Genomic DNA, 576,716 nt, shown 5'->3' with positions numbered 1-576,716 from the left:
GCCCTTCCTGCCGCCACCTTGGACGCCCCAGGACGGAATCAGTGTATCCCAACTGTCTGCGTCTAATGTAAATCGTGAAATAGTGCGAACGTGTTTTCAAATGTCTGCGACGCGTGTAACTAAGGCGGAACGTGGGGACCAGCCCGGTATTCACCTAGTGGGATGTGGAAAACCGCCTAAAAACCAGATCCAAGCTGGTCGGCACATCGGCCCTCGTCGTTAATCCGCCAGGCGGATTCGATCCGGGGTCGATGCGCGCCTACCCGAGTCCAGGAAGCAGCGCATTTGCGCTCTCGCTTGCCCATAATGCTCCAAACGCTCTTAACTGGAGAGAGATCCGGTGCCCTTGCTGGCCAAGGTTGGGTCTGGCAAGCACAAAGACAAGCAGTAAAAGCCTCGCAGTACGCAGGCGGGCATTCTGTTGCTGAAATGTAAGCCCAGGATGGCTTGCCACGAAGGGTGACAACATGGGGCGTAGAACATTGTCGAAGTATCGCTGTGCTGTAAGGGCCCCCTTAGGTGACAATAAAAGGAGTCCTGCTATGAAATGATATGGCACAGCAGACCCAGCACTCCTGACTGTCGGGCCATATGGCGGGCGACAGTCAGTGTCGTATTCCATCACTGTCCACAGCGTCTCCAAATACGTCTTCGCTAGTCATCGGGGCTCAGTTGGAAGCGGAACTCATCGCTGAAAACAATTCTACTCCAGTCAATGAGATCCCAAGCCGAATGTGTCCGACACCACTGCAAACCGACTTGCTCCTGTACAATGGTGGTCGGTGCAAGGGGAGGTGTGAGTCCAGCCTCCTGTCTGTGAGGCGCCTATTAATGTTCCTTGTAGTGACTGAAGCACCATCTGCACGTCGGATCGATGATGACGATGACTCTGGAGTTCTGAGTGCCTCTCTGACGATTGCATGGTCCTCAAGTTCTGTCGCTTCTGACCGATTCCTTCCTGACACTATGTTTGGCCATGGTCCACCCATTCCTGCACGCATCATCCAATACTGGCGTCGCTCTTTCTCAAATGTCGGGAGATGCGCCGATTACTTCAACCACCTTCTTTGAGCCGAACTTCACGTTCTCTCCCAAATGCTGGTAACTGCGTATATTGTTCAAAAATGGTTAAAAGGGTTCAAATGGCTCTGAGCGCTATTGGACTTAACTTCTGAGGTCATCAGTCCCCTAGAACTTAGAACTACTCAAACCTAACTAACCTAAGAACAGCACACACATCCATGCCCGAGGCAGGATTTGAACCTGCGACCGTAGCGGTCGCGCGGTTCCAGACTCTAGCGCCTAGAACCGCTCGGCCACACCGGCCGGCCGTAAATTGTTCTCGCGCCTGCCTGCGAGACATGGTTACTAGTCAACTGAGTACATAGAATGAAACCGATCGAGGTGGCGCAGTGGCTAGCACACTGGACTCGCATTCGGGAGGGCGACGGTTCAATCCCGCATCCGGCCATCCTGATTTAGGTTTTCCGTGATTTCCCTAAATCGCTTTAGGCAAATGCCGGGATGGTTCCTTTGAAAGGGCACGGCCAACTTCCTTCCCCGTCCTTCCCTAACCCGATGAGACCAGTGACCTCGCTGTCTCGTCTCCTTCCCAAAACAACCCAACCCATAGAATGAAATTCGTAAAGACTTTATGTTCTGTATCGACAAGTCCCCTGTTAACTACCTTCCCAGATGCGCGATGAAACTGCGCTGCCGCGTCACAAGTTCAGCCATCGGCCACCAGAGTTAACAATTTTGCATTTTCTGTCGATATCTGTATGAACAACAATTTGTGACCGTTTTGCATAACTCCTTCGTGGAGTGTCTTTTTTTAAGTGTACTTTCACCAACATATCGAGGGTAGACTGAAGTTTCCACCAACTATAATTGTATGAATGGGATGCCTATTTGAAAGGAGACTCAAGTTATCTTTGAACTGTTCAACAACCATATCATCTCTCCGGGAGTCGGTAAAAGGATCCAATCACTAATTTACTCCGGTTGTCAAGTATAACTTCTACCCATATTAACTCACAGGAACTATCTATTTCACTTTCACTACAAGCTAAATTACTTCCAACAGCAATAAACACTCCCACCACCAAACGTATTTAATCTATCCTTTCTCAACACCATTATATCCTTCGCATAAACTTCGGCTGAACTTAACTCCAGCTTTAGCCAGCTTTCAGTACCTATAACGATTTGAGCTTCAGTGCTTTGTATTACCGCTTGGAATTGTGGTTCTTTCCCAACATAGCTACAATAATTTACAACTACAGTACCGATTGTTACTTTGTCTACCATCTGCACTCTTTCAGAGTGACGCCCTTTCTACAATTTCCTGAGACCCTCTGACCTAAACAGCGGCCCAGTCCACTCCACGCAGAACCCGCTGCCATGAAGTCGCTTTCTGTGCGTAGTGGACCCTGACCTATTACGTCGAACCCGAAAAAGCAACACTCCACGCGGTCGCAGAACCGTCTGAGCCTTTGATTCTGTCACTTGGCTCTGAGCACTATGGGACTTAACTTATGAGGTCATCAGTCCCCTAGAACTTAGAACCACTTAAACCTAACTAACCTAAGGACATCACACACATCCATGCCCGAGGCAGAATTCGAACCTGCGACCGTAGCGGTAGCGCGGTTCCAGACGCTCGGCCACCCCGATTCTGTCACTTCCTCGGCTCTGTACCAAAGGTCCTCAGTCGGTCCTGCCGATGACGCTACGGATGGTGAGTTCTGTTTTCATTTCACAAAGCAAGTTGCCAGACTTTACCACTTCAGATAGCCACCCAAAACCAGCGATAATCTCTTCCAATCCCGAACGACACACATCGTGAATACCGACATGAGCACTACCAGCAGCTGTCTGCACCTGTGCTCTTCGTGTCATCCAGATGCACCCGTTCTACATCTGTGATGACATTCTCCTCTATACACACTGGACTTCTTCCCCTCCTTGTCAGCCCTATCCCTACGTGGCCCCATTACACATTTGACACTGGAGTTCCCAACTACCAGTAAACCCACCCTCTCTGTAACTGCCCAGATTCTGCAGGTGAAGAGACTTCCTCTGGAACAGGTCAAACGACCGCTTCTGGCTCAGGATCTTTATCAGATGTAGATGCCGCCAGAAACCTGTTCGTCAGACGAACGAAAGGGACCATTATATCGGCTCTCTGGAAAGTTATTCGCTCTCTGCCACTCACTGGAACGACCTCTTACTCGACCCCAGGAGTCAACACCAGTGCAGGCACTCACAGGGGCAGCCACAGCAGTCGATCTGTTTGGGGCATGTGGAACTAGCTGGACGTCCGTCATGTCTGGCCCCTCACAGTGATGCCCATTGGTAACAGCCTCAAGTTGCGTGGCTGAAGCCAGCAATGCCTAGAGCTGTGAGTGAAGCGTAACTAAGCTCGCAACTGACCACAGCAGTCACAGTCCCTATCCATACTAGAGATCATGTTTAATGGCGGATGAATGAATACTCATAATGGAGAACGATCAGGCCGACCTTCAGTTGTGACCGACGAGCTCACAAAAAGAACCGAGTAAAAAATTTATGAGGACAGACTTTTTACCACTAATGCACTCGGATTGCGCTTTCTTGAAATTTCAGGATCTTCGTTTTCCACCACTTTCGTGTCACCTCCTACTCATGTTCAACAAACTCCTGGGGTTTAACACCACAGATACTGCCATCAATCTAACAGCGTAGCTAAATCGAAAACTGCATATTAGACACTTGTTTCGGTGGTTTTCGACAACTTTAACATGTCACCTCCACCTCACCCCAACCACCACTCCAAGCGGTGCCTTATTTCAACCCTCCTCCCACTCGGTATTTTTTCCAGAAAGTTTATTCAGATTCATACTTAGTTTCGATGACACTGGTGCTGGCGTTCTGTAGTTACGCAGCATACACGTCATAACATTCTGTGACAAAGATGCGTGCCAAACGTGTCTTAAGCCGTCGTCAACTTGGCTTAAAGTACATAGAAAGCAACTACGTTACGTTCCTGCACCATGGTAAAGTCGCAGTCGGCTCGCCTGAATCTGCCTCGTGTTTGAAGAAGAAATACACTTTAAAAATAAGGTCCCTTGCCCTTTTGTGGAGCACTGGGAGCCTTCTAGGTATTTCAGTCATTATGAGAAAAGTCACAGAACAGACGGAGTACCACAGAAATTAGTCCATCGCAGTTTCGTGCACGTAAAACACTGTAGAACGCTCAACTATGACGGAAGTTTATACAGCACGCGGAAACACAATGATCACTAATTGGCTAGTTGTGCAGTTGTCTAACGTGCGTCTCCGGCCCAGAGGCCATTAACACCATCGCAGTCTTTTAACATGCACTCATGAGTGATACGCAAGGTGGCAACCACAAAATCAGCTAAATCTGCAAGAGGGTTTGTTATCTTGGACCCTATACCCACTCGTTTCCGTGCAACAGCTACCATGGTAAGCCTAACACACAGTACAGTTTACAAAGGCACTGCTCTATTGCATTCGTGTTATCTTTTATGGACAGAGCTTCGTGTGTCATTAACTCGGTGTTTTCGTATACAAAAACAGATGACGTGCTGCATTCAGTTCTTTGTACCAGCGAAGTTGGGCCAGATTAGCAGTGGGGAGGATGTGACTTTTTATTCCGTCTTTGTAATTTCATTTTTGTTTTCCGTATTTTAGTTTCTCAAATTTAGTAATAGGTAAAAACCTTTTAATTACACTTGATAGAAAATAAAATAAAATTACGATCACTTTCAATGGTAAAAATTCTGGCATTACAGTTCTTATAAAATCGTTAAGGCTTTCGTGGCCACTTGTTGACAAACTGCCTATTGGCTTCTGTCTCGGGTTCTTCGGCCGACGTTCATCTAATGATTTTTCTGATGTTTCGCCAGCACGAGTGGCTGGCATTGTCAAAGCTTCACCCTCCATTGCCGGTGGTGAACTGGAGCCGAGCTCGCCATTTGTAGACGTGCTGGTCACAAGGGACGGCGAATACCTGGGACGCAGTGTGTATCGAAAACCGACACACACGGACCGATACCTGCACAAACTGTCAAATCACCACCCGAGCCAGAAAAGAGGCATGATTAATACGCTCGTAGCGAGAGCAGGACGAATATGTGAGCCGCAACACCTCAAACGAGAAATGCAACACCTGGAAACTGTTCTGAGGAGCAATGGGTACTCCACAAATTATATTAGAAGTGTAACACAGCCAGACACTCGGCGAAGTAAGGAACCAGAAAAAGAAATGTCGGGTACGGCCTTTCTGCCATACATTCCCAGAGTGACGGACAGAATCGGCCGTATATTGCGCAAACATGGCGTAAAGACGATTTTCAAACCGACAAGGAAGTTCGAAGAGTGTCTTAGATCGGCGAAGGAGAAAAGAGACCCACTTGCAATATCGGGAATATACCGTATACCATGCACATGCGGAGAAGTTTATGTCGGAATGACTGGACGATCAATTAACACCAGGATCAAAGAGCATAAGCGACATTGCAGGTTGAGGCAGGTGGAGAAATCGGCCGTGGCAGAGCACGCACTGAATGAGACCGACCACGTAATAAAATTCTCCGACACGGAAGTTCTGGCTGTAGAGAAGCACTATCACCCGCGCTTGTTCAGAGAAGCTGTAGAAATACAAAAACACGCGAACAGTTTCAACAAGAAAGAGGAAAGCCTTAAGGTAAACGGATTCTGGCTTCCCGTACTGCAGCGAACGACCGTCGCAGGTAGCAAGAGGAGAACCGCACCGGAAATGACCGCGGAGAAGCCCTCGGACGTTGGCGCGCCGGGTACATACAGTCTGCGGCCGCAAGCTCAGCTCCAGTTCACCACCGGCAATGAAGGGTGAAGCTCTGACAATGCCAGCGACTCGTACTGGCGAAACGTCAGAAAAATCATTAGATGAATGTCGACCGAAGAACCCGAGACAGAAGCCAATAGGCAGTTTATTACAGTTCTTGTTCGATCACTTCCAGTAGGTACTCCAGGTAATAGCCCTCAGCTCTTTTCCCTTCCTGGTAAGTTGCGCGGTTCGGACAGCAGGATTAACGGACGTTTCCTCGACCTTTTCCGGGTGCAAATTCCACTGGGTTCAGTTTACAACACACTGTGAAAGACTGATTCCAGATGCCTCCACAGTATCATCGCTTCGTCGTAATCTACAACCTCACTTCTCACAATCTTGTTTCATATTTATGAGAGTAGAGTTCAATAAAGTCTGAACCCCGTGCTACGGTACTCTTCCTTAAGTACGCTGAGGTGACTAAAGTCATAGGATAGCGATATGCACATTTACAGACGGCAGTAGTATCACCTACACAAGGTACAAAAGGGCAGTGGATTGGCGCAGCTCTCATTTGTACTCAGGTGATTTATGTAAACAGGTTTCCGATGTGATTATAGCCGCACAACAGGAATTAACAGACTGTGAACGCGGAATGATAGTTGGAGCTAGACGCATGGGACATCCCATTTCGGAAATCGTTAGAGAATTCAATTTTCCGATATCCACAGTGTGAAGAGTATGCCGAGAATACCAAAATCTCAGGCATTACCCCTCACGACGGACAATGCAGTTGCCGACGGCCTACACTTAACGACCGAGAGCAGCGCAGTTTGCGTAGAGTTGTCAGTGCTAACAGACAAGCAACACTGCGTGAGATAACCGCAGAAATAAATGTGGGACGTACGACGAACGTATCCATTAAGACACTGCGGGAAAATATGGCGTTCATGGGCTATGGCGGCAGATGGCCGGAGCGAGTGGCTGTGCTAACAGCACGGCATCGACGGCAGCGCCCCACCTCAGCCCGTGACTATTCTGGGCTCATGACCATATCGGTTTGAACCTAGAAACCCGCGTCCGGTCAGATGAGTCTCGATTTCAGCTGGTAAGAGCTGATAGTAGGTGTCAAGTGTGGCGGGGACCCCACGAAGCCAAGGACCCAAGCTGTCAACAACGCACTTTGCAAGTTCCACAATGGTGTGCGTTTGTTGGCTGGTTGGTTGAGTTGGGGGAGGGGATCAAACGGTAAGGTCGTCGATCCCATCGGCTTAGAGAAGAATAGGGAGGGAAGTTGGTCGTGTTCTTTCAAAGGGACCATCCCGGCATTTGCTTGAAGTGTTGTACGGAAATCAGGGAAAACCGAAATCAGCATGGGCGCACGCAGGTTTGAATTACCGTCCTCCCGAATGCGAGTCTAGTGTTGTAACCAATGCGCCAGCTTCCCCCGGTAGTGGCGTGGGCAGTATTTACACAGAATGGACTGTGACCTCTGGTTCAGCTGAACCAATCATTGATTAGAAATGGTTACTTGGAAATCATTTGCAGCCTTTCATGGACTTCATTTCCCCAAACAACGGTCGAATTTTTATTTATGACAATGCGCCATGTCGCCGGGCCACAATTGTTCGGGATTCGTTTGAAAAACATTCTGGACAATTCGAACGAATGATTTTCGCCCCATCGAACATTTATGGGACATAATCGAGAGGTCAGTTCGTGCACAACATCCTGCACCGCAACACCTTCTCAGTATTATGGACGGCTGTACAGGCAGCAGGCCTGAATATTTCTCAGGGGACTTCCAACGACTTGTTGATTAGATTAATTATTCATTCCATAGACCCACAAAAGAGGGAATCCTCCTTGGCGTAGAACATGTCAGATAAACACATTACAAAAATGTTATCAGAAAACCTTGAGTTTCATTAATTTTAATGATCCTCCGTCAATAAACAGTAAAATTATGTACATGAATTAAAATTAAACCTCTAATATTCACAGGTTTAATATTTACATCTGCCTTCATTAAATCCATAATTCACACAGTAGCTAGTTACTTGGCTATTACAACCAAGTATTGTCAAAAATAAAAGTATAATAAATGTTCATTAAATTGGTCTGCTGCACTTGTTGAGAAATTCATGGACGGAATAGAAGGAGTTGTCCACCAAAAATTCTTTTAAATTATGTTTAAATTGTGTCATGTCTGAAATTAAACTCTTAATGGTTGCTGGTAACTTGTTGAAAATATGCGTTGCTGAAACTGGACTCCTTTCTAGGCAAGAGAAAGTGATTTTAAATTTTTATGTACCGTATATTGTTTTTATTCCTTGTGTTGATACTGTGTACTAAGCAGTTAGTTGGAAAAAGATGTATTATTTACAATAAACTGCATTAAGGAATAAATACACTGAGAAGCTGTGGTTAGTATGCCCAATTCTTTGAATAGGTTTCGACATGATGTTCTTGAGTTTACACTACACATTACTCTTATTATACGCTTCTGTACTCCAAATTTTTCTCAGTTTGTGGAGTTACCCCAAAATATGATACTATATGACATAATGGAGTGAAAATAAGCAATATATGCCAGTTTTTTATATTTATATTTCCTATGTCTCACATCATACGCATTGCAAACACAGACTTCTTTAGGCGCTTTACCAGTTCGTTAGTATGTCACTCCCAACTGAATTTATTATCAAGTTGTAATCCCAAAAATTTTACACTCTCAACTTCTCCTATTTCCATGTCATCATATTTTATACACACACTAGAAGGAAATCTCTTGGAGGTTCTGAACTGCATATAGTCGGTCTTTTCAAAGTTTAATGACAGTGAACCGGCTATGAACCACTTATTAATGTCAGTAAAATTTGATTAGCTTCCCTTTCTTAATTTAAATTTGCAATGTTTGTATCATCTGCAAATAAGACAAACTTGGCATCTGGTAATGTAACAGATGACAGGTCATTAATATATACAAGAAAAAGTAGTGGACCTAGTATGGAACTTTGGGGAACAGCACATGTAATTTCTTCCCAGTCAGATGATGTCTGATTGCCTACTGCTGAAGTGTTACGTAATGACACCTTTTGTTTTCTATTAGTAAGATATGACTGATACCACTTTGCAACACTATCAATGACACCATAATATTCTAATTTACTTAAAAGAATGCTATGATTCATACAGTCAAAAGCCTTTGACAGGTCGCAGAATATGCCAGTTGCCTCTTTTTGTTGTCTAATGAATTAAGGACATTTTCACTGTCAGTGTAAATAGCCTTCTCAATATCAGAATCCTTAAGAAACCCAAACTGTGACTTTGACAGTATGTTATTTTCACTAAGGTGCTTAAGTAGACGCTTGAACATAACCTTTTCAAAGATTTTTGAAAATGTTCGCAAAAGTGAGATTGGTCGATAATTTGACGGCATTTCTTTGTCCCCTTGCTTGTGGAGAGGTGTAACATCAACATATTTAAGCCAGTCCGGGAATGTTCCTGTGATAAGTGATTGATTACACAATTAACTTAACATATGACCAAGCTCACGTGAACACTCTTACATTAACTTCGTTGATATGTTATCATAACCACTAGAATGCTTTGATTTCAATGACTTTATGATGGATTCTATTTCGTTGGGTGAATTTAGTGTCAATTCCATTTTACTGAGATTGCTTGTGTGCACTGGTCTCAGATATTCCATTGCATTATTTACTGAACCTGACAACTCCATGCTATCAGTAAGAGAGACGAAATACTTGTTTAAATGGTTTGCAACACAACATGCGTTTGTTACCAGGGTTTCATTTATTTTCAGAGCTATTTGTTCCTCCTCATTTCTGGTCCTACCTGTCTCTGACTTAACTATATCCCATATTGTTTTTATTTTATTGCTAGATGTATTCTTCTTCTCAAAATGCAGGTGTTTAGATTTCTGGATAACCTTCTTCAGTATTTTGCAGTAATTTTTGTAATGAGCTATAATGCTAGTATCAAAGGTGTCCCTACATATCAGGTAAGTTTCCTTTTTGTCTCACATGATATCTTTATCCCTTGTGTGATCCATGGTTTCTTATTAGACTTCTGCTTAATTTGAGTTACCTTCAGGGGAAAACACTTTTCAAATAAAGTGCTGACTTTATTAATGAATGTTTTGTATTTTCCCTTTCTGTCTTGGATGCTGTAAACATCCATCCAATTAATTTATTTTAGTAATCTCCTAAATTTATCAGTTTTTGACTGTTTTATTGGCCTTCTGTACTCAGTTCTGATAGATGTTTTACCCGGACAATTTTCAAAATTTAATTCTAGGTGTTGCATGCCATGGTCAGATAGCCCATTTACTACTGGTTTTGTAATGTGCCTAGAATTGTCTACAAAGATATTAATGGCAGTCCATAGCACGGCGAGTTGCTGCACTACGCCAAGCAAAAGGAGATCCGATGCGATATTAGGACGTATCCCACGACATTTTTCAACTCAGTTCAAATGGCTCTGAGTACTATGGGACTCAACTGCTGAGGTCTTTAGTACCCTAGAACTTAGAACTAGTTAAACCTAACTAACCTAAGGACAGCACACACATCCATGCCCGAGGCAGGATTCGAACCTGCGACCGTAGCGGTCTCGCGGTTCCAGACTGCAGGGCCAGAACCACGCGGCCACTTCGGCCGGCTTTTCACCTCAGTGCTTGCTTGCACCCCTGCCCGCGCTGAAAGTTACGCAGACAGTAGTGTGTGCGTAGAGGTGGACTTGGCCGCATGGCCTCGCCGCAGCTGACGGACGGACGGCGGTGCAGTGCGGCAGAGCCACGAGTACACAGGCTGCTGCTGCTGTGCTGGATCGATCGCGCCAGTGGCCGACGCGACGGCAGCGCGGCGTGCAGCCGCCTCGACTCGCCTCACGGCCACGGCCGCCGGCTCCGGCCCTCGCTGGCTGGGAAATTAAATGAGCGCCGCTGCCGCTCAGGCCGGAGCTCCCGCTGCAGCTGTCAAGTGGGGGCGCGACTGGCACCTCCGATTAAGCGCGGCTGCGGGTGCGGCGCGCACAGCAGGAAATGACTCGGGAATTTTTCACCCACGTATAAGTGCCCGACTCCATCTAGGTAAACTTACTCGGTTTTGACCGTTCAATAAATATAGTAACACTTTTTTTAACAGCAGGTTGGTTTTTTTATGTGTGTGAAATCTTATGGGATTTAACTCCTAAGGTCATCAGTCGCTAAGCTTACAAACAACCTAAATTATTCTAAGAACAAACACACACACCCATGCCAGAGGGAGGACTCGAACCTTGTAATGGTACTTGAATTGCGTAACCATTACGGCACCTCATCTGAACCTCTCGATACCAGCGATATTCTACTGTGTTTCTGTTAACTACTTAACATATTTCTGAGACAACATTCAGAGTTGATTTCATTTGTGATACATCGATATGTTTATATTGCAATGATATTATTCTTATGTGTATTCTTTCTTTTCTCACTATGATCTTTGACTTACTTGTAACTCTGATTTTTGGGCGCGTGAGCGATTATTACTTAGTTGTTAGAGAGTCGGACCTTGAGAAAGTCAATTCTTGGACGTCATGTTGGAAAGACCCATATTGTAGCCAGTTTATAAAATGTGAACTTTAACAGTGAGGAAGATGTTTTCAAGTATGTTTTGTATTGTGAAGTGATGTTTTGTGTGTTACGTGCTATGGCAACAAAAGCGATAAGAAAGAAGTGTAACTTAAATTCGGAGTGCTGATTATTTTTTTACATCACCATTGCGCTATCTTTGAAAGGTTTAATCTTCAAGAATGGTTTGTGAAGCACATCTACAAAACTTTTGAATATAGCATAATAAAACGTAGGCCTCTTTGCACCCGAGCTTGGAATCATCACCACCTAGACTTTCGACGATTGAGCCATGATTTTACAACGAGACGAGCGTGGGAAACACGAAAAGATGAGTGCCTCGTTTATTCTTTATTACATGAAATGTATTAACTGTGCTCTAATGACACCTGCCACATAATAACTTTGTTGTTGCCCGAAAATGCAGTATTTAGCAGCGTGAGCAACACCACAATCATTAAATTTTGACCTTTGTTGTGGTAGGGTTGTTAGAACCTCCGCCGGGACCAGCCGCGCAGTACATGACTGCAGCGCCTTATACCGCTCGGCTAGGTTGGTTTTATTCAGGATTCCAGTACACCATATTATTATCCACCGTTCTGACTAAAAAACCCTGTATTTCAACATACTATCCCTTCAATATAAGGGCCTTACGCCACATTACTGAGAGGGCCTGTATGCCCGCATGATACCATTCGATTCGCCGCAGTCGGAGCCAACAGCTTCCTGCATAAAGATCTCCCCATCCTCCACGTACTGTTTGCCGTGGAGGGCACCGGGCTAAACAGACGCAATTCAGAACCCGCGCGATCCAGGCTGTAGGGAGGATCAGGAAGAACAGTCCAATGAAGTTTCTTGAGCTCCGTTCAGATGGGAAGACTTGTGTGAGACCTTGTGATGCAAAGAGCAGAAATTTTTTTACATTTTTGACGCTGAAGTCGTTTCTCCAATTTCCTGAAGGAAGCACAGTGCACTTTGGAGTTGATCTTTACATCACGAAGGAGGATATTAAACAGAATAACCCCTGCAGAGATCCAGAAGACAGTTGCCATGACTTGACCACCTGAGGGTGAGAGGTGGCATGAGCCCCCTCTCATATTTCTATCTTACTCTGAGTAATTCGATTTTCCTCTCTAATTGCATGCAGTGAAAAGTTGCTATTCCTTCACACGCGGACTTACCACGCAGCGTCTCTCGTCACCCGGGTGGTCTGGTGACAGGCGAGTACTGCTGAGCTTGAAAGGGTTAAGCCGACAGGTGTGAGGGAGTCGAGTGGATGCTTTCCAGACGCCGACATTGTCATAAGAGCGGGAGCGACATGCCCAGAGGGGCCAGAAGGGGCGGCTGGGCTACTTCGCAGAAAATTAGTGAAAACACTTTCTGACGGGCTACCAGCGAGGCGTGGGCATGACTTGTGTTCCCAGGCAGTCTTGGCGGGCAAATTCCCGCATTTTCTGCAAAATCGTAACTGTGATTGGCTTGCTCAGGGCATAGCTCCGTGATGTAGCAAAATCTGCGCAGAAATTGGCGCCAAGAATCTCCATTGGTGGACTAGTAGTGTGTCGGCAGTAGAGTGGAATTTTCCGCCTGTTTTCGAGTTGCTGATTGGAACGTTTAACCACGGCCAATGTCGTGGGGGCAGGAATGTTCTGTGTTCTGCTTGTACGGGTGCTCTTGAGAGAGTCGGCTCTCGCCTTTCGGTCGTGGTAGGTTACAAGACAAACTCTCGCTGCTCTGGAGAGTCTGCCTTCCGTTGGCTGTCTAATATACTTTCAATCAATTGTAACTGTTTGACGAAGCTGCTGAAGTTTCGACTTCAACGTAACTTTCCGAGTACAGTTGGCAATTGAGCGTTCTGCGTACAAGCGGCCTATGTTGTCCGTCTTGAGCAGTTTTGGCTAAAGTTGACTGTATCGGAGTTACTGTGTGACTTCGCTTGATAATATCAATCACTGTACCGCAGTGATTGTGTGGCGAACCTTCTTCGTCTCCCTCAGAGGCGCATTTGTATTGATAGGAACTTAGTGAAAACACTTTCTGGCGGGCTACCAGCGAGGCATTTGTATTTGTGGAACAACCAGACCAGGATAATTTGTTTCGGGCTATACTCGCGACATTATCATCACCACGACGGGACGTCGAAATAACCAGCCATCGCTTCCGCTACGCCAGATCGTGTCCTTGCAGTTAAAGAAGACAGCTTGGTAATGTATGTCCTCCGCAGCACCGGCAGGTTAGGGAATCTGCTCGGTGATAATCAGAGCTCAGCAGAGCGCGCCTGTTCCCGTCTCTTCTTACGTGGTTCTGTCCTGGATGTTCATTGCCAGAGTTCTCACTACTGTAGCAGCCATTAATGTTGGGTTGTCTGGGTGTTTCTCGTAAGATTTGAGTTGCAAGGAATTGGCTCCACATACCACGTGGTCATAAATGTCACAGTCTAGTTTATGGACAACCTCACCTTCAAAGAATTTATTTGAGTATCCAATTTGATGTATTGTAAATTTTTTCATGTGTTTTGTTTATTATTTTGAGTTTAGTCATAATAAATCAAATTGTTATTTTGGACAAAACTTTCATTCTGTTAATCGGTAGAGCAACCCTTTCATTTCTCACTACGTTAATGAAACTTTCCTTTACCTAATTGATTTCTATCCAATTAAATTATCGCAGGTGCCAATCTCTTTTCTACTCCACTTGCAGGGTCGATTACAGTCAGTTCGCGTTTCTTCTTACTCCATGTGCAACAGCAAAAGTCGGAGTTAGAAAAGGGGGGCTTAGAGCATCATTTCCATATGAAGATGCTACAAGAATTTAGTGTTAAAATACACTGCTAGCCCCGGCACCTCGCAAGGGTGCAGTTTCAAACTTAGTCTTCGAAGGGAGTCTTTCCGAACGTGCAGAGCAATATCTAGCATGACAGATATTCTGAGCGTGAATCTGAGCGTTGACCAATCAGATAGCACAACGCCACCTACGTCACATGCACGCCATCTCCCTTCAGCACAAAGTTGTAAGGCGCCATATTGGCATTCTTTTCAAGCCTATACGTATACATGCCGTTTCTGAGTACCAGCAAATTGAGAATCACTGGAAAACCCGTTGTTAACTGTGTGATCCGTTGTAATAAAATAAAGAGAAACATCATATTCGTGGCAAGAGAATTATTGTAACTTGCGTATTATGAGAGTATGGATTTGAAGGCAGCAATACACTGAGGATGCACCCAAAACGCATTGTTCTTGGTACAATTTGTTATAATTAAATTTCAGTTAGTAACATAGCTACGATTAAAGCTTTCAGCAAGTGCTAAGATTGGTAAGCTCCTAGACTGGCCCTTAATTTTATGATGTTGGTTTAGCGTGGTGAGTAGCGTGAAACTTTTATGTTTGGGCGGTGGTTCGCGACTCGCCAGTACATAAATTTTTTTCCTAAAATTTGCGTTGTTATCAGGTTCTGTTACTTTATTATCAATTTAATATAAGTATATACTATAATTTTTGATGTTATGCAAATATAAGTTCACCCCTCTTTCGGTGTTCGATTGGATTGATCTACAGGACACCTTGCACTGCTTGTATAAAGCTATTTTGCTCCATTTTCTTTTACGCTTCGTAATTCACGTGTTGCAAAGATTCTGCTACTGGATAGGAACAGTGATTAAGTAAGACTGACCTTGGGGTTTTACTAAAATGTGGGAATGATGAAATAATGTTTATCTTATGTGAACAAGTCAAAAAATGGCTCTTAGCACTATGGCACTTAACATTGGAGGTCACCAGTCCCCTAGAACTCAGGACTACTTAAACCTAACTAACCTAAGGACATCACACACATCCATGCCCGAGGCAGGATCGAACCTGCGACTGTAGAGGTCGCGCGGATCCGGAATGAAGCGCATAGCACCGCTCGGCCACTCCGGCCGGCTGTGAACAAGTATTGCAAATTTGTATTGCACTGTTTGTAATGGAACTTTTATAAGCCTGTGTCCTTATTGACTGGACATGGTGAAAGGTCTCTGTGGGATTCCTTTCACGTTAATTTCTTAAATCTGTTGTCACTTGCGGCATAAATTCCTCTTCTAAATTTACTGTGGCGTTTCTGACTATCTGGGAGGAGACTGAGTAGTGTAACGTGTTACTTTTACACATAAACAAGAACGATCTGTCACACTACTACACTTTAAAACACAGTTTATATGTAATTCATGTCACACAGTCTCATACGGAACCTACATCCGCTTTCTTTTATATACTGTATATGATAAGATACTGTCATCCCCCTTCCCTTCTGTGTGAGACGATGAATGAGCAAATGTATTTCAAGTTGCATGCTTGAGGGTAGCAGACAAGCCTGTCTGCTAGCGAACAGTAGGACCAACGTCAGAACAGGTAGCTACGCGTTCTAAAAGCAGAGAGGTTTCTATTGGCTCTGAGCACTATGGGACTCAACTGCTGAGGTCATTAGTCCCCTAGAACTTAGAACTAGTTAAACCTAACTAACCTAAGGACATCACAAACATCCATGAACGAGGCAGGATTCGAACCTGCGACTGCAGCGGTCTTGCGGTTCCAGACTGCAGCGCCTTTAACCGCACGGCCACTTCGGCCGGCCCGAGGTTTCTATTCTTAGTATGGTCCTGTCCATCCCTTGTCATGTTGGTATAGGAAGCTGCCTATCTGGTCACTTCCGTTTGTATTTGTGAGGCACCCTCAGGAAGGGACCAGGTCAGTCTGTCCGCGGCGAGCGTCTGAAGTGGTAAGATCTCCGGCTAAGCGCGTGTCTGCTAAGTCCTACGGAGGACAAAGGATTTCTTAAGTTCAGCCTAACTGAAAATTTAATCACCTTTATTTCAGGTTTAGCTCTAAAATATCTAATGTTATCTTAAATTGCAACGCAGTGTAATTCGAGGGTGAAGTTCAGAATATCTTCCAGTAGTTGCTTTGTCACTACTTTGTGAGTATAGTGGAACCACGTGTTGATCAGTAACTCTAACTAAGATCATCAATCTTAAATGCGAATGTGCGTGAGATTATAACGTCTCGTCTTGACAATATTTTTCAATATAGCAACTTTTCTTTATGTTCAACCCACGTGGGGTGTACTTTGTGAGACCAGTACCACGTGCTTATACAGTTGTTTGACCCATCAGGTTAATAGTAAGACGATAGTAACCAGTTCAAGGTTTTTCTTTTGTAAATTGTTTTTCGAACTAATTTATTTTAATAATCAAAATTATTGTGGAGTTACACTCTTCGTGTAAACCAAGTTGACCACGTGAAGCATGTGGTGCAAGCATCAAAGTAGCCCTCAGCTATTCTTTTCGGGAAGTTTTCACACACAGTTAGTATGAATTTAGTATACCAGTGTGTGGTAATTTCATGACGGACAGGATTGCGCTACGAACGTAACTTCTTTGGGTGAAAATTGAATCGGTTGGTTGTGGTTAATTTCCTCTTGCATATGTTTCAACGTTCTTCGTGTGTTATTTTATGAATGCAGTGTTGTATGCAGTCTCCCAATCTTGACTCCATATTTAATGTGTTCCGTAAGATTACAAACTCACATTTTCACAGTCCTAAATAAGGCACCAGCTTAGTTATGATTCAAGTTTAATATGCTGAAATTTCAATGATAAATGTTAAAATAAATTTCCAAATGTAAACTGATTTATTTCTTTTTATTTAAATTCTTTTATATATATACATATCACCGGTTGTCGTATGACTATTAAAAGATTATAATTAATGTTAGTCTGGTTGGGAATTTGATAAGCTAGACTGGATACTTGGTGAAACAGTTGCTCAGTAATGCAAGGTTTATTTCCTCGGATCGCTCACAGCTTTTAACCCGCTTTTATTGTCTATCAGCACCGCTTACACCAGAAATTAAAGCAACAACGTTACAATGGTACTTTCCTTTTCGTGGACCATGGAGGAAATGTGCGTTTTAATAGAGCTAACGTGGGAATTTTAAGCGCGCCCGTTTAGTAAACAGTGTGATTTTACGAACTAGAAACATCCCTGAACTGCCGCTGGAGTGCGTTGCGATCGCGTATACCACGTTGGGGCCCACGTACCGTATGCACAAGTCGCATCGTTCCTGAGCGTTCAGCAGCACGTTGAACTTAGCACGCTCAACTTTTACGTTCGACAGCACGGTCCGTGTGCCGACGGCTTTAAGAGTACCACAACTGGTGCACGAGTGAGTCAGCACCATCAACACAGACGTCCAGTTGATTAGCGAGGTGTTTTACTGTGATCCGTCAATCAACTCGAATGAGTGTGTCCGCACTTTCCAACATTGCAGAAGTCACAATTGTGTGCTGCCGGCTAGCACGCGGGCGGTCGGTCAAATTTGCGCGACCTTGTTGCGAAGATGACAGATACCTCACCCCTAAGGCTCAACGTGCTTTTGTTCACTGCCAAGTCTCCGTAGACATTCTGGAAGCGCCTACGAGTATCTGCGACGTCCTGGTTTTCCGCCAAAAGAAACTCAATGACAGCTCTATGCTTGGAACGTGCCTCCGTTACAGAAGCCATTTTGGAGACTACAATATTACCGTCACCTACCCGAACTTCATGAAACTATAGGGGCGGAAGCAGAAATATTCCGCTTTTTTTCAACCGAAACTGGCCGAGAGGAAAAACAGGTTGTGTAATATTTCTGGCTTTGCAGCCATCATATTCAGATACAAGCAGCTCTTCTTAGAGCTGTTGAGAAGACAGCAGTTGCAACAGGAAATGTGGTGTGAGGTACCGAAGACAGATGGTTTGTTAGGTACGGGTATCGTGAGAAAGACCGCTTAAATTGTGGTCCTTCTCCGGGATTGGCTGCTGCGTTTGAAAGTTGAGCGCCAAAATGGTAATATTCTAAAATAGACCAACTACACAGCGTATTTACTTGCATTTCATATTCAAAGCACCTCTCAATAGCGTGCTATCATAGCATCACTTCACAAGTATTAATAACCAGCAGAATAATAAACAGCTGTTAAACGACAAGGCAGACGAAGCACTTCGGTGGTCTTCGGATCGCGCCTAGCTTGGACGGTGGGCGAAGTGGTTCGGCTGTAAGATCAGAGCTGGTTCGGCAGTCGGAGGACAGAAATGTTGTCTGCCGCGGTCGGTGTTAGTTAAGACTTTATTAGCAATGTATTATTTGGACAGATAGTTGAGAACAGTGTGATACTAATTATAGAAATATGCAGTTCACTAATTTGTTGCAAAATAGAAATCATTTGTGACTCTAAAGTGCAATGCAGTTGTGCAGTTTCTCGTGATCTGCTAATAAAAAGTGAGTGGCATCTCGTATAAACAAACCGATCGGAAATTTAACTATTTCTAAAATAGCAGTTCCTCGCTAAGAGTTTCTTACAGCCTCAAGATTACGGATTCATGACCTACGTGCTATTTTCTGCACAAGGGCCAACAACGACTGCATTTGGTGAACTTTTGTTAGAACTTATGCATTTCACACTGGGCAGCAGAAGCATATAAGCACCTCGCATGTACTGGAATCTTAGTACGAGTGAGATCAGTGACACGTCATCTGTGGTAACACAGAGGAGGTATGAAAGAGAGAAATGTTTTAGAAGGAAGAGGTTCAAAATGGTTCAAATGGCTCTGAGCACTATGGGACTTAACATCTATGGTCATCAGTCCCCTAGAACTTAGAACTACTTAAACCTAACTAACCTAAGGACATCACACAACACCCAGCCATCACGAGGCAGAGAAAATCCCTGACCCCGCCGGGAATCGAACCCGGGAACCCGGGCGTGGGAAGCGAGAACGCTACCGCACGACCACGAGATGCGGGCGAGGTTCATAATGCACACATATATATCACTTCTCCCTCACTCTCTGCTTTTAAGTTTGGCGTAGTTGCATTTATAGGGCTCTATGTGGTAAATCTCTGCTTGCAGTTACTGTAATGAAAATAATTACATCGACGTGTCACTAAAATAAAAAGTTTACAGCGCTACACAGGCTCTATGTTTCAACTGCTGTCACAGACAGCGTGCCTGATTGCAACAGATTTTGTATGAAGAGTTAAAATAAGAATGTTATGGACAATGCAACAGTGTTATACACTGCTAGCTGCAAATAATACTGCATGTGATCTGATGATGGCCGTTAAGCTACCGGAACTGGTCATCACTTTGTAAAAAATTTTAATGTTAAATGCGATTGAGACAATATACAAAAAAATTTTGAAAAAAATAATGCACAATGTTGACATCTCTCGTCTCACATTGTTCATACTGCTTCTGTCCTTGTTCATTTTATTGTTATGCTGTTGCGGTTCCTGTAATGAGAGTTTGATCGTAATTCCTCCGTTTGTCTTACTTTTGTTGCAGTCAGACCACGGCCGCGCCATTAGAAGTCTGCTCCAAAGAGGAACGACGAGCGGTGATCCGATTATTGTGATCGGAAGGTGTATCGGGAGCCGCAATCGATGAAAGACTTCCGCTACAACACGGCAACAGCGTCTTGCCGCAACGAAGTATCTACGAATGAACTGCGAAATTACGAAGGAGCGAGGCGACAAATGATGACGACATTGAGCGTGTACGTGACATGGTTCTGGTAGACAGGCAATTGATTACTGATCAAGAGACACATCATCTGCAAATTAGTCATGGTTCTGCTTACAGAATCATCCGCAACAGACTTGGGGTCCATACAGTTTGTGCACGATGGGTCTAGAAACAACTCACGGTGTTGCATAAACAAACGCAGTTGGACATATGCCAAAAACATCTGGATCGTTATGACAACGAAAGTTCTTAGATGGAACCATCACTGGTGGTGCATGCACCATTTCGAGCCGTAGAGTAAAACGGCAGAGTACGGAACGGAAACATCCACAATCGCCGAGGAGGAAAAAGTTCAAAACTAAACATCCGTACACTAACACAGTGCATATTTTAGTCAATTTGCAGTAAAAAGAATGTAGTCGCTGTACATTTTACGTTTTTTTTTCTTTTTTTCATACAGTAAAGCTGCATGCCCTCGGGAAAAATTACGGCTGTAGTTTCCCCTTGCTTTTAGCCGTTCGCCGTACCAGCATAGCAAGGCCGTTTTGGTTAATGTTCGAAGGCCAGATCAGTCAATCATCCAGACTGTTGCCCCTACAACTACTGAAAAGGCTGTTGCCCCTCTTCAGGAGCCACACGTTTGTCTGGCCTCTCAACAGATACCTCTCCGTTGTGGTTGCACCTACGGTAAGTCTATCTGTACCGATGAGGCACGCAAACCTCCCCACCAACGGCAAGGTCCATGGTTCATTGGGGGGGGGGGGGGGGGGGGGGGCATTTTACGTATGGTGCAATTTTGGTCCTACAATGCTGCATACCAAATGTAGCTAATATATGAATTTCTAACACTGGAAGCAGATCCATACCTCTTTCCAGCCTCGAGTAAATACGTAACATATTTGGAAGTTGTCCGCAAAGCGACTGGCAACGAACAGCCAAATGCGAGGCTGTTGCTGCCTGCTGTGTCTTGTTGTTTGTCGTATCACTCCTCTGGGAACACGAGTGTCACACGGATAGCTGTCTTGCCGTGCGACCTATACTGCAACGCGTCGTATAACAAAACATATCGTCCACGTGAGAATTGCGCCTTACAGTGCATTTGCCTCGAGACAGAGTAGCTCACGGCGCACAAATTAAACGAATCACATGCATCCACTATTTGAGAACGAGACCACTTCGCGAGCTGCAACAAATTTCACACGTTATTTCAAACCTTTTCTACGCCTTTTCTCGCTTACAGCCCAACAAAATAATGAAAGGAAAACAGTTTACTCTTTCGTTGTTCATGTGGTGAAACTTCAAGATCAATCATCACTTCTGGGTTCAACATGTTTGGTTTTAATTGTTTTATTAGTCTATGGGTGCCAACGGCCATGCCGCAATGGTAACATCGCTTGCCGTCAGATAACCGAAGTTAAGCGCTGTCAGGATTGGCTTGCACTTGGATGGGTCACCGTCCAGGTCTGCACAGTACTGTTGGCTAGCAGGCTGCACTCAGCCCTTGTGAGGCAAACTGAGGAGCTACTTGGCTGAGAAGTAGTGGCTGCGGTCACGAAAACTGACAACGGCCGGGGAAAGCAGTGTGCTGACCAAATGCCCCTCCGTATCAGCATCTGGTGACGCCTAAGGACTGAGGATGACACGGCGGCCGGTCCGTACCGTTCGGCGTTCAAGGCCTGTTCGGACGGCGTTCGTTTCTTTTGTTAGTCTATGGTCGAATAATCCAAAAAAATCGGACTACCAAGAAATTTTAGCAATACATTTGTCTAGGTAACATGTATAACTGATTAACGCTCCAAGATCACAGGGTACTGCAAGCGTGAGATAAGCCATTGCGAATGTGAAATGTTAGTGCATTAATGACCGCCCTAGCAGCCAGAAGTTTGAATACAAGCATGCAAACGTTATTGCATTCTGTCGTACAGGCGCCAGATGTCAGATTGGGGGACGGAGTTGCATGCCTTTTGCAGTTGGCTGGTCAATAGAGGAACGGTTAATGGTGGTTGTGGATGACACTGGAGTTGTCGTTCGATGACGTCCCATACGTGTGAGGGTGAGGAGGAAGGGTATTTGGAGTTCATTTTATTAAGACCAATAAAATGAACTCCTAATGCCCTTCCTTCTCACCCTCACGTCCAATGACAGCACTCCTCCATAGTATACAGGGTGTTACAAAAAGGTACGGCCAAACTTTCAGGAAACATTCCTCACACACAAATAAAGAAAAGATGTTATGTGGACATCTGTCCGGAAACGCTTAATTTCCATGTTAGAGCTCATTTTAGTTTCGTTAGTATGTACTGTACTTCCACGATTCACCGCCATGATTTCATACGGGATACTCTACCTGTGCTGCTAGAACATGTGCCCTTACAAGTACGACACAACACGTGGTTCATGCACGATGGAGCTCCTGCACATTTCAGTCGAAGTGTTCGTACGCTTGTCAACAACAGATTCGGTGACCGATGGATTGGTAGAGGCGGACCAATTCCATGGCCTCCACGCTCTCCTGACCTCAACCCTCTTGACTTTCATTTATGGGCGCATTTGAAAGCTCTTGTCTACGCAACACCGGTACAAAATGTAGAGACTCTTCGTGCTCGTATTGTGGACGGTTGTGATACAATACGCCATTCTCCAGGGCTGCATCAGCGCAGCAGGGATTCCATGCGACGGAGGGTGGATGCATGTATCCTCGCTAACGGAGGACATTTTGAACATTTCCTGTAACAAAGTGTTTGAAGTCACGCTGGTACGTTCTGTTGCTGTGTGTTTCCATTCCATGATTAATGTGATTTGAAGAGAAGTAATAAAATGAGCTCTAACATGGAAAGTAAGCGTTTCCGGACACATGTCCACATAACATATTTTCTTTCTTTGTGTGTGAGGAATGTTTCCTGAAAGTTTGGCCGTACCTTTTTGTAACACCCTGTGTAAGTATCCAAACTAGTGCTCATTCAGCAGTTAGCAATACACCCTTAGGAAGCCGACTTGCAACAGTCGCCGAAACGTCGGAATTTTACAGATGACAATGCGGCCTTAAACGCAGAAGAATTTTATTGACTGTTCGTGCGAATTTTTTCTGTATTCGCAAAATTAAAATCCCATATTCACTAGAATAGGCATCCTCTGACTTCCACCAATCCTACATTACAATAAATTTATGGCTGGGAAACGTGCCACGTGCAATGAAAAAAATTACGGCAGCAGTAGACGGACATTCCATAGGCTTTCCAGAATAGCAATTTAAAGATGAAATCTAGGAAAAAAGTTCACTCACTTAAAACAGGACTATGAAGAAAAACAGGTCCAAAATAATCGAACTGTCCATGGGTTTACTGCCGGTTCATAGTGTCTTACAGTCACTATGGCACTATGAACCATTAGTACACCCGTTGACAGTTCGATCAACAAATACATTGGGAGAAAGTAAGAATCACAAGTCCATATATCGCCTATGAATGTGACAAGCAACTGTATCAGTTGTACATTGATTTTAAGCAAGCATACGACAGCCTAGACAGGAATACGGTTCACCAAAGTATGATGGATTTTAGAATCCCGCTAAAATTAATGGCCGACTGAAGTGAACATGAAAGGAAGAGTTTGCAAGGTCAGAATATAGCAATAGTTGTCAGCAGAGTTCCATGTGGAGAGAGTCCTGCGGTAGGGAGACGTTATCTATACGCTACTCTTCAGCTTCGCACTAACGAAGGCAATTTGGCAAATGTCAACCAATGCAAGAAGAAAAATATTTATCCGGCAAGTCCAGGTGGCGGTATACGCTGAAGACGTAGCACCAATTAAGAGGAATGTTAGAGCCTTGAAGGATAATTACGCTGCTTTGTAAGGAACGGCGCGGAAGTCAGGATTGGAAAGTAATAAAGGTAATACACATGACGATGGAGTTCATGATGGGGATAGAGGAGAAACTTCGATAAAAATAAATGGGAAAGAGTACCAAAGAATGGAAAAGTTTAAATGCCTAGGCTCGATAATAATAGATGATGAACATCAGCAGAAATTCAAGAAAGTATTGCAAGTGGAGACCCAAGTTATTAGTCCTTGCAGAATGTATTCAAATCCAGAAATGCTAGTAGGAATACCAGAATCCAAATATTTTTGACTATAGTGATGTATGGATCGGAAGGCTGGGTGATGACAAAAGAGGAAGGCAGATTATTGAGATGGGAAAGGAAGATTTTGAGAAAGATATCTGGGGCGGTGAGGGAAGAACGAAGCTAGAGAATAAGGACAAATGCAGAACTACAGAGATTTTATGGACAGATGAATACTGTAGTGAAAATCAAGCTAGGAAGAGTAAGATGGGCTGAGCATGTACAAGAATGCCGGAACCTCGAAGTTTACAGACAAGCCTGAAGGGAAAAGGTGACGAAGATGTGGGGGAGGATTTAGGACTTGGATAACGAAAGCAATCGACAGAGACAAATGGCGGCAGGTGACAAAGGATGCCGATCAGAAAGTGAGCAGTTAGTATATGGACCTAAGAAACATGAGGCTTGTAGAATACAGGTAGCATAACGCTGAAAGTCCTAACTTTGTGTTAGCAAACGATGCCTCAGAAAACATACGGCACCACTGACTGCTAAATTTACAAATAGGTGTCTAACGGTTATAAGAGGAAACAATTTTTTTTTCTTTTAAATTCGGTGGTTGAGTGAGTACGTGACGATCTACGAACGTAAAGATAAGGAGTTAAATCTCCAGGTGGTCCTACGGTTTTTTCCTAAGTCGCCATTTCATTCACTTCTGACAATAATTTGTATATGTGAGAAAATGCCAAGCTGCACTGTGATTCGGATACCACGTTAAACTGCAGGTCTCCATATGTCGCATGTATAAGTTATTTTAAGAATATCATCTCCAATAAGAATACCAACCACCGCAGAGGGCAAACTTTCGTGTTGACAACGGCTTCACTGGTATTGCTAAAGTAACTGTTGTGTGTGTGTGTGTGTTCAAAAAATGGTTCAAATGGCTCTGAGCACTATGGGACTCAACTGCTGAGGTCATTAGTCCCCTAGAACTTAGAACTAGTTAAACCTAACTAACCTAAGAACATCACAAACATCCATGCCCGAGGCAGGATTCGAACCTGCGACCGTACCGGTCTTGCGGTTCCAGACTGTTGCGCCTTTAACCGCACGGCCACTTCGGCCGGCTGTGTGTGTGTGTGTGTGTGTGTGTGTGTGTGTGTGTGTGTGTGCGCGCGCGCGCGCGCGCGCGCGCGCTTTCCCGCAAGCTTTGGCCCCCGCTTATCGCCGTGGAATGACAACTACGCGCTTACAACCTTGTACAGTGGTTTAGTATTGCCTTCGTCTCTTAGTTCTCAATGTGAAGTGTCTGCTATACATCACAACCCACTTGAATCTTCAGAGAGCATTAACCCTTTTGATACAGAAGGACCTATACTTTAAACCGGTTTGAGAGCCTCTCACCACTAGTGGAAACGCTGATGACGTCATACCAATCAGCCACCACAAGGCAAAACGTAAAAAAAATGACAGATAATAATGGCTTGTACACGTTTGTAAATAAACCGAGCCTTATTATCGCCGACATAATTTGCTACAAGGCAGTAGATATTCAGATAGCCATGAACATGGATCATCTGACAAACTGTTGACTCTAACATCTAAAAGAAAATATGGTTCCTAACACCGAAAAGAATTTAACACACTTTTTGCGACCATGGTCAAGATCCAAAATTCATTGATTTATGTAACTCTGATCTACGGGCTTAATAGCTGGACAGTTAGGAAACAGTCCTAGACGAGCTGCACATTCTTTTTACTCTCGCAAAAGCCAGGAAAAATGCAGTAAGAGGAAAAAAGAAGAACCAAACTTGTGATAGAGAGGAAATCAGATGCATAATTTATTTACAGAAATAAGTCGAGCCTCTCAATTGTACGCTTGTGAACAACAACCAAAATCAGTCTCAAGGTTCGAATGGTTCAAATGGCTCTGAGCACTATGGGACTTAACATCTGTGGTCATCAGTCCCCTAGAACTTAGAACTACTTAAAGCTAACTAACCTAAGGACATCACACAACACCCAGTCATCACGAGGCAGAGAAAATCCCTGACCCCGACGGGAATCGAGCCCGGGAACCCGGGCGCGGGAAGCGAGAACGCTACCGCACGACCACGAGCTGCGGACGAAATGGTAGTTCTTCAATAGTATTGTAGTCCTGTTACGCTATGGATAAAATAATTTTGTTCACGTGCCACAATGAAGAACTTCATTAAAGTTAAACGGATGGGAGACTGAACCTGCACGTCAAATGTGTTCAAGAAAGCAAGAAATGATTCCCCACTTCTACGCAGCAGGTCATTTGAACTACGCTAAATGCGCACATCTGTGTTATCAAAGATATAATCAGCTTTAAAGACGAAATAGGTACTCAGAATTCCACAAGCCTGCTTATCATCATCATCATCATCATCATCGCTAATGCCCCTTCACCAAGAGCGATATTACACAATCAATTTTCACGTTTTTTTCTATCTTTTTCTTCCTAAAAGCCTCTCATATATTCACTGTGTTTCTTTATCGTCTCTTCTGTCTACTTCTTTCCTGTTTCCTTCTCTTTGGACGTTTGCTGAAATTTTTTCTCCCTGTTTCCTTGTCTGTCATGTCTTCTGTGGAGATGTTCAGTTCTTTGAGGTCTTCGATCGTTTCTTTTACCTAGTTCGCTTTCACTTTATTAGTTGGTACTATGTCGAAAATTATCTTGGTCAACATATTTTTGTTCACCTTATATGTGTGTCCGTAGAACTTTGCCCTTCTTTTCCCGATGTTGTTTATAATCGTCTCTGTTTGTTCGTCTAGCTCTTTTGTCAGTCTCTTTATCCAAATCCCCTCTTTCTGAACCAGCACGTAGATCTTTCTCAGTATTTTCCTCTCTTGTTTTTCCATCTCCCTGATTTTCGTTCTTCCATTGATTACTGTTGTTTCTGAGGCATTGTACTGTACTGTACTAAAGTGTCTTAATTTGCCACTGATAGAAATACTTCTTTTATTTTAGTGGTTCCATGTAAGTCTATATGCTTATTTTAGTGTTGTGATGTTTCCTTCATTGGGCCGGCCGGTGTGACCGTGCAGTTCTAGGCGCTTCAGTCTGGAACCGCGTGACCGCTACGGTCGCAGGTTCGAATCCTACATCGGGCATGGATGTGTGTTATGTCCTTAGGTTAGTTAGGTTTAATTAGTTCTAAGTTCTAGGGGACTGATGACCACAGATGTTAAGTCCCATAGCGCTCAGAGCCATTTGAACCATTTTTTTTTTTCCTTCATTGGATGTCAAGTTCAGTCCTCTTTTCTGTATAATATTTGCCAGATATTTGAAACGTTCTGCTTGTGTTATCTTTCCATACTTCGTTACCAACCGGTGTCTCTCTGTGAGTTTTGTGTCTATGAACTGCGATTTTTCGTATAGGATTTGTAGTCCTGTTATGGCTGAGTTTTCGTGTAGTTTCTCCAGAGCTTCTTTGACTTCTTTTCTGTTACTTGTTTTAATGACTATATCATCGACAACGGCCGGACATTTTATATCGACGATTCTCTCCTTGTGTCTCCCCATCTTTACCCCATTGACTGTTTTGTCCCAGCCGGCCGGAGTGACCGAGCGGTTCTAGGCGCTACAGTCTGGAACAGCGCGACCGGTACGGTCGCAGTTTCTAATCCTGCCTCTGGCATGGATGTGTGTGGTGTGCTTAGGTTCGTTAGGTTTAAGTTCTAGGGGACTGATGACCTCAGAAGTTAAGTACCATAGTGCTCAGAGCCATCTGAACATTTGTTTTGTTTTGTCCCATGTCCTGTTTACTTCCTCCAAAACCTAGTTAAATAGGATGGATGACTGCCAATCTCCCTGCCTCATTCCTGTCCTGATTTCGAATGGTTCCGAGATCTGTCCCATAAACATCACTCTGGATGTTGTATTTGTTAATGTTTCTTGGATTTGCTTTCTGGTCGTGCTTTCCACCTTCATTTCTTCCAGTGTGTTGAAGAGTGTTTCTATATCTGTGGAGTGGTAGGCCTTCTTAAAGTCGACGAATGTTATTGTGGTGCTCCTGGACTTCCTTATTGTTGATATTGTTCTCAGGGACCAGATCTGTTCACTGCATGATCTTTCCTTTCTGAACCCTCCATGGTATTCTCCTATTTGTGGGTCTATTTGAGGCTCTAGTCGATTTAACGGGACTTTGAACATAGTTTTTACAAAGGGAGTGGTGAAATTCCTCTGTAGTTGTCAGAGTACGTTTTCTTCTTTGTTGTGGGGGGTGGGGGGGTGGGGTGTATTAGCGCATTCACTCATCACTCATCTGGTACCTTTTCTGTTTCCCAGATGTTTATTGTGATTCTGTGTATCCTGGATGTGACGTTTTCGTGATCTAATTTTCAGTTTTCCATAATCTGTCCATCTTCTCCAGCCTGTTTTATCATTCGTCGTACCGAGAAGTTTGGGTCAGGCAGCTGATCAGACATGACCATAGAGCTTGTTATAGTGCTGGCGATGAACAGTTATGGAGGACTGAGCACGGCCGCAGCATAACGGATAGTGCGCTGTCTCGATGAGCATTGGATATGCTATGCCTCCAACCAGATGATCACTGCGTTATTTTTAGGAACATCCGAACAACATATAGATAAGAGATCTTCCCGTGTAACCAATGGATAATCCTGGTATTTAGAAGTGGAGCATATAGTTCTCTGGACATCCACCGTTCCTTAAGACAAAGGATAGGGTATCACTTAACCGGTGTGAAACTAATTCCAACCTCCTTTGAACAAGCGAAGGAGCATGTCAATGCTGTTTACGAGACAAATCTTCACCGCATTAGTTGGTATTTTCTGACAGTCGTCACACATCTTCAAGCCAAATTTCTGAAGCAGGGGAATTGTTTTTTGTCACACTGTACGGTGGAGACATTGTCACAGATACATTGGGCGATTATCCATCAACAGTTGTGTAGATCTGCAGAAAAACATAAATCCATCCTGTGAGACTGCTGCCAACATACTACTCAGTACCGTTCTTTTGGTACCTTCCTAAAAGTATAGACGTGGTTTCGTAACGAAAAGATTTCATCAGTTTGGGTGCTTGAAAAAATCGTTGTTGCCATGGGTGGATTAAATCGCCAGACCCAAAATTCAAACAGGATGATGCTGAGGGGGGAATACGACAATTGAAAAACGATATCATCACTGAGAAGGAAAAAGCAGATACCAATTTGACTTGCAATCTAAACCAAAGAGGGCATTGTTTACTTCTTTTGTGTGATTCTGTACTCTATTAATTGGTTTTCAGTAGAAGTAACTTGTATTTCGGCACTATACATTTACTTTAATTTGATCAATTTCTGTCAGTGTTTCTTGCGTGACTGTATTACATTCGTAAAATAAAAGAAGAACCACCTTCAGTCACAATCGTGATTTTATTTCAATGCACGGTGCATTTAGAGCCCTGGGGCTCATCTTCAGATGCTTTGAGAGTCTACATCGATTATTCTTCCGGATTTAGGTTAAATCTGGTGCAGGTAAGACTAAGATGGTATCTTAAAAAGCGGGCACATCTTGAATATAAATTTACAAAACTAATAAAAATCGGAAAACAACTTACTGTTTTGAGTGTTAAGTACATGGTTTATGAAGCACAGTATAAGTAAACATGTTTATGTACATATATACACTTATGGTGTCACAGTACATTTTGTGAACACAAGTCAAAACACGTCAAAGAATTTCAATGTCAAGATGCTGTATTTCTATAAATGCACAGGTGTTATTATTTCATAGGAGATACAAAGCCATTATATTGTTAGTGACACATGATATCCTTCAGAAAACAAATATTTGTGAATATGTCAAATGTGGACTGTGTTATCGGCCGGCCGCTGGTGGCCGAGCGGTTCTAGGCGCTTCAGTCTGGAACCGCGCGACCGCTACGGTCGCAGGTTCGAATCCTGCCTCGGGCATGGATGTGTGTGACGTCCTTAGGTTAGTTAGGTTTAAGTAGTTCTAAGTTCTAGGGGACTGATGACCTGATTTGTTAAGTCCCATAGTGCTCAAAGCCATTTGAACCATTTTTTTGGACTGTGTTATCAAATGGTTGCTTTAATAAATATTTGTTTCCTTCGGAAAAAACAAACTTTCAAAATTACTGAAAAACTATACATATTGCTGATAATAAATTATTCAGTATTAGATGGAATGGATATTTTTGTAGAATATACATTGATGAAAAAATATCGCAACACCAAAAAGTAATAAATGTAGAGTAATGAAATTTCGGAATACATTTGTCTAGCTAACATATTTACTTGACTAAAACTGCAAGATCACGGGGTAATGTAAGCGCGAAATAAGCCACTGTAAATGTGACATGCAGGAACATTAATAACCGGTGTAAGTGCCAGAATGTTGAATGCAAGCATGCAAACGTGCTTGCATTGCGTTGTCAGATGTGTTTGTTGGATGGAGTCCATTGCCTGTTGCACTTGGTCGGCCTATACTGGAACGGTTAATACTGGTTGTGGATGAAGCTGAAGCTGTCGTTCGATGATGTCCCATATGGGCTAGACTGGAGACAGGGCTGCTGAGCGAGCAGGCCAAGGCAACATTTCACACTCTGTAGAGCACGTTGGGTTAAAACACCGGTTGGAAATTACTCCCTGGAATGCTGTTCACGAATGGCAGCAAAATAGGTCGAATCACCAGACTGATGTACAAATTTTCTGTCGAGATTCGTGGAAAAAGCACGAAAGTGCTCCTGCTGTCATACGAAATCGCATCCCAGACCATAATCCACACATGGATCCAGTTTGTCTAGGCCGCAGACACGTTGGTTGTAGGTCCTCAGCTGTCCTCCTAGTAGCCAACACGCAGCTATCACTGTCACCGAGGCAAAACCAGCGTTCATCACCAGAAAAGGCAACTGACCTCCACCCTGCCCTCCGATGAGTTCTCGGTTGATACCACTGAAGTCGCAAATGGCGGTAGGGCGTCCGGCTTGGAGCTGTCCTTGAAGTAACCAGTTTGTAACAGATCTTTGTTTCACTGTGATGGCCAAATGCTGCTCAAACTGCTGCTGCAGATGCAGTACGATGTACCCGAGCCATGAGCCAAAAATGATGGTCTTCCTTCTCGGTAGTGCCGCGTGGCCGACCGGAGTACAGACTTCTTGCGACTGTCCCTTCCCGTGAACACCGCTGCCTGCAGTCATGTACAATGGTCACATCCCTGCCAAATCTTTCTTCAGCACTGCAGAAGGGACAGTCAGTTTCTCGTAGCCCTATTACACGACCCCATACAAACTCAGCGAGTTGTTGATAATGGCGTTTTTGTCGCCTTTAATGCATTCTCGACTAACATCAGCTCACCCTGTCCAGTCCCAAAGATAACTCACGCTCACAACCGTTAGAGAGTGTACTTAAAGCGAACTTCATTTACATCCTCATAGTGGCGCTGCTGGAGCTACTCTTATGCGACTGGTGTAAAACCTGAATGGGCATTTCCTTTCTGATGTGGAAACACCTCTACCAACTTTCATTTATGTCGCACAATTCCTTGGTTTTCTGAGATTTTTTCCGTCAGTGTACTGTGTTACATAAAAAAAAGTAATTTCTACATAGTTGTATGTCTGTATTGAAAAAGATCTTATTGAAGGCAGGGAGGAGGAATATTCTTGAGACTGCAAAAAAAAAAAAAAAAAAAAAAAGTACAATTAAAATCATAACGCTAAAAGTTGTCCTTTTGTAGTTTTTATGAAACTTTAAGGATTTTGCTGTGCCTTTGAAATTCTGTATCTTTGTAAGTACATGGCGAACAAATACGTTGAACCAGTGAACAATGTAGGAAACTTAACGCTCTCCAAGAAAAGTATAAATATTTTCGTCGCATAACGGAAAAAAATGGCGTAATTTATCATGTTTTCCGCTCTTCCCAAGTTATCACAGGGTCTAGAGGTCGAAAAATTGGACTGCACACTACAGTCCATTAACAGACAACATATTACATGTTCATAAAATGTGGACATTTCCGAAGCTATAAAGTACCTTCCGACAGGACTATAAGCAGTACAGTTAAACCAATAATTATGAGGAATATGTCACGAGAGATACACTACTTCGACTGACAAAGTAACAGCTTCACGTTACCAATGCAGTGATGTAGTAGTTGCGATAGTTATGTGTCTAACAAGACAAAGTTCAATGAACAGACCTCCACCCAGTTCCGATCATGGACCATACGAATTGCTGCCCTCTTGTTTCTTGAGTCATATCATCATCATAATCATCATCAGCAGCAGCAGCATCATCACCACCACCATCATCCTCTCGTCTTTTCCAAGCAATTATCGCCTTAAGCGAAAAACCTAAATCAAGCTAGGAGAATCAGGTGTGAACACTCACCTAAGATAGAACCAGTGTCTTTAACGACTATGCCATCCTGTTCGATAGATTCGTTTACGGCTACTTAATTTCAACATGTTGTTCTTTTCTCTCAGAATCGCCACCTGTTACTTGTTTAAAGACAATGCCATGGCACTAAAATCAAGAATATTGAATTCCTTCGTGATCTGCACGGTCCTTTCCGACCTATAACACGTGTATTGCTTATTTCCAGTTGGCGCTTCCTCCATTTTTAAGTACAGGTGTGATTTTTCCGTGGACTGTGAAATTCTTCTCTGTGGTTTTGTGTGTTCGAACAGCGTCTGTGTTTAAGGTGCAGACAGGTTTACAGCACAGAAATCTTGTGCAGGAATCTTGTAAAAAACCGCCTGGATTAGCACCTAGATCACGGGCCCTTAACATGTACACAAAAATTAAATACGTGATCTATCAACAGAACAACTAAAGAACTTTATTATTGCAGCTGTTGCCTCTTATTTCTTTCCAACAATGCAACATTTATGTGTATGTCGTAATTTTACGCACTTACCCGCTTTACTGTTATTAGCTTCAGGTCTCTATCGCAGTCCCGGCGGAGGTTCGAGTCCTTCCTCGGGCATGGGTGTGTGTGTTTGTCCTTAGGATAATTTAGGTTAAGTAGTGTGTAAGCTTAGGGACTGATGAACTTAGCAGTTAAGTCCCATAAGTTTTCACACACATTTGAACTTTTTTTTCTCTATCGCATTCATGCAGTTATCACATATAGATCCTTTCCTTGCTATTGCAGATCAACAGTTCATTAGAATAAAGGTAGTTTACATTGACGAGAAACTGTAGCTTTAGGATATGGAATAACTGTAAGACTGAGATGACGTAAAGAGATATTGAACTCCAATGGGAATGTTCTTTATACACGAGGACAACACGGAATCTCTGACAGTTCAGTGGCCTAATGGCGCGCACTACATCTCGGTATTCGTGAGGGCAATGGCTTTATCTTGGGCTAATGCCTCAAGCATCCACTGTTGGTATCTCGATTCGGGTGAAACAGCATCTGGGTCAACTATCATAATATACAACGTGTTATGACAGAGGTCATCATTGGCTAGGTTGCCTTGTAACCACATCTGAACAACACTGAAGGAAACAAAGGAAACAAATGTCATGAATTTCAGTGAAGAGGGAGAAATGACACTGTTAGTTTAAACGTAGAAGTACCTCTACAGACACTGTAACAATCAAAAAAGTTGTAGGATTGAATATTGACTCATCAACTGTGGTGTGAACAGACAATGTTACTTGTGAGCAGAATGTCAGCAGTAACTTATGCCCAGAGAGACCTGTCATCAGTCTGCAACAGCGAGTGTCTTCTAGTTACAAACTATTCAATTGTTAGTTATGGAATTCTCTTTTGGGAACCGACGCACAAAATATGAACCCAATTCTCATACTATAAACAAGTGTCATAAGAATAACTACCAAAATTAGTCATCGCCCTCGTTGTAAAGATGCGTCCAAAATGTTACGGATTTTAACTACTTCAAGTGAGTACATTCACTACTCAATTATACAAAAAAACCTTCATTATTACTGCAGAAAAAGTTTGTTGATGACCATGGAGAAAGATATACAATGAACTTAAATTAACTAAGAAAGAAGAAAACTCAAAACTGTATTTGTACAATAAACTGCCTAAAGAGATTAATGAGATTACTAAAAACAAACTTATTTAACAAGGTAGTTAAAAAGCACTCGTTAATCAATAAATTTTATACAGTAAGGATTACTTAAATAACACAGAGTACTAGTTGGGTGAAACGCTTAACACAAGCAAAAAATGATAATAATAACAATAATAATAATAATATCGACAATAGAAATGAAATGTCTCTGTCATTTTACAACACACTTCCGGACTATAATGGTTTTCTTCTCTGCAAATTCTTACACAAAGTTCTGCAAATGACAACAATAACATACACTGAAGAGCTAAAGAAACTGGTACACCTGCCTAATATCGTGTCGCGCCCCCGCGAGCAAGCAGAAGTGCCGCAACACGAGTGGCATGGACTCGACTAATGTCTTAAGTAGTGCTCGAGGGAACTGACATCATTAACCCTGCAGGGCTGTCAATAAAGACGCACGAGTACGAGAGGGTGGAGAGATCTCTTCTGAAATGCACGTTGCAAGGCATCCCAGATATTCTCAATAATGCTCATGTCTGGGGAGTTTGGTGGCCAGCGAGGTGTTTAAACTGACAAGAGTGTCCCTGGAGCCACTCTGTAGCAATTCTGGACGCGTGGGGTGTCGCATTGTCCTGTTGGCAGTGCCCAAGTCCATCTAAATGCACGATTGAGATGAGTGGATACAGGTGATCAGAGAGGATGCTTATGTACGCGTCACCTGCCAGAGTCGTTTCTAGACTTATCAGGGGTCCCATATCACTCCAACTGTACACGCCCCACACCATTACGGAGCCTCCACCAACTTGAACACTCCTCTGCTGACATGTAGGATCCGTTGATTCATGAGGTAGTCTCCGTACCCGTACACGTCCATCCGCTCGAAACAATTTGAAACGAGACTCGTCCGACCAGGCAACATGTTTCCAGTCATCAACAGTACAATGTCGGTGTTGACGGCTCCAGGCGAGGCGTAAAGCTTTGTGTCGTGCAGTCATCAAAGGTACACCAGTGGCCTTCGGCCCGAAAGGTCATACCGATGATGTTTAGTTGAATGGCTCGCACGCTGACACTTGTTTATGGCCCAGTATTGAAATCTGCAGCAATTTGCGGAAGGGTTGCACTTCTGTCACGTTGAACGATTCTCTTCAGTCGTCGTTGGTCTGTTTTGTAGGACCTTTTCCCGGCCACAACGATGTCGGAGATTTGATTTTTTACCGGATTTCTGATGTTCAGGGCACACTTATGAAATGGTCGTACGGGAAAACGCCCACTTCATCGCTACCTCGGCGATGCTGTGTCTCATCGCCCGTGCGCCGACTATAACAGATGTTCAGCTCACTTCAGTCTTGATAACCTGCCATTGTAGCAGCAGTAACCGATCTACCAACTGCGCCAGACACTTGTCTTATACAGGCGTTGCCGACCGCTCTGCCCTATTCTGCCTGTTTATATATCACTCTCTGTATTTGAATACACATGCCTATACTAGTTTCTTTGACGCTTCAGTGTATTGCCATCTTTCGGAAGTCAAAGCCTCACTCATTATTCGGGAATACTGACTTAGTTTTTTAGGGAAGCAAATGGGAAGTTACTATGCACAAAATGGAAACCACACAACGTTGCCATGATCCTAGTATCAGCGGACAGTGTATGTAGTGTTACGTTACGAATTACAGGGCATTTCAGAATGAATGTAGGGGTTATAAGGCATTTTACCAATTAATCATTCAACTTACAATTATAAGAAATACATCAAATGAAAGAGCAAGTTAAACAGTTTTGTTTATACACCTGTGCGCAAGTAAGGAACGACCAAGAGTAACTGAAGAACGTGGTGAACAAGTGAGGGTCTTTCACAGGTAGCACCAAGAAATCAACTTCGCAAGCGAATATTGCTGCAACGGTGAAGATCTTCCGTAATGTGCGCATCTGGCGTCACAAATCTCCTCGAGATGGTATAGTTGCAACGCGACTCCCCTAAACTGAATGTCTTTTGTGCCACATCCCGACGGATAGTTTACGGACATTTCTTTTTCGGTGAAGTAACTTTAGCTGATGTTATCTCGATGCGCTAGAGCTATTGCCCTTCCCTCAATTGGAAGATGAACCACAGAACATTATTTGGCAGCAAGACGGTGTGCCGCCTCACTGGCGTAACTCAGTATGCGACCGGTTAACCAACGTTGTACCCCTGCCCGACCGCTGGATTGGCCGCAAAGGGCCGGGTGACAGAGCTTGTTTTGCATGACCTCCACGTTCACACACGATCTGCCGCCACGTGATTTTGACTTTTCAGGGTTTATAAAGGATCATGTATATGTGCCTCCGCTACCAGTTGATTTTGGAAACAGCATTGTTGCAAAGATTACTCCAGACACAATGATCATGGTTTGGGAAGAGTTCGCCTATTAATTCGATGTGTGATCAACGGTGCTCGCATTGAAAACTTGTAAAATGAAAAAAAAGTTCGAGTTGCTCTTTCATTTGATGTATTTTTTACAATTGTAAGTTGAATGTAATAATTCTACAAAGCCTTAAAACCCAAATATTCGTTTTGAAACACCCTGCAACGTGTGTATAGCTTGTGTGTGTATGTATGTATGTATGTATGTGTGTGTGTGTGTGTGTGTGTGAGTGTGTGTGTGAAACATGGTGAAAGCCCCTCACATTTACAGAGTTTCTACATCAGTCCTACTTACGAAAAAGGAAAATACGTCTACATCTTCAAGAGTCCTTTGCCTGAGTTTAGCATTTAGGTGTCTACCATGGCCACCTGCTGCGCACACCATTACGTCATATTTCTTTTTGTTTACGACCAGATTATAGCCAGCAGCTGGCACAAATTACATTTCATTAGGCACCCGACTCATTTCCCGTTCACTGTCTGCGACCACAGCCGTGTCATCAGCAACCGCATCGTGGAGATTTTCTTTCCGTTACTAACAACTTTCACACTGAAGAAGTCCTTCACTCCCTCACTGTATCTTCTATACACAGAATTAAACATGAGTGTTGAGAATGAGCAATCTTGCTTTACACCTTTCGCATAAAGAGAGTCAGTTACCTTTCGCTGCTCTGATATCCCACATACATTTTGATACATGCCATCTTATCAAACAACTGCTCAAAATCTTCGAATGTAGCGTACGTTTCTTTGTTTCTCCTAACAATGCCATCTATTATTAACTGCAATCTTAATTTTTTTCGGATGCCTCTGTTCCTCCTACAGCTAAAGCAGTCGTCTCCAAATTTACTTTGAATTTTCTCTCCCATTCCTGACTAAGAAATTTTCTGAGTATTTGTGATGCACGTGATACATAGCCGATTGTGCGCTAATTTTGTACGTTTATGCACTCTTGCTTTCTTCGGAAGTGGATACTAATTATATTATTCAAAATCTGATGGAACTTCGCCAATTATTTAAATTTCATTGATGAGCTTATATAGTTCTTGTTCCACAGTTCGGCTTCATGTCTGCATAAGGTGATCACGTAACTTGTAATCTAGACTGAATATTTGTTATAAACTGTGCAATATCATCCGCAAAACGGAGGTGGTTCTGATATGTTCCATTAACACGTATTATTGCTTTATGTTTGCAGTGTAAATATAGAAAATGCCTGACAGAACTGTTGAAAATAGCTGTGATAGGGAATCTGATTATTTGATGTCTCTTTCAATTCTCAATTTTCCACTGCCCTGAAAAATCTAGTGGAACCTGTTGCTTATACAAAGCTGAATAGTAAGTAAGGAAAAAAAAAAAACTTCAGGAGGCGATTCCTGACATGAAAAAGAACAAACACTTTCGATCGGAAATAGACGGTGGAGTTTACAATTAAAAACGGTCCTGTCGTTAGCACTCTACAACGATGAAGTGATTTGGTATTAATGGCATCATTAAAAGTACGTAACGTCATCTGTGGGCTACAGGAAATCCTCGGGGAACGGTTAAATCGTCGCACCAGCAACGGTTCAGCATCAGTGGACAAGGATTATTGGCGACACGTACTTGGACCATTCGTTTCGTCACGACGTCGTAATGGACACACGCCTGCGGAATTCCTGCATAACATACAGCCTCTTTGGCTGAAGGTGCGTGCTTACTAATAAGATAGGTAACGTACGTGACGAATGATGGACCATTAGTTAATTTTTGTTTCCCTGTTCGTCGACACCTCAACATCTTCCACATGAGTTGGACAGGACGAGGGTGCCTTTCGCGCAGCCACCTCTACCACCAGACTTAAACGATTTGATTTTCACCCGTGAGCGGATCTTAAAAGTGTTGTGTATGTTGAACCAGTTGCTCATGTGGACACCTTGACCAGTGCGTCGTGTGTTCTGTGCTACAGCTACAGCCTGAAACATTACAAGGGCAATACATGACAGGACGTGTGGACACTTTATTTTTCTTCCCTAGGCACCTACTTTGAAAATCTTATGGAAGAAATTAATACAATTAAACATGTAATGTAATGTACCTGTACTAACTGCTTAGCTGCAGATTCACAGTCCATTTAATATAAAGCTACGAACCTTTTTTTCTTTTCCTGTCTAGATCACCAACTGACGTTTAACGACTAGCTTAAAATCCCCGGTACATACAGGGATCGACAAAAACATTGAAACTCCGAAAACTCAACACATTACCGTGCCTAATACGATGTAGGAAACACTTTAGCATTCAAAAATGCGTCTACTCGTCTCGGGATGAATAAATACAGGTTCTGTACGGTTTTTAACGGAATCTTTCACCATCCTCCGTGTAAAACATACAGGTAACGATAAAGGTGGTGGATAGCGATTACGCACCATTCTCTCCAAAGTAGACCACGCCTGGTCAACAATATTGAGATCTGGTGACTGTGGTGGCCATGGAAGATGTTACAATTCATCCTCGTGGTCACAAATCCAGTCCTGGACGATTCGAGCCATGTAAACAGGGGCTCTGTCGTCTTGGAACACATCTTCATCATTGGGAAAAACCATTCTACCATGGGACTGACCTGACCAGCCAAATTGGTTACATAATCCTTTACAGTGATGCGACCTTGCAGAGTGACAGTGGGATCCATGGAGTACCAAGAAATACCTGTCCAAATCATCACCGAATCCTCGCCCTGTTTTATTTATGGGTCGTAAACTCGGCCAGAAGTTGGAAACTGTGGAACAAGACTCATCATTCCAAATGACATTCTTCGATTGCTCCATAGCTCACTCTGCAATTTTCTCCTTATGGAGCTCCCTTCCTGTTGTTTTCTTGCTGACAGGGCTCCCGAGAGCGTCATTCAGTTCTGTAGAGACTTGTGCAGCAGTCGTCCTCTTATTTCTCGTCGCAATTCATTTCAATGAAGGTCTGTCACGATCGCTCGCGGTACGACTTAGCGGATCATGATCTTCCACTCTCCCTGTATGCAGTATAACTGAAATACCAAACACTTCCTCTCCCTTTGTTACGAAAGCACCCATCATACGAGCCCCAACAACTTACCCACGTTCGAATTCATTTAGCTACGACTTAACTACGCACAACTACACAGAACACTGTTCTGGCCACGACTGACACTTTCAACGTACTGACGACATTTCACATGTGCTCTTCGTATCAAATGCAAGAGCGCAACCTCCAGTCTGGGCTAGCTTTTGCATTGATGTTCAGGCATCAATTTCTCGCGGTGTATCCACATTTTTGACGAACCCTGCGCTTGAGCATACTAACATTGACATCTTTCTCGAGTGTTGTTAGTACATACTTTATTGAAACTTTCTCAGAAAGTAAGAATCCGCCAGCCGTCGTGGCCGAGCGGTTCTAGGCGCTTCAGTCTGGAACCGCGCGACCGCTACGGTCGCAGGTTCGAATCCTGCCTCGGTCATGTATCTGTGTGATGTCCTTAGGTTAGTTAGGTTTAAGTACTTCTAAGTTCTAGGGGACTGATGACCTCAGATGTCCCATAGTGCTCAGAGCCATTTGAACCATTTTTGTAACAATCGCAGAAAAAGCCGTAATCCCTACTCACTGACTCGTTCTATATGTCAATTCACGACCTGCTAATGGTTCATTGTTTTGTACGTATTTCTGAAGACAATTTGCGCATTTGCTTGATCAAGACCGTATTTTTCACCGGTGAGACTCGATCTAGTATGAAAAAAGACAGTGGATGAGCCTCTAACGAGGGCATCATACGATTGCGATCGGCCTCGGGATGCTGACTCATGATTCCCTGCCCCACTCAGGCCTTCGGTGAAGGTGATTCTCACGTGAGACAGCTTGTGTCTGCTCTCACACTGTCATAAAAGCTATACCTGCACTTAACCACTTTCTCTGCCTCCTCGTACAGTAGCTGCAGTCACCACCTGTGATCACGAAAGTAATTGCCTGTCGCTACAAACACGACACGGAATCTGTGCCGTGAACGCCTTGGACAAGTATGAGAGTGTAAACTTGGCCAGCCAGACAGCTGCATACTTCAGCGTCCATGTAGTGCTTCACCCTAACAAGCACTCCATTTTTAGGTCACGGCAAGTATTTGACATACATTCTACGCAAAGAAATATTGCTGTCACGCTGTTTGCTAGAGTGAATTGTGGATGAAATAGTGCGTGCGCAGAAGCGAAATAAACTGTAATTAAGCCATCGTGACTCACATACGGAAACCAATTCCTATAATGAATGAGATTATTTGCTTTTCAAAGACCTATCACTTAAACCACGGTAGTATCGACAACACCGTTAAATAGAAATATGGATGTAATTTGTAATGCGGGAACAGCTCATTCTGCAAATATTAAGACTGTTTTAAATAATCAGAACAAGGGCTACCAGAGGGGGAGGAGACCAGACAGCGAGGTCATCGGTCTCATCGGATTAGGGAAGGACGGGGAAATAAGTCGGCCGTGTCCTTTCGAAGGAACCATTCCGGCATTTGCCTACAGCGGTTTTGGGAAATCACGGAAAACCTAAATCACGATGGCCTGACGCGGGATTGAACCGTTGTCCTCCCGAATGCGAGTCCAGTTGTAACATTATGTGATTGCCTTATCATTCAAATCATTCCCTAATCGAGCAGTCGTTCGGCAACGGCTACAGTTAGCAAATAATGTTGCGAGAATGTAAAAGGCGAACGTCCTGTGACGTAACGTGTTTATTGTCGTAGCGCCGTCAGAGATGCACTGAGTTACTGACTTTGAAAACCGCGGCGCGAAAAACGGACAGAAGAAGAACACTTTTACACATTCTTTTGATGTACGAGATATTCTCGATGAACAGTTACTCAGTTACTCATTTTCTCTTGTCTCTTGTAACTTGTGTCGGACGCGAATGTCTTGCCGCCGTATTATTATTGTTAAAAATAATATTATTTTAGTGTAAAGTAAAAGTGCAATACTAAAAAGTGCAATACTGCATAGCAGTAGATTTATTGTGCGACGTGTAAGCGAAAACGTCAAAGGAATTATTTTCATTACGAGAAGAGAAGTACCAGTCAAAACGGCATCCATGTTAAATCCTTAATTGCAGTGTAAGTTCATCTATTAATTGCCATAAATTCAGAGTTAAATGGAACTGGTGTATGGACTATTTATTTAGTATAGAATCTATGTCTCACTCCTTCATGAAGTTATTTAATTTTCTTTATGTTTCTGCCAAATAGTGTGTTCACAGTCACGAATTCTCTCGTCGAAATCGGACGGAAGTTGCATGCGGCGAAATATTTACTCCGCGCCATATTCTACTGGTACATGAATGATAAACTATGGTCCCCTAGGAAATTCATGTTGAGCTATCCAAAAATAATTATATTTTGAACAGGCATTTACTCTTCTCTGCAATGCAACTTCCGACTGATCAGACGATCCAACAAGAAACAGCCGCACACGGTCGGCGTTCGCAAATATATTTCCACCGCTGATTATATCTATATGTTACAGCACAAAAGTAAACATATTGTTATAATTAGCGACTACGAACGGGGACATTTATAACTGTATGTTTATGTATACACATTACGTAAACATATCGTTAGACAGTGAGCTAACCACTGCGACACCTCGCTCGGTACCACCAGAGGAGCAGTTGTCGCAAAGCTGATGGAGGTTATAACTAGCATATGGCAAACTGTGGAAATCAATGCAGTAAAAATGGAGTTTATTTTACGTTGATGTTTTTTAGAACAGTGGTATCAGTTTCTGTAATTTACTTAAATATTGCATGAGCAGTCAAAACGACGTGACGTCATGATGCATTACGAATCCATTTACAGGCTGCATATTATATTTACTATTAAAAATGAACCACACTGAAATTTTAAATTGAGTTGAAGTCAAAATAATTTTACGTTACCTGATTAACAAACTTCTACTCAAGAATTTTTGTTTAACGCAGAAACTTGTTGCTCAAAAGCAGCTTTATTTACCTGGTCTTCAAATTTAGTTTAGTTGTCGTTTTACCACACCAAGTTAAGTGATTAAATATTATGGTAGCACCATTATTCACTTCTTCCTGAGGTACAGCAAATTTAAATAAAATATAACACCAGATTTACTTTCTTAGTGTAGTGATTATTGATACACTTAAACATTAATGGATTACATATAACAATTTCCATGAGAGACTATACCACCACCCGCGCGGAGTAGCTGCGCCGTCTGAGGCGCCTTTTAACGGTCCGCCGGCCGCTGTGATCTAGCGGTTCTAGGCGCGCAGTCCGGTAACGCGCGACTGCTACGGTCGCAGGTTCGAATCCTGCCTCGGGCATGGATGTGTGTGACGTCCTTAGGTTAGTTAGGTTTAAGTAGTTCTAAGTTCTAGGGGACTGATGACCTCAGATGTTAAGTCCCATAGTGCTCAGAGCCATTTTTTTTAACGGTCCGCGCTGCTCCCTCCGTCGGAGGTTCGAGTCCATCCTCGGGCATGGGTGTATGTGTTGTCCTTAGCGTAAGTTGGTTAAGTTAGATGAAGTAGTGCGTAAGCTTAGGGACCGATGACCTCAGCAGTGTGGTCCCAAAAGACCTTACCACAAATTTCAGTTACTATAATGTCGTCATGCAGTATTTACAGCAAGAAACGCATTACTTACCAAGAGACTCATTTATGGATTCTTCCGCTACTTTTATGTAAAACAATTCCATATTGAAGGCTGAATAACAAGTACACTATTTCGTTCTATTGATTTTTGTTTATTTCGAACTAGTTTTCGACTTATTAGGCCATCTTCAGGAAACAAGTGACTAGCGTCAGCAAGGGACACTGGTTCGTAGGTAACCAGCTTCTTCGCCTATAATGTTTGGCTACCTGGGAACCAGTGTCTCTTCCAGACGCTAGTCAGTTGTTTCCTGAAGATGGCCTAATAAGCCAAAAACTAGTTCGAAAGAAACAAAAATCAGCAGAACAAAAACAGTGTACTTGTTATTCAACCTTAAATTACCAAGAGACATCTACGAGGTAACTGTGGGTACTTTTGTGTAACTGGAAATTTTATTTCTTAAAGATTAATTCCATAGGACTTACTGAACGAAAATAAGCGACGCACATTAACTTACTGAATTAATCTTTGTCTATGCAATGGACAGTGGGTAAGAAACCATCTGGAACAGTAAAACTCCAACATTAAAACTCACCCAGAAAATATGCTCCACTTTCTTTTCCTCAGCCGACAACACGAAACGTTAGGTGTGAATTCCTTCAAGCTTGCAAAGGGCAGGAGCAAAATTTTCTTTTCCTCTGACAGTAGCGTAGCTGTAGCAATGTTTTAAATTGGCGTCTGTATGTGATGTACGTTACAAGCAATGTGTAGTTACTGAATTTCTCTCTGCGGAGTAAGGAGATGTGGGGTCAATGCAGCACATGCAGCCGACAGCAAGGAGGTTTTAGAATAAAGGGAAGACGGCGTTATCTATATCGAGCAGAACTGTCAACTGAGGTCCGTTCATAATCTTGGTGAGCCATAGAAGTCTGTTTCTCTGTCAAGCCCTGCGTATAGCGACCCTCTCTGCATAAATACCTTGAATTGACGGTCAGTTCTGAGTATGTACTTGGAAACGATGTACCTTCATGGATGAATACTCATCATCAGTTGAAAACTTAATTATTTAACGCCAATTCTCACTCCTCGAGCATGGCGTACATTGCGGCAAAACCCCTTATGTTTTATTTCTGTTATAAGTGAAATCGCAGAGCAGAGCTGCTATACGAACATTTCACTAAGACTCGCCAATATGGCGGAGACATGCTTCAGTTTTTCGGCATTAGGGGTCTTCCTATATTCAAACCTCCTTTGTCGACACTCCAGTTGGTCATTGGGCATAGAGGGTAAAGCCGTCATAAGGCGCTTCGGCGGGGGTTCATGATCAGCAGCTAGAGGGGATACAACCCACGGCTGTCACACCTGACATGTTACAGCGTGCTGATGTTCTCATATACAAGCAGCGACGCATTACGATTCGGCTTTTCGCGCTTTCTGTGCTCCCGGCGACTTCGACGCCATAACAATATAGGAGATAACGCTCGGCCTCACACAAGTCTGAGTACTTCTAAACATATCACACAACAATGTTGGACAGTGTTATTCCACTTATCCCGCAGCAATGACCTACTCGTAGCTCTTTCGGACTTCCACTTGCTTGGACCATTTAAGGGTAGTATTCGTGGAAGACATTTTGAGGGCGACGAGATGATGATTCACGCAGTGCTGAAATGGCTTCATGGCCAGAACAAGTACTGGTACAGACAGCGCATACACGTCCAAGGATCTCGCTGGAGAAAGGCCATAGCGCTGGAAGGAGATTACGTGGAAAAAACAGAGCGTATAAATAAAACATCATTCTTTCATGCGCGTAATTTTCATTCTGTGGAATAATTGCTTAAGGAAAAAATGAAGGAATTAAATTCTGGCCGATCCTAGCATATGGCGGAACGAAGAGTGAACGTAGCAGGTACGTTGTGGGTTTCAGCCCTGGGTGGGCATAAAGCTTTTATCTGCCAGGAAATTTCGGGTAAACTCGATAATTTGGTTGTCTACGAAACCTGTAATGACACAAACAGCAAAACTGTGACATCAGTTATACTTTGCCGAAAAAAATTCAGCGTCCTCAAGGTCTATGTTCAGTGACACCAGGACATAATATCCCCTCATAAGAAGTATGATAGTGTATTTTTATAGGAGCTGGTGGTGTTCTGTGCACGTACCGTTATGATAGGCTAGGTTTTTTGCTGAGTGGCTGGCTAGTATAACGTCATACGGGGAAAGTTAGATGGGCAGATAGGTTGGCATATACGGATTTGTTCACCACCGTACCCTTTGGGTGGTCCTTGGTGACACAATGGTTTATTTTATTGATTTTAGACTTTAAAGTTTTAACACTTTAATGTTTTGTTTTTGTTTTTTTAAAAATCTAGAGCTCTCCGGTATCCGGATAGAATAGTTAGGACTCGGGCAATTCTCGTGCCACTAGTTTATATAAGGAATGTATGACGTATAACCCACGTGTGTTTTGGGATTTTATGAAAATGCTCTTCCTCTCACCATTAAACTTTTCCCATATGGTAGAGGGGTGTAAGTTGTTGTTTGAAGGCTTCTATTTGGGCAATCATGGCCCATGAGTATCACTTGGCTGTAATTCGATAGGCGGATGGCTGCCGCCGATGTGGTTTCCGTTGGCTTTAGCGCCCAAGACGTTTGTGTACGCGAGCTGACGCATGACGCATAATGTTGGTTATATTTACTTTGGTGGTATTCTTTTAGGGATTTGAGAAGTTGAAAGGTTTATTCATGAAGGAACTCCCCCCCCCCCCCCCCCTATTATTTATTTTATATTGACATATGTTTAGCCGCGTTGGATTAGCCGAGCGGTCTAAGGCGCTGCAGTCACGGACCGTGCGGCTGGTCCCAGCGGAGGTTCGAGTCCTCCCTCGGGCATGGATGTGTGTGTGTTTGTCCTTAAGATAATTTAGGTTAAGTAGTGTGTAAGCTTAGGGACTGATGGATGACCTTCGCACTTAAGTCGCATAAGATTTCACACACATTTGAACATTTTGGAACATACGGTTTGAGTTGTGCTTAGTGCCTATAGGTATAATATAGCAATGTAAAAAATTTTTGGAGTTTTTAAAAAAAAATTTAAAAAACTCTTTTATTGTTAACGTGTACGGATGTACTATTCCGATTGCTAGTCGTAATTACACCCTGTTAGACGTTATATGCTGAGTACATTATTATTAAATTACAAGTGAACCATGGAGCACATGACCATACAGCGCCCCCTACCGAGGGCGCTTCGCTGCCAGTTGACTTGTTCAGCGTCAGTATACGCTTTGCTTCAAGACTGCTTGTGCCGCAGTCGTATGTTATTCGACACTTTCTTTGTCAAGGTTCAAAAATGGTTCAAATGGCTCTGAGTACTATGGGACTTAACTTCTCAGGTCATCAGTCCCCTAGAACTTAGAACTACTTAAACCTAACTAACCTAAAGACATCACACACATTCATGCCCGAGGCAGGATTCGAACCTGCGACCGTAGCGGTCGCGCGGTTCCAGACTGTAGCGCCTTTAACAGCTTGGCCACACCGGCCGGCCATTGTCAAGGCTGTACGCCTGGTTGGTTAGGAAGGAGTTGAAGTTTGTGATATGTAACTCATATGACCAGATCTCATGTTTTGTAACGTTGAGACGCGTTGAGTGTGCTGTTCACTTATGTTTTGTACATTTTTGTAACAGATGACTGACGATGGGTGTAATCCCGAAACGCGTAACATGTTCTAATAAAAGAGTCAATTGAACATCTCATGACTTTATTGCGATTGTACAGCATTGGTTGCCAATTATTAATAATATGTGCATACTAATGGGCTATGTTAGTAATTCATTTGTCGCGGTCATCGCCTATCAGATGGCGCTCGGGAGGCTTGTCTGTGCATACTTTGTTTTGACTCTGCAGGCAGTATCTGATCATCACCTATTTGACCGGTGTCGCATTGTGGGCCTGCGGGAAGCTGGGAAGACGTGCTGACGGACTGCTGCAGATGTTGGGCACGATTTATCGGTGGTTTGTCACTGGTTTTAACAGTTGTCTGCGACATATACTCTCACCTGAAGACAGGTTCTGGACGTCCGCGTAGTACAGAATCGACGCAATGTGTCAGAAATAGTGGCCGACAAAACCTCATACAGGGACGAAATTCGGGCACATGCTGCATTTGCTGTGTCATCGGGGACCATTGGGAATCGTCTGCTTGCGATAGGGTTAACATCTCGCGTGTCTCGAGGCAGGCTAACACTGACACAAACATGGCTACTATGGTATCGTGGAAGAGTTGACTGTCGCTCTGTTATCTTCAGTGATAAGAGTAAGTTCTGTCTGTATGACAGTACAATGCGCGTTCACATATGGCCGCTGCGACGCCAAATGCTCTTAGTGGTTTACAACAACTATACTGGCCAGCAAGGTCACCAGAACTCTCGCAAATTGTACACGTGTGGGATAGAATGAAGCAGAAAGATTCTCGTCCTCCAAGGCTAGCAAGAACCATTGTCGAATTTCAACGAAAGAGGCAAGACGCTTGGGACTATCTATCGTAGGATGCCATTCGGCACCTGGGTGTATTGATGAGAATGTCTGGGCACTCTTTTCTTTGACATACGTGTTTAATTCTAGTCTAAATTTTTTATCACATACTTCTATAATGATGAACTACCTGCCAGCTCACTTCTCAATGAAATGACGTTGTCCTCCAGGGTTTGGCACTTTTTTCGGCAGTGTAAATGCAGCTCCATAAATTGTAAACTCCCATCAACAGGTACAATCTTTTATTTAAAAATAATCATTAGTTATTACATCTTGTGTATTTGCTAAATTTACCCATTAGGACTGTAAATTTAAATATGATGCCCATGTGCCTGAATCTATAAACTCATTACTATGGTCCGGATTTTAATGAAAAGTCATACTTTTTTCCTGAATTTAAGAGTGAATGTGACAACAATTTACGCACGAAAGCAGGTAGTGTAGAGTATAAAAATGTATTTTAATGTGCATAATTAAGATGTTATATTTTTAGTTATAGGTCATATTTCGGCCAACTTTCGCCATAACAGATGATACTTCGGCCAGGTTTTTCTAAAATGCACATACATTTGTCTAATCTTTTCGGCCAACTTTTGCCAAAAATGCAAATGTTATTGTGGAAGTATACCATCACCGCTAATGACGCATCTTCACTGATTCTTTTAATGAAAATGGGTTATTGATTCCAGTTCCAAAACTGTGTTTCCATACATGAACCCACCGATGAGGGTGGGTGTTACGTAGCAAATGATATTGTTGGTGTTCTAAAAGTTCATGGGTCTCGAGGAACGTTCACCCTAACGTGTGAAGCTGTCGAGACTGTAAACAACTCGACAACTGACTTTTTGTTTGACAAGTCTATAAAGCTACTGTGGCCGGATAGTGTGAACAGAGACAACGTTCTGCTGCTGATAACAGATAGTGCTTCATACTTGCTTAAAGCGGCCAACCGGCTTCAGAGTCTCCATCGCAGTATGGTGTGCGTCACTTGCCTCGAACATGTGTTACACAAAGTTGCAAAAGAGGTGCGATCAGATTACCCTGATTTGGACACATTAACTTCCTGTGGCAAGAAAACATATGTGAAAATCCACTACGGGCGCAGAAATTCAAGGAACAGGCACCTTCACTGCCCCTCCCCCTCTGAACCTGCTGTTATACAATGCGATTCTTAGTTCAATACTGTTGATTATTATTCCACCAATTACACCAAAATAGTGATGAATCAAGTGCTACAAAATGTGAAAGAGGTCTTACAGATATCTTGTCTGGAGGCTTGGCATACATCAGCTGGCACACAACTGTGTGACGCTCTAAATACTGTGCAACATGTGCGGGATGAGTTCGGTTGAGCTCATGCTAACGTGGCTGACAAACTAAACAACAATTTTCAAAGTGTTCTCTAGCGGAATCCTGGATAGTTTACAATGTGCAAAATTTGTGACAGTTGTTCTGGGACTGCCTCGAAATTTGAAGACGAACCAAAGCAGGCCTGCAATGACGTCCTGTGATGTGGAGAGGAGCTTTTCCAAGAATAAAGCTATCCTCACCGACAACCAGAGGTCTTCGAAAACAGAAAACCTGAAAATGCAACTTTTGAGCCTTTGCAACTCTGCAGCGACGGATGATTGATAGGGCGTATTAAATAATTCGAAATACTTTAAACAAGTCGTTTTATTGTTCGAATGGGTGTTACGGTTTTCACTGCTCTTCGTGTTTTTCTTCAGACACGTGCAGACATTTCAAAAATAAGTGCTGGATAGTTGCGAACACTGCACAAATTAAGTACTATACTCACAATCTATTCAGAAGTGGGTTTTGGTTTAGAAAGTACATAAAAAAATCAACAAGAGTTTTTTCAAATAAACTTATAGAAAATTTATTTATTACAGAAATGGAGTGGGAATGAGGTCCCACGCTTCTTGACAGAGCGCAGGGGAACGATGCGGGAGACCCGCACCGTAGTACTGGGCAAGGTCCTAATGGAGGTGGTTTTCCGTTGCCTTCCTCTGACCGTAATGGGGATGAATGATGATGATGATGATGATGATGATGATGATACAACAACTCCCAGTCATCTCGGGGCAGGTGAAAATCCATGACCCCGCCGGGAATCGAACCCAAGACGCCGTGCTCGGGAAGCGAGAACGCTATCGCGAGACCACGAGCTGCGGACTTACTTATTGTAAAACGTTTTACTTTTAAAGTAATTTTTATATAATTTTTAGGTCGTAAATCCTTGCATATTTCGCTGTTTATTAGGTCATTAAAATCCGGGCGCAATCCATTAGTCCTTACACGTGAGTTAGACGCTTCCATGTATTCTATGATTCTGATGCAGATGATCTTTAGCATTGATCTAGAAAGCTGTTATGCTCTGACATGTCCTGTAATTGATGTCGTTTCATACCTGAACATGCACAGTAGTCTGACTAAACTAGTTGTCTGTAAATAAAGTGACACACAGCCATCGTCCACATCACAATTTTTCATAAATATTTTGAAGCTGCAAATCATCGCCTCCTTAAAATAATGAAGAATTATCTTTGAAACAAGAGAGATGAATCAACAATGTTTCTACACACATGACTTGAAATTTCTTCTGTCGTTGTAGATCTGCCGGAATTGGTCAATATATTTGTGTTACGGTTTAAAGGAACTAATTCTATCTCTTGTACAACTTGTCATTGACTTCAGGGAGGAACAATAGTAGGCGTAGGAATAAATCTCGGAAAACATCACTTATGATTCTCTCAGCAGCGAAAATCGACCGTTTACTGAGCGGCGTTAATATTTACCATGTATTTGTATGGCACATACTTCAGATGGAAGCTCCATCGCATCTATCCACGATTCACAGACAGGACATGTCACAAAAAATAAACGTCAATGAAAGCGGATGGTTACAGAGATGTTACTTTACAACTTCCGATATAAGACAAACAGCCCGCCCATCAGTAACTAGACAAGTGTGGATATGTTATCAGCTGTAAGCTATTAGGAGTTATTAACATTCCTTGTTAAATGACACGTTACTTAAAGACGGCATTCATGGACCAAAGTGATAACGCCGACAGTTCAGAACAAATTGAAGGCAGCAGCTTATTAGCGACGTTAAAAATGAAAAAAGAATGACTTCCTCAATAGATTACAGATAAGGTGGTTAAACAAACAAAAAATATATAAGATTAATGGAAACACAATTGCCTCCCTTTCCTCACATCCGTTTTCAAACAAAATAAGTTACACCGTATGTTTTCATCTTATAGCTAATTAGTAAGAAGAAGCTGTCCGCTGTGGCCGAGCGGTTCTAGGCGCTTCAGTCCGGAACCGCGCTGGTGCTACGGTCGCAGGTTCGAATCTTGCCTCGGGCATGGATGTGTGTGATGTCCTTAGGTTAGTTAGGTTTAGGTAGTTCTAAGTCTAGGGGACTGATGACCTCAGATGTCAAGTCCCATAGTGCTTAGAGCCATTGCAACCATTTTTAGTAATAAGAACAGATTTCGTAGCCTGGCTTGGGCAACGTAGTACTTGTTACGGTAATCATTGGTAGCACGTTTGTGATGACAACATACGCTTACTTTACTTTTTCGTGTCCGGAAACCAGGTAACAATCTTTCAGCCCAGCATAGGGCCACGTCCAAGGCTTCTTTCTTGTCCAGCCATAAATCGTTGGGGTTGCACCTAAAGGGCAGGCAAGCAGATGCTCCATATTCTGCACAGTGCCACAGTCACACTTATCATCCGTGGTTCCAAGACCCCACCTAATCATACACTGCTTCGCAAGGCATATCTAACAGTTCGGACTCACTTTTTATACACTGACTTTCAAATATTACTCGCCTAATAATTACACGAAAAGCACGTAATGAGCTCATTCGGTATACAGAAACAGAATATAAGAGAGTAATGACATTGCAGTTACCGCGGTTGGATTGGGTGTACAGAAACAGAATATAAGAGAGTAATGACATTGCAGTTACCGCAGTTGGAAATGAACTTAGAAACTGGGATCTCATATCATCCGAACAAGAACTGTCGCGACAGTGTAAAAGCAAGACGGCAGAAATTATTAGAGAAACTGCCTCTTTCAAATTTAAATACACGGATCCTGATAGCGTTCCAAATGTGTTCAATATAGTTAATGGAAGGGGCCTTGGAGGGCTATACCAACTTCGTCATCGGTGGTCTTGTTGAAGGTATAGGTCGCTTGCAGTGTTCCAAAAACGAAACAAACTACGCACATGATCTGACAATAAGTTCCTCTTTAGTTCACTGGTAATAACGTAAGATAGTCATTCCGAAACTAATGTCTGCTATTTTTTTCATCGGCTTTGAGTGACCAAACTAAATTATGTACAACTTTTTTAACCTTCCCGCTATTGTCCTGTTGGTTTCGTTCTCCTGCGACAGACAGAAGCAGCAATAGGAGAGCATTTCAGAATAGCGTCTGACATCGAGGCTCGTATAAAACGTTAATGTATCATAGAATTCGTCACATCGTAACTAATTACGCCAACTGAAATTCATCGACGCTTGCGAAAGGTGTATAGAGACATAAGGTAGACGTGAGTAACACATTCGCGAGCATCGGTAGATTTATGTGCGAAACTGAATGTCGGCTGTGGCGCCTTTGACAGGAAGTTACACAATATTGATTATCGCCAAGTGTGTGCGAGAAGCATTCAACGGATGCTCACTCAAAGTAAAAAAATATCGAAAGGAAATTTGTTGAGATCTGTTGCATCAATACGAGACTGAAGGCGACTATCTGAAGACCGTCAGCACCAGAGATGAGACACGGTGTCACCAACACGAGTGCGAATCCCAAAGACAGCCCACGGTGTGGCGACAATCAACTTTTCGAACAAAGAAGACGGTCGAGGAACACCCATCTGAAAATGGTTCAAAGGGCTCTGAGCACTATGGTACTTAACATCTGAGGTCATCAGTCCCCTAGAACTTACAACTACTTAAACCTAACCAACCTAAGGACATCACACACATCCATGCCCGAGGCAGGATTCGAACCTGCGACCGGAGCAGTCGCGCGGTTCCGGACTGAAGCGCCTAGACCCGCTCGGCCACCGCGGCCGGCGTACACCCAACTGAAGGCGAAGTGTTGTGATATGGGACAGGCGGCGTGTAGCTCTTTTTGATATCTTGGAGCACAAACCAACTGTTAATTCCGACGGCTGCAAGACGATACTGACTAGGATGAAAGCGCAGATGCCCAGAGTCGACCCACAGACGAAGAAAAACTTTCGCTTCCAACTCGATAAGGCCAGGCCCCACAATAGTTTTTCGACTGTGCGAGTCATTGCGTAATTCGGGTGCACTTTTCTACAAAATCTGCAATACAGTCCTGATGTAGTACTTTCATAGTTGCACCTCTTTGTATCTATAACAGATCAATCACGGGGTCGAAACTTTCCAGACGAAGATGCTGCCGGGAAAGCTGCAAGATAACGACCAGCCTCGGCTCTTTCAGGCTTTTACGAGCGCGGCAAGCAGTTTTTCCATCACTGACAAAAGTGCATAACGAATGGTAGTGACTGGATAGAAAAATGATAATATGTAGCTGAAATTTAGCTCAATTTAACTGTGTTATTTTGCGTTCTATATATTTAGTTTCCATGAAAATGAATGTGCGGCCATTTGTTAAAGAATGACCGTGGTAGCACCTGCCACGTGTAATCTAATTTAAACATCCCCCACAGGTAACATACGAACACATCCAGTAGCTGCCTGAAAATAGTGCTCTGTTAACAGAAGAGACGCACTACATCACGTTAGTTCCACGTCTTTGTATCCTGCCAGTAGCGTGAACCGATGTATGTCGACTTTCAACAGTCTACATGTGATCTTTCCGCGTGCTCTGGGCGTCCAATGGCGATGTTCCTTAGCCCATTCTAATCTATTTTGACGATGGTCTTTTGAATGGTGGCTTCTGTAACCCCTGTCGAGGAGACGCTCGTCGATGATACGATTGCTCACCGATTATTGTTGTCTACCAATGTACACTAGATGTCACGAGAGGCGAACCAGCCACTATAAAATTACGTAGGGAGTATTGTATTGTTAGCAGAGAAGCAGTAAAAGCAGAATGGGTCCGTCGGAAGTGCTCTCAGACATTGTGAACAGACTAGTCATTGGATTTCAACCAATTGACATGTCCGCCAGGGCCATTTAAATCCTTCCAAAACTGCTCAACTTGACTGTCAGTGAAGTTTGTGAAGTTGAAACGCGAAGGACAGTGGAGGAAATCACCCTTGTGCTACAAAGTGCTCCCAGCTAGAGCAATGTGTGCAGGGAGATACAATGGTTGAGCAACACCACCTCAAACACACATGTCTGTACTCAGTGGTAAGTGGCGCTGGAGGTGGTGCAAAGAGCGACACCGTTGGACAGTGAATGACTGGGAACGAGTGATTTGCTGTCATGAGGCACGCTATCCCCTGCGTTGGGATCTGACCACATTTCACATTTTACAGCGTTGCGTACTGGGTACAGTAGAAGAAGAGTTCCGAGATTAAGATTGTTTATATCAACATGACAGGGGACGCTGCCGTAAAACAACACTTGCGTGGCAATGTTTTTTGGACAATAACATTCCTGAAATTGCCTGCCCGGAGTCCTGACCTGAACTCAATGGAATACCTTTGGGATGAATTAGAACGTCGATTTCTCTCCAGCGTCCACCAGTACCTTCTCTGGTTTCGATTCTTGAGGAAGAATGGACTACTAATCCTCCACAGACGTTCAGACACGTCGTTTACAGCGTCACCAGCAAAGCTGAAGCCAACATAAAGGCGAAGCGTGAACAGATCCCACATTAATGTCCAAAGAGAGGTCTGCTAATAAATAACATTTGGCGAATATCAGTGGATTCTGGTGGCCACAACAGTGGGTTTTCCTAATCGAAGATGCGCGAGTTGCTGGCACGACTCAGTGGAACGTCTATAGCCTACTGTGTGCAAGATCTCTACATCTACATGAATACTCTGCAAATCACATTTAGGTGCCTGACAGAGGGTTCATCGAACCATCTTCACAACTCTCTATTATTCCAACCTCGTATAGCGCGCGGAAAGAACGAACACCTATATCTTTCGATACGAGCTCTGATTTTCCTTTTTTATCGTGCTGATCGTGTCTTCCTATGTAGGTCGGTCTCAACAAATTATTTTCGCATTTGAAGGAGAAAGTTGGTGGTTGGAATTTCGTGAGAAGATTCCGTCGCAACGAAAAACGCCTTTCTTTTAATGATGTCCAGCCCAAATCCTGTATCATTTCAGTGACCCTCTCTCCCATATTTCGCGATAATACAAAACGTGCTCTCCTTCTTTGAACTTTTTCGATGTACTCCGTCAGTCCTATCTGGTAAGGATCCCACACCGCGCTGCAGTATTCTGAAAGAGGACGGACAAACGAGTGTAGGCAGTCTCCTTAGTAGATATGTTACATCTTCCATTGTCCTGCCAATAAAACGCAGTCTTTGGTTAGCCTTCCCCACAACATTTTCTATGGGTTCCTTTCAATTTAAGTTGTTCGTAATTGTAATACCTAGGTATTTAGTTTAATTTACGGCTTTTAGATTAGACTGATTTATCGTGTAACCTAAGTTAAACGAATTCCGTTTAGCACTCATGTGGATGACCTCACACTTTTCGTTATTTAGAGTGAACTGCCAATTTTCGCACCATTCAGATATCTTTTCTAAATCGTTTTGCAATTTGTTTTGATCTTCTGATGACTTTATTATTCGATAAACGACAGCGTCATCTGCAAACAACCTAAGACGGCTGCTCAGGTTGTCTCCCAAATCGTTTATAAAGATAAGGAACAGCAAAGGGCCTATAACACTACCTTGGGGAACGCCTGAAATCACTTGTGTTTTACTCGATGACTTGCCGTCAATTACTACGAACTGTGACCTCTCTGACAGGAAATCGCAAATCCAGTCATGTTACTCAGACGATATTTCATAAGCACGCAATTTCACTACAAGCTGCTTGTGTGGTACAGTGTCAAAAGCCTTCCGGAAGTCCAGAAATAAGGAATCGATCTGAAATCCCTTACAAATAGCACTCAACACTTCATGTGAATAAAGAGGTAGTCGTGTTTGACAGGAACGATGTTTTCTAAATCCATGTTGACTGTGTGTCAATAGACCGTTTTCTTCGAGGTAATTCATAACGTTCGAACACAATATATGTTCTAAAATCATGCTGCATATCGACGTTAACGATATGGGCCTGAGCCGGCCGGTGTGGCCGTGCGGTTCTAAGCGCGTCAGTTTGGAACCGCGTGACCGCTACGGTGGCAGGTTAGAATCCTGCCTCGGGCATGGATGTGTGTGATGTCCTTAGGTTAGTTAGGTTTAAGTAGTTCTAAGTTCTAGAGGACTGATGACCTCAGTAGTTAAGTCCCTTAGTGCTCAGAGCCATTTGATATGGGCCTGTAATTTAGTGGATTACTCCCACTACCTTTCTTGAATATTGGTGTGACCTGTGCAACTTTCCAGTCTTTGGGTACGGATCTTTCGTCGAGCGAACGGTTGTATATGATTGTTACGTATGGAGCTAATGCATCAGCATACTCCGAAAGGAACCTAACTGGTATACAGTCTGGACCAGAAGACTTGAAGAAGTGATTTAAGTTGCTTCAGCACTCCTAGTATATTTACTTCTGTGTTACTCATGTTGGCAGCTGTTCTTGATTCGAATTCTGGAATATTTACTTCGTCTTCTTTTGTGAAGGCATTTCGGAAAGCTGTGTTTAGTAACTCTGCTTTGGCAGCACTGTCTTCGATAGTATCTCCATTGCTATCGCGCAGAGAATGCATTGATTGTTTCTTGCCGCTAACATACTTCACATACGGCCAGAATCTCTTTGAATTTTCTGCCAGGTTTCGAGACAAAGTTTCGTTGCGGAAACTGTTATAAGCATCTCACATTGAAGTCCGCGCTAAATTTCGAGCTCATAGTTTGCCCAACGCGTGGGTCACACACAGTCTGCCACCGCAATAAAACCCGCTGATATTACTCACACTGTGCTCAACCCCAAAGCCAACAGATGACATCCCAGACGCGTAACACGCCCAACTATTCCATCTGGCGCAACACGAGCGCTCTTCTTCCAACACAGTCTCTGTAACTCAGTTGCTCCGGAGTGTAAATACGGGGTGTGTTCAGTAAGTAACTAAACCCTTTTCTTTCTCGGCCAGTTTCGGTTTAAAACAAGCGCAATTTGCAGTCGGACATCGTGGAATATTCCCACTTCATCCCCTACAATTTCATGAAGTTCTGATAGGTGGCGGCGCTAGACGTAACCTTCAAAGTGGCGTCTGTGATGAAGATGTGTTCCACGCACAGGGCTGCCATTGAGTTTCTTTTGGACGAAAACCAGATCATCGCAGATGTTGACAGACACTTGCAGAATGTCTACGGAGACCTGGGAGTGTACAAAGACGTGGTGAGTCGTCAGGCAAGGCGTCTGTCGTCATCACAAAAAGGTCGCGCAAACCCGTTCTTCCTCATCCACCCTACAGCCCGGATCCCGCACCTTCCGACTTCCATCTGTTTGGCCCAATGAAGGATGCACTGAGCACGAAGCAGTACGTGGATGATGGGGAGGTTATTGATACAGCAAGACGTTCGCTCCGACGTCGACCAGTAGAATGGTACGATGCGGGCATACAGGACCTCTCAGTAAGATAAGGCTGTCGTATTGAAAGCAGATCAGGTTGAAGAATAGGGTTTTGTAGCCAAAAGAGCGGGTAACATTATGGTGTATTCTAACCCTGAATAAAACAACCTGCTTTCAGAAAAAGTGTTGCATTGCTTACTGAACACCCTTCGTACATACCGCAAATTAAAGTCTGAAAACAAATGTATCACTAATTTCACGAATAAGTCGTTTTAACAGTCTCTAGATTTAATATTTCTCTCTGTGGCGGTGTGTGCGCCGTTTTGAAACTTTCTGACGGATTAAAAGTGCGCTGCGCCGGGACTCGAAACTGAAACTTTGTTTTTTGTCGTAGGTCATGTCTGGACAGTTCAGACGGTAAGAAAACTGACCGCTAAAGGCAAGGTCCCAGCTTCGTATCCCAGTCTGGCATACAGTTTAAATCTGCCTGGAAGTAGCTAAAAATATTCGAGCATTTTGCAAAAATACGAGGGTCACTCCAAAAGGAATGCACACTATTTTTGTAAGAATACAGTTTTCATTCTACATGTGTGAAAGTTTTACCGTGTGTAGGTACATCCTTCCCGCTTGTTTTCAAACTTAGTTCAACCTGTTCCCGTGAGTGGCGCCGTCACAGCATGTCTTCAAGATGGCTGCTACACTTGACGTTCGTCAGAAGCAACGTGCTGTCATAGAATTCCTATGCTGTGTAAACGAGACAGTGGGAAACATCCAAAAGAGGTTGCAAAAGGTGTTTGGAGATGCTACTGTCGATCGCAGTACAGTTAGTCGGTGGGCAAGCAGGTTACGTGATGAAAGCGGGCACGGCAATATTGAGGATTGTCCTCGCAGCGGCAGCACTCATACTGTACACTCTCCAGACAATGTGCAGAGAGTAAACGAATTGGTGACTGCTGACAGACGCATCACAGTGAACGAATTGTCACGCTACATTGGGATAGGGGAAGGAAGTGTTTGCAGAATACTGAAAGTGTTGGCGTTAAAAAAGGTTTGTGCCAGGTGGGTTCACAGGTTGTTGACAGTAGCTCACAAAGAAACAAGAAAAACGGTATGCAGCGAACTTTTGGAACACTACAAGATTGGTGGAGATGAATTTCTTGGAAGAATTGTGACAAATGATGAAACATGGCTCCATCATTTTTCACCAGAGACGAAGAGGCAATCAATGGAGTGGCACCATGCAAATTCACCCAAGAAAAAAAATATTCAAGACCACAGTTTCTGCTGGAAAAGTTATGGCTACCGTTTTTTTCGATTCCGAAGGACTCTTGCTTGTGGACATCATGCCAAGTGGAACCACCATAAATTCTGATGCACATGTGACGACACTGAAGAAACTTCAAGCTCGACTGAGTCGTTTTCGACCACATCGGTAAAAGCAGGACGTTTTGCGGTTGCACGACAATGCACGGCCACATGTCAGTCAAAAAACCATGGAAGCGGTCACAAAACTCGGATGGACCACACTGAAACACCCGCCTTACAGTCCTGACCTGGCTCCATGTGACTATCATCTCTTTAGGACACTGAAAGACTCTCTTCGTGGAACAAGGTTTGAAGATGATGACTCCCTTGTGCACGCTGCCAAACAGTGGCTCCAACAGGTTGGTCCAGAATTTTACCGTGCGGGTATACGGGCGCTGGTTCCAAGATGGCGTAAGGCAGCTGAGAGGGATGGAAATTATGTGGAGAAATGTAAATATTGTTCCTAAAGGATGTATCTACACACAGCAAAACTTTCAAACATGTAGGATAAAAGAATAGTGTGCATTTCTTACGGAGTGACCCTCGTATTTTAAAGGAGCAAACTGCCAGCATAAATCAGAATTTTCTGCGAACGGCGTAAGGCATCCGACGACGTTATCTGCTTCCGGTTCAGCATCTCAGACTTTACGTTAGATGCCCGATGCCTGGGAAAGCAAAACTTACCCTCACTGTGTTCGTCGAGGTGATTTTGGGGTGTCGCAATATTTATGCGCGAATCCAGGCGTATTCATGCGTGGAATAACCAGGCAACTGCGCATTTTACTCAGGAAAATGAATGAACGAGTTGTTTGCAAACGCGAACGAATGCCTGTGTCGTCTGTGCGACATTCGACACGCTGCACTCATATCCATTTACCATGCTGTTTACATTGCAATATGCGACACGCGTCGCTTGATAGGCAGAGCTTCGTTACAGAACTGCTCTTAACGCGTAGTTAAACCAGAGAGAGAGAGAGACAGAGAGAGAGAGAGAGAGAGAGAGATATTTTTCTGCTACACGCAGAGCAGTACTGCAGATACCAGCCCTTTGAGTCCTCATGCCCTTAAAGTACTAGCAATGTGCTCATTCCAATCTTCTTTTTATTTTTGAGCTTTTAATATTGTAAAATGAAACGTAATGTACTTACTGGCTGTATCTTTAAACTGTGTATTGTCAACTTGCAACTTACGGGAAAAGTTTTCAACTACTTCACATTTACTTTTTGTTTCCTTGAATATTAAGAAGGAAGAAGAAGAACAAGAACAAGGATCGTGCCATCTATTTCGACATCACCAGCGATGACGAACTATAAAAAGCCTCATTACCAACATCAACTTGTATTACTGGGAGCCACACACTGCACCAATGCTTTCTGTAGTAATGTGTTTCCTTTGTATTCGGCAAAATGTTTTTAAAACTTTTGTACAGCGCCGAAGTATAATACCTTGCTTTGACATAAAGTAGCAGTGGGTGCATTCGACAGTGGTTCTTTTCTAAAGAGTGTTTTGAAACTGGTCCACAATAACTTATGAATCTGATAATCTAATAATGACAGCAGAAATTAAATCAGGATTCAGGTAAATGTGTTACGTTAGGCGATAGTCTGCCGTTCCCTGTAATATGAGGCTTTATTTCTTAACTTTGGTTCAAATGTTCAAATGTGTGTGAAATCCTATGGCACTTAACTGCTAAGGTCATCAGTCCCTAAGCTTACACACTACTTAACCTAAATTACCTTAAGCACAAACACACACACCCATGCCCGAGGGAGGACTCGAACCTCCGCCGGGACCAGCCGCACAGTCCATGACTGCAGCCCTAGACCGCTCGGCTAATCGCGCGCGGATTAACTTTGGTACCACACTCAGTGAAATGCACATTTTATTCTATTTTATATATATTCAGTACTCTCTGTCTATAATTAATAAGTTACCACGCATTTAGATCATAATACCGCGTCTACGTTATATATGTTGCATTGCTGTGGAAACATTAGCTGGTTGGTTGATTCTGGGCAGGGGACCAAAGAACGAGCTCATAGCTCCTATCGGATTAGGGAAAGATGGGGAAGGAAATCAGCCGTGCCCTTTCAAAGGAACCATCCCAACATTTTCCTGGAGCGATTTAGGAAAATCACGGAAAACCTAAATCAGGATGGCCGGACGCTAGTTTGAACCGTCGTCCTCCCTAATGCGAGTCCAGTGTGCTAAGCCCTGCACCAGCACGCTCGGTAAACACCAGTTACAACTCTCAACAGCATTGTGTACGTAGAAAAAGAGGAGCATCAGTTTACTAGTGCATCAAGTTTGGTATTTTGTTAACTAATACACATTCAGTCTGTACACATCATGCAACAACGAATTTTCTTTTCAAATACACCTTTTTTACTCATCAGCTGCTTCTGCTGAATACCAGTATGTGGAAGTGCAATATTCACGTCACTAATAGCCACCAGGAAACCTCCTCTGGTGCCTTAAACCTTTAGGGTCGGGCTTACACAAAAGGTAGAGCAGCTGGTTCGACCTAAACTGTATATTATAAGTTACCAATGGTCGGAAAAGAGCATTTGTAAAATGTTTGTGTTTCATGTCTGCCTGCAGTATCACATTGATGATGTTACTTCGAAAAACAATGCACAGTCGTACTGAAGCGTCCACGGTGGAGTTTACCATATTTTACATTTCATGACCTGTGGCATAGATGGTACATCACAAGAATGTTCAGACTTGTACTTACTACATGTTACGCCAGAATGTAGTACCCGGAAAGCTCAACGAATGTACAGAGTAAAGTTTCGAATTAGTGACATCCTGAATGAAAGAAACTTACTGAAGCGGGAAGAGAGAGAGATACACCGAGTCGTTCTGGCCACAGAGAGCCGACCTAGGTTGCAGGCAAAGAATTGTTTGTGCAGCAGAATTTTAGGAGATGGTGTAGGATCGTGTGGGACAAGATTCATCAATAAGCACAAGCCAGCTTGTCCATGTAAAGCACATTTCGAATAATACAGTGTTGAGGACAATACTACACTACTGGCCATTAAAATTGCTACACCAAAAAGTAATGCAGATGATAAACGGATATTCATTGGACAACCATATATTATACTAGAACTGACATGTGATTACATTTTCATGCAGTATGGGTGCATAGATCCTGAGAAATCAGTACCCAGAACAACCACCTCTAGCCGCAATAACGGCCTTGATACGACTGGGCATTGAGTCAAACAGAGCTTGGATGGCGTGTACAGGTACAGCTGCCCATGCAGCTCAACACGATACCACAGTTCATCAAGAATAGCGACTGGCGTATTGTGACGAGCCAGTTGCTCGGCCACCATTGACCACACGTTTTCAATTGGTGAGAGATCTGGAGAATGTACTGGCCAAGGCAGCAGTCGAACATTTTCCGTATCCAGAAAGACCATTACAGGGCCTGCAACATGCGGTCGTGCATTATCCTGCTGAAATGTAGGGTTCCGCAGGGATTGAATGAAGGGTAGAGCCACGGGCCGTAACACATCTGAAATGTAACGTCCACTGTTCAAAGTGCCGTCAATGCGAACAAGAGGTGACCGAGACGTATAACCAATGGCACACCATACCATCACGCCCGGTGATACGTCAGTATGGCGATGACGAATACACGCTTCCGATGTGTGTTCACCGCGATGTCGCCAAACACGGATGCGACCATCATGATGTTGTAAACAAAACCTGGATTCGTCCGAAAAAATGACGTTTTGCCATTCGTGCACCCAGGTTCGTCGTTGAGTACACCATCAAATGGTTCAAATGGCTCTGAGCACTATGGGACTTAACATCTGTGGTCATCAGTCCTTAACCTAAGGACATCACACACATCCATGCCCGAGACAGGATTCGAACCTGCGACCGTAGCGGTCACGCGGTTCCAAACTGAAGCGCTTAGAACCGCACGACCACACCGGCCGGCCAGTACACCATCGCAGGCGCTCCTGTCTCTGATGCAGCGTCAAGGGTAACCGCAGCCATGGTCTCCGAGCTGATAGTCCATGCTGCTGCAAAGTCGTCTAACTGTTCGTGCAGATGGTGGTTGTCTTGCAAACGTCCCCATCTGTTGGCTCAGGGATCGAGACGTGGCTGCATGATCCGTTACAGCCATGCGGATAAGATGCCTGTCATCTCGACTGCTAGTGATACGAGGCCGTTGGGATCCAGCACGGCGTTCCGTATTACCCTCCTGAACCCACCGAATCCATATTCTGCTAACAGTCATTGGATCTCGACCAACGCGAGCAGCAATGTCGCGATACGATAAACCGCAATCGCGACAGGCTACAATCCGACCTTTATCAAAGTCGGAAACGTGATGGTACGCATTTCTCCTCCTTACACGAGCCATCACAACAACGTTTCACCAGGCAACCCCGGTCAACTGCTGTTTGTGTATGAGAAATCGGTTGGAAACTTTCCTCACGTCAGCACGTTGTAGGTATCGCCACTGGCGCCAACCTTGTGTGAATGCTCTGAAAAGCTAATCATTTGTATATCACAGCATCTTCTTGCTGTCTGTTAAATTTCTCTTTTGTAGCACGTCATCTTCGTGGTGTAGCAATTTTAATGGCCAGTGTGTATGACGGAGTAGTACCAGTGATTACACCGTACCATGTACGGCGTGCGTGAGAAATAGATTTAAATTATTTTGATTCCACAGTTCAGTTTTGCCTTATTCAGCACAGTACTACAGTGTTGAACTTCTTGAAGTTTGTATTATTCTCGTATGAGGCCTCTTTTGATGGTGAGGGTGTTTTGAACTGCCGCTATAGTCGTGTCTGGAGTGATAAAAATCCGTACACCACTTTCTTCTCATACCACCAGCGACGTTCCTCTACGAAATTAAAGAAGACGAACTAATAAGATCTTCTTGTTTGAATGGTTCACTGGAGATGTCCTGCCACATATGCTGAGGACTCTCGTAGTCGGAGAAACGATGTGGTTTCAAATCGACGGTGCGGCATCATACTTCGACATTACCAATAAGCCCTACCTTCGATTCTTTAAAGAATCGAGCCCCCTTTTGTAAAACTGATTCAAACGTCTGGGTAGTTTGTACTCCGTTTTAAGAAAAGCCAATTTTTCATGTATCTCAATGTTTATGCCCTTACATCTGGAACTATGTGTCGTACAAAGATCTAATTTTACAGGTACATTCAGAGTTAAATGTGCATACGGTTTGCAAAATATGTTGGCAATATAATTAGTAGTAGAGAAATAATAAATTAAAACCTCATGTCTGAAGCAAAAGTTTTACTGCATCAATAGTGGAGATGTTGCAAGCCATTCACTTTATTCCTTTCATCATTGTGTGTGTGTGCGTGTGTGTGTGTGTGTGTGTGTGTGTGTGTGTGTGTTTGTTTTTATCGGAAACCATACTCTTGTTACTAGAGGAAATCGCTACGTACAACCTCCTGAATAACTGAGATAAAACACGCACTCTCAATGCAGTTACGCGGAACACGCCGTGTGTCCAGTAGTGGACGGGATGATTGGAGCACGCTGTTAAGTTTCTCCACATGCGTCGAAGCGCCATTCCAAGCTTACAAGGGGACCTTACGGTATGTCCCTCACTGACTTACTTCTTAGTTACAACATTCCAAAGTCAGCGCCCAGACATCAGATTCCTGAAGCAGTACGACGCACTTCTCAAGGAATCTCCTTTGAAGATTAGACGATTTCCGAGCACTGTTAAGTACAAATGTACTGTAAACTACTTCCAAGTTCGTCGGTACCTTAGGGCTTAGCTTAATCGTATTGTAATCATAAAGTCGCTGGTTGTCATCTCACCAGTAGTCTACATTTCTTACTTTTTGAAATTCCATATTTTTTAGCAAATGTAAGTGTTAATTAATAAATATTCAATGATAATTTTTAATAAAAATATGTTTATGAGTACCTACTGGTAGTATGAAAATAAATTGAGACTCGATACAGATATGCGAAACAGCTTTTAGTTACATTAAAACAATAATACTATCCAATCTCTAGAAATAAAAAAATATTTGCTTTTCTGTTTGATGTTTCACGTTTTTGTAATAAATTTTAATTTTCTGCGAATATTCGTGTCTTTATGCGAATAGTACACTGGTGTGCAAACCCTAAAAACGATAGTAAGTTTCTACGATGTGTCATTGCGAAGCAGCATACCTCGATGAAACTTGCGCCGTGCACAGAAAGAACTGCTACAGCGTAGTACCCAAGGTAACTCAAAGAAATCCGCAGCATACCTCGATGAAACTTGCGCCGTGCACAGAAAGAACTGCTACAGCGTAGTGCCCAAGGTAACTCAAAGAAATCCGCAGTGAGTCGAACGGAAATGATACTTTTCTTCAAAGACAATAATTACGCTGTAGTCTCCGCGATTCATTATGACTGCCCGGGACGTTGCTGTTAACAGCATGTGTGATCATTACGGGCTCTCTCTGCAACGTGCTCGACTGGTGGCCACGAGCTTAGCATGGAGTTCTTGTCGCAATGTGTTCTCTTTCTCCAACAGCGCGGTTGATAACTGCTGGATGGTCCATAGTTCATGTGGATGTGCTGCAATACTCTTCCCCAACGCATCCCACACGGGCTCGATGAGATTGAAGCCGGGTCAGGGTGAGGGGGGAGGGGGGGGGGGAGAGGGAGGGACCAGCAGGCCAGTCAGTTCGCTGAATATCCTCTTGCCAAGTATGGGAGTACGTTGCAGAGCACACATTGCCAACCGTGGTGATCACAAGCCCTATTAAGAATCATGCCCCGCTGTTTGTAATGTCCAGGTGACCATCATGAATCGTGGAGACTTCGCTGTAATTATTGTCTTCGAACAAAAGTGTCATTTCTATTAGTCTCATTACGTATTTCTTTCCATTACCTTCAGTATTATGGTATAGCAGTTCTTTCTATGACTGGTCCAAGTATCACTGATCCAAGTGACTTGTCATTGACAAATCATACGAAAGTTATTTTCGTCTTAAGTTTTGCACAACAGACTAATTACAAATAAAAATATATTACTTTTATTTACAAAACTATGATCCCAATTTTGTTAAAACTTCCATTTGTTAGTAAAATATGGAATTTATAAAAGAACAGTACACGACAAGCAAGATTCAAACCAGCGACTTCGTGATTGCAATGCTATTAAGATATGCGCTGAGGTACCCACGAATTCGGAAATATATTACAACAGATTTATACTTCACAGCGCTCGGAAATCTTCTATTCTTCAAAGGCTACTTTTTTTTAGCCCTTTTTCAGAATTGCGTCGCTCTGCGTTAGGAAATCGTCTCCGGTCACTGACTTTGAAATCATGTAAATAAGAACAAAATCGGTCAGCGTCACTCTCTCAAGTCCCGCTCTTAGACCAGGCGCGCATTGTACCTTTATGGTAGCACGGAGGTTACCCTCCGAATGGACATACGCCATGACAGCGCCATTCGAGCGTTCAATCTTTGTTGTGTTTACTGTAAAGTACGGACTGGTTATAATTAAAGTGCAGCACTCACATAGTTTCAGCGTGGGCTGTATTTATTGTCTGCCAGCGAAGCTTTGTAGATATCCTAATGTGGAAACGATTTACGCTAGAAAACAAATAGTTCCAAATTTGACAACCAGGTGTTAATCTAGCGCTGTACAGCATCTCGTCGACGTCTCTGGTGCTCATAATGAACAAACTGTGTACGCAGCGATTAATAATGTCAACGCTATGTCTTTCTAACTTGTTTAACCTTTTCTGCCCATGTCCCATTCAAAACCCATTATACACATATCAAAAAAAGTTTTGCATCACCTCGATTCCGAGAGTTCCGGAACCTGTACAGAAAACCGGAATAGATATCAACATAAACATCATTTCCGTCCTTTTTATTGCTCATGAAAACCACATATTGCATGTTGTACCACCATACAGCGAGACCTTCAGAGCTGGTGGACCAGATTGCTGTACACACCGGTGCCTCTAATACCCAGTAGCACGTCCTCTTGCATTGATGCATTCCTGTATTCGTCGTGGCATACTATCCACAAGTTCATCAAGCCACCGTTGGTCCAGATTGTCCCACTCCTCAACGGCGACTTGGCGTAGATCCCTCAGAGTGGTTGGTGGGTCACGTCGTCCATAAACAGCCCTTTTCAATCTATCTCAGGCATGTTCGATAGGATTCATGTCTGGAGAAGATGCTGGCCACTCTAGTCGAGCGATCTCGTTATCCTGAAGGAAGTCATTCACAATATGTGCACGATGAGAGCGCGAATTGTCGTCCATGATGACGAATGCTTCGCCAATATGCTGCCGATATGGTTGCACTATCGGTCAGAGGATGGCATTCACGTATTGTACCAGCGGCCCCACATAATGCTACCCTAAAACAGCCAGGGAACCTACACCTTGCTGCACTCGCTGGACAGTGTGTCTAGGGCGTTCAGCCTGACCGGGTTGGCTCCAACACGTCTCCGACGATTGTCTGGTCGAAGGAACATGCGGCAGTCATCGGTGAAGAGAACGTGATGCCAATCCTCAGCGGTCCATTAGGCATGTTGTTGGGCCCATCTGAACCGCGCTGCATGGTGCCGTGGTTGCAAAGATGGTCCTCGTCATGGACGACGGGAGTGACGTTGGGCATCATGCAGCCTATTGTGCACAGTTTGAGTCCTAACACGACGTCTGTGGCTGCACGAAAAGTATTTGCAACATGGTGGCGTTGCTGTCAGGGTTCCTCCGAGCCATAATCCGTAGGTAGCGGTCATCCACTGCAGTAGTAGCTCTTAGGCGGCCTGAGCGAGGCATGTCATCAACAGTTCCTGTCTCTCAGTATCTCTTTCATGTCCGTACAACATCACTTTGGTTCACTCCTAGACGCCTCAACACTTCTCTTGCTGAGAGCCTTTCCTGGCACAAAGTAACAATGCGGACGCGAGCGAACCGCGGTAATGACCGTCTAGGCAAGGTTGAACTACAGACAACACGAGCTGTGTTCCTCCTCCTTAGTGGAATGACTGGAACTGATGGGCTGTCGGACCCCTCCATCTAATAGGCGTTGCTCATGCATGGTTGTTTACATTTTTGGGTAGGTTTAGTGATATCTCTGAACAGTCAAAGGGACTGTGTCTGTGATACAATATCAACAGTCAATGTCTATCTTCAGGAGTTCTGGGAACCGGGGTGAGGCAAAACTTTATTTGATGGATGTATATGAAAACATTTCTACGCGTCTTTCTTGCATTCACAGCGCCAAATTTGCACCTGTCGGCCAAAACCTGGAACTATTTTTTTGGCGTAAATCGGTTCCGCATTAACACAATACATCAACTACTAAGCTTCGCTTCCATAGAGTACAGAGGGGCTGTTCTACTGATTTCAACAGTGAGTCCTGTGTAATATGACACGAAACTTTGTAAAATCATTGTTATTGTGATACAATTATAGTACTTTATTCTGAATACATGCCAGTATATAAAAGGTCGAAATTTCCTTACTTGAATAAAATATTAAACGAATATCTCAATAAGGCAAAAATCGCACTATATAAAAAAGGTGGAGCTATTCTATCCAGCTAAGAGACTATTCTCGCCAGTGTATTTGAGTGTCAAAATCACATCCATTTACAGAAGTGAACATTTTTCGTCTTTTTGCCCCACATACTCTTCGTAAGAGCATGTATCACATTGCTGGCACTTTATCCACGGGAGTTCCCTTTAACATTTGTTACTCCTTGTCTCATATCTTCATACGACCATGAAGCATTTGGGTTTTTCCTTTTGCATGTACAGACGATCTAAAAAGATACCAAGAAAACGTATTCTGTAGAATTTCACAGTAAAAATTAATTAAAGCAATAATTTGATTGAGCGGAAATAGCGTCATGTGTATGGGCGGAATAACCTCATGTGCACACATTTCGAAAGACACAGCAAATCAGAACATTTTGGAGAAAGCCAGCATTATTTGTTGATACACACACTACATAACGCTGTGTTTTTAAACAGGTAACAATAAGGGTTTACAATTTTGCGTTATTGTACATGGCACACGTTGTATTCTTCAACTATGGCAATAATCCACAACAATTCGCTTACCTTTAGGGATTGTTGTTCTGTGCAATCAAAAAGGATACAGGAAACACCCTTTCTACAAACCACATGCGGCGACACAGGTATACTGGCAGCCACTGAAAGCGAAACGACCTTCAGTCTGTGAGGCACTAGCGCGCTGTTGCAACATTTCTTATTTCAGGTGAATCAGCCTCGTGAGCGGAATAGCCCCGCTTGTTCAAAAATGTGTGTGAAATCTTATGGGACTTAACTGCTAAGCTTACACACTACCACACTACTTAACCTAAATTATCCTAAGGACAAACACAAACACCCACGCCCGAGGGAGGACTCAAACCTCCGCCGGGACCAGCCGCACAGTCCATGACTGCAGCGCCTTTGGCCCCGCTTGGACCCTACGCTAATATCAGACCACAATGGATCTGTGTGCGTAGCTGCTCGTTAATCATTACCACTCGTTTGTTTTGCTGTTGTTCCAGAAAGTTTGTTATTTCAATCTCTGCGGCAACTTGAATTTAAGCCCACATACGTTCGCAGAGAAGCAGGTGGTACACGACTTCTTTCGAGTAGTTTGTGCCGGCCAAATCACAGTGCTTCCTACCGCCCGCGAAGCATTTCGCAACGTTCTTAGACTATGTAGAGCGCGAAACAATTCTCATAGTACCGTACTGTTTTCGGCTTCCACCGACGCATATGGCCGCACAACCGACACTATCCCCTGCAAATGAGCCAGTCGACCTGCTCCGACGGCGATCAGCCCGCTGGCCCCTTTAACGGGGTGTAAATCACTGGAGTGCGGCGGCGACGGCGGTTGCTCAATTGCGCACGTTGAGAAACGGCGCGCTTGTCACGGGCCGGCAGGCGAGAGAATGGTAGGCGTAACTCATAGGCGCACCGGCGTGGGAGTGTATGTGTGTGTGCGTTCGCGCGGTGAGTAAGGCCGAGTAAGCGGAGAGGGCTGCAGGCGGGGCCTTGGCCGTAGTATTTAGGCTGGGCACCGGCTGCGCTGACCCGCGTGGCAGGCTGGTGCAGGACAGGCCGCGTGCGGGGTCCCGCTGACTCAGCCGGCGGGACCGTCCCGGCCTTATTAGCATGCGTGCCCTTCAGCCAGCATCCTCCCTGCGCAAATGTAAATATACGAGCGCCTCTTCAGGGCACGGCCTCAACAGGACGGCCCGTGTCCCGCCAGTGAAAGGCCGCACTCATCTTTTGAGCAGCCTCTTTGGGCAGACCTCGGCACCGCAGCCACACACTCGAGTGCTGCGACGACCTGCGGACGCACTGCTAACATCCCTTTGCATTACAGCCACCTCCTACTGAAACATACTGGATGAAAATCACACCACTGGCTATTAAAATTGCTACACCAAGAAGAAATGCAGATGATAAGCGGGTATTCATTGGACAAAAATATTACACTAGAACTGACATGTGATTACCTTTTCACGCAATTTGGGTGCACAGATCCTGAAAAATCAGTACCTAGAACAACCACCTCTGGCCGTAGTAACGGCCTTGATACGTCTGGGCATTGAGTCAAACAGAGCTTGGATGGCGTGTACAGGTACAGCTGCCATGCCGCTTCAACGCGATACCACAGTTCATCGAGAGTAGTGACTGGCGTATTGTGACGAGCCAGTTGCTCGGCCACCATTGATCAGACGTTTTCAATTGGTGCGAAATCTGGAGTGTGTGCTGGCCAGGGCAGCAGTCGAACATTTTCTGTATCCAGAAAGGCCCGTACAGGACCTGCAACATGCGCTCGTGCATTATCCTGCTGAAATGTAGGGTTTCACAGGGGTCGAATTAAGGGTAGAGACACGGGTCGTAACACGTCTGAAATATAACGTCCACTGTTCAAAGTGCCGTCAATGCGAACAAGAGGTGACCGAGACGTGTAACCAATGGCACCCCATACCATCACGCCGGGTGATACGCCAGTATGGCGATGACGAATACATGCTTCCAATGTGCGTTCACGCGATGTCGCCAAACACGGATGCGACCATCATGTTGGTGTATACAGAACGCGGATTCATCCGAAGAAATGATGTTTTGCCATTCGTGCACCCAGGTTCGTCGTTAAGTACACCATCGCAGGTGATCCTGTCTGTGATGCAGCGTCAGGGGTAACCGCAGCCATGGTCTCCGAGCTGATAGTCCATGCTCCTACAAACGTCGTCGAACTTTTCGTGCAGATGATTGTTGTATTGCAAACGTCCCTATCTGTTGACTCAGGGATCGAGACGTGGCTGCACGATCCGTTACAGCCATGCGGATAAGATGCCAGTCATCTCGACTCTAGTGATACGAGGCCGTTGGGATCCAGCACCGCGTTCCGTATTACCCTCCTGAACCCACCGATTCCACATTCTCCTAACAGTCATTGGATCTCGACCTACGCGAGTAGCAATGTCGCGATACGATAAACCGTAATCCCGATAGGCTACAATCCGACCTTTATCAAAGTCGGAAACGTGATGGTACGCATTTCTCCTCCTTAGATGAGGCATCACAACAACGTTTCACTAGGCAACGCCGGTCAACTGCTGTTTGTGTATGAGAAATCGGTTGGAAACTTCCCTCATGTCAGCACGTCGTAGGTGTCGCCACAGGCGCCAACCTTGTGTGAATGCTCTGTAAAGCTAATCATTTGCATATCACAGCATCTTCTTCCTGTCGGTTAAATTTCGCGTCTGTAGCACGTTATCTTCGTGGTGTAGCAATTTTAATGGCCAGTAGTGTATTTAAACCGACAACCTCTGGGAGGTTGCACGGGACACTGAAACAAACATTTTCTCTAATGTGATAAATACCTGTGAGCACTATTTAATCCGCCAGAGGGCGCGCAATAGCTTATAACATGGGCACAAATCAGACAAATGGAAGTAACATATTTCACGAGCAGTTGTTAATCTGTTTTCACTTGCAGCGTCTGCACAATCTGGAACCAGATGATTATCCAATCAGAGCACAGTTTTCGTAGTGGCATCTGGAACAGTGCCAAGTGCATGCTACACTTCTGTCCTCCGTGCTGTTTACAGATGAAGCAACGTTCGGGCATGATGGGGGTCTTCAACATTTATAGGTCGCATAGTTTGAGTGAAGTCGCATGGCATGAACGGCTGGGAGACCCCGAACGGTAGGTTCATCCACCTGATTGGAAAGGTTTGTCGTTCGCACCCTTAGGCACCCATGCTTCGCGAAGGACGAGAGCTGTTTAACACAGCATATCTGGTAAGTGTAGCTGATTGCTGTGATGAGTGAGTCTGTAGTGTGTCACGACTCTTCTCGAAAAGTACTAAGGTGGCCGCCGAGCTTAAGAGTCCCCCTCCGAAGGATGGATCACCATTAAAGGTGCTGCATGCCCTCACTTCATGACACAGCTCGGAGAGGTTTGGAATTGAATCCCGGACATCTGGCGCAAAGGCGGGTGACCGGGGACTCCACGACACCACCCCTCTTGTCCCCTCTGCCGTACAAGTAAAGGGGAAAATGTGACACTGTGCGGTCTAGCTGGGCGGCCACCCATCCAAGTACTGGCCGCACCGACTGTGCTTAACTTCGGTGACGTGACGGGAACCGGTGTATCAACCTCGTCACTGCCGTCGACAGGCTTTGCTGAGTAAGGTTAACCCACACACCACATTTACTCGCGCTGATCAGTTGCGGTTCTACGTCAATCTGTGGGCAGATATTGTTGGTGATTGTTTAATTGGGCCGTCCTACTACCTAGGCCATTCAATTAAATTACAATTACCTCGCTAGAGTATTGCAAGCCTTGCTGGATGATATCCCACTCGCTACAAGATAGCACATGTGATTTCAGCAAGACGGGGCGCCAGCTTTTCAGTCGCCCTGTGCGTCCATTATTGAATCAACTGTTTTTTGATGAGTGGGTAGGCAGTTGTGGTCCTGTATCACGGCCTATTCAATCCCATTATTTGATCCCTCTGGACTTTGTTTTGTGAGGAGAGACGTGCAAAACCCTTGTTGAAACAGAAGAGTATCTGCTTGCCCAGTAGTGGTGGTGGTGGTGGTGGTAGTAGTAGTAGTAGTAGTAGTAGCAGCATGGACATGCTGTAGTGTTTGACCGTCTTAGACAGAACATGAGCCACCGGTGCAACCTCTGTTTACGAGTCAGTGGTGGCATTTTTGAACCTCTGCTGTAACTGAAGAAACTGAGTTGTGTTAACATAGTTGTCTCTTGGCTATAAGAATTAACACTTATCTGCGTTAATTTTTTGTCCTCACAGGAAAGCACATTAGACAGAGGGTTTTCACTGCCCCATGAAATCTCACAGAGTTTGTTACTTTAATTAATTTTCGTCCAGAGAAAAGTCCCTCTACCAGTCGAAAAATTCCCATAAGAAAATATGACATTACAGAAAAGTATTTGTTTCGGTGTCCTGTGCAACCGTCTGGAGTTTGTCGGTTTAGTTAATTTTTATTTTGTATAGGCAAACTGATGTCGTATACAGGTAAACACCGATACATTAATGTGTCTGATACTGAATATTAAATATTAATGCATTTGAATCTGGACTAACTTGTAACGGGGAAGTCCGACTAGGGAATAGTTCAAATGGCTCTAAGCACTAAGGGACTTAACATCTGAGGTCATCAGCCCCCTAGAACTTAGAACTACTTAAACCTAACCAACCTAAGGACATCACACACATCCAGGCCCGAGGAAGGATTCGAACCTGCGACCGTAGTGGTCGCGCGGGTCCACACTGTACCGCCTAGAACCGCTCGGCCACTCTGGCCGGCTAATGATGCCAGATACATGTTTTAAACTTATTTGTTAAAACAGTATTGAAAGAAATTAACTGGTAAAATAATTTTTAGTAAAGCTAAAGTAAACTGCACGCGGTCCGAATATTGTGCGAACAAAGCAGCTTTGCTCGACATCCGCATCACTTCCCAAGGATTATGCTTTGTGTGAGTGGGTTGGGAAGCGTCTTTGCGACAGATCTGGAACGTTTCGTCGTGTCTACAAGGGGCCAAGTCCATTTAATCTAGTCAAATAAATCTTGCGCAATGGAGTCCTTGGAGAAAATGTTCTGCACTACTTTTCCACCCAAAACCAGGTAAAATCCCACGCTTTAGATGATAGCTTCCATCGTCATCGAAAATTTTGGACTATAGCTGAATTTTTGGTAGCAAGTAAATAGAGAACTCCATTTAGTCTCAAGGCACACGTCTCGGTCACTAGTCAAGAAGCATTTTTAAAAAAAATTAATGTAGAGGTCGTGGAAGAGAGAATGGTGGTGAAAAAGTTCATGAAATTTGACGATATCGCCTGTACAGAGTGGATAATTATTTTCGAGTCCAGGACATCAGATTACAAAATTATAAAAACGTATAGGCAAATCAATTGATCCAGGTAAGTCAATACAAAGACCGAAAGAAGGTCTTTAATAGGGTCATGCCAACTAAAGCACTGTGGTGTTGAAATCAACCTCCAGATCAAGCACAGCTTCTGTTAATGTATAGGAACAACGATATAGCTACACAAAAAAGAGAGGAACTGTACCAACAGACTTAATCATATATACCAACAAAAGGTATCAGCAAATAAACCAACAAACGAGATCAAATAACAAAACATTGGAAATAGAGGAGACCGCAATATGCAAGTAATGCTAACGAAGGATAATGTTGTTATTGTTGTTGTGGTGGTCTTCAGTCCTGAGACTGGTTTGATGCAGCTCTCCATGCTACTCTATCCTGGGCAAGCTGCTTCATCTCCCAGTACGTACTGCAGCCTACATCCTTCTGAATCTGCTTAGTGTATTCATCTCTTGGTCTCCCTCTACGATTTTTACCCTCCAATACTAAATTGGTGATCCCTTGATGCCTCAGAACATGTCCTACCAACCAATCCCTTCTTCTAGTCAAGTTGTGGCACAAACTTCTCTTCTCCCCAATCCTATTCAATACCACCTCATTAGTTATATGATCTATCCATCTAATCTTCAGCATTCTTCTGTAACACCACATTTCGAAAGCTTCTATTCTCTACTTGTCTAAACTATTTATCGTCCACGTTCACTTCCATACATGGCTACACTCCATACAAATACTTTCAGAAACGACTTCCTGACACTTAAATCTATACTCGATGTTAACAATGTTCTCTTCTTCAGAAACGCTTTCCTTACCATTGCCAGTCTACATTTTATATCCTCTCTACTTCGACCATCATCAGTTATTTTGCTCCCCAAATAGCAAAACTCCTTTACTGCTTTAAGTGTCTCATTTCCTAATCTAATTCCCTCAGCATCACCCGAGTTAACTCGACTACATTCCATTATTCTCGTTTTGCTTTTGTTGATGTTCATCTTATATCCTCATTTCAAGACACTGTCTATTCCGTTCAATTCCTCTTCCAGGTCCCTTGCTGTCTCTGAGAGAATTACAATGTCATCGGCGAACCTCAAAGTTTTTATCTCTTCTTTATGGATTTTAATTCCTATTCCAAATTTTTCTTTTGTTTCCTTTACTGCTTGCTCAATATACAGATTGAATAACATCGGGGATAGGCTACAACCCTGTCTCACTCCCTTCCCAACTACTGCTTCCCTTTCATGCCCTCGACTCTTATAACAGCTGCCTAGTTTCTGTCAAATTGTATACACTTATTTGCTCCCTGTATTTACCCCTGCCACCTTCAGAATTTGAAAGAGAGTATTCCAGTCAACATTGTCAAAAGCTTTCTCTAAGTCTACAAATGCTAGAAACGTAGGTTTGCCTTTTCTTAATCTAGCTTCTAAGATAAGCCGTAGGGTCAGAATTACCTCACGTGTTCCAATATTTCTACGGAATCCGAACTGATCTTCCCCGAGGTCGGCTTCTACCAGTTGCTCCATTCGTCTGTAAAGAATTCGCGTTAGTATTTTGCAGCCGTGACTTATTAAACTGATAGTTCGGTAATTTTCACATCTGCCAACACCTGCTTTGTTTGGTATTGGAATTATTATATTCTTCTTGAAGTATGAGGGTATTTCGCCTGTCTCATACATTTTGCTCACCAGATGGTAGAGTTTTGTCAGGACTGGCTCTCCCGAGGCTGTCAGTAGTTCTGATGGAATATTGTCTACTCCCAGGGTCTTGTTTCGACTTAGGTCTTTCAGTGCTCTGTCAAACTCTTCACGCAGTATCGTATCTCCCATTTCATCTTCATCTACATCCTGTTCCGTTTCCATAATATTGCCCTGTAGTACATCGCCCTTGTATAGACCCTCTAAATACAGAAATTCATAGAGCGAGACCAAATGGAGCAAAAAGCCCAACTTTCTGCCCCCTGTGTAGCTTCATCGCTGTACAGGATTCATACGGCTCCCTGCTGAAACGGGGGCGTGTGCCTCTCCCAGTGCCCCACAATCACAGAATGGCTATCCTGCAGGGTATCCCGTCTGCTTCAGGACGGAAACGAGGAAAGATAACGGATGGGTGTAGGACATCGGCATATTATTAAAAAACAGGAAATCTACACCTGAATCACCGTATGGCGGTTTGGACCGCCGTCTTAGTGGATGCGAGTCCAGAGTCTTAACTACAGCACCACTTTTCAGATTCCCCTTGCTTCGCGTCAGTCCAGGCCTCGACTTGCCTATACCGTGCCGTATAAAGCCAGTTGTGGTTCAAAAATGTTTCAAATGGCTCTGAGCACTATGCGACTTAACTTCTGAGGTCATCAGTCGCCTAGAACTAATTAAACCTAACTAACCTAAGGACATCACACACATCCATGCCCGAGGCAGGATTCGAACCTGCGACCGTAGCGGTCGCTCGGTTCCAGACTGTAGCGCCTAGAACCACACGGCCACTGCGGCCGGCGCCAGTTGTGGCCAGCAGCTAATTTCTCCAGGTAGTGGTCTGTGTGGTAGGACCTAGTAGCGGTGGCATTTCGAAATGCCGCATTATGAATTACAGTAATAAAGCTACCCGACTCTAATGAAAGCAGCTGTAAAATCTGCCGAACAGTTATTCCTTTCGCGTATACAGACATTCACGAATAGACAAAGAGAGGATTTCACTTCGCCTATAAAACCTCAACCTCTACCCACTCTTTCGCTTAATACTGCCGACACCTTAAAGGGAACGTTGCATCACCCCTTGCAGCAAGTACTTACTTGGCAGATTTTATATACAGGGTGAGTCACTAACTATTCCCACCTACAATAACTCCGAAAGTATGATAGTAGCTGAAAAGTTTGTGGGACAAATGTTGCATGTGACAACGGGGGCCATAATATGACGTTGGCTTTTTGTTGCTAGGTGGGGTCGCTTCAGAGATATGACGCTCAACTTTATTTTTTTAAACGGGATGCTATAGTCTGGTAATTATTTTCTGACAGCGGCTATCAAGACGAATCCAGTGATGTGTAACAGTAAGGTCTTTGAAGATCAACGAAGATCACAAAGGTGGCATGAACGTCCATTTACAGAAGGTGTTCGAAGTGATGCCCATTGGTATCAGCGCAGTGCTGGAATCTTGTTGTCATGGACCGAGTGGTATTCCTTATCACTTCGGCACTTATCGAAGCACATGCTCTGACATTTCTCTCTCGTATATCGTGCAAATAGTAAATATTCGCCGAATGCGGCGTATCCATCTGACGTGTCATTGACATGTAAACACCATTCGACGGTTTCGGAATACACTTATAGGAACGGTAAAACTAGTATCTTCGAATCAAGTGAATTCCTTCGAAGAACAAGTCGATATGCTTCTCATTTACGGAGAATGCCAACGAAATTCAGTGGGAGCTAAAGACTTATACGCTGAAAGATATCCTCAACGTACTCACCCTACACGTCGTACATTTAAATATGTGTATGATAAATTGAGAACAACTGGACCATTAACGCATCGGCAACATATCAGGCAAAGAAAAGTTACTAACGAGAAAACGAAAATTGGTTCTCTTGCCACTGTGGTACATTGTGTTAGTTCGCGTCAAATTGCAAAGGAATCTGGCATGAGACGGAGTATTTTTGTTCGTGTTCTGCATCGCCATGAATATCATCCTTGCCATATCAGTCTCCTCCAAGAATTAGCTGATACAGATTGTATGCGTCGCACTGAATTCTGCCGATGGGCTCAACTTCAGATTCAGAGGGATGACACATTTATCAATTTGATTTTATTTGCTGACGAGGCTACATTCACGAACCACTGAAATGTTAATTAGCTTAACATGCATTATTGGGCAACTGAAAATTCAAGTTGGCTGCGGAAAGTTGCACATCAAAAAACGTGGTCGGTGAATGTACGGTGTGGAATTCTGGAGGACAGAAACATAGGCCCCTATTCCATCGAAGGAAATCTTAATGGTAGGAAGTACACTACAATCCTGCAAGAAACATTAGGTCCATTATTGGAAGAAATACCTTTTGGAACAAGGAACAGAATGTGGTATCAACCCGATGGGTGTCTGGCACATTTTTCGCTGATGGCTAGAAATGAGTTGCAGAGACAATTCCCAAATCGTTGGACTGGACGCGGAGGAGATGAGTCGTGCCCGGCTCGTTCGCCAAACTTGACGCCTCTGGATTTTTTTCTTGAGGAGATTCGTAAAACACATTATTTATAAAGACGTTCAAACTACACCTGAAGATATGCGAGAGAGAACTGTCACAGCATGTGCTTCGATAAATGCCCATGTGATAAGGAATACTACTCAGCCCTTGATAAGAAGATTGCAGCACTGTATTGATACCAGTGGTCATCACTTCGAACGCGTTCTAAAAATGGGCGTTCATGCCACATTTGTGGCCTTCATTGACCTTCACAGACCTTACTGTTACACATCATTGGATTCGTCTCCATAGCCGTTATCAGAAAAGAAGTACCACACTATAGCTTCCCATTTTTTAAAAAAAGTCGACCTTTACATATCTGAAGCGACCCACCTAGCAACAAAAACCCAACGTCATATATTTGTCCCCGTTGTCCCATGCAACTTTTGCCCCGCAAATTTTTCAAAAATGGCTCTAAGCACTATGGGACTTGACATCAGAGGTCATCAGTCCCCTAGACTTAGAACTACTTAAACCTAACTAACCCAGGGACATCACACACATCCATGCCCGAGGCAGGATTCGAAACTGCGACCGTAGCGGTCGCGCGGTTCCAGACTGCAGCGCCTAGAACCGCTCGGCCACAGCGGCCGGAAGAAACTTTTCAGCTCCTATCATACTTACGGAGTTATTCTTGGTGGCAATAGTTAGTAATTCATCCTCTATACTGCGAGGGTAGTTTAATAAGTAACGCAATGCATTTTTCCCCACAAGGTAGTTTGTTTTATTTATGAGTCCAGTACACCGTATTATTCCCCACTATTCCGCCTGCAAATCCCTATCTTTTAACAATCTCTGTTCAGTGCGGCGGCCTTACGGCATCTTACTGGGAAGGCCTGTATGTCGGGACGGTATCACACTACTGGTCAACGTCGGATCGATCCAAAGTCTTGCTGCATCAATAACTTCCCCATCAACCACGTACTGCATCCTGTGGAGTGCATCCTTAATTGGGCCAAACAGATGGAAGTCGGAAGGCGCGAGATCTGTGTTGTAGCGTGGATGAAGAAGAACGTTCCAATGGAGTTTTGTGAGCTGCTCTTGCGTGTACAGACTTGTGTGAGGCCTTACGTTGTCATGAACAAGGAGAACTTCGTTTGTATTTTTGTGGCGACGAACATGCTAAAGTCGTTTCTTAAATTTCCTGAGGTTAGCACTATGAACTTCAGAGATCAAGACCGTTGGTATGACTTTATCGGTTCAAGGTCCGGCTTTGAACTTATTCTTCGGAGGAGACGTCGTGTAGTGCCACTCCTTGCAGTGCCGTTTTATTTCTGGTTCGACGTGACGAACCCATGTTACATCGCCTGTGACGACGTTCCACGAAAAATTGTCACGATCACCATCGTAACGCGCAAGCAATTCCACGCGGCTGGTCCTTCGTTGCTCTTTATGGTCTCCTGTTAGACGGCGAGAAACCCAGCGGGCATACACCTTTGAATACCACAACTGATGGACAAGTCTGTCAGCACTACCAAGAGACACGTCCAGTTGTTCAGCGACATGTTTGGTTATGATACTTCGATCACCTCGAATGAGTGTGTCCGCACGTTCTAACAGCTGCGTGTGGCCGACCGGCACGCGGAAGATCGCACAGGTTTGCGCAACCTTGTTGCGACGATGATGACAGACGCATCGACCACCGACTCACCGTGTGTTTGTTCACTACCAGGCCTTCGTAGACATTCATCAAGTGCCTACGAATATTTGCGATGCTCTGGTTTTCCGCTAAAATAAACTCAATGACAGGTCTCTGCTTGGAACGCACCTCCGTTACAGACGCCATTTAAAGGCTGTGCATAGTGTCGCCACCTACAGGAACTTCTTGGAACTATAGGGGTTGAAGCAGGAATATTCCACTACGTGTCAGGATAAATCCCGCATTTTTTGAATCGAAACTGACCGACAAAAACAATGTGTTGTATTACTTATTGAACGCCCTCGTATAGTGATTCTCTGTCTTCTCCTTCTATCTACTGACAGTCTGATGACCAATGGCCGTTCGAAACCGGTTACAGCATTGTGCAATGCTTGTGCAACTGTGTCGTATGCAATGCAGAAAAAAAACAACATAATTAATCACTTGATCTCTATGAATAATTTGTCATTTTTTCCAAATAGGCTCCATTGTCAGGTACAAAGTCTTTAGTGATGTGATCCAGGGCGGACGAGCATTCTACCAGCAAGGAGAACCACATACGTACTGCCTCATTTCCATTAATATATCGTATTGTGCCCATCATCGCTATACACTATCTGATCAAAAGTATCTGTGCACCCCTATGTAATCTAGAATTAACCACTAGGTGTCACGAGAGGCGGACCTGCCAGTATAAAAAGAGTAATGTGTTGGCAGTAAAGAAACAATAATACCAGAATGGGTCGGCGAAGGGATCTCAGCGACCTCGAACGTGGACTAGTCACTTGGCGTCACCTGACTGTTCAGTCCATTTGGAACAGACCAACCCTTCAAATGATGCACAAGTCGGCCGTTGGTAACTTTGCAGCGAAAATGTGAATCAACAGCTGCAGCTAAACAAAGACTTGGCAGTCCTCAGGTACTTATGGACAGGGACCTTCGACCACTGCGGAAGACGGTTCTAGAAAAAATTTATGAAGGCCGGCGGATATACATAGTGATACTAGCAGTCCAACTAGTACAATGATTGTGCGTCGGAACTTAAAATGAGTGGGATAAACGGTCGAGCATTTGTTCATAAGCTAAACATTTCTGTAGTCAATGCTAAGCAACGATTGAAGTGGTGCAGGAGAGCGGCACCATTGGACATTGGATGACTGGAAACGAGTGATTTGGAGCGATGAATCACGCGATATCCTGCCGCAATCCGATGGAAGGGTTTGGGTTTGGCCAATGCCTGGAGAACGTTACCTGCCTTCATTTATAATGCCAACAGTGAAGTACGAAGGAGATGGTGTTACGCTTGAGTGTTTTTTATGGTTTGAGTATCGTCTCCTTACTGTACTCAGGGAAACGTTACAATTGGAAGGATATGAACACAGTTCACAGCTTTGCATACGGTGTACAATAGAAGAACAGTCCGGAATCGATAACTGTTTGTATTAGCAGCATATGTGATCCATTGTTTTGTGGACAACAACATCCCTGAAATGTAAATAAGTTATACACAACTGCAACCAGTCACTGACTGATTGCAGTTGTGTATAACTTATTTACATTCAATATACAGTCACGGTTCTATAATATCCGTAATGGATAAGCATAATCCCTGAAATGGTCTGGCCACCTCAAAATCACGACTAAATGGAACACCCGAATCCAGATGTACACTCAAAATCATATTCCTTTTAAGCTGCTCACCTCAACGAAGTAGTGTTTATCTTGCACGACCCTGAGACCTTATATCTCTCACTGTCCGCGTTTCTGTTACGTACGGAGCACTGAATCAGCGCGCTGATGCATATCTCATCTCTCGCTGCCCCAATACTGTCGGTGCGACCTAGAAAATATAGCTCGCGCAAATGACTCGCGCAAATGACTCGCGCAACCGGCATAACAGCTTCAGTGTAAGGTAGTCCTTGCCGCCAGTCTCTCAGGTACATTTTTATCCGATTTCTATCTCATTACTCCCGCCATACCGAAATAGTTACCTCGCGCCTTACACTCGGCTAATTTTCTCATAAGCCGCGTGAAGTGTGCTCGATGGAGATGGAAGTCACTCAGCAGTGGCTCGCGTAGAGAGCAATGATATAAGGGCATGGCTGTACGCTAAGGCTGCTTCGTGTAACAAATCATACGTTTATCAGTTTTAAAGGGAAGACGTTGCTTTAGATCCGACGTAGTGTACAATTTTTTTTTAAATTTTCGACATGTCACTCAAGGGAAAAACTCAACCTATTTAATAGCATGAGCTACTCTTGGTACCACTAACCCCATACGGAAGTTGATCTGATAATTACCTAGCATATCTTCCGTCATAGACAGCTAATGACTTGGAAGCCCAGTTGAACGGAATGGACAATGTCTTGAAAGGAGGAATAAAAATAACATCAACGAACGCAAAACAAGGATAATAGAATGTAGTCGAATTAAATCAGGTGAGGCTGAGGGAATTAGATTAGGAAACGAGACATTTAAAACAGAAGATCAGGTTTGCAATTTGGGAAACAAAATAACTGATGATGGCCAATGTAGAGAGTATATGTAATGTAGACTGGCAATGGCAGGAAAAGCGTTTCTAGAAGGAAAATTTGTTGATATAAAATATAGATTTAAGTGTTGGGAAGTCTTTTCTGAAAGGATTTGTATGGGAGTGAAACATGAACGATAAACAGTTTAGACATGAAGAGAACAGAAGCTTTGGAAATGTGATACTGAAGATTAGATGAGTAGACCTTGTAACTAATGAGGAAGTACTGAATAGAACTGAGGAGAAAAGAACTTTTTGGCACAACCACTGGCTAGAAGAAGTCATCAATGGATCACCAATTTGGTGCTTCGGGAGGGGGGGGGGGGGGGGGAAGGGGGGACAGGCCGGGGGTAAAAGTATAGAGGGAGACCAAGAGATAAATACAGCAAGCAGATTCAGAAGGATGTAAGTTGCAGTGGTTATTCGGACATGAAGAGGCTTGCACACGATATAGTAGCATGTAGACCTGTAACAAACAAGTCTTTGGACTGAAGACCACAACAGTAGCAGCCTTGAACGCATTTACCAACTCAAACAATTACAGTGCCGTACACTTGACGGAAGGTTCGAATCTGACAAATGCTTATTCTGCATATTAAGAGGCCTGTTGTTGTTGTTGTTGTTGGCCGCGCGGGATTAGCCAAGCGGTCTAAGGCGCTGCAGTCTTGGACTGTGCGGCTGGTCCCGGCGGAGGTTCGAGTCCTCCCTCGGGCATCGGTGTGTGTGTTTGTCCTTAGGATAATTTAGGTTAAGTAGTGTGCAAGCTTAGGGACTGATGACCTTAGCAGTTAAGGCCCATAAGACTTCACACACATTTCAACATTTGTTGTTGTTGTTGTTGTTCTGGTCTTCAGTCTGAAGACTTGTCTGATGCAGATCTCCGAGCTAATTCATTTTGAGTAAGCCTTTCAATCTCTATACAACTGTCGCAACCTAAATCCACTTCAGCTTGGTTACTAATTCATCCCTTGGTCTCCCTCTACGATTTTTACCATCCCCACTTCCCTCCATTACTAAATTGATGCTTCCTTGATGTTTCAGGAAGTGTCCCACCAATTGACCCCTTCTTTTAATCAAGTTGTGCCACAAATTTCTTATTTCTCCAGCTTGGCTTAGTACGCCATCATTAATTATTCCATCTATCCATCCAATTTTCAAAGTTCTTCTGAACCACTACATTTCAAAAACTACCGTTCTCCACTGAATCGCTTACTGTCCACGTTTCATTTCTGTACAAGTCTACTCTCCACACAAATACCTTCACAAAGGCTTCACAGCACTTAAATTGAGGCGCGTGGGGTAGCCGTGTGGTCTAAGGCGTCTTGTAACGGTTCGCGCGGCTCTCTCCCTCGGAGGTTCGAGTCCTCCCTCGGGTGTGTGTGTGTGTGTGTGTGTGTGTGTGTGTGTGTGTGTGTGTTGTCCTTAGCGTAAGTTAGTTTAAGTTCGATTAAGTAGTGCGTAAGCCTAGGGACCGATGACCTCAGCAGTTTGGTCCCATAGTCCTTACCACAAATTTCCAAATTTTTTACTTAAATTGATATTCGATGTTAACAAATTTCTTTTTTTTTCAGAAATACTTTTCTTACTTTCTTCACTGTGCATTTTATATTCTCTTCACTCTGGCCATTATCAATTATTTTGCAGCCCTATTGTAAAATTCGTCGAATACTTTTAGTGTCTCATGTCCTGAGCTAATTCTATCCGAAATTGTTCCTTCGGAATTACCATGGATGTTTCCTACTCAGATCCTTCTTCAGTTCCAGCTAATGCTCCGACTCTCACGATGGTGGTGTCGTCGTTGCCCTAAACAATAATCTACATTCATTTTTCACTGCAATAAAGATGCGACAATAACGCTTGAAGCATACAGAGGAAACTGATACAACCCGTACTAACAGGAGACAACCTCAACTTATATTTTTCAACGATACATTAGACCCTCAACGAATAATTACTGATTTGAATTTTCGTGAGCCACTAATGGTGTGAATTTGGCTCTTTGACCTCACGCTCTCACAACAGGAAGATAATGGGGCCTTGGGGATACAGATCACATCGTCACATCCTGCCAGCGTGGGACTGCCTGGAATAGATAATAGGAATTTGCTGAAGAATGCTGATGACGAGTAAGAGTTTAAGGAGAACAAACAGAAAAGTTTATCAGTCTCTTAGTCAGCCCCATCCCCCAGGACAGAAGCAGTGCACCTAATCTGTAGGCGTATAAAGTAAATTCTGTGTGCAAGAGTGAGAAAGCGTTCTAAATGTTGGTGTAGCATGCATCTGAGGCGGACGTGGGTACCAGCTCGGTATTCACCAAGTGGGGTGTGGCAAATCGCCTAAAAACCACATCCAGGTTGGCCGGAAAACCTGTCCCTCGTCGTTAATCCGAACGACGGATTCGATCAGGTGTCAGCACCTGCCCATGCCGGAAGCGGTCACGTTACACGCGCGGCAGCTCGGGTGGCTGATGAAGGAGCTATTACAACTATTCTCTTGAACTGATTTAGGAAGACCACGCAAAATCCAAATCAGAAGCCTGCGCTAGGACTTGCATCGTTCTCTTCTCAATTACAAGCACTAAATCGCCACCCTGTCTCGTTAGGAATGATAGTTTTAGAACATTAGGAACATTTTGGGGTTAGTTACAACGCAATGTAACGCTCTGTTATGGAATCATATATCTGCGTTCACTTCTTGTGGAGCAAGAACATGAAATGTAATCTTTGTAGAGTGTCTAGATCATAGTAAATGCTTTACATACATTCATTAACTGATGTGGCACAACATGTCGTTGAATTACTCCCCTGTTAGGTGAATATCATTGTTACACAAAAGGAAATAATCAGGAAACTAAGTAGTCGTAATGCACGTACACATCAAGTTTAGAGCAGGTGAGTTTGGTGGCCAACACATCAACCTCAGATCACTATCAGGCTCCTCGATGCACTACAGCACGATTCTCGCCTTACAGTACGGATAGTTATCGTACTGGAATATGCCATTACCGTCTGCGAAGACATCAAGCATGAAAGGATGTAGGTGACCCGCAATTATGTTCACGTAGTCTACAGCTGCCATTGTGCCTTCAACGACTACACATTCCATGGGAGCCCCGGTGAATGTCCAAACAGCATAATACTGCCCTCATTGGTCTACGTCTGTCGCGTGGTGCATATTTCGAGCAGCCTTTACGCAGTATGATGGCGTATCCGGGAACGACCATCGACCTAGCGTAAAAAGAAAAGTGATTTATATGACCAAGCTACACATTTCCACTGGTTCACAGTCCAATGTAAATGATCCCGTGTCCACTGAAATTGTTACTGACGATGTCTTTGGGCCATCTTGGGAAAATGTAGGGGTCTCTACTGTATAGACCCATTTTCTACAACGTGCGATCAACGGTGTGATCCAAAACAGTTGTGACAGGATCAGGTCTGTCATCAGATCTGCCACAGATTGCCCCCTGTCATACTTCACAGAGCGAGCAAGCCTCCCATCTCCACGTTCTATGATGAAACGTCTTGTTGCCTACTCTTGGTTTATGTAGATTCGTACAAAAGTAGCACGGTTACAGCCGACTATTTTCGCCGTTTGCGACGCGTCAGGCCTTAAATGTCTGTTCGTTGTCAAAGTCGCTTATGTGAGTGGGTTTCCCAATTTACGGCCCTTATCCTAGCTAGAATGATTCTCCATTCTTTCATGCTCTGATCATATATACTCTAAGACAACAACAAAATCGACACGGAAGAGTTACGCAAAGGGCTCACTGTGGTGTCACCGCCAGACACCACACTTGCTAGGTGGTAGCCTTTAAATCGGCCGCGGTCCGTTAGTATACGTCGGACCCGCGTGTCGCCACTATCAGTGATTGCAGACCGAGCGCCGCCACACGGCAGGTCCAGCGAGACTTCCTAGCACTCGCCCCAGTTGTACAGCCAACTTGGCTAGCGATGGTTCACTGACAAAATACGCTCTCATTTGCCGAGACGATAGTTTAGCATAGCCTTCAGCTACGTCATTTGCAAGGCGCCATTATCAGTTACTATTGATGTTGAATCATGTACCGTCAAGACCGACGTTCACCATTAATGGATTAAAGTTAAGTATTCCACCAGATACGTCCGTTTTTCTAAATTCTAATTTCCTTGTCCTGTTCCAGACCTCACGCCAGCCTACGTGAGCTAAAACGCGTGCCTTTCGGCCTCCTCTAGTAACACGGTGTTGGCTCTCCTGCCAACCAAAACACTCACAAATAGATTTTCATACAGATATGTAAGGAAAATGCGAAACTGTAAAACTTTGGAGGGCGATGGATGAATGTTTGACGCTGCTGTGGAATTTTACCGCGCAACTAGCATGGATTGTAAATAGGGAACATGTCGATACCATGGCATAGAGTCTTTCGAATTTCATTCCATGTACTCAGCTGGGCAGTAAGTATGCATCGCGGACAGGCGTGTGAGCAGTATACACAGATGTGAGCATTTGAGAGAGGATATGTAGTTGGGCTCAACTTTGGAGTGAACGGCAAATCGCTCGACATTTGAATAGGAGAGATGACACTATTCGACGATGTTGGCAGGAACGGGTGAACCAGGGCGAAACACAATGGAGACAAGAAAACGGTCGATCTAGAGAGACGACAGAGCGTCAGAGATCTAGAGAGAAGAGCAATCGTCAGAGAGGCAATCAGGGCGCCAGGCTCATCGTTACCATTGATCCGACGTGTAACTGGTCCTTCAGTGATCACAAGTAACATTAATCTCAAGCTCAAGCGAAGGGGACTGAAAGCTCACGGCGCCCCTTATGCCGACTACCATTGACCTCTGTACACCAACAAGCCCGTTTGCAATGGTGCCGCGCACATTCGACCTGGAATCTCATTCACAAGACTAGAATTGTCTTCACTAATGAGTTCTGCTTCGAATTCAGCCGCGGTGGCCGAGTGGTTCTAGGCGCTTCAGTCCGGAACCGCGCTGCTCCTACGGTCGCAGGTTCGAGTCCAGCCTCGGGCATCGATGTGTGTGATGTCCTTAGGTTAGTTAGGTTTAAGTAGTTCTAAGTCTAGGGGACTGATGACCTCAGATGTTGGGTCCCATAGTGCTCAGAGCCATTTGAACCATTTTGAACCTGATGACCGGCGAACACATGTCTAGACTCCCCAGCGGTGGGATACCAACCTGACTGTCGTCCACGATACGGCCCGACACCACGAGTATTTGTCTGGAGTGTCATTTCATTTCATAGCAGGACAGCTTTCGTTGTCATCCGCGGCACCATTACAGCACAGCGGTACGTCGCCGATATTCTACGTCCCTTATTGTTGCCCTTCACTGTAAACCATCCTGGGTTTCCATTTTAACAACATAATGCCCATCCGCACGCGGCGAGAGTTTCTACTGCTTGTCTACGTGCTTGCCGAATCATATGTTGACCAGCACAATCGCCGGACCTCTTCCCTATCGAGAACGTCATGGACAAGTGCCTTTAACCAGGACACGATGTCCCCGAGGAGGATATCCAACAACTCTCTCAATCAATGCCAATGCGAATAACTGCTTGCATAAGAGACAGATGTGGACCATTGAGTTATTGACTTGCTTAGCTCGTGAAGCTCTTTCTCGAATAAATCATTCAATTTCTCTCAAATTTTAATAACGCGTTTGTCTGTATATGTACATAGCATCTGTCGATCTCCGTCCTATTCGTATAATTTGCTCATGGTGCGTCTTTTTTATTGACTTAGAGCGTACCTTCCTTAGTGCGTCACATTCCCGTAGCGCCCCAGGTGCCAATCAATCTCATGGTGGGCAGTGGTCATAACGACATGGCTCATCGGTATGTCTCTTACATGCATGTGTTTAAACTATTAATATCGTGAGTAGACTCCTGTCACATGTATATTTCTCTTGGTAATTTCTTGTGAATGAAGCCCAGACTGAAAGCGGCAATGAGAACAAGCAATAGAACATAGGACCGAAAATGAATGTTGCAAGATATTACTACCTAACGGTTTATGACGCTACCTACTTATAGATAGATGTCTATACGTCAAACCCGATCCTCACAGGTAACCACACATTAACATCTGCGTTACAAAGATTGTTGTAGCAAAATAGTTCCACAGGTTAGCAGGTTTAACAAACGCCTAGAAGGCGTCACATTGCTTCGTCAGAACCAGAAGGGATGGTACGACTTGAGGACCATTTATATCTCAGGCATGCTTGCTTCACTTCACTCGATCAGGCCCAGAGGAGCGCGCGCAGCTACAAGGCCCCTCCTCCACTGGATCCTGTTCCGCACCGTCTGTCGCACAACACCCTCTGTGCCGATCTGAAGCAAGTCCTCGTGGAATCCATCTCTCTCCCTTTGCTTTTGTATTCCTAGCGGTCTTCTCGCGCAAGGAGTAAAATCCATGGACTTCAAAGACCATTGGTGTCTACCCATCCGAGCGACATGTCCTGCCCATATTACACGCTTACTTCTCATCACGTCTATAATGTTTGGTCTGTTGTAGATTTCATTCAGCCAGAGCCTTCATTCTCCAGTGGTATCGTCTTGTGCCGGGGCAGATCACTCGAGAAAGGAGGATACAGCGTAATTGTGAGCTGGACGAAATTTACAGTAGACCAAACATTGTAGGCATGATGAGACGCAAGCGTCTAGTATGGGGAGGGCATGTCGCTCGAATGGATAAACACCGATGACCCTTGAAGTCCATGGATTTTACTCCCTGCGGAAAAAGAGCACTAGGAAGACCAAAGCAAAGCTGCGGAAGATGGAATCTATGAGGATTTACTGCAGATAGGCATACAACATGATTGGCAACAGATGGCACGAAACAGAATCCACTGGAGGAGGGGCCTTGAAACTCAGCGCGCTCCTCTGGGCCTGATAGCGTAAAGTGAAGTGAGATTAGTGATCGTAAAAATGCAGCTCGAATCAAGTGTTTTACATAACAACATACACCCACCAGCTAACAGGCGAATCCAAATACACACATCAAAAGAAGTTTTGCATCACCTCGGTTCCGAGAGAACCGGAACCTGTACACAAAATTGGTATAGAGATCAACATAAACATCATTTCCGCCCTTTGCATGTTGTACCACCATATACCGAGAACTTCAGAGGTGGTGGTCCAGATTGCTGTACACCTCTAATAATGTTCAAATGTCTGTGAAATCTTAAGAGACTTAACTGCTAAGGTCATATGTCCATAAGCTTACACACTATTTAACCTAAATTATCCTAGGACAAACACATACACCCATGCCCGAGGGAGGACTCGAAACTCCGCCGGGACCAGCCGCACAGTCCCCGACTGCAGCGCCCCAGACCGCTCGGCTAATCTCGCGCGGCGACACCTCTAATACCCAGCAGCACATCCTCTTGCATTGATGCATGCCTGTATTTGTCGTGGCATACTATCCACAAAATCAAGGCACTGCTGCGATTCTGCGTGGATCCGGCAGAATGGTTGGTAGATCACGTGGTCCGTAAACAGCCCTTTTCAATCTATCCCAGGCATGTTCGATAGGGTTCACGTATGGAGAATATGGTGGCCATTCTAGTCCATGTCGTTATCCTGAAGGAAGTCATCCACAATATGTGCACGATGGGGACGCGAATTGTTGTCCATGAAGACGAATGCCTCGCCAATATGCTGCCGATATGGTTGCACTATCCATCGGATGATGGCATTCACGTATTGTACAGCCATTACGGCGCCTTCCATGACCGCCGGCGGCGTACGTCGGCCCCACATAACGCCACTCCAAAACAGCGGGGAACCTCCACCTTGCTGCACTCGCTTGACAATGTGTCTAAGGTGTTCGGCCTAAACGGGTTGCTTCCAAACAAGTCTCCGACGATTGTCTGGTTGAAGGGATATGCGACACTCTTCGTTGAAGAGAACGTGATGCCAATCCTGAGCGGTCCATTCGGCATGTCGTAAGGCCCATCTGTATCGCGCTACATGGTGTCGTGGTTGCAAAGATGGACGTCGCCATGGACATCGGGAGTGAAGTTGCGCATCATGCTACCTGTTGCGCACAGTTTGAGTCGTAATACGACGTCCTGTGGCTGTACGAAAAGCAATATTCAACATTGTGACGTTGCTGTCAGGGATCCTCCGAGCCGTAATCCGTAGTTACCGATCATCCACTACATTAGTAGCCTTTGGGCGGCCTCAGCGAAGCATGTCATCGACAGTTCCTGTCTCTCTGTATCTCCTCCATGTCCGAACAACACCGCTTTGTTTCACTCCGAGACGCCTGGTCACTTCCCTTGTTGAAGAGCCCTTCCTGGCACAAAGTAACAATGTGGAAGCGATCGAACCGCGGTATTGACCGTCTAGGCATGGTTAAACTACGGACAACACGAGCCGTGTACCTCGACCCTGGTGGAATGACTGGAACTGATCGGCTGCCGGACCCCCTCCGTCTAATAGGCGCTTCTTATGCATGGTTGTTTACATCTTTGTGCAGGCTTAGTGACATCTCTGAACAGTCAAAGGGACTGTGCATGTGATACAATATCCACGGTCAACGTCTATCTTCTTGAGTTCTGCGAACCGAGGTGATGCAAAACTTTGATGTGTGTACATGAGCTAACGTTAAGAGCTTCTTAAGAAGAGCAGTCTCCCCGCTTAGAAAAAAAAGCTTACAAGGAAAGAAATATTTTAAAATGTGATATTGGTAATTCGGCTACGAGATAACTAAAATGGGCTCTTACCTCGGGGGTGTAGGGGTAAGTAGCACGGCCACTATGAGGTTAGAGGATGTGAGGGGAGTAACGTTTACTTCTATATTTGTTGCAAGGAATATAAAATTAATTTAAGTATTTTGTAATACAACGCAATGAGTAAAAAAAAATTACATTGTTAAATGTTTTGAAACAATTCTGATCGTTGACATAAAAGTTTTGTGAGTATCGTACCGCGTCATAGTGTAAAAAACTATAATGGAGAAACCAACGTTTCAACCATGTGGCCTTCTACAGGGTCAGTAGACACCGTACGATATTCAGGAAACTTTTTCGTCAACTGACTCTGGCCGCGGAAGCCTACGAAATTATATATGTCATCGTGCCTCATATTGCATCGTGCATTTAAGTATAAGTACAATTACTGTTATTAACATTTTGACTGCCGATTGCGACATGTGACAGGGTACAATTTATCCCGCTTTTAAATACCAGATGACTTATATTGACAGACCCAGTCGGCTGTATTGTGCTGCGAGGGACATGTCGTTTCCATAAATAAGCCGTTTGTTGTATGAAGTCAAGCTGCTGGAGGGCGGCAACTGTACGAAAGAGGTGGTCTCACGCTGTCTTGCGGTCGACGAAAAGTTGCCTGAACTGGAGCAAGATTTTGTTGACAATGACAGTGAGGATGGCGACATCGACGATGATGCCGACTTTGTGAAGAAGAATAGTGTCTGACTTGAAGTGAATTATTTCTCGTTTTGATTTCGCAGAAGTTTGTTGAAACGTTGCGATTTTTTCTGATGTTTCTTCATTTCTTGAACGATGAAACATTGCAAGAGAAAACAGTATATATCATTGCAGCGAGTGCAACGTAGTCATGTCCAAGAACCGTTATTTCAAAGTGTTATCATACAAAAAATTATGCTATACGAAATAAATATGTAACAATTTATACGTGCAATCCAGAAGAAGCAACTTCAGGTCAAATGTTTCCTAAATAAAAAATACTGAAAAACCAGGAAAATGGTCGGCATTCTGAGTAACTGCAATGTTTACGTGACCGGCAACCGACGTGGCAATCAGTGAATCATCCATTCACGCATACAAAACAACTTTTTGTCAGGCAATTACAGTGCCACAACTTAGTTGTCGCTAAGGGTGGCAGCAACGTGTAACAGGGAACTGTTGAGACGCACCTTGCCGAATGGTGCCGACTTTTAACGATCAGTACTTGGGAGCCAGGTCATACTTACTGCGCCCTTACTATGAGAAGTGTATTGGGAAGGGGTAATAACATACTAATTTACTTGGCTTACCAACTAATGACAAGACCACACTAATTTATGTAGATTACCAGTCAACAATCAGATGGCTGTACATGCGGCCCGAGGTACCGCTCCAGTATTGGCTCATGAGCGAAAATGTTTGAGAAGAACGCTGTTATACTAAATGGCCCCCAAGTCGTACCATTCCTTCTGGTTCTGAGGAAGAAATGTGGCGCCTTGGAGACGTCTTAAGCGTTCACTATTTTCGACAAAAAATATCACATTGCAAATACAGATGACTACAAAGAGCTGAGATCAGGACTTGAAGGCCCCTAAGACTATGTTATACACTGAAGCGGCAAAGAAACTGGTATAGGCATCCGTATTCGAATGCGGAGATATGTAAAGAGGCAGAATACGGCGCAACGGTCGGCAACGCCAATGGAAGACAACAAGCGTCTATTAGCGCAGTTCTTAGATCGGTTATAGTGGGAGGTTTTCAAGATTTGAATGAGATTGACCGTGGTGTTATAGTCGGCGCACGAGCGAAAGGACACAGTATCTTCGAGGTAGCGATGAGGTGGGATTTTCCCGTACGACCATTTCACGAGTGTACCGTGAATATCAGGAATCCGGTAAAACATCAAATCTCGGAAACAGATTCTGCAAGAATGGGACCAACGACGACTCAAGAAGAATCGTTCAACGTAAAACTTCCGCAAATTCCTGCAGGTTTCACTGCTGGGCCATCAACAAGTGTTAGCAAGCGAACTATTCGACGAAACATCGTCGAGATGAGCTTTCGGAGCCGAAGGCCCACACGAGTATCGTTGATAACAGCACGAACAAAGCTTTACTCTTCGCCTGGCTCCGTCAACACCGATATTGGACTGTTGATGACTGGAAACATGCTGCCTTGTCGGACGAGTCTCGTTTCAAATTGTATCGAGGGGATAGGCGTGTACGGGTATGGAGACAAACTCATACATCCATGGACCTGCATTTCAGCAGGGTACTATTCAAGCTGGTGGAGGCTCTGTAATGGTGTGAGGCGTATGTGGTTGGAGTCATATGGAGGCCCTGATACGTCTAGATACGACTCTGACAGGTGACACGTACGTAAGCATCCTGTCTGATCACCTGCATCCATTCTTTGTTTATTGTGCATTCCGACGGACTTGGGCAATTCCAGCAGGACAATGCAACACCCCACATGTGCAGAATTGCTAAAGAGTGACTCCAAAACACTCTTCTGAGTTTAAACACCTCCGCTGACCACCAAACTCTCCAGACAAGGACATTATTATCTGGGATGCCTTGCAACGTGCTGTTCAGAAGAGACCTCTACCCCCTCGTTCTCTTACGGATTTATGGACAGCCCTGCAGGATTCGTGGAGTCTGTTTCCTCGAGCACTACTTCAGATATTAGTCGAGCCCATGCCACGTCGTGTTGCGGCACTGCTGCGAGCTCGCTGGTGGCCTACACTATATTAAGCAGGTGTACCAGTTTCTTTGGCTCTTCAGTGTATAAATACTACGAAGACTGTAAACACAAACTTTCGAAAAACATTCGTTTAGCAAAACGATCCAGAGTCGTATGAGTAGTAGTTCCAAATGCGACCAATAATTAGCGTAGGAATCAAAAGAAAGCCATTTGATGAATGGGAGAAAAGCTATATATAGATTGGTTCTACTAGCTTTCTCGAACACTGTTTCAGCTGTGCTTATACTCGCACGTGAGACGTTTTTCAGCTCGTTTTCATAACGACACGCGAACGCATTGTTTCAGTGGCGCCGCAGTAGCCAGGTAACAACAGAGGGTGTCCAGAACCGCGGCGTCTCTCCACTCGAGCTCAAGGAGAGAGCTTTTAATAGGCGCACCGAGCGTAAGCGAAAGAGGGCCATTAAAAAGCCTCTCCAATAATCGCTCCCCCTCCGGGTCAAACAAAGCGTGCGGCGCCGTGAGGGCCGACAAAAGGTTTTGTTCTCCGGCCGAACACAGGCAGAGATCGAGAGACCTCAACAGACGAAAGCGCGGCCTGAGCTAAGCACGTTTATGTAGTGTGCGTATAAACTCGCGCCATTGACGCACGCGCCGCTGGCGCTGGTGTTCTGCAGGAGGGCAGATGCCGGCAACGCCCACGACCGCCTGCGGGAAGATCGATGACTTGCGAAGGACACAAGGGCCACTAATTAGCAGCCCTAAATTTAAAACAACGCAGCGACCCGCAGATCTGCTCAGAGATAGGCCTCTGCGGCAGCGCCTTCACTACGTGGAGAGTAACTACGGCATCGTCGTGGTAGCCCCGTCATTATGACGTGAGGTTGGAAGGCAGATATCAGTAGAAACATACTCTTTTCGAGATGCAGTTGCGTTTCAAGATCGGGATTATCACACATTGAATGCGAAAATTAATAAATAATATGAAAATACTGTGACCACAGTGTGGCAATACAATTTTACAAATGGTCAAATGGCTCTGAGCACTATGGGACTTAACATCTGAGGTCATCAGTCCCCTAGACTTAGAACTACTTAAACTTAACTAACCTAAGGACATCACACACATCCATGCCCGAGGCAGGATTCGAACCTGCGACCGTAGCGGTCGCGCGGTTCCAGACCGAAGCGCCTAGAGCCGCTCGGTCACAGCGGCCGGCGTGAATTTTGTGGTATACTGATATTTCATACACTCATTTCTCTGTGGTCCTAGACATGAGCTACTGTATTAAATTTGTGAACTGGGAACTAGAAGACTGCTAACAAATCACTTGTGTGATCCATCCCTGGGTATTCCTAAAGTATATGGGACCCGTACCAGATAGGACTAACAGGGGATATTCATCGTATACAGAGAGGGGCAGCACGAATGGCCACAGATTTGTCTGACCTGCGGAGAGTGCCACAGAGATGTTGAAACGACTGAACTGGCAGAGAATGTCGAGAACAGGCTTTAATTCATAAATCCAAGAATATGCTATAACCTCCTACGTATGGCTCCCGTACGATCGTGCAGACAAGATTACATTACTTACAGCAAGTGCAGAAGTATTTAAACAATCATTCTTCCCGCGCTCTATAACTGGATAGAGCGGGAGAAAGACCTAATAACTGGTACAGTGGGATGTACCCTCTGCCGTGCACTTCACAGTGGTTCACGGAAAACAGACATAGATGTAGAATTACTACAGAATGACTACATTGTAAAACGGCTCTTTACTCTTCTTTCTTCTCACCTGACATCTCTTGATACTAAAGACGAGTATCTCGACCTTATTGCCTACAGTGAACTATTGGAAATTATATATATATAGGTAGATAATCTTGCATATATATGGGTGTAAATGCAAGATTATCCATCTACAGACTCAGTTTGGAGTGTCACATTTATAGCTTAGTTAGCAGTAACAAACTTGTCCGCTGTAGACAGACACATTTATATTTCCTCTTACCAAAAACAACTAGCGAAAAGACAGACTCGAAATATTAATTAAAACAATGATGGTTAATTCGAACAAAGAACATTACTTTACTGAGTGGTTTCACTTTCAGACAACGTTCGCAGGTTCGAATCCTGCTTCGGGCATGGATGTGTGTGATGTCCTTAGGTTAGTTAGGTTTAAGTAGTTCTAAGTGCTGGGGGACTGATGACCTCAGATGTTAAGTCCCATTGTGCTCAGAGCCATTTTATTCTCAGATTCCAATATTCGGTGCAATTACTGTAAGTAAGGTTAAGTACCCGTTTCTTCACACATGCAGTACATCCAGCTTTAAACGTTTACTAAAAACTAATTCCCGTTGCGAATTTCCATCGCCTGAACAAAATATTCCAAGAGTTTATCCAACTTGGAAAATCAGTTGAAATGTATATGTAGTACTAATTTAATAGGAGGTGGTAAGGGGTATTGTAGGTAAGGGATAATTCTTATCCAAGGCATTGTCTTTACAAGTCTTCAACATTTATTTAAAGTACTGCTTTGAAAATTCATCCCTTAAATGTTCTGTTAGAAAAGAGGAAAATTACAGTATTAGGTTACAGACAATGATGCTTACAAGCTAAGGTGCACAACTCGTTTTTGGCAGTTCTGTAATTCATGCACAGTTTGTGTGTTTCCTTCAAGGACAAATGTGAAAGTGTTCTACCACGCAGCGATGGAAGAAACAATTCACATGTAAAACTTGGTAGCAGCTTACCTGACACACTGGGAGTCGTTATGGCGACGCCGGGGCGTCACCCGCGACCTCCTTATGTTTAAGCTTTATTATATAAGTTTTAGTAAGAAATTACGTTAAGCTCACGATTCCTCTTCTCCAAGTGTGTAGTGAATAGAGCAGACGACGCCTAGTTATCGAAAACTTTGTGAGGAGAACATCCAGTTGCATTGGACTTCAATTCCAGCTGAGTCACTAGCCGTCATCCAATGATTCCATAAAAGCTCTTAGTGAATTGAGTGATCAGTGTAAATTGTTAAGATGTATTTCTTGTTGGCTTAATTCATTATAAATAGATTCTCTGCTATTTCTGGAAACGGTACTTCTAGTTGGTGGAGGTCAAAATAACTATTTTAGTAAAGTATCTGAAAATCATCGTCATCATAGATGGACACCTACCGATAGTGATCGAATGAACAGTTTCATTAAAAACAAACGGGGAGGGAGGGAGAGAGAGAGAGAGAGAGAGAGAGAGAGAGAGAGAGAGAGAGAGAGAACTACAACAGTTCACGGCAATTACAAAGGAAGAGACGATCATGAGAAACAGACAGAAAAACCGACAAAATGGTAGCATTCTACGAGTCGAAGCGTGGAATGTAGAAGTCTGAGTGTGGTAAGAAAGCTAGAAAATTTCTAAAGAGAAATGCGAGTGCTAACCCGACATATAGTGAGAGTACATGAGGGGTTACTCAGAATGTAATGGGAGATGAACATCCAATAATCATCGGCGATTAGAACACTATAGTATGTGAAGCAACAGATGACAGATTTAGGGAGAAAACGGTAGTAGCAATGAGAGGAGAAAACTGCGAGCGTTCTGCAACAAAAATTCAGCTAGTAACAGCAAAAACACTCTTTAATGATCGCAAGATAAGGCGGTTTACTTGGAAAAAGCCTGCAGACACTGGAAGATACTAGCTGGTTTACATCATGGTGAGGCAGAGATTCCGAAATTAGATACTGGATTGTATGACGTACCCAAGATCAGACCCAGATCACAGTTTTATAAAGATGAAAAGATGGCGTAAGTTCAAGAAAATAGTCAAGACGAAACAGTTCATACTGAAGTGGTGTGCTGAAGTCGGTGATTTGCGTTTTAAGTTCACTGACGACGTACATATGATAAGGAATACCGCAGTAGACAGTTCAATTGAAAAGGAATCGACGTCTCTGAAAACGGCAATCACAGACCTTGGGTAGGTAAAAATACAAATTGAAGGAAAATAACTGAGAAGAAACCTTGTGTGACAGAAGAAAGACTTCATAATGAAATGAAATAAAACATTCTGATATCTACCACGATCGGGAACTGAAATGAACTCAATGGTGACAAGTGAATATTTCTGTCGGACCAGGACTGGAGCCCAGAGTGATCACCTTAACTGCTCCGGCTCTTCGAGTGCACTTCCCGTCCAGCGCTAATTCCCAATTTGTTACAAACTACTTAACGTAGCGCACTGTGTCCACCATCCTCATTGCACGCAGCCTCACACTGATTCCTACACGATTACGGGAGAGGGTGCATCCGCACGGAAATTATCTTTAATGTTCGTCAAAGCACATACATAATATGTGTCCGTTCTTTGGGTAGGAAGCGTCCTCAGATAGCCGAAGTGGCTAAGGCGAGCGCTCATGTATAGAGGAAATTCCGGTTCGAGTCCCAATCCAGCACAAATAATCACTTGTCGCAACTGAATTCATTTCAGTGCCCGATTTTGGCCGATGTTAGAATTTCTATTACATTTCATCGCGTATATATACGGCTGTCGGATCAAGAGGGGTGTGTTTCGGACATTTCCGAAAGAACACACACACACACACACACACACACACACACACACACACACGTGTGTGTGTGTGTGTGTGTGTGTGTGTGTGTGTGTTAATTGACGAAAGGAGGAGATACAAAAATGTTCATGAAAGGAAAGGAATACAGGAAAGTACGTCAATAAGGAATGATATCAACAGGAAGTGCAAGAAAGCTACAGCAAAATAGCGGTAGGAGAAATCTGAAGTAAATCGGGAACTCAAATTAACTTCACGTGAAATTAAAAGCAACGGCGTCAACATATTAGTGCAAAAGATAATTCGGTTGTTCAATGCGGAGGAGAGGGTGGATAAGTGGAAAGAGCACATTGAGGGCCTCTACGAGGCTGAGCGTCTGCTGACGTGACAGAAGAAGAAATGGCTGTCGATCTGGAAAACTTGAGGACTCCTGTATTGGAGCCAGACTTTGACATAACTTTGAAGGATTTGTCCACAAAGGAATTAGAAGGGATAGATAACATACCTTCGGAGTTTCTGAAATTATATGGGGGAAATGGCCATTAAACGACTATTTAAGTTAGTTTGTAGAACCTATCAGACTTGAAACATCCCATCAGACTTTCGGAAGAATTCTATCCTCCAATCCTAAATATACCATGACCAGAGAAGTGCGAGAATTATCGCACAATCAGCTTCCAGCTAATGTATGTAAGCTGTTGATAAGAAAAGAAAACTCAGGATCTCTTAAATGACGATAAGTTCGGCTTCAGGGAATGTAAAGGCACTAGAGAAGTAGCTCTTGTCGTTGCGCTTCATAATGGAGGTAAGATGGAAAAATAATCAAGACACTCTCATAGGGTTTGCCGATCTAGACAACGTAAAATCGTGCAAAACTTTAGAAATCCTCAGAAAGTAGGTATACCCTATAGGATAAGAATGGAAGACGAAGAGAGTAGAGCTCAGATTAAAAAAGGGATTTCTGTCCTACTATTCAATCAGTACATCGAAAAATGAACGATGGAAATAAAAGAAAGGTTTAAGGGTGGAAGTTAATTTTAGAGTTTTAAAGGATAACAATGACATGATTCCGCTGAAGACATTGTGTCCTTTGTGACAGTGAGGAAGAACTGCAGGACCTGTTGAATGGAATGAACGGTCTAATGAGAGCACACTATGGATTGAGAATGAACCACAGAAAGACGCAAGTAATGCTTGAGGAGGTTACGAGATTAGAGATAATGTCAGCATCAAAATTGAGATGACGTAGAAGACGAAGTGTTTGAGAGATGTAGAGTTACAGAAGGTGAAAAATAAGGTTGTGTCATACGATAAGAAATGAGTTCTCCCCAGAATCGTAAAGGAAAGGTATACATGGAGAACAGGAGGTAGAAAAAGGGACAAGAATATAGGACACGTGTTAAGACATCAGGGACAAATTTCCATGATATTAGAAAGAAAAACTCTAAGGGAACACAGAGACTTGAATATATCCAGTAAATAATCGAGGACGCTGGGTGAAAGTGCTACTCCAAGATGAGAAGATTGGCGCAGGATCGGAAGTCTGATGGAAAGAAAACCATTGATATACCTTTGAAAGAGCAATTGCTGTATCTGCGATACTTTGATTCTAAGGCACGGCATCCGTACTAGTTCGAGATGTACATAAAGAAGATGGCCGAAGAAGCAGAAATAGGTGGCACATAGCAGATAAGAATTTACAATAGCAGCAACGGGTGAAAACCGTATCCTCTGTCCCAACCCACGGGCAAGTACCCCCCTGTGGGTTACAGTAAACATTTTTGGAGAGGAAAAAGCAAGAAAAGAGTTCAATTATAGTTTAGCTATGATTGTAAATTAATGGTTGAAAACAATCCTTATCATTTTTACTTATTAGACACGAAAACCTATTAGCTAAAGATCACCGTCATAACCACTAGCCATTTGACATGCACTGATGGCTAACGGCCCCTTATAGCGTGTTCTACGCCTTTACGGTCTTTAGTGACATGCACGCACGTTGCTACTCCATATTCTCTTATGTTATCTACGTAATTTTCATTAAAAGAGTCGTAAAATTCGTATCTTATCCCTTTTAATGAATGCAGGAAAGAACTTCCTGGGGCACATGCTATCTATTCACCTGGCTACACGTCCCGCCCACCTCCATTTCACTCTCATTACAACTGTATTTGCGTCTTCCATTTCCGTCTGTTCCCTGATGTGTTTGACTGATAGTCTTTCTGTCTTTCCGAATAATTCTCGACGTACACGTCTCCGTTGTTCACTAACCAAATCTCGGTTTGAGCGTTGGTTGTCTCATGTCAACCGCACGTCTGACTGCCAAACACTGTCTGACAAAAAAGTAAAGCTCCCAGAAGGGGACGAGCAAACAAAATGAAGCTTGAAACTTCCTGGCAGATTAAAACTGTGTGTCGGATCGAGACTCGAACTCGGGACCTTTGCCTTTCGCGGGTAAGTGCTCTACCATCTGAGCTACCCAAGCACGACACACGCCCAGTCCTCACAGCTTCACTTCTGCCAGTGAAGCTTCTCGGTCTGAGAGGGAGTGTGTGATGTTGTTTCACTGATTACAAAATAAAGTCAAATTAGAAAAAGCTTGGCAGTATGAGGCTGATTATCAATATAACACTGCATCCCCTCAGGCCTAGGCACATACACTAATTCTGTTGAGAAGAGTGTCATAAAGTCGTTGTATCCTTTCCTGAGACAGACTGCGTCGAACTGTTGGAACTGGTGCTTGACGTCCCAGATACTGGCAGAGGGGACGGAGTTGTCGTTTGTATTGGTCTCGTACATGTTTTACCACTGCAAGATTTGTGGATCCTGCTGGCCGCTGGAATAACTCAAGGTCAAGCGGACAGTTCATAGCAACACGTGCCATGTGTGGACGAGAAGAGTCATGTTGAAAGATGGCACCACAACACCGTCGTGAAAGATAACACACGAGGACGGAAGATGTCCGCGACATATGAGTGTTTACCACAATTTTATCATGTTTTCGTACCATGTGACCCACATCAACCCGGCTATACGAGGTTTGTCCGGAAAATACGTATAAAAGTTGAATAATAACTTTGTTTTACAATTATCCGGTATTACAATATGGTCTCCTTCAAAGCACTCGCCCTGAGACACGATAACTTCTGCCAACGCCGTTTCCACTGTTGATAACATTGCTGAAAGTCTTCAGTTGTGATGATGTTCAGCTGCCGTGTCGTTTCCGCCTTGATGGCTTCCACATCTCCCAAGTGCCGCCCCCGAAGCACCATTTTGCATGTCGGGAACATGAAGTAGTCACACGGGGCTAAATCGGGTGAATAAGACGGGTGGTCTGTCACGGTGATTGAGCTTCGGGCCAAAAACTCGCGCACAACAAGCGACGTGTGAGCGGGCGCATTGTCGTGATGAAGAATCCACCTGCCCCCTTTTGCCAACTCCGGTCGAACTCGGGCCACACGAACTCTGAGACGTGTCAGAACTTCAACGTAAAAATTTCCGTACACTCTCTGGCCGGGAGGGACAAATTCCTTGTGAACAATGCCCCTAGAATCAAAGAAAGCAATCAACATTGTCTTCACATTGGACCTTGATTTTCGCGACTTTTTTGTTCTCGGTTCTCCTGCTAGTTTCCATTCCTTGCTTTGAGATTTGAGCTCCACATTGAATTCGTAAAACCAGGACTCGTCTCCAGTGATGATTCGGTTGAGGAAGTCCCCTCATTCCTCTGCTTCCAACCAATCCTCACAGCACTCAACCCTCTCTGCTTTCTGTACTGGCGTCAAGAGCTTCGGTACGATTTTCGTACACAATTTCTTCATTTCAAATTTTTGTGTCAAGATTTCGTGAAATATTGTTTTGGGGTTTGACAGCTCGTCAGCAATCATTCTGATTGTCAATCTACGGTCTTTAAGAACACAAGCACGAATTCGTTCAACATTTGCATCGGAACTCGATGTCGACGGGCGTCGTGGGCGAGGGTCATCGTTCACTTCTTCTTGGCCATCCCGGAACCTTTTTAACCACTTGTTCACGGTTGGTTCCTTCAGAGAATTGTCTCCGTAAGCCTGTTTCAAACATTCAAAAATCTCACGGCCATTCTTGCCTAGCTTTGCAAGAAACTTGATGTTGACGCGCTGTTCCTCAATCAGAGAGAGCTCCATGCCGACGGCAGGTGAAAAAGGGTAACTGTCAACAAGCTGCCGCACACTCCCACCTTCACGCAGAATGCTCTGACTCGAACTGAGCGTTGATGGGATTTATTACAGCAGTAGTCCCACATGGCGGTGACTGCAACTTGTAACATAAAGACATTATTCAACTTTTATACGTATTTTCCGGACAAACCTCGTATATGTTATTTCCCTCACAGACAATGTGAGTCACGTTGTTACTTGTAATATTGATAACTTTTTTAGATCAATCTGAAAGTGAACATTACGATTGCAACCGGTCATTAAATAAAACACACAATTGCGATTATAGACTGTTGTGCTTTTTACATATTGTACACCGAAGAGTGCCTCCCTGCAGTTCGCACAGGATGTGGTGACGCAGGTTACCTCAGCAATTACCACTTGACGTCTGGGCGAGTCTTCCCTGATTTGAGGTATAAAGTAATGTTCAATGCGGCTAAATTGATCTTACCTTTATTCGCAGCAGCTGGTCAAAACGATGTCCATCTGCGACAACAGCAAGCTGACACCTTCTGTACGTGCGGCCCAACACTCGTCGCACTCTTGAAATCATAAGTCGAATACTGTCTTGTCACTTCGATTGTGGAAGGATTCTTTGCGTACACTTTATCTTTCGACTTCTCCCAGAGTTAAAAATCAAGTGAGAACGAGGAGTGCAGCCAACAATACCATCATTGCAAACACCTCGAAATATTGTCATAGGAGCTTTGGTAATGAGTGAACTTGTATACTTATCCTACATAAAGTAACCGTCGATCTTTTCGACAGTTGCTAGAGCTCTACGAAATAGTTTAAGTACATATTGTGGTATCGTACAGAGATTGTGCTGCCACACCAAAGTTGATAACGCGAAACGATACCGCAGACAACAGCGAGGACTCGCTGCAATCCGCAAGAACGATGGCAGGCGCTCCAGAGCACCACGCTGAGCTCAATATAGTGCCGAGCTAGCAAGAACTCTGCTCTAGCTCGAGACCTCATTACAGCTGTCAACATCATCGAGTAGAAGAGTGACAGTTAAAGTTTCTGATGAAATGTGCTCCGTAGTGTTGAATATTGTACCTCAGCAGAAATCGTTAATTGGTGCATCAAGTGATGCTTAGCTAGTCCTTGAAAGCTGTAAATTACCCAGTACTCCTGTGGCAAAGAAGTGTGTCAAAGTTAAGCAGATCTTTTATTCATTTATTAATAAAGTGGACTCATATTTCCATGATTGACGATCCTCCTCCTATAGCAAAAAAAGAACCCACAGTTGTAGCCGGGCGAAAGTAGTTCGCCTGGACACAACACATCTCTCTCTCACACACATTAGAAGTTTTGGGTAGTCGGAAAATGATCGATCCGATAATTACATACCGCACTCCTGTTTTCACGTAATACAAAAGCTCTCTTGATGTAATACATGAAGATTGTCAGAACTCCAGTGTCCTTATCTGTGCAAGTTCACGCCACTGATGAATCCAGCCCATTTCACCAGAAAAAAAAAAAAAACATCATTTCATTTCAGGTACAACCGCTCCATAATGAACAAACTCGAAAAGCTACTTGCACCACTGACATCGTGTAATTCGTCAATCGAGGCACTAGCGTAACTTTTTAATGATTCACAAGTTGAGTGACCAGATACGACTGACACAACAGATTTCTTGTTTATCCTTGGTTAAGAAATTTGATTTTCTAGACCTTCCTTTGTTTAACAGGGATACTGTTCCTTGAAATTTTTTTACTAATCGATGTATCGTGGAATCATTGCGAAGCGTGCATCTGCAGTTTTTTCACATGAAGGCAGGACGACATCATACGTATCTCTCTCTTCTTGCATAGTTTCGGATTAAAAAAAAAAACCTGCTGATCCTTCGCGTGTATCACAGTGAGTAGAAACTACATACACCAACTCTCGCTTGTACTCGTACAGTAAAAGAGGCACGAGACGCCCTGTTAACAGATACGCCACCTGCTCCACTGTCTCAGATTCAGGCCAGGGAGTCATGCGGTGATGGAAGCCCGGTTATGGCGGTACTGATTCCCCAGCAACGCCGACAGCGTTCGCATCGTAGGTGAAATACTCCGGTATTTTCGGAATTTGAAAAATCGATTATTGACTGAGTCCTAAGATCGTTTTATGTTAATGATGTCCTACTTTTTGGTACTGACATTTCAGCGTGTAATATACTGACGCCGAGCATTTCATTATGCTAGCCCATGTCGATAGTTTCATTTACATAGTATCCTGCCATAATATACTAGAATATCCTTAGTAGGATATACAAATGCGGAAAACTAATGTATTCTTTGGCTGCGGAGAATAATAATTATAGTGTTGCGAGCCGGCGAATAGGAATGAACATTGAATTATTGTAACATTTGGGGCATAATTATTATAAACAACTGGCATTACAATACAACAACTGCAACTGGACAAGAATATAGTAAATCATTTGGCCTTCAATACCAATAAGTTACGTAGTAATGTCGCACTAAGATGACTGTCCTGTCATGTAAGATGATTCAAACTGCCATCCATTTTCAACCTGGTACAGTATCTAACGAAACGTATGCGGACAACCCTATGTAATGTGGAATTGATTATTAAATGTCATGAGAGGCAGAACCGGAAGGATGGGTGTATTGTGTCGTCAGTATAGAGGCAGTAACTGCAGAACGAGTCAGTCATGATAACTCAGTGACTTCCAAAGTGGACTACTCACTGGGTGTCACCAGAGTAACAAATCAATCAGGGACATCTAGCCTTTCTTATGCCGCCAGAATAGGCTGTTGGTGATCTGATGTGGTTCTGAAGTGGAATGCGAACGAGAAACCACAGCTAAAGCAAGAACAGGCTGACCTCGTGAACTGGCGGACAGATACCTTCGAGCACTGCGGTAGCTGGTTGCAAAATATCCCGTGAAACCTTTGGAGGGATACACTCGTGATCTCCAAAGTGCTACCAGCAGTCCAGGTAGCACACTGATTGTGCTTAGGGAGTTAGAAAGAATGGGGTACCATGGTCCAGTCGCTCCTCATAAGCCACACTTTCTGTAGTCAATGCTAAGCAACCCCTAAGGCGGTGTAAAGAACGGCCCCAATGGATACGAGATTACTTGAAACGGCTGACTTGTAGTGATGAATCACGCTATACCGTGGCGAAATCCGATGGAAGGATTTTGGTTTGGCGAATGCCTGGAAGACGTTTCCTGCCATCATGTGTAGTAGTACCAACAGTGAAGTAAGTAGCAAGTTGGGTTACGGTACAGGGTTTTTTATTTTTCGTGGCTGTGGTATGGTCCTCTTACTCCACTTAAGAAAACGCTAAATGAGAAAGGATACGAACACATTTTATACCATTGTGTACTTCATACAGTACAGGAAGAGTTCGGAGAAGATGATTCATTGAATCAGCAGGACAATTCACCCTTTCATAAAACAGCATCAATGAGGCAATTGCATGTGGATAATAACAGTCCTGAAATGGATTGGCCTGCCCAGATTTCTGACCTGAACGCAATGATACTCTCTGGAATGAGATAGAATGTCAACTTCGAGCCCAGCATCCATCATCCTTACCTTCTCTGGCTTCAACTCTTGACGAAGAATGGGCTACACTTCTTCTGCAGACTCTCAGACAGCTCGTTCAAAGTGTCCCCAGAAACATTCAAACCGTCATAAAGCCTAAGGGTGGACACTCAATATATTAATGTCCAGTAATAAGTTTCTGGATACTTTATATCTGTTAGTCTGCTTACGATGTAGATATACACTCATTAGCTTGTTTTGCGTTTAATCAAGCTACTGTACAGACAGCGAGAACTCTGCTCACAAACAAGATGCAACAATATAAATGGCAATACATAACTTCAACAACCATTTATTGCAAGCCAACAAAACTTACAGCAGTCTATGTGATTATTACTATGTTACTTTGTACCTCAAACATCCGACGCGACTAGGGTCAGAGATAGTAACATTTCTGATGCAGGTGGGAGTCGAATTTTGCCTTTGCGTCTGCTCAGAAACACGTTCGCAGGCAGACAGGTCGCTAGACTTGCAGCCCATAGCAGGACATTAAAATGCTGGTGGGTTAAGACCACGACCTTCACCGAGGATATTGAGACACATAAGGTAATCATAATAACCTACGTATATATTTATGGACGCTGTTAAGTTAGAATATGGGGCTCTGGGTCAACGAGGGTAATCCCAAAATTAAGGTCTTCCATTTTTTTTAAAGTACAGAACTCTGTGTGGCAGTTGATCATACTGTTATGAAGAGTGCTTCACGCGCTGTGTGTAAACATACGCACGCCGCGCTGAGAGTCCCAGTCTTGGCTTGGCAGCCGTTGAGAATGGAGCTCCTGTTGGATGTTACCGCCAAATGCGAATTGCGCGCAGTTATTTGGTTTTTGAACGCAAAGGGCACAGCGCCGATTGAAATCCAAGTGTGCGCAAGATGGGTGCCACGCATGCTGACTGAGGACCATATGCGGCAACGAGTTGATGTTTCCCGCGCATTTCTTCACAGCCTTGCAGCCGAACAGGAGAACTTTCTGGACTCAATTGTCACGGTTGACGAAACCTGGGTGGTGACGAGGTGAAAGAAGAGGTTCATAACCTTCTGAACAGCATGGCAGTGAGCTGGTATGACATGGGCAAACAAAAACTACCACAGCGTCTACAAAAATGCGTCGACAGAAATGGTGATTATTTCGAAAAATAGCTAAATGTTCAAGCTGTAAACTGATGTAAACCATTGTTGAAATAAACAGGTCTATGTACTTAAAACAAATGGGAAACCTTACTTTTGGGATTACCCTCATAGAAAACATAATAATTTCCGATACATACAGTTCTAAATCACAACCAGAGGCGATTGAAAATATAAAAAAGTAGCAAGCTATGTGAAACAACGCAATGCACATCCATCTCCGTAAGTAGTCAATGTAGCCGCAGTACAAAGTGCCACCGAATCTGTCGCCGTAGAAGTATTAATGGTTATGAGGCGACATAACGGATCCCAGGAAGATAGTTACTATTCTACATTCGTGTTAGTCGAAATAAGATTATTCACCAATATCATGACGTGTTGTTTTGGTTGCGCCCAGCGTAGTCTGCTGATGAGATTCACTTGAAAATCTCACTTGAAAGCTGACCATAGTCATCACTCATCACACTTTTGTGCACAGTGTTGACAGTACATATTAAGTTATCGCCCTTTCTTCAAGATGACTGGATAACCGCTAAACCATTTTAAGTCTTCAAAACGCTAAAGTGTGTCTATTCAACGTGTGTTACGTATTCACTTCTTGAACTAACAATGTCGGCACATACAAGGATCACGCCAAGTAGGTTATTTGAATAACCAATTCTGCTGGAAACAGTTGACTCTAGTGTTTATCTATGCAAGCAGTTCAAATGTGATCAGCGACATAACTGTCTATACAGCGGTATTGTCAGCCTAATATTTTGTATTCTACTTCTGTTCTACACACCGTTTGCTTCCTTCTCCTTTCCCACGCTTGTTAATGACAGCTACTTTTGTATGGAAAAGTGTCATATTAATATATGTCAAAAGTCGGTATCCGCACCTTCAATAAATATTGCATTTGTTTACGTCGTCACAGTGGAGTATTATTTACAAACCGTTTCTTGATTTAATGTGAAGCCTATGTTCACACCAGAATCTTAACACGTCGCTAGTTACTCTAATTGCAAATTTCATATGTATGTATACACAATAACTAGACAGTGCTACAATTTTTGCAACGACTGTGGTGTAATGGTGGGTTTCGCCCAAAACCAGTAGCCATTGCGTAAGAGGTGACTGTGATGGCAAAAATAAATTTAATATACCGGTACACTTAAATATGATCTTTTTTAAGTACGTACAATCGGTGAACTATTCTGACAAGATGTGGTGGTGGTCATAACAAGAAAGTTACTAGCAGGTGTACCAATCTCAGCTGTAACATCATTCATTCATGGTTTGTTATTGGGGCGTGGATGTAGTTCAGTGGTCTAAGTTCTTTGAAAATTCCGCATATTTAAAACCAGCAGCTTGTTACTGTTCTTCTCTTTCCATCACTTCGAAAAATTATGTGACATTTCGTCGTAATCATGAGCTGCTTCTTGTTATCAATATATAAACTTATGCTCCACACAGATACTTCAGTGCGACATTTGTTAACATCCCGCGACAATCCCTACCAAAAGTATGGCATTCTAAAACAGTTAAAACGTTAATGAATTTCTATGATGCAGAAAGAAAATCAACTGTATGAAATCTTATTCATGCCTACTTATTGTCTTCCAGTTCCTCCTCTAATACTTTTCTATTTCTGTTAATCACCGCAGTTGTATGATATTGGCAGTTCTTAACCACTGGCTGTGATGAATGTACACAAAATGTATCTTCAGTTACTCCCGCTGACGTGTCTGATATTAATACGAAAACCTATCACTTATAGCAAACAGCTACAAATAAACTACAAGGCGATGGAGAAGGAAGCTACCCCGCCCACGCGTCCTATACTCACCAAAGTATAAACAAATTATTTTCAAGTTTCCCATCGTTTTCTTTTTCGTTTGTATTCCGTAGGTTTTTGAATGACTCGTAGCTTCTGGTACATAGTCTTATTTCGTGACATTCCCATTAACGCACCCTTTAAAACAACTCGCTCCCCAGGGTCTCCGTTAAACAGAACAGCATGCCGGCGAGAGGCGACGATTTCCACTTACCTGTAACAAAAGAAAAACATCAACAACTATGAAAATAAACGTCAATGCACTAAATATAACATCAGCAATAATACAAAGTACATGAAATATATGAGGAATATTTGGAAAATAAGTCCCGGTACATTGCGAAGTGGAAACCACTGCGAAAATCAAAAATGTTTTATTTGCAACAATTAGCTACATCTTCCATCCACTTCTCTACATAGTCACCGCTCCGACTTAGACATTTGTCGTAGTGTTGTACCAACTTTCCAATACCTTCGTCATTGAAGGCAGCAGCCTGCGCTTTTCGCCAATTCCCTACGCTTATCTACAGCTCGTTTTCTGTGTCAAAGCGTTGTTTTCATAGCCAGCAGCTCATCTGAGCAGAGATGAGACCCAGCGAAAACGCTGCAGGAGCATCTTCATTGCCCCTGCGGGGTGCGGCCGAGAATTTTTACCAATAAGAAGGAGCCATATGACAGTTATGTTGTGTGGGCTGCATGACATCAGGCGAAATCTCTCACTAGGCCCTCACACTTGGTGAGAGACAGTATTTTCTAGGCATCTTTACTTGTTCAACGTTCGCTCAGAACTGAAAAGAGCGACAGGACGCGACCGACTGGTGTACCATAGACACTGCCCAACACATATGCAATGCTTCATCGGATTGTCACAGTGGTTTCCATTTCGTGACCGATCGGAACTTACTTTCCAAACAGCCCTCGTATTTTCTTTACTCATGTGCAAATGAAAAACCGTAAATAAGACAACATGAGTGTGTTCTTCAAGCCGGAAATATTGTCAAACGCCTGTGAACCACTCTGTTTTAGTGCATTTCAGCTCAAAATCAAAGGCAACTTTAACGACAGGTGACAGAATGATGATAGGGCTCAGTGTTCATTTAATTCCCTGAATTAATACTTCATTACAAAGATGAGTAAGCAAGTAGACGGAGAAAAAGTACTGTACATGCTTTCTTTCCATAGCTTAAGAAAATCGTCTACAAAGTAATGAGACTGACAGTGTAATGTTACATCTTCTACCATGGTGGGTGTGTTTTGGTTGCAACAAAAGGTCAACAATACACATATTTTAACACGAATTTCAGGTCGCTAGGTAAAGTGGTGATCCGTACTGAAGTTTTTCAAGGAGACATCGCTTCAAGCGTACTCTGAAAATGGGCGATACAAATTTTGTTATGAAACAACATTTTCGCCAGACGACTGCATGGATCTAATGTCCAATTTTTATACGAAATAGGTTTTGGAATGCAAGCCATTTTCAACTGATTGTGAAGTGGATTTGCATATGTCATAACCCAAAGTCATACAAAAATGTGCAATGATGTGTCTCACTCGTACAGTATTGCGAGCAAGGACACATCACGTGCGTCACTGATTTTGTGTGTAGCCACTGCCTAAGACAGTGTGAAATATTATTGACTCTTCTGGACTTCAGATTTTGTTGTGTGCTAATACGTTTTAGGTTCACTTGAAAATGGCCTGTTTACCGTAATCGAGTGTGGAATTTCATTGGTCACCACATCCTCTCATGCGTCTGTCGAAAATGCGGTAATTCATAAACAGAAATGACTGGGCGCCAATCAAACTGGAGAGCAATTAGTTTTTGCTTATCAACAAGACATGTATGAAATATTTGTGTTGTCAAAGGCATTGTCTTTCAAGTGATTTAAGACAGAAGTACGAGGGCCTGCGTGGGTGTTTTGGAGGGTGATGAATGTACTGTGACAGTAGTATAATCTATGTTGGTTCTATGGCCAAATAGTTAATGAACGAGAGGGGGAAGAAGATGAAGGCAAATATCAAACTGGAAAACCATCAACATCGAGACCAGACCGAAATATAGACAGAACCAGAAATATAATACGATCCTGTTGAAGTAAGTTAACACCAAAAATACACTTCCGGTAAAATATGCAACACCCTCAAGGGAAAGATCATTTTATTGACAAGTGAGTTGACAGGTAGTCCATCATTGTAGGGCTGTATGGTGATAAATTCAGAGCAAATGAAACACACATGTTACAGTAAAAGTGTCCAAAAAGTCGCATTAGTTCATAGTGTACCCAACTTTGGCGTCAACGTAGGCGTGTATTCTCGCTTGCAAACGATCGTAAGGGTGCCGAATGGCATCCTGCGATAGATTGTTCCAAGCATCTTGCGCCTTTTCCTTCAATTCGGCAATACTTCTTGCAGGTGGGGGAGAACAAGTAAGCTCCCGCTTCGTCATGTCCCATACTTGTTCAATTGGAGAGAAAACTAGCGATCTTGCGGGCCACAGCAGTGGATGTAGACCACGAAGAGCACATTACGCCGCAGCAGCTATATGTGGACATGCACACTCCTGGCGAAAAAGCGCATCGCCTTCCTGTCGAAGAAATGGCAGCAGCTCGGGGATAACAATGTGTCGGAGACTGGTTACCTTACCTTGCAGCAACACCAAAGGTGACTCGAACTGTAACATATCGCTCAACCGCCATAAAGCCTGGGATGGGATCTGATGTCGGGGGAGGATGCACTCTGGAATAGGCAGTTCACCAGGTCTACGCCTTACACGTGTACGTCCATCACTCGCATACAGACAGAATAACTTTCATTACTGAACTCAACTCATCGTCATTCCACTCTCCAGTCGACTCTTTCACGACACCGAAGTATTCGTGATTGGTAGTTTTGTGATGTCAGTGGTAGCCGGGAAAACGTGTTCTTAGTCCTGCTGCAAACAGAATGTTCCCAATGATCCCTCATGGCGCAGCATGTGAAATATATGCCACGATTTCGTCCCTGCACCATGTTCTATCGGACACCGCTGCTCGCACTGTGTGTCGATCTTGGCGAGTGTCTGTACCACGTGGACGTCCAGAACCTGGTCTACAGGTGTAGGAATATTCCACAGGCCACTACTGAAAGCAGCGGCACACCATCAGTACTACGTGCTCAATACGTGCAATAATCCGTCGACTCGACCATCTAGCTTCACGCACGCCCACAATGCGACCGTATCCAAATGGCTAAGTTCGACAAGAGTACGTGCTCGTGAGTGGGGTATGGCAGTGCCCTAGAATGAATGTTGTGAACACTGTTCATCTCTAAACTCAGCACAATCACTGCCTGTAGACTCAGAACAGAGGGAGCACAGACGAGGCTCCTGAATGCCATCTGATCGCCAATGACAGTGACAAATGATTCATTAACACTACAATCCTCTCAGTATGCACGTATTACACCCTGGTACCACTGAACATGGTCCGTGAGGTTTTTGCTTTTTTTCCGGCAATTTACATTGAAAAGACATGAATTTGTCTCACCCCGTGTTTCATAATATTTTGGTAAACAAACTGGGGATGGAGGGCGTCTGCGCAGAAATGGTTCTGAAACACACAAATGACTGCTGCCCCGTCACACTGTGTCCCGTGCTAATGAAGTAAATACATCCCCGTTTCTCCTCAGGCTCCTTATTTCCCGCATCTTAGCGCTTGCATGTAGTAAAGGATATTCATTATTCATCAGTAATGATCTCAGTGGCTGAGAAAAACGTGCAGTGGGCACTTAAGAGTCAATGGACACACACACAGAAGATAGCAGTGATAAAAGCAAACGCTCAAATCATACACTTTGCTTCAAACTACTGCAAATAATGTGTTAACGAACAAAATTGCAATTAAACAACATATATTTACACTACACAACTAGAACTCAATACTTATTAGAAGAAAGTAATTATTATGAAGGTTATACAGAAAATAAGTTACGTTAATTTATAAAAATTCCGACATTATGTTGAGAGGTTTTTTAGTATATAGAACGTAACGCTACAGCTGTCTGTTTTTCTACACAACTGCCTCCTAGATTAAGGCAGGAGGAACGCGTTATCAATGCCCTCGTTACAGGATTCTGCTGCCTGTGACCTAAACCATGCTCTGACACTATTCTTTAACTCAGGTCATCTTCAAACCCGTGATGCTTGCTATTTTTTCATCTATGGAAAAAGGTGAAAATCACTTGGCGATAAATCAAGGCGGTACGGAGGATGATCAAATAACTCGCTGTTGAACCGCTAAGCTACGTTTGTGTGCGTGCGGCAGTAGGTGGCCCAAAGTCATCGTCCCCCAAAAAGGACCCTAATCTCAGCACTCCACGCCTTTTATTCCGTATAGCTCATCTGAGCTGCTTTAGGATTTTGCAATAATTTCGGATTTCATTGTATTGCCTGTTAGCATTAAATCAACAAGGAGCATTCCCTTTCTGTCCCAAAAAGCGGTTATCAGTTTTTTTGCAGGAAATGTTTGGCGCCACCTGAAAGGCTTACATGGCGACCTAGTATGGCCCCAGGTTTTTGTCTCCAAGCTGACTTATCCAACCTATGCGTTATCCCTTGCCACAATGTGAGCGAGGAATTCATCTCCTCCCGTATCGTATCGCATCATAAGCGTTATGCGGTTCCCAATCTCATCGTTCTGTGGACAGTAGTCAAAAGCTTTGGGACTCATCACGCCCAGAGTTTGTGATAACCAAGCTTATAAGTCACTATCCAAGAGACCTGAGGGGAAACGGACTGATAATTCTGTAATCGTAAACTCACGATTTTCTCTGATTCTCTCATTAACATTTGCAAAAAGTTCAGTTGTCACAACAGATGGTCGTCAACTTATTTCTTTGCCAGGTACGCTCGTCTAATTGTCCCGAAACAAACAGAAACATTTTCTGAAGCACTACCACTTCTAATGTTCTCTCCGTGTACTGCACAAAGTTTTCTATGAAAATCTATGCTTCCGTGTTTTTCGCACACAGGAAACGTATTAAGCTCGTAAAACACAAGCGGCGGGATTTTCGATGACAGCAGCCGTTTTGATTTATGTTCATGGCACAAACAGGTCAATTACTTTCCGCGGCACGAGCAGACTCGTACTGGGCCGGGTGACACTTATGCTGAAATCACTCCGCTACCCCCGATCCTCTGTGCATCATGCAGCGTCGGAATTTACTTTCCGAACAGTCCACATAGAGTATTAATTATTTAACTTATAGACCGCTTAAAAGCGTAAAACAAACGTTAAGGAACAAAATAAAATCCATTTATAAAAGATCAGCAATAGTTATCCAACACATTTCAAATATAAACAATGGGGAGGCAGTAATTTTTTGCAGCAGTATTAAGACAACCTATCTGTTACGACAAATTTATGAGTCGATATGATGATTATGTTGCAAAGTAGTATCTGAAACAAATGTAAATATCAGATACCGTTTCTGTACACTTTTCCAACCCGTATTGAAGACACATATAGCATTCCATAAGGACTTATACACTACATATCAGTCTTCCACCTCGGGAATAAAGGTGTGTTTTTCCAACAAGAGTTTTTGCTACTGAAATTTAAATAGGAAAAAGGGAACAGAAATTTGTAAAAAAAATGGCTTTGAGCACAATGGGACTCAACTGCTGTGGTCATCAGTCCCCTAGAACTTAGAACTACTTAAACCTAACTAACCTAAGGACATCACACACATCCATGCCCGAGGCAGGATTCGAACCTGCGACCGTAGCAGTCGCACGGTTCCGGACTGCGCGCCTAGAACCGCGAGACCACCGCGGCCGGCAGAAATTTGTAGATACTATCTCACTGCGAATACAGTTCATTATATTACTGGCAACGAATTGTTTAAAATAAACGACTTCATATCGTGAAAAAAAATATTCGGTATATGTCGCTTTTATAGATTTCGCTATGAACTTTATGTTTCAAAGGATTTTTACAAATACCGCTGCCAGTCACATAATTTGTTGACCACTCTTTCGAGGTTAGAACTCATCAACAGGCTACAGTGGCAGTACAAAAACATCTAACCCAAGCGCACATGTATATTGAAGTTTCTTTGTATAGACTTGGTACGTGCTGTGGTCATCCTGTCAAGAAAGAAGGATAACCTAAGAAAAATGGATGCCACTATGTAATTTGGTTTGCTGTTTACATCAAAAATTTCGAATTTTGTGACGTGGTAGTTTTCTTATGATGTGGCTCTATTTCTATGGCTCTTTTGATCTTGTTAGCCATTGTTCATAAACTTCTACAAGTATCTTAGAAAACGGTATCACAGACAGTGCATAAAATAAGATGGCGGTCAAAACAAAATTTTTCGATTTGTTTATCGATATGTCGATCCTGGTGTTGTCAAGCACTTGTAATGCCTTCTACATTTCTTGTTGTCACATCGTTGATGATGGTTGGCGCGATGTATTACAAAATGAGCGACTGTGGCATTTTCATAATAAATATGACACTACAAAAGTTTTAATTTAAGAATAACAAAGATATTGCAGGGACCTACACTCACTCATATGTAAACATGCTACATATTTTCGATTTTAAGAGTACCGAATTGAAACTCATGAAGAAATTTGAATTCTAAAACTCTGTCATTTCATCTCTTCCAAGATGTTCATTTTCCAGCTCTTTTCTAAGGTATGCAGTACTTTTAAGATCGTTTTCTACCGCAATACTGTGTCCTGTTTTGTTTATATGTTTCGCTATAGCTGACGACAGCTTTATCAATTCAGACTGCCAACATGTTCTTCCCGTTTGGCCGACGTAGTATTTGTTGCAATGCCTATATGTGAATTTATAAATTCTTGATTTGCTCAGTTTCTATGTTGGTTCTGAGGTGTCACTGACCGGTTTCTTTCTTAAGTAGTAGTTGGTGGCAAAAATAATCCTGATATCTGTGTTTTTAAACAGCTTGGTTATTTTGCCTGATATGACTCATAAATATGGTAAAGTTACATACTTTGCTTTTTGTATGTTGTGGGAGATAGCTGTTTCAGTTTGTTTCCTTTTGTTTCTTATTATGTGTTATGAAAGTGTATCTATTTCAAGTTCATGATGGCCATTGCTACATACAATGTACTTGATGCTGTTTATTTCTCCCTCGCAGTCGGCAGCATTAAATACGAATTTCTGTGCTCTGTTTAAGAAGGATCTGAATGCGGCATCTTTACTTGAGTTGGGGTGTGTGGAGGTTCTGTTAATGAGTGTGTCTGTATTTGTCGGTTTTCCGTGCACACCGATGTGCAGGGGCCGGTTTGCATCAGTTATTGTCATGTTTTAAAAATTATTTTGTTATCTTTCTCATGTTCTATGGCAAAGCAGATGTTTTGTGTAAGTTGCTGAATCTATTTAACAAAGTTTCTATTTCTTCTTCAGTTCTATTAAATACTATGATGTATCAACTACATATCTGCAGCAGTGCACAGTTTTCTGGGTGATGTTGTCATTGTTGTTCAGATGTTTATTTTCAAGGTGACTAATGAAAAGTAGTCAAAAAAATTTTGTGAGCGGCAGCGGTCTCTGTAATACCTTTTCATATTTTTGAAACAATCACGGTCGATTAACAGTGAATATGGTTTTAAATTGTTTAACGTTAGATTTGTGATGGTTAGCATTTTTAATTTATTAGCTATTAAAGCCTGCAGTGGATAGAATAAATGTGTGTTTGGGGCAGCATAATATTTTATTTGGACATTCTTAACACTTCAGAACTCGTACAGCAGGATAAAATACCTACTTTCTCTGTATCTTGAACTATGCGTTTGCATTTTTGCGTTATCATCAATGGGCTTATTGTACTTAATGGCTAAGAAGTTTGAAATTTACACATGAAAAAGAACATTTCTGCCATGATCTATGAAAAAGAATATTTCTGCCATGATCTATGAAAAAGAATATTTCTGCCCTGATCTAATATTAGGCCTATGGTCTTAAAGATACTATTTCTATCAGGGCTTTGGATGTTATCTTAATTAGTATACATTTTTACTAGTCATAGAACACTCATTCTTTGCGCACACATTATGCATATAATTGTAATTGTACAGAAGTTCCGGAAAAGAGTATTAGAAATCCTGTTGTACTCCTTGCCAGTGGCAATGCTTATGTTACATTTGTCTTTTGTATCGTGCGGCCTAAAACATTTTGCTCCTCGTCAGCTTGTCTCTGTTGTGAAGAAAATTAAATCTGCTAGTGGAGACAGTCAGGTATTACGATCAGCTGTCTCCGAGACCGAGCGTTTTAAGCCGTCATAGCGTGATGCTTCTCCACTAGTTAGCAGCCAGTTTTATCACCAGCGGTGGTAAGAATTCCCACCAGTGAAATTAGACCAAGAAGGGGAGGGTACGTGGCGGTATCCACCTCCAGATCAAAAATCTCTGCACCAATATGTGGACGTCTCAGCGTCGTATGAAATCACGATATCTCACTGGAGGTAGCGATCGTTCCGTCGGGTGGCGACGTTAAATTCTGCAGCCCTTTCTTTCCACGACTCCTTGCCATCTTATTTCCTCATTTGTACATCACAATCTTCCATTACAATCGGTCCAAGTAGTCACTTATTTGTCCCACATGTTTTATTTCTTGTCTGCCTCCACTCTATTTGGATAAACACCTATGGGATGTATACGAATCAAGTCTGAGGGGCCCTGGATTGTCAACACAAGTTGACAAGTAGTGAAGCAATTCGTTTTAGCTATCACCGTAAACTTTACATCAGTGATAAAATTAATTGTGTAGAAAGGCTGAGCCGGCCGGAGTGGCCGTGCGGTTCTAGGCGCTACAGTCTGGAGCCGGGCGACCGCTACGGTCGCAGGTTCGAATCCTGCCTCGGGCATGGATGTGTGTGATGTCCTTAGGTTAGTTAGGTTTAATTAGTTCTGAGTTCTAGGCGACTGATGACCTCAGAAGTTAAGTCGCATAGTGCTCAGAGCCATTTGAACCATTTAGAAACGCTGAAATACGTCTTCTGAAAATATCGAACTTGTGATTGTCTTTTTTAAGTACTTGGTAACCTTGTTAACTGTTCCGGCGTAAGAAAAGCGCCGGCACGAACATGAAGAACGCAAGAGTAGAGAAGGCTGTGAGACGACGTCAGCCAATAGCTAGGACCGCACCACAACGGGAGCGGCCTCTATACGAAGAGAATATAAGCGCCGCTCCTGACAGCCTTAGGACAGTAGAAGACAGACACTAGTGGAGCAGTTATTAGAGATCCATGTCCATTGCTTACATGGACATTGTATATAGTGAAGGACACTGACTTAGCTGCATGTCGCCCCTCGCTTGCGACAACTCGTCGCAAATACAAAGTTAAATATTGTTAATCTACTTTATCAAACGGTTCAAATGGCTCTAAGCACTATGGGACTTAACACCTGAGGTCATCAGTCCCCTAGACTTAGAACTACTTAAACCTAACTAACGTAAGCACATCACACACATCCATGCCCGAGGCAGGATTCGAACCTGCGACTGTAGCAGCAGCGCGGTTCCGGTCTGAAGCGCCTAGAACCGCTGGGCCACAGTGGCCGGCTCTACTTTATCGTAATAAAAACCATTAATGTGATTTGCTTGAATTGTTGTTTAGCTATCAGAGAAGGCAGCATCCTTTAGACACCCTATTGAGAGACAAGTGGACAGGACCCCACACTAACAAACTCAACTGCTGTAAATAAAATCTCGTGACGACAGTGGTTCCCAGTCTTTCTGAGGTCATTATCCGCGAGGGCAATCAGATATTACCTAGTAACCCTCCCCACCCCCACCCCCGACCCTCTCCTCCACCATATTTGACATCAGTTCCCGACTAAACAATCAAAAAGAATTTTCTTTGAACACATTCATTTTCAGAATGATGTTAAGCTTTTGCTGGAGTTTCATTAAACCATGAATCAATTGCTATGGTTTATTTGTGACAACTTTTTTTTATGGAATGATCAAATAATTCTCAGTGCATTGCGACTGTTACCTAAGCCACCTTCTGCGAAAAGAAAGCTAACTATCCATACAGGGTAGACAGCTGTTACAAAACATTCTTCCTCTCCACCACTCCTCTTCCTTGTGACACCTGCTTCATCCACATCCTACACACTAACTCAAAATCAGCCGTATTAACACATATGAACCGTATTTAGGCGCACTGTTTGTAAATGACTCCTTACTTCTGAGCTCGCAGAAATTGGAAGAGTTCAGGTAGCCAATGCTTTGTCTGTGACCACTGTTCTTACTACTACTACTACTACTACTACTACTACTACTACTACTACTACTAATAATAATAATAATAATACAGAAATTTCTACAGAATGTTCAGAGAAAATATAATGGTTTATCAACCTCCAAATATCTGCTTCAGAAAAACAAATGGATCTCTACAAACAAATACTAAACAAAATTGCAATATTCTTAAAGGATACTTTGATAAACTCCTCGACTTTGAGAAGCCCAAGGCAAAAATTATATTCCACGAAAACACCACAAAATCCAGATTCGAAGCCGCCTACAATCACAGAGGTAGAGGAGGTTATAAAACAACTAAAGAACAACAGAGCCCCAGAGGAAGATGGCATTATCGCCGCGATCTGGAAACTCGCAGACCAAAATATTACAAAGAAAATTCAAAAAATTCTCTTGGAAATGTGGAGTACAGAGACAATTCCACGGGAATGGAAATGCGCACTGATTCGCCTATTCCACAAAAAGGGAGATAGGACAGACCCTAATCATTACAGAGGGATCTCATTATTACCGGCCAGTTACAAAATTCTGTCCAAGGTGTTAATGAACAGACTGGAACCGTAAGTCGATACAAATATAGGTGAATACCAGGCAGGGTTCAGAAAGGGAAGGTTCTGTATTGAACAAATTTGGAACCTGAGAACACTCTTGAAGGTCAGACAGGCGAACAACACTGGAGTTACATTTGTGAAGAAGGCCTATGACTCCACTGAAAAGTACTCTCTCTTTGACACACTAGAAGAATATGTAATAGACAGAAAAACTAGAGCACTGATAGAACAGACGCTCAGAGACACCACATCCAAAATAAAAGTTATGGGAGAAATCTCAGAGCCATTTGAGATACATACACCACTTCTATTCAACATAGTCCTGGACAAAATTATCAAGCAGTGGGAAGAAAAACTAAAAGGAATTCAGTTAGGAAGAACACGTGCAAACAAGACAATCATAAAATGCCTAGCATTTGCATATGACTTGGCAATACTCAGCAACAACATAGAAGAAGCGCAAAAAGCCCTGGAATATCTACATGAAGTCTCTGCTAAAACGGGTTTACAGATATCATACGAGAAAACATAATACATGGAAAGAAAGAACAACAAAACACGAGTGATGCAGACAAAATACGGATTGGTTAACAGAGTATCTTGGAGAATACATACAAATAGGAGGATCAAACAAGGCATACAATACAGAACGAACAGAAAAACTTCAGAAAGCGTACAAACTCACATGGGTGCATTGCAATAAAAGAAGCACATCAAGACAGGCGAAACTCAGGCACTACAATACAGTTGTACTACCAGATGCCATCTATCAGAAACGACCATAATCGGGGAACCAGGCATCATAGAGACAGAAAATACGGAACGTAAAACCCTTCGAAAATTTTTTGGAGCGGTACGTAAAGATGGTATAATAATGAAGAGGTCAACCAAAGAACTATACGAACATATAGACAGACTCACAGACATAATCAGAAAACGTCGATTAACATTCTTCGAGCAAATACACAGAATGAACAACATCAGACACACATAGAGTATTTTTGATGTACTCAGCAGCTCAATCAAAAAAACCAACTAGTTTCTTGAAGTAGAAGAAGACCTAACACAAGCAGGAATCAACAAAGGAATGATAGATGAAAGAGACAAATTCAGAAACAAAATTATGAACACGAAATCTGAAGTAAAAGAAAGGAAGATATCAGGGAAAACATCGATAGAACAAAGGAAACACGAACACAATCAAAGAATGAAGAGGTTTTAGGAAGAGAAAAAGAAGAAGAAAACATGAAAAAAGGGGAATATTGAATAATCATGTAACATTCAAGCTCAATCACTGTCTTAAAGGCAAAAATGTATAGTAAAAATACTAATAATACAGTGTAGGCCACAAAGCAGTGTAGTAGCCGCTACTGCAGTGTTGTCAGTTAGTTCGTTTACTGTTACGAAGTGAATAATGGACCAATTTATGGTCTCTTGCAGTAACTACGTACTACTCGAGGACTACTGTCTTAAGGGCAAAAATGTATAGTAAAAATACTAATAATACAGTGTAGACCACAAAGCAGTGTAGTAGCCGCTACTGCAGTGTTGTCAGTTAGTTCGTTTACTGTTACGAAGTGAATAATGGACCAATTTATGGTCTCTTGCAGTAACTACGTACTACTCGAGGAGGCACTTTCATGAGATATTTAACCATACATGATGAATGTGTCTTATTTTTACTGTCACAAATGCGTGGAACAAAGTACATAGTACGTGTGTAATGGGCGGACTAGATAAAAAATGGTTAAAATGACTCTGAGCACTATGGGACTTAACTTCTGAGGTCATTAGTCCCCTAGAACTTAGAACTAGTTAAACCTAACTAACCTAAGGACATCACACACATCCATGCCCGAGGCAGGATTCGAACCTGCAACCGTAGCGGTCTCGCGGTTCCAGACTGCAGCGCCGAGAACCGCACGGCCACTTCGGCCGGCTGAAGAACAGGTTCGTACATTTGTTTCACAGGCTGTAACCACCATATTACGTCATACATTAATGCTAGTGTTTGGGGAAAAAGATGTACTTATTGGTAACTTATGTAAGCAGTATTACAGTCTTACGAAATAATGATAATAGTAACAATTTTTCAAAAATAATTTTGTAACCGAAACACAACTGTACCCTTTTGGTTTTACGCCTCAGAAAATTACGTTTTAGCCCTCAGGAGCTAACTACCACCCGGTTGGGAACCACTGGTCTACAGAGTGCCCATCCACCTGAACTGCATCCTCGATATTCTCAACATGGCCAATATCAGGTGACTGTGAAGAGAAGTAAGTACCTTCACCCCCGTGGACTGTTCATTCCATCACTATGAAACGTGTCAAGCAGACGGGGTGGTGCTTTATCGCTTAGAATGAGCAACGAGTGCTGTCAATGAGCGCAGAACAGAATTAGCCAGCACCCTCCTTTTTCCACAACGGCTATTTCACCGCGTACCTCACGGAAAGAAAGAAGCTCTGTCTGAAGACGGAATTTTAATACGAATCTGAGCAGCTCACACGGCAAGAGCACTGCCAGAAAAGTACAAGGGTTTACTTTCAATTCCTGGATAGTCACACAGTTGCAATACGCCAAGAAGATCCTGGAAGTATAATCGATTGTTGGCCGTACAGCAAGAGTAAGGCGTAACAACGGTCTACGTCTACATTCACACTCTGCAAACAACTGCCAAGTGTATAGCAGAGGGTACTTCCCACGGTACCAGTTACTAGGACTTCTTCCAGTTCCATTCATGTGTGAAGCACGGGAAGAATGAATGCTTAAACGCCTCTGTACACCCAGTAATCAGCACCATCTTGTTCTCACGATCCCAAAGGGAGCGATATGTATGTGGTTGTAATATAGTCTTGGAGTCATCATTTATAGCCGGTTTGTAAAACATTGTAAGTAGCTTTCTAGTGGCAGATCGCGCCTATCTTCAAGTGTCTGCCGGTCCAGTTTTTTCGGCATCTCCGTGACATTCTCCCACGGGTCAGGTGCAGCGCGTAGCTGTTCCATTCCCTTGATCATCAGTGTCTACCGTAATCGGAATGTGACGTGTTTATAGAAGAGATCATTTACTGCCGACTGAAAAATTGCTGTTAAAATTTAATGTTTAATTTTTATAGCACATAATACGTAGCTTTGCCATGTTGCAACAGTCCATCTGCCAGAGATTATAATGACAGATATTACTTAATAGCTGCAGGGCGTATTCACCATTTGATTTCCAAGAACTTGCTCAGTTCTTCTTGACTATTTTCGAAGACTACAAATCGTCATACAGTGTTGTGAAAAAACAAAAAGAAACGAAAGTAGAGCGCTAGACTGCTAGGAGGGGAAATCAGCCAGTCTCAGATCGAATCGCGTAACCGGATTACAATCGCTGCTTTATTACACCGGCCAAACCGCATGTATATTTTTTAGGTGCATTCTTACTCTCCACTGAGACAAATGTCGGGATTGTTTAAACATCTGCGCCGGACATCAGTGTAAAACATGAGGACGCTCAAAATCAAATTTACACAATTCTTGGGTAATTTAGTAGAACTGATGAATGGACTTTATCAAACGAAACACACGATATAAATATATTTTTAAAAACTTCAGTATGAGACTTAAATAGAGTAACAGAACTCATTACAGATGAAAGAAGTTAATAGCAGAGAGAGACAGGAAGATCTTAAAGCTATTGAGTTATGCTGTGTGTCCCAAAAGCTTAAAGGTCAAAACAGAAGAAAGATGAGCCTACAGTATTTTAATACAGGAAATCAACTGTTGGGAATGATTGTTTTCGGCCCTACGAGGTCTTGGATCAGAAACACTCGGGTCCACGGCTTTGTAAATTGTTTCTGTTTCCTTTGTGGCGCTACCTTGCAAAACAATAGATAGTCGTCTGTGGTGTGTACATGGCACAGTTGAACACTTTGTACAGTCCACGAATTGTTACAAGCTGGCAGACATTTCTTTACTGTGTGACGCAACTGAATGGGTGCCAGGAAAGTTGAATGACTGTTCAGAAAAAAGTCGCGAAACAGTTGACGTCCTAAGCGGAAAAAACTTATCGTCGAGGACAGATATGTACCACAAATAGGGTCGACCAAACTTGAGGGAAATAGACAAGGAACTCGACAAACAATTGTTCGGACGGTAGCATGTAAGGAGATGATGTTAGATTGTGAGGAGAAGATTCTTCAAAAAGCATCTGCCAAATCGCCCTTGAAATCGACAGTTCGAAGAATATTGTCTGGCGGATACTGATGAAGAAGACATTACCTCCTTATCGTAAAAAACGTCTAAAAGCAATGAGCCCAAATGATGGTGAAATCGGAGTTCAGTCCCTTCGACGGATTATCGAGTGAAGTAGTACTATCCTAACTTCCTACAAATCATGTTATTTACGAATGAGTCGTCTTTCAAACGTGATTGTTTCCACCTGTCGCATTGTCACATACGGCGCGATGAAAACCGTATACCACATTTACTATGGATGATTGTGTACGCTGAGTGCCAGCTGTAGTTTTAGTTTTTATCACAAAGCATTTAATTAGGCTTTAGCAGCTTCTGAACAGTTTTGTACCCTAAATGCCTCGGACACTCTCGTGCAAGCCGAGCCCTGAAGCGTGACTCGTCGCAGAAGTCCCTAGTTCTGTCGCCGTCCAATGTTGAATGGCTCTTCTGCGGCCAAGCTTGGGAGGGCATCGAACCGCGACGCCAGGCTGTATAATTCCTCCAAAAGGGGTCTCTAGCCTGCGCGCTGCGCCGCCGTGTTTCCTTATCTGGCCAGACAATCCATTGTCCGCCGTGCTAAACATGCTTCATCCCGTCCCTTCATGATGCAGGTAGCCAGCGAACGGCACTTTTAAGCTGCAAATAAATCAGTGTAACACGGAGTCGCTTATATATTATAACTGAACGTCGTCTTCGTGAATGCAGTCGAAAAAAAATGTATTCCCGCAATGAGCTCTTTCCAAACGAGTACAGTTTCAAGTTCAACGCCGGTCACTGTAACGGGACCATTGTTAAGCGAAACAACTAACAAGCACAGATTAGTATCAAGCATACTTTTGTCTCCTGCGCCAATCTCTTCAGCGCTAACACACCCAACGTCCTCTTTTCTTTGTTGAATACATTTCAATCTCTGCCTTCCTCAAGAATTTTTGCCATCTATGGCTCCCTCTAGTACCACGGAAGTTATTCCATGGAGTCTTAACGCACATTCTATCATACCGTCCCTTCTTTTTTATGTTTGTTTTCCACATACTCCTTTCCTTACCGATGCAGCAGAGAACCTCATTTCTTATCTCTTCACCACACTTAATTTTCAGTATTTTCTTCTTATCCGGTTTTCCCACAGTACATGACTCACTTCCATACAATGCTGTATGTTAATTCTCACATTCCTTCACAAATTTAAAGGATAGTTTCACAGATCCATATTTCTATTGGCGAGGAATGCTATCTTTGATTGTCATTGCTTTTCATGTCTTTGCTTCGTCCGTGGTGCGCTATTTTGCTTCCAAGGAAGCAGGATTCCTTCATTTTATCTATTTCATAGTCCCCAATATTGATGCTAATTTTGTCACAAATATCATTTCTGCTAATCCTCATTATTCATCTTTCTTTGGTTCACCCTCAATCCGTATTCCCTACCCGTTACACCAGTCATCCTCTTCTGCTGGTTCTGCAATTCTTCCTCTCTTTTAAAGAGGTCAGGAATGTACTATGCAAGTCTCATCATTAATATTTTTCACATTGAATTTTTATCACACTTCGGAAGCTTTCATTTATTTCCTTCACTCCTGTTTCGATATACAGCTCGAAGAGCAGAAGAGTATGGCTTCATCCCTGTCTTAAGTAATTTTTATTTTTAATCCTGGCACATCCTCTCTCAGATTTCCATTCTTAGTGTTCCCTATCGGTATTCGTATTATTGTAAATTATACATATATTCATTGTCGACAACTCTTATGAAAGTATCTTGCTTCTTGTTAAATCTTGCTTCCATTCGCAAGTGCTACGTCGGAACTACCTCTATAGTGCCTTTACTTATCCTGAAGCGAAAATGGTCACCATCTAACTGATCGCCGATTTGCAGAGAATGATATGAAATAACTACATCATTTTTCAGCGTTTCTCCCACAATGTCAAGGTAGTCGCACATCTGTCGATCGACTTTTTTTCCTTGTTATGTAGCCAAATGTCCTCCCTTTCACCACTTTCGTCACTTAAACCAACGGAAGGAAGGAAGGAAGATTAAGAGTTTAACATCTCCTTGACAGCCCCATTATTAGAGATGGGGCCCAAGCATGGATTACGACAGTGTGGGAAAGAAATCGACAGAGCCCTTTTCAAAGGAACCATCCGGCATTTGTCTGGAGTGATTACGGAAAATCACGGAAAACCAAAATCTGAATGGCCGGAGGAGAATTTTAAACTGTCGCCTTCCCGAATGAGAGTCCAGTATGATAACCACGGCGCCACCTATCTCGGTACACCACAACAGGGGAAAGTAGTGTGCATCATTTGACTACGAATAATTTGACATTCTTACATGTGCCCATAGCTCAATGGTCCGCGCATCAACTTACACGTTCAGAGATAGGGAATCAGCGTGAAATTTACCTTAGCAAGTGTGGCAACCCTCTAAAAGCAACACTGACGATGGTCACTGTTTAATCTGGCGCCAGACTTCAGTTTGTGCCTGGCAGTCCTTGTTTGGTAACCCACCGCAAAGCACCCCAAACTAGATGTGCAGGTTCGATATGAACCACCAGAGACAAATGTAATTCAATTAATTGTTACTAACTACTTCCCCAAGTGCTCCGTCACTAATAAATTTTAGGGTATCAGATCTAGTAGGAATGAGGGACACTAGGTTAGAGTTTAGGGTCTCCTTAAAACCGAGGACGAATGTCTAATCTAGATTAGTAGCCCACGCTTATCGAATTGTACTTCAGAGTTTTTAGCAGTGTGGCACTTCGCTCGGTAGCTGTAGAACGCTAACACGCAAGAGTTACTGAGCTGTTGTGCATGGGTGGTTATTTACTGTAGGTCGTGAGTGCACCTGCATTTGATGAGGTCCATTATATACGATGGTAGGGAAAACTGCCTTTTTTGTTAAAAGGAAAATGAGCGATGACTACGAATAATAAACAAAAAGGACAATATTGCTTATGCTCTACAGGACAAATTTATTCAAATTAAGCGGTTTTCGGCTTCCAAGGCCAACACCAGACATTTGAAAAGATCTTACTGATCTAAACTGAGCCACAAACATTAAGTAAGAGTCACCTTCGACAATGCGGTAGTAATGCAATTTAAAATAAATATAAAGGAGCATTGATAGTAAACCTGAAAAAACAGTGATTGTATAACAGTTTACATTAAATAAACAAACCTTATAAAAAATAAAATAAAATTAGTACTTAATAAGTACTTTCTCGTATTTATTATTTTCTTTTTGTTTTATTGTGATTTCCCATGTACTCCAAATATTCTGTTGCAGTAATTGTTAATTCTTCCTTTTATTTGGTTTGGCATCACTTGCCATGTCTAAAAATCCCCGAAGAAGTTTTGTCAAATACTCATTTTATTTTATTGGATTTGTGTACTTAATGCCAACTGTTATACACTACTGGCCATTAAAATTGCTATACCACGAAGATGACGTGCTACAGATGCGAAATTTAACCGACAGGAAGAAGATGCTGTGATATGCAAATGATTAGCTTTTCAGAGCATTCACACAAGATTGGCCGCGATGGTGACACCTAGAACATACTGACATGAGGAAAGTTTCCAACCGATTTCTCACACACAAACAGCAGTTGACCGGCGTTGCCTGGTGAAACGTTGTTGTGATGCCACGTGTAAGGAGGAGAAATGCGTACCATCACGTTTCCGACTTTGATAAAGGTCGGATTGTAGCCTATCGCGATTGCGGTTTATCGTATCGCGACAATGCTGCTCGAGTTGGTCGAGATCCAATGACTGTTAGCAGAATATGGAATCGGTGGGTTCAGGAGGGTAATACGGAATGCCGTGCTGGATCCCGACGGCCTCGTATCACTAGCAGTCGAGATGACAGGCATCTTATCCGCACGGCTGTAACGGATCGTGCAGCCACGTCTCTATCCCTGAGTCTACAGATGGGGACGTTTGCAATACAACAACCATCTGCATGAATAGTTCGATGACGTTTGCAGCGGCATGGACTGTCAGCTCGGAGACCATGGCTGCGGTTACCCTTGACACTGCATCACAGACAGGTGCGCCAGAGATGGTGTACTCAACGACGAACCTAGGTGCACGAATGGCAAAACGTCATTTTTTCGGATGAATCCAAGTTCTGTTTACAGCATCCGTGTTTGGCGACATTGCGGTGAATGCACATTGCAAGCGTGTATTCGTCATCACCTGGCGTGATGGTATGGGGTGTCATTTGTTACACATCTCGGTCACCTCTTGTTCGATTGACGCGCACTTTGAACAGTGGACGCTACATTTCAGATGTGTTACGACCCGTGGCTCTACCCTTCATTCGATCCTTCGGAAACCTTACATTTCAGCTGGATAATGCACGACCGCATGTTGCAGGTCCAGTACGGGCCTTTCTGGATACAGAAAATGTTCGACTGCTGCCCTGGCCAGCACATTCTCCAGACCTCTCGCCAACTGAAAACGTCTGGTCAATGGTGGCCGAGCAACTGGCTCGTCACAATACGCCAGTCACTACTCTTGATGAACTGTGGTATCGTGTTGAAGCTGCATGGGCAGCTGTACCAGTACACGCTATCCAAGCTCTGTTTGACTGAATGCCCAGGCGTATCAAGGCCGTTATTACGGCCGGAGGTGGTTGTTCTGGGTACTGATTTCTCTCAGGATCTATGCACCCAAATTGAGTGAAAATGTAATCACATGTTAGTTCTAGTGTAATATATTTGTCCAATGAATACCTTTTTATCATCTGCATTTCTTCTCGGTGTAGCAATTTTACTGGCCAGTAGTGTATATGCATTGTTTTTTCGAGTTTACTGCTAATGTTTTTCCTATTTGCTCCTTAATATTTGCTACTGGTTTTGTTTTTTTTTTTTTACTTTTTAAGTTGTATTACCGACGCACTGTCAAAGATGACATTTTCTGATGCTTGTGCCTCAGTCTAGATCAGTAATACCTTTTCCAGTGTTGTATACACACGTTGTGCCTTCTTTGGTGATGATATTTAAGGTCTGATGACGGCCTTGTAACCCGAAAACTGGGTAACTTGACTAAATTAATCTTGTAGAACATAAGCAGCATAGTGTTTTTCCATTTATCATTATGTTGTTCTAGCAAGAAGCGACGGAACTCTCAGTTAACTTTTAAACTATGAAATTTACTAGACGTAACACCAGTGTGCAAGACATATACAGAAGAAATGAGAATTGTGCACATTTGATGGGGAATGTCATCAGAGGCAGATAAAGCTGTACGAGTTGTTCATCTCCAATGTCGCCCAGTCACAAGGCCTTTCGCGGGGTACCATGTCAGTAGTCTGCCAGTCCGCTTCTCTAACTGGGTTAGTTAGCGGACAATTGTGGATTGGCGCCGGACTCGTGGGTGGCCTGTTCGAATTACGGTGGTGAAAACATCGCCAGTATTTTGCCAGGGAGAGGAGAAGAGGTGGTGGCATACATACCCTGATCACCAGATCCACACGAAAGGCCAGGATTATATTCCAAACCTCTCTGTCTAATTGAGTGAGGTCGTGTCACACAGCTGAGGGTGAGCTGTCCGCGCTTACACAGACGCCTGCATCGACCAGCACGTAGGGTCAACGGCCGTGTTCAATAACACGTCAATGGCAGTGGTCGCCGCGGGATAGCTCTAGTTGTAATAGAGACGGGACGAGCCAAGTGCAGCACTTATCTCACCAAATGCAGATGAATGGGAGTGTCGCTGTCTCGTAATGCTTAGCTCACCGGTTCGAGTCCCTGCTCGGGAAAGGAGAAGGCTTATTGCTCCGTTATCGTGCGTGCTTTACGCAGACTGAGAATTGATGACACCTGTGCACTGGAAGCACAACACGGAAAAAAATATACAGTCTGTCTAATTTACAACATAGACTGAAGAACTGCTTCAAGTTGACACTGGATGAAAGGATGGAAGCCCTAAGACAATCCAAAGAGAGAAACCACACACTTTTCACAATTACTTCTCGCTATGAGGTACAAACATCATGAAGTCACATGTAATACGATATCCATATGAGATTTAAGCTTTTCCTGAATACTGAATGTTCGAATTATTTCCGGGAATGCGGCCGGGTAACGTCCTCCACAACCCCTGATATTTTAACAGATAAATGGAAATGTCGTGTAGCTAGGGCCTCCCGTCGGGTAGACCGTTCGCCTGAAAACCCCGTTCTTTTCAAGGCACAATGAAGCGAGAGACTTCTGTGCATAACACCTGGAAGCCTTGATGGGCGCAGCTACGCCAGCCAGGAAATCAAAAGACGACGAACAGATAGACGACACACATCGTAAATAATTACCAAAATCACAAAACTAAGAATGACTAACGTCAGTCGCTATCGATAGAGAAATATTAATCAACAACGGGTGAACACGTATGTCCCTCTGTTATTTCGCCCAGGAGACAGGGCGTTTGCAAGCACAATTTAAGCACGAACTTCGGTCTCTGCAAAGTCACTTGTTACTTTATTGTCAACAGCTTCGTTATGAAAATTATCCCAGTAACTAGGAGTGCACTCCAGAATCTCTTTGTCCTTATTCCAATCGGATTTCTGGTACCAAGCTAATGATTTGCAGTAGATTTGCCCGATTGTTGTAAGCGGGTGTGACGCTTATTAACTTTACGCAGGTCATCGACGTTCCTGATGGTCTGACGATATATATGACATGCTACAACTACACGTGATACGATAGACACCTTCCTTAAGCAAATCGTACACTAAAACGGTCCTAATGTTAGGCGGCAGTCGACAAAAAATTTCACACCAAGTTTCCTCAGAATTCGACCAAAGTTTTTGGAAATACAGCGTAATAGCTTAAAGCTATAGGCTTTACCGTCACCTCGTCATTCTCGTCACTCACTAATTCACGATAGCGTAACACACAGATGAAATGACGTGCGTCCCTACGAACCCAAGCCTGAAGTGCCCTTTCACTCTCATCCAGATTATGACAACTATCAATCTGACGATAGGAACTAATGAGACTTGGCTTCCTACATAATGCATGTCCCTGGGTATCATCATCATTCCTGCAGGCCAACACACCAAGCAAGGGAAAGTAGCCACCCTTTTCCACCTGCATAGTGAAGCTAATATTCGGGAGTATTGAACTAAGCTGTTGAACATGCTGTGGAAATTATCAATGCCATGTTACTGGTGCTATTTGGCCGATTACGCAATGCGAATTGCGTTAATATTAGTAATTAATGATGCAATTTCGAAAGTAAAATTTAAACAGACAAACCATACCATTCACGATCACTTCCTCTCTACACGGTACAAAGATGAAGTTTCGGCAGTGCCGTTTGTAACAGAACCCTGGTTTTAGCAAGTCACTCAGCATTCCATGGACACTCTAAGTACAACGCTCTTGATGGAAGAGTTGCCGCAAAAGTTTGTGCGAGAGCGTCGCAAAGAAAATGAAGCTATGGAGCTCTTTCGGGTAAAAGGCTCTGCGTAGGCTAGGGTCATATCCTTGTTGGATAAAGCACGAATCCTGGCAAGTTTATTGACGTCCTCCACAATTAAGCAGATAGCTGCTATTAGTTTCTTCATTCGTAAAGGTATAGTAGTTTTATTTACGCAAGGATCACCTTATGAGGATATTTGACGCATCGTTACAGAACAAAAAAAAGTAATTCATGTTATCGTTTTTTGTCTGATGCAGCTTTACACGCTGGTCTGTCTTTTGTAAAACTCTTCATCTTTGAATAATTCCTGCGGTCTACAACCATTTAAATCTGCTTCCTGTATTCACACCTTGGCATCCCTCTACAATTCACATCCCCCCCCCCCCCCCCCCTCCAATCCTCACTTCCCTACATTACCAAACTGACGACTGCTTGAAGTTTCAAGTTGCATCCTGTCTACCAATCTCTTCTTTTAGATAAATTGTATCTCAAATTTCTTTTTTCCCCTATTCAGTTCAATAACTCCACATTTGTTATTCGATCCACCCATTTAATTTTCAGCATTCTCACGTAGCGCCATATTTCAAAAGCTTCTATTCTTATTTTGTCTGAACTGCTTATCGTTCACGTTTTACTTGCATAAAAGACCTTTACAAAAGACATCCTAATACTTAGGTCTATATTAGGTAACAAATTTATAAGGTTTTTCTTGCTATACCCAGTCTGCATTTTATATCTTCTCTACTTTGGCATCATCAGTTATTTCGCTGCTAAATAGCTGAACTGATCTACTAGGTTCAACGGAGAAGTAACGTAGCCCACCGGTTGCAAATAACTGTTTAATACAAAGACCTAGGTTTTGACACCTCGAAGTATGTCTTCTTCAGAATGAAATTTTAAAAGTCGTAAAGTTACACTCCGACAAGACAATATTCAAAGTTTAGAGTAGACATGTAAAATTAAGCCTTTGGTACGTGTACCATGCAAGGAAAAAAAAAATTCATTGTGACGAAGACAAGCTGAAAGACGGCCATGTTCAAAACTGTGCGATCTACTTGTACTATTGCCCGCTTTCCTGTGTCTAATTCCCTCAGCATCGTCTGTTTTAAATGGACTACATTCTATTATCCTTCTTTTACTTTTATTGACGTTCGTCTTACAATCTCTTTTCAAAACACTACTCATTCTGTTCAACTACTCTTCCAAGTCCTTCACGGTCTCTGGCAGATTTACAATGTCATCGGCAAAGCTCGAAGTTTTCATTTCTTATACTGAAATTTATTCCCTTTCCAAGTTGCTCTTTGGTTTCGTTAACTGCTTGCTCAATGTACAGATTGAATAACACCGGTGACAGACTACAACCCTATCCCACTCTCTTCTCAGTAATTGCTTCCTTTCATGCCCTTCGTTTCTTGTAACTGTAGTCTGGTTTCCGTACAAGTTGTAAATAACCTTCCGCTCCCTGTATTTAATTCGAGTTACACATAGTTGATATAAATCGGCATTTACATACATATCTGTCTAGTATGACATAGAGCATACCGGTAGTCGATAGTTGTCTTATAACAGAACTATTTCTACATCTAAATCCACACTCCGTAAGCCACCTGACGGTGTGTGGCGGAGGGTAACTGAGTACCTCTATCGGTTCTCCCTTCTATTCCAGTCTCGTATTGTTCCTGGAAAGAAAGATTGTCGGTATGCCTCTGTGTGGGCTCTAATCTCTCTGATTTTATCCTCATGGTCTCTTCGCGAGATATACGTAGGAGGAAGTAAAGTACTGCTTGACTCCTCGGTGAAGGTATGTTCACGGAACTTCAACAAAAGCCCGTACCGAGCTATTTCGGGATTTCTCTTAAGTAATTTATTGGAAACCACGGAAAACCTCAAACAGGATGGCCGGGTGGAGATCAGAGTCGCCATCCTCCAGAATAAAAGGCCACTTTGTTTAATGGGAGTAGGTGTGCCCTATACCTACAGTGTTAAAACTGCAATTTTGATGACCAATTATCCGAGAGGCTTTGATCGATAGGAACCGAAATTTGTAGGAAGTATTATATAACACCTATACTGGTTACTGAACCAGATTCTGAACAACCAGACAGACAATTAGTTTCAATTTTTTTTTAAAATTAAGTTCAATTTTCTCTTTGGAAACTCCAATTTCTCCCTTTGTAGGTAAAAGGCTGTTACGGGTAGATGTATTGTAGTGGTTCAGTAGCTACAGTGTACCGAGACGCAACGACGTGTAAACTAAGGTATAAATATCTGTAATAGTTCCTGAGATAATGGGTTAAATATTTTTCAAAATATCATTTTCAGGAAATCAAGTACGAAGTTTTATATGGTATCAGCTCACATATGGAGGCACGGCAGCGCCTAGAAAGAGCCAGTCCCATGATCAGCATTGTTTGTATTCTGTTCTTGATCATCCTGCAAGTCCAGACGCTTCATTTTTTCCTGCTTCTTCAGTGATTTCTTCTGCTGCGCGCTGGGCTTTCACATTCTAAATTCATTCGTTCGTTGAAAGGCTTGAAGGCTATTGCTTCTGGTCTGCTATCAAGTTTCTGTAGTGCCCTAATTCTTCCCTTGTTACTGTCACTAAACGTTATCACAGCATCGGAAACACCCAGATACAGAGTTTACCTTCCCAAAAACACATGTTTTGGTATGTGGGTCGAAATGACATTATTAAGAGACTCATTCGAGATTTGTGTTAGACCATGGAGACGTTTGGAAAGGTTCAAAATGGTTCAAATGGCTCTAAGCACTATGGGACTTAACATCTGAGGTCATCAGTCCCCTAGACAGAACTACTTAAATCTAACTAACCTAAGGACATCACACACATCCATGCCGGAGGCAGGATTCGAACCTGCGACCGTAGCAGCAGCTCAGTTCCGGACTGAAACGCCCAGAACCGCTCTGCCACAGCGGCCGGCGTTTGGAAAGGTATGCACTGTTTTAAGAGTTTCCATCACTGCAGATGCTATGTTGTTCTTGTGTCCAACCTGTTCCTCTATATCCACTGCCTAAGCTTTGCGGTACTTGCAACTTTAATCAGAAACCAGTGGACAAAGATCACTTATAAGATATGATCAGTGGATGATCTGTCGAATAATGGAGCCCACACCGCTCTTTTCATTTTTCGTAGGAGATACGGGATGCATCTTATTGTCGTTCTATAATATTGCTAGATTTCATCAATGTATTTATCTGTAAGACTCCCTTTTCCATTATTGTCTTCCAATTCAATTGTCTAAGACAATTCTTGATCAACACTTACAGAGCGCTAGATGAATATCGAATACTGCCACTTCTTTTACATAGTACGTCGAACCTTAATTGTTGTTGTTGTGTCATCAATCCATCACACAACTGACGGTTGCCCACACTCTCAATTGCGAATGCACCTCATGAACTTTATTCTGTTTGCGCTATTAACTTTGAAATGATGAAAAGTACACTTCGAATTGGAATAATACATCAAATTGTTCTGTAGAGTTCAAATATCATTAAGAGATAATAACTGGAATATGGCACTTTTAGACCAGTCTCGGCGCAGTTACTCGCTTAAAACAGCGCAGCCTGAATCTACATCTACATCTACATCCATACTCCGCAAGCCACCTGACGGTGTGTGGCGGAGGGTAGCCTGAGTACCTCTATCGGTTCTCCCTTCTATTCCAGTCTCGTATTGTTCGTGGAAAGACGGATTGTCGGTATGCTTCTGTGTCGGCTCTAATCTCTCTGATTTTATCCTCATGGTCTCTTCGCGAGATATACGTAGGAGGGAGCAATATACTGCTTGACTCGTCGGTGAAGGTATGTTCTCGAAACTTCAACAAAAGCCAGTACCGAGCTACTGAGCGTCTCTCCTGCAGAGTCTTCCACTGGAGGTTATCTATCATCTCCGTAACGCTTTCGCGATTACTAAATGATCCTGTAACGAAGCGCTCTCCTTTGGCTCTTCTCTATATCTTCTATCGTCCGCAGTTCGTGGTCGAGCGGTAGCGTTCTCGCTTCCCACGCCCGGGTTCCCGGGTTCGATTCCCGGCGGGGTCAGGGATTTTATCTGCCTCGTGATGACTGGGTGTTGTGTGATGTCCTTAGGTTAGGTAGGTTTAAGTAGTTCTAAGTTCTAGGGGACTGGTGACCAAAGATGTTAAGTCCAATAGTGCTCAGAGCCATTTGAGGCTATATCTTCTATCAACCCCATCCAGTACGGATCCCATACTGCTGAGCAGTACCGTAACTTATTTCCTTTGTTTTCGGGTTGCATTTCCTTAGGATTCTTCCAATGAATCTCGATCTGGCATCTGCTTTACCGACGATCAACTTTATATGATGATTCCATTTTAAATCACTCCTAATGCCTACTCCCAGATAATTTGTGGAATTAACTGCTTCCAGTTGCTGACCTGCTATATTGTAGCTAAATGATAAGGGATCTTTCTATTTATGTATTCGCAGCACATTACACTTGTCTACATTGAGATTCAATTGCCATTCCCTGCACCATGCGTCAATTCGCTGCAGATCCTCCTGCATTTCAGTACAATTTTCCATTGTTACAACCTCTCGATATACCACAGCATCATCCGCAAAAAGCCTCAGTGAACTTCCGATGTCATCCACAAGGTCATTTATGTATATTGTGAATAGCAACGGTCCTACGACAGACCCCTGCGGCACACCTGAAATCACTCTTACTTCGGAGGACTTCTCTCCATTGAGAATGACATGCTGCGTTCTGTTATCTAGGAACTTTTCAATCCAATCACACAATTGGTCTGATAGTCCATATGCTCTTAATTTATCGGTTTATTCCTAATGTACAACAGTGTTTCGATTACCCACTCTAGCAAAAACGTTAGTGAATAACAGAAAAAGCTGGAGCTCTAAGGGATGCATGACACTCTTGTTGCGTGAGGTACAGCGGTGGTGTGCGGCGTGCAGAGCGTTGCGCAACTCCGGCCGCCGCGCCGCACAGTGGCTTGTCCTAGGGCAGGCACGGACGGCCTCATTACGGCTGTGCTGGCGGCCAGCCACACGACAGGCTTCTGTCTGACGTGCCGGCCTCACGCCCTATCGATTCACACTGCCTCACTACCTTCTGCCTGACCTGCTACTGCCACCGACAAACACGGACTCAGTGGTCGAGAGTTATTCGGAAAGCACCTGCAAATAGCGAACTGCTGCCTGGTGATTGGATTAAGGCAGTACGTTCACGAATTGACCGAAAATGGCAATTTTTAGTTTATTTCTATATATTAGTAGAACTCATGAACACTAAGTTCCTCAAGTTTCAATGATGAACTCGCATCCGGAGTAACTGAAAAATAAATGGGTTACGCGACATTCCTGCCATGCCCACTTCTTGAAGCAAGACTTCATTATTAACAAACTGAGCCGGCCGCGATGGCCGCGCGGTTCTAGGCGCTTCAGTCCGGAACCGCGCGACTGCTACGGTTGCAGGTTCGAATTCTGCCTCGGGCGTGGATGTGTGTGATGTCCTTAGGTTAGTTAGGTTTAAGTAGTTCTAAGTTCTAGGGGACTGATGACCTCAGATGTTAAGTCCCATAGTGCTCAGAGCCATTTGAACCATTTACACACTCAGAGGGATAACAACCCCTACATACGCAAGGAAAGGCTTCTAAATTGTATCATGGGTGTTGTAAAGACCACCTACAAATTTCTGTACGATTCTGATTTTCTAAAAACGTGCGTTCACGGAAAAACTGAGAATCCATATGACTCTCTAAATTCATATGGAAACGATGACCCAAAGGACATTTTCAAATGGTTCAAATGGCTCTGAGCACTATGGGACTTAACATCTCAGGTCATCAGTCCCCTAGAACTTAGAACTACTTAAATCTAACTAACCTAAGGACATCACACACATCCATGCCCGGGGCAGAATTCGAACCTGCGACCGTAGCGGTCACGCGGTTCCAGACTGAAGCGCCTAGAACCGCTCGGCCACCCCGGCCGGCGCACATTTTCATCTACTACAGTTGAAAGAATTGCAACTAATTATGCAGTTATTGTATTTCATGTTGGGGACGTAGGGAAGATGAAGCTCTTGGAGGCAAATGACTTTAAGATCAGAAATTTCACTCAAGACATTTTGTGAAAAATAGATTTACAGAGCCTCTCTGCAGCTAAACTGTCAGCTGAAGGCCTGGTAAAGGAAAGGAAGTAGAAAACAAGAAACCAGGAGGCCTTGAAGGAAAAGAGAACCCTGAGTACTAATCTTTTGAAGAGGTGATATAATACGTTAAGTCGAACTCTAAATTCCATTTCCTGAAAATTGTATTTATTTGAAGTTTATGTACTTTTTTCTGATTCTATGAAGGCTAGAATTATGGAATTTTGTACACCTATTTCTAGAAACCCAATAAATGTTGTCTCAAGAGTAAACTTTGAAATCCTGAGTCTAAGCTAGATACGGGGCAAAGTGTTCCGTATTTTGCATGTATTTTACACCATAGATATAGAATTATAATACAAAAATACTGAAATCATCTTATAAGATATATTCAAAAAACGTCATTAGAGAAGCTTACTATATGAGGAGAGGTTAAACAGAGAAAATTTTGTACAAATCTAACAGTTTCTAAGGAAAATGTACATCTATTACTTTTGAAAATAAAATTTTTACATTTCATAAAAAAGTGAAATATATATAATCCAAGAAACAGTACATTTGTTAATTTAATGCACAGCATGGTACAAAATTTCATTGCCGTATCTTGAAAACTTTGGATTTAGTGCATCTTTTAAATAGCGTGTGGTTTTCATGAAAGTCCCTCTTTACGGACTTCCTACCACACGAAAAACACGTCCTTTGCTGGCAAAATCGTCACATTAGAAAGTAACTTTGGTTGTACCTAATGAACCGTTATAGGTTCTTTACTCTTCATTGAACAGGCGGTAGTATTGGTTGAAACTAGAAGAGAAGTTCCCGTAAAGAATGTCTGCAACCAGTACCTATTGAGATATGGGCCAATCAGTCCTCTGATTCCCACCTGTGTTACATAGAAGCAGATACCGTCGACTACAAACGATAACGCGGTGGAGGTGGGTACAGAATTGCACGGCCCGTCTGATCAAGACGTCCTTTACTTTTAGAATAAGCCTATTATATCCAGGGGCAGTGTGCGCTGAGTTCAGGCAATGTGGCGGATTCTCTGATGTACGCAAGCAATTTTTAATGTTTATATCTGCCGAGTTATAAATACTTTTTCCATGTCACTGGAGCGAGTCTTAGGAGAGGACTTCAGCGACATAACATGCATGTAACATTATCAAATAGTAATAAGATAAAACAGCGCTTAAGAGAATAGGTTCCACAAACGTCTGCCAGAATGTACCAAATATAAAGAGCGACATAATTCAGGCACGGTTCTTGTGTTTATTATTATGCCTTTCATAATTATCAGATGTTGAAAATGTTGACCTTGAGCAATGATGCACGCTATAAAGAGATTCCTGTCAGAAAACGCTGCATGATGAATTTCATCTGAACTTACGGTAGACAGGCCTGTGTCACACAGTACTCCACGTCTTTAGGAGTCGTCTGTGTTTCTTTGTGCAGTCTTCGATTTAATTTTCCACTGTGATAAAACCCAAGTTTGGTGAGCGTGCAAGGCAGTTTGCGTTTCCGAAACACCCGACTGAAATAGATCGAAATATTCTTTTAAGAATGCCTGGAATTTATTTTTGCGGAATAGGCGAGACATCCGTCATGTTGGTACCACACGAATTACCTTATGTCCAGAGCGATTTGTTCCTATAACTACAGGAGCACAACTGTTCGTAACAGTAGATACTTGTGGCTATTTAGAAGCTCATTGATAAAACAGTAACTAATATAGCGATTCTTGAGAAGTTCGCAAACCAAGGTCTTGGTTGATTCATTTCTCTGAGCAAGAGTGGATTTTCAACAGATGAATAGGGCATATTCCGAAGAATGTAGCCGGCCGGAGTGGCCGAGCGGTTAAAGGCGCTACAGTCTGAAACCGCACGACCGCTACGGTCGCAGGTTCGAATCCTGCCTCGGGCATGGATGTGTGTGATGTCCTTAGGTTAGTTAGGTTTAAGTAGTTCTAAGTTCTAGGGGACTAATGACCACAGCAGTTGAGTCCCATAGTGCTCAGAGCCATTTGAGCCATTTGAAGAATGATTTGCCCATGGTTTGTAAAAGACGCTTCATCATTAAACAAAACGTTGCATAGGTAAAGTCACATCACTTTACAGATTTATTAGATACCATTCGGAGAAATGTAAACGATTTTGAAAATCATTTTCATAAAGCTGTCAACGGAGCGCAATTTGGGAAGGGTTAAATGCGCAAGAATCCAGTATTTACACAACACTAATTTGGCTCATAACACTTGTCCATTCGAGATACCGTTGTTAAAATGTAAGCTGCATTTCACTCATCGTTGCTATTCTTTTTCGTCGACGTATTTTATTCCTCGCACCACCAGTTTCTTGAAATTTTTCAAAATGATGTTTGCAAAGCCTCACAGTCAGGGCTTGTAACGATCAGGATACCTTCAACATTCAAACACAATGCTGCTCTAATAGTTTGACGACATATACGAGAAACAAAAACCATATCCACGTTTGCAACTGTCGTATACATTGTAAGAATCTGCGTATCTTCAGAAGAAAGCTGTCTGGTGGCTTCAACGGAACAGAATTTAAGTCAAATTGTCCGCTGAAAGGCTACGTACGACTTGTTGTGCACTAGAAAATAATGAAAAGATGGTGCTTTTACATATCAGTCATGCAACTGACAAAACTCTCTCACTAATGAAATTAAAACAGCAGACTGTGAAAACAACTACGTCCCTAGCGACTATATTAATGACACCGCATTAGGCATTTACTGCAAAACGTTTCTGCGAAAACAAAGGTACATTTTCATCTCCCACTAATGGATTCGTCACATTAAACAAAATATACGCCAAAGCACTACAAAAGAATTTTTTACTTTAATCAAGTAGAAAACTTCGTATGTAACTTCTAACATCACCGTTATGAGTGAAATAGAGAACGCTGCAACCAACCTAGACCTCAATAGGATTTGAATCACAGCACAGGCGCAACGAAGGCATAACAAAATTTATACAATGAAGGCTTTCACGACCGGGTGTTTCAGCTGCCGAGAATTCTTCCGGGTTGTATGGCCGTGGTCCATGGAACTCTTCAATCCCTGACGTTTCGTCCAAAGATACATTGGACATCTTCGGAGGTGCTCCTGGTTGTGCTGAGTCTTGCCGAGTGACGTCGAAAAACGGCCTAAATACCGTGGAAAGTGGGCGTGGTCTGGATTTCGCGTGATAGCAGATATAAACATTGTCAATGATAAAATATAACTATCGATCATAGTACGTCAAAGATAAAAACGTCTCATCGATTCTGTAGCGCCACTGTCCATATATCGCTGAGTTTCATAGCATTTTGTTTTCTGTTAAAACTATCCCCATGTTTATATATTTCGATGGCTTCTCTATATAGCCGTGGATAATAGTTCGTCATAGTACATAAAAAGCCAGTATCCGAAAATTTCACTACGTGATCACCCGACTGAAGAGCATGTTCCGCCACGGCTGACTTGTTTGTTTTCCCTAGTCGGCAAAGGCTTTTATGTTCCTTCAACCGTGTATTCACACTTTCTAGTTCCAATGTAGACCCTACCACATGTACACGGAATCTTGTATACTCCACTTGCAGACAGAGGGGGACGTTTATCCTTAACGGAACGAAGTGCTTGGCTTATTTTCTTAGATGGTCTGAAAATCGGTCGAACATTATGTTTCCTTAAAATCTTGCCGATTTGATCCGTTACGTTTTTGATAAAGGGTAGAGGAGCCGTGTTCTTCCATCGCTGTGTCCTATCGTTGTCCTTAGGCCTCCTAGATGCCTTTACTGACACCATAGTCACCAATGTAACCAAAGGGAGGGAAGCCTTGTGCACCGTCTGTCCGTGGATATCGTGTCAACTTTGTTCTGAATGTTGTCGACTTTGACCTGTTTAGGTATAGAGGTCTCTGATGCGAAATTTGGGGACTAACTCATTCGCGTAAACGAGCATGGGGAACAGCCTAAAATCAAGATGGCCGGTCATTGAAGTGCCGCGCGGATTCGATCCGGGTCTGGAACAACTACCTATCTCGGAAACCAGCGTACTTCACGTTACGCTATCTACATCTACATCTACATGAATACTCTGCAAATCACATTTAGGTGCCTGACAGAGGGTTCATCGAACCACCTTCACAATTCTCTATTTTTCCAATCTCGTATAGCGCGCGGAAAGAACGAACACCTATATCTTTCCGTACCAGCTCTGATTTCCATTATTTTATCGTGGTGTTCGTTTCTCCCTAGGTAGGTCGGTGACAGAAAAATATTTCCTCATTCGGAGGAGAAAGTTGGTGATTGGAATTTCGTGAGAAGATTCCGTCGCAACGAAAAACGCCTTTCTTTAAAGATGTCCAACACAAATCCTGTATCATTTCTGTGACACTATCTCCCATATTTCACGATAATACAAAACGTGTCGCCCTTCTTTGAACTTTTTCGATGTACTCCGTCAGTCCTACCTATTAGGGCTCCCACACCGAGCAGCAGAATTCTAAAAGAGGACGAACAAGCGTAGTGTAGGCAGTCTCCTTAGAAGGTCTGTTACATTTTTTAAGTGTCCTGCAAGTAAAACGCAGTTTTTAGGTAGTCTTCCCCACAACATTTTCTATGTGTTCCTTCCAATTTAAGTTGTTCGTAATTGTAATTCCTACGTATTTAGTTGAATTTATTAGAGTTGACTGATTTACAATGTAACCGAAGTTTAAAGAATTCCTTTTAGCACTCATGTGGCTGACCTCACACTTTTCGTTATTTAGGGTTACCTGCCACTTTTCGCACCATTCAGATATCTTTTCTAAATTGTTTTGATCTTCTGAGGACTTTATTTGTCGATAAACGACAGCGTCATCAGCAAACAATCAAAGACGGCTGCTCAGATTGTCTCCCAAATCGTTTATATTGATAAGGAACAGCAAAGGGCCTATAACACTACCTTGGGGAACGCCAGAAGTCACTTCTGTTTTACTCGATGACTTTCCGTCAATTACTATGAACTGTGACCCCTCTGACAGGAAATTACAAATGCAGTTACATAACTGAGATGATATTTCGTAAGCACGCAATTTCACTACAAGCTGCTTGTGTGGTACAGTGTCTATAGCCTTCCGGAAATCCAGCAATATGGAATCGATCTGAAATCCCTTGTCAATAGCACTCAACATTTCATGCGAATAAAGAGCCAGTTGTGTTTCACAAGAGCGTTGTTTTCTAAACCCATGTTATATATAGTCGTGTCACTAGGGCCTCCCGTCGGGTAGACCTTTCGTCGGGTGCAAGTCTTTCGATTTGACGCCACTTCAGCGACTTAAGCGTCGATGGGGATGAAATGATGATGATTAGGACAACACAACACCCAGTCCCTGAGCGGAGAAAATCTCCGACCCAGCCGGGAATCTAACCCGGGCTCTTAGGATTGACATTCTATCGCGCTGACCACTCAGCTACCGGGGGCGGACTAAACCCATGTTGACTGTGTGTCAATAGACCGTTTTCTTAGAGGTAATTCATAATGTTCCAAAATCCTGTTGCATATCGACGTTAATGATACGGGCCTTTAATAAAGTGGATTACTCCTACTACTGTTCTTGAATATTGGTGTGACCTGTGCAGCATACTCAGAAAGAAACCTAATTGGTATACAGTCTGGACCAGAAGACTTGTTTTTATTAAGTGATTTAAGTTGCTTCACTACTCCGAGGATATTTACTTTTACGTTACTCATGTGGGCAGCTGTTCTTGATTCGAATTCTAGAATATTTACTTGGTCTTCTTTTATGAAGTCATTTTGGAAGGCTGTGTTCAGTAACTCTGCTTTGGCAGAGCTCTCCTGTTGAGTAAAAGGAGTGAAGGAATTTACATGCACGTAAATATGACATAGCGAGCTGGGGCAGAAATGGACATGACAGCAGAAGTGGGAGAACACGAGAAAGAGGAACACGGGAAAATAATGAAAAGAGGACAGATAAAAACAGCGTGACTAAAATGTAGAAAAGAAGTGAGAAAGAAACAACTAGAATGAATACATGACGATATGAATATATATTATTCTGTATTTACATGAACGCATTAAGTTCCTGCAGGATTTTACACTCGATAACATTTATTGACCTCTTTCGTGTTCCACAATTGTGATGCATGTAAATCCCAGGCGAAAAATCAGTAACCGGATAAGGGTTAGCAATGCAATTTGTTTCACGAAAATATATCCTAAGAACCGCCAGTTACAGTTCTCTCTTTGAACTCCGCTAACATAAGTATCTTAGAGGCTGCTTCGTTTTATGTTTGTTTGCGCTACTATCTTCCGCAGCAGCTGTTATTTATTATTATCGTGTCTAGTATTATAAGCTAATAGCAGTGTAGAGTGTTGTCCAACAAAAGCATTTCGTTTTTATTTACAAGACATCTTCAGTAGTCCTTAAGAAAATATTGTATACATAATGTGTTTCTACATTTTGCTATTTATATATTATAAATAGTGTTATAAATTTGACATATAATTTTAAAATGGTGTTTTTCCTCTTTTCTACATGTTCGTAAATCCTTTGTTACTGTACTTCCCCCGTTGTTAGCGGGGATTGAAATCACAGAAAAGTTGTTTTCACTTTCACCTTTCGCAATTTATATGCTGTTACGAATTCACTCTTCCTGTTTTCGCGGTTTTTTTTCTATAACTTTCGTGCTATTTCTAGATTAAAAACATATTTCTCTATAAATTTTATGAAGAGCCTCTAAAATAAAACAAATAACGTTCTTCTAATCGATTCCCATTAGCCGGCCGGAGTGGCCGAGCGGTTCTAGGTGCTAGTCTGGAGCCGCGCGACCGCTACGGTCGCAGGTTCGAATCCTGCCTCGGGCATGGATGTGTGTGTTGTTTTTAGATTAGTTAGGTTTAAGTAGTTCTAAGTTCTCGGGGACTGCTGACCTCAGAAGTTAAGTCCCATAGCGCTCAGAGCCATTTTTGATTCCCATTATTTCCAAAATGTGAATAAAGCCGCAATAAATGGCCAATATTTCACTATTCTTGGCGATCGTCCGATGTATGTACTGCTTCACACCTCTCCGTTCAGTTTACTCCACGTTATATGTATAATCATACATCAATCGTATTTATTTAGTCGTTGCATATCAAATAAAGAAGAAGTGGCGTCTTAGTGTCACTTGCTAAATTCATGTCTTGTCAAAGACGATAGGCACTGCATTTAACTTCGCGATTCTACCTAACTGTACACTCCACGTGCAGCCTGACGTCTGTGGACGACAGATCACATGAGGAACAAGTGTCGTTAGACAAACTGTTCACTGACGCTTTCCGCAGCGCTAGGCGTGTTTTATTAGTTGTTGTGCACACGAGAGGTATGAGGGCGAAGGCACTGTACAGCATGCGTATGCAACATGCGATGCATAGGATCCCGTCATCTGATCCATGTGAAACGAGGTATGCCGAGTTTCTAAAATATCTTCCTCCGCTTAGAGACATTCATTGTTATAGTATTTTTTGTTGAAAATAACTGGGTCAGTTTACTGGGGTAGATAGTATGCAGATGCAGCACAACTGGTTAGTAGAGACAGGAAGTTTGTTCGGTGAAATCTCATCATCCCGGGGACAGCGAATTCCAAAAAACGACGCCCAGTGAAGACGGGAATCGTCAGCGGAAGTTCTGTCTCTAGCAAAAGTTGTTCCCCGTTACACTGGGTAATTCTTCTTAACGTTTAAAGCCCCCGAAGAGACGTAGATGACACGGAGTCAGGTAATTTTGATATAAGACACATGGGGTCGCAAATGTCGGGTAATAACCGTAAAATGGATGAGAAATGTTGTGTCTGTGATGTCAACAGATGACGTACCTCGCCGCACGTGCAGCGGTTGGGCTTGGGTGTGAAAGAGTGATGAGGGCTGTAATACTTGTATTCGAGGAAACGTTGAAAATTTTTAACACCTTTTGTAAATGTAATCTGTCGTAAACATAGAAATTACAGTTATTGTCCTCGTTCTAAACATATAAGAGGTGTTCTTATTTTGCCTTTCTTTCCTTTTTTTAACAGACAATATTTATTACAGAAAATGGAGTAAACAAATGTAAATGTCGTGTGACTAGGGCCTCCCGTCCGGTAGACTGTTCGCCGGGTGCAAGTCTTTCGATTTGACGCCACTTCGGCGACTTGCGCGTCGATGGGGATGAATTGATGATAATTAGGACAACACAACACCCACTCCCTGAGGGGAATCGAACCCGAGCCCTTAGGATTGACATTCTGTCACGCTGACCACTCAGCTACCGGGGGCGGACAGAAAATGGAGTCATTTGCTGATAACGACGAAATTCAGAAGCTTACACTCATTTACTTGTGACGCAATACCGTAGGTTTTGTTATACTGTACTTTGCAATAAATCGGCGAAAACGGCGAGTCCGTTACCAAAAATAATAAATCTGACCTGAATGTAAACACATATGGCAAAAAAAATGCTGCCTCCAGACGTAAGACTGAAACGCTGAGCTCTACGCGTGAAAGTCGCACAGGTGGGCCCAGACCCACACCGAACTGAATGCTTGACATGGGTTGGGATGATCAAGTGCGACAGACCGATAGGTTCAAGTGCTGCACGTGCGGCCAGGTACGTCATTTGGTGATGTCACATGTTCGACATCTGTCATCCACTTTTAGGGTATTTTCCATTTCCTACTCCATGTGTCTTATATTACATACCTTGCCTCAGCGTCGTCTACGTCAATTCGGACTATATGTCAAAAATGTAATAAGCAGATTTCGCATACGAGTGTGTGTGCAGTGATGACTCATTACAGCACTAGCTTGTACAACAATATAAATTACAGGAAACTGAGAAGGCATGTAACGACAAATGACATCAGAAACTAATTTATCGTTTACAAGAGGTGCCCGAAGCAGCGGCCACCGACAGCGCTACGCGAGTCACAGCGACGGTGCGTAGAACAGCGTACATTAGAAAAGACGTCAGGCATGTCGATTATATGTCCAGCAACAACGGACACGCGGGAAACTAGGCCTCCTTCAGATGTGACGGGACCTTCGTATACCAGGCTTTTCATTCGATCTCACAAGAAAAAATGCACGCAGCATAAATTGGGAGAATGGGCCGGCCGGGAAACTGTACCACCCCATCCTATCCACTGCTGACCGCAGATAACATCCAGGTGATTCCTGACGTTCCTTACTGAAGTAAGCTCTGGCTCCATCAGGCTGGAGCCACATCAGTCTGCAGGTAGTTAGAGGAACCTCGCACAGAAGTTCAGGTAAGACCTCCTGTAGGACGATGATATATGTGTGGCATCTTAAACGACTAGGTACGATGTACACTGCTACAAAGTTATTGTGCACAATGCCTGCCTAAACATTAACGGAAAACTTTTCTTGGTACGCGTGCGTTATTGTCCGATGTGGGTTACCATAAGCCCAAAGGTGAAAAGTATCACGTTCAACATACCCGACCGCGTAAAGGTAGTTTCATCAGTAACTGAAACATCTGTAGGGAGGGTTTCCATCGGCTGCAGTCTGCTGTAGGTAGATAATCGTCAGGAATCATTGCCTGCACTCTCCTCCGTAAATGATACGGATGTATTCGGTCTTCATATAAAACCTGCCGGCCGGGGTGGCCGAGCGGTTCTAGGCGCTACAGTCTGGAACCGAGCGACCGCTATGGTCGCAGGTTCGAATCCTGCCTCGGGCATGGATGTGTGTGATGTCCTTAGGTTAGTTAGGTTTAAGTAGTTCTAAGTTCTAGGGGACTGATGACCTCAGAAGTTAAGTCCCATAGCGCTCAGAGCCATTTTAACCGTTTTGTAAAACCCTCCAAACTCTTTGATGGCTCACACCCAACGCATGTCCTTCAGCTCTCTAGCTTGTCGAAGGATTATCATCTACTTTATTTAGTATTCTTTCTTCCACCGCATAAGTTCTGCGATGTCTTTCAGTACTAGTTCCACTCCTAGGAGCATAAAACGATCCACTCGTGCGTAACTCCCGTTGAAGACGCTCGAATGTTCGACGATCCGGCTGATTCCTATCCGGGAATTGCTCCCTGCACATCCTTAGAGCAGCTAACCCATTTCGTTGTGCAGCCTCATAAATGAAATGCATGTAGGCAAGCTCCGCATTTGTGAAATGATGCATGCTGCTCGAGATCCATGTGGGAAATGATGAATCCAGCTAGAAATGAGTTTTTATACGCCACGGTCAGAAGCGCTCTCTACCGGCTGAAGGCGGCATTACTGCGCACACATTCCTATACGACATCTGGTTATTTCGGTCCCCTCTACCCGCCGTTACAATTTTTACGATAGTTTAGGACCAATCTGTATACTGGGTCCAGAATGAGATTTTCACTCTGCAGCTGAGTGTGCGCTGATATGAAACTTCCAGGCAGATTAAAACTGTGTGGCGGACCGAGACTCGAACTCGGGACCTTCACGGACAAGTGCTCTACCAACTGAGCTACCCAAGCACGACTCACGCCCCGTCCTCACAGCTTTACTTCTGCCAGTACCTCGTCTCCTACCAAGTACGACTCACGCCCCGTCCACACAGCTTTACTTCTGCCAGTACCTCGTCTTCTACCTGGAGACGAGGTAGTGGCAGAAGTAAAGTTGTGAGGACGGGGCGTGAGTCGTGCTTGGGTAGCTCAGTTGGAGCCGGCACAGTAGCTCAGTTTGTAGTATTTTCAGGATACTATTTACGATTTTACAGTATATTTATGATGTGTGCTTTTTCTACTTCAGAGAGTAGTGTTTGAAATTTATAAGCTAATGTACAGAACTTATGTGACATAATACAAAACATTAAAGGTGCATTACTGGCTTATACTAGAAATTTGGAAATAGACAGTTTTTATAGAAATGTCCTTATCGATTGGTTAAAACCATAAGATTCTATCTGATAAATGTAATATTCAATGGCTGGCATATTGCCCTGTTCATTTTTGCACTGTGATGTGTAAGTCAGTTTCGCAGTGAAAGTCTGATTATATAGATCTGATCACTTCAGATACTTAAGATTCAATTAATGTCGAGAAAGTGTAGTTGGAAGGCTAGTCAACTTTATTAAATATCTCCTTTCCGCCATTCTCAAGTATTTCAGAAATTGCCTAATATGATTATTAAATTGTTTTATATTTAAAATTATCCCACGAACTTGCTGATATCCATCATAAAGAAATTATGCTTCTGAAAAGATTGCAGCTCATGTAATTCAAAGTGCAGATTTTACTTCTTCAGGTTGAAGTTTGAAAGCCTTTACAATTTTTTTTCTTGATATTTAACGTAATTCTTTCTGGTAATTTACTCAGTTGTCTTTCCTTAACGTCAGCGTAATTGAAATGATCAAACCGTTTTGTTTAAATAACTTCATGTATGTTTAACTTAGTATGTATTTGGAATGTGTAACATTGTTTTTTTTTTAATAAATGTTTTTATGAGGGGGAAAAAAAGCGTGATCGGTCAGAGAGCTGGTTGGCCTCTGTAATAAAAAACTGAGTGGAAGGATCAACAAGTGAACTTTGACGGATGCCATGTGACGTCCGCAACGACCAAACACAACGATCAACAATGAACAAAATGCATAAAGTTGGTAGAGCACTTGCCCGCGAAAGGCAAAGGTCCCGAGTTCGAGTCTCGGTCCGGCACACAGTTTTAATCTGCCAGGAAGTTTCTTTTTGTACACAGGATGATTCAGCTGCCCCTAAGGTTTTAAGCAAACAGCAAACACCTTAAAAAAAAACACATGTGATACTTTCATATCCTCTCGCTCGCTACACAAATTATTGGTGATACTGAAAAAACCGAACAGGACCCACCACTTAACATTTCCGAGCTGAGATGCTGTGGTCCATACATAAGACTCTACCCTGACGTTTCGCCTTCGGTTGCGGAAGGCATCCTCCGAGGACAATCGGCGAACTGCAACGAGAGCACTAGTGAGCGCCGTATATACACTCCTGGAAATGGAAAAAAGAACACATTGACACCGGCGTGTCAGACCCACCATACTTGCTCCGGACACTGCGAGAGGGCTGTACAAGCAATGATCACACGCACAGCACAGCGGACACACCAGGAACCGCGGTGTTGGCCGTCGAATGGCGCTAGCTGCGCAGCATTTGTGCACCGCCGCCGTCAGTGTCAGCCAGTTTGCCCTGGCATACGGAGCTCCATCGCAGTCTTTAACACTGGTAGCATGCCGCGACAGCGTGGACGTGAACCGTATGTGCAGTTGACGGACTTTGAGAGAGGGCGTATAGTGGGCATGCGGGAGGCCGGGTGGACGTACCGCCGAATTGCTCAACACGTGGGGCGTGAGGTCTCCACAGTACATCGATGTTGTCGCCAGTGGTCGGCGGAAGGTGCGCGTGCCCGTCGACCTCGGACCGGACCGCAGCGACGCACGGATGCACGCCAAGACCGTAGGATCCTACGCAGTGCCGTAGGGGACCGCACCGCCACTTCCCAGCAAATTAGGGACACTGTTGCTCCTGGGGTATCGGCGAGGACCATTCGCAACCGTCTCCATGAAGCTGGGCTACGGTCCCGCACACCGTTAGGCCGTCTTCCGCTCACGCCCCAACATCGTGCAGCCCGCCTCCAGTGGTGTCGCGACAGGCGTGAATGGAGGGACGAATGAAGACGTGTCGTCTTCAGCGATGAGAGTCGCTTCTGCCTTGGTGCCAATGATGGTCGTATGCGTGTTTGGCGCCGTGCAGGTGAGCGCCACCATCAGGACTGCATACGACCGAGGCACACAGGGCCAACACCCGGCATCATGGTGTGGAGAGCGATCTCCTACACTGGCCGAACACCACTGGTGATCGTCGAGGGGACACTGAATAGTGCACGGTACATCCAAACCGTCATCGAACCCATCGTTCTACCATTCCTAGACCGGCAAGGGAACCTGCTGTTCCAACAGGACAATGCACGTCCGCATGTATCCCGTGCCACCCAACGTGCTCTAGAAGGTGTAAGTAAACTACCCTGGCCAGCAAGATCTCCGGATCTGTCCCCCATTGAGCATGTGTGGGACTGGATGAAGCGTCGTCTCACGCGGTCTGCACGTCCATCACGAACGCTGGTCCAACTGAGGCGCCAGGTGGAAATGGCATGGCAAGCCGTTCCACAGGACTACATCCAGCATCTCTACGATCGTCTCCATGGGAGAATAGCAGCCTGCATTGCTGCGAAAGGTGGATATACACTGTACTAGTGCCGACATTGTGCATGCTCTGTTGCCTGTGTCTATGTGCCTGTGGTTCTGTCAGTGTGATCATGTGATGTATCTGACCCCAGGAATGTGTCAATAAAGTTTCCCCTTCCTGGGACAATGAATTCACGGTGTTCTTATTTCAATTTACAGGAGTGTATAAGCCATCGAGAGGGCGCCGCGGTCAGGGGAGAGTCTTATGTATGGATGACGGTATCTCAGCCCGGAAATGTTAAGTGATGACAACACCTGCCGTGAAAGCCATCATTCTATGAACAGGACCATTTTGCAGTAGATTTAGTGCACTCGGATACGTTTTCGCTGGAGGCCACAGTTTTCGAGTATTCAAAAGAAACGCATTTGGACATTTTTGCATGATTTTCTTGAATAATTCGAAAATGGACTCTAACAAAAGCGGAACCCAGAACTAAAATTTAATAATATTACATTACCTACTAAAAGGACCTGTTTATTTTTTCCGTAGGAGTAATAACTCACGCGTGGCGAGCGAGAGAATGTGAAAATCTTGCGCCTGGTATTTGAACACGTTGCAGGTTGCATAAAACCGATCAATAGGGGCAGCTGAATCACCGTGTGTGTGTGTGTGTGTGTGTGTGTGTGTGTGTGTGTGTGTGTGCGCGTGTGCGTGTGCGTGTGCGTTGTACCAGTTCGTGAAAATAGTGCAAACGCTGGGCGAGAGACAATTACGCCCGCTTCGGTTGCTCCTGGAGGAGTGACTGTGGAGAGCCGCATTTGCTTGGCCCACCGCAGTGGGTTGGAAACGGCGTAGCTGCCGGCCAGTCCGCCCACGACTGCGTTGCGGGTTCTACGCCGTCGCACCGACGCCACAGGCACGCGGTGACGTCACGCGGCGCTGGCGCCGGCCGCGGCGAAGGTATGCCGGGCAGGGCGATAGCTGGCCCGGCAAGTCACTGGGTTAAGTGGTCGGCCGCAACTATGCAAACGCTCAATGCGGCCCTCCCACTGCCTGCCCGCACGTGGGAGACTAATTAAAAACCTCGAGCACTTCCAGCGTCATCGCAATCATCGTGTAGATAAAGAACGGACTTTGTCGGACAGTCACTTCCTTGTACCTCCTGCTGGTAATGGTTCTTTATTTACGTGACCATTACGGCACTCCAACCGCAGTTCTCGATGCCAGTAATATCGTACTACTTTTCTGCGAAGTAACAGACACATTTTTGTGACAATATTCACATTTGGTTTTATTAATGTATAGGTACTCCGATGTATCGATATATTACAGTGATATGGTTCTTGGGTGTATTCATTTCTGTGAGACTGTCGTAATCTTTAACTTACTTGTAACCGTTTTGGCGCGAATGCACACAGGGCAGTATATGTTTCACTTTGCAGAAGCTGTTATTTCGCTTTGTAAAAGAACAGTCAAGTCTTGTGTTTGGTTAAAGTGGAAATTAAACATATGAAGATTGATACAAAACTGTTTTCTTGATGATGTGACAATTAAGAAGAAGTATATGTGAATTTACAAGAAGTTTAATAAAAATGTGGATCGTGAACACCAAGTCAAAAATTATTTCTACCATACTATTGTTCTGATCTGGGATTGTTTGATCATTAAGAATTTCCTGAAACTTCAAATATTACTAAAATACAGATCTGGACCTTCTAGCAGTCACAGTGGAATCAGCCTAGAACCAACAAGATGAGCCAAAATTAATGACTTTTTTACAGTGACTTCATTACTTCCATTCTGACGATACCATCCACAGTCAATAACTTTGTTGTTGCCCGATAAAGCGAACATATGCTGCGTGAGCAACATTATTAATCTGAAACTTCCTGGCAGATTAAAACTGTGTGCCCGACCGAGACTCGAACTCGGGACCTTTGCCTATCGGGGGCAAGTGCTCTACCAACTGAGCTACCGAAGCACGACTCACACCCGGTCCTCACAGCTTTACTTCTGCCAGTATCTCGTCTCCTACCTTACAAACTTTACAGAAGCTCTCCTACGAACCTTGCAGAACTAGAACTCCTGAAAGAAAGGATACTGCGGAGACATGGCTTAGCCACAGCCTGGGGGATGTTTCCAGAATGAGATTTTCATTCTGCAGCGGAGTGTGCGCTGGCATGAAACTTCCTGGCAGATTAAAACTGATTTCTAACCTACTTTGCAAGTGGTGGTATTGTTAGATGCTCCAATCTGTCATTTGATAACTATTGTACCTCCATATTCATGTTGTATAAGAATTGATTCCTGGGTCTATCTCGGTCCTTTACAACAACAATTTTCCCTCCAAATTTGTTGTACGGATGGGCGAGAAGGCGCACCTTGATGTATCCACATTACTCTTATTTCTACGAGGACCGTTCAGTACATAATGCAACACATTTTTTTCTAGGTTAGTTTCGATTAAAAAATTCAAGATTTGTTGTGGGACATCGTGGAATATTCCCGCCTCAGTCCCTATAGGTCCATGAAGATCCGATAGGTGGCGGCGCCCTACGTTGCCTTCAAAATGGCATCTGTAAATGAGGAGCTTTCCTAGCAGAGAGCTGTCACTGAGTTTCTTTTGGCAGAAAACAGAGCATTACAGATATTCATAGGCGCTTACACAGTGGCTACAGAGACCTGGCGGTGAACAAAAGCATGGCGAGTCGTTGACGAGGCGTCTGTCATCAAAGCAACAAGGTCGCGCAAACCTGTCGCAACTCCTGCGTTCCGGCCGGCCGCACACAGCTGCGACTCGTACAGTATTGGAACGTGCGGACACACTCATTCGATGTGGACGACGGATCATAATCAAACACCTCGCTGTAACCATTTAACGTCCTCCCTCGAGGTGCAACGATCAACTCTGAAATGATTCTCGGCCAGAATGGCTATGTTTGTGAACCGTGAGTGTGTGGGATAATTATTTCTTTCTAATTTCTGCTACCAGTAACTTTTTTATTTTATGTTTAACAGAATACAACACGTTTCGAACATTTTCTGTTCATCTTCAGGCGCTTATACTTACATACGTACATTACGTACATTACATACATACATACATACATACAGACAGAGAAATGTTACTTAAAAATAAACAGTCTTAAACTAGATTAATCTAGAGCTCTTTGTCCATTGTTTGTTACTGTAGCGGCTGGTGTGGCATTTGGGGGGGGGGGGGCAGTGGATGGCTTGAAGTCGAAATCAGTGATGTCTTCTGCTGGTTCTCTTCCTTGTGGTTTATTATGTATGATATCACAGCCTTTATAGGATGCAGATAGATTTGCATCAGTTATGTGTTACGAAAATAGTGTGAAAGCATTTTATATGACAGTTTATCACTTACTATTTCATCTTGCTGCTTTACTTGCATCGCTGGTGTAATGGCGGAGCTACTGATTAACATTACACTATTGCACATTGTATTTTGTCACTGATTGCCAACGTAATTCACTGCACAAATGCAGTTTGTGCAATGAAGAGATCGTTAAGGACGCAACGACTACTGAGCCGTACAATATAACGCGGCACGTCGGAACTCTACAGAGACACCGAGCTGTCGCGTCGCACGTGGAAACCGCAGCTGTCTCCCCGCTACCACCGCGGCGACATCTCCCCCCTGCACCCGCGGGCGCACCCATGTAAATTAACGCGACAGCAAGCCGTGTCGAAACGGCTAGCGGACCATAAAAACACGAGCGGCGGCAAAGCCAGGGGCTCGTGGCGTGCGTGTTCCTGGAAGAGCTGGAGACCGCGCTCTCCAATTACCGTTCCAGCACCATGCGGCGAGAGCATAGTCACAAAGCGGACAACCTGTTTGTAATCCGACAATTCCCTTCCGTCCGGACGTCCTCTCTCACTTTGGTCAGTTTCATAATACCCGTACAGTGGTTGTAACGAAAATAATGTGTTTCACTTAACAAGACTTCCAAATCATTATCGTTAGAGCCCAATGTGGAGTATAAACTTTTCCAATATAAATCCAGTTGATACTTGGATTTGTCCAAAGCGTATGATTTTAAATAATAATAACAATAAAATTTAATTTCAGTTCCCGATAATGCCCTTCAGTCATACACATGCACGTTGCTCTTGGACGTTTACTAAAACATGTAACTAACTTCGATCAAACTGTCGTCTCGGTTTAGGTATCTAGTAAACAACTTCCTACATCCATAAACCGCCCATTAGCGAGGAAACTTATCCGCCTATCTGCAGTTTATTTGCCGGCCGAAGTGGCCGTGCGGTTAAAGGCGCTGCAGTCTGGAACCGCAAGACCGCTCCGGTCGCAGGTTCGAATCCTGCCTCGGGCATGGATATTTGTGATGTCCTTAGGTTGGTTAGGTTTAACTAGTTCTAAGTTCTAGGGGACTAATGACCTCAGCAGTTGAGTCCCATAGTGCTCAGAGCCATTTGAACCATTTTTTTGCAGTTTATTTTCCATGGTCATAATTACCCTACCTGATCAAAAGTACCCGGACGTCCATTTGTAGACATTAATACGGGTTGTGTCCATTCTTCGCCTTTCTGACGACTTGAACTCTGCTGCGGATATTTTCAACAATATGTCTGAAATCCGTCGAGGAGTGGCAGCTCATTCTTTCGCAAAGGGCGAATCAGAAAAACGTAGTGATGTTGGACGCTGGGTTCTACAACGTACTGAACGTTCTAACTCATCTCAAAGGTGTGCCATTGGGTTCGCGTCAGAACTCTGGTAGGCCAGTCCATTTTAGGATTATTACTGTCCATAAACCATTGCCTAACAGATGCTGCTTTATCACAAAATTTATTGTCATGCTGATACAAAGAATCAGAGTCTCGGAACTGATCCTCTACTGTATGCAGTTAAAACCTGTAAAATGAATGCATATCCTCCAGCATTTAACGTTTTCTGGAGCGCAGTAAGGGGATCGCAACATAACCACGAAAAACACCCCTACAATAATTGCGTACTTCACTGTTGGCCCTACTCATGATGCCAGGTAACGTTCGTTCTCGAGGCAGTCGACAAACAAAAACCTGTCACGGCACTTGCTAAATGTCTCCAAAGAGGTATACGTAAGATAAAACAGAAAGCCATGCGCTGCAGCAGAGATGCTATCAATTAGCAATTTCTACTTCCGTGTTCGAGACGGTCGTAGCAGCAGAAAGAAGAGGTAAATTTTTCCTCTGAGAAGAAAATACAACTGAGAATATTTACTATTGAATTTCACTGAAGGTTTATTTCAGATTTGTTTGATGGTGTCTATTCGGCAGCCGGCTGTAAAAGCATTTCATTAACTACCATTTATGACTTCACAGTTAAATGTCGTAAAACACTGCCAGTTCAAAACTTCTAATTCATTATCCAGCCAGCAAGCAGCAAAAAATAGAATGGAATACACTGGCGAGCGAACAGAGACCATATTCCGCAATCTTCGAATCGTACGTAAAAAGGAAAGTAATTGTAATTATGCGTGTTGAAATACTACTTGTATTCTGTCTTGGTTCCATATATCCGACAATGGGGATAAAAGAAGAACAGGAGAATGATAGCAGTAAAAACTGAATAAAATAATGGAAACTAAAGAAAGTTTTCTCCAGAGACAAGCAACGGAACTTTACGGAACGTGATCATAAGTACGTCAACTACAGGTACGATACAGAATATTCCATTGATCATAGCACGCAAAAGCAATTTCGCCACAATATCCTGATCTTTAACCCGCTTAAAATCTTTTTTGCAAAACAACAATAGTTATGGTAGACTTGATTTTTCACTGCAATGGTAAACGATTTTCATATACGCAACAGTGATAGTAATGGAAAGCCATCTTGTCGCGAACGTATATCACGAGTGAAATTTTCCACAACTATTGAGCTTCTGTTACATTTAAGTACTTGACTAACGGTGTGTACCTTTTATTGTGAGCAAAAAACACAAACCCTACCATCGAACTGCCACAGGTCATAGCGTGAGTCATTACTCCAAATCACTCGTTTCCATTCATCCGCAGTCCGATGTCGTCGCTTTTTACGCCACCTGAAGCGTTACTTAGCATTGATAACAGTTAGGTGTGGCTTACGAGGAACTGCTCGACATTCTGCCTCAATCTTTTTAATTTCTTATGAACTGTTACTGTGCTAGTTAGACTGTTGGTAGCACTTTGGAACTCACGAGTGACTGCTTCCGCTGATCGAACACCAGTCCCTTCACTCAGCAATGCGCCACGCTGACCGAGCAGCCACCGATGCGGACGTGCCTTGCCTCTATTTACGTGTGGTCGCTCCTCCATGTTTCCTCTTCACAATCACGTCGCCAACAGTCGACTTGGGGAGCTTCACAAGGGTTGAAATGTTCCTGGTCCACTTGTTATTCAGGTGACTTCCAACGATCAGTTTATGTTCAAAGTCGCCGACCTCTCCTGACCGACCCATTCTATAGTCATTTCTTCAATACTGACAACCAAACACTTCCCGCCTCCTTTTATACCGGCGTGTCCGCTTCTCGTTACTTCCAGTAGTCAACCACGCTTCACATAGGGGTGTCCGGATATTTTTGATCAGATCGTGCATTTGCTTCCGATAGTATGTTAATTATTTAAAAAATACTCTATGGTCCGTACAAATTTGATCGTAAAGGTTAGATATTCGGTACACAGGGTCCCCTCTTATTATGCGAATGCTTCAAGATACCGAAACGAGGTTTTCGGCAAACGATAACAGGCAGAGGGACACGTAATTCTGTTCTATCAATCGAGGTACAGAAGGAAGTGTGGTTCTGTACACCGAAAGAGGTACTTTTCCGACAACATCCATACGCTCTTGGAAAGGCGATAAAAGCGATATAAGGCTTGTTAACTTTGGCACTATGGCTATATGCAAAAATATACGAAAAATGTGGTGCAATTGGAAGACTAGGCATCTAGAATCGGGTATTGCGGTGTTAAAAGCGCCAAGTGAGGTTCTCACTCCAGACTCCGTCATAGCTTTGTTTTTTTTCTTCAAAAATGTTCAAATGTGTGTGAAATCTTATGGGACTTAACTGCTACGGTCATCAGTCCCTAAGCTTACACACTACTTAACCTAAATTATCCTAAAAACAAACACACACACCCATGCCCGGGGGAGGACTCGAACCCCCGCCGGGACCAGCCCTTTTTTTTTCAACCAAAGTTGTATGCGCACATATCTGAAATTGTTTTTCTGATTGTCTTCTGATACGCTTGAAGATAGCACACACGTCACTTAAAAAGAATCTTAGCTCACGCTGTAACCACGTAGTATAAAGTAGAGCTAACAGGAAATAGATCTTATCTTAGCAGCGTAGGCCTATCTCCTTGCCTCACACTATGGCTGAGTCTGGTATAAAATCCCTACTTGGGGTACTTTGTAAACTTGACGTTTTCCCTCGATGGTTCCAACACAAGTGAACATGCCTTAGAGACCGTTTCGTCCAGCCATTACAAGGAAGAATACCAAATTATTCAAGTAGCACAAAATCCTATCGCAGATTCATACAACAGAGGAAATTATAAATCCGATGACAGCAGTCACGGGTCGATAGCGTCCATCTTTAATGAGTACGAAAATTTAACACGCAAATTTCCACCATGAAAAAATTTTTGCTCGGTATTCCAGGCCAGTCGAAGTGCTACCGAAGTACAGGGTTATTGGATGGTACGATCAAAATGTTTTACTACCCACCGAGAATAGTGTTTAAAAAAGCTCACTATGGTTTGGATTGGCGAAGAAAATAGCAATTTAGTTCAAATTGCTCATGGGGTCGCCCCCATTACACCGCCTAAAGAGCAGCAGGAGAGGTGAGCGCAGACTCCCCAGTAAGGTTGACTGCATGAACTGCTTCCTTACCGGTAGAGAGACACCACGAGGCAGAAAAACTAACGGAGACCCGCTTTTCAGACCCACTCTGACGCAGGTTCTCGTCGATGCCGTGTGGTTCTGAGGTAGCGCTTAAGAATCAGTGCGGAACTTTGCTACCTTCTCTGCTTGCCACGAACTGACCTCCATTACTCTGCAGTCAATTGCGTTTAGATTCATATCTGTAAGAACCTGGTCGCGTCGCGAGAGGATACAAGCGACTACCGCAACTGCCGAACTTACGTGCACACGCTGTCTGCTTTGCAAACCGACAGCACAAAAAAATGGTTCAAATGGCTCTGAGCACTATGGGACTTAACATCTATGGTCATCAGTCCCCTAGAACTTAGAACTACTTAAACCTAACTAACATAAGGACAGCACACAACACCCAGTCATCACGAGGAAACCGACAGCACACTATATGCCGATGCTGCTGGAATAAGAGTTGCCAAACATACTAACCTCACCACTCAAATCTCGTTTCTCTCATGCTCAACAATACTTCACATCTTCCTCTCAGGATTGTTTCCTACGCTTTTACTACACTGCGCAAAATAAATACAGGACTACTTTTTTCAAACCCGATAAGTCTCTCTACTTGTCATCTGTCACTTCGAAATTTGGCTCAAAGGTGCCTACAACCTTCCTCTGTAAATATGCAAAAGCATGGCGCCCTGCGACGTCACCCTCGGGAACGGTGACGCTTCTAACAGCACGATAACGACACACGCGAAAGAAAAGGCCACAATTCAAAAGTTCATGTGAGGCTTAAGGTGGGTTAATGATGTCACATTGGCATCAAATTTCACCATAATTCTGCCCAACGCCACTGTGAACGTGTCACACGACGGGAAGGTCTCCCCCCCCCCCCCTTACCCACGTTTACACCCGCTTCTTTCAACGCCTCTGCGATGGACGTCACAACCGCGACGCCCAGCATTGAAATCAAGCTGCTTTCTTATGGGTGGCCGTATCAACATTGTAAACACACGCCGCTCAGAATCCACAGGAAAAGGCATAGAGGGCGTTAGTGAAACCACCCCCTTCCTTGGGGCGTTGATTCCCACACATTTTGCAGTCGAAAATGACATACAATTCGCAGTGCAGAGAGCAATATGTCGTCGTTCTTGTCAATTTTCGACTTTGCTGACATCCTTCAGGCGATTCAACCCTTCTCTAAGGACACTGTGGGCCAGTAACCCAGCTGAACGCGATTCCACGCCTTTGGGCTGCATTGCGACTGTAGTTTCTGCTCTGGTGTACAGTATGGAACCAATAGGGGCTGTTTAAAACCATTCGACGAAATTTAAACGGGATCCACAGCAACAATGAGTGCTTATGCTTTTTCAGTCCTCCAGTTTCGCGCCCTTGTGTAATCACAGACACATGCTTGAATAAAACGGCAGAGGGTCCTTCAAAAGCACCCCACTACGGCAACACCGCCGGTGACACCAATCCGTCTTTGTCGAGCACTTTAAAAATGTACCTCTAGAGACAGAGCCCGTGGCGACAGACCCAGGTGCCTGCACGCAGGCTACGCAGCTGCTCTTGCGCCACTACGCTGCTGCTCTTGCCCCTGCCAGTAGGCCATCATAAATCATATGGTGTCCAAGGGATTGCCTGTCTGCAGGCGCCTAGGACTTCGTAAAAGATTCTGTCTATATACACTGAAGTGCCAAAGAAACTGGTATAGGCATCCGCATTCAGATACAGCGATATGTAAACAGGCAGAACAAAGCGTCGCACTGGGCAACGCCTATATAAGACAACAAGTGTCTGGTGCTGTTGTTACGTAGATTACTACTGCTACAATGGCGGGGTATCAAGATGTGAGTGAGTTTGAAAGTGGTTTTATAGTAGGTGCACGAGCGATGTGACACAGCATCTCCGAGGCAGCGATGAAGTGGGGATTTTCCCGTACGACCATTTCACGAGTGTACCGTGAATATCCGGAATCCGGTAAAATATCAAATCTCCGACATCAATGCGGCCGGAAAAAGATTCTGCAAGAACGGGACCAACGACGACTGAAGAGAATCGTTCAACGCGACAGAAGTGCAGCCCTTCATCAAATTGCTGCAGTTTTCAATGCTGGGCAATCGGCAAGTGTCAGCGTGTGAACCATTCAACGAAGCATCATCGATATGGGCTTTCGGAGCCGAAGGCCCACTCGTTTACCCTTGACGACTGCACTACACAAAGCTTTACGCCTCGCCTGGTCCCGTCAACACCGACACTGAACTGTTGATGACTGGAAACAGGTTGCCTGGTCGGACGAGTCGCGCTTCAAATTGTATCGAGCGGATGGACGTGTACGGTATGGAGACAACCGCATGAATCCATGGACCCTACATCTCAGCAGGGGACTGTTCAAGCTGGTGTAGGCTCCGTAATGATGTGGAGCGTGTACAGTTGTAGTGATATGGGATCCTTGATACGTCTAGATACGACTCTGACAGGTGACATGTACTTAAGCATCATATCTGATCATCTGCATCCATTCAAGTGCGTTGTGCATTCCGACGGACTTGGAAAATTGCAGCAGGATAATGCGACACACCAACGTCCAGAGTGGCTACGGAGTGGCTCCAGGAACACTCTTCTGTGTTTAAACAATTCCGCTGCCCACCAAGCTCCCCAGACATGAACATTACTGAGAATATCTGGGATGCCTTGCAACGTGGTTTTCAGAAGAAATCTTCATCTCCTCGTACTCTTGCAGATTTATGGACAGCCCTGCAGGATTCATGGTGTCAGTTCTCTCCAGCAATACTTCAGACATTAGTCGAGTCCATGCCACGTCGTGGTGCGGCAGTTCTGCGTGCTCGTGGCGATATTAGGCAGGTGTACCAGTTACTTTCGCTCTTCTGTGTAGGTAAATTTTTAATGTGCTCAATAAAGGCAGGTGGGTGACACCGAAGATGTTGCCGAAGTGGGATGTCTTAGAAGGGCCCTTTGCCATTTTACTTATGCATGTGTCAACGTCACATCCTTCTGTGATCACTCCACAGAAGGCAGCTAAACAGGAGGGATAAGCACCGTTCACTGCTTTGGATTGTGTTCATATTTCGTCGAATGGTTTTGAACGGACGCCAGAGCAAAAACTGCAGTCGCATTGATTTTTCAGAAAAAGCACAGCACATCTCATTTCCCACGTTATGTGCAAATAACCAAACCCGTGATTTATCGAAATTCGTAATTTTATGCAATGACACTAAAGCACCTGAAATAAGCACTGTACATCCCGAGAATGGACCGTGGATCAGTGGATAAGTCTCACCTGACTTGACGAATCAGGTTTCGTTTTACACCAGCTCGATGATCGTGTCCGGATGCGCCATAGTTCAAGCGAACGGCCACAAGAAACATTTTTCGCGCCACGGACGAAGGCCGGTGGGTACAGCATTATGCTACGGGTAACATTCAGGTGGACTTCCGTGGGACCTGTGATAGTAACACACTATCATCATAACAGCTGTGGACAACGGGAACGTTATTGCACACCACACGTATCGTTTCACGCTTGACGTCTGCCACGACAGCAATGGTATCCTCCAGTAGCATAACTGTCCTTAACACAAGACCAAAATCGTGCTGCAGTGGCTTGAGGAGCTTTTTAGTGAACTTGCGTTTATGTTTTCGTAACCAAACTCGCACGATCTATTGGGCAACATCTTCGCGCCCATAAACCACCGGAAACCTCATAAGAACGTACCGAATCCGTGCCACGCAGAATCGCCGCTATATTGCGTTCCAGAGGAGAACCAACAAGCTTTCACGCAGGTTGTCGTAACGTTTGGCATTAAAATTCCGGGTAATGTGGCTTGCATTTCCCCGAGTTCTTTCCTTCTTTCAGAGGAGAAGGGTTAGGTGGTCTGACTTAAAGAGATTGTAGGAAGTGAAATGACGGGATTTCGCGGTTAGTCTCAGAAGATTTTCTCACTTCCCGAGTTCTCTCCAACCAAGTTTCTAATATACTCCTATTGCCTGTTATATAACACCATTACACGACGAGGGTCGACAAAGCGAGAAAATTCGTGGAACAACGGTTTTAGAACAGTTGTGACACCTGGTTATTAACGACTTTACCGAATTGGAGGCTCTGAAAGTGATGCGACTGTATGACGTCTTCATACTTTCGACACGAGGGCACAGAACTGGTTCAAGTGCTTGCAACACCGTGTTCACAGTGTTAAATGACGTGACGTCTACGAAAAGCCGTTGGTATACTTTAGGACAACGGTCGTGAAAATTCGTAGTTCACATCATTCACGAGAAGAAAAATACTGTCATTTGGAACTATTCAGCAATTTCCGACCGCTGTTTGTAGTTATATTCATGAGAGCGCTCACAAATGACACAGTTACTTCACGTTCCCGAGAAACAGGGTCTGTCATCGAAACTGCGAAAGTAAGCTGTGTTTCGTAATTTTGGTCCATAAAAAACACGGGACGCTTAGGTCAGCACGTGGCCCACGGCCGGGCAGTCGGCGTTAATGACTGGGACCTGATGAGGTCTGCGCTATATATAGGGACATTACCGCCGCTGGCATCAACACGTCCTGGCGCGCGGTCGGTCATGCACAGGTTCCACTTTCTCTGCGACCGTCAAGGACGGATGCGCCGTGCGCATACGTGGAGATGCATGTCGCTGAGCTCGCGGGAAGTCCTGTTTAGGATGCCGGAACGTGCATCCTCTCTCGCCATAAATCACGGGCCGGACGTCTTGCGGAGAAGATCTGGGCCGCTGGGAGCGATGTTGTAGACGTCTTACTGCTACTGCCTTCGTGCTTTTGGTAATTTTTCACGTTTGCTTTGACATGCTTTTCGCGGTGCGTGAAGTTGGTACGCGTTATATGTGCACGGTGTAACTCTTAAAACTTGCACTCCTTTTATTTTGTGAATGATTCAACATGTCGAAAGTAGTTGTTCGTCGAGGCGAAAAGAGTTTAAGGGTAACATAAAGGGCGTCATCGAATTCACCTCTTCCTTGAGGCGTTGATTCCCACACATTTCGCGGTCGAAAACGACGTTCCGCAGTGGGATGTGCAACAGGCCAATTTTCTTGACAACCTTTACATAGCTGACACCCGTCAGACTATTTATCCCTTCTCGATGGACATCATGTGCCAGAAACCCCACTGAAAGTGATAGCACCCCTTCGGAGTGCAATGCGACTGCAGTGTTTGCCCTGGTGTACAGGGTGCAACCACAAGAGTCCGTTCAAAACCATTCGACGAAATATGAACGCAATACAAAGCAGTGAACGCTGCTTATCCCTCCTGTTTCGCTGCCTTCTGTGGAGTGATCACAGAAGAATGTGACATTGACACATGCATGAAAAAATGACAAACGGCCCTTCTAAGTCGTACTGTTATTGTTTCTATTGATGAGGCTAATGCTTCAGACAACAAGTAACAAATATCGCGTGCTCGCACAGTCCACACATCTCTCTTTTTCTTTTCTTTTTTTTTAATTTCGTCAGATGCTGTCAAGTTTTTACAAATATTTGAACCTGAAAAACACTTTCAGACTACCAAATAGAAAAAACTAAGGAAGCTGAAACGCTTCCTTAAGAAAGTGTACTATTGCACACAATACTTTTAAATAAAAATTGCAGACCCTTTAAAAAGTACGTACTGCAATTAGTTACTTTCAGTTTTCTTATTCTTCTTATCTTCCCCAAATTATTTCATCCTCATTTGGCATGTTCCTAGTGTCATTGCGTTTTTGAGTTTCAGAATCCTGTCTTTCGTTTTTCTGGCCGTGAACTTAATGGAGGTTTATACTGTTCGTACGTCGTCCGTATAGTTAACGATGAATCAACAGCAGTATCAATGAGACCCTTTTAAGGGTGTCCGTTAGCTCCAGTGCCTTGATTTGTTGGTTTTCGCAAATAACGATTAAATTTTTAATCGATCGTGGTTCATCCATTCATCCTACAAGGTAGTAATATTACAGGAGTTTTTTCCGTGCAATGTAACTAAATCGATCGGTCAGGGAACACAGTTCTTCCGAGATTCTGGGCATCCGGATACCGTCGCGGACCATGTATATTTTTACTTAATTACAACTTTCTAAATGTCATGAGTATTCCCTATTCTGTACCTGCTCTTTTCTCAAACCTCCCAAGAGAGATAATCTGGTAGGCCTATGTTAAGGAAAACCTCCATGTGAGAGGATCGACTTCTGTACCCGTGTACTTCTAAAAGTGAGAAATATGCCTCGTCTCTTGGAGTTACGCTTATACAGGTTCGAGTGCAGCACGTTCAGTGGCAAAGCTTGATGCCATTGCCTGTCAAATCTTCATGGCAAGAGCTAATACGAAAGAACCAAGATGAAAAGAGGCGAACGGAGAATACAGTCATGATACATTCGTAACTGAGTGCTGTTACTGCGGACGTCTCATCCCACTATTACGTTGCTGTGGCGTAGATTTAAGCCATAAGGTTAATTCCCACGCTCATACCCAGTGAAGAGCATTGGAAGGTATAAGCCAGTTGGTTGTCATTCTCAGTGACCCTAACCATGATACAGTAAGTCACGCCAATACCACTGAAGATACCGCACGAGAGTCCATCACTGCGTAAGAATTCGTTAAGTAAAAATAAGGATACTAAATTATTCATAACTCATTATCGTAGGTGGGACTGTCGACGTATTTCACTGCCGTTCACTGCACTCATTTACGGTTTGAATAAAGATGTATTCTGGAACAAAGAAGCGTGTACGGCTAGCGTCTGGCGACATCAACTAGTAAAAGACATAAGCATGTTAAAATGAAATGAGCTAGCCCTTCCAGAGAAGGAAACGAAGTATAGACAACGGGAAAAATATCTTTAATGCAGGTTATACCCACATTTTGCTTCTCATATCAGAGTTCGAAAGATATGCGTTTCCTAATAAACTAGGCTAAGGTTTAATTGATCTGAAAAATCTGATCAGTAAAGCCTCTGTAGTCTTATCTCTAATGCTACATTACGCAATATTTCATTTATATGCATCAATACATTTCGGCAAATAGTAGAAAAACAGGTGAATTAATAAGTATTTTACAATAGTTAGTTTATTGGGAATTCTTATTATAAATTAAAATAGTAGGGCTCGTCCGGGATTTGAACCCGGGACCTCTCGCACCCTAAGCGAGAATCATACCCCTAGACCAACGAGCCACCATACAACTCAGCTTTCATACGTAAGTACTAGACGACAAACAACAGATCATCTTCAGTGCTTCCAAACATTTCGTCGAGATTTTTCTTAAAATATATAGTGATTTATTCGTTATTTAGCCCTGTTAGCAAAGTTATCGCCGAAAATGTTTCGCCAAGTAGTTGGACCCGAACTTTGTTAAAAAAACATTATACGCGATGGGAAAAGCAAAACTTAAGACGATAATAATATATAGGAATACGTGACTAGGATGGCAACAGCTGGCGCCGCTCGGCTGAGGACACCGCTACGTGGCGCACACATCGCAGCGAGGCTTCCGCTGTCTCGCTCGCAGCTTCGTATTACCATCTCTCCCTCGCCATTTTCACGATTCCGCGAAGAGCTGATAAGGCGACAAAAATATATCTCTCGCCGGCTGCAGTTGTATAAAACTGTCTCCGTCATATCAGTCTACAGATACTCTTGTCAAGCATACACAACAATGCTTGACATTCACTTTCAAACCAAATGATAACTGACGAGTTCCACTGTGCCAAAATACAACCGTCTTATTTGTCGAGGCTGCTCTAGGTAATCACACAGTAAACAACATCTGAATAGGGCAGATGCAGTCGGACAAGGCTGGTAGTTGGATTTCAAATTAAATTACAATGAGCTGACAAAAATCATGGGACAGCGATATACACAACAGCAGATGGCGGTAGTCTCGCGTACACACGGTATAAAAAAGGCAGTGATTTGGCGAAGCTGTGATTTGTACTCAGGTGATGCATGTGAAAAGGTTTCCGACGTAATTACGGCCGAACGACGGGAATTAACAGGCTTTGAACGCGGAATGGCACTTAAAGCTAGAAGCATGGGACATTCCATTTCGGAAAATGTTAGGGAATTCAATATTCCGAGATCCCAGGTGCTAAGAGTGTGCTGAGAGTACCAAATTTTGGACATTACCTCTCACAACAGACAACGCAACCGACAGACGTCTCTTAACGACCGAGAGCAGCAGCATTTGCGTAGAGTTGTCAGTGATAACAGACAAGCAACACTACTTGAAATAACCACTGAAATGAATGTGGGACGTACGACGAACGTATCCGTTAGAACAGTGCGGCAAAATATGGTGATAATGGGCTTTGGCAGCAGAAGACCGACGCGAGTGCCTCTGCGACAACGACTGCAGTCTCTCTCCTGGGCTCCTGACTATATCGGATGGACGCTAGTTAACTGGAAAACCGTGGCCTGGTCAGATAATTCCCTGTGTCAGCTGGTAAGAGCTGATAGTGGGGTTCCAGTATGGCGCAGACCCCACGAAGCCATGGCCGCAAGTTGCCAACAAGGCACTGCGCAAGCTGGTGGTGGCTCTACAGTGGCTTAGGCTGCGTTTGAGTGAAATGAACTGTGTCCTCTAGTCAAACTAAACTGATCAATGACTAGAAATGATTGTGTTCGGCTACTTGGAAACCATTTGCAGCCATTCACTGACTTCATGTTCCCAAACAACGAAGCAATTTTTATGGGTGACAATACGCCATGTCACCGGGTCCCAGTTGTTCGTGACTTGTTTGAAGAACATTTGGACAATTAGAGCGAAAGATTTGGCCACCCAGATCGCCCGATATAAACCCCATCGAACATTTATGGAACATAATCGAGAGTCAGTTCGTACACAAAATCTTGCACCGCAACACTTTCGCAATTGACGGATATAGAGACAGCATGGCTCAATATTTCTGCAGGGGACTTCCGACGAATTGTTGAGTCCATTCCTACCCGTGCTACACTACGCTGGACAAAAGGAGTTATCTCATGATTTTTGTCAGCTCAGTGAAAGTGCAGTGCAGGTGCTCCTAGTGGTTTCTTGGTAACTGCTGTCTCTCTGAGTAGGTGGGGAAGAAGGGACTGGCGTATATGATTTAAGTGTCCTAACCACCGCAGGCGATGTTCCTTGAGAGCGTCTTATTTCCCATATGGTCCCTCCATATTATGTCCAAAATATTTCGTAAGCAGCGCAGTTTAAAGAGTTAAGTTCGTGTTTAGCAAATAATGTCAAAGTATCTGCTCCAAACAAGTGGGTATTCAGCACACATGATTGATAAATGAGTATATTTTTGGTCATCGCAAAGTGTTTCTTGCCCCGTACTCTTGTGTGGAGTTTCGCGAAAGTGCTGGCTGCTTTTTGTTCTCTCGTGTCTATCGCGTCATCCAGCGTGAGATCTTCCCGCACTAGCCAGCCGAGGTGGCAGTATTTGTTGACCACATTCAACAAGCACAATACATTCTTTTGGCAGACAGGTTCGTGCCTCATTGTGCCACATTCACAGCCTTCTTTACATTCACGTACACAGAGAAGAGATTGCAGGCAGTAGCAAATTAATCTACAAGCCATTACACAGCCATCAGGCAGTCCTCTTTGCAGAACAAACAGATCATAATTGTGTGAAAGAATTAGTGTCTTTTATGCCTGCGTGGCAAGAGACAGGTCCGATGCTTCGATACCAGCAACTTTAGTAGTGCATGCGAAACCATAATACATAAAATGAATTTATTTAATAACTTTGCTTTCTACGGGGGGGAGGGGGAGGGGGGAGGGGAGGCGAGGGATTTACGGCTGTACTATCCAGTTAAATTCTCGCGACGCAGTTTTTTTTCATTCACCGGAAACTCAATTGGCTGTCTCTGTGTACCTCAAGTGTCAGATTTCGGCCAAGGGTGAGATAAAACCACCATGAAATGTTGTTGTGGACTTCAGTATGAAGACTGATCTGATGCAATTCTCCTCACTAGTTTATCCTGTACAAAGCTGATCATCTCTACATAACTTCCGCAACTTTCATCTCTTTGAACCTGCTGACTACAGTCAAGCCTTGGTCTCCATCTACCATTCCCCCTCCCCCGTACCCACCGATAGGCACACCGCCATAAGTCGTGTGTTAAATAAAGTTTTTGATAGTCCAAGTTGTGATGCAGGAAATGGGTCACTAGGAATGCTTTAAAAGGACACGCTTCATTCCCAAAAAGAACATACGGTACTTCCTAATATTTCATCTACGCAATGTGACTGTGTGCTCTCCTTATCGAACGCGCTCTTGTCAATAGTGACCAATTTGCAACCAAGGCCATACAATACTATGAAGAAGTAATGTTTATAATTCCTGAACATGTTGCGAGCATTGTTCGGGTTTTCTACGAGACGCATCCAGTAATAAATAAAGTACTTCTGGTCTCCAAAGCCTCGTGCAGGTGATAGGATTCTCCCAATGATGTGGTTTAAGTAGTGTTAAGTTCATCCAAAACCTAACGCTTTCTTTTACCAGTTTGCATCAGACAGCTCGTTAGGTATGCAGTGTCCAAACAAAAAGTAACATCCACACCATCCACTGACAAGTGGAGTGTGTGACCTGGAACGCTGACGACCGTACGAAAATATGCTTAGAATATAAATCGCTCATCGCAAAAGCAGTGGTATGAGCCATTCGTATGCAAAACTGCGCGTCCTATCGCGAGGAACATTTGAATGAACACAGAAAGAGGAACTCTGTGACGTTAACAAACGAAATATCGATATGACAAATCTAAAAGCACACATATGTCATGACTTACTGCCCTCCCCTTATAAGAAATACGCTGTATGAATAACAAACTTTTTCCACTGACTTGTGAAAGGGTCTTCGACTATCTTGCGTCTTCGGTGGAGCCAACGTCGACTAACTCTCAACAACATCCTTTTTTGTTTTGCCTTGCATTCCGCTATTCTACTAAAGGAAGAGCACCATTCCTCAGACACAGAATAACATCATGTTATTCCCTAACAAACATAGACAAATAGAAACAAGCAGGACTGACTAGTCTTGTTCTCCCACGGGAAACAATTGAGTTTCCCGTTGACGTTCTTGTCAGCACTACGTTCCGGTCTTCGGTATTCCATGGGAGCTGCGCACGGCGCGGGGCCTCTCTGCTGCTACTTGTGATGACATCACAGCCGGGCAGGCTGACTGCTCTCGGCGCCGTATGTAGCTCGAAAGGAATATCTCAGGGAAGAATACAACAACTGCAGACTACGGAAACAATTCAAAAAACGAAATAAATATAATTATCTCCTTAACAAGAAACACTAATTCTCAACTCGTTCTACTTGTTCAATTATTTGAAGCTACACAACATGGACATCAAATCAACATTTGAAAGGGAGACTTTTTACCCTTGTACCTGATAATGTCGCACATCTATTCAGTCTTCAAAGTGCAGGTGCGAGATTTCAATCAGGTGGTCAAAGCGCAGTGGAAAAGAACAGTATACATATCTGATTGAAATTTTCTTTTCACACTCAACATCGCTTCTGCATTTAAGCCGTCCAATGTCAAAAGCAACGCTAATTACAATTTCAGACAGTGATTTTGGTGTGTCAGTGTCATTACCTGCCTTTTGCCAAGCATAATTTAAAGTAGGCTTCTAATTTTGTGCAGAAAGATTATTCTTTAACGGAGAGGTGGTCTGATTAAGAAATGATAGTCATGTAACTTTCCTTCTGGTTTTTTACTTTGCCGCCTTACAAAATTATGGTTACTTCTCTTGCAGATATCATATTGCCTAAAGATGTACTCATTACGACGATGGCAATATTTTGTTGTCTTTGATGTTTTTTTGGTCCTACTATACCGGTAATTTACTACTTCGCGTTATCAAAGTACCCCTCTTAGACTGTGAATAGATGATGATTCACGTGTCGGTTGTGGTAAGACGTACAGTTCTGGCTGCAAATGGCTCATGCAACCTTTTTTTTTTTTTTTTTTTTTAATGAGCGATTTATAATCTTGTTTTGATTACTTGCCTAAAGACCCCAGACGAAAACTGACAATCTCGTGAAGTTGCTTGTAGTGGATGGTACCTATCACCTACAGTCGTACGACTTAGGCCACTCGTAATCACGTATTTTCTTAGCCGCTTGATCTAGAGTCCAGTGGATGGCCCGGGGTGGCCGTGCGGTTCTAGGCGCTTCAGTCCGGAACCGCGGGACTGCTACGGTCACAGGTTCGAATCCTGCCTCGGGCATGGGTGTGTGTGATGTCCTTAGGTTAGTTAAGTTTAAGTAGTTCTAAGTTCTAGGGGACTGATGACCTCAGATGTTAAGTCCCATAGTGCTCGGAGCCATTTGAACCAGTGGATGGCCAGCCTTAGCTGCCTCATGTACCCATTTAATCTGCACCACCCTCCTGTACCACTTTTCCGAAGCTTCTATTCTCTTATTGTCTGAACCGTTTGTCGTCTTTTTACAAATTTCTCCTTGGTTTTTCTCACTGCCTGTTGAAAGTACATTATCTGATCAAAAGTATCCGGACGCCTCTTAGAGGACATTAATATGGGGTGCGACCACGCTTCACCTTTACGACGGTTTCAACTCGGTTGGATACATTTTTCAGGAGGTGTCTGAAAGATCGAGCTGCCAGCGGTCATGTGGTTAGCGTTCAAGCTCAGCAATCGGTAGATCGGTGTGTCAAGTCCCGTTCATTTTTTTAATTTACCTTTTTGTTCAGCACTACTTGTATTATTTCATATATATTACATCTGAAAGGTAATATGATGAAAAGACACATGTATTTGCATGAACTTTTATTGAATTTCCTATGTCATTTAGTCGTTTGTTAGTTTTTATCATCACAATAAATATTATATTTATAACAATCAACAAGTAAACAACCCAATGCATAAGGATTGCGTGAAAATGTATACCTGTCAGAATTTCCCAAATCACATATAGTTGCAATCAGGTAAGATACCGAGAACTGCTTTGTACCTGGACTCTTCGATCTGCAAACACAGGTTTCAAGGTACAGGCTTGGAAAGCCCAACTCAAACATCCATCACCAAAAGAGTAAAGAAATTCAGCAACCAACACAATGAGTTACGATATGCCAGAGTTTGAGGGTCATTTGCGATTATTCGTCGCATGTGCTTTCGACATTACAAGCTGCAATTTTGATACAGACACGGAAAACATAAATTAAAACGGTATCGGTATCTACTACCTCCAACTAATGCAGCTTTTCCGCACGCGCAAGGAATCTTCAAATTTGTTGACCTTTTGAAAAATTTCTCTTTCTCCCATCAATCTGGATGCAAATTATGCGTAACGCAACATTTTCGTAAATGTCGGTGCCGAAAATTAGCGATTTACAAGAAAATGTACACTGAAGAAACAAGAAAACTGGTACACCTGCCCAATATCGTGTAGGACCTCCGCGAGCACGCAGAAGTGCCGCAAAACGACGAGGCATAGACTCGACTAATGTCTGAAGTAGTGCTGGAGGGAACTGACACCATGAATCCCGCAGGGCTGTCCATAAAGCCATAAGAGTACGAGAGGTGGACATCTCTTCTGAAAAGCACGTTGCAAGGCAGATAAGCTCAATAATGATCATGTCTCGGGAGCTTGGTGGGCAGAGGAAGTGTTTAAACTCAGAAGAGTATTCCTGCAGCCACTCTGTAGCAATTCTGGACGTGTAGGGTGTCGTATTGTCTTGCTGGAATTGGCCGATCTCCGTCGGAATTCACAATGCGCATGAATGGATGCACATGATCAGATAGGATGCTTACGTACGTGTCAGCTGTCAAAGTCGTATGTAGACGTATCAGGGGTCCCATACCACTCCAACTGCACACGCTCCACATCGTTACAGACCCTATACCAGCTTCAGTAGTCCTCTACCGAGATACAGGGTCCATTGATTCATGTAGTTGTCTCCATACCCTTACACGTTCATCCGCTCGATATTATTTGAAACGAGACTCGTCCGACCAAGCAACATGTTTCCAGTCATCAACAGGTCAATGTCGGTTTTCACGGGTCCAGGCGAGGCGTAAGGCTTTCTGTCGTGCAGTCATCAAGGGTACACGAGTGGGCTTTCGGCTCCGAAAGCCCATATCAATGATGTTCCGTTGAATGGTTCGCACGCTGACACTTGTTGATGGCCCAGTATTGAAATCTGCAGCAATCGGCGAATGGGTTGCACTTCTGTCACTTTGAACGATTCTCTTGAGTCGTCATTGGTCTCTTTCTTGCAAAATCTTTTTCCGGCCGCAGCGGTGTCGGAGATTTGATGCTTCACCGGATTCCTGATATTCACGATACTCTCGTGAAATGATCGTAAGGGAAAATCCCCACTTCATCGCTACTTCGGAGGCGCTGCGTCCCATCGCTCCTGTGCCGACTATAACACCACATTCAAACTCACTTAAATATCGGTAACCTGCCAGTGTAGCAGCAGTAACCGATCTAACAACTGCGCCACGCACTTACTGTCTTATGTAAGGGTTGCCGACCGCAGCGCCGTATTCTGCCTGTTTACATCTCTCTCTATTGGAATACGCATGCCTATACCAGTTTCTTTTGCGCTTCAGTGTATTTTAATAGCACCATCACGAGAAGCATTTTCTCGCTCGTTGTCAAACAAATAAGAATAAGTTTGAAAGCGCTTGATAGAGTTTTTGAGTTGCCTATATAGAAAGTCGGATAATATTTGTTATAATAATAAAAATTAGTAAACAGCGAAATAACAAAGGAAAATCAATAAACGTTCATGTACATGTATGTATCTTTTCATCAAATTACCTTTCAAGTGTAATATGTTTGAAATAATATGAGTAATATAGAAAAAAAAGGTGAGCTAGAAAAAAAACATCAAAGAATCACAAATAGCAGAAAGAAACAGTTTTAAAAATAAAAAAACTAAATTTGGAAGGCTTTCAGAGCAGGAGAAATACAAAATCGGGAACAACATGGAGAGAAGAAAGGAAGAGGCTTCATGGGGGGAAAATGAGGGAAATACTGGAAAAATAGGAAACAACAACAAAGGAAGAAGAGGAACCGAAGTTTTCAACGTGATCCTAGTTGGTCAATACGACTGGAATATATACAGGGTGGTCCATTGATCGTGACCAGGCCAAATATCTCACGAAATAAGCGTCAAACAAAAAAACTACAAAGAACGAAACTTGTCTAGCTTGAAGGGGGGAAACCAATGGCGCTATGGTTGGCCTGCTAGATGACGCTGCCATAGGTCAAACGGATAACAACTGAGTTTTTTAAAATGGGAACCCCCATTTTTTATTACATATTCGTGTAGGACGTAAAGAAATATGAATGTTTTAGTTGGACCACTTTTTTCGATTTATGACAGATGGCGCTGTAATAGTCACAAACGTATAAGTACGTGGTATCACGTAACATTCCGCCAGTGTGGACGGTATTTGCTTCGTGATAAACATTACTTGTGTTAAAATGGACCGTTTACCAATTGGGGAAAAGGTCGATATCGCGTTGATGTATGGATATTATGTTCAAAATGCCCAACGGGCTTGTGCTATGTATGCTGCTCGATATCCTGGACGACATCATCCAAGTGTCCAGACTGTTCGCCGGATAGTTACGTTATTTAAGGGAACAGGAAGTGTTCAGCCACATGTGAAACATCAACCACGACCTGCAACAAATGATGATGCCCAAGTACGTGTTTTAGCTGCTGTCGCGGCTAATCCGCACATCAGTAGCAGACAAACTGCGCGAGAATCGGGAATTTAAAAAACGTCGGTGTTGAGAATGCTACATCAACATCGATTGCACCCGTACCATATTTCTATGCACCAGGAATTGCATGGCGACGACTTTGAACGTCGTGTACAGTTCTGCCACTGGGCACAAGAGGAATTACGGGGCAATGACAAATTTTTTGCACGCGTTCTATTTAGCGACGAAGCGTCATTCACCAACAGCGGTTACGTAAACCGGCATAATATGCACTATTGAGCAACGGAAAATCCACGATGGCTGCAACAAGTGGGACATCAGCGACCTTGGTATGGCGTTATGGGAGGAAGGATAATTGGCCCCCGTTTTATCGATGGCAATCTAAATGGTGCAATGTATGCTGCACCAGTCCTACGTAATGTTCTACCAATGTTACTACAAGGTGTTTCACTGCACGACAGAATGGCGATGTACTTCCAACATGATGGATGTCCGACACATAGCTCGCGTGCGGTTGAAGCGGTATTGAATAGCGTATTTCATGACAGGTGGATTGGTCGTCGAAGCACCATACCATGGCCCGCACGTTCACCGGATCTGACGTCCCCGGATTTCTTTCTGTGGGGAAAGTTGAAGGATATATGCTATCGTGATCCACCGACAACGCCTGACAACATGCGTCAGCGCATTGTCAATGCACGTGGGAACGTTACGGAAGGCGAACTACTCGCTGTTGAGAGGAATGTCGTTACACGTATTGCCAAATGCATTGAGGTTGACGGACATCATTTTGAGCGTTTATTGCATTAATGTGGTATTTACAGATAATCACGCTGTAACAGCATGCGTTCTCAGAGGAGGAGGAGATTAGTGTTTAACGTCCCATCGACAACGAGGTCATTAGAGACGGAGCGCAAGCTCGGGTAAAGGAAGGATGGGGAAGGAAATCGGCCGTGCCCTTTCAAAGGAACCATCCCGGCATTTGCCTGAAGCGATTTAGGGAAATCACGGAAAACCTAAATCAGGATGGCCGGAGACGGGATTGAACCGTCGTCCTCCCGAATGCGAGTCCAGTGTGCTAACCACTGCGCCACCTCGCTCAGTGTTCTCAGAAATGATAAGTTCACAAAGGTACATGTATCACATTGGAACAACCGAAACAAAATGTTCAAACGTACCTACGTTCTGTATTTTAATTTAAAAAACCTACCTGTTACCAACGGTTCGTCTAAAATTGTGAGCCATATGTTTGTGACTATTACAGCGCCATCAATCACAAAGCGAAAAAAGTGGTCCAACTAAAACATTCATATTTCTTTACGTACTAAACGAACATGTTATAAAAAAATCGGGGCTCCTATTTTAAAAAAACGCTGTTGATATCCGTTAGACCTATGGCAGCGCTGTCTAGCGGGCCAACGATAGCGCCATCTGGTTTCCCCCTTCAAGCTAGACAAGATTCGTTCTTTGTAGTTTTTTCGTTTGACGCTTATGTCGAGAGATATTTGGCCCGGTCACGATTAATGGACCACCCTGTACATGCGAGCAGGATTGAATCCAGCGATCACCGATTACGGTGCTTGTACGCTAACCACATGATCGCTGCAAGCTCGTGCTCAGGGTTGCAACGCTCCAGTACATCATAGACGTGTACAATTTCTGTTGTGATTTTCATGTTAGAGCTTCCAAGTTACGTTGTCCTTATGCGCTATTAAAAGTTAACGAAAGTTTGAAGTAAATTCTTGATCCGAACGTCGTCGCTCCCTTTGTGAGCTACAGATTTCTCATTTCCTTCTCAACTCCTGCTTCCGTTCCATGGCCTTCGGCTCTTCTAACAACTGATACTAGTTGGTAGCATAAAATGGGTGCCGTAAGAAGCGTCAGTGGGCTGGGAGGAAAACCAGCGGTGATCTTCGGGTGGAGGGGAGGCGTGGGGCATCCGACCAGCGTCGCGCTGCGGCGCGTGGCTTGGCGCAGAGGCCAGCAGAGGTCGCTGCGATCATTAGGCGTCGCTTAAGCCGCCCCGGTCACGTCACGCGCCGAGCTGGACAGCCGCCAGGGCGCCACAGTCTGCAGGCTAGAACACTGCCCGACCGAGGAGCCTGGCTGCTGGAAACATCTGGAACAGACCCAATTCCTGGATAATCTTGCAGCACGCGTAAATGTGTTTAGCAACAGCAATGAGCACGTTGGCGAGTTGCTCGGAGACTCTATGAGTCAGCATTGGCGCGATTGACGGCGTGTCGTAACAGGCGCATCTTTTTCCTTGTAGTTGGCCTTGCCCACACCGTGGAGGAAAACACTGTGACCTTCACAGCACTGCAACGAGAATGAAATAGCTTTCATGGGACTTGTCGTTGACATGCGATGGGACGTTCCAAATGACGCTGAAAGCAATCGTAAAATGTGCATTTATAGCGCGCGAGTGTTCCAAAATGGGTAAGCTCACAGTTTCACACAGTTACAGCGTAGAGGCGCTGTGACAACTATGCATGAAAAGGCCGCGCGCAAAATCGCAGTGTTGGGGGTCTTGGTGGTCGGCTGAAATGTGATCTAGGAATACGAAGTAAAAAGTTTTTGGTTTATCTAGGACTAGCGGCCATTTGTACAGCCATTCGAACATCTGTCTTACTGTATTTATGTTACAGTATATTAAGCAAATGGAGCTGGCGCCCAGGCAAACTGTGCGAATCGGTATCCATGCTCAGGTAATGGCACCATTTGTACGCGCACCGTTAAGATTTTACGTGCAAAAGCAGTCATCCTCGTACGGCACTTACGTGCCAAAATAGTCATCCTTAAATAACTCCGGACTGGAGCGAGACTGGTGGTTCAAATTTGGTCCACTGGTACATCGGACTTTGGTGTAACGTAAGTTTTAACCTTTGAAAATATTTTGCTTCGTTTGGATTTTACGAGCAAAAAAAAAAAATTGAAGCGCGCCGATTCTGTACTTTAAACTTGTACGAATCAGTTCACACTTGCACGAAGGTAGATAAAAGTACAAATTCAAAACGAATCTTTTTATCCAATAATCTTTATGTGTTGTCGAGGTCTAAAGGAAAATGTAAAATTCGTTCTTACGTGAATTAATTGCGCGGAAGCGGTTGAAGTGAAACAAATAAATAAAAATTCATTTTTAAGATAATATTGAAAACTTGTTTTCAAAAACCTAGTTCCATTCTGATATTACGTGCAATAAACGCGTATTTGTGAGGTTTTTTTTTTTTACGCACGCCACCTCTATATTTCAGACTTGTCCAAATCGATTCAAATTTTGTAAGAAATCAGAAAAATACATGTAGTTAATGATAGTTCTATTGTCTTGTGAAAGCTTTATCCGTTGCCTCGATTAACCAACAGAGTTCGAAAGACAATAAAATTACCTATATCCGATCAGTCGTCGCCCGAGTCAACAAAAATCTACATCGGTTCTGAAGCATTGGCGGTCTAACGTCAAAATTATGGCAGGTTAAAAGCTAGAGACCAGAAAAACGCTCCTATCGTAGCACAAAAAGGTTGGATGTTCTGCGCAGAGTTAGAATGTAAAAATAAGGGAACTAACTTTTTGACTTATCTGGCACCTCCAAGGGCATCTGAACCAAAATATCTTGAGATAGCCGCGATTTTTTAAAGAGTTAGTTAACCCAACTTCCCCAGCGCAGTGAGCTCTCTTAGCTGCAAGGTGTTGGCACACTTGCAATTTATAGGCTGAAGTCTTTGATCATGTGCCCAAAATCCAGAAGATTCGCTAGTAAACAATATATTATAATACCATATGGCTGAAGAGCTTACATGTAACAACTTTTCTTGGGGGGGATAAGATTCATGGGGTTGGAGGCTTTGTATTACATAGCGTAGGTACTAATAGTAACAAGTAAAAAAGCGAGATTGTATCAAGCTGTTTTGATTTAAATGTTTCTGAAGCTGCCAGATAAGTCGAAAATCTATATCCCTTCTCTTACATCCGTAATTCTGCCCAGGACACATTTGCCTTCATGTCCTACGATAAGAGTATTTTTCGAAGTATATTGATTAATTTTCCTAGTATTTAAATTCAAAAATCTTATGAATATTAACTAAGGAGCTTCCTGAAATGGGTCACTGGCAAAATTGCTTGGGAACGAAAAATATATCCCGTGGCAGTAAAACGTTGTAATTTCGTAGAATCAATAAACCATTATGTGAAGCTAAACTGGTGCAAAGGCGTTCAGTACAGCGAGATGAGGTAGATGGTCTTCCAAAAGACAGCATTAAAGAAGTGAAACCATTATTTACACAGATGCCGTATTCCGACTTCCTACATTAAAAAAAAAAAAAAAAAAAAAAGTCCACCGCACCATACAAACAGAACGTGGTACGATCCGAAAATCTTCCGAGGAGACATGCTATATCAACTACGTGATTGCAGTTCGGGTTCGTGTGTTCTTATGCGCAGCTCGTAGGCAGGGAGTTACAGACTTCCCACAGGCAGCGAACGTCAGTAAGTAAGGGATCAGAACATATCGTATTGAGGTGCTCGAAGTACACTTTGTACCAAAATGAATTGAGGGAAATCTCTTGTAAATGGGGATTCACCTGCTAACAAACAGATAAACACTAATGAGTCAGAATAATCTCGAAATTAACAGTGTAATGACACGTTATCTGCAAGAATATATCATAAATCTCTGACGAATCGGTACTTATATTTTCTAATTTACGCAGGTATAAAATAAATTTAAGTAATGTGGGAGTTGCGTCGTCTTTTGCTACTATGTAAAGGCTTATTTGGACCAAACTTGTTTCGCTGTCTTCAACACATCTTCAGTGGTCAGTTTTTTAGCTCCTACATTATTTACATGTGATCTTCAGTACACAGGCGTTCTATATTTCACGGCACTGCAATGACTCACAATATTTCCTTGCCTTCGTGTTTTTTGTAAAACCACTTCCACCTCGTGTACCTTGTATACGGCCCATTCCGTTCTTATCCACACAACACGCCCGACGTTAAACTGTACAAGCACACACAGCAGTTATTGACAAGATGATGTTCCAGATTTGCCATATAACTCCATACTAAGTGACTCGCTCCCCGCCCCTTCCCTCCCTCCACCCCATTCCTTTTCTAGCACGGGTTGAGCTTGGAAGAGTATGTAGAAAAGTAAAAGCTTGAAGACAGGATAAAATGGATGTTGCCAGACAATGACGACCTAGACGCTGTCAGCGCTACTGTATTTTCTGGACGAGTTCTCTGACCAGGAAACTAAAAATTTACCACTTAATGGATCACCAAGTAAGCACATTTTCTGTAAGATGTCGGCAAACCAAGCTTTATAATGGTATTCTTTCAGACATTTAAAGTGGCAATTTTTTGGCACGTATGTGCTTTTGTGTGATCGATAAGAGCCTACCGGTCTACTAGTTGACATCTACATCTTGAAAGCAAATTTTTTTAAGGAAAAAAAAAAACAGAAAATGATAAAATTATTTATTATAAACATTATGTTGATGGTTCCTTGATACTATACAATGGGACAACCACTGAAATGGAGAGCTTAGCTGAGAATCTTAATAATACGTACCACAAAATACATTTTACAGTTGGGCACCAAGCACAACATGGAATTAACTTTCTTGTTTAAACGTAACTTGTCATAACAACAAATAAATCCCAAAATTATAAATAACACAAATTAGAATTTTTTAGATCAGCATTCAACTGTGTGAACAAAATTCATGCTGAACCTGATGTAAAAACAAAAGCGCCAAACATTTTCAAAAGAATAGCCCACAACATTGCTTATGACCCATCAATAGATGACAAATTAGATGAAAAAATAAAAATCAAACAGCATCAACAACCCAGTCCTCAATCGCAGAAGAAGCTAAAGATATCTCTACACCTTTACTCGGTAATATCTCGTATCAACTTGCAAAACTGTTTACATCACACGAAGTCAAAATGAGTTTCCACACAAACAATAGTGTACAAAACAAAATAGTTCATAAGACCAAAACACCGGACCCACCTTTTCGAAAAGCTGGCATATATAAATTAATCTGTGACATTTGCTCCTGCTGCTACATGACAAACAGGAAGAAACTTTGGAATTTGATACAAATACCACAACGAAGCATTCTGTTTAAGAAATTTATATAAATCAAGTTTTACAGCCCACCTAGCACAAAACACACATTCAGTTACAGACATCAAAACCAAAGTCCACATTCTAAATCTACATCTACATCTACATTGATACTCCGCAAGCCACCCAACGGTGTGTGGCGGAGGCCACTTTACGTGCCACTGTCATTACCTCCCTTTCCTGTTCCAGTCGCGTATGGTTCGCGGGAAGAACGACTGTCTGAAAGCCTCCGTGCGCGCTCTAATCTCTCTAATTTTACATTCGTGATCTCCTCGGGAGGTATAAGTAGGGGGAAGCAATATATTCGATACCTCATCCAGAAACGCACCCTCTCGAAACCTGGCGAGCAAGCTACACCGCGATGCAGAGCGCCTCTCTTGCAGAGTCTGCCACTTGAGTTTGCTAAACATCTCCGTTACGCTATCACGGTTACCAAATAACCCTGTGACGAAACGCGCCGCTCTTCTTTGGATCTTCTCTATCTCCTCCGTCAGACCGATCTGGTACGGATCCCACACTGATGAGCAATACTCAAGTATAGGTCGAACGAGTGTTTTGTAAGCCACCTCCTTTGTTGATGGACTACATTTTCTAAGCACTCTCCCAATGAATCTCAACCTGGTACCCGCTTTACCAACAATTAATTTTATATGATCATTCCACTTCAAATCGTTCCGCACGCATACTCCCAGATATTTTACAGAAGTAACTGCTACCAGTGTTTGTTCCGCTATCATATAATCATACAATAAAGGATCCTTCTTTCTATGTATTCGCAATACATTACATTTGTCTATGTTAAGGGTCACTTGCCACTCCCTGCACCAAGTGCCTATCCGCTGCAGATCTTCCTGCATTTCGCTACAATTTTCTAATGCTGCAACTTCTCTGTATACTACAGCATCATCCGCGAAAAGCCGCATGGAACTTCCGACACTATCTACTAAGTCATTTATATATATTGTGAAAAGCAATGGTCCCATAACACTACCCTGTGGCACGCCAGAGGTTACTTTAACGTCTGTAGACGTCTCTCCATTGATAACAACATGCTGTGTTCTGTTTGCTAAAAACTCTTCAATCCAGCCACACAGCTGGTCTGATATTCCGTAGGCTCTTACTTTGTTTATCAGGCGACAGTGCGGAACTGTATCGAACGCCTTCCGGAAGTCAAGAAAAATAGCATCTACCTGGGAGCCTGTATCTAATATTTTCTGGGTCTCATGAACAAATAAGGCGAGTTGGGTCTCACACGATCGCTGTTTCCGGAATCCATGTTGATTCCTACATAGTAGATTCTGGGTTTCCAGAAATGACATGATACGCGAGCAAAAAACATGTTCTAAAATTCTACAAGAGATCGACGTAAGAGATATAGGTCTATAGTTTTGCGCATCTGCTCGACGACCCTTCTGGAAGACTGGGACTATCTGTGCTCTTTTCCAATCATTTGGTGGAACCCTCCGTTCCTCTAGAGACTTGCGGTACACGGCTGTTAGAAGGGGGGGCAAGTTCTTTCGCGTACTCTGTGTAGAATCGAATTGGTATCCTGTCAGGTCCAGTGGACTTTCCTCTATTGAGTGATTCCAGTTGCTTTTCTATTCCTTGGACACTTATTTCGATGTCAGCCATTTTTCGTTTGTGCGAGGATTTAGAGAAGGAACTGCAGTGCGGTCTTCCTCTGTGAAACAGCTTTGGAAAAAGGTGTTTAGTATTTCAGCTTTACGCGTGTCATCCTCTGTTTCAATGCCATCATCATCCCGTAGTGTCTGGATATGCTGTTTCGAGCCACTTATTGATTTAACGTAAGACCAGAACTTCCTAGGATTTTCTGTCAAGTCGGTACATAGAATTTCACTTTCGAATTCAATGAACGCTTCACGCATAGCCCTCCTTACGCTAACTTTGACATCGTTTAGCTTCTGTTTGTCTGAGAGGTTTTGGCTGCATTTAAACTTGGAGTGGAGCTCTCTTTGCTTTCGCAGTAGTTTCCTAACTTTGTTGTTGTACCACGGTGGGTTTTTCCTGTCCCTCACAGTTTTACTCGGCACGTACCTGTCTAAAACGCATTTTACGATTGCCTTGAACTTTTTCCATAAACACTAAACATTGTTAGTGTCGGAGCAGAAATTTTTGTTTTGATATGTTAGGTATTTTAAAATATGCATTCTATTAAATTCCTATTAACTTCCATATTCAGGGATGCTGCAACGGCCTTATGATCACTGATTCCCTGTTCTGTACATACAGAGTCGAAAAGTTCGGGTCTGTTTGTTATCAGTAGGTCCAAGATGTTATCTCCACGAGTCGGTTCTCTGTTTAATTGCTCGAGGTAATTTTCGGATAGTGCACTCAGTATAATGTCACTCGATGCTCTGTCCCTACCACCCGTCCTAAACATCTGAGTGTCCCAGTCTATATCTGGTAAATTGAAATCTCCACCTAAGACTATAACATGCTGAGAAAATTTATGTGAAATGTATTCCAAATTTTCTCTCAGTTGTTCTGCCACTAATGCTGCTGAGTCGGGAGGTCGGTAAAAGGAGCCAATTATTAACCTAGTTCGGTTGTTTAGTGTAACCTCCACCCATAATAATTCACAGGAACTATCCACTTCTACTTCACTACAGGATAAACTACTACTAACAGCGACGAACACTCCACCACCGGTTGCATGCAATCTATCCTTTCTAAACACCGTCTGTACCTTTGTAAAAATTTCGGCAGAATTTATCTCTGGCTTAAGCCAGCTTTCTGTACCTATAACGATTTCAGCTTCGGTGCTTTCTATACTGAAGACAAAGGAATGATGATGGATCTGCAGGATCAATTAGGTGTTTTCATCCGTAATAGTAAATCACTCCACTACACTAAACTACCCAGAAAAAAAACACGCAAACAAACAAACACACACACAATATAACATTTCATTAGAAGAAGCCTCATGCAGAGCTCTAATGTTTAATTGATAATTAATAATCATTGTTTCTTAAGCAAAAAGGTAAATGTCAAACGTAATTTCAGCAACAAACTGTATATTAAACATCATTCTAAAGCTTTTGTTCGACAGATTTTGTAGATAGCACATGATAGCTTTGTAATTATATACATGCTATTTTCTAATAATGAATATAATATACAGAGATATATACTTACTGTTGCCAATGTGCTGTGGAACTGCTGATCAAAGAAAGTTTTGCCTCAAAGCAAATTCTTTGAACATAACTTTAGTCGTGCTCTTTGGTTTATTTACGTTTTGCAAAGCACTTGGAACTTGTTAACTGCGGCGAAGTTTGTTAAGTGCTGCGAAATTAACGGTACTGGCAATATACGTTACGTTTTCCAGAATAATGTGCGCACCACCAAAAACAAACCGACAGTTATTAAAAACTATAAGTAATGCATTTAAGTCGTATCCTTAATGTAAATAATTCTCGCCACACTCAGTGCTTACATGTTTCGTTTTTACATCTTGTCACAGCTACACAACCCCCACAATACAGCAAACGTGCAATAAATAGGTTCCAACTGACAGTGAATCGCTAGGTGATTCGAAACCGGTCGTGGCAAATAAAAATTAAAGAATAAAGCAAATGGAAGCTGGTTGTAGTTACTTCTGGAAACCTTTAAAGAAATCCATTCTTTCACGTGTTTCATGGTAAGGTCATAAGGGACTACAGCGGAAATGTGGAGAAAAAGTAGCAAGCTGTGTGGTCTGTTTATTTTTATAACGTATCTACTGAGGAGAAACCTGTACATAATGTGTGTGTGGTGCAAATTCAAAAAATGTGAGCATGATGGCGCCAACTATTCACATAAGTACAGTTTATTTGGTGCTGTATTAAACATAATAAAACCAATATTTAGGTGTTTACCACAGCCGTAACTTGTACAGAAGTGTGTTCATGGAAAGACTCAAAATCACAATGAAAGGTACAATTCTCTGATATGGAAACGATGTCACAAGAAAATCTGTTTCCACAACTTCTGTTGAAACTGCAGCACATGATGCTTGTTTAGTTTTTACCTGTGGTAAACTTGGCAGATCACGAACTCTACATAGGATTTGATCCAGGAGCTTTCACTCGTCGATATTGAAGGAAACCGTTAATAGGAGTATTGCGGAGCTAATATTATTCCTACTCAATCTGAAAATCAGAGTAACCAAAGAAGTCAATCAAAGAAAAAATTTCTTCAGAGTGAAGAGGAGTATGCATATTGTTTGCATTAGTTCACCCAGATAAAGTCAGGTCTAACCTTATTGGCACAAATCACTGACGTCACATTACTTAAATTTGGCACTAGTTATCACTACAGTGAATCATTCTGTGAAAGAATTTTCATTTACCACAATAACAGAAAGTGCCTTAAAATTGGTGCATTTTTTCGCGGATATTTGTAGACTTGAAAAAATTCATCCAAAGAAAATATCAAAATTCTCTTCCACAGATATGTGTAATAATGGAATATCAAACTTTGTGCATTAATTTTACTCTGACAGATTTTTAGAAAAAGGAAGATTTAAAAAAAGGAAGATTTGTACTCACCTTGTTGAAAAATCTCCAACTATATAATTAAAAACTTATTACGTAAATCGGCATGAAAACCTACGAGTATATGCATACAACATTTCCTAACAACTGTGCCAAATTTTTAGTTACATTGTCTTGAAAACTTTGGACTTTATGAACTTCTTCAAAATATTGCAATTTCGTGTATGCTCCATCCTTAAACTATATATAATCTTCCTCACTTTTCGTTCCGTTTCTACTCGGTGAACTTAGAACTGCAGACGTGTAGTGTATCAATGCAACCAGTCGAGATGTATAGAATATCTCTGAGCACACAATAAACACAGAAGAAACTACATATCTCCTCGAAATGACGGTCTGTTATTACTGATTACAAGGACGTTACCTGTGTTCAGTCACAGTCTGAACTAACGCGATGATCAGCAATGTGTCTCCCACACCATTCGTTACTTGTTTATACGCTTGCTGAAGGGCACTGGGTGCTACAAGTGCACAATCACCCATCTTACGAAACCGAACATCTCTCCCTAACTTAATCTACGTTCAAAAAGGGGAATATTTACCCTACTGAACTGATTTCCTCGACTAGACACTATTGTCATCGCCTAAAGGCAGTTACTGCAACGCACATCTGATTATCGTCTGTTGTAAGTGAACAGCACAATGGAAACTTGTTTTCAAAGCCTATTTCAAATTTCTCTGCTTGAAAATGAACTTCAGAAAACTTTCTATTAACGCATGTGCATATTTATTATTAAAAATTAAGACTAATTCTGGCTACAACAGACAATCATGTATTTTACTAGTATCATGTTAAAGTTTTCTCTCATTGCCCGGAAAAGACGAATTTCTCAGCCTCTTAATACCATAATAAAACATGTGTACCATCCAAAATAAACATCTGATCCCGTAAACGCTCTCGAATGCATTCTAGTTTGAGCTTTGCAGCATGTTTCAAGATCAGACAGTCACCGATACGTAAGGTGAAGCTGCCATCAATCCCAAGGTTGGCTTGAATACCGTAGAGTTGTACTAGTTTCGTCCTATTGCCTTCCTCTAACTTTTTTTAAATTTAAACTGTCTTAAGCAGTTATGGCGGGACGTATGGTAGGACTTGGACTCCGAACCACGGGAGTTTTGAGATTAACAAACATTCTCAGTTGTGAAACACGTGGTAAGTGCCAGAGAAAAATCCTAGATCTAACTGAGGATCGAATGAGAGAAATTTGCATTCGTAGGCTAGCGCTTTTATCTTTGAGCCACTAAGCCACGATACAAATAAAAGAAATTGGGTGACACAGTAGCGGAGTATGACAACACTTCAGTTCCAGCAAGTGAGGAGTCGACTGACCATTATTGGCTTTACAAGGAAAACAGTATCACTTTGAGTACAATATCTGCAAAATGACAAACATGATTTTCATATTCCAGGAAAGGCACGAGTTTGCTTCCACTTCACGTCATTGCAAATGAATCACTGTCCCGTAGCGAGCAACAGTTAGGTGGTGGGGGGCGGGGGGGGGGGGGGGGGGGGGCATGCGAAGGACAGGCAGTGACCAGGCTGTAGGCACCATCCCAGCATTTACCTCAGTAAAACATGCCTTCTCGAGTTTGGTCGAGTGTCAGAAATTTGCAAGCATTTCAAGATTACCCTTACAGCACTGAGGGAAGTCAGAACCGTTTCACCTTTATCCTGGTGGCTGAAAATAATGCTGGTATCGTTAGCGGCAGTCCATATGTGTAACTTAAATCTACTACGTGGAGAAGCGTTGAGACTTGTGAGCAGAGCGAATTCCTTACGTGTACACGCACATCAACGTACCTACTTGAAACAATGTGGAATAGCTAGTTCATGACTAAAGACTGACAGTTGACAGGGGTGGAAGGGGGAGGGTGGTATGATTTCAGGCGGCCACCTATGTTGTCGACTCCATTTCTGAGAACAAAATGTCGACGATTCTGTTAGCGGTCGACGCCAGGTGCTGAGCGTTATGGTCCCACCTACACTCATTGTCTCGGACTACTGCCACAACAGGATCTGAGTGCAGGCTCCAAGTTTCGGGGATACCGTAATTAAAAAGCCTAATGAAGCAAGGATGTAGGAAACCCTAATAAACAGGGACGGAGATTTCAATTAAATGCAAAGCTTGGTATCCCGTTCTCAATTTATTAACTTCACGCCAGCCGTATAATCAGCAGAGGGGATGTAAGTTTCAGAGCTCCGGCGTGGGTACCGAAATACAAAGTTAATCAAGGGAGAGCAGAGGCAGATGCAAAGAGGAGGAGGGGGAGGGCAACTCTGGAGTAAATAGTGACTGGTGTGACACAAACATAATTTCATCGTCTGGGTAGACTGCAAGCAACGAGCGCCTGTCAACGACAACCAGGCCAGCCGTCGAAAAATTGTGGATAAAATTGCGAAAGTCATTTCAAATAAGCGCCCTAAAAAATGCGTTACTGCAATCGATCAATAGGAAGGATTTCCTGCTGCCTCCTCACCGTACAAATGTATTCATCTGTTGGGAAGCCTGCTGTGGCCTCTGTCAAGAAAGAGCAAACGCAGGATATGCGTCTGTTACTCGTCGGCAGTTCTACGTACTGCAAATGACATTAGCCGTTCGAGAAATGTCATCAACGGAATAGAAAATCACCTAGAGCACTCAAAGTGTATGCCTGACTGCCTCATCCAAAACGTTGAAGAGACTACTCCAGCAGCCATTGAGGGAACAGGGCGCAACCAGCTGCAGACTGTGCCGTATGTTGGAACGTAAGATGCCTGGCGTCTTGGCTCCGAGTTCCAGAGAATAGCAGAGAAGGTTGACAAGACCAACCAAGCACACGGAATTTCAAGGAAGCTCACACACTGCAGTATTGCTCCCCCCCTCCCCCCCCCCTGGCCCTGGCCACGAACTAATAGTGGCCCTCTGGTTCAGAGTTGAATAGAATGCGTGATCGAGAGACTTCGATGGTTTTGTGACAAAGTAAGTTGCGATTTTCTAGATTTGGGCCATCTTGCTGAGAACTGTAGGGTTCCTCTAAATGGACGAGTGTTATACCTATACATCGGAGACAAGTACTGAGGTAGCTGAGAGCGTAGGTGTGCCCACAAGGGCTTTTTAGATTAGGCGACTCTATTTAGAGTCCAGAAATGTTAAAGTAAGATCCAAAGGAATGTGCGCAATAAATAAGACAGTTAAATGTAACTAATTAACTCCAGAAACATTCGCAACAACGTGAAAAGGATCGATACATTCCTAAAAAGCAATGCAATTCACATGCTGCTAGGTAATGCATGGTAGTTAATCCTCAAAATTGACTACTGTAAAATTTTTGGAATAAATCTAAGTGCATCGCAAAAAGATAGGCCAGAAGGAAATAGAAGAAGAGAAACGTGTATGGCAATAAACGAACTGCCTTCATTTAGTTGCCTAGACGGTACATACCTCCACGAAAATCCTCTCTGTAACACTAAACAACACTGCCATGTTCTGTATCAGAAATGATGTCATGTTCTGTATCAGAAACCCGACTCTGCAACAATCTTCCTGAAATTACACTACTAGCCATTAAAATTGGTACACCAAGAAGAAATGCAGATGATAAACGGGTATTCATTGGAGAAATAAATTATACTAGAAGTGACATGTGATTACATTTTCACGAAATTTGGGTGCATAGATCCTGATAAATCAGTACCCAGAAGAACCACCTCTAGCCGTAATAACGGCCTTGATGAAGGGTAGAGCCACGGGTCGTAACACATCTGAAGTGTAACGTCCACTGTTCAAAGTTCCGTCAATGCGAACAAGAGGTAACCGAGACGTGTAACTAATGACACCCCATACCATCACGGCGGGTGATACGCAAGTACGGCGATGACGAATACACGCTTCCAACGTGCGTTCACCGCGATGTCGCCAAACACAGATGCGACCATCATGATGCTGTAAACAGAACCTGGATTCATCCGAAAAAATGACGTTTTGCCATTCGTGCACCCAGGTTCGTTGTTGAGTACACCATCGCAGGCGCTCCTGCCTGTGATGCAGTGTCAAGGGTAACCGCAGCCATGGTCTCCGATAGTCCATGCTGCTGTAAACGTTGTCGAACTGTTGGTGCAGATGGTTGTTGTCTTGCAAACGTCCCCATCTGTTGACTCATGGATCGAGACGTGGCTGCACGATCCGTTACAGCCATGCGGATAAGATGTCTGCCATCTCGGTTGCTAGCGATACGAGCCCGTTGGGATCCAGCACGGCGTTCCGTATCACCCTCCTGAACCCACCGATTCCATATTCCGCTAACAGTCATTGGATCTCGATCAACGCGAGCAGCAATGTCGCGATACAATAAACCGCAATCGCGATAGACTACAATCCGACCTTTATCAAAGTTGGAATCGTGATGGTACGCATTTCTCCTCCTTACACGAGGCATCACAACAACGTTTCACCGGGCAACGCAGGTCAACTGCTATTTGTTTATGAGAAATCGGTTGGAAACTTTCCTCATGTCAGCACGTTGTAGGTGTCGCCACCAGCGCCAACCTTGTGTGAATGCTAATCATTTGCATATCACAGCATCTTCTTCCTGTCGGTTAAATTTCGCGTCTGTAGCACGTCATCTTCGTGGTGTAGCAATTTTAATGGCCAGTAGTGTATTAGAGAAATGACAATCCTTTCAAACTTCAGAAGACAGCTAATGGCACACCTTCTATCACAATAGCTATCTGTTCCATATACTTGCGTGAAACTCACTCTAGTCAGCCCTCCCTTCCCCACCACTTTCCCCTTCCCTTGTGTACAGAGTTCTCTATTGGAATTCTCTTCTTGCCTAACAGCCATCGTCGCTCTCATTTCAATTATCTCCTCTTTTATTATCCCATCCCCTTCTGCTAATACCAAACAAGGCTTCAAAAGCGCTAAACTAATCAATATCATTCCTAATTCTTCGATTATTTTATTATTATTATTATTACTGTTATCATTACTATCGTTGTTATGATTATTGCAAATTATTACTTTTTATAAATAATGCAAATAATTATTATTGATTGTGTTAGCTAATAACTAATTAATATCATTCTTAATTCCTCATTTATTTCATCATCATTATTTATGTTATTATTATTATTACTGTCAACTATTATTTTTATTAATAATACAAATTGTTACTATTGTGATTGTTATGTAACTTTTTTTTGTATGTATTGTTCCTGGTCAGATGTAAGAGATCTGTTAAGGCTAAACAAGCAATAAATAAGTCGAAAACTTGAGGGATATGTTTCCCTCGTATCACAATGACATCATTCAGAAAATCTTAATTACCTAACAATCTATTGTGGTAATTATAGTTCTGTAAGCATGTCAATAAACAATACTAAATGCCTTCTCTGAAAGCTTTTGAGGAAAGATAGTTCGTAAGTCCACTCATGGCGAAGTACACTGATGAGCCCGAACACTGACCACTAGCTTGAGAGCGTGTTGGTCCACCTGTGGAAAGCAATACAGCAGCGATTGACGAGGTACGCATTCCACAAGTCTTTGGTAGGTTTCCTGAGGTACATGGCACAAGATGTCTATTCACAGGTCATCCGATTCCCGTAAATTACGGGGGCCGGTAGTTTGGGAGAGCGTGACCGGCGCCCGACACCGTCCCAGAAGCGTTCCATTGGGTTCAGACAGGCCAATTTGGTCGCCAAGAAATCAACGTAATTACAGCATCATGCTCCCCAAACCACTGTAACCTGATTATGGGCTTATGGCACGGACAGTTTTCCTGCTGGAACATGCCATCACCATCGGGGAGGCTACAGCGCTGGGTCAACATGGAACACGTATGGGTCGTCTGCTGCGGAGTTCCATGGTCAGCACTGTGTACTGAACGGAACGATCCGAAATCATTCTGCCTACACCATCTGTAGTGAGATTTTCCCAGATCGCTCCCTGTCCTTTACAGTGCGTGAAAGCGTCCAGCCTCCACGTTCTGTAATAAGGCATAAATGTCCAATGTCGCTTATTCATGATTTCATCGTCCTTATCCAATTTCCACAGATACTCACACAGCAGTACGGAACAGCCGACCAGGTTCGCAGTTTCCGACGAGCTCGTTCCGAGCTGCCTGCATCGTCTCATCGTCTCTGCCTTGTTTACAAAGAGCCTAACTCCGTCACGAACTCGCAGCGCACCAGGCGGCGTACAGTCTTGTGGTCGGCAGTCGTCGTAATGCCCTGGCTCTTCAGTGTACATTCACAGCGAAATCAGAAAACGCAGATCAGAACTTTACAGACGCGTCATGAGAAAGAAACGAAATGCATTTATATTAAAAATGAAGAAATTCCTCCAGCTATATTTAAGGTGTCGATTTTATTTTGGAAACTAGTTGCAACGTTGTAACAACGTCATCTTCAGGCTATACACTTGTTGACGTCAACTGCGTGCGGCTAATACTAGAAGTCAGTGGCGAGATGTGGACGTGTGGCCACACGGAGCACGTCTATATCTCACCAACTGACTTCAAGTGTCAGCAGCACGCAGTTGACGTCACCAAGTGTATGCGCCTGAAGATGAAGTTGTTACAACGTTGAAACTACTTGCCAAAATAAAATCGACATCTTAAATACAGCTGGAAGAATTTATTCATTTTTAATATAAATTTATACCAGCTGACGTCCCACTGTCCTCCATTTCAACTATGGATGTACGAAGACGAAACGAAATACAGTTTAATTTTATGGAAACATGAGTAAAGCAAAAGCAAAGATAGTGAAATGTATTTTGGAAACAAAAGGTGACAAAAATCATCAGCGATCACAGAAGAAGCTATACATAACAATGAAATTTTTTCGATCTTAAGTGCAACAATGGCCAGTTGATTAGGAGGAAAAGAAGAAAGAAGAAGAAGACTAGAGCAACTGAACTGAAGCAAGAAAACAAGCTCACTGCAAAAGAATGAAAGAAACTTGGCTTCAGAGGAACACTAACCATGGAAATATGTATTTTGCATAGTCCAAAAAGAGATTTTTTAAAAGAAAATTCCGTCATTCGACTGTAGATTACAATCAAATGGAGGAAATTTCTTTGAAGTAGTTCTACATGACTGTGGAGCCCCACGAATAAAAAATCGTTAAAAGCGATGAGTCGCATCCAAAAACATAACATCAGAAATAATAATAGTAATAAAAATAATAACTGCTGAGGGGAATATGCATAAAGCTACGTGAAGAGCACCTCCTTGATACAGTAAAAAGCATTCTCATTGCTAAGTAACAAATTTAGAAGTGCCTGGACGCACATGATTTTGAAACAGTGCCAGCACTTGACATAGTCGAAACAAGGAAAATGGGTAGGATGCGTAGGAGGCGGATTGATTTACTATGAGGCACCTGAACAGGCCTAGGCTGATGTAGCCCATTCGACTCTGACAGTATTTTATCTATTCTAAAGCCTTTAAAGAACTAATTGGCAGTGCGCGGGAATATACCATTCTGTAACCAATAAAAATCTGCTCAACATCATGCACAGAAGGCAGTTCAAGACCCTGCCATAGTAAATAAAGCAAACTATTAGGAAACATTACATTTGGGACCGGTATCAGTTCACAGTAAGGGTAAGAGGTAAGTACACTAGCAAAATACGAGGGCGGTTCAGAAAGTAACCTCCGATTGGTCACAGTGCGGGTTGTGGGGGGAGTAGCGACGCCATCTGTGCGTTCACGCACTCAACAGGTCAGTCGGCATCAAGACGTGGTCGAATGAACGTCGTACCTGCGCTAGTTTAGTTTTTGTGGCACTTTGAAATGTGTGCTGCAATAGAAAACCCCGCCAAATGTGAAGTGCGTGCTGTCAAAGATTTTTTACAGCCAAAGGATATTCTGCAGCAGTCATTCATCGTGAGCTTTGTGCCGTGTACGGACCAAGAGTTATGAGTGAAGGAGTTGTCCGTGAATGGGTACGTTTATTTAAAAGTGGACGAGAAAACGTTCATGATGAAGAGAGGAGTGGTAGACCATCATTGGTGACTGACGAACTCGTTCAGACAGTTGATGCAAAAGTTCGTGAAAATCGACGTTTCTCAATGTCGGAGTTGTCTACTGGTTTTCCACAGATTTCTAAGACTCTCTTGTACGAGATAGTGACAGCAAGATTGGGTTACCGTAAGTTCTGTGCACGATGGGTGCCCAAAATTCTTACCGACCACCACAAAACTCAAAGAATGGCCTCTGCATTAGACTTTCTGTCACGTTATGAGGACGAAGGAGAACCATTGTTAAACAGAATCGTGACCGGTGACGAAACCTGGATTAAGTACGTGAACCCTGAGACAAAAGAACAATCAAAGATGTGGGCACATTCAAATTCGCCTACCAAACCAAGAAAAGCCTCGCAAGATTTTTCTGCCAGAAAACTGATGGCAACGGTGTTTTGGGATGCCAAAGGGGTGTTGTTGGTTGAATTCATGGAACGTGGTACGACCATTAATCAAGATGTGTACTGTGAAACAATAAAAAAGTTACGACGGGCTATACAGAACAAACGCCGTGGTATGCTGACTTCCGGTATCGTTTTTTTGCACGATAACGCCCGTCCTCACTCTGCTCGCAGAACAACGGCCCTTCTTGAGTCCTTCAAGTGGGACGTTATCAACCATCCACCTTACAGCCCAGACCTGGCGCCAAGTGATTATCACCTCTTCATGCATTTGAAGAAATGGCTCGGGTCACAGCGGTTTGATGACGACGAAGAGCTCAAAGATGCGGTCACAGGCTGGCTCCAGGCACAAGCGGGTGATTTTTATGCAGAAGGAATTTCAAAGCTTGTGAAGAGATACGATAAGTGCCTCAATCGCTATGGAGACTATGTAGAAAAATAGTGCAAAGATGTAGTTGTAAGATATATATATTAAAATATTTTTATTTAGCTTGGTGTATTTTTTTAAATCAACCGGAGGTTACTTTCTGAACGGCCCTCGTATTTCGAAGACGCGTTCGCAGTTTTTTCCGATGACAAGAATCTGAAAGAGGGCGACAGCTGAAGTCATTTCGGCAGACAGGCAATCGCCACACAGTGCGGCAGCGCAGCCACGCAGCCAACATTGAGAACGTGAAGGAACGCACAGCGTCGGTTGGCCAGGATAGATAAACTAGGGAGAACGGCCGTCTCCTCCTCGCACGCACGCACGCACCGAGCCAAGAGATACGTCGAGTCACCAGAGAGCAATTCTATGTTGGCCAGTAATATGGTATCGAGACAACTTTCAGAGCAGAGACTAGTATATTACGTTATCCACCTCTCCGAACCCGCTACTCCATCAATACCCATGTCACAGCCCCCATGAACACGTTTGCTGCTGTTTGGCTTTGAGGTTGGCGGCAGTAGTGGTCAATTTGAAATCGAAGTTTCTTACTCAACAAAAATAACTAGCGAAACCGAGTATGGATACCTCTGTACCGATACGACACATTGTGCTTCCGCAGGTGATCAAGTGTCATCTATGTTTGGCTGACTTGTCTAGCAGTCCAGAACGGATCTTTTACTCTGTTGCGATATGTGCGCTTTTTCAAAACTTCCTTGTAGATTAAAATGAATGGCGGACTCTGAATCGAACCCGTAACCTTGACATTCGCGGGCAACGCTTTTACTGACTGAGCTATCCACAAACGATCATTACCCTGGGTGCATTACGTACCCTCACAGGGCGAAAGATGCGAACACGTAATGCAGACGTACCCTCAAATGGCGACAGGTGGTAACATCTAATGCAGCCGGGAACACTGTTGAGCATAGAATGAAATTTTCACTCTACGGCGAAGTGTGCGCTGAAATGAAACTTCCTGGCAGATTAAAACTGTGTGCCGGACCGAGACTCGAACTCGGGACCTTTGCCTTTCACGGGCAAGTGCTCTACCAACTGAGCTACCCAAGCACGACTCACTCCCCGTCCTCACAGCTTTACTTCCGCCAGTACCTCGTCTCCTACCTTCCAGACTTCACAGAAGCTCTCCTGCGAACCATGCAGAACTAGCACTCCTGGAAGAAAGGATATTGCGGAGACGTGGCTTAGCCACAGCCTGGGGGTTGTTTCTAGAATGAAATTTTCACTCTACAGCGGAAAGGCAAAGTTCCCGAGTTCGAGTCTCGGTCCGGCACACAGTTTTAATCTGCCAGGAAGTTTCATATCAGCGCACACTCCGCTGTAGAATGAAAATTTCATTCTAGAAACAACCCCCAGGCTGTGGCTAAGCCATGTCTCCACAATATCCTTTCTTCCAGGAGTGCTAGTTCTGCAGGGTTCGCAGGAGAGCTTCTGTGAAGTCTGGAAGGTAGGAGACGAGGTACTGGCGGAATTAAAGCTGTGAGGACGGGGCGTGAGTCGTGCTTGGGCAGCTCAGTTGGTACAGCACTTGCCCGCGAAAGGCAAAGGTCCCGAGTTCGAGTCTCGGTCCGGCACACAGTTTTAATCTGCCGGGAAGTTTCATTGTTGAGCATGATCGTCTTGGTGCTCCAGGGAGGCATAATGTTGCATCGGCGTCCTAATCCCCAAATCTTTGAACACTACACTCAGCGGCCAACGTTATTGTAACACCGTACTCCTTCCGCATGTGCGTTTTTCAGGGTTGCATTCGGCCCTGACTTCATTTTCATGGATGGATGACAATGGGCGACCGCATCGAACCAGTGTACATGGAGGAGCTCTTAGAACGTGAGGACATTCGCCGAATGGACTGGCCTACCTGTGTCCCCGACTTAAATCCCCGCCAACAAGTGGGGATGCGTTGGGCAGACGTATGGCAGCACGTCCACGAGCATCAACGAGCAGTTGTCAAGCACACTGGTGGAAGAATGAAACGTGCCATACCTGTTCGCCTCATTGTGTATTTCTTTCGGATACCTTCTGTGTTATAGTCTAACGCTCCGTTCTACGTATGGTCAAAATTTCATCGACCTATTGTAATATCCACGCCTACATTTTGTTCAAAATAATATTCACGACAGTATTGTATGTGGAATGTGACTGAACCTTGCTCGCATTCTCGTGATACTGATAAATGGGACGTCATCGTTAATAAAATAATAAATAATAACTGTCAACGACATAATTTAATATTTTGTAAAAAATTATATCTCACACAATACCGATGTATAAAGATAATGAAAATCTCAAACTTTTCTTACCTATGATTTTTGTTGAAAAATCTTCTTCTTGTTCGAACTGTTGTACTGATAGGATGTGACTGATATCTCGTAACACAGAGGTCAGTAAAAAACTGTACTAAAGTATTGTTATGTTGCTAACTGATACTTGAAAATAAATATTGTGTGTTATTGAAATGAATCTTTTTTGTTTGGAGCTATATTTCATTGTAATTCTCGTCCTATATAAATTTTAAGTTTTCGGCTCAGCTAACAAAGAGCACAGCCATTAGCGCTACTGATCTACAGCGCAGTTTATTGGTAAATAGTGAACATTAATTTGTCACGAAACACTGACAAATATTTTTGAATGTTAATGCATACAGTAAACGTAAGAAAAGATTTAATCTATATTATTTATTACGAGTAAAATACAGCCTGAAGCAGAATCGATAAGTGATTGTCTTATGTCAGCCGCCACCTTAGTGAAATGTTGCAGCAGCAGTTATAAATTGATTTTCTATACAGACTTAAATGTTGTTGTTTATAATTGCAATAATAATTGTGTACTAGTGGCCGAGAACCTAGTCTGTGCTAGTAAATTCCAGTTATACTGTGAACATATCGAACTTTTATAAACGCAAACAGCACCTTACGTGATACAAATTCTTCTCTGCTGATGTATGAAGCCTGATAATTTCGTAACAACTTTTATGAAATATTTCGACAGGAAAATACATTAGTGTTGTGTACGTGTGGTATTGTGTGACAAAACTGTTCATTTTGCTTAAAGAAAAGGGTTGCCACCCCGAGATAACAGCAGCAGTAATTCTGATAAACGATCTGCAACTTCTTCTTGGGTTGAGATTATTTATCATACATTTAGCTTGCTTGTTGGTTATAAACGATTGCTTTTGTAAATGATCTAAATGGCATTTACACTGGTTGGCAGACAACATTCCTACATGTTCCCAGGTAGAGATTTCTTTAACAAAATAACATTCATTAGCCGGGAAAAGCAATGATTAAATAAAACCTCATGTTACATTAATAATAAGTAACTAGTTTTATTGCAATCTTGCTGAAATTGTACAATGCAACACACGCAATTACACCACACTATGTTACATGACAGTGAGACATTATGCGAAAGCTGCTTAGTCCTCGAGTTTTGCACACCAGTGTGTGTTTCATGAAAGACATATTTTTGTGTAGCTAGTGTTAAAACTTTAATAATTTGATGCTAGTTTCGGTATACCGCGACCATCCTTTGAAACCGGACAAAGGTTCCTTGTAGGAACTTGCTTTTTGTTGCATATAACGCTGTTGCCTTAATATTGACTTAAATAAGCGAAGATCATTATTTTTATTACGTATCACTGTCACACGGTTAGTAACTGGACGCATTTGTACTCTCGCTGTAAGGGTGTCAATACACTTAATATACCTGTGAAGTTAATACTGTACCATAAACGTCGTCTGAGGTGGTGTGTTAGTCGTACGTGTCCATCGCAACCTTCTACATGTATCACTAACCTGTCCATGTTACTGTTGTTATGCTCACATCGCAATCATTGCGAAAATTTCGTAACTGCATTCACAAAAAACATAATCTGTGGACTATTGTTTTGCAGATTTTCTGTATAACTTTAGTTTTAGCGAGCTCAATCACCAGTAACAACATTAGAACAGCGTAATAAAGAGTAACTCTGACAGGTTAGTGACGCGTTTAAGCCGGCCGGTGTGGCCGAGCGGTTCTAGGCACTACAGTCTGGAACCGCGCGACCGCTACGGTCGCAGGTTCGAATCCTGCCTCGGTCATGGATGTGTGTGATGTCCTTAGGTTAGTTAGGTTTAAGCAGTTCTAAGTTCTAGGGGACTGATGACCTCAGAAGTTAAGTCCCATAGTGCTCAGAGCCATTTGAACCATTTGAAGAATGATTTGCCCATGGTTTAACATGTTGTGCTCGTATGATCGACATCAACGTGTCACCACAAGATGCTTATCGTACAGTGTTAACTTCAGAGGTCTTCCAAGAGTTATAAGCGCCGTCTTTACAGCGAGAGTACGGTTGGGTTCAGTTGCCAAAAGCCTGCATCTTTTGGGACACTGTTCTTGGGAAGCAGCGATCGAAAAATTAAAACACAAGTTTTTAAATGGAAAGAGTCTAGGATCGCATGCAAGTTTTTAAAATTTATTAATCAAGTGACCGGTTTCGATAGTGGTACGATCGTAGTCAGGCCATTAAAATTCGATGATGATGATGATGATGATGATGATGACTGGAGGGATACGTGAGGAGCAGCCAGCTATGTAGCGATGATAAACAGCGCTCCGTCGCTACGTAGCGGCTGCTCCTCGCCTCTCTCTCCAGCCATCATCATCATCATCATCATCATCATCATCATCATCATCATCATCATCGAGTTTTAATGGCCTGACTACGATCGTACCACTATCGAAAGCGGTCACCTGATTAATAAATTTTAAAAACTTGCATGCGATCCTAGACTGTTTCCATTTAAAGACTATTATGACGTGTAGTCCCTGACTAACAGATTTTTAATTTAAAAATTTGCATGTCATCCTAGATTGTTTTCATTTGAAAACTTTTATGGAGTGTAATACCTATTTAAGTCAATATTACGGCAGATATCGTTAATAAAACACAGAGCAAAATGTTTTAACTAGTTTTTGTCCAGTGCCGAAAGATGGTCCATACTGACCGAAACTAGTTGGGACTTAATAAAGTTTTGCAGCAGCTGATGGTATAACTACATAAATATGTCTTTCATTAAAATAAAATTTTAATCACGTCTTATACACGTTGCAGATTGCATATAATCATAATTACATGGTCACGCGCCAATGAACAGATGGTTTTACACAGTAATTTATATGCACCTTTATGAATCTTGTACTGTTTCCTCTTGCTACAACACAACCGTAAACATGCACACACACGATGACAGAGGTGTTGGCTGCCACCGTGGCGCACACAGTGCCCCCTATTGTTTCCACATGTAATCACTTTTGGCCAAGGCATGATGCTAGTAATGAACACTGGAGCAGCCACCCTACTACCACGTCCCAAACATTCCAGTGGTGGGCAGCTCTGGCGCCATGCACGCCAGGAGCCATGACTCAAGTCTTGGGGAACGTGTTGGGTACATGAGAGTATGTGGACGGTGGTGTTCCACTGCTGGAGTACACTTGCAGGTCTGTTGCCGATATTCCCAGAATTATTGTTTAGAGTCCCAAGTGGGGCCGTCGTGCATCCCCCTACAAAACGCAGAATCATGTTTCGTTGCACACGCTAACGTGCTAGTGTTGGTTTGGACAGCACAGCTTGTGAACACAGAGACTTGCTCCACAGCCTGGAACAGCTGTGAGAATAGCCTCGAGTTATATTCTGATATTACGTAAAGGGGTCAGTGCAAGCTCCGGCTAGCTAAACCATAATGTACGCGTGTACGGAGGTTCCTCTGAGTCGGTGGCAGTTAGATTACTCTGTAGCAGCCGCCTTAGACAAGACGCACACGAGCGATTTACTATCGCGAGTTCGCAGTGTCAGTTTCACGCGCGTTTCATGAGCGTATGTGAAACAGTGGTGTCGCGCACACTAAAACGAGACGCTGCGAACTCACTGCAAGAACGCGACGGGAGAACTATGCTCGTCAACCACTGTTAAACTATTTCATCTCTGTGTTCTAGAGTTTGCGATTTTGGTCGAATGTGGCTATTTTAAACTTGAAATAGCGTTAAGTAGCAAATACTTTGCTCGATGGCGAGAGATATTTCATCTGCACGAAAAAAATATTTAGATAACAATAACATTTTAAAATAAATTCTGTCACCTCTATCAGTTCATAAAAGTTAACACTTTACTCTACAGCAGCCACAAAACACATAATTGCACATACTTCAATAGTGACATATATTGAATAGCCTTTCCCGTTTGGAAATGAATTGAATCGGTGTTCACTACCATTATTACCTACCAGATATACGAGGTGCGACAATAAAGTAATGAGACTGATTTTCTTTGCAAGATGTGGCAACCGTGCAGGCTTACATAGGCACAATATCTTTGACCTTGGTCTATAAGCTGCTTCTAGTCCAAGCGGCACATCGATGCAACTGCTCAGTCGTGAGTTGTGCTGTAATAAGAGTTGTGCTGTAATAAGTTAACACGTGTTTGTGTCTCTCGTCACGGAAATGGAACCGCATAATATTACGCAACAGTATGCCATTTCTCTCTGCGTTAAATTCGGTGAAAACGCGATGACAACTTATGGTAAGCTTCAGAAGGCTTTGGGAGAGGAGATTATGCCAAGAGCTCCAGTTTTTCGTTGGCATAAAATGTTTAGTAAACGCAGAACGAATGTTGAAGATGAAGACTGCAGTGGACGACCATCAACCTCACAGACGGATGTCAACTTAGCCAGGGTGCATGAACTCGTACGATCTGATAGAAGATTATCCGTGGAATGATTGCAGAAGAACTGAACATCAATCGAGAAACGGTTCGTCTAATAATAACTGAAGATCTTGGTATGAGAAAGGTTTGTGCAAAAAAATTCCCCCAAAAATCTCACACCACAACAGCGATAAACACAGAAAAATGTGGCAGCCGATTTGTTGGAGCAAACAGAAATCAATCCAGAATTGTTGAGCCGTGTTATCACTGGTGATGAAAGTTGGTTTTTTTTTTTTTTTTTTTCAGTACCATCCAAAGACAAAACTCCAAAGTTCGCAATGGTGCTCAAAGGGATCACCCAGACCAAAAAAAGCTCGCAAGTCAAAGTCAAAAGTGAAATGCATGGTTGTGTGCTTTTTGATTTCAAGGGAATTTTTCATAAAGAGTGGGTGCCTCCTGGACAAACAGTTAACCAATATTACTACAAAGAAATTTTAGAAATACTTCGTAAAAGAGTTCTTCATGTCCATGCCAACATTGCTGATAATTGGATTCTGCATCACGATAATGCGCCATCCCATACTGCTCTGTCAGTGCAGCAATTTTTAACCTTAAAACAAATTTCAGTACTTCCACAGGCACCTTATTCACCAGATATAGCTCCGTGCGACTTTTTCCTATTTACAAGAGTCAAAACGGCGGTCAGGGGACATCATTTTCAAACAACACAAGATGTCCAAAACGATGTGACGATGGTCTTTGAGGATATTACAGAAGATGAGTTCCAGAAATGTTACCGTCAATGGCAGAAGAGCTGGCAAAAGAGTGTACAATCAGAAGGGAACTACTTTGAGGTAGACAACACTAAACGTGACTGAAACGGTAAGCAACTTTTTTTTTTTTTTTTGCACATCTGTCTCATTACTTTATTGTCGCACCTCGCATATACACTTTTATTGCCAAAGGACTTTGCGAGTAGTGTCTATAAAGTACTCAGTGAAAACATTTGTGCTAGTGTTAACACTTCCTTGGGTTCGCGGGATTTTATTGTCAAGATCACATAGAATGCTTTTCAGATTCCCAAGCATTTTTCGGCTATCTTTCTTCTGTAAATTTCGGTAAGCACTGTTTGTGCAAGATTGTCCACACAGATTTACAAACTTTCATTAGAAATTTACACGACGTTATGTGGCCGATTCTGTGTTGATAATGCAAGTCAATTAGAGTTCACCAACTACGAAAATATCTGGAAAAGTTGAGTACTTGACGATATAGCTGTTGCTTTACAGCTAATTCATCAATCGACTCTACAGTCATTCGAAAATGAAGGATTTAAATCCATAAAGGAGTCACGAACGCTCCATTCGGCGGCCGTGAACTAATCATTGTTTGAGTCCAAAACCTGATGCTGCGTTTCTTAATGTATTCATAAACTAAGTAAGGAAACACTGCCTGCTTTCTTCTGACTACGTACACACTGGTTGGCTTCCTGTCTAGTACTGCTGCGCGATTATCGCTGCGAGACCGCCGCGTGTGCACTGAAACGATTTCTAACGCCGCGATCTCGCTGCGGGCAGGCGCGGCTGTTACTCGATGGTGTGAGCCGAGTCACCAGTCGATAGCGCGCTCGCAAACGATGATCACTACCCTGTTCATCAAACACAGCTTCCGCTAGACAATCAGAGGCGCGGGGATCAGTAGAAGCGCGAAGTGGCCTGCGGAGCGGCACCCTTGCTCGAGCCCAGCGACATCGGTTCTAACGCGTGCTATGGTCGCCGTGTGACGAACACTAGGCATGCATCTGATACGTCGTTACAGGCATGGATCAGTATGTCCCTGCACTTCGGCAGGTAAGTACGAGAGAATGCACTTTCCAACAGCGACTGGGCGACAAGTTACCCTATACACTATGTGATCAAAAGTATCCGGACACCTGGCTGAAAATGACTTACATGTTCGTGGCACCCTCCAACAGTAATGCTAGATTTCAATATGGTGTCGGCCCACCCTTAGCCTTGATAACAGCTTTCAGTCTCAGTCAGGTACTAGAAGGTTTCTTGCGGAATAGCAGTCCATTCTTCACAGAGTGCTGCACTCAGGAGAGGTATCGATGTCGGTCGGTGAGGCCTGGCACGAAGTCGGCGTTCTAAACGTCCCAAAGCTGTTCTGTAGGATTCAGGTCAGGACTGTGCAGGCCAGTCTATTATAGGGATGTTATTGTCGTGCAACCGTTCCGACACAGGCCGTGCGTTATGAACAGGTGCTCGATCGTGTTGAAAGATGCAATTGCTCTTCAACAGTGGGAAGCAAGAAGGTGCTTAAAAGATCAATATAGGCTTGTGCTGTGACAGTACCACGCAAAACAACAAGGGGTTCAAGCTCCCTCCATGAAAAACACGACCACACCATAACACCACCGTCTCCGAATTTTGTTGTTGGCACTACACACGCTGGCAGATGTTTACCGGGCATCTGCCATACCCACACCCTGCCATCGGATCGCCACATTGTGTACCGTCACACAACATTTTTCCGCTGTTCAGTCGTCCAATGTTTACGCTCCTTGCACCAAGCGAGGCGTCTTTTGGCATTTTCCAACGTGATGTGTCGCTTATGACCAGCCACTCGACCATGAAATCCAAATTTCCTCACCTTCCGTGTAACTGTTATACTACTTACAGTGGATCCTTATGCAATTTGGAATTCTAGTGTGAGGTCTTGATAGATGTTTGCCTACTACACATTACGACCCTCTTCAACTGTCGGCGGTTTCTGTCGGTCAACAGACGAGGTCGGCCTATACGCTTTTGTGCTGTACGTGTCCCTTCACGTTTCCACTTCACTATCACATCGGAAACAATGACATAGGGATGTTCATGAGTGTGGAAATCTCGCGTATAGACGTATGACTCAATTGACACCCAATCACCTGACCACGTTCGAAGTCCGTGAGTTCCGCGGAGCTTCAGCTCTCTCACGATGCATCATGACTACTGAGGTCGCTGATATGGAGCACCTGGCAGTAGGTGGCAGCACAATGCACCTAATATGAAAAATGTATGTTTTTGGGGGTGTCCGGGTACTTTTGATCGCATAGTGTATATACACATCAAATGCAAGAACTAAGTTTTTTCTTTTCTTTTCTTTGTCAAAATTCCTGTTTTAATTATTGATGTCTGAAAACAACACCACGAAGCAGACTTGTTCTCTGATTCGCTTTGGAGTGACGAGAAAGGCATGCACGCGCGCACACACACCTGCCTGGCCACTGTGATCTGACCCACAGTTCCAGTATGCGTGACTATTCTGTGAGCTGGTCTGTACCCATGTTTAATTAGCTCATCTGACACCATGCGGGTTGCATACCCGCAAACTGGACCTGCTTCTCGTTTGCGACTGCTGTTTGTCGAGGGCGTTTGGTTCAACCATTGAGGGCCGACCCTTCTAGGTTGTCAGTAACACAATTTCACACTTGCTTCGACTGTCGACCGGTACACAAACTTAATTTACCACGACATTCTTTTCTAGGCTCTAATTAGTTTCCAAAATGTGTATTGTTGCTAGTTAAAACCAGTTAAGTTTTCAAACAGAAGTTGAAGTATACGGGTTCATTTTGGTACACGGTGACAAATTGCTGGAAACGAACCATAATACTATAAGCAGCAAAAAATATCATATGAACATATGGCTGGAAATGAGTTCCAAGGAGGTACACACACTTGAAGGCGAAGATAAAAGACCTTTGACACTGTCGGTTTCAATGACTGAAAGCACATATAAGAACATCCCTCGCACGTGGGAACGTTCTCTTTGTACTGGCATTGTAGTTCCACACTGAAGAGGGCAATAAGCTAGAGCACCGTTATCCAGTAACCACATTACGTTTGAGACCCCCAAACCTGCGCCACCCAACAGCGAAGCCAGGGTCACCTTGAAGAAGTGCAGATATGCCTCACCCGTGAGACGTTGTGGAAGTATGACTGTCTCATGGGGGGGGGGGGGGGGGTCGCCAATAATCCCTGCCCACACATTGAGATTGAACTGGTGTTGATGTTTCGCCCACCACTTCCCTTCTTTTCTGCCACGATATCACTGAGACTCCACAACAGACACAGCATTCCCTCTTACCTGGTGCGTTCTCGTGTGTGTTTTCAATCATTGGATCCTGTACTCTAACAGATCATTTGTCTCCATCTTCAAGTGTGGGTGCCTTCCCCGTAACGCATTTCCGGCCGTATGTCCATACGACATTTTTTGCTCCTCATCCTATCAGGGACTGTTTCCTGCAGTCTGTAACGATTTAGCGAAATCACACTATGTATAAACCATCTTTCATCACATAACCAAGGAATAGAAATATTTCTTTTTGATGATGATGTAAGTACTATAATCGAATATAATTCCGTAAATTCCACACATAAAAAAGTAAATAATATTTTCTTGGCAATTGATAACTGGTTCTCTGAAAATGGACAGTCACTGATTCTCGATAAAACACAATACATGCAGTACAGTGCTGCCCAACGTCAGACCACCACGAGCGCCTGGAACACTGGACCAGATTTATAATCTGAGGCTTTCCGTCCGTGATGCTGTTATATACAGAGATGTTGCTACGCTAGAAAATTTCAGCAAAAAGCAAGAAAGACCTTCAGAGGATCGAGGCCTTGTGCAGCGATTGGCAGTTGGCCATCAACATAAACAGGTGTAACGTACTGCGCATAAATAGAAAGATCCATTGCTGAATGATTACATTATTGCAGAACAATCATTGGAAACTGTTGCATCCATTAAATATCTGTTAGTATGCCTTCCGAGCAGTTTCAAGTGGGATTTCCACGTAAAACACAACGTAGATACAACAGATGCCTGATTGAGATTCATTGGACGAATCATCAGAAAATGTAATCCCTACTTACAAGGGGTGTAGCTTAAAAAACCCGCCTTCGACAAATACTTCATTTCATCAGTTTGGGATTCGTACTAGACAGGACTGATAGAGGGAACAGAGAAGATCCGCGTTTCGTCGCATGTCCATTTAACGAGCGCCAAAGCTTCACGAAGATGCTCAGCCAACTAGAGCGGCAGATGCTACAAGAGTGGGGTGATGCATCACGGTGTAATTTACTGCTAAAAAATGTAGAACACGAAGAGTAACTACACTCATGGTCAGAAATTAAGGATAATGCTGATACATGGTGAAACAACGCTCTGGTGGGCTGTTTGCGAGCTTAAATCACCTCGGGGTATGACCATGCGGTGCATTTGACCTGTGGTCGTCACACGGTGGCGCTGGCAGCAGTCCACATACGCAGAGGTGTGTTGGTGCATGTCAGAGTACGGTGCAGCGATTAAGTATGCAGACGTTTTCAGACGTGCTAATGGTGACTGTGTGTTGAAAATGGTTCAAAGAACACATACAGACGACGTTATGAGGGATAGAATACTAGGGCGACAGGAGGCTGGTCAAACACAGTAGGTACGTAGCACCAGGCCCTCCGTGTGCCACAAAGTGTGATCTCAAGATTATGGCAAAGATTCCAGCAGACAGGAAACGTGTCCAGACGCTACAGTACGGGACGTCCATAGTGTACAACACCACAAGAAGACCGATATCTCACCATCAGTGCTCGCCGACGGCCACAGAGTACTGCAGGTAGCCTTGCACGGGATCTTACCGCAGCCACTGGAACAGTTGTCTCCACACACACAGTCTACAAACGACTGAACAGACATGGTTTATTCGCCCGGAGACCTGCAAGATGCATTCCACTGACCCCTGGTCATAGGAGAGGCCGTAAAGCCCGATGTCAAGTACACAGTACATGGTCATTGGAACAGTGGTCCCAGCTTAAGTTCACGGACGAGTACAGGTATAGTCTGAACAGTGATCCTCGCCGGGTTTTCATCTGGCGTGAACCAGGAGCCAGATACCAACCCCTTAATGTCCTTGAAAGGGACCTGTATATGGAGACCGTGGTTTGATGGTGTGGGGTGGGACTATGATTGGTGCACGTACACTCATGCATGTCTTTCACAGAGGAACTGTAACAGGTCAGGTGAATCGAGACGTCATTTTGCACCAGTATGTCCGCCTTTTCAGGGGTGCACTGGGTCCCACCTTCCTCCTGATGGATGATAATGCATGGCCCCACTGAGCTGCCATCGTGGATGAGTACCTTGAAACAGAAGATATCAGACGAATGGAATGGCCTGCCTGTTCTCCAGACCTAAACCCCATCGAGCACGTCTGGGATGCTCTAGGTGGATGTATCGCTGCACGTCTTCAAACCCCTACGACACTTCAGAAGCTCCGACAAGCACCGGTGCAAGAATGGGAGGCTATACCCCAGCAGCTGCTCGACCACCTGATCCAGAGTATGCCAACCCGTTGTGCGGCCTGTGTACGTGTGCATGGTGATCATATCCCATATTGATGTCGGGGTATATGTGCAGGAAACAGTGGCGTTTTGTAGCATGTGTGTTTCGGGACGGTTTTCTCAACTCATCACCAATACCGTGGACTTACAGACCTCTGTCGTGTGTATACCCTATGCGCCTATCCTATTAGCGCCAGTTTTGTGTAGTGCAACGTTGTGTTGCACCACATTCTGCAATTATCCTTAATGTATGAGCATAGGTGTAGCTGCTGGTAATGATCAGTGCTGGCCTGGGCGGTGCTGTCGCTGCTGAGGTACTGGTTATTCTTAGAGTTTTACTGCCCCTGCTGATACATATCGATCAACAAATAACGCAGTAGACTAGTTCGGGAACGATCTATCGTATGAGCAGAAAAACTTCGCTTTCAAAATTATTTTTCCGTGCTGAATATTACAGAAGATAAAGAACAATGTACATTAAATATGCTATATCTCAGGAACCTTTCGGAACAGGATTTATGTGCATACGAAGATTTTTTTGCTTCAAATGATCGTTCTTGCCACATTCCTAAATACCGACCATTTATTCTGGGACACCCTGTATGACTCGAGGCAACGTAACTCATGAGACGCACATTATACCTAGTATACTAATCCAGTATTTGAGAATGAGAGAACTTAGAGGATGACAAACTTTACACACGATTTCAAACCTTCTTCTCGCTGACACTTTCAAAAAAATAATGAAAGGATAAAAAGTTTATCACTTACTACATTTTCGTTGTTCACGCTGTAGAAATTTCAGCGTCAGCACGACGTTCTAATTTATTACTCTCTATATTCTATTCGCAGCACATTTTGCAGATAGTGTCTACACTTACCACTGAATGTAGCTATCAAATTATATCATTGTACAACACATAGTTCAGGTCGGTTGGCTGATTTGGGGGAGGGGAGTGAACAGATAGGTCATCGGTCCCACCGGATTAGGGAAGGATAGGGAAGGAAGTCGGCTGTGCCTTTCAAAGGACCCATCCCGGCATTTGCCTGAGGCGATTTAGGGAAATCACGGAAAGCCTAAATCAGGTGGCCCGACGAGGGTTTGAGCCGTCGTCCTCCCGAATGCGAGTCCATTGTGATAACCACTGCGCCACCTCGCTCTGTCATAGTTCAGGAGACATAACCCCGCGGGGTAGCTCGCGCGGTCTTCGGCGCCTTGCCATGGTTCGCGCAGCTCCCCCCGTCGGAGGTTCGAGTCCTCCCTTGGGCGTGTGTGTGTGTGTGTGTGTGTGTGTGTGTGTGTTGTCCTTAGCGTAAGTTAGTTTAAGTTAGATTAAGTAGCGTGAAAGCCTAGGAACCAATGACCTCAGCAGTTTTGTCCAACACGAACTTACCACCACCACCAGGAGACATAACGTGATAAATATTGAAACGCGTGAAAAAATATCTTTTCATTAAAGTGGAGCATAAATTAACCACCCTATATCCACCTAGTGTTTCATGATGAGAGTAGTTTGCGACTTCCATTAATATTTAAACATTATTTCAAACATTTTCTAAATTTTTTCTCGCTTAGATGAGTGAAGCCAAATATTTAACATATTACCTCCTCATCGGTAGAATATTCAGATGGCTGAAGCCCTTTTATACGCAAGAGTTCGATTATTTAAAGAATTGAGAGGGGGTATGTTACCAATAACTTACGAAATCATGTAAATGTCGTATTTTTCTCTGAAGAAATGTATTATAATTGTAAAACCGACTCGTTCCTCACAAAAGTGAGAGGTCGCAATTATGATCAATTGAACATACAAGAAAGTAACGACTGATGAGAAACTACTACTACTACTACTACTACTACAACTGAGTCGACAAGGGTGTCAAAACTTCTGCTAGAGGAAATAGCCCAAGTACTCAAAGAACATTGTGGCGTCTCAGCTTAGAGAGAGAGAGAGGGGGGGGGGGGAGCGAAGATTCCGAACGGGCGTCTCCCAGCCTAACGAAGTGCGGCTTCCCAGAAAGGCAGCATCCAGCCGACCCGCTCAGCGTGATGGATGGTCTCGCCGCAGCAACACGAGCGACCGCCAACGGACGGCCACATTTCGCGGAGGCTCTTCCACCAGGTAACAAACGCACAGCTACGTAAGCGATTTATTTCCCCAGCCCGTGTGAGGAATTACAAACGGCCGCCGCCCTCCGGTGAATGGAGTGTGCTTGGGGAGCGGGAATCTCACTGTGGCGCCGGCTGACGGGGCGTCCAGCCCATCAGTCTCTGACACCTCCTCTCGTCTATCCAATTCTGTTAGTGAAGAGACTATGGGAGCAAGGGGGGCGGAATATATCCAATACAACCTCGACGGTGTTCACCTAACAAATGATTTTGTTCACGATCCATTTTCTTCTTCTATTTATAGGGAGCTGTCAACGGAATACGAGACAGATGGAAGAAAAGTAAGTAAACCGTTCACTGTTTCAGAAGTAACAGCCACAACTGCTAATACATACCTCACTGTGAGACAAGACGGTCAATGTCTTCACAGGAAAATGTTTACAGTTGCCTATGGAACCTTGGCGAAACGTCTGCAGTGTAGTCAAAACCACCTTGTCAACATGTGGGCGGGCAGCCCTTAAATATCCTCCATACAGTCCCGACCTCTCCCCGCGCGATTCCCATATTTTTTTGGAGCCCTGGAGAAAGACATTCGTGGCCGTCGATTTGCTTCGGACGAAGAGGTGCACGCCTGGGTACAATCATGATTCCGTACGCAATCGCAAACATTTTTCCATGAAGGCACTGACCGCCTTGTCTAACAGTAGCATAAAAGTATGAACAATTATGGCGACTACTTTTGAAATATTTTACTTACTATTTTCCATCTATCTCGTTTTCATTCGACTGTCCGTTATACATTGAAGCGCCAAAGAAACTGGTATGGGCATGCGGATACAAATACAGAGATATATAAACAGGCAGAATACGGCACTGCGGTCGGCAACGCCTATATAAAATAACAAATGTCTCGTGCAGATGTTAGATCGGTTACTGCTGCTACAAAGCCAGGGAATCAAGATTTGAGTGAGTTTGAACGTGGTGTTATAGTCCGCGCACGAGCGATGGGACAGAGCATCTCCGACGTAGCGATGAAGTAGAGACTTTCGCGTATGACCATTTCACGAGTGTGCCGTGAATATCAGGAATCCGGTAAAACATTAAATCTCCGACGTCGCTGCGGCCGGGAAAGGATCCTGCGATAACGCGACCAACGACGAGTCGACAGAATAGTTCAACGTGACAGAAGTGCATCCTTTCCGCAAATTGCTGCAGATTTCAATGCTGGGCCGCCAACAAGTGTCAGCGTGCGAACCATTCATATGCGCTTTTGGAGCCGAAGGCCCACTCGTGAAACCTTGCTGACTGCACGACATAAAGCTTCACGCCTTGCCTGGGCTCGTCAACACCGACATTGCCTGGTAGGACGAGTCTCGTTTCAAATTGTACCGAGCGGATTGACGCGTACGGGTATGCAGATAACCTCATGAATCCATGGAACCTACAGGTCAGCAGAGGACTGTTCAAACTGGTGGACGCTATGTAATGATGTGGGGCGTGTGCAGTTGGGAGTGATATGGGACCCCTGATATGTCTAGATACGACTCTAACAGGTGACACGTACGTAAGCATCCTGTCTAATTACCTGCATCCATTCATGTGCATTGTGCAATCCGACGCACTTGACGAATTTCAGCAGGACAATGCGACACCCCACACGTCCAGAATGGCTACAGAGTGGCTCCAGGAACATTCCTCTGATTTTAAACATTCCCGCTGGCCACCAAACTCTCCAGACATTAACATTATTGAGCATATATGGAATGCTTTTCAATGTGCCGTTCAGAAGAGATCTACACCCCTCGTACTCTTACGGATTTATGGAGAGCCCTCCAGGATTCATGGTGCCAGTTCCCTCCAGCACTACTTCAGACATTAGTCAAGTCCATGCAACGTCGTGTGGCGGCACATCTGCGTGCTCGAGGGGCCTTATACGATATTAGGCAGGTGTACCAGTTTCTTTGTCTCTTCAGTGTATATTCAGAGTGGCTCAATGGCTCAGTGCGTGAAAAACAGTCCAACAGGAGAGCCGGTAGCCGGTCCCAGAAGTTTTCCTTCACTTGTCGCTTCTTTCACTTCCGGCACTGGCTTGTATTTGAGGAAAATGCCAAGTCCACGATAACCTGAAGATCCCCCTACAATTCGGCTCACTACATATCGACTGAAGTAATTCAGCGAGTCGAGCTGTAAGGGGTCAGCCGCCAGCCAATCTTAGTTCTCTCTGTAGCGCCATGTGCTCCCCGTGTTGACCGTTTTGCAGGTCTAGCGTGGCTCCATTGCCCCCGCCAATGCAATATGTCAAACACAAAATTACTTCAATGGGAGTACAATGGCCTGAGGAAGGCAAGGTCACAGCACTGTGGTGTTCGAACCAACCTATTAGACCAGGACAGAATTACTTTTATTTCAATTCAAAATGAATTACATTTCAACTGAACCTGAATTTAGCTTAGCAACAGGAGGACAGCGGCACGCCATCTGCACAGCGTGTTTCATTCCACATTTCTTGTTTCGTATTATGTCAGTAACACATCAAAACTGAAGTCTAAAACTAAATAAGCAAACCAAAGAATTCAGCAATCACTCAAGCGAGCTCGCGTAGCAATTTTGATCATTCCGTAAGTGGTGGGATCACAGTAGATGTTCTTTAAATGATTCATTTTAGTAAACATTGTGCATCGTTTCTGAGGAAAAGACAATGAACTTGCCAGTGAGCAACGTAATGTAAGACAATATGTAATGTAATGTAATCACTGACCGAAAGTTTGGTTTAACAGAAAATTCTCTCAAACTGTAGAACGTACAAGTAACATTCCAGTGCTATAATCATCTACGCTGAAGTGAATCTGTGTCAAGACCCTGAACATACACGATCCAATCAACATTAATTTGACCACCGCCTACGTTCGAAGTCAACGTGTAATAACGACTCACGGACAACAGCTGGCAGCACTTGCAGTGGAGGGTATATAAAGCGTGTTGGAGGGAAGCAGAACACAATGCAGTCATTACCATAATACGGAAACTGGATTACTGGCTTTCTGGCTAACTGTGCAAGCATTTGTGAATGGCTAAGTTTGTAAACTACTCGCGTGCTGTCGAGGTTGAAGTATACTGTGCATGGCGAAATGGCACTATCCAAAACCGGCACCAGGCAACTGTGGTGCACCATGGGCCATACGTGATAGGTGTGAACGAAGGCTGCGGAGACGTGTACGGGTGAATAGATGTGCAGCTGTGGACCAACTGGCCGCTTAGGAGAATGAAGGGGCTACGAACAGTGTCCCCTCAAGGATCGTTCAGCAAACGCTGCAACGTGTGGGAATCTGCAGCAGGCGCCTGGTTCATGCACTTATGCTGACTGCTGTTCGTCGCGACGAAGGTTGGAATATGTACGCCGATACCGCAGCGCCGGCCGCTGTGACCGAGCGGTTCTAGGCGCTTCAGTCCGGAACCGCGCCGCTGCTACAGTCGCAGGTTCGAATCCTGCCTCGGGCATAAATGTGTGTGATGTCATTAGGTTAGTTAGGTTTAAGTAGTTCTAAGTCTGGGGAACTGATGAACCCGCCAGGTTAGCCGAGCGCGCTAACGCGCTGCTTCCTGGACTCGGGTAGGCGCGCCGACCCCGTATCGAATCCGCCCGGCGGATTAACGACGAGGGCCGGTGTGCTGGCCAGCCTGGATGTGGTTTTTAGGCGGTTTTCCACATCCCCCTAGATGAATACCGGGCTGGTCCCCACGTCCCGCCTCAGTTCCACGGCTCGCAGACATATGAACACTTCCGCACTATTCCATGGATTACACTAGTCGCGGACAGTTGGGGTACACTAATTCCTTCCGGGGGGGGGGGGGGGGGGGTTTATGGGGAGGCGGCAGGAAGTGCATCTGGCCACGCCCTTCAACTAACATTGCCACATCCGATTAACCATGCCGACCCTGCGTATCCGCGGGAAAAACGGCACAAGCAAAAGAAAGAAAGAAAGTGTAGGGAACCGATGACCTCAGATGTTAAGTCCCATAGTGCTTAGAGTCATTTGAACCATTTTTTGAAACCGCAACTGTATGTCCACTGAATCATGGCAAGTGGCGTTTTCAGATGAATCACGTTTTATGCTCCGTCAGACAGGTGGCCGTTGGTGTCTACGGCGTGGAACTTCTGAAAGCAAACAAATGGCTCTGAGCACTATGGGACTTAACATCTGAGGTCATCAGTCCCCTAGAACCTAGAACTATTTAAACCTAACTAACCTAAGGACATCACACACATCCATGCCCGAGGCAGGATTCGAACCTGCGACCGTAGCGGTCACGTGGTTCCAGACCCAAGCGCCTAGAACCGCTCGGCCACACCGGCCGGCGAAAGCAAACATCCTGCTGCAATGTTTGAAAGGGCCGAGGCCGGAGGAGGGAGCGTTATAGTCTGGGGAATGTGTTCGTGGCATTCCTTACGTGATCTCGTCATTCTGGATAGCACAATGGATCAACTTAAGTACGCACCTATAATTGAGGACCACGTGCACCTCTACACGCAGTTTGCTTTTCTTGGTACGATGGCATCTACCACCAGGACAATGCAACATGTCACACAGCTCGCAGTGTATGTGCGTGGTTGGAAGAGCAACAGAATGAGTTTACCATATTCGCCTGGCCACCAAACTACACTCGATTTAAACTCAGTCGAGAATCTGTGGGACCACATCGATCGGGCTGCACGCGCCATGGGTTAACACAATCGAGAAACCTAGAGCAGCTGGCCACGGCATTGGAATCGGCATGCTTCCACATCCCTGTCGGTATCTTACAGGCCCTCCTGCACAACTTGCAGCGCTCCGTGGTGCGAAAGGTGGATCTTCAGGCGATCACATAAATGTGACTGGAGCGTGTATAAAGAGATTACCTAACCAAGCACGATAGAGAAGGGTTCAATTGATCGTATTGTAAATTGCTTATGGTATGTTCTGTGTACAACAGATCTGAGGTAAAAACAAAATGCTAGTCAAGCTGAAGCCTGTTTTGATCATCAGAGTGTTCCACTAAGCATGATCTTGTGGAAGGTCGTACGACCTTGACTGTCTCCAACTAGTTAAACGGAGATGTACTGTTCAGCTTGGTACATTGTGGCACGTTTCAAACATGAAAAGCGTCCTTAGACTTGCAACTTACGCTAAGTACTATGAAATGTCGACAGCACGACAAGAGAGAGTGTCCTGAACCATATAATACGTAGTCTGACACAAACCCAAGACGAATCAGAGATGATGATAATCATTCGTAGTTCAGAAAGAAATGGATCCAGTTTGATTGTATTAAAAATTAAAACTGTAATTTCAACGGGACGGGGAAGTACTCGTGAAAAAGGAACAAAACGATCACCATTCCGAATGTTAGAGTCTATATCTATCACTGATTCTATGGTTCCAAACTAGACATTTGGTTATATAGACGGCAAGGGTTAACTGATTGTACAGCACGTCTGGTTAGACAGTAAATGGATACGGTGAAATAGAGTGCGTCATGCCCAGTACTAGGAACAGTTCAAATTATTACGTAACAAATTACGGACTTTCTGAAGTGCAACAATTTGAACGTATATTACATTTATCCTGTACACAGTTAAAGTTAATTGTTAATATGCACGTGTGTTGTTCCAGCTTTCCACAAAATTCTTGTTTCATTCTGGAATAAGCCACAACACTGGCTAACTATTTACAAAATGGTAACGTAGGATCGACATCCGTTCTCACAAAACCGGCAATGTTTAACATGCCACAGTCTGTACTTTACCCCCTAAGGAAAAAGAACTACTACTACTACTTGCGCGTGTTCCTTTAGAAACGTGTTACCTTAACTCATAATGCCATGAATATCCCTTGGCTCGTACGCACAAATATTCACAAAATCAGCGGGCTACGTGTTTCTCGGCCCGACTACATGGGACTCCCGACACAGCCAACGAAACATAGACACTCAGCAAACTAACTTGCCAAGCAAAGTGTCATTATCGCACATAAAATAACTCTGTATGTACGTGACAAATTTACTCGTGTTTTTTAGGACACAGCCTTCTGAAATACAATTTTTTGTCATTTGGATACGTTTCGTGATTTTGGTGCGATTTTTAGTGAAGTTTTGAAAATTTTTGATGTGGACATTATTATTGTTGTATCTCCAATACTGCACATGTTTTTGTTTTTTCTATTGTTTCACCAAAAAATCGTGTCATGTAAATCATAACATTACTAGGTGGAAATTTTTTGGTATACTGTAAGAAGTGATAAAATGTAAACCACAAAATTATCAGAAAAAATATTTTAGACGAAAATAAACCACTGTTTCATGTCTTGCGGATTTATTCAAACCAAAAACAAATAAGATAATGGAAAGGTTTTAATAACTGCGGTATAGTGAAATTTTTCAGCAAAGCGTTTTATGATAGTGACACTCGAACGTAATTTTTGCCTTTGAGCATAAAGCTCAACTACCTGAAGCACCGTAGAATGCAAAATAGGCCAGCTTCATAGATTCAAGTCCTTCAACTTTTTCTAAACTCCGCACAAAACATTCGACGTGCTCCACAGAATTAAACCTTCCTTCTAGAAACAACCTCTAGCTCATGGCTATGCCATTCTCCGCAGTATCCTTTCTCCAGGGAATTCTAGTTCAACTAGGTTTTGCTGTTAGTCACACGTTGTTGACCATGAAAACAGCATATTTCTTTATCAGAATGTAGGTAACACAGTGTACGTCATAAAAAAAGGCAACAATGTTTGCACGACTGCAGAGCAGTAATGTGGCGTGAATTAGATCCCTCAGCTGTGTCAGCGAGAAAATGCGCTGAAAGATCGTTTCTTTTCATTGTGTGCGCGCTCTTTTTGATTACAAGGCCTGACTAGACCACGACCTGTCTTGTGCCACACATTACAATCCCATACACTGAGGCTATGGCAGCGCAGCTCTCATACATGGTGTAGCCATCACGGAATTGTTCATGCGTGTGTATCTAAACACTTGAAAAAATCTTCAAGCATTGTGTTACACACGCTACCAAAACATGAGCAAGTTGGGGTATTAGTTGAAACAGTAGGTTTGCAGTCGCAAGAAGGCCGGATTTGAATCTCCGTCAGGACATCTGCACTTAACGTTTCCTGAGGTTTTTTTTACATTGATTAAGGTGAATGTCGGATGTTTTCTTTGAAAAAGGTAAGATCCATTTCCTTCCTTGTCCTATCAAGGCCTGCATTCTGTCTCTAGTCACCTCGTCACCAACGAGACGCTATACCCTTTATCCTTTTTTACAAGAAGAATGGTAAGTAAATATAAAAACGACATATTTCGTTTTTCAGTTGTAAGTGAAAGTACGAAGCTGTATTCTAACGTCCTCGAAATTAGAATTTTGTGCGTAAACGATTACGGTTGGACTGAAATACCGCTGTCTCCCCGTACCTCCTTCTAGAATCCGTGTGGCTAGTGGCTGTGAGATGAGTTTGGTCAGCTACTGGTGGTCACGTTTCTGTTATCATGTTTCCTTGAGGCTGGGATTTTGCAATGGCTGACCTGAAAGAGCAGAGAGTCTGAATAAAGCTTTGTTTAAAACTCGGGGAAAACCGCTTGAGAAACGCACCAAAAGTTCGAGCGCTTAGGCCGTCAACTGGCTTCACACCAGGAAATATTCAGGAAGTGAGTGAGGTGGTTCTGCAAGATCGCTGAGAGGCCATACAGAACATCTGCAACACGTTGGGAATACGTTATGGTACAAGTGAAGCTATGTCAGAGGAACTGAACGTGAGAATCATTAAGGCGACGACTGTGACACTACTGCATCAACACGATCAGAGGTACCACTGTGTGGAAGTACGCAGAGAACTAAGACTACGGCTTCAACACGGTCTAAACATTCTGTCATATGTTGTCACCGGTGACCGAAGTTGGTTTAATGCTACGACCGTGAAACTAGACAGCAATCGTCTCAACAAAAGAGTACTTCTTTACCTTGGCCAGAAAAAGCTCAACAAGTCAAGAGTAACAGTAAGTCCGTGTTGGTCCTTTTTTAGACACCAAAAGGATTGTTCATAAAGAGTTCGTCCGTACTGGTGAGGCGGTCAAAAACAGTACAGTCCTATCGCGACGCTCCAAGACGTTAGAGTGAGGACAGGAGAAAACTTTACAAAAGGGCGTGCAAATGACTAGGTACTCGACCATGGTAACACACGACCGCATTCGGCTTACGTTATTTACGAATTTTTGACTTAACGTAAATACAAAATGACGGTCGTTACATACACGCCGTACGCACCAGACCTAGCTCCATTTGACTTCTTCCTCTTCTCCGAGGTGAAAATCAAGAAGAAGGGGCGAAGAATTCAGACAGCGGAGCAGATTCAAGCGGAACTGCAGAACGAACTAAACACACTAACGGATAAATATTTTCAGCATGTACAGGGGTCGGACAAAAATATGGAAACACCGCGAGAAATGCATGCTTCAACATAAACGCAGATACTAGCCAAGTTCGCAGTTTTCGATGCTGCGTTAGACCACGAACACCCCTGTGCAAGTGTCGGTCGCGGTGTGTACAGTGTTCTGTGCAGTTGTGGGTGCATTATGTCGGGGCTATGCGAATTCGAACATGGACAAATCGTTGGTGCTCGTGCGGTTGGACGCTACCGTAACAACGGTAGCCGAAGTGTTTGGACCGCCAAGACGCATCGAATCGATGATTTACCCTGTATATTGGGAAAGCTGAGAAACATCATCCACTGAGTCATAACGTGAACGAAAGTGTGTCGAGCGATCGTGGCAGAAATGGCTCTGAGCACTATGGGACTTAACTGCAGAGGTCATCAGTCCCCTAGAACTTAGAACTACTTAAACCTAACTAACCTAAGGACATCACACACATCCATGCCCGAGGCAGGATTCGAACCTGCGACCGTAGCGGTCGCGCGGGTCCAGACTGTAGCGCCTAGAGCCGCTCGGCCACATCGGCCGGCAGATCGTGGCAGACACGTCAATGAAGAGGACTACGACGAAAAATAGGACGACAGCTGCAGAGGTCCCTGCAGTAGTGAGTGACGGACTCACGAACCCTGTCAGCATCAAGCATCACAAAGGGAGCTCCATAAGCAGGGAAATGCTGGGCGATATGGAATTCCAAAACAGCTCATCAGTGATGAAAGCGCCCGTAACAGGTAAACGTGGTGCCTAAGCCATAAAAGCTGGACTATGGAGCAGTGGAAGGAAGTCCGGTCGGATGAGTCTTCCTTCACACTGTTTCCAACTTCTGGCTGAATTCACGTTCTAAGAGTGAAACACGACGGGGATTCCATGACGATTTGGGCAGCCATATCGTGGCGTCCCATGGGCCTCATGGTTACTCTGCAAGGTCGCATGAGAATTACGTGATGATTTTGGCTTATCAGATCCATCCCACGGTAGCAGGATAGGGATATTTTGAACGTTTTCCGAGCTACAGCACGATAACACTTTGAACAACTCCGGCGTGCTGTGTAAAAACGGATGTGTACAGAGATTTTTTAATAACGTATCAACAAGAAACATTTACGAGAAAAAATATTTTAAGGGACTTATTCTTTATTTTGGAGTGAGTAACTCGTCCCCAAACTTTGTCCAAGTACTATCGATATAAACATTGCAATGACACTATTTGCAAGGATGGGCACTTCTAGGGTAAGCGTAGCTAATTCTGTAATAATCTAAATAGGCCTATGCGAAAGATCTGAATCAATGACTAGCCAATGACAGGTAGTGCAGTAACAATAGTACCAAACAGTAGGCAGTAAATATCCAACAACGCTTGATACTAACGTTTACTATAGTTGGTCACATATTCTGAAATCAGTTTTAAACAATTACACCTGATTTTATGGGTTTTTCCACCTTCCCCCCCCCCCCCCCCCCACCCCCCTCTGTAAATATTACTCCTTGTAAAGCAGTGAATATGAGGCGAACAGATTCCAGGGTTTTGAAACGTGCGCAATGGGTTTAGCTCACATCTTTGCACTTGAAGACGTCCTCACATATGCTTCGCCAAAGGGAAACGGGGAATAATAAAAATGACCGAGTCAACAGAATTTAAAATTACTCTGACATTACAAGTCCAGCATGTTACAGCAGCGCCGCACAACTTAGTATTAGAAAATAGTGCACCAGAAGAATAATGTACGGTTGTACAAACAAGAATGCCTACGATGCGTTGTAAGAGAATGTTTGCACGTGGCAAACTGAAACTCTCCGAAGACAGTTTGTGAGAGACTAGTTGGTTAAGAAGCGAATGGAAGACTGTGTTAATGAAGTGCCGAAGTATCAGTCTCCTGATTAAGAGACAATCCAAATATTCCGAGAACTGATTTAAGGAAACTGAAGCCACCAAATGGGTCACGATCATTACAAAGTAGAACACAAGAATACACTACTGGCCATTAAAACTGTTGCACCACGAAGATGACGTGCTACAGATGCTAAATTTAGCCGACAGGAAGAAGATGCTGTGATATGCAAATGATTAGCTTTTCACAGCATTCACACAAGGTTGGCGCGGCGGCAACACCTACAACGTGCTGACATGAGGAACGTTTCCAACCGATTTGTCATACACAAACAGCAGTTGACCGGCGTTGCCTGGTGAAACGTTGTTGCATGCCTCGTGTAAGGAGGAGAAATGTGTACCATCATGTTTCCGACTTTGATAAAGGTCGGATTGTAGCCTATCACGATTGCGGTTTATCGTATCGCGACATTGCTGCTCGCGTTGGTCGAGTTCCAATGACTGCTAACAGAATATGGAATCGGTGGGTTCAGGAGGGTAATACGGAACGCCGTGCTGGATCCCAACAGCTTCGTATCACTAGCAGTCGAGATGACAGGCATCTTATACGCATGGCTATAACGGATCGTGCAGCCACGTCTCGATCCCTGAGTCAACAGATGGGGACGTTTGCAAGACAGCAAACCATCTGCACCAACAGTTCGACGACGTTTGCAGGTGCATGGACTATCAGCTCGGAGACCATTGCTGCGGTTACCCTTGACACTGCATCACAGACAGGAGCGCCCGCGATGGTGTACTCAACGACGAACCTGGGTGCACGAATGGCAAAACGTCATTTTTTCGGATGAATCCAGGTTCTGTTTACAGCATCATGGTGGTCGCATCCGTGTTTGGCGACATCGCGGTGAACGCACACTGGAAGCGTGTATTCGTCATCGCCATACTGGCGTATCACCCGGCGTGATGGTATGGGGTGCCATTGGTTACACGTCTCGGTTCGCATTGACGGCACTTTGAACAGTGGACGTTACATTTCAGATGTGTGACGACCCGTGGCTCTACCCTTCATTCGATCCCTGCGAAACCCTACATTGTAGCAGGATAATGCACCACCGCATGTTGCAGGTCCTGTACGGGCCTTTCTGGATACAGAAAATGTTCGACTGCTGCCCTGACCAACACATTTTCCAGATCTCTCACCAATTGAAAACGTCTCGTTAATGGTGGCCGAGCAACTGGCTCGTCACAATACGCCAGACACTACTCTTGATGAACTGTGGTATCGTGTTGAAGCTGCATGGGCAGCTGTACCTGTACACGCCATCCAAGCTCGGTTTCACTCAATGCCCAGGCGTACCGAGGCCGTTATTACGGCCAGAGGTGGTGGTTCTGGGTACTGATTTCTCAGGATCTATGCACCCAAATTGCGTGAAAATGTAATCAGAGGTCAGTTCTAGAATAATATATTTGTCCAGTGAATACCCGTTTATCATCTGCATTTCTTCTTGGTGTAGTAATTTTAATGGCCAGTAGTGTACTTATACGTACAGGCGATGATTCTCCGCGACACAACATATGGCCTCACATGTTGAAGTTAACATTAGCAAAACCGACAAACTGCAGAGACGGATTCCTGACTGGGAACGGAAGACAAAAGGTCCTATGAACATGTGTCCGGAAATGCATAGTTGCCACGGTAGATGGTAATGAAAAATGACAGTTCCCTTGACCACGTGTTGTGTGTTTCTTGTGTGTTGCAGGCTGTGTGATTCACGCAACGTACTGTAAGCAGCAGAATGATACGGTATTCATGTCGGGAACAAGCCGAGATGTTGTTTGTGTACGGCCAAGCAGATGGAAACGGTCGAGAGGCCGCAAGGCTGTACCAAAACTAATACCCCCACAGACACCAACCACATCACACAATATTTCAACACCTTTTTGGGCGTTCGTGTGATCATCGATCCTTTCAGAGAGACAAACGTGCAGGGAGGCGGCGGACTATGCGCACACCAGATTTGGACGAGGATCTACAGGATATTGAGACGAATTCTAGCACAACCTCCAAAGCAAGTGGCACGCCAACATGGTGTGAGCCAAAGTACGATTATGTGTATCCTACACGATCACCACTGCTATCCCTACCACCTGCAATCCCATGGGGGCCACTTTGAACATCTGTTGTGACGTTGATGCGATGCAGCTCTGTACTGTGTTCCACGACAATTTATTGTCGTTGCACGCACACCGTCCATTTCCGGACACATGTTCGTGCGACTTTTATTGCTCTATTTCCAGTTAGGAATTAGTCCCTGCAGTTTGTCGGTTTTATTACTGTTGACCCTGTAGATTGCAGCGCGGAGAGGAGCATCCAATTCCTCTCACAGTGCTGACAAAAAGAGCTCCATAAATTCTTTTATGTTTTTTTGAAAGCCGAAGCTACAGGCCTCTATGCCCGTTTTGGAGCGAAAGAGACAACCACCGTAATGGACCGGGTACGGCCTCTTTATTCTTTTTTAACCATGGCAGATATTAAATGATTAAAATACGACTCAGCGCAGTTCACAGTAAAAACGTAATGGTAACTTCAGTTCTATTGCACTTGGGTATTTTGTGGGTAACATTCGGAGAATAGCATACAAGTGAATAAAAAAAGAGCCGAGGCCATCTGAATTGCACCGATTTCCTCCACTGCTGGTAGCAACAACGCGAGGAACGTTCTCAACGTGGACGAACTGTACAGGTTACTGCAAAAAATGAGATTCTGTCAGAGATCATTACGAAGAAAATTAAATCTGTCATTGTGACTATTAATGACACAATAGGCTATTCAAGTTACGCCGTCACTTGCCCTTCGCTGGTAACTCCAGTCGAAAAGAATATGCAGATTCTCCCTTGCATGGAGCTCAAACTCGGACTGGACATAAGGGGACAGGAAATCATTTGCGCGTTTCGTGAACGGCCCTTCCAAGCTCTTGGTTCAAGCGAAAAACTAAATCAGATAACCGGTACAGAGATTCAATCCGCGCTCCTCCTGTAGTACAACTTGAGATTTTCTAGAGTAACATGTTCCACTATAATCCTCTCAGACCGACGAAAGATGTTCGTGGCAGCTGAAAATGTTAAATAGCGGACTGCATACTGTGCTCGCATTTTTTGGACTCGTGCGCAGCTAAGAAGGGAGAAACTTGAGCACAGTGTATTAACAAGAGAGAGTGGTTTTATTTGCAGTGGATAAGTTGTTTACACTTTGCCGTCTCGACTTGGGGAAGCTGTGGACCCCAGAGGAGAAGGGGTCCGGACGACAATGGTGTCGCTCCGGAACAAAAGAAGTTTGTTAAACAATCTCGGTCTGACTTACTGACTCATCACCTACATGTCATGCGAAGAAGTATCACGTAGCGACTAGCTACGAGCAGGTTGTAGTAAGTGATCTGTTCACTTTATGTCGTAATGTGTTATGAGAATACTTTCATACAGAACAGTTCTTTAGATCGCGGTTACGTGATTTCGCAGCGAGTTGCTAGAAAATACGAGCTCTGGAGACGGAGATAAAATTCAGCTGTCAAATTAGTGGCACTGCTTAGCATCAAGAAAATACATGAACGCGACCGTCAAGATTGAATAAGATAACTGTCATTACGAACACCATTAGGGTTACAGATCCGTATATGAAGTTGTTTGGAGCAGTTCTACCACGAGAATCCTCAATTAAATTTCACTCGCAAATACGAATCCAACGCCTTCGGCACATTATCATACTGCTGATTTCTATAAATCTTACTGGAAAATAACATTTAGCCGAGATGGAAGTACATATTGCAGTTTCTTTGTAATGATAAAAATGTATAAAATGTATAGTATCCCCGGGGTCAGAGACGTGTAGGTAGCCTGGAACGAGAAGTTACATATAAGTAATACTCAGGAGAGGTTAAAGTATAGAAACGACATTTACCTAATGATGAGAGGAGCAACGCATTTAAGTAAAAAAAAGTTAACGCATTATGTTCAGTTTTTTGTGTCGGTAATCACACGTGTGCAAAGCAGGTTAAGAAAAATTGTGAAAAAGAGAAAAGGGTCAGAGGTACGCATAGTTACATCCAAAGTGCGCTGCCTCTTTAACAGCAGAACCCAGAGGTTGAAACTCTAAATTGTATTCGCACATCTGGACATTAAAAGACCTAACGGCGAAGGAAGTCAGTGAAATGTGAAGAAAATATAAGACTGAACGCGCCGTTGACCACCAGCTCATTAAAAACAAGGACAAGCTCGGATACTAAAACGGCGTGGCAAACCCAAATGTGGATGGCCCTACGGGGATTTGAATCCCGCTCTTTCCAAAAGCGAGATCAATCTTCTAGATAAAAAAAATGAGATCCTGTCAGAGACCATTACGAAGAAAATTAAATCTGTCATTGTGACTATTAATCACACAATAGGCTATTCAAGTTACACAGTCACTTGTCCTTCGCTGGTAACTCCAGTCGAAAAGAATATGCAGATTCTCCCTTGGTAACCCATTGTTTAGATTGTTGTTTGGTCTCAGGAGTATACTAATGTATCCATGTTTCCTCCATAGCGACGAAACGACGCTTAAAATCCTGCGGATTCTTCCTGAACAGCTGCAAAGCATCCTTGCAACACTTCACACGATTCCGGTTTTGGTCAAGCGTGAGCAATCGCGGAACCCATCTTGCGGATAGCCTTCTCATGTCCAAATGTTTATGCAAAATATTATGTACCCATTCATTCGTGATGCCCATAGCACTAGCAATCAAGTGCACCTTAACTTTTCTGTCACCCATCACCATATCATGGATTTTATCAATGATTTCTGGAGTCGTAACCTCCACAGGGCGTCCAGAACTTCAGCATCACTTGTGCCTATATGCCCACTCCGAAAATTTTGAAACCACTTATAAACTGTTCTAATCGAAAGTGCAGAGTCACAGTAATGTTTCTCAACCTTCTCTTTAGTCTCCTGAGGCGTTTTGCCTTTCATAAAGGAATATTTAATCACCACACGAAATTCTTTTTCGTCCATTTTTTGACAGTCGCTCGACTTCCTTGATTTACACGAATGCCAAACACAAAGAAATAGACCAATATGGCTGAAACTTGGTGGGAGTTCTTTCCAAAGATACTACTAACTAAGCATGACCTCGATACGCGCCGGTGGTGCTATCTCTCGGACTTTGCACAGACTTTTCAAACGCCCCTCGTAAATATATTTTTTGATAGGAGACAATGATTATACAGCGTGTAACACAACTAATGACGTATGTTGAAAGTCGACGATACTAGAAGCAAAAAGTCTCAGTAAACATGGGCTCTAAAACGCATACCTTAACCGCTAAGAGCACTTGTTAATCTTCGATAGTGTAAAAGAAATGTCCTCTACTGCAAGTTTCTTGCTTTACTTATTTTGGGAGGAGGTAGTATGGACCAAAACAAAAACAAGTTCCTTAAACATGGGCTCTAAACCGCATACCTTAAGGGCTATGAGTTCTGCTTCATCTTCTAAACTGTGAAACACCTATTCTACTGAACAAATCCTCAGAGCTCTAAAGGTACGCGGTTTAGAGCTCATGTTTAAGGGACCTTTTTTTGTTTTGGTACATACTACCTCTTCCGAAAATAAGTAAAGCAAGAAGCTTTTAGTAGAGGACATTTCTTTTAGACTATTGAAGATTAAGAAGTGCTCTTAGCTTTTAAGGTATGCGTTTTAGAGCCCATGTTTACTGAGGCTTTTTTTTCTAGTATCGTGTACTTTCAACTTATGCGTTTAAGCCATTAATTACAACACACCCTGTATAAGTACAATACACGTACACAAAGACATATAACCCACTTTCTACGGTATAACGTAAGTTATACCGTATAAGTTAAGTTGTACTTATGCTGCACATATATAAGCAACTCTCCTCACCTATTATATAAAATATTTGTATGTCCTTATAATGTATTCTCAGTTTCAGAAACAGCTGATAATGGTCTGTGTACTTAACAAACTTCTAATTAAGCAACTGTGGCGGCTTTCTATTAATTTCCATGTACGAGGATCGCCCACAAAGTAAGGCACGAATTTTAGCTTCAATAATTGTTTATTAAACACAATGAAATCCACAGACAAGAAAAAAAAATTGTTCAAATGGCTCTGAGCACTATGGAACTTAACATCTTAGGTCATCAGTCCCCTAGAACTTAGAACTACTTAAACCTAACTAACCTAAGGACATCACACACATCCATGCCCGAGGCAGGATTCGAACCTGCGACCGTAGCAGTCCCGCGGTTCCGGCCACAGACCACCGCGGCCGGCCACAGACAAGAAAGAATGGCGTTACTTCTACACTGTTACGGGCAGACGAAACTACAATTGCCCAGCCACTACAATGGGTTTTTTGATTGCTCTGACAGATGGCTCATTGGAATCATAACATATGAAATATTAGTTCACTGTGTTACATGAATGATAAAAGGAATTACTCAAATTGATACAATCCTTTGCCACAGGTGTGCTCGATAATTTACAACTGCCAGGGACATAACTTGCTGTACTAATTAGTAAACTGTTCCCTTGAAGTACAATGTTCAACATTTACAGAAGCATATTTGCATCTGAGACTTAAATAACCCTTTATTCCTACTCGTTGATGCTGACTGCTTCAGCTGAAATCACGAATTGGGCAGAGCTATTGCATCCTCGACACTATATTGATCTTACTGCGAAGGCGTCGCTATGCCGAGAAAGAGGGCATGTTTTCTTCAGCCTCTCCCATAAGTCGTTGCAGAATGCAGTGAGGCATCGTAATGTCTGTTGTATCCATGTGCGTTGCCGACTTCGGTGTGGCACCGCGACCTTTGGACGACGCCATATATATTCCTTATTATCCACGTAATCTCTTTCCCCTTTCTACGGCCTTCCTCCAGGGGACACAAGGGCGTGTACGCCCTGTCAGTACCATTCCCCGTTTAGGTCATGAATCCATTTTTTCTTTGTATGAATCACCTCTCCGTCATCCCCAAAATGTCTTGATGAATGGCCTCCTTTCATGGCAAAAAGAAATGGAAGCGAGAGGGAGCTAGGTGAGGGCTGCAGGATGGATGGGTTAACATTGCCCAACCTTGTTTATTGATGTGTTTCGAAGTCCTCAAACTTGTGAGAGGCCGAGCGTTTTCATGTTGAATCAAACAATCAGTTGAATTGTTTTAGCGCTGAAGTCGCTGGAAGCGCTTCTAGAGTCTGATTATTGTGTTCACACACGAGGGTTACCCAGAAAGTACTGTACTGGATTTTTTTCTTCAACAATTCTTTATTGAACATAATGAGAATTACACACACGAAAGAATGGAGTTTTATCTACACACCATATTTTTTCACGTAATCTCCATCCCATTCTATGACCTTCCCCCAGCGCGAAACAAGGGCGTGTATGCCCTGTCGGTACCAATCCTTGTCCTGGTGGCGGTGGCCGTGCGGTTCTAGGCGCTGCAGTCCGGAACCGCGTGACCGCTACGGTCGCGGGTTCTAATCCTGCCTCGGGCATGGATGTGTGTGATGTCCTTAGGTTAGTTAGCTTTAAGTAGTTCTAAGTTCTAGGGGACTGATGACCTAAGATGTTAAGTCCCATAGTGCTCAGAGCCATTTGAACCATTTGATTCACTGCGTGAATCACCTTCTCATCGTCCTCAAAATGTCTTTCACGAATTGCATCCTTTAATGGTCCAACCAAGTGGAAGTCCGAGGGGGCTAGGTCAGGTGTGTCAGTGTGACAGCCGTGGATGGTCTCCCCGACCGCTGCAAAACGTGGAGCTGCGCCGAACCGCATTCTGATGATCTCACCTCTGTGCCCAGTAACTAACTGTACGTCGGCAGCAGATGCTTTGCACAAGCGTTTTTGAATGTTTCGCATAGTTTCTTTCTCTGCAGTGAGAAATTCAATGACGGCACGTTGCTTGTAACGTAAATCACCGACAGGTCCCATTTTGAAACTGTCCTGCAGCTACGCTATCTATCGTAGTAAACGAAAAAATTGCGAGCTCACTCCGGAAACTTCAAAACATACCTAAAATTTCGCATTCGAACCATTCTTGATGGGTGACTCTTGATGTATGTATGACATTCATTTTCTGTAACTTTTTTCCATGGAAATCACTACTACTTATTCATTGTTTCTTTTTCTCACAGTTCTATCTAGCATAAAAGAATGTAATACTCAGCCGAAGAATGGTGAAGATTGCATCGCCAAGTAGACTGCTATACCTTGGTCACTGGCTTATATTCCAAGAATGGTGGCTCCACTTTAATGAAAGAGATTACTGTAGCAGTATAATACGAAAACTGACACCTTCAAATGATGACAAGCCGGCACAAAGGCTTAGGGTGACTGAGGAATTCTGTTAACTCTCGCAGTATCTCGGTGACAGGGCTTCACACTCCTAAAACGTACAGCACACTTACTGTTCGGCCACCTTTTCACCTTTCCATTTCGGGGAACAGCTGCTGATTGCATGTAAAGCAGATTTGTTGCTAAAATGTCAATCGAACATATAACTAAAAGCACTCTCAGCTATCAACAGCAAGCTGCTAGTTATATTGTTTTAATAATTGCATTCCCCTGTAATACCTCTAAAGCATCATAAAAAAGCTGAGTGGAACAAATGTCAAGGTTAACAACAGCCGGGTGAAATTACGCGGCACAATGCCATAGCGAGGAAAATTGCAGGCTTGCGCATCAGTACTCAAGTGCTGGCACTCCTTCACTGCTGTCGTCTAGAAATATCCACAGGACGAGTTATGTCAGCTATACTGCAAATACACTGTAAACCCGTCTTCATGAATCACTGTGACGAGGGCTTTCTCCCGCTGTTGCTAGAGTTTCATTTCGTTGCGTGTAGTTTGTAAATTACGTCGACAGTGAATTTCTCACATAAGCGTAACTCGGGTCTTTCAAGGTTAAGTTTGCCTTGACTTCCCATCATCAAGTTCACCGTGAAACAGTGTCCCTCTCAAATATGTGAATCACATGGCGAGAGAAGGGAATCTGCAGGAATATTTAAATTTTTAGAACATAGAGAGCCAATTCATTACGATAGCAGACATTCAGTTACTATCGTAGGACGTGCATGACACAGTGCTGTAATGTAATTAAGTCATTATTCCGACGAGGTTCCGTCTATAACCTACATCCAGGGAGAAAGAAACATAATAAAGCTTCCGCATGTCATAAATCATACACAACATGCGATCATCAGTCTTATTATATTCGCAACCAACTGAGAAACTCGGCAATGCCCGGATATTTATTTGTAGCTGTGAGTGGGATAGCAGTCCCAGTTCTAAAATATTCCATTTTTATCAATGATAAGATGAAGGGGAGGGAATCGTGTTACACCTCCACTGTCAGGTGACCCACTTAGGCTCCTTGTTTCCCTCCCTCACTCTCACCCAAGGAACCACCGGAAATTGATCGAAGTAATCCAGGGGAATCCTCCCGGCAATTATAGTACTTATATTCGAGATCATGATGTAATTGATCACGTGGCATTAAAATAGTGGCAACCCCTCTCAGCCAACAGAACAACCTTCCTCCTCTCCCTTGTCTTTTGTAACTGTGGACTTGAATGGGAGGTGCTTTCAGGAGCTGGATAGCTTTGGGAGAGGATGTGTGTAATTGTTAATTACAGTATTACGTGACACCTGCAGACACCACAACCATACAGATATGTAAGTACTCTCGTTAGTCTACATTTTTCACCGTTTTCCTATTTTATAACAGGCAGCACTCTGGAGCTGGGTACCACAGGGAAAGGTTGTGTCTAAATTGCATAAATTGCAGCTGTTTCAAAGAAAATGCCTTTTCGCATGCTGCACATCGAAATTTTTATTTTTATTTATGCACCCAGACGCGTTTCGCCTTTTTTTACAAAGCATCTTCAGTGGATATCAGGTAACTTGTAATTCATTGCATCTAAGCAAACTGCTTTTTCTCATCTGGCAACCAGGTGGACATCTTACAGCTCACTTTCAGTTCACTGATTACGTTACACATCACTGTATTAAAAAGATGGCAGTTACAGTGATCTGTAACGTCATCACTGAACTGAAAGTGAGCTGTAAGATGTCCACCTGGTTGCCAGATGAGAAAAAGCAGTTTGCTTAGATGCAATGAATTACAAGTTACCTGATATCCACTGAAGATGCCTGGGAAAGGGGCGAAACGCGTCTGGGTGCATAAAAAAAAATTTCGATGTGCAGCATGGAAAAAATTCATTTTCTTTGAAACAACTGCAATTTATATCCAGCTGCTGCGAAAATGGCCACTACCAGAAACGTGTTAAGGTTGTGTCTACTTGTTTATAACAAATTACATCACTCTAGCTCCGTTCGGTAATAATCTGCCGGTAATCTACAGAGCCCGGCGCTTGATAAAGCTACCAGCGTGTCGCCTGTCGAACGCGAAGCAGAGAGCAGACATTGTCGGAATAGAAAACGTTCTAGTATTATTTTTATTAGGCGCATGCGAGCTGCAGCATTGTGATCGACATCATCATGAAGCCGACGCGACGCAACGTGACGTGACAATGTGATGCGACATCGTGACGTGATGTCGTGACACAATGCTACGCGATGTTGACACATAATTCATATAACCGAGTACAGTGCGCAAAATTGCGGAAAACACAGAGAAAATACGAGAAACAAAGTAATTACGTATCTGCCTGTGTGGTGTTTGCTGGTGCCTCGAAATATTTCAAGTGACGTAATTTGTTATCAACAAAGAGACACTGCCTATCCCTATGGTGCACAGTTCCAGAGTGTCCCAGTCACGAAAGATGAGTTGGGGAGCCTGTGTCTCAGTATCAGTGATATCTAAATCTGCATTGTGATTGCTTGGAAGCATCATGACGTCGACGTTACGTCAGGAACAGTCTTGCGTAATTGGACAAATAACGCAAAATTGTGGAAAAGCCAGTAAAAATACAAAAATGGGGGTTAAATACGCAAAATTGTGGAAAATACGTAAAAATAGGTAAAAATGAGTGTACTTACAGATCTGTCTACGTGAGCTCTCTGATGGAGCCATGCAATACCAGATTGTTATTGCGTAATTTGTTATAAACAAGTAGGCACAACCTCTTTCCATGCTACCCCGCTCCAGAGTGCTGCCTATCATAAAATCATATAGAATTACGAAAGTACTTACATATCTGTCTGAGTGTGGTGTCTGCAGGCGTCACGTAATACAGTTACTAACAATTACACACATCCTCCCCCTATGCTATCCAGCTCCTGGAAACACCTCCCATTCAAGTACCCCAGTTATAAAAGACAAGGGGGGAGGAGGAAGGGCTGCTGGATCCCTATTGGCTGAGAGGGCCTGCTCAGCAGGATGACATGTACCAGCAGGACAAAGCAACGTATCACACAGATCGTAGTTCACGCGCGTGGCTCGTAGAGCAGCAGGATGAATTTACCGTACTTTCCTGGCCACCAAACTTCCCGGGGGGTGTAAGGTATGTGATGCGTCTCAAACAGCCTCTCCATACAAATGCCAACCTCACCTTCACGAGTTGCAGCCAAGGATTGCTGCACGGTACACCCTGTTAGCACTAACGAGGATATGGCGACCGAGTATCTCCCGGAATAAGGAGACACCCTCTACCAAGCGAAACGGCCTCCTAGGAGTGCGGATGAGCAGGTAGAGGCAGGGCACTCTCTTGTCCTTGGGATGGGAAACTGTCCCTAAAGGCGGAAGAGCCACATGATGGCCAACGGCATAGAACGAAGAAGGCAAGGAGAAACCACTTCATTAAAGATCTAATTAGATTTCTCAAGTATCAGCAGCCATAATATGAATATGAAACAAGCTCTAGTAAAAATGCAATACGGGGTAATAGCCCCTCATTCGGATCTCCGGGAGGGGACTACCAGAGATCTCGTTTCAACAGTTCATAGGAAGAAAGGAAATAAAAAGAGCTATAGTAGAATTGGAACGTGGAACGTCCGCACCTTACTGCAGATGGGGAAGCTCGAAAACCTTAAGCAAGAAATGAAGAAAATGAAGTTGGATATACTAGGAGTGTCTGAAATGAGATGGCCTAACTGCGGAGATTTCTGGAGTGATGAGTACAGGATAATTCACACAGGAACGATAGAAGATAGACCTTGAGCAGGTGGGATTGGAGTAGTTATGAGTCGAAAATTAGGGCAGAGAGTGAAGGGATATATACAATATGGAGGAAGGATAATACTTGTCAGTCTGGATACCAAACCTACAGAGACGGTTGTGATACAGGTCTATATGCCTACCACAAACCAGGAGGATGAGGAAGTTGAAGCTGTATATGAGGAGTTAAATGGAGCCTTGAGAGGAATCAAAGGAGAAACAAATTTAATAATCATGGGAGACTGGAACGCAATAGTAGGAGATAAAGAGGTACAGCCAGCTGTTGGACGCTACGGCCTTGGTAAAAGGAATGATAGAGGAGACCGACTTATAGAATTTTGTAACAGGAATCAACTGATAATATCGAATACGTGGTTTCAACATCACCCCCGTAGAAGATACACCTGGAAGTCACCAGGGGATGTCCGCACCGGTAGCTGAGTGGTCAGCGTGACAGACTGTCAATCCTAAGGGCCCGGGTTCGATTCCCGGCTGGGTCGGAGATTTTCTCCGCTCAGGGACTGGGTGTTGTGTTGCCCTAATCATCATCATTTCATCCCCACCGAAGCGCAGGTCGCCGAAGTGGCGTCAAATCGAAAGACCTGCACCAGGCGAACGGTCTACCCGACGGGAGGCCCTAGCCACACGACATTTCCATTTACCAGGGGATAGAGAACGATACCAAATTGATTACATTCTAGTCAAAAATAGATTTAGAAATCAACTAAAAGACTCTAGAGCATACGCAAGCCCAGATATTGTGAGTGATAACAACATGGTTGTTGCGGAATGCCGACTCAAGTTCAAATGCATAAGGAAGAAAATAGGAAATGGAAAACTGGATATAGGGAAGCTTGGAAACCGTGAGACGCAGAAGGAGTTCCAAGAAAGGGCTAAGGATCTAATTCAACAGCATCCTATAGAGACTGTAGAACAACATTGGGAAAATATGAGAGATGGCCTAATAAAAGCAGCTGAAGAGATAATTGGAAAACAAAAACCTGAAAAGAGGAAGGAGTGGATAACTGATGAAATAATACTTATGTTTGAGGAAAGAAGGAAGCTCAAAAATAATGAAACGGAAGAAGGGAAAACGGCATACCGAGTGCTTAGGAACAAAATCAACAGGAAGTTGAAGCAAGTAAAAGAAAGATTCCTTGAAGACAGATGCAAAGAAGTTGAAGACCTTCTGAAGAAAGGGAACCTTGAATTAGCATACAAAACAGTGAAACGCTTCTTCTCAGGAGGACAAAGGATTAGATGTAATGCCCTAATAAGAGAGGACAATAAGATGGTGTATAATCATGAAGATATAGCACTTACGTGGAAGGAATACCTAGAGAAATTATATGGAGGCAACGTACAAGATGACATGATTGAAAGTGAGGACGAAGTAGATAAAGATAAACTAGGAGACAGCATACTAAGGTCTGAATTTGATCAGGCACTACAGGCACTTAAGCACGGAAAAGCACCAGGAATTGACTCATTGCCTGCAGAAATCATCAAAGCAGCTGGAACAGAAATAAAAGATAAATTGTATAAATTAATCTGCCAAATATATGATACTGGAGAGCTGCCTGAGGACTTCAAAAAGTGTATTATTGTTCCATTACCAAAGAAAATGCCAGCAAAATCGTGTGCACAATACAGAACCCTCAGCCTAACATCACATGCATCAAAAATTTTGACGACCATCCTCCTCAGAAGAATTGAAGGGAACGTGGAATGCATGCTCACAGAAGACCAGTTTGGCTTTAGAAGAGGGAGAGGTACGCGAGAAGCCATTATGGCCCTAAGGCTCATAATAGAAAAAAGAATGGAAAAAGGAAAGGACACCTACATAGCATTTATTGACCTCGAAAAAGCCTTTGATAAGGTTGAATGGAAAAAACTATTCCAGATATTGAGGGAAACTGGAGCTAAGTACAAGGACAGGAGAACGATATGGAACATATACAAAGAAGAGGTGGCAATAGTGAGATGTGGGGAACATCAACAACAAGCAAAAATTAAACAGGGTGTGAGACAGGGATGTGCACTCTCCCCTGTCCTCTTTAATATGTACATACAGAAAGCAATGGACGAGGTCAGAGAAAAGTTAGGACAAGCTAATGGAATCAGGATCCAGGGAAAAATAGTTGATATGCTGCGTTTTGCGGATGACATTGCTGTCCTAGCGGAAAATGAGGAAGAATTACAAGTAGTGTTGGAGGAAATGGAAAACACTCTTGCCACACGGTACAACATGAAAATTAATAAGTCAAAAACAAAAATCTTAGTTGCAAGCAAACAAAATAATCAAGCAATTACGAATATAAGGCTGAATGGAGAGAAGCTGAAAGAAATACAAGACTTTGTCTACTTGGGAAGCAGAATAACATCAGATGGTCGTAGTAGGAAAGATGTAATAAGTAAAATAAATCAGGGAAAGATTGCATTCTATAAAAGGAAAGGACTCCTCACATCAAATATGATAAGTCTGTCGTTAAGGAAGCGGTTAATAAAGACCTTTGTTGGGAGTGTGCTTCTCTACGGCAGCGAAACCTGGACACTTGGAGAGGACGAAAGGAGGAGGATTGAAGGATTCGAAATGTGGTGTTTGCGAAGGATGTTAAAAATTCCATGGACGGCCAGGATGACAAATGAAGAAGTCCTGCAGAGAGCGGAGGAAGTTCCAGTTCTTTGGAAGACGGTCAAGAAGAGGAGAGATATATGGATGGGACACATTCTGAGACATGAAAGTCTTCTCCACACTATAACGGAAGGCCTTGTGGAGGGCAAAAGGGCAAGAGGCAGACCTAGAAGAAAGTACATAAGCCAGATAATGCAGGACCTAGGATGCGGAAGTTTCACGGAATTGAAGAGGCTGGCCGACAATCGCACTGAATGGAGAGCTGCTGCAAATCAATCTTAGGATTGGCAACTTCAGAAGAAAACTTCCCGGATTTAACCCCAATCGACCTTGATCGACCTGTTCGCGCCACGTATGCTCAGCCGAGAGCCAAACGCAGCTGACCACGGCACTAAAGTCGACATGGCTCCACATTCTTGTCGGTACCTTTCAGAACCTCCCTAATTCAACTTTTTCGTATTCGATGGCGTCCCAGAAACGAAGACAGTGTCGAACAACGTGGTCCGGTGCTCCAGGTCTTCCATGGTCACAGTTGTTGTTCTCCGTCTTTTTCCGTTGAGATTGGTGGGGTAAGGCGCCTATCAGATCGGCGGAGTGACGTAGGGAGCCTGTATAGGGAGAGAGTGGCCATAGGTGAAGTTGCACGTGATTGGTTGATTAGCTTTGGCGCTTTCTATGTTCGCCGTGCTTTTGAGTTGAATTGAAGTTCATAGGACTTTTGGAAACAATTAAAAGATATTTGAATTATTGAGAGACCTGTTATGCGTTGTGCATGCATGTTCGATTTAGTTGTATATCGTTTTTTGTACGTAATTAGCGTTTGCGTGCATAGTGGTAGCATCACAAGCTTTTCTGAAGCCAATATCTGACAGTCCTTGCTGGAAACTGAAAGTTCCTGTAATTGTTGTGCCATGCTCATTCGGCTTTATAGCGTCAAACTGTTTTTCGTTGCGAATCATAACACTAAGCATTATTTTGGTTTCAGTATTATTGCCTGACTGTTGACGCAGGCAAGTTGTAGGCTCGTTTTCCGCAGTTGTCCAAAATGTTCAAATGTGTGTGAAATCTTATGGGACTTAACTGCTAAGGTCATCAGTCCCTAAGCTTACATACTACTTAACCTAAATTATCCTAAGGACAACCACACACACCCATGCCCGAGGGAGGAATCGAACCTCCGCCGGGACTAGCCGCACTCCGCAGTTGTCGGGGTTGCTGAAACATTATTCGTAGTAGATAATTGTAAGTACTCTTGAAGACAGTTTTTAATAGGCCTACTTACTGTGGGGTAGAAGGGATACGATAGTTTTCATGTTATAATTGGTCGTTATTACAGTAGCCTACATTTAACATTACCCAATTTTTTAATCTTTTTCGTTTGTTATCTACGAGAGGTGTTCCAGTTGTTTACTTGGGACATGCCAAAAGTTTGAAGACGTGACATGAAGTACTAATACGTCTCACACAACTGCTTACGACTTTCATTCATCTGACGTAATACATGTACGTTACATCTTTAATGCACTTCCGATGCAAAACAAATGCTATACACTATATTTTTTATTTACGTTACTTTCGTTGCAATATGTCTGGTAAACGAACTTTAAAGGAGATAAATGCAAGTAACGAATAATTTTTACAGCCACTGTATCAAATTTTCCTGTGCTGTTCGTAGTAGGCTACTATGAGTACATTATAGCTGTAAAGAAAGGCATTTAACGAATGATTTCGCGATATTGTCTTGTGCTTTTGATTCGGTGAGTGTGTGCTCCACTACTGGCCATTCAAAAGTCCCGCCCGCAGTTTGGCAGAAAAATGGCCGCCGTATCGTCCGGTTGGCCACTCTCTCCCTGTACAGGCCCTCTAGAGTGACGTGGCCTGGAGCGAGCTCTGCCGTTCGGCACGCGTGGCCACGGCATGCCACGCCAAGCCAGCTGCATCCACGGCGCAGCTGCCGCCGCTTCACAACAGCACGTCCCTTCCGTGAACACTGCGCGACAACAACACCGCGTCACCTTCTGCCTTCGCAACTGTCACGCAGACGCAGCACAGCTACCGTCACCTCACACTGCTCTCTACGAAATTTTATAATTCCTTCGTCACTGATTACAAGGGTCAACAGTGATTTTGCTATTTCCGATTTTAAAGGCTTTTTATAGTTAATTACGTGTCCTGATCCTAAAAGTGAGGCCCATATTGTTCAATCACATACCATTCCTTTCAAAACTAATACGCTCAATTTTTATTTGACTATTTTTTATAAGCATGAAACATTACACCATAACAACAACGTCATCTACTGGAATAAATGGTTCATGGAAAGTGTGTTGCCGCGGTGGCCGAGCGGTTCTAGGCGCTTCCGTCCGGAACCGCGCGACTTCTACTGTCGCAGGTTCGAATCCTGCCTCGGGCATGGATGTGTGTGATGTCCTTAGGTGAGTTAGGTTTAAGTAGTTCTAAGTCCACGGGACTGATGACCTCAGATGTTAAGACCCGTAGTGCTCAGAGCCATTTGAACTAAGACTTAAATTTTAGGTTAAATTTAACTGATAATTTGAAAACTTCATTGATTCGGGTAAAAGGCTTAGTTAAAAAATGATATTTTTTGAAATTTTAAAATCTAAAATATCTGACTAGATTTCAATATTCTCCCCCCGGTATCGCGAGGGTTAAGAGATGTGATTCACAGTAGCGAAGATGATTAAGTGGTCAGAGCTCCGTATGCACTTTGGAGCGTATGTTTCGTGGATTTTTTTTTTTTTTTTGGGTCCATAATACCAACACTCAAAATATGGAAAGCATAGAACTTGCAGTAGAAGAAATTTCTTTTGTCACTCTTCTGAAATACGTATCCTGTTGAAGTCTCGTTCTGAGCCGGCCATTGTGGCCGAGCAGTTCTAGGTGCTTCAGTCCGGAACCGCGCTGCTGCTACGGTCGCAGGTTCGAATCCTGCCTTGGGCGTGGATGTGTGTGATGTCCTAAGGTTAGTTAGGTTTAAGTATTTCTAAGTCTAGGGGACTGATGACCTCAGATGTTAAGTCCCACAGTGCTGAGAGCCATTTGAAAGTGTGTCCCGTGTGTGCGTCGGTTTCAGAGCAGTTTTTGTTCATGAGTTTGATTTCTGTTCCTGTCTCTGCCATTTCTTTTGCATTATTGACTAAAGAGTAACAGCACACATTCAACTTTCGCAGAAAGTCTAATGATCAAAAACCATAACCCCAATAATATCGAAAACGTTCTGAGAAACAGCAACAGTCTATACCAACAAATAACAACAGAAGAAAATTACTACATACAAAATACTATAGTGTAAGCGAAAAATGTAATAAACGAAAACACAACACTTTGCAACAACACACTCTTTATTGCTGTGAGAGAACTGACCAAGGACACAGAACAGAAGGCACACACACGCAAAAGAACCACTTCCCCATCACACACTTAGACGTAAATAAGGAACAGAAATCGTCGTAATTGCCACTACAGTTTTCACATCCTTCTCGCAACATGCGATACACCTCTCGCGACACACGCGAACAGCAATTATGGCGTATGTTCTTGATCATAAACAAAGTGCGAAAGTTTTGTTTTTCTGTGTACGGAACCGGCTACATACCGTATACGAATAACTAATTAACAGCCCAGTACATACCAAAACTGGATTCCACAGCACCACCGCAACCCCAAGTGTATATTGTTGACATAGTAAGTTCACCTTTTAGTATTTGTTTACTAACAGCCGCTCACACAGTAGCAGATGACATGATGTACGCTGAGAAAAAAACAGCAATAGAAAAAAAGCACAGAAAATATGCCACAAACACCGAGAATAATTCTTAAAAACATGCCATAACATACAATAAATAAGGTACTATGAAATTATCCATAGAAAACTATATTTCAAAAAACGAACGGAAAAAATGTAATAATGCGTTACTGTGTTTGTGTAACTATGCTATTTTCTGCATGTTTTAGATTTAAAAAAAAAAAAAAAAAAAAAACACTGATGATGCTAATATTTGTCGCCGAAACTAGTTTGGGAAAACAACAAATAAGTAAACAAATAACAAGGTGTTTTGCATCAAGGCGGACTCAGTTTCTGATACTGTTGTTTTGAAAGTAACCTGTATGATATTAAAGGCCAACAACAGAGATTTACAAAATGTCCATGTTATTTGTACGAGTGGGATAGTGGGGCAAGAGACAAACAACGGGAAGAAAAGTTCAGCAACAGGTAGTAACAACATAATAAGGGGTAACCTGGTGGATCCCAAGAAAATTCTTTTCCCACCTGTTCATACAAACCTTGGTGTAATGAAACAGTTTGTGAAAGATGGCGATTGTTTTAGATATCTCGGCGATAAAATTTGCTATGTCTGTTGGAAAAACTGAAGCGACTATGGCTTCTACAGAGAAAAATGTTTGGAATCCATTTAAGGAAGTTATGTACAATATTGTAGGAAATAATAAACATCCTGATTACGTCAAAATTGTGAACAACGTGCGACAGAAATTGAGAACACTCCGGTGAAACATGAGTCTCAAATTACACTTTCCGTTTTCAGATTTGGACGTATTCCATGAGAACCTGGGGACAGTCAGCGAAGGACAAGGAGAGAAGTTCCACCAGGGTATCCGAGAAATGGAGGGGGGATACTTCTACGATTGCAGATTACTCCTGGATGCCGCGTAGGGGACCTACGGAAAAACACAAGATAAAATCCAAGAGACTAACATTCGATACCAAACTAACAAGATTTTTCTGATGTGTTATTTATAAAGTGGACTGAAATATAAAAATTTTGTAATAAAAGAACTCAGAAGTTCCTTTGGAACTCGTATACAAATCATGACTACATAATTTATTCTTGATTTGTCAACTAAACATGTTGTGATGCAGAAAAACTAAAGCATTTTTTTTAAATCAGGAATACTGACATGTTAAGAATCACCTTTCAAATGTAAAACAGTTCCCAACAATTTTTAATTTGTAGACTACTGTTATGATCAAGCATCTGTAATAGATGAGATTCAAAAGTAGTTTCCTTTGCCCATTCTATAAAGAGATTTGCAGGTGAAGAAGAGCTTTAGGATATGTTCATAGTTCAGACATATGTTAAAGCTTAGAAGGGGCCAAACAGATAACTATGAATAACAGATTGCTATGTTGCAGTTACAGCCACAGAATAGGTTCCAGAAACGCCTTAAACATACCACAAAGACCATACGCTGAAACTGACGAAACAGTTCCCATCACTGTAGAAACATTTACTAAATTTTTACATTGCTAAGAAAATCATTTCAAATTTTACCCTACCCATGATATGAAATACGAAACTAAGCCACATAAATATCTAAACAATACCTTCCTGCTTCCTTCAACAAATTAGATTTCAAATTCCATAAGTGATTCTTTTGTGTTTTGTGCTTTTCTGTATTTAACTTTGCCATAGTAAGTCAGTGCGCATAATATTAAAAACAGCTAAGCCTACCATGAATCCGAGGACTGATTTCAACACGACAGTGCTTTTCCAGGCATGGTCCTATTGGAGATGGTAGGCCGTTGTCTTCATCCGATCTTTGTATTAACTTATCGAGCCAGTCATGGAGGGCCTTACAGCTTAACACTGAGTCCGAGCCACCGTACAACGCGGCAGTTATTACGTCAACAATCATTGCCCAAAGTGAAAGAAGTAACAAGTGACGGATCAAAATCCTAGGAATGGCCAAGGACCGAATCTTTTGATACACAGTCTTTTGGTGCATAGCCTGGGACAACAAACTTCATCCAATTCCACAAGACTACACTTTTTACACTGATGAAAATTAAAACTTAAAGTTGGCGCCAGTCGTAAGTTGTCAGTCCATGTGGTTGCGGTAGGGGACTCCCTGGTGCAGCTATCACGCTCGCTTGTTCATTACCCAATGTGTTTCCAGTCCAGATGGCGATAGCACAGCAACAAAAGGCGTTTCCCGTCCTACGTTTCAACGGGTGCAATTCAGTTCGAACTGTTTGGCGAGATTTTCATCGAGAATGTGGCGCTGCACCTCCTACGGCTGAAGGCATTCGACGATGTCACCAGCAGTTGTTCACGTAAGGATGAATTCACATGTTGCTTCATTTGTGCTCGTTGAAGACGCAGGGCGCATTCGACAGAATTTTTCATGTAGTCCAGAGAAGTCTACTCTCGAGCCACTGGAGAGTTAGCCTGTAACTGGTGTGTTATGCGGCTACATACGTCTTTCAAACCATTCAGGACTCGAGCGGTACATGACTTCCATTAAACTTTTTAGAAATGTAAATGAAAATTTTGATCCTAGAAATAATTGTAAAATGCACCCCAACATTTTATGTAAATTATGTACACCGAAAACCCGATGGTTCTTTTGGGAAAAAAAAAGAAAAAAAGCTTTGTAGTCTTACTTGTAACTCAAAATTTACCAAAAGTTCCCATTTTCATTCATAAAGATATACTGTTGTGAAATCGGACGAATCTTTTGAAACGTAAAGCAGTTAAGAATAGGACTGCACACAAGAACCCACGACACATCGCACTAACAGCTATGGATAAATCCTACGCCTTGAGCGAGCCAACTCCCAAATTATTTGGCCGCGAAACGACTGTAGGGTACCGAGCCGATACAACTTCATCGATCAAGGAATAAAGTTAATAATACGTATCTTTCGAAACATTTCATTCCATGCCTTGAAGAATTCGCTGTGCGGCCCCCCTGTAAAGTACATGTTTTCCATTTTTGGGTGGAGGTAGTGTTCCCAATAGAGAATGCTTGAGAGGGTATTTCTAGTCCTAGCACTGCAGTACAACCAAGTGAAACCTCTCGAAAAGCTTGAACTGGGGGACTGAAGAAATTTTTTGTTTGTTTCTGGGACAACATGTTCCAGCGGAAATTATGAAGACCTACTCTTTTTACGAGAGTTTAACGTTTGTATATGTAGCAGAGTAAAATCGGTCCATTTTTCGCCTGTGTCGTGGCTCGTTTCCATGAAAGTTCATCGGCTTGGTACCCACCAATTTTGTTACTCTCATATAAATGTATGAAAACGAAGTAAAACCCTCCCTTTTTGAAAAAGAAACTTACATCGCTCCTCCTCCGTAAGTTGACTCGCCAAAAGCTCTTAGCTTCAAGAACAAGCAAAATGGATTTACTGTTGCATTCGGCCTCAATGGCAGAGTGATTTTTCTCGGATATCAATTTTTGACAGGTAAATGAAATGTCATTACTCAACGTGATTCGATCCGGCAAACAACCATTCTGTTCAGTAACATCACTGCCTTTACGGGGTAATTAGCCGGCAGTTTGTACAGAGACCACTGCAGTTGATGCCGTACAATTTTCCGTACTAGCGGTTCTGGGTACTGCATATAATGGATGGCTCTCTGAACATGGTCACGTGATCTCCTTAGAAAACTGTTGACTGTCTCTCCACTTGGAAAAAACGGAAATGAAGTCCCATGCTTCTTTACAGATCGTAGGGGAACGATGCGGGAGACCCGCACTGCTTTACTAGGCAAGGTCCTAATGGAGGTGGTTTGCCATTGCCTTCCTCCGGGGATGAATGATGATGATGAAGACGACACAGCAACACCCAGTCATCTCGAGGCAGTAAAAATCCCTGACCCCGCCGGGAATCGAGACCACGAGCAGCGAACGTCTCTCCACTTACTCTCCCACAATAAGCGTGGAGGGTAACACTCTAGGCTCATATTCGGAGGATTATAATCCACGTGCGTCCGATCATTCTCATTTAGGTTTTCCGACTATGGTGAATGCGAAGATGGTTTGAGCAAGTGCTAAACCTATCACATCCTCGACGTAGGCAGAAAGCTGTCGCTTTGCACATATTCAAACGCACAACAGGTATGACCAGACAGCAATCTCTCTGTGTTTTGAACATCAGTATAAAATTTTTACCGCGGGAAGAAGTCAGAAGCCAATGTAGAAATTTAACAGCTTCGTCTGTAAATTCACGTTAATCATTGAAGATGGCCCCTTTTGGTAAAAATACAGCATTACGAGACCGTCCAATAATTGGACGCATCTCGACTTACCTTACAAAAATGGTTCAAATGGCTCTGAGCACTATGCGACTTAACTTCTGAGATCATCAGTCGCCTAGAACTTAGAAGTAATTAAACCAAACTAACCTAAGGAAAGCACACACATTCATGCCCGAGGCAGGATTCGAACCTGCGACCGTAGCTGTCGCTCGGCTCCAGACTGTAGCGCCTAGAACCGCACGGCCACTCTGGCCGGCGCTTACCTTACACTATCTCTAAATACGTTGGACTTGGAAGACAAGTTCGCTCTATGACAAAAGTACTTTCTTTTCCTTCATCACTAGCAATAACTTGAAGCGAAAAGAAAAATTACAAAGCTAATTCTGACTGACATCACCACTACTGTCTCTCTATATTTGCAGAAATGATTGCTTGAATTTTTTGCATTATAAAACGAGTGCCTCTAATTCCTTCCAACTGGATCGCACTGTTCCGTTATCAGCAATGGAACACAATAGTTGGTATTTAGTTTGAAAGTTACAGACTGTTGCTGGCGTGATGACTAATTCCATCTACAATGGTGTCTAAGATTATGGCAACAAACTGCTATTTCTCCATCCTGTGTCTAATTCACAATATAATCATACCAACTGTCAACCAAATGTCCTTAAGATCTTGTTCTGCGCGCATTCTGGTCAACAGACAACCAGGCCAACGATAACGTCAGGGCACCTATGAAACGTGGTAGTGTTTGCTGGGTAGTCCGACATCGACAATCACTGTGTACACAGTCACAGATGGTGCAGTAGAGCACAGAGATGACTCTCTACGGTGGAGGACCATAGAAAGAAAGGAAGGAAGCAGGGCAGTCGCAAACTGATTTGGCCTGATGGCTTAATGCAAATCGTTCATATGTTTCTCGGATGTGGCGACAGTTTATGGAGACCGAAACTGCATCCCGAAGACCACGGCAAGACCGACTATTTGCAGCTTCGGAGAATACCGTTATTTGGCTGTAAGAGCACGACAGCACCGCCTTAGTACTGCACGGCAACTGACATGTGAGCTCGCAGCATCCACAGGACGTGTTGTATCGAGACAAACGAGGTACAGAAAGGTTTAGCAGAGTGGCCGTTACTCTCGGAGACATGCTGTATGTCTACCTCTGACGCGTCTTCACAGAAGGGAACGTCTACAGTGGAGTCATAAACATGCCACATGAACAGTCGAAGACTGGGCCAATGTTGTTTTCACAGATTAGTCTGATTTAGTCTGGAGAGTGATTCTCGATAAATTCGTATTTGGAGAGAACGTGGAGCACAATGTCAGGACCCAAACATTGTGAAAAGAGACCGTTCTCGGAGAGGAACCCCAAAGGTGTGGGCAGGGATTATGTTTACCACTCGAACATCTCTTCATGAAATTGTACGGGTGAATTGGCAAGGTTTAACTGCTGTCAGATATCATGACGAGATCTTGGGACCCCTTTTGCGGTTGTTGCGAGGTGCTGTGGGACCAGGTTTCGTACTGATGGACCATAATGCTCGACTTCATAGAGCACGGGTGGTTGATGTTTTCTTGAAAACGGAAGATATTGCACGTATGGCGTGGCCTGCTCGCTCTCCCAATATGAATGCCATAGAGCCTGTCTGTGGTGCACTAGTGAGACTGATGATATCATTCACAGCATGCCCCGTCGTTGTCGAGTCTGTATTACTGCCAGAGGTGGTCACAGCCCACACTGAGCACATTAACCAGTTGTCAGAATGTGTGTGCAAATACGCTAAGCAAGAAAAAACGAAGAACATTTTCGTTTACCGTTATGCATGTTGCAGTTGTTTACGTTCTGTATTCTTTACATTGTTTCTACTTTACTATCACCTGTTAATACTGTTTTGTAGCAAAATACACGCAACCTTGCAAGATTTCCGTTTGTTGCTTTAATTTTGGAGACCAGTGTATGTACAACGGTATATGAAAGTTTCGTTACCAAGAATTGGTTAGTAAGGGGAGCAGAACATCCAGCAAACAAGTTCTGATCTCGCTACCGTACGCCGAGGTTAGGACATCAACCCACATGTCTGGTCATTCTGAGTTACAATGGAACACTTCGGCGAGGACTGAGATGTATTTGGATTGCCTAGTCCCAATTATGTGCGTAACAGGAATAAAATGGGCAGCAGAGACGTGCGGTACAAGAAACACAAAAGTGACTTTGGTGGTGATCCCTTAAATACGGCGAGAGTAATCTCACCTCCACTAGTACTCGAGTGAGACTACCCTAAATTTCATGCAATATGGATAAGAACCTGAGGCCTATCGTCGCTGGTACCGTTCAGGCAAGCGGGACATGTATTCTCGTGTGGAGGAGTGGGGAAGGGATCCATGCACATGGCATTAAATAGGACCCACGATACGTGTGCCATCGCCTCTCACCGGTGAATGGTGAAGGAAGCTTCGGTCAGAGCATGTGCGCCCCTCTGTCCGCCTACGGGACCCCAGAAACAACTCGCGCCTTCATCAAGACAATTCACTACCCCCATCGATCCTCAATTGTGTCAGTATGGCTTGAGGAACACTTACACGACCAGGAAGGTGCTCGTGTTGCTACACAGGTCACCTTACTTGAACTGTATCGAGCATATCTGCGATGCCATCAAGCAAGATGTACACATCTCATACAGAGCTCCCACCGGTTTCACTGAATTTTGCGTCGCGGTTGAGGGGCCATGAATCAGGATGGCTTCCGAATGCTTCCCGTATCGTTTGAAATCCGTGCCAATACGCATCGTCAGCGAAAGGGGGTGTCACGTGCTACTAAATAGGCTTTAATTAAGTTGCCTATAGATTATGATTGGCTCTTAGCAAGATACTCGTAGCTAAGTCCTCTATAAAGTAAATGTAAACAGTAAATGTAAACTTTCTAGTGTCTTCGCTTTTCCTCGTATACTCGCACAGCCTCCTATCAAGTTGTAAATCTAGTGTTTAAATTCATATTCCTGGCCCAACAGTATACGAGGGCGTGCTGAAAAGTAACACAGGGTGTATAGGCTAATTGTCATCTTTAACAACTGTAATGAAAGTCTTATTCAGAGCAGACGCTTTTCGCTTTATTTTAAAGCATCTGTCACATGACAGTCGTAGGCTCCCAATCGTCACGGGCAGCGTTATCGCAGTACGATAAACCGCGACCTCGATAGACCAGGACAGGATCTTATTATGTGCGGCAGCGCTTAAATGCTAACATTTGCATATCCACATACAATAACAATTTGTCCATTTTATTTGGACTATTGAGCTCCGTGGCCATGGATAATGATATTTTACTATAAAAATACAGCGACCTGCCACTCTTTTTAACGCGTTTTATTTATGCCAATATGCACTTCGGGTTTGCACCCATCTTCAGCTGGCAGATTACATGTATCTTCAGTATCTACAGTGGTACAATATCGACAGCTGTTTGGACGCTGCAGCTGGCCTGTGCAAAAGCAAAGATTCCAATCATTTACTTCAATTTCGCGAGTTTAAAGTTACGCACTATCAGTTGTTCATTTTAACTCAGAGATAAATCCGCACATAACCAAATACAATAACAAAACAGCATTAAAGAATACCACAACAAAGCCAAAAGAAAATATGTAAGCTTGCCATTTGTAGGAAAACTGTCATATAAAATAGCAAACCTGTTCCGAGGAACAGATATCAGAATCAGCTACTATACAAATAACAAAATAAAGGACAAAGCCATCCATAACATTAAAAATAATACCAAACCGTACAATCAATCAGGAATATGCAAACTTAACTGCAACTCGTGTCCAAAAACATACATAGGCCAAACAGGGAGAAACTTCAACATACGTTTTCGAGAACACATGGATGCTCTTCGTTTAAAAAACTTAAATCTTAATTCTATCTTTGTTATATTGTAAACGTATGAATTACTGCTTTGTATAAATGTGTTATGTTAGTTTATTATCTTCAATACTGCCTAAGTAACCAAACCAAAAAAAACTTAGTATACATCGTACTTAGAATACTTCTATCACCCAAGTCAATGTTAAGTAAACAGTAGCTTAGCTAGAACCTCAAAACTTTCGTTCAAAAAATGGTTCAAATGGCTCTGAGCACTATGCGATTTAACTTCTGAGGTCATCAGTCGCCTAGAAGTTATAACTAATTAAACCTAACTAACCTAAGGACATCACACACATCCATGCCCGAGGCAGGATTCCAACCTGCGACCGTAGCGGTCGTCCGGTTCCAGACTGTAGCGCCCAGAACCGCACGGCCACTCCGGCCGGCAAAACTTTTGTAAAATATAACTCTGTCCATAGATAAACTGCTTGTGTGTAAACAAAACTGTCAGTCGACAACATGGCGGATAACGCAGTGCGCCTGTGTAAAATACGTGACAAAAAGTGTTTGTGCTGTTACAAAAAAGAAGAAAAGCCAAGAAAAAACAAGGAAAGGAGAATGTAAGTAAAATGAACAACTGATAGCGCGTAACTTTAAACTCGCGAAATTGAAGTAAATGATTGGAATCGTTGCTTTTGCACGGGCCAGCTGCAGCATCCAAACTGCTGTCTATATTGTACCATTGTAGAAACTGAAGATACATGTAATCTGCCAGCTGAAGATGGGTCAAACCCGAAATGCATATTAGCATAAATAAAACGCACTAAAAAAGTGGCTGGTCGCTGTATTTTATAGTAAAATATCATATCCACATACGTCAAATCGACGTCTCTTGCACGATGCCTTGATGATGTTGCAGTTTTAATGGCCAGTATAATACGAGGAAGAGCGACGGGGCGTAGCAAACGAGTACGTCGTGCTATCGGCTGGAGGCGCTGGAATGCAGCGGAGGCGGCGAGGCGCCACCCTGGAGCCGGGCAGTCCGTTGCCATGCGACGCGCCGTCCCGTTCCGCTGCGTGCTGCCGCCGCCGCCGCCGCCGCCGCCGCCACACGCTTGGCCGCCAGACCACGGCTGGGCGCGAAACGCGGCCACCAGAACCGCTGCGAGCGTGCGCGCCCGCAGCCACCTACACATAGTCAGACAAAGGCAGGGCGCACCAGGGGCTCCACTTTGGTGTCTACTGATGTTTGTTTCCAGCATGGGGGTAAATACTCCCTAGCGAGTACAAAGCAGTTTCTGAATGGTATAAACAGATACCATTCGAGTAGCGTGTTTGGCTTTACAGTGTGATTCGCAATTCCTGTTACAGGCTTCTAGTGGCAGAAGAGGGGTCTTAGCGGATAAAGTATTGGTAAGAAACCCATGTCCGGAAATGTACTGTTTAGATCTGTGGTCGTCAAATTTATTGGTTTAAGAGCCAATGTTCATGGTGAAATATCGGTATTGCACTTTCAGGCACTGTAGCACAACAACTCGAGAAGGACGTCTCTTGGATAGATCTTAAATGCGCTATAGCACTGAAACTGCATATTTAGGAATAAGCAAATATAAATACGAAATCCACCAAATACAGCACGGTAGCTTTGGAAATTGTGAAATGGAGATTGTGATGTACGCAGGGTTGCCATCTTTGACTCGAGTGAAAACCGGACAATTCAAAAATTTTGTATTACTATTATTATTATTCACAACACATTACACAATACATACATTATAGCTGCTACAACAGGAAGCGCGCATTTACAGAGTGATTATAATCAAAGTTAAACTTTCAAACCGCTATAGAAATAACACCATTGGTCAGAATGACGTCAAATTGCAACGGAATATTATCGGAGAAGGGGGAAACGTATGACAGGAGAAAAATTTATAATTACAAAATGTAGCAATAGATGACGCTGTAATCATCATAATTTAATAGTGGTCGACTACAAATGACAAATGAATCACACAACAATGCCTAAGGTGTACGTTTGACGTTAAAGAAACTGTACTACTCAGTGTGCATGGGCGTACAGGTGTGATACTGTTAGTTACGTAAGCCCATCCACCACGGTAATGTCATATCACATTGGATGGGAAAAATCGGTTTTTAACTGTCGTGAGGGCAAAAAAAAACGCATAAAAAGCATCACTCATATCGGTTTTTAATTGCACTGAGGTCAAAAACCGCATAAAAAGCATCAATCAAAATCAAATCAGATTATTAATTTCCGTGCGACTGGCGCAACGTGCTCAATATGCTGCCCACCGTTTTCTGCAACAAGTTGAAATCGAGAAACAGCATGTCCCACATCTGATCGAAGTGTTTCCGGGGTCACGCTCAGAATGTGTTGTGTAATGCGTGCCTTCAATGCAGCTAAGCTTGCAATCGGAACACTGAACACAACATCTTTCAGATCGCCCCACAGCCAGAAGTCACACGGATTACGACCAGGTGATCGGGATGGCCAGATTGTAGGGAAATAGCGGCTGATAATTTATCATTTCCGAAATGGCGCTTCGCAGCTGCTTAACTGGATTTGCAATGTGCGGAGGTGCGACATTTTCCATAAAAATGATCCCATCCACACGTCCACGCTGTTGGAGAGCTGCAATATTGGTTGCGCAAAAGACAGTCATAGCGCTTGCCAGTGACGGTGCAGGTAACAGGACCGGAAACACCTGTCTCTTCGAAAAAATATGGCCCTGTGATAAATGATGCCGCAAACCCGCACCACACAGTGACCTTTTCAGGATGAAGTGGTACTGGTTGATTTGCGGGTGGATTTTCCGGTGCCCTTATTCGACAGTTCTGTGTATTGACATATCCTGTCAGATGGAAGTGGGCTTCGTCTGTCCACAAAATCTTCCACGGCCAATCATTGTCCACTTCCATGCGAGCAAGAAATTCTAAAGCAAAGGTCTCTCTTGCTGGCAGGTCAACAGGAAGCAACTCGTGCACATGGGTAATTTTGTATGGATAGCAAAGAAGGATGTTTCGTAGGATTTTAAGCACCGTGCTCACGGGTATGTCCAACGTTCGGACAACTCTCCGTGCACTGCACGTTTGCACACTACCATTTGTCTCCTCCTGCGTTGCTGTGGCCATTGCTTCCACTGACGTCAAATTCCCGGCCGCTGTGGCCGAGCGGTTCTAGGTGCTTCAGTCTGGAACCGCGCGACCGCTACGGTCGCAGGTTCGAATCCTGCCTCAGACATGGATGTGTGTGATGTCCTTAGGTTAGTTACGCGTAAGTAGTTCTGAGTTCTAGGGGACTGATTAACTCAGATGTTCAATCCCATAGTGCTCAGAGCCATTTGGACCATTTGACCGAGCGAGGTGGCGCAGTGGTTAGAACACTGGACTCGCATTCGGGAGGACGACGGTTCAATCCCGCGTCCGGCCATCCTGATTTAGGTTTTCCGTGATTTCCCTAAATCGCTCCAGGCAAATGCCGGGATGGTTCCTTTGAAAGGGCACGGCCGACTTCCTTCCCCGTCCTTCCCTAAACCGATGAGACAGATGACCTCGCTGTTTGGTCTCTTCCCCCAAACAATCCAAATCCAACCATTTGACGTCAAATCAATTCGTTACCTCCCTCTACCAGGTTGCACACCAAAAGAACCCGTCTATTCGAATTTCCGAATCATTTTCTCCAGACCAATGGCAGTCATCGGACCAACGCCTTTTTTCAAACCCTTCAGTGTCCGGAACTTCTGCAGAGCGACGTGTGCACAGTCACCATTCTTGTAATACAGCTGTACAAGCAGAGCGTGATGCTGCATTGAGACAGTCATGGCGAACGTCACAGACGCGAAAGGAGAAAAATCCGTGCACCCGGGGTGTTTATACCAACTTCAAAGGGTCCTGCGCATGATAGGTGTTTTCATTTACGTATTCTGACACATACAGCGTCATCTACTGATCAATTTTCATACTATTTTTCCTTCTGCCGTACGTTTTCCCCCTTCTCCCATAATTTTACGTTGCTATTTAACGTCATTCTGACTAGTGGTGATACTTCTACAGCATTTTGAAAGTTTAACTTTTATTATAATCACCCTGTATTTAACACGATATTCATTGTTAATACTGCGAATCCAGCCATTTCTACGAGCCCCTAGTTTCTCTGCAAGTTTTATTTTGAAGTTATACTACTTCTCCGATTTCACAGCTTTAACACGTTGTACCGTCGTCGGATTTGACAAATTTAGAAAATTCAGCACATTCGTACAGTAGTTAAAATTCACAAATAGTTCGGTTTTCACAATTTCCACTTTCAGTCTGTTTCTTTCATTGGTCCAAATGTTTAGCACATACTGAAAATCCGCTCTACAAACGCACTGGACGGTGGCATTGCTAGCACATGTTGAACAACTTTCAGAAAAATATATGCTTTGAATCTCTTAAAAATGTCACTCATTTGTTTGAAATGTTTGAGTCTGGTAAATCCTTAATTAATGACATCATTCAGTGTACACATATAGAAAATAGATAGTCACCGTTCATATTTATGTTGGTTTCTTTATGTTCTCAATTTCACAGGGCTCTTCAAGATTTAACTGAGAACTAAGCCTGAAAACTGAATCTTCAGTGAAGTCAAACCATTTTTCTAGATATTCCAGAATCCTAGTATAGCCGTTCTGAGCTTCTCTGACAAATTTTGTTTGTTCACACTGCGGACGTTTTTTCAGCTCTTGTATTACCTTGAATCCGAAGAAATCATTTCTTTGTCTATTAATAATTTCTGTAGGCAACTTCAAAAATACAGAATATATTTACGTTGTATATAAACCCTTTCCACGGGTTTTATGGTTGTATTACATAAATGTTTAACATTGTGACAAAATAAAAGTAAATATCTGGGAGTGTTAGTTCATCGTCCACTTCACTGTCGTCTTCATAGGCTACGATAGTCCAAATAAATTTGGCAGTATTGTCTTCATCCTGGCTTTCAAAATAGGACTTCAACAATCGTCAGTTTTGAGCAATCTATCTACAGCAGCTGAGTGGTCAGCGTGACGGATTGCCGTCCTACGGGCCCGGGTTCGATTCCCGGCTGGGTCGGGGATTTTCTCCGCTCAGGGACTGGGTGTTATCATCATTTCAACCCTATCCGGCGCGCAGGTCGCCCAATGTGGCGCCGAATGTAACAACACCTGCACCAAGGCGGCCGGACCTGCCCCGCAAGGGGCCTCTCGGCCAATGACGCCAAATGCTCATTTCCAGTGTGGAGTAATCTGACTGCAGGAACTCAAGAAAGTTCTTTAGCTCACTCGCCTTCTTCGCGATTGAAGAAAACTCATTAAATACCTTAACCACTAACGATTCAACGACGTATGACAGTAGTTTTAGTCCATTTTTCGCAGTATTGTGCAGTACATGCGTTTAACAATATCCTGCAATAAGATGTGGTGCTTCAAACAGATTGGTTTTTCCCATAACTGACGGAACAATTGTCCGCATCATAAGAACTAGTTGCGATCGTGAAAGACCAGTCTTAATGACGCTCTCTGTAAGCTTCTTGGCTACAGAAGCTGACCTTTCTTCAGCGTCTTCGTAAAAATCTATAACAGTTGATGTCATTCTCACTTCTTGGTGGAAGTACCGTATAGCAAATGGAAATTATTTCATATTTCCTTTATTTGAAGCATCACATGCAGTTGAGAATGAAGTTGTATCAACTTTTTTCGGAATTTGTTGCAGAGAATTTGGTGGCAATACATTCTCTGCTATAGCTTCAGCTTTAGTCCGCTCACAGTGCATTTTGAATGATACAGTAGTTTCGAATTCTGAAACAAGAAGTGAGATTCGAGAGAACTTCCATAGCCTTGTGAAAGGTAACTGTGATGACGTTTCACTTCATGATATGTTAATATTAGTTCCATTACTGATACTTCCCAAATAGTTCCCGCTGGCACGAAATACCTTTGAACAGTGGAGTTTCTTACCGCATCCCGCCATCTTACCAGTACGAGTCTTGGTACTGGCATGATGCCTTTACGGCTTTCACTGAGTCGTGTTTCACTGTAAAACTTACACGGCACGTGTTACAATATCCGGAATATTCATGTTTCTCCGAAAGCCACCCAGAAAAGTCTGTTTGTTGTAGCCATTTGTCATTGAAATAACACTCACGGTGCCTTTTTTAACCTACTGCATTTGAGAACCTCACTACAATACGATGTTATCACTACACTACAGTTCCGTTCTTAAAAACTTCAATTTTAAACTAAACGCATGCCGTCTGCTGTTACCCAATACAGCCACGCCAAAATTCTTCACTACATCAATCAGCCGCGCGCAACAGTGAGTATACTTGGCGCATTCATTTGTTCGACAGCCGTGTTCCTTTAAAATTAGTGGGTCTCTATTGCAAGCACCGATAATAAAATGGAAATGTGAAATTGTCACGGCTTGTTTTGTTTGTTGTTTTTGCCGCTATATAATATACAATATGTGATCAAAAGTATCCGGACACCCCCAAAAACATACGTTTTTCATATTAGCTGCGTTGTGCCGGCCGGAGTGGCCAAGCGGTTCTAGGCGCTACGGTCTGGAAGCGTGAGACCGCTACGGTCGCAGGTTCAGATTCTGCCTCGGGCATGGATGTGTGTGATGTCCTCAGGTTAGTTAGGTTTAAGTAGTTCTAAGTTCTATGGGACTGATGACCACAGCAGTTAAGTCCCATAGTGCTCAGAGCCATTTTTGATTTAGCTGCGTTCTGCTGCCACCTACTGCCAGGTACTTCGTATCAGCTGCCGCAGTAGTCATCAGACATCGTGAGAGAACAGAACGGGGCGCTACGCGGAACTCACGGACTTCGAGCGTGGTCAGGTGATAGGATGTCACTTGTGTCAGAAGTGTGTACGCGAGATTTCCACACTCCTGAACATCCCTAGGTCCACTGTTTCCGATGTGATAGTGAAGTGGAAACGTGAAGGAGCATGTACAGCACAAAAGCGTACAGGCCGACCTCGTCTGTTGACTGACAGAGACTGCCGACAGTTCAAATGGCTCTGAGCACTATGTCCCCTAGAACTTAGAACTACTTAAACCTAACTAACCTACGGACATCATATACATCCATGCCCGAGGCAGGATTCGAACCTGCGACCGTAGCGGTAGCGCAGTTTCAGAATGAAGCGCCTAGAACCGCTCGGTCACAGCCGCCGGCTCAGTATTCGTGCCTGCTCCGATAGCGAAGAACTCTTTTTCCCGTACAAGAAAAGAGATTTCAACGGACGATGCCAACGCCCTCACAGTTCTTCACGACGAAACGTCCTGTTGTATTGTCAAATAAAAATGCCCGCGTGATGGATTTTTGTTCTGGCCTCCAGTCGATGATTAATAATTCATTCGGTTTACGCTGCCGACTGTTGTGCAGTTAGTACTTGTGACGCTAGGTTACACCATGTACTTTCCGCTTTTAATGTTTCAAAAGAATAATGGATGTCCGATACGCTTTGTACCATACCGGACTACCTTCTTCATTCTATATCTGGCTATGACAGACGTGTGCACTAGAAACTCATTGTTCAGGCAGAATGCCGGAGAAAATTCCAAGACAGGCTGGCGCCAACAGTGTTTTACGACTGACGGCTTCCCGTGGCTGCACAGCGTCACCCATTAACAAACAAAAATTGATGGCTATTTAAACTGCCAAAGCACAGGCAACTTAGATTTTTCCGTTCTAGGTTCATGTCGGCGTTCAACGACGGTGAGGGGGAGGTTCAGTGGGCCACTCGCCCCTACCCCTACCCCTACCCCTACCCCCACCCCCACCCCTACCCCTCCTCCCACTTCAAAGTCTGACGGGAAAGGCAGGAGGGAGAGTGGTACTGCCCTTCCCCCCCCCCCCCTCCCAAAAAAAAACACAATTAGAGGTATACAGGTTCAAATGTGTGTGAAATCTTATGGGACTTAACTGCTAAGGTCATCAGTCCCTAAGCTTACACGCTATTTAACCTAAATTATTCTAAAGGACAAACACACACTCCCATGCCCGAGGGAGGACTCGAACCTCCGCCGGGACCAGCTGCACAGTCCATGACTGCAGCGCCTAAGACCGCTCGGCTAATCCCGTGCGGCAGTATACAGGTATACAGAGGTAGCGATAACAACTATGCTGTACTATGCGATTAGAATTTTGGTTGACAGAAATTTTTACTTATAACTGAATTAAACAGTCACTTCCTTGAAGCTCCTATCTGCCAGACAATGTTAAACATCTTATTACTTCAGCTACAATCCGTCCTGCCCTGTAATAAACTTCGGCGAAGGAATGAAAATATCATATAAATCGGAATCGTTTGTGTCTTATCCGTGGCTACATTACGAAGAAATGAGTAACGGCGTTCTTTGCTATGACTGCATTATGTCTATCCATGCAATAAGCAACGAAAGATCACAGAAAGAAACAGCTTCTTCCTAAAGAAGGTTTCTGCAAGTGGAAAAAAGCTACATAAAGGTTCAAATTACATGAGAAGAATCTTTTCATCGATAGTCTGTTGCAATTATTTAGCACATCTGCCAGCCGATTAGGAGAAATCAACAACCACTTCATTAGTAGCTATCGACCAACAGAGGTTCGTGGATCGCACAGGAAATGCACTGAGCGGTCATGACACTGTTACTGATAAACTCACGACAAATCTCGATGAGAGGAAGAATGATGTACAAGAACTGGCGCCAGCGAGATAAAACGAATTAATTGACATTATGGATCACTTAAGAAAGTGCGCAACAAGCAGCGTCGACACTGAGATGCTCGAAGTGAAAGAACTACTTCCGGGTTTAAAAAGCCCGCTGGACTGCAGGGCACAAACGCTGGCAAAAAATACAACCTCCTAGAAATCTCACTGGGAATTGAGCTTCTATGAGTGCTTTGTATCGATGGTGCAGCTATTGTGTCTGTGCAGAATAACGGTGTGAAGGAAAATCATTCTTCAAGACCAGCTGAAGCGCTGTTACGTCCACTGCAATAATCATTGTTTGGGTCTCCCACGGCAGGAAGTTTCTAGATGGTGTAATCTATTGTACGATTTCTTGGTAACGTCTCAAATATAATTCTGGAATTTACAAAAAGGAAAAACGTTTACGTAGATGTGCTACAACCTGGTGTCAACGAGATGAATCCAAATCCGAAAGTTTAACGGCTGATGCCAATGTGTCCTACCAGATCATTTGTAACGGTAAAATCGATGAGAAAACTATGACGGGGTCCACAAAACAGCGACTGAAGTATTTAGCACACAGAGTTCAGAGACGAAAGACGGTCAGTCCTGTGGGGCTACAAAAAATGGTTCAAATGGCTCTAAGCACTATGGGACTTAACATCTGAGGTCATCAGTCCCCTAGACTTAGAACTACTTAAACCTAACTAACCTAATGACATCACACACATCCACGCCCAAGGCAGGATTCGAATCTGCGACCGTAGCAGCAGCGTGGTTCCAGACTGAAGCGCCTGGAACCGCTCGGCCACAGTGGCCGGTGCGAAGCTACACGAAGCTTCTTGAAAGGTTTGCGATCATTCCTTATGCGACGGTCGCTACCGAAATGTTTGGATTACGGGAAGACAGGTCAGGCCTGCGAATGTTAGGACTGCGGGAGGAAACGCCAAAGATTATTCTTGAAAGATCTATATATCTCAAAAAAAAAAAAAAAAAAACTGCCTCGAAAACTATTCCTTAAGAAAGGTATGTTTGAAATAGTGATCTCTTTCTGAATGAGACTGATGAAAAGTTCAACTAAAAGGATCTAATGCGACTATCCCATTTTTAAGAGGTATTTGTATAATAGGGCCGTGGGGGCATACGCGCGCCAGGACGGTCGATGAAGGATGCTGTGCATGATGTAAGGTGTGTATTACTAGTTCCTCCGTGGTCTTTAAATCGGAAATTCTCCATTAACAATTTCAATGTTTATCCACTGAGACCAGAATTTCCCCAAGTGATTCGATCATTTTTCAGGTTGGCGAGGAAGGCGAAATGGGTTGGAGCGCCATCATGTAGTAGCCACATAAACCTTCGTATCATCAGTGGCACTTCTTCCGGCAGGGGAGGCAAAGTCACCCGCACGAAACGTCGATAGTTCAGGCCTGTTAGGCGACGTGGAAGAAAGATTGGTCCCAAAATAAAGTAGCCAATAATCCCGGCCCACACAAATGGTTCAAATGGCTCTGAGCACTATGGGACTTAACATCCGAGGTCATCAGTCCCCTAGACCTTAGAACTACTTAAACCTAACTAACCTAAGGACATCACACACATCCATGCCCGAGGCAGGATCCGAACCTGCGACCGTAGCGGTCGCGCGGTGCCAGACTGACCGGCCCACACATTCCGGCTGCACCGATGCTGATGATTCGCTGTCGCCATACCATGGGGGGTTCTGCATACTATCCCACTGGTGACCGTTATGAACGTTGAAGATAAGGGCGACCGCATCTGTGATTCCCGGAATCGTGGTTATGTAGTGAAGAAACCAGTGATAAAACTGCTCCCGATGTGGAAAGTCTGCCGCTAGTAAGCCCTGCACACGCTGTAAGTGATAAGGATAGTAGCAATTGTCAAGCAGAAGTTTGCACGCCGTCGTCTGGCTTACCTTGTACTGGTGCACCGCCAGTACAAGGTCGTAGTCGGCGAGTCTCTTGATAAAACTTTGCTGCCCGCCGCCCGTTGCCATTTGCCTCTCCGTAAGTACTAAATATGATGTCGAAAAGCTCTCGATTCGAATGCGGAACCATTGTCTACAACTTTGTATCACATCCACTACTAGGTGAGTCGGCGAGAAAGTGATTCGGACACAACATTACCAATTACTAAGGCAGGAGAGGGCGCTAGGGCATGACGTATGAGGAACAGTACCACCATCTAGGAGGAAACCATGCATATTATAATTGTGGCTGCATGGTACAGCACGTATTAGACCGCAGTCCCTGCAACAAAGTATGATTGAATAAATGATCTCTAGCACGGGAACCATGCATTTCCAGGCATAAGTAAATTACACCTTTTCTGTTCCGTATCCTCTCCTCAATCAATCCCTAGAGTTTTTACACGGTGGAAAAAATCACCCAGTATATCTGTCGTAGGCACAATACAGCCTGCTGATTGCTCCACCCAACTGTGTCGTATGTTACATGGAGATGGAAATTTCAAGTCGTTTGACAGCTCGGATAAAAAACAACTGTTTTACACTAAGCAATGCTACATCCGTTCTCTGTAGCAAAGTTTCTGAGTAAAATTTTTACTTTTCGCATAAAAAATTATAAACCAGTGTTTTGGGATTAACAGCTTCTTCCACTACGCAATCTTTCTCATTCATTTTGAGAAAGCTATTTGGTAAAAAACGTATTTTTTCCATCTACCAGTCTGATATCACAGCTTGACCATGAGTTGGTTTCCTTTTCGCTATTACCAGTAGTTAGCGTGATACTTCGAAATTAAGTAAAACACAGCACATACTTTCAAAAGACTGCAGTAAAAGATGCACTCACTGGACAAATTTACGTTTGGCCCATTTTAGGTCTGGAAGGAGAGCAGTACTTCTTTCCAGTCTAGAGTAAATATGTGACAGTCCAAAGCCAGTGTTGACGGGCACAGGCGAGGCGTAAGGCTTTGTGTCGTGCAGTCATCAAGGGTGCACGAGAGGGCCTTCGGCTCCGAAAGCCCAATCGATGATGTTTCGTTGAATGATCCGCACCCTGACGTTGATGGTTTAGTACCGAAATCATCAGCAACTTGCGGAAGGCTTGCACTTCTGTGACGCTGAACGATTCTCTTCAGTCGTCGTCGATCCCGTTCTTGCAGGATCTTTTTCCGGCCTCAACGACGTCGGAGATTTGATGTTTTACCGGCTTCCTGGCATTGATGGTAAACTCGTGAAATGGTCGTAAGGGGAAATCCCCACTTCATCGCTGTCTCGGAGATTGTGTGTCCCATCGCTCGTGCGACGACTATAACACTACGTTCAAACACACTTAAATCTTGATGGCCTGCCATTGTAGCAGCAGTAACCGATCTAACAACTGCGCCAGACACTTTGCCGTATTCTGCCTATTTACATATCTCTGCATTTGAATACGCAAGCCTACACCAGTTTCTTTGGCGCTTCAGTGTATTTCGTAGTTATACTTTCTTTCTTGTGTTATGTCTATTCCGACGAGCCCGGAACGCACGTCAACACGGCTTTGGTTTCCTTTGTTGTGCTTTTTAATCCACGCGAATAATAAATTTTCATGAGATATTAAAGCCTGTTTCTAAATCATAATTCAACGCAAATAACTTCCTTTAATCAACAAAGATTTTAATTCTTTCCTGTAGTCAAGAAAAAGAAAGGCAGAAAAAAAGCTAAATGATTGCGAAAAAAGCCGTAATTCCACAACTCAGCCAAATCACTCAACTGCCAGGTAAATGGCATTAAAAAGAAGCCAGGGTTAGCTCTAAGAAAGCTGATTTGACAACATTTACCTCAAGTATTGTCGGCGCGACACGACAAAGCTCCAGCGTAACAACAAAAACACTATAATTTAAGATTCACGTAATAGCGCACGCTACGCAAAAGAGTAAAATTTCAAAGACATCTCACACAATAGCTTCCGTCATCACATTTATTTTTCTGTATTTAAGCACTCGATAATTACCAAAAAGGTCGAAAACGGGCGTGCTACAATGAAATTGATAGTTTCCATATTACAGGCTATGGCGTTTTTCCAGAACGTCTTTCTAACCCAGTTGTTCTCTTTTCTAAAATAAGTAATTCTGTATGCGAAAGACATTGGATATTGTTTAATATGTAACTGGGCACACATGACCAACATGGCAAACGCGAGGCTCAAACAACTCTATCCTATGCTCAACAGGAATAGTACATTGAATAGGAGGGTGTCTAGGACATTATACATGACACTGATTAGACCGCTGATGACATACGCAGCTCCTGCCTGGGGATACGCAGCGTCCACACACTTGGACCGCCTCCAGAAAATACAGAACAAGGTATTACGTATCATAAGCAATGCTCCCCGATACACGCGGACAGCGGACCTTCACCGAGAATACCGACTGGAGACTCTCCAGGAGGTATTCAAAAAACTCGCCACACGACTGTACAAGAAATCAAGTAACTCGAACAATCCTCACATCATACACCTGGGCAACTACGGTCACAACCATAGATGGAAACACAAGCGCCCAAAGAGACACCTTAGGGCTCGGCTCGGCTCTGAGCACTATGGGACTTAACATCTATGGTCATCAGTCCCCTAGAACTTAGAACTACTTAAACCTAACTAACCTAAGGACATCACACAAGACCCAGTCATCACGTGGCAGAGAAAATCCCTGACCCCGCCGGGAATCGAACCCGGGAACCCGGGCGCGGGAAGCGAGAACGCTACCGCACGACCACGAGCTGCGGACACACACCTTAGGGACTAACCACCTATGGTAATTCCGTAACTACGCAAACGACACAACGAGGCGAGTCCCTGCACATTAGCCACTGACTAGCTTGCTAGCTGAGCCTCTGCCATGAGAACTGGCAATCGCAGGGAAGCCACACACGACTCACAAACAAATTCCCAACATATATCACACTGCCAGCTCTTTTGAGGACCATCGAACTGACAAACCTGCAACGACATGGCTATGTTACAGGAGCAGCAGCGCTCACCTCCTCGACAGGACTGATCATTCTATGACAATCTGGCATTGATTCTATGGTACTGATGCATGATACCCAACCACTAACATGACCTTACCTTGCACGATCTGTCGCAGATAGCAAGAAACCGCTACTGCCCTTACTACCCAACCTGACACTGTCGCAAAGGTTTTTTTTCCCCTTGGCACTTTTATCCCTCTGCCCTTAAAACCGCTCTTCTTTCAAACTTGATTATGTCAGGCTTTTTCGACCACTTCTATCACCCAGATGCGCCTGTATTAATGGGTAATCTTACCCAGACGTACGGAAAACATCGAAGTTCCTCGCTCCTGCGACCTCCTCGATTCTAAACACTAACAATGCAGAGGTGACAGTATACCTTTTTAATTGGTCACCATGCTTGTGCGAGCGTGGAAGGGCTCACACCTTATTGGAAACAAAAAGAGGTCCGAATAAATGAAAATCAGAACGTGACTTGTATCCCTGAGAACTACAAGAACCCCACTGACACACCGGCTGAAATCAGCAACAAACCCGTAGCAACAACACGGAGCATCGTGATTCAATGATGCTAGTGAGCGGTCCCCGTCGAGGCCGGACCGTTCGATGCTGCCGCCCCTTTAGCGACTTCCCGCCTGCTGACACCACCTGTTTGCGAACGCTACCGACTGCACGAGGCCGCTTCTAAATTATTCCGCGCCGCTGTCCACGAATTGCGGACAAACGTTGCGGCCGCTGTAGCCGGCTCAATGGGCTCAATTTCCCGTCGCTGTTGCGGGAACGGCACTTCACGGGCGCAGCAACTGTAGAGGTATCCATGCCCGCCGCTACAAATGGCAACTTTGCGTCATCTCATTAATAGCGGAGACTCGTTCGCGTGCCCAAAGAACATTAAGCGCCTGCAGATACGGTCTAACTTCGTAACTTCTCTGTATTTCAGTCCTTATTTCCGGTTATTTAGAGGATGTTTTAATGTTAATCGCAAACTTAATTCTTTCGTGGGAAACATTTCCAACGTAACAAAAATAACGCGCTTACGTGAGATAGAAGTGTTCCGCTACGAAATCTATGCAATTAAACTGCTTCACTTTCTGAGTACTCGAGAGATGAAAACGCAGAAACAGCAATTAGTTCAGAAGTCGAAAGTGCAGAAATTTATTCTTCAGTCCGAAGGAAACACGTCTAATGCGCAAGGTCACGTAAAGCGGACGCATCATGTTGTTGTTGTTGTTGTTGTGGTCTTCAGTCCTGAGACTGGTTTGATGCAGCTCTCCATGCTACTCTATCCTGTGCAAGCTTCTTCATCTCCCAGTACCTACTGCAACCTACATCCTTCTGAATCTGCTTAGTGTATTCACCTCTTGGTCTCCCTCTACGATTTTTACCCTCCACGCTGCCCTCCAATACTAAATTGGTGATCCCTTGATGCCTCAGAACATGTCCTACCAACCGATCCCTTCTTCTGGTCAAGTTGTGCCACAAACTTCGCCCCAATCCTATTCAATACTTCCTCATTAGTTATGTGATCCACCCATCTAATCTTTAGCATTCTTCTGTAGCACCACATTTCGAAAGCTTCTATTCTCTTCTTGTCCAAACTATTTATCGTCCATGTTTCACTTCCATACATGGCTACACCCCATACAAATACTTTCAGAAACGACTTCCTGACACTTAAATCTATACTCGATGTTAACAAATTTCTCTTCTTCAGAAACGCTTTCCTTGCCATAGCCAGTCTACATTTTATATCCTCTCTACTTCGACCATCATCAGTTATTTTGCTCCCCAAATAGCAAAACTCCTTTACTACTTTAAGTGTCTCATTTCCTAATCTAATTCCCTCAGCATCACCCGACTTAATTAGACTACATTCCATTATCCTTGTTTTGCTTTTGTTGATGTTCATCTTATATCCTCCTTTCAAGACACTGTCCATTCCATTCAACTGCTCTTCCAAGTCCTTTGCTGTCTCTGACAGAATTACAATGTCATCGGCGAACCTCAAAGTTTTTATTTCTTCTCCATGAATTTTAATACCTACTCCGAATTTTTCTTTTGTTTCCTTTACTGCTTGCTCAATATACAGATTGAACAACATCGGGGAGAGGCTACAACCCTGTCTTACTCCCTTCCCAACCACTGCTTCCCTTTCATGTCCATAACTGCCATCTGGTTTCTGTACAAATTGTAAATAGCCTTTCGCTCCCTGTATTTTACCCCTGCCACCTTTAGAATTTGAAAGAGAGTCTTCCAGTCAACATTGTCAAAAGCTTTCTCTAAGTCTAATAATGTTAGAAACGTAGGTTTGCCTTTCCTTAACCTTTCTACTAAGATAAGTCGTAAGGTCAGTATTGTCTCACGTGATCCAGTGTTTCTACGGAATCCAAACTGATCTTCCCCGAGGCTGGCTTCTACTAGTTTTTCCATTCGTCTGTAAAGAATTCGTGTTAGTATTTTGCAGCTGTGACTTATTAAACTGATAGTTCGGTAATTTTCACATCTGTCAACACCTGCTTTCTTTGAGATTGGAATTATTATATTCTTCTTGAAGTCTGAGGGTATTTCGCCTGTTTCATACATCTTGCTCACCAGATGGTAGAGTTTTGTCAGGACTGGCTCTCCCAGAGCCGTCAGTAGTTCCAATGGAATGTTGTCTACTCCGGGGGCCTTGTTTCGACTCGGGTCTTTCAGTGCTCTGTCAAACTCTTCACGCAGTATCATATCTCCCATTTCATCTTCATCTACATCCTCTTCCATTTCCATAATATTGTCCTCAAGTACATCGCCCTTGTATAGACCCACAATATACTCCTTCCACCTTTCTGCTTTCCCTTCTTTGCTTAGAACTGGGTTTCCATATGAGCTCTTGATATTCACACAAGTCGTTCTCTTTTCTCCAAAGGTCTCTTTAATTTTCCTGTAGGCAGTATCTCTCTTACCCATAGTGAGATAGGCCTCTGCATCCTTACATTTGTCCTCTAGCCATCCCTGCTTAACCATTTTGCACTTCCTGTCGATCTCATTTTTGAGACGTTTGTATTCCTTTTTGGCTGCTTCATTTACTGCATTTTTATATTTTCTCCTTTCATCAATTAAATTCAATATTTCTTCTGTTACCCAAGGATTTCTACAAGCCTTCGTCTTCTTGCCTACTTGATCCTCTGCTGCCTTCGCTACTTCATCCCTCAAAGCTGCCCATTCTTCTTCTACTGTATTTCTTTCCCCCATTCCTGTCAATTGTTCCCTTATGCTCTCCCTGAAACTCTGTACAACCTCTGGTTTAGTCAGTTTATCCAGGTCCCATCTCCTTAAATTCCCACCTTTTTGCAATTTCTTCAGTTTTAATCTACAGGTCATAACCAATAGATTGTGGTCAGAGTCCACATCTGCCCATGGAAATGTCTTACAATTTAAAACCTGGTTCCTAAATCTCTGTCTTACCATTATATAATCTATCTCATACCTTTTAGTATCTCCAGGGTTCTTGCATGTATACAACCTTCTTTCATGATTCTTAAACCAAGTGTTAGCTAAGATTATGTTGTGCTCTGTGCAAAATTCTACCAGGCGACTTCCTCTTTCATTTCTTAGCCCCAATCCATATTCACCCACTATGTTTCCTTCTCTCCCTTTTCCTACACTCGAATTCCAGTCACCCATGACTATTAAATTTTCGTCTCCCTTCACAATCTGAATAATTTCTTTTATTTCATCATACATTTCTTCAATTTCTTCGTCATCTGCAGAGCTAGTTGGCATATAAACTTGTACTACTGTAGTAGGTGTGGGCTTCGTATCTATCTTGGCCACAATAATGCGTTCACTATGCTGTTTGTAGTAGCTTGCCCGCATTCCTATTTTCCTATTCATTATTAAACCTACTCCTGTATTACCCCTATTTGATTTTGTGTTTATAACCCTGTAGTCACCTGACCAGAAGTCTTGTTCCTCCTGCCACCGAACTTCACTAATTCCCACTATATCTAACTTTAATCTATCCAATTCTCTTTTTAAATTTACTAACCTACCTGCCGGATTAAGGGATCTGACATTCCACGCTCCGATCCGTAGAACGCCAGCTTTCTTTCTCCTGATAATGACATCCTCTTGAGTAGTCCCCACCCGGAGATCCGAATGGGGGACTATTTTACCTACGGAATATTTTACCCAAGAGGACGCCATCATCATTTAATCATACAGTAAAGCTGCATGCCCTCGGGAAAAATTACGGCTGTAGTTTCCCCTTGCTTTCAGCCGTTCGCAGTACCAGCACAGCAAGGCCGTTTTGGTTATTGTTACAAGGCCAGATCAGTCAATCATCCAGACTGTTGCCCTTGCAACTACTGAAAAGGCTGCTGCCCCTCTTCAGGAACCACACGTTTGGCTGGCCTCTCAACAGATACCCCTCCGTTGTGGTTGCACCTATGGCACGGCTATCTGTATCGCTGAGGCACGCAAGCCTCCCCACCAACGGCAAGGTCCATGGTTCATGGGGGGGGGGGGGGGGGGGGGGGGGAGAGGACGCATCATGCATCGACCGTATTATCTGAGTCACAATATCTATGACAGCGGTTAACAAAAGTAGTTCCGTTCGGGGTGGCAATGTCTACTTACTTCTAATTTTTTCTCGATCTGTAGACTTGTAGAATGGTTGGCAGCGTCTCTGTCCTCCATTTGCCCCTACCTTTCCGACGTTTACGCACTTCACAGTGCTTTGTTAACTTTGTTGTGTTATCTGCTTGACCAGAAGAAATAAAAACTTTGAGATTTGCCGTTCAAGTTATAATTCTGTCAGAGACAGCAAAAGACTTTGAAGAACAGTTGAATGGAATTGACAATGTCTTGAAGTGGGGTTACGGGATGAACATCGACAAACTAAATGAACGGTAATGGAACGTAATAGAATTAAATCAGGTGATGCTGAAGAAATTATACTAGCAAAAATCAGGTGATGCTGAAGAAATTATATTAGCAAATCAGACACTTAAAATAATAGATGAGTTTTTCTGTACTTGGGCCGAATTGTGGAGAGGATATAAAATGCGGACAAGCTATAGCACGGAGAGAATTTCTGAAAAATGAGGTCTAGTATTAGGAAGTCTTTTCTGCACGTATTTGTAAGGTGTGTAGTCTTGTGCGGAAGTGAAAGGTGGACGATAACAATTTTACAAGCACAAGAAGAAGAAAACAGAAGTTTTTGAAATGTGCTGCTACAGAACAGTGTTGAAGATTAAATGGGTAGATAAATAAACTAATGAGGTTGTACTAAACTGAATTGGAGAAAAAATAAGTTTATGGCACACATTGACCAAAATAAGGGATCAGTTGATAGGAAATGTCTTGGAGTATGGAGGAATCGTCAGCTTGGCAATGGAGGTGTGTGTGTGTGTGTGTGTGTCTGGCGGGGGAGGGGGGGGGGGGGGGGTGGAGGAAGTGGGGAGTGATTAAAATCGTGAGACATACCATGGGATGAGCACAGTAATCCAGTTCAAATGGATGTAGGATGTAGTAGCATTTTGTGAATGAAAAGACGTGCACAGGATAGAATAGCGTGGAAACGTGCATCAAACCATCTTAGGGCTCAAGAAGACAACAGCAACAACAACAACTGCGTGGTATACTGAAGTCTGGGCCTTCGTAACGCATTATTTTCTGACAATTTTTCCTTCAGTTATTTGACAATCCAAAATGCTCCTCTCTCTCCTATGTTATTGAAGACTACTTCACTGTTCATTCTGTCTGCCTATGAGGTTTCTGCGTGTCTTTCTGTTGTTTATTTGGCCTTTGAGTGTGCACTCAATTTAGCCATCGGCAACACACAGTGACAATGTACACATAATTGAATAAACAAATACAGAAATGCATATTTACAAGAATAAAAAGCTTAATTGTTACAGTTTTGTACATAATGTTTTAAAAATTGAATTGAATTGGAAAATAATTAAAAGTGTCTTGGCTTACAATTCACACCAATTCTGAAATATCTTCATCAGCAAGACATATTTATGATTTACGTACACCCTTAAAACCTACAGGTTGTAACCAGTACTCTTGATGAAGTGAACTATCACTTTATATAGACGAACGTCTTTAGTACACAAAAGAGAAGAAGCTGATTGAGGAAGATGGTAGCCCATACGCAGCAATGTCTTCAGAAAGATGTGGTTGACATCAGCTTCCGACTCAGGATCACACTCACATGCTGGTGAACTGTAAATGTTGATCCGATGTAGATGTTGTGGGAATGAGGCATGATTTCTGCGTGTCTACTCCAACATCACGCCTGAAGAGCCCCATACCCTTGTTGTTACGTCTCGGCTACCTTATTTTCAGGTCACAGAGCACAACGCTCCTTAAGAAACATTTTACACGTTTTATGTTTTGTAACTTGAAAACGTCATTTCTTACAGCAATAGAAAGACGTTTTCAGGTTAAAAAAAGAATATCTACACACTTGCCGCGGTAGATGGCCACGCAAACAAGTTTGTTTTTACTGTCTTTTCATCCTGCCGGAATTACCAGTATGATGCACGACATAACAGGATAGTTGCAGCTTACTGTCCTTCATGCCTTGTCATTCCCCTTTACTCAGCCGCATAGCTCTCTGACTCAACAGTAACATCATAAAAAATGGAAGAGGGGGAACAGGTGGAGAAATAATACTAAATGCGAGGTTGCTGAAAACTTTCGTTAAAGTGATGGCGGGAGGAAGAATCGAAGGGTGTTTAAATTGCTATTCTATGATGTAATAGTTTATTCTTGTTACTGATACTGAGGCAGATCGTTGATGATGTCGGATGCAAGTGACAGGAATGGAGAGTTGCAATTGCATCAAACCAACCTCAGGGAATATGATGGAAATAACACAACAGGTGATGATGTGACCAAACGAAAACCATCTGACGAGGCTATCCAGACCGTGGACAGACAGACTGCGGACACATTCAGTTTTATTGGAACGGAAATTGCATTTCACCCTTTTTAGATTACTAAATAACGCTTGTAGGTTAATAACCCTCGCGTTGAGAGCAGTTATCCAACCGGATGTCCGCATGCGCCGAACAGGACGAACGTATTTTTCAACCTAAGGCTCTCCACTGTATAAGCGTGGCAATCTCGATGCAAATGAAGATCGACTTTCATTTTTATGGATCGTGAATGGAGTTTCTTTTGATGGTGATCACGGGATCAAGTAACACTCCAGGAAAGTCAGTATTTTGATACATACCTATCGACAATCACACATCCCAGTAACTGTCGTAGCTGCGTGGTCCAATGTCCCAGGTTACCTACAGTTATTCACCTTTGAACAAACAGCGGCGCATTTATTTACTTTTAATGTCCGCTAGTTTCATGAACTAGTTCGTAAAGTCATACCCAGTGCAGATGGAAACAAACTGCGACATATGTTGTCAGACACCAGTCTTTGTCAGAATTATTGTTTTAAATAACTACATAATATTAACTGGAAATCATTACACCGAATGGTAATTTATAGGAAAATAAAAAAGGGCAAATCTTTAAATATAATGAAGATATGAAGTTGTGGAACGAAAAACGTACGGAAAAGGAGTACTTCAGGAGAATATATGCAAATCCCATCTACGTATATACGGCCCAACACAAAAATTAAGCACCCAGAAGGAATGGAGGAAACGAAATCAGATTCCGCAGCTTGAGAGGGTATGTGATGTTGTTCCAGTCATTACAAAATCGAGTCAACTTATAAAGAACTTGACAGCATGAATCCACTTACTACTATGACGTTGCATACGCTCTAGCCTGGAGGCATGCACGGATTTGGCGTCATAAAATAGTTGTGCCCCACACTCTTGTAACTACTCCTCAATATACTGGCTACTGACACTGGTACAGAGTTGATATCCACGCTGGTCTCATAGGTGTTCTGTTGAGAACAGATCAGGGGATCTTGCTGGCCACCTCAACATCACGTAGACAATGCCACATGTAGATGAGCATTGTCCTGTTGAAAAATGACGTCACACGAGACGCAACACACGAAGACGCAGTGTATATGTGACAAACCGTTGTGCCTTCTGAGTTACACTATGTGATCAAAAGTATCCGGACACCCCCAAAAACATATGGTTTTCATATTAGGTGCATTGTGCTGCCACCTACTGCCAGGTACTCCGTATCAGCGACATCCGTAGTAATTATACATCGGGAGACAGCAGAATCGGGCGCTCCGCGGAACTCACGGACTTCGAACGTGGTCAGGTGATTGGGTGTCACTTGTGTCATACATCTGTACGCAAGATTTCCACACTCCGAAACATCCCTAGGTACATTGTTTACGATGTGATCGTGAAGTGAAAACGTAAAGGCACACGTACAGCACAAAAGCGTACAGGCCGACCTCGTCCGTTGACTGACAGAGCCTGCCGACAGTTGAAGAGGGTCGTAATGTGTAATCGGCAGACATCTATCCAGACCATCACACAGGAATTCCACACTGCATCAGCATCCACTGCAAGTACTCAAATGGTTCAAATGCCTCTGAGCACTATGGGACTTAACATCTGTGGTCATCAGTCCCCTAGTACTTAGAACTACTTAAACCTAAATAACCTAAGGACATCACACACATCCATGCTCGAGGCAGGATTCGAACCTGCGACCATAGCAGTCGCACGGTTCCGGACTGAGCGCCTAAACCGCTCGGCCACCGCGGCCGGCCCACTGCAAGTACTATGACAGTTAGGTGGGAGGTGAGAAAACTTGGCCGGCCGTTGTGGCCGAGCGGTTCTAGGCGCTTCAGTCCGAAACCGCGCTGCTGCTCGGTCGCAGGTTCGAATCCTGCCTCGGGCATGGATGTGTGTGATGTCCTTAGGTTATTTAGGCTTAAGTAGCTCTAAGTCTAGGGGACTGATGACCTCAGATGTTAAGTCCCATAGTGCTCAGAGCCATTTGAACCATTTTTGAGAAAACTTGGATTTCATGGCCGAGCGGCTGCTCATAAGCCACACATCACGCCGGTAAACGCCGAACGATGCCGCGCTTGGTGTAAGGAGCGTAAACATTGGACGATTGAACAGTGAAATCCTATAGAATACCTTTGGGTTGTTTTTGAGCGCCGACTTCGTGCAAGGCCTCACCGACCGACTTCGATACCTCTCCTCAGTGCAGCAAAGAATGGGCTGCCATTCACCAAGAAAGCTTCCAGCACCTGATTGAACGTACGCATGCGAGAGTGGAAGCTGTCATCAAGACTAATGGTGGGCCAACACCATATTGAATCCCAGTAATCCCGATGGAGGGCGCCACGAACTTGTAAGTCATTTTCAGCAACGTGTCCGGATACTTTTGATCTCATAGTGTACCTCATCCCCCATCAAACATAGCCTGAAGTCGTACGTGTTGGCCCCCACACTATGAGGCCAGTAGTAACACTGCTGTGCCTCTCCAAAACATTGGCTGTTTGAGACTTCTCCCCAGGTCTCCAACACACTCGCCAACGATGATCATCTGACGTAATGCAGAACCGTAATGCAATGTTATTCATCAGCATTCCACACATCCCACTCGCAACACCACTCCAAATGCAATCATTTGTGTTGTGATGCTAACAGCAGCCTACGCATGCGACCATAATTCGTTAGTCTGCTGCCGACGGTCTCCGATCAGTGATGCAGAATGTTGGAGGGAGTGTGTTATTCGTTCTCAGATGGCAGGCGCAGATGTGAAGGGGGCTACAATGTGCCTGGTGCACAACATGACGATACGTCCTTGTAGCGGTCAGGTAAGGCCGAACGTAACATTGACAACAAGTATGCCTACCCTTGTGTTTCCATGCAGGCCAACAATCAGAATCTGTCACATTTGAATGCCACACAAATCTGGATATTGCAGAAGTCAACTAGCCGGTCAAACGGAGAACCACAATGAATCCATTTCCTAATTGTGTCAGGTGCTGATAACACTGTCTCACGTGAGTAATCGGCCTCTCCATGTCGTCCACGGTTACTACTCAACATTTGATGTGTTCATGACTGATAGTGAACTGGCCATAATTTCGATAATGGTCATACTTATTGTGATATCCTCTTAAGTGAGATGTTGCACGGAATTGTTAAAAGTATTCAGTGACAAATATGGGTCGCTACTATTACCTTATGTTTGGTGCATATTACACTGTATGTCGCTGTGAATGAAATTGTAAGTAGGCTGTTCAGGTTTTTATATTGGTAACGCCACGTAGCGCTCTGTATAAAAATCACTGGCTGTGCTGTGTGCAGTCTGTGGCTAGTTTGCATTGTTGTCTGCCATTGTAGTGTTGCGCAGCTGGATGTGAACAGCGCGTAGCGTTGCGCAGTTGGAGGTGAGCCGCCAGCAGTGGTGGATGTGGGGAAAGAAATAGCGGAGTTTTGAAATTTGTAACACTGGATGTCATGAACTGCTATATATATTATGACTTTTGATGATATTAAGGTAAATACATTGTTTGTTCTCTATTAAAATCTTTCATTTGCTAACTATCCCTATCAGTAGTTAGTGCCTTCCGTAGTTTGAATCTTTTATTTAGCTGGCAGTAGTGGCGCTCGCTGTATTGCAGTAGTTCGAGTAACCAAGATTTTTGTGAGGTAAGCGATTTGTGAAACGTATAGGTTAATGTTAGTCAGGGCCATTTTTTGTAGGGATTTTTTAAAGTCAGATTGCGTTGCGCTAAAAACTATTGTGTGTCAGTTTAAGCACAGTCATGTATAATTCTTCTAAGGGGATGTTTCATATGGCGACCCTGCCAGGATATCTCACTGGAATCTTCTGATTTTTTCTTGTAGTTTGTGTAATTAGTGTAGATTTTGTTTATTGTTAGCGCGTAATTGTAGAGAGAATCTCCTTGGTAGTTGCAGTCTTTCATTGTTGTACAGTAAAACAGGTGTGGCACACATGTAAATTTGCACCAAGTATTTCGCAGCTTGCAATTAACTAGATATTATTTTCAGCGCTATGTTAATGTGTTCTCTTATTTTTTCTCTTCAAATTGTGTTTTTCTGTGTTGTCGTGTGAAATATTGTGACAATAATGGCGTGTGAAAAACGTAATACTAGGCTCCAAAGTAAACTGAGAAATGACAGTGAAGACGACAGCAGTGTGTTAGTTCCACCGAGTAATGAATTAACTAATGTTCAAAGTAGTAATTTGGTAATTGTGCATAGGGAAATGGAGCGGGCTGCAAATAATGGTGTAGGCACTGAAACGATTAGTGAACAGGGAAGCATTATCGATCGATCGGTCGGCAACAGCTCGCCTCAGGAATCCGAAATGACAGGACACAATATTGCAAATACTGTAGATCCAGGTTTTGGGTCCTCACCGTTTTCTCAAATAAGTCAAGACACATTTTCTGCTTGTCAAAATGTGAATGTTGCCGGTGCAAATTTACTGCCGAAAAGCACTGAGGAACAGGTTTCAGACACCAGTGCATTATTATTACAATTAATGCAACAAATGGGACAAAAGCTTCAGAAGTTAGACACAATGGAACAACACCAGAGACAAACACAGCAACAGTTAGACGCAATGGAACAAAATCTTCACACCACGCTTGAACAAACACGTGATGATTTAACTACTGAGTTACATAAAATCGAAACGAAATGTCAAAAAGTCTTTAACGACGTAAAAACACAAATTTGTGAGCATTTTCAACCCTGGTTTTTCGCGGCATGAAAATGCATTACAGAACCACGAAGCAGCCATAAAAGAACTGCAAATTATTGTTCATGAAAATCATGAGACCTTGCAAGCTAAAACTGACTCAGTTGCATCTACCAATTCAGTTAAGCAACTTGCAAAAACTCAGGAAAACATAAAGGACACAGTAGAAAGTCACATGGAGGAAATTAGTTCATTATCAGAGAAAGTAGTTGAACTTTCGGATCAGCTAAATAATTTATCTATGAAGGTAGATGATAATCTGAATGACACAAAACCGGTAGTCTTTAATGACACAGAAGAGTGCGAACAAGTTAGGAAATTCAAAAAAAAAAAATCAGAATCAAATTAATACGCAACACCAAAGAGAAATCCGGGAAGTACAAGATCAGCTGACACAGGTAATGCAAGAATTACGTATTTCAGAGGACACTCGTGCTCCAACACGGGAAGAGGAACTTAGAAATACAGAAAAGCCACAAAATAATAACACGGCATTTCGGAAATTATGAAAGAAATTGGCAAGGTGCACCGAATTTTGAGATGGAACCGCCGACATGACGTAACAATGACCGATATGCTAGTCGCCAACACGATGATTTTGACTAGAAGCTGTTCATTACTACACGTAAATTCAAAACATTTAAGAATTCTGCCAACGACATTCATCCACAAGCGTGGCTCCATCAATTCTCTCATTGTTTTCCTCCCAACTGGTCATTGGAGCACAGGTTAGAATTTATGTGTGGCTACTTGGAGAATGAACCAGCTGTAAGAATGCGATCGGTCATTCACGATTGTCACAGTGAAGGAGATATTTATCATGCCTACCTCTCAGCATATTGGTCTTAAGCTACACAAGACCGAGTAAAACATAGCATCATAATGATGAAACATTTCGAACAATCTGAATTTTCCAATCTTGTGAAATATTTTGAAGACATGTTGCACAAGAATCAGTACCTGTCAAACAAATACAGCCCCTCAGAACTCATCCGCATTTGCTTAATCAAACTGCCTGAACATTTACGACATATTATTTTAGCAGGACGTTGCAAAGACGACATTGAAGCTTTTCAGGGACTGTTAAAAGAACTGGAAATTGACACTGACAATCGCGGAACGCGAAAACAGGAGCACAACAATTACAGATCACATCCGTCACAATTCCGCGATGACAGAAATTATACACGACAAGGCTACTCTTTCAACGCAAATCGTGACAAAAACGGACACCACCCATATGACAACCACTGGCAGAGTAATAATAGTTACAGAGAGAGATCGCATTTCCGTAGTAATGAATATGACAGAGATTACCATAGAAACAGACAATATGGGAACAAAAACAATTATTATCAAGGGAGACAGACTAAAGACGCAACAGCTCAGCGCGCAGTTACGATTCCGGGAGAAATTCTCCACCACATGACCGACAAACAAGAAACTATGTAAACTACCGACAAAACGACAGACCTGAATTGCATCAGAACTGGCAGGATTCAAACAGAGCAGGGCCCTCTCGTCAAGGTGAATTTCTAGAAGTTAGGTCTCCTAATCCCAGTAACGACGCGCGCCAACGAAGAAACAATGACTCGCACCGCAGGCAGCCACGTGCGCCCGCTGGCTCAGGGAAAAATAACATAGACGCTAACCTTGATAAAAATTCCAGTATTCCTTACCGACGTATACCGCATGATAATTGCGTCGAAGTTGAAACACTGCGTACTAGGAAGAGTAAAGGTTTACACCACATTTCACATGTAAAACCGTTTATCGAAAGATAATCTGCTTTTTAACTTTGTCTTTGCCATAAAACTTTTCACTTTACATTACTAGTATGCTTGTCAGACTTAGAATCTGTTAACATGCAACAATGTTTGAAGTTAAATATCCAGTCAAGAACCAAGAGAACTTATTGAAACAGAAATGACGAATGCATTGTTATAGTGAACAGACGTCACAGTGTTATTGCGTGTGTACATTCTTGCTTGTTAGTTGCACGATTATGGAACGACTATAAGGCTTACATACTTAGAACATTTACCAGTACTGCTAATGAGATTTTAATGCAACATTTTGGTTTACTTGAAAATATATTCTGGATTTAAAGTACTTTCAGTGAGATACCAGATGGCACAGTGGTTAGTTTATGTGACAGCTACACGATTTTATCACGACGCTACTAATGAGTGACAATTTACAATGTTGCTTTTGCAGTGTTTCTGTTTTATATCTGCACAGTTTTCTGTTTTATTCTGGAAAGTAAAACAGGTTTTAGTAGTAACTTTTATGGTATAGCTACAATGAGACTGCCTTTTCCGTAGCACAACAATACGTTACAGCACAGTACTTTCCTCATCACGGCAATAAGCGTAATAACTAAGACATTTATACGCAAAACATTTCACTTTTGTGTATTATGAGGTAAGTACATTGACTTCTGCAGAACTTAGCTTTCGGAGGACGATAACTACGACACTTCCACACAGAATATGTTGCAACAAGACGCACATTTAGCGCTACAGTACACGTATTTGAGTGATTAATTTTGTACTTAAAATATTTATTTTTAAAGATTTTTGAATTACAAAGAAAGTTTTCCGTGATACATTTCATTCCATTACTGTAATCTGTAACACCTGAGGGTATAATTACATTAATCCTCAGTGGGGTACACGCTTACTTTGTGTACCATGTGTGTGGCAACCACAAGGAACCCTAGCTAATATGGTATTTGCTTATACAACTTTACACATCGGTACCATATTTCTCTAACACACAAATTACACAGCTATCTGATCATTTAACTGAGAGATAAACATTTTTTTACTACATCAGTGACACATGTTTACGCAATACACAGTTGGGTAACTTCACACTTATGAAACTATATTTTGTCTGTACTTTGTAAACTGTTCATATTTTTTCGGAATCATTGTGATACTATGAGAGCTTTGAATGATGTATTTGGTAAGGGAGCATGATTTTAAAGTACGTTTGAGGTAGATGACACTATTGAAATGAGCAGAGAATTTTTTTTAGGTTTTGAAATTATTGCAGAAAGCTACGACGATTTTGAGATTTGACTGAGGTGTTATGATGTTATTTTTACGACGATGATGTGTATTATGCTGTTGAGGTATGTTTATGTCAATAAGATGATGCTACCATATATGAGGAATGTGATTACGTGTTTATATGTATATGAATAATGAATGGAAGTTAGGGACTCTTGACTTGTGAAACAGGATGTTGGAAACCAAGAATCGTACTTTAAGAGTTATGAAATGTGTGTAAATGCGGGAATGTATCACAATGCCGGCGAAAATTTTTTGGACACTGTTATATTCATAAGCTTTTGTATTTACACATTTGCAACGCAAACTCTCGACCTGTGAAATTTTTTATATGAGACTGCCACTGTAGCGGAAACTGCTGTCGTAAATATTTCCGTAAGAAAGTTAAGTGACCACCTGCACGTAATGCGTCGTGGGCACCCAGCTGTGTCAGATGCCTAGAGAAAAAGCCATTAGTGTGTGCCTTATCAGAGGCACAGGTAAAAAAAAAAAAAAAAAGGGAGGCCATTATCCTCGCTATTGACATTCCTTTGTAGAAAGCATCGCAAATACGACACGCTCAAACTTGAAAACATATGATTATACTGTGGAGCTCTTAATTTATGATATTTACTAAAATGCCTAATGAAACGATCAGAAACATTTCACGGCTATTGTCTTGCTAGTTGAGAGAAATGCCATATGGCTTGCTTTATGTATTTATTTACTCATTTTGTTTAATATCTAGTTTCTAGCTGCACTACAGCATTGGTTAAAATAAAATTTAATAGAGGTACTAATATAAATATTTTATGGCTACAGATCCAGTAAATAATTTTATGATCTATTCAAAAAAACGAAGGAGCATAAAAAGGCATTTCCCTTCACAGGAATTGCATACGGGATTTTCTTTTCAACTACTTGGTAATTTTTTTGGTATAATAACTTCTTGTAGTGCACCACTTTAATTACATAGACATTAAGATGTGAATATACATTTCCCTTGTCTGCATTGTTGTCTTTAATGTAATATTTTTTCAGCTTGAGCTTTGTCATGTTTAGATATAAGTTATCGCATTTGCTGCTGCTGTGTGCCAGGCATAGTGCTACTGAATTTGACTTTGTATTACGCTGTTAAGCAAGTTTTACTACGGATTTATTTTTCTTGTTTGCTGCACAGTGCCTTATATTAGTTGTAATATTGCAACTGCTTTGCCAATTTGAATTTTTTGTCATTGCTGTTTGTGTTAATTGTTTTGTGCTGCTGCATTGCCTCATCCCTTAGTTAAGCATCTGAGCTCAGTAGATTTAAGTTAGCTTAAGAGGGGGTAGACTATATAAGAAACTAACTATGATGAATTGGAAGAAATGCATTGAGAAGCTATAAGAAAATGGTTTGGCCAAAAAAGTATTTTGAAAGAGGATAGGAACCAAAAAGTAGGGTTTAGGGGCAACAGGTTTAGGTAGGATTATCTTGGAAATAAATGATGAGGTAAGACAATGGAAAATAAATAATGAGGTAAGAAATGTGTGAACATATAAATACAGAAAGCACGCTTGGATAGAATTTTTTGGTGGAAACAAATGTTGAAATAAGAGGAAAGATATATGGAATGAAGTTTTGGGGTGGACTGCAGTACCAAATGTCACACTGAAAACAAACCCTGTCCTGTATTTTTGTGTCATTACACTATGTGAATTTATGGTTCAAATGGCTCTGAGCACTATGGGACTCAACTGCTGAGGTCATTAGTCCCCTAGAACTTAGAACTAGTTAAACCTAACTAACCTAAGGACATCACAAACATCCATGCCCGAGGCAGGATTCGAACCTGCGACCGTAGCGGTCTTGCGGTTCCAGACTGCAGCGCCTTTAACCGCACGGCCACTTCGGCCGGCCGTGAATTTATGTTTTTCCTGTCTGTATGTGTCTAGCTAATAAGATTTATGTTGCAGAATTTTTCTGATAATATGTTATTTACCTTGTAAATATGCTTAGACATTATTTATTCTGTTTTGTTTTAATGCTCATGTGTGAAGTTGATGTTTCAAAAATTATTCTGATCTTTTATGTATTTACTTACGTCATAATTCCTGTAACACTGATGTATATGTTATTTCGATTCTTTTGTAAAGCCCGTATTACTACAAATGTTATCTGTATTGTTATGTTCTTTGATGATGTATTTTGTACCTTTGTTATTGCATTCTTACGTTATAAAATTGTAATTGACACCAGTTCATCAAATTAAGTAACTTGTAAGTTACATTTCACTGCACACATTTCTGTTCGTCATAGTATATGGACAATATGAGAGAAGTAGGGACTGATAGTGTTTGCACGAGTGTTAATAATTCAGCAAGGGACTGGATAACAGCATTGCTGGTTCTAAGGACATTTCAAAAAAAAAAAAATTGTGAGTGCACAAGTGGTGGTTCATGGACTTGCTATATTGTCCACAAGACTCTTTGATGGTGATTGTGCACCTGCACAGTCGCAACAGATGGGTGCTGGCCGTCTCTACAAGGACTACAGTGGGTCTACACCTTTGATGACTCACCAACAACATTATTTCTACAAGGACTGCAGTGGGTCTGCACCTCTGGTGGCCCATCAATAACGTAATCTCTATCAAGACTGCACTGGTCTGTTCTGTGATGACCTACCTACTAATATTCCTCAAAACTTCGACTGACTCTGCTGTGGGTTTGCTCTGTTGTGGACCAATACCTGTCTGCATGTCAAGATTCAGCACTGTCTTTCCGTTGGAAGGACAACACTACTTCTTCAAGATTGCATGGAAATCCACTACTTCCGTGTGCATTTTCTTTTACTGCTCAGACTTTGAGAAAAACAGTGATATTTTACTGTGATGAACGATCAGGACTGTCTTTATGGACTGTGAGAAAATTTTAGCTTTCCACCAACATTGTATCAATAAGTGCGTGCATTTGATATCTTTGTTATTGTAATTATGAAAAATTTTATCAAATCATTATAGGCCACTGCCCAAAACAATTTGTAAAATTTTTTGTGCGGAGCATGGGGGCTATGTAAGTAGGCTGTTCAGGTTTTTATATTGGTAACGCCACGTAGCGCTCTGTATGAAAATCACTGGCTGTGCTGTGTGCAGTCTGTGGCTAGTTTGCATTGTTGTCTGCCATTGTAGTGTTGCGCAGCTGGATGTGAACAGCGCGTAGCGTTGCGCAGTTGGAGGTGAGCCGCCAGCAGTGGTGGATGTGGGGAAAGAAATGGCGGAGTTTTGAAATTTGTAAGACTGGATGTCATGAACTGCTATATATATTATGACTTTTGATGATATTAAGGTAAATACATTGTTTGTTCTCTATTAAAATCTTTCATTTGCTAACTATCCCTATCAGTAGTTAGTGCCTTCCGTAGTTTGAATCTTTTATTTAGCTGGCAGTAGTGGCGCTCGCTGTATTGCAGTAGTTCGAGTAACCAAGATTTTTGTGAGGTAAGCGATTTGTGAAACGTATAGGTTAATGTTAGTCAGGGCCATTTTTTGTAGGGATTTTTTAAAGTCAGATTGCGTTGCGCTAAAAACTATTGTGTGTCAGTTTAAGCACAGTCATGTATAATTCTTCTAAGGGGACGTTTCAAAATTTAGCTAAGAATTTCCCTTTAGACTTTGGAGTAGGTCTCTGTCTCCAATCCTGAGAAAATGGAATTTATGTAGCACGTACACTTTTGACCACACACGCGCAAGAATGAAATATTCACAACATATCTCACATCTACTACGCTGTTCAAAATATCGATATGATAGTACGCAAAGAGGAGATTATGTTGCTGAATCGTTAACATATGGAACTTTCTTATCCACAGCGATATGGCAGAAGCTATAGTTTTTACCTTATTTTTTCATCCAGTAGTGTAACTTTTTAAGAGTTTTCGACAGCTAATGAAAAGAGAATTTGCAAGTATGAAAATAGACGTGAAATAATACACCATAGCAAACTGACACAATGAGTTTTTCTGTATGGTATTGACCACACTGGTCGTCTATTTCCTGTCTAATACGACAATATATTTCAAGATTATTTTATGAACTGCTTGAGACTACAGATTACGATTAAAATAGATTATAAAAATCTATACTCTACCTCAAATGATAATAGGTGGAGAAGTTCACCACTTCACTCTGAATGGGGATAGAAATAAAAATATGTTACACTATTACTGCGAATTATTTTCGTATTTCTCTGATGAAAAAAAACGGAGAAAATCCTTTAGTAAGTTTCCATTCCATTGTTGACTATTAAAAATCGGTGCGTTACACGATTCCGCCAAAACTGCAACAGAATTGGCGATATATTTTTTTCTGAATTATTAACCATTTCTAATTTTAAGTAGCTTCGAAAGATATGAGGAACAGCTTCATTTCTCTTGTTGACAGGTTCAATTTTGCTTTTTTTGCCAAAACACAGCATGAACTGCACAAACACACCTTGTAATAGCTACTGCAAAAGAATCTTGAAACAGAGTGTCTTATTATATAAGCAATAGGCGACCAGGGTGGTCAATACCTTACACAATGCTTCATTGTATCGGTTTGCTATAAGATAAGAACGTAATTGTTTATTTTCATACTAGCAAATTCTCATTTCATTAACTGTCAAAAACTGTTTAAAAAATTACAGTATTGGATTGAAAAAAAAAACTAAATAGAAACTGTAGCTTTCAGCTATATTAACGTAAATAAGAAAGTTCTGTATGTTAACCATATGGCAAAATACTCTCTCATTGAGTGCTATCATTTCGAAAATCTCATATCGACATTTCAAATAGTTTACAAGATATGAAGCAGGTTACGAATATTTCAGTATCGCGTGGATGCGGTCGGAAGTGTACTTAAATACAATTTTCTCCAGATTGGAGACAGAGATGTCCTCCCAAGTCTAAAGAAAAATTTAATACCTTAGCTAAATCCCCCCCCCCCGCACCCCGCGAACCATGAATCTTCCCGTTGGTGGGGAGGCTTGCGTGCCTCTACGATACAGATGGCCGTACCATAGGTGCAACCACAACGGAGGGGTATCTGTTGAGAGGCCAGACAAACAGGTGGTTCCTGAAGAGGGGCAGCAGCCTTTTCAGAAGTTGCACAGGCAACAGTCTGGATGACTGACTGATCTGGCCTTGTAACACTAACCAAAACGGCCTTGCTGTTGTGGTACTGCAAACGGCTGAAAGCAAGGGAAAACTACAGCCATAATTTTTCCCGAGGGCATGCAGCTTTACTGTATGATTAAATGATGATGGCGTCCTCTTGGGTAAAACATTCCGGAGGCAAAATAGTCCCCCATTCGAATCTCCGGGCGGGGACTACTCAAGAGGACGTCGTTATCAAGAGAAAGAAAACTGGCGATCTACGGATCGGAGCGTGGAATGTCAGATCCCTTAATCGGGCAGGTAGGTTAGTAAATTTAAAAAGGGAAATGGATAGGTTAAAGTTAGATATAGTGGGAATTAGTGAAGTTCGGTGGCAGGAGGAACAAGACTTTTGGTCAGGCGAATACAGGGGTGTAAATACAAAATCAAATAGGGGTAATGCAGGAGTAGGTTTAATAATGAATAAAAAAAATAGGAGTGCGGATAAGCTACTACAAACAGCATAGTGAACGCATTATTGTGGCCAAGATAGACACGAAGCCCACGCCTACTACAGTAGTACAAGTTTATATGACAACTAGCTCTGCAGATGATGAAGAAATTGATGAAATGTATGATGAGATAAAAGAAATTGTTCAGATAGTGAAGGGAGACGAAAATTTAATAGTCATGGGTGACTGGAATTCGAGTGTAGGAAAAGGGAGAGAAGGAAACATAGTGGGTGAATATGGATTGGGGCTAAGAAGTGAAAGAGGAAGCCACCTGTTAGAATTTTGCGCAGAGCATAACTTAATCATAGCTGCCACTTGGTTTAAGAATCACAAAAGAAGGTTGTATACATGCAAGAACCCCAAAGATACTAAAAGGTTTCAGATAGATTATATAATGGTAAGACAGAGATTTAGGAACCAGATTTTAAATTGTAAGACATTTCCAGGGGCAGATGTGGACTCTGACCACAATCTATTGGTTATGAACTGTAGATTAAAACCGAAAAAACTGCAAAAAGGTGGGAATTTAAGGAGATGGGACCTGGATGAACTGACTAAACCAGAGGTTGTACAGAGTTTCAGGGAGAGCATAAGGGAACAATTGACAGGAATGGGGGAAAGAAATACAGTAGAAGAAGAATGGGCAGCTTTGAGGGATGAAGTAGCGAAGGCAGCAGAGGATCAAGTAGGTAAAAAGACGAAGGCTAGTAGAAATCCTTGGGTAATAGAAGAGACACTGAATTTAATTGATGAAAGGAGAAAATACAAAAATGCAGTGAGTGAAGCAGGTAAAAAGGAATACAAACGTCTCAAAAATGAGATCGACAGGAACTGCAAAATGGCTAAGCAGGGATGGCTAGAGGACAAATGTAAGGATGTAGAGGCTTATCTCACTAGGGGTAAGATAGATACTGCCTACAGGAAAATTAAAGAGACCTTTGGAGAAAAGAGAACCACTTGTATGAATATCAAGAGCTCAGATGGAAACCCAGTTCTAAGCAAAGAAGGGAAAGCAGGAAGGTGGAAGGAGTATATAGAGGGACTATACAGGGGCGATGTTCTTGAGGACAATGTTATGGAAATGGAAGAGGAGGTAGATGAAGATGAAATGGGAGATATGATACTGCGTGAAGAGTTTGACAGAGCACTGAAAGACCTGAGTCGAAACAAGGCCCCGGGGGTAGACAACATTCCATTAGAACTATTGACAGCACTGGGAGAGCCAGGCCTAACAAAACTCTACCATCTGGTGAGCAAGATGTATGAGACAGGCGAAGTTCCCTCAGGCTTCAAGAAGAATATAGTAATTCCAATCCCAAAGAAAGCAGGTGTTGACAGATGTGAAAATTACCGAACTATCTGTTTAATAAGCCACAGCTGCAAAATACTAACGCGAATTATTTACAGACGAATGGAAAAACTGGTAGAAGCCGACCTCGGGGAAGATCAGTTTGGATTCCGTAGAAATGTTGGAACACGTGAGGCAATACTGACCTTACGACTTATCTTAGAAGACAGATTAAGGAAAGGCAAACCTACGTTTCTAGCATTTGAAGACTTAGAGAAAGCTTTTGACAATGTTGACTGGGATACTCTCTTTCAAATTCTGAAAGTGGCAGGGGTAAAATACAGGGAGCGAAAGGCTATTTACAATTTGTACAGAAACCAGATGGCAGTTATAAGAGTCGAGGGACATGAAAGGGAAGCAGTGGTTGGGAAGGGATTGATACAGGATTGTAGCCTCTCGACAGTGCTATTCAATCTGTATATTGAGCAAGCAATAAAGGAAACAAAAGAAAAATTCGGAGTAGGTATTAAAATCCATGGAGAAGAAATAAAAACTTTGAGGTTCGCCGATGACATTGTAATTCTGTCAGAGACACCAAAGGACTTGGAAGAGCAGTTGAATGGAATGGACAGTGTCTTGAAAGGAGGATACAAGATGAACATCAACAAAAGCGAAACGAGGATAATGGAATGTAGTCGAATTAAGTCGGGTGATGCTGAGGGAAATAGATTAGGAAATGAGACGCTTAAAGTAGTAAAGGAGTTTTGTTATTTGGGGAGCAAAATAACTGATGATGGTCGATGTAGAGAGGATATAAAATGTAGACTGGCAATGGCAAGGAAAGCGTTTCTGAAGAAGAGAAATTTGTTAACATCGAGTATTGATTTAAATGTCAGGAAGTCGTTTCTGAAAGTATTTGTATGGAGTGTAGCCATGTATGGAAGTGAAACATGGACGATAAATAGTTTGGACAAGAAGAGAATAGAAGCTTTCGAAATGTGGTGCTACAGAAGAATGCTGAAGATTTGATGGGTAGATCACATAACTAATGAGGAGGTATTGAGCAGAATTGGGGAGGAGTTTGTGGTACAACTTGACTAGAAGAAGGGATCGGTTGGTAGGGGATATTCTGAGGCATCAAGGGATCACCAATTTAGTACTGGAGGGCAGGGTGGAGGGTAAAAATCAAGAGATGAGTACACTAAGCACATTCAGAAGGATGTAGGCTGCAGTAGGTACTGGGAGATGAAGAAGCTTGCACAGGATAGAGTAGCATGGAGAGCTGCATCAAACCAGTCTCAGGACTGAAGACCACAACAACAACAACAACAACAACAACAACAACAGCTAAATTTCATTCACAGCAATATAGAGAAATAAGCACCATATGCAAAGCATAGGGACCCACATTTTTAATTGCGCAACGTCTTACTTAAATGAGAACACCACAATAAATATCAGCATTAGCAAGATGATGGGCACTTCATCACGAAGCTGACATACAAAGCTACAAATAATGTAAAAATAATTTTTTTATGAATAGTTTCTGTAAAATCGTGTGAGAAAGGAGGGCTGATGACACCTTGTCCATAATGCCACTGTTGCACCTTGACTTAGCAGGCTAACTAGTGTTCTCTGTCTGCACACACAGCCGTGTACAGTTGCACGGTACAGCCCGGCACTTCGGGACACAGACTACCATCTTTCTTTTTGTTCTTAAACCACGTGTGCGACATTAATTTGACATCTGACCGCGTCTTCTAGGCGCTTCGCCTGTTTTGGCATGGAATACGTAGATTCCAAAACCAATGTATAGTGAATACCGGGGGTATTTTGCACCAGTATTAGTGCATTTACGCACTATTCCATTAGCGTACTGAGTGAAGAAAAATTTTTTATTTACATGCCTCTGTGCGTGGCCTAAATGTACCTTAGTTTCACAATCGCTAGACAAGAAATACTACTGTGCTAGTAGAATGATCATTGAGTCTTCCTCAAACGATGGTTCTCAGAATTTACCCGTGAGTGTTTCCTTCAAGGATTCCCAGTTTCACAATCGCTAGACAAGAAATACTACTGTGCTAGTAGAATGATCATTGAGTCTTCCTCAAACGATGGTTCTCAGAATTTACCCGTGAGTGTTTCCTTCAAGGATTCCCAGTTACATTTACAAAATATTCTACCACAATTGCATCTGGACCGTTACGAACCTAGCAGCCTGTCTCTGAATTCGTTCTTCGCCTAGTGTCATCGCTACTTATAAAGTCTCCAAACGCTGAAAAAATATTCTAGAATTTGCCGCACCAATGCCTTGTACACTATTTTCTTTCCAGATGCATTGAACTTGCTCAGATCCCTTCCAATAAATCTAAGTCTTCCATTCGCCATCCCTAGTACCGATTTTATCTGTTAATTCTATTTCATAGCGCTTCTTGGTATTAGCCCTAAATAGGAGGGGCATTCATCATATAATGCAACCCATTTTTTTCTAAAAACAGGTTGTTTTTATTCAGGATTCCAGTACACCATATTATTCCCACCTCTTTTTGCTACAAAATCATGCTTTTCAACATAATCTCCGTTCAATGCGACGGCCTTCCGTCACCTTGCCGGGAGGACCTTTATGCCCACGTGGTACTACTCTATTGGTCGCCAGGAGCCAACGTCTTGCTGCATCCAGAAGGTCCCTATTATCAATGTACAGCTTCCTGTGGAGTGCTTTCTTCATTGTGCCAGGCACATGGCCTGTGTAAGGTCTTGCGTTGTCATGGAGAAGGAGAATTTCATAACCAATTTTTTGGCGACCAACACGCTGAAGTCGTTCGAACATTGCAGGAGTGACAGCTGTGTGTGTGTGGCCGGCCGGCAAGCGGAAGGTAGGACAGGTTTGCGCAAACTTGTTGCGATGCTGACGGACGCCTCTCCCAACAACTCAGCGAGCTTTTGTTCAATACCAGGTCTCCGTAGACATTCTGCAAGCGCCTATGAATATCTGCGATGTCTAGTTTTCCGCCAAAAGAAATTCAACGGCAGTTCTCTGACTGGAACGCACCGCCGTCACAGACATTTTGAAGGCTTCTTATAGCGTCGCCCCCAGTCATAAGTTCATGAAATTATTAGGGCTAAAGTGGGAGTATTCCACAATGTTCCACAAGAAATTCCGTATTTTTTTCAACCGAAATCGGCCGAGAAAAAAATTGTGTTGCATTGCTTACTGAACGCCCCTCGTTCATACGCAGTATGTAGTGCTCACGATGTCCCCTACTACAGTTGTAATCGAATACTTTCGGGTCCTCTCTCTTTGTTACAAATATTATCTTGCGTCTACTTGCCTTTAAAGAGAGCTTCCATTCATTACCCAGGACCACTTGGTCCACGTCTTTCTGCATATTCTTACGACACTCCAACGATGATAGTTTATTGTGAACAACAGTATCGCTAAGGAACGATCTTACAGTTGTGCTTATGCTATCGGATAAATCGTTTATTTATACTGGCAACAGTTTAATACTCTTTGTTGTGGGGATACCAGATATTACTTTCGTTTCTATTAAACATTCACCGTCCAGTATTGTGTATGGGGTTCTATTAGTCAAATATTCATCGAACCAAACACATATCTGCCAAGATACTCCGTATGATTGTGTTTAGCTAGCAGTAGACGATGTGATATAGTGTCGAACGCCTTCGGAAATTTAGGGAGACAAATCTTCCCGTTCAACTGCTTATACGAGATGTTTGCAAGACATCTTGTCTGGTTAAAGCAAGCTTTGTTTCGCATGAGTGGGCTTTCCCGAATCCGTGCTGACGGAAGGAAGCATGTATTTTCTCCAGGAATGTATAATAGCTGAACCTCGAATATGCTCTAGGATTCTGCAAGAGACGTACATCAGTGATGTTGGCCTGTAATTCTGTGCATCCAATCCATAACACTTTTTGTAAATAGCAGTGGCATGCTCTCATTTTGAGACACGCGAGACTAGTCTTTTTGTTTTGTTTTAGGGCGCAAAAAAGAACTAAGCCCATACACACCCATGTCAGAATCTTGGAACACTAATAGGAATAAGGAGTTAAAAAACGGCTACACGTTAAACCCATTCACCCTCTTGGAGAAAGGTCCATAAAATACGCTGTAGACACAACGGAGGTTTCGGTCTAAACATCAAATGTTTTTCGCCAAATTCCCACGCCGCATAAAAAGTAAAATGCGGGCTACATTTCGCGCGTCGTTCGATAGAACGGCCTATAACTCTGAGGGCAAACATACATTAGAACGTAAGTGGATCAAACAAGGGCGTTCGGTCAGGAAATAGCGAACTGTCAAAGGCTGATGACAATGAGCACAAAATGGTGGGAGATCACCACTTAACAAATGGCGATGGCTAAAACGACAGTGCCCAATACGCAACCTAGTTAAAATGATCTCCTCCCAGAGAGAGGAGGTGGTCCAAGCCACTGGGAGACATTTAATTCCTTGGAGCTTGTTCCCGTGCAGGGAAAACTAGTGGTGATTCCAAATTCACACCACCTGCTGACAGAAGGCAACACGAAGATCACCGGAAGAAATACTAACGGGTCAAGGTGCGAGGACTGCAGCCTTGGCAGCAGCCTCGTTTCCCGTCAGACCGACGTGACCAGGAACCCACAAACACATCACAGTGGATCCCTCAAGAGTGAGCAAGTGGAAGCCTTCTCGGATCCATTGCACTAAGGGATGGACTGTGTACAGCACACAGAGGCTCTGAAGGGCAGTGAGAGGGTCAAACCAGATGACATAATTGAAAAGCCTGTGTCCTGGATGTATTGCGTGGACTGATACAGGGCGAAGAGCGTTGCTGTAAATACTGAGCAGTGTTCCGGAGCCGATACCGAAAATGGTCGGTACCAATGACGAAGGCACACTCGATACCACAGTCAGTCCGAGAGCCATCAGTATACACAAAGGTTCTATCGCTACGTTCCATGGGAAGGTCGAGAAACTTACAGTGATAGATAGAATCGGGAGTAGTTTCCTTAGGAAGTGAATTAAGTCCAAGGTGAACACGGGTCACAGCACCAAGGTGGTGATGGGTTCACACGTATCGGGAAAGTGGCAGGTAGCGTGAAATTAAGCTGCTGGAGCAATAGCCAAAAGCGAACTCCGGGAGGAAACAGAGAAGAGGGACGTGCCCCATACTGGCAGTCAAAGGAGCTATTGAAGAAGCAGGCATAGGATGGGAGGCCGGGCATCGCCGTCAAATGGTCTATGTATCTGCTGAGTAGAACATCAAGCCAGTGTGACAGTGGTAGTGCAACAGTTTCTGCATAAAGACTCTCAGCTGGGTTAGTGCAAAAAGGCACCAGAGGCCAAATGGATTCCACAATGGTGGATTGTACTTAGACGGCGTAAGGTGGACGGACGTGCAGATGCATAAACGAAACACCTGTAGTCTAGTTTCAAACAGACAAGGGATCAGTACAAACGGTGGAGGGTGGTCCGATTCGCTCTCCGGTAAGTAACACTTACTGAAGGACTGGGTGCAGCGGGTGGCCAGGTAAGACACGTGAGAGGATCAAGAAAGTCCTCTAACAAGCATGCACCCAAGGAATTTCGTAGTTTCAGCGAATCGAAGAGCAACAGGCCCAAGATATAAAGAAGGTGGAAGAAACCCATTGCGCTGCCAGAAAGCACTTGCCTGCGAAAGGCAAAGGTCCCGAGTTCGAGTCTCGGTCCAGCACACAGTTTTAATCTGCCAGGTAGTTTCATATACAAACGGCTTTGTCAGTGGAAAATCGAAAGTCATTGTCGATGCTACACGAGTAAAAACGATCGAGTTATCGCTGAAGACGCCGCTCAAGGAGACAAGTCCGTGGAGAACTGCAATAGATCGCAAAATCGTAGACGAAATGGGAGCCAGAGATGCTCGGCGGGATACGAGCCGTAATAGGGTTAATGGCTATAACAAAGAGGACTATGATCAGGACGGAATCCTGAGGCATCCCATTTTCCTGAATAAAGATGTCCGACAAGGCAGAACCAAACGGACCTTGAAAACTCTTTTAAAAATTCCTGAAGTAAATGGGGCACGCGGCCTTAGAAGCCCCCCATTTGTTTAGAGTATGGAGGATACCAGTTCTCCAGCAGACGTCATAGGCTTTCTCCAAATCAAAAAACACTGTCATAGTCTGGTATTTACGCAGAAAAACATTCATGACATGGGTTGATAAAGTGACGAGATGGTCAACTGCAGAACGGCGCGCTCGGAATCCACATTGTGCAGTGGTTAGTAAACTACGAGACTCAAGCCACCATACCAGCTGGGCATGAATCATACATTCCAACACCTTGCAAATACAGCTGATGAGAGAAATGGGGCGGTATGTAGAAGGAAGGCGTTTGTCCTTGCCGGGATTAGGTGTGGGCATGACAGTGGCTTCACGCCAGCGTCTGGGAAATGTGCCCTCTGTCCAGATGCGATTGTACGTATGAAGGAGAATGTGTTTGCCCACAAGAGAAAGTTGCTGCAACATCTGAATGTTAACATCGTCAGGCCATGCGGTGGAAGGTCAGGACGAAGTGAGAACGTGATCTAGCTTCCTTACAGTAAAGGCGGCATTGTAACATTCACGATTCTGAGAGGAGAAGGGTATCACCCAAGCCTCCGTCACTCGTTTCCGATGGAGGAAGGCAGGGTGATAGCGGGAGAAGCTCGAAATCTCAGCAAAATAGCGGGCCAAGGTGTTGGAGATAGCGATGGGTTCACAATGACATCATCTGCTACGATCAGGCCGGAGGGTGGGGATGGACCTTTGGTCCCACAGAGCCGCCAGAGAATGGCCCACACGACAGAAGAGGGAGCGGAATGGTTAAAAGAACAAGTAAATTACATCCAGCTAGCTTTTCTGCTGTCCTGAACAATGCGACGACACTGTGCACGTAACTATTTATAACGAATACAGTTCTCCGTCGGAGAATCATGGTTAAAAACCTGGAGAGCACGTCCCTGCACGCGAATTGCGTCGAGGTACGCCTTGGTCCACCAAGGCACTGGGACACGGCACAGCAAATGTGAAGCGCGGGGAATGGAACGTTCTGCGGCAGTAACGATAACGTCCGTAACGTATTCTACCGGAGCATTACAACTGGGGAAATGTTGTTCGTCGAAAATCACCAGGGAGGGATAAAGCCTCGAGCCAACCTTAGAAAGCTACAAGGTGGGTTTACACATAGGTGGAATAGGAGTCAGCAAATGGATAGCACACGGGAAATGGCTGCTTGAGTATGTGTCAGAGGGAATGGAGTGTTCGAGACGATGGACAAGCTGCGCAGTGCAGAGCGAGAGGTCCGAATGGGAACAGATGTGCGTGGAGTTTGAAAGCAATGTTGGTGCTCCAGTGTTAAGGCAGAGTTGAGTTGATTGAGAAGGTCAGGCACAAGGACACCTCTCGTCCAGGTTCTGGGAGAGCCCCATAGAGGATGGTGTGCATTGAAGTCGCCGAGCAGCAGAAAGGGGTGAAGGAGTTCACCAATAAACTGCAGGAAATCTTCCCTGGTGACGCCAAATGACAAAGGGATGTAGACGTTACAAAGAGAGAGGATAAAGTGAGGAAAGAAAATGGATACTGCAACAGCTTGCAGCCAGGTGTTCAGTGAGATGGTGTGACTATGAACGTCATCTTGGATAATCAGCATGAGTCCCCCAAGTTGCAATTCCATCCTCAAGGGGAGGCAGAAAACAAGTGAACGTTTCGATTCCACGAGTAGCTGTTACCTCCTTGTTGGATCTAATGCTGCGAACGTTCCATTGGAGGAGAGTCATGATGGGAACGGGGATGAAGGAAGAAACGAAGGGTTGTCACCATGGCGGCTGCTGAAGGCCAGCATTCAAAGACTCACTGCTACAGGGTGCAGAGGCTGGAGGAACCTGCTCCGTGAGATCTACACAGGCATCAGCATTCTCAGTGGGTCAGCCTGTGGATTCCAGTGCAGAAAAATGGCTGGCGGTATGCACCGACTAAACGGTGGTTGGTTGGATGAGAGTATCACGTGGTGACACTGTTGAAGAGGATTGCAGAGTCAGTGGAGGAAAAGACCATTTGTCTTTGTTTGACTTCTTGAAGCCTTTCCACTTGGCAGAGGAAGACTGATGTTTGTTGGCTGGAGGGATGTGAAAAGTCTCATGGGAAGTCTTTACAGGAGTATTCCTCCTGTTCTGTCTGGTCTGCGGTTGTGTAGCAGGTGATTTTGCTGCTGGAGGAAAGGATGTGGTGGCTTGTTTCACAGCTGGAGTAGGAGACGGGGAAGTTACCGCGACACTGGGAGATTTTACAACTATGGTGCTGAATTTCAGGTCGCAAATCTGTGGGGTCGTGTCCTTCACGGAGCTAGGTGTAGCAGAGAAAAGAACTGTAAGTGGCAGATGTAAAACCCAGGGCTTTCGACTAGCCAACAACTAGCGAGCGACAGAATAAGGCACTTTTTCCTTCTCCTCGAAGGCCTGATCATCGAGATTCGTGGGGCATTATCAGATGAGGCTGCATGGTCACCATTGCAATTGATACAGTGGGGAGACGGAGGCACGCAATCGCCCACGTGAGCTTCCCTACTACAAGTAACACATCTGGTCAGGTTTCAACAGGACTTTCGAGTGTGGGTATAACACTGACACTGATAGCAGTGCACTGGATTTAGAATGTATGGTCGGACTGTGATGACTTCATAGCCGGCTTTGATCTTTGATGGAAGCACTATCCTATCAAACGTGAGAAAAAGTGTGTGTAGGCAGTAAGGTTTCATGAGTCTTTTTCATTACCCGATGGACTGCAGCGACATCCTGCTCAGAAAGGTAATTTTGGATTTCTCCCTCGGTCAGCCTGTGATTGTTCACACTTCCTGAACTTCTGACAGAGGGACCAACTGGCAATTTGGAAAGGCAAACAGCTCAGGAAATCATCCCTCCCTGGGCCTGGCCCTCCTGTCGACCTGGGGCTGGGAATTACACGTTACCCAGTCACCTGCTCCGCGGCAGACGAGAGGGCCGGGCTTCAGGAGTGCACAGGGAGGAAGAAGAAACAAAGAGGAACCACGAATGCTAAAGCGGAGGAAGGATAGCACTTGGAGAACGAAGAAAGAAATAGTGTGGAGACTGTTCTGATGTCAGGCTACTGAAAATTCAGAACACATTTCCAAAAATATCCCAGACATGTTCCCGAAGGAAGTGGAAAAAGAATAGCAAGAGGATCGACATTAAGCACATAAGGGAAAAGATGCTGCAAAGGCTGGGGCCCCATGAGAGTCAAGCAGGAACTCTTGGAGTGAGGGGAGGAAGGGGGGGGGGGGGCGAGGGGGCGGGCCCGAGCCTATTCGGTGTGAAAGAAACTTGTCATTAATATGGGCTAGGACAAGGGGGCTAATTTAGCAGTGTATTCAACATAAATCCAACTGGTATTCTGTCATATTCTGGTGTCTAGTTTGCTTTATGCAGTCTAGATTTTTTTTCCATACGAGGATTGCTATTATAGATATCTTTCACTTGTGAGCCTGTGCGGCGATCAAACGTTCTCTTTTTCTGACCGTTAAGGAATACTGCACGCCACTTGATATGACCTGTCAAGCCCTTTTACCTATGCCAAACAATATTCATGGCATGCATTCCTAAATCGTGAATCTGACAAGATAAATGATTGATTGATTGATGGAGGGTGGGTTATGGGACTAAACGGCGAGGTCATCAGTCCCTAACAAAGTAAAACCAAGGTGCATCATCTTAATGCGAAAAAGAGATCGAGCCGCAATGTTGTGAGCCTAATCATCCCATTCACAATGACCGCAGTTTCAGCAGTTTTCATCGCCACTGAGCCAGGGAAGCGTGGAATGACAGCGGTGTTACAAACACGGGTAGCCAGTTACTAGAGGAAGAGTGTCGCAGCTGCTGCCGTACCTCACGCCTGGTGTTTAATAAACATTTGTGCGGACGAGTACACACACGTGGCAGGCGCGCCGTGTAACGGACCGGGCCTGTGTGCACAGACACAGACAGGCCGTTTACTCGCTCTGCCAGCAGACTACGGTCATTGAGCCGCAGCTGTGCCCATTCATTGCTTCTACGAACTCTTAGTAGCCTCCTTCGGATTTTGCTTTAGTATTCAACGTCCAGTCATCACTGAATCTCCTTCAATACGTCTAAGACATCTGCAAGAACAGAAACTTTGTCAATTTTCCGACAAAAGGAATCAAAGTATAATATTACCGTTCCTCGACATCAAAATAATTGGTAAAGAAGCATGACTTAGAACATGGAAAACAAAAGGGAATTACCTCAGCATTTATGTGAAGAAATTAAGGTTAAGCATAAGAAAGGCACTACATACGTAGTGTAATTTTTCAGTCCGTGCTTGGAGGGGAAGGAGGCGGGGCGAAACGTAAGGGAATCTCCCTATTCCTCCGCTCCCAGAATCCACCTCACCCTAAATGTTAAGTAGCACTGCGATCATAGTAATTCACGATGGACCAATGAGGATTCTAAGATCCCTCATTGCGAACATATTAATATTTCGTAACAATATTCCGATAAAACTCGTCCGTAAAAGGGAGGGGGGAAGCGGGGATGAGAAGATATGACAGGACTCCAAACAAGGCCTTTCCAGTCGTGGCACAGGTGTCTTACCTCAGGCACAGAAACGTAAACGCTGACGCGGGCAAAACAGCAGTAAGTAAAATTCACACCTGACTCCAAAAGCAATACTGAATTCAATATCCGTAAAGACGAAAATCTTTACGAAGAGTTACAGAAACTGATAAACGAAACAAAACCTTCATATCAAGACTACGGTAAATTTTAATGCAGAGTGTGACAAAAACTAACGAGCGGGTCTTGTGTGGGAAATTGAGTACGAAAGTAGAAATGACAAAGTCGTACATTCAAAGCATTTGTCGGGAGGATCAACATAATTATCCTTTACGCCGTCTCTCGTATGCATACAAATACAAAATGGGCCTGTAAATGGCCAAATGGTACTAAGAAAGATGCTGACAAAATGAATATTTATCAAACAACAACGAAGTAACACAGTATCAATATGGAGCGTGGCGAAGCTGTCATGGACATCACATACCTGGAGGGCAGACGTGTCTTCACCTGATGGCCACATACTCATATGGAGAGGAGTGTTTTTGTGATTGCTGTAACATATGGACTACTAGGAGCGTGCTTTCCTGGTCCACAGTGTTTGTTGGGCAGCTGACAAGTTGCCAGGTTGAGATCATGGTACGGCAGGTACTGTGTAGAGTGACGGCAGCCTTTGGCTGGCGTATATGTTTCGAGTAAGAAAGTTCCGATATCACACGGTGTGGCCATGGGGGGCACAAGAATGTGCGTTTGTATTGTGTCTTATCACCAAGGTGAGAACGTGTTCTACTGCTGTAAAAGAAGAGAGAGTTACGTATTCTGTTTGTTATAACGCTGAAGGCGTGTTCAAGTACTGTGCGAGCTTTAAGTTTCCTGAATTTTGTGTCGCTGTTGTTGTCCATATTTAGGTAGCCTTGGTAGTCATACTGTATGTAGCAGTGTTAGGTTGCTGGCGGAGATCCTAACTAGTGGAGGTAGATTCTGTGTGATTTTATTCATTTATTGTACTGCATTTCCATCGTGGTTACCCGATTGTAGCGTGCTATGGGTGCAAAATGTGAATATTCCGCTCTCTTTTCTGTTGTTCTTGGTTGGTGCCCACTTGTATGACACATGCTGTATTGCTTCGAAATTTGTTATTTACTTTATTATTGTGTTGAGCTCATTTTTGAATAAGCCTTAGCTGTCGGCTGAACACTGTTGATTGATTATTAATTGCCTAACATTATACTGATGCCACTGTCTTCGTAAAAAAAATATTTACGTTGCTAATAAATGATTTTATAAAATAATCCCACGACAGAAGAACCCACAGCCCACACCCCACTCTACGCAAACCATGCGCAACACTTTACAGGTGCACTGTACTTTCCCTGAACCTTTAGACTGAGTAAGTCCTCGATTGGTCTTGTGGAAATTAGCAACTTTATGAATTTCATGACCAACTGCCTTCTATTCTCCTCGACGGTATTCCAACACCATACCAGAAAGAGGCGATGAACTTGATTGCAACATTTTGTGAGCTCTTCAGCTAGGCAGGAAATATTATCACCACGTATAAGAAGACTTCCGCTTACCTCTATGCCATCTAAAAAATTCTAAATGTGCTTCTGCACGACGCCAATCGTACACTTAAGCAATCACTGGTTCTGCCAAACCTCCACAATTGCGATGAAATCTAAAATCGCACGAGTAGTGGAAACCCTAAGACATTTATAACCAACCAGGAATAATTATGTAAGCTACATTTGTATCATACGTCTATTTGAACAAGTCAATACCTCACACACCTGTTATGGTTACGGCCATTTAAGTTACATAACTGCAATTCACTATGCTAGTATATCGGCTGCCTGGTGGCCATGCACCCCAATACCTCACATTACAGATCCAGTACCAGCGACTTTATCATAATCACAACATAAGATCTCACTTATCCAGCATCCTAACAGCGCCCATTCGCAAAAGGAAAACATTCACTGACTTCTTCTCTGTTGCTGTTATCCGCCTCTTCAGCAAGCTACTCGGCACTCTGCAAAATTCAATGCCTGTTGCATTTAGCAATAAGATCAAGAACCCCGTTTTGTTGAACTTTATGTATTTTCCTGAAAAGATAACAACATGACTAGTATTCTCTCTTTCATGCGGAAAAGGAAATGCTTTCGCCTTTCCCCAGTTATGATTCTTCCACATTACGTTTCTCGATCGGTCATGTCACTTTATTTCCTTCTCTCTTCATTGCTTGTGTTTCTACCACTGCTGTGTCCGCCAGAAGCCGAGCGGTTCTAGGCGCTTCAGTCCGTAATCGCGCTGCTGCTACGGACGCAGGTTCGAATCCTGCCTCGGGCAAGAATGTGTGTGCTGTTCTTACGTTAGTTAGGTTTAATTAGTTCTAACTCTAGGGTACTGATGACCTCAGATGTTAAGCCCCATAGTGCTCAGAGCAATTTGAACCATTTGTCACAGCCATATGCAGACAGGGCGTCACAGGGCAAGGACATCTTCCAGAGAGGCGCAACAGTTTTGATCTGACGCCATAGCACAAACATTTTATGTTTCCACCATATGTCTTTCAAAGAGTACCGAATGGACATCGATCCGCGAAACGCGAATATACTCGTATACTCTGCCCCACTCAGTCAGTAAATGCCGAGTATTCGCCCAATGTCAGTTGTACTTCAAGAGAGCATCCGGATTTATCTTGTCGCCTCTCAGAAGAGCCAAGCTGGACAGCCTGCTAGTTATATTAGTCATCGTTCACTGGATGTAGAACCAAACAAGTGTTCAAAGTTGGATCAGTGCAGGTAGACATTTAACTACATTGCCACGCATCATCTTCACAGTCAAGGATCAGGAGGTGGACAAACATGTGAAAACACTAGAAACACAAATCGTTATCATGCCCAAAAGAACGCAGGAAATCTATTGGCATTCAAAACAGCTTCCACTCGTTGCGGAATGGATAAATACGGATCCTGTAGTATTTTCATCGGACTCTTTATATCATCCTTCATGCAAAATAGTGACAGGTTCGGTAAACGATGATGGAAGTGCACTGCGACCACGCACTCTTCTCTGCAAAGTAGGTCATAAACGCTTAATAATATTGAACTCTTGTAAGTGTGGTGGCAAGAGGAGATGCCATAACTCATCTTCGTGCTAGATAAACCGGTCCTGGACGATGAGAGCTGTGTGAACAGGGACCATCTCGTCTTTGAACACAGTATCACCGTGGGGGAACACACATTGCACCATGGGACCCTATCAGTCAAAATAGTTACATACCTTGCAGAGTAACCACGGGGCCCATGGAATACGACGATATGTCTGCCCAAATCGCCATCGAACTCCCGCCGTGTTTTACTATTGGGACGTAAACTTGGCCACAAGCTGGACACAGATTGAAGCAAGACTCATCCGAGCAAGTGACCTTCTTCCATGGCTCCACTGTCCAGGTTTTATGGATTCGTCACCACGGCTTCCTGTTACAGTCACTTCCACCACTAATGAGTGGTTTCGGAATTCGAACTGCCCCTGCAATTCCCTGCTTATGGTGCTCCCTTCGTGTTTTTTTGGTACGACATTCAGTTCTACAGTGACTTTTGCAGCTGTCGTTCTCTTATTTTTGCGACAGTTTTGGAAATTTTGGAAATTTGTGGTAAGTTCCTATGTGACCAAACCACTGAGGTAATCGGTCCCTAGACTTACACAAAAGTTAATCTAACTGTAACTTACGCTAAGGACAACACACACACCCATACCCGAGGGAGGACTCGAACCTCCGACGGAAGGAGCCGCGCGAACCGTAGCAAGGCGCCTAAGACCGCGCGGCTACCCTGCGCGGCCGCGATAGTTTTCAACGACCGTCTATCACGATGACTCAACAGACATATTAGTCCGCGTTGTGACTAACCGGAAGGTGTTCTCCCTCTTTCCTTGTATGCTGTATAAATTTTTGATACTGTACCTGTTGAAATGCCAAATACTTCTGCTGCCTTGGTTACGGATGGTCCACCACAGGAGCAGCAACAACTTCTCTACTTTCGAAACCACTCAGCTCCGACGGAATGCTCTCACAACTACAAAGGATACTGTTCGTACCACGGATGACAGGTGCGACGCACTGAGGGCATTGCACAAGTGCCGTTCGTGGTGAAGTACAACACAGCAACATACAGCCTTGCCTACCATCTGCATTTATTTTCAAGCAAGTATTTCTCGCGGTGTTTCTACGTTTTTGTCCAACCGCTGTACATAAGGTGAATTTTCTGTTAATATAAATTGTTGCTAATTGTGTTGTCTTCGGTTTCCCATAGTGTGCGTAAGCCTATTTGGCCGTGTGATGAGACTGTTTGGTTGCGGAAATCCAGCCTAATAACAGCAACTACTTCCTGTAGTAGCGCGTTGTCTTCCTGCCACATTTATGTTAGACGGCAGAGTGTACTTGGTGAATATGTCAATCACGTTCCTCTTTCTATCCCTCTTCCGCTCCTTCTCTCACGTCCATCGCTGCTTGCGCACACAGTTTGCATCTAACTGCATATAATTTTGTCTTTCCTGTAGGGGACACAAGGACAGGACTAGACTAATCACAGCGTGCAGAGAAGCATTTAAACAATCATACTCTCCGCGCTGCATGCATGAATGGGACGAGGAAAAGCCATTATACGTCGTACAATGAGACATACCATCTGCCACGTACTTCACAGTGGTTTGCGGAGTATAGATGTTGGTGTAGATAATGTTGTACTTGTCATGATCGAACGTGTGTCTTTCTCCACTGCAGTAATTTCTGTATGTTGGGTGGCAAAACTCATGGGGTACCACCTAATGTCGTGTCGGGTCTCTTTTTTTTCGGCGTACTGCAGCAGCTCGACGAGGCATGGACTCAACTAGTCGTTGGAAATCCTTGCACAGATGTTGACCCTTGCTGCCTCTACAGCCGACCAAAACTGCAAAAGTATTGGCGGTGCAGGACTTGTGCACAAACTGGCCTCTCGATTATGTTCCACAAATGGTCGATGGGGTTCACGTCGGGGGATCTGAGTGGTCAAATAACTCGCTCGAATTGTCCAGAATGTTCTTCACACCAATCGTGAACAACTGTGGCTCAAAAATTGTTCAAATGGCTCTGAGCACTATGGGACTTAACATCTGAGGTCATCAGTCCCCTAGAACTTAGAACTACTTAAACCTAACTAACCTAAGGACACCACGCACATCCATGCCCGAGGCAGGATTCGAACCTGCGACCGTAGTGGTTGCGCTGTTCCAGACTGTAGCGCCTAGAACCGCACGGCCACTCCGGCCGGCAACTGTGGCTCAGTGACATGGCGCAGTGCCATCCATAAAAATTCCATCTTTTTTGGAACATGAAGTCCATCAATGGCTGCAAATAGCCTTGAAGTAGCCGAACATATTCATTTCCAGCCGATGATCGGTTCAGTTGAAACAGTGAACCCAGTCCATTCCATGTAAACACAGGCCACACCATTATTGAGCCACCACCAGCTTGCGCACTGCCTTGTTGACAACTTGGGTGCATGGCTTCGTGAGGTGTACGCCACAGTCGAACACTACCATCAGCTGTTACCAACTGAAATCGGGACCAGGCCACAGTTTTCCATTGGTCTAGGGTCAAACCGATATGGTGACGAGTCCAGATGAGGCGCTGCACGAAATGTCGTGCTGTTATCAAATGCACTCGCGTCGGTCGTCTGCTGCCACAGCCAATTAACGCCAAATTTCGCCTCATTCTCCGAACGGTTACGTTCGTCGTATGCCCCATATTGATTTCTGCGATTATTTCACGCAGTGCTGCTTGTCTGTTAGCACTGACAACTCTACGCATATGCGGCTGCTCTCGGTCGTTAAGTGAAGACCACCGGCCACTGCGTTGACGGTGATCAGAGGTAATGCCGGAAATTTGGTATTCTCGACACACTCTTGACACTGTGGATCTCAGAATACAGAATTATTTTACGATTTTCGAAACGGAGTGTCCCATGCGCCTAGTTCCAACTATCATGCCGCGTTCAAAGTCTGTTAATTCCCATCGTGCGGCCAGAATCACGTCGGAAAGCTTTTCACATCAATGAGTATTTGTGACAGCTCCTTCAACGCACTGTACTTTTACACAATGTTTACGCAACAGCACCTCCATCAGTGCATGTAGATACCACTATCCCATGACTTTTGTCACCTGAGTGTGTTAGATGGAATATACTCTTCGTAAAGAATGCAAGGTAAAATACGTAGAACGCCTGATTAGATGTAAGAGAGGGTCTCGTGGTCCTAATCTTGCCAGGTTAATTAAATCAATAGAGTAAAGAAATATATTTAAAGACTGTGACTTGCATCAGCTGTTTACGAGAAATCGTGTATGAATAAAGCAAGGGACGGACGTTAGCGATACTACACTGTAAATCTGTGCGCCGCCTTTTTTGCCCTTTTAGTAAACAGGACTCACCTGTAATTTTTTCCACAAACATATAACTTTTCTTTTCGCGAGAGATTCTCGAGAAATGTAGTGTTCTCCATCACTTAACAGTTACGCAACACAACATAATCATAAAACGAGAACAATGAGCGAAAACTCAGTAGTAGAACTAAACATGGGAACCGAACAAAAGCGGAGGAAACGTAATTTACGCTTACAAGAAAGGAAACGGGGGGCTGCCAAGGACAAAAGGGACAGCGGTGGTGAGACGCAGCGTCAGCTGAACAGAGGATGATAAGGCGGCGTGGTGGTCCCAGGGGATGCACTGCAGACAGGGAGCAGCGAGTGTTGGTCGGGAGGCGGGACTTAGTGGTCAGACGACGGACGGACACTGCCTGCGGTAGCAGTCAGCAGCCAATACCAGCCTCTCCCAGAAATCGACGTCTTCCTCACAGCTCACGACAAGCAGCAATCGAGCTGCAAGGCTCCCCTATATTTGCTGCAAGGGACACAAGGACGCGGCACAGTGTCTTAAATAAACTGCTTGCTGCAAATTGGCCGAATATGAAAGACGGGTTTTCATATTGTACCTCACACAAACGGGAAACAGAACAAAAAAAGTCGTCCATACACGTACCCAGTACTCTCTTTGTAAAACACGAGTTTGGGGATACTCTCACATCAGATACAACGCGGTAACAATTCCCGAAGATTTCAATATAACGGGTTATTTATTTAACTATAAGAGTACATTGTAATTAACATTATCTAGCATTATAATGGTTTCTAAATTGACATCAGTGCATGGCTGACGCAGTGTTCACAGCTTCTTACTTTACTCTTGGTATCAGTGACAAAAAGTCTGCCTTTCAATAACCAATGGTGTACATAACCCGTAAGTTTAAAGAAGTGCAGTGGAGGCCCAACTAATTTAACGAACGTCAGATTGCCGATGGTTGAAAGAATGAAGATCTTGTGGGTCTTATAATGAGATTAATTCGCGATAACCCCGCTCACATTCACTAGTATATATGGGAACACTTCTCACTGCATTGAGAAGGAGGGATGCTAATATATTCTTCTCTATCACTGGTGAGCTGAACGTACTTTATGTTTAAATATTTTTAATTAGTGAGGGCTACACTTCTTTCCTTTAATATTATCAATATAACGCAGATACGGTAGCCCACGGTCGCAGGTTCGAATCCTGCCTCGGGCATGGATGTGTGTCGTGTCCTTAGGTTAGTTAGGTTTAAGTAGTTCTAAGTCTAGGGGACTGATGACCTCAGATGTTAAGTCCCATAGTGCTCAGAGCCATTTTAATGGTAGCCCAATGTGCAATGTTCAAACCTAGTTATTCCTTTCTATGCCCAAATTTTCTATTTTTTTGCAAATTTTGCAATCTAGTTTTTGTCTGAAACGATTAAACAGCTATTTTTCTTACAAAATGCGATTTCTTGATTCACATTCCAACATTATGGACGTCATTTGACTTGTTATCGTATACAAGTTCGTACACTACATTTTCACCGTACGTTCAGTGTACAGATTTACGTTTTTACTTTCGGCGTCAACCAAAACGTCGAAACTCCTGACTTCTCAGTCGCAGAGGAATTAATGACAAGTTTTCTCTTTTTAGACGGAACAGAACGGGTGAAATACTTTTATTTCTTTTTTTTTTTCATTTTACTGCTCATTCTACCTTAATCTCTACGCTAACTGGCAACGAGAGACAGGACACACAGTAGAGCCGTGCTTACAGACAAGTAGCGAACACTAAGCGAATAACTGAGTGTGCCGTGTCCCATGTGTAGGCTCATACAGAGAACAGGTAGACTCACCTACAGGCTGGAAGCGATTCAAATGCCGAGAACGGCTGCCAGCCACTTCAAAACTGTTCTTAATTGTATCGCTTTTCCCACCACAGACTGCACTGGCATCGTTCATATTGCTATTATCAACAAGAAAAAATGAAATGAATAAAACTTTGCCAGTGAAATAAATCGTCGGCAAACTTTTAATTCTCCAACATTGTAAAGTAGTTACTTTGCGGGCATTAAAGTTTAGGGGGCGCTTACCACAGCGATCCCGTTCATATAAACAGCCGTTTATGGTATAAAATGAAGAAGCGTTACACGAAGTCTCTCTCGACAGCCAAACCCGTAAGCCCCATTTCAGTTTTCCGTGAGCCGTGTTAAGCAGCACCGCACACACAACACGCCACCACGGCCGTTTCACATTTATCCGGCTGCTATTGTGCACGACACAGTAGCTCCCTTCGTTTTATTCCTTACCAGTCTCTCAGGACAGACCCAGAGAAATGGAACGTCAACAAATGCTAGCATGGCATTTAGTTTATCGTCGTTTAAAAAGGAGAAATGGAACACAGTGGATTCAGGCAATTGATTTAAAAAGAAACGAATGCGGGACGTTTCGCGTCCTGTTTCCAAAGTTCCGTAGCGATCCTCGGAAACTCATTCAGTACTTTCAATGCGTGTATCAACAATTTCAGCAAATAACGTTAGCTACATAATGATGGATTACTTTTTGACTTCAGATGGGTCTGTAAACAGCAGTTTACTAAAATATAGTTTTCGGAAAGATTTTTATGTATTCCGTTCAGCGTGAACAGATTTTTGTAAATGGCACAAAGAAAACATCTGTAACAACTTAAACAATTTACTTGCCACGCTCCTTTTTCTCCTTCTCGTTCATTTTTAGAAACGATCCACTCAATTCCTTAATACATCGATCCACACATTTTCTGTATGAGTCCCGTCCTTGTAATTTCTCTAGTGTTTTGTGCTATAAAACTGGTCGTTCTTCCGCTAAAGAAATTAATCTCTCGACCTCTTATTTCACAAGTAATGTGTAGGCCTACGAGAAGAAGTTACGAAAACAGAAAGAAACGCGGATAGCAGTAGAACGAGTTAACTGATTTACACGCTGTTGCTGCATGGAAGATGACCGTGTTGTGCGAAGGCGCCAACTTTTACGAAGCCCCCCGTACCCCACACGTCGCCGTGCTAGCGGCACAACAGTCAGCTACTCCTGTGTGAGTCCCCGGCAGGTCCAAGGCTGTCGTGTGTCGTTTGGACGGCACTGACCCGTGCCGTGTAGATGTGAAGACTACCATACAGGTTCCCATATCACGGACATGTACGCGGTGCCGCACAGGCGACCGCCGGACATGTGTGAAGTTCATTAAATGTATTCGTAGTTGCGAGTATTTACAACCGTCAGTTGTACACTACTGGCCATTAAAATGGCTACACCACGAAGATGACGTGCTGCAGACGCGAAATTTAACCGTCAGGAAGAAGATGCATATGATTAGTTTTTAAGAGCATTCACACAAGGTTGGCGCCGGTGGCGACACCTACAACGTGCTGACATGAGAAAAATTTCCAACCGATTTCTCATACACAAACAGCAGTTGACCGACGTTGCCTGGTGAAACGTTGTTGTGATGCCCGTGTAAGGAGGAGAAATGCGTACCATCACGTTTCCGACTTTGATAAAGGCAGGATTGTAGCCTGTCGCGATTGCGGTTTATCGTATCGCGACATTGCTGCTCGCGTTAGTCGAGATCCAATGCCTGTTAGCAGAATATGGTCTCAGTGGGTTCAGGAGGGTAATACGGGACGCCGTGCTGGATCCCAACGGCCTCGTATCACTAGCAGTCGAGATGACAGGCATCTTCTCCGCATGGCTGTGACGGATCGTGCAGCCACGTCTCGATCCCCGAGTCAACAGATGGGGACGTTTGCAAAACAACAACCATCTCCACGAACAGTTGGACGACGTTTGCAGCAGCATGGACTATCAGCTCGGAGACCATGGCTGCGGTTACCCTTGACGCTGCATCACATACAGGAGCGCCTGCGATGGTGTACTCAACGACGAACCTGGGTGCACGAATGGCAAAAGGTCATTTTTTCGGATGAATCCAGGTTCTGTTTACAGCATCATGATGGTCGCATCCGTGTTTGGCTACATCGCGGTGAACGCACACTGGAAGCGTGTCTTCGTCATCGCCATACTGGCATATCACCCGGCGTGATGGTATGGGGTGCCATTGGTTACACGTCTCGGTCACCCCTGCGAAACCCTACATTTCAGCAGGATAATGCACGACCGCATGTTGCAGGTCCTGTACGGGCCTTCTGGATACAGAAAATGTTCGACTGCTGCTCTGGGCAGCACATTCTCCAGATCTCTCACCAATTGAAAACGTCTGGTTAATGGTGGTCGAGCAACTGGCTCGTCACAATACGCCAGTCACTACTCTTGATGAACTGTGGTATCGTGTTGAAGCTGTATGGGCAGCTGTACCTGTACACGTCATCCAAGCTCTGTCTGACTCAATGTCCAGGCGTATTAAGGCCGTTATTACTGCCAAAGGTGGTTGTTCTCGGTACTTATCTCGCAGGATCTATGCAGCCAAACCGCGTGAAAATGTAATCACATGTCAGTTCTAGTATAATATATTTGTCCAATGAATACCTGCTTATTATCCGCATTTCTTCTTGGTGTAGCAGTTTTAATGGCCAGTAGTGTAGAATGGGATAACGATAATGAAAATTTGTTCCGGATCGGGACTCGAAAGTGGATTTCCCGCTTATCGTGAGTGGTCGCCTTCCATTTGGCTATCTGAGTACGACTTCACGGCCAGATCCAAGCATCCATTCGTCGTCAGTCATGAGTCTACAACCTGCTTCATTGTGCATATTCCCGTATAGGAGAGACATCTTAATGGAAGGTCGCTTTCCCGGTGTCGGCGGAGAAATACAATATAGCATTGGCTGTGTTATTCCGAATTATGATGCTATGTTTCTCCGGAAATGCATTCATGTCCAAAGGAACAGGCACTTCGGCCACTACAACCTTTATGAAATACATGAAATGTTTTCGCAGTCGTTAATACGGACAATCAACAGCTGTATAATAGAATGACGGACAAATGACTTTCAACTAAAATGTCTCCCCTGTACATGACGGATGTACGAGTGAAGGTTGTAGACACCTGATATCCTAGTGGTAAGGCGACCGCTCGCAATACCCCAAAATCCGGGTTCGATTCCCTGTCCGGCACAAAGTTTCATTGTCGTCATTCCACCGTACAGCTGAAGGTACATTGTATCGTTCTTCTGAACAACACATGCACTGCAGTATCGTATCGTATGAGTGAAATTGGCATTTCCTAAATCTATTGGCTTGCGGGATGTGCTCATGCAGCCATCTCAAAAGAATCATGTGAATTACGACGATACGAACGTAAGGAGAACACAACATCCAGTACCCGAGCGGATGAAGTCTCAGACCAGGCCGAGGACCGAACCCGGTCTCCATCGGTTAGAAATCCACCGCTCCGACCGAGGCGTACTTGGAGCATTGTTCGGTGCTCGCACATGCAATGTAAATGACTGAAACAGTTGCACTAATGCATCATAAATCGGTATCTTAACACAATGTTGCAGTGCTTTGCACTCATACGTGGTAGTCTACGCTTTTTGTCATCCCTCGATGATTCTGCTGACATCGACTCAGTAATAAGCATCATCTCACACTCGAAGAATTATGTTATTATCAATCAGTTCGAAAGCGCCTTTGATGCGAGTTCATAGTTGTGGCTGGTCGGCTGATAAAACAGTCACGACCTATTTTCCATGTAAATCCACACAAAAACAAAAAAAAAACGCCGTATAGGATTAAATAGAGTAATCGGTGAGTAGTCAACACAGTACGCGGTAGTGCTATCATTTTCTGATCCGCAGATCAGCACACTGCGTATGTCCACAGTACCATTTGCAATAAATTTTGCTCCACTGCTGCGAATAAGTTTTTGACGAAAGGCATGCTTTTCCATACGATTTTCCATTCGCATAGGAAACTGGCAGCAACTCACTTACCTTCTGTATCACAGAACGCAGCAGTTACAAGCGGCAACGTTTCTGCTTTAATCGTTTCTGTAACACCGTACAAACGGTCAGATGTGATATGTTCAGCACTTTGCTACCTCCGTAAGTCGCCTTTTTCTATTGATTTGCTTTAAAGTACCCCGGACATTAGGCAGTTCCACGTGTCTTTGTTGGGACATTCTCTGTAGACATTGTTACGGTGTAAACTCAAGCGCCGGTACGCCAGTCGGGAACGACAGAGAAGAGATGGCTGTGAGAAGAGGTCAGCCAATAGCACGCTGACGCACGCCCTCTTCGGGACGACAACGCGACAGCAGCGGCCCCTATGTGAAGAACACATGGCGCCGCGACCAACTGGCGGTGCCACAGTTGAATAGCAGCTTGAAGATCAGCGATTTCTATAGCAGCATCGACACTAGTTATTTTGCTACTACTATCTATGTAAAACATACTTGTGATTGTTAATACTGAAGAAGATTGCTTATTTTGTAGGTCGTCCTTTCCTTGCGACACTTTTGTGTAGTTGTCAAAGTTAGGTATAGTCATTTACTTTTTCTAATAAAACTCATTAATACGATTTGTCTTTAATGTTGTCTAGCGATCCGAGTAAGCAGGTTCCCCAGACACCCCATATTTGACGACGAGCAGGGAGACATAATAGATATATTTCTTCATAGGCATATAAATGGTATGACTAACAGGGTACACCTTATCACAACTGTTGCACTCTCTCTGTCTATTACGTCCGAAAACTTAATGACAGAAACTCACTGCATGTGGAATATATGAATACTAAGTTCTCGCTGCTTGTATTATCGTGTTTAGGCCTATCCTGTCTTACCTTTAATGACAATTTGTCTATCCATTTCAGGCACAAGTCTAAAGTGAATGCAGCATGCCACATGCATGTTATGATTATGCTCCTATCCGAAAATTAATCCTAAAGTTCAGCACAAGTCAAACATCCACTAGGGAAAGGAGCTTTGTCGTGTCGCAACAACGGCACTTACTGTTGTTGTAGTAGACTTGCTCTGAAGCTTGTGGTATGATGGCATCCTGATACGTATTATTGCAAATTTCGAATTTTTGATCATGTGTGGGTTTACTCAACGCTGGCCACACAAACGATTAGTTTCTCTATATATTTTGAACGAAGTTTTTATTTTTAAGCAAGTGAAAAGCTGTTTTTGTGCTCTCCATAGAGCTGCCCTAAAATGGTGTGTGGAAGCGCGGGTATTCTTCTACAACCATACATATTTGACTTCACGTATTTGCATGCCGCGACTTAAAGCAATATAGTGGGGCTTTAACGTGAAAATGAAGAAATTTGCAATCACAATAATTATTTTCAACAACCATAAGTGGAATGAATACATACAATAATTACAGAAAGGCTGTGAACTCTAGTAAGGCTTTTATACGTTACTGGTTACAGTCTCACCAGAATGGCAGATTCCGCACTGAATGAGTTTCAATCTTTCTAGATATGTCGCTTTGGCGCTATGTCCTGTTACGAAGTACCCCGTGCCACAAGCTGAGTTACCATGTCATATCTTTAAACTTTCTTCCGTCTTTGGATCAGAAAGGAGCAGTCTTCGACCCTTATGATGGTCTGCCGCTTACTGTGCTACATGAGCATCTCAAAATCACGCAGACAGTTCACAGAGACACGTGCCGCGTTTGTCTTGGAAAATAGCACCCGACGCCATCGCTTGAGAAGTAAAATGAAAATGCAGGATATGCGTGACTTACCGTTGTGCCATCAGGCCCTCAGTCTCTACTATCCGTGACCTGAAACTGTGCCCATTGGCTTCCCATACCGTTACGCCAGGAGTAACACCAACGTGCCTCTCCAAAACAATGGAAGAATGGACTCTCTATTCAGGTCGCCACTGTATTCGCCGACGGTGATCATGCAGGGATTCATCGGTGAACGCAATGCTACATCATTCATCAGCAGTTCATGCTTCCCGGTCACGGCACCGCTCCAAACGCAGCCGTTTGTTTTTTGGTGTTTACAGCACCCTGTACATGGAATGGTAATTCCTTTGTCTGGCTTCCGCTAGTCTTCGACCCAATGGTGCGGCATGACACAAAATCGTGCAGGACTCCATTACCTATTACCGGATGGCAGGCGCTACTGCGAAAGAATTATGATGTGCTTGGTGCGCAATACGGCGATTGTCGCGTGTAGTTGTACATGGTCTACCCGAACGTTCGCGTAAAGCACATCGTCGGACCACTGTCATAAACGTAGCCCCACAAAACAGGATATTGCACAATTCGAGAAGCCGGCCAAACGGAGACAAACAGCAAGCGTCATAACTTAAGGCCTCATACAAGCATGTGTACCAGAGAGGAGCTCACAAAACTTCCTTGGACTGTTCTTCCTCATCCCACTACACCCCGGAACTCGTACCTACCGACTTCCATCCATTTGGCTCAAAATTGGTTCAAATGGTTCTGAGCACTGTGGTACTTAACATCTGAGGTCATCAGTTCCCTAGACTTAGAACTACTTAAACCTAACTAACCTAAGGACATCACACACATCCATGCCCGAGGCAGGATTTGAACCTGCGACCGTAGCACCAGCGCGGTTCCAGACTGAAGCACCTTAAACCGCACGGCCACAGCGGCCGGCATCCGTTTGGCCGAACGAAGGATGCACTCTGCGGAAAGCAATACATGCTTGGTGGGGAGTTTGTTGGTGCAGCAAGACGTTGGTTCTGAAGTCGACGATTAGAGTGATACCATGCGGGCATACGCGTCCTCCCAGTAGGGTTGCGTAATGCCTTCGCATTGAACGGAGAGTATGTTGAAACGGAGATATTATGTACTCGTTTGAGACGACGTTATCCGCACCCGACAGAATTTCAAAGGGACCTTATTGTGTGTCTCCATTTGGAGAAGGAGAAGTTCGTTTATATCTTCTGTGGCGATGAACGCGCTGCACTCCTTTCTTAAATTTCCTGAAGGTAGCGCAGAACACGTTAGAACTGAGCCTTGCATCATGAGGAAGGACATCAGACAGAATAACTCCTTGAGAGTCCAGAAGATCGTCACCATGACCTCAATGGCTGCGGGAACGGCTTTGAACTCTTTCTTCGGGGGAGCGGTGGCGCCACTCCATGGATTGCCATTTTGTTTCCGGTTCGAAGTGATGAACCCATGTTTCATTGCCTTTGAGAATGATCGACAAAAAACTGTCAAGATCAGCCTCGTGCCTCGTAATGCGCGAGCGATTCCGTACAGCTGGTCCTTCATTGCTCGTTATAGTCTTCTGGTAGGCGGCGAGGAAGCCAGTGGGCGCACACCCTTGAGTACCCTAACTGGTGGACGAGTGCGTCAGCACTACCTAACAGACACATCCAGTTGAGCGGCGAGACGTCCGATTGTGATCCGTTGACCATCTCTATTCGGAGTATCCGCACGTTCCAAGACTGCAGGATTCATAGCTGTGGTCAGCCGTCCGGCACGCGGGAGATCGGACAGGTTTGCGCGACCTCGTTTTCACCTATAATTTCTGCGATGCTCTGATTTTCCCCCAAAATAAACTCAATGACAGCTCTCTGCTTGAAACGCACCTCCATTACAAACGCCATTTGGGATGCTACGTATAGCGCCGCTACCTATCTGAACTTCAAGAAACTATAGGAGCTGAAACGGGAATATTCCACGATGTCCCACAACAAATCCTGCAGTTTTTCAACCGAAAATTGCCAAGAGAAAGAAAGCTGTTGCAGTACTTATCGAACGCCTCTCGCAAATAAGGCAGTTGCTAAAGCCTACTGACGCCAAGCAAAGGTGTATGACTGGGTAAATCGATGCACTAGTTTTATTTTCTAAGGTTTGAATATGAGTTCGTACACAGTTCTTAGAGTAGGTGCTACCGACCCACGAAACATATGTGCTAAATGGTGCAACGATTTTTTAACATTTTTTTTTCAATGCAGCTTCTAGCTCAAGATATTCTCTCTCTCTCTCTCTCTCTCTCTCTCTCTCTCTCTATATATATATATATATATATATATATATATATAGCTTGAAGTGGGAAATCAGATGGCGCTATGGTTGGCCCGCTGGATGGCACTGACATAGGTCAAACTGATATCAACTGCGTTTTTTTTAAAAATAGGAACCGCCACTTTTTATTATACATTCGTCTAGTACGTAAAGAAATATGAATGTTTTAGTTGGACCACTTTTTTCGCTTTGTGATAGATGGCGCTATAATAGTCACAAACATATGACTCACAATTTTAGACGAACAGTTGCTAACAGGTCGGTTTTTTAAATTAAAATACAGAACGTAGGTACGTTTGACCATTTTATTTCGGTTGTTCCAATGTGATACATGTACCTTTGTGAACTTATCATTTCTGAGAACGCATGCTGTTACAGCGTGATTACCTGTAAATACCACATTAATGCAATAAATGCTCAAAATGATCTCCGTCAACCTCAACGCATTTGGCAATACGTGTAACGACATTCCGCTCAACAGCGAGTAGTTCGCCTTCCGTAATGTTCACACAAGCACTGACAATGCGCTGACGCATGTTGTCAGGCGTTGTCGGTGGTTCACGATAGCAAATATCCTTCAACTTTCCCCACAGAAAGAAATACGGGGACGTCAGGTCTCGTGAACGTGCGGGCCATGGTATGGTGCTTCGACGACCAACCAACCTGTCAGGAAATATGCTATTCAATACCGCTTCAACCGCACGCGAGCTATGTGCCGGACATCCATCATGTTGCAAGTACATCGCCATTCTGTCATGCAGTGAAACACCTTGTAGTAACATCGGTAGAACATTACGTAGGAAATCAGCATACATTGCACCATTTAGATTGCCATCGATAAAGTGGGGTCAATTATCCTTCTTCCCATACTGCCGCACCATACATTAACCCGTCAAGGTCGCTGATGTTCCACTTGTCGCAGCCATCGTGGATTTTCCGTTGCCCAATAGTGCATATTATGCCGGTTTACGTTACCGCTGTTGGTGAATGACGCTTCGTCGCTAAATAGAACGCGTGCAAAAAATTTGTCATCTTCCCGTAATTTCTCTTGTGCCCAGTGGCAGAACTGTACACGACGTTCAAAGTTGTCGCCATGCAATTCCTGGTGCATAGAAATATGGTACGGGTGCAATCGATGTTGATGTAGCATTCTCAATACTGACGTTTTTGAGATTCACGATTCTCGCGCAATTTGTCGGCTACTGATGTGCGGATTAGCCGCGACAGCAGCTAAAACACCCACTTGGGCATCATCATTTGTTGCAGGACGTGTATGACGTTTCACATGTGGCTGAACACTTTCTGTTTCCTTAAATAATGTAACTATCCGGCGAACTGTCCGGACACTTGGATCATGTCGTCCAGGATACCGAGCAGCATACATAGCACACGCTCGTTGGGCGTTTTGATTACAATAGCCATACATCAACACGATATCGACCTTTTCCGCGATTGGTAAACGGTCCATTTTAACACGGGTAATGTATCACGAAGCAAATACCGTCCGTACTGGCGGAATGTTACGTGATACCATGTACTTATACATTTGCGACTATTACAACGCCATCTATCACAAAGCGAAAAAAGTGGTCCAACTAAAACATTCATATTTCTTTACGTACTACACGAATATGTAATAAAAAATGGGGGTTCCTATTTTTAAAAAAACGCAGTTGATATCCGTATGACCTATGGCAGCGCTATCTACCGGTCCAACCATAGCGCCACCTGGTTTCCCCCTTCAAGCTAGACGAGTTTCGATCTTTGTAGTTTTTTCGTTTGATGCTTATTTTGTGATTATATATAAAATCAAAACCGATACGCCATCCACCGCACTGGCCCTGCAAAGGACCGGTGTTTGATTACAAGTGTGTTGGTTCCCGCACAACGCCAGACGCAGCTTCTGCATCGTATGTGAAACGCATTGTATATCGTAGTCAGTAGAGATAACTTTTCAGGCAAACAAAGATATTTTGTATGTATCTTAAGTTTTCTCATTTAGACACGCCTAGCAAAACTTCGAACAGCTTGATAGGTTCAGGGGACAAACAGGACAGTTTTCAATCTCGTCACGCACTTGGTGTACAGCTCATGCAGCCCCGCGGCGCAGCCCGCGGCCGGGAACATCAGTATTCAGGGCGCGAACGCCGAGCTGGGTCTAATGCACTCGCCGGTAATTTGATGGAGCCTGCCCGCTACAGGAATTCTCACCCAGCATAAATTTCCTACCGCAAGCCGTAATCTAGGCTCCGCACATAGGCAGATGTTCGTCGGGGGTGACCAAGTTTAGACCATAACAATGTGCAGTCAAACTTTATATTCCAGTTCACCGATACGCCAGCACAGGAGCATAGTCACATATGAGCACCACATTATTCTTTGAGAGAGATGGTGTAATAGTTAAGACACTGGAATCGTATTCAATGGAAGTCTGTTTCAGGCATCCAGATTTGATGACATGGTTGGAGACCGTGGTTGTTATTTGAAGACAAATGTTGATGGTGTTGGGACAGCAACCAGTTACAAATTTACGTTCAGTTCCTTTATTCAAAGGGTACCGTTACCGGTTTGGAATCGTTATGACTCACCTTCAGACGGTTTACATGCTTTCCTTACAACATGTGGTGCGTTTTTTTTTTTTTTTTTTTTTTTTTTTTTTTTTTTTTTACGGCTTAATTGTCCTGAAATATAGATAATACATAATTATAAGCACGCCAGACAGGTGGTTGAGTTACAGATTTTCATTGGATGTGACTTACGTGAAATGTCGGTTTGGAGTGTTTGTTTTCATAACATTCGTCCAACAGATGTGAATACATTCCCACTGCGTTTTTATCGTTGCACACGCAAATTTTTCTCACTGAACACTTTAGATTTGTCACTGAAAAGATTTATACCACCCACCACATGTTTAGATACATACAAAGTGCTTACGTTTCAGTTGCAAGTGAATATATGATCTTTTTCCAAATATAGGACATCTTCAAATGTTACGATATATCATAGCATCTTTGATACTCGTATGTTTGTAAGCACTTAGTATGTATCAAAACATGTGGTGGGTGGTAGAAATCTTTTCAGTGACAAATCTAAAGTGTTCACTGAGAAAAATTTACGTGTGCAACGATAAGAATGCAGTAGGAATGTATTCACATCTGTTGGACGAATGTTATGAAAACAAACACTCCAAACCGACATTTCACCTAAGTAATATCCAATGAAAATCTGTAACGCAATCATCTGTGTGTGGCGTACTTATAATTATGTATTATTTATATTTTAGGATAATTAATCTGTAAAAAAAAAAGAACAACACGTTTTGTAAGAAAGCTGTAAACCATCTGAAGATGAATCATAACGATTCAAAACCGGTAACGGTACCCTTTGAATAAAGGAAATGAACGTCAATTTGTGGCTGGTTGCTGTCCCAACACCATCAACATATGTCTCTCTAATTCATCTCAGAACCGGGATTTCCAGACTCACATTTATACATCTGCCCATTTCGGTCATCACGAAATTTTGTATCATCTTCAAGGGAACACCTTCTGCGACTATCCAGTACGTTGAATAGTCTTAAGAAAGACTTTATCGTCGTAATGAATCCATTTATATATTTGGGTGCTAAGGAATTCAACAAATGATGATTTCATTGTGTGAAACCTGCGAAGAATTATTGTTGATCTGTAACTGCACAGTCACGGTTTTTTTAGTGAAACTACTGCCTGAAGCAAACATGGAAACCAAATGGTGTGATTCTATAATCTTACACTTTATGTAAGGTTCGTAATGAAGGCACCAACTGTAACTGCCTGTCACAATACTCATCAAGACATTGTCTCCCTCATTTCCAAATTTCAGGTTTCGGATAATGGTTCTCTGATAACTTTGAGGTCTTCGAGCAATAACGTGAAACCCACGGGGGTAAACGTTTGGTTAATCCAAGCTCTGAATCATTTGCTGTAGCCTTCTATACTACGTCCTGTTGCAAATTTTCTTGTATGTACATTCACAGCGACACGCATTTCTTCGCCAATGAACTAAACTCTTTCTTTCGATGATCTTATGGCGGCGAGCTGTGGTACATGCACTGCAGCATACTGGTTAGTGTGACTGCATGGCGTGCTGCGGGTCGCCAGTTCAAAACCGACCATCATTGATTATTTGTTACGTAGTATTCATCAATCCGGGAGAGTTCTTGAAATATTCTGTTTGTATATTCTGCAATATTCGATGTTTCTATACAAATCAGCATTCTGGAATATCCGATGGTTGTATAAATAGCAGTACTCTCCATCTAGAAGTTCAGTTCTGTTCTGGTTGCACTTTGGTGCCAGTAACAAACATGTTTTCAGTGGCAAGTACTGTATTTATTTGAAGATCCTGCTTCTGGATTTGGACTTGGGCGTGTTTACAACGTGGAATTATGTATAACTGTCTGAATGATAATGCTTTTGTCATTTGGCTGTTATAGTATTTCATTCTGGATATACTATTGCAATTTCTGATTTGTAGCCATTTTCAAGTGATTTATTATTGTCGGTTCGACATTAGTTACATTCTACGCCGTAGTACGCTGCTTGGCACTTGCTAAGGAGCAGATACATTGTTGGACAGGGAGAATCAAAGACAATCATGGTCGATGTGAAACACAGTACAGACATAATACAGGTGGAATCGTATATTTATAACGTAAAAAGATACAGGCTGCATCACATGGAATGTAGAGTAACAGATATAAATAACAATCATGTCTGACACGTGTCAGACTCCATAAATAAAGGTCGACGTCGGACTCAGTAAGGAATACGACTTCCTCGGGCACTAATGCACTTTTTGCAACTGTATTTCACGCTAGCTACCAAACTGTAGAATAAGGGAGATTTTTTCCCATTCCTCTCTCAAGCCGGTTTTTAGTTCTTGCACGGTTCGGTGATGGGAGAGCGTACGTTAAGAAACACGTCTGCCAAGAGCATTTCAGGCATATTCTATATGGTTTAGGTCCGAAGAGTAAGCAGGCCAGTCCATACGTTCAATATCTTCACTTTCCATTGTGTCCAATAACTCAACGATCCTGTGTGGACGCATTGTTGTCCATAAACGAAAAGCCGAGGCCTACCGCACCCCTAATCAGACGCACATGATCCAGAATAATCTCCCTGCAATAACGCTGTGCTGTAACGGCATCTCATGATAATATATGCAGCACTGTTTGGCCATGGAGCTTAATGCCTGCCGACACAATGACGTCTAGGCCATATAGATGATGTTCGTGAACATTCTGTGGCGTGTAACGTGTTCCCCTCTCTCTCCACACTAAATAATGGTCACAATCACTTGCCACAGCAAAGGAGGACTCATCGGAGAACATCATGCAGCTGACGCCAGTCAGCATGCTCCCTACATCGACGAACTATTTCTCGATGAAAGCATGGTTCATGTGGGATGCATTTAAGGATTCCGGACATACAAACCTGCTTGATTTAATAGCCGCGAAATGGTTCTGGCGGAGTCATGTGCACCAGTCTGCAGCGATCTGCCCAAAAGTGAGACGTGTTTTCCTTTCGCCACAAGGGCTGCGTATCGGTCCTCCTGCAGTGTGGTGGTGCGCCAACGACCAGCGGCAGGCTTATGCTTAGCAGTTCCACCTTCAGCGGCCTTTTTTTAGTTGCGAGATGACGTTTTGGACACACCCACTTCTGTGGCCACAGTAGCGACATTTTGACCGGCTTCGAGACGCCCAACTGGACGTCCACGATCGTAAGCACACAAATAATGTCTAGCAGACATGTTACCATACCACTCATAATGTAGCACTACTCAATTCCACAATAACCATCCTCAGACACCGTACTGCATGACCTGTCGAACACATACTGTTTTCATGCACAGGCTTCGCTGCAGTTAACGTGTCCTGCCTTCTACGTTTCCTTTTACTAGCATTGGCCGGGTGTTCCGTGGCAAATGTCGGTTGTTTCATAACAACAGGCAGTTATTCCTTAGCAAGTGTCAACTGTTCCCTAGTAATTGTCAAGCAGTGATATGAGAGCAGAAAAAAGTGACATGCCAACTGTGAGTTGCACTTTTGCAATTTTTTAATAATAAAATCAGAAGACGAAGTGAACAGAAAAAAAGTTACTGTAAACGTACCCGTACTTGCCTTACATTACGGTTTTATTATTTTAAATTCACGTTAAAATAGTGATGATACAAGAGAGGTTTCTGAAGATCTCGGTGGCAGAAGGGAGAAAGGTTAGAGTTTAAAATCCCGTCGACGACGAGATCATTAAAGACGGAACACTAGGTGGTATTGGACAATGGTGGTGAAGGAAACCGATTGTGTCTTTACGTCGGAACCATCCCGGCATTTGTCTTATGCGATTTAGGGGACCACGCAACCTCTAAGTCTGCTTAGTCGAACAGTGATATTCCAGTCTGTCCCATATGTGAATCCAGTACCTTAACCACAGCCTTAACTCACTCCGTGTGAAGGAATCTATGAAATATAAAATGTCGTCAAAAGGTAACGGGAACTTTTGTTTTTCTTTAAAAAACTTTGTTTATTCAGCAGCATTAACTTTGTCCCCTTCAAAGTAACCCCCCTCACAAATAACACACTTGTGTATTTTTAAATCTTTGAAACACTTATGGAACTCACTTCTCGTTATGGTGTTCAGTTCCTTCAGCGATTTTGTTTTTATCACATCAATGGTGGCAAAATGACGTCCTATCATGGTTGTCTTCAGTCTCGGGAATAGAAAGAAGTCGCATAACTTTCAGGACGTGTTTCTTATTTACCGTACAATCATAAGGCAAGGCAGCGCCTGGTAGCTGCGCGGTCTAGTGCGTCTTGTTGTCACGGTCCGCCCCCCCCCCCCCCCCCCCGCCGGCGGGAGGTTCGAGTCCTCCCTCGCTTGGGCATGGGTGTGTGTGTGTGTGCCGTCCTTAGCGTAAATTAGTTTAAGTTAAATTAAATAGTGTGTAAGCTTAGGGGCCGATGACCTCTGCAGTTTGGTCCCATAAGACCTTACCACAAATTTCCATAAGGCAGGAACTCATGGTGTAATATCCCATCGTAATCAAAGAAAACAGTAAGAACAATCTTCACATATGACCGAACTTGTCGAATTTTTTTTTTTTTAGGTCTTGATTCTTCAGGCAGTTTCCACTGGGACGATTGGGCCTTGATTTCGAAGTCATACCCGTATACCCATCTTTCGTCACCTGCTACCACATTCTTTACACGTTCGAGATCGTTGTGGATTTCATACATCAATTTCTGAGCGATGTCTACGCAACGTCGCCTTGGTCGAAATTCAACAATTTCGGTACAAACTACGCCGCTACACGTTTCATGCCCAAAACATCCGAAAAATTGCTTGCCATGAATCAACGGATATGCCGACATTATCATCAACATTTCTCATGACATTCGGCTATTTTCCAGAACAATTTTCTTTACTTCTTCCACACTGTCGTCAGTATGCGATGTTTTTTTTTCGTGGGGTGTAAGGGCACTCAACTACTGAGGTCATTAGCGCCCAGTCACAGTTATTAGAGCACATGGAATCTAGTAAAACTCAAGTGGACGGGGGGGACACCAGAAAGGCTTGACAAAGATGCAGATAAAATAAGGAAAAAAGTTAGATGTCTTCGGACAAGCCAGTCAAAGTTATAAAACGCAGAACACGAGCAGCTGCTCGAGCGTCATCAGCTAAAATATCCGGTAAAGTAGATGGCAGGGACAGGACAACGCGAGATTGACTAAAGCGGGGACACGACAATAAAACATGGCGCACTGTTAATGCCTGACCACAAGGGCACTGCGGGGCTGGGTCACCGGAGAGCAGGTAGCGGTGGCTAAACCGGCAATGCCCAATCCGCAACCTGGTCAGAAGGACCTCCTCTCGCCGAGATGGTCGGGAGGAGGTTGTCCAAGCAGTTGGGAGCGGTTTTACTGCCCGGAGCTTGTTTCCTTGGAGGGATGACCAAGCATCCCACCACAACGACACAAGCCTCTTACAAACATCCCCACGAACGTCAGATGACGGGACACAATGGGAGGCTGGCCGAGGCAGGAGGACTGCAGCCTTGGCTGCAGCATCCGCAGCCTCATTCCCAGGCACTCCTACATGTCCGGGAACCCACAGAAAGCTGACAGGAGAACCATTATCAGCGAAAGAATGGAGGGACTGCTGTATCCGTTGAACCAAGGGATGGACCGGATAGGGAGCTCCAAGGCTCTGAAGAGCACTGAGTGAGTCAGAGCGGAGTACATACGATGAATGGCGGTGGCGGCGGGCATACTGAACGGCCTGATGGAGAGCAAAAAGCTCGGCCGTAAAGCTGGAACATTGGTCGAGGAGCCGGTATTTAAAGGTGGCGGCCCCGACGACAAAGGCACAGCCGACACCATCGTCAGTTTTGGAGCCATCGGTGTAAATAAAGGTGTGACCAGCAAGTCGAGCACGAAGTTCGACAAACCGTGAGCAATACACTGCAGCCGGAGTACCCTCCTTCGGGAGTGAGCTGAGGTCGAGATAAATATGAACCGGAGCCTGGAGCCAAGCTGGTGTCGGGCTCTCACCCTCTCTGAAAATGGTAGGGAGGGCAAAATCCAATTGTCGAAGCAGGCGACGGAAGCGGACTCTGGGGGGCAGCAGGGCAGACACATACAACTCGTACTGACGGTCGAGAGAATTGGCGAAGAAGGACTGGTAAGAGGGGTGGTCGGGCATAGACAACAGCCGGCAGGCATACCGTCACAGCAGTACGTCGCGCCGGTAGGTCAATGGTAATTCGGCAGCTTCAGCATAAAGACTCTCTACAGGACTAGTGTAGAAGGCTCCGGTCGCAAGGCGTGACCCCTGATGGTGGATGGAGTTGAGACGGCGTAAGAGGGATGGCCGAGGAGACGACTAGACGAAGCTCCCATAATCCAGCTTCGATCGGACTATGGACCGATACAAGCGAAGCAGGACAGTGCGATCCGCTCCCCAAGATGAGCCACTAAGAACTCTGAGGACATTAAGGGAACGTGTACAACGGGCAGCCAAATAAGATACATGCGGAGACCAACACAGTTTTCTGTCCAACGTGAGCCCTAGAAACTTAGTTGTTTCCACAAATGGGAGAACAACGGGACCGAGATGTAAGGATGGCGGAAGGAACGCTTTATATCGCCAAAAGTTGATACAAACCGTCTTCTCTTCAGAGAACCGAAAGCCATTTGCCACGCTCCATGAGTATAGGCTGTCTAGACAACGCTGAAGGCAGCGCTCCAGGAGGCATGTTCTCTGGGCACTGCAGTAGATCGCGAAGTCATCGACAAAGAGAGAGCCTGAGACATTAGGTGGAATGCAATCCATAATTGGATTGATCGCGATGGCAAAAAGGGCTACGCTCAAGACGGAGCCCTGAGGCACTCCGTTCTCCTGGAGGAAGACGTCGGACAATATGGAACCCACACGTACCCTAAACTTTCGATCCGTTAAAAAGGAATCAATAAAAAGGGGCAGGCGAGTATGTGATGTGGTGGGGCGTCAAGGGCGCTGGTAGTCTGCAACGTTTTCTCCACCCTCTTTGACACGTTTATAGCACTATTACACTCCTGTCTTACACATAGTAGATTTGCTAAAAGCCACAGCCAACTTTTCGAATGCGGAGCCGCACTTTATTCCATTTTTAAAGCAAAATTTAATGCAAATTCTGTGAGCCACCTTTTTCGCAAGTAAAAATTTGCCAAGCACTCGAAAACACGTGTAGCATTTTTGACTAACAAACAATAAACTAAATATTTAAAACAAATGAAAATTCAAACATATGTAAGGAACATGTTTACCAACAAGACAAAAACAAAACAAAAAAAATTGAAAATCTGAGCCGGCCGCGGCGGCCGAGCGGTTCTAGGCACTACAGTCTGGAACCGCGAGACTGCTACGGTCGCAGGTTCGAATCCTGCCTCGGGCATGGATGTGTGTGATGTCCTTAGGTTAGTTAGGTTTAAGTAGTTCTAAGTTCTAGGGGACTGATGACCTCAGAAGTTAAGTCCCATAGTGCTCAGAGCCATTTGAACCATTTTTTTTTAATCTGATGTATAAAGCCTGTGAAATTAAAAAAAATTCCCGTTACATCTTGATCGCATCTCGTACGCATTCTTTTTTCCCTAGAACGTTTAATAAAATATTAGGTGTTGCGTAACTGGCGTATATGTAGCTTTGCTGAGTTTAGTTATATAACAAGATAACATGCAGAATCAGTAAGACATATACGTTTTTCCAACGACTAAATATGATGATGCATTCCATATTCGTGTAAGGTCTCTATCGTTAGGAACTAATGAATTCATTGGTGTGGCGTGGCGGCGGCGGTGTTGTGTGTGTGTCTGTGTGTATACAGAGTCCGGATCATCAGGCAGGCAGGTTGGCCCGTAAGCGCGGCGTTTCCGGCCACTTAGCTGCGACCCAATTTCTGCTAATTGCCAGCCCGTGGTCACACAGTGGTGAACGCGACTTCCCGTCAGTATCCGTTCTCTGCCAACTCCGCAAAACACTCCCCAAGTTGGCGCACAGCAAGGTAGCTATGTTGCAACTCATCCGGAAAAGCCGGCTGCACGTTACCTATTAGCACGGATACCACCACAATGACGTGTACAGGAAAGCGGACGCCGCGAGATTTAAGCGGATGTGCAAATGCGTGCCGCTGCATAATGAAATTGCGGGACATTTACCGACTTTCGCAGCAGACAGAACTCAGAGGGTTATAAATCAATACTTACTACAGCTCCCTCGTTTCCCGTTTCCGCCATTTCAAGCCTAACTACAACTGAACTACATGCTGAAGACAAGATCACTGTGACTTATCGAAATGGAATAAAGACTAGAGCCCTACAATATTTCTCAACTTATATGTGTGATTTGCCATTTCGGTGCAAGCTTAATCAAAATTTTGTAAAACATAATAGCTGGCAAAAAGTCCTCGTTAATCACTTAAAAGAGAAATACAAATTAAATTTTATGTGAAAACATTTTGTTTGGAACATGTTTTTACAGTCATTATAAAGAATAGCTTCTCGTCCATGCTATAAATGCGATCTCTCAAGGCATTTTGAAGCAGTGTTATTGTGGGATGTTAGTTGGCAGTGATACTTAATGACACTGATACTTTACAGCTGATATCTTAATCTGCCAAACTGCCAAATGAGGACAGACTATGTGTTAAATTAATGGAAAGAAATGTTGTGGTGCAAATATGTGGTAGGTGTTAGAAAAAAATATCCGCAGACTCATCCCACAAAATAACAGTTTTTTTTTTTTTTTACAGGATGAAAGTGTTATGGCACTGCTGACTGTTAAGTCCCCTTAGGGTTTACCCTCATGGCCCACACTACTACTTTCGCAAATCATGGCGCACCATTTTCGTGAGCTAACACAGCTGTACCTAAAATGTACCGGTCTCCTGAAAAAAAGTATAATATTATCTTCGTGTTGTCGGTGTTAACGAGAGAATGGGGCGGATGAAGTATAGTATCGGGATACATCCCAATCCTCTACCGAAGTACAGATGTGGCCAACCAACTTTATCTCCCTAGCAAACGAACAGATGACGACCAACAAGCATCACACGCAGACAGCCGATAAGGCGCTGTGTAGATATCATAACAACAGGAATAGTGCTTAATAATCTTCGTGAGTATCCGCATAGTAAAGAAATACAGAGGTCCTCTTTCCGCACCGGCGTTAAAGAACATGACTCGGAAGTTCGAATTAACTGTCGATTTGGGTATTGCTCCTGGGATAGCACGACGGCCAATTGTGCCACAAATTCCTGGACGCAATGTGCGATCTTCAAACAGTGTACGAGCTGTGTCACGACAACTGCTCCATCCTTCGAAATGGTATCCGTACAAACTTCACATTACGCACCGTCTTCTGCCACGTCACGCAGGCATTCGAGTAGACTTTGCTCTTATGTTTCTTGCAAGGGCTGAAGTTGACAACATGTCGCCATGGAACATTTTGTACTGTACCCTCAATGGGGCGTGAACACTCACAACTGTCGCATTTGCGGAACGTTCATGAAGTTCCCCTGCATAGTGAATGCGTCATTTTGTGGTGTGGCTTCACGGCACAGTTCATGATTGGTCCATTTTTCTTTGAAGAACTCGGACCCACGGACCAAGCACACGCGGCGTGAACGGCGCGCGTTACAGTGATCTGCTTCGCCAACATATAACCCTGCTCTACAAGAGAGAGGTGCTTTGGACTCAAGTGTTTTGGTGCGCTATGAAGCTCCACCTCGCACTGCTCATGAGGTCACTCCGTTACACCGTAACACATTTGGAGCACACCGTAACACATTTGGAGGAAACAGAATCATTGACCGATCGTCCCATCCCAAAATGCGTGACCACCAAGGTCACCGTATCTGAGCCCGTGTGATTTATGGCTGTGAGGTTACCTTAAAGACAGAGTTCATCTACGTGTCCCTAACACACATGATTGAGGCAGAAGATGAGCACAGAGAGGGAGGTTGCCAACATCCCAACTGAGATGCTTCAGTTAGCAGGAGAGCAATTTGTAGTGGGGCTGTCATGGATGCAGAGCGACGTTTGTAACCTGGAACGTAAATATGGTACGTAATTAACGTAAGTTACCTTCTCACGTGAAAATTAAAATGTGTTTCTTTCCATAGTTTATTCGTTACTTATCTTCCTTGTTTCGTACAAATGTTTCCATAAGGTTTCATTGTCCTACGACCACTAGTTTTTCAAGAGGATTGCCTTCAGTAGCGAAACTTGAACCCTTTCAGACCACAACTAATAAAACATATTTTGTGCCAGAATAAGTATTGATATACTGAAAGGAAATACCTAGACAGGTTTTCAAATTATTTTTCACCTTTCTTCATCAAAAACAATTATGTGCATAACTGTGCACAAAACATCGCGATGGTTACAAAACGCAAAGTAGTTTTGTACACAAAATACTTTACCTTTTTAACGGAAATGAGAAAAATACATAATAGCTTGAAATCAAACACAAATAAAATTAAAAAAGATTAGTGTTCACTTGGATCTCTGGAAATCAACAAAACAATTGCAAATCTTTTTGTAAATACATGTATGTGACATTTGTCAAAGTAACTGAGAATCTATCTGTCACTGTTTTCACATTTGCACATTTTTCCATCTTTATTTCCATCCATATGATCTGTTGCATCAAGTCTTACTTCATTAATACGCTTATACTCCTACTCTTCTCATTCCGTACTACTGGGTCTTCCAGTCTTTCTTGACACTACTTTTCCTACATTTATAAACCCTTCACCAGCTCTCATGTGAAACTGCAAGTCTAGTACATTTTTCTTTATATCACCCTGCACCTAATCCTCCAGCTAGAATACTGTGTGAAATGGGGAAGATATATCAGTTATATTGCTCTTTCTAAGAGCATATATATATTGGTGTATTCGGTCATTTTATCAATCAGAGTCTTTTAATTATCTTCTCAAGTATGAAAGAGGGCTTAATAGCTCAGCATCATCATCCATCGCTACATTTTCGTGAAATGTGTCTGGCTGTATAAACACACCTTTCTTCCTTTCAACTTTATTCTTTGTAGTGATTACATCACCATCTCACCCAATCACATGATGATTTTCTCCACTCAAATGATGGTAAGAACTGCAATTTTCAGTTACTTGACGATCAACTTCTTCAGAATCATCTGCCACATCATCAGGCCAAATTTCATCAGCACCTAATCGTTTGAACTTTGGTAGGCTGGTATTCACTTGCAGCAAATTTCCATATTCCTCATCACTCAGTTTTGTCTCAGAACTAAACACAAATTCTAATAGTTGAAGCACAGTCTGAATGTCCTCTTCCTTACTCAAATCGCAAGTATCTGTAAAGATATTTATAGCGTTCTGTTCTCTGTCAGAATTAGTGTAATAATTATTTGCCTTATAAATTAGTAATTAATGTAATTACTCACATTATTATGAACTTGCATCAACCTGCACATGACAGTTAAAAGGTGTAACTAGTTTTCTAATATCTCTGACTAGTCTGTACCTTCCAGAAATTCAACATAACCTCAAAATTCTTTAAGTACTAAAGTACCATTTATGTTATTTGTGCGCAATAAAACATAGATTTTTGATTTTATGCTATAGCGTTTATACATTGTGTATAACTGATATTACTTTATCTATCAATTGTTTGAACATTTTATTTGACATATAAGGTGAAAAAAATCACTACATAATTCATAAATTCTTTCTATGAACAGAAATAATAAAACATATCCTTCTCAGTCGAATTCTTTGCCGCGGCCCTCGCACAGAGTAGCAACTGTTTCCTTTGTACGATCATAGTTGGCACTGAAAGTGTCTACAATCGATTTAAAATAGTCAAAGTGAGTATACTTAAAAACGTGTTGCTTGTATGTAAAGATAATGTAAAATAGTAGTAAATAATTATGCACATGGGGGAATGGGCTACTTATAACCACCCCTGTATTATTTTCCATCACCGGAGTGAAAGTGAATGTTTTAATCCGTGCTCTGCTTCTGCAGCACACATACGACTCTACTCTGTATTTTAGTGCTCAAAGAGGAAAAATCAACCACATCATTTCAAATCTTTCTACTTAAGATCACACCAATACAAAGTTAACAAAACACTGCTTACTTCAGAAACTCCAATTTCATTTATTAATATATCAGCTAATGCAGTCTTGCATTCTTGGGAGAAGACTCCGTACCCAATCGAACGAAGGTTTGATTAGGTCTAGAGTGTCTCTGTTCTCTGGTTTTCTGTGTCGGAGTTTAAAATCTTCCACGAGTTCTAAGTGACCCAAATGAAACATGTACACAAGGAATAAGAACGCAGTCTGTTCTCCGTCAAAAGGCGATATCAGAAGTCAATAGTTTACACATACAGGGAATACCTGGTGGCCTGGAACTTTTTCATGTCTGGCCACATAAGTGTAGCTAGCGTCCCGTAAATATTAAGTAAGGGGTGGACGTATCACATTACGTAAGGGGTGAACCTATCACACGGAGGAGGCACACTTTTCTACGTTTCATTACAGAATAACTCATAACATTTGCGTATTATTCAATATAAACAGCAATAAAATCAGGTTTTCAAAATGATTATTTACAGGTACATCTGTTTCATCCAAAGTTTGACATACTTAGTTGCATGAAACCAAAATCACAAAAAGTTAATGTTTTAAAATCTTGAAAGATAGAGCGTATTAATAAATAATAAATTACACATTAAATGATGTCACAAAGAGAGGAACAACATACTTTCGTGTTGCAAACAAGTAGGTCCTAAATCATACTGTCAACTCAAGTATCTTTCTAAAAGTAGCAGGAAGTTTTATGAATTGTCTTTTTAGTTCCCTTTCCTTCTGAGTATGACTTCTGTCACAGTTAGAATGTCAAAATGTTTGCGAACGGGTTGCTAATAAAACTGAGTAGTACATTAGGTGATTATATCCTAAAAGGCAATTGAGCTTTTCCTAATTCCACATGTTTATTCATGCATTCTGCGCCGCGTTCTTACTCAGCGCTAGATCGGGTGTACTGCCGACATTAAAAAGGTTCTCCGTTCGCCACCCCGATTTCATACCTTACACCAAGCGACTTCTTTCTTTGGGGTATTGATGTTTTTTATGCACGACTGTTGTCTACATGCAACCAACATCTTCACGATCCGATAATGCAATGCAAGCCGCAACAGTGAGATTGCAACACAGCATCTGCAATGCAACGGATTACCATGTGGATGTGCGTCGTGTGACCCTGAAGGAACGCACTGGAAACTTGCAGATCACACATCGACAACGCGAACGCTTCTCACTATTAATGCTCTGCTCTAACTAGTGCTAAGGAATGGAAATGATATACAGAGGGCTGTATTGGTAGAAACCTAAAACCCAACAAAGGAAACAACTAAGAGTGAAATAAGTTTTTAATTATTTACTAGCTGACAAACCCGGCGTTGCCCAGTTATTCATTCTGCCAATTTTCTGTTAGAAACAAGAACAAAAAAGGAACTGTGTTTGTAGTGCAATATCCCGGAGAGTTTCTGTACGCTTGGCGCGGCTGCTTCGCGTGTCTCCAACGCGATTTTGTAAACCTCTCGGTGGCAACGCCTCTTCTTAGCTCTATAGACGGCTATCCTATTCGCCTAAAACCATCTGCGTTTCGCAGTTGAAAGCTGGCAAAAGCGCTGCCAGATGTCAGGGATTATTCCATTAAGTTGGCTCGACTGTAGGAGTGTCGCAGTCACAGAGAACAAATGTATTAAAACTTCATGCATGATGTGGCATTTTTTCAAGCATTTCAGTGTTCGGGACCTAGAAAGGTGTGTCAGATAATGATATATTTGCGTAGATATATTCTGCGGCACACAGGTACGTGGATATTCTCAGCGAAATATGTCGCGAACAGAGTTAGTAGCAAAGAAGCAATAAAGTTAAACGTCATGCGTGATGCGGCGTATTTCACGCATCTCATTGTTTATGGCGACATTCTCCTGGCCGATGATATATATGTTGTTCTCACACCCACGGTGATTGTTGTCTTACAGTAAGAGATATATATACCAAGTTTGGTTGAAATCGGTCCAGTGGTTTAGGAGAAGATGGAGAAAACACGAACGCGCGCGCGCGCACACACACACACACACACACACACACACACACACACACACACACACACACACAAAATTTATTTATATATATGTTGGATGAAAGCACACCATTGTCTTAACGTACGCCGCTTAACGTTGAAAGAGGTGATCCAAAACGTTCACTCTACTTAGAAGCGACTCCTGCTACAACTCGAGCTAAATCAACATCATCTGCTTCATTAACTTCTTTAACAGGCGGTTGAAGATAACGAGAAGCGTTTCTAAAATGTGTTGCTTTCGAAGGCTGCTTGTGGTCTACAGTTTTCTGCAAGACCCAGCTAGCAGTCAGGCACACAGGGGTGCTACTTAAAGAGTCAACGCCCCCTACCAATTTTCTCCCATAGAAATAAAATTTTCTATACTAATATATAAAGACAAATCGTATGTAATAAGGATAAATTTCTTGAACGATTTACTTCAAATTTTTACACGATTCTCTCGTTCTGACGGACACAAGCCACACTTTTTAATATATTTAATGTATATGGTATATAAATATATATGTACACATAAAGCGGGAAGGTTTTTGGCACAAATCTCGGAAAGTTCTTGACTGATTTACTTCAGATTTTTACACAATACTCTAATAAACGTACTTCTTCAAGTTCTTCACCGATTTGCTTCAAATTTCCACATAATACTCTTGTAAAATTTGGGCGGCCGTAGATTATTTTCGAACATGTACAATTTATGAGCATATGTGAGATATAATGGGCAAAAGTTGTTACCAAAAATCTCAGGAAGTTCTAGATCGGTTAACTTCAATTTGTGGCACAAATCTCTAATAGACATTCAGTCCGACATAAGCTATACACATTATTTTAAATAACAATCTACAGGTTCTCTTTTAAAACCGACTGTGAGAAGAAGAAGCAGTGCGGTGCAGTGCTGTGTAGTGTATTCACAACAATGCGCTTATCGATTTATTCTTGGAAGTCGGTTTTAACATTAAACAGGAAAGTCGTATTTATGGCTTATCAGCTACGCAACCTGAATAGTCGGAAACTTTATAATTATATCCGTTCACAGATTAAAACCACCCAAATTACTGTCGCTGGAGTTACTATCCTCATAGAACCAACAGTTGAATAGGTCTCTTTCATACACCGTACACCAACGCAATGATTTCAACCGATTTACCGATTCATTTTAAGCGGTTTCAATTCCCAGTCCAGGTTTCCTTTGCAACACCAATAAGCAAGGCTAAAGGTCAGAGAGAGGGTGACAGAGAGGGGGGTGGGGGAGGAAATGAACGTGGAGGGGGAGCAGGAGATGGATAGAGAGAGGCTGGACAAAGGCATGGGGAAGGAAAAGAACAACAGAGAGAGGGAGGAGCAGGTGACTGACAGAGAACGAAGGCAGGAGGTGGAGACAGACAAAGAGACGGGGGGATAGGATGAGAGGGACAGAGAGAGGGAGGAGACGGAGGTCAGGACGTACATCCAATTCAGATAAATATTTAGCAGTTGCGAAGCATTGCCGGGTTCTCTAGTACAATATATGAGACTCCATATCGAGCTAACGTTGGCATCAGTTCAAAGCTTCCATTATCGCCTATGTTAAGTACTCTTATACATCAAATACAAAGGTGTCATAATGATTCTAAATAGGATGAGACAGAGAAAGCAACAAAATTATTTTAACTCATTTCTATTTTTCACGCCAACAAATGAGTCTGGAGGATACTGCGGTACTACTGACTGAACGGGAGAAGCCAAGTCGCTTTAAATGTAATATTTTTTCTACTGTGCACACCTCCGTATTCGCACGACTTTGCCAACAGCACAGAGTCATATTTGTCGACGATTTTGTCAAAATCCAAAAAAGGAGTGGTTCGGTGACTCATTGGCGAAGTACCTGACTGAAAATTTAAAAATTTGTTTCGGTCCCCAGTCGATTTAGTTTTTTTTCCTGCAGCTTATTATTTCTTTCTCCTCTGGAACTGATTTGTGTAGATGAAATGTGCCAAGCTGCACCATGGTTGGCAGTCCATATTAAAACTAAATGTTCATAAATAATAGCTAATAAACAGGGGTCAAGGTGGTTGGTAGAGGTAGCACCTTTGCTTGGGGTTGACTCAGTACTGGTCCTCACCACCCCAGGGATGAGCTGAGGAGGTATGCAAGACCTTTGCCTCTGAGGAAGAGCCACATCCTACACGAGGTGACCCTGTTAACGCAGAACACGGCGGATCTATAGGAGAAAACCTTGAAAAAAAATCTCACATTCCAAATCCTCAATGCGTCTGTCCATCTAGTAGGTGCGGCTGTATTATATGCTCCAGGAACTGATAATCCCTGGTTCTAAACACCCAGTGGAAACACTGGTCCAAAACTTACAAGCTATCATGATTCGTGAGAGTAATGACAGAATTACCCCAGGTGGTAACCAATCCACTCGTCGACAGACGACAACTGGACTTTCGGATTCTGGGGAACCCGGGCCATCACGTTCAGAGTTCTCAAGCAAACTTCGTCCCAAGGTTCCCATGTACATTGGTACCTTTAACATTCAGACCCTAATTCAACTTGGAAAATTACACAACTTAGTAACAGAGCTAGACCAACAAAAAATTAAGATCTTAGCGTTACAAGAAACTAGATTTACGGATGAAAATAAAATAGACTATGGAAACTATCGCGTCTTCAAGAGCAAGACTGACAAACGAACTGCCAATGGTACGCCACTCCTGGGCATGGCATTTGCGGTGCACAGAAATATATTAGGCTCAATTAGAGAGGTCTCTTCCATAAATAATCGCCTCATGACCATGCGTATCCAATGCGCCAACAAGAAATACACATTGATAAATGTTCATGCACCCACAAACATAGACAACAAAAAACGCCAACTACAAACTGAAAAATTCTGGACTAAACTTGAAGACGTCATGGCCAAAATTCCCCGGGATGATATCAAACTCTTAATGGGAGATTTCAATGCACAAATTGGCAGAGAGAAAGAACACCAAAAAACTGTAGGAAAATATCCAGCACACAGATTCACCAACAGAAACGGACTGAGATTTATTGAACTATGCCAACAAAATAATCTAAAAATAATGTCTACATCTTTGAGAAAAAAACCTAGAAAACAAAAGACCTGGAGGTCCCCCATACAAGAGATCGGCGAATATCAGATTGACCACATTGCCATCTCCTATTTCGTACAGAAAGAGATCCATGATGTCCAAGTCCGCAGAGGGGCGAACATTGACTCAGACCACTACTTAACACGCATTAAAGTGAAATTCACCCCAAAAAAATTCTATCCGAAGAAAACACACATGATGAAATTTGACACACGAACAATCAAAGAAACCAATCTGAAGGAGGAGTGGGAAAAGGAACCAGCTGACTCTTGGGAAAAATTTCGAACAAAAATTACAAAGAAGGCAAAAGAACTGATCCCACTGAAAAAGAACACAAAACACCCCTGGTGGGACTCTGGATGTGAAAAAGCGCTGGAAGAAAGAAAGAAAGCCTTTCTGAAGTATAACAGTAAAAAATCCCCAGAAAATCTAGATCACTTCCACAACACCAGAAGACAAGTGGCAAAAACAATCAGACAAGTCAAGAGGAAGTACCTCAAGGAACAGTGTGAGTCTATTGAAGAAAATTTCCGTAACTATAATGTACGAGACTTCTATAAGACCTTTGCTGGGAGAATCAATGGATACGGCTCACGAAATCTATGTTTCAGAAAACCAGATGGAAAACTAGCGCTCACAAATCGGGAAAATCGTGAGGAGCTGGCAAGATACTTTTCCGGACTCCTCAATTGCCCTGAACCTTCTTCAAGATTCCCTCAAGAAACTGCTATCTACACAAATCCAGAATCCCCACCACCTACACTAGAGGAGATCCAAAGACATATTCATAGACTGAAAAACAACAAGGCATCCGAAGAAGATAATATCACTGCAGAACTACTTAAAAATCTTGGACCAAATTCCCTCAAAGAACTCACTCAAATCATCACAGACATTTGGCAGACAGAAAAACTACCAGAAGATTGGAAATGCGCCCTAATTCATCCACTGCATAAAAAGGGAGACATGGCAGATATAAACAACTATCGAGGAATCTCCCTTCTCCAAGTCACTTATAAAATCCTCTCAGCTTGTCTTCTTCAACGAACACAAGAACAACTCGAACACAGTATTGGTGAATACCAAGCTGGCTTTCGCCCTCACCGATCCTGTGCAGAACAAATTTTCAATTTGAAGACAACACTAAAATACAAAGCAGTCAGAAACAGTCCGATCATTTGTTCCTTTGTTGATTTCGCAAAGGCTTATGATTCAATCGATAGGCAATCTCTCTTTATTATCCTTGAGGAGCTAGGACTCGATCCGAAAACCCTAAACCTTATCAAAGAAACGCTCACAAACACAACTTCTAAGATAAAATTCCTGGGTGAAATATCAGAGCCCTTCCTGATCAAAACCGGCGTCAGACAAGGTGACGGCTTGTCTCCACTCCTCTTCAACCTTGTCTTAGACAAAGTCATCCGAGAATGGGGAAAAGAACTGAAGAATCAAAATTACTGGAAGCCTATACAACTAGAAAGATCTAAAGATGGTATTAAAATTTCATGCTTGGCATTTGCAGATGACGTGTTCATTCTAGCAGAAAACGAGACCACAGCAATTAAACAGATAGACATTCTCAAAGAATGCGCCGAAAAAGTTGGGCTACAAATTTCCTTCCAAAAAACCAAATTCATCTGCTCAAAATTTGAAACTCAAAAACTGACTACAAAATATGGACAAATTGAGAGAGTTCCATTCTTTAAATACTTAGGCGAGGTCCTAGAACCCACAGGGGGAGAGAAACCTGCACAAAAAGTTCGACTGCAAAAACTGAAAAGAGCATACTGGAAAACCCACAACATCTACAATAAAAAGTGTCTCTCCATTCACTCAAAAATACGACACTACAATACAGTAATCAAGCCCGAAGCACTATATGCAAGCGAAACACTCACACTCCATAGAAAAGGCGACCTGGAAGGCATCCTGAAAGAGGAACGCAAGATTCTTGGCCCAAAAAGAACGGAAGATGGATACAGGTTACAGTCTCGGAAAACTACAGAAAAATTATCTAACCTCGCCGCAGACATCCGGAAAAGAAGACTATAATTTTACGGTCATATCCACAGACTCCCAACACCCAGACTCTCCCACAAAATTTTAATATACATTGAAAAATTGAAAACCATACCCTGGATACAAGAAACCAAAACAGATCTAGCAAATGCACAAATAAATTCTTCAGAAGTTATAAACAGAAATGTATACAGGCAAAAAATCAATAGTTGGAAAGTACAACCCGAGAATGAAGTTTGCAAGAGACAGGGGACAAAATGGACAGAGGAAAGAAAGAGAATTCATGGGGAAAGAATGAGAGAAGTTTGGAGAATTAAAAAATTGAATCGGAAAAGCTTTGCGTGATCCGTATGGGTCCAATCGCACATAATAATAATAATAGCTAATAAACAAAGTAATCCAGAAGAACATAAACCAAAAACCGTAAATGTATACAGCTCAACCAAACATAACGCTAATAATATGACTATATCCCTCAAAACAAAATGTTCGTACTTACACTATACCCATCCTACATCTGGCTGGGTAAATCAGTTCAAAGGTAGGAGGAAGGCAGGGGCATAAAGACATACTAACTCCGATAGAGACAAGCCTGGTAAAACAGTGTGGTGTTAAAACTTATCTTCTAGCGAGCATCATGAAAGCGTTCATGTTGTGTGTTAACGACCGGCCACGCGATATCAATAGTAACCTTACAAATGGTTCAAATGGCTCTAAGCACTGTGGGACTTAACATCTGAGGTCATCAGTCCCCTAGACTTACAACTACTTAAACCTGACTAACCTAAGGACATGACACACATCCATGTCCGAGGCAGGATTCGAACCTGCGACGTAGCAGCAGCGCGGTTCCGGACTGAAGCGCCTAGAACCGCTCGGCCACAAAGGCCGACTAGTAACCTTACACTTTATGCAGATGGTGCAGTTATCTATAATTAAATACTATCTGAAAAAGCTATACAAGTGTTGTCAGATATTTATAAGATTTCCAAGTAAAACTAAGATAGGCAACTAGCGTCAAATGTTCAGAAATGTAGAACTGTGCATTTTATAAAACGCAAAAAAATGATCTCCTATAGCGTCAATATCAATAAATCACACCTGGAGTGTAAAGATTTGTGGGAATATGAAATGGAATGAACATATGAACTCAAACGTAGGTAAAGCAGGTGTAGACTTTGGTCCATCCATAGAATACTGGAAAAATACTGGCTGCAAAGGAAATCCGCTAACAAATCGCTCAATCGACCTATCCTGGAGTATCTAGGAACTTAGTAGTCCCCTCTTTATCGCCCGTGTAAAGTCAGTGAAGATTACAGCAAATACAACGATTGCAGAGGCATTTAAGCAGTCATTTTTCCCGCGATCCATACGTGGATGGTACAGGAAAAACCCCTGATACCTGGCACTATGAGCAGTGCCTTCTGCTACATACTTCATAGTAGTTTGCAGAGCATGCATAGAGATTTAGATATCCACTTCGGACCACAATGGTGGAAATAGTCACATCATAGTACTTTCGCAGAAATTCGGAGATGGGGCATTCCGAAATTGAGGCACATAGCTTTGTATCCTAAGTTTGTGAAGCACTGATCACTTCACATAACGGATCACTTCGTTGCATCTGGTAGAATGGGGGCGAAAGACGATGTCGATTGTGATGGAGATTCCTGCGGCTCCGTTGGTGTTTACCTGTCATTTCCGTCCTTTGGCATCTCCCAAACGTCTCCTCGAAGTCAAAAACTGGTGCAAGACAGACTTACACCAAAGAATTAGATGGATTTGCGACACCTGTCTTATGCCCTTAATGACGCAAATCTTATTGAATATAAGAGTACTGGTAATCAACAGGGATGGAGAACAAAGAATTTATTTTCTTTCTTATTTGTGACTTTCTATTTATTCCAAATAACACAGGTGCATATACAGGGTATCCCAGGCGAAATGGTCAATAATCAGGGATTTGACATGAATGATCATTAGAAACAAAAACTTCTATTAGACATAGGCCCTAAAATGCATACCTTAACTTTAGCAATACCAACGCATTTTCAATTTCCTGTATTTCCAAGGTGGAAAATACTTCATGCGCACCCTAAAACAATTTAATTAAATTGTTAATTGTTGTTGACCTACCTTAACAACATACCTTTTTAAAGAGATATTGATGTGTAAGTAGGATCCAGAATCTGAACATAACTTATAGCACACACTTAGCACTACCAACGCACTTTCAATAACGAGTATTACTAGCAGTGGGGTAGTTTAACACAAAAAATTTAAAAAATACAAATTTCGTTAACTGTTGATAACTTTAATTTGCAACACTTTTTAAAGATATACTGATGTGTAAGTGGGGTCTTGAATCTGAAAATAATATTGAATACGACATCCGTTGTGAAAAGTCACATCTACTACTAAGACTGAAATTTTAGGTTAAGTTTAACTGTTGCATTTGAAAACATTATGGATTCTGGTAAAAGACTTCGTTAAAAAACAATATTTTTTCAAATTTTAAAATCTAAAATATCTGACTAGATTTCAATTTTTTCAAAAAGTAGGAACAAAGTACCTCCCCATCCCCCACTCCCCCCTACCAACACTCCAAATATAGAAAGCAAAGAACTTGCAGTAGAAGAGATTTGTTTTAAAGTATCGAAGATGAAGAAGTGCTCATAGCTCTTAAGGTACGTATTTTAGAGCGTATGTTTACTCGACTATCTTCATTCGAATGATTGTTCCTGTAATATCCCTGAATACTGACAATTCCTCCTGGGATTCAGTGTATACCCATTCTATACAGGTCGAACCTCTCTCATGAGACACACCACGACGAGCAGACACAGCCAGCCATTCTTCATTGGTAAGCTGTTTTCAAGTCGGGATCTGTATTGGAAACTGGATACAAAATCATCTTCTGAGCCGCGAAATTAATGCAGGATGGGTCGAGCATAAGTTGTCAATTTAGGCATTTGGAAAGAAAAAGTAAAGTGATCAGGTAAGCACTTGTGCAAAATTGACTATCAAGGTCGCGCTTCTAATTTACCGGCAGCCCTCCGTGCACTTAAAGTGGGTAAAACTGATTAGTAACGGAGGGGCCCACACCGAAAAGTGCCGTTCTATAATGAGGAATCAACGTGTTCCGAGACGTGCCCAAGGCGGTTCTTGATTGAGCTCTTAACGGATAACTCGGAGAAGATTATGCAGGAAGTAATCATTAGGCAAATGGCGCGCATATCTGATGGGTGTATGAGTACCGTTCTACGACCAGCACGGCAGCTGGTCCTGAACTACTACTGCTGCTCACCTTTAACGCATAAAACCGGAAACTAATTTCCAGGGCTTTGAGTGAAAAAGTATTTACTGTTATACCGTACGAACTTACGGCATATGAACAAATACACTGACGAAAAAAAATCGTAACACCACAAAATTATAAATGTACAGTACTGAAACTTCGGGAATACATTTGTCTAGGTAATATATTTAAGTGATATGGCAAGATCACTGGCTAAAGCAAGCGCGAGATAGGCCATTGCAAATGCAAAAAATGGTTCAAATGGCTCTAAGCACTATGCGACTTAACTTCTGAAGTCATCAGTCGCCTAGAACTTAGAACTACTTAAACCTAACTAAGCTAAGGACATCACACACCTCCATTGCAAATGCAAAATGCTGGTACATTAGTAACCGGTGTAATAAACAGAATGCTGAATGCAAGCATGCAGATGTACATGCATTGTGCTATATCTACATCTACATCTACATCTATACTCCGCGAGCCACCTTACGGTGTGTGGCGGAGGGTACTTATTGTACCACTATCTGATCCCCCCTTCCCTGTTCCATTCACGAATTGTGCGTGGGAAGAACGACTGCTTGTAAGTCTCCGTATTTGCTCTAATTTCTCGGATCTTTTCGTTGTGATCATTACGCGAGATATATGTGGGCGGTAGTAATATGTTGCCCATCTCTTCCCGGAATGTGCTCTCTCGTAATTTCGATAATAAACCTCTCCGTATTGCGTAACGCCTTTCTTGAAGTGTCCGCCACTGGAGCTTGTTCAGCATCTCCGTAACGCTCTCGCGCTGACTAAATGTCCCCATGACGAATCGCGCTGCTTTTCGCTGGATCATGTCTATCTCTTCTATTAATCCAACCTGGTAAGGGTCCCATACTGATGAGCAATACTCAAGAATCGGACGAACAAGCGTTTTGTAAGCTACTTCTTTCGTCGATGAGTCACATTTTCTTAGAATTCTTCCTATGAATCTCAACCTGGCGCCTGCTTTTCCCACTATTTGTTTTATGTGATCATTCCACTTCAGATCGCTCCGGATAGTAACTCCTAAGTATTTTACGGTCGTTACCGCTTCCAATGATTTACCACCTATGGCATAATCGTACTGGAATGGATTTCTGCCCCTATGTATGCGCATTATATTACATTTATCTACGTTTAGGGAAAGCTGCCAGCTGTCGCACCATGCATTAATCCTCTGCAGGTCCTCCTGGAGTACGTACGAGTCTTCTGATGTTGCTACTTTCTTGTAGACAACCGTGTCATCTGCAAATAGCCTCACGGAGCTACCGATGTTGTCAACTAAGTCATTTATGTATATTGTAAACAATAAAGGTCCTATCACGCTTCCCTGCGGTACTCCCGAAATTACCTCTACATCTGCAGATTTTGAACCGTTAAGAATGACATGTTGTGTTCTTTCTTCTAGGAAATCCTGAATCCAATCACAAACCTGGTCCGATATTCCGTAAGCTCGTATTTTTTTCACTAAACGTAAGTGCGGAACCGTATCAAATGCCTTCCTGAAGTCCAGGAATACGACATCAATCTGCTCGCCAGTGTCTACGGCACTGTGAATTTCTTGGGCAAATAGGGCGAGCTGAGTTTCACATGATCTCTGTTTGCGGAATCCATGTTGGTTATGATGAAGGAGATTTGTATTATCTAAGAACGTCATAATACGAGAACACAAAACATGTTCCATTATTCTACAACAGATTGACGTAAGCGAAATAGGCCTATAATTATTCGCATCTGATTTATGACCCTTCTTGAAAATGGGAACGACCTGCGCTTTCTTCCAGTCGCTAGGTACTTTACGTCCTTCCAGCGATCTACGATAAATTGCTGATAGAAAGGGGGCAAGTTCTTTAGCATAATCACTGTAGAATCTTAAGGGTATCTCGTCTGGTCCGGATGCTTTTCCGCTACTAAGTGATAGCAGTTGTTTTTCAATTCCGATATCGTTTATTTCAATATTTTCCATTTTGGCGTCCGTGCAACGGCTGAAGTCAGGGACCGTGTTACGATTTTCCGCAGTGAAACAGTTTCGGAACACTGAATTCAGTATTTCTGCCTTTCTTCGGTCGTCCTCTGTTTCGGTGCCATCGTGGTCAACGAGTGACTGAATAGGGGATTTAGATCCGCTTACCGATTTTACATATGACCAAAACTTTTTAGGGTTCTTGTTTAGATTGTTTGCCAATGTTTTATGTTCGAATTCGTTGAATGCTTCTCTCATTGCTCTCTTTACGCTCTTTTTCGCTTCGTTCAGCTTTTCCTTATCAGCTATGATTCGACTACTCTTAAACCTATGATGAAGCTTTCTTTGTTTCCGTAGTACCTTTCGTACATGATTGTTATACCACGGTGGATCTTTCCCCTCGCTTTGGACCTTAGTCGGTACGAACTTATCTAAGGCGTACTGGACGATGTTTCTGAATTTTTTACATTTTTGTTCCACATCCTCTTCCTCAGAAATGAACGTTTGATGGTGGTCACTCAGATATTCTGCGATTTGTGCCCTATCACTCTTGTTAAGCAAATATATTTTCCTTCCTTTCTTGGCATTTCTTATTACGCTTGTAGTCATTGATGCAACCACTGACTTATGATCACTGATACCTTCTTCTACATTCACGGAGTCGAAAAGTTCCGGTCTATTTGTTGCTATGAGGTCTAAAACGTTAGCTTCACGAGTTGGTTCTCTAACTATCTGCTCGAAGTAATTCTCGGACAAGGCAGTCAGGATAATGTCACAAGAGTCTCTGTCCCTGGCTCCAGTTCTGATTGTGTGACTATCCCATTCTATACCTGGTAGATTGAAGTCTCCCCCTATTACAATAGTATGATCACGAAACTTCTTCACGACGTTCTGCAGGTTCTCTCTGAGGCGCTCAACTACTGCGGTTGCTGATGCAGGTGGTCTATAGAAGCATCCGACTATCATATCTGACCCACCTTTGATACTTAACTTAACCCAGATTATTTCACATTCGCATTCGCTAATAACTTCACTGGATATTATTGAATTCTTTACTGCTATAAATACTCCTCCACCATTGGCGTTTATCCTATCCTTGCGGTATATATTCCATTCTGTGTCTAGGATTTCGTTACTGTTCACTTCCGGTTTTAACCAACTTTCCGTTCCTAATACTATATGCGCACTATTTCCTTCAATAAGAGATACTAATTCAGGAACCTTGCCCTGGATACTCCTGCAGTTTACCAATATTACGTTAACTTTTCCTGTTTTTGGTCTCTGAGGACGGACGTTCTTTATCAACGATGATAATGTCCTCTCTGGTAAGCCGTCAGGTATTTTATCGTTTCGCCCAAGGGGGGGTCCCTCTAACCTAAAAAACCCCCGTGTGCACGCCACACGTACTCTGCTACCCTAGTAGCTGCTTCCGGTGTGTAGTGCACGCCTGACCTGTCTAGGGGGGCCCTACAGTTCTCCACCCAATAACGGAGGTCGATGAATTTGCAACCATTATAGTCGCAGAGTCGTCTGAGCCTCTGGTTTAGACCCTCCACACGGCTCCAAACCAGAGGACCGCGATCGACTCTGGGCACTATGCTGCAGATATTAAGCTCAGCTTGCACTCCGCGTGCGATGCTGGTTGTCTTCACCAAATCAGCCAGCCGCCGGAAGGAACCAAGGATGGCCTCAGAACCCAAGCGGCAGGCGTCATTCGTTCCGACATGTGCTACTATCTGCAGCCGGTCACACCCAGTGCGTTCAATAGCTGCCGGAAGGGCCTCCTCCACATTACGGACGAGAACCCCCGGCAAGCACACCGAGTGCACACTGGCATTCTTCCCCGACCTACCCGCTATTTTCCTAAGGGGCTCCATAACCCGCCTAACGTTGGAGCTCCCTATAACTAATAGGCCCGCCCTCTGTGACTGTCGGGACCTTGCCGGAGAATCGGCCACTGGCCCAACAGGCGAGGCATCCTGTGGTGGCTCGGAAACGATGTCATCACCACTAGGAAGCACCCCGTACCTGTTGGAAAGGGGTAAGGCAGCTGCCACGCGGCCAGATCCCACCTTCGCCTTTCGGCCAGGCACGCGCGAGCCCACCACTGTCCGCCATTCACCCTGGAGTGATGGCTGACCGGTAAGATGCTCACTGCCGGAAGACGCAGCGACATCAGGGGTTCCATGTGATTCCAAGGCCACCGAAGTAGGCATAGGTCTCACCACAGTTGCCCCAACGCCACTACGAGCCGACGCCTGCGCCTCGAGCTCGATGAGCCTAACAGACAAAGCCTCCACCTGCCCCCGAAGAGTGGCCAATTCTCCTTGCGTCCGCTCACAACAACCACAGTCCCTGGTGGCGTATGTCAGTTTGTGGGATGCCGTTCCATGCCTGTTGCACTTGGACGGGACAGTTAAGGCTGGTTGTGGATGACGCTGGAATTGTCGTCCGATGATGTCCGCATATGTGCTCGACTGCAGACATATCTGATGATCCAGCAGGTCAAAGCAACGTGTCGACACTCTGTAGACCATGTTGGGTTACAACAGCGGTACGTGGTCGAGCGTTCTCCTGTTGGAAAACATCCCTCGGAATGTTGTTCATGAATGGCAGCACAACAGATTGAATCACCAGACTGACGCAGAAATTTGCAATCAGGGTGCGTGGGATAACCACGAGAGTGCTCCTGCTGTCATACGAAATCGCATTCCAGATCGTAACTCCAGGTGTAAGTCCAGTGTCTCCAGCACACAGACAGATTGGTTGCTGGTCTTCAACTGGCCTCCTCCTAACCAACACACGGCCATCACTGGCACCGAGGCAGAACCAGCTTTCATCAGAAAACACAACAGACCTCCAACCTGCCTTCCAATGAGATTCTCGCTTGATACCACTGAAGTCGCTAATGGCAGTGGTTTAGGGTCAGTGAAATGCTTGCTATAGGGTATCAGGTTCGGAGCCGTCCTTCAAATAACCGATTTGTAACAGTTCGTTGTGTCACTGTGGTGCCAAATGCGGCTCATATTGCTGCTGCAAATGCCATGCGACGAGCCTGAGCCACACGCCGGACACGGCTGCTTTCCCTCTCGGTAGTGCCACGTGTGCGTCCAGAGCCCGGTCTTGTTCCGATGAACATTCCCGTGACCACTGCTGCCAGCAATCATGTGCAGTGGCTACATTCCAGCTACGTCTTTCTGCAATATCGCTGAAGGAACAGCAAGCTTCTCGTAGTCCTATTGCACAACCTCGTTCAAACTCAATGAGGTGTTGATAATGGCGTCTTTGTCGCCTTAAAGGCTTTATTGACAAACATCAGCTCACCACGTCCAGTTTCTACATCGACATCTACATCCATACTCCGCAAGCCACCCGACGGTGTCTGCCGGAGGCTACTTTGAGTACCTCTATCGGTTCTCCCTTCTATTCCAATCTCGTATAGTTCGTGGAAAGAAAGACTGTCGGTATGTCTCCGTGTGGGCTCAAATCTCTCTGATTTTATCCTCATGTTCTCTTCGCGAGATATACGTAGGAGGGAGCAATATCCTGCTTGACTCCTCGGTGAAGGTATGTTCTCGAAACTTCAACAAAAGCCCGTACCGAGCTACTGAGTGTCTCTCCTGCAAAGTCTTCCACTGGAGTTTATTTATCATCTCCGTAGCGCTTTCGCGACTACTAAATGATCCTGTAACGATGCGCGCTGCTCTCCGTTGGATCTTCTCTATCTCTTCTATCAACCCTATCTGGCACGGATCCCAAACCGATGAGCAGTATTCAAGCAGTGGGCGAACAAGTGTACTGTAGCCTACTTCCTTTCTTTTCGGGTTGCATTTCCTTATGATTCTTCCAATGAATCTCAGTCTGGCATCTGCTTACCGACAATCAACTTTATATGACCATTCCATTTTAAATCACTGCTAAAGCCTACTCCCAGATAATTTATGGAATTAACTGCTTCCAGTGGCTGATCTGCTATATTGTAGCTAAATGATAAAGGATCTTTCTTTCTATGTATTCGCAGCACATTACACTTGTCTACATTGAGATTCAATTGCCATTCCCTGCACCATGCGTCAATTCGTTGCAGATCTTCCTGCATTTCAGTACAATTTTTCATTGTTACAACCTCTCGATATACCACAGCATGATTCGCAAAGAGCCTCAGTGAACTTCCGATGTTATCCACAAGGTCATTTATGTATATTGTGAATAGCAACGGCCCTACGACACTCCCCTGCGGCATACCTGAAATCACTTCGGAAGACTTCTCTCCATTGAGAATGACACGCTGCGTTCTGTTATCTAGGAACTCTTCAATCCAATCACACAATTGGTCTGATAGTCCATATGCTCTTACTTTGTTCATTAAACGACTGTGTGAACTGTATCGAAAGCCTTGCGGAAGTCAAGAAACACGGTATCTACCTGGGAACCGTGTCTATGACCCTCTGAGTCTCGTGGACGAATAGCGCGTGCTGGGTTTCACACGATCGTCTTTTTCGAAACCCATACTGATTCCTACAGAGAAGATTTCTCGTCTCCAGAAAAGACATTATACTCTAACATAATAAGTGTTCCAAAATTCTACAACTGATCGACGTTAGAGATATAGGTCTATAGTTCTGCTTATCTGTTCGACGTCCTTTCTTGAAAACGGGGATGACCTGTGCCCTTTTCCAATTCTTTGGAACGCTACGCTCTTCTAGAGACCTACGGTACACCGCTGCAAGAAGGGGGCAAGTTGCTTCGCGTACTCTGTGTAAAATCGAACTGGTATCCCATCAGGTTTTAGACACTGGACTCGCATTCGGAAGGACGACGGTTCAATCCCGCGTCCGGCCATCCTGATTTAGGTTTTCCTTGATTTCCCTAAATCGCTCCAGGCAAATGCCGGGATGGTTCCTTTCAAAGGGCACGGCCGACTTCCTTCCCCGTCCTTCCCTAATCCGATGAGACCGATGACCTCGCTGTCTGGTCTCCTTCCCCAAAACAACCAACGAACCCATCAGGTCCAGCGGCTTTTCCTTTCTTGAGCGATTTTAATAGTTTTTCTATCCCTCTGTATTCTATTTCGATATCTACCATTTTGTCATCTGCGTGACAATCTAGAGAAGGAACTACAGTGCAGTCTTTCTCTGTGAAACAGCTTTGGAAAATGACATTTAGTATTTCGGCCTTTAGTCTGTCATCTTCAGTTTCAGTGCCATTTTGGTCACAGAGTGTCTGGACATTTTGTTTCGCTCCACCTACCGCTTTGACATAAGACCGAAATTTTAGGATTTTCTGCCAAGTCAGTACATAGAACTTTACTTTCGAATTCGTTGAAAGCCTCTCGCATAGCCCTCCTCACACTAAATTTCGCTTCGTATCATTTTTGTTTGTCTGCAAGGCTTTGGCTATGTTTATGTTTGCTGTGAAGTTCCCTTTGCTTCCGTAGCAGTTTTCTAACTCGGTTGTTGTACCACGGTGGCTCTTTTCCATCTCTTACGATCTAGCTTGACATATAAACACTAATGCATATTGTACGATTGTTCTGAACTTTGTCCACTGATCGTCAACACTATCTGTACTTGAGATAAAACTTTTGTGTTGAGCCGTCAAGTACACTGAAATCTGCTTTTTGTCACTTTTGCTAAACAGAAAAATCTTCCTACTTTTTTTAATATTTCTATTTACGGCTGAAATCACCGATGCTGTAACCGCTTTATGATCGCTGATGCCCTGTTCTGCGTTAACTGTTTCAAATAGTTCGGGTCTGTTTGTCACCAGAACGTCTAATATGTAATCGCCATGAGTAGCTTCTCTGTTTAACTGCTCACGGTAGTTTTCAAATAATGCACTTAAAAAGATTTCACTGGATTCTTTGTCCCTGCCACCCGTTATAAACGGTTGAGTCTCCCAGTCTATATCCGGCACATTAAAATCTCCACCCAGAACTATAACATGGTCGGGAAATCTACTCGAAATATTTTCCAAATTTTCCTTCAGGTGCTCTGCCACAACACTGCTGAGCCAGGGGGCCTATAGAGATGTCCAATTACCATGTCTGAGCCTGCTTTAACCGTGATCTTCACCCAAATTATTTCACATTTCGGATCTCTGTCAATTTCCTTCGATACTATTGCACTTCTTATCGCTATAAACTCGCCTCCCCCTTCACTGTCCAGCCTGTCTCTGCGGTATACATTCCAATCTGAGTTTCAAAAGGCAACTAACGCTCACGACCGTTACAGCGAGTATTTTAAAGCAAACCTCATTTGCATCCTCAAAGTGGCGCTACTAGCACCACTCTTATGCGACTGGCACGAAATCTGAATAGATATCAACTTTCGGATGTAGAAACACGCCTTCCAACTTTCATTTGTCTTGCACAACTTCTTGTAGGTGTTATGACTTTTGTGGTAGCACTGTGTTTCGAATCCAGCATTAAACTAGAGATTCTATACGATTATGTGGGTTGACTCACTCATCGGCAGAACACAAAGGCGTGCTACGCTTGGAAGATACGCCTAGTAAACTCTAAGACGTTTTGAGAGAAGATAAAGACGTGACCATGCTACTTCCAAACAATATGTGAGCCTGCAACAATGTGTGTTTTACGCGAGATGAAACAGAAAATATTACGCAAACGACCACTTAATTTTTTTCCTGGAAGTGTTAAATGAGGAAAACGTGTAGGCAAAGGATTTACGGTAATTATTTACTGGTAAACGTTACTGTGTCGCACGAAGAGAAAGCTTGGGAACGACAGTGGACTAGCCACTAGCCACGCCCGTTGATATGCTGTGACGTCACAATCGAAGCTATCGTACCCAGACGCCACGTGAAAGTAGCGGCGGCCATGTTTCTCTATTGGCTGCCCAGATGTGCGCGCTACTCCAAGATTCTTTAAGAGATGAATAAAGCAAGTTAACTAATGACAGTAATCCAAAAAAAGTTTGTCTAGATGATCCGAGAAAAACTTTCGAATCTTATGATACTCGGGATGACAACTGAGAATCGGTCCAATTTTGTTAGTCGTCTATTAAAGTGCACACCATTACTGTATCTCCTCTAAAGAAGATAATTTTCAAGTAGTTGATAGATCGACAAGTATATGAGTAGATAAATAAAGTAGGTTGAGAACATAGCCTCCAAAGAGTTTTTATGGTAATCAAGAAACGAAAAATACTACTTTTTGAGCTTTTCCTGATCACTTACGTGACGGGAAGCGAACGATATAGGCTCCTTCCAGCAGACAGACAAACATACTATAATAGAACTGCAGTATATAGGGCCACCACAACTCTAACAATACACTATAGCAGATGACATCGCAGCATTTAGCAAACACAACTGGGAGAAAACGTGTTTACAAACATATTAGTGAAATGAACGAAAATTTTAAAATATGAGTGCAAATGTTAATGATAAGACACTGTGGAATGAGCAAGAGAACAAAATACAGTTCCATTGCGGCGCCGATGTCTGAGAATGGACCATACGAAGTTGTAAGTGAAACCAATAAACGTTAAAAATTATAGTTACGTGTGCTCTAATGCCTTGTTTTATACCGACAGTAGAAGGCTAATACCGAAAATTAAAGTAGATAATGTTTCGAGTTATGTTGTCACATATCTAGTATACACATTCTTTCTTCTTCTTTTTCCTGGCCTTCATCCCGTATTTTCACGTAGTCCGCATTTTAATCTAGATTTGGCAGTGTTAGTGAAAGTGGGCGGCCCAATATACTCTTTCTGCTTCCCCCACCCCCCTCCCCACAAGGACGGGATTCGTGGCCCCCACCATTTTCATTAAAGGCTTAAACTGACTGTGTACCCCGTAGAACGGACAAATGGTTCAAATGGCTCTGAGCACTATGGGACTCAACTGCCGAGGTCATTAGTCCCCTAGAACTTAGAACTAGTTAAACCTAACTAACCTAAGGACATCACAAACATCCATGCCCGAGGCAGGATTCGAACCTGCGACCGTAGCGGTCTTGCGGTTCCAGACTGCAGCGCCTTTAACCGCACGGCCACTTCGGCCGGCGTAGAACGGACAGTTTTATGCCTAACGATCATGACGATGGTAATATTTCGAAGAAGATTTCTGCGGCTGCGACAGTCCTGGGGCGCTCTGCTGATACTCGTTCGTTTTTTTCTTGCACTTTCCTACCAGATCCTGATTCACAAACCTGGGAAGCAAAGCTAAATTTTCGAAACGGTATCAACAAACAAGTTTCAGTTACAGATGCTGGTGATACTTTAATTAGTATGAAAAGTAATTTTTTGTTTTAAGTTATGTTTTCCCACACATATAGAGCAGACGAAGTAAAATAGATGCGCTTTTCATTTTCTTTTATAGTTATGATGACGTCCAATGGCGCTCAACAGCTGTAAAATATATGGAACAGATTTTGTCATTGCGTCAAACAAAATATTAAGTGTACAATGAAAATGTCAATCAGTCTCCTCAGTGCAAAATGTCATTTTTTTCTAAAATTAATGGGTTATCTAAGTCTATGAATCTCTCATTAGATTACGATATTTATAAATAATAACCATCAGCCGTTTGACATCCTCTGCTGGATAAAGATCTACTCCAGAACTCTCCACGCAATTCCAGTCTCCAACCTGTACGCATCCCCATTGTTCCAGTACATTCTCAAATGTGATCTATCCATCTTACGTAAGGTCGTCGTCTCTGAATCTTTTTATCCCTTGGAATCAAGCAAACAATTTCCTGGATCTATCTACTATACATTTCATTTTCACTGCAGCCATAATTATGTCCTCTGCTCCAGTCTGTCCCCTGGTCCATTTGGTGGTTTTTACTTCAATGGTTTTCGCATTAAAAGTCGATACGTCACTGCCATAAATCACAACTGACAACACACACTGGCTGTAAACTTACCCTTTCAAATAAATGGACAATTTGTTTACCGCCGAATTTGTTTATTGGAAGAACTATTCTCTTTACTTGTATTTTTTTGCTGTCTACTGAGTGGCAGTAGCAAGCGCTCATCATTAGCAGTAACTTCTTGAAATCTATGAATTTAATACAGTGAAAACATATTCCGATAAAACACAATCAATAACGAAGACCCAAAGCAAGCAATCGTTATTGACAGAATAGTCGTAAGAACACAGGTTCCACAACTGGCATGTGTGCGAGATTGTTCGACTTTGATAACATTGAAAATAATTGCATTGAGCTGAATGAACTAAAGAGTATAGCTTACAATGTATAGTAGCCAGCGTCTAATGTATCAGAATAATATTAATAGGCATTAGGAAATACAACATTACCGCCTGTAATTACGTGAAATTTGCTTTATATTCTGAGTCTGATAACCAAGAGCATTAAATGTGTCGTGAAATTATTTATATACGAAACCTGAGGCCTAGTTTTTATTTTTCGTTTAATCTCACTTGTTTGCGTAAAAATAAAGAATGATGATAATATTACTGTTAAGCTTCATTTACTTTAAAACTGCAAAATAGGTATGGCCCATAGTTAGCTTGGAAAAATTCGTTTGGTATTTGACTGACCGTGAAACGAACTGAGTTTACTTTCGTAATAACTGCACTTAGAAAACTTATCGTACTTCGAGAAAAATATATGACTGCAGGTCCTAAGGAATGTAATATGCAAATAGTAATTACATACAAAAGGCTCTTGAAAAAATCAGAACAAAACTAAAAGCTTCCGTATTTAATGTGCACACTTTTCATGAATGAAATCTATTTTTTTTTTTCATCCAAAATGAAATAGGATCTTCATATAACGTAGTCGTACTACGCATTTCAACATTTTGTGCTCCAATGAACACTCAGTCTAAACACTTAAATACAACTCACATTTAGAAATACAGCTTAGCAATCAAGAAAGGCCTAATTCCCAACAAGACCTAATGGTCAGAGAAAAAGAGCGCAAGGGAAAGCTACAGAACAAGTGTTTTACATACACGTACATGTCCTACAGTGTTATCTTTGCATAATTTTATCTACGTACTTGCAACAACGTTCATGCATCACTGCATTACATAGATGTTTGCATTAGTAAAATTAAATACTGAGTCACTTAAAGAGTTCTAGACGCTGTCATTCAGTAATTATTTTTCCTGATAGAGGGAAAATTCGTTGAAGTCTAGTTGTGACATGAAAATATGATTGGTTCATTATTTCTTGTTTTAGAAACAAACCTACTAAAATAATTGTTTTTGTTTCTGGGCTCAATAATTATTATTTATTCTTGGTCTCTTTAAAAATATGAGGCATAGGTGCTACAATTAGCTGCAAGTATTGGTAGATATTTCGCTCCCTTCATGGGTAATGGTCTCAGGAAGGGATACTCTGTTAGGTTATGACACATGAGCGACATAAATTTGTCGGAATGGCAACAGGAAGCCGGATTAGACAAAGGTACTATTAGACTCCTGCATGACCGAGTAGGCAAGAAGAAAATGCAAGGTGGGCCGAGCACAGTCTAACTCGATAGGCTGCCTGCACCAGAAATCGTGGCCGGGCGTAGAAGGCATCACCGAATCCGTGGTAATGTTTGGCTGCGAAAACGATAAACGCGCGTCCCTCCACGATATAGCCAGTACAGGCTTCTTATTCATGGTCTCAGCCGGCCGGTGTGGCCGAGCGATTCTAGGCGCTTCAGTCTGGAACCGCGCGACCGCTACGGTCGCAGGTTCGAATCCTGCCTCGGGCATGGATGTGTGTGATGTCCTTAGGTTAGTTAGGTCTAAGTAGTTCTAAGTTCTAGGGGACTGATGACCTCAGATATTAAGTCCCATAGTGCTCAGAGCCATTTGAACCATTTTTATTCATTGTTTGTGTGTGTCTGTAATCATGCATCGTGAAGAAGCCAGAGCAGTAAGAGTTAAGATTGAAGCCAAAGCGTACAAAGTGAAAAAACGGGAGGGTCTAAAAAGCGATGTACGGAATTTCTGTTGATTGTAGACGAAAAGCAACTCTAATTAATATGTATCCTGCATAAACTGCTTTAAATTACGTGTTTCCATTCGGGAAGGATTCATTTAAAGAAATACAGTTGCAATAAGTTCTACATTGACACAGCTCCTCTAGAGACACCGGTACTAAAAAAAAAAAAAATAGTAATAAATACAACTTGCGTTATAATGTGTCCTAAAGACATGAGAGCCTTTAATGCTCTTGTGATGAAGGTTTCAAAGAACTACGCGAAGATTCAGGTGAAATTCATGGATAAGCAGTATTTCAGAAGTTATTTGAGACATCATGTCACCTTCCTCTACTGTAAGTACACGTATCAAAGAGCAGACTGTTGCCAATAGAAACATAATGCCTTCTGTTATAACGGAAGTTACTAGTACAACCTGTACTGCGAAATTTGATACGTCGACTGATACGCACAATCAGGTGCATTATTAGACGCTTACAGCACATTACACAAACACAGACTGGTCTCTTGTGCATAATGTTTTATTTAAAACTAAGTTCCCGGACGTTAAGAAGACGGGAGTAACTAGAACAAGAATAGAAGAAAGGATGGCTGATTGGAACATTTTGCAGGACATGTTCCGTAATTTTGTTTTAGTTTCTGGCGAGGATGCCAATATAATAAAAGACTTGGAAAATCGCGAAAGGCTTCCTTGTGCTCCTGATTGTACAAACCACACTTCCGATGAACATGGCATCTTGTTAAATCGTGCCCCGAACATCACGGCGACAATAAATACTGAAAAATGCTTTATGCGGTACATGAAGGAAGATGGCCCCTCGTCGTCTTTGAAATTACTTTTTGAAGCAAGAAGTAAGCACACGTTGGAGCAGACTGTACATTATGCAAGAGTCGTTACACACTTTGTGTAACGAATCCACTGCTTTAACGACGAAAAAGAATTCCTCTCGCAGAGTGCGGGAATGTAATAAACAGCTTGAAGGAAGAGTTCTGAATTTCTGCAAACCATGTAGAGGCCGTAACTGACTCAGAAGACGAAAAAGAACCTGTAATCCAGTTAGTTAGTTCTTTGATTTCAATAACTTCAGCGAATCTATAGTTGTAGAATGAAGCATTCGGCTAGCAATACTCAACTTTTCTATTGCCTGACGCGTTGATTACATAAAGTTGTCCTTGTGATAGCTTTGTAAGCCCGCCAGCAGCTGCGCAACATTTGTTGACTAGTGACTAGTGTACTTCTTTCGCCTTCTTCTTTGCAAAGAGAGTAAATCTGGCTTAAGTCGCATAATGGCTGTCGCGCTCTCGGACAAAATCCGAAATTCACGCTTTCCACACCAGCTCGACAGCCGAGTGGGAAGGAAAATGGATTCGGAATTGTATGTGTTAAGTGCCAAAGATATAGTTTCTTCCTATTTTATTGAAGGAGTATCAACTTAAGACCGCACGAGAGCAACTCATAGAGATAATTCGCTGTCGAAGGTGTGAGAATTCTTTCTTTTAGAACAACGATGCCATAAACACTACTTTCAATAACATCTGCTCTGGTAACTTACAGCCCATTACTCATTGCAACGATCTCCTCTAGGACGCCACATTTAAATAATGAAATAAGTACAATTAGGAACTCTATGCTTGGCGCAAATAAATGTGTGTGCATAGAATACCATCTTCAATGTCATTCATCCCAAACTTGCAGAACTCCTTTAGTGAACTTTAAGCACCAGGTGATCGTCGGTACGTTCTATCGCCTGTGTTTGGTAAATCAAAAAGAATAAACTGACAGCGACATCGACACACGGTAGAGGAAATACTGCTTCTATTCCAGCCTTTCCCTGACGCAGCACCAATCTGGAATGTACCCTACACTTATCAGAGGTCAATAAGGGAGCAAGTACATGTCATTTCCTCCTCGCCATCCATCACATACCCAGTGACAACCAATGAATCAACTGGATTCGACCTTTCAGGTTAATGCCATGTGCCATGACCTGACCTTCGATACAGTTCCGTCTTGTCGATTAGTGAACAAAATACGAGCGTACAGAGTATCGGACCAGCTGTGTAACTGGATTGAAACGTTCCTAGCAAACAGAACACAGAATGTTATTGTTAACGGAGAGAAATGTTCCACACTTAAAAATACCTTCGGGCGTACCCCAATGGCATGTTGCAGGACCACTGCAGAATATATAAATTACCTAGTAGATAACATCGGAAGCTCCATGAGGCGGTTCGCGGATGATGCTGTTGAACACAGAGAAATTACAATGGTAGAAAATTGTAGTCAAGCACAAAGATCTGCAAAGCATCGACCCTTGGTGGAGGAATTGGCAGTTTACCGCACAAAACAAGGAAGTGTAACGAATTGCGCACAAATAGGCGAAAACATTCATTTTTGTAATTATGATTACACGATTACCGAACAATCAAGAGGCAGGTCACATCCATTAAATATTTAGGATATGTGTACGGAGCGATTTCAACTAGAACGACCGCATGAAACTATTGGGTTGGTGATAAGTTCGTAGCGTTTTTCCATAAATTAGTAAACACAACAGATACATATAACACAGACTTTAGTCATCATTAACATATTCTTCTTCACCATTTCTAAAAGTCTACCAACGCTGCTGTAACTTTTTGATTCCGGGACTGTAGAAATCGCGTGGTTCTGAGGCGTAGAATTCGTCGAGGCATGTTTGGAGCACATTTTTATCCGGAAAGGAAGTTCCTCGAAGGTTGTTCGATGGCGGAAATGGTGAAGATCTGAGGACGCAAGAGAATGTGAATAAGGTAGGTGCAGAATCGCTTCCCAACCCAACTCCTGTACTGTGTTTTCTGTCAGCCTAGTAGAATGCGGGCGGGCGTTATCGTGAGTAGCATCAATTCACTCAATCCTCTGGGTTGTTCTTGAATTGCGTCTGCAAGACGTCTCAGCTGTTGACAATAAATGTCAAGAGTACTATTCAATCCAAACGGAGGAATGTCGGAAATGTTCCAATTTCTCCACTTGGCACTCATTTTCTAGGTCACAGCTCTTCTGTCTTAAAATGACAAAATGACGATATGTAAACTCAAACAGCAAGAGTTAACTACAAATAAAAAGTGACAATTGATAAATAAACTCACAGCAATCGGAATATCAACATGCAAAACGAAAAGGCTACGAACTTATGGAACAACCTAATAGTTGCAGGAAAGGTAGATGCCAGACATAGTCATTGAAAGAACCGACAGGAAGTGTAGTCCATCCACAATGGAGGTTGCGCAGAAAATCTTCGTTCGAATAATACTTGAATATAGCTCATCAGTCTGGAACCAGTAACACAGAGGACTGATACAGAAAATAGCTCTCTGAAGAAGAGCAGCACGTTTCGTCATAGGTGCGTTTAGTAACAGGAAAAGCGTCAAGGAGATGCTCACCGAACATCGGTGGCAGACGCTACAAGAGAGGCGTTGTGCATCACGGAGTGATTTACTGTTGAAATCCCGAAAGAGTACGTTCCTAGAAGAGTCAGCCGATATATTGCTTTCCCTTACGTTTAAATGGCGGAAAGACAATGAAGATAAAATTAGAGGTGAGGGTATCATCTGGAGTGCGCCAGGGAAGTTTGGTAGGTCCGCTGTTGTTTTCTATCTATATAAATGATCTTTTGGATAGGGTGGGTAGCAATGTGCGGCTGTTTGCTGATGATGCTGTGGTGTAAGGGAAGGTGTCGTCGTTGAGTGACTGTAGGAGGATACAAGATGACTTGTACAGGATTTGTGATTGGTGTAAAGAATGGCAGCTAACTCTAAATATAGATAAATGTAAATTAATGCAGATGAACAGGAAAAAGAATCCCGTAATGTTTGAATACTCCATTAGTAGTGTAGCGCTTGACACAGTCACGTCGATTAAATATTTGGGCGTAACATTGCAGAGCGATATGAAGTGGGACAAGCATGTAGTGGCAGTTGTGGGGAAGGCAGATAGTCGTCTTCGGTTCATTGGTAGAATTTTGGGAAGATGTGGTCCATCTATAAAGGAGACCGCTTATAAAACGCTAATAAGACCTATTCTTGAGTACTGCTCGAGCGTTTGGGATCCATATCAGGTCGGATTGAGGGAGGACATAGGAGCAATTCAGAGGCGGGCTGCTAGATTTGTTACTGGTAGGTTTGATCATCACGTGAGTGTTACGGAAATGCTTCAGGAACTCGGGTGGGAGTCTCTGGAGGAAAGGAGGCGTTCTTTCCGTGAATCGTTACTGAGAAAATTTAGAGAACCAGCATTTGAGGCTGACTGCAGTACAATTTTACTGCCGCCAACTTACATTTCGCGGAAAGACCACAAAGATAAGATAAGAGAGATTAGGGCTTGTACAGAGTCATGTAGGCAGTCATTTTTCCCTCGTTCTGTTTGGGAGTGGAACAGGGAGAGAAGATGCTAGTTGTGGTACGAGGTACCCTCCGCCACGCACAGTATGGTGGATTACGGAGTATGTATGTAGATGTAGATGTAGAGCGATTCGAGCTCACACGGTAGTAAACTAACAATCGTTCTTCCTACGCACAATTCGTAACTGGAGGGGGGGGGGGGGGGGTGGAGAGGGGTCGGGGGTTGACAGTGGTGCGCTCGCGAAGTATCTTCCACCACATGAAGTAACGAGGCTTGCGGAATATACATGCAGAAACTCGTGGGACTGCTTGTGTTTCGCATAATTAACGCTCGTTCGTTCTCTCTCCCCTCTCTCTCCTTCACGCAGTGTGTTAAGGTCCAGCCGCAGGGGAACACTGCCACGAAAGGCATCCGAGCTACCTGGAACGCCGTATGTGGCCCGTGTGAGCGATAACACGCGCCGTGACCACAGTCCGCACTTAGGCGTCCGACTACAATCGGCCTCCCCCGGCCCAGCCAGCAGCCACGAGCACGCACTAACTCAGCCCCCCCCCCCCACCCCCCTCTCTACCCCGTGGTCCTATCAAGATTACTCCATGCGGTGCCTTCAAGGTCTCCCCGCAAGTCGGCACGGACTACAGACCCGTATATGAACACGCGATTGTGTACACTGCCTTGTCATCCAAGGATACCATCGGCAGCCTACAGATCATCTCGCTTGTATCACATGAAATTCTTGCCGGCGAGGTTTGCTGCTTTGTTATATACTGAGATGACAAAAGTCATGGGATAGCGATATGCACATATATACCGGGTGATCAAAAAGTCAGTATAAATTTGAAAACTGAATAAATCACGGAATAATGTAGATAGAGAGGTACAAATTGACACACATGCTTTGAATGACATGCAGTTTTATTAGAACCAAAAAAATACAAAAGTTCAAAAAATGGCCGACAGATGGCGCTTCATCTGATCAGAATAGCGATAATTAGCATAACAAAGTAAGACAAAGCAAAGATGATGTTCTTTACAGGAAATGCTCAATATGTCCACCATCATTCCTCAACAATAGGTGTAGACGAAGAATAATGTTGTGAACAGCACTGTAAAGGATGTCCGGAGATATGGTGAGGCAATGGCGTCTGATGTTGTCTTTCAGCATCCCTAGAGATGTCGGTCGATCACGATACACTTGCGACTTCAAGTAACCCCAAAGCGAATAATCGCACGGACTGAGGTCTGGGGACCTGGGAGGCCAAGCATGACGAAAGTGGCGGCTGAGCACACGATCATCACCAAACGACGCGCGCAAGAGATCTTTCACGCGGCTAGCAATATGGGATGGAGCGCCATCGTGCATAAACATCGTACGCTCTAGCAGGTGTTTATCAGCCAGGCTGGGGATGATGCCATTCTGTAACATATCGGTGTACTTCTCACCCGTCACGGTAGCAGTTACAAAACCAGAATCACGCATTTCATCGAAGAAAAAAGGCCCGATAACAGTAGATGTGGTAAATCCAGCCCATACCGTGACTTTCTCGTCGTGAAATGGGGTTTCCATGACAGTTCTAGGATTTTCGGTAGCCCAAATTCTGCAGTTGTGGGCGTTGACTGACCCTTGGAGAGTGAAATGAGCTTTGTCGGTCCGCAACACGTTACTCAACCAATTGTCATCTCCCGCCATCTTTTGAAACGCCCACACCGCAAATGCCGTCCGCTTCACTAAATCGCCAGGTAACAGTTCATGATGCCGATGGATTTTGTACGGATAGCATCGGAGAGTACGCCTAAGTGCCAACCAAATTGTAGTGTGTGGAATGCCGGTGCGACGTGCGACTGCACGAGCGCTGACTTCCCCGGGCATAGACGAACCTGCTACAGTATCCATTTCTTCCTGAACTGTCTCAGCAGCACTTCGCCTTGTGCTCGGTCGGCCACTACGGGGTCTATCGCCTAAACAACCCGTGGCTTCGAACTTCGAAATCATTCTCGCCACAGCTGCATTTGTCAACGGACCTTTACCCATTGGAATCCCCTTCCTATGGCGATAGGATCGTAACGCTGAACTAGCACATTCCCCATTCTGACAATACTGCTTCACTAAAAGCGCCTTTTCAGGTAACATCAACATGCTGCGACTGCTGGCGCATCTGATTCTCTCTCTGTCTCATTACAGCTCCTTTTGTGTCATTCCAAGCATGTGTGTCAATTTTTACCTCTCTATCTACATTATTCCGTGGTTTATTAGGTTTTCAAATTGATACTGACTTTTTGGTCACCCGGTAGATGGCGGTAGTACCACGTACACAAAGTATAAAAGGTCAGTGCATTGGCGGGGCCGTCATTTGTACTCAGGTGATTCATGTGAAAATATTTCCGACGTCTTCACGGGCACACGATGGGAATTAACAGATTTTCAACGCTTAACGGTAGTTGAAGCTAGACGCTTGGGACATTCCATTTCGGAAACCGTAAGAGAATTCAATATTCCGACACCCGTAGCGCCAAAAGTGTGCCGAGAATACCAAATTTCAGGCATTACTTCTCACAACGGTCAATGCATTGGCCGACGGCCTTCACTTAACGAGCAGTGACGTTTGCGTAGAGTTTTCAGTGCTCACAGATACGCAACACTGCATGAACTAACCGCAGAAAACAGCGTGGGAAGTACGACGAACGTATTTGTTGTTCTGTTAGGACCTTTGAGTAGCTACACTTTAGTTACAACCAGCCGGTATAACCATTTTTCACTGTAAATGTGGGCCCATATTTACCATTTACGTAAGTGAATTTATAGCATAATCGTTAACAAAATTTAATACATATAGTTCACCGCAATAGCGAGAGAGATGGCATAGTGGTTATGAGACTGATCTCTCATTCGGTGCTTTAAATCTCCGTTGGCCATCCAGATTTATGCGTTCCGTTATTTTCCTGTATCGTTACTGCAAATGCTGGGAAGGCTCCTTCGAGAAGGATACCACACATTTCCTTTGGCATCTTTCCCCAATCCCAGCTCTAATGATCACGTCGTCAACGGGACCTTGAACTCCAATGTCCCTTCCCTTCCTCCCAAGCACTCACATTCATCTACTCAATAAATGCAGCTGCCAAGCAAAGAAGTCTTCAATTTGTTTTTAAAATGGGTTTTATTGTCTGCCGGCACCTACGCTTCATAAAAGGAACTGTCGAACATTTTTATCACTGAATACCTTGTAACCTTTTGAAATCGATATTAAACTGAGATAAAGAAAGTGGGACTCTTCATATTAATTACACTTTGTTCCTTCTGTACAAGAGTAAGGTTAACTTATGCACAGAGGACCATTTTTAGTCTTAGTGTTATGTTTATCAGTGCTACTTCATATTTAAAACTGTGACCACTTTTTCACTCAAATTTTATAAGATAGTTAATGTATTGTGACGCTGTTGCTGACATACATAGTTTGTGGAGCACTTGCTTAGATCTGGTTAGAGGATGAACAGAAAATATAGCCCTTAGAGAAAATTTTTGCGCACTGAAAACTATGTGTCTAACTGCAGAATTGCCCCTCAAAATTATTCCATACGATATTAATGAAGGGAAGTATGCGAAAGGAAGCGAATTTTCTGATGTTTTCATTATCAAAATCAGCCAATCATAAGCAAAACCCTTAAGACAACCGCCGACTGATATCGCACGATGACGGTGATACGATATATGTCGGAACTCTGTGTTCACAGTAAGAAAGAAAAAAATTGATCAGTTTCCTATAACCATAAATCTGAATTACTCTACCCAAAATATGAAAACAGAGCCTTTGCACTTCATGGAGCCTAGTGCACCTAACAGACACTTCATTTTTTCTATTCATATCGTAGAAGTCCTTTCCATATCCGGCCTTTCTCGCCCACTCACTTTATCCTTAACAGGTAACTTTGTCACCCAGTCACTGGTGACCAAGCGATGACATTAATGCAGAATATGTAGTTCTTACAGATGATTTCCTTTTTCATGGCGAAACGAAGGGAGATCAACAAGTCTAGGAATAGTAATTTTCCATTACCAAAGAGTTAGCTTGCTACATACTCAACCAGACGACTTCCTTGTTCTAGTGGTTAGCGTCGTTAGCAACGAACATGGATTCTGCATTGTTTTAAATAATCTAACAATAACTTCTGGAAACCCTGATCGCTCTTATGTTAGACGTAATCACTTCAATGCGGTTCAGCAATAATTACGAATGTGAGAATGTATGGTACAGGGCTACCAGTACTTAGTGAACTCATTTCCGTCAAAATTGCATCTTACGATCCTCGACATCTCGAATTCGCAGGCTGCATCACCATTTCGAATGCATAGTGTTTCAAAAATACAGAAGCAAATACACAAATTTCAGTCTACCCAGGAGCCTGCTTTCCGTATAAAGTTGCGTGAACATGAAAGCCGATTATAATAATCTTCCAATCGTCGAACTATTATCATATGTCTGGCTTTTTTTTCCTAAAAAAACTTCAATCCCATCAGGAAGATACCGACCGGTAAACTCCGTAAACGATTTTATATCAGTCCAGAGTTCACACTTTTTTCATACTTTTCACCGTGTACTAAGCGTATTGTGTTATAGAGTCAGTTTGGTATCTTACTTCGTTGAAAATTTTTGCTAGCGCTAAACGCAACTTCTTTTAAATCCCGCAATGACACTATTACGCGTATATGGCTGAGCTCAGTAATCTTGATCGTTTTGCAAAGGTGCATAATGTATAGTGTGTTCAGACAGCTTCAGGAGAAATGTGCTTAATCATATCTGTTATCAGCTAATTGCAGTCCATTTATTTATAAATCGGACAATGGACACAGTCATATCACCAAAGATATCTCTGCATCCAGTGACGCCTACCGGATGAGGCTGAGACGGTGATCGGTCGGTACCGTTCGGCCTTCTGAGGCCTCTTCGGACAGAGCTTAGTTTTAGTTTATTTATCAACTGGCCTTAAGTGCACGTGACGCACCGTTTCATAGTTGTTACGGAAATATCTAGACCATGTGTACTGGAACCATATGAGGTTCTAGAGAACATGTACATATAATTTAATGGTACGGCGGGGATTCCCTCACTACACAGGGATGCAAAACAACGAAAAACTGAATGCTGCACTTTGAGTAGCACAATGCAAAGTAACTGTCATTGGCACTTGAGAGACAGCAGATAAGTAGTCAGTGCGCTCAACATGGACAGCAGCGCACGATCTGCATCTGTTTGTGACACTCAACACGAGTCTCCTTGTACGTCCAGCAGGTATGTATGTTCCATGCCTCAATCAATGCAATTTGCAGGTCCGAGAGCATCCCACGAATCTTTTACTGGATTCAGATATAGCGAATATGTAGTAGATTTATTCATGCGATGTCCTCACTCTTCAGCAGCTCTGCAACGCACGTAGTTCTTGCGTGGACGGGCATTGTCGTCCATGCGAATGAAGTCATAGCAAGTACACCACGGAAATGCTGAAACTGTCCCTCCCCTATCACGAGCAACACCTGTAAATGAGCTGTTACTCTCGTTGTTCGTTGTGTGATCCAGTCGCCTAGTCGCCGTGCGCCTGCGACTGCCTCGCAAGATGAGCAAACGTGTAGGTGCATTCCTCTTTCTCGACATGTGCGCATGCCTGATCCCATTCGCACCTAGACAGAACCACGAAAGATGTTCCAGTGATCAATACAAAATACACAGTTTCTACAACAGTGATGACAGAGTTAGGTCTGACAATTCGAATTCTTGGCACCAGCGACAATTACCGCCCATTTGAGGTTCCAGTTCGAAGTTTCCACTGCATCGAAATCCAACATCATCCCTGAAATTCTCCAGGCTCTCGTGAAATTCCTGCAATACTAGATTAAGCTAATTTGATTACCACTTAATGTTACTTTGAGAAACGAAACACACTGAGATGATAAAAGTCATGGGATAGCCATATGCACATACCAAGGTGGGAGGGGGGGGGGGGTCGTATTAAAGGGGAATGCATCGGCGGAGCTCTCGTTTACTCAGGTGATTCATGTTAAACGGTTTCCGAGGTATTTATAATTAACAGACTTTGAACGCTGAATGTTTGTTGGTTCTAAACGCATGGGACATTCAGTTTCGAAAACTCAGTGAATTCATTATTGCGAGATTCACAGTGCGAAGAGTGTGCTGAGAATAAGAAATTTCGGGCATTAACTCTCACCAAAGACAAAGCGATGGCCGACCGCCTTAAATTAACGACTGACAACAGCGCAGTCGCACAGTTGTCAGTGCTTACAGACAAGCAACACTGCGTGTTCACTATATGCGAGCCGAAGCAATTGATGTCTCTGAAATTCAGAAGAGAATAATTGGGAGAGGCGAAAACAAAACGGCATACGTATTTTCTGCAGGTGGCTGCCCGTGACAGCATCTCAGAAACACACAGATAAACGGCTAGAGAGCTTCCACATGCTCCATCTGGCTTAGTGTAGTGATTTTTGAGTCCTGAGAACTCAACCATTGTAACAGGTAGTCTGGATACAACCTCCGCCACAGCAAGTACATTTTCCTGCGGCTGCGAAAAAACACACTGCTGGGAGGATATAAACAACGGAATCGTAAGGGGGTTCTATGAGGTTGATGTCTTCAAAATTTTGCAGAGAATTATAACGAGGAAAACAACCGGACGCTTTTACGGTAAGAGTCATGAATGACATCTGAGAGTAAAAATTATCTGGTGCCTCCTTCAAACCACTGAGAAAGTTAGTGCATAGAAGAATATTTCTGGAAGTTTGGCGCTTTACGTGTGTTAGAGCTGTGTGTATTGCTGCTAATTCTGCAGTGTAGATAATGTATACAGTCAAGTATTGGTGGTGTTCGAGAAAGAGTATTCTTAATATATCATATTTCATGACCGAGCCTGTGTGCCCTTTCTGTGGCCGTCGATAGGATAGATTTATAGGGGAAAGTGGCTCTCTTCAACCTGTTATTGAAGGGCCCGTGTTTCCCTTATCTGCCTGGGTAGTTCTTTTGGGACACGAGGCTGGCTCAAGGACGAGGGATTTTTTCGCCATAACGGCCAGTGTCTTCCACTAGTCACAGATGAACTTCTGGAAGTTTGTAACGAGAAGCAGCACTTTACAGAAGCACTGTAAGTTGCAGCAGAAAATGGCCAACGAAAATGTTCACATTTTGCTCCTTATTTTGATGGTTGAAAGACCTAACGTCGATTAATTCCGACGGCAGTTTTGGAGTTCGGGAAATCGGCAGTTGTACGGCAAACCTCGTGTGGTGTGGACGTCGCGTGCCATCTCAAGCATAGCTGCCGATTTAGTAGTGTATTACACAAGTCGCAAGGTGGTGATCTTTCAAGGCAAAGGTCCCGAGTTCGAGTCTCGGTCGGGCACACAGTTTTAATCTGCCAGGAAGTTTCATATCAGCGCACACTCCGCTGCAGAGTGAAAATCTCATTCTGGTGATCTTTCGTCATCAAACCAGTTATTTCGTGCATCCGAAAAGTCGAGTGATTCTGAATGTGCGTTCTCGCGCGCGGGTGTGAAATTCAGGTTGAATAATTACAGTTCTCTACGAGAGTGTTGCAGTTTTAGGGAACACGCACAAGTTAAACTATGAAGAGGCCTCAAATTACGTTGTGGTGCCAGGTAGCTAGCTGCACGATGGTGTTAATGAACGAGACGGACTTGGCGCGGCTTTCTCTGAAGCCAATAAGTTATAGTCGTTTCTGTAGAATTTTGTGTGAGGTGTTTTTGTGTCACTCTTCATCTGTTGTTGCCTGTTGTTGTTTTGTTGTTTAGGGGAATAACGATGGAACTTGTCAAGAGGCGTTTGGAGGCCATTTATGAACTATTACTGGTGTACACTATCTGATTAACAGTATCTGGACACCTATTAGTGGACATTAATATAGAGTGTGTCCACCCATCGGTCTTAGGACGACTTGATCTCTGCTGGGGACAATTTCAATGAGGCGCCTGAATGTCTGTGGAGAAACGCAGCCCATTCTACCTCGAGAGACGAAACGGAGAAGGTATTGATGTCGGACGCTGGGATCTGGAGAGAAATCGACGTTCTAACACATTTCTCCATGATTGGAATATTGGCTCTGAGCACTATGGGACTCAACTGCTGTGGTCATAAGTCCCCTAGAGCTTAGAACTACTTAAACCTAACTAACCTAAGGACAGCACACAACACCCAGCCATCACGAGGCAGAGAAAATCCCTGACCCCGCCGGGAATCGAACCCGGGAACCCGGGCGTGGGAAGCGAGAACGCTACCGCACGACCACGAGATGCGGGCGATTGGAATATTGTCCACAACATTTGTCTCTCAGATGCTGCTTTATGACATAGTGCACAGTCATGCTGATCCAAGCAATCATCGTCTCCGTATTGTTCGTCAACTGTATGCTGTACCCAACGCCGTAAGATGTGTTCATGTTCTTCCGCCACCGTAACACCACCTCCTCCGTACTCCACTGCCGGCAGTAGACATGATGACAGTCAATGTTCTCCTGACATTCGCCACACCTGAATCATTCCATCGGCTTGCTATAGGTTATAGCGTGCTTCATCACTCCAATCACTCGTTTCCAACAACCACTGCCCTGTGAAGTCGCTCACTGAACGACCTCCAGCCAGTAGAAATATTCCATTTACATAGCACTGACTACAGAAATATGTGGCTCATGAGGAGCAGCTCGACCACAACACCACATTCTTTCCAACTCCCTTTGCACAGTCAGCTGGACTACTGGTAACAGTTTTCAGCTCACGAGTAATTCCTTCCGCTGGTTTTTACAACCATCCTCCGCAACGCTCGACGGCCCCTGTCCATCAGCCCAAGTCGTCTGTGTGGTCTTGGTTTAGCTGTGCCCGTTCCTTCAAGTTTCCACTTCACGATCACGTCACCAGCAGCCGACACAGGCAACTTCAGAAGCGTTGAAATGTCCCTGATGGATTTGTTACTCAGGTGACATCCAATGACCAGTCCACGTTGAAAGTTACTGACCGATCCCTTATGGTGTCACCGCTTCTCTAGTCACAACACAACACTCACCGCCTCCTTTCATACTGGCGGGTCTGCCTCTCGTGGCATCTTGTGGTCGGTACCGCATTACATATGGGTGTACGAATACTTTGGAAACACTCCAGTCTAGTAGTCGGACCTCGGGAGGTCTCTGAAAGTAGGTGGACTTTAAATTATTTACCTTGGAGTAGCGAGAATTTAGCTGTATCTTGCGAGTCAAAGCCTTGAGCTGACATTATTTACACTGATTTTAATATGTAGCAAAGTAGACAATTAATCTGGGTCCGGCAATAAAAGTTTGCAGTTAATCTGCGAGTCAGTATGTCGCGTAGTGTGTCTCGTGCGTCACGCATCGCCAAGTAAATCCTTTCAAACGTGTTTATCTTCAAGGTCGATAACCTGCCCGTCTTTCGCAGCCACAACCTTTCCCTCTGCTCACACCACCTGTTGCACAGTCAGTAGCCAACTAGACATAATTAGTAATACATGCGCGTTCGTGAACTCTTGTTTGTAACATTTGTTTCTCTCGCTTTTGTGGTTACGTTTAGATGAGAACACCTATTGAATATGGAAATGAAAGATATGTACTTTATCTTACACTATACCTTCATTGTTTTGTTGTTTAAACTAGGTTTATAGACAGCATGAGTATTTTTGCTACCCGAAAATCTTGAGATTTCAATGTTTTTAGTCACCTGTCAGGTCTTGGCGAGATATACTCCTTTTATAGGCATGACATTTAGACAGATGCAATTATTTTAGACAGTAACATTGTCCGCACTCATCCATCGTTTTCTTCTTTATTCATTCAAAGTGAAATGTTAGATTAGTTGATCTATTGCAAGTAGCAATTTTCCATTTATTCCGTTGTAGATTCCTACAGAGCAATCAAGAAATTTATACCAGAAGAGCTTTGTAAATCAGAATTCTCTTCTCGAATCACTGGCCTCAATGTGGATTGAAATAAACGATCCTGATTAACCTGCAAGTAGTTTCCGGGACACCAGTAATAGATACTGAGAAATTTGATGCCATTCCTCGTGAAACTGAAAAACATACAGAGATTTTTGGTTGATACCCTATGTCACCAACTCGTCATAAATTTTAGTGCAAGGTGCCGAAGTCGTATCTAAAGCAATTCACCTACAGGCCAATTGGCGGAGGAAGCAGCAAAGGCCCGAAACGAGCAGGTACGGCAATACGAAATAAATTTTTCTCTTAAAGTTTCACATGTGGATTGCAACAGAGATGTAATACGCAGATTTTTACCAAATCCAGATGCATAACGAAGTCGAAGCAGACCAAGGCATTATAAGAAAAATTGTCCATTCTCACAAGAGGCAATCAGTCTGAAGGTCGCAAGCACACTCTCGTTACTCTAGATGAACATTATAGCGACGAAACTATTGAGGCACGCGAAGATGACGAAGAGGAAGATGGGCAATAGTTTGATAATTAATTAAGATACAGGGCGATTCGAGAGGAATGTCACATTGTTTCTAAGGTAATTCCTCATCCGAAAAGAAAAAGAAAAAGGAACACGAAAATGTCCTATGAACATGTGTCCGATTTTCGATCGTTACGCAACTGTAGCACGTTGAAGAACACACACACCCATGAGTGAGGCTAGCGTTGCTGCCTCTGGATCACGGTGTCCCGGGTTCGATTCCCGGCCGGGTTGGGGACTTTCTCTGACAGGGGACAAGGTATTTGTGTTGTCCTCATCATTATCATCATCATGCGTGACAGTGGCTAGATTGGACAGTGTAAAAATTGGACTTTGTACGGGCGCTGATGACCGCGCAGTTGAGCGTCCAATAAACCAAACATCATCGTCATCGTCATCGTCATCATCATCATCATCATCATCATCATCATTATCCATGAGTGATTATGAAGACAAGTGCCAACATTTCATAGCAAAATTTTTTGTAGGCGCTGTGGTGGACAGTGTAATGGTGGGACAGATGAGTAATCCCGCCTATAAAAGGTGTTTAAAAAGACACCCACCCATCTCAATGCATTTGTCAGTGCGCTGGAGGGTGTGCTGCATAACATAATCTCGGTGGGCTTTAAAGCCGGCAACAGGAGCGACAAGTTCTTCATGTGTATCCACCTTCGCAGGGCGCACATCGCGCTTTAACCAGTCCATAAACAGAAGTCTTGTGAGGTTAGGTTGGGTAATGTGGCATGTCAGTTAATGGGTCCACCATGGTTAATCCACCACTGAAGAAACGTGTTACTCAGATACTGGGATACTTGTCTGGTACAGTGAATCGGTCATCCATCATGTTACAGGTGCATTTGCCGCCGTTACCGTAATGTCACGTCTTCCAAAAGCGCAAGTGGGTCTTCTATCAGGAAATGTGCGTATGCTGCAGCTGTTATGCGATTTGGCAGGAACACAGGCCGTATCACCAGGTCATCAGTCATACCACACCAGACGTTCACTGAGAACCTGACTTGGAATATTGTGTCATGTGGGTATTCCGTCACCCATGTATGATAACAGCAGGTGTTCATGGTACCAGTGCATGTAAATGTAGCCTCACCTGTAAATAAAGTGCTTTGCACGACATCTCTGTGTACAGCCAACCTTTCACAAAATTGTTGTCTGCTTACTGAACCACCTGGCTATACACTACTGGCCATTAAAATTGCTACACCACGAAGATGACGTGCTACAGACGTGAAATTTAACCGACAGGAAGAAGATGCTGTGATATGCAAATGATTAGCTTTTCAGAGCATTCACACAGGGTTAGCGCCGGTGGCGACACCTACAATGTGCTGACATGAGGAAAGTTTCCAACCGATTTCTCATACACAAACAGCAGTCGACCGGCGTTGCCTGGTGAAACGTTGTTGTGATGCCTCGTGTAAAGAGGAGAAATGCGTACCATCATGTTTCCGACTTTGATAAAGGTCGGATTGTAGCCTATCACGATTGCGGTTTATCGTATCGCGACATTGCTGCTCGCGTTGGTCGAGATCCAGTGACTGTTAGCAGAATATGGAATCGGTGGGTTCAGGAGGGTAATACGGAACGCCGTGCTGGATCCCAACGGCCTCGTATCACTAGCAGTCGAGATTACAGGCATCTTATCCGCATGAATGTAACGGATCGTGCAACCACGTCTCGATCCCTGAGTCAACAGATCGGGACGTTTGCAAGACAACAACCATCTGCACGAACAGTTCGACGACGTTTGCAGCAGCATGGACTATCAGCTCGGAGACCATGGCTGCGGTTACCCTTGACGCTGCATCACAGACAGGATCGCCTGCGATGGTGTACTCAACGACGAACCTGGGTGCACGAATGGCAAAACGTCAGTTTTTCGGATGAATCCAGGTTCTGTTTACAGCATCATGATGGTCGCATCCGTGTTTGGCGACATCGCGGTGAACTCACATTGGAAGCGTGTATTCGTCATCGCCATACTGGCATATCACCCGACGTGATGATATGGGGTGCCATTGGTTACACGTCTCGGTCACCTCTTGTTCGCATTGACGGCACTTTGAACAGTGGACGTTACATTTCAGATGTGTTACGACCCGTGGCTCTACCCTTCATTCGATCCCTGCGAATCCCTACATTTGAGCAGGATAATGCACGACAGCATGTCGCAGGTCCTGTACAGGCCTTTCTGGATACAGAAATGTTCGACTGCCGCCCTGGTCAGCACATTCTCTAGATCTCTCACCAATTGAAAACGTCTGGCCAATGGTGGCCGAGCAACTGGCTCGTCACAATAGACAGTCACTACTCCTGATGAACTGTGGTATTGTGTTGAAGCTCCATGGGCAGCTGTACCTGTACACGCCATCCAAACTCTGTTTGACTCAATGCCCAGGCGTATCAACGTCGTTATTACGGCCAGAGGTGGTTGTTCTGGGTACTGATTTCTCAGGATCTATGCACTCAAATTGCGAGAAGAAAGTAATCACATGTCAGTTCTAGTATAATATATTTGTCCAATGAATACCCGTTTATCACCTGCATTTCTTCTTGGTGTAGCAATTTTAATGGCCAGTAGTGTACATGTTGCACAGCCTGCACATGGAATGGATACAAGCCACCAGAATTAATGTAAGCCACATTCGCGTTTGTGAAACATCGAGCTGACGCTTGATGTGCCGTGTACTGCTGGTGGGACTCAATTCTACCATAGCAATAATTTCTTTCCTTTCCTCAACTGACTGAGTGGCCTCGCGTTCTGATGTTACATGTATACCCGGTAGTTTAATACTTGAAAAACCGTGGGGGTTCGTTGAGCAGGGAAACGTTTCTAGTATTCTGTCACAGCCACACGGGCACTGCCATTACAGTAACTGTAGACAAACAACGTAATGGATTTGCTCAACTGAAGAACACTCGAGCACGACAAGCACGTGGCCTCATGACCGCTCACTGATCCAATCCACCATTGCACACTGGGTATACCTGCAGCTGTTGCCTCAGTGCGATGTGACTGTGCTGCCATCTGTTGGAGTACCCACACACCTCTTGTAGGGTGGATCAGTCAACTGTCCCATCATTATTCTGTCCACCACAGCGCCTACGCAGCATTTCGGTAAGTAATATTCGCACCTGTCTTCTTATCCATTCATGGACGTGTGTAGTCTTCAACCCGCTCCAGTTCCGTAACGGTCGAACACCGGGCACATGTTCATAAGACTTTTTCGGTTTCTTTTCAAATGCAGAATCACCTCACAAATTACATGACACTTCTCTAGGAATCACCCTGTATACTGTAATAGTTTGCATGTCAGATCTGTATATTTTGTAAATAGACATACAATTAGGGTCAAATAATGCATTTCACTTGATTCCATTGCGGGAAGAAAGACATAAAATAATTTTCACCAGTTTTTTTAGTGCAACGGAGCTCCGAGGCGAACGTTTCTTCACGAGCTGGGAAATAACAAGTGCATTAGGAACGTGGTGACCTCGCGGCGTTGCACAGATGCGAGTGGCGGCAGCCGACTTACCCATGACGCCGAGCTGCTGCGGCGTGAGTCCGGCGGGCGCCTCGGAGGCGGAGGGCAGTCCGAGGCCGAGCGAGGCGGGCAGCGAGCCGCGGTCCGACGACAGCACGGAGCCCTGGCGGGTCAGCGGGCGCGCGCCGCCCGGGCTGCCGCTGCGGCGGCCGCTCTGCACGCTGCCCGCGTCTGCAACACGCGGGCGCACTCAGTGTCGTCTCCAGTCGCCTCGGGGAATGGCCCACACAACCAAGTGCAGCATTCACTAACACGAGAGTAATTTAATAGCAACCCGCCCAACAAATAATAATAATAAGAAGAAGAAGAATAGGCTCAAATGGCTCTGAGCACTATGGGACTCAACTGCTGAGGTCATTAGTCCCCTAGAACTTAGAACTAGTTAAACCTAACTAACCTAAGGACATCACAAACATCCATGCCCGAGGCAGGATTCGAACCTGCGACCGTAGCGGTCTTGCGGTTCCAGACTGCAGCGCCTTTAACCGCACGGCCACTTCGGCCGGCGAAGAAGAATAGGCCTTCGGGATGTTCTGCCAGTCGTTAAAGGCGACGAAAAGAACAAACCACTCATAGGGCTAACCCCCTTTTAGTGTGATTGGTTGGTTCAGGACAGAACTAATGAAGCCTCGGACAAGCGCTTGAACTCTATGCCCGTCGAAAATGGTAACGACACTGCTAGCCACACGGAAAATGATTTAAATCCAAATAGAGGTGTTTTGCAGGATATGCTTCCTGCAACCACTCTAGAAGGAACACAAAGACAGAGGATGAGATGGTCAGATGAAGTTAACCGACACCTCATGTTCTGTTATTACCAAGCAACAAACTTAGGAACCAACACAACTGGATACAGATCACAAGTAACAACATTTATTACCAGATACCCAGAATTAAAATTTTTAACAGAACAACGAGTAGCTGATCAGATCCGTGTAATAATCAAAGATAACAGGATACCCCAGTCAGAATTAGAAAACATCAAACAACAAATACTGGAACAAGATAATGTGCAATCAGAAGAAGAAGAAAATACAGTAATGGACTCAAACATCCCAGAGCAAACAAACAAAGAACAACACGCATCAATTAAACAATCGGAGGAAAACGAAATCTTAAGACAGCCACCAGAACAAGCACAAATAGAACACGAAGCAACAGACATGTTAGATATAGAAGAAAAATTTCAGCTGACATATATAGAGTACAAAGACACAAATACAGACATTAGACCATTCTTGCATAGACCATTAAAATAACCCACAAGTCGAAACAACAACTATCAACACAATCATACAAAACAAAATAAATGAAGATACAACTACGGAAGAGTTACAACTACTGGTTTATATAGGAGCACTCACTACACTAAATATACACACTAGGCAGAGATCAGAACCAACCAACACACAGAAGAAACCCACAAAACCAGCATGGCAACACAGGCTACAGATCAGAATAGAAAAACTGAGAAAAGACATCGGACAGCTAACACAATTTATAAGAAATGAAATGTCAGAAAAAAACGAAAAAGGTTAGGTAAAATCTCCACAACAAGAAGCGATAGAGCAATTAGATGAAAAGAAGCAGAAATTACAAGCATTGGCCAAACGACTTGTAAGATACAAAGAAAGTGAAAATAGAAGGAAACAAATTCAAACATTCAACACAAACCAAAAGAAACTTTATCAGATAATAGATAACGCACACATTAAAATAGACAATCCACCAAACATAACAGACATAGAACACTTCTGGAGCAACATATGGTCAAACCCGGTACAACATAACAGGCATGCACGGTGGATACAAGCACAAACAGACACATACAAGATGATACCACAAATGCCTGAAGTGATAATTTTGCAACATGAAGTCATCCGGGCAATTAATTCTACTCACAATTGGAAAGCCCCTGGAAAAGATAAAATAGCAAATTTCTGACTAAAGAGGTTCACCTCAACACATTCACATCTAACTAAATTATTTGACAGTTACATTGCAGACCGACACACATTCCCTGATACACTTACACATGGAATAACTTATCTGAAACCTAAAGATCAAGCAGACACACCAAACCCAGCTAAATATCGCCCCATAACATGCCTACAAACAATATACAAAATATTAACTTCAGTCATTACACAGAAATTAATGACACATACAACACAGAACAAAATTATAAATGAAGAACAAAAAGGCTGCTGCAAAGGAGCACAAAGATGTAAAGAGCAAACTGATAATAGATGCAGAGGTGACATATCTAGCTAAAACTAAACAAAGGTCGCTACACTACGCATACATTGATTATCAAAAAGCTTTTGATAGTGTACCCCACTCATGGTTACTACAAATATTGGAAATATACAAAGTAGATCCTAAATTGATACAGTTCCTAAACATAGTAATGAAAAATTGGAAAAACACACTTAATATCCAAACAAATTCAAATAATATAACATCACAGCCAATATAGATTAAGCGTGGAATATACCAAGGAGACTCATTAAGTCCTGCCTCGTTCTGCCTTGCTCTGAACCCACTATCCAACATGCTAAATAACACTGATTATGGATACAATATTACTGGAACATACCAACACAAAATCACACATTTGCTATACATGGATGATCTAAAACTACTGGCAGCAACAAATCAACAACTCAACCAATTACTAAAGATAACAGAAGTATTCAGCAATGATATAAATATGGCTTTTGGAACAGACAAATGTAAGAAAAATAGCATAGTCAAGGGAAAACACACGAAACAAGAAGATTACATATTGGATAACCACAGCGACTGCATAGAAGCGATGGAAAAAACAGATGCCTATAAATATCTAGGATACAGACAAAAAATAGGAGTAGATAATACAAATATTAAAGAACAACTAAAAGAAAAATATAGACAAAGGCTAACAAAAATACTGGAAACAGAATTGACAGCAAGAAACAAGACAAAAGCTATAAATACTTACGCTATACCAATATTGACCTACTCATTTGGAGTAGTGAAATGGAGTAACACAGACCTAGAAGCACTCAATACACTTACACGATCACAATGCCACAAATATAGAATACATCACACATATTCAGCAACAGAAATATTCACATTAAGCAGAAAGGAAGGAGGAAGGGGATTTATCGACATAAAAAACCTAAATTATGGACAGGTAGACAATTTAAGAAAATTCTTTATAGATCGAGCAGAAACTAGCAAAATACACAAAGCACTCACTCATATAAATACATCGGCTACACCACTACAATTTCATAACCACCTCTACAACCCTTTAGATCACATAACATGAACAGATACGAAGAAAGTAAATTGGAAAAAGAAACACTACATGGCAAGCACCCCTATCATCTAACACAGCCACACATAGATCAAGACGCATCCAACACATGGCTAAGAAAAGGGAATATATATAGTGAGACGGAAGGATTCATGATTGCAATACAGGATCAAACAATAAACACCAGATATTACAGCAAGCATATTATTAAAGATCCCAGTACCATAACAGATAAATACAGACTTTGCAAACAACAAATAGAAACAGTAGACCACATCACTAGTGGATGTACAATACTAGCAAATACAGAATACCCCAGAAGACATGACAATGTAGCAAAAATAATACATCAACAACTTGCCATACAACATAAACTAATAAAACAACACGTTCCCACGTACAAGTATGCACCACAAAATGTACTGGAGAATGATGAATACAAGTTATACTGGAACAGAACCATTATAACAGATAAAACAACACCACATAACAAACCTGACATATTCACAGAAATTAACACATCTAATCGAAATATCCATACCCAATACAACAAATATACAGAAGAAAACAGGAGAAAAAATTGAAAAATACATCCAACTGGCTAAGGAAGTCAAGGACATGTGGCATCAGGATAAAGTTGACATTATACCAACTATACTATCAACTACAGGAGTCATACCACACAATATCCACCAGTACATCAACGCAATACAGCTATACAACTACAGAAATCTGTAATTATTGATACATGTTCAATTACCCGAAAGTTCCTAAATGCAATGTAACATATACCGTACAGTTAAAAGGAAGCCACGCTTGATCAAGGTCCGCGTCACTTTCCATTTTTAACTAGACATAACATCTGAGTAAGGAAAGAAATAATAATAATAATTCCCAGAAAAAGTGGAGAAAATGGAATTTAATTTCACCTGTTGAGAGAGTATACACTGAGGTGACAAATGTCATGGAGTAGAGGCATGCACACAGACAGGTGGTAGTAGTAACGTGCACACAAGGCACTAAAGGCCAGTGCATTGACAGAGCTGTCATTTGTATACTCAGGTGATTCATGTGAAAAGGTTTCCAGCGTGATTATGGCCGTACGGCGGCAAGTAACAGACTCTGAAGACATTGTAAAGAGTGTTTCCTTTTATCTTTTTTTTTTAAATACGCGCCCATGTGAGAAACGTAGAGCACAAAGACAAAGGAGGAGTTAAAGGGACAACACGTTAAGCCCAATCGTCGGAAAGAAAGGCAGCTAAAAACAGGGACTTTCTCTTCGAGAAAGGATCATAACATACGTCTTAAAGACAACGGAGGTGCTGAACTAAAGATTAAACGTCCTTCGCCATATTGCTAGGACAGATAAAAAGTGGAACGCGGTCAACAGCCAGCGCGTCGTTAGCCAAAATGGCCGATAGCTCAGACGGAAAATTTGGAGTTAATGGGCTATGGCAGCAGGCTACGTACTCGAGTACCTTTGCTAACAGCACGGCATCGCCTGCAGCGCTCTCCTGGGCTCGGGGGGATGCTGGTTGGACACTAGACTAATGGAAAAATGTGGCCTGGTCAGATGAGTCCTGATTTCAGTTGGTAAGAGCTGATGGTAGGGTTCGAGTGTGGCGCAGATCCCACGAAGCTATGGACCCAAGTTGTTAACAAGACACTGTGCAAGCTGATGGTGGATCCATAATGCTATAAGCTTTGTTTACATGGAATGGACTGGGTACTCAGGTCCATCTGAATCGATCAGTGAATGGAAGTGGTTTTGTTCAGCTGCTTGGAGACCAATTGTCGTCATTCATGGACTTCCGCTTCCATGACGATGTGCCGTGTCACTGGGCCACTGCTGTTCGTGATTGTTTTGAAGGACATTCTAGACAATTCGAGAAAGTGATTTGGCCTCCCAGATCGCCTGACATCAATTCAAGCGAACATTTATGGGACATAATCCAGAGTTCATTCCCGCACAAAATCCTGCACCGGCAACACTTTCGCAATGATGGATAGCTATAAAGCCAGCATGGCTCAATATTTCTGCAGGGAGCTTCTATTGACTTTGTTGAGTCCATGCCATGTAGAGTTGCTGCACTAATCTGGGGAAAAAAGAGGACCAACAAGATATCAGGAGGTTTCTACGATTTTTGTCACCTCAGTGTATTTCAGTGAGTATAATATCGAATCAGCTCCTCAAAGAACGTGGCAGAATGAGCCCAGTTATTAGTATGACTTTGCACCCACTCTGGCCTGGACACATTGGCTTAAATGGCTCTGAGCACTATGGGACTTAACTTCTGAGGTCATCAGTCCCTTAGAACTTACAACTACTTAAACCTAACTAACCTAAGGACATCACACACATCCATGCCCGAGGCAGGATTCGAACCTGCGACCGTAGCGGTCGCGCGGTTCCATACTGTAGCGCCTAGAACCGCTCGGCCACACCGGCCGGCGGCAAACGATTGACTTCAGATTAAATATTTGTACGGAAAGTGATCTCCCATTCCTAAAACTACATTGACATTCACCTAAATTACTCTTATAGTGTTGTTTCTGCGCTGTATAGTACAATCTTGGAAAATACGTTATATGCAGCTAGTAGCATCTAGAATGAGACTTTCACTCTGCAGCGGAGTGTGCGCTGATATGAAGCTTCCTGGCAGAGTCTCGGTCCGGCACACAGTTTTAATCTGCTAGGAAGTATCATAATAGCATCTAGTTTATTACCCGTCTTATGTAGTGGATGTATGAAGGACACCTGCTACTGTCCTGTGACTTTTTCCTGTTTTCAGGTTTTCTTAAAGATTAATTTTAGCTCACTTTTATTTTTGATAGATACCATTTCAATACTTCTGCTGCAATAGCATGTTCTATACTAGCTTTATAAGATTTTGATAACTTCTTCAATTTCTTTCGTAGCTGGAGCTAAATGACATCTAGATTTTCGTCAGTGCTCTAGTATTCGAGCTTATGGATCCGTTCTGGGCAATTAAGAAGCCCATCAAAATATTTTGCAATTTTCAGTGTTCTAAGCCAAATCGGTGAGCCTCGTCCCACCCTCCTCTGTTGTTAGATTTACATCTGAATAAGATCTACCTAACACTTTAAATCTCACTTTCTCCTGCAAACATCTACTGGAAAAGGGTCTGTTTAGCAGATCATCTACAGAAAACATTTCCATACTAAATTACCTCGTATATTCGCTTTTTTCACCATTTTGCCTACAGCCTTTTGACTTACAAGGTTAGAAATCATAATTAAACTGAATACATTAATTTTACATACATAACTTGAATGTTGTAATAAATTTAAATTTTATACTTAATAGTTCAATATGGCGAGTAATAAAATAAAATAGAGAAAAATAGCGGGAATCGAACCCAGGTCTGTGACTTGCCAGTCCGTGCGTTAAACCACTCTGCAATAGCGCCGCTACGGCAAAGGCTCCTCAAAAATGCCTCATGCTCTTTGCTTGCACACTACGCTACACACAGTTTCAGTTCAGCGAGCAACGTGGCACTCGTAGTGCCGGAAGGCATGATGTCATGTTGGACCATTGACAGCCGAAAAAAAAAAAAAAACAGCTGCATCCCTTGTCTGGCTTGATCGTAGCGTAGCTGACCGTCATTTCAGCGTTCGACACCAGTTGCTAGTTATTGCAGAGACAACGCTTCAAAACATGTTTTCGTCAGTTTGATTTGCATACCAGCACGCATTCTAAGAGAACTGGTTTAATTTTAGTGCGATTTTTGACTTGCATTCGAGAAGAAATGGTGTAATGTTAGTGCGATTTCCGGGTCGCATTCGAAGATAAATGGCGTAATTGTAGTGTTATATTTATGGTGTTTTGAAACACATTAGCCCATGATAACTGGCTGCCACTGCGTCTTCCAGTCGGATAGCTGTCTGTCTATAAGACTAGAATTGTGCTACAGTGATTTGAGTAGTATGATGACAGTTAGCTAACGTTGACGTATTGGTGACCAAATTCGCCTGATCTGAACCCGATGGAACACATCTGACACGTTATCGGTCGCCAGCTCCGCACCAACAAACCAACCATCAGATCCTAATGTATGGCAACTGCATGACCTGTGCATAGAAACCTTGTGCCACACACCTGCGGATACCTAACAAGGACATTTCGAATTCATGCCACGCAGAATCGCAGCTGTATCGAGTTTCAAAGATGGACCAACATGCTATTTAATCAATCAGTTGGTCATAATATTTTGGCTCATAAGTGTCTGTGTGCAAATTATTTCCATGAACATCATGTAATTCTGAAGCCAAGGACTAATGTCGGTAGGAACTGGAATTCACTGTGGAAAGAGAGAGGACGGAGTACTACTGTAGTCCTTTAACAGCACGTCACAGCGAGACTAAGCAAGCAAAAAATAAAATTTGTAACCTAAATGTTTAAAGAGTACAGTTTAATTTACGTATAATGTATTAGGCACGAACTGTCGAATGTAACAAGTAAGAACAAAAAATATATTATTTGTACACAAGTTGTTGTTTTTTTTTTTTTTTTTGCTATGTCGTAGAACAGGACATGTTAGCCCTGGGCAGTAATATGCCGGTGTAATTACATTTACTAATTGTTTAAAAATGTAATTTATCTATGTTGTTCGTATAAAATGTGAGTTACGGACGTAAAGGTTGCTTGTAAATAAGAGGTGGACTGCAAACGTCTTGCTGAATGACACACGTAGAACTGAGTTATCTCTTTATTTTGGAGAAATAAAAAGGAGAATAACAGAAACATTTTTTGATCTGATGACAATTATAAGTTGTAAATTTAGAGTTGAGATTGAGATCTCCATCATTTGTTAACTACTGCAAAAATATACTACGTACAGTGAAGGGGGCTTTGTACAAAGTAGAAAAAAGGTATATATTCATTTCTTTAGTTTTTCTAAGTACAAAGTGTTTGTCGAATTTTGCGGTTTTAAAATCATACTTACGTGGTTCATCAATATTATCCCACATCGCCTAAGATTATTGAGTGAACTGAGATATTATCGATTAGCAGCCTGTCAGGAACAAAATGCAAAATGAGAAGCATAGTTTCTACATCGTGACAGTGTTCAATTATTTACATGTAGTGGTCAGCATTCAGAGAGATAATAAGAGCCTTTCCACATTACATATCCGTGGTAAAGGATAGCTTTATGTCAGACATGTACACTAAAACACATTTGACACCTTTTAAAAGAACATTTTTTCGTGTTGCCGGGTAACGCCGCGCGCGAGAACACTACAACAAAAATTAACAAGGGGCGTTTGAAAATGATTTACAATAGTAGTTTTTTATACGGTATTTATAAATGAACATGAGTTATACACGAGGTCGTTCAGTAAGTAATGCCACGCAATTTTTAAAAAGCCATTAATATAAATAGGCAAACGTCTTTGATGGTGCTTCACATCTGATGTTTGTTCTGTGCGCCGGTGATGTTTCGAATCGTTCTGGCGGATGGCACAGTTGTAGTGCAGCGTCAAAATGGCGTCTACATACCACTCACGTTATAAGCAGCGTGCTGTTATTGAATTCTGGTGTGCAGAGAAAGAAACCGTGGTGAACATCCATAAACGTTTGTTTGCAGTGTATGGTGGTGCTGCAGTTGATAGGAGTAAAGTTGGGAAATGGGTAAACAATTTTACAGCCTCAGGAAATGCAGAGAAGTAGCTCCATGATCAGCCACGCTCGGGGCGTCCTGTCACAGCCACTGCTCCAGATATGCTGAATCGTGCGGATGCCATTAATGATTCGTGCCGACCGATGCATCACAACGCGACAATTGGCTCTACAGATGTCGGTCAGCATTGGAAGTGCGTCTGCAATGATCGAGACCCTCGGATATTCAAAGAGGTGCTCACTAAGGTCATCAGTCTCCTAGAACTTAGAACTACTTAAACCTAACTAACCTAAGGACATCACACACATCCATGCCCGAGGCAGGATTCGAACCTGCGACCGTAGCGGTCGGACGGTTCCAGACTGTAGCGCCTAGAACCGCTCGGCCACTCCGGCCGGCGACTCAGCTGACAGTCCAATGAGAGTTCGTGTCCGTAGATTGAGCGGTATTTACGAAACAACGCAACTGTGTATCATTTCCGAACGCCCCTTGTATTTTAGGCTACTTGATTGTGTTTTACGATAAACTCTGGTGTTATATAGAGGCTAATTTCTAATAGCAGCGGTTGGATCGACAACATTAGCAAATGTCATTGATAACACATGGATATTGAAGTCATCTGAATTGACCTCACATAGCTGCAGCTTTTCCGCTGCTGCCGAAAACAAATTACCGCATGATATTACACTTCATCAACGCGCTGCGCCATTCGGTTTGGCTCCTCCAGTGGCGTGCTATAATACTGTGGTGCGGGGATTTCAATCTATACTAGTACTGCAGACACGTACCCACAAACATACGAAAGATTAATTACGTAACTTTATTTTTTGAGATAATCATTAAAACTTTACATCTGCACGCCTCGTAAAACAAAAACCAGTGCCTTCAGAAAGGAGAAATTTCACGGATTCTAGAGATGAGATGAATTTGTAATCCCGTATTCTGCTCTAATGCGTTAAAAAATCCATACCTTTTCGCAGCCTCCACCACGTTGCAGGGGGGAGAGGGGGGAGGGGGGAGAGAGAGAGAGAGAGAGAGAGAGAGAGAGATATGGATAATGTAATGTGTTATCGGCTGAGTCTTCCAAATACACGATGACACGATGAATGTGATTGCTCACTGACAAAATATGTTCACCTTGATAATGCTTTTCGGGCTTGAGTTGACAACATGTTGCCATATAGTTGCGCCTTCTACTATCCTACATACTAACATCTCAAACGCACTCATTACAGCTATACAACATGAGCTATACAACATGCTTTCGTGCGGGGTTCATTGTAGAGAAGAGGTGTAAGGATGGCATAACAAAGGAAGAGTTGGTCAGCACTGACAATCCGAGCAGGGAACAAAAAGTATACAATAGTAAATGGACACGCATCACTAAAGACAAGAACAGGAAAGACAAGACAGTTATGCACTATTAATGGGAGGAACTACATAATATACGGAAAAGCACAGCACACAGACAAGTAAAGACACTCGCAGGTTATTATAATGCACATACAGGAAGGGAGAACCACATAATAAGGGAATAGTAGGCGAGTACTCAGCACACCAGAGGGCAATAAAGAACGGGGAAAACGTCAATCGAACTGTGTCGACAACACAAAATGAGACTGGTGACAACTCACTTCAGAAACAAAACAAGTACGGAAACAGCGTGGGCAAGCCCATGCACCAGCCTTGGAGAATTTCAGATTGACCTCATAGCAATCAGTCGCACATAAGAAGAGGCACAGACGAATTAAGACGCAGTCGATTCAAATACGAGGACGGGATTAAATAACGACATGAAGCTGAACATAGGAAACTGGCTCAACTATGCGGAAAGGAAGAAAAGAAAAGAAATTTGTGGTGGTGCAAGGACTGTGAGAAGGCGGTAGAGGCCGATTCACATTTCCCGTAAGGATCACAAAGATACGATAAATTAGGGCTGGAACGGAGGCATATAGATAGCAATTTTTCTCGCACTCCACTTAAGAATGGAAGAGGAAACGAAAAGACTGATACTGCAATGACTTGCTGAGAATGTATATCTATGTAGATGTGGATGTATATTTAGATGTAGATGACCCACAGGAAAGTCTGCAGAGACTAGAGTAGCAAGAAGGACCCAGTAAACGGAGGTTTTCCTAGAAATTTGGAAACAAGCGGCCAGAGCAATAAGATGGAACAGGAAACAGAGGATAGAGTAGGAACTGGACGCGACTGAGAAAAAGTTTAGGAAGAACAACAGTTCGGGAAGCTAAAAAAGTATCTGACTGGGTACGTGGGTAGAGAACTGTTTATAGGATGAAGGGAAATCCGCCGTTAGTGCGAAGGAAAACTGTGGGATACTTTCATGAGTCGCTTACCTGCGAACCACCTGAAAACGAGCTGGAATAGAGGACAGAGGCAGAATAGAGAGAGCCACGCTTCCCAACCAGGCACGAGGTCGCAACGGCCATTAGCCTTCTCGGGAACTGGAAATGATGGGATAGCAGCCGAGAAGATATAGTGTGAAGGCGACAAGGCGGTAGACGATACGATCAACTTGATCTGTCGGATTTGGAGGAGAAGAAGAAAAACCAGAAGGATGGAGAAATACGCTCACAGTGATAATACATAAGAAGGGGAACAAGAGGAATGCAAACAATTACATAGGAATATCACTACTACAAGTCACCTACAAGTTGCTGTCGAGACTCCTTCCCAAGAGATTTGAACAAGAGACAGACAGTTCAGTTAGATACTATTAAGTGAAATCAGGAATGGAATAGGACACTTAGAACAGATATTTATCCTGAAACAACTGACAGAACAAGGGGCCTTAAAGAACGTAAAAGACGGCAGTAATCATAGTTGATTTCACGAAAACCCATGACTGCATCGACGACAGACTCTTGGGCGGATCTTGTAATACAGAGGGCGAGACGGCACTACACAAGAACTAATCACGGAAATTCTGACAGACGCAAAGGTAAGGGTGCGATTCGGAGGAGCCCTGTGGGAAAATTTCGAGAACAGTACCGGTATCAAATAGGGAGATGGACTGTCACCAATTTTGTTCGAAACAGCACTGGACGAAGTGATAAGGCTGTGGAAAGCAATAAACGAGAAAATTCGAATACCAAAGGCAGACGTGGGAGACAAAATGGAGAAAAGAGTCCAAGTGGGTTGCCTAGCCTTCGCGGAAAACATAACCATAGTGAGATGGAAGAAGATGAAAGCCTTCAGGACAAAGGCATTGAATACATCTGGGAATTGGAAAACCCCAGAAGGCTCCATGTAAAAGGTGGACAAATTTATGTACCTGAGAGAATACGTAATAGGAGGAAATAGGAACAATGAGCAAGTAACAGAGAGGATAAAAGAGATGAGATCAGCCTTCCGTACGACCAGATTATAGAAAGTAAAAATAATATATCTACAGACGCAAATGTCAGACACTCCAAGGCGACGGTGAGGAATGCGGTATTACATGCTGCTGAGACGATAACACTATGAAGAAATGGTGCAGAACAACTAAAAAAGAGAGAAAAATGCTGAGTGAAGTACTAGGCCCTACAAGAGGTGGTGAAAGATGAATGCAAAAACCTAGCGAAGAACTATACTGTAATATGAGGACCATATCAGGAACAATCAGCCTCAAAACGGAAGGTTTGCCGGACATGTGATCAGGATGAATGGGGATAGAATGACGAAAAGATTATGAGAAACAACAGGAAGGACAACGGGAAAGACAGGAAACAAGTGGGTTGTTGAACTCCGAAAAGAGTGGTCAGAACAGGGGATCAAGATGGAAGGAAAGAAAAATTGAGAAGGAAGCACACACCGTCCAATATGCCAGAGATCGACGACAGAGAAGGGTACAGGAAATGGACAGTCACCAGTGGAACACACAAGAGGAGAATACTGAAGATATCGGAAGAAGGGCGAGAAGGAAGAAGAGAAAGGATGAAAAGGTTCCGGGAGGAGAAGAGAAAAATCCAATCCATGAAGGGGCTACATGTGGTAACGGAAAAAGAAGAAGGTACAAAATGCTCATGGTAGTTGCGCCTCTGACGCAGTATTACAGCCATTAACGACATACTATGTAGCATTCATACGTCTTACTCCGCAATCCCGCGTCAGAGGAAAAGCAAGCAGCTTACGCAACACTGGTTTTCTGCGTAATCCCGATCGCAGTTTTATTATCCATTTGGTTACGACTCGTAATGACTTTTTAATGAATTCTCTTCGAGGGACAACGACAATATAATACGATAAATAATGGCATACAAGCCTGCGCACGCAGAAAATTCCTTTTGTGGACTCGTGGCGCAATACGTCGTTAATACTAGAGATGTGTACATAAAAAACAGGAAAAAACAAACATGCTTTCTGGGAATATCAAGACGTTAACTTCACAGTGGGCATCGTACTCAACTTATATCTGGTATTATTTCGTCTTCTTTATTCTTCTCGCTTCTAGCTTCCGGAATTGGTGTAAGTTAACGTAGTGGCTTTACAAATAATTAGTCAAGCGCTGAAAATATACTTGACCAAATAACATCTATCTTTAATTCAGGGTGTGATGAAACAGGGTCTAGCAAATTCGTCGTTTTTGTGGCTGACTACCAAGGATAATTGTTAGCTGAATTAGCTATTCAATGATCTTACGCTTCTACAAGATAAAAATTAGGAAACAAATACGACGTTGGTACAGTTTTGTATTTCACTGATATACAATGGCACAGCAAAAATACAGAACATAAGCTCATTAAAACGGATTTTGTCGCTGCAGATACTGTAAACCACTTATTGAAAATTATGATACTGTTAGAAGACTCTGATTTCAGTCTTTTAACGTAGTCATATCAAGAGAAAAAAAGGTGGAACTATTTAGAATGTGCAAGCACTCAAACGGCAAAAAAATCCAAACATTTCATCTGATACGACTGATACTGTTCCTAAATTTTCAGAGCGAAGCATGTCACATCGACGACACGTATCCTGGAGACAACGATACAACGAAAGTGTTGAAGAGCCATCCTAACCAGTTGCTTCTCAATAATCCAAATCAACTAACCGCACAGTGGTCGCAGAAGGGTGCAACGTGATCACATTTAATGATGTCCCAGATGAGCGAGGCAAAACTGAGGTCACGTGACTTGTGGGGCAATATGTCGATGAAGTGGTAGTAGTAAGTAAGTAAGTAATATAATAGGAGACCTTACTTTTGGGATTACCCTCGTATATAATCAATATTAGAGTCTTATAAAATTGTGATAACAGTAACTCTCTCTCGAAAATAATTTAGTTTCGTGAGTGAAATAGAATCGAATCGTTTAGTTTTTACCCCTCAGAAAGATTCATGTAACCCCCAGGTTGGGAATCACTGCTGTAGACCACGTTGGGTTACAACAGCGGTATGTGGCCGAGCAGTATCCTGTTGGGAAAAAAAAACTTTGGAATGGTTTTCATGAATGGCAACACAACAGGTCGAACCACCGCCTTGACGTAAAAATTTGCAGTCAGGGTGTGTGCGATAACTACGAGAATGCTTCACCTGTAGTAAGAAATCACACCCCAGACCATACGGTAAGTCCAGGTGTAGGTCTAGTGTGTCCAGCACACAGACAGGATACTGACAAAAAAAAAAAAAAAAAAAAAAAAAAAAAAAAAAAAAAAAAAAAAATAATAATAATAATAAAATAAAAAAAATGGAGCACCCAGAAGGGAAGCAGGAAGCAAAACGAAACTTCATGGATTAAGATGGTATGTTATATTATTTCAGTGATTATAAAATCGAGTCACATTCGCAAAGAGCTAGGCAGTATGAGCACACTTATCAGCATGACGTTGCAGCCCTTCTGGCCTGGCTGCATGCACTGATTCGTTGGAAATGCTTCATAAAGCCGTTGTATCCAACCCTGAGGCGCCGGCCGTTGTGGCCGAGCGGTTCTAGGCGCCTCAGTCCGGAACTGCGCGACTGCTTCGGTCGCAGGTTGGAATCCTCCTTCGGGCACGGATGTGTGTGATGTCCTTAGGTTAGTTAGGTTGAAGTAGTTCTACGTTCTAGGGGACTGATGACCTCACATGTTGAGTCCCATAGTGCTCAGAGCCATTTGAACCACTTGAACAACCCCTGAGGCAAACTGGAGCACACCTGTCGGACCTGGTCCCTCATATCTTGGACAATGGTACTGGAACGGACTTGACGTCCGGGCTGGTCTCGCACATGTTCTATCGCGGGCAGATCTGTGGATCTTGCTGGCCACGGGAGTACCTTAATATCACGTAAACAGTTCACAGAGACAGGTACCACTAGTGAGGACAGTAGCACGATACTGTTCCATGAGAGGTAACACATGGGGACGCAGCATGTTCGTGACGCACCGAGGTACCGTCAAGAGTTCCCTCAATCACTACCAGCCGTGACTTGAAGTCATACCCGATGGCTCCCCACACAATGATACCAGTAGCCTAACTGTTCCTTTCCATAACATTGGAAGAACGGGTCTTCTCGCCGGTGTTGCAGCCCTATTCACCGAGGATGGTCATCTGGGCTAGTTCTGAAGCGGGATTCATCGCTGAACACGGTTGGTTGGTTGGTTGGTTGGTTGGTTGGTTGGTTGGTTGATTTGGGAGAGGGGACGAAACAGCGAGGTCATTGGTGTCATCGGGATGGGGAAAATGAAGAAGGAAGTCGGCCGTCCTCTTTCAAAGGGACAGTCCCGGCATTTGACTGTAGCGATTCGGGGAAATCACGGAAAACCGAAATCAGAATGGGCGAACATGGATCTGAACCGTCGTCCTCCCGAATGGACGAACAGAGTGCGACGCAATTCATCAACAGTCCTTGCTTCCCTTTCACGGCACCATTACAAACGCAGAATAGAGAGAGGAAAAAATAGATTTCTGAAGACAGGAGGAACTGAAATCCGCTATCTTATTTAAGTTGGCAGCATTCAGAGAACTAAGTTGCTTATAATGCCGGTAAATGTTAAAAAGTACGTACCGTTACAAATGACTTGTGGATGCGCAGAGATGCAGGAACTGCTGTTTTCGACCGGTGAAAGTGAGGTACAATGAGAAACCAGTGTCTGGACAAGACACTGTCAGTTTTCTATGCCGCAACTTTAAAATCGCGATGTAACCGCTATCCGCCTCCAACAGTGCCCTAATTAATTAGGAAGTCCCTAGATGTAGGTAGCGAGCCGATTCTTTCCACAGTTGACACTCAGTAGGATATTAATATAAACCTCAGCAGCGCGTTAATGCTATCCGTCCTGTAGGCAAGAACAAGTTCTGTAGCAACTGTCGTCTAGCAGCGGCCGCTACAACAGGAGGAGGTTAAACTTTGTCCTGTCATTCTTGATTGGTAGCAAAATTAATTTTACGTCTTGCCCGGATGAAGGTCATACTGTATCAGCACCAGCTGGATTGGATATGAGTCGTACAGGAAGCCCGTAGTGACCTGCGTGAAGAAACCGTGTCACAAGGGCAGCTAAGGCATTAGCGAGTAAGACTGCTCTTGTGAGATTTCGAGTGAAAACGATAAACTAGGCGCACAAGCTAACGAAGCTTCTGACTCATGCCCGGAAAAAAAAAAAAAAATTACAATGCTGATGAACTACGGGCCCAGACGGAGTTTCATAAAAAAAAAGGGGGGGCGGGGGGGAAGCTCAGGAGCAGTTAGCCGTCTGGAGCTCACTATAAGCCGAAAACGATGAAGTATTCAAAGTGCTGTTGTTGAAGTAAACATTTACACTTTGCCGTCGGTACCATATGTGGAGAGAGGGCGAGCCGGCGAAGCCTCTCGCCGGCACACGGGCCACGCCTCCCTGGCAAATACCGCGACGCTCTGGCGGGGACCGCAGCCGCGGCCCCCGGCGGCCCGTATCCGCCCACCGGCGCGTCTGGAGGCGCGCCGCGTCCGGTCGCACCGGCCCTTCAGCTTCCTCGCAGGTGTTCCGCGGCCGCGTGACGTCACACTAGGACGGTCGCGCCTCGGATGCGCTCGTCATACTAATAAAACACTGGCACAGCACAGCAACGCTATTTACCTTTCTCTCACAAACGGAAGCTCCTCAGGCACAACATTTTTCCTTCCTCTTATCCTATCCGCAGATTATTCGGTTCACCATAGTTATTACTCATTTTCTGTTCTAGCCACCACATTCAATTCGCATCAAACATGAATCTGACAAGAAAAGTACCACCTATCACCTAAAGCAGTTGCTGTTATTGAAGTGGTTGCTCGCAAGCAGTCAGGGTACACAAATTAGCAATAATTTAAAGTAATTTACTAAGGGAAAATACACTGAAGCGACAAAGAAACTGGTATAGGCATGCGTATTCAAATACAGACATATGTAAACGGGCAGAATATGGGTCTGGGTCGGCAACGCCTATTGAAGACAAGTTCAAAAATTGTTCAAATGGCTCTGAGCACTATGGGACTTAACATCTTAGGTCATCAGTCCCCTAGAACTATTTAAACCTAACTAACGTAAGGACATCACACACATCCATGCCCGAAGCAGGATTCGAACCTGCGACCGCAGTCCCGCGGTTCCGGACTGCAGCGCCTACAACCGCACGGCCGAAGACAAGTGTCTGCTGCTGTCGTTAGATCAATTACTGCTGCTACAATGGCAGATTACCAAGATTTAAGTGAGTCGCAACGTGGTGTTATAGCCGACGCACGAGCGATGCGAGACAGCATCTCCGAGGTAACGATGAAGTGGGGATTTTCCCGTACGACTATTTCACGAGTGTATCGAGAGTATAAGGAATCCGGTAAAACGCCAAATCTCCCACATCACTGTGGCCAGAAAAAGATCCTACAAGAACGGACCAACGACGAGTGAAGAGAATCGTTAACGTGACAGAAGTGCAGCCCTTCTCCAAATTGCTGCAGATTTCAGTGCTGGGCTATCACCAAGTGTTTGCGTGCAAAACCTTTCAACGTAACATCATCGATACGGGCTTTCGAGGCCGAAGGCACCTTGATGACTACACGACACAAAGCTTTACCCCTCGCCTGGGCCCGTCAACTTCGACATTGGACTGTTGATGACTGGACACATGTTGCCTCGTCGGACGAGTCTCGTTTCAAATTGTATCGAGCGGATGGCCGTGTACGGATATGGAGACAAACTCATAAATCCATGGACCTGAACGTCAGCAGTAGACTGTTCAAACTGCTGGAGTCTCTGTAATGGTGTGGGGCGTGTGCAGTTGGAGTGATATGGGACCCCTGAGACGTCTAGATATGACTGACAGGTGACACGTACATAAGCATCCTGTCTGATCACCTGTATCCATTCCCCATTGCGCATTCCTATGCGCTTGGACAATTCCAGCAGGACTATGCGATACCACATACGTTCAGAATTGCTGCAGAGTGGCTCCAGAACACTCTTCTGAGTTTGAACACTTCCACTGGCCACCATACTCCCCAGATATGAACATTACTGAGCATATCTGGGATGTCTTGCAACGTGCTGTTCAGAAGAGATCGCCACCCCCTGGTACTCTTACAGATTCATGGGCAGCCCTGCACGATTCATGGTGTCAGTTCCATCCAGCACTGCTTCAGATATTAGTCGAGTCCATGCCACGTCATGTTGCGGCACTTCTCCGCGCTCGTGCGGGTCCTACACGATATTACGCAGGTGTACCAGTTTCTTCGGCTCTTCAGTGTATATATTAAATATCGCGAGCGTGCGTGACCATGTTATTAACAATTTCCTTGCACTAATCTAACTTTCAACACTTGTCTGCTCCCAAATCCAGTGAATAACTGAATAACTAGAGCTTGTTTCTTCTGGAAGGTGCCCGTTACATTAACTATTAGATACACTTTGCTTGAGTGGAGCAGTGATGCCGATTATATCGGTATTTGGCTGATGAATGTTTACTTGGGAAGTATTTGCGTGACGCAAGCGACAAGCATAACACAGTGGTGTGTGCGGCATCTGTGGTGTCTGGCCTTTACCAGGTGTACCGGTATGAAATGAGCGTTAAGATACAAATGTGTCGATAGGGAACATTTGTTGTGAACGCGCCTTAATTTTTTTTGTTTGGTTGGTATGACATCTGTCAAAGATATTTAGTATACATCAAGTCATGGAACAAACATCATCATATGTTTTAATCATGTTAACAATGTCGAATTTTGTACCAGAAAGTGATGATTTGCGGAAAGCATTGATTTTTTGTTTTCATTTGAAAAAAAAAAGTGCTGCAGAGTCGCAACGAATGCTTGTCGTGGCATATGGTGATCATGCTCTATCAGAAGCAACATGCAAAAGATGGTTTCAACGGTTCAGAAATAATGATTTTGATGTAAGAGCCGGCCGGAGTGGCCGTGCGGTTCTAGGCGCTACAGTCTGGAGCCGAGCGACCGCTACGGTCGCAGGTTCGAATCCTGCCTCGGGCATGGATGTGTGTGATGTCCTTAGGTTAGTTAGGTTTAATTAGTTCTACGTTCTAGGCGATTGATGACCTCAGAAGTTAAGTCGCATAGTGCTCAGAGCCATTTTTGATGTAAGAAATGAAGAACGTGGAAGACCATCAAAAAAGTTCGAAGACGCCGAATTGCATACAATATTGGATGAAGATGATACTTTGAGTCAGAAGCAAATGGCAGCAATGCTAAATGTTGCACAACAAACTATTTATGACCGTTTGAAAGCTATGGGAAAGATCCAAAAGTGTGGAAAATGGGTGCCACATGAATTGAATGAAAGACAGATGGAAAACCGAAAAACCATTTGTCAAATTTTGCTTCAAAGACATGAAAGAAAATCAATTTTGCATCGAATTGTTACTGGCGATGAAAAATGGATTTATTTTAAGAATCCTAAACGGGAAAAATCATGAGTTAATCCGGGACAACCATCAACTTCGACTGCAAAACCAGATCGATTCGGCAAGAAGACAATGCTCTGTGTTTGTTGGGATCAGAAAGGTGTGCTGTACCATGAGCTTCTAAAACCCGGTGAAACAGTGAATACTAATCGCTACAGACAAGAAATGATCAATTTGAACTACGCATTGATCGAAAAAAGACCAGAATGAGCCAGAAGACATGGCAAAGTAATTTTTTTAAACGACAATGCACCTGCACACAAAGCAAAACTGGTTCAGGATACAATCAAAGCACTTGGCTGGGAGCTACTACCCCACCCGCCGTATTCACCAAACTTGGCCCCTTCTGACTACCATTTGTTGTCATCAGTGGGACAGCACTGGGTGAGGAACACTTCGATTCCTACGAAGAAGTCGAAAATTGGGTGTCTGATTGATTTGCTTCAAACGACGAACACTTCTATTGGCGTGGTGTCCACAAATTGCCAGAAAGGTGGTCAAACTGTATAGAAAGCAATGGTCAGTACTTGGAATAATTTTTTTTTACTTTTCAATGCAAAATTAGTGTTTCATTTTCACAAAAAAAACGCTCATTTCACACCGGTACACCTGGTACTACTCTGGTGTGAAAGATTTCAGAACGTAAGTAACTAACGCATCATGTGTCCCTGCCGATTAACATAAATTGATGAAACTTGGACGACACACAGAAATAATTGCTGCAGTATAGTACAGAAGGTAACTGAAAGAAATAAGCAATGAGACGAAGAGAAATGATACTTTCATTCAGAGACAATAATCACACTGAAGTCACTGCGATTCTTGATGGTCCCCTGGACATAGCGAAAGGCGGCAAAATGATTATTAATAGGGTGTGTGATCACGGAAGGCAATGCGTGCTCAGAAACGTGCTCTCACACTGACCACAATGTTAATAAGGAATTCTTGCGGTATGCCGCTCCCTTCCTCCACCAGCCCGGTTGACAGATGCAGGATTTATATGGACGTGTAGTGAAACGCATCTCCCCAACGCATCCCACGAACGATCGATGGGATTTAATTCGGGGAAACGGCCACGCCACTCTACTCACATAATATCATCTCGTTCCAAGAGCTCTCTCCCACCTGCGCAGAAAAATGAAGTCAAGCACGAATGCACACGGGAACAGACGAGCATGGGAAGGAGTACAGTGTCACAATAACGCTGAGCGGTGATTGTATCGTGTTCGAAAATTTGGAGGCCACTGCGCCACTCACCATAACACCCCGACCACCAAAACGATAATGTTTAATAATGCTGCACTGTAATCACATGGCAAGAGGTGGGAGCACGTAATGCACGCCGGACTATTATTGAACACGACCGTTCTGGTTGTCCAGGTGTTATCGTATAGGTAATGCCGTGTGTCCATTGGCGCACTGATCTTCAAGTCAGAAGACGGTACACTCACCAGACAACTTTAGTGTGACACCGTACTATTTCCAGATGCTCGTCTTTCCAGGTATGCATTCGGCTAAGACTTCATTTTTATGGATGACAATGCGCGACCACATCGAACAGCGCAGGTGAAGGAGCTCATGGAACGAGAGGATATTCAGCGAATGGACTTACCTGCCCGTTCTCCCAACTTAATCAAAAATGGTTCAAATGGCTCTGAGCACTATGGGACTCAACTGCTGAGGTCATTAGTCCCCTAGAACTTAGAACTAGTTAAACCTAACTAACCTAAGGACATCACACACATCCATGCCCGAGGCACGATTCGAACCTGCGACCGTAGCGGTCTCGCGGTTCCAGACTGCAGCGCCAGAACCGCGCGGCCACTTCGGCCGGCCCCAACTTAATCCCATCGAGCACGTGTGGAATGCGGTGGTGCGATGTATTTCAGCACGTCCATATGCACCAACGACCATCCAGCAGTTGTCAACAGCAATGGGGAGCCCTACCATAAGAACTCTTTACCAACCTCGTAGCTAGCATGTAAAGGATTGGAAAAGGGCACAGGTCATCCCAGTTTTCAAGAAAGGACGTCGAACAGATGTGCAGAACTATGGACCAATATCTCTAACGTCTATCAGTTGTAGAATTTTGGAACACGTATTATGTTCGAGTATAGTGACTTTTCTGGATACTAGAAATCTACTCTGTAGGAATCAGCATGGGTTTCGAAAAAGACGATCGTGTGAAACCCAGCTCGCGCTATTCGTCCACGAGACTGAGAGGGCCATAGACACGGGTTCCCAGGTAGATGTCGTGTTTCTTGAATTCCGCAAAGCGTTTGATACAGTTCCCCACAGTCGTTTAATGAACAAAGTAAGAACATATGGACTATCAGACCAATTGTGTGACTGGATTGAAGAGTTCCTAGATAACAGAACGTAGCATGTCATTCTCAATGGAGAGAAGTCTGCCGAAGTAAGAGTGATTTCCGGTGTGCCGCAGCGGAGTGTCGTAGGACAGTTGCTATTCACTATACACATAAATGACCATGTGGATAACAATGGAAGTTCACTGAGGCTTTTTGCGGATGATGCTGTGGTATATCGAGAGATTGTAACAAAGGAAAATTGTACTGAAATGCAGGAGGATCTGCAGCGAATTGACGCATGGTGCAGGGAATGGCAATTGAATCTCAATGTAGACAAGTGTAATGTGCTGCGGATACATAGAAAGAAAGATCCCTTATCATTTAGCTACAACATAACAGGTCAGCAACTGGAAGCAGTTAATTCCACAAATTATCTGGGAGTAGGCATTAGGAGTGATTTAAAATGGAATGATCACACAAAGTTGATCGTCGGTAAAGCAGATGCCAGACTGAGATTCATTGGAAGAATCCTAAGGAAATGCAATCCGAAAACAAAGGAAGTACGTTACAGTACACTTGTTCTCCCACTGCTTGAATACTGCTCAGGAGTGTCGGATCCGTACCAGATAGGGTTGAGGGAAGAGATAGAGAAGATCCAACGGAGAACAGCGCGCTTCGTTACAGGATCATTTAGTAACCGCGAAAGCGTTACGGAGATGATAGATAAACTCCAGTGGAAGACTCTGCAGGAGAGACACTCAATAGCTCGGTACGGGCTTTTGATGAAGTTTCGAGAACATACCTTCACCGAGGAGTCGAGCAGTATATTGTTCCCTCCTACGTATATCTCACGAAGAGACCATGGGGATAAAATCAGTGAGATTAGAGCCCACACAGAGGCATACCGACAATCTTTCTTTCCACGAACAATACGAGACTGGAATAGAAAAGAGAACCGATAGAGGTACTCAAGGTACCCTCCGCTTGCGGAGTATGGATGTAGATGTAGATGCAGATGTAGATGAAGCACGTTGCAGAGCATGCTTCGTCGTCCATAATCACACACCCTATCAAGAACCATGTTCCACCTTCTGTAATGTCCAGGGCACCATCATAAATCGCCGTGACTTCAAAATAATTGCCTTTGAATAAAAGTGACATTTCTCTTCGTCTCATTGTACGTTTCTTTCAGTTACCTCCCATATTATACTGTGGCAACACTTTCTATGTATGGTCCAAGTTTCATCGAGTTACGTTCCCCGGCAACGACATATCGTGTGAAAGTTACTTTCGTCCTTGAAGTTCTGTGCACCATTGTACAGGGCAGCACAGACAACCGCACTCAAGATGATGTTTTCCCTGACTTCTGGAAGGCGTTCGACGCAGTTCTGCACTGTAGGCTAATGAACAAAATACGAGCTTATGGAATATCGCGCTAGGTGATTGGGTTCAGGACTTCCTAAAAAACAGAGCTCAACACTTTGTTTCTAAGGAGGGGAAATCCTCAGATGGGTGATACGCTTCGAGCTACTTCATAAAACTGAGCCAAAATACAAGGCTAACGGCGAGCGCATCGATGGGGATGAAATGATGATTCGGAAAACACGACACCCAGTCCCTGAGCGGAGAAAATCTCCGACCCAGCCAGGAATCGAACCGGAGCCCTTAGGATTTACGTAGCTGAAGCAATGCATTTCGGTTTGTGACTTCTCCTTGTATGGTACGTATTAATTTCATAAAACGTACAGGTCTATCCAATCAGGTGTTTCGTATTACGTTTTAACTGACTCGGTCTGTTAGAGCGGACCAGATGTTTCTAGACGTAATTTATTTTTTCTTTTACTCCTTTTGTTTTGTGATTTTTCTGTGTGGTTTAGAAGATGCCATAATGAATAATGAATGCACTTCAGAGTGTGCTCGTAAATCTACAAGAGACCCAAGGATGAGAGAATACAGTGTACCGGTGTCAATTTTGACAATCTTTCAGAATGGTTGCAGGAGAACAGTGATGAATGCAGGGTGAAAAATGATTACCCATGTACAGATTCTGAATTTTGTAATTACAATGGAAGAGAAAATGATCAGTGAAGAAAAAAGTACGGTAATAGGTTCACTGCGAGAATCGTTGGGTTGATTTGGTGGAAGAGACCAAACATCGAGGTCATCGGTCTCATTCAGTCAGGGAAAGATGGGGAAGGAACTCGACCGTGCCCTTTCAAAGGGACAATCCGGCATTTGCCTCAAGCGATTTAGGGAAATCGTAGAAAACCTAAATCTGGATGGTCGGAAGCGGGATTGAACTGTCGTCCTCCCAAATGCGAATCCAGTGTGCTAACCACTGCGCCACTTCGCTCGGTGCGCGAGAATAGTGATGATAGTGATGATGGTGGTGATGACTGTGACAATATACTGGAAGATGAACAAGAAATAATTACTGACAATAACATGGAAAACCAAGTGGCACGCCAGATATTTTTGTTGCTGACTACATACATTGCGCTTCATTGTTACAGAAGACTAACGTAACTGTTCACGAAAATCACAGCCAATTTCGAATAAATAAAACTTAAAAATAATACTCAATTTGATGTTCCATACGAAAAGAACAAAAATATAATCTTAAAAGCATCAAAGAATTTTTGACAATGTAGAAATATGATGGAGGAACAAACACGTCTCTCAGACCGGATGTTTAATTATGTACTATCGGCACATATCTCTGTTTAAAGATTCAAATGCGTGTATACCCAGCTGTCACTACGCATGTGTTGCTAGAACATATACGCCTCTGTTGCAAGTACACTATGTGATCAAAAGTATCCGGACACCTGGCTGCAAATGACTTACAAGTTGGTGGCGGCCTCCATCGGTGATGCTGTGATTCAATATGGTATAGGTCCACCCTTAGCCTTGATGACAGCCTCCACTCTCGCAGGTGTACGTTCAGTCGGGTGCTGGAAAGTTTCTTAGGGAATAGCAGCCCATTCTTCACGGAGTGCTGCACTGAGGAGAGGTATCGATGTCGGTCGGTGAGGCCTGGCACGAAGTCGGCGTTCCAAAACATCCCAAAGGTGTTCTATAGGATTCAGGTCAGGACTCTGTGCAGGCCAGTCCATTACAGGGATGTTATTGTCGTGTAACAACTCCGCCACAGGCCATACATTATGAACAGGTGCCCGAAAGTGTTGAAAGATGCAATCGCCATCCCCGAATTTCTCTTCGACAGTGGGAAGCAAGAAGGTGCTTAAAAGATCAATGTAGGCCTGTGCTGTGATAGTGCCACGTAAAACAACAAGGGATGCAAACCCCCTTCATGAAAAACACGACCACACCATAATACCACCGCCTCCGAATTTTACAGTTGGCACTACACACGCTGGCAGATGACGTTCACATGACGTTCACCGGACATTTGCCATACCCACAGTCTGCCATCGGATCGCCACATTGTGCACCATGATTCGCCACTCCACACAACGTTTTTTCACTGTTCAATCGTCCAATGTTTACGCTCCCTACACCAAGCGAGGCGTCGTTTGGCATTTACCGGCGTGATGTGTAGATTATGAAATCCAAGTTTTTCTAACCTTCCGCCTGACTGTCATAGTACTTGCAGTGGATCCTCATGCAGTTTGGAATTCCTGTGTGATGGTCTGGATAGATGTCTGCCTATCACACATTACGAACTCTCCATCTGTCGGCGGTCTCTGTCGGTCAACAGACGAGGTCGGCCTGTACGCTTTTGTGCTTTACGTGTCCCTTCACGTTTCCACTTCACTATTACATCGGGAACAGTGGACCTAGGGATGTTTAGGAGTGTGGAAATCTAGCGTACAGACGTATGACACAAGCGACACGCAATCACCTGACCACGTTCGAAGTGCGGTAGTTCCGTGGAGCACCCCATTCTGCTCTCTCACGATGTCTAACGACTACTGAGGTCGCTGATATGGAATACCTGGCAGTAGGTGGCAGCACAATTAACGTGATATGGAAAAGTATGTTTTTGGGGCTGTCCGGATACTTTTGATCACATAGTGTGCGTGCACTGCTGCGAACGACCACGTGGTGAATCCATGGAATCCTGATTTAGAAAAACTCCGTGCTCTACGTTTCCGACATCGTTCTGCGATTTTACCTTGTGAAGACGATCGATCTGATATCGACAAGGCGAGCTTTCAGCACGAGGGCGCTCACAGCAGCGTAGTCTTGCAGCCGCAGGCGCTTGTATTAACGCTTGCGCACTGGAAACTAGGTACATCATGCTTGCGCAAGCTGGACTTTAACAGGTGAGCTCACTGTACTTTCGCCAGTATATACTTGAAGATCGCCCAAACACTCTAAGACGAAATATCGTGGCAGCAAGTTATTGCCATCCGGCAGTTCGTCCGATATTTCATGGAATAGTCTATGCGCCGGGAAATTTTTAAATTTCACATGGAGTAACTGTTATTTCTTTAATCAGTATTGTATCAGTGGACGTAGATGGATGTGGCTTTCCAGATCGGATTTTGCGAAGTCCCAGCGGTAGCAGAAAATTGCAGCAAGTAATGGCGAACAAGTTATCCGAGTACAGGGTTGCAGACGGCAGCTTAGCACCGTTGAATCCGCCCGGCTAGTTCCCAGAAATGCCTGCAGACAGGATGCACGGGGCGTTGCTCTACGGCTGAGTCACGAGCGATCGCCAAGAGGCCAGTGCGTCCTACTGCTTTCCCGGCCTGAAGCAAGAGCCGTTACGCTCCGCATCGCGGACGCTAGCAGATGCTCTGCTCCGGCTAAACGACAGATCTCTCTGCGTCTAAGGACGTACTCACCAAAGAATGAAGCATATTCTACGCATGTTTAAGGAAACAAAGTGGGTGTGCAGCCAGAGTCAGGAACACAGCCGTCTTAAATGAAACTAAGCCGTGCCTGCTGGCTTCGCAGCCAGATTAGTGTCTTCCTGGTTATCGATGGCCGTCCGTAGTTTCGTCTTCCAATCAGTGACGCTGGTTTGACGGCCTTTGACTGGAAGACTAAGCGCGCGCAGCGTGTCGGTTGCTCTCGAGTCCTTCAAGTTTTGTTCCGCGGTGGTGCGGAGATAATCCGCAAGGTGATGGGTCACGCAGCTGCGGGCAGAGTGACAGAACGAGTGGACAGTGCAGTGAGGGGCCTGTTGTCCGCTGTGATTGTGCTGAGCCGGAGTGACCGCTGAGTACGAGTCCGACGAGAGTACTGTACTCGAGTCTGAGGGGCATATTTTCATTGGTTTTCACACACAGCATTGACCGTTTGTTAGTCTGCGGGCTAAAAGGCTCTCTAAAGCATTAGTGTGTCCCACAGCCTGGTTACAGTAGAAGTACGAATACAGTTTCGATATCACATACTAGTCAAAAATGGTTCAAATGGCTCTGAGCACTATGGGACTTAACATCTGAGGTCATCAGTACCCTAGAACTTAGAACTACTTAAACCTAACTAACCTAAGGACATCACACACATCCATGCCCGGGGCAGGATTCGAACCTGCGACCGTAGCAGTCGCGCAGTTCCGGACTGCGCGCCTAGAACCGCTAGACCACCGCGGCCGGCTATACTAGTCTGTGACCGGATTGCACTACTGAGCGTACACGGGACAGGCAAAATAATGTGAGCACCTAAAACTTGAAACCTCTTGGCAGATTAAAACTGTGTGCCGGACCGATACTCGAACTCGGGACCTTTGCCTTTCGCGGGCAGTGCTCTACCATCTGAGCTACCGAAGCACGACTCACGCCCCGTCCTCACAGCTCTACTTCCGCCAGTACCTCGTCTCCTGCCTTCCAAACTTTACAGAAGCTCTCCTGCGAAACTTGCAGAACCAGTACTCCTGAAAGAAAGGATATTGCGGAGACATGGCTTAGCCACAGCCTGGGGGAAGTTTCCAGAATGAGATTTTCACTCTGCAGCGGAGTGTGCGCTGATATGAAACTTCCTGGTTTCGCAGGAGAGCTCCTGTAAGTTTGGAAGGTAGGAGACGAGGTACTGGTGGAAGTAGAGCTGTGAGGACGGGGCGTGAGTCGTGCTTGGTAGCTTAGATGGCAGGAATGGTTTATTAATAAGGGGTTGAACCCGTATTTGCCCGTAATACAGTTGAAATTCATCTTGGGATACTGGCATATAATGATTGTATAGTCTCCAGTGAAATGTTATGCCATTCTTCGATCAGAACCTCCTCTAAATCCTGTAGTGACGAAAAAGGCGGAAATCTGTTCCGGAGTCTGCCCTCCCTTACCGCCCATAAGGGTTCGATAATGTTCGAGTCCGGAGTCTGTGCTGGCCAGGGAAGATGCTGCACTTCAGTTGCATGCTCCTCATACCAAGATTGTACCGTCCTGGCCGTGTGAATAGGTGCATTATCGACCTGAAATATGGCATCATTGTTGGGGAACAACATTTGAATCATGGGGTGCACATGATCACCTAAAATGTTCACATAATCGTTGGCTCTAACACTAACTTTGATAGTAATGATGGGACCAGCAGAATACCATGATATGGTTGCCCACACCATCACACTTCCACCTCCATGATTGACCATTGGAATCCAGCAATCAGTATTGTAGGCTTCTTTTGGCGTTCTCCAGACGTAAATCCAGCTGACTCGTCGGATGATATGACGTGTTTTTACTGATCAGCCGTCCAGCATTTATGCTCCTGACACAAAGTTTTAGGCTTCTTTGCGTTGGTTGTCGTCACTAATGGTGTCGCTATAGCAGCTCTTCCATGAGTATTCGCTTTATGGAGATCTTGACGGACAATGTCCTAAGATACGGGCTCTCGAAGATGGCTATTCAGCTCTGCAGTCACTTTAGCCGCCGTAGTTTTGTGTTGTTTTAACACAACTCGTGTTAGCGTACGATGATCTCAGTCATTTAGTTTCGATATGCGCCCACTATTAAGTTTACACGATGATGTCTTTCCATGTTCGTGTAGGCTGTCATGACTGTTAAAACAGTTGCTCTTGAAACATTCAATGAATTGGCTGTTCTGATTACTGATGCTCCAGCTAATCGAACGCCCACAATCTGCCCTCTTTGTAACTCTGTTAGGTCTTTCATTGCACGTCGACTTCGGCCTCTGAATGCAAACACGAAGTGTGCACTACTCGTAAACAACCTGCACTGATGTCTAGTCCGTACTGAACACGCACAGTTCAGTGCGACACGTGCCTTACCCGCGTTGTTGACCATCAAACACAACCATCCCACGTTGTAATGTTCAAGTTTCTTTCGCCCGTTAAGAAATGTCTTTAACTTCAGTTACCTATAATTTAGCACGGTGTGCATATTTAAAGACCTATCATGTGCTGTCGTTCTTGTTTTATTGTACTTTAGATATTTTGTACTTTAAAGGGAGTTCCTTTTACTCAGCCATTACGCAAAGATTAGCTAGGTGGATAAGCACTGAATTGTTTAATACTAGTACGATTAAGTTGGCTGACCCTGTTGTTCCTTGTAAACCGAACAAGTGTTTGTGAACTAGCTGTTGACTTTACTGAGTCCGGGTGGCATACCAGTAAGCAAGTTGTTGGTCTGTTAAGTTGGTATGAGAGGTAGCATCATCTATTGGCTTTATTCACAGACGGCTAAATTAAATGGGTTTTTGGCGTTTAATACCAAGGGATTATTCTAACACTTTTAACTGCTTTTCATTCCAAATTTTCTGTGTGTGTGTGGAGGGGGGGAGGGGGAGGGGCGTTAGGTATATTAGTTGCCGTTATTAAACATCTCAACTACGCGCTGTGACTTTTTGCCTATGCCTGCCGCTATCAGGTGTTACAGGTATCATAATTTATTCTAACCAGAAGGGCCAATACGTGATCTATTGTAAAGAGCAAGTGCACTGAATGACCTACCATTTGTGAAACTAATACCAATACTGCGGCGCATACCCCCCCCCCCCCCCTCCCACCCGTTCCCCTCTCCCTCCACAACAAGTTAAGTACTGTTGTTTATCCCTTGGTTGTCAACGGATTTGCAAGGATTGTAACTGTTGATTAACTGACTGTCTTGAGTGATTTCTCGAGTCAGCCGTTAGTGAAATTATGAGTCGTAATTATTTGTTTCAAGGAGAAAAGGTCGTACCTGGTGATTCTTGGAATTCTTCGTACATATTGTTTCTTGTCAACATTATTTTACTGTCAGCGATCAGAGTTGTAAAGTTAATAATGTTCTTCAATGCTGATTATCAGAATTTGTTTCAAGTTTTCTGAACCGATCGTCTGTGTTCAAGTGTTTAAACTTTTCAAGAGACTAACAATAAATCTGTTTTCAAGCTATGTTAGTAAAGTGGCTTGGCAGCTTACCACTCCTCTCCCGCTCCTACTATTTAAGAAGTAGTTTTGCTTGTTATGAGCGTCTAATAAACTAAATTATTTTCAAAGTTAAGCTTCTGATGTGTCTACAAGGGAAGTTTATATTCAGTCTTGATGTGAGGCACGAACTTTCACTGCGAAAATAATTCAAGAGCTGAGAACTGCTAGGTGAGCGATGGAGAAACGCATTAGGAAATTACTAAGGCCGGTATTACACTATCAAATTTTCTTTGACAAAGAAAAGACGTGGTACAAATGAAGGTTTTACCCTGTCAAGAAATTTTCTTGGATAAAGATCTCTGACATCATAGCTCCTCCACAATGGCCGACGAAGGTTTATTACTTTACTCTGCGGTTGCGTGTAACCCAAGTGCATTGTATTTACATTTGGAAGAGGCGTAGAAGAAACGAAAAAGGAAACTTACTTGAGTGGAGCTGTGGGTTTTACGGCGAAATGCTAAAAGCATGTAACAAGATCTGTTATGGGAGCTGCTAGTCGAGGACGTAAAGTCGTAAGAAAATTACTTGGGAATGGATGGCAGTACATTGCAACATGTGCTCAAGAAAGTGGCTCCTCATATTACGACGCAGAATATTCACCTCAAAAATGCGTTGTCCACGAAGACAGACTTACCGTAACACTGCGATTTCTTGCAACAGAGAAAGCTACTCTAGTTTCTAGTATAGCACGCTAATACTGCAGTGCACAATGGCGGAAATAATACCAGAAACATTTGAAGCTATTTATAAACCACTGAAGGAGGACTATCTGAAGGCTAATAACTGTTTAATGTATACTACACCCATTAATAACAATTTTTATTTCTACTAAAGTTGTAGATTTCCTCCTTCATGTCCTCTGGGTTACATCATTGCCATATTTCACCACAACTGATTTTTTTTTTTTTTTTTTTTTTTTACACCGTTCACTTCTTCATATCCTATTTTTGTATCGAGATGCCGCAAGTTATACAGTTCTTCATCTGCATCGTACATTTCTATCGATTCCGTTGTAGATGTGACGCACCATGTAAATTTCGAAACCATGTTGATGAACATTACTGTAGATGTCAGTCAGCTGCAGTGACGATAGCGCTCGAAGTGGTTTGTTCCCCTACGCAATAAATAGAACGCGTACGCTTTCTCCAGCAACTCGAAGACGAGGCGCTAGATTTGAGCAAAGAACATTTGACCAAGGCCCAATTTTGATAAAGTTCCTTATTACAGTATCAAAGAAAGTATGTTAAAGAAAATCTCATAGTGTAATACCGGACCATGAAGCAGAGGAAAACAAATGCATCGGGGTACAGATTGGAATGTAAGGCACAATCATGCCTCTTACGAAAATGAAACGGAGCTGGATGCGATGTGCAGACAGGCTAATGGATGGTAGACAGACTACGGAAGAGACAAGGAAAGATCGCAACGGTGACCTAATGGAAGGTGAATAAATGACATTAGAAATCACGCAGGAGCAAGATGGATGCAACTTGTGGAACCCATGGAAAACTCTATAGGAGGCCTTTATACAGCACTGGATGCGAAATGCCTACGATTATGATACTTTATTGTTGTTTTTCTTCCTTTTTTTTGGTAGGCTGCATCTGTTGAACAAGGGATAAAGATGCGAGAAATATTAGATAGAAGATTTACAGATTATTTCAACTTTTATGGCATCTAATAAAACTATTTGCCGTCACTACTGAATGCAATCGAAAGTGACAGGTTTCAGTCTATACAACCATTAGATCTGCAGTCATCGCAAAGTAATCTTTAATCTCCAATTTTTTTGCAGCTGCAGCTATTACATTATTAAAAACAATTCTGGGTGATTTATGGAAAAACTACTTCATCCTATAGACAATATTTGCGCAATTATTATTTTTTTCACTCTTCTTCGTTTTACATCGCCCAGCTGGACAGTAATAGGTTTAAAATTTGACATGGGTTTTCGAGCAATACATTGCATTTACAAAATTGACAAATCATTGTATAAAGTAGTTAACATGTGCGACAATTTGTTGATCAGCTGTCAACAACTATTCTAGACACATGTAATACTACTGGCACATGGCTGCACCTAATACACCCTGGCCGTGCGGTTCTAGGCGCTGCAGTCTGGAACCGCGAGACCGCTACGGTCGCAGGTTCGAATCCTGCCTCGGGCATGGATGTGTGTGATGTCCTTAGGTTAGTTAGGTTTTAGTTCTAAGTTCTAGGGGACTAATGACATCAGAAGTTGAGTCCCATAGTGCTCGGAGCCATCTGAACCATTTGAACCTAATCCACCCGTTGATAAAATTTTTTGCATCACCCTTTTATTTGGAAATTCATGGCTCAGAAAACAAAAACTGGCTTTGAGGCATGCGTTTATATTCATCGTCAATGTGTACAGATAACCATATAAAAAAAACATTTATGTAACGACAAAATCGTCTGTTTACCTTTGAGGGCTTTTCGCAACAGCACTCCTGAGTAACGTCAGCACGTGGTGGAACGTCCCCTGGCTCGGATGCACTGTTGATTGCGTAGTGGTATACTATCAATGAGATCATCAAGCCAGCCCTGGTACAAACTGCCGAACTCTTCAATAGCGATAATGCCTAAGTCCCGCAGAGCACGTGTTCGCTATCGACGTCCAGAAACAGCTCGTTTCAATCGATCCCACACGTGTTCTATTGGGAACAGGCAGACCACTCAGTTCCGGTGACCCCTAGCATGCTGAAGGAACGTGGTCACAAGAATATGGCGATGATCACACGAGTTATCATCCGTCAAGATGAAACTGTCACCAAAACGTTGGTGATACGGTCCCACTAATGTTTCCGAATTTCGTCCCTGTACTGTAGAGCAGTGAGAACAACAACGAGAGATGTAGGGCGGCTCCTTGTAATGCCAACCTACAACACCACTCCACCAGCACCTTATTGTACACGTGGGAAACAGTGTTTGAAGAGTACGATATTACCAGACACGTTTGCTGCTATTATCAGAGTACAAATACAGTCACGGTTCGTTCATAAACAACACCCGACGCCAACCCTGGAACGTCCATTCTTCATGATTCCTTGCTCATCTGTAAAGGAATCCACGGCATTGTGGTGAACGACGTGGTATTCGCCAAGATCGTCGGAAATGGAGATTCGCATCACGCAAGCGTCTCCGAAAAATTTGATGCGATACATGACGTATTGTAGCTTCTTTGAACGCCGGATTCAGTACTGGAGTACTCAGCGCACGGTTCCTTCGGCTCAAAACTCACAGATATTGACCATCCGGTGCACCTGTCGAAAGTGGATGGCCTGTGCTGTGTTATGTCCTCAACACTAACTGTCAACTAGAACCGATTCCATGTTCGCACCACATCACTTTGATTCCGGTGCACACGTCGCGCAGTTTAGTGATTGACAAGGCTTCTGCGTGCAGACGTCTCTATTGCTTACCTGCAGGCGGTTTACTTTCAATTGAAACACTGCAATCCATTCGAGTGCGGCTTTCATGGTAGCTGTAAGTTTAAAAATAACGTCTGGCGGGTAGGGCGACCTAATGATCGACAGTTACCAATCACGATATTGTCCGCCCCCTGTAGATGAGTGGTGTCTGCCTTCAGCAGGGCAACAGAGCGGACGCGTCCGTATTGACTGCGTGCGGAGCGCGAGCTCGCCTTGTTTACATTCTGACGGCCGTTGCTTAAGTGCCGGCTTACCGTGTACGATCAATGGCGAACCGTTACCGTAAATCTACACTCCGATTTACTTTCTGCAACTATTATGCCCGACCAAAAGCACTCTAGGTGGAGCGTTTTCTGCGAGACGAAGTGTAGATCCCGGCGACCGATATTATCGGCATACATTTGTCAATCGTGAGCAGCACAGTCTATGTTAAAATCATTAACGACGCGGCTTGCGAACGCATCCTACGTGAGACCAAACAGGGGCTCCGCTTCTGTCATGCTGATGGCAATGTAGGGGAGGTAACCGTCGATCATGCAGGGTTAGGTATGCGAACGATACGCATTTTCGAATTGCCATTCGAACTTCCTGCTGAGGAAGTCGTCGCGGCACTACGCCCATACGGCACAGTCCATGGCCACACTGCGGAGGACACAGTTTCGGACGTATCCTGTCCTAAACGGGGTCCGACAGGTCACCTTTGATCTCCGAAGCCACGTCCCGTCCTACTTACAGATCGGCGGATGCCGTGCAATAATTATATACGACGGCCAGCCTCGGACCTGTTCCGGGTGCGGCAAAGAAGGCCACCTTAGATCCGAATGCCTACAACGGCGTCTTACGCAACTTCCAGCTGCCGAAGAACCACCCACGTCGCAACCTACAGTGCTACCGGTGACCTATGCCGCTGCTGTGGCTTCTCCTACCGCTTTGCAACGTCGCCCGGTCACCACAAACGACGCCACCAACGAGCCCGACCAGACACCGACGGAGAGCGCCTCGGACGGCCCGCCGCCTCAGCCGGCCATCGACGCCGCTCCGACGATGCTGACACAACCAGGCGCTGACCCTGACCTCGGCAACACGATGGAGATCGACTCGCTCATCGTTCCTACAGCGGCCTTTCTGCCAGAGCAACGCGACTCCCTTCCGTCGTCGGACACGGAGGGTCGCACAAGGAAACAACGTTCTCCGAAACGTCGCAAGCGAAGGCGTCGCACCGTTTCCGGCCAAGAGGAGACGTTACAAGTCGAGGAGGACGCAACAGTCGACCAGCACGAGGCCTCAGAACCCGCTACTGCTGACGAAGACTTTATGAGCGCGGAGACATCTACCGGTGTGCCTGCGCCCCGTGCTGATGTTGAACTAAATCATGAACATATCACAGGCGACACTACACCACGCACCATTACATCATCTTCTGCAGACAAAATGGAAGATACACCAGTGCCCGCTTCCACGGCGTGGCACGAAGAGGAAGTCGAGGAGCAGGACCCGTTACGGGACCCTGCGCCGTCGGGGCCGCACCACTAATCATACTCTCCCCAGAATCCCCTGCGGGCCAGCGGGATAACGTTCCGCTGCAACGCCCACGCCCTTGCGCGGACAGCGGAGTGGACCAGGCTCCAGTAGTCCGACACCAGGCGTACCAGATACCAACCATCACCACCAACAACATCCGTTCCAGGGTGAAAATCCTCCTTACGCAAGAAATGTTCTGGGCTTCGGATATTGATTTCGCCCTTCTGCAGGAAGTTCACTTGGCTAGTCTCCCGGATATCAATGGTTATACCGCCCACGCCTCCGCGAGTGATTCTCTGGCCCGCGGAGTGGCCATCTACGTCCGCCACGGGATTTCTGTAACCAATGTCGCCTTCCTTCCATCAGCTCGGGGCCTGGCACTCACTGCCACGGGGACACGCATCATTAATGTCTACGCTCCCTCAGGCACCGACCGACGGCATGAAAGAGCCCAGTTTTATTCCGAGGAAATCGCTCCCCTGTTTTTAGGGCGTTATGGCCACTGCCTACTAGGAGGTGATTTTAACTGCGTTCTGCATCCCAAAGATCAGATTCCCCACTATACAACATGCCAGGAACTACGTATAGTGGTGCAAGACCTCCTGCTTCACGATGCCTGGGAACCGTTCTGGCTACACCTTTCTTACCAGCCATTCCGCAAGCCGACTAGACAGGATATACGTCTCACAAACTCTTAGATCTGCGATACGGGGCGCCGAACGCTGGCCGCTGGGCTTTACCGACCATTGCGCTTACATCTGTACGGTCCTCCTGACGCCGCAGTCAGTATGGCGCAGCCGTGCGCCATGGAAACTCAATACTTCACACCTGCATGACCTGGCATGTCGCCAACAAGTCATTGAAACGTGGACAGCCTGCGAACGACGCCTTCCCCTCTACCACTCGACACTGACATGGTGGTTGGACTGCGCCAAGCCGGCGATCCGGAGGACACTGATGAGATACGGGAAGGACATGGCCGACTGGCATCGCAACACTGTTGACTTCTATTATGCGATTCTCCGAGATCTGGATGCTCAACCGCCAACCCCAGACAACCAGTTGGAACGGCAAAGAACTAAGGCGAAGATAATTGCGCTGGCACGCCGGAAACTGCAAGGGGTCGTGATACGGACGCGACGCAACGATCACGCGGATTTAGAAATTCTATCCATGCATCATATAGTGTCCGATGAACGACGGCGTCGTCAGCAGATCATCAGCACTCTGACCACGGCTCATGGCACGCAGGTGACCACTCAGAATAACATCGTCCACGCATTCGTCGAGCACTACCGTCGTACTTATAGTGAAGAAGATGCTGAAACTGCAGCAGACGACTCCATTTTGCATTACGTCACGCGCACCCTCCCCCACACGGAGGCGGATGCTTTGACAGTGGCGGTCACGCGAGACGAAAGTCAACAACGCAATCGCCAAGGGTGCTGTCAACAGATCGCCCGGCATTGACGGCTTACCGATTGAGTTTTACCGTACCTTTCGGGACCTCATGACACCACGGTGGACGACTATGTATCAAGAACTGATGACATCTGACCAAGCAATCCCACCCGCCTTTACTGAGGGCATCATCATACCAGTCCACAAACCAGCCCGTGGTTCGATGGTCACGAGTTACAGACCACTCACCCCACTCAATGCCGATTACAAGATTTTCGCGCGCTTACTGGCAATGCGGCTCCGAACAATACTCCCTCATATCCTCCCGCCAGAGCAAACGACGCCTGGAGGACAGGTTAACGTACAGACTGCCACAGGGGAATGCCGCGATTTAATTGCGATGGCGGCGGCCTGCAGACTCCGTGCAGCGGTCGTCGCTATAGACTGCGACATTGCCTTCGATAAAGTGCGTCATCGTTTCCTGTTTTCGGTGGCAGCCCGAATGGGCATGCCCCCTCCGTTTCTCGACGTCATCCGGCGTCTTTACGACAGTGCCAGTTCACGTGTCCAAGTCATTGGACGTTTAGCAGAGCCGGTACCTATCTGCCGTTCGATACGGCAAGGGTGCCCCCTCTCTATCCTTCTGTATGCCATTGCCCTTAAGCCCCTTATTGGGGGCTTGACGACCAAGCTCTCTGGCCTCACCCTACGCCAACACACTTTTCGCTGTCGGGCATATGCTGATGACCTCCTCCTCCTCCTCATTCGCTCCGGCTCTCAGATTCGAGAAGTCCTCGAATTGATTACCCTTTATGGGGCTGCCGCTGGCAGTGCCATGAATGTCGCCAAATCTTCTGCAATGCACATTGGATGAGGCCTCCAGGAGGGTGAAGTGGCACCCCTGCCGCTTGTGCGGACTTTCCGGTACCTGGGCATTACCTTTACCCCCACGGTCACATGCACAGCAGCAACGAATTTCCGTCGCCTGTTACACGTCATCCGCAACGACGTCCGCCAGAACCTCTTGCGCCGCCAGGACACTCTTCAACGGGTTGAGTTTCTTAATCTTTATGTGGCATCAAAATTGGTCCACATCGTGCAAGTTCTCCCTCTGCCAACTGCAATTGGGCGCAACCTTCAGGCGGCTTTTGGCTATTATCTCATGGCTGGTTCCATGTTTAAAGTACGTTATGAGACAATTACCCTGCCCTCACGGGATGGTGGCGTCGGGCTCGTCAATGTCCGTATGCGAGCTGCAGCCTTGTACACGAGTACCATGAGAAAACGGTGGATGGGCAAAGGTACATCTCTAACACACAGCTTGCTTGAGGTCCTCCTACCTGCTTCCACCTCACCACCGGTGTCTGTCGACCATATCGTGCCTCATTTGTCTCATATTTCGACCTTTTTCGTCGACTACAGTTACATACATACCAGTCTCCCAGATACTCGCCCACCCAGGACTAAGGATTTTTACAGCCTGCTGCTGCGCTGTGTTCCCCGGAATGTGATGGAGACCAAACATCCCTCCATCCAGTGGCCCATACTGTGGACTACCGTCCACCAGCCCTTCCTCCCTACGAACGTCCGGGCACGGCGGTATCACATAGTCAACAGGAAATTTGCTACGAAGCAGCGACTGCACAACATTGGCTTGTCAGAATCCCCTCTTTGTCTCCTTTTCCAGCAACTGGACACCGATGAACACCGTCTGACATGGGCCTCATCGCAAGATGTATGGCGCTTCGTGCAGCAAATCATTGCCTGCTATCTCCAGGTGCCACCAGACACAATCGAACCTCGAATGTTTCTATACCCGGAGGACAGACACTTTCCCACCGCCAAATGTCACGCTATTACGTGGGTCAAAGGGTGGGCGGTCGCTTACCTCTTTCATGAGGGACCTATATCCCGCCTCGACTTCTGGACCTATTTACGAACAGCCCATGCAGCTCTCGAAAACACGCCACGTTACCGAACATTATTTGCTAACTATCTTCGAGCGGTCTTTGATAGACCTCCACTGAGTTGGGGGTGCCTGGTTCAGAGGGCACCTACCCCTCCTCCACCGGCGGTGTCTGAGTTTCAACCGCCTACGATCGATTCTACTTCTGACCTCCGCGGATGGGAGAGCGCGTCGAAGATTGCGCAGATTTTATTTCTTTTTGATTTTCCTTTCTCTTTTCTTTTTCTTTACCCAGAATTTATATTTCTTTTTCTCTATCGGCGATGTATTCACATAATTTCATGATAATAGTGAATATTACAAAAACACATGCAAATAAATAAATAACAACAACGCCTTCCACTACTGTTGATTCCTGTGTCTCCCACTTCCCTAAGCACCACAGGCTCGGTGGTGGTAAGAGGGGACACTGTGGCAGGGCCTCGGGTTTCGACCCCTGCCCACTTTGCCCTCCGAGCCCCCACTGGTACACCACCACCCCAAAAAAATAGAAAACAAAACAAAAATAATATAAAAAAGACAAAAAAAGTGGTCAGCGCGACCGAATGTCAATCCTACGAGCCCGGGTTCGATTCCCGGCTGGGTCGGAGATTTTCTCCGCTCAGGGACTGGGTGTTGTGGTGTCCTAATTGTCATCATTTCATCCACATCGACGAGCAAGTCGCCGAAGTGGCGTCAAATAGAAAGACTTGCACCCGGCGAACGGTCTACCCGACTGGAGGCCCTAGTCACACGACCACGATATTATTGTTTGCGGTGACGCTGCAGCAAACAAAAATCATATCCGTTTTTTCCATTGTCTTATACATTAATGGAAGTATAGCTACAAGAGCAAATTATCTGGTCGTTAGAACAGCAGAGCACATTCTGATGCTCTTTAACGTGCACACGTAAACACACGACCCGACCGAAACGACTCCACTTCCAGATGCGATAATTGTGGTCAACTGACACAGCAACAGTCACAATAGCAACACCCCTACACTAAATATCGGGATAATGCAACACTTTTGTTGATGCGTGTATAATGCCTATCCATGAAAAGTAAAGAAGGTTGTCCTAGCACACATACGGACACGGGAGGGCAAAAGAATCATACGCGGGCAGTCAGGCACTCGGACCGGAGCCTATAGTGTGCGACAGTTCCGAATCTGCCATGCACATGTGCATAGGGCTCGCCACGTGGGTAGTGCAGCGTATGATGTGCGTAACAGACCCGTCTGGCTAGTAACCATGTTACTAGCTGTGCCTGTCTGCGAGCGAACTGATTCTCTTGGCAGTGCCCTTGCGGCACTGGGCAACATAGGAACAGTCTACTGTAAAGTGTAGAGCTTTGGCTTGTGAACTAGGATGGTGAACCACAACCCGATGAGATCCAAGCGCTGTGTTCACAACTGATGGTTTGGTACACTGAAAAATTTGGAAGGAGGTTTTAGAAAATTTTTCACTCTTCTGTTTAGACAAATCTACAAGATTTGCAATCAGATGGCATAGAGAACATTGCTCCCCTCTAGACGAGAAAACCACCTGGTCACGGAAATAAAAGGATTTGCGACTATGGGTGGATCCCAAAACATGGGAATAAAGTTGTTATGGCACAGGCAAACTCAAGTCATGTCAGAGACAGAGGCAGAGGGAGTATGTCGCAAGTAGGTCAGATCATCGATACATTACAGACTGTCAAGCGAGGACACAAACTCAGCAGAAAGGAGACTGTGACAGAAAGGCAAAGGAAATGTGTCAAGCATACTCGTTAACTCGTAAGACATGTGTCAAGAAACACTATCTCTTTCACAAGAGCACACAGCGAGGAACCGACACAGCAGTTAACAGCCTGTTAGTATTGGGGCAAGGGGGGTTTTGAAGAAAGTATCGTCATCCAAGATGGCGACGATGACGTCATCCAAGATGAGGGCGATAACGTCATCCAATATGGCGGCGATGGCGTCATCCAAGATGGCGGATTTTGGCTGGAAGTTTGAATTTTGGCGGGAAAGTGCCACGCCCCCCCTCCCCCATAAAAATGGCGGGAAGTTCAAATTCCAACATGATAATGCGGTACACCTACGATAATGGCGGGAAAAACAGACTTCTCATTATTAGTTAACGAGGCAGGTGTGTTGGCCACTGAGTCCGGCCTCCAACTGGCTTAGTCCATATCGGTGCCACCAGAGGACGCTCTCCTGACGTCAGACCATGACACAATTACCGATATTCTAGACGATGGCAGCCACTGTGTTCACCGCGAACTCCATAGCCCAACAGACTTAATTCATATCATCAACACCAGAGGACGCCACCGCGACGTCGAGTGATGACGCAAGATCGTCTGCTCTCTCTGTCGCGCGCGCGTTATAACCGGACACGGGCCGCGCCACCGGCCTGCGGGCGTCCGATCGCTTACGTCACACACCCTCGGCCGCCACCTCCATACACGCGCCGGACATAGTCTTCCGTAAATATTCTAACACCCACATCACTCATCTAACCTATCAATTACCTAAGTAATTAATTCCATTTCAATTTTAATCATATTCAATATTTCAATTTACAATTTCAATATTCAATGATCAAATGAGAACTTCCACAGTTTCCCACTATCAGCGCGCTGTTCATTCAAGACCTAGCAACACCCCCCCCCCCTCAACCTCTAGAATGCTGCACTCCTATTGGCCACGTGTTTCGACTTCACATAGGTAAGAAAAGGTGTTCACTATACTTTCAATTACCTAGTTTCAACTACTTTTTCAAGGTCCAGACCGCCACTTCCTCCTAGGATCCGGAGCCAAGTGTGAATTCTGCCAGTAAACAAAGCTCACTTGCATTTTCGTTACCAACGTAAGAAAATTGCTGCAAACGTAGCTCACCACCACCACTAACCTAAGTCGCCAGACCGCACTAGGCTGATGGAGAGAGGAAGGAGTGTACCTCATTTATTTGTGAGCAATTTATTTAGGGATGGAGTATATGTATCACAGAACAAACGCTCTGACATGCCCCACACCGAGCGAGGTGGCGCAGTGGTTAGACACTGGACTCGCATTCGGGAGGACGACGGTTCAATCCCGCATCCGGCCATCCTGATTTAGGTTTTCCGTGATTTTTCCTAAATCGCTCCAGGCAAATGCCGGGATGGTTCCTTTCAAAGGGCACGGCCGACTTCCTTCCCCGTCCTTCCCTATCCGATGAGACCCATGACCTCGCTGTCTGGTCTCCTTCCCCAAAACAACCAACCAACATGCCCCACATCATACAGACCTGCTAATTACTCCTGCATAACTCATCTATAAAGCTCTACACACACACTTGCTAACTGTAAACTGTCAAAAATAAGACACTGTACAACCTACAGACATGCGAACCACTCATAAACAATGCAGAGCATTTACGTCCAGATAGCCAAATAACTCCTACATTTTCAAAAAAATAATCCATCTAAAAGACTCTGCTTGGTAATCGTCAACTGTCAAAATCATACAACAGCCTTTATTTAAACAATTAGAGGCACCACCACCACCAAGTGTGTTCGCCACTGAGTCCAAAGCCCAACTGACTTATTTCATGTCGATGCCACTAGAGGACGTTGTAGTGACATCGGGTGATGACGCAAGTACCGTAATCTAAGACGGCGCCACCTAGTGGGTTCACCACGAGCTCCAGACCCCAACTGGCTTAGTACATTTCCTTGCCGTCAGAGGGCGCCACAGTGACACCAATTGATGACCCAAGTACAGTTATCCACGATCAGTGTGTTCTCCACGAGGTCTAGTACTCAGTACCACCAGCAGAGGACGCTGTCGTCCTTTTCGTGATGCAAACCAGGATGGTTAGCGAAAACGGTGGCAAAACGACTCAGCCTGTTCTGGGCTGCTGGGGAGAGTAAGGATTGACGGAACTCTATTTATTGTGAAACAACTTATTAAAAGATAGAATATATCACACTATCACAAAACACCTACCCAGATGTGCCTCGGGCCACGTCGCACAGCCCACAGACACGCAACCACCTCGTAATTTCAATAACACAATAGCAAACTGCTCCTAAATGATGCAGAACACAAATCTGCAAACACGCTCAGTACTCGTAAACTGTCCAAATAACGCAAAGCACAGACTACAGGGCCGCTCGCAAAATAATGCAATCAATGCACACAAGCACCCTCCGCCACACTCTGTCCACAGGATCACGAAGTGATACGTTCGTTCGCTGTCAAATCACGCACAGGCTCCCGCGGACATGAGGCGACCACATCCCTTTCACACATCATTTCTGACAAATTCCTACCCAAATACGTGTTCACCTAGACACAGCTCCTGACACGACCGACGCTTCGTCGCACCCACCAGCCACCGCCACCGAACACCGGTGAAAGTTGCAGGCCTCTATACAGTCACCGTTATACTGTCATAGCATTCCACAGCGCGTTCACGCCAGTCTTATTCGAGGCATCTCCAGGCGCCACTTGTCTTTAACATTGAAGGCAGAATAGCACAGAGCGTGTTGACACACGCGCTCAACCGCACCTACCCGCCCCCCAGCGCGACCGACGCAAAATCGCCAAGTGTACGCACATAATTACGAACTCATCTAACAACCTTCCCAATCTTAATCTTACGTCACATCGCTTTGTAAAAAAATAAGAGCCAAGTCGACCTCTCGAGAATTGTATAGTGTCCCAGAAATAGTTAACGCTTGCTTTTTTGATGCCTCAGCTTGTAAGCACGGAAATCCTTACCCTAACAGAACCTGTTTACCAAAATATCGCCGTATCCAGTCTTCCTCACGGACATAACGTAATAGCCGGAGGGGGCAGAGTCCTAATAACGGCGTCTTCCAATTACGGCTGTTTTAAGAACTCTGATATTTTCCCCATTATTCTTGACGTCGGCTCCCGTGGCCGTTTCCGGTAGGTATCTTCCTCGAGAATCAACTGAATCTTAGCCTCTTAGTCAGCTTTATTCGGAATGACGGATACATTGCGCTTGTCAGCTGGCAGATCCACGAAGAGGGTGCCGTTGCGCAGAGTGCGAAGTCCGTTGCGATCAGCCCTAGTCAAGACAGAGGTCGCTGATTTACAGTTTGAAATAATACGATAGGTTTCACGCCGAATACTCTATCTTTGGCACCCAGTCACAAAATGTAAAAAGTAGTACAGTCCACTGTGAACAAATCTCAGACGAATGTGCATTATTTTGTAAGTTAGCGCCAGTGCTGTGAGTGAGTATAACGATGATCAGAACAACTGCATGCAATCTGAAGTAAGTAAAATGGGGCCGTTGAAGATTTCCAAGGTAGAGGAGGCAGCAGCCCCAGCGAAGGAACGCAGCAGCTTCCCAGCGCTGTTTTCGCTACGAGGCGGATTCTGCCTGCGCCGCGGACAAAAGGACGGCCCGGTAAACAGGAGGAACAGATGAATGGGGGTCATAAAAGGGCAACCAACAACCGGGCCCATTCAGGCCAGCTGCTGCCGGCGAGGTCTATCCAGTTCGTTTCTCTCGCACCATAACGACACTGCTAACACTCGCGCCAACCTTCCACGCGCTTTACTGCCGCCATTGTCATATATCTCGCTTTATATATCGCCTTCTTCCCTTACATCCTCGTGTCTCGGAAAATCCATTGTCTGCCTTACGTTTTTCTTGAAAGTCTTACACATTGTGCTCAGATACAAACATGAAGCAGCCAGCAGTGTCTGCATCTAGCCAAATCTCTGTTAGCAGATACTGTCCGTTCATAATCTTGCAAGAGCTGATCTTCACATTTTATGTGCCTGGATCTAATCTGCCTTATTTTATGCGTTTACGCTTGCATTACATTGTAGTCGTCTCCCTTAGATCGACCGCGTTATCTGGCGTTTTTCATTTTGCAACTATGGGAATGTTCTCTTAGGTACATGACGCTCTGAGAATACAAAGGAATACATGTCAATGGAACATATCCGAACCATCATCGTTTTACTACTGGTGTTGGGTACCAGTTTAATACGCCGACGTAATATTTCCCGCCATCTTAGCCGTATTAAACGTTACAAAAAGTGACGCATTTTGGAGTGATTTCCATTGCTATGTATCACTGAAATCGCATATTTTCATAATACGCTTGTGTGAATACGAAAACCACCGAACACGGCACATTAACACACCGAGAAGAAGACAATACAAAGTAAAAATGAATATATAAAATTGGTTGAGAGTTTTTGTTTTCAGCTTATTCAAAGATAACGATTGGATGGACACGGAAAGAAACATTAGAATAAAAATGGCCTAGACCTATTTTGCTAAACTAAATAGGTTTTAAAAACTATGCTTCGGATGCGCTGAAAAAGGAGAGTTTACAACCAGTATCTTCAGTTTTCATTTACGTTAGTTTCCACGAACAATACGAGACTGGAATAGAAGGGAGAACCGATAGAGGTAGTCAAGGCACCCTCCACCACATCGTCAGGTGGCTTGCGGAGTATGGATGTAGATGTAGACAACCATCCAAAATCTAAGGGTTGGATAAAAGGATGTTGGGAATTACTAGGAGAGTTATGAAAACAAACAAATGGATCAGCAACAGATTGTTGTGAAAGACGTATTGATGAGCGTAATGGAAATGAATTGATGTAAGCGGAACATGTAGCCAGACGAATGGATGCTAGTCCTTCACTGGGTTCCAGGAATATGAAAAGAGCGAAACCTAGTGGAAGGTGGGATTACAGCGATCAAAACAACGAAGTGAACGGACATTTGCGCAAGGGAGCGATGTTGTTGGTTCACCCTTTATCTGCGCACACAATATGACTGCGACAGTAACAGATAGGCGTTTGCGTTCCGGATACGTTCTTACGCTGCCCATCAACGTGCAGCATTTCATTCACTTTAACAGGTTGGTAGTAGTATTATCGCTTTTCTCCGCACTTTCAGGACTAGTTTAGATCATTCTGTCGCGTAAAATACACTGAGGTGACAAAAGTCACGGGATACCTTCCAATATCATGTAGACTGCATTTTGTTCAGCGTGGTGCAGTAACTTGACGTGGCAAGGATTCAACAAGTCGTGGAAGTCACCTTTAGTAACACTGAGCCATGCTCCTTCTACAGTCGTCCATAATTGCGAAAATGTAGCCGGTGCAGGATTTTCCGTACGAATGGACCTTTCGATTATGTCCCATAAATGTTCGATGGGATACATGTCGGATGAGCTCGAATTGTCCGGAATGTTCTTCAACCAAACTGCCAACAATAGGCTATTTTCCTGTATTAAAAATATTGTTCGGACTAAACATATTTACGTAAGTAAAGCTTAAGAATCATTAACTATCAAGATCTGGTCACGTGGTCGACAAAGCTCTGTTATTGGCTGGTGCTCTGGTGACGTAACAGGCTAGGAGTAAGACGAAGCTAGAGCGTTAGCCGAAATTATGAGGTTTTTATGTGCTTTTACTGCAAACAGTTTAGGTATTTAGTAATGGAAAACGCAATTACAAAGTAAAAATAGTTATTTTGTGAACGCTGATAGTGGAAGCCTTGCGAAAGTTGATGTGCTTATGCTCCACCTATTTAGAGCGGCGATATGTGCAACGACGGACAGTCTTTTCCCTATTCGCAGCAAGGTCATTAAACTCTCTCAAAACTATGGAATTGCAGAACTTTTGCAAATGGGTCCGTATATTATAAATAGATTGTCGATTATCAGTCATGGGCTAAGAGCCAAAGGACAACAAAATCACTGTTGGCAAAACTTAGTGCTGATTTCCGTTGGCACTCAGCAGAGAGCCTCCATCCAGCAGACGTTCCGTGGCGCAACGGACAGCGCATTCGACTGCAGTGATGGAGGTGACATGTTCGAACCGTGGAAGTGTCATAAATTTTAAATGTTTTACACGAAATACGAAAAGTTTTAGCAAGAACTGATTGTAGCAGCTGTTTCCATTGTGGGCTGTATTATATATAGCATCACATTCGTCTTAGTCTGAGAATCATCCAGAATGTTCCTTCAAACCAGTTAAGAGCAATGGTGGCCTGGTGACATGGCGCATTGTCATGCGTAAAACGAATAGCTGCAAATGGTCTCCAGGTAGCCGAACATAAAAATTTCCGGTCTATGATCGGTGCAGTTGGATCAGAGGACCTAGTCCATTTCGTGTAAACACAGCCCACACCATTATGAAGCCACCACCAGCTTGCACGGTGCCTTTCTGACAGCTTGGAACCATGGTTTCGCGGATTCTTGCCACACTCAAAGCCCACCACCAGCTCTTATCAACTGAATTAGGGACTCATCTGACCAGGTCACGGGTTTCTAGTCCTCTATGGTCCAACCGATATGGTCACGAGCCCAGGAGAGAAGCTGTGGGCTATGTCGTAGCAAAAGCATTTGCGTCAGTAGTCTGTTGCCATACTCCATTAACGCCAGATTTCCCCACACTGTGCTAACGAATTCGTTAGGACAACGCGACGCTCGTCGTGCGCCCCATATTGAGTTACGCCGTAATTTCAGGCAATGTTGCTTGTCTGTTAGCACTGACAACTCTACGTAAACGCTGCTACACTCGGTCGTTAAGTGAAGGCCGTCGGGCACTGCGTTGTCCTTGGTGAGAGGTAATGGATGAAATTTGGTAATCTCGGCACAATCTTGGTTCAAATGGCTCTGAGCACTATGGGGCTTAACGTCTGACGTCATCAGTCCCCTAGCATTTAGAACTACTTAAACCTAACTAACCTAAGGACATCACATACATCCATGCCCGCGGCAGGATTCGAACCTGCGACCGTAGCGGTCGCGCGGTTCCAGACTGTAGCGCCTAGAACTGCTCGGCCACCCCGGACGGCGGCACAATCTTGACACTGTGGATCTCGGAGTATTTAATTCGGTAACTATTTCCGAAATCGAATGTTCCATTTGTCTAGCTCAAACTACCATTTCACGTTCAAAGTCTGTTAATTCGTATTGTGCGGTCATAATCTCGGCAGAAACCTTTTACATGAATCACCTGAGTGCAAATGAAGTTCAGCCAATGCACTGCTCTTTTATACCTTGAGTACGTCACACTACTGCCACCTGTATATATGCGTATCGCTATTGCATGACTTTTGTCACCTCAGTGTAAACGCGCCGCGCAGACAAACAATGAAAAAAATAAAAGCTAATCACATTGTTGCGTTATTGACAGAAAGTGTCGTCTACAAATGACTGTGGCCATTGGCACCTGAAGTAGCAGAGGTGATGGTGGTGGTTGTTGGGATGTTTAAGGGGGACTAAACAGCAAGTGTCATCAGTCCCCCATTCCAAAAACAGGCGAGCAGAAAATCGGCGAAGCAGGTAAAAACCAAAGGGGGGAGAAGACGCCCCCCATGCGCTAAAAGAACACAAAAACACAAATGCAGCAACAAACACTACAGACAAGAAGAGTACAGAGGAACACCAGACAGAAAGGAACAAAAGAAAATAAGACGGCCGGAGACTGGTTGACTGACCACAAGAACAAAAAAAAGGGAAAGAGTCAACCATCCGACGACACATTAAAAACGCAACAAATATGGAGAGACGTGAGGACAAAAGACACAGAAAGGGAAAGGTGCAGGACCGCCCTAAATTGAACCATAAAAAGGACTGCCACGGATAAAATTTAAAACGTTGTCAGCCATGGAGGCATCGTCACATAAAACCAAAGGCAAAGTGCCCGGGAGATTAAAAGACTGCCGGAGGGTGCGCAGTCGGGGACACTCCAATAAAATGTGGGCGACTGTCAGCCGGAACCCACACCGACACAGGGGCGGATCCTCCTGACGCAAAAGATGGCCGTGCGTCAGGTAGGTATGGCCGATGCGGAGCCGACACAGGATTACAGACTCCCTGCGAGAAGCCTGCAGGGAGGAGCGCCACACATCGGTCGTCTCCTTGACAGCCCGCAGTTTATTCGGGGATGTCATGCCACGCCACTCAGCAGTCCACATCCCAAGCACCTTACGGCGCAACACCAGCTACTGATCGCGAGCCGTGAGGCCGATTTCCAAAGCTGGGGCGTCGATCGCCCCTTTGGCCAGCCTGTCAGCACGTTCGTTCCCCGGGATGCCAACGTGACCTGGCGTCCAAATAAAGACCATCGAACGACCAGAGCGGGTAATGGCGGAAACAGACTCCTGAATAGAGGACACCAGAGGAGAAGAGGTATAGCAGCGGTCGATGGCCTGGAGGCTGCTCAGGGAGTCACTGCAGATGACGCTGGACGTACCTGAGCAGGAACGCATATGCTCAAGAGCGCGCAATATGGCCACCAGCTCTGCAGTAAAAATACTGCAGCCAGCCGGCAAGGAGCGCTGTTCAACATGGGCAGCGTGAGCAAAAGCGTAGGCAGTGCGACCATCAACCAGGGACCCATCAGTGTAGACAGTCTCACAGCCCGAAAATGAGGCCAGGAGCGCAAGAAAACGGCGACGGAGGGCCACAGGCGGAACCGAGTCCTTGGGTCCCTGTGCCAAGTCCAGACGGACGGACGGCTGGGGCAAACACCAGGGAGGCGTAGGTGCACGGACCCGGAAGGGAGGCAGAAGAGGGAATGAGCCCAGTTCCGACAGCAGGGACTGGATGCGGACAGCTATGGAAAGCCCAGACCTAGGTCGCCGTTCGGGCAGATGAAGGACCATGGCAGGGAATAGCAGGCGACGATTGGGATGGCCCGGCGAGCAATGCACGTGGACAGCATAGTCGGCGAGCAGTCGATGGCGGCGAATCCGCAGTGGGGGAACCCCGGCCTCCACCAGTAGACTATCCACGGGGCTCGTACGAAAAGCACCAGTGGCAAGCCGAACCCCACAGTGGTGTATGGCGTCTAACAACTTCAACACTGAGGGTGATGCAGACCTATAGGCCAGCTCCCAGAATCAAGCCTGGACTGCACAAGGGCTCTGTATAATCGCAACAGCGTGCAGCGATCCGCACCCCAAGAGGTGTGGCTCAGGCAGCGGAGGGCGTTGAGGTGCCACCAGCACTTTTGCTTCAGCTGAGTAATATGAGGAACCCATGTGAGCCGGGCATCAAAGACGAGTCCTAAGAAGCGGCAAGTGACCACCACTTTAAGCAGGTGGCCGTCGAGGGCAAGTTCAGGATGAGGGTGGACCGTCCGACGCCTGCAGAAGTGCGTAACTCGAGTCTTGGCTGCAGAGAACTGAAAACCATGAGTCAGAGCCCATGATGCTGCCTTGCGAACGGCGACTTGCAGCCTGCGTTTGGCGACTCCTGTAGTCGTGGAGCTAAAGGAGATGCAGAAGTCGTCGGCATACAAAGAAGGAGACACCGACGACCCCACGGCTGCAGCCAGACCATTAATGGCCACTAGAAATAAGGAGACGCTCAACACCGAGCCCTGTGGGACCCCATTTTCCTGTATATAAGATGAACTAGAGGCGGCACCCACTTGCACCCGGAAAGAGCGGCGCAATAAAAAGGTTTGAAGAAAAGCCAGGAGCTGACCATGAAGACCCCACTCATGCAACGTAGCAAGGATGTGATGCCTCCATGTGGTGTCATACGCCTTCCGCAGATCAAAAAATACAGCAACGAGATGCTGACGTCGGGTAAAGGCCGTACGGATAGCAGATTCCAGCCACACCAAATTGTCCGCAGCAGACCGGCCCCGACGGAAGCCACCCTGGGATGGAGCGAGGAGACCGCGCGACTCAAGGACCCAACACAAACGTCGCCCCACCATACGTTCGAGCAATTTGCACAAAACGTTGGTGAGGGTAATGGGACGATAGCTGTCCACCGCCAGTGGGTCCGCACCGGGCTTCAAGATGGGGACAATAAGACCCTCTCGCCATTGCGACAGGAACACGCCCTCGCTCCAAATGCGGTTAAAGATAGTGAGGATGTGTCTCTGGCAGTCCCGGGAGAAATGCTTCAGCACCTGTGCGTGGATGCAGTCTGGTCCTGGTGCCATATCAGGGCAGTTGGCGAGGGCAGCGAGGAATTCCCTCTCGCTGAAAGGAGCATTGTATTCTTCAGAACGACACGTGTGGAATGATAATGGCGTCTGCTCGGCTCGCTCCTTTAGAGAGCGAAAGGCGGGGGGATAAGTGGCCGTTGCAGAGCTCTGAGCAAAGTGCGCAACAAGGTGTTCAGCAATGGCGGCAGCGTCCGTGCAGACAGCGCCGTCCAAGGAGATCCCAGGGACACCCATAGGGGTCTGGTATCCATAAATCCGCCGGATCCGGGACCACACGAGCGAGAGGGAGACAAGGGAGCCCAAGGATGAGACATACCTCTCCCAGCACTCCTGCTTACGCCGTGCGATAAGGCGACGGGCCAAGGCACGGAGCCTCTTAAAGGCGATGAGGGTCTCTAGAGACGGGTGCCGCCTATGATGCTGGAGAGCCCGCCTACGGTCGCGAATAGCCTCAGCAATCTCCGGCGACCACCAGGGGACAGCCTTCCTCCGAGGGAGTCCAGAAGAGCGAGGGATGGCAGCCTCGGCCGCCGAAATGATTGACGTGGTTAAGACACGGACCACCTCGTCAATGTCACCCTGTGGGGGAGACTCAATGGTTGCAGCGGAAGTAAAAGCCAGCCAGTCAGCCCTGTGGAGAGCCCAGTGGGGCAGGCGCCCAGAAGAATGACACTGGGGCAGTGACAAATAGATGGGAAAATTGTCACTACCACACAGGTCAGGATGCACCCTCCAGTGGAGGGATGGGACAAGCCCGGGGCTGCAAAGAGAGAGATCAATGGCCGAGAACGAGCCATGGGCCACACTGAAATGCGTGGGAGCACCAGTGTTCAAGAGGCTAAGGTCGAGCTGAGCCAACACATGCTCCACGGCACGACCGCGGTCGTCGGAGACAGTCCCACCCCATAGAGGGTTGTGGGCATTGAAATCGCCCAGAAGCAGCAATGGTGGCGGGAGCTGAGCCAGCAGCGCAGCCAAGACATGTCGGGGGAGCTCCCCATCCGGAGGAATGTAAACAGAGCAAACAGTAATGGCTGGTGAGAGCTCAACCCTGACAGCGACGGCCTCTAAAGGCGCCAGAAGGGGTACTGGCGAGCTACAGACAGAGTGGTGAACAAAGAGGCAAACCCCACCTGATGCTCATTGACAGGCAGCACGGTTCTTATAGTATCCCTGATAACCACGAAGGGTGGGGGTCCACATTGCTGGAAACCAAGATTCCTGCAGAGCAATGCAGAGAACAGGGGAAACACTCAGAAGCATCCGGAGCTCAGGCAGGTGGCGGAAATAACCGCCGCAAATCCACTGGAGAATGGAAGCAGTAAGGGACTGGGAGTTCGTGAAGGCGACTAAGAGGCAGACGGCACCTCAGAGCCAACTGCTGCCACCGGGGGAGAGTCAGCTGAGGCCATAGGAAAGGCCCCCGAGGGTTCTGTGAGGGCGAGATCCGCGGCAGAGGTGAGGATCTCCACCTCATCCCCGGAGCCAGGACTATGTACAGCACGCGGCACTGAAATCGCCGGAACGTCCTTCTTCTTGGACACATTCCATTCCTTCTTCTCGCGTCTGCCCTTAGGGTGAGAGGGCTGGGAGAGCTTCTCTGTAGGAGCGTCGGAAGTTGACGACGACGCAGAAGCCCTACGACCAGCAGGTGGCGGAACCTTCAGCCACTGGCTGACATCCGGCTGGGTAGGAGAAGAAACGGAGGAAGGGAGAGCGCCGAGGGACCCCTTCCGCGAGAGAGGAACCGGCAGAGGCAACGCCAGTGGAGAAGAAGGGGGAGGGATCGAGTCCCCCGGTTTTTGAGCAGACGTCACTCCCGAAGTAAGCGTGGGGAGAGCGACAGAAGAGGGTTTGCCCCCAACGGCTAAGGGGGCAACAGAGGAAGGCGTGCCCCCAGACATGAGGGGGGCAGACAGAGAGGCATGGCCCAGAGGGCCCACTGAAGGCGGCACAGAGGAGGCGACAACCGCCACTCGCGAGGGCGACGATGACGTGGCTGCAGCATAAGATGTTCGAAGGGAAGCAGGATACAACCTTTCAAATTTCAGTTTTGCCTCTCGATAAGTAAGCCGGTCCAGGGTCTTAAATTCCATTATCTTCCGCTCCTTATGAAGAACGGGGCAATCCGGCGAGAATGGAGAGTGGTGCTTCCCACAGTTGACACAGACAGGCGGAGGCGCACATGGAGAATCGGGATGAGAGGGGCGTCCGCAATCTCGACATGTGGCGCTGGATAGGCAACAGGAGGACATGTGCCCAAACTTCCAGCACTGGAAGCACCGCATCGGGGGAGGGACGTAGGGCTTGACGTCACAACGGTAAACCATTACCTTGACCTTCTCGGGCAAGACATCACCATCGAAGGCCAAGATAAAGGCACCGGTGGCCACCCTGTTAGTAGTAGCAGAGGGACATGACAATAGTGAACAGAACTGAAGGCATGACCAACCTTATTTTCCGATTGATTGTTGCTACGGTAGCTGCCCTGTAAACAACCAACTGTTCCATTCTGATCCAGATGGCTGACATTTGGAAACACGCAATAGCTGCATTGAGATATGTACTTGAAGACCGCAATGTGAGGGAAAGACCAGGGAAGCCTTCACCAGACAGTGGACCTCAATTGGATGGCTGCATCTGCTGTTTTTACATATCCATCAGAGAAAAATAGAGTGCGCAAGTATTGTACATATGTCTCGTCCACTCTAATAAAGTTAAACTCTTACTAATAATCAGCTGCGGTATCAAAATGCATCAGGAGACGTAATGGAGGGTCCCGTATGATACACCACAGCACATACGCACTATAATATTACACTACTGGCCATTAAAATTGCCACACCAAGAAGAAATGCAGATGATAAATAGGTATTCATTCGACAAATATATTCTACTAGAAATGACATGAGATTACATTTTCACGCAATTTGAGTGCATAGATCCTGAGAAATCAGTACCCAGAACAACCACCTCTAGCCGTAATAACGGCCTTGATATGCCTGGGCATTGAGTCAAACAGAGCTTGTATGACGTGTACAGCTACAGCTTCAACACGATACCACAGTTCATCAAGAGTAGTGACTGGCGTATTGTGACGAGCCAGTTGCTCGGCCACCATTGACCAGACGTTTTCAGTTGGTGAGGGATCTGGAGAATGTGCTGGCCAGGGCAGCAGTCGAACATTTTCTGTATCCAGAAAAGCCCGTACAGGACCTGCAACATGCGGTCGTGCATTTTCCTGCTGAAATGTAGGGTTTCGCGGGGATCGAATGAAGGGTAGGGCCACGGGTCGTAACACGTCTGAAATGTAACGTCCACTGTTCAAAGTGCCGTCAATGCGAACAAGAGGTGACCGAGACGTGTAACCAATGGCGCCCCATACCATCACGCCAGGTGACACGCCAGTATGGCGACGACGAATACACGCTTCCAATGTGCGTTCACCGCGATGTCGCCAAACACGGATGCGACAATCATGATGCTGTAAACAGAACCTGGATTCATCCGAAAAAATGATGTTTTGCCATTCGTGCACCCAGGTTCGTCGTTGAGTACACCATCGTAGGCGCTCCTGTCTGTGATGCAGCGTCAAGGGTAACCGCAGCCATGGTCTCCGAGCTGATAGTCCATGCTGCTGCAAACGTCGTCGAACTGTTCGTCCAGATGGTTGTTGTCTTGCAAACGTCCCACCTGGTGACTCAGGGATCAAGACGTGGCTGCACTATCCGTTACAGCCATGCGGATAAGATACCTGTCATCTCGACTGCTAGTGAAACGAGGCCGTTGGGATACAGCACGGCGTTTCTTATTACTCTCCTGAACCCACCGATTCCATATTCTGCTAACAGTCATTGGATCTCGACCAACGCGAGCAGTAATGTCGCGATACGATGAACCGCAATCGCGATAGTCTACAATCCGACCTTTATCAAAGTCGGAAACGTGATGGTACGCATTTCTCCTCCTTACACGAGGCATCACAACTACGTTTCACCGGGCAACGCCGGTCAACTGCTGTTTGTGTATGAGAAATCGGTTGGAAACTTTCCTCATGTCAGCACGTTGCAGGTGTCGCCACTGGCGCCAACCTTGTGTGAATGCTCTGAAAAGCTAATCATTTGCATATCACAGCATCTTCTTCCTGTCGGTTAAATTTCGCGTCTGTAGCACGTCATCTTCGTGGTGTAGCAATTTTAATGGCCAGTAGTGTATTATTTGCTACAGGATTTAGGAATTTCAACTGTCAAAAATATTTTACAAAGATATGTTCTTGGCAACTGGAAAACCGTAAACCGTAAGGTGTAGAAATAGTATGGAATTGTCGAACATGTTTCAGAACAGGGAACTCTAATTTTGACCACATCCTTACCACGAGACAGATATGGGAATAGTAACGGGTATTTAAAAAATCTGTATTCGTCACAACTGCAGATTTTTCAAATACATACGATAGTTTCTATAAAGTAAGCCGTACAACATCCTCAGGGGGTTTGCAGTACATGAGAAATTAATCATCCTAGTAAAAGCATGTACAACAAAGACGGAAGATAAAGTAAGATATCAAGGAGGAATGACAAAGGAAGTGAAAGCATGAACTGGCACGGACAATGCGATGCAGTGTCACCCATATTATTTAACTTTGTCTTTGAAAAAGTTGTACGCGATATCAAAAGAGTAGGAAAGGGCCTCAGTCCGAATGGAAATATCTGCAAATGATAGCACATGCAGATGACATGACTGCTGTATCAGAGCCAGAATCAAGTGAAGGATCTGAGCAGTAGTACATGAAAAGTGGACTTGAGAATCAAGATAGAAGTAATGAAACTAAGTAGAAGGATGAATCACAACGTGCCTGGCGATTTACACGTGGGAGACATGAAGCTGAAGATAACTGAGAACCAATCGGAAGAATAATGTTAAGCTAGAACGAAACCAAGAATCATTAATGCTTCCAGATCTCATAACACCATAAAAAAGAACATGAAATCATGGGTAATCTCAACGAAAGTTAAAATGAAGTCATATAATGCAATGTGCTAGTCGTCGCGAAGATTGCAATATTCTGTCATTTGAAGCGAATGAGTAGGCCCTGGGGAAAGGCTTGTTAATACATCACAATCTCACCCAATGACGCTCTAAACGCTCGTTCTTTATTCAAAGTTAAATGTTTTCACGGTCGGAAGTCCTTCGTAATCTGCGAAGAGAGAAAAATTACGAGCGGAACAGCTGGGGGTGTAAGAATTCATCCAATCGAAATCCATGGCTCCAGAGAGACGTTAGCCGTAAAGTGATAGCGTGGTAACCAACGCAGCCAGTCCACTGGCCGGCGTCCCTCGACGTAAGTGCTCTGGTACACGTTCCGACAGTTGGTACCCCTGCCGGAGGATTTCGCACGTCACTAACAAGCTACACAAACACAGCCGTTTCGTCTGAAAGACGTATTGCGTGCAGTCGACATCTTCATTTAGAGCTCAGAATTCAGGGGTAGCTCAGTTTCGTGGACTGAGACGTTTTAAAATCCATAATAGATTTAGCTGCCTCTGCTTCATCTCCTAGGTAATTTTTCCCGTTGCATTTATAACCTGTTTTTCCCCACCGTTAGTTCGCTAATTTGGTAATAATTTTAATTCTGGATTCGTATGTTTTTCCTACTACGTTAAAATTTCAGGTATTAGAAAGACTGAAAGTCATATATATATATGTCTATGAATCCTTTAAACATTTTTTATGCGCATTCCTATTTTAGACGTTTGTGAAATGTATGGCAGTGAAACGAAAACAAGACAGATAGAAGAAAAGTAAGTAAACTATTTATTATTTCAAAAGAAAGCGCACAAACTTAATACATTTATTCCGGTGTGAGACAAGATAGTGCCTTAATGGAAAAACGTTTGCGGTTGCCTACGGAATCGTTATTGTACCTAGGCGTGCCCCTATCTCTCCTCATGTGATTTCCATACTTTTTTGGAGCCCTGACGAACGATATTCGTGGCCGTCGATTTGCTTCGGACAAAGAAGAGTACGGCTAAGCACAATCATGGTTCCGCAGGCAACTGGGAACATGGTTCCAGCACTGACCGTCTTATCTCTCAGTGGGATACATACAAATAGTTTACTTACCTTTTTCCATCTGTCTCGTTTTCGTTAAGTGCTCTTTTATACTACTGAGGCGCAGGTGGGAACCAGGGCGTCACAGTCAAGAATGGGAAACCAACGCACGGAACAGCTTCGTCAACTTACGATTCATGAGTAAATTTTCTCTCGTTACTACACATACTCAGAAACGTATAGGGAAGAAAAAGAAGGGGTAAAACTTTTCGGTGATAGCTAATCTTCGTTGTTGGAAACAATAATTGTGAACTAAGACTTGGGACAACCTCCCGCTTTTATTGTGGAAAATCGTATAGCGGCAGTTTCAGAAGCATAGAAACGTTAGATAAAAGCAATATACTTCAAGCCATTAGAACGTTCTTAATGTCAACGATGGTGGACCTGAATAAATTTTATCTGTCCCTGGATTATTTGTGAAAAGTGAACTGATAGGCGTTCTCAATGGAACACAAGTTTACGTGGTGCTGTGACTGTACTGCTGGAGAACGTCGTGAAACGTCTTCCGACTCTTCTTTGTAGATTCTGCAGTAGTGAATCGATGGTTCTATTCTTGGTGAGAGCTTTGACAACAGGAGACACAAAAAATGATAATATTCCTTAGAGGTGACAAAATTTTGTACAACAGGTAACCAATGCCCATACTGTTCTTTATAACATACCAGTATTTGAAACAAAAAACGACATTTTATCTGACCGATCTCAATACAAACAAAATTCTGATTTCATTAAGTATATCATGCCACGTTCACCAAAAAATTATTTTTGAAATTTTGTATTTTAAGAGAAAAGTACTCTTTTTTTACTTTTAAATATCACATATACTGTCTTCATCTCGTAAATCCAGTAACAGTAGTTCCATACCAAAAGAAATGACGTTCTGCGACTAACACCATTTAATTTTTGAATCTACTTATGTGTATGTTTGACTGGCCTTCAGCCAACAATAACGTTAGTGAGAGATTTGTGAATCCTAAAGGAAACCTCATGTGTGTTATAGCCAACCAGCAACTGCATTGCAAGCACGCGCGTATTACATGTAAACATCGAGTGCGCGTTGGGTGGGAGTGAACACAATTATACCATTTGGCAAGATGATCGCGATAATAAAAAATTCTGCAAATACAGGTGAAGAAAAAGAGCGCTATGGTACGAGAATAAGTTTGTAACCTATTGCGTGAGGCACTTTCTCGGGGCGAAAACAACAACGGGGGGGGGGGGGGGGGGGGGGGGTCAGTCGAACGCCGCCTAGCGGACTGAACGCTGTACCTGGCGCGCTCGTTAGTACAGTTGGAGGACGTGTATCAGAACCTTTTTCTTTAATTCCCTTATGTTTCAAGCGTCCGGGTAATCTCGCTCCAGTCGAGATTAATATTATTGCTCCGAATCACGTTTACCTCCACTTGGGTGATTAGATCAGTGTACAGTGATTTGTTGGTCACTTTCCCGATGGCTCAATTGATCATCATACGGCTGGCAGTCGTTTCCTCCTTACTCACTTAGGGATGATTTTCCGAACATTTATCGGGTGGCTGATTGCAGTGGTTTCCCACTGGGCGATGGGGTTGTCACATCCCCTTCCGGAGGTTCGAGACCTCCCTTGGGCATGGGTGTGTGTGTTTGTCCTTAGGATAATTTAGGTTAAGTAGTGTGTAAGCTTAGGGACTGATGACCACAGCAATTAAGTCCCGTAAGATTTTCTCACACATTTGAACATCTGAACATCCCTTTGCCACGTGCCCACATGCCTGGCACCTAAAAGGTATCATAGGACGACGAAAATAGTGCTTGAATCACAGGTATAAACCATGACCTTAACTTTTTCAGGTAAAATATTTCAGTCGAAGGCTAGGATGAAGGTTCCAGTTCTGTTATCCTTCCTGTTATCCTTAGGTGTTCTCTGAATGCAACGAACGAGACTAACTACACGCCACTGTAGGTTAGAAGATCATCTGTTTGTAGTGATAGGTCCCGATGGAATTCGACATATTGAATCCTGTTGAGTTTGCTATGAGGGGGGTGAGTGAGGGGGTGATGGTAACCAGTACATCCAGAAACTTGTCATGGGCTTGTAGTGCCTGTGATTCGTTAGTATTCAAAGTTTTGAGCAACATAGATCCATTTCCCACTTTCTTTACTGTAGCAACTTCTCCGAACGTATCTTTACTGTAGCAACTTCTCCGAACGAATCCTCAATCTTTTCAATGAAAATAAGTGACTTAGTTGCTGCAAGAGGTTTTCCGTCAATTATGGAGCATACCAAGTGTGGTGTCACCGCCAGACACCACACTTGCTAGGTGGTAGCCTTTAAATCGGCCGCGGTCCACTAGTATACGTCGGACCCGCGTGTCGCCACTATCAGTGATAGCAGACCGAGCGCCGCCACACGGCAGGTCTAGAGAGACGTCCTAGCACTCGCCCCAGTTGTACAGCAGACTTTGCTAGCGATGGTTCACTGACAAATTACGCTCTCATTTGCCGAGACGATAGTTAGCATAGCCTTCAGCTACGTCATTTGCTACGACCTAGCAAGGCGCCATTATCATTTGCTATTTATCTTGTGATGCATGTACCGTCAGACCGATGTTCACCAATTATGGATTAAAGTTAAGTATTCCAACAGATACGTACTATTTTTGCTAGTCTCATATCCCTGACCTGTTCCAGACCTCACGCCATCCTGCGTGAGCTTAAACGCGTGCCTTTCGGCTTCACCTCGTAGTGGCTTGGCTGTCTTGCCAAGTCACAACACCAAGAACAAGGCAAACTGTCCAACTCCAATTCGCCTTACATGATTCCCGTCCAATGCCATGTCTAAAGACAGAAACGCCGGGGGGTTGTAAGCCTCTGCATTAAAAACTTGCTTTCTATCTGCTGAGGCGGCCCTGTTGGCAAGGCCACCAATATGGTTGAGTTGGGTCCGTTTCATTGCGGCTCGTCTGCCCGATACCACTCATTCTGATCCATAGGCTTTGCCTATGGGCGCCACACTGCCACGTCAAAGGCTAAATGGTGTATTAGCCACTGCCCGGTTCCGGTAGCCCAGATTGGACAGGCACCTCGACACATATATAGAGGCTATAATTCAGGCATTACCAACGCGATCCCTGCATTGTCAGAGGGCTACAATCGCGACGGTACATGATGAACCCACACGAAAAATTGGCTACTGCCCTGAATTTAGGATACGAACATAGACCCACTCCACCCCGACTGCAGCGCACCTCATACGGCAACCTTTCTCAAACTGTCAGCACTTCTGTGAAATTTATACAAGCGGACGTCAAATCCTAAATGGGGGACCACAAGTTATTAAGCAAAAAAGGCTGAGGGGAAAGGTTGTGAAATGAGTTCAAACTGACAGGTGTCTGAATAATAACCTGGTCACCAACACAAAAGCTTCACTAGGGTTAGAATTCCTTTTAGTCGCCTCTTACGACAGGCGAAGAATTACTGTGGGTCTGTTCCAGTCCCTGACGTCGCAGGGGGAATTCGTATTTGAAGAGCTTTGCTAAATATGAAAGTCGTTCACACATACGCAAGTTGAGGCCTTAGGCCTCACAACGTCTGCAAGCCCATTAATCACTACCAGAAAAAGTGTCACACTGAACACGGAGCCCTGTGTGGCCCATTTCCGGTATATAGAGTGTACTACAGGACGTCTCAACTCTGATGCGAAACAAGTGGTCCTTGAAACACCACCCGTACAGTGTGGCAAGGATGTGGCTACGCTATCAGAGGTCATAGGCCTTCTTGAAGTCAAGTAATACAGCAGAGAGATGTTGGCGATGCGCAAATGCTGTCCTTATGGCCAATTGTGGTTTGACCCTCTCTAAATCCACATTGGCTATAGATAAAACGTCCCTCATCTCCAGAGTCCAACACAGTCATCGGTTCACCATTCGTTTAAGCAACTTAAACAGAGCATTCGTGGGGCTGATGGGCCAAATGCTATTCATTTCATACGTAGTTTCACCTGGTCTCAAAACTCTTTCTCTCCACAGGGTTGGAAACACATCATCATACGAAATGCACTGAAGAGCGACTGCATATGATTGTAATCTATGGTTACATGTTGTAACATTTGATAGTCCAGTTCATGAGCTTCAGGCTCAATGCCATGACCAAGGGCTAGAGCTTTGAGGAGTTCCCACACACTAATAGGAGTGTTATATGGTTCCAGACGTTGAGTAGTGAAGGCTAGGTTCTTATCTTCTTCAGCTGGAAGGCTGACGGGTAGTTGTCGGATGATGATGATTGAGCGAAGTGTACCGCAAAGTGCGATAACAGTAGGATCAAAATAAATACTATGCTCTAAGAGGATACCGCCAATACCAGTTGCTAGCTGGCAACAATAGAAGTCTACATCTACATCCATAATCTGCAAACCACTGTAAAGTGTGTGGTAGTGGATACTTTCCATTACATCAGTTCTAGAGCTTTTTCCCATTCCCTTCATGTATGTAGCGCGGGAAATTACCATTTAAATGTCTCCGTACGCGCTATAATCAATGTAATCCCCTCCACATTATCCCTTTGGGAGTAATACGTAGAGTGTTTCGTTATATTCCTAGATTCAAAATTTGAAGTTAGCTCTTGAAATTTTGTAAGTAGGCTTTTTCGGGATAGCTTGCGTTCATTTTCAGGTGTCTCCCAGTTTAGTTTCTTCAACATCAAAATGACGCTCCCCCAAGGTGCAAACAAACCTACAAACATTTGTGCTGCCATTCTCTGTACACGTTCAATACCCTCTGTTAGTTATATCTGGTATGGGTCATCATGGTTGAACAATATACTAGACTGGGTCGCACGAGTGATATGTAAGTTATCTCTTTTGTAAATTGACTGCATCTCCCTAGTAATCTACCAACGAATCGCAGTATTCCCGCTTTACTTACAAATGAGCCTACGTGATCGTTCCTTTTCATATTCCTACATGGAGTTTCACCCAGGTATTTGTATGAGTTGGCCGAATCCAACTGTGACCATAGGATACTATTTTTTCGTTTTTTGAGATGCACAATTTTACTATGCTGAACATTTAAAGCAAGATGCAGTCTTAGCACCACATTGAAATCTTATCAAGATATGACTGAATATTTGTGCAGCTTTTTCAGACACTATTACATTAGAGATAATTGCATCTTGCGCGAAAAGTCTGAAGTTGATATTTATATTGTCTGCTACGTCATTAATTTACAGCACTAACAGCAAGGGTCCCAACACAATTCCCTGGGGCACGCCTAAAGTTACTTCTACATATGTCTACATCTGCAGCTACATAACTATTCTGCAGTTCACACTGAAGTGCTTGGCAGAGGGTTCGTCGAACCACTTCCAGACTGCTCCACTCTCGAGTAACGCATGGGAAAAACAAACACGTAAATCACTCCCTGCGAGTTCTGATTTTTCTTATTTTATTACGATGATCAATGATCATTTCTCCTTATGAAGGTGGGCGTCAACAAAATATTTTCGCATTCGGAGGAGAAAGCTGGTGACTGAAATTTTGTAAAAATTCTTGCCCCAACGAAAAACGCTTTCGTTTTAATAACTGCCACGCAATATCCGTGACACACCTTTCCCTATTTCGCAATAATACAAGGCAGCTGTCTTTGAACTTTTTCGATATCCCCTATCAATCCTATTTGATAAGAATCCCACGCCGCACAGCAATATTCCAGTCAAGGATGGTCAAGCGAAGTGCAGGGAATCTCTTTAGAAGATCTGTTGCATCTTATTTACTTATTTATTTATTTACTCTGATCTGATTAGGACCACCGCGCCCCCTCTTACATCGGACCAGGGTTTCAGACAAACAGTACCCATTACACCACAGTTTCTTAAGAAAATAATAATTTTAATATGAGGGTGGTTCTCTGAATCACCACGAGCACGAGAGGTCAGCGCTAGCGCAACGAGCTATTCACGTGATATTCATTGGACTGTTGCCTGTAAACACGTGCCACGTCAGTGCTCTTGGAAGAGAGTTGTGGCCGTGACGTGGCTTTGTTGTTGTTCCCGCGTTGTGCTTAGCGAAGATGGATAAAATCGCGATTCGAGCAGTGATTAAGTTCTCGTAAAGAAAGGTACGGAAGCAAAGGACATTCATGCTGATTTCCAGAATACACTGGGGGACTCTGCTCCTTCATATTCATATTGCTAAGTGGACAAATGAATTTAAACTGGGTCGGGAGAGCTTAGATGATGGTCCACGCAGTGGTCGGCCAAGATGTGTCACTAGTCCAGAAATCATTGCAAAAGTGCACAAAGTGGTCATGGAGGATCGCCGATTGAAAGTGCGTGAAACTGCTCACGCTTGCCAGATGTCTTCTGAAAGGGTATATCACATTTTGACTGAAGAATTAGAAATGAAAAAATTATGTGCAAGATGGGTGCCGCTGGATCAAAAACGCATGAGAATGGACATATCGGAACAATGTTTCGACCAATTTAGGAGAAACGGACAAGATTTTTTGCACCTAGTTTGTGACCACAGATGAAACCTGGGTGCATTGAAAGGTCTCTGTTTGATTCCTTTCAAGTTAATTTCTTAAATATGTTGTCATTTACGGCATAAATTCCTCTTCTAAATTTACTGTGGTGTTTCTGACTATCTGAGAGAAGACTGAGCAGTGAAACTTGTTACTTTTACACATAAACAAGAACGATCTGTCACACTACTACACTTTAAAACACAGTTTATATGTAATTCATGTCACACAGTCTCATACGGAACCTACATCCGCTTTCTTTTATATACTGTATATGATAAGATACTGTCATCCCCCTTCCCTTCTGTGTGAGAGGATGCATGAGCAAATGTATTTCTAGCTGCATGCTGGATGGTAGCAGACAAGACTGTCTGCTAGAGAACAGTAGGACCAACGTCGGAACAGGTAGCTACGCTTTCTAAAAGCAAAGAGGTTTCTATTCTTAGTATGGTCCTGTCCGCCCCTTGTCATTTTGGTATAGGAAGCTGCCTCTCTGGTCACTTCCATGTTGTATATGGAAGCACCCTTGGTAGGAGCCCAGGGCAGTCTGTCCGCGGCGAGCGTCTGAAGTGGTAAAATCTCCGGCTAAGCGCGTTTCTGCTAAGTCCGTAGGACAATGGATTTCTTAAGATCAGCCTAACTGAAAATTTAATCACCTTTATTTCACGTTTAGTTCTAAAATATCTAATGTTATCTTAAATTGCAACGTAGTGTAATTCGAGTGTGAAGTTCAGAATATATTCCGGTAGTTGCTTTGTCACTACTTTGTGAGTAAAGTGGAACCACGTGTTGATCAATAACTCTAACTAAGATCATCAATCTTAAATGCGAATGTGTGTGAGATTATAACGTCTCGTCTTGACAATATTTTTAAATATAGCAACTTTTCTTTATGTTCAACCCACGTGGGGTGTACTTTGTGAGACCAGTACCACGTGCTTATACAGCTGTTTGACCCATCAGGTTAATAGTAAGACGATAGTAACCAGTTCAAGGTTTTTCTTTTGTAAATTGCTTTTCGATCTAATTTATTTTAATTGTCAGAATTATTGTGGAGTTACACTCTTTGTGTAAACCAAGTTGACCACGTGAAGCATGTGGTGTAATCATCAAAGTAGCCCTCAGCTATTCTTTTCAGGAAGATTTCACAGAGAGTTAGTACGAATTTAGTATACCAGTGTGTGGTAATTACATGACGGACAGGATTGCGCTACGAACGTAACTTCTTTGGGTGAAAATTGAATCGGTTGGTTGTGGTTAATTTCCTCTTGCATTTGTTTCAACGTTATTCGTGTGTTATTTTATGAATGCAGTGTTGTGTGCAGTCTCCCAATCTTGGCTCCATATTTGATGTGTTCCGTAAGATTACAATCTCACATTTTCACAATCCTAAATAAGGCACCAGTTTAGTTATGAATCAAGTTTAATATGCTGAAATTTCAATGATCAATGTTAAAATAAATTTCCAAATATAACTGATTTATTTCTTTTTATTTAAATTCTCTTTTATATTATAATTAATGTTAGTCTGGTTGGGAATTTAGTAAGCTAGACTGGATACCTGGTGAAACAGTTGCGGAGTAATGTAAGGTTAACTTCCTCAGATAGCTCACAGCTTTTAACCCGCTTTGTCTATCAGCACCGCTTTCATAGCAAATTAAAGCAACAACGTTACAGCATTACTATACTACAGAGGCAAAACAACAGTCAAAGCAGTGGAAGCATGCTGATTCTCCGCCACCAGAGAAAGCAAAGACAATTCCTTCGGCGGGAAAGGTCATGGCATCATTGTTATGGGATGCAAAGGGGTTCTGTTTGTAGATATCTCCCCACTGGGCAAACAATTACTGGGGAATACTGTGCTAACCTCCTGGAAAAATTGCAACAAAAGATGCGCGAAAAAAGGCCAGATTTAGCAAGGAAGAAAGTCATCTTCCATCAAGACATGCGCCGTCGCCATGGCAAAATTACATGAACTAAGGTATGAATTGTTGCCACACCTGCCTTATTCACATGATATGGCGCCGTCAGACTTCCATTTCTTCCCAAAACTTAAAATTTTTCTTGGTGGACGAAGACTACCTTCAAACGAAGAATTGATAGCTGGAGCTGTCAACTATTTTAATGGCCTGGAGGAAACTCATTTTCGAGATGGGATCAATGCACTGGAACATCGCTATACCAAGTGCATTAATCTAAAAGGAAACTACACCTTCGTATGACAATTAGTATTAAAATGATTTTAGTGTCTGAGGTGGCAGTGTGAGTAAATTATACTATGAACTAACAAAGTTAATATTGGCATTACTCGTACTATTGCAGCTGCAGCCACTGATAGTGGTGATGATGATAATTGTGGTGTCACCGCCAGACACCACACTTGCTAGGTGGTAGCCTTTAAATCGGCCGCGGTCCATTAGTATACGTCGGACCCGCGTGTCGCCACTGTCAGTAATTGCAGACCGAGCGCCGCCACACGGCAGGTCTAGAGAGACTTACTAGCACTCGCCCCAGCTGTACAGCTGACTTTGCTAGGAAAGGTTCACTGAGAATTACGCTCTCATTTGCCGAGACGACAGTTAGCATAGCCTTCAGCCAAGTCAATTGCTACGACCTAGCAAGGCGCCATTTATCCTTTGCTATGTATCTAATGAAGCATGTACAGTAACAAGACCAATGTTCACCAATTGTGGATTAAAGTTAAGTATTCCAGCAACTACGCACTTTTCTTTATAGCATTCATTACGTATCCTGTTTCAGACCTCACGCCAGCCTGCGTGAGTTTAAGCGCGTGCCTTTCGGTTACCCGTCACTGTGGATTGGCTGTCTTGCCAGTCCAGAACATTTTTGGCGACGAGTAAAAACAGGGTCTCATTCTTTATACTTGCTTAGATTACTTGTGTCATGGCTTCGCCACGATCTCCAGATGTACTGTCCGAATTTTATCGCTTGCAGAATCAGCAGACGCAGGCGTTATTGGATGCCCTTGGACAGCTCGTCCCGGGTCACCGTGCAATGCAGAACGATGCGGCGGCCGCCGCTCCACCGCTACCGCAGCCACAACACGCAGTCGCACCGCCTTCTCGACAATTCAATGCGGCGATGGAAAGCTGGACGGAGTGTTCACGCCAATTTGGATTCCATCTCGCCGCCTACAGAATTCAAGGTAATGAGCGGCAGCCTCACTTATTATCATGTGTCGGCGTCCAGACGTACCGTGTGATAGTGAAATTGTTTCCCCGACGCGACGTAGCAACTCTGTCCTACGAAGACATTTTGTCTGCATTAGATGCATATTTCAAGGAATCAGTCAATGTTGTTGCAAAAAGGTATACTTACTTTCGTACAAAACGTACGGCCGGTCAAACTAATCGGGAGTGGGTTGCAACTTTGCAAGGCCTTACTAGGGATTGTGCTTTTGAGTGTGAATGTGGACTCCCGTATTCAGATACTATGGTACGTGATGCAACTGCACAGAACGTTTCTGATGTTCGTATACGGGAGCAAATTTTGAAAATAGTCAATCCCTCCCTTCAACAAGTGATGGACATATTGGATAGGCAAGACACACTTGCCTTTGCTCAGGAATCATTTGCAACTTCGCCAGCTGTGTGTCACATTAACCGGCCCGCCGGGCGAGCTGCACGGAACTGTAAACAGCCCTCGCGCACGTCCGCGCAGCCACGTGTGCCGCGTAAGCACGCAAATGCAGTGAAATCATGCCCGCGGTGTGATACTAGACATTCGCGTGGGAATTGCCCGTCACGCCAAGCTATTTGTTTTTTCTGTAATAAGAAAGGTCATGTTCAAAGTGTTTGCCAGAAAAAGCTTAGATCGGACACTCACAACCATTCCAGGCCCTTTGCTTCGCGCCGGAATCGAACCAAGAATACTCGGGCTCGTGAACCTTCGCCCATGGAAATTCATGTAATTAATTCCACTCCGCCCAGTGCCACTCTCTCTAACAGTGACTGTGTTCGTCCCACAAAAAGTGTGCGTCGACATCGACGGAAATCACGTCAAGCCGCGAGTGATTCTGTACCAGTGTCTGTTCGCGTTACACGAGACAGTCGCTCTTGTCGTCAGCAGGACATTAAACTTTTTGTAGACTTGGACATTAATGGCAAAGTGATACCATTCCAGCTCGATACCGGAGCTGCAGTTTCTCTGATCAATAAAGACATGTACAAACAACTGGGCACACCTCCCTTGCGTGCTGCCAATGTTAAGCTAACTACATATTCAGGTCACAAGATCCCTATGTTAGGACAGTGCAGCCTTCTTGCAACATACCAGGGACAAACACAACTTGTGTCCTTTTACGTTCTTCGTTCTTCTTCTGCAGTGAACTTGTTTGGTTTAGATTTATTTCAGTTGTTTAGCTTGTCTATCGTAAATCAGATCCTATCAGTGAACCAGACTGTGCCTTCAGCCAGTGTTTCTCGTCTATGTGAAGAATTTGCAGACATTTTTGCACCGGGCCTTGGTTGCGCTAAGAACTATCACGCACATTTGGAACTGAAAGTAAACGCGCAACCGAAATTTTTCAGAGCGCGCAAAGATCCCCACGCATTGCGTGATGAGGTCGCAAGAACATTAAACAATTTAGACTCACAAGGTGTAATTGAACGTGTGCAGGCTTCTCTCTGGGCTTCACCCTTAGTAATTTTGCCTAAACCTTCCAGAAAATTGACTTTGTGTGGACTTCAAGGCTACAGTGAATCCACAACTAGTGATTGCAACTTATCCTTTACCCCGCCCGGAAGATCTTTTTGACAAACTGTGCCCGAGTAAATATTTTTCTAAGTTGGGCCTAGCAGATGCATACTTGCAAATACCGGTGGACGCTGAATCACAGCGAGTTTTGGTGGTTAACACGCATCTTGGTTTGTATCGGTTCAAAAGACTGCCATTCTGGTGCGCATCTGCCCCTGCATTGTTTCCGCAATATTTACAAATTGTTTGTTCGTCGGTCCCTACTGCAGCAAACTATCTGGACGATATTGTGATCTCCAGAAAGACAGAAGAAGAACATTTAGCCAATCTCAGAACATTATTTCAGGTCTTGCGACAAAATGGTCTTCGCTTGCGGAAGGACAACTGTGTGTTTTTTGCTCGTGACTTACCATATCTGGGACATGTAATCAATGCCCAAGGCATACATCCCAGTCCCGAGCACCTCCGTGCCATACAAGACTTGCCTTCACCGCAGAATTTGAAGCAGCTACAGAGTGTGTTGGGAAAACTTAATTATTATACTAGCTATGTGCCGCAAGCCTCTTCCATTTCAGCTCTGCTTCATCGCTTACGCCGTAAAGGTGTTCCGTTCGTCTGGACGACGGAATGCGAACGCGCCTTTCGCCAGTTGAAATCGGCGTTGCTTTCTCATACTTGCCTTACGCCATTCGATCCCCAGAAACCCCTTTTGTTGATGGTAGATGCATCGGATTTCGGGATCGGTGCTGTGCTTGTGCACAAAGATGGCTCGCATGATCGCCCTATTGCCTTTGCGTCCAAATTGCTCTCGTCTGCGCAAAGAAATTATTCACAGATAGAGAAAGAAGCTATGGCTCTCGTCTTTGGTGTTGCAAAGTTTCATGATTTCTTGTATGGTCGTCACTTTACCATCATCACAGACCACAAACCTTTGACATCGCTTTTTCATCCAAACAAGCCTGTACCTCCACGTACAGCGCAGAAATTCATTCGCTGGTCTATTTTCCTCTCGCAGTACCGCTACGATATCTTGTATCGGTCCACTGCTAAGCACGGAAACGCTGATGCGTTGTCCCGTTTGCCTGTTGCTGAGGATAGAGCATTCGATTCTTCCGAACTTGCTTGCATGTTCATTGATTCGGAAACAGATGACGTGGTCGAATCGTTTCCGATTGATTTTCGTCGTGTAGCTACAGCCACAGCTGCTGACCCTGTCCTTGCTACCGTTTTGCGTTTTGTTGCCACGCAGTGGCCCTTGTCAAAGTCACGGATCGAGGATCCGTTGGTTCGCCGATTTTTTGCACACAAGGAGAGACTTTTTGTTCGACGTGGTGTTTTGCTGTTGCGTTCTGATAATGATCAGTCCCGGGTCGTGGTCCCCCGTTCGTTACAGTCCTCTGTCTTACGGGTTCTCCACCAAGGCCATTGGGGTATAGTGCGAACGAAACAACTTGCTCATCCGCACTGTACTTGGTTCGGAATCGATGCTGCGATTACGACTATGTGCTCTTCATGCATGGCGTGTGCCGAACAACAATCCGCACCGCCGCGGAAATTCTTTGCATGGCCGAAAGCCACTTCCCCTTGGCAAGGCTTACACATCGATTTTGCTGGTCCCTTCTGGAATGCTCGATGGTTAGTTGTTGTCGATTCTTTCAGTAATTTTCCTTTTGTTGTCCGGATGTCTTCCACGACGTCGTCTGCCACCATCCAAGCGTTATCTGCTATTTTTTGCATTGAGGGTCTTCCACAGACTATTGTTTCCGACAATGGCCCACAATTCATGTCCGCAGAATTTCAGTCATTCTGCATGGCCAATGGTATTCAACATCTGACATCCGCGCCGTTTTCGCCTCAGTCAAACGGAGCCGCTGAACGATTGGTCCAGACTTTCAAGTCACAGATGTTGAAGTTGAAAGAGTCGCATTCTCGGGAGGACGCGTTGTTGCTCTTTTTGTCTTCGTATCGCTCTCACCCCCGAGATGGTCGCTCGCCAGCTGAGTTGCTCCACGGTCGTCCTCATCGAACCTTGATGTCTTTGCTACATCCGCCGCATCAGGTTCCTGTGCAGCGGCAGACTCCTGCTTTTGCTCCAGGCGACGTTGTAGTCTATCGCAACTATCGAGGTTCACGGCGTTGGCTCGCAGGGCGCATTCTTCGCTGCCTCGGCCGCGCGATGTATTTGGTTTTGGGGGCCTCTGGTGAGGTGCGTCGGCATCTCAATCAGCTGCGCCTCTGTCGTCGCACGGGTTCTGCCGCTCCCCGTCTGCTTTCAGCGACGGTGCCGTCCGGTCAGCGCCCTGGGGACCCATCTACTGGCTCGCCTCATCCCCAGGTGTTACCGACGATGCCTTCCATTTTGCCCCATGGCGTCGCGCCGCCGCCGCAGCCGCCGCCGCCCGCAGTGGACGCGTCGCTGCAGCCGCCAAGCGCCTCCCTGGGTCACGCGCCGCCGATCGCTTCCCGTGACCAGCTGTCCTCCGACATGGAACTCTTGCCCGCTCCGGACCAGATGTCGTCTTCGCCCGTCGGGTACCCCGACGCGATGGAGGTCGACCCTTCGGCCCCTCCTGACTATCTTAGGGCGCATACACCGCATGTTGGCGTGCACCCTGGACTAGGTTTTCAGGCGTTTCCTAGCTCCCCTCGGACCGAATGGCCGGGTGCGGGTGGCACAGCCTTGCCTGTTGTTAGGCTCCCCAACTCGTCGCATACGCCAACATGGGGTCCTCTCCACGGCGGGCGGAAGGCTTATACCACACCCGTCCGCCGATTTGCGGGGGAGGAATGTGGTGTCACCGCCAGACACCACACTTGCTAGGTAGTAGCCTTTAAATCGGCCGCGGTCCATTAGTATACGTCGGACCCGCGTGTCGCCACTGTCAGTAATTGCAGACCGAGCGCCGCCACACGGCAGGTCTAGAGAGACTTACTAGCACTCGCCCCAGTTGTACAGATGACTTTGCTAGGAAAGGTTCACTGAGAATTACGCTCTCATTTGCCGAGACGATACTTAGCATAGCCTTCAGCTAAGTCAATTGCTACGACCTAGCAAGGCGCCATTTATCCTTTGCTATATATCTAATGAACCATGTACAGTAACAAGACCAATGTTCACCAATTGTGGATTAAAGTTAAGTATTCCAGCAGCTACGTACTTTTCTTTATAGCATTCATTACGTATCCTGTTTCAGACCTCACGCCAGCCTGCGTGAGTTTAAGCGCGTGACTTTCGGTTACCCGTCACTGTGGATTGGCTGTCTTGCCAGTCCACAATAATAATAATAATAATAATAATAATAAACAACGCAGACTCGAAATTCGAGGCAGCACGCTGCGGCTTTTCTCACAAGAAATCCTCAATTTAGTCACTAATTTCGCTTGATACCCATCCGATCGTACGTTTGACAATAAGCGTAGGAGTGCTAACGAGTCAAATACTTTACGAAAACTCAAGAAATACTGCAGCTTCTAAATGCCCTGCCAGTAAAACGCAGTCTTTGGGTCGATTTTACCATGACTTTTTTCTGGTCGTTCCAATTTAAGTTGTTGGTAAATGTAATCGCTGACTCGGAATTCAAGATAACGTGCTGAGTCTTCCCTCCCGAGAAATCCTCAATCAGGTCACAAACTTCGCTTGACAGCCCATAGGATCGTGCTCTTGATAATAAGCAAAGGTGTGGTACCAAGTTAAATGCTTTTCGAAAATCGAAAAATTTGAATCTACCAGACTGCACTGACCCGTAGCGTTCAGGATGGTATGTGGACACTGTGCTAAAACTGAAGCGCGCCATCAAGTCCTAGCACCCAGGAATGTTGATGGACAGCATGATTGTGTTGCAGAATAACGCTCATTCACATATTGCCAAGGTTGTTTCCACTAGGCTGTAGAAGTCCCTACAGCGAAGCTCTTACACATCCTCCATAGAGTCCCGGGCTCTCCCCATGCGATTTCCATATTTTTGTAGCCCAGAAGAAAGGCATTCGTGGCCATCGACTAGCTTCGGACAATGGGACTACTTCTGAAATAATAAATAGTTTACTTATTGTTTTTGGTGTGTCTCGTTTTCACTTTACTGCACCTTATAAAACATATGAACGTAAAGGTTAATGGACCGTAGATGTTTGGATCACTTCTGTTACTTTTTTTTGTAGACGGCTGAGTATTCGATCGATTGCTGAAACTGTATGAATTGCCAAACAATGCGTAAGGCAAATTTTACATTGCCAGTTTAATATGAGAAAAGTGTGTGCGAAACTGGTGCCTAAAATTCTCACGATCGAGCAAAAACATCTCACAATCGAGCAAAAACACTAGTGAAAATATTTGCATTGACACTATTATGAATACCACTGAAAATGATACAAATTTCTTAGGAAGAGTGATCACATGCGAAGAATCTTTTTTTTTTGATCCAGAAACTAAGCGTCAATCTGTGCATTGGAAGGGCCCAACTTCACCGAGAGCGAAAAAAGCTGAAATGATCAAAATTATGATTCAAAGCGATGATGATTTTTTTCGATATTCATGAAATTCTTTATCTTCGCTGGGTTATTGAAGGTCAAGCTATTAATCAACATTATTACCCTGCTGTTCTTGCTCTACTCCATGACAAAGTAAGATTTGTGGGTTCTGCGTTAGGACTCTGAATTGCCTCATACCGCATTGTCTGTCAAAGAGGTATCTGGCATAGTACAGCATCCCAGTGTTAGACCACTCACTTTACTCACATGACGTAGCACGATGTGTTTTTATTTATTCCCTACAGTCAAATCTGCTTTAAAAAGGAACGAGATTTCCGTCCATTGAAGTACTGAAAGAGGAAGCGGCATGTGTCATCAAGGAGCTCACAGAGGAAAACTTGCAGCATTGTTTCCATCAACGGAAAATTCACACGCAGCGTTGTAGGCATAGAGGAGGGGAGTACGAGGTTGGTTTGATAAGTCCGGTAAAGTTCCATGAAAGAATGGAATATTTTTCTTGCGCCTTCATGATTCGTAAGCTTGATTGTTCCAAGAATGTACAGCAAACAGATCATTGCTGACAGCCTAATGACTGGTCAGTGTGTCGACTGCGACTGAAAATGGAGAAAACTGAGTTTCGTGCTGTTATTAAACATTTTCATTCCAAGAATTGGACGGCTGCACAAATCAAAACAGAATTGTATGACGTTCACGCGGACTCTGCATTATGACTGAAGGCCATTTACTTCTGGACTAATAAATTCAAACGTGGAGGGACAAGCACCAAAGACGAAGCGCGCTCCGGCCGTCCAGCTGAGGTCACCACAAACGAAACCACTGACAAAATCCACGATATGGTAATGCAAGACCTCCGAATAAAAATTTGTAAGATTACCGAGACTGTAGGCATCTCAACTGAGCGAGTACGTAATATGCTGCACAGAGAATTGGCTATGAAGAAGCTGTGTGCGAGGCGAGTTTCGCGACTGGTCACAGTCGATGAAAAGCGCATCCGGCACAACCTTTCAACAGAATGTCTGGCGATGTTTATTCGTAATCCGCAAGACTTTTTTGCGCCGATTATGGATGCTGATGAAATCTAGATCCATCGGTATACACTAGAATCAAAATGGCAGTCAAAAGAATGGGTCAAGTGCACCGAAGGCAACGACCATTTTGTTAGCTGGTAAGGTGATGGCCACTGTTTTTTGGGATTTCCAAAAAATAATCGCCACAGATTACTTCTAAAAACGCAGAACAATAACTGGATCCTATTATGCTTCATAACTGGATCGTATGACACTTGCGTTGGCTGAAAGCAGACCAAGGCTTGCATGCAAAAAAGTGCTCTTTCACCAGTATAATGTACCATTCCACACATCAGCGATAACAATGCCGAAAGTGCGTGAACTGGGCTTTGAATTGGCTCCTCATCCACCCTACTAACAAGACATAGCCTCAAGAGACTTTTTGCTGTTCTCTAACGTGAAATTTTAGCTGTCTGGGAAGATGTTTAGCAAACTCAAGTGGCAGACTCTGCGAGAGAGGCGCTCTGCATAGCGGTGTAGCTTGCTGTCCAGGTTTCGAGAGGGTGCGTTTCTGGATGAGGTATCGAATATATTGCTTCCCCCTACTTATACCTCCCGAGGAGATCACGAATGTAAAATTAGAGAGATTCGAGCGCTCACGGAGGCTTTCCGGCAGTCGTTCATCCCGCGAACCATACGCGACTGGAACAGGAAAGGGAGGTAATGACAGTGGCACGTAAAGTGCCCTCCGCCACACACCGTTGGGTGGCTTGCGGAGTATGTAGAAATAAATGTAGAAATTTTCATCACATGAGGAAATGACAGTCAACGAGTATTTTGCAGAGTTTGACAGAACCTATTTTTCCGGTGGAATGAAAACGCTGGAAGATCGCTAGGCCAAGTGTATATCCCTCAGAAGAGAATATGTCGTGAAGTTATGGAGTTCTTTACGAAACATACGTTTTTTCTTGCTTTTTTACCAGAATTATCAAATCACCGTCGTATGTTGACGATGACAATAACTAAATATTAAGTCTTTGAAACAAAATGTTTTAAAGCATTAGTCCTGTTATTTTATAGTCACACATCGTACGCTCTCACGGAATTATAGACAGTGGAAGGCCTCTGAGCTATGCTGAAGCGCTTCTGGAGACAACAGCATCTCTCGATCATCCGGGATATACGAGTGGCAACGTTGTTGCTCGTATTTGACGTTTTGGGTTTTGAATTTCAGAATTTGCACCGCCCAGATTCGTAATACCTCCTTTTCAAAACTACCAGAGCCGGAGCTGAAAATTCAATCGGAATTTCTGGCCTTTCACAGTCGGAGACGAAGCTCCGTTACAACCCCGTTCCCGATATCTCAACTGAGACTGTGAAAATGTTTACAAGCGCGCCTTCTCCCCCGCCGCCGTTCTCAGAATGCGCCTTCAACGACCAGAGTTACGAGACACGGGAAAGCGGGACCGCCGATGTGCAGCAGCTGTTAATCCAACTGCTACGTCTACAGCACGCGGAATTTAGCGGTGTCCGTCTAGTGCTACGCGGAGATGGGGCGCTCTCCCAAAGTTGATTGGTTGGATTAAAAGGGGGGAAAGGGACCAAACTACGAGGTCATCAGTCCCTTGTTCCGAATAAAACAATGCTACAAGTTTGAGAATAAAACGAAAGAGACTGACAAAACGGAATGAAAGGAAAAATTACAAGAACGATGAAGGGCAACAAACATGTAAGTGGGCAAAAGGGGTAAGAAAAGCGCAGAAACGCAAGAAACGGGATGAAGAGATTAAAACAACAAAGCAGATTACCAAGGCTGGCTGACCATGAGAATAAAAAAGAAGAAGCCAGCCACTCTGCAACACATTAAAACCTCCACCCTAGAAGCACTAGGTCGGGGGACACAGACGGGCAAAAGACATGCGCTAATACTTAGATCAAATGATAAAACCCACCCTCACGAATAAAACGTAAAACTAAATCATCCGATGAAGCGTTGTCAGATAAAATTAGCGGAAACGAGTCCGGTAACCCAAGATTTTGTCGCTGGGCAGTCAAAGTGGGACAGTGCACCTGAATATGGGACACTGTCAAGCGGGCGGGTCTTCACGGCACACGAGGTAACCGTGGATCGCCAAATCGTGGCCAAAGCGGAGCCGGCAGAGGACAACTGATTCCCTGCGAAAGGCCCGCATGGAAGACTTCCACACATTCGTAGTCTCCTTAATGACAAGCAGTTTGTTGTGTGTCCTGTTATGCCATTCCGTCTCCCAAAGCCCCCAGGTTCGAATCCTGCCTTGGGCATGGATGTGTGTGATGTCCTTAGGTTAGTTAGGTTTAAGTAGTTATAAGTTCTAGGGGACTGATGACCTCAGAAGTTAAGTCCCATAGTGCTCAGAGCCATTTGAACCATTTGAGGAGACGTGACAGCGGTGAGTGGCAGGAGTAACTGAGTTCTTAGGATCATGCGAAAGATCCAGACGAATCTGTGGCCTAGGCGTACACCATGGAGGTGTAAGTGGACAGACCTGGATGGGAGGTGGTAAAGGGAAGGACTCCAGACAGAAAGGATTGCACGCGAACCGCAATCGTTAGCCCTGACCTGGGCCGCCGATGCGGGAGATGAAATGCCGCGGGTGGAAAAAGGGGATGGTAATTCGGTTGCTCAGAACTACAAATGTGTGCAACGTAACTGGCGAGCAGTTGTGCACATGGGATCTGCAATGGAGGGACTCCGGCCTCCACCAGGACACTGGTCACAGGACTCGTTCTAAAAGCTCCCGGTGCTAGGCAAACGCCACAGTGGTGCACTGGGGCGAGTACACGCAACGCTGAGTGCGCCGCCGAACCATAAACCAGACTCCCATAGTCAAGGCGGGATTGAACAAGGGCTTTGTAGAGCTGTAGCAGAGTAGAGGGATCTGCATCACAGTTGGTGTTGCTCAGTCAGTTGAGGGCATTGAGGTGCTGCCAGCACTTCTGCTTAAGCTGAAGGAGGTCAATCGGGCATTGAAAACCAGCCCTAATAATCGATATTTCTCCACTACAGTGAGTGGATCATCATGAATGTAAAGTTCTGGTTCCAGATAAACGGTATGATGCCGACAGAAGTGCATGACACACGACTTAGTGGCCGAAAACTGGAAGCCGTGGGCGAGAGCCCATGACTGCGCCTTCTGGATGGCTCCCTGTACGCGCCGCTCAGCTACACCAATATTGGTGGAGCAGTACGAAAAGCAGTAGTCGTCTGCACATAGAGAGGGTGAGACAGACGGCGCTACAGCTGCTGCTAGACCGTTAATGGCCACTAAAAATAGTTATACATTCAGTACAAAGCCCTGCGGGACCCCATTCTCCTGGATATGGTGGGAACTATGGGAGGCACCAACTTGGACACGGAAAGTACGGAGTGACAGGATATTCTGGATGAAAATCGGGGGCGGGCCTCTGAGACCTCACTCGTATAATGTGGCAAGGATATGATGTCGCCAATTGGTGTCATACACTTTGCATAGATCAAAAGAGACGGCAACCAGGTGTTGGCATCTGGAAAATGCTGTTCAGATGACAGACTCGAGGGACGAGATTATCAGTGGTAGAGAGACCCTGACGGAAGCCTCCTTGACATGGAGCCAGTAGGCCATGTGACTCCAGGACCCAACTTAACCGCCGACACACCATACGTTCCAGCAGCATACAAAGAACGTTGGTGAGGCTGATGGGCTGACAGAGCTATCCACATCAAGCAGGTTTTTAATGGGTTTGAGCACCGAAACGATGGTGCTATCGCGCCACTGTGATGGAAAATACGCCATCGCACCAGATCCGGTTGAAGATGACAAGATGGCACTTGTAGTTAGACGAGAGATGTTTAATCATCTGACTGTGGATCCGACCCGGCCCAGGAGCTGTGTCGGGGCAATGTGCAAATTCGCTGAGGAGCTCCATCTCCATAAATGTGGCGTTATAGGGTTCACTGTGGCGTGTAGTTAACGACAGGACTTTCCTTTCCATCCGCCGTTTGGGACTGCAAAAGCTGGGAGGTAGTTCTCCGATGCAGAAGCTCGAGCATAGTACTCAGCAAAGTGCTCGGCAATATATACAGAGTAGCACGCCACTGATGGTAACACCAGGGACACATGTTGGGGTCTGGTACCCAAAAAGACGTCTGATCTTTGTCCAGACTTGGAAAGGTGACGTATGGCACATAATGGTCGACATGTACCTCTCCCAACATTCCTGCTTCAATCGTTTTATAAGCTGGCGTACACGGGCACAGAGCTGCTTAAAAACTATCAGATGCTCTACAGAAGGATGTCGCTTACGTCGCTGTAGAGCTCGCCAACGCTCTATAATTGCCTCAGCGACTTCCGGTGACCTCCTAAGGGACTGTCTTTCACCGATGGCACCCTAAAGAGCGAGGGATCGCGTTTTCTGCCGCAGAAACAACTGTGCTAGTCACCGCTCAACCACCACATCGATGTTAGCATGTGGGGGAGATTCAGCGGTGACAGCAGAGGTGAAAGTTCCCCAGTCCGCCTTTTTCAAAGCCCATCTGGGCAGGCGTCCGTGCGCCTGACGCTGGGGCAGTGTCAGGAAGATTGGGAAGTGGTCACTACCACACAGGTCGTCATGTGCTCTCCAGTGGATAAATGGGAGACGTCCTGGGCTGCAAACTGATAAATCAATGACCGAGTTACTACCTCGAGCCACACTGAAACGTGTGGCGGCCTCAGTATTTAAGAGGCAGAGGTCGTACTGAGACAGTAAAGTTTCGACATCTCTGCCTCGGCCAGTAAGCATGGTGTCACCCCACAAGGGGTTATGGGCATTAAAATCTCCCAAAAGTAGGAAAGGTTTAGGGAGCTGATCAATCAGTGCAGCTAATACATTCAGGGATACTGCACCATCTGGAGGAAGATATACATTGCAAACAGTTACTTCCTGCATTATCCGTATTCCAACAGCAACAGCTTCAAGAGGGGTTTGAAGGGGCAGAGTTTCACTATGGAATGAGTTTAGGACACAAACGCAAACTCCACCGACACTCGATTATAGTCGCCATGGTTCCTGTAATATCCCTTATAGCCGCAGAAGGCAGGGGTCTGCATTACTGAGAACCAGGTTTCCTGGAGGGCAATCCAGAAAGCAGGTGTAGAGCTTTAACAGTTGCCATAGCTCAGCCAGGTGGTGGGAAAAACCGCCGCAATTCCACTGGAGGATAACATCATCGTGAGACTGGGAAGGGATGGAACATTCAATGAGGCGGTCACCTGCTCAGGGTCACCTGCTGCCACCTACTCTTTGCCTGAGCAGTCTATATCCATTGTGTCTGAGTGTCAGGAGAGATCCAGGTCCTCAGCGGATGCCAGAATCTCCACCCCATCCTCAGACACAGAGCTTGTAGCTAGTGGTGGTGTGGGTGCCACTGGAAGTTCCTTGTTCTTAGGGGTCTTCTTTTTCGATTTCTCAAGCTGTTCCTTGGGTTTGCCTGGCTGGGGGAACTTCACTGAATCAGTCTCCGGAACTGAGGATGAGTGCGTAGCCCTACGACCAGCTGCTTTTGGGCTCTTCAGCCACTGGCAGGTGTCATATTTCCCACTAGCAGAAACCTGGGAAGGGAGTGATCCAAGGGACCCCTTCCTAGCAAGAGGAGCTGAAGAAGCCTTACACTTCTCTGGCTCAGAAGTGGGGACTGAAATACCGAATGGTTGGGGAGGGGGGGTTGCTCCCAAAGTAGGTGGTGCAGGAGCAACAGGGAGGTGAGTGCCCCCCACCATCAAGGGGGCAGGTGTAGTCTCCTGATTCTGAGAGGCGGCAGGAATTCGAGGAACTGATGGGGTGACAATTGTTCTCGTAGCAGCAGCATATGAGGTGGTCATAGCCACAAGATGTAGGCACTCAAATTTCCTCTTAGCCTCGGCATAGGTCAGTCGGTCCTGAGTCTTATATTCCATGATTTTCCTCTATATCTGTAAAATCCTGCAGTCTGGCGAGCAAGGTGAATGATGCTCTCCGCAGTTGACACAGATGGGAGGCGGGGCACATGGAGTATTGGGATGCGATGGACATCCACAATCTCGACAGGTGGGGCTCGAAGCACAGCGGGAAAACATATGGCCGAACTTCCCGCACTTAAAGCACCACACTGGGGCGGGGGGGGGGGGGGATATATGGCTTGACGTCACAGTCGTAGACCACCACCTTGATCTTCTCCCTTCTCGGGCAATGTGTCACCCTCGAAGGCCAAGATGAAGGCACCGGTGGCAACCTGGTTACCCCTTGGACCCTGATGGACGCGCCAGACGAAATGAACACCTCACCGCTATAAACTGCCGCGCAGCTCGTTGTCAGACTGCGAAAGGAGGTCCCTGTGGAATATAATACCCTGGATCATATTTCAGCTCTTATAAGGCGTGATGGTAACAAAAACATCCCCCAACTTGCCACAAGTGAGTAATGCCCATGAATGGGCAGAGGATGCTGTTTTTATCAAAACTGACCCACAGCGCATTTTAGACAAGCTTGTGCTCCAAATGCTCCACAAAAAACTGAGGCTTCGTGGACATGAAAGATTTCCATCAACTCTCATACATACGAGGTACCGGGGTGAATAAGCTTCAGTGCCATCCTTAGACTGGCGTTCTTCCCATGGTGTGGCCAGGGAGGGGAACGACTTGGGGTCATATTTTTTAGCATTTAATTTAGACTTTGCCTGCTTAGAGACTGCTGGCGGCAGACCACCACCAAGAGATGACGTACTATGCTTCATGGAGTGTCATCTGCCCTGATGTCATCCACTCTGACCAGGGGCCCTCCCCAAAGGTGCCACACAGCCGCAGCAAAGGCTGCCTGGCAGGATGGACATTGACGGGAGTCCCGATGCCCCAGGGTGATGGGCATCTACTCCTTGGCATACATGGGGAGTTAACTTTGCAGGCACCAGCAGAGCGATCCCTGTGTTGTCAGTTGGCTACAAACAACAGGATACATGACGGCCCCACTACAATGGACTGGCTACCGTGCTGAATATGAGGTGCAAAGAAGTCCATGGTCATCGTTGGCACAGAAAGTGACACTGCATAGTGCATGATGGAAAACGCACCCAGGGAGGTGCCCTCGCCCAAGAGATGGAGAATGGGCGGGGCTGCAATGCGACTACGAGAAAGTGGGCTTAAGATCTCAATGCACGATGGACACGGTGCACCATGTAAGGCGCCCTTCCGCCATTGGCTCGCTCTTCGGGAAAAATTTTGAAAAATGGAGGTCAAATCCTTCAGGGGACCATCACATAAAAGCCAAAACGTGTGGGACTCCTTTTAGTCGCCTCTTACGACAGGCCGGAATACCTCGGGCCTACTCTAACCCCCAGACCCACAGGGGGATCTCCCAAAGTCATTGTTGAGAATGAATGGTGGAGTATCAGAAATTACAGCCTTCTTCGAATACGACGTTGTACACGATCTCCATCCATGGTCATCAAGTAGTGAAGCTGTGTGATGAAGACTTAAATGAAAGAATATCTTAAATTATGATCAATCAATCAATTTTGTTGCTTTGGCTCCTCAAGAAATAAAATTTTCTGAAAGATAACATTGCTCCACAACTGGCAGTGGAGTAATGTATTTTATTTGTTGCCGCGGACAGTTTTGGCAGTTATATAATTATCAAATACTTAAAAGTATGACATGTCATTCAGAATTCGACTCCAGATACCCCAGCGGATGATGTGCTCTCTATAAAAAAAAATTAAAAAAGCGGTGCACCACGAAACAGTTATCCGAATATATCGGAGATCGGTAAATGCGATGTACATATACAGACAAACAAATTACTACTATTTCAGAAAAATGTAGACTTTCACGGCCGGAAATATCATGTCCATTATAATTATCCGGGCTGTTATGCCGTGGTCGGTTGATGAATTCTGTGTCGATTCCCAACGTTTCGTCTCCGACTGCGGGAGACATCTTCAAGGGGTGTCCGTAGCTCAATGGAAGGTCCAACACACCCACTGGCTCGCAACTGACTGCCGCTAAATTCCGTGTCCGCGCGCTCCCACGCCGCGGCGTGACGTCACGTGTTTTGAAAACGTCAGTGCAATTGGCCGCTGTCCGTCGCCGTCGATCGCCGTTGCCATCATCCAGTAGTGGACGGGTGGTACACATCTTCTTTAACACCGGCACCCATATACTGCTTAATTTCACACCCTCCTCCTTTCGGTTGAAATTATTTGGGTGTTTAGCGATTTCGATTGCCTCCCTGTAGAGCCTTTCGTAATATCCGCTTGTGGCCGCTAGTACTTGCGTCTCCTCGAAACGAATATTGTGGTTCCCTGGCTGGAAAGCATGCTCCGCAACAGCTGATCGTTCCGTTTCTCCTCTTCTAGAATTTCCCTTATGCTCTTCCAAACGTTTAGAAACGGTTCTTTTAGTGGTACCCACATAAACATCACCCCAGCTGCATGGGATCCTATACTCTCCAGATATTTCAGAACTGTTTAAGTGTTGTTTGACGACCACATACTTCAAGTGGAATGAACAGTTTTATGAGCAAACGGATGGCGTGGCTATGGGAAGCCCCCTAAGTCCCGTAATTGCAAACTCCTTTATGGAGAAATTCGAAGAACAGGCCTTAGGTACTGCCAGCAAAAAACCAAATGTATGGTTCCGATACGTGGATGATACGTTTGTGCTGTAGAGACATGGTAGGGAGGAACTAAGCCGGTTCCACGAACATCTGAACAGTATAAACTCGATAATTCAGTTTACAATGGAGGAGGAGGTAGACGGCAAGTTACATTTCCTCGATGTGCTTGTTTTTAGAAACGAAAATGGTAGTTTGGGCCACTCAGTATACCGCAAACCCACGCACACGGGCCGTTATTTGCACCGGCATTCGAACCACCACCCACAACAGAAGGGGGGTGTTATCAAGACGTTAGCGGACAGAGCTAGAAATATTTGTGAACCTGAGTTGCTCGACGCTGAGATGGAACATCTCCACAATGCACTAATGAAGAACGGATATTCGTCCGCCGAAATAAAACGTGCGTTGAGGCAGCCACGCAGAAATCATACTGACGTACAGGCTACTGCAAAATCTGAGGTTTTCCTGCCGTTTGTTAAAAATGTAACGGAAAGATTAGGGAGGATCTTGACGAAGCGGAATATTACCGTAATTTACAAGCCCACCAGGAAGATACAGGAATACCTTAAGCCTGCCAAGGACGCTCGCAAACTACTGGAAAAAGGTGGAGTGTATAGGATCCCATGCAGCTGTGGTGATGTTTATGTGGGTACCACTAAAAGAACTGTTTCTAAACGTTTGGAAGAGCATAAGGGAAATTGTAGAAGAGGAGAGACGGAACGATCAGCTGTTGCGGAGCATGCTTTCCAGCCAGGGAACCACAATATTCGTTTCGAGGAGATGCAAGTACTAGCGGCCACAAGCGGATATTACGAAAGGCTCTACAGGGAGGCAATCGAAATCGCTAAACACCCAAATAATTTCAACCGAAAGGAGGAGGGTGTGAAATTAAACGGTATATGGATGCCGGTGTTAAAGAAGATGTGTACCACCCGTCCACTACTGGGTGATGGCAACGGCGATCGACGGTGACGGACAGCGGCCAATTGCACTGACGTTTTCAAAACACGTGACGTCACGCCGCGGCGTGGGAGCGCGCGGGCACGGAATTTAGCGGCAGTCAGTAGCGAGCCAGTGGGTGTGTTGGACCTTCCATTGAGCTACGGACCCCCTTGAAGATGTCTTCCGCAGTCGGAGACGAAACGTTGGGAATCGACACAGCATTCATCAACCGACCACGGCATAACAGCCCGGATTATTATAATGGACATGATATTTCAGAAAAAAAAAAATATGATTTATTCAAGAGAAAGAGCTTCACACATTGAGCAAGTCAGAAGTGCGTCGGTCCATATCTGGCCCTTATTAAAGCAGTTATTCGGCTTGGCACTGACCGATAAGAGTTGTTGGATGTGCTCTTGAGGGATATCGCTCCAAATTCTGCTCGACTGGCGTGTTAGATCCTCAAAATCCCGAGATGATTGGAATGCTCCAAATGTTCTCCGCTGGAGCCTTGCTGGCCAAGGTGGTGTTTTGGCAAGTATGAAGACAAGCAACAGAAACTCTCCGCGTGTGCAGCCAGCCTTAACTTGCTGAAATGTAAGCACAGAATGGCTTGCCATTAAGAGCAACAAAGAGGGGGCTAGAATATCGTCGATGTACCGCTGTGCTGTAAGGGTGTTGCGGATGACAACCAAAGGAGTCCTGCTACGTAATTAAATGGCACCCCAAACCATCACTCCTGGTTGTCGGCCCATATAGAGGGAGACTGACGGTTTGGTACCCCCTATTGTCCGGCGTCTCCAGACACGTATCCACTGGTCATCGGGGCTCGGTTCGAAGTGAGACTGAAGACTGATAGGTCCTGCTTCAAACTGAGCGCCGATCAGCAGCGAAGACGATATTCCTCGCCCTGGTTCATTGCCCTTAATGGCAAACAGTCCTGGGCTTGCATTTCAGCAAGATGATGCTCGCTCGCGCACAGTGAGAGGTTCTACTGCTTTCCTTCGTGCTTGAAAAACCATACCTTGGCCAACAAGGTCGCCAGATCTCTCCCCAGTGGAGAGCGTTTGGACCATTATGGACATGGCCCTCCAAGTAGTTCTGGATTTTGACGAACAGAATTTGGCACGATACCTCCCCAGTACGACATCCAACACTTCTATCAATCAATGACAAGCCGAATAACTGCTCGCAAAAGGAACAGAGGTGGACCAATGTGTCACTGACTTGCTAAGTTTATGTATCTCTTTCTACTGAAAAAGCCATCCAATTTTTCTGAAATTGTAATCATACGTTTATCTCTACATGTACTTCACAACTACCGATTTCCGTCCCGTTCGGGTAATTCCTTTTTGGTGCGTCTTTTTTTATCTCGTCCTTTTGTCTTACACTATACTACTCGTGGCCTACGCCTCACACGCCCCGAAGCTCAAATCGCGTCCCACGACTTTTAGGAGAGTATAGATCATGCCGCTCTAACAGCTGTCTGCTCAGCAACCGAAAGGCGCCAAACAGATTCATGAATTTATTGGGAAGTTTACTGCTCTCTACGACAAGAATACTCCTATACCTTCCATCCCATTAAGAAGATCTCCTGCTCCTTGGCTGACAACAGAGATGCGTCGAATGATGAATAATGATGCTAATCACAGCCGTTCTAAGTCAAATCCGAAGCCCGACCGCTATGACGAATACAGAAAGCTGAGAAACAGGGTAAGGCAATACGTGCACTATTCAGAAATCACGCTCTCGTTCCACTGAGAGCAGCGATAAGAGTCCTACAATTCTATGGGAGAGTCTCCGTAGCTAGAATGTAGGAAAGACAAAATCAGAATGAATGGACGTTTTTTCGCCCCCAATTAGCCCTCATGCTGTAAGGAACACTCTTCCTCATGAACCCCGGACTATAGATACAACACTTTCCACCCGAAAAACGTTATGATAAACACAAGGAGAGAGGAATACTGCGAAAACCGATTTAAAGTGATAGATAGCGGGCTGACAGCATCAGCACGATCAAGAATGTTGTGAATATTTTAGTACCAGTTTTGACAGATATATCCCATGCCCTTCAGAAATGTCGAAATACGAGGGCACGCTAAAAAGTAATGCCTTTGAATTTTTTTATTTGAAAACTCTTTAAAGGTTTTTAAATAAAACAAACGTCATTAACAGTCTAGATCTTTATTCATCATGTCAACATATTTATTTCTACATTGTCACCCTCACGACAAACACATTTCTCCCAACGTGAGACCAGTTTGTTGATACTATCATTGTAGAATGTTTAACCTTGTTGACGGAGCCACAACCTCACCCCTGCTTACACAGCTGCATTAGTATCAATGTGACGTCCTCAACAGCGTTCTTTCAGTTTTGGAAACAAATTAAAATCGGATGGGGCCAAGTCGGGACTGTAAGGGGAATGATCGATGACGGTGAACCCAAGGCGTCGGATTGTTGCAGATGCCGCAGCGCTAGTGTGTGGTCTGGCATTGTCATACTGAAGACGACGATGCTCCATGTGTGGACGAACTCTTCGAATTTGAAACTCCATTACAGCACGCTGTTTCTCACGCACCGACATATTTACGTTACACGCCACCCTGTTACATGTTACAATTTGGAGCCCTACAGTAACAAAAGACTGCAAATATGTAGGTGCGAAGAACAAAAATGTAGAATGTTAATAACGTTTGTTTTATTTGAAAAGCTTTAAAGCTTTTCACATAAAAAATTCGGAGGCATTACTTTCAGGCGCGCCCTCGTAGATTTCCACAGGAAGTGAAACATATGAATCACTCGTTCTACCGAATCTTCACTGTTGCGATGTCATGCAACACGACACAAGCCGTGAAAACTCTAAGGAGGGTTATAACTAACCATGCATCACATTTGCAACATCTGTCTATATGACCATATCTATATCTCACACGCCCAGTTGAGGCGTATCTAAACTAGCAAGTCTCTTCTACAAGTAATTTCTGCAAGCACTCTCTGAGGTGCTTACATTAACAATAAAAATCTGCCCAAGTTTCCTTCAGCAATTTGCTTGGTCATGTTATTTTCGAGAATATGCTGCTGGAACTTGCAGAAGTGTTTCGATTAGAGTCGCGTCGTGAGATAGGCAAGGGGAAATTTACAGTGTCGAGCTTAAAAACCAGAGGAGCCGCCACCGTTGCTGCATTATTTTATTACTGAAGAAAAATAGTGACAAAAAAACAAATAGTTAAGAAAAGAAGAAAAGTTCTAGTGAAGAAATGGCTATAAAGGCATATATATTTAAGATAGCACGTAAAACTATTCAACGAACTTAAATCAGCGGATTTCATTCGGATGAGAAACTTTCTGAAAATAATGTACGCAGTTTTCGAACATCTCTTGTCTATTGCACAATCAAATACTCGAAAACAGAATCCAAAAACACGGCAAGCTATATTACAAAGAGATCGTCTTTTAATTACACTGCAATTTCTGCATATAGTATTTACACTGAGGTGACAGAAGTCAGAGGATAGCTCCGAATTTCGTGTCGGACCTCCTTTTGCACGGCGTAGTGCACCAACCCAACGTGGAATGCACTCAATAAGCCATTGGAAGTACCCTGTAGATATATTGAGCCATGCTGCCTCTATAGCCGTCCATAACAGCGGAAATGTTACCAGTGCGGGATCTTGTGCACAAACTGACCTCTAATTTTTTTCTTTTTTTTTCCATCAGTCTTCTAACTCGTTTGATGCAGCCCGCCACGAATTCCTCTCCTGCGCCTTTTCATCCCAGAGTAGCATTTGAACCTACGTCCTCAATTATTTGCTGATGTATCCCTATCTCAGTCTTCCTTTACAGTTTTTACCCACTACAGCTGCCTCTAGTACCATGGAAGTTACTCCCCTGATGCCTTAACAGATGTCGTATCATCCTGTCCCTTCTTCTTGTCAGTGTTTTCCATATCTACATCTACATCTACATCTATACTCCGCGAGCCACCTTACGGTGTGTGGCGGAGGGTACTTATTGTACCACTATCTGATCCCCCCTTCCCTGTTCCATTCACGAATTGTGCGTGGAAAGAACGACTGCTTGTAAGTCTCCGTATTTGCTCTAATTTCTCGGATCTTTTCGTTGTGATCATTACGCGAGATATATGTGGGCGGTAGTAATATGTTGCCCATCTCTTCCCGGAATGTGCTCTCTCGTAATTTCGATAATAAACCTCTCCGTATTGCGTAACGCCTTTCTTGAAGTGTCCGCCACTGGAGCTTGTTCAGCATCTCCGTAACGCTCTCGCGCTGACTAAATGTCCCTATGACGAATCGCGCTGCTTTTCGCTGGATCATGTCTATCTCTTCTATTAATCCAACCTGGTAAGGGTCCCATACTGATGAGCAATACTCAAGAATCGGACGAACAAGCGCTTTGTAAGCTACTTCTTTCGTCGATGAGTCACATTTTCTTAGAATTCTTCCTATGAATCTCAACCTGGCGCCTGCTTTTCCCACTATTTGTTTTATGTGATCATTCCACTTCAGATCGCTCCGGATAGTAACTCCTAAGTATTTTACGGTCGTTACCGCTTCCAATGATTTACCACCTATGGCATAATCGTACTGGAATGGATTTCTGCCCCTATGTATGCGCATTATATTACATTTATCTACGTTTAGGGAAAGCTGCCAGCTGTCGCACCATGCATTAATCCTCTGCAGGTCCTCCTGGAGTACGTACGAGTCTTCTGATGTTGCTACTTTCTTGTAGACAACCGTGTCATCTGCAAATAGCCTCACGGAGCTACCGATGTTGTCAACTAAGTCATTTATGTATATTGTAAACAATAAAGGTCCTATCACGCTTCCCTGCGGTACTCCCGAAATTACCTCTACATCTGCAGATTTTGAACCGTTAAGAATGACATGTTGTGTTCTTTCTTCTAGGAAATCCTGAATCCAGTCACAAACCTGGTCCGATATTCCGTAGGCTCGTATTTTTTTCACTAAACGTAAGTGCGGAACCGTATCAAATGCCTTCCTGAAGTCCAGGAATACGGCATCAATCTGCTCGCCAGTGTCTACGGCACTGTGAATTTCTTGGGCAAATAGGGCGAGCTGAGTTTCACATGATCTCTGTTTGCGGAATCCATGTTGGTTATGATGAAGGAGATTTGTATTATCTAAGAACGTCATAATACGAGAACATAAAACATGTTCCATTATTCTACAACAGATTGACGTAAGCGAAATAGGCCTATAATTATTCGCATCTGATTTATGACCCTTCTTGAAAATGGGAACGACCTGCGCTTTCTTCCAGTCGCTAGGTACTTTACGTTCTTCCAGCGATCTACGATAAATTGCTGATAGAAAGGGGGCAATATTCGTATCCACGCGGATTCTGTGGTGATCTTCCTCATTACTTACCATTCCACCTGATTTTCAACACTGTTCTGCAGCACCACAACTCAAACGCTTCGATTCTCTTCAGCTCCGGTTTTCCCACAGTCCACGTCTCACTGGCTTACAATTCTGTGATCCACACGTATTTTCACAAATTTCTTCCTCAAATTAAGACTGGTAGACATCTCTTGATCTGGAATGTCCTTTTTGCCAGTGCTAGTCTGTTTTTCATCTCCTCTTTGCTCCGTCCGTCATAGGTTATTTTGCTTCCTTAACTTCATCTACTTCATGATTCCCAGTTATGTCGTTAAGTTTCTCGCTGGTTTTATTACTGCATTACTTTTGTCTTTCTGCGATTTACTCTCAAATTTTCTTTTCCATTCTTCTGTGTATTATTCTTCTCAGCAACTTGGATGATAAGCTGTTAAGCTGATTGTGCGATGATCCTCACACTTATCAGTCTTGCAATCTTGGGAATTGTGTGGACGACGTTTCTTCAGAAAGTCTGATGGTCTATCGCCAATTCTCATACTTTCTGCACACCAACGTGAATACTCGTTTTGTTGCCACTTCCCCCAATGATTTTAGAAATTCCGATGGAATATTATCTATCCCTTCTGGTTTGTTTGATTCTAAGTCTTCCAAAGATGTTCTGATTCTAATACTGGATCCCCTATCGACTCCTATTTCTTCTTCTGTCATGTGATCAGAAAAGTCCTCTGTCTTACAGAGGCCCTCAATGTACTCTTTCCACATATCCGCTCTCTCCTCTGCATTTAACAATGGCATTCCCATTGCACTTTTAATGTTACCACCCGCGCTTTTAATTTCATCACAGGTTGCTTTGACTTTTCCATATGCTGAATCAGTTCTACTGTCAAGGATTTCTTTTTCGATTTCTTCACATTTTTCATGCAGCCATTTCTCCTTCGCTTCCCTGCCCTTCCCACTTATTTCATTCCTAAGTGACTTCTATTTCTGTATTCCTGTACTTGCCTGAACTTTTTTTTACTTCCTTCTTTCATCGATCAACTGAAGTATTTCTTCTGTTAACCATGGTTTCTTTGCAGTTACCTTCTTTGTACCTATGTTTTTCTTTCCAACTTCTGTTATTGCCCTTTTTTGAGATGTCCCTTACTGTTACTGAATTGCCAATTCATTATCGCAGTACCTACAGGTACCTGTAGCCTCACAAAACTTCAAGTGTATCCCTTCATTCCTTAGTACTCCCGTATCTCACTTCCTTGCTCACGGATTCATCCTGACTATTCTCTTAACCTTCAGCCTACTCTTCATCATTGTCGGGTTGGTTGGTTGATTGATTGATTGATTGGGGAGGGAGGGGGGCAGAGGACCAAACAGTGAGGTCATCGGTCCAATCATCCAAGATGGCAGAAATCAAGGGAGGAAAAACACAAACAGCACAATCCAGTAAAGGGGAAGGGATAATGAGTAAACAAAGAAGGAAAAGGGACGTCAGAGTAGCAGAAAGAGGAAAGAACGGGAGAGCACCACCACTGACCCATCCCGACACCCACACCATACCATTATCACGATACAATGGGGACACCACCAAGGGAAGAAGACACGAGAAAAGGGAAAACAGAACTACACAATAGACCAGACAAAATGTAGGGAAAAGGGAGAGAGAACCTGGCCGACGTGGAGGCAAGATCAAGGTCCTCACAACCAACGTCTATGCTAACAGAAGGACTCAAATCTAACAGAGGAAAATTCCAGAGGAAATGTCAAGTACTTGAATCTGAGAGGACAAACCTCTTTCACGATGAAAACTGAGTACAGACGTAACCATGCAAGGGTCATCCGCTAACACCTGAGACAAGGAAGGTGAGAGGACATATTTAGTACTAAAGGCCAAAAAGCGGGATCACCTTGAGCGTAGCCCCGTAACTAAAAAGGAAGGGGCGGGGGGGACTCATTGTCGAGTAGAAAACCATAGATCAACTAATATGACCAACACAATGACAGCAGAGGATGGTAGATTCCTGCTGAGAGAGACAAAGGGAAGAATGTCACGTGGCTGGAGTCTTTCTGATTGCGCGAAGTTGGTGAGGGAGTGGGGGCAGCCGCCCGAGAATCAGCCCACGATTAAGCAAAAATGGATTTGATGTAAAGCCACAAATCTACCCCTGGAGGGGACACAGAGAACAGGGAGCACCGCCATGGCCAGGAACCCAAAGGAAATAAGGAAATCAACTGAACATGCAGCATCACCAAGAACAGAAAAAAAGGTCATGGACGGCACAGACCATGGGGTGGTCGGAAAAACTAAGCAAGAGCCTGAAGGCCATACATTTAGGCCGTACATAACAAAGCTTGTGTGAGTGAGGATCGTTTAATGAAGCAGAGGGCCAGATAGATGGCCATCAATTCCGCAGTAAACACCCCACACTTGGTGGGCGAGAGGCAGTGCTCCATGTCAACAAATGTGAAGGCATATCACACATGATCGGCAAATTTAGAGTCACTGGTGTAAAGAATGGTGGCATCCTGAAACTCCTGTAAGAGTGTTTGGAACAAATGACAGAACACTATTGGAGTGATGGAGGCTTTTGGACCCTGTGAGAGATCTACCCAAATCTGGGGCCAAGGAACTAACCAAGGGGGAGGGGGTCTGGAGAGAACGTGGGGAAATGGAAGTCATGGTGGAGAAAAGCAGGCAGAGTTCCACCCGTAAACCCACGCGAAGACAGGCAGCAAGCAGGCGATGGCCCGAAGCTGTGAAAAAAATAGAATAGCAGGGGCCAGCAGGGCTAGAATGGATAGTGATAGTATGGGTAACTACCAGCTGGGACCGCTGCATTGAAACGGGAGGGATCCCAGCGTCAACCAGAAGATTATGGACAAGGCTAGTGTGAGAGGCACTGACGACTAAATGGATACCACAATGGTGAACTGGGTCCAAGAGGAGCAGCATGGAATGAGCAGCTGATCCATAAACTTGACAACCATAGTCCAGATGAGACAGAACTAATTCCCGGTAAAGGTGGAGAAGGTTGAATGATCTGTGCCCCAAGAGGTGTGGGCAAGGAAGCAAAGGACATTGAGTTAATGGAAACAGCCAATCTGCACTCTCAACTCAAGGGGAGAGAACTGAAATCAATGCGAGAAATTCAATGTGGAAGTGTGCCAGATGGCACAGTGGAACTGTCGTTCCACAGAGGTCACTGAGTGGGGAGCTAGCCCAAATACAGAAATCACCCACATAGAGAGGAGGGGTGATCAAGTCTGCCAGAGGCCACAAGTCCGTTAATAACGATGAGAAAAACGAGGACGCTTATTACGGAGACCTGTGGAATGTCATTCTCCTGGGTCTGTGGAGAGCTGGGAACGGTGTTAACCAGGACTCATCGACTGGTGTGACAGGAACTGGCCCCGAAGGCTCCACTTGTGGAGCACAAGGAGGATGTGATGTTGCCAAGCAGTGTCAGATGCTTTATGAAGAGCGAAGAAAATTGCGACAAGATGGCGGCGCCGAGAAAAGGACTGCCGAACTGTGCTTTCCAATCAAAGCAGATGACTCAGTGGGGACTGTCCCTCCCAAAAGACACAGTGGTAAGGAGATAAATGTCCCGAGATTCAAGGACCCTGTTGAGCCAACGAGCCAACATCTGTTCTAGTAACTTGCATGAGACATTCGTCAGAGTGACTGACCAGTATCTATCAACAGAGGACAGATCCTTGCCACGTTTAAGGACATAAATTACAATACTGCCTCTCCATTGAGAGACGAAAATGCACTGGAACCAAATATGGTTAAATACGTGGAGGAGATACTGTCCTTGTGGAGAACTGAGGTCTTGAAGCAATTGGTTATAGATGGAATCAGAGCCAGGATGTGAATTGTGGGAAGAAGAGGGGGGCCAGAAGAAGCTCCCATTCAGTAAAAGGTTCATTGTAGGATTCTGTCTGACAAGGTATAAAACGTAAGCAGGAAGCTTCAGAACACTATTCCCAGAGAAGAAAGGTGGCTGGATAGAAGGCGGACACTGATGTCTAAGCAAAATGGATCTCAAGGTGATCCATGAGAACTGATGGATCTTTACAAAGGCCAACTGGAAGGTAAAGGCTAGGAGTGGATGACTGCCACTGACAACCTTGGAGGGTGCACAGTGTAGCCCACACCTGTGACAAAGGGACATAAGACACTAGACAGGAGATAAAGCAAGCCCAACACACCCACTTGCTCTGTTTGATTAAGTAACGGGCTTTGGCGCATAGATGTTTAAAGGTAATAAGACCGATGGAGGACAGGTGCCACTTGAGATGTTGTAAGGTGCAATAATGATCACTGATAGCTGTGGCAATGGCAAGTGCTCCACCATGGAACTGGCCAATGGCGAACAGGGCCTTTCATGTGGCGAATCTCAATGCCAACAGTGTGGATTATCTTATTGGACAGATCACGAACGACCTCCTCAATACAACCTGACAAAGATGGTGGAAACACGACCTGGGAAGTATATACAGGCCAATCAGCGTGATGGAAAGCCCACCATGGTAACCTGGTCATCAGTAGATGGTAAGGAAGCAAGGGAGTCAATAGGAAGTGGTCACTATCGCAGTGATCATTGTGTGGCGACAAGTGTAAGGAAAAAACAAGGGGACGGGAAGTCAGCGAAAAATGAATAGCAAAAAAAGTGCCATATGTGGGACTAAAATGAGTAGGGGAACCAATGCACAGGTCATGGTCTCCAAGAAACCCCCGACTAGACGAAAAAGCATTGTCCCACCAAGGGTGATACACATCGAAAACCCCAAGGAGGAGGAAGGAAGGGAAGAACTGCTGAAGGAGGGCATTTACAGCAGCAGACTTAGGTGGCCCTTCAGAAGGGAGATAGAGATTGCAAACTGTCCAAGTGAACCTGGACATCAACTGCTTCCAGTGCAGTACAAAGTGGGATCCACCTACTAACGATATCCATACGAGAGCAACATGCAAACACCACTGGAAGCCATCAAAGGGCGAACCTGGTTCGGATAGGAAACACGGAACCCACAAAGAGGCAGTGAGTGAGCATCAATAAAATGAGATTCTTTGAGACCGACACAAGCTGCCACATAAAACGCAATAACAGATTGCAACTACAAGAGGTGACAGTAGTATCCATTACACTTGCTTTGAATGAATACATAGTGCATATCTAAATGCAAGGCGAATGGGCTGGGGCAAACCACACTACCAGGTCGCCATCCATCACCAACGAGGACTGGGTGGCATCCATAAATGAGAGGTCAGACTCAGGTTGCGAGATGAGAGATAACACCTCCAGGGCACCAAGGGTACACATCTTGTCCTGGAACTTATATTCTTCTTCTTCTCCTCTTCTTTCATAGGCTGAGGAGTGCAGATTTCTCCAAGATCCAAAACCGAAAAAGAGTGGGGTACATAGACTGCGTGTCCCATAGCTGAATTGTGATAGAAGATCTCTAACCTGAGAGACACTGAGGGGAGAGGTTCTGGGGGGGAGGAGCCCCGTCACTGGTGGGTACCTTAGTACTGGGACACTTCTTTAAGCAAGGAGGGGGAACGACACCCAGAGACTCTCCCCATGGCCACCATCCAGCCACAGCAAGGGCCATCTGGCACAGTGATCGTTCGCTGGGAGCCCCAATGGTTCAGAATGAGAAGCAACCACTCCTATGCATACCTGGGGAGGTAATAACTCACGTATCAGAAGTGCGACCTTTGTGGTGTCACGGGGCCCAGCTGGATGGGTACATAACAGCCCCACCACATGGACTGGCTATACATGCTGGTGACCTAAAGGGGCGGAGAGGGCTATGGCAGGGAAGGTAGGAGGTGGGAGTTCTTCCCCAAATGGCTCACACCACAGAGAAAAAATTTAGAAGTGGACCAAAAACGCCAAAAGGATGAAAAAGAAAATGCAAGGGGAACAAAGCCATAAGGAATACAGGAAACCAGATGGATAGCCAGGTCAACATAAATAAGAATAATAAGAGAGGGGAAAGAGGGGGCAATGGGGAAGGAGCAAGGACAGGGAGGGAGAGGTGTGGGGAAGGAAATGCAGTCTGGGAGGGAATAATGGGCTGCAATAGTTCAGGGCCGTGGGTGCCACACACACAAACTCATGAAAGATCTGTAAGCCCCCTGAGGGTTCAACATTAGCAAATTGTGATCCGAGTCTATATCTGCCCCTGGATACGCCTTACAATCAAACATATGATTTTGGAATCTCTGCGTGACCACGATGTAATCTACCTGAAATATTCTTGTAACTCCCGCCCTTTTCCAATTGTTCTTCCTCCTCTTGTGATTCTTAATCAGAATATTCGCTACTACCATCTGAAATTTATTGCAGAACTCAAATGAGTCTCTTCTCTCAGTCCTACTAGCAAGCCCATATTCTCCCCTAACGCTTTCTTCTACTCCTTCCCTTAAAACCACATTCCAATATCCCAAGACTATTACATTTTCATCTCCCTTTACAGCTGAATTACCCATTCAATATGTTCATATACTTTCTACATCTCTTCATCTTCTGCTTGTCACACCAGAATGTATACCTGAACTATTGTTGTTAGCTCAAAATGGCTCTGAGCACTATGGGACTGAACATCTGAGGTCTTCAGTCCCCTTGAACTTAGAACTACTTAAACCTAACTAACCTAAGGACATCACACACATCCATGCCCGAGGCAGGATTCGAACCTGCGACCGTAGTGGTCGCGCGGTTCAGAATGAAGCGCCTAGAACCGGTCGGCCACACCGGCCGGCTATTGTTGTTGGTTTTATCAAAGAGGGCTGAGGAGCAGATGTAAGTTCTGGGCACTGTCTCTCTCGCCCCTGGGGAGGGAAACTGCCTGTAACAGGCGGAAGAATCAGCAATGATCAACGGCATGAGGATGTGGAAGGAAATGGAATCACTGCATTAAACACACATAACGTGTATTCAGGACACACAGCCTGTAAGTGGAAAAGTGTCATGATGATCTCTCCAGTGGCAAAAGATTCTGGACTAGTCCTTCATTCGGACCTATGGGAGTGGACTGCCAAGAGGGAAGCAATCTTGAGGAAAAGACTGAATAACCAACGAAATGATAACCTTCTACGAGCCAGTGAGTGGAAAGTCAGAAATTAGGACACGACAGGGAAGCTAGAAAATAGGAAAAGGGAAATGCTAAGGCTCAATATACAGTGGGCGTCAGCGAAGTAAAATGGAAAGACGGCAAGGATTTCTGGTCAAATAAGTACAACGTAACACCAACAACAGCGGAAAATGGAATAAGGACAGTAGGTATCGTTATGAATAAGAAGGTAGGACAAAGAGTCAGTTACTGTGAACAAGTTCAATGATATGAAATCGACAGCAAACCAACACCTCTCTATTATGTCCCATATGTTACAGTGTGAAGTCAGCGCCGGCACGCCAGTCGGGAATGACAGAGAAGAGACAGCTGTGAGAAGAGGTCAGCCAATCGCATGCACCGATCTCCCTCCAGGACGACACCGTGACAGCGGGGGACCCTAGGTGAAGACAACATAAGCGCCGTGCCCGACTAGTGGCGCCCACTTCGATAGCAGTTTCAACGTTAGCCACTTTGTTGGACGACATATTGTAGCCTCTATCACCAGGAATCTCTACGAAGCACAGATAGAGATCAGTAGTCACCGCAGTTCATTCGAGAAACTTTTGTAGTAGGATCAAAGTTAAGTATTTGTACTTGTCTTGTTGTAATGAAACTCATTAGTAAGAGTTGTTTGATTGTTTGTCTATCGAACTGAGTATACAGGATTCCCAGACACAACACCATAAAAGTTCGATGGGATTCATGTTGGGCAATCTGGGTAGCCAAATAATTCGCTCAGACTGTCCACAATGTTCTTCAAACCAGTTGCGAGCAACTATGGTCCGGTGACATGGAGCATTGTCATGGGAACATGAAGTCCATGAATGGCTGCAAATCGCTTCTAAGTAGCCAAGCATAACCATTTCAGTTTGACCGGAGGACCCAGTCCACGCCATGAAAATACTGTTCACACCGAAAAGGAGCCACCATCAGCTTACACAGTGCCTCATTGACGACTTGGAACCATGGCTCCGTGGGGTCTACGCCACACTAGAACCCTACTATCAGCTCTTACCAAGTGAAATCGGGACTCATCTAACCAGGTCACAGTTTTCTCGTCGTCCACGATCCAACTGATATAGTCACGAGCTTAAGACAGGCGCTACAGTCGATGTCGTACTGTTAGCAAGGACACTCGCGTCGGTCGTCTGCTGCCATAGCTCATTAACGCCATTTTTGCCGCCTGTCCTAACAGACACATTCGTCGTATGTCCCACAATTATTTCTGCGGCTGTTTCAAGCGGTACTGCTTGTCTGTTAACACTGACAACCCTACGGAAACACTGCTGCTCTTGTTCGTTAAGTGAAGGCCGTCGGATTATTGTGTTTCCCATGGCGAGAGGTGATGCCTGAATGTTGGTATTCTCGGCACACTCTTGACAGTGTGGATATCAGGATATTGAATTCCCTAACGATTTCCGCGATGGCATATCCCATGCGTCTAACTCCATCAATTATTCCGCATTCAAGTCTGTTCAATCCCGTCGTGCAGCCACAATCACGTCATAAACCTTTTCACATGAATCATCCGAGTACAAATGAGAGCTCCACCAATGCACTGCTGTTTTATATTTTGTGTACTCGGTACTACGGCCATCTATATAAGCGCATATCGATATGCGGTGACTTCTGTGTTTGCCCAGTAACGGTAGTTCTGTTTTTTTTCATTTAACCTTTGAGATGAAAATGTGCCTCATCTGGCATCCACAACTTGCTTAGAAATTCAGCGTTATTGTTTATTTTTGTTATCATTTGTTGACAGAATCCGAATCGCAACCGGTAATCGTTGTCCTTCAATTGTAGCACCATCTGTAGTTTGTACGGATGAAATTTTAAATCAAAATGAAGAACTCTGCGAACACTCTCCCGGGCCATTTCAACCACTGCTGCTTGCTTACGAATTGAACGGCGTATAGCCTCCGTAAGACAAACATCAATGTTCGCTGCAGAATGCACAGTTCTTGGTCGTCCTGCTGGTTTCTTATTGAGGGCAGATCCAGTCTTTTCAAAGTTATTAATTCAACATTTTATCGCGTGTTTCGACGGAACGGCATCTTGACGTCCTAAACTACAAAAACGTCGAAGCTCCCTCTGTGCCGCTAGAAAACTATCATTTTTTTTATAAAACATTTTTATGGCTCACGCACGTTGTTGTCCATTCCACTGATCCATGATTACTGAAATGGCGGACTGTTTACTCGCTGTCAGCAACACGCAGTGCTGCCACCTGCCCATGGCTGCCACTACTCATTTCAGACATTCCCATTATTCTGTGTCACCCTGTACAATTGAGACGAGGATTTAATCTGGAAAGTCACCTACTATTGGTGGACTATGAAAAAGCACTTGACAGAATTCACACAAATAAGCAATGGGCAGTAATGGAAGAAAAAGGAATACCAAAACATCTGCTAGAAGTCACAAAAAGCCTACAATACATGAACAACAAATTAAAAATGACATAGGTAAAGAGGTAACAGTTGAAATACAAACACATCAATAAGTAAAACAAAGGTGTAGCTTGTCACCAACATTACTGAGTATCTACATATGTAGATATGATCAGAGAATGGAAGAGAGGTAGATCATCATCAGGCATAAATATTGGAAAGTATAAACTTATTAACATGATATTATTACCACTCAGGACAGTAAAGATAAATAACAAACGATATTACATCAAATAAATGAGATGAAATTAAATGAGCATATGGCCTTATTGGCCGAAAGACCCCATCTAAGGTTGTTCGGCCAGCTAGTGCAACCCTTTTTATATCTACGTCTGCGTGTACATTTATACTACACAGCCCACCATATGGTGCGTGGCGGAGGTTATCTTGTACCACTACTTATCATTTTCGCTCTGCAGTGAGCTTCAAACGTCGGTTCTCTATCTTTCCTCAATAGTTTTCCTCGAAAAGTACGTTGCCTTCCCTCCAGGGACTCACATTTGTGTTCCCGAAGCATCTCCGCCACATTTACTCGAACTTTCCGGTAACAAATCTAACAGCCCGCCTCTGAATTGCTTCAATGTCTTCCTTTAATCCGAACTGGTGGTGATCCCAAACACTCGAGCAGAACATAAGAACCGGTCGCACTAGTGTCCTATATGCGGTTTCCTTTACAGACGAACCACATTGTCTCAAAATTCTCCCAAAAACCCGAGGTCACCCATTCGCCTTCCCTACTAAAATCCTTACAATATGCTCCCTCCATTTCATATAGCTTAGCAACATTACGCCTAGATATTTAATCGACGTGATTGTGTCAAGCAGCACACCACTACTGCTGTATTCGTACATTACCGATTTGTTTTTCCTACTCATCCGCATTAACTTACATTTTTCTACATTTAGAGCTAGCCATTCAGCACACAAACTAGAAATTTTGTCTAAATCATCTCTTATCCTTCTAAACTCACTCAATGACCTTCCCATACGTCGCACTACCATCAGCTAACAGCCACAAATTGTTGATCACCCTGTCCGTCAGGTCGTTTATGTATATAGAGAGTAATAGTGGTCCTATCACACTTCCCTGGGGCACTCTTGACGATCTCCTTGTCTCTGATGAACACTCGCCGTCGAGGACAACGTACTATGTTCTATTACTTAAGAAGTCTTCGAGCCACTCACATATCTGGGAATCTAATCTGTATGTTCGTACCTTCATTAACAGTCTGCAGTGGGGCTCCGTGTTAAAGGCTTTTCGGAAATCTCGAAATATGGAATCTTCCTGTTGCCTTTCAGTCGTAATTCACAGAATATCATGTGAGAAAAGGGCAAACTGAATCTCGCACCAGTGATGCTTCCGAAAACAGTGCTTATTTGTAGATAGAAGTTTTTCAAAAATGGTTCAAATAGCTCTGAGCACTGTGGGACTTAACTTCTGAGGTCTTCAGTCCCCTAGAACTTAGAACTACTTAAACCTAACTAACCGAAGGACATCACACACATCCATGCCCGAGGCAGGATTCGAACCTGCGACCGTATCGGTCGAGCGGTTCCAGGCTGTAGCGCCTAGAACCGCTCGGCCACCCCGGCCAGCGAAGTTTTTCCGTCTCAAGGAAATATACCGGTATTGTATTCGAACTGAGAATATATTCAAGAATTCTGCAACAAACCTGTGTTACGGATATTGGTCTCTAATTTTAGTTTTGCCGGTCCCTTCTTTTACGCTTCCTATATAAGGAGTCACCTGCGCTTTTTACCAGTCGCTTGAGATTTTGCGCTGGGCGAGAGATTTGCGATAAATGTAAGCTAAGTAAGGCGTCAATGCCGTAGAGTAGTCTTTGTAAAACCGAATTGGGTTTCCATCCGGACCTAGCGACTTATATATTTTCAAATCTTTCAGTTGATTCTCTACGATACGGATGCCTATTAGTATATCTTCCAAGCGGGAGTACTTTTGTACGATTCTCCTGCGGGAACGATTTCTTAAACGCGAAATTCAGAATTTCGGCTCACCTTTTGCTACCTTCTACTGCCACACCAGACTTGTTAACGAGTGACTACAGAAGGTTTTGAACCGCTTAGCGGTTCTCCGTAGGACCAGAATTTCCGCGTGTTCTCGGCAAAACTTTTTGCTACGGTATGAGGATTGTAGTTCTTCTATGCTTCGCGCATCGATCTTTTTACATACTCACGAATTTGCACTAACTGTTGCCTGTCGTCATTTACGCTTTCTCTGTTGCATCGAGAGTGCAACAGTCATTGCTTCTGCAGCATTTACCTAATTTTGTTGTTAAACCACGGTGGGTATTTTCTGTCCTTAATACAATTACTCGGCAAGATTTATAGTCAGTTTAAATTTTGCCCACAATTCCTCTACGTGCCGGCTGAAGTGGCCGAGCGGTTCTAGGCGCTACAGTTTGGAACTGCGCGACCGCTACGGTCGCAGGTTCGAATCCTGCCTCGGGCATGGATGTGTGTGATGTCCTTAGGTTAATTAGGTTTAAATAGTTCTAAGTTCTAGGGGACTGATGACCTCAGGAGTTAAGTCCCATAGTGCTCAGAGCCAATTCCTCTACGTCCATCAGAATTAAACTAAATGATGTCAGTTCATAGTCTAAGTAGGATGGTAACAACTGCTTATCTGCTCTTTCTAACAAAAATGCTCTATCCTTCTCGAATAATTTATTAACGTTAGTAACCTTCGTCGCTACGATGACATCATGATCGCCAATCCCCGTCTCTATAATGGGTCAGGCCTGTTCGTAGCAACAAGGTCTAAAATATTTCCATTGCGTGTGGGCTGTCGAACTAGCTGCTCAAGGTAGTTTTCGGAAAACGTGTTCAAAAGTACTTCACAAGATTGACCATATCACCTGCACTGAATATTTGGACGACCCAGCCTATATTCGGAGGGTTGAAGTCGCCTCCAATTAATATTGCACTAGAATGAGACTTTCACTCTGCAGCGGAGTGTGCGCTGATATGAAACTTCCTGGCAGATTAAAACTGTGTGCCGGACCGAGACTCGAACTCGGGACCTTTGCCTTTCGCGGGCAAGTGCTCTACCAACTGAGCTACCCAAGCACGACTCACGCCCCGTCCTCACAGCTTTACTTCTGCCAGTATCTCGTATATTGCACTATCTGGCGATCAACACTCCCTCTCCTATGGCGTCTAATCTATCTTTTAGCATGACTCGCTAAATATTTCAGAACTTTAATTCGGGTTTCAGCCTGCTTTCAGTCCCGAATATAATTACGAATAATCCGACAATTTGCTGATAAAATTTTCACAGTCGAAGTGTCTTTACTATGAACGCAGTCTAATTTCGCTATCCTCGTGACGACTGGCGAGTGTTCATCAAGAGTACCTAAAACTACCACCTAGCCTAAAGAACCCCCACGTGCACTTCACAAGTACTCTGCCACATGAGTAGCTGTTTCCTTTGTGTAGTGCACCCCTGACCTGTCATGGGTACTCCTACAATTCTCCACCCGATAACGCAGGCCCAGAAGTCTGCAGCCAAGACTGCCACAGAATCGACGAAGCCTTTCGTTTGACGCCACTTCGACGATTTGAGCGCCGATGATGAGGGCGATCTCCAATCTGGAACTGAAGTAGTCCAGTGCAGTCAAAGCGTTAAAGAGCACCCACTATTCCACAGACTGCCATCTCTAGAACAGAAAATATGGTGCAGCAGAAAAGGAGACAAACTACATCCTAAAGTACTTGAAACAGAGGAAAGAAGGGATGAAAGATTGAGATGGTCAAGGAAGTACCGTCACGAGTCTCCCAGGCCCAGTATGAGACGCCCAACCCCAATCACCTCACCCCTGTCCTGAAGATAGCTTAAAATCTTGTGTCTAAAAATAAAAACCACTCTCACGGAGAAAATGGAGAACCACTTCCAACTGCTCGTGACTTGTCTGCCAATGTTTGAGGCAGAGGATTTGCATATACTTAGCATGGAAGGCCAAAAGAAGGGGACATTCCATCAAGATATTAGCTACTGTCTGTAAGGCTCCACAACTACAATGTGGGGGTGGCTCATACATAAAATAAAATTATGGATTAGCCTGGTATGACCAATGCAGAAAGACATAGGATGGTGGATTCCGACTGGGCGGAACAGAAGGAACAGCGTCTGGCAGCAGTAGTCTCCTTGATAGTGCACTGTTTATTAGAGGGAGCAGTAACCAACCAGATGTCATTCCATCTCCAAGTGAGAAGAGGTCCTATTCGCTCCCGCAGATCCACACCTGGGATCGGCAAAGCGAATGGGGTGTGTGTAATAGATCCTCCAGCCAAATGGTCAGCCAGTTCATTCCCTGGAATACCTAAATGACTTGGGACCCAGATAAAGACAACAGAGCAGTAAGTTCAGCGAGAAGAGCATGAATAGCAGAGACCAAAGGGTGACAAGAGTAACATCGCTCAATGACCTGAAGACTCCTCACTGAGTCACTATGTATTAAAATGTGGTCAAGTGAGGGCCATTAGAAAAATGGGGGGAGGGGGGGGGGCTCTGTTAACGGCTATCAACTTCTCCGTAAGAACACTATATGTTCCTGGCAATAGATGGTATTCCTGACCAGCAGGGGACGTAAAAGTATATTGTGTCTTATCCACAGTTTTAGAGCCATCAGTGTAAAAGATGGTAGCACTCTGAAACTGCTGAAGAACTGAACATCACAGACACCAAAAGGTCATGGGGGTGACTAAGAGTCAACAAGGGGGGGGATGCACGAGGAAACACGTGGAGCATATTCCCTGGCAGAAGGCTGTGAGGTGCATTCCAACTGGTAATCCCACCCAAGGGGTGGGTATCATAGCTCCTCGTATGTAAAAAGAATGAGATATGTTGGATGATAAGGGACTTGTCGAATGGCAATTACCCAAGAGACCAAGAGTTGGTACTGTCAGAACTGAAGAGGTAAGCACTGCAGCGAGGAGACTGTCTATGGGACTATTCCATACAGCACCACGATTAGAGGAGCTCTACGGTACTGGACTGGGTCTAACAATGTCAAAGCTGAAGGCACTGTTGGACCGCAAACCTGGAAACCGTGGTCCAGTCAGTATGAGACCAGAGCCATGGGAATATGGAGAAGATTAACACAATCCGCACTCCAAGAAGTTTGGGCAGGAATCAGAGTGTTAAACTTCTCCATGCAACTAGTCTTTAGTTAACAAATATGCTACAGCCAAGTTAGCTTTTTAGAAAAAAAGTGGCCCAAAACACGGGACTGGGCAACAACTTCCAAGTACTGGGAGTCCACATACAATGTTGGGTCATTATGGACCGTGCTATGAGTGTAGAAATGGATTACCTATGTTTTTCCAGGAAAGAACTGGGAACCATAGGAATGGATCCGTGGAGGGGCCTGTCAGATGGCACCTTGGAGTTGGTGTTCAGCCGAGGCTACTTACTGAGTGGAAGCAGCGCTAGTTGCAAAAGTTGTCGACACACAGTTCAGAAATGACCAGCAGACCAACTGAGGTCACTAGCCCATTGGCGACTATGAGTAAAAGTAAGATACTCAGGACAGAGATCTATGGGACACCTTTCTCTTGGACCCATGGAGAGCTGGGTGAAGTACCAACTCAAACCCAGAAAAATTAGTGGTATAAATACTGATGAAAAAAAATTAGTAGAAACCCTCTAAAGCACATGTCACGGAGGGTAAGTAAAATGTGATGGTGCCAAGTGGTTCACACGCTTGATGTAAGTCAAAAAAGGCTGCAGTGAGGTGTTTGCATTTGGAGGAAGCCCTTGGGATCGCTATTTCCAAATTGGACTAGATGGTCGCCTATTGATTGTCACTGCTAGAAATCACATTGTTAAGGGGATAAAAGGCTATGAGGCTCAAGAACCCAACATAATCTGCCTTTCAAGTAATTTCCAGAGTACGTTGGTGAAGCTAATTGGTCAGTAGCTGTTGCGATGGGCTGGGTTTTTGTCTGGCTTAAGGAGTTAGATGACAATACTGTAGCCATTGCGAAGGGAAGACACCTGCCAGCCAAATACAGCTGTAGTCCTTGAGTAGATGTAGCCTTTGAGTAACATCCAGGTGTTGGATAATCTGATTATGAACTGAATCAGGGCCTGGGACAGTATCTTGAGACAAGGCAAGAGCCTGAAGCAGTTCCCAGTCAGTGAAAGGTTCATCACACAATTCTGCTTGGCAGGAAGTGAAACAAGGGGGGGGGGGGGGGGGGGGGAGAGGGGGGGGGCGATCTGGTAGTCTTCAATTTGTCGTTTCTGCAGTAGAAAGGTAACCAGATCAGAAGAGGACTCCAATGCCGTCACAAGGTGGTTGGCACAGTGTTCAGGAAGAGCCACATCAGTACAAAGACCACCCTGAAGGACAAGATCTGGAACAGTTTTAATTGCTGGTCATCCAGAAGACAACAGAGCTTGGCCCACACCTCAGATGAAGAGGCATACTTTCCCAGGGAGGAGGTGTAGTGCTCCCAGCAATTCCTTCTCATTGCGTTTAATCAGATAGCAATCCTTAGCATGAAGTCACTTACAAGTGATAGGGTTGGTCTGCAAAGGACATTGCTTGAAACACTGCACGGCTCTTCGGCGATCCTTAACAACTATTTCAACTTCTTTGGTCCACCACGGCACCAGGTGGAAGAAACCCAGTGATGTGGGCGATCACATCGAAGAGGTCTTGCATGTCATTGTGCAGTCTCACACAGGGGGTGATGGAGGAGCAGAAGCATACAACTGCCAGCCGGCTTTTCGAAGCACCCATTGTGATAGTGGGTCTGTCTGGTAGTGGCAAAGAAGCGACAGGATCACCAGAAAGTGATCACTGCCATAAAGTCATGTAGTGACCAATGCAGTGAAGCCACAGGATTAGGGAAACATACAGTTGATTGATAGCTAAAAAGCTGTCTTTCCTGACACTGAAGTGGGTAGGAATACCATCATTGATAAGACACAGATCATGGTCACCAAGAAGCTCGTTAAGTAAAAAGCCCCTACCTTATGAAGTGGTACTCCCCTACAGAGGGTGGTGCGCAATGAAATCCCCAAGTAGGAGAAAAGATGGTGAAAGTTGTTGGATTAAGGTGATCAATTCAAGGTAAGTATATGACCTGCCTGTAGGTATGTAAATGTTGCAAATGATGATCGCTAAGGTAGTTTGCACTTCCACCGCAACTGCTTCCAATGCGGTATGAAGGAAAAGCCACACACTGACCACATCTGCGTGAACTAATCTACAGGTTGCTCAGTGCCAAAACGGTTCTGACAGAATGCATAATAACCATGGAGCATTCAGGAATGGTCATCAGCAAAATATGTTCCATGTACAGCAATGTAAACTGCAGAGGAGGAGGAAAGGAGGTGCTGTAGTTTTGGCAGGTGACGGTAATACTCATTAAAGTTCCATTGAATGATCATGTTTCAGGAGTCCAGGGAAGGTATGAATGGACCAGGAGGACTGGCCACACCCCAGGATCACTGTCTGTCACTAATGGGGGTGGAACCACATCAATGAGCATTGATTCAGAATCCAATGGCATTGATTGATTGGTGTCTCTAGCATCACTGGAGTAGTCTTGTCTCAATTTTTCTTCTTCTTCTCATTTGCAGCCTTTGGTGACCAGGTTTTTTGTGAGGACCTCTGTACAACAAGTGTGGGGACAAAGAGCGGGCAACTCTGGGACCTACAGGTTGCACTTCCTTCGGCCACTGATTAGTGTCAGGCATCTGATCTGTGGGTTTCCAAGGAAAGAGATTCTGAAAGGGAGCCCTGTCACCGGTAGATGCCAGAGGAGAAGGCTGCTCCTCTAGCTAGGTCGGGAGCGGTTCCCAGAAATGGTGCCGCAGGAGCCACCAGAGAGGAAGGTGGTGGGAGAACTGGTTTTGAAAAAATTGGATGTAGTTAGAGTGATGACACTTTCGCATAATTGTATGTCACGTTAACAGGATGTAGGAATTTATATTTTTTACATGCCGCAGTATACAGCAGTCAGTCAGTAGATTTATATTCCAGTGTTTCCTTTTCTTTCTTAAAGACCAGGCAAACCGGTGAACGTGAAAGATGGAGTTCTGTGCAATCAACACACAAAGAAGGTTGTTTACAATGACTACTTTTACGGAGTGATTGTTCGCAGTTACCAAATTTTGGGCCTGCCACCACAATGACTTATGACCAAAGCATACACACCTCATTGGCAGTGGAATATAAGGTTTCACTTCACACTAGTGTACCATGACATACTTTTTCTGGAAGGACATCCCCTTCGAAGGTTCAGATAAAAGAAATCATATCTAGTCTATTATCCTTGGGATGTTTTGAATGCACGATACAAAATCTACTTCTCGCCACTCAAGATTAGCCCTTAGGTCCTAGTATGTTTGGGGCATAAGATCTCAGTGAAAGGGGAATCCTTAGATTATATTCAATGTCTTGTGTGATGCAATGGCAATCGTCCCTGGTATGTCACCCAGACCTTCACACACCTGAAGATCTGCAGATTGTGCAGCAGAGGTGGCTTCAATCAATAGCAAGCCACTGCACATTTTTCCTAATGACTCAACTCCAAATTTATCTTCAATGCATTCCACAAAAAATAACGGCCTTGTGACAGTAAAAGTATCCCAATCAGTTCAAGCCTATACTAAGTACTGACTAAATTGTTTCACTCCTAGGTATCTGGCTTGTCCATTTTCGCTTGGGACAGCCACAGTAGGGAAAGCAGTAAGGTTATAAAGTTCTACCCGCATTGAAATTTCTATACGTGTCTGATCAGAATGGCCATTGACTTGCTGTAACTTAACATTTCACATGTGGAATATCCAACTCGATGTCACCTACCCTCATCAAGGGCTCTCCCCATCTGAGGTTCAACCAAAAGGGTATATAATGACCCCACCACATTGGACTGGCTACCACATTGGCTTTGAAGCACAAGTAACAGTCTACACAGGTACTGTGAACAGATAATCTTTATCAGTGTGTGTAGTAGGTGCTATTTAAGGTGTTCTTCCCCATTCAATCCACACTACAGAAAAATTTGGAAAATGAAGGTCAAACCAAGTAGGGTACAACAAATTAATTCAGCCAAAAGGTGGTGAGTCCAAGAATATTCCAAGAAAGGAAGGCAGAATGTAGGGAATAGCCATGCTGATATCAAATGCTGTCATTGTGAGAAACAAAGAGAGAGAATGAAAGAATAGGCAAAGATGAGAGATTGCAGCACAGAAGAGGGAGTAGGGGCCGCTGTGATCACAAAAAAGTCGTGAGCCCTGTGTGAGGAAAAGAAGTGATAAATTACAGAAAAAAATCCTAGACTTGAATGGGGATTGAACCCTGGATGCTGGAAACTGTGGTCACAAATTTACCCATCATGTTGCACAATAAAAATAAAATGAGTTTTGTCAACAGGATGTGTTATAAATGCACCTTGCAGCAAGTATAGAGCATATAGTGAGAGACATGGTCTGTTCGTGTCACAGAACCCAAATAAATCAACAAAATTAAAAAACATTACATTTCATTTCATACTGGTCAATCCTGCAGATTACTCACGAACGTCACTTGAATCTGAGATTTAGACATATTATGTTGTACTGTGATCCAGACAGAATCCTACAGCTTTGTGATTTGATCGGAGCAGGATTAGTAGGGTGAATGGATTGTTGCTTTTGGATATTTGATAAATTGGGCTTCAGCATTCTTGCATAAAGCAGTAAAGGGCCAAATGTTATTTAAATGCTCTACAGGAAGCAGTTTCTCAGGTTTGTCCAGTGTGACTAATAGAACATACACTTTGTAGGTAGCCAGTCAGCTGGCCACCAGATAATACGCACCAGACAATGCTTAAACTATGGTAGAATGAAATTTTATAGTTACATTGTAGTGATCAAATTATACACTAAAATTTAAATCAGTTTTGGAGCAAAAGAACTCTTACTTCATGTTCCTGCCTGATCACAAATGAGTGACTAGAATTCTACAATGTAACATCCTAAAATCTCCAACTACAAACAGAAATTTAAAATTTGCACTACAGCTGTCCCATAATCACCCAAAATAGGGTAGAACACTTGCCCTGCTATTGATTAGAATGATAACCAGTTTGAGCAGAACTATTATTTTTCTTAGGTGCTAGGTGAGCTGCTCGAGCGTTTCCACCCATCACGGTGGATTCTAGCAAGAAAGGGAGGGGGAAAGGAGTGGAGGTTCATGAGCGAGAGGAGGAAAGGAGACTTTGGTTAATAATTTGGCAAAACGTTAAGTTCTTTTTAGATGATCATTTGTAAATGTCTTGCATTAATTTTTGGAAGGAAACAGATGGTTCAATATTTCATTGTTAGAAAGTTTCATCTCAGGTAAAACTATAAAGTACATGGGGAACCAAATCTGATGTGCAGCGATTAAGCTAGTTTTCTTGTTACATATGTCTAACTGTGGAAACATGGTGCTCCCAAAATGAAAGTAAGCTTGAAGATTCTTTCATAATGTAGGCTGCAATCAGTGTGTATCGACTTTTGAGTGGAACTTAGTAGGCCTACAGTAATGTATCCTACTGCTCTATACCACAACCATAAAGCTAACCAGAAAATTTAAATTATCTGAGTCATGAATACAGAAACAGCCATCAGAAACTGTCAAATGTATACAAACAGTAATGTTCAGTGGATACAGTCAGGTAAGTCATAGTTGCCAGTGTATCAAGCTTGCAAGAACACGTTACGGAATCCACAAAGTGTTTGCCTGTCCAGGTTCCAAACTGAGGTTTGCTCATAATTATTATACATTTAAGAATTAAAATCTGTTATTAACCATTTCTCAACTCTTTTGAAGAAAAATTATTGGAGCGTAGGGGATTTTGATCGAACAAGATTTTTAGTCTTTCCTACAACTTTGTTTCACAATCAAGATCACTGCAGTTTCTGACCTGTTTAGTTACATGTCACTCTATTTGTTAACAGTTCATCAGTGGTATGAAGGGTGAAATTGAAAGTTTCATACTCCATATGATTCTCTGCCATGGTGTGGCTGTTAGAATTGCTGGCTAAGAAAAAGCATTTCAGGTTTGATTTCAACCTGTCTGATGTTATACATAATCTGGACAGCTCTGCATATATGCTCTGTGCTGTCCTTATATCATAAACTCTATTTCAGTATTAAAGGCTGACACTGATGAAACATCCTCAAACTGATGGAAGAACAACATAGGGGTTTAAACAACAGACTTTATTATACAGTGAGATTTCTGGGAAGATGTGACTTATCTGTTAATAAGCGGCCCTTGCAGACCACTCTTCAGAAATGTCAGCATGGAATATTAAGAAAAACATTGAGAATCTTCTGAAAGGAATTGCCATGTTAAAAAAAAATTCTGTTCAGTAACTGCGAAGAGGTTACAGAAATTCCAAGAAGTTAGGCTGTGCCCCATCTGAAGACCTATTCCATGTATGTCAAGAAGTGTTATCAGACAGAAATAAAAAATACTTCATACCCCATTCCCTCCTCTACATATGAAGGAGATAGCTAGAACATTACCGTAATAATGGCACCCACCCCAGATGGATGATGGAGGGTATTTTGCACTCACTGCAGAAAGTAGATGGCTACAGTCAAGTTTAACATTGGTCTCTAACTACCACCATCACCTCCTCCTCCTCCCTCCCCTGCCAACCCCCCCCCCCCCCCCCCCCACACACACGCAGCAAAAAATCAGAGTTACAATGTAAGTTACAGGTTACACTCAAAAGTGACAATTTGGTGACAAGATAAAGGTTGTAGTACCAGGTTGATCTGTAGTATACCCTGACATCTATGTTCATTGTTGGTAAGAAGATAACTATTCTTGAAATATGAAACAAAATGAAAGTAATCTGCTAATACCACACATAGTCACTGATGGTCATACACTGACAAAGTGAAACTATGTGTAAAATTTCATAAGGTCAAATTGGGGATTTGAATAAAGCTGCCACAAGGTTTATACATCACTTGCATATGCAATGAAAATGGAGAGAGGGCAGACAAATTTGCATCATACACCTCATGCTACTGGTTCTGTGGTGACCTGCTGAGCCTCATGCAAGAGTGAAACAAGTTTTTATTGTTACTTCTTTGGTAGCTAGGAAAACACTTAACAACAGCACTGACAATGGATTGTGTTACAACTAGGTGGTGTACAGAATGCAGTTGATTTTAATATAACAATGGCCTAAAAGATTAATCTCAGTTACCATTAAAAACTGAAAGTGAAATATTGGTCATGCACTCGCTTGTTAAAACCTCTGTTCAAAAAGGCAATGCAACACTAATATAAATGTATTCTTACACATAGGATGTAACATTTCAAAAATACATCAGATAAAATTCAATGTCCATTCAACTAGGCTATCATAGAAATCTGTGGCTAGACTATGGTTGAAGCACAAATTTCATTGTAAATAGAAAACAGATACCACAATATGACAAATTACACTAAAATTTCAAGTGTCGAGTCTGCACTCGGAGTGGTGTTGGGGAGAAATGCCAAGGACTCACACCAGGTACAATTTCCAATGGTACTGAAACAGGGTGAGCCCATTCATATTACATTTCAGGGTACAATATTTATGGCCGAAATAAAAATGTATAAGTACCACAGAGAGAATTTGAATGACACGACAAATCGTTTCACAGTAATGCTGTTGTAATGAATATTTTATTGGTAAAATATCGGCCATAACTTAACAAATATGCCGTGTAAATTTATTACTGATTTATTTTATATGACATCCTGACTGCGGCCCCTTTCTGGTAAACGGAAAATATGCATTCAGCCTGAGTTTATTGCTGAAAAGATGAAATACTTCACTCCACTGGAATTAATATTGGCGTCTGACACTGAAACAAACACAACTGGGACCCAAAAAAATACCTCTTCTAATAGAAAGTCACAAATAACAGTGGTCGGACTTATCCATTGAAACAACAATCGATTTCGTTGTATTGAAAATTAATGGACATAATTACAACGTTAAGTGAGATTTACCCTAACTAAAACAAAACACCAAATAGAAACAGGCCATAGATGACAGAACACGTAACTATGAACCTTCTTGTACCAACCTGGTCACTTGATAATAATGAACGTACCTCCATTCGGACTTTTTGCACCTCGGGAAGAGTAGATACGTTGATTACCTCCACGTTTGTTGTAATTAATCACCCTTCTTCTGCGACGCAAGTATCTCGCTAAAAAACCGATTAAGACCACTCCGACTGTCACCGACACTACGGTTATCTGAAATAAATTGAAAGACGGAGATTATCACAACAATGACAGTATTCAAGAAGATACTGTACCTCCTCAAGAAATTTTCACCTAGTACGGCAACAGACAAACGACACTATCAATCATTGTAGAAAATCGCTTTTAATTTCAGTAGGAACAGTCCTTTACGTATGACAGTAACTGAAATATTGTTTAATAATTGAGCGGTAGAACTATACCTTTTGAGGGACCGATAAATTAATGTTTCTGAAAGGTGCTGCAAATCGAATATTTGGAATTTTTATGAGTAAAGGATTTATCTGAGTAAGCATCGACATGTCGCGTCTGTCTTTACGATACGGCCTAGTCGCAAAATTTCACTAAAGTTGCTACAGAACGAATACTTTCAACTATAACATGTTCGCGTGCTGTTTACATTTTGAACCGAACAGCTGATTCCAGTGCCTTGTGCGAGGCGATAGTCATATGTTTAGCGATGCCAGACGCTACAGAAGTGTTGTTGCCTATTTAGAAGAAAATGTGCCAATAATAACCACTAACAACATGCATCAGTCACCAAGAACTGAGCTTTGCCGGTAGAAGCTGATGAATGTGTTTACACGTGCCGAAAAATTAAAAGATCGCGGGAAGTTGGTACTTTGTTAACAGAATGCAGTTGCAAATCTCGATGAGATGGCGCTAAAAGCAGTTTACATTGTGTGTTTACAAGTGGTGGCTGAAAAGTGATGAAGCGATTTAGTTTCCCCGGCTAAAAGTTGCAATGTACTTAATATATGCCGAAATTTGACAGCAAAAATGTCATCCTCTCTCACTGCTGTGCCCGTGAACAGATACGAAAGGTCAATAGATGATCTTCCTGATGAAGTTTTGGAATATATTCTTAGTCTTGTTCCCCCATACAAAGACTTAGAAGAATGTTCCGTTGTTTGTAGACGATGGCATAAAGCTGTAAAAAGTATGTATGTCCTAATAATCGAACAGTGCACCAATTTTATTCTCTTGTAAAGATTCTTAAAATCTGTATACTACGGTGTATTAAGGATTCGTAACCTTTACTAACTTCCACATTTGAATAACGCATAGGCCTATACCTTGCAACCGACTTATTAATTAAACTGTTACAGGTTTACCCATTTGTACATATTTCTTGCCTTACAATTTTATGCAGATGAATTATTGTCCAACATACCAAGTCTGCTTGTTAAAGCATTTTCATTTGTTACAGATGTTATTCGCCATACACAGAAGAAGTTTAATCGGTCTGTGACGGAGTTCCTCATAGAATGTGAAGAATTAACTCCTGAGGCGTACACACCATCTATTACCAAAAGATATTCACATTCTGCATGCTTTTGTGGTATGATGGATTTCACTTGTTATAGTGGCAGAACTCTCTCGTGAAGGGTGTCATATTCTTTCAGTTTTTCAGACCTTTCTGCCGCAGTTTGTTTGGCTTTACAAAATATATTTAGTTGTATGGTATTTTTTAGTATATCTGGGACCATTGACTAGGCTACTCTGTGAAATAGACAAGAAGAATCAAAAGAGAATTATCAGTGTAATGTAGCAACTGCCTTAAAATTTCAACATTCTCCGTATGAGAAAATGCCGAGTTGTGCCACGATTTTGACTGCACTAGGAGGACATGTCGAATTGTACCACATATTATGGTTTCGTCCCATTCAGTTCATTTCAAAGAATTATTAAATGCATATTTGTGCACCACAATTAATTTAATCTTGTCTTTAAAGACTGTATAGGAGCAATACATAAGGGGGCTATAGTTATTGGTGTGGTCTTCAGTTGAAAGACTGGTTTGAAGCAGCTCTCCTTGCTAGTCTACACTTTGCAAGCCGTCTCTGAAACCCAGGACATTGTCTTCAACTGTATGCCAAGGAGCACACTGTTAGTCAGCCGTGTCGAGAAAATCTGAGGGAACTGAACTACCTTACTGACTGAACTGTTCAAATATGCCTTGCAGGCTGTCTCTCAGCTTCAGCCTACCTGCTTTTGATTCTTTATAGAAGCTCTCCTGCATGCTTTGCAGAACTAGCACTCCTGTGAGAAGAGTCTGTTATAGTGCATTCTGGAGACTGGCTAGCTAAGGTCTGCAGTTTCTTTCCAGAATGAAAATTTCACTCTTCAGCTGATGTGTTTGAAAAAGAGATGAGCAGGCTTGACCATGAGGTGAATTGTGAGGCTTGTCTGTACATTCAGGCCTTAGTAAGAACACTCCCTGTGATAGACAAGGACTCGGGTTTGAGTTTGTGTGCACCCAGCCTCAATCTGTCATAAAGTTTCAGTTGTATTCCTATCTTGAACAAACACCAGCCCTATTGTCAGTCAGAAACACTTTGTCTTTAGATCATTTCCATTCCCTAATACTGCTTCTTTTTATTAATAATTTACATACAGTTGAAATGAGACCTTTGCTATGTTAAAGTGACAACTCCGACATTTATCTGATTGATTTCATTTGCTTTGGTGGGGATACTCAGGACCATAAAGAAATGGCATTTGTATATCCATAAGCTCCATTTTCCCATATTAATCAACATAATTTGGGAGCTTAAGAAAAAAATGTATATTGATATAAGACCACTGTCTACCATTCTAAAACAAAAAAAAGTTCCCAGTTGTTAAGATGTTGCTCATGGCTTTTGGGGCATTTTTTGCTGAAAAAACCTTATTTTTAAAGTGAATGTTCCACTCAGCACAGTGCATCCCAATATGGAATTTTATCTCAGATGAGCACTTTGATACTGCTCTCTCTCTCTCTCTCTCTCTCTCTCTCTCTCTCTCTCTCTCTCTCTCTCTCTCTCTCTCATTTTTCTTTCTCTGGGAACCTTGTCTGTGTCTTTAGTGGATGCTGTTCCATATATGCCCAAAGGTACCCTAAAGAACTAAATTTTAGAATGGGACATTAGGGAGTGGTCCCCTATGATTTTCTTCATACTCATAGCATATGAAGGGCTCATTGCCCAGAGATAAGTTTCCTACAGCTGCATGACACACTTCTGAAAAAACTGAAAAATCACTTTCATTGGTTTTCAAGAATTGTAAGCTACAAAACATTTCGAGCATTTGAACAGAACTAGTGGTAACTGAGTGTGTACTGTATAAGTCTTGTCATTACAAAGCCACTGGTTCAGATCTTGCCAGCAGCAACATTTTATTTTTACTTGTACTTGAATTGTGTATTTGTTGCTAATTGCACTTTTAAATAATGAATAGTTATTCACACTTTTTTCATAAAAAGACATTTTTATTTTAATTAATAGTCATACAAAAATAAATTAAATTTCGATAGATAAATTGTGAAGTGTTTTGTCACAGGAATATATGACGTATTTAAGACCTAATTTTGCTAACTGGTGCAAGATTGAGAGAACATTCACCTTTATAACATAACATGCAAGCTTTACTCTCTCTAGAGTCGAAAATAAAATGTAATTTCAGGAAAATGTGTTTTATTGACTATCAGCATCTTTGAGCCCATGGTAGAGAGAGGTATCTTTCAGCCCGTTGGTGGAATATGTGCACATTGTAAACAGCTTTGTAGATGCCAGTACACTTGGAGCAGACAGTGGCAGCCCTAAAGTAGTGCTGCAGTGCTGTGTCAGCCATTGAAATGAAACTTGGTTACATAGGTATCTGTTGTCCACAACAGATTTCTGAGTTTGTGATCTACAGCCACATTTTATCTCTTGTTGGGGTACAGTGACTGTCAACACGCACAAAAAACATGCTTTTAGTTTGAATAAGCAAGTATGAAATTGTGAACACATTGCACATGGCACAACAGCGTCTTTTTTCTTTTTAAATAGGTGTAGGCTGGCAGATATATGTTTAACTTATTTTTTTATTATTATTATTTTACATGTTATATCTTTCACCTTCTTTCAGACTGTCTCCCCTCCCTCTTCACTTCCAAAATATATACATGCTTTTATCATTCTATATGTACCATCCACCTAAATTCTTCTTCCCACCTCTCTTCATCTTCTGCCTTGTATTATTGCATTGTTGTAAGGGACTGGATCAGCCACTAGCAACACATAACATCAAAGTCCTTTGTTCTTCTGTTGTAGGCAATTCAATGTATGTGTTTGGCGGATGTACTTCCACAAGCACAACTTTTAATGACTTATGGCGACTTGATCTTGACAAGCGGCAATGGGTGAGGCCTCTAACTATGGGGTCGTATCCTTCACCTAAGGCATGTGCTACAATTGTTTGTTATAAGGATACCTTAATCCTTTTTGGAGGCTGGACTCATCCATCTCCTTATCCACTCCACCAGGTAAGCATATATCACAGTTTCTGTAATGTCCATAATTTACTGAATGCAGTCATATTGAATCTCTGATTTGCCTAATTAAATTTTAGTATAGAATTCTCACACAAAGTAAAGCAGAAAAAAAAGTGTAGAAGAAAATGAAAAGCAGCAGTTGTTCACTGGACGCTTAACTATGTAATCACACATTTCTGTAGCTGTGGTTCTCTCATCTTTCAGTTATGGAGGGCTAGAGTAGAAATCTTGAAACCACTTCAGTCGAACATGGTGAAGTGATTTAATGACAATTTGTGAAAGATACCACATGATCAAGTAGAACAAATATGTTGATTGTTCAGAAAGTAACTTCTATTTAGCTATAGATAAAAAACTGCAACAGTAGAAGCAGATAATGTTGATGCGAAGTCTTACATTCTGTTAGGAAAAGCAGAAAGATGACCCCACTGGAAATCAACAGACAGACACAGAATGCCAGTTTCCTTTTTCCTTCTGGTAAAGTAATAAATTAAATGATGATAGATTAAAATTGTAAATTCAGCTCTACTTTTCGTCATTTATTAAATGCATCTCCATTTAATCCTAGAGCACCAAGCTATTTTAGATTACATGGGCACTAACCAAGGCAAAATTTTGCTCATGTTACGTAAGCTGTAAGTTCTGTAATACTTATTATTTTAAGTAATTTTGTTTCCCATGTGAAATCAGTTTAACAGGAAATAGTGACTATATAACCTGAAACATAATTTTTTGAACACACAGTGTGAATATGACAAGCAACAGTGGTCAAATCTTGAACAATGAAAGTTTGTATAAACTAGAAACATACAATTTGTACTTAATTACACAGTCTGTCCAAAGTTTCTAAGCACCCTCTGATCTAATAACTAAGTAACACAGTTTTCTCCATTTCAGAAAGTATCAAAAACAGAAATAAAAACAGTTGTACAAATATAGTTATGATACATGGAAAACTTTCAAAACACACTCTTCATTTGGTGATAATACTGTCATTTACAGATGACATTTACCTCCTGCACACAAAATGATTGATTCTGAATGAGTCTTACACAGATGGAGACCACAGCTTCCACACGTTAACTTGGTTTTTGTGATGTTGTCTCAGGCTCTCTGGTTACTTACATTCTTCAAGCATATGTAGCATTTGCTTTCGTAGTTGGTTCCTTCATTTGCAGCAATTTTTGTTACCTCTAGTTTTTGATCCAAGGGTCTCTCCGATCATGCAAATAATAGGCTACTGGAGCACTTTCAAGTCCTTGGATCACTCTTCTACATATGGTTTCAAAAGTTCAAGGCCTAAGTCATGGAGATACAGTTTTCTGGCATTTGATTTCTCTTTCTTCCACTGAGGCACATTCATCTTGAACAGTGTGTATGAGTTTATGGCAGCCATATCAAGTAGGTTGTAGAACATGACAGTGGCCATCTTCTCATACCCCTGTTTGTACAGTATGTCTTAGCCAATTGATCTATGGCATCCACTCCTCCCATTGTGGAATAATAGTATAGGTTTATATGGGTTTTCTTTTTTGGTGTATCAACTTCTACTACTGCATCATGATGTTGTATTGACAACATCAACAGATTTTTTTTTTCCTTTGTGATGTAAGAGACCTGTTGCTGGAGGCATCTTAGTAGATGGATCTGTGAGTGCAAATTTGGAGGAATAGAGCTCTCTGCCTGTTGTCATCTTAAGTTCTTGTAGTATGTGTTTTTGTTGGATTTGACTGTCCCAACCAATACAAGTTTTTAATCTTCATACAGAATGTCCGCCAATTCCACAGAAGTGTAGGAACGGTCAGTTGTGATATTGTAGACTGTATTCTTTGTTGGCTCCATCAGTCTCTTCACAATCTCAAAAGGACCTCGTTCACGGACAGGTCTACTGCCTTTTTCAGGGTACACTTCCATTTTTATTTTGTATCGTTCAATTGCACAACTAAGAATTCTAACAGGTATATTGTATTTTCCAGGTTTGTCTTTGAGGAAAACTTTAAAAGGACAAAAACATCTGGAAAGACATACTATTTCATCATTTGTACTGTGATATCAATTCTGAAGTCCTGGGAGTATTCTGTTCAATTCCTGAAATACCTCATGCAGTGGCACAAATTTGTCACTTACACATCTTTCTACCCAGGTGCCTTTATCATCAAAGCGAAGAATTTTCAGTAGCGGGTGGTGAACTGGAGCCGAGCTCGCAGCCGCTGACTATATGTACCTGGGCACACCAACGTCAGAGGTCTTCTCTGCGGTCATTTCCGGTGCAGTTCTCCTCTTGCTACCTGCCACGGTAATTCACTGCAGCACGGGAAACCAGGATCCAAGGCTTTCTTCTTTCTTGTTGAAGCCATTCCCATGTTTTTGTGTTTCTATAGCTTCTCTGAACAAGCTGGTGTGATAGTGCTTCTCTACTACCAGAAATTCCTTGTCAGCGAATTTTACTATGTTCAGTCTTTTAAAATACACATCATTTTCTTACATCATGTCATTTTAATGTTACAGAAAGGAAACCACAGCTGTAAATTTTGTGCTCCCTATGGTTCTGTCAGTTATTGGAAGATATCATTTTAATAATTTAACCTTAGTGTCATTATGTCATTTAAAGTTTCAGTATGTGTACAAATTTCCCTTTCTGTATAATTAATGAACTTTGGTACTGGGTATTGATAAACTGCATGAAAAGTCTTTTGTGTTTATAGGGCTGGCGACTTTTCAATGAGTTACACATTTACTATATCAGCTGCAATCGATGGAGAGCTATAAATAGTACTACTGCACCACCTGCAATGGCTGGTCACTCTGCTTCCGTCCTTGGTGAAACAATGGTGGTTTTTGGTGGACTGCAAAAGACCCATTCATTAGGACAATACGTGAGGTAATAGAAAATCACTACCACCTTCTATGGGGCAAAGTAATAAATCATGTAAATGCTAAGTTAGAACTCACAGCTTTTTGACAGTGTTATGGTGTGAAATCACATATGATTTTGCTATTTGGAAGTGTATTTATATAATTGAAGTTTAAAATAATGACTGCATAACAGGACAGCAGAGTCCTCCTTATTTAGTGATGTGATCACCTTCTATTAAAGATAAATGCATTCTTGTTTAATTAATTGTTAATTAAGTTACATAATCATGAGCTAATACTGAGCAGCAACAGAGTTACAGGGATTAGTGGACACAGGGTTGTTGTAGCAAGACTGAATACTGGAACTCCTAAATCCTCCAAAATTAAATGAAAAATATATCTATTCAAAAAAGCAGACAAAAATTCGCTTGTTGCCTTCCTGGGAGACAATCTCAACTCCGTCCAAATTAATGATATAAGTCTAGACCAGATGTAGCTTGAATTAAAAAAATATTATTGACAGCAATTGAGAGATTTGTTCCAAATAAATTAAAAAACAATGAAGCTGATCTCCCCTGGTACACAAAGGAGGTCAGAACACTGTTGCAGAAACAACTAAAAAAGCATGCCAAATTTAAAAGAACACAAAACCCTCAAGACTGGTGACTTGTGATCTTTTACAGAAGCTTGAAATTTACTGTGGACTTCAATGTGAGATGTTTGTAATAGTTTCGACAGTGAGGCTTTGTTTCGAAACCTGGCAGAAAATCCAAAAAGATAATGGCTACATGCGAAGAATGCTAGCAGCAAGTCAGAATCGATGCCTTGTTTGCACGATAGCAATGGAAATACTATCAATGACAGTGCTGCTAACCAGAGTTACTTAACACAGCTTTCCAAAATTTCTTCACCAAAGAAGACAAAGTAAATATTCCAGTATTCAAATCAAGAACAGCTGCCAACATGAGTAACTTAAAAGTAGATGTCCTCAGAGTAGTGATTCAACTTAAATCACTTAATAAAATAACAGATTCCTTTCGGAATATGCTGATGCAACAGCTCCATACTTAACAATCACATACAAACATTCGCTCGTCGGAAGATCCATACCCCAAGACTGGAAAGTTGGACAGGTCACACCAATACTCAAGAAAGGCAGTACGAGTAATCCACTAAATTATAAGCTCGTATCATTAATGTTGATTTTCATCAGGATTTTAGAATGTGTACTGCTTTGAACATTATGAATCACATTGAAGAGACCCTTCTATTGACACGCAGTCAGTACGGATTTAGAAAACATCATTCTTGCGAAATACAACTAGTTCCTTACTTACAGAAAATGTGCTGTCGACAAGGGATTTCAAATATATTCTGTATTACTAGATTTCCAGAAGGCTTTTGACACTATACCTCACAAGGGGCTTGTAATCAAATTTCGTGCTTTTGGGATATTGTCTCAGTTGTGCAACTGGATTCATGATTTCCTGTCAGAAAAGTCACAGTTCATGGTAGTTGGTGGAAAATCATTGAGTAAAACAGAAGTGATTTCTTGCGTTCCCCTTGTGTAGTGTTATAAGACCTCTGCTGTTCCTTTTCTATAAAATGATGTAGGAAACAATCTGATCAGTCATCTTAGTTTGTTTGCAGATGTTGCTGTCATTTATCTAGTAAAGCCATCAGAAGATCAAAACAAACTGCGGTGTGAAAATTGCCGATTGACCCTGATCAGTGAAAAGAGGTCATCCACCTGAATAGTAAAAGGCCTCCATTAAACTTCAGTTACATGATAAATCATTTAAATCTAAATCCCTTAAGTTCAACTAAATGCCTGGGAATCACAGTTATGAAGAACTTAAATGGGAAAGGACACACAGAAAATGTTTTGGAGAAGGCGAACCAAAGACCACATTTTATTGACAGAACACTTAGAAGATGCAACAGATGTAGACGCAGATGATGATTTGTTGCTAATAGGCTTTCTGCTTTGACAGTATAATGCCGATATTATGACTCTGAAAATATAACAATAGCTGCAGTCCCAGTTGATGTATCCTGTCAACAAATATGTTGTCGGCTATCCAGTCTTTAGTTGTCAACAGTGTTTCCATCAGATAGCGCAAAAGAACTTCTGTCCTTGTATCATTAGAAAATTGTTAGGAAATTCAAATTGATGATCAAGTAACTGTTAATGATCTCCCATTGCTGATGTTTTATTGACAATATAGCCTTTTCCCCAGAGGCCCAAGGAAAATGAACCCTTTCACTGGTTAGTCTGGTTTTGAGTTTGCTGTACTGAAATTACCACCATATGGGATGGATCATAAATGAGGAAAAATATTTCATACATGTTATCACATATTGAGCTATGTTGCGGAAGTGTCCCCCCCCCCCTGCCCCCCCTTCCTCAGTCTCAAGAAATGGCCGAGTGACAGAATGTCTTTAACTTAAGGAAGGAGATATACCTCCACATCTGCAAAAAAGTGGGGAAACAACCTGCAGGACTGTACAACTGACATGCCTTGTGATAGTTCTACAAGGGATGCAGTCTCAAGAAATTCTCCCTTCTCTATCCCTCCCACCTCAAGATTTCAGGTCGTACTTGTGAGCGTAAGTGTGGTGAACACAGGGCCCAAGCCATTGTTGCGTATCTTCTTACCCTATGCTGCTGTTCTCCCTCTCCCCCTTGGTTATCCTTCCCTTCTGACCCGTACACCATGATGGCTGTTTTGGTGCAGGCTTAGCTAATTTCAGTCACAATTCCAATTCTTTGGCTTATATCGTATGTCTTTGTGTGACAAATCAAGTATGATCCCTGTTAGTGAGTTTGACCCTCCAATTTTCAAAATTTTCTCAGTAGTGCAGGGTATGGATGGAAGATTGCCCATCGTGGCACATAGCCCAGTGTCCCACTTGTGGTACCTGTGCTGTTAACTTCCCATATATGCCTTTATGTGTTTGTCATATTTGGACCACAGGGACTCCATGCAGTCTCAAGACATTCAGCAGTCTCCCCAAAAGATGAGATAGAATTGCAAGAATTTCCTCCCTTTGCTGCACCATAGGAGGGCAACTGATTAAAGAGACAAGGAGAAAAATATGCCCCCCCCCCCAAAAAAAACTAGGTCAGTTGCAGAACATGTGGTGAATCCTTCTTGAATATAAAACAATTGATATTTGTAGAACAAATTCAAGATAAGTGCAGAGAGTTCTTCTCAATAAACGAAATGAGTAGCCAACCAGTATTAATGCAAACACTGTATCACACTGTGTCCATCATGTCCAGTGAGTCCCAATGGATAACAGGACAAACACTGGAGCATTTATTCTGACTTCTGAAAACGACATACTCCCCAAGAAAGTAAAGGTACTAGTCTGTCGATGTGATGCCAAACCATTCATGCTGCTAGATGATTAAATGCTATACATGATAAATGCTATACATGATAAATGCTATACATGAGAACACTCCAGGTGGATAAACCACTGATTTATACGAATTGTGGAGAAGAGCATTCGCCCCGCTCGCCAACTTCCCATCTCTTCAAAAAAGAACACGAAATACAAGAATAAGAAACTTTCAAACGACTAATGTACTTCGAGTCTCGAAACGAATATGAATGCTTACATCATGTACAAATGATAACAAATTTTACGTAAGTCATAACAGAGGTACCGCCTATAGCAAAAAATACATTTAACTCCACCTCTTCATCATGAGGCCTCCGAAGCCAGCCACGTTAGGGAAAAGGTGTTCTCCCTGCTGTTATCCCTTATACACTTATCTCGAGGACCTCAACCTCTGCTCCCTGAGCAAAACATTGTCTTCCCCTCATAGAGTGCTACTTCCTACCCCCACCCCTTCATCCAGTCACACCCTACAACTCTCATCACCGCATGCTTTGACAGCAATCAGTGACTGAAGGTGTGGTAAATGGGCCATAATAGGCCCATTCATCTTCAGTTCCGGAAACCTGGGCAAACATTTCCCAACTGGAAGTAAAACCCTGAGATGAAAAGAAGAGAAAGGAAGAAAAGAAGAAACTGAAGGGAAAGATGGATCTGGTAAATCTAATGGCCCCCTAATCACCAATGCCACGTACAGAAATTAAGCAAATAGACAACAATCGCTCAGAACAGCTGGTACTGGCTCACATTGGTTTGTGACAAATTTTCACTACTGTCACTCTCTATTCTCTTCCTTCTCCTCCTTTTCTGCTCTACAGCCCCCGTAGACTCTGTTCAGTGTGAAGTCATTGACGACCTTCATTCGAGTGACCACTTCCCGTTCCACATTTATCTACTGGAAGGAGCATTTCCTGTAGAGTAGCCACCAAAATGGGTGGTCAGCAAAGCTAACTGGATGCTGTTCAGGCAGCTTGCTGTTTTTGAGCACCACAACAGCATCCAGGAATCGGTGGACCACATCACATGAGTGATCCATCGTGCGGCTAATCTGTCGATCCCAAAATCCTCAGGTCATTTTAGGAGGTGACCTGTACCTTGGTGGACAGATGAGTGCAGTTCAACAATCTGCACCAGGCATGCAGCTGTCTGACGGTTGCCATCCAACAGCAGACAACCTCATCACCTTTCGAGTTGCAAGAGCCGAGAAGTGATGAGTAACTAAGGAGAGTCAGAAAAGCTTATGGCAAGCATTCCTGGATACAATCAATCATTCCACTTGTTCTACAAAAGTATGGGAAGCCATAAGAAGGATTTCTGGCAAACAAGTCATGTAACAATAGCTGCAGTGTTACAGGGGTGTCTCCAAACAACACCTAGAGACATCGCTCAGACGCTGGCCAATCATTTTGCAAAAACTACAGCCAATGCAAGCCAGGACTCGGTGTTTTGTCACTGCCTGGTGACTGTAGAGAGGGGCAAGTTGGACTTCAAATCAGACGGTTCTGAGGCCACACCTCTCATTTCTCCATGTGGAAGCTGGATTCAGTGCTCTCTGAGACTCGTGACACTGCACCCGGTCACGATCAAATCCAGTACTATATGCTTCAACATTTGCCAAAGGCATCACAGAAAATCCTCCTCCAAAGTTTTAATCTTATATGGCAGACAGACACCTTCCCCAGTTCACGGACGGAGGCAATTCTTACACCTCTCCTCAATCTAGGAAAGGACCACACATGTCCCAGTAGTTTCCAGAGTGTTACCGTAATGAGCTGTTTAGGAAAGACCCTGAAGTGCATGGTTAAGCATCACTGTCTGGTTGTTAGAGACCAGGCAATTCTTTAGCCACTATCAGTGTGGATTACGGAGATTTCGGTCTACTATCAACAGCTTGATCCTACTAGAGGTGGCTATTCATCAGGATTTCCTGCATAAACATAATTGTCTCGGTATATTCTTTGATGTCAGTAAGGCGTACGCTACTACTTGGCGACACAATATTTTTGTGCATCTCCGTCAATGGTGCTTTCATAGCCACCCCCCCCCATTTTCATACGTCCTTCCTGTCTAAGAGGTTTTTTAGGTCTCGAGTTGGTGATGTGCTGTCAGATAGTTTTGAGCAGGAGAACGGTGTTCCTCAGGGCAGTGTTTTAAATGTTACCCTCTTTGCCATAGTCATCACCAGATCAGTATCTGGTCTGTGGTACAGAGTCCTGTACAGTGCTCCTTATTTGTGGATGAGCAGAGGTTGGAGGAGTAGGCTGCAAAGATGGTTTTTCAGTTTTCTACAGATAAGTGTGTGTGTGTGTGTGTGTGTGTGTGTGTGTGTGTGTGAGAGAGAGAGAGAGAGAGAGAGAGAGAGAGAGAGAGAGTGTGTTCATGCATTTTAGTCATTCTTGTCTTACTTCTGATTAGAGAGAGAGAGAGAGAGAGTGTTCATGCATTTTAGTCATTCTTGTCTTACTTCTGATTTACCTGACTTGCATCTGAGGGACACCATTGTACATTTTAAATACTCAGTGGGGTTTCTGGGCCTCATTTTTGACTGCAAATTATCATGGTTACCCCACCTGAGGGACCTGAAAACCAGAGTTCAGAAGGCAGTGAATATCATAAAGTGCCTTAGCTGCAGGTCCTGGGGATCAGACAGGGTGTGTCTGCTCCAGTTTTATAGGGTGTTTGTGCGTTCACAGCTAGACTATGGATGCAAGGCCTTCTTACCTGAAGATTATTGATGCTATCCACCACGAGGGACTAGGCTGGCCACAGGTGTTTACACGACCAGCCCCATAACTCGTCTCTGTGCTGAGGTTGGGAAACCACCACTCACCATCTGATGGCAGCTCCTTATGCTGCATCATGTATGTAACTTCCTTGCAGCTTCCTCTTGACCCGCATACCATACTGTTGCTTGTTCATCTCGGGAATGCCTTTTCGCCAATCGTCCACAAGCAACAATGCTGTTTGGGATCCACATGCAACATTTGCTGGAGTCACTCAGTGTGGAGCAAGTACAACCTCAAATCCAGGGTTTTAACCATCCGCCGCCCAGGTTACTGCAGAGGCTCAGAGTAATTTTAGATTTGGTGCTGTGCAGGAGAGATTGCACTTCCGATTCTGTTTTTAATGTGATATTTTGTGCCTTTTTATATGAGTACCACATCTATGTAGCTGTCTTTACAAATCAAATTGATCTAAAGAGGGGGACTCCGTTGGTCGCTCTATTGTTTTTCCAGGTCGTGTCTTCAGAGTCTGGTGTTTCAAGACTTTTCTGTCTTCGACACAGAATTATATGCAATTTTCCGGGCGTTGGAGCAGATGAGACATTCTTTTAGTGCTAAGTTTCTTGTCTGTTCAGATTCTCTGAGTGTCCTTCGCTCTCTTCAGTGTTTGTGCTCAGCAGGTACAGCAGAGCTAGAATATCCAGGATGCCCTTCTCCAACTATTATGACTGGGGAAGGAGGTGTCTTTTTGCTGGGTACCAGGGCACATGGGTATTGCAGGGAATGAAAGGGCAGATCAAGCAGCCAAGGAGGAATGTTGTGATCATCAGTTATTTCAGTGTGCCATCCCCCTGCATGCCATAGCCTCACTGTTCAGATCCAGAGTCTTGCGTTGGTGGTAGGACGACTGGCTGGAATTGACAGACAATAAGCTTTGTCTAGTAAAGCCCATCATAACATGGCCCTTGATGTATCTCGTTCCACCTACATCGATGGCATGTGGTCCTCCTCACTAGTCTTCACATGGCTACTGTCCTATGATGCATAACTTCTTGCTCTGGCAAGAGAACCCTCCAATGTGTGTTGCCTGTATTGTACAGATCAGTGTACGCCACATTTTATTGAACTGTGTTTTACGTTCCAACCATTGCAGGTGCGGCAGATTTGCTGACAGATCTACCCTCTATTTTAGGTAACATTCAAACGAATGTGGTTACAGTTTTAAAGTTTTGTAAATTGCCCAACATTTATTCCAAGATTTTAGGGAGATGGTTTTAATGTGTTAACAGAGTGACTGTCTCACCCATGTTTTCTGTAAGTGATAAGCCAGTGAGATTTTCCTGTGCCTTGCCTCTTTGTCATTTTACTTGTGTTTTAATCTTGTGTATAGCATCTTTTAGCTTTTACTCCTTCTCCATTGTATTAGCGTGTGTGAGATAGGGTGACTGTGTGGTCAGTTTGAGTCAGGCGGAAGCGAGAGCATGAGTGTCATTTTTTAGGTTTCTTCCTCACTGTGTGATAACATTTTCATAATTTTGTTCACATTTATTTCTTTTAATGTCCGTAAGGGCACTGATAACCTCACTGTGCCCATAATCTCCAAACAGTCTCTCTCTCTCTCTCTCTCTCTCTCTCTCTCTCTCTCTCTCTGTCATACACACACAAACAAACAAAGCATGTGCAGCAGATATCCACTCGTACTGTAATGGTTATTTCTGTCACCTCACTTAATTTAAACACTTGACAGCACTCCACCCAGCTGTTGATATAACCCTACAAGAAAGCTCATTCCTTGCAGACTACTCTCCTATTCTCAGACATGATGAAGCATATGGGATTGCAAACATGAAGCCAACTTTGGGAGGGCATCAAATTGGGTTTATACATTGATAATGAGAACAGTTTTAGTGCTTCACTGGAAGCAAAATAAATATATGCAGAATGTTCAGAGATTCTGATTACAAACTGTAGGACTTGTAGAGGGGAGTGAGTACGATAATATTTTGAACAGGAACACAGGTCTGGAAATGTGCCATTCCCATTCTGTGATTTTTCGCTTTAGATGTGTAACTAGTGCACTTCTGCCCGAGATGTGTAACTACTGCACTTCTGCTCGAGAAACAGAATTAGACATGACAGAGTAAAATTATTAGGCAACAATTCAAAAGAAACATAGCAAAACATCCATTTATCACTTAAGCACATATTTTGTTTGTGTTAATCCTTGAACATTACATGCTTATATTATTCCAAAACTGTATGTACAGAACAGTACTGATTACCAGCAGTTCAATGTAATGACCACCAATGTTGTTCCAGATGTAGTACCTATGAAGCGTGTGCTGTACACTCTCTCCATCCCACCTGGTGTCTCTTCAATTCTTAGTCAGTCACCAGAACTCAAGCCAGCAAATCATCCTCTGTCTCTATAGGAGTCTCGTAAATTATACTTTGCATACAATCCTATAAGTAGTAGCCCATAGTTAAATCGGGCAATTGTGGTGGTCAAGTGATTGGACAGACTTGGCCTATCCATCTTTCACCATATTGTCTGTTGAGATGTCTCCGAACTGCACATGGGAAGTGAAGTGCACCATTATGTTGAAACCACATTTCCGGATGGACATTCAGTGGCACAGCTTCCAAGAAGAGGCCCATTACATTTTGTAGGAAGAGAAAATATGCAGGACCATTTAGCTTGAGTGGAAGCAGGTATGGCCCAACCACATGATTATACATAATACTAGCCTAAGCATAAATACCAATCCTGTGCTGAAATACGTTAAAATGCATGGCACAAAGACTTCAGTTTGTCCGTATGTGGCTGTTTCGCAAATTCAGAATGCAGTCCCTAGTGAACTTACATTCATCTGTGATCAGAACTCGACATGGAAACAGGAGCGTGTCGATGCAGCAGTGCAGGAATCATGTACAGTAGGCAATGCGTTGTGGAAAATCAGCTGGACCCGTAGCGTGTGCATGTTATTAGTGCTACAGATGTAATTGTTACTCATGCAGATAGTCCCAGACAATACCACTACACGCGCAGTTGTGCAGGTACTTGTTGATGGGTTCTCTTCAGTGTGATTCTGTACACCTACTTCAGGTCTGGGCATACGCCATTGTCATGGAGCACCACAATCCTGACTTCTCAGAGTGAAGGTACGTGTTTCTTGGAGCTTGGGCAAAAAGTTTGTGCTATGACGTGCTACATCATGGAAATCGCTTATTATATAGCCAACTAAGCTCTTCCATTACCTCAAGCTTTCCCATACACAAGGAGCATGTCTGTGTTTTCCAAAAACGTGTACCAATCATGTTTACTGTATTGGATAGTTCTCGCAGCAAGGTAGACGCTGAGTGACATCAGATGACCATCTGACATAGTGCTTGTCATCCTGTCTACCCCGTTGCATAACAGGTCAAGCAACTCTGAGACTTTTCTCTTGCCCTCAGCAGACAAGGACACATTACACATCTGAACTGATAGATCAGAAACTGTACATTTCCAGGCTTGGGTTCCTATTCAAAGTATTATGTAGTCACTCCCCTCTACAAGTCTTAGAAGTTTGTAACAGGAATTTCCATATATAGATGATTGATTGTACACTCTCTACAACATTATCTATCTCCATAAGGGGAGGCCACACACCAGTGATCTTTGACTTGATCTTGCAACTACGGTATTTTAATGCCCACACCACTCTGTAGGGCAGTTTCAAAACCTGTCTGCAAGCCAATATACTAGAACAGATTCTTTTTTTTAAAAAAAAAAAAAAACTTAGGGTGCATCACATACATTAGTCCAGCATATGGTACCTTCTTGGCTATTCTGTCAGTCTCTAGTCCCAGCTTTCTCCCATCTATGTAGTGGAAGGTGGATGATGATTTACACGACAGCAACCATTTTCCAATTATTCTTTCTGTCTTACATCAATATCATCAGCATCCTCTCCAAGCTGGAGCTTAAATGATGCCAACTTGCATAGCTTCATCATTTTGTTATATTCTGAATTCTCCTCTGAAGGAGGAAGTAAAATTACCCTCTGACATAACTCTAAAGCAGTATTAAAAATGGCAGAAGTAACATTGCCTCACTTCTCAGGGATCCATCTCAAGAAACTTGTACTGAGGTGGGGCCATGAAATAGCTGCAGCCATAAAAAAATTGCATTGAGCACCACTTAAGAAGTGCCTCTCACTAATACTCGGCGACATCTACATGTACATCTATATTGTTAAACAACTGTGAGGTGCATGGCAGAGGGTACATCACATTGTACCAATTATTAGGGTTTTTTCCTGTTCCAGTCATGTATGGAGTGTGGGAAGAGTGATTGTATGAGTGCCTCTGTGCGTGCAGTAATCATTCTAATCTTATCCTCACGATCCCTGTGTGAGTGATACGCAGGGGCTTGTAGTATATCTCTAGAGTAATCATTTAAAGCCAGTTCTTGAAACTTCATTAATAGACTTTCTCAGGATAGTTTATGTCTGTCTTCAAGAGTGTGCCATTTCAATTCCTTCAGTACCTTTCTGACACTCTCCCATGGATTAAACAAACCTGTGGCCATTTGTGCTGCCCTTCTCTGCATACATTCAGTATCCCCTGTTAGTTCTATCTGGTATGGACCCACACACTTGAGCAATATTCTAGGATGGGTCACGTATCCACAGTGATTTCTGTAATACTCTGTGTTTGGTGTGTGATGATTTTATGATGGATCCGCGAACAGAACAGCGCGTGTGTATCAAATTCTGTGCGACATGAGCCGTATGCATATGTTTGAGTGGTATGCTCGGTTCAGGGCCGGCCGTACAGACGTCGAAGATGATGCTCACACTTGAAGGCTCGCTAGTCGCACAATGCCAGACATTGTTGCCAAACTTCAACAATTGGTTCATGCAGATCAACGTTAAACCATTCAAGATCTTGCAGATGAAGTGGGTATTGGTTATGGGACATGTCAATGAATGTTCACTGATGAATTGGGCATGCATCATGTTGTTGCAAAATTTGTGCCAAGGGTCTTGACTGCCGATCAGAAGGCAGTGTGTGCAGAAGTGTGCACAGACCATCATCAGACCGCATCTGATGATCCAACGTTCTTGTCATGAGAACTGGAATTACAATTATGACACAGAGACAAACCAACAATTGTCCCAATGGAAGAGCTCGGGCTCTCCAAGACCCAAAAAAGTGAGACAGGTGAAGAGCAAAATCATTGTTTTCTTTGATACCAAGGAAATTGTGCACAAAGAATTCGTCCCACCCAACCAGATGGTGAATTCTGCATACTACTGTGATGTTTTGTGACGGCTCCGTGAAAACTTGCGGCGACAACAGCCCAAATTTTGGCGTCAAGGGAACTGGTTGCTGCATCACGACGACGCGCCCTGTCACGCGTCCTTACTCACCAGGACCTTTTCGGCAAAAAACAATATGGCAGTTGTACCCCACCCACTGTACTCGCCAGATTTGGCACCTTGCGACTTCGCGCTGATCCTAAAACTGAAACTCAAATAGAAAGGCTGTCGGTTCGACACTCTAGAGAGGATTCAAGTAGCATCACCGTTGGTGATAAACACCCTCAAAGAACATGACTTCCAGAAAACGTTTGACCAGTGGCAGAAACGCTGGGACCGGTGTGTACATGCAGATGGGAACTACTTCGAGGGTGATGGTGACTGTTAGTTGAAGGGTAAGGTTTTCAACAGATGGCAGCACCAGTCCCGAAAATTTTGGGTGGCACCTCGTATCCCTACAAAGAGTTAGACCTAGGTATTTGTGTGGTTGGCTGGTTCCAGTTGTGACTTATTGCTATTATAGTTATAGGATACTACATTTTTTTCCTTTTTGTGAAGTGCACAATTTTACATTTCTGAGCATTTAGAGCAAGTTGCCAATCTCTGCTCCATGTTGAAATCTTGTTAAGATCTGACTGAATATTTATGCAGCTTCTCTCAGATAGTACTTCATAAATGCAATATCTTCAAAAAGCCTGATTTTACTATTAATATTGTCAGAAAAGTCAATAATATAATTCATGAACAGCGAGGGTCCCAACACACTTCCCTGGGGCACACCCAAAGTTACTTCTACATCTGACAATGACTCTCCACCCAAGATAACGTGCTGTGTCCTCCCTATCAAAAAGTCCTCAATCCAGCTACAAATTTTGCTTGATACTCCATGTGATTGTACTTTTGACAATAAGTGTAGACGCAGTATTGAGTCAAATGCTTTTTGGGAATCAAACATTACATCTACCTGGTTGCCTTGATTTAAAGCTTTCAGTATGTCATGGGAGGAAAGTGCGAGTTGGGTTTCACATGATGGATGTTTTTGAAAACTATGCTAGATAGTATTGAGGAAGTCACTCTGTTAAAGATACCTCATTATGTGCTAAGATTCTACAACAAATCGATGTCGAGGATATTGGACAGTATTTTTGTGGATCACTTCCACTACTGTTCTTGTAGACGGGTGTGACCTGTGAATTTTTCCAAGAACTGGGGACAGTTTTTTGTTCGAGGGATCTATGATGAATTGTAGTTAGAAGAGGGGCTAACTCAGTCACAAATTCAGTATAGAATCTGACAGGGATTCCATTGGGTCACGGACCATAGTTCAGTTTTAGTGACTTCAGCTGTTTTTCAACACCACTGGCACTAATACTTGTTTCATTCTTCTTGTCAGTGGTATGGGGATTAAATTGGGACAATTCTCTTAGGTTTTCCTTTGTAAAGGAACATTTGAAAATGGAGTTAAGCATTTCAGCTTTTGCTTTGCTATCCTCAATTTCAGTTCCTATCTCATTCGCTAGGAACTGGGCACTAACTTTGCTACCACTAACAGCCTTTACATATGACCAGAATTTCTTTAGATTTTGTGAAATGTCATTTGACAATATTCTGCTACAGTCGTCGTTTAAGGCATCATGCATTACTCTCTTAACAGCCAAATGCATTTCCCTCCGTATCATCTCTCTATCTATAGCGCTACACTTTGTGCTGTACCCATTATGCAGTAATATCTGTTTCTTTAGAAGTTTCTTTACTGTGACTGTACACCATGGAAGTTTCCTCCCATTGTGAACTGTTCTATTAGGTTCATATCTATCCAGTGCGTGGTCAACTATTCTTTTAAACTTGAGCCAGAGTTCCTCTACATGCTCCTGAGCTGTGTTGAAAGTTTCAAGTTTCTCATTAGATATCGCATTACTGATTTTTATGAGGAAAGGAAAGTTGCTACTCACCATATAGCGGAGGTGCTGAGTCGCGATAGGCACAATAAAAAGATTCACACAATCATAGCTTTCAGCCATTAAGGCCTTTGTCAGCAGTAGACACACACACACACAAGCACAAACACACTCACGCAAGCGCAACTAGCACACACATCTGCAGTCTCAGAGAGCTGAAACTACACTGCGAGCCGCAGCACCAGTGCATTATGGGAGTAGCGACTGGGTGGGGGTAAGGAGGAGGCTGGGGTGGGGAGGGGGAGGGATAGTATGGTGGGAGTGGCGGCCAGTGAAGTGTTGCAGTTTAGACGGAGGGCAGGTGAGAAGGTGCGGAGAGGGAGGGGGGTGGGGTAGTAGCAGAAAGGAGAGAAATAAAAATAAATTAAAAGACTGGGTGTGGCAGTGAAATGGCGGCTGTTTAGTGCTGGAATGGGAGCAGGGAGGGGGCTGGATGGGTGAGGACAGTGACTAACAAAGGTTGTGGCCAGGAGAGTTACGGGAACGTAGGGTGTACTGCAGGGAAAGTTCCCACCTGCGCAATTCAGAAAAGCTGCTAGGGGTTGGAAGGAGCCATATGGCACAGGCTGTGAAGCAGTCATTGAGATGTGGGGTATCACGTTTGGCAGCATGTTCAGCTACAGGGTGGTCCACTTGTTTTTTGGCCACAGTTTGTCGGTGGCCGTTCATGCAGACAGACAGCTTATTGGTTGTCATGCCTACATAGAATGCAGCACGGTGGTTGCAGCTGAGCTTGTGAATTACATGACTGGTTTCACAGGTAGCCCTGCCTTTGATGGGATAGGTGATGTTAGTGACTGGACTGGAGTAGGAGGTGGTAGGAGGATGTATGAGACAGGTCTTGCATCTAGGTCTATTACAGGGGTATGAGCCATGAGGTAAGGGATTGGGAGCAGGGGTTGTGTAAAGGTGGACGAGTATATTGTGTAGGTTCGGTGGACGGCGGAATACCACGGTGCTCTGCTTGTCACTATTGATGCCAGTGACACTGTACACTAACATTCCTAACGCCCATGGCCTCACTGCTATCGAACACTACCTTTCCAGACGCCCTATGGATTCCAAACCAACAACCTCCTTCCTAGTCTCCATGACCAACTATATCCTCACCCACAATTAATTCTCCTTTGAAAGCATTACCTACAAACAAATCCTTGGTACGGCTATGGGCACCCGCATGGCACCATGCTATGCTAACCTATTCATGGGCCATCTAGAGGAATCCTTCCTAAAAATCCAGATCCTAAACCCCTCACTTGGTTCGGATTCATTGATGACATCTTTGCTATCTGGATTGAAGGTGAGGACACCTTATTCACATTCCTCCAGAACGTCAACAACTTCTCCCCCATTTGCTTCACCTGGTCCTACTCAACCCAACAAGCCATCTTCCTAGATGTTGACCTCCACCTCAGAGATGGCTACATCAGTACCTCCGTCCATATCAAATCTACTAACCACCAGCAATACCTCCACTTCAACAGCTGCCACCCGTTTCATACCAAGAAGTCCCTTCTGTACAGCCTGGCCACCCATGGTTGTTGCATCTGCAGTGACGAGCAGTCCCTCTCTAAATATACCGAGGGTCTCACTGAAGCCTTCACTGATCGTAATTATCCTCCCATCCTTGTACAAAAACAAATCTCCCGCGCATTATCTTTCCAGTCTCCCACCACCTCCCAAAGTCCCACACTCTGGCCACAGAGGAGCATTCCCCTCGTAACTCAGCACCATCTGGGACTGGAGCAACTGAATTACATTCTCCGCCAGGATTTCGATTACCTCTCGTCGTGCCCTGAAATGAGAAATGTTCTACCCACTATCCTTCCCACCCCGCCTACCGTGGTATTCCGCCGTCCACCGAACCTACACAGTATACTCGTCCATCCTTACACAACCCCTGCTCCCAACCCCTTACCTCACGGCTCATACCCCTGTAATAGACCTAGATGCAAGACCTGTCTCATACATCCTCCTACCACCTCCTACTCCAGTCCAGTCACTAACATCACCTATCCCATCAAAGGCAGGGCTACCTGTGAAATCAGTCATGTAATTTACAAGCTCAGCTGCAACCACTGTGCTGCATTCTATTTAGGCATGACAACCAACAAACTGTCTGTCCACATGAACGGCCACCGACAAACTGTGGCCAAAAAACAAGTGCACCAACCTGTAGCTGAACACACTGCCAAACATGATACCTCTCATCTCAATGACTGCTTCACAGCCTGTGCCGTATGGATCCTTCCCACCAATAGCAGCTTTTCTGAATTGCACAAGTGGGAACTTTCCCTGCAATACATCCTACGTTCCCATAACCCTCCTGGCTTCAACCTTTGTTAGTCACTGTCCTCACCCATCCAGCTCCCTCCCTGTTCCCATTCCAGCACTGCACAGCCGTCATTTCACCGCCACACCCAGTCTTTTAATTTATTTTTATTTCTCTCCTTCCGCTACTTACCACCTCCCCCTCTGCACCTTCTCTCCTGTCCTCCGTCTAAACTGCAACACTTCACTGTCCCCCACTCCCTCCATACTATCCCTCTCCCTCCCCGCCCCAGCCTCCTCCTTACCTCCACCCAGTCGCCACTCCCATCATACACTGGTGCTGCCACTCGTAGTGTAGTTTCAGCTCTGTGTAGTTGCGCTTGCGTGAGTGTATGTGTGTGTGTATGTGTGTCTCCTGGTGACAAAGGCCGTAATGGCCGAAAGCTATGATTGTGTGATTCTTTTTATTGTGCCTATCGTTTCTCAGCACCTCCGCTATATGGTGAGTAGCAACTTTCCTTCTCTCATATTGTTACATTCCATCCTGGATTTTCAATTGTTTGACATTACTGATTTTTTTGTATAGTTTACCGAACATATGTATCTTTCTGCTTGTTTTGGCTGTCCTTTGTACTTTGTTGCCACAACCACGTCATGATCACTGATACCAGTTTCGATGTGAACTTCTTCAAAGAGGTGAGGTCTATTTTTTGCCATTAGATCCAGTATATTTCTATCATGAATGTGATTCCTAACTATCTGTTCTAGGTAGTTTTCAGAGAAGGCATTTAGTAAAGTTTCACTTAATGCCTCATGATGCCAACTGCTACCAAAATTGTGATTTTTCCCAATTAATTGTTGGATGATTAAAGTCTCCACTGATGATTATAGTATGATTGGAGAACTTAAGTACAAGGGAACTGAGGTTATCTCTGAAGTTTTTGGTTACATCAGGAGATGAGTCTGGTGGGCAATAGAAGAATCCAACTATCATTTTATGCCCACCCCTGATACTGAGTCTTGTCCAAAAAGTCTCTCATGCGGGGTCAATTTCTATCTTGGTGGATTCGAGTTTTTTGTCTACTGTGACAAATACACCACCTCCATTTCACATTTGTCTATACTTTCAATATACATGTAAATTTTCTCCAAAACTCTTGCTGCTATCAATTTCGGGTTTCAACCAGTTTTCAGTTCCTAGTTATGTGAGGTTCACTGCTTTTCATGAACAGTTCAAACTGTGGCACATTGTTGTGAAAGCTTCTGCAGTTTACCATTAGGATTTTAGTACTCTCACCTGTGGGAGGCATTTCTTTCGATCTTACACCAATACTTTTGGATTTCCTACAGCTGTCGTTATCTGGATTGGATGGAGGTCACCTAATCTAAAAATAACCATGTGTGCACTCTGCACACAGTCAGCTGCCTGAGTAGCAGCCTCTGATGTGTAGTGCACACCTGACCTATTTAGGGGGACCCTACAGTTCTCAACCCTATGGCATAAGTCCAGGTAGTCACAGCCTAGCTTGTCACAGAACTTTCAAAATCTCTGGTTCAGTCCTTCTACTCGACTCAGAACCATAGGACCACAATCTGTTCTGGGAAAAATGCTGCATATTGTGAGCTTCGTTGAAACTCCACGCTCAAGGCTGGTGTTTTCGACCTTCTGTGCTAGTCACTGGAATGACCCAAGAATGACTACGGAGCCCAGACGACAGGCATCATTTGTTCCAGGGTGCGCCACAATCTGCAGTTGGTTGCACCCTGTTCGCCCAATGGCTGCTGGAATAGCATCGTCAGCATATTGAATGAGGCCCCTCCCAGGCATTCACACTGAGTGCACATGGTGTCCTATCCTGTCCCTTGCTGCCATTTCCCTAAGGTGTACCATCATTTGCCATACATTGAACTGCCAATGATAATAGACCCCTATTCTTTTGCGTCTGCCTCTTCCTGACATCAGACAAAACAAGTTTTCCTACAACAGGTGAAGTGAGTCCCACTGGGCTAGTTTCAGTTTCAGTGAAAGGCAACATCTCAGACTTGTTGGTGAGGGGCTTCAGTACAACACCCTGAGCCCTCCCTGATCCCCGTTCACCCTGTAAAGGATGCTGAGATCTACTATTGACATGCCACTCACAGTCAAGTAGACTGGTAATGACAGACCCTGTACTTTCTGCAGAGGAGAAAGGATCCACAGGAGAGGGTAGAACTTGAGATACCTCTGGTACAGGTGTCACAGGTACACAACTCTTGGGAGCTCTTCCAAACACTGATTTGCAGCAGTTGTCAATTGTTTGACAGTAGTTAGGGCAATTTCCAGCTGCTTACAAATGCCAGTCAACTCGTCCCATGTTAGAGAACAACATGCACATGCCCCAGAGGGCCTTCGACTGTTTTTTTGGACAGCATACTTTTCCCACCTTGCAGTCTTTACCTTTCCTGTGTAGCTGGTTTTATCCTTTCCTTTTAATTTTTACGAGGGCTATCCACAAAGTACATTACGTTTTGGAATTAAAAATAAATAAAATATTGGCTTTTTTTAAATTATATACAGATAAAAGCCACACTTAAATACTACTTTTCTACATAGTTGCCATTTAAATTAAGGCACTTATCATAGCGATGGACGAGCTTGGAAATTCCTTCGTCGTAAAATTCAGCCACCTGCGCCTTCAACCACGTGGTTACCTCTTCTCGAAGCTGTGTGTTGTCATCAAAACACTGCATAACCAACCACTTCTTCATTGCTGGGAATAAGTGGAAGTCGCTCGGTGCCAGGTCAGGACTGTACGGCGGATGAGGAAACAACTCCCACTTAAAAGATTCGAGAACTTCACGAGTGGCATTTGCCGTGTGGGCCCGGACGTTGTCATGAATCAGCAAGATCTTTGAGCCCAACTTTCCCCTGCGCCTGTTTTGTATTGCTCTTCTGAGGTTGTGCAGAGTTTGGCAATACCTTTGAGAGTTTATTGTAGTGCCTCTTTCCAGGAAATCCACAAAAATCACACCTTTTCTGTCCCAAAAGACAGTCACCATCACCTTCCTTGCCGACATTGTCTGCATGCATTTCTTGGGTTTTTGGGGGAATTTGTGTGCCCCCACTGCATTGACTGCAATTTTGTCTCGCAGTTCACATGCTTAACCCATGTTTCGTTACCAGTAACGATGCGATCGAGTAATGAGTCACCATCTTTCTCGTAAGCGTCCAAAAACGTTAACGGTGCAGCCATTCGCTGATTTTTGTGAATCTCTGTCAAGATTCGACAAGTTCGGCAATCACTATGCTGGGTCTTCCACTTCGCTCTTCGTCGTGAACGTTAGTTTGGCCATTTTTAAATTTTATGAGCCATTGACGCACTCCACCTTCAGTGATTATGTTGTCCCCATACACTTCACAAAGCTGCCAATAGATTTATATCGGTGTACAGTTTTTTGCAGTCAGAAACCTTATTACAGCACGCACTTCACACTTCGCGGCATTTTCAATTAACACTGACATTTCAAACTGTCACAGTAACTCAACGGAGTACAGCACAAACCTCTCACTAGCACGGCAGGATGCCGACTGAGCGGTGGAATGCCGTGACACCAAGATGGTCACGCTAGCCTCGCCCCTAACGGACGCAAACGAAAACGTAATGTACTTTGTGGATAGCCCTCGTATATCTGAGACAAACACAGTAATGATCATTTTGGCTGTCCATCTATTTTCCCTAAGAAGAACTTAATTGATTTGACACTTAGAGGAGAGAGAGACCAATCACCTAGTAATTTGGTCCCTTAAACCCCGTGCCCCTGCCCCCGCCCCCTCACCCTCCCGCCCTCTCCATCCCCCTCTGTGTGTGTGTGTGTGTGTGTGTGTGTGTGTGTGTGTGTCATACTTCCATTCCACATTCGCTTGGAAGTTGTAGGTCACAATCTATCATTACTGTTCTGCTTTGCGAAATGTCACAGATATGTTGTATTCTGAATATGAATATGATGTCAGATATAATATTCTTCATATATCATTGGTTTCAAGTGGCTTCATAAAAAGATTGAAGTAGATTCCAGCCTCACAGTTTAGTTGACCGTACTCCGGAGTCCAACTAAATCATTCCGTTTGAAGAGGACATATTGTCCTGGTAACTTTGCAGTGCCGCACGGAAGTGGAATGTACACTGGTGTCCAAAATTAAAGCAACAAATGGAAATTTTTACAAGGTTGGGTTTATTTTGCCACAAAACAATACAAACAGATGATAGTAAAGGAAAAACCAATGTAAAGAATACAAAACGTAAACATCTGAAACATGCATGATAGTAAACAAAAAGTCTTTGGTTTTATCCAACTTAACATATTCACACACACATTCCAACAACTGGTTAATGTGCTTGGTACGGGGTGTGCCCACCTCTAGCAGCAATACAGGCCTGACGACAGGGCATGCTGTGAGTATCATCAGTCTCATGTTGAGGTAATAATGCCCACTCTTCCTGCAGAGCTGCTCACAGTCTTGAAGAATGGTTGGTGGATGCTGACATGATGCAAGCCGCCTCCCTAGTGCATCCCAGACATTCTCTATGGGATTCAAATCGAGAGAGCAAGCAGGCCACGCTATGCGCGCAATATCTTCCATTTCCAAGAAAACATCTACCACCCGTGCTCTATGAGGTCAAGCATTATCATTCATCAATACAAAGTCTGGGCCACAGCACCTCAAAACTGCAAATGAGTTCCCAAGATGATGTCACAATATGTGACAGCAGTTAAACCTTGCCGATTCACCCGTACAATTCCATGAAGAGGTGTTCGAGTGGTAAACATAATCCCTGTCCACACCATTAAGGTATCTTCCTCAACATCGGTCTCTTTCCACAATGTTTGTGTTCCGGAATCATGTTCTCTGTTTCCTCCAGATGCAAATCCATCGAGAATCGCTCTCCAGACTAAATCAGGACTCATCTGTGACAACTACATTGGCCCACTGTTCGACTGTCCATGTGGCATGTAGATGACTCCACTCTAGACGTTCTTTTCTGTGAAGATGCATAAGAGGTAGACATACAGCAGGTCTCTGACATTGAAGGCCACTCTGCCAAAGCCTTCTGCACACCATTTTCCTCGATTCAACACGTCCAGTGGATGCTGCAAGTTCACACAACAGTTGCCATGCAGTACTAAGGTGATGCTGTTGTGCCCTCACAGCCAAATAATGGTCCTCTGTTCTGAAGCTACATGTGGTCGGCCCTCCCGTGGTCTTCAGGATACAGTTTCAGTCTCTATAAACTGTTACCAAATCTGAGAAATTACAGAACGATTCACATTAAGCCATTGAGCCACATCAGTTTGCAACTGTCCCGCTTCCTTTATTCCTATAGACCTCCATCACAGAGAGGTGCTAGGCATCTTCTCTGTGTCGTACTGAACGATCTGTGACTGTCGACAGTGATTGTGGATGTGGGGCTGCCCAGCAAACACTATATCATTTCATAGGTGCCCTGATGTCATCGTTGCTATGGTTGTCCGTTGACTGGAATGCCGTCTTCCATGCAGAACACTATTATACGGACATCTGGTTGTCAGTTTGTGTGACTATAATGTGAATTAGACACAGGAGGGGGAAATAGCAGTTTGTTGCTGTAACTTTGGACATCAGTGTATATAAAATGCAGCATATGTCAGAGGGGTTCATATGATGTGCCAAACTAACTTCATAAAATTATTCCAATAAAGAAGTATTCCAGAATTGCAGATGCAATAGAAACCCACTAATCCACTACTGTCAGGACCTTGACAGTGCCGGACTACTGAAAATGACAGATTGCCAAGCTTCATCTGGAAATAGCAGTGTGCAGATTCTGAGATGTGAGATAAACAAAGAGCAAACAGCCTGCAATTGTTTATCATACAGTCTCTGTTTCGTTACAGTGGTAAAAAATGTATAATACTGTACAAAACAACTGTTTGGAGAAAATTAAACTTAATTGCACACATCCTGTAGTTTACTTTTAAGATTTTATCTCAAGTACATTACAGTAGTATATTGTACAGTACCATGTATGTTTTTTACTACAGTACATACAGCATTTCTCTATTTTATGACTTGAAATAAGACCAAATCCTCCCTCCCTCCCCCCCCCCCCCCCCCCAAAAAAAAAAAAAAAAAAACCTCGTTATATATAGTACAAATTTACAAGTTGTATGGTGTTGTACAATTTGGTGCTTTCAGCAAATCTTATAAATGTATCAAAGGCAGCAGCTGCTTCATTCCAGGAAGATGAAAATGTTGGATTTGTTGCATCAGCCCCCTCTTTTTCATTGGATTTGATAGAACCACGTGTACAAAATTTCATTCATCTTATCTAGTTTGGGCTTCTTCAAAGTTTTTTGTGATTCATTGTCTTTTACTGTCCCTATGTGTGAGGCAAACTGTTGAAGCTGACCTTTATTTTTTTTTAATATCATAGATTGCTGAAGAACCAACTTTATACTCTTCCATAACCTTATTTCCATTCTCACCTTTCTCAGCCCTATTAATGATGTCAAGCTTTTGTTGTATTGTAAGTGTTACCTGTTTATGTGACACTTTCACTCTGTTTTGAGAGGTGCTAGGTTCAAAAAACATTCCCATAATAATATGCAGCAGTATTGTAATTGCAATAAGAACAGCACTAATTATGTTTACACTTTAAAACACTACTTCTTAATCACTGTAGACAATTTGTGCATGACAAAAGCTGCCTGACAAGTCACTGAAACAATTGTTGGCATGACTCAACTCAAAATTGTTCACCACTGCCCAGTGCAACCGAATTCCACTGAAAGCATCTGAAATATTCAGTTTGTATAAAGCGATGCCAGATTATTGAACGTACTGGACTGTTAAATGACTAATTGATGGGTGTGTACTGTGTCATTATTTTTGTCTGATAGTAGCATAAAGATTGCACAGATACGCTTCATTTTTATGCCCTCATGCATAACTGCTGTGGGAATTTCCTTCTGGTAATTAATTAGAGACTCTGGTCTTCCACCTGATGACTTACACTGAAGTGGCAGAATTTCAGCCTCTGTTGGGAGTCCCCCAATAGGAATACTTGCACAAGTATGCTATGTGACTTTGCTGAGAGTTTCTATTATTATTTAGATTCAGTAACATTTTGCAACATATCTTCATCATAAGTAACATAATCCTAGATGGGCCAAAAAGGCATTATGCCTCCCTTCACTAGTATGTCAATATAAAATCCCTGAAGAAGGAATTAGACTGTAGCCTAACTGTTTTACATCTTTTTTTTTTATGTGCCTGTCTTCTGCTCAATGACTCTCTTTTTTGGTGAGAGGAGATCTGTGCCAATATTTGCTAAGTATAATATTTTTGCTAATGGAAGTTACTGTATAAGGAAAATGTTCCTGATGTAGGCCTCTTGCCACTCACATTCTCCGTCTACTAGCTTACATATTACTAGGTGCATAAAATTTGTTAAAGATGCAAAGCATTTGCTGGCAGCTGTTGCTCAACTGTCCTTATCTTTCATGGATACTGGAATGTTATTGTACGCAGGAGATTTAAAGCTAAGCCAGTTGTGACTGTAGCAAGTTGTAAAACAATTTTACATAAGTGAAAAATAAGAAGATAAAAAAACTATTAAACTGTATTTGTAGTAGTTGTCCAGCTTATTGAAGAGTGAATTTCTTTTATTATAGCCTGTTTCTAAAACATGTAGCCTGTAGTGGTGCACAGTTGAGACCAGAAAGTTGATAAACAAAAAGATTTACTACTTTAGATGTTTAATTAATTAGTTTCTGTTGCTGGATTGCTGTTAGTACTTTTTTACCATATCTATTAAGACTTTCTGTTGTCTTGGTTCTAGTTCAAATGATGTTTGGTGCTTTGATATGGATGACATGCTGTGGAGCAAAAAGGCAACTACGGAACTAAAGCCGCATGTTCGATATGGACAGTCACAACTGACTTTGGATGACAGCAGCATTTTAATACTGGGTAAGTGAAATTTTTATCAGTGTAACAAAGTATTTCCTGAAGACTAATAGATAAAGATGAAGCAGTAACAACATGTTAGTTGAAAATTAAGACACAATAAGGAGGACTTCAGGAGGAACTGATTTTCTTGTAAATCATCAGTCTTTAGAAGGGTTTGTTACTGCCCTTGATCTTTTCGTATCATATGCTAATTTTTTCATCTCTGTATAATTACTACACTTAACATTGTCTATTAATCCTTACTCTTTGTCTACCCTTACTAATTTTCTGCATCTATTGCTCCTTCAATCACTAAGTTAAATTTTCATGGATGCTTTAGCTGTTGTCTGCCAGATATATCTCTTCTCGTCTCCATAGACTTATCATATTGCTTATTTATTTTATTACTTCTTCATTTCATGTTTTATCTGTCCAATTGGTTTTTTAACATTCTGTGATAGCACCACATTTCAAGTTTGTCCAGTGTCTTCTTCAGATTTCAAACGGTTCATGTTCCACTTCTGTACAGTATTGTGTTTTAAGACCTATACTTCAGGAACTGCTTCTTCATTTCTGCATCATTGCTAGTAGATATCTTTGTTGAAGAATGTTTTCTTCAACTGTGCCATACTTGTAATATCTTCCATGCTTTGACCGTCCTGTGTAATCTTGCTTCCTAAGAGGAGAATTATGTGGATTCTTCTGTCACTATGTGTTTCCCAATTTTGCTGTTAAGCGAGTTGCTATTCCTCTTACAAGTACTCATTAACACCTTTGTCTTCTTCTTCTTCTTCTTCTTCAAGAATTTCCCTGTTGTGATACACGTCATTCCCTTGTTCTTTGTTGACTTCTTTCCACTTTGGCTCGTATCTTATGATTTTGGAAGGTTATCATCAGGTGTTCAGTCTGTTAAAGTCTGTATTATTTTGTTTTTGTGGAGTTTTTTCCCAGTTTATAGATGTTCATTTCATTTCTAATATTATAATTTCTAATTATCTCTAATCTACTATATCCTTTTACTGCTCTGAGAAATCTCATTTCTGCTGCCTGCATTCTACTCTCTCATTGTTTATGTTTGATCCATGACTCGCTTTCATACTGCAAACGAGGAACAGCAATGCTTTATAAAATGTCAGTCTCCTCCCCCCCCCCCCCCCCCCCCCCTGGGGCACCTATTTATTGTACCACATATATTTGAGAATTTTGTAAGTTTCTTATTTGTATCTTTATTATGTTTACCCATAATTTCACATCCTGGATTGTTAAAATATTTAACTAGTTTTAATATTTCATTAACACCATTTTTTTTTTTAATCTTCGGACATATTTTTCCTTAAAAGCCATAGGTTTTGATTCTCATTCTTACATTTTCTGTCCTATACAAATAAATTCTTTTTTGTGGGATACTTTCCTTTTGGTCAAAACGGTTGCATCCCCTACATATAAGAGACTAGATAAAATCGTGTCTGTTTGAATATCTGCATCAAACTGAGCTTTCCATTATCATAATGCACCATATACATCAGATACATCGTAGAAAATGTGACTGATTTTCTGCATCTGTACCTGACCTCTTTGTTTGTTAATATAGCATATTCTGTGCTAAATCCTTCTCTCTCCCCAACCAAATCTTGTTATCTGTTGGATATTTTTCTTCCTGAACCATGTGTTTTTCACAATCAAACCATTTCTTTCACGAAACTCAGCCAGTTTGTCCTTTCTCATTTTCCCCCATATCCATATGGATCAATTCTCTCTTCATTCCATAGTCTTTAATTTCCCACAAAGGCATGTAAGTCACTCATCATTACCACTTCCACATCTATAATTTCATTTTATAATTCCTCTAGGAATTCCTCATTGTTCTCTTCTGTATTTCCTGTCCATGGTGCATATACTTGGATGAAGTTGTTCACACCATTACTTGTCCTCAGCCACATATTCATCCTGTCACTTGCGGATTCCACTGCTTCCAAATATTATTTTACAATTGATTTTACTATTGTATGCACTCCATTTTTAACCTCTTGTCTGCTACTCCAATAAAGTGTGTGTCCTCTCGTCATTTTTCTCCTTTCTCTTCCCTTCCACCTGACTTCACTAAGCTGCAACATTTCTACATTCTCCCTCACCATGAAGCCTATCAGCTCTTCTGCCATCAGTAAGATCCATCACATTAATGATATCCGCCTTCAATGCAGCTGTGACTAGTCGCCCATTTCTCACAGATCCCCAGCATCCCAAGGATTGTGCGTTGCCTGCAGGAGCACCAGGCCAATTTTGAAGTCCCATTCCATATGTAGGGTATGCCAAGTATGCTGAGCTAAGTTTGCTGTCCATTTCTTTCAGCAGGTTTTCTAGATCTTCCATGTCTGGCCAGAATGGCTATTTTTTCTGAAGACCTTAGCTTTCTGCTTGCACTTTTATTCCTCTTCCAAAATGTTCTTTCAGTTCCTGTTTTTGATTCTTTGATGTATAATCTGAACAAAGTCATGGTAAACTGCAACTTTGCCTTACTCCCTTCATAACACAAACTTGTTTGTATTGATCTTCCACTTTTCTGATTGACACGTATAAAAGTATATGGCACTACCCTAGCTGTTAGAGCTACTAGTCCCTGTCTTGGGAAGGGAGAAGTTGAAAAGGAAAGTCAGTTTACTCAGACCCAGGATGAGTGGGAGACCTGTTGTCATTTGTGAATAACTGTTATTTGTTTGACATATAAACATCAGACAGTGGAATGTGCAGAATGGAGTAGCAACAATATGGAAAGGGTAGACTGCTACTTATGACATAAAGGAGACGTTGAGTCACAGGCAGGCCTGTCTGCGATGCAGAGTCTCCTTTATGTGGTAACATATCAACAGCAATAATATGAGCTTTTGACTGAAAATTAATAGGTGTTTCATTTATTCAAGAAAGATGTAAATTAAGAATCAGTTTGGTTTAGTTAAATGAAACTATTGGAATTCACCTCTACACTGACAGCTAATAGTTGTGAAATAAGAGACAATTACTTAAACATTTTGTTGCTATTGCTCCATTTCCTCAACATGTGATTTTATATTTCTCATTAGTAGCACATAACGCATAATCTTCATAGGTGGCTGTGGCGGTCCGAATATGGTTTTCAGTGATGTCTGGCTGCTCACTGCCACTGAACCTGTGTGGACGTGGCTGGAGGTTCAAGTAGAAAATCCTCAGTGGTCTGCCTCTCATATGTGGTGTCATCCAGCCTGTAAGGTGTGTGCTTCCTTGGATGAAACAATGTAAATATCATTAACTTATGGGTACAATGTACACTTGCATACAAATATCTATTTTCCCCAGATTGGCCAGCAAGTTGTGGTATTCAGTAGAAATCCTGTATCTAATGCACCTGCACCCCCATATTCACCGCAGTGGAATAGGCCTTCAGTCTGCCGTGTCAACACTGTACAGCCTATTCGTAGAATGGAGGATGGAACAGAAGTGCCAAGGTTTGTTTTTTAAGAAATTATTCATAGCAGAAAAAAATATCTGATCAAATGGAGAAATATCTTTTAGTCACTACTGGAACAATTCATTAGTTTTTCAATAGTTATGGGATTCTGGTGAACTCTGGTTTATGATATTTCAGTTTCTTTTCACATGGTTTGCTGAAATGTGAGTTGCTGACATCTTGTTTTGAGTATTGTAGATGGGGTTGTTAGAGTAAAACACTGAGTTCTAAACCATTTGTATTTAACTCTATCAAGCAGCCTTCCTGTAGTGAAGTATTCACAACCAGCTTCTTTTATTTTGGAACAAAAGTGACATTCCATTTGTGGATATTATGTTGACTTATTGTAAGGTATTAGAGTTTTTTATTTTTGACACAGTCACTTTTTTTGTGATTCAGTCATAACTGGTTTAAGCCTTCAAAGGCCATTATCAGATGCTGCAGTAGAGAACAGAAAATCTTAAATGAAGACTTGAAACAAATGCAGTTATTTTCACTATGTCTATTTGTGAGCTTAGTAAAGTGTTATTAACATGCATGTGGTTTATACATATGGGTGGCATTTGATGAACAAGTGTTCATGTGTTGTCAGATTGACAAAAATCAGAAATCAGGGAATTATTTACATACTATCAAGTGTACTTTCCCACCCCTACTCTTTACACTAGCTGCGCACGTCCTCTGTAAGACAATCTTCTATAATAAAAACCATAAAATATGACAGTTATCATGATAATATTTCAATCATTTATTCATCAAATATGAAAGTAAATACAGTCTGTTAAAACCGTAAACCCTATTTTAACAAAGTGAGGTGTTTAACAATAAAAGAGGCAGAGTAGCAACCCTTATGGTGTGTTTTTCGGTGCCCGGTGATTCTGTACTTCAGGCTTTATGCAGCTGCACATAAGTAGGAACGATTGCACAGAATGGATGACCAAGACAGTTCCTTGTTGCAGCTCTCTGGCTGTGAGGTATTTATGTTAGCTGTTAGCTGGGTAGATGTTAGGAAACACAAACATGGCCTGGCCAGCACTGTGTGGCACTTGTTCACAAGGTGGCCCATGATAAGCTGTAGCATGTATGGAAGGAGCAGCAACTAACGCAGCCAAGTTAATCATTGTAGGTATTAAAATATGCAGTAGTTGCAAACTCATTTTGTTCGTTTCGTGATGTAAACCTCCAGTTCTTCTAAGATATCTATCTGTCTACTGTTTACTTAATTGTTGTTCAACGTTACCAGTATCAAGTCTCTCTCTGCCCATCTTTATACAGATGGTTGTGGGACCTTGACTGTTCAGTACATCAAATCAAAACACCTTTCAGCCATCTAAATATCCAAATTGTTATTTTATTGAACAACCAGTTTCGCTGATATATTATGCCATCTTTGGGCCCTCTGATTGACTGACGTGTAGGAAGATTCTCACCTTATGTCCATTCAAAATAGGGACCAGCATTCAAAGACTAATATCTGTAGATATTTTAGCTAGTGATCAGTTCAGTCATTCCTACCAGCTGAACAGTCAGTAAGTGAGGATTGAAGTTATCGCTGTCTCAAAAATCTACATACAGCAGTCATTGAATGCTGGCACCCATTTTGACTGGACAGAAGGTGAGAATCTTTCTACACGTCAGTCAGTCAGGGGGCCCAAAGGTGGCGTAATATATCAGCAAAACTGATAGCTCAGTAAAATAACAATTTGGATATTTAATATAATGGAAGGAAACATTCCAACATTGACAAAGAATGGCTTTTAAACAAATATGACCTGTTGAGTTGCAGATAGGCACAACTAAAAGACTGTTAAACATTATAGCTTTCTAATATTGTTGATTTCTAACCTGGAGTTTCCATTGATTGGTCTAGCTTTTAAGCAGAGGTTTACAATCAATCTGTACTACTACAAACAGACAAATCATAATTTAACTTTGTTACAAACAACCTCCAAAAGTTCTTGACCGATTTACTTCACATTTTTACACGATACTCTAATAGAAGTTCAGGAGAGAGAGTGATACTCTGTATGTCTGTATAAATGGCAAAGGTTGTTACCCAAAATCTCCAATATTTTTATGCAATACTTAAGTAAATGTTCAGAGGTACAAATGCCATCTTTTTTTAAATACATATGCTATATAAATATGTATATACACACATACAAAAGAGAAACATTGTTAGCAAAATTCTCCAAATATTCTTGATTGGTTTATTTCATATTTTTACACAATGCTCTAATAAATGTTCAGACGGGCGTAGGCTACATATGTAGTTTATACGGTATGTAAATTGGTGCTACTATGTAAAGCCAAGTCATTGTTTAAAGTTGTTACCAAACATTTTGAAAAGTTCTTGATTGACTTACTTAAGATTTTTAAACATTCGATTGGACATGGCCTTATATTTTTAATGTATATCACACACACACACACACACACACACACACACACACACACACACACACACACACAGAGAGAGAGAGAGAGAGAGAGAGAGAGAGAGAGAGAGAGAGAGAGGAAACATTTATACTAGAAATTTCTTAACTGTTTTACTTCACATTTTTACATGATGCTCTACTTCAAAGTTTTATGTGATTAATAAATATTCAGTAGGAAATAGGCTACATACGCTATGTGATCAAAAGTATCCGGACACCCCCCAAAAACATACGTTATTCATATTAGGTGCATTGTGCTGCAACCTACTGTCAGGTACTCCATATCAGCGACCTCAGTAACCATTAGACATTGTGAGAGAGCATAATGGGACTGGGTCAACCTTGTCTGTTGACTGACAGACACCGCCGACAGTTGAACAGGGTCATAATGTGTAATAGGCAGACATCTATCCAGACAATCACACAGGAGTTCCAAACTGCATCAGGATCCACTGTGAATACTATGACAAGGAAGAGGGAGGTGAGAAAACTTGGATTTCATGGTCGAGCAGCTGCTCATAGGCCACACATCATGCCAGTAAATGCCAAACAACGCCTCACTTGGTGTAAGGAGTGAAAACATAGGATGATTAAACAGTAGAAGAATGTTGTGTGGAGTGACGAATCTGGTACACAATGTGGCAATCCAATGGCAGGGTGTGGATATGCTGAATGCCTGGTGAACGTCATCTGTTGTTGTTGTTGTTGTTGTTTTGCGTGGCACTATCACAGTACAGGCCTACATTGATGTTTTAAGCACCTTCTTGCTTCCCACTGTTGAAGAGCAATTTGAGGATGGTGATTGCATCTTTCAACATGATCGGGTACTTGTTTATAATGCACAGCCTGTGGCAGAGTGGTTACAGGACAATAACACCTCTGTAATGGACTGGCCTGCACAGAGTCCTGACCTGAATCCTATAGAACACCTTTGGGATGTTTTGGAACACCGACTTTGTACCAGGCCTCACCAACCGACATCAATACCTCTCCCCAGTGTAGCACTCCGTGAAGAATGGGCTGCCATTCCCCAAGAAAGCTTCCAGCACCTGATTGAATGTATGCCTGCGAGATTGGAAGCTGTCATCGGGGCTAAGGGTGGGCCGACACCATACTGACTTCCAGCATTACCAATAGAGGGCATCACGAACTTGGACATCATTTTCAGCCAGGTGTCAGGATACTTTTGATCACATAGTGTATTTTTAATATTATGCTACATAAATATATATGTAATACATATAGAGAACATGCTGTTAGTAAAAATCTCAAAGTTTGTGGCCATTTTACTTCATATTTATGCATGAAAACCTACAAAATGTTCTGAGGGACGTAGGCCTTTTTTTTTTTTTCCCAGTCAGTTTGACCTTAGATGGCTGGGCATTGAAAGCATTAGACAAATTATTTATTCCACAAAAATTGTTTACTCAACAATTTTCTGTTATGTTTTCTTCCTCACAGGAAGTTTTAAGAGGAACGAGGAAAGTCATATTTATGATGTATCGACTTTGCCTAAAATACTACTATTGGACCCTGTATCGTCCAAAATTTCATAACCGTACCTAGAGAACTGAGTAATACTGTCATTGAAACTTCTATTCTTACCCCTTGCACTAATGATTCCAATTGAGTTACCCATTCATTTTAAGCGATTTCATTTCCCAGTGAAGGTTTCATTTATAACAACTAGGGGCAGGAAAATTTTGCAAAAGTAATGCAAAATTAGCAGATTTTAGCAAAATAAAGTGAAGTAGGCAACTTTCATGGTACATTGTGAAATTTGTAATCTTGCAGAGTATAAAAATGTTATAAAAATGAGGACAGCGATTTACTGATATTCATAACTGATAGTTACTGAATATTAAAACTGTATTTTGGCTTCTAATCTTCCCAAGCCTGGGGGTTCATGTATGATCGTAAAATAACAGTTCATTTCCTGCCTAACAAACTTTCATTTGACAATGTAAATAGTGCCGAAATTAGCAAAAAGGCATCATTAAATTTGGCAAAAAAAAAAAAAAAAGCACCACCAAATTTGGCAGAAAACACCATGGAATTTGATAAAAAAAGAACACCACTGAACTCGGCAAGAAAACAGCTCCAAATTTGGCAAAGAAAAAGAATTTGGCAAAAATGCTGTGTGCGGATGCAAGCCTAGTTAGTGACACCACTCTCAGTCCCAGGCTGTGGTGGCTTCGGTTACACAACTTGAGGTTGCAGTGTATTGTCATCATTGTTGTGAGCCAGCTGTGGTGATCCAATGGACATCCAGCACAACCCACAAGTCTGCTGATTTACATCTACGTGTACATCATGGCAGAGGGTACACCCCTTTGTACCAGTTATTAGGCATTCTTCCTGTTTCATTCACATATGGAGTGCGGGATGAGTGGTTGTTTGAATGCCTGTGTGCATGTAGTAATTATTCTGACCTTATCCTTATGATCCCACTGTGAGCAATACATAAGGAGTAGTGGTATATCTGTAGAGTATTCATTTAAAGCTAGCTCTTGAAACTTTGTTAATAGGATAGTTTATGTCTGTCTTCAGGAGTCTGCCAGTGCAGGTGGTGGCTCACATCAGGACCAATGATGTGTGTTGCTTTGGATCAGAAGAGATTCTCTCTGTATTTCCGAGTGGGTAACAGAGGTAGTAAACCCCACCTTTCTTGCTAGCGAGATGAAAGCAGAGCACACCATTTTCAGTGCAGTCAACAGGACTGATTATGTACCTCTGGTACAGAGCCAAGTGGAAGGTCTGAATCAGAGGCTTAGACAGTTCTGCGACAGTGTAGGCTGCATATTTCTCACCTTGCGCCATATGGTGGTGGGGTTTTGGGTTCTGCAAAATAGGTCAGGAGTCCATTACATGCAGGAGGCAGCTAGATAGCTAGTGGGAACTATGTGGTGTGGATTCAGTGGTTTTTTAAATTAGAGTAGCTCAGGGAAACACAAAAAAGGCTTCAGTCTCAAAGCATGCAGGGCGAACACAGGAAGAACATGGATCTATGTACCATCAGTATAACAGTTGTAAATTGTTATAGTTGTATTGGGAAAGTACCAGAGCTCAAAGTGCTAATAGAAAGCACCAATGTTCAAATCGATACAGGTGCTGAAAGCTGGCTAAAGCTGGAGATATGTTCAGCTGAAATTTTTGCAAAGGACCTAACAGTGTTAGAAAGGATAGGCTGAATACAGTTGGCGGTGGTGTGTTTGTTGCTATTGGAAGTAGTTTATTTGTGGCATACTGAAATAGGTAGTTCCTGTGAGTTCGTATAGATAGAGAATAAAATAATATTTGGATCCTTTTACTGCCCTCCCAACTCACACAAAATGATTGCTGAGGGGTTCAAAGGAATTTCAAGCATGTACCAGAGTCATACAACTATGGTAGGTGGTGACTTCAATTTACCCTAGATGTGTTGGCGAAATACATGTTTAAATCTGAAGGTATGCATAAAACATCATCTGAAATTGCGCTAAACACATTCTTTGAAAATTATTTTGAGCAGTTAGTTTGTGAGCGTACTCGAATAATATATGATTGTGAAAACAATAATCCTGAGCTAATAATGAGCATCAAAACAGATGCAAGGATTAGTGAATACAGGATTGTCGTAGAAAGACTGAATACTGTAACTCCCAAGTCCTCCATGAATAAATGAAGAATACAGTGGAACCTCACATAATTTGTTTCAGAATCTTACTTGTTAAGTGAAACAATTTGTCCCATATAAATTAATGTAAAATATGATAATTCATTCCACGCAGAAAAAATACTAAAAGTTGTATCTTATTCATGCCATTTATTCAAAGATAATTATACATACAGTATTATGTACTTTATTATACATAACTTTTTTTTTACTAGGAAGCTATCTGTAGTCATTTGTTTCTGCCGACGCTTCAATACATGGAGAAAATGTGACACAATTATCATCAAATAAATTTGTAGCACTCGTAGCCACTGCTTTATTGGGGTGGTGATTTTCAGTGTATGATGCAACCGGCTTCAGTGCTCCTTGTTGACATCAGGCTCCACAGGTACTGACTCAGATGCCTCAGTCACATTCGACAACACACTCTGGCGAAAGCTTCTTCCAAGCAGAAGTAAGAGTTCACTTGGTAACCCCTTCCCATGCATTTTCAATCATCTTGACACAACAGTGTTGAAGTCCCCCCTGCGGGTCCGGGGATTAGAATAGGCCCGAGGTATTCCTGCCTGTCGTAAGAGGCGACTAAAAGGAGTCCCACCCCCTCAAGGGGGTCGTTAGCGCCTGCGTCCGGAGACGGACGGTTCCACGACCTCTATTTGCGGTCATTTTGCTTTTTCACTTCTCGTTTCTTCCTTCCTTTGGTTGGTTCCTTTCTTTGCTCTTCTCCACCTCACTGTCTTCCTTACTCTTTCCCTTGTCTTCTTCTCCTTGCCTTCTCATTGCCTTCTTCTCCTTGCCTTCTCATTGCCTTCTTCTCCCTGCCTTCTCATTGCCTTCTTCTCCCTGCCTTCTCATTGCCTTCTTCTCCCTGCCTTCTCTGGTCTCCGCCTCTGCGTTTGAGACAGTGTGTCCTCTCTCTCCCTCTCTCTCTTCTTTTTCCTCTTCTTCCTTCCTCCCTGTGCGTGCCTGAAGGCCGACCCATGCGTTCGCACGCGTAGCCGGTGACGGGGTAACGCGTAATTCCCCGCCCTGGGTAGACATGTAAGGCACGCACGTACCCCCTGGTAAAGGCCAGGCCCAGAGAGGGGTGATTGCCTGAGCTGATACCTTCTGACCATGCCGATTGGTCCCTCCGTCTGTTTCTCGGGAGGTGTGACCTGAGGTGTAAACATTCACCTAAGGCGGGAGTGCCCTCTGAGAGGATCCCCACAAGGAAGGAGCGCGCCATCGGAGATGCTGGCAATCATGGGGGATTCCTCCGCAATGGATTTCACTCCATCTCTCTCGACTTCTGCCCAAAAACGGAAACATGACCAGCCACCAGTGACAAAAGTACTACCGCCTGCCCCACAGTTCCTCGTCATTTTTCCTCTGTCAACCCTTTCGTTATCCAGAAGGGCGTAGATGCCATAGCCGGATCTATCAAATCTTGTACCAGGTTGCGTAACGGTACCTTATTACTAGAAACTGAGAGCGCCTTTCAGGCACAAAAACTGCTTCGGGCCACACTCCTGTACACGTTCCCTGTCCGGGTGGAGGCTCACCGAACTTTGAATTCGTCTCGTGGTGTAGTCTATACTAGCTCTCTCGACGGATTGACTGACGAGGAGATTCAATCTTTCCTCGCTGAGCAGGGCGTGGCGGCTGTCCATAGGGTCATGAAACAGGTCAACAATGACCTTATACCGACCCGGACACTTTTCTTGACCTTCGATAGTGTTAAGCTGCCATCGCGCATCAAGGCGGGCTACGAGGTTATTTCTGTTCGCCCCTATGTCCCGACACCTACGCGCTGCTACCAGTGTCAGCGTTTCAATCACACTCGACAGTCTTGTTCCAATGCAGCTAAATGTGTCACTTGTGGCAGGGATGCCCATGAGGGTGACTGTCCACCTCCGTCTCCTCGTTGTGTGAACTGTCAGGGTGACCATGCCGCATCCTCCCGCGACTGTCCTGTCTATAAGGAAGAACGCTGTATCCAAGAAATTCGGGTCAAAGAGAAAGTCTCCACCTCGGCTGCTCGCAAGCTATTGGCTAGTAGGAAGCCCACGCTGCTCCCAGCGGGGAAATACAGTACTGTCCTCGCCTCTCCTCGGACTACCAGGGAGGTGGCAACCCAGACATGCGATCTGACCTTCAGCACCATGGTCGTCCGTTCGGCCAGTGCTAAGATCGCGCGGTCGACGTCTCCTCTTCGTCCCATCACCCCACAGACACCAGCCCCTTCATCAGCTTCTGCTAAGACGAAGACCCAGAAGTCTGATGCACGGGCCTTCAAGAAGGAACCGTCCCGTGCAGACTTCCTACGTACCTCGACCTCCCAGCCTTCAACCGGTACTTCCACCAAACGTCCTTCCAAGAAGGCTCATAGGAAGCACAGTTCTCCTTCTCCGCCACGGCGCATTTCTTCTCCTGCGCCACCCAGCGGTTGCCGCCCCAGGCCGTCATCCATTTCGCCTGGCCGCACCGCTGGTAGCCGAACATCTGGCCGTTCACCGGCGGAGGAAGCTCCCCCTCCCGGCCATCTTCCCAAGATGGCCGATGAACCTATAGACCCAATGGATGATGACTGTCCGCCTACTGATAGCGGCGGCAGTGCTCGCTCGAAGCCAGGCCCTCAGCGGCCTTCGAGGTGACCCCTTCTTTCATCTTCCTTTTCTTCTTACGATGGCACTTATTCACTGGAATATTCGCAGCATTTGTTCCAACCGAGAGGACTTGAAGTTGCTGCTCCGCTTGCACCGTCCGCTCGTCGTAGCCCTCCAGGAAACGAAGCTACGCCCATGCGATCAAATTGCCTTGGCACACTACACCTCTGTGCGTTTTGACCTACCCCATGTGGTAGGTATCCCGGCTCATGGAGGGGTTATGTTGCTGGTCCGGGATGATATTTACTACGATCCCATCACGTTGCACACCGGCCTGCAGGCAGTTGCCATCCGCATTACTCTCCCCACTTTTACATTTTCCATTTGTACCGTTTACACTCCATTGTCATCTGCCATTACCAGGGCAGACATGATGCAACTTATTGCTCAGCTACCTGCACCATTTTTGTTAACAGGCGACTTCAATGCCCACCATCCCCTTTGGGGCTCTCCAGCATCCTGCCCGAGGGGCTCCCTGTTAGCAGACCTTTTTAACCAGCTCAATCTTGTCTGCCTCAATACTGGCGTCCCTACTTTTCTTTCGGACACATCTCACACCTATTCCCATGTAGACCTCTCTATATGTACTCCCCAACTTGCACGCCGGTTTGAGTGGTATGCACTTTCTGATACAAATTCGAGCGACCACTTCCCGTGTGTTATCCATCTCCTGCAGCATACCCCCTCTCCGTGCTCATCTAGTTGGACCATCTCCAAAGCAGACTGGGGGCTCTTCTCTTCCAGGGCGACCTTTCAGGATCAAACCTTCACAAGCTGCGATCGTCAGGTCGCACACCTCACGGAAATCATTCTCGCTGCTGCTGAATATTCCATCCCTCACCCTACGTCTTCTCCACGTCGCGTACCGGTCCCATGGTGGACCGCAGCATGTAGAGACACTTTACGTGCTTGTCGACGTGCTTTACGCACCTTTAAACGCCACCCTACAGTGGCGAATTGTATCAATTATAAACGGTTACGTGCACAGTGTCGTCGTATTATTAAAGAAAGCAAGAAAGCCAGCTGGGCTGCTTTCACAAGCACCTTCAGCAGTTTTACTCCTTCTTCTGTTGTCTGGGGTAGCCTGCGCCGGCTATCTGGCACTAAGGTCCACTCACCAGTTTCTGTCTTGACGGTCGCAAATGACGTCCTTGTGGCCCCTGAGGATGTCTCCAATGCCTACGGCCGCTTTTTCGCCAAGGTTTCGAGCTCCGCTCATTACCACCCTGCCTTCCTCCCCCGCAAACAGGCAGAGGAGGCTAGGCCACCTAACTTCCGCTCCTCAAATCGTGAAAGTTATAATGCCCCATTCACCATGTGGGAACTCGAAAACGCACTTGGCCGATCACGGTCCTCCTCTCCAGGGCCTGATTCTATTCATATTCAGATGCTGAAGAACCTTTCTCCTGCGGGTAAAGGTTTTCTTCTTCGTACTTACAATCGCATCTGGATTGAGGGACATGTTCCCGCATGCTGGCACGAGTCTATTGTTGTCCTGATTCCTAAGCCGGGGAAGGACAAGCACTTGCCTTCCAGTTATCGACCCATCTCGCTTACCAGCTGTGTCTGTAAAGTGATGGAGCGAATGGTTAACTCTCGATTGGTTTGGCTGCTCGAGTCTCGACGCCTACTTACCAATGTACAATGTGGATTTCGTAGGCGCCGCTCTGCTATTGACCATCTGGTTACCTTGTCACCTTCATTATGAATAACTTCTTGCGGGAGCGCCCGACCACGGCTGTGTTCTTCGATCTGGGGAAGGCTTACGACACCTGTTGGAGGGCGGGCATTCTTCGCGGTCGCCTCCCTCTTTTTATTCGTTCCTTTTTAATGGATCGACAGTTCAGGGTACGTGTGGGTTCTGTCCTGTCAGACACCTTTCGCCAGGAGAATGGGGTGCCACAGGGCTCAGTTTTGAGCGTCGCTCTCTTCGCCATCGCGATCAATCCAATAATGGATTGCCTCCCAGCTGATGTATCAGGCTCCCTTTTTGTGGACGATTTTACGATCTATTGCAGCGCGCAGTGTACACGTGTCCTGGAGCGCTGTCTTCAGCGTTCTCTTGACCGTCTTTACTCCTGGAGTGTCGCCAATGGCTTCCGTTTTTCTGCCGAGAAGACGGTCTGTATTAACTTCTGGCGCTACAAAGAGTTTCTCCCACCGTCCTTACGACTCGGTCCCGTTGCTCTCCCAATCGTGGAGACAACAAAATTTTTAGGTCTTACATTTGACAGGAAACTTAGCTGGTCTCCACATGTGTCATATTTGGCTGCCCGTTGTACCCGTTCTTTAAATGTCCTCCGTGTTCTCAGTGGTATGTCGTGGGGAGCTGATCGAACCGTCCTGCTTCGTCTATATCAGTCGATCATCCGCTCCAAGCTGGATTATGGGAGCTTCGTATACTCCACTGCACGGCCATCCATTTTACGCCGCCTCAACTCCATACAACATCGGGGTTTACGACTTGCGATCGGAGCGTTTTATACTAGTCCCGTAGAGAGTCTTCATGCTGACGCTGGCGAATTGCCACTCACCTACCGGCGCGATATACTGCTTTGTCGGTATGCCTGTCGGCTACTGTCAATGCCCGACCACCCGTCTTATCATTCCTTTTTTGACGACTCTCTCGACCGTTAATACGGGTTGTATGTCTCTGCCCTGCTACCCCCTGGAGTTCGCTTTCGTCGCCTCCTTCAACACCTTAATTTTTCACTCCCTGCAACCTTTCGAGTGGGCGAGAGCCACACGCCACCTTGGCTCCAGGCTCAGGTCCGCGTTCACCTTGACCTCAGCTCGCTCCCAAAAGAGGTTACCCCCGGTTCGGTCTACCACTCCCGTTTTGTTGAACTTCGTTCGAAGTTCATCAATATCACCTTCATTTGTACAGATGGCTCGAAGACCAATGACGGGGTCGGGTGTTCTTATATTGTCGGGGCACAAAGTTTCAAATACCGGCTCCATGGCCATTGTTCGGTCTTCACAGCTGAGCTCTTTGCCCTCTACCAGGCTGTTCTTTACATCTGCCGCCACCGACATTCTGCTTATGTCATCTGCTCCGATTCCCTGAGCGCCATCCAGAGCCTCAGCGATCCGTATCCGGTTCACCCTTTCGTGCACCGGATCAAACGCTCTCTTCAGCAGCTGGTGGACGTCGGTTCTCCGGTTAGCTTTATGTGGGTCCCTGGCCATGTCGGTATCCCTGGGAACGAAGCTGCAGATGCCGCGGCCAAGGCTGCGGTCCTCCAGCCTCGGACAGCTTCTTGTTGTGTCCCTTCGTCGGATTGTAGCAGGGTAATTTGTCGACGCATTTTATCGCTGTGGCATGCCGATTGGGCTGCACTTACAGACAACAAGCTTCGGGCCTTGAAACCTCTTCCCGCGGCTTGGACGTCCTCCTCCCGCCCTTCTCGGCGGGAGGAGGTCGTTTTGGCCCGGTTACGCATTGGACACTGCCGGTTCAGCCATCGCCATCTGCTGACGACTGCGCCGGCGCCGTTCTGCCCGTGTGGGCAATTGCTGACGGTCCGCCACATTTTAATGTCCTGTCCGGATTTTAACACACTGCGTCTAGATCTTAACCTGCCATGTACACTAGGTACCATTTTAGCGGATGACCCACGAGCAGCTGCTCGCGTTCTTCGTTTTATCAATTTGACAAACCTCTCTAAGGACATTTGATGATGCTGTTTTTTAATCCTATGCCTGTCAGTCTGTCTTTTATCGTGTTTTCCCTTTTAGTTGTTGTTTTAAACTTGTGCCTCGCGGTGCATTCTTAACGTAGTCAGGGCGCTAATGACCATTGAAGTTGTGCGCCCTAAAACCACACAAAAAAAAAAAAAAAAAATTAAAAAAAAAAATGTTGAAGTGATATTTCCAGAAAAACTCGGAGAGTGGGATTGGTAGCTTCAGTGAACTCAAAGCAGTGCTCGAAGATTGCTTTAGTGTAGAGCTTCTTAAAGTTAGAAATAATCTGCTGGTCCACAGGCTGGAGTAACGGATTGGTGTTGGGGGCAAAAATTGGATCTTGATGAATTGAAATGCTTTGAGGAGGAGGTCGTAAAGGCCTGGAGAATGGGCATGAGCATTGTCCATAACAAGCAAGTCATAGAATGTCAGATTCATCTCTCAACCAAATATTTTTTTCACCAAGGACCAATCACTTTATTGATACAATCACAAAAAAGATCACGTGTCACCCAAGCCTTGTTGCTGGCCCTCTACACCACATTTTACCTACTCTTCTGGACTTTACACTTCTTGAAGGCCCGTGAAGTTTCTGAATGGTAAACAGCAGTTTAATTTTGAAATCAATGCTTGCATTGGCAAAGAATAGCAATATGAGATGGTCTTTCATTGGCTTGTGACTGGACAATGCGTTCTCCTCTGCTGTTATAAAGGTACACTTCGGGGTCTTTTTCTGGAATAGACCTGTCTCATCATAATTAAAAATCTATTGCGGCAGATAACCCTCATAATCTATGAACATCATGAAGTTACCAGTGAAGTTCTTTGCTGCCTTGGTGTTGGAGCTGGCTGCTTTGCTGTGGCTCACAACACCATGGATGCCGGTTCTTCTCTTAAAGTTCTTGAACCAGCAACAGCTTCCTTTAAACACTTCTTCAGCTGCGGATGATTCTGGCATCGTCTTAATGATGTCGGTGAAAATCATTCTCGCCTTCTCAAAAATGATGTTCTCGTTAATAGTGTTGCCTTTCAATTGCTTTTCGTTTATCCATATAAGGAACAATGTTTCAGCATTGTCCAGAATACAAAACTGTTGTTTAGATACTCTTGTCACTAACTTTAAAGCATCTGACTTCTTAATCTTGTCCTTGTTCTTGAGGATGGTGCAAATATTTGATGTAAACTGATTGTATATGCATGCTAAATCAGCAATGCTCACACCACGTTTGCATTTTTCAGTGATTTTATGTTTCATTTTTAAGGTCATTTTCTTTCTCATGTGGTCCTATTTTTGTGGCTTTATCTTCAGGGACATTTCTATGTAGGTTATTACAATTTGCACACAAAGAAAACACTATGTGAACACAAGTTTAGAAAAATGTGTCATCACAAGCTGCACTGTGATGGTAGCAGAAAGAGCGCTAACCTCAGACTGCAGTATGTACTAAAGACATTGTTCATAAGCTGTTGCTGACAATGAAAGGTGCTCATATTGCTGAATGAAATCCCACCATGCATGAACGGCTGATGATGTCACGCTAAACTGTCGTCACTCGTTATGCAAAACATCGCTCATTAAGTGAGTCATTTATTTACGATTTGTTTTGCTCATTATGCGAATTGTGCATTATGGGAGGTGCTCGTTAAGCAACATTCCACTGTATATCTATTCAGAAAGGTGAATATAAATCCGCTTGATGCCTACATGAAAGACAGTTTCCACTTCTTCCAAATTAACAACGTAAGTGTAGACCAGATGTGACTTGAATGCAAATAAATAGTATGAACAGCAATTGAGAGACTCGTAGCAAATAAATTAATGAATGATGGAGCAGATCCCCTGTGTTACACAAAAGAGGTTTGAACATTGTTGCAGAAACAACAAAAAAAAACCTGCCAAATTTAAATGAACGCAAAATACTCAAGATTGGCAATCTTTTACAGAAGCTCAAAATTTAGCGCAGACTTCAATGCAAGTTGCTTATAGTAGTTTCGGCAATGAAGCTTTGTCTCGAAACCTGGCAGAAAATCCAAAGACATTTCGGCCATATGTAAAGTATGCTAGCAGCAGCAAGACACGATCAATGCCTTCTCTGCGAGATATCTGTGGAAATACTACCAATTACAGTGCAGCTAAAGCAGAGTTACTGAACATAGCCTTCCAAAATACCTTCACCAAGGACAACAAAGTAAATATTCCAGAATTTGAATCGAGAACAGCTGCCAGCATGAGTAACTTAGAAGTAGATATTCTAGGAGTAGTGAAGCAACTTAAATCATTTAATAAAAGAAAGTCCTTGGTCCCGACTTTATATTAATTAGGTTCTTGTGACAGTATGCTGATGCAATAGCTCCATACTTAACAATCATATACAACCACTCACTTAACGAAAGATCCATAGTCAAAGACTGGAAAGTTTCACAAGGCACACCAATGCTCAAGAAAGGCAATAGGAGTAATTTACTTTATTACTGGCCCATATCATTAACCTTGATATGCAGCAGGATTTTGGAACATATATTGTGTGCGAACATTATGAATTACCTCGAAGAGAATCGTCTATTGACACACAGACAACATGGATATAGAGCACATCTTTCTTGTGAAACACAACTAGCTCTTTACTCACACAAAACATTGAGTGCTATCACCAAGGGATTTAAAATTGATTCCGTATTTCTAGATTTCCAGAAGGTTTTTGATTTCATACCTCACAGGTGGCTTGTAATCAGGTTGCAGGCTTATGGAATATCATCTCAGTTATGCGACTGGATTCATGATTTTCTGTCAGAAAGGTCACAGTTCATAGTAATTGATGGAAAGTAATTTAGTAAAACAGAAGTGACCTTGGCAATTCCCTAAGGTAGTGTTATAGGCCCTCTGCTGTTCCTTTTCTATAAAATTATTTAGGAGACAATCTTATCAGCCATCTTACTTTTTTTGCAGATTATGCTGTCATGTATCATCTAGTAAAGCAACCAGAAGATCAAAACAAACTGCAAAAAGATTTAGAAAAGATATCTGTATGGTGCCGAAATTGGCAACGGACACTAATCAGTGAAAAGTGTAAGGTCATCCATGTGAGTAGTAAAAGGACTCCATTAAACTTCGGTTACACAATAAATCAATCAAATCTAAATGCTGTAAATTCAACTAAATACCTGGGAATTACAATTATGAACAACTTAAATTGGAAAGAACACACAGAAAATGTTGTGGGGAAGGCAAACCAGAGAATCTACATCTACATGACTACTTTGCAATTCACATTTAAGTGCTTGGCAGAGGGTTCATCAAACCACAATCATACTATCTCTCTACCATTCCACTCCCGAACAGTGCGGGGGAAAAACGAACACCTAAACCTTTCTGTTCGAGCTCTGATTTCTCTTATTTTATTTTGATGATCATTCCTACCTATGTAGGTTGGGCCCAACAAAATATTTTCGCATTCGGAAGAGAAAGTTGGTGACTGAAATTTCGTAAATAGATCTCGCCGCGACGAAAAACGTCTTTTCTGTAATGACTTCCATCCCAACTCGCGTATCATATCTGCCACACTCTCTCCCCTATTACGTGATAATACAAAACGAGCTGTCCTTTTTTGCACCCTTTCGATGTCCTCCGTCAATCCCACCTGGTAAGGATCCCACACCGCACTCCAGTATTCTAACAGAGGACGAACGAGTGTAGTGTAAGCTGTCTCTTTAGTGGACTTGTTGCATCTTCTAAGTGTCCTGCCAATAAAACGCAACCTTTGGCTCGCCTTCCCCACAATATTATCTATGTGGTCTTTCCAACTGAAGTTGTTCGTAATTTTAACACCCAGGTACTTAGTTGAATTGACAGCCTTGAGAATTGTACTATTTATCGAGTAATCGAATTCCAACGGATTTCTTTTGGAACTCATGTGGATCACCTCACACTTTTCGTTATTTAGCGTCAACTGCCACCTGCCACACTATACAGCAATCTTTTCTAAATCGCTTTGCAACTGATACTGGTCTTCGGATGACCTTACTAGATGGTAAATTACAGCATCATCTGTGAACAACCTAAGAGAACTGCTCAGATTGTCACCCAGGTCATTTATATAGATCAGGAACACCAGAGGTCCCAGGACGCTTCCCTGGGGAACACCTAATATCACTTCAGTTTTACTCAATGATTTGCCGTCTATTACTACGAACTGCGACCTTCCTGACAGGAAATCACGAATCCACTCGCACAACTGAGACGATACCCCATAGGCCCGCAGCTTGATTAGAAGTCGCTTGTGAGGAACGGTGTCAAAAGCTTTCCGGAAATCTAGAAATACGGAATCAACATGAGATCCCCTGTCGATAGCAGCCATTACTTCGTGCGAATAAAGAGCTAGCTGCGTTGCACAAGAACGATGTTTTCTGAAACCATGCTGATTACGTATCAATAGATTGTTACGTTCAAGGTGATTCATAATGTTTGAATACAGTATATGCTCCACAACCCTACTGCAAACTGACGTCAATGATATAGGTCTGTAGTTAGATGGATTACTCCTACTACCCTACTTAAACACTGGTGCGACCTGCGCAATTTTCCAATCTATAGGTACAGATCTATCGGTGAGCGAGCCGTTGTATATGATTGCTAAGTAGGGAGCTATTGTATCAGCATAACCTGAAAGGAACCTAATCAGTAGACAATCTGGACCTGAAGACTTGCCCGTATCAAGCGATTTGAGTTGCTTCGCAACCCCTAAGGTATCTACTTCTAAGAAACTCATGCTAGCAGCTGTTCGTGTTTCAAATTCTGGAATATTCCATTCGTCTTCCCTGGTGAAAAATTTCGGAAAACTGCGTTCAATAACTCCGCTTTAGCGGCACAGTCGTCGGTAACAGTACCATCGGCGCTGCGCAGCAAAGGTATTGACTGCGTCTTGCCGCTTGTGTACTTTACATGCGACCAGAATTTCTTCGGATTTTCTACCAAATTTTGAGACAATGTTTCGTTGTGGAACCTATTAAAGGCATCTCGCATTGAAGTCCGAGCCAAATTTCGTGCGTCTGTAAATTTTAGCCAATCTTTGGGATTTTGCGTTCTTCTGAACTTCGCATGCTTTTTCCGTTGCCTCTGCAACAGCGTTCGGACCTGTTTTGTGTACCACGGGGGATCAGTTCCATCTCTTACCAATTTATGAGGTATGAATCTCTCAATTGCTGTTGCTACTATATCTTTGAATTTGAGCCACATCTCGTCTACATTTGCATAGTCAGTTCAGAAGGAATGGAGATTGTCTTTTAGGAAGGCTTCTAGTGACACTTTATCTGCTTTTTTAAATAAAATTATTTTGCGTTTGTTTCTGGTGGATTTGGAAGAAATGTTATTGAGCCTAGCTACAATGACCTTGTGATCACTAATCCCTGTATCAGTCATGATGCTCTCTATCAGCTCTGGATTGTTTGTGGCTAAGAGGTCAAGTGCGTTTTCGCAACCATTTACAATTCGCGTGGGTTCATGGACTAACTGCTCGAAATAATTTTCGGAGAAAGCATTTAGGACAATCTCGGAAGATGTTTTCTGCCTACCACCGGTTTTGAACAAGTATTTTTGCCAACATATCGAGGGAAGGTTGAAGTCCCCACCACTGAACTGTTCAGCAACTATATCATCGGAGTTCGGGGGGTCTGTAGAAGGAGCCAATTATTAACTTAGTTCGGCTGTTAAGTAACCTCCACCCATACCAATTCGCACGGAGTATCTGCTTCGACTTCACTACAAGATAAACCACTACTGACAGACACAAACACTCCACCACCAATTCTGCCTAATCTATCTTTCCTGAACAACGTCTGAGACTTCGTAAAAATTTCTGCAGAACTTATTTCAGGCTTTAGCCAGCTTTCTGTACGTATAACGATTTCAGCCTATGTGCTTTCTATTAGCGCTTGAAGCTCAGGGACTTTCCCAGCACAACTACAACAATACAATTTACAACTACAATTCCGACTGTTCCTTGATCCAAGCATGTCCTGTATTTGTCAGGCACTCTTTGAGATTGCAGCCCACCCCGTACTTTCCCGAGGCCTTCTAACCTAAAAAAAACCACCCAGTCCACGCCACACAGCCTGCACTACCCGTGTAGCCGCCAGCTGAGTGTAGTGAACTCCTGACCTATTCGCAAAACTGTCTGAGCCTCTGATTCAGACCCTCCACCCGGCTCTGCACGAAAGGTCCGCAGTCGGTTCTGTCAACGATGCTGCAGATGGTGAGCTCTGCCTTCATCTCGTAAGCAAGACCGGCAGCCTTCACCAAATCAGATAGCCGCTGGAATCCAGAGAGAATTTCCTCAGATCCAAAGCGACACACGTCATTAGTGCCGACATGTGCCACCACCTGCAGCTGGCTGCACCCTATGCTCTTCATGGCATCTGGAAGGATCCTTTCCACATCAGGAATGACTCCACCCGGAATGCACACGGAGTGCACACTGGATTTCTTCCCCTCCTTAGCCGCCATATCCCTAAGGGGCCCCATTACGCGCCTAACATTGGAGCTCCCAACTACCAATAAGCCCACCCTCTGTGATTGCCCGGGCCTTGAAGGCTAATAATCATCCTCTGAAGCAGGGCAGGCAGCTGCATCTGGCTCAGCCAGAGACAGTGCCTGAAACCTGTTTGACAGCCGCACCGGGGAGGCTTTATGATAAGCCTCCAGGGACATCTTTCGCTGCCTGCTACGCCTTGGAATGACCTCCCAATCAACCACAGGCGAGGGCTCAGCCGCACTGCGGGCACCAACCGGGGCAACCACAGCGGGAGACCGATCTGGGGACAGACGGGACGAGGTTGACATCCCCGTGATACCCAAGTCCGGCTCCCCACAGTGGTGCCCATTGGCAACAGCCTCAAGCTGCGCGACCAAAGTCAGCGCCACTTGCAGCTGTGAGCGAAGGGATGCCAATTCAGCCCTCATCCGAACACAGCAATCACAGTCCCTGTCCATTCTAATCGATGCTGAACAACAGTTACTGAAACACGAGTCCGTGCCTAGATAACGCAAGGGAAACACGCAAAGAATGTATTAACTAACCTGTACAAATGCCTAACGACTGCGCTACAATCTGCCTGAATTTACGATTACAGTAACTAAAACTCGAAATTACACCTCCTATACGAAACTCACACGCAATTTAAGTAAGAATCTACGAAGTAAACACTAAAGCGCGATGCTACAACTCTCAAATACTATAATACGCCCAAAATTTATGAATTAAACAATGCAAATACCCAAAAACACGCAAAGAAATTAAGAATTAAACTATGTAACAAGTAAGCAAGCTAGGGGTATACGACTTGCTGCTGCAGCTGCTTATCCAACGGCGGCAGGGAGCCGCGTTTTATTTGGCGAACCCTTAGATGATCCAACATATATACTAATGAGACTGCCTACACTATGCTTGTCCATCCTTTCTCTGAGTCCTGCTGCATGGTGTGGGATCCTTACCAGATAGGATTAACGGAGTACGTTGAGAAAGTTCAAAGAAGTGCAGCACATTTTTTATTATCGAGAAATAGGAGAGAGAGAGTGTCACAGACATAAAGAGATCTGGGATGGACATTATTAAAACAAAGGTGTTTCTCGTTGTGGCAGGATCTTATCACAAATTTTGAATCACCAACTTTCTCCTCTGAATGCAGAAATACAGGGTGTCTTCTGAAAGACACCCGGGAGGGGTCATGCAGCTCAGCCACCAGCTGTTGCCGCCATAAACCATGGCATCCACATCGCCCGCCACCGCTGCACCCGACTCTCGGACACTAATCTACTAGTAGGCAGATGTGCACTCACTCCCTTGGAGTTAAGCATAAACAGCATTGCCATCTGATTAACTTAAGTGTGCCTTTATTTACAGTAGTTGCTCAAAGTGATGCCGCCCCCCCCCCCCCCCCCCCCCCCCTGTGATAAGAGCACCTGGCATCTCGTGAACACATTAGCAAACACTCAGCAAATTTCAGCTGCCGAAATCTGTGATATGACTAGCCGAACCCTGTCTTCCAACTCCTCGAGCGTGCAGGGTTTGGTTTGCATGCACCATGTCTTTTAATGTTCCCCAAAGATAATAATCACATGGATTTAGAATTAGAGAATGTGGAGGCCAACCATTCATCCCATCATCAAAAACACTTCGTATTGCTGTCATAGAAGCATTGGCGGTGTGTTGGCTTGCATTGAATAACGGTACATATTTTCGTTAGTTGTTAGTTCTCGAAAAAAGGATGCAGTATATTGTTCACATGCCTGTCAGAACGTATGGTTTCATGGAAAAAGATTGGTCCAGTAATTCGTCTTGCAGTAATTGTATACCACATTCCTGTTTTCACATCGTGGAGAGGTTGTTGATGCAATCCATAAGGATTTTCAAGGGCTCCAACGTCAATTGTTCTGAGTATTTATGTATCCTGACAAATGCTGCCATGCTTCATCAGAACAAAACGCATCCCAGGATCAACTTCCTCATCATGCACAGAGTGTAACAACAAGTTGCAATAATAACGTTGAGCAACAGTATCTGAGTTCCTCAATTTGTGCAGAGTTCTGCAAGTAGATGCTCTTGACACACCAGTCTGAAGTGTCAAACGGCGCAGAAATTTCTCGTCTAATTTATTTGCAGTTGAAACACTAGGTTCTCAGGGCCTTTGTTTGTGTAACACAGATCCAGTCTCTTGAAATATCTGCACTAATCTGCAATCTGGCCTTGTAACAATAACCAAAACGGCCTTGCTGTGCTGGTACTGCGAACGGCTGAAAGCAAGGGGAAACTACAGCCGTAATTTTTCCCAAGGGCATGCAGCTTTACTGTATGATTAAACGATGATGGCGTCCTCTTGGGTAAAATATTCCGGAGGTAAAATAGTCCCCCATTCGGATCTCCGGGCAGGGACTACTCAAGAGGACGTCGTTATCAGGAGAAAGAAAATTGGCGTTCTACGGATCAGAGCATGGAATGTCAGATCCCTTAATCGGGCAGGTAGGTTAGAAAATTTAAAAAGGGAAATGGATAGGTTGAAGTTAGATATAGTGGGAATTAGTGAAGTTCGGTGGCAGGAGGAGCAAGACTTCTGGTCAGGTGACTACAGGGTTATAAACACAAAATCAAATAGGGGTAATGCAGGAGTAGGTTTAATAATGAATAGGAAAATAGGAATGCAGGTAAGCTACTACGAACAGCATAGTGAACGCCTTATTGTGGTCAAGATAGACACGAAGCCCACACCTACTACAGTAGTACAAGTTTATATGCCAACTAGCTCTGCAGATGATGAAGAAATTGAAGAAATGTATGATGAAATAAAAGAAATTATTCAGATTGTGAAGGGAGACGAAAATTTAATAGTCATGGGTGACTGGAATTCGAGTGTAGGAAAAGGGAGAGAAGGAAACATAGTAGGTGAATATGGATTGGGGCTAAGAAATGAAAGAGGAAGCCGCCTGGCAGAATTTTGCACAGAGCACAACATAATCATAGCTAACACTTGGTTTAAGAATCATGAAAGAAGGTTGTATACATGGAAGAACCGTGGAGATACTAAAAGGTATCAGATAGATTATATAATGGTAAGACAGAGATTTGGGAACCAGGTTTTAAATTGTAAGACATTTCCAGGGGCAGATGCGGACTCCGACCACAATCTATTGGTTATGAACTGTAGATTAAAACTGAAGAAACTGCAAAAAGGTGGGAATTTAAGGAGATGGGACCTGGATAAACTGAAAGAACCAGAGGTTGTACAGAGTTTCAGGGAGAGCATAAGGGAACAATTGTCAGGAATGGGGGAAAGAAATATAGTAGAAGAAGAATGGGTAGCTTTGATGGATGAAGTAGCGAAGGCAGCAGAGGATCAAGTAGGTAAAAAGACGAGGGCTAGTAGAAATCCTTGGGTAACAGAAGAAATATTGAATTTAATTGATGAAAGGAGAAAATATAAAAATGCAGTAAATGAAGCAGGCAAAAAGGAATACAAAAGTCTCAAAAGTGAGATCGATAGGAAGTGCAAAATGGCTAAGCAGGGATGGCTAGAGGACAAATATAAGGATGTAGAGGCCTATCTCACTAGGGGTAAGATAGATACTGCCTACAGGAAAATTAAAGAGACCTTTGGAGATAAGAGAACGACTTGTATGAATATCAAGAGCTCAGATGGAAACCCAGTTCTAAGCAAAGAAGGGAAAGCAGAAAGGTGGAAGGAGTATATAGAGGGTCTATACAAGGGCGATGTACCTGACGACAATATTATGGAAATGGAAGAGGATGTAGATGAAGATGAAATGGGAGATATGATACTGCGTGAAGAGTTTGACAGAGCACTGAAAGACCTGAGTCGAAACAAGGCCCCCGGAGTAGACAACATTCCATTGGAGCTACTGACGGCCTTGGGAGAGCCAGTCCTGACAAAGCTCTACCATCTGGTGAGGAAGATGTATGAAACAGGCGAAATACCCTCAGACTTCAAGAAGAATATAATAATTCGAATCCCAAAGAAAGCAGGTGTTGACAGATGTGAAAATTACCGAACTATCAGTTTAATAAGTCACAGCTGCAAAATACTAACACGAATTCTTTACAGACGAATGGAAAGACTAGTAGAAGCCAACCTCGGGGAAGATCAGTTTGGATTCCGTAGAAACAGTGGAACACGTGAGGCAATACTGACCTTACGACTTATCTTAGAAGAAAGATTAAGGAAAGGCAAACCTACGTTTCTAGCATTTGTAGACTTGGAGAAAGCTTTTGACAATGTTGACTGGAATACTGTCTTTCAAATTCTAAAGGTGGCAGGGGTAAAATACAGGGAGTGGAAGGCTATTTACAATTTGTACAGAAACCAGATGGCAGTTGTAAGAGTCGAGGGACATGAAAGGGAAGCAGTGGTTGGGAAGGGAGTAAGACAGGGTTGTAGCCTCTCCCCGATGTTGTTCAATCTGTGTATTGAGCAAGCAGTAAAGGAAACAAAAGAAAAATTCGGAGTAGGTATTAAAATTCATGGAGAAGAAATAAAAACTTTGAGGTTCGCCGATGACATTGTAATTCTGTCAGAGACAGCAAAGGACTTGGAAGAGCAGTTGAATGGAATGGATAGTGTCTTGAAAGGAGGATATAAGATAAACATCAACAAAAGCAAAACAAGGACAATGGAATGTAGTCTAATTAAGTCGGGTGATGCTGAGGGAATTAGATTAGGAAATGAGACACTTAAAGTGTATAGGAGTTTTGCTATTTGGGGAGCAAAATAACTGATGATGGTCGAAGTAGAGAGGATATAAAATGTAGAATGGCAATGGCAAGGAAATCGTTTCTGAAGAAGAGAAATTTGTTAACATCGAGTATAGATTTAAGTGTCAGGAAGTCATTTCTGAAAGTATTTGTATGAAGTGTAGCCATGTATGGAAGTGAAACATGGACGATAATAGTTTGGACAAGAAGAGAATAGAAGCTTTCGAAATGTGGTGCTACAGAAGAATGGTGAAGATTAGATGGGTAGATCATGTAACTAATGAGGAAGTATTGAATAGGATTGGGGAGAAGAGAAGTTTGTGGCACAACTTGACCAGAAGAAGGGATCGGTTGGTAGGACATGTTCTGAGGCATCAAGGGATCACCAATTTAGTATTGGAGGGCAGCGTGGAGGGTAAAAATCGTAGAGGGAGACCAAGAGATGAGTACACTAAACAGATTCAGAAGGATGTAGGTTGCAGTAGGTACTGGGAGATGAAAAAGCTTGCACAGGATAGAGTAGCATGGAGAGCTGCATCAAACCAGTCTCAGGACTGAAGACCACAACAACAACAACAATCTGCATATCGCCGAGTCATTGGGAACACGCACACCAGAAAATTTTCATTTGAATTCAAACCTACATTCCATGTGTAATTCTGTTTTTGCATAGTTCAACACAAGAAACACTCATTGGTCTTTCGTGTATACCATACCGAATGGAAACTCGACACAGTACAGAAGACACGCGCACAGTGTTTCTGTCTGAGGACTGTACCCAGCAACATACAGGCAGGGAAAGCCCCAGACTCGGCGCAGTTGCAATAATGATGGCTAGCAACAATATTTGAAGTGATTAAACTTGACAAAAAAAAACACCCGTAAACTCAGTCACACAGGTAGGTAGCAGGCACAAAGTGTTGGTATCCAAGAACTATGCATATGCAGATGCAGTGGTAACAGCTGGCAAACACGCCACACGACCTGCAGACCCCTCCTGGGCGTCTTTCATGAGACACCCTGTATTTTTATTGGCACCAACCTACATTGAGAGTAACAATCATCATAATAAAATAAGGGAAACCAGAGCTTGCATGGAAAGATATTGGTGTTCATTTCTTCTGCGCAGTTTTTGAGAGTGAAATAATAGACAATTATTGTGGAGGTGGTTTTAATTAACTCTCTGCCAGGCAGTTAAGTGTGATTTGCAGAGTATCCGTATAGATGAAGATAACAAACCAAATTCGGCATAAATAACAGAACTGAACTTGGCAAAAAAACACAGAATTTGACAAAAACAATGGTTTTGGCAAGAAATACAGAATTTGGCGACATGGGATTTTGCAAATGCACCACCAAATTTGATACAAAAAGCAACATTAAAGTTTGTAAAAAAACACCTCAGCAAAAAACAACAAATTTGATCATGAAGTAAAACATTTTTTACGCGTCCCTAGTGATAACAGTAAATAAGTCTTAATGTCAGAAAGAGAGAGAGAGAGGGGGGGGGGGGGGGAGATGGCCAGAGAGAGGGGTGGTGAGGATATGGAGAGATATTGGAGGGGGGGGGGGGAGATTAGTATATTTATACAACATCCATACATATTTTTGCAACTGCGAAGCATTGCCGAGGTCACTAGTACAGTCTGATGAAAGAGCAGGACCCAGGTACAGTTGAAAATGTGATAGCGGAGATTAAAATTGCTCAGTCAGACCAGTAATTACTAATATAGATTGTTCTACATACAAAATTGATATGGAGCTCAACAAAATATTGAAAACGAATTTTATTTATGCAGAATCCTATAATATTACAAACAGTGCGACCTTCACTCGGGAAATACCAGACGGTGCTCTACTTTCACTTCAGTGGATATCAAGAACCTATATACAAATATCCTGGTCAGTGAAGCCTTAGAACTGATAAGAATAAATCTGCTATGTAACAAAACATAGGCCAGGCTGATGTAGTAGAACTGATAGAAATATTAGTTTGTTTTGTCATGTAACTATTGTATATTTGACAACAAATGTTACAGGCAAAGTGATGGCCTTACCATGGGAAACTGCTTAGCAGGAACCATTGCGTATATCTTTATTAACCTGGTGGAGAAGGCTTTTTTCAAGGTGAATCCAGAAATTAACAACAACAACAACAACAACATAGTATACTACAAAAGCTATATTGATGACTCAGTTGTGCTTTATGGAGGGAACAAAATGCAAATAGAAAACTTGTCCAAGAAAACAAGTAGTGTGCATGCCAAGATCAAATTCATGATGGAACATAAAGTAGACGCAAAGTGTATATTTTTTTTTTACAACAAAAACAGCAGACATGCATTTCAAATATTCAGAAAACCAGCATGTACAAACATGATTATCAATCCCCTCTCCAGTCATCATCTAATTCAGAAGCATGCATACTTTTACTCTATGATACATAGAATAATATGGCTTCTCCTAGGCTAAGCAAAAGTAAAGAAAGAATTAGACATATTAAGACAGGTCACAATATCCAATAAAGTCAAGTTAAAAAGTAACATGAAATACATAAGAAAACATCAGGTAGAACTGAGCATATGTTCCAGAGAAAGGGAGTTAAAATTGCGTGCATAAAAGCGTGTAACAGAAAAATAAGATAGTGCCATAACATGGCACTTATGAGTAATAAATACCAAGCCGTGATTGTGATAAAAGCTATATCGGCCATACAGGCAGGTTCTTTGACTTAAGATTCAAAGAACACACACACACACACCAGCAGTAAAACAGCGTTAGGTTTACATATGCAAGTGTTTGGATATGATATTGGTAACATGGACCAACTACTAAAAATTCTACATAGTGTTGAAAAAATTAGGCAGTTGGACATTTTGAAACAACTGGAGATTTATGTCACAAAACACAAAGAGCCGTACAAACTCCTCAATGAACAAAATGAGTCTGCAACTAACGCATATTTTAAAATTGACGACGATATACTTAGCTGAGTTAGTCACAGCTCCCTTCGCACATGCTCCAGCTGATCATAGGCCGCCTTGTGAATGAGTCCATGTCGCGTTTGTGCTTCCTAACATGAACTAGTTAATATAAATCCCTTGCAGTCAGAGGAAGAGTGCCAGAAAGCTGCAACAAGGAACTGCCGTGGTTATCCATTGTGTGCCAGGTTTCCAAAAGTTATGTGCATTTGTGTAAAGACTGAGTGTAGCACCACTGAGCACCGAAAAATATATCATAAAGATTGCTACTCTATCTCCTTTATTGTAAAAGCCTTACTTTGTTGTAAATAGGTTTTACAGTTTTAAAGACCTATATTTACTGTCATACTTTATGAATAAAAGATTGAAATAGCATTGTGATAATTGTTGTATTTTATGATTTCCATGGTTAAAGGTTGTTCTATAGGGGTCATGCGCAGCTAGTGCAAAGAGTAGGGAAGGATAAGTACATTTTGTTGTATGTTCATAATTCCCTGGTTTCTGATTTTATGTTTAAATGACAGTGCATGAAGACTTGTTCATCAAATGAATCCCATAGGTATATACCATATGCATGTTAATAGCATTTTACTAATTTCACAATCAGACATAGTGAAAATAACTGCACTTATTTCAGGTCTTAATTTAAACTTTTCTGTTCTCTGTTGTAGCATCTGATGATGGCCTTTTAAGGCCGAAACTGGTTAGGACTGTATCATAAAAAATTAATAATAATAAGTTACTTTTATCACTGATCATATTCTTGAATGAAGTGTCTGCATACTGTTACTGCTCGAAAGTGAGTGCACTGGTGTTTGTTGACTAAGGAATAGCGTAAACAGTGAGGGGAGCATGTGACGGATACACTCCATTTCAAAATATTGCAAATTATCATTGTACGTTTTCTGAGCTTGTAAGTTGCTAAACCGATGTATTACATACTAATGTTGTTATATAACTGATCATTACATGCAGTCATAAATTATTTAGTAAATAGTAATCTTGTACTAAATTGTAGCTTTTGTACCATACAAAGGCCTGCATTACATTGTGACTATACTCGCCATTGTTGGTACATGGCTCTCACCTTCACCACTAAATATTCACGAAATGTGTTATAGAGATTCTTTATCTGAGATGTCTGTCATTGTTTATATGGGTAATGTGTTTGACAAAGGCAAACAGATAAATTAAGACCTCTGATTGAATAATAGTAAATCATCATTGCTGTGTCATAATTATAACTTTTTACGGGATACAAAAGGAAGTAAAACATAATCATTAAGCAAGGCAGATGCACACATTAACCTATAATATTCCCTCTTGTGGTCAGAGGCCAGGCTCATGCAAAGCAAGAAAAATTCACAGTACTATTGACACATGTATGAGAAGTGAAATGTGACACAGAAATTGCCAACTTGGAGCTAGGCACAAGCTGCATACATGAAAAGAAACGTGCAAGCAACAAAAATATTTGGGAGTACAAAATCAATACTTCATCAAGTGGGTGAACTATTACTCAGTAATGAAAACACGCCATGTCATGTGCAATAGAGCTAATCATAAAGTAATTTTAAGTAGTTCAGTTTCTTTCCTGACCTTACTCAGTATTGTCTCATAGTTTCCCAGCCACTTCATATGCCAGGATTAATTCACTCAGTAATCTATTATTTCCACAACCTTCACTCTGTTCATACTTACTATCTTACTATGGGTGTTTTATTATCTGTACTTCCATTCAACTTCTTGCTGTTTGTTTCCCCGCTGTCTCATCACTTTCTTTAATCATACGTGATGTGTTTAATGCCTTTTTACTGTAATAAATTTACCAACATTATTTCATTATTCTGCTGCACAATTTTTACTTGTGTATGTCAGTTGCTGCCTTCTCATCTTGTATGTTTCCACATTTGACCTTGGTTTTACTCACAACTTCTCATGTTGTCTGCAGTTACCAACTCTCTCTTTCTCTCTCTCTCCCCCTCCCTCCCTCCCTCCCTCCCTCCAGCCCCTGAAGAGGTGAATAGGAAGCCTCGAGTTCTGAAAGTTTAATCTTAAGAATTCCCCACCTCCACATGAACCCTGACCCCAACCCCACCCCCTCTCTACATGTTTGCTCTATGCCCCATTTCGAGTGTGGAGCAAATAAGTGCAACAGAGTGACAACAATGTTTCTATTATAGCCATGTCAACTGTCCAAGGTAACAGGCTTTTACTTTAATGGTAGAGTCTAAAATACTGGACTATTATTTGTAGTTACTGATAAGGAATGATGACGCATTGTGTCTGTACACACGGTAGATAAGCTATGCCTACCATCTCATGTCCTGATAAATTTAGTATTAATATTTCATTATGTATGTTTGAATGGGTCTGTGAAGTATGTTCAATTAAAGTGATTTTTTCGTTTTGCAGAAACACCGAAAATACATCGGATAAAGAATTTAATGTCAATGGCCGAAGAGGAAGTCTGACAACGAGACATGCAAGTAACACACAACCAAATGCATCTACAAGCTCAAGCAGTGGTGATGAAAGTGATCCTGAAAGCCTTTGTCAACAAAGGCTAACTAGTGGTTCTCAGAGTGATCTCAGTGCAAGTCATTCCACTTCAAAGACAGTAAAAAATTCTGAAGCAAATAATCAACAAAAATTGAGATTGGGGGCTTCCAAAAAGTATGAGAATCCTGAAAATTTGTCAATGGGGATGCCAGTTTGCCGCGAGCCTGAAAATTTAGATTCTAATATGTGCCGAAGAATTGGAAATATGGTAGCATTTCGAGATCATGATACATCTAGAAGTAATGTCAACACAAATAGGCAAAGACAGTTAGAATCATTACGTCGAATGGAAGAAAGACTACTTAGCTTGTCACGCAGAAGCAACAGTTCATCCTCTGGCGCTGCGAAAGCTGAAGAGACAAGTAAATCAACCGACACACCTGCATTTGTAAGGAGAAGGCTTCCACCTTCAAAGTCATCAATGTCAATGTATGTTTTAGATATTTCAAATGTCCTTTCACACTGTGTTGTGAGATGGTTGCCTGTTAAGGAAAATAGAGGGCCTGAAGAAATGATTTTGTATACTTTAGTCGCAGGTAAAGGTGAACTCATTATGTTTGGTGGTATTCAAAAAGATGCAACTTCCATTGCTGCTAGTGCCCAGCAGTCATCTTATGGATCAAATACAGTCTCAAATTCTCTCTACTTCATTACGTCACCAAAAGGAATCATTTAATTCTATTCAAAAATAATAAGAGTACTCGGAAGACTGCAGGCACGAAACACTTATATCTGTGTTAAGAGACTTATTTATTTTTATGTTATGTTTTGTTCCTTTTTCTCTTTTTTTACCCTCCTATAAAATACTGCTGATGGAAGAAATTCTTTTCACAGTTTGTAAATATTGAAAATTATGGCACAGAAAAAGTTAAAATTAAATAAAGAAATGAGTGTAAACATTTGATGTTAAGTCTATGGATATTTTCGGACATATAACATGTGCAGCTGTACAACAAATAAAGTATTGTCATAAAATAATCTGAATTAATTAACTCATATGATCTTAATGTAGTTACGGGGATTCCACCCCAAGGTCTTGCTTTTTGAAGGCTGATGCAAAGACAGTAACCACTTTCAAGTTTTTGCTTCTACTTTTTTGGTGTCACATTATGATACTTTTTAGAGCTTTAATCTAAGAAGGTTTTTAAATCTTTAAACACAAACCGTTCCATCTTATGAGCTTCAGTATTGATTATTTGCCACATACTGAATCTGCATTTCAATAGGTGTGTGTGTGTGTGTGTGTGTGTGTGTGTGTGTGTGTGTGTGTGTTCCAAAGAGACAAGGTGGTGGGCCAGTACTTGCTTTCAGAAGGCAAAATTGGATGTACTGCACTGTACAGAAACACTTAAATGTAGAGTATACTATTCCTAGCCTTCCGAACTTGTTCTCTCCTTTCCCAGGAAAGAAAGAAGCATTGATTGGTTAGGAGAAGATTGGAAAGGATGGGCAGGTCACTCAGAACATAAATTGAGAGGACACACCTTTTGTGTGGAGCCATTCACACTCTTTGTAATTTAACATTTTTCTCAACTGAATTTTCTCATATATGTACGAAGAATAGCAGGCTGGAAATGAGCTGGCTAAAAATGAGTGTAATAGGTTGGCCACATTAATACATGATATGAAATTGTGTCTCTCTGTAAAACAAATTAGTAAATTAGTACTAGTGCAATCTCTGGTGTTCATGATTTTTACTTACAGCGCCATATTGACTGTTTTCCAATTAGAGACCAAATTATAATGCTTGTAGTGACTATTTAAATTTGGGTCAGCTTAAAGAATATGTTGTGTGTGACCTGTACGGACCAGCTGCTATCAGTTCAGTGACAATTGCTGAGAGTATAAAGTGCCAAATCCTACACAGTAAAATTATATATGTTATTTTGCTTTAATTTTAATGCTTTCAAATAACTAGTGTCGTATACTCTTAGTTGTTATACAATTATAACTATGTTCAAAACATGTACGTTCTTAGATATGAATTACAGTATAATGATGTGTGGTTTCTCTAGAATTACAATAGTATAAACAAAAAACAGTGCCTGATCAGGTAAATAGAGAAGGTATATCAGTGGCAAATATATGTGCATTTGAAGTGGCAGTAAATTTTTATAGATAAACTGGGATGGATTTATGAAATTTTTGTTGCACATAAGAGTATTTTTGCTTTTGGAAATCAATCACTGAAAACTATTCATTTTGGCAAAATAAATGAAAAGCTCAAATGTAAAAATGCATCTATTAAAGAGTAAGTGAACATTTCATATAAACCATAATAGGAACTTGATAGAACTAAACAGTACTAATTGGTAATGCATTAGAGAAGATTAGAAAGTTTTGATTTCAGAAACTATTGAAAATAACAGAAGAAACTTACATTGCATAGTCATCACCGAGCGAGGTGGCGCAGTGGTTAGACACTGGACTCGCATTCGGGAGGACGACGGTTCAATCCCGCGTCCGGCCGTCCTGATTTAGGTTTTCCGTGATTTCCCTAAATCGCTCCAGCCAAATGCTGGGATGGTTCCTTTCAAAGGGCACGGCCGACTTCCTTCCCTGTCCTTCCCTAATCCGATGAGACCGATGACCTCGCTGTCTGGTCTCCTTCCCCAACACAACCAACCAACCATAGTCATCACATTTCATCAGAGTAACCAACAACACAGAGAAAATTGTATAAGCATTCATATACACTGTTGGCCACCGTAAATGCAACACCCTGAAGGAAGCATCCGAATCAAGTGAAATTTACACCATGGGTTTGCAGCGATGAGATATGCAACTGATTAGAATTTCAGCGCAGACGCACATCACGCGCGCCTGTGGCGCCACCTTATAGTGCCATTTAAGGCTTGGCGATTTCGACGAGTGTACGTTCGGCACGTGTGTTTACCTTGTGGTTGTTTCACAAGACGATCAGTTATGCCTCGTAGACAACAGCGATCATCATTTGATCAAATATCCAAGTTCGACAGAGGAAGGATAGTGGCTTACCGAGATTGTGGATTATCATACAGAGAAATCGCTAGTCATGTTGGACGAAACCAAACAACTGTAATGCGGATATGTGGCCGTTGGATGCAGGAGGGTGCGACGGACCGACGTGGTCGATCGCATTCACCTCGGTGCACCACTGCACGTGCTGATAGGCAAATTGTGCACATGGCAGTGACGGATCGCTCAGTGACATCCCGAACCATAGCACAGCACATTGCGTCTGTAACGCATCATCCAGTGTCTGCGCGTACCATTCGATGCCGTTTACAGCAGAGTGGTCTGTCCGCAAGACGTCCATTGCTTCGTCTACCATTGACGCAGAACCACAGACGTCTCCGCCGCCAATGGTGTGATGACAGACGGATGTGGACGGCAGAATGGAATGACGCTGTCTTTACTGACGAGGCACGCTTCTGTCTACAGCACCACGATGGTCGGATTCGAGTGTGGAGACACCGTGGAGAGAGGATGCTGGACAGCTGCATTATGCACCGCCACACTGGTCTTGCACCGGATATTATGGTATGGGGCGGTATTGGACATTACTCTCGCACGCCTCTAGTACGCATTGCCGGTACTTTAAATAGCCGGCGCTACATATCTGAGGTGCTGGAGCCAGTTGTCCTTCCTTACCTTCAGGGCTCGGCCACAGCCATATTTCAACAGGATAATGCGCGACCACACGTGGCACGCATTGTCCAAAGGTTCTTCGTCAATAACCAGATTGAAGTGCTTCCCTGGCCGGCTCGCTCTCCGGATCTTTCGCCGATAGTAAACATGTGGTCCATGGTTGCTCAACGAGTGACCCAGATTACATCCCCAGCTGCCACACCAGATGATCTTTGGCAACGTGTGGAAGCTGCTTGGGCTGCTGTACCCCAGGAACACATCCAACGTCTCTTTGACTCAATGCCGACACGTGTGGCAGCGGTGATCTCCAACAATGGCGGCTACTCTGGCTACTGATTCTGGCAGGAACCACATGTCACAGACCTCTGTAAACGTAATGATTTGATACTTGGTCAACATGTTATCTACAAAATAAATTTTGTTGTGCTACCTCTTGTCTTTCTTGGTGTTGCATTTACGGTGGCCAGCAGTGTATTTAATGAAATAGTTCTACAGTTAAAGCGATTAATCCAAACCCCATAGTTAATGATGACATCCTAGAAACAGTGTCAAATCAGATGTGTAAAACCATTCTAGATATGAAGAAAGGGAAGGTGCCTGCAAATGATGTGTCAATAGAAAGGCTTCAACCTAAAAATAAAGTAATACAAAAGGAATTTCAAAATTTTTACAGGATATCTGTGCAGGTGAACAATTCCCCAAATCTGGAAGACTGCTGTAATTATCCTGCTTTACAAGAAAGGAGGTACACAAGATACAAAATGCTATATTAGGGATGTTCAGTGAAGACTTGCACAGAATTTTTTCCTTTTGTTAAGTGCCTGCGTGTGACATCAGTCCGTGTGCCATTGAACTACATACTTTAATTGCTAATCACTGCAAATTTCACAGCGATAGCTCTGTTAGTTGAGTGTTTGCAGCATACAAGAGCGAACGTGTTTCGTAATTGGCTCTAGACATGTCTGATTTTCATAAACAGCAGTATGGAATAAAGTTTTGCGTTCTCTTGAAGAAAAATGCATCTGAAACTGACTATGAAGGAAGAGAGCTTATGGAGACTGCAATATTTTGTCAAGCATGTTCCCATTGGCATCATGCTTCCAGCAGTGACTGGGAAAATGCTGATTTTCGAGTAGGAACAAGTGCACCTGTTACTGCTATAACAGAAACAATAATCAACACAGCAGATGCCATTATTTGTGATGACTCACCTCTCACTGTGACACTGCATGCACAAATCCTTGGGGTATCAGTTGGGAGCACTGTTTTAAAAGAACATTTGTAAATGTCTAGGATGTGTGCATGATGAGTACCACAACTGCTTTCTCCACAGCAAATGCAGGCTGGCATTGATGTGTGCCACTATTAGAAACAATGTGTTGAGGACAAGGGTGTTGCTTGGTGGCAAAACATCATCACTGCTGATGAAGCATGGATGTACTGTTATGGCCCAGAGATGAAGTGGAGCAGCACAGAATGAGTGCGACATGGTCAGCCCCTACCACAAATGGCACAAGTGCAGAAGTCAGCCAGTAAGGCCATGGTCACCAGATTTTTTATTACCAGGGGACAGTGACATGCACACAGTTCCAAACACACTGCAGATTATTATAAGAATGTTCTGAAGCAATTAGCAAAGGATTACATCCCCAGAAAACAAGGAACCTCATTGTACAATTGAAGCTTCGTCGCAGCAATGTCAGGCCCATTGTTGCTAATACTATTCTCAAGTTCATGCCAAGAAAATGCATCTGTATGTTACCCCATCTATCTTATAGTCATGACCTGACCCCATGTGATTTTTTCTTAACCCGATGGCCAAAAAGGAACTTACGGGATGTTGGTTCAACAACAAGTCCGAGAGAGTGAAAGCTTTAGAGGCAACCCCAAAGAAAGATGGGACAAGTGCATTTCATTGGGGGGGGGGGGGGGGGGGGGACAAAAGTCTGTATGAGTGATATTTTACAATAAATGGTTGTATGAACAATAATGCCAGTCTTTATTGAGCACTCCTTGTAGCCTCTCTATAATCTAAAAGATATTCATTAAAATTATCATTAGCAGTGCTGGAAATTGTTGGATTTTAATCATGCAAAGGAATGAGCCGACTTCAGAAGTTGATGTAGTACAATGAACCATTTGCAAGTCACACACAAAATTATGGAACAGACAGTGAACAAGGGGAGCGCGCGCGCGCACACACACTCACACACACACACACACACACACACACACACACACACAAACCGATGGAATAATAACACAGCTGTGGGGGAGCATGAGTACACAACTCATTGTCAGTTCAGTGCCACCACATGTGTTGCCAACTGGACTTGTTCTGTTCATCTCCAGTGATTGTTTTTGGCAGCACTGTTTTGTTCTTGTTTTGTTTTTTATGATGGCAAGCTTAAGTCAACAACATACAGCTGTGAACTTTGCTTTCTACTCAGTAAGAATGTTGCTGAAACTGTTTTAATGTTGAGAGCAGCATACCAAGATGACGCTAAGGTAAAAACTCAAGTGTATGAGTGGTTTGCTCGATTTAAAAATAGCGACATGTCGATTGATGACGAACCTCTTCTGGATGTCCATCAACTGTTCAAATCGAAAAAACTATTGAAAAAATTCAAGAGATTGTGTTCACAGACCATCAAAAATTGATCAACTGTCAGAGATTAGTGGGCTATCTTAGAGCTCAGTCCAGCAAATTTTAATGCAAGATTTGTGAATGAAGAGGGTTGCTGCCAAGTTTTCTCTACAGTTTCTGACCGACAATCAAAAGGAACGTCGAATTGAAACACATCATGCTTTGAAACAACAGCTTGAAACTGATCCAGATTTTCTGTCAAAGGTCATTACTGATAAGTCATGGTGCTATGGTCATGTCCCAGAAACAAACAACAGTCAAGCCAATGGAAGAAGTCATTCTCACCCTGACCAAAAAATGTCGTTGAGTCAAATCAAACATCAAAACAATGCTGATGTACTTTTTTTGATGCCATGGGCATAGTTCATTTAGAGTTTTTCCCCCCAGGTCAGATCATCAATCAAACCTTTGATTTGGAAGTTTTAACAAGATTACACAACAGTGTTCATAAAAAAAGACCCAATTTGTGACAGACAGGAGACTTGCTCTTTCACCACAACAACAACGAAGCTACACACACAGCCATCTCTGTTAGACAGTTTTTGGCTAAAAGTGGCATGGTTCCACTGCCCCATGAACCTTACTCACCTGACCCGGCTCTGTGCGACTTTTTCTTATTTCCACACATGAAAAGAAGCATGAAAGGACACCAATTTGACAACACTGGAGAGGAATTGTCAACCATTTCTAAAGATGACTACAAAAACTGTTTCAAACAGTGGAAGCACTGGTGGAACAAATGTATTGGTTGTAATTGAGAGTATTTTGAAAGGGATAAGGTTGTTTTGTAAACAATTTGAAAATATATACCTTTTAAAATATAATTCCGGTTTTTTTGGGTCCCCTTCATATGTGAATGATCACCGTACCTGGAATTTAGAGATTTTGCGAAATAATCTGTACTAATAGTCATTAAGAAACTAGACATTGATTCATCCTATGTTAATTTATACCTTCACTTTCCATTAGACTTAACTATAACAGTGAGCAATTCAAAATCAAGAGAGTTGGGCCAAAAGACTCCATCTCACTAAAACCATTCTCAGCATTCATACAGGAAGTCTTCACACCCCTAAACTAGAAAAATGAAGGAATACAGTATGTGCTAACTGAACATACTATATCCATCTTCATTGTACTGACATTGTGTAATTTGGCTGTAGAACGAATAAATCTCAGCAACTAATGCAAGAAGAGGGTAAGTTTGAGAGTAAGCTTCAAGACAAATTATATTAAGAATAAAATAATGTATCAACACCACATGAAGATGAAGTCATTGAAGGAGTTTTTGCATTCAGGACAGTTGAGGATAGCCACATCGGCAAGAAACTAAATGAACAGAAGAATGGCCTGGTGTTCTTTTGGTAACTAAAATTATTTCAAATTTCAAGGTAATGTGCCTGAAACAGTAAATTTACGATCAATACGTCTTACCACTTTTGAGTTACGGTAGTAAGACATAGGTTTTCAACACAAAACTAAGGTTTGCTGAGTGAGCAGTGGTTGGTAGCATATCAGAAATTACTGAGAGAGAGAAACAGGTGATTGAGGGAAGAGACTGGAGAGAAAGACATAATTATGACTGTAATGCAAATGCAATGGAGGTGAGCGAAAAAGTGTTGCTCATTATGTGTGAAAAGACTGAGACAAAGCAGAACCACATAGACTAATTAGATTCCAGGGGAGTAACATACAATCAAAACTTTTATTATTACTCTGATCATATAATAACATACACTGGACAGCCAAAGAAACTGGTACACCTGTGTAATATCATGTAGGGCCCCCGTGAGCACACAGAAGTCATGTTGAATTATTCTCTTCAGTCGTCGTTGGTCCTGTTCTTGCAGGATCTTTTTCCAGCTGCAGCAATGTCTGAGATTTGATGTTTCACTGGATTCCTGATGTTCACGGTACACTCTTGAAACAGTCATAAGGGAAAATTCCCACTTCATTGCTACCTCAGAGATGCTGTGTCCCATCGCTCATGTGCTGACTATAACACCACGTTCAAACTCTCTTAAATCTTGATAACCTGCCAATGTAGCAGCAGTGACCGATCTAACAACTGTGCCAAACACTTGCTGTCTTATATGGGTGTTGCCAAACGCAGTGCCATATTCTGCCTGTTTACATAACTCTGTATTTGAATACACATTCATGTACCAGTTTCTTTGGCACTTAAATGTATATAATAATGCTTCACAGATGATGCAAGTCCAAAACATTCACAAAGTAAATATGACGAAAGAGAATTGCCAATGTGTGGTGTGTGTTCTTTTGGACATGTCCAAAAGAACAGACACCGCACATACAAAGTAAATACTTGCTAAGTAAGTTCCAGAATGAAACTGTGAAATAGTTGAGTAGTGACTTCTCAAGTATGAATAATTAAACATTATAGTCACAGACTATAACTACCGAATGTTCACTCAGCGTCTAAGTCCAACAAGGACAGTGGTCAGAGGAGAGCAGTTGCTTCCATGGTGATGGCTTGACTGCTCTTAGTGATGCTTCTGCGCTGATCATATGGGACTGGAGCTTCAGTTGGAACTGCCACACTGGTGCTAGATCCTTTAACACACTGACTACTGGCACACATAGTGATAGATGTTTCACAGACAGGTCAGACCACACCCACAGCATCAGGTGTGAGGCTCTGCTATAGCCGCCTCGTAGCATTCACTGTGTTAAATACGGGGCAGGCAGATGGGTTTCTTGCTCTCTGGTGGACACATGATCTGCACAAGCAAACTAGTTCCATGACTGCAGGGGCGACAGACACACCACAGCTGGCGATGCTGGTGCTGTGAGTTTCAGTGGATCCATCATTAAATTAGCTTGCCAACATGCCAGTGTGTGTATGTTGGTCAGTGTGTGTACTTACATTGGTGTACACTGGTCCATGTTGTGATGCCTGTGGGAGACCTCTAGCTAGGCAACCCACTGCTCTCGGCTGCATTGTAGGAACTGCAGTCTCAGATATAGCATCCTTCACCCCCTAGGGGAGGGACGGTGAAACCACCTAGATGCCCCAAAGTTCCTATGCGACCTTGGCATCCACTGGAGGATGTGTCTGTGGGGATAGGGTCAAATGTTGCACCTGCGTCCCTGTCCTTGGAGCAGTGGTCGCAAGGTAGAGGGGGCTCCAACTGTGTAAGCTGCTGTTTCTGGCCCATGTTGTTATCCTCTTTGTTTACACAGTTCCCCAGTGTCCCTAATGAAGTATATCCAGCACCTAATTGTACAGGATGTTTTGAATGAAGACCCAATTATTTCCACCTTGAAAGAGGACGACCCCATGGAAGACAGGCACCTCATGGCATTGGTGCCAATATGTCACTACATTCTCATCACAGATGAGCTTCCTGTTGGTTGGCCACCACTGTGTGACCTAGCCCACCACTTCTAACAGAATAGTATCATGCAGAAATATCTTAGCAATGGACTTTGCATTAATGGGAAAGTGCATTATTGCCTCTGTGGATTCCACATCCATGTGAAAACAGATTTCTGGTGCAGTATCAGAGGATGAGTACTGTTCAGCAGAGAGGCAAGATAGGATGTCTTTGTTAATGTGCTAAGTAGTGGTGCAGTATGGTATATCATAATTATACGTGAATAAGAACACGGCCCATCATTCTAGGTGGCTTGCCAGCTTTAGGTGTACCACCTCTCTTTGTGGAACAGACAATAGTGGCTTGTGATTTGTCAGGAGGATGAAATGCCACTTAAAGATAAAATCATGGTTTTTTATTTATTTTTTAGGGAAATGGCAATTGCCAAAGCTTCCTTCTCTGCTCGGCTGCAATTACGTTGAGTTATTGTTAGCAGTTTGGAAGCAAGAGCGTTAGGTCTTTCCATACCATTGACCTTATGAAAGGTGACTGCCCCCAGCCCATAATCCAGTGCACTCACAGCTACTGTAAGTAATTTTTGGGGTTAATATGCAATTGGACAGGTGCCTGCTTGAAATCCTGAAAAGCAAATTGGCAAGCAGACGACCAAAGCCACTTCATGTTCTTATGCGCAACAGGTTGTTTAATGGCTCCACAGCGTTGGCTGCATGAAGGATAAATTTCTTATAGTAATACAGTGGGCCAAGAACTGACTCCAGCTATCTGGAATTCGTGGGGGCTGAAAGAATGTTGTATGGTCTCAACTTTCAGTGGCATTGGGCAGTTACTCAGAGCAGTAAAGATATGTTCTAGGTACTTCACATGTTGGACAAAAAACCACACTTTTATGTTTATTACACTTCAGATTAGTTTTTCCAGTGCTTAAAAAAGTGTCTCCAAGTTTCAAGACCTATCAGGTGACAGATCTCATGACAATTATGTCATTTAAATAATTTGTGCCATGCCTGGGATATCGTGTCAGTTCCTCCACATAGCATTGAGAAATGGTAGGAGCACTATAAATTTGAAATGGCAGATTGTTGTTTTGGAACAACCTAAAAAGTGTGTTCATCACAAGAGGAGTCTGGTCTAATCATCTAAGGATAATTGGAGGTAAGCTTCCCAACGATAAATCTTACCAAAATGGTGTTGCTTGATCATGATGTCCTCCACTTGGAGAATTGGATAGGTATCCACAACTGTTTGAACATTTATTTTGGACTGAAGTCGCCACAGATACAAAGAGACCTATCTGGTTCTTTCACCAACACGATGGGTGTGGCCCACAAACTGTCGGAGTGAGGACACCTCCGTCATGCAGCTACTGTAGTTCCAACCTTAATTTGTCTCATAAGGCAAAAAGGCTGTTCCTAGCTTTACAGCATTTTGTAATCGCTGATGGTTTCAACATATCGTGAGCCTCACTGTCAAGAGCACACATTTTTGACTATCGAAGATGGTGGCATATTTTTGAAGGCAGTCGTGTACCTCGAAGCCTAACTTGGAGAGAAAGTCTACGTCTGAAATAAATTTATGTGCAAAACTTAGGAACAAAAGTGACTTTTCTTGTGTCACTGCCAAGTAACATAGCTGAATGAAACTTGGATCATACAGAGAAAGAACCCCTACAGTATAGTATAGAAGGTAGCTAAATAAATGCACAATGAGATGAACAGAAATGACACTATTACTCAAAGACAATAATTACACTGAAGTCACCATCATTTATGGTGGTCCCCTGGACATTGCAAAATTCGGGACATACTTCTTAATATGATGTGTGATCATTACGGATGGCAATGCATGCTGTGCAGCGAGCACCCATGCTAAAGGTTGATATGGAGTTCTTGTGTTAAGGTGTTCCACTCTCACACTGGTGCCTTTGACCACTGCTGGCTGGTCATTGATGCTTGTGGAAATGCTGGAGTATTTCTCCCCAGAATCATTCCACATGTGCTCAGTAGGATTTAAGTCAGGGGAATGGGCAGGCCAGTCCATTTGCCAAATATACTCTCATTTGAAGAGCTACCGCACCAGCGCAGTTCATGTGGTCATGTATTGTCATCAATAAAAATGAAGTCGAGGCTGAATGCAATCAGAAAAGTCCCACATGTGGAAGGAGTACAGTATCACACTTAACATTGATCAGTAAGTGTACCGTGCCCAAATATTGGGAGGTGAGTATGTCCATGCAATGTTATGCCACCCTACACCATAACCCATGAACCCCAAAAATGATCATATCATGTATGCACATGGGTGCATTACATGTTCCCACCTCTCACCATATGGTAGCAAACTGTTGCTTGGGCATACTGACCTTTAAATCTTTGAACACTGTACACTCACCAGTCAACACTATAGTGACACTGTACTCCTTCCCCGTGTGTTTCTTTTCTGGGCTGCATTCTGCACTGCTTCAGTTTTATGGATCACAGTGCATGACCCCATCGGACTGCATAGGTGGCGCAGCTCTTCAAACAAGAGGATATTCGACGAATGGACTGGCCTGCCCAGCTTACCAACTTAAATCCCATCGAGCACAAGTGGGATGTGTTGGAGAGAGACACTGCAGCATGTCCACATGCACCAATGAATCTGTTAATAGTGCTGTTTGGCGAATGGAATACCCTGTCACAAGAAACCCTTAGCAGCCTTGTGGCCAGAATGGGAGTACATTGCAGAGCATGCGCTGCCATCCGTGGTGATTGCATGCACTATTAAGAACCTTGTCCCACCTTTTTTAATGTCCGGAGTACCGTCATAAACCATGGTGACTTCAGTGTAATTACTGCATTTGAATAAAAGTGTCATTTCTCTTCTTATAATTGCATATGGCTTTCAGTTACCTTACATACTACACTGTAGCAGTTCTTTTTACGTGTGGTTCAAGTTTCAAGCGATGTGACTTGGCAGTAATACATAAAGTAAAAATTACTTTCATCCTTAAGTTTTGCACATCAGTGTATTAGTGGCAAATGGCATCTTGACAACCAATAATTTGGCTGTAAGAACTGAATCCATGTATTTGATAGTAGGACAGAAAGGGTCTTTCACGGCAATAACATCATTGCTGTAACTGTTTACTTCTTTGTAAAATGGCCGAAGAGGTGACAAACCTAACTGCTTGTATGTGTGCTTACTGAGGATTGTCGTGGAGGATCTGATGCTATCCCTGCTTAGCTATTTTGCACTTCCTGTCGATCTCATTTTTGAGACATTTGTATTCCTTTTTGCCTGCTTCATTTACTGCATTTTTGTATTTTCTACTTGCATCAATTAAATTCCATATTTCTTCTGTTACCCAAGGGTAAAATTTTCCGGAGGTAAAATAGTCCTCCATTTGATCTCCGGGCAGGGGCTACTCAAGAGGATGTCGTTATCAGGAGAAACAAAACTGGCATTCTACGGATCGGAGCATGGAATGTAAGATCCCTTAATCGGGCAGGTAGGTTAGAAAATTTAAAAAGGGAAATGGATAGGTTAAAGTTAGATATAGTCGGAATTAGTGAAGTTAGGTGGAAGGAGGAGCAAGACTTCTGGTCAGGTGACTACAGGGTTATAAACACAAAATCAAATAGGGGTAATGCAGGAGTAGGTTTAATAATGAATAAAAAAGTAGGAATGCGGGTAAGCTACTACAAACAGCATAGTGAACGCATTATTGTGGCCAAGATAGACACAAAGCCCACGCCTACTACAGTAGTATAAGTTTATATGCCAACTAGCTCTACAGATGACAAAGAAATTGAAGAAATGTATGATGAAATAAAAGAAATTATTCAGATTGTGAAGGGAGATGAAAATTTAATAGTCATGGGTGACTGGAATTCGAGTGTAGGAAAAGGGAGAGAAGGAAACATAGTAGGTGAATATGGATTGGGGCTAAGAAATGAAAGAGGAAGCCGCCTGGCAGAATTTTGCACAGAGCACAACTTAATCGTAGCTAACACTTGGTTCAAGAATCATAAAAGAAGGTTGTATACATGGAAGAACCCTGGAGATACTAAAAGGCATCAGATAGATTATATAATGGTAAGACAGTGATTTAGGAACCAGGTTTTAAATTGTAAAACATTTCCAGGGGCAGATGTGGATACTGACCACAATCTACTGGTTATGAACTGTAGATTAAAACTGAAGAAAATGCAAAAAGGTGGGAATTTAAGGAGATGGGACCTGGATAAACTGACTAAACCAGAGGTTGTACAGGGTTTCAGGGAGAGCATAAGGGAACAATTGACAGGAATGGGGGAAAGAAATACAGTATAAGAAGAATGGGTAGCTCTGAGGGATGAAGTAGTGAAGGCAGCAGAGGATCAAGTAGGTAAAAAAACAAGGGCTAGTAGAAATCCTTGGGTAACAGAAGAAATATTGAATTTAATTGATGAAAGGAGAAAATATAAAAACACAGTAAATGAAGCAGGCAAAAAGGAATACAAACGTCTCAAAAATGAGATCGACAGGAAGCGCAAAATGGCTAAGCAGGCATGGCTAGAGGACAAATGTAAGGATGTAGAGGCTTATCTCACTAGGGGTAAGATAGATACTGCCTACAGGAAAATTAAAGAGATCTTCAGAGAAAAGAGAACTACTTGTGTGAATATCAAAAGCTCAGATGGAAACCCAGTTCTAAGCAAAGAAGGGAAAGCAGAAAGGTGGAAGGAGTATATAGAGGGTCTATACAAGGGCGATGTACTTGAGGACAATATTATGGAAATGGAAGAGGATGTAGATGAAGATGAAATGGGAGATATGATACTGCGTGAAGAGTTTGACAGAGCACTGAAAGACCTAAGTCGAAACAAGACCCTGGGAGTAGACAACATTCCATCAGAACTACTGACAGCCTCGGGAGAGCCAGTCCTGACGAAACTCTACCATCTGGTGAGGAAGATGTATGAAACAAGCGAAATACCCTCAGACTTCAAGAAGAATATAATAATTCCAATCCCAAAGGAAGCAGGTGTTGACAAATGTGAAAATTACCAAACTATCAGTTTAATAAGTCACGGCTGCAAAATACTAACACGAATTCTTTACAGACGAATGGAAAAACTGGTAGAAGCCGACCTCGGGGAAGATCAGTTTGGATACCATAGAAATGTTGGAACACTTGGGGCAATACTGACCCTACGACTTATCTTAGAAGCTAGTTAAGAAAAGGCAAACCTACGTTTCTAGCATTTGTAGACTTGGAGAAAGCTTTGGACAATGTTGACTGGAATACTCTCTTTCAAATTCTGAAGGTGGCAGGGGTAAAATACAGGGAGCAAAAGGCTATTTACAATTTGTACAGAAACCAGATGGCAGTTGTAAGAGTCGAGGGACATGAAAGGGAAGCAGTGGTTGGGAAGGGAGTGAGACAGGGTTGTAGCCTCTCCCCGATGCTATTCAATCTGTATATTGAGCAAGCAGTGAAGGAAACAAAAGAAAAATTCGAAGTAGGTATTAAAATCCATGGAGAAGAAATAAAAACTTTGAGGTTCGCCGATGACATTGTAATTCTGTCAGAGAATGCAAATGACTTGGAAGAGCAGTTGAATGGAATGGATAGTGTCTTGAAAGGAGGATATAAGATGAACATCAATAAAAGCAAAATGAGGATAATGGAATGTAGTTGAATTAAGTCGAGTGATGCTGAGGGAATTAGATTAGGAAATGAGACACTTAAAGTAGTAAAGGAATTTTGCTATTTGGGGAGAAAAATAACTGATGATGGTCGAAGTAGAGAGGATAGAAAATGTAGACTGGTAATGGCAAGGAAAGCGTTTCTGAAGAAGAGAAATTTGTTAACATCGAGTATAGATTTAAGTGTCAGGAAGCCATTTCTGAAAGTATTTGTATGGAGTGTAGCCATGTATGGAAGTGAAACATGGACGATAAATAGTTTGGACAAGAAGAGAATAGAAGCTTTCGAAATGTGGTGCTACAGAAGAATGCTGAAGATTAGATGGGTAGATCACATAACTAATGCGGAGGTATTGAATAGGATTGGGGAGAAGAGAAGTTTGTGGCACAATTTGACTAGAAGAAGGGATGGGTTGGTAGGACATGTGTTGAGGCATCAAGGGACCACCAATTTAGTATTGGTGGGCAGCGTGGAGGGTAAAAATCATAGAGGGAGACCAGGAGATGAATACACTAAGCAGATTCAGAAAGATGTAGGTTGCAGTAGGTACTGGGAGATGAAGAAGCTTGCACAGGATAGAGTAGCATGGAGAGCTGCATCAAACCAGTCTCAGGACTGAAGACCACAACAACAACAACAACCCAAGGGTTTCTACTAGCACTCGTCTTTTTACCTATTTGATCCTCTGCTGCCTTCACTATTTCAAACCCTCAAAGCTACCCATTCTTCTTCTACTGTATTTCTTTCCCCCATTCCTGTCAATTGTTCCCTTATGCTCTCCCTGAAACCCTGTAAAAGCTCTGGTTTAGGCAGTTTATCCAGGTCCCATCTCCTTAAATTCCCACCTTTTTGCAGTTTCTTCAGTTTTAATCTACAGTTCATAACCAACAGATTGTGGTCAGAGTCCACATCTGCCCTTGGAAATGTCCTACAATTTAAAACCTGGTTCATAAATCTCTGTCTTACCATTATATAATCTATCTGAAACCTGTCAGTATATTGATCTTGAATTGTACTGGAGTCCCATTAACAAACACCAACAAGGTCAAGGCAAGTTAAACTAGGTAAGACTGCATGCACTTGCAGTATATCAGGACCCACCCCTGATATGTTGGGTTTGCTGTCTGAATCCACATCTGGGAGGTGCATACTACCCACTTTCATCCTGCAGGCAAGATTGTAGATCTTGTGACCGGACTTACGACAAAGTGAACAGTAAGCCTTCCAGAAGAAACGCTATTGATACTGGTGTGTGACAAAACAATTGAACTGCAACATAACTTCCTGGGGGCTTGGAAAACCAATGCATCCAGAGGGCAGGTAGAAGCTCAGGGGTCACTGTGGTTTCAGACAATGGGAGCAAGCTGAACTTTGGCGAGGTTTCCGAGTCAAAAAGATTTTCAAGGGATCCTGCACGGCCATTGATGACACCATGGTTTGTTAAAATGCCCAAATAAGCAGTAAACAGGCAACCAAGTTGGGGTTGCATAATTTCAGCTAGTCATTTCGAAGAGCTTCATCTGACGAATGGACCAAAATCAAATTGTGCACTAAGGAGTCAACATGTGATTGTTTGTAGTTGGCATTCTGACACTGAAATTTGCAATGGTGAGACAGTCCCAGCAACTTTGTTATCCACTTGCGATAGCTTTGGCCATTTTTCCCAGTGTAACTAAAAATTTGTGGCATGCTGCTGCTACATGAATTTGAGAACCAAACTAGTCCACCAACTTGTCCTCAAGTTGCACATACGTTAGTTCATTTGGTTCTACCTCTTCCACTCCACTACTGCATATGCTAACAAAAAATATTTTTGATGGGTGTCACCTTTATGACATGGGCCACAAAATGCTGCTGTAACCAAGCAATGTATTCCCAGCCACCACAGCAAAGCTGTCTCCTTTGTGTAGGAATGTGTGTTCAGCACCACGTGATCATCGAAATTCCAAACTGTCATGCAAAGCATAATTTTTCTTTGGCCCTTATCTTGCTCCAAGTAAGTGGACCAGACTTTGAACTGCTTTCACAGCACTGTGTGTCCTCATGTGTTGACTTGTCCCGACTTTGCTCGTAGTTCATCCACGGTTCCAACTTCTTGCTAAAGCTGGGAAATGGCAGTAACATTAGCTAGATTCCTTGATCAGTGTCAATCATGCAGAGATGATTGTACAATCTTTCAGGCACCTTGATAATACAGGCCAGCTTTTCCAAAAGCAGCTCTTGGGCTGTTGTGTATCTTGTAATAGTAAAAGCACTTGAGTAGACACATCTCCACTATGCAAGGCCATACTGTAACAAAAAATCATAGAATTAGTTATTATTGCATGGGTGAATTCTTCTGCCAAAACCAAGGAATTTTCTGAACGAATCTTTGTACTGGGTAACTACACTGAAAATGTATGCAAACCCAAAAGTTCCAGCTCCCTCATGGCCATTAAGTCTGGTGACCCCAGATGAACCAGACATATTAACTAAGATTCCCAAGAAGTAATGTATAATCAATACTTTTAATGAAACACTGACCAGACAATACAATGTATAATGATGATTAACTGGGGACGTAACTCTGAAAATTTCACAAAGTAAATAGTTCTTAAATAATTTTCACAAGGAAATTGGAAAGTAACTGTTCAATTAGTTCACAATGTATGAATAATTTAATATCAATAGACACTGACTATGGCTACTGAACACTCACTCAAATTCAAAGACCAACTGTGCTGTACGCTGTCCTTGAATGACAGAGTCCAATGAGGTAGTGGTCAGAGGAGAGGGATGACTGCTCATAGTGGTGCTTCTGCGCTGATCCTCTGATCCTCTCTGGTGCTGATGGGGTCCTTTAAATACATGCTAGGTCGACAGTTACTTGCTCCGTGCAGTAGTGGACACATGATAAGTGTGAGCAAAATAGTCCTGCAACTGTAGCACCGCATGCAATGACGTGGACGCCACGGTTAGCATTGCTGGCACCAGTTTCAGTGGATCCATTCTTAAGCTAGCTTGTCAGCATGCCGGTGTGTGTATGTCAACTGATATGTTTATTTACATCTGTGTATGCCAGCATGTGTTGTGATGCCAATGGTAGACCTGTAGCCCAGTGACCCCACAAGTCCCAGCTATATTGGTGAGTATTTGCAGTCACAGGATATAGAAACTGTAGTGCATGAAGAGTACTGCAAAAGGCCTTTACCCAGAAGTGTACATTGAATGGCTGATGACTATGAATTCACCTTGTTTGCATTAGTTTTCGCTTTTTATTCCCTTTGTGAAAAAAATTCCTTGGGGTGGTGATGCCCTACAACTAAAATACAGTGTGATAAATTTCCTGTTTAACAATCAATGTGAACAGCTGTTTGAAAAACAAAGAGATAGAGCGAGATCATCGTCTAGCACAAGACAGTGTTGTTAACCGTCGTTCTGCGCAAAAAATGTGGCATGTGCCAAAAAAAACAAATAAACAGACAGTGAGTACAGTTCTGGCGAAACCGCTATTAAATAAATTCACAGCACTAGACGAAGACTGTGATAAGACAACGAACAATGACGAACAAAAATCAGTGACGAAACTTCCAATCGAGTGCACAGTCAAGAAAACATCTAATACGAAAAATAAACCAGTGAACATCAAATGACGAGTTGTTGTACTTGGTGATAGCTACGCAAAGAAAATTGCCGAAAAAATAAATGAATACAGTACGTTATTCACGGCAACAGGTATGACGAATACCAGTGCACCTTTGACTGAGATAATTAAGAGCAGCAACTCACTTAATGAGCTATCTAAGAATGATGCCATCATAATCATGGGTGGAAGTAATGAAATGAGAGCAAACATGCAACCCAGTGTTTAAAAACTACATTACTTGATCTGAAAGTTCCGAACATCATAGTTACTAGCTTGCCTCACAGATGTGACCTGCAAGACAATTCCATCGTAAATCTGGAGCTTGCAAAAGTAAACAGACAGTTCTACAAAATATGCAAGTCCCAACAAAATGTAACATTTTTTGATCTTCCAGATGCAAGAGATTTGTTTACGAAACATGGACTACATTATAATAACGCTGGTAAGTCATATGTTGGCAAAATGTTAGCGAAATTAATACAAAAAGACGACGACGTTGCAAGAAAACCAATTGCTATGCAACCAGTTTCGACCAAGGAAATGGATAAACGGGAAAACAATTTCAAAATTGCAGCCACAGCGCCATCTCAAACAGGAACATCACGTCCAGAAGATGAGATGGTGCCAGAACCAGCCTCAGAACATACAGCAGAGACTGAAATTATCGTCAAGAAAACTGTACCTACTCATCATCCAGATGCTCACACGCAGGGAAACTGATGAATGGGGCCAGTTCTTTCCGAATTTGGCCCAATACAACAAATCCAGAACAAGCAGTCAACACTCAGGTGGACGTTCCATTACTTTATAGTCAAATTAGTTTTAAAGACCCTCTACAAAATAATATATGCAGCAGTAGTAATTTCGTTATGCACTTAAACATCAGAGGTCTGTCTGAAGGAATGATCAGGAAGCTTTATGATATAGAAATTTTGCTAGAAAGTGTGAAACAATCTGTGAAAGTAATATGCCTTAATGAACATTGGCTAAAATCTGAAAATATCAGTCTCCTAAATGAACTTATAGGTTATAAACTGGCTACCAGCTTTTGTAGGACCAATGGGTATGGAGGCTCTTGCATACTAGTTCATTCCACGGTAGACTATGATATCAGACAGAATTTTAGCCATCTGAATGAAGAAGGTACATTTGAAAGTTGTTGTGTAGAACTTAAAGAGTATAACATACTAATTATCAGCATATATCGCACCCCTGGGTACCATATAAGCTCTGTATTTTTAGATAAGTTTGATACATTGCTACATAAATTAAAATGTGAGAAACTGTACAAGAAAGTGGTTATATGTGCTGACTTCAACATAGATGTAAGGACTGATGACAAATGTTCTTCACACTTAAAGAACCTGGTAGCCACAAATGGGCTAAATCTCAATTTTGATCAGTGTATAAGAATTACAGAAACCTCTGCAACATGTATTGACAATATTGTAAGTAGTTATAATTATTATGTAAAAGAAAAGTTTCTTCTAGATTTAGGAGTATCAGATCATAAAGCACTATTTGTATCACTACCGAAGCAAAATTCAGTCTGCACAACAAAAAGATGTAGGAATTTCAGTCAAGAAAATGTGGAAGTATTTTGCAAAAAACTAAGCCAAACCAAGTGGACAGTCAGCAAACACACTTCCACAAGTGACAATTACAATAACTTTTTAACTGAATTCTTGGGTATATTCAATGAATGCTTCCCTTTTGTAACAGTGAGGACCAGGTCCCAAAAAAGTAGTTCCTGGGTAACAAAAGGAATTAGAGTGTCTAGTGCTACTAAGAGGAAACTGCATATGGAGGCAAAAGTAAATCGAAGCCCTCAATTTCTTCAGTATGTAAGCACATACAAAAAAACATTTGACAAAATAGTTAAACTAGCAAAACATACTGCGAATAATAACTTCATTTCAAATGCAAAAAACAAATCAAAAGCTGTTTGGTCTGTTATAAGAAGCGAAGTTGGCAGTGAGGCAGAGAGAAAATTTCCCTCTAAAATAGTGATAAATGGTAGAGCTGTTACAGAACCAAGTGCCATTTGTGAATCATTCAATGACTTTTTCATAAACTGTAAAAAATTTGGTGACTGTTCACCACCAAAAACAAAGCCCAATATGACAGATAGCAATCGCCCATGTTTTAAGTTTTCTCATGTTTCCATCTCAGATGTCATCAAAATCATAATGTCCCTAAAAAATTCAAAATCTGTGGGGTGGGATGAGGTCCCCACTGAAATAATAAAAACAGTCCGCCACAGTATTGCATATCCACTCTCTTTTATAATCAACCAATCTTTTGATGAGGGATGTTTCCCAGATCGATTAAAATATGCAGAAGTTCAGCCCATACATAAAAAAGGCAAACAAGATGAATTGGGAAACTATAGGACAATCTCGCTGTTACCAATTTTCTCAAAAATATTTGAAAGAGCTGCATGTGATCAGATCGAAAATCACAATTCATCTAACAGCATTATCTTAGGCAATCAATATGGTTTCAGAAAAGGCCGCAGCACAATCCATGCAATAAATGAATTAGTCACAAAAGTCAGCAGATGTCTTGATGATAGAATGTGTGTGTCAGGTATCTTTTGTGACCCGTCCAAAGCCTTCGACACAGTAAATCATGACCTGCTTCTCCAAAAATTAGCACGCTATGGTTTTCAAGGTAAATCTCTTAGCTGGATGTCATCATACTTGGCAAACAGAAAACAAAGAGTACTTATTAACTTCAACGGCAAGAAATTTCTCTCTGGCTGGAAAAACACTCAATTAGGTGTTCCTTGAGGTTCAATATTAGGGCCACTGCTTTTTCTATATTATATTAATGATATGCCATGTCGGGTCCAGTCTGATACTATCCTCTATGCAGATGACTCAACAGCTGTAGTCTGCTGTAAAAATGAGGTAGACCTAATTCGTCATATTGAACAAACACTTGGGGAAGTGGAGGCGTGGGTCAAAAACAATAACTTGAATTAAATTTTACAAAAACAGAAATTGTTCATTTTACCACAAAACAATCTGCACAGTCTATAAGTGAAATAAGATATATGGACAAAAAATTAGAGACTGCAGACTGTGTCAAATTCCTTGGCGTGTTAGTCAATAAAAACCTGTTATGGAGTCACCATGTGGACAACATACTGGGTTGACTGAATAGCCTTGTATATATTATGAACATCTTGTATAGTATTACTGATTTAGGTGTAAAAAAAACTGTATATAATGCATATTTTGCTTCAGTCATTAGGTATTGTATAATTTTCTGGGGATCTGAAAAAACAAATTTACTTAGAGCTTTTAGACTACAAAAACGAATCATCTGAGCAGTGGTGGGAGCAAAACCAAAGCAACATTGCAAACCTTTATTTGTAAAACTAGATCTAAATGGTTCAAATGGCTCTGAGCACTATGGGACTCAACTGCTGAGGTCATTAGTCCCCTAGAACTTAGAACTAGTTAAACCTAACTAACTTAAGGACATCACAAACATCCATGCCCGAGGCAGGATTCGAACCTGCGACCGTAGCGTAAAACTAGATCTAATGAGCATTCCAAGCATATACATCTATGAAACTCTCACTTTCACGAAAAGAAACCCACAACTTTTTGAGGGCAACTTCTTCTTGCATCAACACGATACTAGATATAGAACAAGCTACATGTTACCTACCCACCGTTTAAAATCATATGAAAAAACCCCGTACTATATGGGCATGAAATTTGTAAATAAAATATGGAAAGATATGGATGACCCAAATGTAAAAGGTACCAAAAAGAGACCTGGAAAAATATCTGAAAGATAAATGTTACTATAGTGTAGAAGATTTCATGAATGGCAACAATGCATTATAATTTTAATTAAAATACCTCTCTAAAGATGTTACACCATATATATTATTAGTTTATTGTCTATTTTTAGTATTATTATATATAGTGTAAAACTGACAAGTCACCTATGTCACAATCTTTGATTGTATAAGACATGTTATGTGATGATAAAAATTGAATTGAATTGAAAAAAGGATGAACGCGTCAGCTCAAACTGGTAACAGCACTATTTACATGAACAAATAGCAGCACTAAAAGTGGCTGGTTTGTGTTTCCTTCTCTGCAAGAATCAACCTGTATTTTGTACACAGCCATGGTCTCAAAATGTTAGTTTTTGCAAAGCAGCATCCTAGTTTCCACTACATCTGCTCTGATTTTCAGTTTTCATTGGTGCTTTCTTTATGTTCCCCTCCCCCAACAATACTTCTACAATTTTCTTGTTTTTTTAGGACTGCTACTCACATACAAGGTAAGACTGTATGCAGACACGGCTTGTTTCAAGGCCAAAAATGCAAAATATCTTACCGGTTTGAGACATTTCAGGAAAGCTAGTTTTGTAATTATTTATTTAGTTTTTTAAAATGAATATTCAGTACAAGTTAAAATAAATTTTATGTCATTTGAACGTACAGGTAAATTTGAATGTTGATGACAGATTATATCCTTTTAATGTTTCTCTCACTGTATTGTGTTTGAGACATTGTCAATTTTCTGTCCATTTGTTGAAATTTACTGACACTGAAATTCGCAGGCACCAAGTTCTAACACTCTTTCACACTAGGTAGCATCCAAAATGGTCAGTTCTGGGTAAAATTTTGTATAATGCCTACTGATTCACTTCTTGTCGCAAAAACAAACAATGGGTTTGTGCTCAGAGGCAGGCAGACAGCAAAAGACTCTGTTTCAGGAATATTTTACTTGTTAATACTCTTAATGGTACATCAGTAAATGAGATAAACTAAGACCACACTTCATTTAGACCCATGCTTTTACAAACACATTACATACAATTAAACGATTAGCCCAGGATACTGCATTAGTGTCTAGTGCAATAGTCCTTCTCACCATTGAGTAGTAGACACTCGTATTTTTCGTTTAGCTGTTAAAGAAGTCCCTCTGCAAACTGCCATTTCTTTCATGTTTGCAATAGTGCAGATAGTGACCAGTTAGCAATCATATTTGTTGTCAAATACTGTACACCTAATTTCCAATAGTAATGTAACAATGTGCTGAACAGAAGCTGAATGGTGTTACATCTGATGGCAGGGGTAACGAAGGTGCTGGCACCCCAGAAACTCAATGGTAGCATCTTCTCCCATTAACCCCATGGTGTGGGTTGGTTCTTATGAGAGTGTTCCAGACTTCTGCTACATAAAGGAAGAATAATTGTTGCTGAACTTACACTTTACCTCTGTAGTTCTCAAACTATTGTATTGTAATAATAATAAAAATGTATTTGAAATTAAATGCCATGTAAAATTGTCATGGTTGAAGTAACTGGCCATTACCAATATAAGAAAATGATTCATTCCACTCTTACTTTCTGTCCTCCTCCTCCTCCTCTCGCTTTTCCTTCTGTCCATCTCCTTCTGCCTCATCACTCTTTCCATTTACTCCTGCTCCCCTTGCTTCTCCTCTCCACATCCTTCACTCCACCTCTCTACCTATTCCTCCTCCTCCCTCTTGCTATCTGTCTCCTCTACCCCACCTCTCCCTATCTGTACCACTCACCGCCAACTTTCTGTTTGCCCATCTCCTCCTCCCCCTCTCTTACTGTCAATTTTCGCCTCCTACTTCTCACTGGCACACCCTCTCAGTCGTCCTCCTCTCATACCCCTCTCTCCTCATCCACCACTCTCTCTGTCCATCCGCTTCTCTATCCATATCAACTTCCCCCAGATGTGCCCATCTGCACATGTAGACCCTGCAAAATAGGTTGATAAAACAGGCCCCATAATACTCCACCACCACACACCTGTCATTTAGGGCAACCTACAAGTCAGGGGCTGAAAAGCCATTTTTTCCCATATCCCCACTCTTATGGGAGCTAGTATGTTCTAATCCCCACAGTGCTGTTACCTGTGAAGTGTTCAGTTTGGGTGCCATATTTGGCTGAAATTAATGCACAGGTTTGGGAGGATATGCTGGACATACATACAGACATACTTCTTTATAATCTTTACATTCACTCCTCCCAACCCCCCTGTCTCTCTGTCCATTCACTACTCCTGTCTCTTAACTATTCTCTCTCTCTCTGTCATTCTGCTCCTCCCTCTTCTCTTTCTGTCAGTCTTGTTCTTCCCCATTCCCTGTCCATCTCCTCCTGCCCCAATCTCTGTCTACACCTCCTCCTACTTTCTCTGCCCCTCTCATCCTATCAATCTCCTCCTCCATCTCCCTCTGTTCCTATTCAGGCCCCCGTCTCTCTGCCAGTCACCGCCAGTCTCTCCCCCCCCCCCCCCCCCTCTATCCACCTCAACCTTCAATCTCCATGTGTAGCCCTGCACAACAGGTCGTTGTAGCATGTCAATACAACTTCAACATAACACACCTTTCATGCAGGGCAACCTACATGTTGGGGGCTGGCAAACCACTTCTTGCCCCTGATGTGTAGGCCAGAGCTAAACCCACAAAACATGGCTGTCATGCAGGGCAGCCTGTATGTCAGGTGCCAAAAAACACATTTTGCCTATATCTCCAGTCCTGTTGGAGCTAACAGGTTACAAACACCACATTGATAATTCTTGTGCAGTTTTCTGTTGGTATGCCAGCATTTGATAGTTGGAAAGAGAAAATAATAGAAACATGGGCACAACATTTTGAAGTGTTACTGTCAAACAGACACATTGTAAGTGAAGAGAGAAATGGAGGGGCTAGAGAAGAAACTCAAGAAGAACAAGTTGTGGATGGAGATGATGATGTAGCAGACACAGAACCAACCTCGATAGAAGAGTTAAGAGAAATTATAAAGCAACTTATGAATAAAAAAGGTCCTGGAGACGACCTCAGAATGGTGGAAATGGTGAAACTCGGAGGTGAAATATTAGTAAGGAGGATACATAAAATAATTACAATGGCCTGGGAAACAGAGAAAATGTCAGAGGATTGGACATTAGCAACCATCTGCCCTATACATGACAAAGGATCACACATGCAGTGTAAGAACTACTGAGGAATACCTCTGCTGAGCATCATCTACAAAATCCTTTCTAGTGCTATAACAAAGAGAGTAAGCAGAAGAGCAGAAAGGGGAGTACCAGGCAGGCTTCAGATCTGGGAGGTCTACAGCCGACCATATCTTTACAGTACATATGATGCTGGAGAAGACCTGCAAATATAATGTATGATTAGAACATCTCTTTATAGATTTTAAACAGGCCAATGACAGAGTTAAAAGATCAGCTGCATGGGAAACAATGCAGACATTCAAATCTCATAAAAAGTTAATAAGATTAACTCAGATGACCCTGGAAAACAGCAGAAGCCAGGTTAAAGTTCAGGGATATCTGTTGAGATAGTTCCAATGGAATAAGGCCTAAGACAAGGAGACCCATTATCTCCAGTACTATTCAACCTGGTATAAGAGAATGCAGCAAGATCAATAACCACAAACCCAGGAAGCAATATTTACAGGAGACTTCTTCAAATTTTAGCATATGGAGATGATGTAGTAATAAGTGCTAGAAGTATGGAGGCACTTACATCAGCTTTCAAAGAGTTTGAAGCTGCTGCCAAGAACCTTGGTTTAGAAATTAGTGAGACACAATCTAAGTACATGGTAACAGAGAGAGTTAGAAGAAACATAAATGATCTCCAGCTAGAAGAGTACAGCTTCAAAAGAGTAGACAGTTTTACATATCTTGGTTCAGTAATAACATCAGAAAACGAAGTGGAGGCAGATATAGTAAACCAAATTAAGGCTGCCAACAGATTATAGAGAGCACTATACTCCATGCTCAAAAGTAAGAACCTACATAGGAAATTAGAGCTGGCACTTTACAAAACAATGATCAAACCAGTTCTTACGTATGGCAGTGAGGCATGGGTGCTGACGGAGGCTTTGGAGAAGAAGCTAAATATCTAGGAAAGGAAAGTGCTGAGGAAGACTTTTGGTCCTGTAAAAGAAGGAGAGGTATGGAGAATAAAATGGGAAGGCTAAGATGGTTAGAACATGTCCACCAGATGACAGAAAATAGGCTCCCAAAAAAGCTGATGATGGGACATCCTGGTGGTACAAGATGGAGAAGAAGACCACGTGTCAGATGGCAGGAAGATGTGGAAGCTGACCTGAGAGCAGTGGGACTGAGGAGGTGGCGCAGGGTGCTGAAGACCTAGATGACTGCAAGTCTGTGATTGAGGAGGCCAAGGTCCTCAGAGGACCGTAGTGCCATGGCGTAAGTAAGTAAAAATGCCAAATTTGGCTGAACTCGATTCATCTAATCTTGTCCCTCTCCCTGTCCATCTCCTCCTCCTACTCCTCCTCTCCCTGTCCATCTCATTCTGTTGCCCTTTCACTCTTTCACTGCCTACTCCTCTCCTCCTCGTCCCACCCTCTGTCCACCCCTACACCCCTCTGTCCATCTCCTCCTCCCCCTCTTTGCCCACCTGCTGTTCAGACACACTCTGCCCACTCCCTCCCACCTCATCTTTCCATCCATCTTCTCATTCCTACCATCTTTGCCCATCTACTTCACCATCCTTATCTGTTCATCTCCCCCTATCCTAATCACCCTGTCCATTTTCTCCTTCTCCCCTTGCCATATCCACACCCACCTGCTCAGCTCTCCGTACCCCTCCTGCTCCCCACGTACCCTGCTCTTCTCTCATTGATACCCTCTTGCTCCCTCTTCCTATCCATCCCCTCATCCCCATTTCTCTATTCCTCCCTAATTCCTCCTCTCACTGTGAATCTCATCCTCCCCCTCTCACTAGCTATCTCTACCTTCCCTTTTCTGTCCCCCCTTATGCTCCCCTCTCTCTGTTCATGCCCTATTCTATCCATCTCAACCTTCCCCCAGACATGCCCATCTGCACATGTAGCCCCTGCATGACAAGTCCGTATAGCATGCCAGTACTAGTCTCAAACAATGTACTTGTGATGCAGGGTAGCCAGTACTGCAGGAACCCATAAAAAAGTTTTTATCTATATCTTGGCTCGTATTGGAACCAGGAGGTTATAAACACCACATTGCTGATATTTGTGAAGTTTGCTGTTTGAGCACCAAATTTGCTTGAAATCAATATAAGGGTTTGGGAGGAGATCCTGGACATACACACTTACCTATAGTCTACTTTATACATACAGACATGAGTCTTTTCCCCAGAACTTCACCCATGTATGCATTCGAAACATATATTGATCACACCTTCTCCTTCCCCTCTCTCTTGTCTCTTCATCTCCTCCTCCTCCTCCTCTCTTTGCCTATTTCCTCCATCCCCTCCCTCTGACCATATCTTCCTCCCCTCTCTTGTTATTTATGCAAAAGGGAGTGTACAGAGTGTCAAATACACAATGTTTGACAGTCAAATGATATGTGCCCTTATTGCTTATTCAGTGCATTATTAAATAATACACTCATAACAATAAATTTTAACACAATAATAAAGTCATCGACAGGAAGTGCAAAATGGCTAAGCACGGATGGGTAGAGGACAAATGTAAGGATGAGGAGGCTTATCTCACTAGGGGTAAGATAGATACTGCCTACAGGAAAATTAAAGAGATCTTCAGAGAAAAGAGAACCACTTGTATGAATATCAAGAGCTCAGATGGAAACCCAGTTCTAAGCAAAGAAGGGAAAGCAGAAAGGTGGAAGAAATATATAGAGGACAATATTATGGAAATGGAAGAGGATGTAGATGAAGATGAAATGGGAGATATGATATGGCATGAAGAGTTTGACAGAGCACTGAAAGACCTGAGTCGAAACAAGGCCCCGGGAGTAGATAAATTTCCATTAGAACTACTGACAGCCTTGGGGAAGCCAGTCCTGACAAAACTCTACCATCTGGTGAGCAAGATGTATGAGATAGGCAAAATACCCTCAGACTTCAAGAAGAATATAATAATTCCAATCCCAAAGAAAGCAGGCGTTGAAGATGTGAAAATTACCGAACTATCAGTTTAATAAGTCACGGTTGCAAAATACTAATGCGAATTCTTTACAGACGAATGGAAAAACTAGTAGAAGCCGACATCAGGGAAGATCAGTTTGGTTTCCATAGAAATATTGGAACACGTGAGGCAATACTCACCCTACGACTTATCTTGGAAGCTAGATTAAGGAAAGGCAAACCTACGTTTCTAGCATTTGTAGACTTAGAGAAAGCTTTTAACAATGTTGACTGGAATACTCTCTTTCAGATTCTGAAGGTGGCAGGGGTAAAATACAGAGAGCGAAAGGCTATTTACAATTTGTACAGAAACCAGATGGCAGTTATAAGAGTTGAGGGGCATGAAAGGGAAGCAGTGGTTGGGAAGGGAGTGAGACAGGGTTGTAGCCTCTCCCCAATGTTATTCAATCTGTATATTGAGTAAGCAGTGAAGAAAACAAACGAAAAATTTGGAGTAGGTATTAAAATCCATGGAGAAGAAATAAAAACTTTCAGGTTCGCCGATGACATTGTAATTCTGTCAGAGACAGCAAAGGACTTGGAAGAGCAGTTGAATGGAATGGATAGCATCTTGAAAGGAGGATATAAGTTGAACATCAACAAAAGCAAAACAAGGATAATGGAATGTAGTCTAATTAAGTCGGGTGATGCTGAGGGAATTAGATTAGGAAATGAGACACTTAAAGTAGTAAAGGAGTTTTGCTATTTGGGGAGCAAAATAACTGATGGTCAAAGTAGACAGGATAGAAAATGTAGACTGGCAATAGCAAGGAAAGCGTTTCTGAAGAAGAGAAATTTGTTAACATCGAGTGTAGATTTAAGTGTCAGGAAGTCATTTCTGAAAGTATTTGTATGGAGTGTAGCCATGTATGGAAGTGAAACATGGATGATAAATAGTTTGGACAAGAAGAGAATAGAAGCTTTCGAAATGTGGTGCTACAGAAGAATGCTGAAGATTAGATGGGTAGATCATATAACTAATGAGGAGGCATTGAATAGAATTGAGGAGAAAAGCTTGTGGCACAACTTGACTAGAAGGGATCGATTGGTAGGACATGTTCTGAGGCATCAAGGGATCACCAATTTAGCATTGGAGGGCAGCGAGGGGGGTAAAAATCATAGAGGGAGACCAAGAGATGAATACACCAAGCAGATTCAGAAGGATGTAGGTTGCAGTAGGTACTGGGAGATGAAGAAGCTTGCACAGGATAGAGTAGCATGGAGAGCTGCATCAAACCAGTCTTAGGACTGAAGACCACAACAACAACAAAGTCATCTTCTTTTGCCACTCTATTTATCCATTCCCTCTGATGGTATCATCTCATATCTTTCTCTCTCTCCCCATCTCCTCCTATTTCTTTCCCAACTGCCCACTACCCCTCCACACCTTCCATCTGCCTCGTACATCTCCCACTCCTCCTGCCTCTGTCTATTTCCTCATCCCCGCTCTTTGTCCATCTCCTCCTCCCTCCCCTCTACATCCAACTCCTCCTCTCCTACTCTATATACTCATCCCCTCCAATCTCTATCCATTTGCCCCACCCACTTCTCTCAGCTCATCTCCTCCTCCCCCTACCGCCATCCACCTCCTCCCTCCTCTCCCCTTGAGCATACTCTCTTCCCCCATCACTGTCCATCTCCTTCTCCCTGTCCGTCTCCTCCTCTCCCATCTCAGTTTTTTCCATTCTCCCTGCTCAGCCTATGTGGAAGGGGCAGGGAAATCATTCCATGCCCCTAACATATGGGCTGAACTGCAAAGCACAGCAGTAAGGCACACCAATACTATTCCCACACAATCTGCCTGTCTTGCAGGGCAGCCTATATGCCAGAGGCTGTAAAAACAGATTTTTGCCTGTACCTCCAACACTATTCAAGGATGTTATAAATTGCACGGTGCTGATGGTCATAAGACCTGTTGTTTCTGTGTCAGATTTTGTTGAAATCGAGCCCAGAGTTTGAGAGGAGATCCCAGACTTGTTCATATAGACTCTGCTTATATATGTAATAAAAGACTATTTCATGACTTTACCTTAGTAGCAGTTTTCAGCAAGTGATCTTTGAAGTTGAGCACCCTGTCAAGAGTGACCCTAGATAACATGGACTTCTGCTATGGCACAGCTGTTTCCCTTCAAAATATATCTTGATATCCTTGTTTGTGATCTTGTTGTTAAGGTGGAAGCTAGCGACTTATGTTTTGGCAGCAATTGGCTGTAACCTCCAGTTACAGAAGTATTTGCCAACAATTTGTAGGTCTTCAGTCAAGACAGACTCAATAATGCCCAGAACTTTGTGGGTCATAGCAAAAGCCCAATTGTCAGCATATCCAAATTTAATTGATGTTATATTAGGAATGTCTGTGCTGTGTACAGAGAAAACAGAAGAGGGGTAAAGTTACTTGCATCTGCAGTATACCCCAAGCTGTATGTGTCCCCTGGGTTTTAAATGATTAACAATAATGGCACCAGACAATTTCAACAATCTCACCGTGCACAAAGTGCTTATATATATAAGCCTTGACTCCATGGCTTTGTCCATCTATGTGTTTGGCACTTAAACTGCACACTTTCCTCCTCCGTCCTCCACCCATGTCTGCCCCTGTCCCTCTCGCAGACAATCTCCGCCTTCCCCCATCTCTCTGTCCACACTCTTCTCCCTATCTGACCACCTCCTCCATGACCCCTCATCTCATATCCTTCTCCCCTTCTGCCTGTCTCCTTCTTCCCCATCCCGTCTCTTCCTCCCTCCCTCTCTGCCCACCTCCTCCTCTCACCCTCTCTGACCATCCTCTGCTTCCCCCTTATCTCTGTCCATCTACTTCTCCTCCCCATCTCACTCTGTCCACCTCTTGCTCCTTGCTCCCCCTCACTCTCTGCCCCTCTCTTCCTGCCCCAGCTCTGAGCTCGCCCCCTCCCGCTCCTCTCTCCCTGACCATCTCCTCCTATCTCCTCCCCCCCCCCTTATCCATCTCTTCCCGCACCCCTCTCCCTATCCATATCCTCTTGCCTCCTCTCCTTAGCCATCTCCTCTTGCCCCTCTATGTTTGTATCTACATCTATGTCGATAATCTGCAATACAGCTTATGTCACATGGCAGAGGGTACCCCATACCTCTACTAGTCATTTCCTTTCCTGTTCCTCTCACAAATGGAATGAGGGAAAAACGACTGCCTATATGCCTCTGTATGAGACCTCGTATCTCTAATCTTTTCTTTGTAATTGTGATATGCGATGTGTGTTGGAGGTAACAGAATTGTTCTGCAGTCAGCCTCAAATGCCGATTCTCTACATTTTCTCAACAGCGTTCCTCAAAAAGAATGTTGCCCACTCTCCAGGGATTCGCATTTGAGTTCCTGGGTGCACATCCTTAACACTTGCATGTTCTTCAGACCTACCAGTAACACACCTAGCAGCCCACCTTTGAACTGATTCGATATCTTCCTTTAATCCGACCTGATACAGACTGGGCAGTACTCAAGTATGTGTCACAATGCTTTCTAAAACTGTGCTGATTCGAGAGCATAAGCTTCTCAGTCTCAAGAAAATTTATTATATTCAGACTGAGAATATGCTCAAGGATTCTTCAGCAAACCAATGTTAGGGTTATTGGTCTGTAATTTTGCAGGCCCGTTCTTTTGACTTTCTTATACACAGGAGTCACCTGTGCTTGTTTCCAGCCGCCTGGGACTTTGCGTTGGGTAAGAGACTCATGATAAATGGAAATTGAAAGAGGGCCCAATGCCATGGAGAACTCTTTGAAAAACTGAACTGGGATTCCATCCCAACCTGGTGACTTATTTGTTTTCAACTCCTTCAATTGTTTCTCTATACCAGGGATGCTTATTACTGGCATCCATCCAGGAGTCTGTTCGATGGCCAAATGACAGTATGTTTGTAAAATTCTCCTGCATGAATGATTTCTTGAATGTAAAATTTAAAACTTCGACTTTCATTTTTCTATTCTCAACTGCCAAACTAGGTTGGTCAACAAGTGACTGGATGGCAGCCTTAGACTGACTTTAATGTTTTACATAGGAGCAGAGTTTTCTTGGGTTCTCTGCCAGATCTTATGGTAAGGTATGACAGTGATAGTAGTTGTATGCTTCGCGCATATATTTTTTTAACAGATGCACGAATCTATACTAACCTTTGATTGTCTGAATTTGTTCTTTTTCGAGCTGAGAGTGCAACAGCCTCTGTTTCCTCAGCAGTTTCCAAATCTTGTTATTAAACCATGGGCTTTTCCATGCTTAATCCATTTACTAGCCACATAATTCTCCACCATGATTTACAGTTTGCTTATCTTTGACGATAATTCCTCTACGTTAATCTTACTGGAACTAAGTGATGTCAATTCACTGTCTAAGTGAGATGCTAACAACTGCTTATCTGCTCTTTCTAGCAGAAATACTCTCCTAGACTTCCCATTTTTTGTATTAATCCCCCTCCTAGCCCCTCTCTCTATCCATTCCATCCTGCTCACTTCTCTCCCTATCCATCCCCTCCTCCCCCTCAGTCTATCCATCTTAACTCTTCCCCAGACATGCCTATCCACATGTGTAGCCCCTGCACAACAGGTCAATAAAGCAGGCTGATACTTCTACAGCACAACACATGTAGTGCTTGGAAACCTACACGTCTGGAGCTGGAAAACCTTTTCTTGCTTTAACATGTAGGCTGCCCTCCAAACAGGTGGCTAAGGCTGGCTGATACTATTCCCAGGCAACATGCATGTCGCGCAAGGTGCCTATATGGCAGGGACTGAAAAAAAAGTTTTTGCCCTTATCCTCACTTCCATTGGAGATACGAGATTATAAATCCCACAGGGTAGATGCTTGTGAAGTTTGCTGTTTGCATGCTGGATTTTGTTGAAATTGGTCTTGGTAGTATGGGAGAAAATTGCAGACTTACATATCCATTCTCTCTCTCTCTCTCTCTCTCTCCAGCTTCATTCATGTACATATTCAACACATTTACTGCACACATCTCCTCCTCCCCCCACTCTCTGCCCATCTATTCCTCCCCACCTATTTTGTATGTGTAGTTAGATATGCAAATAATAATTTTTTTTAAGCTATTGAATTGAAACAATTATTCAAAGACCTTACTGCATATAAGTGCCACAAAATAAATAAATAGTTAATTCATTTAATAACATCCCTGCTGTTCAGCTGTGCTTTAGAATACATAATGAGGGAATGGTACAAGATTAACCAAAAGAACATCCAAATTAAAAGACCCAAAGACAACATAAGTTTAAATTGTGTAGGATTTACTGATGACCTTGCTCTCTTGTCCAACAGTATTCAAGAAACCAAACAACAAGTTATCTCACTACAGGAAATAGCACAGAAAATTAGTCTTGGAATATCCTTTGAAAAAACGGTCATCATGTTAACTGGCCCACGACTCATAAACAAAATTGCCATAGGAAACCAAGAAATGAAAATTGTAGATAAATTTAAATATCTGGGATAAATCATAACATATAACCTCAACGAAAAGCCAACATGGCATAACAGAATAAACAAATTGCCTAGAGCACAATATATCACCAGGAACACCTACAGCAAAAAGAGCCTGTCAAGAGCAACAAAATTAAAACACTACAAAACAGTCACTCAACCAGTAATAACACATGCAAGTGAAACCATCTTCAAAACAACTAACACTGCACAAACAGACAAAATACTCAAAATATAGAGAATAATCATCAGAATGTGCATCAACAAATCATAGCAGAAAGTAGAAAGGAGAGTAGCTACAAATGAAACAGTCTACAAGGAAATAGAACCAGCAATGAGTACAATCAGAAAGAAACGCATTTCATTTTTTGGACATCTAATCAGAACACCAGAGAACAAGATCATCAGGAGAATAATAGAAAAATTGTGGAATAGTAAGTGCATCTTTAAGTGGATTACAGAAATCAAGGAAGATATGGATGGGCCACAGATTACTTTGGAAGACCTAAGAAACAAAACTTACAATATCAGGAAACTCACAGACAAACAAAGCAGACTGCAAATGAGAATCAACAAACAGACAATAGGAAGGGTGATTTCTGATGAAGAAAGAAGGATGAGATCCAAGAGAATGAAGAAGTACTGGGCTGACAGGAAACTGAAAAATTCTTTGTATAAAGTTGGCTAGAGTGGTCCAATGAAGGCCATAAAATGTAAATAAATAAATCAAAGAATTTCAGTCTATCGCATATTGTTATTTGTGTGTGTTAACCATTTTACAACGAGCAAAAAAATAATTACAATGAATTTATTAAATAATACATTCATACTGAATGCCCATCTTTGGTTTTCATATGCATTTTTGCCCACAGGTGACTCATGGTGTTAACAAGTGTCTGCCCCATGATGTGCTTGTAGCAGGGGATCACCGACATCTGAGACGTTCGTATTACATCATTTTAGGTGAGTCTCAGAGTCTATGAACACTGTGCAACAATTAATGAAAATTAATGTAAATCCTGAATTAATGTAAATTAATGTAAATCTTTAATTTTTATAGACTCACACAAGTATTTTCATGTTCATATTGTGATGTTTAATATACAGTCCATAGTTGAATAGGCTTAGTACACAGCTTTTTATATTATTTTCACGTTCATATTGTGATGTCTAATATACAGTCCGCAGTTGAACACGCTTAAGGACACAGCTTTTTATTCCTTTTTGTTTTCCATTTGTGTCCTCATGATCCCATACACCACCGCATTTAACTTACTTTCTTAATTTTTGGTTTCTGCTAGATTATCAATTTTTGTATGACTATTTCCTTATTGATTAAGGGCTTTCCTTTTACAGTTGCATGTTTTCACAACAGCTGAGACTCGACCTTTTTTTTATAGTGGAAATATGGGTGATCGACACAAAACGCCTCAACTATTCACTAGTCGTTCCCAGAAGAGGAAATTACATGCAGAACGTGAAAAGAAAACTGAAGTAACTTTAGCTAAAGCACCCAAACTGGCCAATTATTTTGTCATGTCAACCAACCAAGAAGTTCCACAAGATTACAAAAATAAAAGAGGAGAGTCGACAGCAGATGGAGATTTGATGGATAGTATTCAAAATAATCCAACTGTTGCACCAAGCGACACCACAGAATTGTTGAAAACATCATATCAAAATCAAGAACAAGCAGAATTTTGTGGTTTCAAAAATGACATTGGTCTTTGGTTTGACAATATTACAGAAGAAACAATTAAATATTGGGTGCAAAAAGTTCCATAGAACTTCAAAATTGAGATGAAATATCTTTGCAGAATTCAGTTCTGCACTATCAGTTGTGAGATAATTCAAACTTTGTTTGGAAATTTTCAAAGAATATGTTCACACACAAGAATAAACATCAAGAGACAATCAATCAATTTTGGCTTTGTTTTTCTCCGCTTATGGGTAGAATATTTTCGCTCAATACACAAAATTAAGTAGAAAAGGCTATCGTGACTGAAAGCATGCATCTGATTGTCTATACAAGCATGAGACTTCAAAGACTCACTTGGAATTCTTCATGACCTTAGTGCAATAGGGAAAAGATTCATCGACCAAGAGATAGCAAGACATGAGGCACAACAAATCCAATATCGGCAGAAAATTCTCAGAATTATCATCAATACTATTAAATTCATTGCTGAACATGGATTGCTGTCTGAGGCGGTGATGAAATTACTGGTTCAACAAGGAATGGAAATTTCCTCAGTGTTTTGGAATTGTTAGTCGAGTATGAACCCATTCTAGAAACCCATTCGAAAGAGTATGCAAACACAGGAAGTGGTCATGTCAGTTATCTTTCGTCTATGATTTGTGAAGGCCTATCAGTTCCATGAGTGATAAAGTCCTCATTGAATTAATATCGAGAATTAAAAAATCTAAATATTACTTTGTATCAGTGGACTATGTCCTACGAATCTTATATCAATCCACTGACTACAGTTGTTTG

General features: G+C 43.5%; 2 protein-coding genes and 2 non-coding genes across 4 annotated transcripts; 1 reads left to right on the top strand and 3 right to left on the bottom strand.

The window, feature by feature from the left end:
- Positions 1-108,634: 108,634 nt before the first annotated feature.
- On the bottom strand, positions 108,635-476,959 carry LOC124615493. Its single transcript, XM_047143437.1, has 4 exons — positions 476,588-476,959; positions 476,231-476,378; positions 365,030-365,209; positions 108,635-109,348 (listed from the first exon to the last, which is right to left on the bottom strand). The coding sequence occupies exons 1-4, from the start codon at positions 476,684-476,686 to the stop codon at positions 109,275-109,277; spliced, it is 501 nt and encodes a 166-aa protein (XP_046999393.1). The 5' UTR covers positions 476,687-476,959; the 3' UTR covers positions 108,635-109,274.
- Trnap-agg lies at positions 165,929-166,000 on the bottom strand. Its single transcript has one exon. It is a non-coding gene; the product is annotated as a tRNA-Pro (tRNA).
- On the bottom strand, positions 195,035-195,109 carry Trnas-uga. The gene has a single exon. It is a non-coding gene; the product is annotated as a tRNA-Ser (tRNA).
- LOC124615492 (F-box only protein 42) lies at positions 476,836-540,777 on the top strand. Its single transcript, XM_047143436.1, has 8 exons — positions 476,836-477,324; positions 477,595-477,726; positions 480,461-480,672; positions 483,387-483,562; positions 507,063-507,193; positions 510,276-510,415; positions 510,503-510,651; positions 539,730-540,777. The coding sequence occupies exons 1-8, from the start codon at positions 477,165-477,167 to the stop codon at positions 540,550-540,552; spliced, it is 1,923 nt and encodes a 640-aa protein (XP_046999392.1). The 5' UTR covers positions 476,836-477,164; the 3' UTR covers positions 540,553-540,777.
- The last annotated feature ends 35,939 nt before the right edge of the window (positions 540,778-576,716 follow it).

This window comes from Schistocerca americana, chromosome 5 (assembly GCF_021461395.2).
Source record: "Schistocerca americana isolate TAMUIC-IGC-003095 chromosome 5, iqSchAmer2.1, whole genome shotgun sequence".
Lineage (NCBI taxonomy): Eukaryota > Metazoa > Arthropoda > Insecta > Orthoptera > Acrididae > Schistocerca > Schistocerca americana.
This window is presented reverse-complemented; position numbering and strand designations above follow the sequence as displayed.

Excerpts from the sequence above, each read along its gene's own strand:
- LOC124615492 (XM_047143436.1), top strand. The coding sequence starts at position 477,165 with ATGTCATCCTCTCTCACTGCTGTGCCCGTGAACAGATACGAAAGGTCA. Across the intron at positions 483,563-507,062 it reads TCATTAGGACAATACGTGAG|TTCAAATGATGTTTGGTGCT; the intron begins GTAATAGAAAAT and ends TCTTGGTTCTAG. Across the intron at positions 510,652-539,729 it reads GATGGAACAGAAGTGCCAAG|AAACACCGAAAATACATCGG; the intron begins GTTTGTTTTTTA and ends TTCGTTTTGCAG.
- LOC124615493 (XM_047143437.1), bottom strand. The coding sequence starts at position 476,686 with ATGTCGATGCTTACTCAGATAAATCCTTTACTCATAAAAATTCCAAAT. Across the intron at positions 365,210-476,230 it reads TGCAAAAAGTCCGAATGGAG|ACGCGGGCAGCGTGCAGAGC; the intron begins GTACGTTCATTA and ends CGCGTGTTGCAG. Across the intron at positions 109,349-365,029 it reads GCAGCAGCTCGGCGTCATGG|GTAAGTGGAAATCGTCGCCT; the intron begins GTAAGTCGGCTG and ends CTTTTGTTACAG.